This window comes from Hemicordylus capensis, chromosome 5 (assembly GCF_027244095.1).
Source record: "Hemicordylus capensis ecotype Gifberg chromosome 5, rHemCap1.1.pri, whole genome shotgun sequence".
Lineage (NCBI taxonomy): Eukaryota > Metazoa > Chordata > Lepidosauria > Squamata > Cordylidae > Hemicordylus > Hemicordylus capensis.
In genome coordinates, this window is record NC_069661.1 from 229,894,884 (window position 1) to 230,415,208 (window position 520,325).

Here is a 520,325-nt window from a genome sequence, read left to right on the forward strand (position 1 = left end):
AATTTTTGAAATTCAGTTTTGTGATCTTAGTGCAAGATACAGGCCAAACCCTCAACTGTGTACAATTTGTGTGCAATCAGGGGTCCTTCAGAAGCCTGCAAATTGCATACAAATTGTGTGCAATTGGGGGTTTGGCCTGTATCTTGCACTATGGTCAGAAAACTGAATGTCAAAAAGCAACATTTTGGAAATTTCAGTTATGACAAAATGATGATGCATTCCTCTGGCTGCCTTAAAATACAACATAGAATTCTGAAATCCAAAATGCTGCATGCCAAGATGCAATATTTGCCAGCTTTAATGTCAAATGCCACAACTGTTTAAATGTTATTGCTAAACAGAAATGGAGTGGAGTTGCTTCTGGATCCCTACTGAGAACAGGGTCAGCTGAAACAGCAAAACCCACATTCACCTGAATGAATGAATGAATTTGAGGATGCTGAAATAATTCAGATAATCTGGGGTTGAAATAAATGAAAGCACTGTTCATATAAAGATCTACATGTCTTCCAAATAAGAGCACACTTAGAGTATATCTATTCTACACACATATTCATTTCAAAGCATTTTACCCATCATGTCTTCTCCCAAAGAATCCTGGGAATTTCACAGAACTATAGTTTTTAAGATTTCCTAAGGAATTGCCAATGTACACCCACAGTGAATAACTAGTGTATTCCGATGGATAATACACATGGGATAATACTCTTGGGAGAGGGGAGCTGGTCTTGTGACTTGTCCCCTTAGCTAAGCAGGGTCTTCCCTGGTTGCATATGAATGGGAGACTAGAAGTGTGAGCACTATAAGATATCCCCCTTAGGGGATGGAGCTGCTCAGGGAAGAGCATCTAGACTCCAAGTTCCCTCCCTGGCATCTCCAAGATAGGGCTGAGAGAGATTCCTGCCTGCAACCTTGGAGAAGCCTCTGCCAGTCTGTGTAGATAATACTGAGTTAGATGGACCAATGGTCTGACTCATATACTGGCAGCTTCCTATGTTCCTAAAACTAGCATTTTCAAATAACTGAGATAGGAATAATAAGAATTCTGCTATAGACATAATTATCAATCATCCTCACAAGCTACGCCTTTATCTACAGATCTCCATCAATTGGTAGGTGAAAACATTTACTTCCTGTGCAGTAAGAAAAGAGTTGGCACCAGGTGCATGTAGGCCTTGACCATTGTCGCCCCCCTTGAGTAGCACACTGGGGCAGCTACGTTGGCACCCACCTTCATTATCAATAATGCAATGTGCGAGTCCTGGCTGCCGCCGCTAGTGACACAATGGAGAGAAGGAGCACATTGCCTTATAGGTCAACAAAGATGGCAGGCACCATCAGTGCACATGTTAAAAAAAACTCCAACTCTCTGGGCTGCCACTACTGCTAAGGTTGGCCTCCACAAAGGTCTGGGGGAGCTCAGCTTGGCAGTGGTGGCTTGGAGTGCTTCTCAGTGGCCCCCATTCATTTTTCACTAGGGCCTCAGGGCTCCTTCACAAGTCCTTTGATGGACCTGGGCTCTTGGCCAGTGCAAAGAGGAGAGTTGGTCTTCTGGTAGCAAGCATGAGTTGTCCCCTTTGCTAAGCAGGCTCCACCCTGGCTTGCATTTGCGTGAGAGACTACATGTGTGAATGAGAGACTCCTCTAAGGGATGGGGCCACTCTGGGAAGAGCACCTACACACTTGCATACAGAAGGTTCTCAGTTCCCTCCCTGGCATCTCCAAGATAGGGCTGAGAGAGATTCCTGCCTGCCACCTTGGAGAAGCCACTGCCGGTCTGTGAAGACAATACTGAGCAAGATGGACCAATGGTCTGACTCGGTAGAAGGCAGCTTCCTATGTTCCACTGCTCCAGTTGACCCCTAATACCAGCTCTGAGTAAGAGGCTTTATCTGCAGATCAAGTTGCTTTTAAAGACACAGGGGCAGAAACCTGCAGCTTCAATTGAATGGGCAAGGTCATACATCCTTGTATTCAGTTTCCCCTAATATCTAAATAGCAACCCCTGCTAGCTGAATCGAGGCACATTCTAAAGTGGGGACTTTAACAGGCAGAGTGTTCTTGGGGATGGGGCTGCAGCTTGGTGGAAGATCATCTGCTTAGAATGCAAAAGGTCAATCCCTGGCAGCTCTAGGAAAAAAGCAATTCCTGACTGAAGCCCTAGAGAGCCACTGCCAGGCAGAGCAGACAATACTGAGCTAGATGACCAATGGTCTGACTCAGTAGATGTTCCTATTCAATCCAGCACAGCATCCCTCCAGTGGCCTTGGTGTCTGGTGATCCCTTTTAGAGTGTGAGCCCCTTTGGGACAGAGAACCACATTCAGTCCCACCCACCGCCTCATTTTCTTATTTCTTTCATTATACAACTCACTTTGTGAACTTTTTTTGGGTAAAGTAGAATATAATTATTATTAATAATTACAATAACCCAAACATTATATTCCTACTGTGTTTGAACTCAAATGCCCCCTTCCAATTTGCTGCCATTTGCAGGTGGCAAAATGAGGAGGGGGCAGTTCTTTTTCAGCCCTCCCTTGAAATTATCTGAATAATAATGGGATAGGTACTAGTTAACAGTGACACAGGTTTCCCCCCTTAATATCTGAAACCATTTTTGCTGGTACCTATGGCAGTGGTAACCATGGGGGGTGGGAGTGGGTGGGAAAGGCAGCCATCAGGAGGTGGCCACTGAAAGGAACATCACTGTTGCCATTATCAGAGGCAGGTAACCTTCTGCCCTCCAGCTGTTAATGAACCACAATTCTCATCATCCCCAGCTACAACTCATTCTACCCTTGCCATAAATAATATCAGCATAAATAATGCTGACAAATGCCCCCCCCACATAGGAACATAGGGAGCTGCCATAGACTGAGTCAGACCATAGGTCCATCTAGCTCAGTATTGTCTTCACAGACTGGCAGCGACTTCTCCAAGGTTTCAGGCAAGAGTCTCTCTCAACCCTATCTTGGAGAAGCCAGGGAGGGAACTTGGAGCCTTCTGCTCTTCTCAGAGCGGCTCCATCCCGAGGGAAATATCTTCCAGTGCTCACACATCAAGTCTCCCATTCATATGCAACCAGGGCAGACCCTGCTTCGTTAAGGGGATAAGTCATGCTTGCTACCACAAGACCAGCTCTCCTTTCCCTTTAGATAAATTTGCCCTGGAAAATTGCCTCCATTTTAGGGGCCCCAGATGCAGTGTTCCCTCTAACAGGGATTCCCAGATGTTTTTTTGACTACAACTCCCATAACTCCCAATGGCTGGGGATGCTGGGAGTTGTTGTCAACAGTATCTGGGAGTCCTTGTTAGAGGGAATACTGCTCAGATGTCACACACTCTACTCCACTTCAAGCCAAATGTTCTCAACTAGGAACTTTCAGTCCAGCATTAGCACCATCCCTGAGCAACCTGGCTCAATTCCCTGCCATACATGTGAGGCTAGGAGCTGTCCAGCATAGCAAGAACCACAGGAATAGGTCCCAGGCGCATGGTAAGGCATGCGGAATCAGCAGAGGAGCTGTCCAGCGAAGGAAGCCAGAAAGATGATGGGCAAAAGGTTTTTGGTACCTGCAGCAATCCTCAGGCAGCAGCTGAGTAGATTTACTGCTGGCCCAGCTGCTCGACTCCTTCTTGGAACATCAGCAGGCCCACACCAGAGCATGTCTTGCTTCTTGCCTCCACCTCCCGAGTAGGACTGAATGATGGGAGCTTTGTGCTGTCAAAGTTGTGCTGCATCTCTAGCTTTGGGCTTCAGCCTATTGCCATTTATTTATTTATCTTTACATTTGGGCTTCAGCCCATTGCCATCTTATATATTTTTCTTTACATTTCTATCCTTTTCTTCCTTTGAGGAGCCTAGAGTGGCATATGTAGTTATGTTCACCTCCACAACAACCCTATGAGGTAGGTTTGGCTGAAAGAGACACGACTGGCCCAGAGTTGCCCAGTGACTTTCTTGGCTGGGTGGGGATTTGAACTCAGGTCTCTCCAGCAGTGTTCCCTCTAAGAGAGATTCCCAGATGTTGTTGACTACAACTCCCAGCATCCCCAACTGCAATAGCCTTTGCTTGAGGATTATGGGAGTTGTAGTCAACAACATCTGGGAATTCCTCTTAGAGGGAACACTGCTCCCCAGTCCTAGTCCAACACTAGGGGTAGTACACCGTGCTACCTGGGAACTGGGGATGATAGTGAAGGGTCCTGAGCTGAGGTGTAAGCCCATCCAGGGGGCACTGGGACCTCCTGTTGCAGTATCCCTAGACTGGACATCTTCTGGGGTGGCAGCCTTGGGCTTTCTCTCAGGGTATGTCATCTCCCCTTTGCCCAAGTCTATGGCCATTGGTGGGGTCATGCTCCTGCTCCCCAGAGGGGGTCTTATCTGGTTCAGAGTCTGGGAATAGGCTGGCCCTGACAAGTAGGTCTTGCAAGCCTGAAATCTGCCCTCTTGCCTAACTCCCTTTCCTGCAACCTGACCATGCCAGCCAATGGCAGCCAGGAATTTTACTGCCTGTCTATGGATCCATGCCATTAGGGCAGCTTAGCCAATCACTACAGGCATTTCATTTGATCTGAAGCCATTTCAGCTCCAGTTGAGTTCTTTTATGTCTCTTGGCCCGGAATTCCTCCCTCAGGCTCCACCCTTCTGTTGCTGAATGTGGATCCTTAAAGGGGCACCCCCTGGCCCTTGAGCTCAGCACTCCACTGTCTCTCAGCCATCTGTCACTTGGTGCGTTCCTTGTATCAGAAATGGGCTCTTCCCCTGTGGGATCCAAGTCCTGGCTGTCACTTGGAATCAGAGTCCTCACACTGGATGGCTTTAAGAGGGGTTTGGATAAATTCATGGAGGAGAGGTCTATCAACAGCTACTAGTCTGAAGGCTGTAGGCCACCTCCAGTCTCAGAGGCAGGATGCCTCTGAATACCAGTTGCAGGGGAGCAACAGCAGGAGAGAGGGCATGCCTTCACCTCTTGCCTGTGGGCTTTTCAGAAGCATCTGGTGGGCCACTGTGTGAAACAGGATGCTGGACTAGATGGGCCTTGAGCCTGATCCAGCAGGGCTGTTCTTATGCTCTTATGGAACCTTCCTCACACTGCCCCACAGAATGTTTTGAGATAACAGAAATAATCACTGTTGTTCTTTGTTTGGGATCCCAGCTCAAAATCCATGGGACACCCCAGCCCTGTGGCTGTTGTCGTATGGATTTCAGTGTAGACTCTTGTGATGGTCTAGCAAGCTGTGGCAATCTGAGTCAAAGCATTACCAAAGATTGGGGTTCAAATAGTGGCTTGGGAAGGAAGAGGAAATGGCTCAGTTTATTTCGTCCCACAGCAGTGACAGAAACAGCCCCCTCTTCCTTTCTGTCTGTATTCCAAGGTCAGATCTTAATCTAACAACAACAAAACAACAATAACTTTATTTGTTTGCCACTCCATAACAAATTGTTCTCTGGGCAGCTCACAACACAGCATTAAAACATGTACTAAAAACAAATAACACATTAAATCATAACAGACCAAAAGTGGGGGGGGGGGAGAGAAAATACAAAACATAATACAATGTGTTTTTAAAACCCATTTAAAATCAGTTAAAAATCAAATTTGAAAATAAAAAATTAAAATTTAATCCATGGGTTCTGATCTGAGCTCAACCCTTTCTTCATCAGTGTGTTCTCAAGAGTTCCACAGATGCAGAGAGAGACCCAGAGATCAATTTCTGGGGGCACACTGTCCATCAATCCCTATATGTCTCTGTAAGAAATGAAGCCTGAATATATAAAGGAGTTCTGTGAAAAAGTGTGGGCTATCTGGCAATCCTGGCTATCTGGCAATATGTAACTGGGAAATGTTTATGTAGCAGTAACATTAATAAAACACAATATTTTACTGTACACAATAATCTGTAATGCTTACCTTGTTAATCCTCACAACAGCACTGTGAGTGGTAGGTGATAATTAGCACAATCCTATGCCATTTACCTGGGAATAAACTTCATTGTATATACATGAGATTCCTCTGTAATTTCAATTTTTCACCTGGGGAGGCTCAAAGGGGGGGAACATATCCAAGACAACTCAGCTATGGTGATGTTTTGGATCTTTCTGGTGTGTGTGGGTGTGTGTGTAGACACTATGAATGGTAATCTGGCACTTTGTGAAAAATATCTGAGACATGTATGAACCCCCAACAAAACACAGGATATCCCAGGTGTGCATGTGTTCCCTGAGCATGATGACAGTTTTAGGCACTTCCCCCACTTAGGAATAGAAGAGATTGTGGCTGTCTTGAGGGGGTATTCTTCAATCTGAGAAGTTTCCCGTTCTTGTTTGAGCCCTCTCCCCCCACCCACTGCTGTCCTGACCACCAAGCTCCACAAGCAACACCCACCTGGTTGTCTGTTAACTGTTCTCTTAGTCTGCAAACATTCTGCTCCATTGAATTACACTGGGACAATTTTGGGGAGGGGTTTGGGGGGGCGGTTTGGCCCCCTTCAGCATTTTCCCAATTTTTGTGAAACTGACATAGCACCTCCCTTTTGCTCACTGGTGCTCCTCCAGTTATACATCCATAGGGATAATAACATTTCCAGTTCTTTCAGAAACAGATATAAAATAGTGGCTGATATTTACCGACTTCAGAATACATTGACATCTTTAAATGTCAGATTGGGAATCTTTGTGTGTGTGTGTGACAAGAATCTTCTAGATAGATTTTCTATTTATCTATTTATGCTTTGTACTGTTTTGATCTGGGACATGGTGGCCACACATCAAGAAGCCCTCTCAATCCATGTTTTCATTCTGCCCCTTTTCAGAAAAGGACGAATCGAGGCATTTTCTCTCTCTCTGGGCAAAGGAGTGCAGTTTATCTTTAAGGAGGCTAGAGAAATAAGAAATGAGGCTCACGTTGCATGGGTGACATCACTAGCTTTTGGCTAGGTGCTCTGTATGCTCTGGCTGTAGGCTTCAGCCCAGGCTGCGGGGCGGTGGATTGGAAGAAGGCAAAATTCTCAGGTGGATAGAAAGCCTTGGAGTCGCTCTGATCTGGGTTAGGAGGACGGGGAATTAGGATATATACATACATACACACACACACACACTCCCACCGCTGCCACTACCTCGCAGGCAAGACAATGCCATTTCCAAGGTTCCAGGACCCTCCAGATCTCCTTCAGCCGCTTCCGCTCTCGGCGAGATGGGTGAGTTATTCCCGCTAGAGAGGAAAGGGGGATGGAAGGTCCAAGCCCGCAAAATGTCTGAAGACCCGGCGCTACTGCTGATGGCGGGGTTGCGCCTCGGAGGAAGCTGCTAAGGCCGGGAGGAGGAAGATCTCGGCGGCCCTTGGCTGGGGATCGGGCCGTGTGGCAGGGGAATGGTGCAGACCGCGAGCTATTGACCGCCGCCGGAGGCTGCTTCTTCGCGCCCTTCCCCCCTCGGCTTGGGCCGGCTTGATTGATCCCCCCCTCCCCCCCCACCCCGACTTACCAGCGTTTCAATCAGGCTGTAGCCCCGCCTTCGATTTGCAGGGGAACGCGTGCCTGTATTTATCTGGCTATATTGGCCAAGCTTGCTCGCCAGAAAGCGGAAACTCTGGTGCAAAAAAGCGGGGGAGGGGGAGCGGCTTTGCGATCGCAGGAGGAGGAGGAGGAGGGGAAAGAGAAGGGGGAAAACACAAACCACCCCACCACAAAAGATTCCGGACTCTGGGTCTTGCGAAAGGCAGCTCAGATCTCCCACGGTGTCCGGGTCACGGGTGCCCCTCTTTCTCCCCCCCGCCCCGGCTCAGCCGCCTGCTGCTAGTGCCACACGGAGCAAAGCAGGAGAAAGCGGCTGCCGTCGGAGGGCTTGATTTTTCCATCTTGATTTCTGCCTTCGGTGAGAGGAGAGCCCCTCCGCTCACCCCTTCGTAGCCTGGCGTGCTGGATCTCTCTCCCGTCGCTTCCCTCCTGACGTTGCCTTGATCACGGGAGCAGACAACAAAACAAACGCTTGCTGGATCCCTTGGCCAGAGAGGCAGCGACCAAGATGTCAGTCCCTTGCAGCAAAGGAGCGAGCCCGGGTGGACTCCGGCGTTAGAAGAGGGCAGGGCTTTTGTTTCCATCGGCTGCTCCGGATTGCAAGCGACGAAGGGCAGCTGTGCTTCTGCGACGTCGTTCCCCCACCCGATCTGGAAAGCCAGCCAGCAATCAACCGTGTCCAGAATTCTTGCAACATCATCATTATCCTAACAGCCCTCCTTCCAGCTTCTCCCAGGGTTTGGCGGCAATATCATTGTCTGCTGGGAAGCTCGAGATTGCAAGGTTCTTGGATGGGGCCCCTTCCATGGCTGAGCTAGATCTCAAAAGCCACTCCTCTGGCATTTCTGAATAAGTCTCTGCAAGAGCTGGATGGACTGATCCAGATGGCCAGGCACAAGGAAGGGATGCTTCTTTCCCATTGACTTCAAATTCTGGCCAGTTTCGGACACATTTGCCTTGCCTGGCCCCATATTGATTGAAGTGGAAGCCTCAACATCTCTGGCCATTTTGCTGCCCCCTTGGTCCACAGGAAAAGTGAATGAGTGCCCAGGCTTCTTTACTTCTGGGGCAGAAGTTGCTTTTTCCTCCCCTAGAGCTTGATGGATCTCCATCTGCTTGCATGTGATCACTGAAGGAAGGCACTGCCCTGCGAGACCAGTCCAGGAGCTGGGCTCACCGGAGATCAGGCTGAAGGGATTTGCTTCCCCGTGAAGATGCCCATGGTGTGTCTGTGAAGCTAAGGTATGGCTGCCGGAAGGTTACTGCTCTATGCTGGTCTCTCTTTAGCATTGTGTGCTCTCGGCATGCTAGCGGTGGCAATCTGTTCTGACCATTGGTATGAGACTGATGCCAGGAAGCACAGGGAGCGGTGCAAAAGCATCACGACCCGGAGGAATGACCCTGGCTTCATTTATAACTCAAACAATAACCTGCCGCTCAGGGCCAGCAGGTCTAGGCTGGACCGGTGGGAAGGGAAACTGCTCTTGGCGAGAAACAGGAGGCAGCTCTTTGCCATGAGTGCTGTTGATGAGTGCAACAGACAGTACAACTCTACTAACATGGGGCTCTGGAGGAAGTGCCATCGGCTGGGCTTTGACCAAGACCTGGAGGAACTCATTGCAAAAGGTAGGGATTCCTTTTCCGGATGTACCTGGCTGAGCCACCTTGTCCAAAGCAGTAGAGTAAGCAGGCTCGAGCCGGATGCAGACCACGACTTCAGCAAAGGCTTATTTTCTTAGGGATGAAATGTCCACAGTTTCACCCTCCAGATTATCCCATTGGGCACAGGTGAGCTGGTTCTGTTGAAATGGGAAATGGGAAGGATGGTGGGCCACAGTGCGCCGAGGGACTTGATCTGAAGATGCACAAAAGGCGAGGACCTTTTGTGGGTCTGTAGACTTACAGGCCTTGTAGGGAGAGATTTAGACCACCCAGTCTAACTTTGAATATATGCCAGGTTGCTTTTTTAAATAAGACCATGTATCCCAGTGGCATCAAGAACGCCCTCGATGCATAAACAGTGCAGAGAATCTAGAGTCAAGAATTTAGTTGAATCCAGCTAATTTGGGGTTGTCACTAATCTTATACCAGAAGGTTAGATTACTTCTGAATTAAACTAATAAGCTTCATTAAACACTGAATGGAGAACAAACAAAGGGGAATGCCAGAGAGTGAGCAGGAGAGAGTGTGAGAGAGTGTTATAGTACTCATGGTTACAGGTTATTTCAGATCCTTGAATAATTGAATAATGTTAGATGCAGTAAACTCTAACGAGGAATAATTTGATCCTTTCTCTAAGAAGCCACATCTGTTGGCCAACGGCACCTTGTTGGCCATGTTATCACCCTTTCTTTTTCATGAGGAATTTGTCTAGTGATGCTCAATATATCTGAATTTCTCCTGTTGTATCTCAACCCATGGAAAGATATTTTTTCTCAGATAAATAATATATATTTACAAGATGTATGTAGTATCAACAAAGGGTTTCTGCATCATTGGTTCCCACCTAATTGTATCATTGTGCTACAAAACAGAACCCCATCCCGTGATTCTTAGGATCCATTTGAAGGATCACCTTGCAAGATGTTTCTTGCACATGGACAACAGTCTGTTTTTAACCTCTCTTTTACAGGACATGTGTTTTCGAAATGTTCAACAGCTGCAACACTGCTTCTTTTCCTTTCTTTTTTGCTTGCATTTCTCTTCTGCGAAAAGTTCCAAGTGCATTTGTGTAAATATATAATTGGGTTCCATTTGTTCTATACGAGGATGGCAAAGGTCACCACTGTGGCATAAAGCACACTTGAACAATGAGCAAGCTGATCAGAAGCCTGTCGCCTCTTTGTGATGAGTTCAGATGCGGCCTTGGGTTGAATGGACAGAAGGCTGCTTGGTGACTTCATGAAATGCATTCTTGGCTCGGCTCCATTTTGTAATGGGCAACTGTCCATAATCAAAAGCTGTCATCACAGTTGGCACCCCGGTTGGCAGGCTCAGCCGGGAAACCAAGGTTCTTCCAGGTCAGGCTTTGAATTTATTAGTCGCGGATGAAGGGTATGATGGGAGAATGGCTTAGATGGACTTCCTCTCTGTAGAAGTAAGAGACTTGCATTTCTGCTGCTTGTAGTTGCCAGCAGTCCCTAGGTTGGGTTGTGGGTTTTAAATTTTGACAGAGTCATTGTGCTCTACTCTTGGTATGGAAATCTGGGCTACAACTTAGCTTAGGCATTTTGGGTTGGGGTTGTAGCAGCCGCTTTGTATGCAGAAGGTCCCAGCTTCAATCCCTGGCCTGACAGGAACATAAGAAGCTGCCTTATGCTAAATCAGAACACTGGTCCAACTAGCTCAGTATTGCCTACACTGACGGGCAGTGGCTCTCCAAGGTTACAGCCAGGCAGGGGCGGAGCCACCATTGAGCAAACGGGTTCAAAGAGCCCAGGCTGCCGCCCATAAGGGGCCGCACTTGGTGCCCCAGCCACACCCCCTGCGTCATATGTCAGATGCAGGGGGCGTGGCTTCACTTGCAAACGAGGCCGCGCAGCCCCAGTTGTAAGTGAAATAAGGCAATGCTGCATTCGCAGCATGGCAGGAACGACTCTCTCTCCCTTTAAAGGCAGGGAGAGCCACTCCTGGCCATGCTGCAAAAGCAGCGCTGGCCAATTTTGCTCCCAAATGGTGCTGTGCGGCCCCGTTTGAGAGTTAGATTGGCCAGCGCTGCATTTGCAGCGCAGCCGGAGTGGCTCTCCCTGCCTTTAAAGGAAGGGAGAGTTGCTCCTTATCTGACATTAGATGCAGGGGCATGGCTAAATGAGCCCTGCATCTGACATCAGATGCAGGGGGCGGGGCTGGGGGGCTGCAGTGGCAGCAGAAGCCTGGCCGCCACTGGGCTCCCTCCGCGCCTGCAGCCAGGAGTCTCTCCAAGCCCTACCTGGAGATGCCAGAGATTGAACCTAGAACCTTCTGCATGTAAGCATGCAGATGCTCTTCTGCTGAGCTGTGGTTGCATCCACCAAGGGCAACATCCTGCAGTACTTACATGTAGTCACCCATTCAAATGCAAATCCAGATGGAAAATTCATGTTCACGACCACAAGACCAACTCCCCACCATCTGCAAGTGGGGCTGGGAAAGATACCTTTCTGAAACTCTGGAGAGCCTCTGCCCAGTGGTGTAGAACAGGGATTCTCAATGTTGGGTGCCCAGATGTTATTGGACATCAACTCCCAGAATCCCCAACCAAAGGCCACTGGGGCTTGGAATTATGGGAGCTGAAGTCCAGTAACATCTGGGGATCCAACATTGAGAATCCCTGGTGTAGACAACACTGAGAAAGGTGGACCAAGGGTCTGACTCAGGATAGGACAGCTTCCTGTGTAAGCATGGATTTACGAAATAAACACTATACCTCAACCTTAGATACTCATCAGTATCATGGGGATATTGTCTGATATTGCTATGAAGATGAGCTAATGGAAACATTACTACCTTAGGAATAGGCTGAGGTTTTCTTAAAAAATGAATTCTAAAAAAATTTCGTACACACTGAAAAGGAAATGGATGGAATCAGTCCACTCGTACATGGCGTACCAGGGATGGGGAACCTTGGCACTCCTGCAGATGTTGGCCTACAATTCCCATAATCCCTAGCTATTGGCCTCTGTGGCTGGGGATTATGGGAGTTGTAGTCCAAAAACAGCTGGAGTGCCAAGGTTCCCCATCCCTGGCTAGGTGGCCAGATTTGGCTTTAAAAAAGCCAAATTCTGGCTTATGGCCCATTTGACTCACGAGTATACCCCTTAGGTTCTGGCAACCATCCAATTTTAAGTCTTTTCTTCCCTTGTGTCTGCTGCTTAATGATTATCATTTACATACTTTCACTTTGTCAAGTGCTTTCCCATTTTATTGTGCTTGCCCTCACTTCTAGTTAGGCCTGGATAATTCTATTTGAACAGATGGAGTGCTGAAGCTGAGAGATAGCAACTTGCCCAAGGCCACAAAATAAGTCCACTGCGATGCATTGATTAGATTGGTGGTTTTGGATGTGCCAGTGTGGTGTAGTGGTTAGAGCATTGGACTAAAACTGGGGAGACCCAAGTCCAAATCAATCCCCATTTAGTCATGAAACTCACTGGGTGACTCTGGGTGACTCTTCTCTCTTGGCCTAGCCTACCTCACAGGGTTGCTGTGAGGATAAACATAAATATTGACACTGCTCTTGGCTCCTTGGAGGAAGAATGGGATATAAATGTAAAAATAAAACAAATGCGGGGAACTGAGGTTCCCTGGATTGACTGTGGTGCTGGTGTGTGTGACTGGACTCCTTGGAGAAAAAGCAGGATGCAAACGCAGCTACCACAATGAATATTTATATACCACTTTTCAACAAAAGTTCTCAAAGCAGTTTACAAATTAATAAATAGTTGCTATAAAGGCAACACAATATGCATGATGGATCTGCTACAATACTTCTCTCCAAACCTTTTTTATCACGTAAATTAAAATATAAAAAGAGGGAATTGCAACAAAGACCAGACATTTTGATGTTTATACATCAGCTTCAGTGTTCTATATCCCACTGTTTAAAATCCACACTCTTATATCCAAGACTTTCCCCAATCTAAATAAACACCTGATTAATATGTAACTAACTAAACGGGGAGGAGAGAGGAGGAGAAGGTTGACGACTCATAGCTATGCCTGTTTATCGCTGACACTGAGAGAGAAAAAACCTGGAAGAGGGAGGGTATGAGACAAAAATGTTACTCTCAAAGTAAGCGTTTTAGAATCTGAACATTGTACACTTGAAAGAAAGATAAGCATTATATTTGGATAAACTATGGCCCGAGATCAATGGCAAAGAAGGAACAAAGGAAATCTTAAAGTACATAGGCCATTAAAGGGTGCAAGTGACATTTTTGTTGCATACCCTCCCTCTCCCAGGGATATAGAACACTGAAGCTGGCGTATATATTTCAAAACGTCTGTTCTTTGTTGCACTTCCCTCTTTTTATGTTTTAACTTACGCAATAAATAGGACTGGAAGGAAGGAAGGAATATTTAAGTAAGGCTTCCTGTCCCCAAAGGTCTCACCATCTAAAAAGAAACCTAGGTACCAGCAACAACCACTGGAGGGATGCTGAGCTGGGGTTGGATTGGATAGAGACAGTTGCTCTTTCCTTGATACATATATAAGAATCAGCACTTGCAAAGGTGCTTCTTTGCCCAGTTGGCAAATACTGTACATGTCAGAGCATGATGCTTGAAGGTGGGCCACCCATGTCCAAATACAAATTTCTAGTACATTATTTTCATATTGTGTAGAACGGAAATATCATTTTAAAAAACATACTTATTAGTATGTATTACTTTTTCCTGCCTCCAAGGACCTCAGGGTGATGTATATGGGGTCTGCTCCTGCTTTTATCCTAACAACCCTGTGAGGTAGGTTAGTCTGACTGACCCAAGTTCCACATCTGAGTGAGGATTTGAATCCAGTTCCCCCCCAGCTATAGTCAAATAGTCTTAATTACCGTACTGATATCTATCTATCTATCTATCTATCTATCTATCTATCTATCTATCTATCTATCTATCACATTTCTATACTGCCCCATCCAAAGGCCCTGGGCAGTGCGTATATCTATACTTAGCAATATGGGCAACTGCCTTAGAATGACATTAAAAGTCACAGATATAAATAAAACAATAGTCATGATTGCCTGTGGGAGTTACAGGCTTTGTTTTTAGCAAGACATATAACCATATATAAATGATTTGTTAGAGAGAGTAACACTTTTATATGGGCATATTCAGAAAAGGGGTAGGAAGGACAGATATTTTGCTGCATTTTGGCAATATAGGGATTCTTTTCACCCACGATTCTAGTGCTTTTTATAAAGTTTCCAGCATGCTGAAATGCCAGTGTGTCAAACGCCCACAAGCTAGCTGCCATGAGAGTACATAGGAAGCTGCCTTATACAGAGTCAGACCATTGGTCCACTTAGCTCAGTATTGTCTACACTGACTGGCAGCAGCTCTCCAAGGTTACAACCAGGAATTTCTCCCAGCCCTACCTGGAAATGCCAGTGATTGAACCTGAGATCTTCTGCATGCAAGTAGATGCTCTTCTACTGAGTTGCAGTCCCGTCCTCTAAGGGGAACATCTTACAGCAAACTTAGATTATGAGCCCTTTGGGGACAGGGAGCTGTATGTATGTATGTATGTATATGTATTCATTTCAAATCACAATAAAAGGTCTCTCTTGGAAGGTACTTCCTTCTAAGGAAACATGTACAGCTTTGTGACGACCTTCACTGGAGAATCTGGCATCTGGTAGCGTCTTAAATGGTGCTTGCTCAAGAACAGACACTCAGCTATATATAGGACTGCCAGTCCACCAGATTGGGAGGCACCTGGAGCCCCATTTCCAGGAAGAAAAGGGAGGGAAGCTGACCTGTTGTTTGCCATGCCTGTTAATTTGATGGACCTGATAGTTTCCTCTGGCAAGAAGTTGGAAGGCAGCAGATTTGGGACCTGCTAATCTGGCATCAGATTGGTTCTTTAATGTCACCCAAATGCTCAGGCTCAAAGGGATGTGGGCTGTAGTGGTCCTATCCCAGCTGCTGTTGCCTGTAGTTCCCTTCTCTGACCATCAGACCCGGAGGTGCAGATAGCCAATGGCTAATTCCTAGGGCTCCTGGTTTGAACTTTATAGTACTGGACAAGCATCTCCTCCCTGCTGTATTCAGGCCCATTTAAAAATACAAGGTCCATACAATACAGGTCCATACAAAGCTGCTTTGTATGGAGTCAGACTGCTGTCTACCTTGGCCAATATTGCCTGCCCTGGCTGGAATTTACTTTCCAGGGTTTCAGAGAGAGGTTTTTCTTAGCCCTACCTGGAGATGGCAGGGATTGAACTTGAGGTCTTCTGCACACAGAGCAGGCGTTCTGCTACTGAGCTACAGCTCCATTTCGGTATACCGTGTTTACCCAAATACAAGATGATTCTAAATTCAAGATGAGCCCCTTAAAAAACCACAAACAACCAGAGGTTAAATACAGGTTATACCTATATATACCCAAAAGGAATAGGACTCTGAATTTGAGATGACCCTCTGATTTCTAACATTAAAGGACTTGGAAAAAACCTAGTCTTGGATTCAGGTAAATACAGTAGTCGCTTTGACACAATAAAACGAATACCCCCAGTATCATGCATCCTGATGTTTACAGTCACTGGAAAGCAGTGCTAGTTTGACTGCAAGTTCCACTTGAGGTGAGGCCAAGATGCTTCTGGTCACACCCCTGATCCTGATGCTGGCCATGTCCCTGATGCCAACGCACTGGAGTCAGGGGGTGTGGCCAGTGTCAGAGCATGCAACTGCCCACATTTCTTGGCTAGCAAGCACTTGCCTAGCCGACTGGATAGCTTCCTTCCTGTCTTGCTCAGAGAGGAAGGAAGCCATTCAGCTGGCTAGCAGACATGTGCTCTGATGCTGGCCACGCCCCCTGATGCTAGCATCCCAGCTAGCGGGCTGGGCTGGGTCAGAAGGAAAACTTGGGAGTGGCAAGGAGCAGCCGTGGCAAGGCAGGTGAAGTGATCCCTATGGTGGGTGGGGGGCTGCATGCCGTCGCCTCACCTCACCAAGGCCATCACCTCGCCTTGCCACACCTTGCCTCATGAATGAGCTGCAAAATGTGTTTATGCTACTTCCCCACTGGCACACATGTGTGAATAAAATGTAAATGCAAAACCCATGAGAGGTCAGAGGGAATGAAGAGGATTCCATGGAGCCAACACTTCCATGGTACTCATTCCACCTCAAAAGAGATATCCAGGCACAGAGCATCTGCTTTGCATGCAGAGGGTCACAGGTTCAATCCTTGGCAGCCCCAGGAAGGGCTGGAAGAAGAGGAAGACCTCTGCCTGAAACCTCAGACAGCCACTGCCAGTCAATGTAGACAGTACTGAGTGAAATGGACCAATGGCCAGACTTGGCACAAGGCAGATTCCGATGTCCCTGAAATTTGCCATATGTATGGCTCAACATGTAATACTGGTCCATGACATTTTGCTGCCTGAAGGAGAGCACCAATCGTCTCCCCCTCCCTTTGCTCTCCTTTCTCTCTCTTGTCTATTACAACCACACACAGCCCCAATAACTTACTTTATTAAAACAACAACACCTCTTCCCCTTCCCTTCCCCTCCCTTCCTCCTTTCCCTTCCCTTCCCTTCCCTTCCCTTCCCTTCCCTTCCCTTCCCTTCCTTCTTCCCTTCCCTTCCCTTCCCTTCCCTTCCCTTCCCTTCCTATTAGACAGCAAAGAGGGAAAATAGCATGGTGCCATTTCATTCTCCTTGCTCGGCAGCCCATCCATAGCAGGGGGATGCTGGGTGGGCAGCCGTGTCTCTCCCAAGAGCTGGCTCACAATCTGGCCCCTGAGGTGGCCTGCTTCCTCCCCCTTCATGAGAGGGCTAGCCTGTCAACACACCCAGATTCTGGAAATGGGACATGTTTACCCCGTTCACCTCCAACGGCATGCAAGACACACAGTCTGTTTATTTCATAACACAACAATGGCCAACATCCCACACAAAGCCACCAGGGGTTGGAGAAAGGGAAATGTTGAAATGGGAACTTGAGCAAGACAATGTTTCCTCTCGTTGCTGCCAAAGGCTGACATGAGCATTCCTCTCTCAAGAGCTAAGTAAATAAATGTCCAGTTCAAAATGCCATTGGAAGTCACCCAACATCTTCTGTTGCTTATGTTTAAAAGCCAATATGAAAATCAGTTGCCTTTGCCTCCCTAAATCCTGTACATCCACTGAAGCATAATGACACAATGTATTTTGACAACCACCATCTTCATCCACATATGTGTACAAAATGCACACATCCATGTGGTTACAGGACAGCAGAAATCAGGACAGATATATCTGAATATAAACAATGTGAATATAAATAAATAGGGTATGTGTATGTCTGCATTCCTTCCTAGAGGCCTTGCTCTATTCTTGAAAACTATGCTTGTTCAACACTTCATATTCAAGCAGGCATTGACCAATTTGGAATGAACGTAGACATATTTTCTTTCTCGTACTTTGGATGCTGGTCATTTCCCAGTAATGAATGTTATGCTTTTAAAAGTTTGTTTTGTGCACATTTTAACAGATATATGTTGTTAACTTGAGTCTAATGGTCAAGGTAAGCTCAAATGTAAACAAAATAAAAAATAACTCTGCTCTGGGTGCTGACTTTGCGTGGCGTGATGAACTTCTCACTAGGGGTGTGTATAAATTGATTGAGTGTGTCCAGTAGGGACGCACCAAATCCATTTGGTGCAGCTTGCCAAATTGTTTTGGTAGAGTGGGGAGCAGTACCTTTAAGCATGACTAAAGCAGGTCCTTACCTGTTCCTCTGCCACTCTGCTGTTTCCAGGTGTGGTGCTGTGCCGCTCAGAAATCCACATGTGGTTCTGGGACTGTCCCATAGTGCGAGGATTCTGGAGTGTGGTTATTATGCATACTCCTGCTAACTGGGCATTACCCCTGCTAACTGGGCAAAGAGGCACCTTTTAAATGTGGTGATTCTCTTATTAATTTAATGTGGTGATTCTCCATCTTATTTATTCATTATTTCTCTGTGTAAACCACTTTGGAAACTTTTGTTGAAAAGCGGTATATAAATTGTTGTTGCATTAATTTATTGAGGGATTCATCCCTTGCACCGAAGGATCTGAATGCAGTACTGGGGTATATTCCAACTGAGTGGGGACTAAAATCAGGTCCTAAACAATGGCTGTGGAGAACCTTGCTGGTAGCCAAGAGATTAATACTGCGGCAATGGAAATCTCCCACTCCCCTTAGGAGTGAGGAATAGGTACATGATCTGCTCGAGTTAGCGGCACATGAAAAATGGGCCCTCATGAAAGTAAATAAATTGGATAAATGGTCAGAAATCTGGGATTATGTTCTTGAACTATAATAATAATAATAATAATAATAATAATAATAATACACCTGTCTGACTGAGTAAATAAATTAATAATAATAATAATAATAATAAATAAAATAAAAAATGCTATTTACACACAGTCTACCAGACATTATTGACTAGATTTGGTACTTTCATTATCAGGCCCTTTCCATCATCATCATCATCATCATCATCATCATCATCATCATCATCGACATAGCAATACCAGGGGATAGCAGAACAGAAGAAAAAGAAATAGAAAAAATAACCAAATACAAAGATCTACAAATTGAAATTGAAAGGCTGTGGCAGAAAAAGACCCAAATAATCCCAGTGGTAATTGGCACCCTGGGTGCAGTTCCAAAAGACCTTGAAGAGCACCTCAACACCATAGGGGCCACAGAAATCACCACCAGCCAATTACAAAAAGCAGCTTTACTGGGAACAGCCTATATTCTGCGACGATATCTATAACCATTGACAATAAAATTCTGGCATCCCAGGTCCTTGGGAAGGACTCGATGTCTGGATACAACAAGCCAGTCAATAACACCTCTCTGACTGTGTAAACAAGAGATAATAATAATAATAATAATAAATTAATGATGATGATGATGATGATAACCCTTTCTGATCTGACCCACATCTACTGGTGCAACGGTGTGTATCTCCTTCTCTTCTTCCCTCCCTCCCCCTCTGCTCCCCCTCCCCCTCTTTCTCTTTCCTTTTATCTCTCCTTTCTCCCCCCCCCCCGCCAGTGCAGCTCACAAAGGCTGGCTTGGGGAGGGAAGGTCGGGTTCGGGGGTGGGGCGGGGGGAAGGGATGGGGGGGGAATGGGGAAAGATGCATGCAATATACAAAATATCAAAACACATTAATTTTTTTAAAAAAAGAAGACCACATGTGCCCGTGAGGCTTCACCCAGCAACCTGTGCACAGCGGCAGGATGCACATGGCCACCGTGCATACACCCGGCGGCCCCTCCTCTGCTTTCTAGTCCTGCGACGGTGACTCTAAGTAGTATTTGTGTAACCCTCAATAGTGGCAGGAGCAACCAGTGGATGGGAAGCTGTGAGAAGCAGGGATGTACACAAATGTTTGCAGTGCAGGTAAGGACCAGCTTTACTCATGCTTAAAGATACTGCTCCCCGCCCTGGCCAAACACCTGTGTGGACATCCTTGCTTCTCACAGATTCCCGTCCACTGCTTGTTCCTGCCACTATCGAGGATGACACAAATACTACTTAGAGTCACTGTCTGGCTCTTCTGCAGGACAAGAAAGAAGAGAAGGGGAGGGGTATATATTTTGAGAATATAAATTCTCACCAAGCTCGATGAGAAGGATGTACAGGTAGAAGAATGACACCAGGCCTCCCATCTAGAGGGAAATGGGGAAAGAGCAAAGCATCTGTTATGAACAGAAATGTCTCAATTTCAGCTAATATGTGCTCAGCTAATATCTTGTATGGTGTGCCCTCAATGGGCATCTCTGGAGGAAGCTACTCAATAAAGCATTTCTGGACTGGCTGTTGTAATATGCTCAACTAGGCAGTTCTAGAAATGCCTGGTCACAAAGTGCAATCAATGGCCTGAATCCAGACTAGTGTTGCTTTAGTGCAATAATGTTGTGCTAGTGCAATGATGTAGCACAATGACATAGCACAAAGAGAGGAACCCCCTGCTCCAGACTTCTTGTTTTGCTTGTGGAAGAGCTTGAGAAATTGCACAACAGGTTGTGCAACTTTGTATCTCAGAGACGGTCTTTCTGTAGTGGCTGCACAACATAGTGCAACACCAAAACTTTGCATGTCCCCACAAACTTCTTATTTCACCAGCATAAGCGTTCTCAGTATTTTAAAGAAGTTGAACCTTTTAAAGAAACTTTCAGCTCAGGTACCCCATCGAGATTTTGTGTATCAACACACACATACATATGCACATGCACACTTAAATGTTACAGCTTTGAGGCTCCTCCAGTCACTGGCTTCCATCCAAACCAAGTTGCTCACGAATACTTCCCCCTGAAATCGACTTTTTAAAAAGTTACTCCCATTCGAAGTAGGCATGTGCCCGAAACGTTTTGGCGTGGGGTGTTTTTTGGCATTTTGGTGCTGGTGGGGGTAGTACTTTAAAGGCAGGGGAGGGTGTATTCACCCCTCCCCCCGCATTTCCCCCGCCGGCGCTCTGTTATTTTTAAGCCCCTCGAGGCAGCAGCGTTCCTCCCTGCCGCCCCGTTTCCCCCATCGGCCGGAAGTGGCCAGAAGTAGCGAGCGCGTGTGAGCCTGATGCGTGCACATGCACCCCCGTCTGCACGATGGGCGCATGTGGGTGCACAGTGGGTGCATGCGACATGCGGCGGGAGGGTTGAGTACACCTTCCCCCACCCTTAAAGTACTACCCCCGCTGGCACCAAAGATATTCATGCACATCCCTAATTTGAAGTAAACGTGTCCCGTTAATGTCAGTGTCTGCTTATGAGCAGTGCAGTTGCAGCATGGGGAGGAGGAGGGCTCTGGGTAGCCCCTGGAAGCCCTTCAGGTACCCCTTGGGGCACTCGTAGCCCCTGTCGTGAACCCCCGCACAACCACAACCCTAGTCTAGATGTCAGTCATTACTTTTTCATCTGCATCTGCCCGTACATATATTCATCCCTACACTTGTTCTGGCATATCTGAATAAGTCAGCGATTCAGATTCACCTATAATGTAAAATTGTAGGTGAACCTCAGGCCTGAGCCTTCTCTGTGGCTGCCCCAGGGCTTTGGAATGGACTCCTGGTCAAAATAAAAGCTTCTCGATCTCTGATTGCTTTTAAAAAGACCCTTAAGACAACCTGTTTTCTCAGGCTTTTAATTAAAACTAATTTTAAGCTATTTAATTCTTTTACTCTGTGAAATTGTTTTGAATTGTTTTTATTTGGTGAAAGTGTTTTAATTGTTTTTATTTTATTTTGTATTGTAGTTTGGATTATGTGCACTACCTAAAGATATATCTATCTATATCTATATCTATATCTATATCTATATCTATATCTATATCTATATCTATATCTATATCTATTAATATGATAAATAAATGAATAAAATCAAAACATTTCCCCCACCTTTCCAATCCCTCCCCCACTATGCCCAAAGTGATTATATAACTAACCAGAACAGGAAGTTTGCTAGAAGAGTAAACATTGAAAGAACAGATATATTTGGAGGAACTGAAAGGGAGGCTGAAGGTGTGTGGGAGGGAGAGCTCAGGAATATGTGGTTACTTTGCTAGTTAAATGATAACCATTGGATTACCAGCTTGATTCTATGAACTGCTGCAGTCGCAAATATGTTTCACTCCATTTATAGCATCCAGGATTGCAGTGGACAATCGGATGTTATTGGATGAAATCCAGAAATGAAAACCCAGCTTCTCTCGCTGTTTTCACAAGTTGGTTTTTGCATTTCTCATATATATTGCAGTCCAACGAAAAAGTTAAATAGAAAATAGAATGTACTCCCATTTTAAGAATGGCCCTCTTCCATCTTCTATGGCTGGCATCCAGACGAAGGTTGTGAGTACCAATAATGAATGTTCTGTGCACACAATGAGGGAAGGCCGATATTTGCCGATCTCCCCTTCCCTCTGCAGCCACCCTGTGCCTCTCAGAATAGGGCGTTAAAGAATCCATAGGGGCCTATTTTCAGGAGGCCCATTGTCTGTACGGATTGTTTTTGGTGCACCCAACGGTATAAATTGTACATTGCTTTCTGCACATTTACAGTAGTTATTTCAGACATTCTCAGTATATAGAATACACATTGAGAATAGTTTCAGTGAAAACACCCATAGTTACCATTAGACTGTTCCTTTGCAATGATCTTTGAATATCAGCTCAATTTCCAGGTAGTTATTGTTCCAAAGAGCTGTTCTTTTGACCGACTGCTTCCATAATTAACTACTTTAGGGGAACCTTTATAGATCTTTTCCTAGAGAGAAGGAAAATGAAGCCCCTGGTGGAGGGAGAAACAGTACAAATAATGATTCCCATGGTGTTCTGATTTTAGCTAGAGATTGCACTATATACTTCAGAGAGTTTATTTGATCTTGTCAGTTTCAAAGCTGTCTCGTAATGCTTGTATTTGGATTACTATGAGCTACAGCCTTGGTGTTTGCCACCAACTGAATCTAAACCAGTGGATAAATTTTTTTAATGCATGGCATGGAACTGGGATAAGAGAAAATAAGCTGTATATGTTTTTTCCTACAAGAGATCAGAAGGACATGAGTAGCTTGATCACATGAACACCCCACTAAATCCAATGGGGCTTACTCCCAATGAGATGTGTCCAGGATTGCAGCGTAAGTGGGACTTAATGATGGAGAGGGTTGGGTTGTCCATGTACAGTTAGGTTGTCCACTTACACATGGGAATTATTCCATGTTCGTATCTTAGGAATCCTGTGAGTTAGATCAGGGCTTCTCAGACTTGGATCCCCAAATGTTGTTGAACTAGAGCTTCCATCATCCCCAACCATGGTCATTGGCCATTGTGTCTGGGGATGATGGAACCCCAGGGGTTCTTAAACTCAGGTCCTCAAATGTTGTTGGACTACAGTTCCCATCATCTCCAGCCATAATGGCCAATGGCCTTCAGCCATAGTGGCTGGTGATGATGGAAGCTGAAATCCAACTTGAGTTTGAGACCCGAGTTTGAGAACTCCTGGGTTAGCCTGTGAAGAATTGTCTGGCCCATGGTCTGCTGGCCAAGTGAGCTTTATGGCTGGGGGTGGGTTTAAACCCATATCTCCCCAGTCCAAATCCAACGTTCTCATATACTACAGCATGCTAAATGAATGAATTAATGAATGAATGAATAAATAAATCTGGGGCTGCGACTCATTCTAAATTTGTAGATTTAAAAGAAATAGAATTCCAATGGACTGATCAAAGAGCAAGAAAGGCCTACCCTGGCTGTCAGGCATAACATATAGGACTGACAGCTTTGCAGGGTATCAGCTAAACTTACCTTTTCAAATTTATATATTTACTTATTTATTCAGATTACTGATCTCTGTCTTCAAAGTAGCAGCATATTTGAAGTTCTCACGTAGTCACTTTGTAGCGGATTACAGCCTTTGTCTCAGAGCAAGCTCACACGAGGGAAAGAAATGCTGAATCATCCCTGCCGAGCTGCATGGCTAGGCTTCTTCTAAAATTATTCTGTATTATCGCTAGGTTCAAAATGCTACCACCACTACTCCTTTTGTCTACAGAAACTCTCTGGGCTTAGGTGGGATAACCCAGAAGAAAACTCTCTTAATTTGGCTCTTGGACAAGAACAAAAATCTTCCACGTGCATACATCCACGTGGTGAGAAAACTGATAGGTGCTGAACATTTAAGGACGTGTTTGCACTGGAGAAGTCCCCCTTCGCCCCCCCTTTCCTGCGTTAAAAACCAACTCGGAGAGGCTTGTATAAAGAAAAGAACTAAAAAAAGAGCATTTTATTCAGTTACTACAAACTGCTTCCGTCTGAGGCTTTCTCAGCTTTTAGATATAGAATAATACTTAGTAGGATTACAAAAATAGGTTGTCTTAATGCACGCTTAAATGTTTAGGCTTTTGCAATGCCCTACGTGTACTGAGCGTAGGCTAGTGTTTCTTATTTCAGTTACGTTGCAGGTAAACTATAATAGATCAGTATCCAGAATATGCAGAGCACACACACTAAGAAATATAAGTTTCTAATGCAAAGTCTGACTAAACAAACTTTCCCCTAAATTAATCTTCCCGAAGCCAAAGCCCTGGCTCCTTGCCTTGAACTCACCAAACTCCTGATCAGAATTTAAGCTTCCTGCCCTCCTGTCTTCCAAGGATCTGCAGAGTTATTCTTCTGCAGCCAACCTCCATGGCCATATGTCTCCCTGTGCACCTCCAGCCTAGCTTTCTTTCTTGTTCCCAGAATTCCCAGCAACCACTCTCTAGGTCCCCCCACCCACCGGTAGACTGATTGGGCAATATCTGTAGGTCACCAGCCTGTCAGTCAAGATAAGGATTAAGTTCTGGTTAACTCTTTAGAGAGAGGGAAGCCTGGTCACTAAACACTTATACTTCCTGAAGTATTTTGGTCTCCAGATCTCTTTAGCTGCACTGCTAGAAAAGCATCAAGCCCCTTCAGACCATTCTCTGGACATCTTTCTATACGATGGAGGTGCCATTTGCCTAGTATAAATCGAATAAATAATAATAGTATGCATACTGGGCAGCTCACTAGTTTATCTGCCTGTTCACACAATAATCAAAATCAGGGTAGGAGGCATCCCTTCCTGTTTTGCATGATTGTGTGAACTCATGAAATCCATCCAACCCAGGTTGCTCAAAGCAGGTAGCCCAGCTTTTGCAGGGATGGATCAAACCTTTTGCCACCCATAGGTGGCCAAGGATTTGCCACCCCTGCAGTGAAGTGGCGAGGGGAAAGTCCCTCCTTTTTTCTTCTAAAAACACCACTGTGCAGCGGGATGGGGGCAGAGAAGGCTGCGAGGGGAAAGTTCCCCCTTTTACTTTAAAGTACTGCTGTGTGGTGGGATGGGGTGGCAGAGGATGGAGCAGGGAGGTGGGGCGAGGGGAAAGCCCCCCCCCCTTTACCTTTGAGCAATGCCACTGTGTGGTGGGGGTGCAAGGGAGAGCTTCCAGCTCCCTTCTCCCTCACACTGCACACTGTGTGCAAATCCACACTTGTGCACACTGCACAAAGGCCCTGTCTGCAGTTATGGGCCTCTCTCCATAAAGAGAGTGAGGCATTGCTTTAAAGGTAAAAGGGGGAACTTTCCCCTTACCCCACTACTACCCTCCATTCTGCAGCCACTGCCACCCCATCCTGCCGTGCAGCAGTATTTTCAAGTATAAGGGGGGACTTCCCCCTCACCCCCCTTCCCTGCAGCCACTGCTATGTAGCCTTTGTTGCTCCCATCGTTGCTCCTGCTGCGCAGCAGTGGTTTTTAGAAAAAAAAGGGGGGGGTTCTTTACCCTCGCCTCCAAAGGGGTGGAAAAATTTGAGGAGCATGAACATTTGCTGCTCCTCAAATTTTGCTGCCGTAGGCAAGTGTCTACTTTGCCTCTCCTTAAATCCACCACTGAGCTTTTGTGCTCTGCTCCTGAGCAAAGAGGGAGGAGAGGAGAGCTCTCCTCTCTTGCTTTTCTGGTTGTATGGATCCATTTACCTCTTCTGTCCTGCCACTGGGACTCAGCAGGACTGGGAGCATTAGAGAGCTGTGGCTACAGGGGTTGCCATTCATGGATATGCCGCTCTGCAAATCACACTCTACGATCTATAGCTGGAGCTGCTTCAGCAGGGCTGGGTTGACCTCCTGTTCCTTTGTGGCCAGTCAGAGGGCAGCTGCTGATGTAATGAGGCTTTTCAGGCTACTGGCAACACAAAGCATGCTGGGATGCCATGGCAGCCTTGGAGGACTATCAGCTCCTGATTTCAACAGTGGATGCTGGGCCTGGCTTCCCTGGTATGTTTCCTGGGTTTGCTGACCCAAGCAGAGGTTCTGCTTGTGTGCTGCCAATGAGGTAAGAGCTCTCTAATGCTCCAACCCACACACAAATGGTTGTGTGAACAGGTGTTATGTCTAAGTCAAATCAGTGGGGTTTACTACCGCATAAAGGAATATAATTTTGATTGTCATTGTACAGAGAAGTTAGAGTACTGAGAGGATGTCTCGGACCTGGATCTGGTCCTGTGCATGAGGGAAGAGGCAAGACTGAGGGCTGACCTAGCAAACCAGTTTACTGGTTTGTAGGTGCAGAAGGTGAGTAGTGAAGCCAGGTTCACTCCGAGGGAGGAGAACTTGCTGTAAACACTCTTAAGAATTCTGCTTTGTCTTTTCCGTGAGTCATTTTCTGCTTTTCTTTAGAGGACATGTCGGTGATCTCCTCTTAAGGACGTGAATGTATCAGCTTTTATAATTAGATTTTTCTGCTAAACGCTCATGCATTATTTTATGATGCTATTGTTTTTATTGTTTAATAAATTGGTTTGTCGGCATGCTGCTGTGCTTTGCCCTGTGCTTTGCTCTGTCTGGAAAGGCAGCTTATCCATTCTAAAAACGCATTAATCAACTCTCCTCTCTGGTTGCGGTGAAGTGGCCTTGTCTCCAACAATGCTTGAGGGGGCATGCTGGAGGTAGTCTTCAGAGCAGGGGTGGAGCTATAATGGAGCCCATGGGTTGCAAGAACATGTGGGCTCCTGCCTCGGGGGGGGGGCTGCCTCGCTCGCCTCCCCCGCCCCACTGGCTAGCCACTCCTGGGCCTGGGGAGGCTGAGATCGAGAGAGAGGGAGCACCCCTGCACACCCTGGAGGAAACGGCGAAAGCACTGAAGGCTCCAGCAGCAGCGTGTGGAGCACACTGCCACCAAGATGAGGGGAAGTTGTTGCCGCCACTGCCGCAAGGGGGAGTCGCTGATGCCACCAAGGTGAGGGGGAGGAGAGGCTGCAGCCCGTGTTCACACGTGGGCAAAAATGGGTGGATTCCTCTTCCTGGCCATTTTTGGTAGTGGTGACTGTGAAAAGAGAGGGAGTGGGTGCAAAATACCTGTCCTGGTCCCGAAGACTGGGTGGACCCTCTGTGCCCTAGTCACTACGGCCCATGGGTTCTCCATGATGTTCCTAACAGCCATTTTGACTCCTTTATCAGGAATTGTTTCTCACTTCAAATGTGCCCTGTCTGTGAACAGATTGTAAATCCTTTCGCACAGTGGTTCTCAATGTGGGGTCTGCCTGATGTTGCTGAACTACAACTCCCAGCACCCTCAGCCACCATAAATTATAGCTGGGGATTCTGGAAGTTGTAGTTCAGCAACATCTGGTGGGTCCCATGTTAAGAACCTCTGCTCTAGAAGCCACCTGCTAACTAATGAGAAATACAGCAGTAAGCTGCAACTCTCTGCCATGATCACATATTCCATGGCAACTTTAGTCTCCAAGGCCAGCTCCAGGTTTGAGGATCCACTCAGCAATGTACTTCAGTAGGCCTCCACTGAGCAACGTACCTCAGTAGTAGGGGCATAGCGAGGCCCCTGGGGCCCAGGGGACAAAAATCTTCTTTGGGGGCCCCCTTCACATGTACAAAGGATGTGTACCCCCAACACTCTAAGCCATGCCCCCTGCATCTGACATCAGATGCAAGGGGTGGGGCAACCAACATCTCCCCACCACTGCCCCACCACCTCGCCACTGCTATTTCTATTTACCTTCAGAGGGTAGGGGGGTCAGCTGGGTGCTGGCGGGTCCTGTAGCTGGCCAGCTGGCCTCTCCAGCCAGCCTCTGGCCAGCCTCTCCGGCCGAACTGCATGCCTGCATAGTTTGGGTATGGACGTCGCATGCCCATGACGTCACGGGCATGTGATGCCCATATCTGAACTGCACATGTGTGCAGTTTGGCTGGCCAGAGAGGCCCGGAGAGGCCAGCTGGAGAGCTACAGCTCCCGCCACTGCTGCTTGGAGGCCCCCACCCCCTCAGAGGCTAACAGAAATAACCGCGTCGGGGTAGTGGCAGAGCAAGAGAAAGGCCGAGGGGTGGCAACAGGGGTGGTGGTGGCGGGGCAGGGCAGGGGTGGCCTGCTTGGGAGTAGTGTACTTGGGGGCCCCTTGGGGTGCCCTTGACCCTCTGGGCCCAGGGACATTTGTCCCTGTTTGTCCAACGGGTGCCACACCCATCTAGGCCTCCTAAATCCTAAGAGGAGGCTTCCCTCAGTGGTGGCAGCAGCGGCCCAGAATGCTTCTTGGCAGAGTGTGAGTAGCCACCATCTTCTTTTACCAGTGATGCAATGCTTTCACCCTATTGCTGTGTTGCAGTCATCCTGTCCTTGCCACCAAATCCCCAATAAGTCCCCAGTAGGGGATTTACTTGGGGGAGGTTTATCTTTGTAGCAAGGCTGCAATAGCTTGGAGGTCTCCTCAGTGGCCACATTGGGGATAGGTGGATTGTCCGTCCTCCCCAAAGAGGGTTGGGGCTAAGTGTCACTGGTAGGCCCTGCGGGACTCTTGGGTGCCTGCAGCTGCCTAAAGATGCTGTGTGGTGACGCCAGGCCTGTCAGTAACCACCTCAAGGACTGAACAGGAAAGGAAACAAGGAAGCCAACATTCAACCATGGTATAATGAAGATGCAGCAAACCACATAGAGAAAGTTTGCAATAACCCGAGACCACTCTGCAGAGAAGAACACCACCACTAAGAAGATCTTTTATTTCATTTTTGGAAGACTGCCACTGAAAATGTTCTAGTCTGAGTGCTGTTGGCTTTTGTTGGAATCTCATTATGAAAAACAATGGCTATATCTGCAGTTTTTCTTCCAGTAGAGCCATAGCAGCCAGATTATCGTTTGCTCTGTGGGGATTAATATTTAGCTACAGCAGTGAAAAGGAAAAAGTCTAATAGTAATGTTGCCCGGTCTTTCCAAACCATGTCAAATACTAGAAGTCTGGTGCTCTGATGGACTTTGAAGGTTGGGAGCACTCAGAAGCAAAGACAACACAGAAAGATACCTCTTCACCATTTGAAGAGGAAGGAACTAGTGATTTGTTCCCCATGGGTTCTCATTCACAAGGCCTCTTTACCATGTGGATACTGAGGGGAAAATCATTGCATGGTGACTGTTCCACTTTCCCAGGATTCACTCCTCATTTCTGTTCTGTTGATGTGGAATTAAGCACAACAAGGAGTAATTAGCTTTGACCTCATTGACCCTAATCTCCCAGGAGGCCTCACAAAAGGAAGCAAGAAGATACTGATGAGGAGCATAGGGAGTTTGCTGGCAGCCCAGGGCCAAGCTGCACTGTCGGTCCCTCTCCCCAGTGCTGCCTGAACACACACATGCTGGCTAAGCCTGTGCCTCAACATCAGGGGCAGGGGCATCGCTAGGGGAAGAGGGGGCCCGTGTTCCTCCTTCTCCCCAGCGTCCCCTCAGAGTGAGGGAGTTGATGAAGAAAATAGGGAGGGGTGGAGCTGGGGGGCCCTTCAGGAGCTGGGGCCCCCAGATTCTTTGAACCCATCCACTCAGCTACACCCCTGTGCAGGGGGCATAGACAGCATCTGAAAGGGGCTGCACTCCTTCTCAGTTGGTGAATGAAGCACCAGCTGGGTGCTTTCTTCAAGGGGCTGTGGGGGAGAGGGGCAGACACGGGCCCACTCTCCCCCTAGCTACACGCCTGCCCCTGTGTCTGATGTCAAGGCAGGGGGCATGGCCATCATGTGTGTGTTCAGGCAGCATTGGGATACTGTGAGACACATGCTTTTAGTGAGGGAGAGGGGGAAAAAGAAAGCATCTAGCTGGTGCTTTATTTGCCAGCTGGGAAGAAGCAGGGGAGGGGCCATGCCTCACACTCTCAGCTGGTAAGCACTTAGTTCACCTGATCGGTGCAGGAGTAAGAGGACAAGGGGGTGCCCTGGAGGAGGAGCAAGGGGCTGTTGTTGCAGCCTCCCTGACCTTGGCGGCCCAGGAACAGTTGTCCCCTTTGTCCAATGTTGGCTATGCTGCTGACACTGATACTTGTCTAAACAGAGTGCTCCAAACATGGATCAAGAAACATTTAGCATTAAGACAATTCACATGAGCATTTTTGGAGAGCTACACAGAGTTTCAGCAGCATTTCTTGGTCTTGGAATGTGCTTGAAGTCTTGGGACATGCTTAAGGATACTATAAGAACAGAACAGGGATCTTGGAGGTGGGTTTAACATGTGGGGAGTGACACAAAATCCTCAAGATGTGATGAATCTTGCCTACTCTTTAGGCACATTTTAAAATCAATTTGACTGGCAAATAAAATTATAATTATCACATTTAGTATTATTAAAATGAATTTATGAGCCATACATCCAGAATTTCAGTCATAAAGTCAGTTGAATAAAAAAGGAAAGACATCTAAGAGCTAATAACTGATCAAAGTAAAAATTATAGAAACATGTGGAATTCTCTTTGTATAATGAATCTAGCTCACATTATTCACTGAAGAGAAAGAGGAAAAAGATGTAACAAAATAAGGTCTTTTGTAGAAATCTCTTAGAAGACCAAGAGTCCATGTTTCAGGATCCTTACCCAGACTTGGACTGTGATGAAGCTTCATCCAGGGAAGAGGAGCAGCTGACCCCTATGGGGCCTTCTTGCACTGACAAGGAGCCCCTGGTGACCATAGCCCCTAAGGGTCTTGCCCTTCCTCCAGACCCTTCCAAGGAGCCCAGGCTCTCAGATGATCTGGCACCCCCTTCTGGACTCTTGCTCCAGTTCAAGATCTCTCTTCCATCACCCCTCACCCTGAGATCCCAGGAACAGCAGTGATGAAGAATCTGAATTTACCTCCAGAGCTGGCAGTGAAGTGCCTGTCTGACCATCTGGGACCTTCTTTTAGTGGGTCTGTGTGGGGGAAAGCAGAAAGCAAACTCTGACATGTGTCCTGCTTTGCTGGCTCCATTCCTTGTTTCTCTTGGGCCTCTGCTAGCCAAAATGGGACATTCTCAAGTTTTGGAATGTACTCTCACAAGGAATGAAAACATTGTCTTAAATGTCACAACTTTTTGCTCTCTCCAAGTACAAGACATACTTTTTGCTGATCTTGTCTTTGCTCGATGCAAGCATTTTGTGCTCTGAAAGAGAAAGCACAGAAATCTCCCCCAAACCAACAGAACATTGCATTGCACTCAGTCTTACCTTGGGGAGAAGATGAGAGAGTGAATGAACAACATGTGACAGATGTTCGGCCCATCACTTAACGCATGATAGGAAAATACCATGGCAATGACAGTCATGTAACAACTTGTATAGGAGGAAACAGAGAACTCCCACTAGTGCCCGCGTTCTTCGTACAGGATTCATCTTTAAGCAAGTAAACAAATGGTCAGAAGGTAAAACTCTTTGTTGCCAAAAATAGCATCCCCAAAAGGGAACAGAAAGCTTCATTGTCAGCTGGAGAAATGGGTTGTCCATGAAGACGACTGAGTACAATAGTCATCCTGGAGAAGCAGGAAAGCCCGCAGGTCGACATGTAAGCTTGGTCTACAACAGTAGCCAAAATGAATGAGGTGGTAGAAGTCTGAGGGAGTAGAATGGACTGTCCCAGTTCAGAATGCAGGTGGGACATCCCTGTTGTATACCACAGGAACATAGGAAGCCTTGTACCAAGTCAGACCATTCGTCTACCTAACCCAGTATTGGCTACACTGACTGGCTACAGCTCTCCAAGGTTTCAGGCAGGAGTCTTTCCCAGCCCTACCTAGAGATGCTGCCAGGGACTGAACCTGGGGCCTTTTGAATGCAAAGCAACTGCTCTGCCACTGAGCTATGGCTGCAGCCCCACTGGGAGCTTTTGCTGAACCGCTAACAAAGCCAATAAAACAAAAAGTTAAAAAAAAAACATTGCAAGAAGGCGGTTTTTTTTTTTTTAAGGAAGGGAGCATCCAGGAAAATGGTCTCTCCCACCTGCATTCTGAACTGGGACAGTCCATTCTACTCCCTCATTTATTGACTCTTCCGCACTTCCTGTGCTGAGTCACAATCCTTCCTTTCCTCCTAGAGCAGATGGAAACCTCTTTCTCCCTCCTTACCTATTCGTAGAGCTGAGTCTCATGATCAGTGAGACTCGGTTGGTAAGAGTGAGCGGGGAGAGTGGGCTAAGGGTGGGAGCCCTGGGCAGTCAGATTGGCCGCCCACATGACTACTGGCTCTATGATGGAGCCGGCGGGGGCTGGGGAGTTCGGGGGCCGTGTGGCCCCCGGAAGCTCCAGTATGCCCTGCGTGAGCGCGCAGGGCATATTGGGGAGACCCCCAAGCTGGGAGGCTACTTTTGAGCAATTGCAACACAGAGCTGCGCCACGGCTACTCACGATTTAAAAAAAATAGGTTTGCAGAGCGCTCGCTCCACAAACCCGGTTTAAGGGGCAGGCTACTTGAGCGGGTTACCCGCTAAACTAAAGTACCACCGGGCTTGCAGCCGAGCCCGGTGGTTCTCACGATTGTAGAAAATCGGGCTAGCGGAGGCTAGCCCGATTTTCTACAGTTGTGTGAATAGCCTCATTATGTAGTCTTTAGGTTAGGTTTAGGTCTTTGCTATCCAAGTGTACTTAACCCATAAATACTTAGTGTTTAGTTCTACAAGGATCTCCATGTGTTTTTCTCTAAATAGCTGCAACAACTAAACCATCCTCTGCTACCCACTCTGCAACTGGAGTGTGTGCCCATTCCTGAGTGCTCTGCTGTTTTACCCACTGGGGTAAAAATTAACAACTTCTAACAAAAAGCACCTCCTTACACCGCTGCCACTTGTGTCTGCAAGGACAGCATTGGGTCCAGAAACACCCCCAAACTGCAGACTTTTATGAAGGATGGGGCAGCCAGGCTGTAAAGCCTCTGTTGCCTCCTGGAAGCTGCCAGTGCCACAGCCTCTATGGGCCAGCTCAGCTCCTAGTCTGGCTACCTTCTGTACAGAAGGTACTCTGCTCAGCACTGGGTCATCTCACGGCTGACCAATAGGAGTGTGGCTACACTTGACCAAAGTGTGTGTGTGGGGGACAAATATCCCTGGGTTCCTGCGGGAGGAGGGCCAGCCAACTGGATGACACTTGCTCCTTGCTCTCCCTCTCATGCCTCTCTGCAGAAGATGAGGGGGGAGATGGAAGCCCATCTTTTTGTCCCAGAGCCTACTCCAACCTTGCTACGCTTCTGTTGACCAAGTTCTCTGTTTAGATTGGACGATCAGAAGAGGACACACAGTGTAGTTCTTATTTGGTTTTCCAGTCCTCAGCTCCTACCCATAAGGCCTCCATATCTGCTTCTGTAGACTCCAAGGGAAAGAGTTGTGGTATGCAAGGACAAGGCAGTGGAGTAGAATCATCAGGAATATTAATAGTTTAATGAAATAGATATTAAGTACAGAGAGGCAAGTGCAGACTGCTTTTCAGTGCTCTTGCTGCTGGCTGTTTGTTAGCCTGGGCTCTACTCCAGGACTGGAAGACAAGTAACTAAAGCCCCATTCCAAAGCTGGCCTGGATCAAGGACTGGATTGACCAAAAACACCACAGCTTCCTCCCTGACCTTCCTTAGATGGAATGTGAAGCGCTTCTGCCGGCAAACTTGAACCTTCTATTTCTCTCGCAGTAGCTGCAAACTGTGACTGACCCTTCTCTCTCGGCATTTGGAAGCATTCTGGGTCATTTAACAGAGCTGTGGCAATTGCAAAAGTCAATGCTTGTGGAGAAAAAAACATGGCTGTCAGACAGTGTCAATGTACTAATGGCAGGCAATGAATGCCTGCTGCTGCTGCTAGAGTGGTGGAAAACAAGCAGAATTAGGTTCCCCCAGGGTAGATTCATACTAATATTTACTGTGTGATGGTGACTTTCCATTGTGGCTTCCAGCCATGTGGTGAACCAAGGATTACTGAGCCTCCCACTGCTTGTCTTGGTCAGCTCTTCTGCATTTTTAAGTTTTTAAGAAGTCAAAATGTGGTAAATGATTGTGAGAATCCACTTTAAAGTGAATTAGTGAATGATGGACTCTGTACTCCTGTAAATGAGCCAGCTGGGGTCCAGGTCGGTGCCTTCTGCGGGGACAAATGCTTTTTGACTTTTGACGTTTGCACCTTCAAGATGGAAAATAGGTGAAAGTATCGCAGTACTTCAGCTTTCAATGTGATCAAGGGAGGTTTGTCTGAGGGTTCCACCAGCTCGTCTAGTGGTGACTCAAAGGAGGGCCTTCTCTGTAGTTGCCCCAGAGCTGTGGAACTCACGTCCTGCTGAGATTAGAGCTGCTCCATCCCTGTTGGCTTTTAGGAAACTACTAGAAATGCATCTCTTCAGCCAAGCTTTTTAGTTAGTTGGGTTTTTTAATGGATATTTTAATCTGTTTTTTAATATATTTTAACTGTTAAATTCTTGGTTTGTTTGTTTTTCTTGGTTGGTTTTATGCTATAAACTGCCTAAAGACTTCAGTAGTGGTCGGTATACAAATTTATTAAATAAATAAATAATAAATAAATAAAACCATGTTTTTGTTATCTTGGCCATCGGATTTACTGCGTCCAAATTTGCAATGGTGTTTTGAAAGATTTAAAAAGTATCAAAAATATATAAATCAATTTTTATCGATGTTGTCAAGGGAACAGAAAAGAAAATTGGCAGGAATGTCTTCCAAAGATTACTCCATGGATAGAGCACAACAATTTGTTCATTGTTACCCTAACCCTTATCCTACTCCTTTCCTCTGTGCAAAAATGACTACAATTGTACCCTAATCATTTGGGGGGTAGGGATAAGGAAGGGGTGATAACACAGAGAAAGCTGAAAGTTCAACAGTGCTGTCACCTATTTTCCATTCTAGGGGGATAGACATTGTCAAAAATCACTATGCACATTTGTCCCAAGAAGGTACCAGTGGCCAAAATTTGTGAGCCTGGCTCATAGACTATAAACTAGATTTTTGTATCTCATCGAAGTAGTGACTCTGGAATCCAGAAGACTCAGTGGCATAGCTAGGGGAGAGGGGGCCCATGCCCATGTTGACCCTTCTCTCCAGTGGCCTTTCGGAGTGAGGGAGATAATGAAGAAAATAGGTAGGGATGGGACTGGGGGGGGGGCTCAGGAGCTGGGGCCCCCGGGTTCTTTAACCCCATCTGCTCAATTATAGCTACACCTGTGTGAAGGCTGGATCCCTTCAAGCAACTTTTCCATTTGATTCCCTCTATCTGGAAAATGGAACACTTAAAATGCATTGAGTAAAGCCTGGATTCTCAGAATCTCCCCCCACCACCACCTGAGTTTCCACCGTTCATCACAGACTGCAGAATATTTTGTTAGGTACAACAGGGCTCAAACCAGGAGTTGTGTAGGCCAGCCCCTCACTCTTTCCTTTCTGCACCACCAGGGCTACAACTCAAAAGAGGGAATTACAGGCAGTTTGAGCTGGGCTAACACCATAGCCCAGAATCCTCCTTATCCTGGAAATCAGGTGATACCAGACAGCCAATCCTGTCTTATCTGCCATACCCAGATTGCTGAATCTTCTGAGTCTGGACAACTTGTTGCCGAGGAAAACCAGTAGGTATTTCTCAGGTTGCTTGCTTCTAGTACTTGCCAGCCATTATGTGCAGGTATCTGATAGTCCAGTGGTTCCCAACCAGGGAGACTCCAGATGTTGCTGAACTACAACTTCCATCATCCCCAGCTACATCCCATCAGCCCCAGCTACGGGCACATCGGCAACTTCTGGTCATATCCAGAAGAGGAGGGCAATGGGGCAGCAGGGAGGTATGCTGCCACCCCAATGGGCTGCTCAAAAACCCAGTGCCGGCGGGCAGGGGTGGCAGGAGGGATAAGAGTACCCTCCCCCGCTCTTAAAGGGAGACCCCCCACCGCCTTCAAACCGGTGGAATCGCCGATTCTTCAAACTGGTTCGGAGTCCCATAAAGGGCCTCCGAACAGGTTTCGTGCACATTCCTAGTCAGCGTAGGGACAGTGGTGTCACAACACAAGAAGTGTGGAAGCACACTTCCGAGATCCACCATGACCCCATTGCAGGGTATGATCTAGAAAGCACTCAGGAAACCTTTATATCCTTCCTGTCCAGGAAGGAACCAATGAACTGCTTGCATGGGCAGGCTTAGTCCAAGGTCTGAAAACTCTAGCTGCCCCTGCCATTGGAGGAGCAGCAACTCAGTAAAGGGCCTTTTAGGTTGTGGTGCTCTCCTTAATGACGCTCACCTGGCACCAGATCATATAGGAGCATAGGATGCTGCCATATACTAAGTCAGACCATTGGTCTATCTGTCTCAGTATTGTCTTCACAGACTGGCAGCGGTTTCTCCAAGTTACTGGCAGGAGTCTCTCTCAGCCTTATCTTGGAGAATCCAGGGAGGGAATTTGGAACCTAGATGCTCTTCTCAGAGCGGCTCCATCCCCTTAGGGGATTATCTTACAGTACTCACACTTCTAGTCTCCCATTCATATGTAACCAGGGCAGACCCTGCTTAGCTAAGGGGACAAGTCATACTTCCTACCACAAGACCACCTCTTCTCTCCAGTCAGGCAAAGAACTGTGTATACTGGGACTTTCTGTTTTGACCATGCTACTGAGTATTAGCATTTTTAAAAATGATTTCCCTATTATCCATCTCTTTTATACATCTCTTTTTAAAAGTGGGTTTTTTTAAAAGTTGTTTGCATTTCTAAGGGTGGTTTGATTCCCCCCCCTTAAATTGTAAGCTGCCCTTCACTGAAGTTCACAAATTGAAGATGTGGGAATTAGTTTTTTAAAAAATTAAATAGGTAGGAGCAGGGAAAGCATCCAACATGGCAGCTTAATCGTATAATAATTCAGCTCCTCTGATAGTACTCTAGTGTGCCCGGACCCAGTTATGAAAAACCCTACATTAGGTTGCACAAGTGTGGACTCACAACAAAATGTTGCAGTCCATCCCTGGTGTGCATGTGTTACCTGAGCTTCTGCCTGAGCATGGTGAAAGTTCTAGGTACACCTGCTCCTCAGGAGAAGAGGTTATGACTGTCTTGAGGGAGTATTCTTTAAACTGAGAAATTGCCCTCTCTTTTTGTTTAAGCCCTCCTTCTCCCTCTTTTCCTCTGAATTTAATTAGATCCACTCACATGGTTGTCTGTTAACTGCCCTTCAAGTCAATGAACATTCTGCTCCATTGAGACTCAGGGTTCTTCCTGGGAATACTGAGATCTACTTGGAGGATGAACCTATGGGCTCAGAACCTGAGGGGAATGTCACCCCTGAGGCGAACCCTACAATGGAGATCATGGGGTCTGACAAGGAATCCCCCAACAGGGAGCCAGAGGCACCGGCCTGTCAAGAACCCTCCACAATAGGCCCCACAGGAACCCAGGCAGATGAAATCCCAGATGCCACCACTTCCAAGCTCCCACATTTGGACCTCTTTCCCTACTTTGCCTGAGGGGTTGCCAAGGGAGCACTGGCCTCAGAACCTCCTTCTAAGGGAGAGCCAGTCTCGTCCCCAGCAGGAACCAAAGAAAGGTGCTGGCACTGAGCTTGGCTGGAGTTACAACAACGTCATAGAAGTGCACACCTTGCAGCTTGAAAAGGTGCCTCGTTGTGAGGAGGGGTCTACTTTAGAGGAGGAAGCAGTCCTGTGGCCAGGTGCTACAGATCAAGCCATGAGCAGCCAGAGGAAGGGCAATGGCCTGCTAGTTCACATTGAAAGAGAGAGCTAATTCTAAGCCCTCACTTTCTTTAGAGCAAGTGCTGGTTCAACGGCTCTCTAAAGCATATTCTCTCAGCTTGGTCTGTCACCTTGTGCAAAGTAGCCTTGTTTCAGCTGGGTAATTCTCCAGTGCTCTGTTAATGCTTACCTTCATGTCTGACCATTAGAGATGTGCACGGAGCTGCTTTGTAGGCCCTTTATGGGCCTCCGAACCGTTCTGCTGGCTCGAAAGCAGGGGGCATGCCTTTAAGGGTTGGGGAGGGTGCCCTTACCCCTCCCGCCATGTTCCCCCCGCTGGTACTCCATTGAATCAATCCCCGTTGGGGTGGCAGCATACCTCCCTGCCGCCTCGGTGTCCTCCTCACCTGGAAGTTAAAGTAAGTATCCGGCATGCATAAGCATGCTGGGTGCACATGCACATCGCACTCGTGCATGTTGGGTGCACGCGCACATGCGCGCTGGGTATTTCCTTTAACTTCCAGCCGAGGAGGACACCGGAGCAGCAGGGAAGTATGCTGCAGCCCCGACGGGGACTTATTCAATGGAGCGCCAGCGGGGAAAACGTGGTGGGAGGGGTAAGGGCACCCTCCCCTGCCCTCAAAGGTATGCCCCCCCCTTCGAACCACCCCTCGCTGGTTCCGTGCACATCTCTACTGACCGTCTGAGAGCATTCCCAGTGATGAGTTACTGTGCAGCCAAATATTTGGCCTTGGTGGGAAAGCAGCATACTGAGTTAAATTGAGAAGGGGTGGTTTTGAATTTTTTTGCTCCTCCAGTTTTTTTTCTTGAGAACTCTGTGACACTGATGCATCTGTGGGTTACCCTGAGGCTGCTGGTACGTCCTCGTTGCCCACTGGTCCTGCAGTGGGCAACAGGGATGCATCCTTAAGGATAATAACATTTCCAGTTCTTTGGGAAATAGATATAAAGATATTCTATTCTATACAGCCTAGAAGCAGACACTTCCATTCTAACATTGCAGCAGGAATGTGTGAGTTGGTTGTCAAAACTGCCTCCTTCCCAGTTGCAGATCAGCAGTGATCAACAGGCAACTTCCCTCCTGGAAAAAAGTGTTAATTTTCAGGAGCTGATGCCAAATGCCTCTCTCCTGTTTTGAGTGGCTTTTGTGCTGTGAGGTGACTCCTTTGACATTTCAGGGTGGTGATGTAAGGAACATGGATACATTTTCCTGTGGTTTCCATAAGAGCCATATGGGAGCTGGCTTGTACCTGTCACATTTCTGTCAGCCTCGTTTCGAAGGGCCTCGGGAGATAATATCCTCCAGCAAGTGTCTGCTTGATGTTCTTGATTGCTGGTGTTCCGTCTGTGTGACCTTTCCATTTGCTAATGTGTGTGTGTAGCTGTATGCATGAATCTCTCTCACCCAAGACTGCCATTTCCTAACTATCTTGAGGAAAGTGACTTCCAAAGTGCTTCATTTGCCAGTTTGGTTCTGGCCAGAAATTGAAGGCAAACGTTGGAAATAGAACGGCCCCTAGAACACATCCTTTGACTTCCGTTTTTTAAATTATTGGATGCAGATATAGACCTTGGATTTGATTTAATATTTATAGCCTGCTCCCCCACCCCCCAACAACAAAAAATAAAAAATAAAAAAATAGGTTTCCAACTCTCACTGAAGCTATTCTCAATAGTTTCCCCAATATTTTTCACAATATCAAACCATTAAAATTTCAAGCAGGGACATAGCCACCATTGGGTGACAGGGTTCAATGAACCCGGGCCGCTGTCCCTAAGGGGCTGCCTCAGGGCCCATGCCTTGCAGCCCTGACACACACACCCCCAAGTCTGATGGCAGATGCGTGGGGGAATGCTTTAGCTTCTGAACGGGGCCGCGCGACCCTGTTTGGGAGTTAAATCGGCCAGTGCTGCATTTGCAGCATGGCCGGAGAGACTCTCCCTGCCTTAAAGGCCCTGATTTAGCTCCTGAATGCAAACATCAGATGCAGGGGGTGGGGTGAGGGGGGTTGCGGTGGCGGCTGAACCCGAGCCGTGGCTGGCCTCCCTCTGCCACTGATCTTATGGATTGCTTTCAAGAGTCCCCTAGAGATCGGTGTTGACTCTTGGAGACTCTAGACCAGGGCTTTGGCCCTCCAGTTGTTTTTGGACTACAGCTCCCATCATCCCCAACCACCGGTAGCCAGTGGTCTGTTATGATGGGAGTTGTAGTTCAATATCAGCAAGAGGGCTGAAATTGTGCAGCCTTGCTCTTGATGAATCCGTGGCAACCCTAATAGCTACATAAATATGTATCAGAATGCTACAAAGCTATTAACATTCATAAAAGATAAGCTACATACAGTTTAGGTAAAATCAAATTTAAATAAACAAAATGACAGCTGAGTAAACATTACAAACCAGCAGAGGGCTAGTATGTTAGGCTGTATCAGAAAAAAACAATAAGGAGTCTTGTAGCACCTGAAAGACTAACGAATGTATTGTATGTAACACAAATGTTTGTGGGCTACAGCAGAGGTTCCCAACTTTGGGTCCCCAGATGGACTACAACTTTTATCATCCCCAGTCAAAATGGTGATTGCAGCTGGGAATGATGGGAGTTGTATTCCAACAACATCTGTGGACACAAACTTGAGAAGCTGTTAACTACAACCTTCATTAGATGCATGAACTGTAATCCTCAGTAAGCATATGTACTGTATATACATTGATGTGGGGGGAGGGGAATACCATATTTACAGGTATAACCTATATTTTTAAGAGGTTCATCTTAAATTCAGATTCTTCTATTCAAGGAAATATGGTAAAAACAGGAGTGTCAAATAGCAGGAAATGCAATAGGCGTAGTTTGACTAACTAAAAACTCTGCCAGATAAATGTGATAGCAATTACTGACACATGTTGCTGGTCACACACTTGATGTGGTTTTTCACTCTGATCAGGGTGGTGTTCCATGGGTGGGGACTCCTGTGATTTCACCGTTGTCATGGATGGACCATCATCTGGTTAAGGTCAGACTCACAATTGTATCCCCCCTCCACAGGGGTGAGGGGCCTTTTAGGATGATCTGCCCGAGAAGGTTATTGGACCCAATAAGATTCCAAGAAGCCTTGGAAGGATTTAGTGTGGGCTCTGCCAGTGATCCTGTTGATGCCCTGGTGGAGAATTAGAACAGCAAACTTACCAGGACAGTTGACACGATCACTCTTAAGCATCCTCTCCGACCTGCTTCAAAACTTGTTATATGGAAGAACTACAGTAGCTGCAGCAGCAAAGGAGATGACTGGAGCTCAAGTGGAGAAAGACTCGACTCAGATCCGACAGATTACAACATAGAGAGCGTTTGAAAACCTATGCTCGGGCAATATGTGTGTCATCTCTAAAGGATCCCTACTAGGACAAACTTCTAAACAAAGCATAAAAGATACTGGATAGAATACAGTGGTGCATTGGTGTACCAGGGGGAAGGGGCGTGCATTGGTGTACCATTGGTGCAGTGGTGCATTGGTGTACCATTGGTGTACCAAGGGGAAGGGGCGTGGCCAGCGCAGGGGGGCATGCTTGGCGGCAGCCTGGGCAGTGTGCCTGTGGCTGCCAGCAACCTTGTCACTCTCCTGCCATAGTAGCAGCAGAAGTATCCAGAGTTTGAGGAGTGGACACTGGACACAACTGCCGCACCTGAGCTTTCATACATGGCCACTGCCTTAAAAAGGGTTTCTTATTACTTATTTTCCCTGATTGTCAGCAACCTTGAAGGCCTGTTGTCTGGCAGAAAGATGGGACATGACTGTGTTAAATAATAGCAGTATGGATGGAAGAGATCAGTGGCAAGGCAGTCTCCCCTAAGGCAGGCTCCTCTACACATCATCAGCACTGTCGACTGACTCATAGGCCCCCACATGTCCCGGAGAGCAGGCATAAGAACGGAATGCTGGACCGATACGTCTTCAAAGTAGATAAGTATGGCGGGCTGATGTGTTTGCCTTGTGTCCAGTATTCCGTGTAACAGGAATTCTCAGATGTTGTTGACTACAACTCCCATAATCCCCAGCCAAAGGCCAATGCAGCTGGGGATGATGGGGGTTGTAGTCAACAGCATCTGGGGATTCCTGTTACAGGAGACACTGCTGGTGGTGTTTGATTTATTTATTTAACATGCTTATATACCACCCAAAACTTAAGTCTTTGGGCAGTTTACAATAAAACAATACAAATTACAACAAATAGAAAGGTTACAACATCAGAATTTAAAATTTAAAGCAATGTTAAAACTATTAAAACAGTATCTAATTAAAATATACTTTAATCTTTCAGGTTTAAAGTTTATGGAAGGTTATAACCTCCCCCCGCACCACGGTCCTGGTCTAAGCACTATACCATGCTGCCATGATAACTGACCTCAAAATAAGATGGGTAGGATTATGTTAAAGAACTCTCTGGAGTGGGTTTGTTCATTTCTGTTAGTGAGGTGAATAGCCACTTTGCTCTGTGAAAACTAGTTGGGGATGGATTTGTCTTGTAGCTGTTCATTTGGAACCCTCTTCGTGAAGATCTCTGGGGTTCCTGCATAGGAAAATGCTTTCCTGTTTTGCACAAATGTGAGAGAACACCTCTGAAATCTCTGCTTCTTCCCCTTCATAATTTGAAGCTATGCAGGAAGCCCTGCATATAAATATCTTGTTTAGTTAGTCTAATAAAGGTATTACTAACAGCCCTGCTTTGAGGATTTATTGGGGGATTTCAGTAAGACTGTGTTAGCAGTGGAATTACATTCATTCCTGGGTAAGACTCTGTCAGTGCAAGAGAAAATAATGTTGATCCAATCAGAGATATTTTACAGGATCAATACAATATTCTCTTGTATAATCACAACCAAGGAGATTACAGTTCCTGCACTGAGAATGACAGAGGATCACTTTATAGATCACAGCTTTATTTATTCTTTTTGTTTTAAATTTTCAAATAGAAGAGCACTCTTTTTCCCCCCTATTGGAGGAAAAACAGGAGGTATATTCCATATTTTAAATGTTTACCACAATTCCTAGTGACTATTTCTACATTTCACAGTTCTAGTATTCTTAAGCAGCACTTGTAACCAAAGAAACCTTCCACAATCATACACAAATACCTTGGCACTGTGACCTTGAAATTACTTTTTCTGCTCCTGTCCCAAAATCCAGGGAGAATGTGTACATGAAACAGAGAGGTCCATAAGGAGCAGGGAGCAAGAAATCAATAGACAATCCACGTTCCACAATCTGTAGACTCTGCAGAGAGAAGCTGCATAGCTCTGGTTAACCAACGTCTTGAATAATTTGAAGATATCATTAGGGATGGACAGGAAAGCTGGTAGTGCTTTCCTCTTAAGTTTGTAATAATTTAAATTTGGAATCTAGCATTTGCTTTCATAAAATGTAGAATAACTTATTACCAGTTAATTCTCCTCATTAGTTACAGTAGCTCATATTCTGCGCATGTGCAAATATGCTCTGTTAGCCTTGTAATGGGGTGTTTGTACAACTGTGCAAGAGCAGTCTTGCACAAGACTGCACAATTGTGTAAATGCAGTTGCACAATAGCACACCATTGGAAATAATTCAGATGCATGAAGTGTTATGGTTGCTCTCTGGTTAATTCTTCTAGTCTCTATGTATTCAGAAGTCTCTATGTATTCAAAAAATTTCCTAGTAGTGGGACTTGTTGGCCTGTCATTTTCAAGGTAATTCCCAAAACGTGTCTTTTTAAACATTTGTGAAACTAATTAGCGCCCACCCCCTGCCCAGGATGCCACACCTACATTCAGTGAAGAGAACACAATTCCCGGACACAATTGTCAAACAGCAGAGTGAGATGGGGTTAAAAAAAAACCCTACTTATTTTTGCCTGGGATTGGAAAAGGTGCTCATCACTGGAGCTTGGCAGCGGTCTTGCGTATTTCCCCCATAGTGTACTTTGCACAGGAGAGGGTTAGGAGTTTATATGGTTCTGAAAGCAGTAGATAGGGTGGAGCTCATGCAGAACATCATCTTCCATGTTGGAACCATGAAGAACAGTTATTTGCACTTGCATTTCTTCCTGCTACTCCACACAGGAGATCCTTCCCATTGACTAAGGGAGTTCCTCACAAGACTGCAGGTGCAACTGAGTGTTTTAGAGAGAACGGAGACCCCAACAAGGCCACTAGAGAAAAGGGCATTTCCATAGAGCTAGTCTTGTGCTGGCAAGCATGACTTGTCCCCTTTGCTAAGCAGGGTCCACCCTGGTTGCATATGAATGGGAGATTACATGCGTGAACACTGTAAGGTATTCCTCTTAGGGGATGGAGCCGCTCTGGGAAGAGCATCTGCATGCAGAAGGTTCTAGGTTCTTTCCCAGGCATCTCCAAGATAGGGCTGAGAGCAATTCCTGCCACCTTGGAGAAGCTGCTGCCAGTCTGTGTAGACAATACTGAGTTAGATGGGCCAATAGTCTGATTCAGTATATGGCAGCTTCCTATGTACCTAGGCCCATAACCAACCTTGCTAACTCCAGAAAGGAGGGGAAGGGGTTTACAGAGCCATATATAGAGAGAATCATCCTAGCCAGTCTGCAGCACTGGTGTCAGAGAAAGGGTAAAAATATGGAACTTTTAAACATTGAGACCACGTAGCTACAATGCCTAGGACTTTTACGCACAGCAGGCTTTACCGCGGGTTTATGGGGAGGCTTTACTGAAAACTTGAAGTTCTCATAAAAAACTGACGCAAATAGTGGATTTTTTTTTTTAAAAAAACCCAGATATAAATCGGGCTACACTCTAATGCGCAATGAAAAACTGAATTGTGTGTGAACTGCTCCCCAATAACTCACAGGGACTTTGGGGTAAATCTGGCCTATATGTAAACGCACCCCCCTCCATTCCAGAGGAGATGTGAGTTAAAGGGCTTTAAAAGCCCTGTGTGGAAAATGTCATTGAGAGAAGCACCAGAAGAATTGGTTAAAAAATAAAATAAAAATGTTAAAGCAGTCTTCCTGTTCAAATTCCTGGGCACTTTGTGTTCAGGACACTTTTTCTATATCCTGAACAGGACATCTAGGTCCTGGACTGTTGAGGCCAATCCTGGACATGTAGTACCCTGGGCCTTGTTTCTAGACCTGGTTTCCCACATGTGGTGGTCTGAGCTGGTTCTTGGTTTGCCTCCTAGTTGGAATGGTGTGGTGGTATCATCGATGGAAATCAGCGCTTCTGTATGTTTGTGTGATGTGCAGCGGAATGGAAAGTGTGTGTTCTTCATGGTTCTCTTCAAGCTGTCACTGTCCTTCAGCGTAGGGCAATTGCCTACCCATTCTGCATGGAGAGACCCCAATCATACATCCTGCGCATCGAAGCCACAGCCTAACTTGTTGGTGGGCCTGTGTGCTCCCAGAGGCCATTGAGTGGGGGTTGCTAGGTAAATATTTTCTATGCAACAGCTGATTGTAGGGCTGCAACACATCAAAAAGTACAGCAATTTCATTTTAATTACATTCATCATTCCATCATTGACATTTAATCCTTGTAACATTACTTTAATCTCTCAATTTGTTTTCAAGATTAGTTTATGAGAATCTTCAATTTGTGATCATGCTTTAGCTTTCATCATGTTAAAAAAAATAGGGGATATCTTTTGACTATTGAAGGAAGGCGTAACTTCATGTTAAGCTGGGCTGCTTGGGGGTGGGTTGGATATAGGCCTCTTCAGGGAGGTCCCTTCATGAGGTGGGGTGAGGCAGATGCTAGCAGGACAGTAAGACCCCACCCCCAACTGCCAGCGGAGGAGCTTTTCAGGAGCGCCACTCCTCACCTTTCTGGCAGAGTTTGCAAGAAGCATGAGGAGAGAGGAGGTGGTGGCAGCTGGCAATCTTCCTTGTCTTGGCCTGCCTCTGCCACTTTCAAAGCTGGCAGAGCTCAGTTTTGAAAGGGGTCTGGCCGCACCAGTGGCCAAGGCAGCATTTGGTGTCTTGCCTCGGGCCCTGCAATACCTTGGACCATCCCTCGGCCGGTTATAAACATGGAAGCTGGGATGCTTGGTTACAAGCGCGTTGCTGGTTCCTCTGGGTTAACACCGGGAAGTCTTGACTCTCAGAGAACGCATGCAGGGGGGAAGTGGCTGAAGAATGAAGACTCAACAGTTTGGATTACACAGTAATCCGTTTGGCATTTATCTGTTGTGCGCTTTAAAAAAACTATGTCAACTTCAGGGCTGGGGAAGTAATTTGGATAAAACAATACAGATTAGAAACTGGATGGGATGAAGTATGATTACTTCGGGAAGCAACTGGCCATTCGTAGGGTTGGATTGAACTCTTTGGTGCACTTGATATTTCCCCTTTGTATCAGTCTTATGCTTGTCCCCTCCTTTCTGTCCTTCATTAGCTTCCATTCTTCCCCCGCTCCCCAAGTTAGGTTTAAACTCTGTCTGACATCCAGACTAACGTGGTGTGAGCTGAATAATGTTTTGCATGCACAACACGGGAGGGGTGCTTTTCACTGATCTCCCCCTTGCCCTCTGCATCCCTCTGTGCCACCCAAAAACATGTCCCTGAAGGCAGCAGGACCCTTGGACATATTTTCAGGAGACAGAGAGGACTGCAAACGAAAGGGAGGATTAGAGAGAAACACCCCTCCCCCATCACAGATACAAAACATTATTTGGAGCGTGCAACATTAATCTCTTCTGATCTGTAAAAATCCTTTCAAAACTATTAGCTTATTACTGCTACTACTGTTTCACACTTATACCTTGCTTTTGTCAAGCTTTGGCTAAGTGCTGAGATCAGCTGTTGTAGGAAGGGCCAGTTCAGGAGTGTGCAGCTGAGAAACCGAGGTCCCAGAGCATGGTCTTAGGGCAAACAATACAGCCGCTTTGCTGAAACTAACCAGGCCTTGGTGTGATCTATGCTTGGATAGGAGACCCATGTATGCCACCTTTCAGGGTGGGGGCCATAGCTTAGTGGGAGAACATTTGCTTTGCATGCAGAAGATCCCAGATTCAATCCCTGGCATCTCCAGGCAGGGGTGTCATGGAGGGGGGATGTGCCGAGATGGAGCACCAGTACTTCTGGGCTTCTCTGGCTATTGGGATGGTCATGGGGGCTGTCATGGAGAGCGCCTCCACTTCTGAATTTGCAACAACATCACTGTCTTCCGGTAGGGCTGGGAAACACTCTTGCCTGTAACCTTGAAGAGCTGCTGCCAGTTAGTGCAGACAGTGCTGAACCAGATGGACCAATGGTCTGACCTATGTTCCTATGACCATCAGAGGTAGTCAAGGGTTGAGTACCAGATAAAACCATCGATGGGCCAGAGCCAGAAGGTTTAGTCAGAGCTTGACTGAGGACTGAAAGCTGGTCTTGTGGTAACAAGCATGACTTGTCCCCATAGCTAAGCAAGGTCTGCCCTGGTTGCATATGAACGGGAAACTAGAAGTGTGAGCACTGTAAGACATTCCCCTTAGGAGATGGAACTGTTCTGAGAAGAGCTTCTAGGTTCCAAGTTCCTTCCCTGGCTTCTCCAAGATAGGGCTGAGAGCGATTCCTGCCTGCAACCTTGGAGAAGCCGCTGCCAGTCTGTGTAGGCAATACTGAGCTAGATGGACCTATGGTCTAACTCAGTATATGGCAGCTTCCTATAGTCCTATGTTCCTATGACTGGGGGTGTGTGTGTCAGGTATTAGAGAGGGCAGGTAGAGGGATAGTGTTCCCTCTAACATGGATCCCCAGATATTGTTCACTACAACTCCCTTAACCCCCAAGCAAAAGCTACTGTAGCTGGGAATTCTGGGAGTTGTAGTCAACAACATCTGGGAATCCCTGTTAGAGAGAACACTGATGAAGGAGACTGCTTTTTTACCCAGACCAGTTGCTCAAAGTGCTGGTGTTCTAGAGCAGGGGTTCTCAACGTTGGGTCTCCAGATCTTATTGGACTTCAGCTCCCATAATCCCCTTTCCCAGTGGCCTTTGGCTGGGAATTATGGAAGTTCAAGTCCAATAACATCTGGGGACCCAACGTTGAGAATCCCTGTTCTAGAGACAAAGGTTTTATAGAGCCAAAGGGTCAGTTGACCACAGCCAGGTGGGTGTCCACTAATAGTTATCAGCCTGACGCTGTGTGGTAAATCCATTCCTTGATCCAGGCCAGCTTTTGAATGGGGCTTTTGTTACTTGTATTCCAGTCCTGTTGTAGAGGCGGGGCTAACAAACAGCCAGCAGCAAGAGCACTGAAAAGCAGTCTGCACTTGCCTCTCTGTACATAATATCTATTTCATTAAACTATTAATATTCCCAGTTCCACTCCACTACCTTGCCCTTGCATACCACAACTCTTTCCCTTGGATTCTACACACTGCACCCTAGAAGGCACCCTTGGTCCATGGATGTTGCATTCCCTTGGCTTGCTGACCAGCCAGGACATGAGTGGTAGATAGGAGGTAAGATGCTGGAGACTGGCTGCTAGGAGTCCTAATTGGAGTCCCCCCACCTCAACGGCTTGCACCCTCCCACTAAAGAGCCTGTTTTCACCACAACATAGAACATAGGAAGCTGCCATATACTGAGTCAGACCATTGGTCTATCTAGCTCAGTTTTGTCTTCACAAACTGGCAGCAGCTTCTCCAAGGTTGCAGGTGGGAATCTCGCTCAGCCCTATCTTGGAGAAGCCAGGGAGGCAACTTGAAACCTTCTGCTACCCAACAACAAAAATAAAATATTCTATGACTAGTGTAGAGATAGCAGCAACCCCAGATAGTGAGCTCAGAATATGGCTAAGCCTTGAGCCCTGTTGTGACCATGGGGATAACTCCACGTCATATAAAGGTAAAGTGTGCCGTCAAGTTAATTTCAATTCCTGGTGCCCACAGAGCCCTGTGGTTTTCTTTGGTAGAATACAGGAGGGGTTTACCATTGTCTCCTCCCGCACAGTATGAAATGATGCCTTTCATCATCTTCCTATATCGCTGCTGCCCAGTATAGTACCAGTGGGATTTGAACCAGCAACCTTCTGCTTGTTAGTCAAGCATTTCCCCGCTGTGCCACTTAAGGTGATACCCATTTTATATAGTCCTATGCATATCCATGAACACTGTTGGAAACTTCACATCAAGGGCATAGGGACCATAGAGCAAAGGATGGACGATTGTCCCCCAGCCGCCAGGGTCAGGGGAAGCCACCAAGGCTCGCCTTCAGCTAGGGTGCCCCCTTGCTTCCTTCCACACCCAGCCAGCAAACGAAGCACTCGCTGGCTGGAAAAGCGAGGCATACCCCACTCCACACCCCACTGGCTGGGGGAAAAAGCCTAGCCAGCATTTCAATGAAATGCCGACTGGGGAGGGATGGAAGAGGGTCTGAATGGCCCCTTTCCCTGGTATTGGCTCCACCCCTGCATCTGACATCAGATGTAAGGGGGCGGGGCCAATGCCAAGAACAGGGCCCGTCAGCCTGGTGGTTTGTGGAATCACTGACTGGGAGCTCCATTCCCTGCCAAAGGAGCTCCCCATCAGCGATTCCATGAACTACTGACTGGGGAAGGGAAGCTCTGCTGGGGCTGATGGGCCCCGTTCTTGGCATTGGCCCCGCCCCCTTGCATCTGATGTCAGGCACAGGGGGTATGGCTTGGGGAGGCGTGATGGTAAAACCTAGGGGGCAGGGGAGTCACCAGAGAACATTGTCCTCTGGCTGCAGACAAGCTCCCTACGCCCCTGCTTCAGATTACCTCAAGTCAGAACAGTACCTGCTGGGGGAGAACCAGCATGGCTTCTGCAAAGTTAAATCTTGCCTCACCAACCTTTTGGAGTTCTTTGAGAATGTCAACAGGGTGTGTGCATAAAGGTGATCCAGTTGACTTAGTATACTTGGACTTCCAAAAAGCTTTCGACAAAGTTCCTCATCAAAGACTCTCGAGAAAACTTAGCAGTCATGGGATAAGGGGACAAGTACAGGTGTGGACTGGTAACTGGTTGAAGGACAGGAAACAGATGATAGGTATAAATGGAGAGTTTCCACAATGGAGGGAAGTAAAAAGTGGGTCCCAGGGATCTGCAGTGGGACCGGTGCTTTTTAATTTATTCATTATAAAGAGACCCTGGTGGCGCAGTGGTAAAACTGCCGCCCTGTAACCAGAAGGTTACAAGTTCGATCCTGACCAGGGGCTCAAGGTTGACTCAGCCTTCCGTCCTTCCGAGGTCGGTAAAATGAGTACCCAGAATGTTGGGGGCAATATGCTAAATCATTGTAAACCGCTTAGAGAGCTCCGGCTATAGAGCGGTATATAAATGTAAGTGCTATTGCTATTGCTGCTGTTGCTATAAATGATCTAGAAGTTGGGGTAAGCAGCGAGGTGGCCAAATTTGCTGATGACACCAAACTATTTAGTGTAGTGAAATCCAAATCAGATTGTTAGGTGCTCCAAAAGGATCAACTTGTGGAATTCTCTGCCACAAGATGTGGTGACAGCCAACAACCTGGATAGCTAGCAATACTCTGCCTCTGCCTTACAGGAAACTGTGTTGGAGTTCGTTATCTCATAAAGGTAAAGTTGTGCCATCGAGTCGGTGTCGACTTCTGGAGACCACAGAGCCATGTGGCTTTCTAATAGAATACAGGAGTGGTTTACCATTGCCATCTCCCACGCAGTATGAGATAATGCCTTTCAGCATCTTCCTATATTGCTGCTGCACGATATAGGTGTTTCCCATAGTCTGGAAAACATACCAGCAGGGATTCAAACCGGCAATATCTGGCTTGTTAATCAAGTCATTCCCCTGCTGCACCATTAGGCGGCTAGAGTGTTGGACTAGGGCCATGGAAACCTGAGTTCAAATCTCCATTCAGCCATGAAACTCACTGGGTGACTCTGGGTGAGTTTCAGTGAGTCATGAAACTCACTGGATGAATCACTTACCTCTCAGCTCAACCTACCTCACAGGGTTGTTGTGAGGATAAACACAACCATGTATATCGCTCTGTAATCCTTGGAGGAAGAGCTGGATAGTAATGTAAAAATAAATAAATCTTGTAGAGTGAGTTGGGGATCATGGCAGCTTCATGATGAATGTATATTTGATGGCAAGCACAAGTTAGCTGCCACATAATTTGTGAATCAGCCTTTGGGACTCTGTTCCTATAGGTGGTTCCCATAGTCTGGGAAACATACCAGTGGGGATTCGAACCAGCAACCTCTTGCTTCCTAGGCAAGTTACTTCCCCGCTGCACCATTAGGTGGCTAGTTATCTCATAGTCCTTCAGTATTCTGCTATTGTCGGTGTCTGGCTCACATAAACCTCCGATGGTCCTCTGGCCCAGGAGTGTGCCTATCCAGTTCCCTTTCTTGCTGTACAACCTGGCTGTACAACTGGCCCTGGCTGCATGACTGTTCTCTTGAAGATGGGATGGGGAAGGATGTGGGCCAAGTCCTGCCCACAGGTCCTAAGTGAAGTGAGGCCTGTAGCTGAGTGAACCATTCACCCTTGTGTGCCTCCCACTTGCTGGTGGTTAACAGAGTGTCCCTCAGATGCTGGCACAGGAGGTCCCCGCTGCCTCTTCTTCACTTGCAGGTCCTCTGAAGGCCTGTCCAGAACATCCGGGGTTTCTCAGTATGGCCCCATCCAACAGTATAGTTAGCTGTATCAGTTCTGAGGAGTGAAATACAGTTTTAAATAATGTTAATACTGGGTTTAAAATATTTTTAATCTTTTAAATGATTTTAATTGTTAATTGATTTAATGTTTTAAATGATTTTAATTGTAAACCAACCACCCAGAGACACAAGTTTTGGGCGGTATATAAATGTTTTAAATAAATAAAATAAAACTGTTTTCACATGCAGCACTCTTGCAGCAAGGAGAAATGAAGGGAACTATTGTCTGGATATGGTGTGTCATCTTCATCGCACATTTTTGGCTGGAGACTGACAATAGGTTTCTCTCTCTCCAGAGAGCTGAACTCAGTATGAAAGAGCAGTCACTGCTCACTACACGCACCCCATTTTCACCTAAGGTAAACAGGTTTTTGTATTGCCTAACTAGAAGCAACCACGGGACAAAAGAAACATGTTTGCACCCTAGGAAGCAATGCCTTGCTCGGATCAATTTCAGCTTTCTTAAAAACTATTGTCTGTCTCCAGCCTTACAAGACAAAATTGGATAGAATTGCCCAGAAAATAAAGGAAAACTAGAGAAGTCACTTTTTCATTTTAGCCAGATATGATTGGGGATCAGATATATTTAAAAAACTGAAAATGTAGTGCTGAGAATTAATCTCTCCCGAGTAATCATTTAGTGTAACAGGACAGCCCTGGCTACTGCAACAATCCCTGAGGTATTTTTATCCCTGTAATGTTTGACTGCCTGTCAGTTATTCTGCTGGGCGTTTTTCACACAAGTCTTTTCGCTTGCATCTCCTCCAGAATGGAGGGTGTGTGTTCATAGATCGGCCAGATTTATCCCTGAAGTCCCTGCGAGCTATTGGGGAGCCCTATTGTATTTTTCATTCTGGGTTAGTGTAGCCTGATTTACAGTGCCGCCAGTATTTGCTCTGAAACGGAGCATGCAGCCCAGTTTCAGAGTGAAGCCATGCCCCCTGCATCAGGTGGAGGCGGCGCAGGGCATGCTTACCCCCCTCCCCCAGGTAGGCCTACATGGTGGTAATGGGCAGCCGCAGTGGCTGCTGTGTGCGCCACTGCCAGGAGCCGAGCACGCGGGCAGTCTGTGAGGCTGCCTGCTGCTCACTGGCACAGCGGGGCCCCTCCAAACGCGAGGCCCGGGGCTGCCGCCCCTGCCGCCCAGCTCTAAGGTCAGGCCTTCTGACTTATATCCAGGGTTTAAAAAAAAATCTACTTTTTGCATTGTTTTTTTGGGCAACTCCAAACCCGCAGTAAAGCCTGATGTGTGAAAAATGCCCGGGGACTTTTACACACAACAGGCTTTACCGCAGGTTTATGGGGAGGCTTTACTGCGAACTCAACATTTTCTCCAAAGACCATCACAAATAGTGGATTTCTATACCCTGCATATAAATCAGGCTACACTCTAATGCTCAGTGAAAAATTCGAATCATGTGTGAAGTTCTCCCCGATAACTTGCAGGGACTTTGGGGTAAATCTGGCCGATATGTGAATGCACCCCCTCCATTCTGAAGGAGATGCGAGTTAAAAGGCTTTAAAAGCCCCATGTGAAAAACTTCCTGAAGTTTTTACATACATGGCTGTTTTTTCAAATCTCCTCCAGAATGGAGGGTGCGAATCCATATCAGCTGGATTTACCCTGAACTTGCTGTAGGCTATCAGGGACCAGTTCAGACACAACTGTTCCCCCCTGCATTATGGTTGCACATGCTGGCTTAGCCTGAATTACATCTGGTGTAAAAAAATTCCTCTATTTTCAGCAGCTTCTGAAACTGTGCCCCCCCCCCCGGCGACACTTCTGGTAAACCCCGACCCTTATCTGTGATGTGTGGAAGGGCCATTTCCGATAATTCGTCCGTCCCCCCCTCAACTCACACTTTATTTTCTTTCTTTCTTTAAAAAAAAAAATGTTTGCTGGGTGGATTTCCGGAACACCAAGTGTCAGGAAGGAGAGTTTGACAGCTCAGTCTGGTCTGCTGCTTGAGCGATTTGCTGGGGGTAGTGGGCGGAGGGGCTGTGGCAGATTGGTGAAATTCTGTGGAGGGAGTCCAAAAGCGGAGGGGGAGGGAGGAATTCCTGAGTTAAAAGCAAGCACATGCAAAATGTGGGTCTCCCTATGTTTTCAAATTTGTCTTTGTCTTATTGAAGCCTGGCCATCATAGGAACCTAGGTTTTACATATGCAGATGTTGTTGGAAGCTTAACAATGGAGACGATAGGTTCCAATATAAGCTGAGCTGATTGAGGCTCCATTTTTCTTCATGACAGAGAGAAAGCAATGATTTCTACTTTAAACTTCTCAGCCTCTTGTATGGTCTGGCGGCAGGGTGGGGGGAAAGAGCTGATTAAGGCAGTCACAAAGGCAAGTTCATTATAAACATCAGCAAAGATTTGGATCAGATTCAGCAGGTTCAGGTTAAGCGTTCTGCTTTGGCTAGTCAGTTTTGTGGAAATCCGTCTGGCTGTCAAACTAAAAAAAAGTAATAATGAACCGAGGCGTCTGGTGCCTCCTTCTCTGGGATGTGATTGGTGGGAGAAAAACCCCAGAGGAAGCTGTGGGAATGCACACAGAGAAAGATGCAGAGAGGAGCCAAGGAAATGTGAACGGTCCATTTAATGCCACAAATTAAACAGCTCCAAATCTGCTGCGAAGCAGATTCGCCCTTCTGATAATCTGCAGCATGAAGCCATGTTGGAATAACTCCCTGGTGAGCCTGTAAAAAATCTACATTAAAAGAACATGAAGGGTGGAACATAGGAAGCTGCCTTCTACCGAGTCAGACCATTGGTCCACCTAGCTCAGTATTGTCTACAGCCAGGAATCCTCAACGTTGGGCCCCCAGATGTTAGTGGACTTCAACTCCCATAATCCCAAGCCCCAGTGGCCTTTGGTTGGGGATTATGGGAGTTGAAGTCCAATAACATCTGGGGGCCCAACATTGAGGATCCCTGGTCTACATGGACTGGCAGCAGCTTCTCCAAAGTTTCAGGCAGGACTCTCTCAGCCCTATCTTGGAGATCCCAAGGAGGGAACTTTTATTTGTCTGCAGTCTTGAAACAAAATGTGGCTACAGTGGATCAGGACAACCCATTTAGGATACATGTATTTACACTCCGATACAAATCTGACTTTGATGTTGAACTAAGTGAAATATAGCCTTCATTAGTTCTGCTTAACACTACTTGTTTCTTCTTGTGTTTTGAAAACACCCTGGGAGCTTTATGCTGAAGGGTAGCCGTGAAATGCACCAAATAAATAAGCAAATAAAATAAGCAAATGAGTGTGGTCACGTAATGCCAATGTGCTTTTATTTTGGAGAGCTTTTGTGGTTTAATAGGTGTCCTGGCTATTTGGTTATAGTGTTCTGCTGCTAAGAGGCATATCTGTCTGCTTAAAATTGCTTTTGTGTTTGTTTGTGCTTTGGTTTGTTTTTATTGTGGGCTAAGTGGTCTGTTCATTTGGATATAGTTTGCTGTGCACGGATCGTGTTAACCATTTTGTGCAGAAGATAGGGGGCTTGGCCCAAAAGGCAGGATATAACTCTGCTGAATAAATCATAAATGAAATGAAACAAGTCTGCCAAACATCTACACAAAGGTGGAGGAGACAAGCTTTGATAGTTTTCACTTGAGGCTCCGGTTGTGAGTCATGATGGGAAATTATAATGAGATGGATGCCAGTAATTTTAAAACCATTTGCAAGGGCATTCTTGCATCCTGTGAAAGACCAGTTAATGTCTTCTAGATATACAGGAAAGAAAGCTACCCAAAATATGCACACAGGAGGCTGTCTGCCATCCCTCTGCATGATTTGCTGTTCTAGCTTTGCCTCCTTCCATTCAGCCTCCATCACTGGTTGCAGAGAATTCTGCCACACTTTTCCACTAGGTGTCATTGGATCAGTCAGTCATTTCCAAACCATTTCGAATGCAGTGATCAGTCTCCAGCACCTTACCACTCACACTCTGGCCCTTCAGCAAATTAGGCCAAGAAAATCTTTGTGGATCCAGGGTACTCTCTAATTTGCAGTGCTGGGATCAGCACTCATCTGCCCAGCCTGTCCTGCCCCGGTCTTCTATGGGGACCTGCAAGGTGAAGCTAGTCCTCAGGATTTGGGTCAGGTACAATGGCGCAAACTGATCTGATGGAATCTCATCTCCAGCTGAGCTCTTCTGTGTCTCTTCACCCTGACTACCTCCTTCAGGCTCCACACCTCTGTTACAGAGTGTGGCTCCTTTAAGGGCAGCCCCCAAGCCTGGAGCTGTGCACTCCATCATCTCTTGGTCATCTCTCGCCTGATGCATTTCTTGCACTGGCAAGTGGGCACTGAGGTTCTTGATGCATCCAGGTCCAACTCTTGGATGAGTCCTGCTCAGGGGCAACCATCTCTGGGGGTTGGGTTTTGATTCCTAGGAGTCCTCATTTTCTTAGCTCATCCCTGCTGCTGGGGCCTTTTCTTGCACCTCAGCAGTTAAGGAGATGCTGAGGATTTGCCTAGCTCTTCTCCCTTGGGATCTGAGTCCTGGCTGTTGCTTAAGGTCAGGAACCTAATACAGCCTTTCTATGGTCAGCTGCCCGCAGGTGCTACAAAACTATTACTGTGCATATTAAATACTACTTTTCAACAAAATTCTCAAAGCGGTTTACATAGAAAAATAAATACATAAATAAGATGGAACCCTGTCCCCAAAGGGCTCACAATCTAAAAAGAAACATAAGGTAGACACCAGCAGCAACCACTGGAGGGATGCTGTGCTGGAGTTGGGTAGAGCCCATTGCTCTCCCCCTGCTAAACATAAGAGAATAACCACTTTAAAAGGTGCCTCACTGTTCAGTGAGCAGGGGATTGCCCACATGCCTAGAACCTTGCCTTTTTCTTCAAGCACATCTGGCTGTCTGAGTAATTCATTGGTAGTGATGTGCAAACAGGTTCGACATCAAATTTGCATGACCCAGGCCATGCAGAGGCTGATTGTGCAGGTACAGCGGCCTCCAAAATGGCCACTGCGCCAGAGGGGGAAGGTCCAAATGGGCTGAAGAGCCGGCCAAATGGTATAGTTTGGGAGGCAAGGAGGCCAGCAGGAGAAGGGGGAACTCCCACGGGACCTCCACCACCACCACCTAGGGCAAGTCCCCCACAGGGGGTAAGGTCTAAAAAAAGAATTCTAAGTAAGAAATAATAATTTGCGAACGTGCCCCCCCGGGCCAAACCAAACTTGGAGGGCAGGGGAGTTTCGAGGGGGTGCTGGACTGAACTAGACCGGTCTGGTTCGGGCCCAGTTCAGACTCAAACCAAACTGGGCCAGCCAGTTCCATGCACACTCCTACTCATTGGAGTAGCAACAAGGTGGGATCCTAGGAGGTTGGGAAGTTTTGAACCCCTCTTCTTCTAGTGCAAATAGGAAGGCCACTTCCAGTTTCAATTCAGGGGAAAAAAAGTGTTTCCGCTATAAAAAAATGGAAAACATTCAATTATGGTATAAAGGCAGCTCTTCCTTATCAAGTTTGCCAGTTCCTAGAATGGTGGAAGATGCTTTTAAGAAAAAGTACCACTTAAAAAAAACACCATCTGAAATTATCCTTTAACACACAGAGTTGAATATAGGTAAAGCAAAATTTAAAAGCTAGTTACATCAATAGTTCCACAAATCGAGCAAAATGCTGTGTGCTTAGAATTGTGCTGAACTCTCAAGGGAGCCAAAGTGGTAAGGAAAAAGCTGGAACCTGCAAATGGCAAAGGCTGGTGCACACGAGAGTCACCGCAATGGTATAAAATGCCCCTCTGTCTCTCCCCCTCCAGTGACCCAGCCTCCAAAATGAATATTGGCAGGGGAGGAGAAAGGAGTTGGCTGAACTACATGGCGAGCTTGATGTTGGGAGGCAGCAGCTGCCACAGGGAAGAAATGGAAAGTGGTCCTCGTGTTGTGTTGTGACAAGAGCATCATGGGTGTAGAAGGCATGCAAGTATTGCATTATGTCGCTATCTAGCCCAGCGTTCTTCATTGTGGTGGCCCCCCATCAGCCCTAAGTGGGGTTCCCTGACTAATTGTTTGTTGGGCCTGTGTGAAGCTTCTGCTGAAGCTGAATATTCGGCACAGTCCCCCTGGCACCATGACAAAATGGCCATTCCCACTGTGCAGTGCTGCATTTTTGCCCAGTGCCAGTAGGGTTCCTTTAAGGGAAATTGTGCCTTCTTGAATCCCTCACTATGGTGTTTTTGGTTAATCCATTCCTTGATCCAGGCCAGCTTTTGAATGGGGCTTTAGTTACTTGTCTTCCAGTCCTGGAGTAGAGGTGGGGCTAACAAACAGCCAGCAGCAAGAGCACTGAAAAGCACTCTGCACTTGCCTCTCTGTACTTAATAGTTATTTCATTAAACTATTAATTTTCCTGATTGTACTCCACTGCCTTGTCTTTGTATACTACAACTCTTTCCCTTGGATTCTACACTCACCATCTTGCTGGGAAGTGTAGCCCTTCCCAGCGCTCTCCCCACACGGCTCATAAGAGAAGGCTCCTTCTCACTTAAAGGGCTCTCCCAGCACTGAAAAACGTGCAATACTGTACTGTGAAGAGAGTGGAACAGTGGGAAATGACTCTCACATGGAAGGGTTTTGTAGGGGTTTTTTTTTGCCAATGCGGCCCCTGCTTGAAAAATGATGATCACCGTACTTGCCTTTAGAAGCCTATGTTATAGCACTAGCCAAGAGTGCCTGAGTGTGTAAGCAAGAATGTTCTCATTAAATCAGAATGACAATCCATGTGTCAGAAATTGATTGGACGTCCTTGGCTCTTTATCCAGTCCTGTGAAAAGAGCTTAGCTTGCTCTTTGTTTGGGTTTCCCAGACTTCCCAGGATGGATAGTCTATATGCTCCGGAGCAGATTCCCGTAGTTAGATAAAGCTTATCACCTAGCCATCATCTTTCCACATTTGCAACCGTCAAGAATTTATCTCCTGGACTTTGATCTCCATTTTGAACTGCAAACCTCCTGCAAGCAGGAACTTCCAAGTGTAGGTCATCTGCACACCATGGAAGTAAAAACAGGCTTTATAAACTAGTGGAAATCATGGTGGCTTTGAGTGTGGCAGCTGTGGACATAGAGGTGACAGTCCTCCGGGAGAGGCTTTAGGTGAGCCCCCATGGAGGCAGCCAGTGAGGAGGTGGCCACCAGTGTTGTTACACCACTGGGAAAGAGACTACACCTGAACCATTGTTTTTTGGCGGCGAGATATTCTGAGGGGCTCTATCAAGTAGAGGAGACAAAGCGCGTCTTAGTGGTCACAGACACATTGCAAATGAAACTTCAGCCCCAAGTTAGAGTGATCCTTCAGTTCAGGGCCAGATTGAGTAGGCCTGACCTCCAAAGGGCTGAATGGAATTGAGGTTGCTGCCAAAGTATCAAGACAGCCTCCAAACTGAATAGGACTATGTGAAGCAACCCATAATTGGGACTTTTCGAAGGCTAGAACCCAAATCACTTGATTATCACTACCCTTACAGAAAGGAGAGCTGGTCTTATGGTAGCAAGCATGACTTGCCCCCTTAGCTAAGCAGGGTCTGCCCGGGTTGCATTTGAATGGGACACTACATGTGTGAGCACTGTAAGATATTCCCCTTAGGGGATGGGGCTGCTCTAGGAAGAGCATCTAGGTTCCAAGTTTCCTCCCTCGCAGCATCTCCAAGATAGGGCTGAGAGAGACTCCTGCCTGCAACCTCGGAGAAGCCGTTGCCAGTCTGTGTAGAGTAGACAGTACTGAGCTAGATGGACCAATGGTCTGACTCAGGAAATGGCAGCTTTCTATGTTCCTTAGTTAATCTCACTAACATAGTTTCCTAACTGCTATTTCTACATTATCCCCTATGGTATAATAGGATGGTTCACGAATTGGAGATCAAGTGGAACCGTTTGCAAAACCAGGACTTCTTATAGCTCTTGCCTGCAGGCTTTACAGTTTAGACACAGAGAGTTTGGACTGCAAATGCAAGTTGGTGCCTGCCTCCAGATGGAGCCAGATTTCCAAAAGAAGAGGTCAAGTCCCTGTTAGGGGCTTAATACGAGTGTTCAGAACTGCCCTTGGTTCAGCAACCTCTGCTTGTGATATTGTGTAGCAAGGTGGTTTTTTCCATTTGTTTATTTATTTTAAGAACAGCCCCAGCCAAAGGTGTTTATCTTTTTCTAAAAATCTGGCTGCTTCTTTCAACTCTTGGTTATAAACAACACTTTGATAAAGGGTGTGAAGATGTTAAAATTGGCTTTTTGCTAACAGAATACATGTGAATGGAGAAACCTGGTTCTTACTGGGCCTCTGCTTGCATATATTTTGCTGGGTTTGATGTATTGTATGTTTACATATATTTTGTACTGGGGAAATTGTTACTCAAGTACACTATAGGTTGGTTCTCATGATGATAAACTGGGTAGAACATGTGTCCTATCCAGCTTTGTTTTGTAACTGTGTGCTCGTAAAGAGCAAGGTGGGAGGTGGGGGAAGTGATGATCTGCGAGGCTCTCTCACTGGATAGGAGAGCTTTTCTTCCTACTTCATTAATCAGCTGGGTACAATGGAGCCCTCCAACCCAGTGGGAATCTCACAGACCCCAACTCTTACCATTCTTTTTATGAGCATACGATCGCAAAAAGAGAGCACGCACAGTTGCCAAACTTGGAGATCTGGTCTTGTGGTAGCAAGCATGACTTGTCCCCTTAGCTAAGCAGGGTCCGCCCTGCTTGCATATGAATGGGAGACTACATGTGTGAGCACTGTAAGATATTCCCCTCAGGGGATGGAGCTGCTCTGGAAGAGCATCTAGGTTCCAAGTTCCCTCCCTGGCATCTCCAAGATAGGGCTGAGAAAGACTCCTGCCTGCAACCTTGGAGAAGCCGCTGCCAGTCTGTGAAGACAATACTGAGCTAGATGGACCAATGGTCTGACTCAGTATATGGCCACTTCCTATGTTTGAACCTGATCCAGCAAGGCTGTTCTTACACTTGTTCTAGCCTATTGCTCCTTGTGAGAATCGGCCTTATGTAACGTAATAGGAGGTGCAGCCCATTGTTGACCAGGCAAAATCATTTTGCATAGATTACATTCATAGGAAAGTTCAAGAAATGAAATATATGACTTGCGTTTTTTATACGAATGTTTTTGCAAACGGGAAATAAAAACAGTTTGAAATGTGTAGGATTTCAACTTAAAACTCTATTTATTTTATGGAATAATTATCATATATGGTAAATTAAAATTTATAGCGAATCAGATCTGAGAAAGACCTGCTTTTCTTGGGCATGATATTTGTGAATTATTGATCTGATTATTGAGTGTTAAAATCTGTTTAGAACAATAACAGTTAAAACATGATCATCTTCAGCATTTCTGCAAAAAATATGAAAACATTATTTAAAGCTTTCACCAAGCATATTTTCAGTGGGAAAATTGTACTGTAGAACCTTGTTATTCATGGTTCCTCTATTTGTGATTCCATGTATTCGCACATTTCTGACACCTGCTTTCTTTATCCACGTATACTAAAGGGTTAGTATCCGTGGATCCTAGAAAGCCGGAAGTGACCGCGAAGGTCATTACCCGCTACCATTTTGTTAGGAGGAGCCCACGAGGAGCCATTTCGTGGCTCATTTCTTTAAAACAACAGCAAAACATTTCGCTGTGATTTTCCGAGGACATTCTGTGGATGGGGAGGGGGCGGCATTCCTGAGCACATGGGAGCATGATATAATCAACAGTTTCAATTATTTTTGTATTTTTTGCTGCTTTATCATGTGCGATCTACCTTTTTGCTCCATTCTGGAACCTAACCCCCCTTTCCCCGAAGGCATAATGTCTTGTTACTCCCAGATTTGTTGCTCATGGTAGTAGGTGAGGAACCCCCACGAACAATGAGACTTGCCTGTATATGGAAAATTTGGTATCTATAGGGAAACAGTAAGGTATGACTTTTTTTTTTGCACAAACAAATTCTTCGGATTTCATATGACCTGAAATCAGAGTCTCCAAGGCCCAGGGTTATCTTATCTCACTGGGTGCTGTTCTGTTCTCGACTAAGCATTCTTCCGCATCTTAAAATCTAAGCGTTCTCTGGTAGTTCAATAAAGGGACAACCAATTATTCCGTGTATCGTTGTCAGTCTCTGCAATAGCTTGTCCTTCATTGATTTTAAAACAGAGAGGGTGTTTGACAAAAGATGTACTAGAGCAGGGTTTCTTAACCTTGGGTCCCCAGATGTTGTTGGACTACAACCTCCATCACCCCCAGCCATGGCTTTTGTGGCTGGGGATGATGGGAGTTGTAGTACAACATCATCATCTGGGGACCCAAGGTTAGGAAACCCTGTACTAGAGAAATAGAATTGTCCTGTAATCTGTTGTCACATCCAACAGTTCAGAATTAACCTTGCTAGTGTGTGAAATGAAAAGCTGTGTAGTCCATGGTGCCTTAGTGTTCTTGACTCTAGTGCACATGTGCATGCTTTCACAAGCATGTGCACTAGCTGAGATGCGCCTGCACACTAGACCCTGGGGATAAGGCTGAAACTTGAGTAATGGTAATTCTAGCAGGTGTGTGTATTTTTAAAAGATACCTCCAAAATCTACCACCAGGGCAAAACAGAGACAACCATTCACTAGGACAGGTCCCACAATATAGGGACTGACTGATATATGGAGCAGCTCCTGGGGACGTAATTTTGGGTGATCCTTTTCATTCAAGGCAGTAAAGCTAATCCCAAATTCAAGAGTTTTTTCAATATTTTGGGTTTACATTTACACAGGATGCAGTGACTGACATACTGCACAATATTATACACACAGTGGAACATTATGTTTTCACAATTGTGCAAGAGGACTACTGCACAAGGGCAAAAGTCGCACAAATGAAGTGGTGTGACAGTGCGGCCATTGTATATAATGTCCGCACTGTCACACAACTCTGCACAAGTTTTGCACTTGCACAAATGTTACATTCTACCACTTGCATAATGTTGCACAGTATGTCAGCAAGATAAAGTGGGGGCTCAAATGAACATTCTGTCCTCGGGGCTCTTGGAGTCGTAAACATTTCCTGGGTTCAGTCCTATGTGCACTCTTTCCATTGTCCTCAGCCTGCTTTTTCTTCCATAATGGAATTGAATGTGCCTCTATACTGGAATGGAATGCCAGTGGGGGTATTCCATTTTTTTTTGGCATTCCTCCATACTGGGGGAATACTCCATAATGGGGGAGTAATAATACTCCATAATGGGGGCATTGTACTCCATAATACTATGTAATAATATCACAACATTCCATAGTATTCCATAATGGGGACATTCCATTTTTGGCATTTTTCTCTACTGGAATGGAATTCCACCACTCAGAATGCATGTATATTGGAATGGAATGCATCTCATTTTCATACCCAGTCTGCCTGAAGTGCTGATCTTTCTTTATGTGGGTAGCAGATATCTCTAACCCCCACACTTGCTGTTTTCACTGTTGGCTCTTCTAGCAATGGCAGTTAAATCAGATGGTTTGTTTTTTTAAACCTCTTTTTTTAAACATTGCAAGCCCTGTCTTTGCTTTCTGTCTTTTTCTTTCCCTGAGCAATTCTGACATGTTCCTGGAAAGGGCAATTTGTGGCTGTCGCTTTGCTTCCTTTCATCCCCAGGGATTCCTATCCTTTTGCCTTGTTGGCTTCCGCTTGGAGTGGACACCATGTGAAAGAGACCCACAGAGCCTCACCTTGCTCCTTTGTAATGCCATGTCGGTCAGGAATATATCAGAAATTATCCTTGATCCAATTCTGGATGAAGGGGCCGACCTGGTATGTATCACAGACTTGGTTGGGGGAGGCTGGTGGCCCAGTCTGGTTCCAGCTTCTTCCTCCAGGCAGGTACTCTGAGGAGCAGGTGAGGGGACATGGGCGGGGAGGTGGAGTGGCTGTGGTCTATAAGAATAACATCTCCCTTGCCTGGATCCCTGTTGAAGAGTCTGATCAAATCAAATGTGTATACTTAAGTTTGGGGACCAAGGATAGACTGGAGCTTTTGTTGGTGTACCCATCACCCCACTGCCCAACTGAGTCCCTAACTGAGCTGACGGACTAGGTCTCAGGCTTGGCGTTGGAGTCCTCAGGCTTCTGGTGGTGGAGGACTTCAATATTCACTTCGGGACCAATTTGTCGGGGTGGCTCAGGAGTTCATAGCTGCTATGACAGCTATGGGCATATACCAAGCAGTCTTGGGACTGACACACATTGCGGGTCACATGCTTGATCTGGTCTTTCACTCTGATCAGTGTTGGTGTTCTGTGGGTGGGGACTCTTGTGCTTTCCCCATTGTCATGGATGGACCATCATCTGGTTAAGGTTGGACTCAGAATCATATCCCACCAATGCAGGGATGAAGGGCCTTATTAGGAGGGTCTGCCCAAGAAAGTGATTGGATTCAATAGGATTCCAAGAAGCCTTGGGAGGATTTAGTGTGGGCTCTTCTTGTGATCCTGTAATGCCCTGGTGGAGAACTGAAACAACAAACTCACCAGGGCATGAGACATTGTCGCTCCTAAGTGTCCTCTCTGACCTGATTCAAAACTGTCCTCTTGGTATACAGAAGAACTACAGGGGCTGAAGTGGCAGGTAGACTGGAGTGCAAGCGGAGAAAGATTCGACTTGGATCCGACAGATTACAACATAGAGCACATTTGAATATCTATGCTCAGGCAATACATGCAGCAAAGAAGCGATTCATTTCTGCCCATATAGCATCCACAATCTCACACCCAGTGGAGTTGTTCAGCATTGTGAGAGGGCTAGTGCATGTCCCTCCTCCCATGGATCAGAATTTAGAATCATCAGTTACCTGCTGTGATGTTTTTAATGAGGTTTTTTGGGGACAAAATCTCTTGTATTTGGACCGACTTGGACCCCACAATTACTGCAGTGTCTGATGCGGAGATGTCCAGCAACTCCCCTTATGTGGTTAGGCCAGATCAGTTTCAGTTTGTGACTCCTGAGGATATGGACAAGCTGCTTGGAATGGTGTGGCCTACCAGCTGTTTTCTTGATCCTTGTCCATCTTGGCTTATAGTTTCTAGCAGGCCAGTTGTTCTAGAAGACCTGGATGATATTATAAATGCTTCTCTGAGGGAGGGAAGAATGCCTCCTTGTCTTAAGGAGGCAATTATTAGACCTCTTCTGAAGAAGACTGCATTGGATTCCTCAGAGTTAAGCAACTGTAGGCCTGCCTCCAACTTTCTGTGGCTTGGCAAGATAATTGAGAAGCTGGTGGCCTCCAAGCAGTCTTGGAAGAAACTGATCATCTAGACTAATTTCAAACTGATTTTCAGGTGGGTGCAGTGGGGAAATGGCTTGATTAGCAAGCCAGAGGTTGCCAATTTGAATCCCTGCTGGTATGTTTCCCAGACTGTGGAAAACACCTATATTGCGCAGCAGCGATATAGGAAAGATGCTGAAAGTTTCTCAGGAGTGCACAGGAAGTGGCGATGGTAAATCCCTCCTGTAATCTACCAAAGACAACCACAGGGCTCTGTGGTCACCAGGAGTGGACACCAACTCAATGGCAAACTTTTCCTTTACTTTATGGGGTGGAGACTGCCTCAGTCAGCCTGATGGATGATCTCCAATTGGGAATTGACAGAGTGAGTGGTACTCTGTTGGTCCTTTTGGGTGTCTCAGTGGCTTTCAATATTATCAACCATAGTATCCTTCTGGAACATCTGAGAGCGTTGGGGGTGGGAGGCACTGCTTTGAGGTGGTTCTGCTCCTGCCTCTCAGGCAGATTCCAGATGGTGTTCCTTGGAGACTGTTACTCTACAAAATCTGAACTTTTAAATGATGTCCCTCAGGGCTCCATATTGTCTCCAATGTTATTTAAGATCTACATGAAACCGCTGGGAGAGATCAATAGGAGATTTGGTGCAGGATGTGTCAGTATGCTGACACCCAAATCTCTTTCTCTATGTCTAGATCATCAGGAGAAAGTATAACCTCCCTAAATGCCAGCCTGGAGGCAGTGATGGCCTGGATGAGGGATAACAAACTGAGGCTGAACCCAGATAAGATGGAGGTACTTATTGTGTGGGATCAGAACTCGGGAGACAGTTTTGATCTGCCAGTTCTGGATGGGGTCACACTTCCCCAGAAGGAACAAGTATGCAGTCTGGGAGTGCTTCTGGATCCCAAGCTCTCTCTGGTGTCCTAGGTTGAGGTAGTGGCCAGAGGTGCTTTCTATCAGCTTCGGCTGTTAAGCCAGCTGCATCTGTTTCTTGAGACAAATGATCTCAAAACAATGGCACATATGCTGGTAACCTCCAGATGTGACTACTGCAATGCGCTCTATGTGAGTCTGCCTTTGCACATAGTCTGGAAACTACATTTGGTACAGAATGCGGCACACTGGCTGCTGATAAGTTTCCAGGCAAAATACAAGGTGCTGGTTCTAACCTATAAAGCCGTAAACAGCTTAAGCCTTGAGTATTTAAGATAATGGGGCTATTCTCACGATTGGGGAAAATCAGGCTAGGAAAGCCTAGCCCGATTTTTCCCGATTGTGAGAACCACCGGGCTTGGCTGCGAGCCTGGTGGTTCTTGAGTGGGCAACCCGCTCAAGTACCCCTCCTCTTAGCCCGGGTTTGCGGAGCAAGTGCTCCGCAAACCCAAGCTATCTGGTCGTGAGTAGCCATGACGCGGCTCTGCGCCATGGCTACTCGTGAGTAGACCCCCGGAGAGGAGGCAAAAAGCTGCCTCCCAGCTCCGGGGGTCTCCCCAGTATGCCCTGCGTGCTCGCGCAGGGCATATGGAAGCTTCCAGGGCCGTGTGGCCCCCGAGCTCCCCAGCCCCCGCCAGCTCCATCACGGAGCCGGCAATCGTGTGGGCGGCCGATACGACCTCCCAGGGCTTCTGCAGAGATCGTCTGCAGGGAGAGCGGGTGCAGTTTTGGCAAAAGCGGGTTTCACTGATCGTGAGACCCGCCTCAATGTCTCATTCACCATGAGCCCCCACCGCCCATTGAGATCCTCTGCAGAGGATCATCTTCAGTTGCCACCGGCTTCTCTGGTGGCTACTCAGGGACAGGCTCTCTCTGTTGCTGCCCTAACGCTTTGAAATGTGCTCTCTGCTGAAATAAGAGCCTCCCCATCTCTGACAATTTTTTTTAAAAGGCAGTTAAGAAACATTTGTTCACCCAGGCTTTTAATTAGATTTACAGTTCTTACTATTTTTTTCATTGTGTTAACTTTTAAATTATTTTAATGTTTTAATGTTTTAATTTTGTTTTTGTTTTTTTGTAAATCATCCAGATACACAAGTTTGGGGTGGTATATAAATGTTAGATAAATAAATAAAAGATCATTTGACATTTTAGAAGTGTTTAAAAAACTATGTATCCAAAGGAAAGCCTCTTTCATAGAAGTGCTTTCTTGCTCATGCTGCACAGGATTTTATTTAAAAAGCATCTTTCCCGTTAAAATCTGTTGAGGTAATTTCCCTAAGCCCTTATTATATGTTTTTTAGTCTCTGAACAAATTTACTCAAATCCTGCTAGGTATGCCTTTCCCCTCTTATTCGGTGAAACATGATTGAGCATTGGGTTTAAAGCACAGCTGGATTTCACATGGTGATTTCCTGGGAAATATGACAGTGTCTGAGAAATCGGGGCTCAAGCCAGCTTTGAAGCCACATTCAACAGGATGTGAGAGTCTGGTTGTGATTAGGGAAGGCACTCTGCACATGTTCAGGCATGCACTGTCAAAACGGAGACATTGGAAGCCATCAAGTGGGATCAAGCCATGACCAAGGCAAGAACCTGGAGGTCAAGGAGGGATCAAGGCCAGAGGCAACAAAGACCGCTGGCAAGCCTGTTTCTACCTGAATTTATTTGGAGAGGAGAATGAATGGGCAATCGCTCAACACCTGAATGGTGAGTGAATGAATGGTGCTGAGTAAATGAATGGTGAAGTCACTCAGCACCTAGGAACTCTTTGTTGCCTAGGGAAAATTGCCCCCCTGAAGTGAAGATTTGCCCCAAAGCAGATCACTACTTCAAGAAGATAATTTTTGGTGGGGAAATGGGGCATAGGGAAAGAGGCTGTCTTCCTATTCTGGTGCATCCCAGTCCTGACTGAATTCACCTCTCTGTTTGGCTGTTTTTGCCCAATCCAAACCAGGCACTTCCAATTGGAAACCCATCTCTATTACCTACATGTGTAGTTTAGCCCTGGAAGAGGCTGTAGTTCTGTCCCCTGGGACATTTTGGTTCAAATAGGGGCATAGGAAGCCACCTTATAACAAACCAGACCACTGGTCTATCTAGCTGAGTGTTGTCTACATTTACTGGCAGTGACTCTGCAGGGTTTCAGGCAGGAGTCTCTCCCAGCCCTATCTGGAGATACCAAGCACTGAGCCTGGGACCTTTTGCATGCAAAACAGATGCTCTTCCACTGAGCTATGGCCCCATGAAGCAAGGAAGTAGGGACTAAAGAATTAAGAAGAGGAGGAACCTAGATTTTAGCATCTTTCCTGGCTAGGAACTGAGCTGGGTGAGACCATGTGTGTGGGGTGTGCACGTGCAGAGAATGGAGAAGAAAGTGTGCGTTGTGGAAGGGAGATCTCTCTCACACACATATAAAGAGAACACCTTCTTTGTCATGAAACTAGTCGCCTATTAAGGTCATCTGGGGAGGTCCGGTTATGGTTGCCACCAGCTTGTTTGACTTGGGACTGGGTTTTCTCTGTGGCTGCCCTGGGACTTTGGAATATGTTGCCTGTAAATATAAGAGCTTCTCCATCTCTGTTTAATTTTATGAAGACCCTCAAGGCACACCTGTTCTCCCAGGCTTTTAACTGAAATTAATTGCTTTTATCCCATGAAATTGTGTTAACATTTTTTTATTTTGTGAAATTGCTTTAATTGTTTTTACTGTTTTATATTTTAAATTGTGTACACTGCCAAGAGATAAATATATCAGGCAGTATATAAATATGATAAATAAATAATAAACACTACAATTCCCAAACAGGGTGGGAGGTAGGTGGGGAAGAAACAAACATACTGGCTTTCAAATGCACATAGGCACTAGGGAAATTTGCCCAAATTTGTTTTGAATTGGATTTGAATCGATTCAATTTGGAACAATTGAACAGAGTGGAGATTCACTGGAATTGATTTGAATTTTCCCAAAATTGAATTTGAGCAAAATTTGCCCAAATTCATTTTGAATTTGGGTGAATTTGAATAGATTTGAACGAATCTCCTCTCTGTTCAATTGTTCCAAACTGAATCGATTCAAATTTGAATAGAATTTGGGCAAATTTCTTGCACATCCCTAACACACATGCACAGACATAGTTCATACAGGGGGGAAAGAGAGAAACACAGTGCCTTAAGCAAGTGGAACAGATCACACACACACACACACACACAAACACACAAAACATGTTTAATGTTTCCTTTCCTTGACTAGCCCAGCAGCCAGCTTCCTCCTTATGGCTTCCTTGCTCTGCATTTGCATTCAAATGCTGAGCGGGGGAGGAACACAAGGAATGGAACTCCAGGAGAGCAAATAAGAGCTGCTGCTGCTTATGCCAGGAGAAGGCAGGGTGGGCAGCAGGGAGGGAAGCTGATTAACTCCCCTCCCCCTGGTTTCTGCTAAAGGTGACAGTGGTGAGGGGCAGCAAGCGGGGGGGATGGGACGACTCCACTTTGGCAGAGGTGGTGGGCAAAACAAGGCAGCACGGCAGCAGCAACCATCCCTAGTAAATGGAGAGGCATGTCTCCTTTTCGGTAGGTCTACTGCTGGGGCGGCGGCGCGGCGGGGGGGGGAGAAAAACAATAGGCTCCAAAGCCTTATCCCTGTTGAGTGTGAGTTGTGGCTGGTGGCGGCAGCCTGCTGCCACCCCCCCCAATACTTGGGGTCGGGAGTGCTGGGTGGCAGGGGGACCCGAGTGTGCCAGACCCGGCCACCACCCAGACCTGGTCCCTGAAGTCCAGTAACAGCGGCACCTCTGCATGTGGTCATGGACAGGAAGAGAAAACTAGCTTAGAAAGAAGAATGGGAGGTTTGACCTAATCCCAAAAGACAGTATTTTCTAAAAGGAATTTGACCCATTTTCTGAATACATTTGAAAATGCCAAGCAAACCTAATACAGTAAGTAAACAAACAACATTAATTACCTTCCCTTTAAGGTAATTAAAGGTAAGGGAGTAATCCTTGCTGCCTTCATAGAGTTCTTTGCCACCCTTTTGCTCTCTCAAACTAGTTGTTCTAGAGTCACCCCTGGTGTGTGTGTGCGTGAGAGAGAGAGAGAGAGAGAGAGAGAGACAGACAGACAGACAGACACACACACACACACTGAGGCTATTCTCAGGATTGGCTAAAATCAGGCTAAGGGAGCTGAGCCTGATTTTAGTGGACTGTAAAAACCACCAGGCTCGCAGGCGAGCCCAGTTGCCTCACAGCGGGTAACCCGCCTCTGCAGCTAATTGCAGTTTCTGGATCATGTGTTGCTGTGTCGCGGCTCCATGCTGTGGCAACTCACAAGGAGACCCCCGACCAGGAGGCTAAAAAGCAGCCTCCCAGCTTGGGGGTCTCTCCAGCATACTCTGCACTCTTGTGTAGAGCATGCTGGGACTCCCGGGGGCCACGCGGCCCCCGAACTCCCAAGCCCCTGCCGGCTCTGTGACGGATCCGCCCACCCAGGGAGGAGAGTGAGCTTAGCCCACTCTTGCCGCAAACCTCCTGGAGGCAGGTCTAACAGATCATGAGACCCCGCCTCACTGACTCTGACTGCTAAGCAGCTTGGCAAAGTAGGATCAGGGCCACATAGGCTGTTCTCTATCCCATAAGAACATAAGAACAGCCCTGCTGGATCAGGCCCAAGGACCATCTAGTCCAACATCCTGTTTCTCACAGTGGCCCACCAGATGCTGCTGGAAACCACAGACAGGAGTTGAGGGCATGCCCTCTCTCCCCTGCAACTGGTACTCAGAGGCATCCTGGCTTTGAGGCTGGAGATGGCCTATAGCCCTCCGACTACTAGCCGTTGATAGACCTCTCCTCCATGAAGTTCTCTAAACCCTTCTTAAAGCCATCCAGGTTGTTGGCTGTCACCACATCCTGTGGCAGAGAATTCCACAAGTGGATTATGCATTGTGTGAAAAAGTACTTCCGTTTGTTGGTCCTAGATTTCCTGGCAATCAATTTCATGGGATTGACCCCTGCTTCTAGTGTTATGCGAGAGGGAGAAGAATTCCTCTCTATCTACTTTCTCTGCACCATGCATGATTTTATAGACCTCTATTATGTCTCCCAGCAGTTGTCTTTTTTCTCAACTAAAAAGCCCCAGGTGTTGTAGTCTTGCCTCATAAGAAAGGTGCTCTAGGCCCCTGAAGGTTGCCCTCTTCCCCAGTCTTGATAGTTTGCATGAATATGAACTTCACAGTAGCACATTACTGCAGCTCCTCCCTTTGTAAAGGGGGGGAACCTTTATCCTTTGGCTTGGATTAGTTTTTGTTTACTTTTTTAAAAAACACATTCTATGGTTGCTTAGAAATATGATGGACAGTGGCAAGCATTGTAGAGGATCTTCATCAGAGTTCTTCTCTGAGCTGTAGTTCACATGCACCATTGTTATATGCAGTTTTAAATGTTTTGGGGGGCCAAGAGTTGCTCACTGCAAAAGAAATTATGAATCATTTGGAATATTGAATAAATTGGAGACTTCTCACAATCTGTGAGAAGACAATGAACCAACAGGGGAAAAGGCAAAATATGTTGACTAGGGTATGCTTTGAATTATTCATTTGGTTAGCTGACATGAGAAGTTTGAAGTGATGAACCAAATACAATAGACTGTGCTTCATTTTCATATCCTTGGGACATCATTAAACTGATGTCTCTCATTATGATTTACATATGGAACACATCCATATATGTGAACTCATGAATCAACTGAGTGTGAGTTGTGACCTTTGCGAATCAGCTGTTTAGCACTAAACAGCTGATGAGCCCAGCCTTTTACCAGCTGCTCAGTGCTGTCATTGCTTACTTGATGATTTCCACTTGTTGCTGATTATTAGTACAATATGAGAACTGGTATTCCTTTGATCAACCATCATTTGAATTATCATACAGTTTTGGACATTCATAACAGCCTATTAGATACTTAGGGTTTCCCTCCTCCTCTTCTGCAAATCTTTTTTTTTTAGGGTTGTCTGTGGTAGAAGAGATGTCACAGTGGCAAAAGAATGTATGAACTGTCTTGGTGGCTCAAGCCAAAGGCATTTCTAAATTAGCATCCTGTTTGACAGTTTCCAGATTCAGATGATTGTGAAAGTATGCAACAGTGCCATGTATAGGCTGGCTACACTCTGTTCTGTTGGGCTTGCACAATCTTGCTTCTTCAGGTGGGTCAAGACAGGGAAGACTGAGTTTTGGCTTGCTGTAGCTTGTGGGAAGGATGGGGGCTAAGAAAATGTCTGGTCCTTCAGTTCACTTGGGGGTAGAAAAGAGTTGTGTCAGCTTCCTTAGAAAGGATAGTTTAGAGCTGGACTTCACACATTACACTTGTTATAGGAATTAATATCCCGCCCCACCCCGGTCAGTTTTTTAGATCTGGGCTGTAATGTGTACAATTTTGTTGGACTACAACTCCCATAATCCCCAGCCACAATAACCATTGCCCTGATTCTCCCCACACCCTTGTCCTTTTCTGTCCATCTCTGGTGATGGAATTTCTATGATGGGTGTCAGTGAAATCAGTCTGGATTAGTGGCAATTTAATGGCACGACACAGCTGTAAATGCACAGCAGGATCTAGTTCCTAAGCACAGTGCATCCAATGGAAAACATGTGATCCTTTGTGAGATCACACATGCATTGTGATTTTTAATTAGCAGTTGTAAGGAGCTAGCAAGGAGGTGGGTGACAGAGCAGTCATTCCTAAATTGTGTGCCAGGATTCACTAGTATGGATGTGCAGAACGCTTGGACGGCAAAACATCTAGACTTGAAATCGGCTGTTTCGAGCTTGAAACAGAACACCCTTTAAATAAAGGGCCTGTTTTGAGTTTGGAGAGGAAGAGCCCCATTTTGATCAAAATGTTCCGATGTTCCGAGCACCACTTTGGAGGACTGTTTCCCCCTTGCTGATTGCTATTCTAGCACTGGCTTGGAATTGGCTTGCAATCTCCTTGCTTCTTGGTTGGCTTGTTACCATACAAATCACGTGTTGTCATGGGCAACCATGCCCCCATTGGCTAGGGGGAAGGAGGAGGGAGGGGACACACACAAAAAGAGGGGATTTCAAATTCAAAATGTATTCAAAGGAACTGGGAGGCAGAGAAAGAGCCTTTATACTGTGCCTCTTTTGAAGAAGAGGATACATCAGGACAGGAGGAAGGAAGGTTTGATTTTGTGGTCTACTTTTCTCAGCATTGAGTATAATATGCTGCGCTAGTGCTGCTATAACAATCTTGTTTTGCTGGATCTCAGATTGACAAAGGCAGAACTTCGGTGCCTGCCTTGAACTTTCCTTGAGTTGTGGTTTGTTTTGTTTGTGAGATAGTGTTGTGGTGAGAAATGGACAGTGGCAGCTGTGTGTGTGCATGTAATATTTCTTGGTGGTTGGTGTGATGAGCTCCATGTTTGGCCTTGAGACTAACTTTTGCATCTGCTCTGCATTGCAAGGTGTTGTACTCAGTCAAAATGTGGCTGATGTAGCTCTTGTTGAGCTTATGGCTATGTTTGCTGCTATGTAAGAGTACTGCACTGCTGTGGCAGCAGTTGCAATGCTAGGAAGTAAGGAGTCATAATTGTGTGTGAGAGAGCAACTTGTGCCAATGATGTTACTGCAGCGCAGGCACTATGGCTGGCAGTGGATTCTGGATCAGTGATTCTTTTTGGCTAATTTCGGACTGTGTTTGAAATGTGTGTTCTGTGTCAGGAGGGACAGATCCCTTCTACTGTTTGGTTCTGTAGTGTTTTTCAAGGCAGGGTTGCAAAATACATTCCAAATTGTAATGCAAAACGTGTGTGTGCACTCTGTGTCTGTGAGTGTATCTTGTTCTGGCCATAGGGAACAATGGGGAAACTCAAAACACCTCATTGTTCTGCATGGGTAGCTGCTAGGGACACTAAAGTGGGTTGGGTGGTAGGACATGATGGGTGCTACCGACCACCCAACCCACAAAAGAAATGGACAAGCGGGTGATTTTAAACAAAATTTTAACCTTTACCCCAAACCCCCATAGGATCCTACGGGGGTTTTGTGGAAAGGTTAAGAATTTGTTAAAAACCACCCACTTGCACATTTCTTTTGTGAGTTGAGTGGTTGGTAGCACCCATCATGCCTTACCATCCAACCCATCCAATCCCAATACTGCTGTATGAACATGTGAGTATATATTCAACACTGCATATTATACTTCAATGTTTATACTTCACACAATATTACAAGAAGGCACTTGGATATATACATTAGAAAATATGCAATAGACAATGTGTTAATCATAAACAGATTTTGTATACACAAGTATCTCAGAATGTAATAATGAAAACAAGATATATCCAAAGATAATAGTCAGTCTAAATACATGTCTTTGTAAAGAGTAGTACTCAAACTACTGCTGGGGAAGACTTTTTCCTTTAGCTATTCAGAAGAATTCAATCACCATTTTGGTTAGAGAACAAGTAGGCTGGCTGGCTGGCTGCTGGTAGGTCTGATCTTTTGCTGGCTTCTTTGTGTTGGTTTGGAGGGGAGGAATGCAACCTCTGCTTTCTCTCCCTTGTTCTCTGATCTGATCTATATGCAAAGCATGATGGCTCATTCCCAAAATGACATGCTATAAAATATTGGAAGAAACAACAAACTGTAGGTCTGGACAAATTAGGTTAGAAACTGGCATAAGAAGCCAGGAAGTTATTTTAGGGCATAAACACGGATTTTTGAGTTTGAACCGCTTTTCAAATAATTGCAGAAGTGGTTTTCCATGTGGGTGTAGTCAGGGCCAGCTCTGGGGAATCTGGTGCCCCGATGCAACATTCTGTTGAGTGCCTTTAGTTATAATAAAAAATAAAAAATTGAAATAATTACAATTCGTGTGTATTCAAAATTTAATACACAAAGATTTTACTTAATTACTAGCCAACCCCACACAGAACATCTGTGCGCTCCTTGGAGCCGGTTGTTTCCCGCTCCGCTCCCTCTCCCTCCTGCCAGGTCTTTCCTCTCTCCCCCCACTCCCTCCAGCCCCACGCTCTCTTGCCCTCCCCCATTCCATTCCTCCCCCTTCCCCCCACTTGCACAGAGCCACGGTGGGCAGCCAAAAAGGACCCCTCTGCCTCCATTCCTGCTCCCGGTGTAGCGAACAGGAAAGCCCCAACGCCCGTTTCCCTCCCATCCCAGGCTGCAACAGCCGTGGGGGCTTCCCCACTCATCCAGGTTCATCCCCACTCGCCCAGGGCCAGGGCCAGTTCGTCCTGCTGCCTCCCACCTCCCCCCCACCCAGCCCGCTTCCCCCCCCACACACCGTGGTTTCTGGCCTGGAGCCCCAACGCAGCAGCCACTGCCTTTCCCTTACCTGGGAGGGCCTGGCCTGCCATCCCTCCACTGCCTCCCGCCACCAGCGGCCAGGCCAGGCCGCCGCCTGCCCCTTATTCGCGATGGCCAGGCTTGCTGTCCAGCCGCCACCTCCTGCACCCGACGGACAGGCTGGGCTTTGCTGCCACTGCTGCCTCCTGTTACCCGGGACGACCAGGCCTGCCATCCCGCCTCCGCTGGCAGCCAAGGCTGCCTCCTCAGGCCGTTTTGTGGCCCATCGCCACCATTCACCGCCATTTGCCTTTTCCCCCCAAACTCTATCCAATGCCAAGAGCTCTCACGAGAGTTCCGCCACCAAATTCAGGACACGCATGCCGGCTAAGTGTATTAAATATATAGATGTACATAACATTGTATATAATATAATTATGTATATAATATGTATATATTATAACTGAAAAAGGAGAAATAAAAATTTAAAATATGTGAAAATCACATTTAAAACACAAAAATAAACAAAACAACTACCGACTAGGAAAATAATAAAATTGATCAACGTAGAAATACAATTGCTCAATAATGTAGAAAATATGATATATAATTTTAAAGTTAAAATTTTACTTTTCTTGATTTGATTGATGCAAATTCATTTAGAACTCATCTATTTCAAATTTTTTTTGGCAGATATCGCTTTCAATAGCTATAATTGACAATCCAATTAATCTTTCTTGAGAAATACTAGACCGGAGATGCTTTAATTCGTTTTAGTCTTGAAAAAGACATTTCACCACTTGCTACTGATACTGGAAGCGTCAATAGTATCTGTAATGAAATTGTTAAATTCAGAAATACACTTATTAAATAGTTTGAGTATATATATTGCAATAACTGCACTGTGTCGTAATCCTTCAATTCTTTAATGGTATCTTTGAATAGCCTTAGTTCATTGTATCTCTTGACCACTTATATCCATTTCTTCACCATCACTCAAAGCAAATTGTAAATTGTTGCACTTTTCTTTTAAAGATTCATCATCTAGATTGTAAATTTCATTGAAATTTGAGAGGAACTGAAATTTTTGTGCATGACTTGTCAAAAGATCGAATTCTTCAATTAAGAATTGATTATCACATCCACAACTGGAAGGAAAAATGAAGTTTTATGTATATGTTGCGGGTTAACTGGCCTTTCTTCTTGACTTTCATAATCAAACATTCATTTCTTTCATCTGCGTAATGTATTGTCTCTGAACTCTGGACAAATATCTAAATTATTTGCTAATGTTTTTGCTGATTCAAGTACAAGATTAAAGTTTTCATCCGAGCTGAATTCTCGAAAAAATTATTTAAGGCATTTGTTGAACCATTCAAATTGGTGTTTGACTTTTGAAGCATTTTACTCACTACATTGATCCAGCTCAAAATATCGTACCAGATTATAAGTGAACAAATGAATTCATAGTCTTTAATTTTTAATGCTAAAGTTTTTACTTCATTATTTCGTGTTGTCATTTTTATCATTTTCATATATGTTGACCAAGGCGTCCAGAACATCTCTAATATTATTCCTTAATGGTTGAAGGGCATCAATTCTTGATTCCCAATGGGTATCTCACAAATTCTTCAGCGTAATTTTAGTATATGTATTCAACACAACCCACTGCTTAGACGAAGCACTAAAAAAATTGTAAAGTTCTCGTATAACACTAAAAAAGCAAATTGTTTCTGTGTTCACTTTAGCACCGTCACTGACAACTAAATTTAAGGTGTGTGCTGCACATGGGACGTAAAATGCCCGCGCGTTCAGATTCAATAAATGTCTTTGAACTCCACTGTGCTTGCCATGCATATTTGCCCTGTTATCATATCCCTGGCCACACAGATCTTTTATATTTAAATGAAATTCTTCTAATTTATTAACTATACATGTGAACAAACCATCTCCCGTGGAATCAGCTACTTCTACGAAGCCCCAAAAATGATCTTCTACGGAAATTACATTGTTTTCATTTTTATGGACAAACCTAATTATAACTGTCATCTGTTCAGTACAACTTACATCGGGAGTGCAATCCAATAGTAAGGAAAAATATTTGGCATTAGTTACCATCTGAACAATAGAATGGACATTTTGCTCCGAAATTAAAGATATTATTTCATTTTGAATATTTTTCCCAAATAATGAACTGTTTGTTTTCCCCTGTTCTGATTTTCGCGTTGTGATTTGCAGTGACAATATCAAATTTTGAAAAAAGTACTACCAATTTAAAAAAAATTCTATTATCTTTCTCAAAAATTACATCTGACGAGCCACAAAGAGCTAAATTTTGTCCTGCAAGATATTTTATTATCTCAACTACCCTTTCTAAAATGGCACCCCAGTGTCGTTTCTTTACTTCATATGCTTTTTCAAGCTCACTGTCTATGGTGGTACGATTCTTTAACTTTTTCTTTAAATCCATCCACTTTATGAACGAATTCAAATGTGACCTGCTTCCTTCATGAGCACTCAGGGTTTTCAACAAGTTTTGCCAATTTGAATACCCTTCTGTGGACAATTGTCTTTCTTTGCATGCAAATAATTTGCAACAAAAACAAAACACCCCGTTAACAGAACATGAATATACAAGCCATATGCATGGAACAATATCATTGTTTGATATCTTATGATGATAGTAGTTATTGCTAAACTACGACCACAATCATCTCATGGAAATGACTTGATTTGTATTTGCCCTGTCACACCCTGCTCAATAATTATTTTTCTAATTTTGTCATAAATAATTTCGGGCTAAGTAGCTGGATCATTTGATGTAAATGAAATATTGTCGCTTACTTCTTCCGTTGATGTTGAACTCACGGCCACTGAACATGATGATTGAACATGATGATGTGATGAAGGTGGAGTTGAATCAACGTTTGTCCCGGAAGTAATGGATTGATGTGGAACTTTCGTATCTTGTATTGAGTGGGGGTCAGCATCTTCACTGGTGGCATTCACAGGAGTTCCATTGGTTTTTATGAAATATTTGTTAAGTTGTCTTCTCAGGTTTTCTTTTTCGACTTCCTTGGCCGCTTTTCTTTTCCGATTCTCTGCTCCCGATAATCTCTTCCCCCCCATATTTCTAGTAAAAATACAAATAAAAAATTACTTGAGTTTCTCGTTGTGCATTAAATAATTTAAAATAGGTAACTACAGTTTCAAAGTTTACTTACCTCAAGATGTATTAGGACTATCAATGGAAAGTATAAGTATTATTCAAGCAGGTTGGTATTAGGCAGGCATCAGGATTGCCTTGCTGGGTCAAGCTAAAGGTCTGGCCAGTCTAGCTTCTGTTCTGTCGCCCAAAGGTGGCCAGTCTGGCAAGCAGGACCTTAAAGCAGCAGCTACCCTTTGCAGTTGGGTCCCCAGAAATTGGTAGAGGTGCACTGCCTCTAACCATGGAGGTCTCATTTGTCTTATCTTGGCTAGAGTCGATAGAGCGATTGATCTCCCAAGAGGTTCCTTGACCCTTAGAATAAGCACATGCCGAAGGTAGTAACCGTCCCTAAACAAGCAGGAAGCCAGAAGCGAACTACAGAAGTGAATAATGCATACGCACTTGTGTGTGTGTGTGAGTGAGAGAGTGAAGCAGTCCCACCTCCTCACCATCCTGGCTGAAGAATTATCGAATTTACCCCAGATGACTTTGTCCTAATTAAAATAGAATATGCTTTTATTTCTTTGGCTATCCATTGCCACTAGACACATGTCCAACCAAGGTTTCAGCTTCACCCAGATGCAGACTGGATCGTTTTATATTGCTTTATCTGTTTTACTAATTTTGTGAGCTGTCCCAAGCAGTATCGTACTGGAGGGAAGGGGCGGGATATAAATATTTTAAATCAACAAATAAATTAGGAGAGAAGACCTTCAGATGCTTCACTGATATATTTATTTTTCTAGCATAGGAATAATTTGACAGGAAAATCTTTAGTTACTAAATTTTTGCACGTTGAGTGAATTTTCAAAGCCCAGATGCAGGTATGTTAAAAAGCGGGCAACCCACACCACCCAATATTGACTGGCACTTTGCTAGTACTATCATATTTACCCAAGTCAGAAATTTCTCCATGTTTTGTGCTAAAGAAGAGGCCACTTCTCTGCCAGGTTAGCCATATGTTTCCCAAATGTTGCTGTGAGACTATAGAGAAAAGTCCATTAATTGTACCGACGGATGCTGTCTGTGTGTAATTTCCATATGTTATTCTTGAAAGCATTCCCATTAGTTAAGAGAAAGTGTATTTCTCTGCAAACAGGGTAGATGAGTGGGAGGGATACATCTCAGATGAAACGAGCAGAGCGGCGGCAGCACTGATCTATGGCGGCCCTCTTTTTCATAGCTTTTTTCAAACTTTTTATAGCTAAATGGGAGCTATACTTCATTCTTATACCTGCAAAGGTTTGTTTTTAGAATCTGTAAGAAAGTAAGGATCACCAACTCTTGGAGAAGACTGCCCTTTGTTCCTATGAGAGTGGTCATTATAGCTAACCTCTGAGTAGAAGGAAGCAAAGTCAGAGCAAGGAATTTATTAGTGGCTAACATACCACACAAAGGTATGCAGGGATGAATCCAATGTGTAGCAAGGGGCAGTGGGTGCTCCCCCCAAAATGTTTCCTGCTCCCCCTTTCACCAGACTGGAACTTTAGAGCAAAGTGTCAGACAATATGGTATATTACACTAGTGGCAGCTGGCGGTTCCTGGGACTGGGGGCGGGGGGGAAATATTTATGTATTTATTTATTTATCATATTTATTTTTCATATTTAGGCAAGGCAGGTGATGGGTGGAGCCACAGATAATGAGAGGTGGAGCCAATTATAGGCAGCTGTGGAGGTGGAGCTAGGACTAGGTGGGTGCCTTAGCAGTAACTGGCAAAGGGTAGATTTTAGCCAACAAGTGGGATCAAAATAAACACACACACACACACACACACACACGAACACAAATCTCAATTGTTCATCAGCAGAGATAGAGAAATAGGGAAAAGATAAGTTGCTCTATAGTGCTTAACAGGACTACAGTAGTGTGTAGATTTGTATCTAACATGGCAGGATCAAAGCACAAGCGCACACGCACACACACAGGAAAAGAACTGTACAAGCCACAAGTAAAAAAGGCTGCTTCTGTGGAGAGTAAATGCATTCTGAAATCACCAGGGCAGCTCTGTCTGCCTGATTATTTCAAAAATGAACACTAGTACTAATAAATAACAACAAGAAAGAACTCTGAGCTAGAGTGGATCAGTGGTTAATTTGCTGGACTAGACTGGGGAAATACAAGTTTCAAATCCCCATTCAGCCATGAAACTCACTGGGTGACTCTAGGACAGTCACTTATCTCTCAGCATAATCTTCCTTTGGGTTACACATTGGGAGGATGTGTAACCATGTGCACCACTCTGGGCTTCTTGGAGGAAGCACAGGCTATACATGTAAAAGTAAATAAATCTATTATAAGCCACAGGTAAAGCAGAAACCAGCTATAGAAGTGGAAAACAAATGCGTTCTGCAGTTACAAGGGCAGCTCTGCCTGCCTATTTCAAAAATGCGTACATAAATAGAAAAATCACAGATTTATCAATGATACTTGCTGCTGCTATGAACTGGGGAGCAAAGATGCATGGGGACAGTCTCTCACTACTCCATGCCGCTGAACAGCTAGGTGCCATTTTCTGCCTGCCTTGGGTGACCACCACTTAGCCTGGGTGTCCATCTCAACAAATAACATTTTTTAACCACTTCTTTAATCCTTGCACAATGAACTATAACCCCTAGCGGGTATATTAATGTTATAGATACTGCTCACAATTCAGAGAAAAAACTGGTTAGCTCTCTAGATAGAAAATAGATTTTTTAAAAAATCATTTTCCTTCCAACAGAATCCATTCTTTCTCTACATACACTACACCCAGTGCCGGCTCATCATGGTAAACAGATGATGCACGGCATTGAGGCGCTGTCTGCTGGAGGGCGCCGAGCCCCACTGCTTGGCCGTGCCTTGGTGCAGGTGGTGGCGGCAACAGCAGCACCTGCCACTGAAGTTGAGCAGCTACGGCTGGCCTGGTGATGATGAACGCATTGCTCCAGCTCTCTCTCCAGGCTATGGAGGTGGCGGCTGCAGCAAAGGGGCAAGGAAGCAGTGGGAGGGGGGTACAGGAAGGGGGGTACAGGGGGGTACAGGCTCATCAGCGGGAGGGGGATACAGGCTCATCATGGTAAACAGATGATGCATGGCATTGAGGCGCCGCCTGCTGGAGGGCGCCGAGCCCCACTGCTTGGCCGCGCCTTGGTGCAGGTGGTGGCGGCAACAGCAGCACCTGCCACTGAAGTTGAGCAGCCACGGCTGGCCTGGTGATGATGAATGCGTCGCTCCAGCTCTCTCTCCAGGCTATGGAGGTGGCGGCTGCAGCAAAGGGGCAAGGAAGCAGCGGGAGGGGGGTACAGGAATGCGCAAAGGGCCCGGATGTCTGTGTCTCCAGCTTGCTCCCTCCTTCCACCCCCCACAACCAGTCCCCCTCCACCACCACCACCTTGTTCACAGGCACTTGGCATGGCTGGGAATCTCCCCTGCATGATACTCGCAGAAGTAAACTGTTGTGCAGGTAGCAGAGGTAGCGAAGAAGATGGAGGCTTTATTCGTCAATGCTTTATTCGTCCCTCCCCTGTGACTTAAAAACAATTAAAGCACTCCCCCCACCTTCAGGGCAGTACAGAGCTCTCCCCCCACCACCCACCTCCATCTGTATCTGGGTGAAGCATCTGGGTGAACGATCTCTATCCAGGTAAGGTCACAGTCGGCGTATCAGCCAAAGCTGATAAAAGGTGCTCTGAGCCACAGAGGCCACTTGAGCCTCTAGTGACAGTGCTGGATTGATGAGCACCCCCAGACTGCGAACCTCGTCCTTCAGGGGGAGCCCAACCCCATCTAGAACAGTCTGAACACCATTCACCCAGGCAGAGGAACCACCAACCAACAGTACTTCTTTCTTGTCTAGACTGAGTCTCAGCTTATTCAACCTCATCCAGTCCGCATCCAAGCACCGATTCAGGACAGTCACTGCTTCACCTGCGTCTGATGAAAAAGAGAGATACAATAGAATGTCATCTGCATATTGATGACACCTCAAGCCAAATCTCCTGATGACCTCATCCAGCAGCTTTATGTAGATGTTAAACAGCATTGGGGAAAGAATGGAACCTTGAGGAACCCCATAGCATAACTGCCAGGGGGTTGAGCAGTAGTCCCCCAGCACCATCTTTTGGGAACAGGCCTTGAGGTAGGAGTGGAACCACCTCCAAGCAGTGCCTCCCACACCCAACTCAGCCAGCCTACCCAAAAGGATACCATGGTCAGTGGCACTGTTCCCTCTAAGACATGTGCACGTGTATGCACTCACAAGTTTTCTGATGTCCGCTCAGTTAATTTTAGATCCCACTCAGGTTGAATTAGGAAGGCCCCACTCCAAATGCATGTCTGCACACAGTGCCTTGATACTGCTGCCCAGAACAAAACTCATTCCGCACAGAGGTGAAAAAAATGAGAGGGACCACTGGTCAGTGGTATCAAAAGCCGCTGAGATATCCAAGAGAATTAACAGGGTTGCACTCCCCCTGTCTTTCTCTCTGCATAGGTCATCCCACAGGGCAACCAAAGCAGTTTCTGTTCCAAAGTCAGGCCTGAAGCCTGATTGAAATAGGTCTAGATAGTCTGTTTCCTCCAAGAGTGTCTGGAGCTGATCAGCCACGACATACTCAAGCACCTTGCCAAGGAAGGGAATATTGGCCATAAGCCTATAGTTCTTTACATCCTCTGGGTCAAGACTGGGTTTCTTTAGGAATGGTTGAATAATAGCCTGCTTCAATGAAGCTGGGACCACTACCTCTCTCAATGAGGCATTTAGAACCTGCTACCCAGATAAAAATTCCCTCCTTACTAGGTTTAATAAGCCATGAAGGGCAAGGGTCAAGCAGGCATGTGGTCAGCTGAACTTGACTAAACACCTTGTCCACATCCTCAGGGACCAGTAATTGACACCTCCAGCAAAACTAGGCCAGATTTTACTCTGGGCCAGTGTTCTTTCTATTTTTTTCCCCATCTCTGTGTGGAATGAGTTGTGTTCTGGGTGGGAGTATCAAGGCAATGTGTGCACACATGCATTCAGAGTGGGACTTTCCTGATTCAGCCTGAGCGGGATCTAAAATTAACTGAGCAGACATCAAAAAACTTGTGAGTGCAGGCATGTGTGCATGCTTTAGAGGGAACACTGCTCTGGGCACCTCTCCCAATGATCCTGCATCAACCATAGTGTCCAACTCATGGTGAATGCGAGTGACTTTATCCTCAAAGTGCTGTGCAAATGCATCACAGTGTGCTACCGAGGGTTCTAATATACCCTGCCCAGGGCCAGATTTCAAAAGGCCCTGCACCACACGGAACAGCCTCACTGGACGACATTGAGAGGATGCAGTGGTTGGTGAAAAAAAGCGTTTCTTCTGTTCCATCACTGCCACAGAGTAAGCTTGATAATGATCACTAACGTATGTTTGCTCAGACTCACCCTGAGTTTTCCTCCACTTACGTTCCAGCCATCTCCCAGCTTGCTTCATCGTCCTCAGCTCAGGTGTATACCATGGTGCTGCAAGGGCTCTGCTTTGAGGGAGAAGGCACTTGGGAGCAACTGTGTCGACTGCCCGAGCCACCTCTCCATTCCAGAGAGCAACTAGAGCTTCGACAAGAGCACCTGTCATCCCAGCTGGAAAATCCCCCAGAGCCCATCAGTCTCTGGGAGTGGACCATTTTTATAGCCCCCCCCATCCTTGCAGAGAGGTGTCGCCGCTAAGACTCTAAACCTCAAAGGGAAGTGATCTGACCATGACAAGGGCATAGATGACATTTCCCCCACTTTCAAATCACCACCCTCATGTCCAGTTGAAAAACCCCAATCCAGAGTGTGCCCCAGTTCATGTTTTGGGACAACAACATGTTGCGACAGCCCCATGGTTGTCATGTATGTATGTATGTATGTATGTATGTATGTATGTATGTATGTATGTATTTGATTTGATTTGTATACCGCCCTTCCAAAATGGTTCATGGCAGCCATGAAATCCTGAGCCGCCCCAGACAAGGCAGCCTCAGCATGGATGTTGAACTCACCCAGAACACTCATGCTGGGAGTCCTCGACACATGAATGCATCCAATCTCTGAAGTCAGCACCAGCCAGCCACTCCTTGAGCATTTCCTAGCACTGCAAAGCAGATCCGAAACAAACAGGTGCGGCTCAGCGGGCCTTCCCTTTTTACTCATTCCCCCACCCCCCGCTTTCTTTCTGACTAATTTGCCATAGCTCTGATCAAGAAAATCTCTATTTCCCTCTCTGCTGGAGCTCCCTTTTGCCCTTCTTGCTGCGTTGTTGTTGTTTGTCTGGCTTTCGCTTTCGATAGGATTACACATTCATTTGAAAAACTGATGCATTAAATTGATGCCAAGCTACAAACCTGGAGCAACTGCTTTGTACCTTTAATGGAAAGAGATAACAATTCATTAGCAGGCAATGGAATTCCAGCAGCATTCCCCACACTTCTTCAGTAAGCCTGGCACTACTCTTTTTGTGCAGTCTTTTTCTTCAGTCGCCTAGCCCCAGCATAATGAAACCAACTAACTCAGGGGTAGAGAGGCCATAACTCAATGGTAGAAGGACATGCCTTATGTGCAGAAGGCCCAGTGTTCAGTTCCTGCCATCTCCTGTTAAAATGATCCCCTATAGCAGGAAATGACCTCTGCCTGTGAACTTGGAGAATTATCGTCATACAGAATATGTAGATGGGGCTGTAGCTCAGTGGTAGAGCATCTGTTTTGCATGCAGAAGATCCTAGATTCAATCCTCGGCATCTCCAGGTAGGGCTAGGAGAGACTCCTCCCTGGAACTTTGGATAAGCCATTGCCTGTCTGTGTAGACAATACTGAGCTAGATGGACCAGTGGCCTAACGCTACTAAGCTACTAAAGGTAGCGTCTAATGCTCGTATGAGAAGATGGACCAATGGTCTATCTTGGCAGAAGGCAGGCTTATATGACAGGTTCATCATTCACCTATTTAATTCATGCAGGAATAAGAGCCTGTGCAGGTTGCAAAAGAAGTCCTTAAAGCGACTAAGTGAAGTGGCCATTTAAATTATGGATTTGCTGAAACCATAAGAGTGTGTGTGCGTGCGTGCGTGCGTGTGTGTGTGAGAGAGAGAGAGAGAGAGAGAGAGAGAGAGAGAGAGAGAGAGAGAGAGTTTTATTGCTCAATATGACATTTCTTCCACTATTGCTCCGTCACTGTTGTCCCTGCCAGCTGACTGCCTCACTGCCTCCAGCTGCATTTTTGCTACTGTGCACCGGAATCTTTTAGTAGCTCTTAAGAAGAAGAAAGATTAAACAACCAGCTAGGGCACAGGCTAGGATAGGGATTGAAAAGAGAGCAGAGGGTGAGAAAAGACATTAAGAACCTAAAAGTACAGCTCATGGATGTAAGAGAGAGTGTGGCGGGGGCGGGGGGGGAGAGTTGCAGCTACATTAAAATGAGATGATGATGTTGTGCCAGAGGGAAAGCCAGCCAGACACGTTGTGTCCACCCCCCCCCAAAAAAAACCCATCAGTCATGGTTTGCCATGCTGTGGCTTTGTCGTGTAACATTGTCATAGAGGCTGGAGCGTTTATTATTATTTTTTGTTCGGGGCGGGGGAAAGAATACATAATCTCTGGCTGTCTGGGAAATAAAAAGCTGTTCTGCTTGAGAAGGACACTCTTTATAATAGCAGATGGAATTGGAAAATGGAGGAGGGCAGTGAGAAAGAAGGAGAAAGAGAGAGGGAAGGAGAGACTGTGGCTGGGTTGCTGCTGCTCCCCTCCATCTTAAAAACCACACCCTCTGCTCCTGAAACAAAACAGTCCATGTGATTGCTCATGTTGATTCATCTCGCCTGCTCATAAAACAATCCGCTCTGCCTTCTGCTAAGGACATTAGTTCAGCAGTATCAGCAAAGCTTAGAAGGAAGCGTATTTTAATGGTAATTTACAGTTCGTTCTTCCTTTCTATTCCTTTCTTGAAAGAGGCATTATTGATTTGTTTTATTGCTAATTTTCTTTTTATTGTCATAAAGTCAGCACTACATTTATGAAAAAAATGGCTGACCCTGGCTCTTCCACATTATCCCAGTATGTACCTGCTCGCTTGATAAAGGCTTCACCATGTTTATTGAAGTGAGGAGAAAAAGGTTTATTATTATTAGGATAGTAGACATGGGAAAAGCTTCCAGAATACAAGAGTACCACTACTACTACTACTACTATTATTATTTTTACATTTATATCCCGCTCTTCCTCCAAGGAGCCCAGAGCGGTGAACGACATCCTTGAGTTTCTCTTTCACAACAACCCTGTGAAGTAGGTTAGGCTGAGAGAGAAGTGACTGGCCCAGAGTCACCCAGCTAGTATTATGGCTGAATGGGGATTTGAACTCGGGTCTCCGCGGTCCTAGTCCAGCACTCTAACCACTACACCACACTGGCTCTATAGTACTCTGTAGTACTATTACTACTACTACTATGCATATTTATATACCACTTTTCAGCCAAAATGTCCAAAGCAGTTTACACAGAAAAACAAACATAAATAAAATGGTTCCCTGTCCTCAAAGGGCTCAGAGCCTTAAAAATAAAAGCATAAGGTAGACACCAGCAACAGCCACTGTATGACACATACTGGATTTGTTCTTTAGCAACAACCTAGAATTGGGCAATTTATACGTTGTGTTAGAGGATGTCATCTTTGTCATTCAGAGATTACCAGCTAGTCAAAACACTAATTTCAAAGACCTTCAACCTCCGCAGAGGTAGAAGATCAGCTAAAATGATCTGCTCCAGCTCATGTGTCTGATTTCTTTGTTTGAGACCTCTCTTGAAGAATTACATACTGACATCATTAACTTCCTGTCAATGACCTGAGCAGCTTCTAGAATACGGAGAGACCATTAACACAATCATTCCCAGGCACCTTCTCTTGAATTTATGGATCCAAATAGCCCTCTGGTTGATGGGGAAGCTCTAGCTGAGGAAGCCAGAGCACAATTGGTGCTCTAATGGAACAAAGAGGCACCTTTTAAAGTGAATTTCTTGGTAGTGGTCTTAAGCAGGGGGAGAACTGTCCGTATCCAACCCCAGCACAGCATCCCTTCAGTTGTTGTTGTCTGCCTTTGTTTTATTTTAGTTTGTGAGCCCTTTGGGGACAGGGAACCATCACTGAGGCTATTCCCACAATCACTGGAAAGAGGGCTAAGTGAGCTTAGCCCGCTTTCCAGGGATCGTGGGAACCACTGGGCTCGCAGGTGAGCCTGGTGCTCCCAAGGCAGCTACCTCGCCTAATTTCCCCCTCCCTTTAAATGAGGTTAACGGAGCGAGGTTAACGGAGTGACCTCATTTTTTTGCTCGTGTGTCGCTGTGATGCATGGTGACACACAAGTAGACCCTCGACTGGGAGCTTGAGGGTCTCTCCAGGATGCCCCATGCACTTGTGCGGGGCATCCTGGAACTTCTGGGGGCCGTGTGGCCCCCGATCCCCACAGCCCCTGCCAGCTCCGTGATGGAGCCAGCAGCTGTGTGGGCGGCCGATCTGGCCACCCAGCTATGAGCGGCTGCTCGACTGTGGGGAGAGTGGGCTAAACCCTCTCTCCCCGCGGAACCCTGTCAGGCAAAGTGTCATCACATGTTGTCATTGGTCATGTGAAGTGCCTCTTGGTCTGTTTCTTTGTTTAATGTAAACTGCTTTGAAAACTGTTGAAAAGTGGTATATAAATATTTGTAGTAGCAGCACTGGAATGGTGGAAGATTTCAGTGGAATTTAACTGACTGTCTCCCAAGGTTCATTTGACTGTCTATAATGTGGTAGTGGTGGTGGGATTTTTTTTTGGTCCCCCACTTTTGCATCTATGTTGTGCTGTCCTGAGGTCCTGTTTTAAGCAGTGAAGGGGCTTATGCATCCTTGTTACTCATGCTCAGATGTTATGGACCCAGAAATCCAATATGGTTTTGTTGTTGTTGTTGATGATGATAATAAAAAAATATTTAACTGCCCCATAACAAATTGTTCCCTGGGCGGCTTACAACACAACATTTAAAAAAATCCAATAAAAACATAAAAAACAACTAAGAAATCACAACACACACACACAAATACAAAATACAATGCAAAATATTTATTTTTTAAAAATTAAAACCAATTTTTAAAAGCTTAAGTGAATAGAAAGGTCTTCACCTGGTGCCTAAAAGAACAAAGTGATGGTGCCAGGAGAGCCACCCTGGGGCAGCTAGACCATAAACGAGGTGCTATCACCCAAAAAGCCCTCCTCTCCCTAGTAGCCACCCGTCTCACCTCATTTGGCAGGAGCACTTGGATCAGAGCCTCCAAAGAAGTTCTTAATGTTCAATTGCTTTGTTCTTAGCCTCTTAGTGGGGGAAAAAATCACTCATACACACAACAACGTGGATACTACTGAAGCAGAATACAAATCAGAAACATCTATGGCAAGTACCCTCTGTACTTGCTGGGACCTATTTCAGTTGTGGTTGTCGAAGAATGCTGATAACCTCCTTGGAGAAGTGTGGCCAAGTCAATCACTCATCCCCTTGCCTCTCTTGATGCACTGCAGTTAACATGAGAGACTGGACCCACTGACTGTGGATCTTATGAATGCCTCCCTTTATGAAGGCTGCGTACCATTTAAAAACATGATTTCCAAAGGCAACATTGTATTGAAACAATGATATTCTGTACTGGAGGAGCCAGTGTGGTGCAGTGTTCCCTCTAACAGGCATTCCCACTCCAATAATCCCCAAGCAGAAGCCATTGCAGCTGGGGATTCTGGGAGTTGTAGTCACCAACATCTGGGAATCCCTGTCAGAGGGAACACTGATGTTGTGTAGTAGATAGACTTCTTCTGGGAATACATGCATTCAGTGCCCTGCTTAGCCATGGAGCTCACTGGGAGACATTAGGCCAGTCACCACCCCTCAACCTAACCTACTTCACAAGGCTGTTGGGAGGATGAAATGTTTGCTTCCCTGAGCTCCTTGCAGGAAAGGAGGGAAGGAAATGTAGTTAGGAAAATAAGTAATATGTTGCAGTGTATGGCCTTCCTAGGCTATTGTTAAGTGTAAGGTATATTAATAATGATGATGATTATGATGATGATGATGAATAGAAATATAGAATATTTATATGCTGCTCTTCAGTAAAACAAGTTTCCCAGGTCAGTTTATATAGCATAGTTATAAGAAAATAGTTCACTATCCCAAAAGGTTTTGCAGTCTAAAAATCAGCACACGGTACAGACCAGCAACAGCCACTGGAGGGATATGCACTTGCCTTGCTAAATATAAAAGAGCCATCTTTTTAAGAGGTGCCTCTTTGCCTAGTTAGTAGGGACAAGATTTACTCTGGTGTAATACTTTGCTGTATGACAATGACACTACGTCAGTGTCATTGTATAGCACAGGGATTCTCAACGTTGGGTCCCCAGATGTTATTGGACTTCAACTCCCATAATCCCCAGCCCCAGTGGCCTTCGATTGGGGATTATGGGAGTTGAAGTCCAATAACATCTGGGGACCCAAAGTTGAGAATCTCTGGTATAGCACATTCTCTCTCTCTCTTTCTTTCTCTCTCTCTCTCTCTCTTTCTCAGCATGTCTGAAATTTTTCTGTCTGCGAGAATGATAATGAGTAGAGGAGCTGTCCAGTGCTGAAGCACCTGAATGCTGGGGGGTTTTTTTGGTCCATTATCAGTAAACTGCAGTGCATCCCTGTATTGATTGTACTGGAGTTTCTGATGGCACAAGGGTAAGGCTGAAGATGAAGTCAAAACAGTGAATATATAAAAAATGTATCTTACATATTCAGAAGAGCATTTAAAAGGAGCTAACATCCCTGGGAAAAGCAAATCAGGAATTAATCACTTAGGCATAAATATTTTAGGACCAGTGCATTGCATTTCAATAGCAACATGCCTTAGAGAACCTCAAAGTACTGTAACATCTCTGAGATAGCAGAACAGTTTTTAATGACTGTTACAGGCAGTCAGGTTGGTCAAAGGAAGGCTGGGGAATGTATAGCTGTGTTGAAAGTGGCCTTCATGGCTTCTGTTTTCAGTGTATGTGGGTGGATGGGGTGGGGATTTACAGTCCGAAAACACCACCAATTTTTAAAAACCCTTATTTATTCCCCATTCCAGAATGTTGGATGGTTATGCCACAGCACTATTACACAATGGAGTCATTTTTCTATACCACCATTATGGGCACAATGCTGCACTGTTCATGGCTGGCTAATGAGTCTATGTCTGTATTTACACAAAATGGAAAGCAAATCATATCAGTAGCGATGAAGTCTGGGGCCACTGTAAAATTGGCAGTAGTAAGAAGAAAGAGGACATTCCCAGGGAGAGATCACAGGAAGTGGGTGGCAAACCGGCCTTCTTCATAGAAGACAATGAGGTCTCACTTAACCAATCAGATATGGATGATTGACAGTGTCACTGAGGACAGATGAAGCTGGGGGCAATGATGTCACTTTGAATAGCTTTGTTTAGTGTGAAGAGCTTGGGGAGGGGCCATAGCTTTGTAGAGCAGTCAAGTGCTCCAGTTGCTCTACAAGAAGCAGCCTGCAGGAGGTAAAGGAAAGAAGAGGCTCAACCACATGGTTATAATTAGGATAGGACAAGTGTCCTATCCTAGTTTGGGAGCTGTGTGTGCTCCCATTTTGTGATTGTGTGCAAGGGAAACAGGTCAGAGGGAGAGGAAGTTATAATCTGGGAGAGAGGAGCTGGGTTACACAGCAATTTCTCCTACCTTAGTAAAGTGCTGGGTTAGAAAGCACCATCTGAGCCAGCGCATCTCTCCCCCAAAGCAGGAGGGTGCACAGCTCCTGAAGCAGGGTAGGACACTTGCCCTACCCTAATTATAATAATGTGAACTGCCTTAAGGTCTAGCATAGAGAAAGTAATGCCCTCATTCAGATAAATTCAGAGACCCCATTGCAATCAACAGAGTGCAACCAACTTTTCCATAACCTACTATTTTTCTATATGCAGGCAGGACTTTTTTTTAAAAAAAAATGTTTGCTAGGAGATTATTTACAAGCTTGGTTTTTCAAGATCTTCCAAAGCCTTTGCAACTGTTGAAAAAGAAATTATATAGGTGTCTGCATGTACTAGGTACAGCCAAACTTTTTTCATTCATTCATTCATTCATTCATTCATTCATTCATTCATTCATTTATTCATTCATTTATTTATTTATTGAATTTATATACCACCTAATATAGAAATCTCTAGACGGTGTACAGAATTAAAAAATCATATAAAATATCAAACATTTAGAATTCATAAAAAGATAAAAACTATAATAGATGAAAACCCATTAAAATTTAAAATAGATGCCATGTCTCTCCGATTTTTAAAACATTTCCCAAACAAATAAGTCTCTTAGGGTGCATTTATATAATCGGTGGAATCCGATGGTAAAGCTCTTTCTGGACAATACATCATCAAGCAGTATATGTTATGAATAAGGGGAGGAGAGCTGGTCTTGTGGTAGTGAGCATGAATTGTTCCTCTTTGCCAAGCAGAGTCCACCTTGGATTGCTTTTGGATGGGAGACTACATGTGAGTGGTGTAAGATATTCCCCTTAGGGGATGAGGCTGTAGCTCTGTGAAATAGCATCAAGGTCTCAGGTTTACTCCATGACATCTCCAGGTAGATCTGGGGAAGACTCTGCCTGCAGCCTTGGATAGCCATTGCCAGTCAGTGTAGACAATACTGATCTAGATGGACTAAGGTCTGATTTGATGTAAGGCAGCTTCCTATATTCCTATCTGAAACCTCCCCCACCAAAACACCTTCCCACTTATCTGCATGCAGAAGGACAACATGTTGGAGAAAAGGCTCGACTGAACACTTCTCTATGACTAACACATTTTTCTTTCTACAGAGAGGGCTCTTCTTTTATTATTATGTGGTAGGTGCATTCAAAAACTCTCTTGAAGCTGAAGTGGCACCTGTGGAAGAGAAGACATATTCCAAACTAGAGATCATTAGGAGAGGGACTGACGATAAAATTGCCTGTATCATAATACCTTCTTTTAAATCTATGCCGCAGCTATTTTTGGAATACTGTGTACAGTTCTGGTCACCATATCTCAAAAAGAATACAGTACTGTAGAGCTGGAAAGGCATAGAGGAGGACAACCAAAATGGTGCGCGGGATGGAGCACCTTCATTGCGAAGAAAGCCTAAAATGTCAGGAGTTTTTTTTAGCTTGGGGGCAGTGTTCCCTCTAACAGGAATTCCCAGATATTGTTGACTACTACCACTCCCAGAATCCCCAAGCAAAAGCCATTGCAGCTGGGGATTCTGGAAATTTCAGTCAACAACATCTGGGAATCCTCGTTAGAGGGAACACTGCTTGGGGCAAAAAATAAAAAATAAAAACACTAAGGAGTTGGAAGGCTACTCTGGGAAGTTGGAAGGCTACTCTGGGAAGAGCAGACACAGCTGAGAAGGTGAGCAAGCCTTTCTAAACATCTAGCCTTTTCCCCTTCAAACAAACTAACAGGAAGAGGGGAGTTTTGCAGGGGCTGTTTCTCTTTAAGGGGTAGGTCTTAGTCTCTCTATCTCTGTGTGTGTTACTTGTTAGGGTTAAGATATCACAGGGCTAGGAGTTCTTAGGGTTACCTAACTGCAGTGTTTACTTAGTGGCTGCTTGGAGGGGGTGGAGTCAGCTAGGGCTGGGAGAGGCCGCACATTCCTTTCCTTTGACTCACATCCTGTGTAACAGTTGGAAGGCTACTCTACATATGAGGTGAAGGCCCGAGAGCATAGCGAACAGAGCATAGCGAACAGGGATAGCAAACAGGACATAGGAGTTTTGCTGGAGTTTAGTGGGAAGTGTGAGGGTGAGCCTAGAACAAGCCCCTGCGATCACAAGGATCACAAGGAGCCTGGTGGAGAAGAGAACGTAAGTATATATTCCTCCCTTGTATCCCTCATATTCTTGGGAAAGACTGTTTGGACAGTTAAATAGTTGACCATTACAGCTGAGACCTATCCTAATAAACTATCTAATAAATGGACAATAAGCTCCCTAAATACTGTAAACAGCCAACTAAAACAGTATGAAGATAGAAGGTCAGCAGGGGAAGGGGCACTTCCCAGTGTATTGCACAGAGTGCCACATGTATGACTATTTGTCCCATAGGCAGAAGTCATGGGTGTGTGCTCGGTGCAAGGAGCTCCTGGCTCTCAGGGAACAAATCCATTCCCTTGAGACCAAGGTGGCAGATCTGGAGAAGCTCAGAGAGACAGAGAGGCATGTGACCTTCAGGGATGTGATAGAGGCATCCCACTCCAGGGCTGGTAGCTCCTCTGCTGTCAGGGAGAATAAAGGTCTTGGGCAAGGAGGACATCGGTCAGAGGAAGAGGGAAATGCTCCTTTAGAAGGGACCCCTTCTGTGGATGATGAGCCCATATCCTCTCACACAGGGGATACTCCTCTGGGGGGTGGGGGCCTCCTTGTAGTTGGTGATTTGATCATTAGAGGGATAGAGAGATGGGTTTGTGACCCGCGTGTTGACCGCATGGTGACTTGCCTGCCTGGTGTGAAGGTTGCGGACATTACGCAGCGTCTAGACAGGCTCCTAGGCAATGCTGGGGAGGAGACAGCTGTCGTGGTGCACGTCGGCACCAACGATGTGGGGAAATGCAGTCGGGAGGTCACGGAAGCCAAATTTAGGCTGATAGGCAGCATTTTGAAGTCCAGGACCCCCAAGGTAGCATTCTCAGAAATGCTACCTGTTCCACGTGCAAGTACAGTGAGACAGGCAGAGCTGAGGGGTTTCAATGCGTGGATGAGACGTTGGTCCCGGGAGGAGGGGTTTAGATTTGTTAGGCACTGGGACACATTTTGGGGCAAGCAAGGCCTGTACAAAAGGGACGGGCTGCACTTGAACCAAGATGGAACCAGACTGCTGGCACTTAAAATCAAAAAGGTTGCAGAGCAGCTTTTAAAATGACACCTGGGGAACAGCCAATGGGAGCTGGGCAGTATCCCGTTTGGCAAAAGCCATCCTTTAAAGTGTGAGGCTGCAAAGAATTCAGATAAAACAGAAGGGGACAGAGCAGAACCGCATAAAAAGCAGACGGGAGCCTGTGCCAGCAGGTCAAAGAGTCAAAAGAATAGCATACATCAGGGGAGAGATTCAGTGTATAGGTGCTTATATGCCAATGCCAGAAGCCTCCGAGCCAAGATGGGTGAGCTGGAGTGCTTGGTTGCTAATGCAGAAAAAGATATAGTGGGCATAACAGAAACATGGTGGAACAGTGAGAACCAGTGGGACACTGTTATCCCTGGGTATAAACTCTATAGAAAGGACAGGGAGGGGTGCCTTGGAGGAGGGGTAGCACTGTATGTTAAAGAAGGGATAGAATCTAACAAGCTAGAAAACCTAGGTGGACTGGAGTCCTCCACAGAAACCCTGTGGGTGACTATACAAGGCTGGAAAGGGAACATGCTACTGGGGACGTGCTATCGCCCTCCGGATCATAATGCTGACAGTGACTGGGAGTTGCAGGAGGAAATCAGGGAGGTGTCATGGAGAGGCAGGGCTGTAATTATGGGTGATTTCAACTACCCACACATAGACTGGGTAAATTCACATTCAAGTCAGGACAAAGAGGTCAAATTTCTAGATACGCTAAATGACTGTGCCCTAGAACAGTTGGTCATGGAACCGACCACAGAGAAGGCGACCTTGGATCTAATTCTGAGTGACACCCAGGACCTGGTGCGTAACTTCAGTGTCATCGACCCTTTAGGGAACAGTGACCACAGTGCCATCAAATTCAGCATACATGCGGGGAGAGAATCACCAAGGATGTCTAACACAGACATTTTGAATTTCAGAAGAGGAAACTTCTCCAAAATGAGGAGTATGGTGAAAAGAAAGCTGAGGGGGGAAATCAGGAGAGTCACTTCGCTCCAGAGTGCATGGAGTTTACTCAAAACCACAATACTAGAAGCCCAGTTAGTTTGTATACCCAAAAGGATGAAAGGTACCACTAAGTCCAGGAGGATGCCAGCATGGCTCATGGGTACCGTCAAGGAAGCCATAAAAGGGAAGAAGACTACCTTCTGAAATTGGAAGGCCTGTCCAAATGAAGAGAACAGAAAGGAACACAAACTCTGGCAAAAGAAATGCAAGGTGACAATAAGGGAGGCAAAAAGAGAGTTTGAGGAACATTTAGCCAGAAGTATCAAGGGGAATAACAAAAACTTCTTTAAGTACATCAGAAGCAGGAAACCTGCCAGGGAGGCAGTTGGACCATTAGACAATGAGGGAGTGAAAGGGATTATTAAGGAGGATATGGAGGTTGCAGAGAAGCTGAATGAGTTCTTTGCATCTGTCTTCACGGCAGAGGATAATGAGCATATACCTGTTCCTGAACTAGGCTTTTTAGGGATGGAGGCTAGAGAGCTGAGTCAGATAGAAGTGACAAGGGATGATGTTCTAAACTGTCTGAAAAAACTGAAAGCTAACAAATCACCAGGGCCGGATGGCATCCATCCAAGAGTCCTCAAAGAACTCAAATGTGAAATTGCCGACCTCCTTGCTAAAATATTTAACTTATCCCTGAAATCGGGCTCTGTACCAGAGGACTGGAGAGTAGCAAATGTAACACCAATTTTCAAGAAGGGATCCAGGGGCGATCTGGGAAATTACAGGCCAGTTAGCCTAACGTCCGTTCCAGGCAAATTGATGGGAAGCATCCTCAAGGATAAAATTGTAAAGCACCTAGAAGAACAGGCCCTGCTGGGAGTGAGCCAGCATGGCTTCCGCAAAGGTAAATCTTGCCTCACCAACCTTTTGGACTTCTTTGAGAGTCTCAGTGAGTGTGTGGATCAAGGTGATCCAGTTGACATAGTCTACTTGGACTTCCAAAAAGCTTTTGACCAAGTTCCTCATCAAAGACTCCTGAGGAAACTTAGCTGTCATGGGATAAAGGGACAAGTACATGTGTGGATTGCTAACTGGTTGAAAGACAGGAAACAGGGTAGGTATAAATGGAGAGTTTTCACAATGGAGGGAAGTAAGAAGTGGGGTCCCCCAGGGATCTGTACTAGGACCGGTGCTTTTTAATTTATTCATAAATGATCTAGAAGCAGGGGTAAGCAGCGATGTGGCCAGATTTGCAGATGATACCAAACTCTTCTGGGTAGTGAAATCCAAAACGGATTGTGAGCAGCTCCAAAAGGATCTCTCCAAACTGGGGGAGTGGGTGACAAAATGGCAAATGTGGTTCAAAGTTAGCAAGTGTAAAGTGATGCACATTGGGATGAAAAACCCCAAATTCAAGTATATGCTGATGGGATCTGAGCTGTCGGTGACAGACCAGGAGAGGGATCTTGGGGTTGTGGTTGACAGCTCGTTGAAAGTGTCGACTCAATGTGCAGCAGCTGTGAAAAAGGCCAATTCCATGCTAGGGATCATTAGAAAGGGGATTGAAAATAAAACAGCTAACATTATAATGCCCTCATACAAAACTATGGTGCGACCACACTTGGAGTACTGCGTACAATTCTGGTCACCACATCTTAAAAAGGACATTGTTGAACTGGAGAAGGTACAGAAGAGGGCAACCAAGATGATCAGGGGTCTAGAGCACCTTTCTTATGAGGCAAGACTACAACACCTGGGGCTTTTTAGTTTAGAAAAAAGATGACTGCGGGGAGACATGATAGAGGTCTATAAAATCATGCATGGTGCGGAGAAAGTGGATAGAGAGAAATTCTTTTCCCTTTCACACAACACTAGAACCAGGGGTCACTCCATGAAATTGATTGCCAGGAGGTCTAGGACCAACAAACGGAAGTACTTTTTCACACAACGCGTGATGCACTTTTGGAACTCTCTGCCACAGGACGTGGTGACAGCCAACAACCTGGATGGCTTTAAGAGGGGTTTGGATGACTTTATGGAGGAGAGGTCTATCAATGGCTACTAGTCAGAGGGCTGTGGGCCACCTCCAGCCTCAAAGGCAGGATGCCTCTGAGTACCAGTTGCAGGGGAGTAACGGCAGGAGAGAGGGCATGCCCTCAACTCCTGCCTGTGGCTTCCAGCGGCATCTGGTGGGCCACTGTGTGAAACAGGATGCTGGACTAGGTAGGCCTTGGGCCTGATCCAGCAGGGCTGTTCTTATGTCCTTATGTTCTTGTGTTCTTAAGGGGTGAAAGTTTATAAAATTATGCATGGTGCAGTAACAGTGGGTAGAGAGATTCCCCCACCCCCACCCCGTTTCATATTATTATCAATTGGGTTCATCAAATGAGATTAACTGGCAGCAGGGTTCCAGCAGGAAGTCAGCTTCCTATGTAAAAGGGGTTGGACAACTTCCTGGAGGGCGAGCCTTTACATGGCTGTTTGTTATGGCTTCCGGTTTAGCGGTAGCCTGCCTCTGGATATTAATTGCTGGGAGGCCACAGTGGGGAAGGGATATAGCCATCATCTCCTGCTGAAAACATTTGACTGGCCACTGGGGAAGGCTGGACCTGAAGGACCAGTTGAAATTCTCCCCCAGGATGCTTTTGGGTATAAGTACCCCCAACTACATGATCCAGTGTGCTCCCTCGTATGTTTCACTTGGGACTCCATTGGGTACTCCCTTGTGCTCTCTCCCGATCCATATACACCTTGGAATCACCACAGCTTGGGCGATCTGCTGCTCACCCATCTTTACACCAGGCAGTGTCCAGCTTTTTGCACCCCTTTTTGGATTGGTCCTTTTGCCAGTCCATACAGCCATCCTTGCAGCCACAGGAAACCTGACCCATGCAGGAAATCTCCTTGTAGGCATCGTAGAAATCTCCTCTCCATAGGAGAGGAGAGCTGGTCTTGTGGTAGCAAGCATGACCTGTCTCCTTAGCTAAGCAGGGTCCACCCTGGTTGCGTATGAATGGGAGACTAGAAGTGTGATCACTGTAAGATATTCCCCTTAGGGGACAGAGCTGCTCTGGGAAGAGCAGAAGGTTCCAAGTTCCATCCCTGGCTTCTCCAAGATAGAGCTGAGAGAGATTCCTGCCTGCAACCCTGGAGAAGCCACTGCCAGTCTGTGAAGACAATACTGAGCTAGATAGACCAATGGTCTGACTCAGTATATGGCAGCTTCCTATGTTCTTATGTCTTCTCTACTAACCCCTGCAACCTTCCTGCTTCCAACCACGCTGTCTCTGAGGAGCAAGATTCCAGAGCCATCACAGGAGGCCTGAGGTCTCGTTACCCAGAACAGGTGATATCTCGTCTGCCCTGCAACTGGACCCACTCTATCCCTTTTGTAGATCCAAGCTACCCCTATCTCTCTTAAGCCTCTTTTTCTTGCCCACCAGGGAACTTACACAATTAGGACTCTAAGCTAAAACGCCTCATTGCAGTTAAATGTATTTTTGATAGTAACAGTGCTTTAACCACATAATTCTCTTTTCTCTACCCCCCTACAATAAAAAATCTTCTTTTTATTCTGAAACTTAAATCTTGTCTCAGTCCACTTCATTTCCTGCGTCCACAACTTTGCACAAATTAAAACTTCTATGAAACTGTTCCTTTCTGAGCTAAATTCCCCACGTCAGCCCAAAAGGTAGTTTTCGAGGTGTACGCTAATCACCCTGGAGCAGTTTCACTAACATTCTTGATTTTATCATTTGATTCTGATGATGGTTTCAACTGGTCTTTAAACTACTCCCCTAAAGTAGATCCCTGCCCACCTGCCCTTCTCTTTCCTTTTGCCTTTGTCCTGCCTGGAAATGTCTTGGGCTGGTTATTGAGTGTCAGGGGATTTGCTCTTCCCTCACCCATTCCTGCTCTGTTTGCTCATTCGTTCATATTGGACCAACCATTAGAAACTCTTTGGGGTTTTATAATGCTGAGGTTTCTTCTTTTTAATCTAATAAATTATGAAGAGCTAACCTGCAGGCTTACACTTTCCGCAAGCTCCTTCTGGGGAGATAATTTCTTGCACAATTCCCATTCATGTTAATAAGGCTTGTGCTGGAGGAGTTCTGAACAGATTATGCCCTTTGATCAAAAGGGGGGAAAATCAAATACATTGCTAATGCATGTATACACTTGTTTGAGTCCTTTTATTGGTAGACCTGACTTAAGCAGCGCTGAATAACTGTTGACTGCGAGTCCCTATCTGTAGGCCACTCTGCATAATACATAAGATTATCTTTATTAAAAGAGCTGAATTAGCAAACCATAGACGCTGCTCAGAGTGGAGGAAGCCAATATTGGTAATGTTGCACAAAGGATTTCAAAGGTTTGTGCTGATATGCTGGACACTCAATATTTTTAGTATTTCAACAACCTTGGAATGAATTCCCATGTGCATTTCCTTTGCCCTCTTTCCTTATGCATACCTTAATAATTCCTCCTCCTCCTTGTATACTTATTACTATTAAACAGGATAGCTAGGATAACAGAGACTAGAAAATGGTGCAGTGAATCAGGAAGTCTTTAGTTCACGTTTTACTTAGGAACTAGGGCTGTAGCTCAGTGGTAGATCATCTGCTTTGCATGCAGAAGGTCCCAGGTTCAATCCCAGGCATCTCCAGGTAGGGCTGGGAAAGATGCCTGCCTGAAACCTGGAGAATCACTACCAGTCAGTGTAGACCAGGGGTTCCCCACCTGTGGTACTCCAGCTGTTGCATGATGGGAGTTGTAGTTCACCAACAGGTGGGAAAGATGCCTGCCTGAAACCTGGAGAACCACTAAAAAACTGGTTGGGTTCTCAAACCTGGGGATAGGGAAGCATTTTCTTACTCCCTCCCCCACTATGGCCAGGGCAGCACCACTATGGGGAAGGGGCATAGCTCAGTGGTAGAGCATCTGCTTTTCATGCACAAGGTCCTAGGTTCAATCCCTGACATCTCCAGTTAGATCTGGGAAAGACCCTTGTCTCAAATCCTGGAGAACCGCCATGAGTCAGTATAGACAATACTGAACTAGATGTACTGATGGTCTGACTTGGCAGAAGGCAGCTTCCTGTGTGATATAAATTTTCATTTCATTTCTAGACTGCCCTATCCATCCAAACACTCTGGGCCTATAATCTGTTCTGGGAACTGTTTTGCTGAAAAGAGGTCTAAACACATTTTTAATAAGCACATACCTAAATACTCCATCCTGTTAGGGCAGGGCGGCACAACTTGGGCCTTCTAAATGTTTTTGTACTACAGCTCCCATCATCCCCAGCCACAGTAGCCAATAGTCAGGGGTGATGGGAGTTTTAGGTCAGCATCTGCCAAAGTTGTGCAGCCCTGTATTAGGGTGTGTGTGTGTGTGTGTGTGTGTGTGTGTGTCCGTCTTCGTGGCCATCTCCACTGGAGCAGATTGCTAAAGCAACTGTCATGGGGCTACCCTAGAGACAAAAAGCCTGCTGTGGATGCCAGGAAGTGGGTGGGAAGAGGACAGCTTGTCGGCCCTTTTCTAAATCCATCCTGAATGTTGCTGTTTGTGAATTTCAGCAGCCGTGGCAATACTCTCCGGCCTCCTCCACTATTATTTCTGTCACAGCTGTTTTCGCTGAGCTATCCATTGCCAAGCCCCAGGGAATTGGGAAGCAACACTGATGCTTTTCTGTGCATTTACAAAAAAAAATATTCTGGATGCTTTTCAAATCCTGGGTCATTCCACTCGATTGACATGTCCTCATCACAATTTCCATCCAAAGTGTTGAATGATGGCTCATTGAAGACATTTTGGATATTTCCCGGGACTCCTGGCCGTATGGCCAGTTGACACATTTCATTTTTTTATTTGTACACTGAAAACAGCTTAAGTGTGCAACTAAAAATATGTAATCTGACAGGCACATGTATAATATACACGTATCAGGGAGTCGTGATTGGCTGCACTTCTCCTTTCAGTAGGGCTGCTCACACGATTCTAAACTGGGTAGGACAAGCATCCTATCCAGCTTTGAGAGCTGTGCATGATTGTCTGTGAGGGGTCAGCTGGGTACATATGAACAGCTCTGCTGGATCAGGCCCAAGGCCTATCTAGTCCAGCATCCTGTTTACCACAGTGGCCCACCAGATGCCTCTGAGAAGCCCACGGTCAAGAGGTGAGGGCATGCCCTCTCTTTTGCTGTTACTCCCCTGTAACTGGTATTTAGAGGCATTGTGCCTCTGAGGCTGGAAGTGGCCTATAGCCATCAGACTAGTAGCCATTGACAGACCTGTCCTCCATGAATTGGTCTAAACCTCTTTTAAAGCCACCCAGGCTAATGGTCATCATCACATCCCCGTGGCAAAGAACTCCATAGATTAATTATGCACTATGTGAAAAAGTACTCTCTTTTGTTGGTCCTCAACTTCCTCGCCATAAGTTTCATGGGATGACCTCTGGTTCTAGTGTTGTAAGAAAGGAACAAAATGTTTTCTCTGTCCACTCTCTCTACATGCATAATTTTATAAACCTCTGCCATGCCTCCTCATTGTTGCCTCTTTTCCAAATTAAAAAGCCCTAGATACTGTAGCCTTGCATTGTAAGGAAGGTGCTCTAGGCCCCTGATAATCTTGGTTGCCTTCTCCTGCACCTTTTCCAGTTCTGCAATGTCCTCCTTAAGATACGGTGACCAAAACTGTACACACTACTCCAAATGTGGCCAGATCATAGATTTGTATAAGGGCATTATAATATTAGCATTTTTATTTTCAGCCCCCTTCCTAATTAGCCCTAGCATACAATTTGCCTTTTTCACAGTTGCCACACACTGACACTTTCAACAAGCTGTCCATCATGACCACAAGATCTCTCTCCTGGTCCATCACCAACAGCTCAGACCTCATCAGTGTTTATGTGAAGTTGGGGTTTTTTTTGCCCCAATATGCATCACTTTATACTTGCCAACATCGAACAACATCTGCCATTTTGTTGCCCGCCCACCCAGTTTGGAGATATCCTTTTGGAGCCCATCACCATCTGTTTTGGATTTCACTACCCTAAGCATGCCCTACCCAGATTTGATCCCCAGCATTTGAACATGGTAGGAGGAAAAATATCCTACCCAGATGACACTTCACAGATGATCATGCTCCCCACCTCCTACTTAGGTTTTTGCTAACAAAACACAAGCTTTGCACACAGAAGGCCCCTGGTTCAATCTCTATCATTTCCAGGTAAAAGCAACAAGTAGCAGATGATGGGAAAGAAACTATGAATGCGATGAATATTTATATACCGCTTTTCAACAAAAGGTGCCCAAAGCAGTTTACATAGATATAAGTAGATAAAATTGCTCCCTGTCCCCAAAGTGCTCACGATCTAAAAAAGAAAAATAAGATAGACACCAGCACAGCCACTGGAGGGATGCTGTGCTGGGGATGGATAGGGCCAGTTGCTCTCCCCCTGCTAAAGAAAGAGAATCACCACTTTAAAAAGGTGCCTCTTTGCTCAGGTAGCAGGGGATGACTGTTTAGAGAGCTGTTGGTAGCTGGAGAAGATAAAACCAGGCTAGATGGACCAGTTGCCTGACTGTTCATACCTAGCTGAAGTCAGGAGCTCAGAAGGGGGGTTGTTGAACCAGCAAAAAGCTGGTGCCAACTGCAGATGGTATTTTATTTATTTGAAACATTTAATATACCACCCACTTCGGGCCATGCACAAAAACATGCAAAACAAGGCAACATTAAAAATTACATTCTAAATTAAAAACTAAAGTAACTAACAAAAAAAAAAAAACCCAAATAGGTAAACTACAGGGCAAAAGCCTGGTGAAAAAGAAAAATCTTCAATAGAGATTTGAAGATCAGATAAGGAAGGGGCTAGACGAATTTGAAGGGGAAGAGAGTTCCAAAGAAGTGGGGCAGCAACCAAAAAGGCCCTTTCATGGGTCCTAGAGCTCCGAACCTCTTGGAAATCAGGGACTGACAAAAGGGCCATCTGAGATTATCTAACCGGACGGGATGTAACTGGATGAGAGAGGCAGATCTGTAGGTAGACAGGTGCCAAGCCCCGCAAGGCTTTGAAGGTCAGAACCAGGACCTTAAATTCTCTTTTATTCTCTCTCTCTCTCTCGACCGCTTGATATCTCCTGACCAACCACTTGATCCCTCTCTCTCTCATACCACCTGATATAGCTCCACTGCCTCCTGGCTAGCCCTTTAGTGTAGAGCTGGGCTCCCCTTCCTCATGAGCAGACCCACTGGAAGAGAAGCCCTGGACAACCAGAGGAGATTCTGCCTTTGGCAGGCCAGTCTTGTATTGAGTGAAACTAAATTGATATAACTGATCTGTGGAATGCACCATCAGTATACCACATTGGGTTTCTAATGGGTCTGAACTTATTCTCCTTGTCTTGGAATACTTCTAAAGCCTGCCCTGGTTAAAAAAAAATTCAGCTAAATGGAAACGTCCCACTTCTATAGGAAGCAGCATGAAATGGCCTATTAAACTAAGGCCATAAACCAGTCAGATCTGTCCACTGATATACTGTCTAATAGGGCACAGTGGGGATTCTCAGGGTCAAATCTCATCTCATCTATGATCTTGCTAGGTGACCTTGAGCTAGTTACTCTTTCTTGTCCACAGTCTTGCTCCCCTTTTCCAGTCTATTGTCCATCAAAGGAAGATGCCCCCCATGCAGCTCTATTCTGCTCAAAACCACTCTGCCCCAGCTTGCAAGAACACAGAGAAGTCACTCTATGTTCTACCCAGGTTTGGGAGCTGTGTGTGCTCCCAATTTTCGGTTGTGTGGAAGCAAGGTAAGAGGAAAAGCTGGGTAGCTTTCCTTCCAACCTTGCTTCCACACAGTTGCTTCTGCTCAGGTTTCCCTTCTACTTTGCTTCCACATAACCAAAAATTGGGAGCACACACAGCTCCCAAACCCAGGAAGAACACAGTTTTTGATTGTGTGGATGACCTCAGAGTCTCTGTGGCTCCTAAGAATTGCATTGTCACTGGAGCATCACAGCTCCCACTGGGAATCGCAGAAGCTCCATCACTGCAGCAATGATACAGTCCTTAAGAGCCATGTGTCTCTTAAGGAGACACAGAGTGGTCCTGAGTAGAAAGGAGGTGCATGGGGGCATCCGTAGATGGTAGACTGTGTGGTACGTTCATGAGTCAGTAACACTGCACTGACTTACAGGGTTACTGGAAGAATTACTGAGGCTATGAGGCGAGTCTCAAGTTCAGTGAGACTCGCCTAAATGAGGTCTGCGGGGAGAACAGGCTTAGCCCACTCTACCCACAGACGATCAAGGTGGCAGACCTGGGTGGCCAGATAGGCCACCCACATGACTGCCAGCTCCATCATGGAGCCAGTGGGGGCTGTGGGGATTGGGGGCCGTGTGGCCCCCGGAAGCTCCAGGATGCCCCACACGAGTGTGCGGGGCATGCTGGAGAGACCGCCAAGCCCGGGAGGCTGCTTGCCGGGGGTCTGCTCGTGTGTTGCTGCAGCGCAGAGCTGTACCGTGGCAGCACACGATCAAAAAACCCGGGTTAACGGAGCACATGCTCCGCTAACCTGGTCTAAGGGGAGGGGTATTTACGCAGGCCACCCACTTTGGGGAAACCGGGCTTGCCTGTGAGCCTGGTGGTTCCCACGACCCTTAGCCCACTTTCCACTGATCGTGAGAATACCCTCTATGTATGTGAAGCACTTTGAACACTCCAAGGATGATGATGATTTAAACTAGGCATCTTTTTAGCCTATAGCATTGTTGCTCAACAGACTTAAATTTAAATATTGCAGCTGAATTGGTTTATGGATCACTGTGACCGAGATGCTAAAACATTAGGAGTTTTTGATTCACTTCTAATTACCTGGTTGAGTAGTGGGAGTTCTACCAAAAAAAAAAAAAGGCATCGACACTCATTTACCTTGATCCAAGAAGACAAGTATTACCAAACATATGAAGACTTCCCTGAAAGACAGCTTGCCCAACACTACCAATCTTCTCTGGTAATTTACAGCCACAAGGGAGTGTTGGGTGAGATTTAGGTAGTGATGTTGCTAAAACGTGTAATTATCCGATTCAGAAAATTAGTGTGACTGTGACGTGCCCATTTTGCTCACCTATATTCCAGACTGGGTACCAGTTCGTGACAGAACCTCCCTCTCTTTCCCTGGTGTCAGAAATCCTGGAAAGTTAACATCCTGAGTGCCAGGGAACCTGGGAAATGTAATTTTCCCTAGGCACTTGAGCCTAGTTCTGAACCAAGTGGACGGAAGTTTGCCTATCAGTTTGTATTCTTAGATTACACACAGTGAAGTATGAAGCCAGCACCCCCGGTGAACTGAATGCAAGTTCAATAACACCTCCCAGAATCCTTTGCAATGAATCCGTTGCAGAATTTAATTGGTTCCTTAGCAGACAGAGGACTATGAAACAGGTTATCTGAAACCAGAAAGTCTGAAGATGAAAAGATCAGTCCAAGGACCATTCAGTGCTGCTGCTGTTACAGGTGGGAGGGAAAGGGCTATATCCAGTCCTCTACTTTCCCTCTCTTCCCAAGCAGACTATTGGCAATATTGAATACCCAATTGCTTTTGTGCCTGGGGAAATGCAAGCACAGCACCTGTTTGCATATGCATTTCTGCCTATTGGATCAAGGCAATTGGCTTTAAGTAGAAATGCCTTTTATTTATGCTGAGCCACAGTGCAATAAAAAACAGACAGTAACAAACTGATGGGACTAGGCAAAAGGAAATGCCTTCTGGGGACAGGAACAGTTTCTTTTCCTTGTTGCACTTTGACCAGCATTTATGAGATATTATTCCAGTAGCTTCTGTTACAATATAAATAAGAATGGGAATGAGTCACAATGGATGCAATCTACTAAAAGGTTGTCCTGTAGAAGCATCCTGTAAATAAATTGGACTCTGGCAAGAGCATAGCTCCTACCAGTGCTCCCTGTCACAGAGATTCCCAGATGTTGTTGACTACAACTCCCATCATCCCCAGCTGCACTGGCTTTTGGCTGGGGATGATAGGAGTTGTAGTCAACAACATCTGGGAATCCTTGGCTCTTACCCAGGTTAACAGAAGGACATCTGTCTGCCATATTGGGAGCTGTGACCATTGGTAGCACTGTGAACTGGCAATAGGTTCAAGACAGATACAAGTAAAGTTGGCTTTGAACAATGCATAAGTAGCCTATGGAATTACTACCATAAGATGCTCCACTGGTTAGTAGGTTATTGGCACTAAAGGGGATTTGACAAATTTATTAATTCATTAATATAATTAATAAATGCATGGGGAATACATAATCTCAGTGGCTTTTACCTGTAGTAGTCATGTGAAACCTGCATGTTCAGAGGCAGTATATCTCTGAATACTATACTGGGGACAAACAATGGGGCAGGGGGGGACTGTTGCCTTATATCAGGTTTGGCCGATCTGAGGGTCTACACCTGTTGTTGAACTGCAACTCCCACAATCCCTGTGGGAGTTGATGGGAGTTGTAGTCCAACAATAGCTATAGATGATGTGGCCCACAGTATTGTGGTGTTTGAAACAAGGCACCAAATGCTACCTTGTTCCTAGCAGGGGCCAATCCCTTTCAAAACTGACGGTTGCAAGCTTTGAAAATTGTGTGCAGTGTGAGGAGGAGGGAAGGTTGCCAGCAGCCTCCTCTTCTCTCCTTGTGCTTCTTGCAAGCTTTGCAAGGGGTGTGAGGAGAGGCGCTCCTTGCAATGCCTGCAAGGGTCAGATTGGTCCTGAAGAGGTGCTCTGATTGCTATGGGGGGGGCATCTTGCTGGAGCCCCAATAATCAGCTGCCTGAGGCAGCTGTCTTACCTCACCTCATGAAAGGAACAACTCTGGTTATAGAGCCATCCTTGCCTTGTGCTGGTGTGGGCAAATTTGGCCCTCCGGATGTTGTTGAACTACAACTCTCACCATCCCAATCACAATTGATTGTGATGGGGGAAGATGGGAGTTGTAGTTGAACAATATCCCGAGGGCCAAGTTTATCCACCACTGCCTTATGCCCTGCTTCTCAGCTTCCTGGAGGCATCTGGCTGCTGACGGTTGGAAACAGAATACAGAAATAGATTGACCTTTGGTCTGATAAAGATGGGCTCTTCTTATGCTTTTGTCCTTTTAGTAAAATGTTTGAAGAACATTGTTGCTCAAAGTGTTTATTAGAGAATGCATTCTTATGTCTGTGATAGGGGTGTGTGTGTATGACCATATCTGCGTTCTGTTCCGAGCTTAGAATGGAATGCAATATGCCTGGTCGAGCCGGTTGTTCTGACGGAAAGCGCCCGGAACACCTGAAACATTCCAAGCACCATTTTGAAGTCCGAAATGGTGCTCTTCTGGCCTCTTCACACATGCGGCAGGAATTTGCGTGTTATTGCTGACCATGCAAATGGCTGCCGTGCATGTGCAGAGGCCAGAAAAGTGCGATTTTGGAGTCCAAAATGGTGCTTGGAACGTTCTAACTTGGAAGGGGGTTGGTCCATTCTGAGCTCAGAACGGGCTCTTCATTCGAAGGGTGTTTTGTTCTGAGCTTGGAACACTCAAGATAGCCCATTTCAAGTAAGAACATTCCGAGCACAGAACGTTTTGCACAACTGTAGTCTGTGACAGTTTTATTCAATTCAGCAATGGGTCTTTTGGCCAAATAACTGTTAATACAACCTCTCTTCCAAACTCTCAGTTCTATTGGGGCTTAAACAATTAGACAGATCTTTTTAAAGAGGCTTTTAAATATATTTTCTGCTGCTGATTATATCTGGTAGGTTTTTAAAAGGTTTTTAGTTCTTAATTTTTAGCTTTTTATTAATAACTTTTAATTTGAAACTTCTAAAATTTGTAATTTTAAATGTGGTTTTAGCCTGGTCTTTTAACTTGTTTAATTTTATTAATTTTTTACTTTAATATTATATCTATTTTATTAATGTTGTGAGCTGCCCCGAGCAGTAGTGTACTGGAGGGGCATGGTACAAACAAACAAACAAACAAGCAAGCAAAAAAAAAGCGTTAAATATTGGCAGACCATTTGTAGATTCCCTGCTGAAAATCTGCAGATGGGACATGTTCTTTTAAACATATTTGTTATGGTTCTTAATGTCTGAGCCACTTTATTAGTACAGGAGGCCCTCGTTATCCGTGACTTCACGTACTGTATCCATGGACGGGTCCTATAGACCTGCTTTCCTTATCCGCAGTATAAAAAATAGACTAAATTCTCCTCTTCACGGAGAATCTTGAGTGGTGGAAAATGATTTGGAACTGACTTCCAGTGTCATTTCCGGCCGCCACTGTACAGTGTGGAGTCATTTTGTGGCTCTTATATATGGCAAATATTTATCCAAAATTCAAATGATTTGGGGGTTGGTGGGGTATTGCTGGAGACCTGGAGAGCAAGTTACTGTGCTTTTCTCCTCTTATTTCTGCCCCTGCTTGTTTTTTTGGCCCTTTTTTTGGTGTCAGGAACCTAACCCCTGGATTCCATAGTGGTAAGTTTTCTTTATTCACGGTTTCCATATTTGCACCTATGGGTGAGAACGGAACCCTCATGAATAAAGAGGGCCTCCTGTATTGTTATCATGGTTATGAAAAGTTCTCATGCAAAAGGCACATGAGAGACAGAGATCTCTCAACAAACCTCAGATAAAGTCTGAGACTTTGGACAATGGGAGATGAAATTGACAGAAGACACTCCTTTTCCTTTTCTATGAAGGAAAGGACTTCTTTGCAGCCCGCAGCACACCCAAATATATACTGACTTCTTGGCAGGAGCCTCCTGGATTAGAAAAGATTTCCAGCCTTAACGGCAGACTCTAAATCCATTTAAATAAACCAGGGCTGTGGGCTTTAATTGATTTAATCAGTAGATTAAACAACTAAAACTTTAATCACAGATTAAAATTTGACCCTCCAGTTCACTATGGTGAGACTGAAGGCCAATTAGTGTTACTGAGTGTGTGTGTACATATTTTCCATCCATTGTAGCCTTTAAAAAACAGGCTTATAAACAATGGCCTCTTAGAGTTGAAGTGGGGCCTATAGCAGAGTGTGCAATCAAATGCTTCCTGATCGTTGCATTCAGACAGGGCAGAAACATACACAGTTAACACTGATGGAAAATAGGCCCCCACATGTTGCACAGACCCTCCTACCTAGAGTACAGGGCCTTATTCTGGCCTCCAAGTACAGGTGGAAGTGTACTTCTTCTTCAGGCATGCATAAAGTCCATGCATAAGACAAGCCATTCCCAAAAGGAGGCAAGCCTAACAAGAGACTGTGAAAAAGAGTGGAGCTTACTTTTGAAGGTAGTCCAATTTTCTGTTGTATGCCTCACACACTTTTAGTGTAAGAACTCTTCATCAGAGGCAAGTACAAATGTTAATAAATATGTCAAGCAATAAGGAGGTATGCAAATGCAGGGACAGAGTGCCACAGCATCTGAAGCCAATTAACTCTGTTAGCAGTGGTGTCTCCCTCTCCACCTGTAGGCAAGGCAGGTTCTATCTAGTGCCAGGCCTGCTCAACTTAAACCCCCCTCTCAGCTGTTTTTGGACTACAGCTCCCATAATTCTCGGTCACAGTGGCCAATAGTCAGGGATTTGGGGAGTTGTAGGCCAACATCTGCAGAAGGGCCGAAGTTGAGCAGCCCTGTTCTAGTCCAAGAGGTACAGAGAGGACAGAAACTTTGGTGGCACAGAAACATTGGTGGCAATCAAAGGGTTTCTGGTCTGCCAGGAGAAAAGCAACAGATGCTGCCATGAGAAGTGCCTTGGTGTGTACCTTGCCACATGCAAAATGAGACCACTTAGTGACTGCACTTGGACAGGAAGGCACACGAGGGGTACAAGATGAACCAAGGAGGTAAAGGAGAGTGAACTAATTTTTGCTGGGTAAAATATAAGTAAGACCAGAAGAATTACATTGAATAAATCAGACCAGAGTATAAGTAAGACCAGAAGAAAGAAGATGAGTGAGTTCCTAAACTGAATTAATGACTAGATTACAAAAAGGGCTGTACAAGAAAAGCCAATGGCTGACATCCAGACTGATTGGTACTACTCGGGGAGTAGTCCAAATGGCTACTTAATTTCAGTAGGACTATTCAGGAGTAATTTAGTCTGCGTGTTTCATTGTTTCTGAATGGACTAACAATATGCATGAAGAATACACACTAATTAACTGAACAGTAATACAAATGAATTTCAATATTGTCATAGGAAAAGTTTCACGTGAGGAAACTTTTACTAAGCACTTTGGACAGACAACTGAGCCCTATTTGCACATTATGTTCAATGCAAATACAATCTGTGCACAGTGTATGCATGTATAGTTCTGCATGCACACACAGTTATTATGTTTGTTGCATGAACAGTAGTATTCTTCCTATGTGTACCCTGAATTTAAGAGGGGGCCTGTACCCAGGTTCACTTTAAAAAAGAACACATGTACAGTCGTTCACACAAAACCCTGAGCCATTTTTGGAAGGGCGTATAGAAATTGATAATAATAATAATAATAATAATAATAATAATAATAATAATATGAACAGACATGAACATATGTACAGCATAATAAGGTTGTTCACATGACCACAAGGAGGTGGGCTGGGAGGAAGGCAGGAGCCTACCTGCCTTCCCCAGATGACCGGAACCCAATCAGGGCTCCTCCACCCATGTGCCCAAACAAGGGTGTGGTGGATTGGTGGGTTAGGGGGGAGCAAGGCCCCTAGGTATCCTACAATACGCTATGTGAGCAGTGTGATGCATTGGGAAGCTCCATGCTGCCTGGCAGCTCCTTCTCCCCAGCTCTGTGGTAAAAATAGCTGCCGCCAGCATGGAGCTCCACACGACTGGCAGATGAGGTAGGTGATGCGCACTTATCCTCCTACCTCACTTTAAGCCTGGGTTTTACATTGGGGGAGGAGCAGGGGGATTGGAAGCAATCCCAGGGCTTCACATGATCAGCCTTATCTGGGTAGGACAGGGCTACCCAGGGAGGGCTGGTTGGGAGAATGGGCTCAATGTCTTAAAGCAGGCTTTCTGAACGTGTGGGTCCCTAGATGTTATTGGACTTCAACTCCCATAATCCCCAGCCCCAGTGGCCTTTGGTTTGGAATTATGGGAGTTGAAGTCCAATTACATCTGGGGACCCACATGCTGAGAATCCCTGTCTTAAAGGGCTCTAATATGACTGAAACGGACTTTTATACAAAATAGATTTTATATCCCATTTTATTTACTTTTTAAGTGACTGCAAAGTTAAAGTGATTACAAAGTGGTTTCTGTACTAATTATTGACTGAGCAAAGGATAATGTGAATGGTATTTTCATAATAATTACAGAAAGATGGAATTACAGAGAATTAGTTTAAAAGTCCATATTAAATATAAGCGAGGTGATTATTGAAAAGACAGAAGAGATTTAATATTGATGGAAGGACAAAAGACTATAGTGCAGGTAAGGCTGAGACAAGAAGTGCTAAGAAAGGAGGAGATGAAATTAAAGTGATAGAAATGGGTGATTTGAAGACATTTCTGAAAGATGAACTTGCAAGTCTTATAAATGAAATATGTCACATCAGACAAAGGAGAGTAAACATGGGTGATAAAATAGTATAAATGGTAAAATTGAGTCATGGAAGTGAATTAGGGAAATGTAAAGTATTATTACTAGTACAACAGAAAGAACAAAAATGCTGTATGAAAAAGGAAAGGCTCATAAAGTAATGATAAGTGAAATGAAAAGTAATAATGCGCATACCAAGCAGACAATTGAGACTATGTTGGATCTAAATGAGAATTTTTGATAATACCATGTGATGAAGATTTTTCAAGGAATGCCAAGGAAAATTGGAGATAAATTGATGCAATATGATAAAGAAAATAGCTAAGATTTTGGATGTAGAAATCTATTTATTTGAAATCAGTGGAAGACATCCAGAATGGCCTTCTGCTATTGTGGGAGGAAGACACGCCAGTGCGAGGGAGAGCTTCCCCGCTACTGCTCTGTTCCTGTAGCCTTGCAGTGCATAGTAGAAGGGAGTAAAATTTGACAATTCGCTCTGGTTCCAAGAATACCCTATGTCACTCAAAAATGTGTCCCTGAGGGCTGTGTGACCCTCAGGGACATATTTTTGGGTGATACTAGGCACTCCTGGAGCCAGAGTGAATTGTCTAAATTTGCTCCCTACTACTGTGCATTCATGGCTGTGTGGCGCTGGCACAACTAGGAAAGTTCTCCTCCTGCTGCCATTTCTTCCTTTTGTGCTACTGATAGTATGCTCTGGATGTCAGCCATTAAGAAGATTTAACTCAAAGACTGCTATATAGCTTAAAAACCAATATATGTCTTAGCAACACTTTTGAGTTTTAGAAAGCGTAAGCTAGAATTTGACACAATATTTAAGAATTTGAATATATGTGATGCTAAGATACAACTGTTCTCTTTGTGGTCTAAGAATAATAAATAAAAGGAAAACATGGGGTTAATAAGAAAATAATCGCAAGAATAGAATATCAGATATAGATGGTTTTTTCAGCCATGTTACTACTTGCAAAATTGTAAAATATTATTATTGTAAATTAATAATGATACATTTAGGGGAAGGATTGAATTTTCTAGATTATATTAAGCATGAGATTTTAGATAATGAAGAGGACTCCCCCCCCGCCACCCACTGCAGTTCATCCAGAAGAATCTGAGGGAAAGGAGAATGATTTTCCAAAAATTAGTCACAGGGTAACCAATCAAGAACAAGATCTAGAATCCAGAGAATCAGAAGGATACAGAGAAACAGAAACAGAAACTATATTTAGCAAAAAAAGAAAAAAAGAAAAAGGAAGTAATAAATGAGTAGAATTCTATTACATGATGAAACTGATGAAGATTATTTATGTAGCAATAGCAATAGCAATAGCAATAGCACTTACATTTATATACCGCTCTATAGCTGGAGCTCTCTAAGCGGTTTACAATGATTTAGCATATTGCCCCCCAACATTCTGGGTACTCATATGTAAACATATGAAGGCTAAATAAATGGTTTCATGAAATGAAAAAGAGAGAGATTTGGAAAATTGACTAAAGAGGATGGTGATACGTTACCAGAATGCATGTTATAGAAGAACAAAGAAAGTGTATGATCAGTAAAACATTACATGTAGAAATCTTAGCATTTGGAAATAAAGCTAGAGATGTTGCAATTTATATTAAAAATAAATGTACTGGTAAAAGAGAGTTACAGTGAGCATCACAGGCATTATATATTGTTGAAAATTATAAAGAATTATAAAGTAGTCATATGATATATGCACCATAATACAAGTAGAACTATTTTTTAATCAATTCTTTTAAATAAAGTACATTACTTTTCAGAAGGGGGACATTGTAATTGGAGGAATATGTATGGAATTCTAAATGTTGCAATAGACAGATCTAGAATTAACATGGAACATTTTGAGATGGAATAGAGAAGATACATTTAGTGGATATTTGGAGGTATAAGAATCCTAAGATTAAGGAGTACATCCTTTATTCCTACTGCCCTGAACTTTATTCCAGAATAAGCATGTTGCTGGTTTCAGAGAAAATGGCTGACATGATGCAGAAGCCCACCATCGCCATTGAGATTTGTGCTGCTGCGGATCTGGAAGCAGGTGGTTGCACTAGCAGTGTTGCCATATCTTCCCTCCATTTTCACAAATGGGGAAAAATGTAGTAATGCTGTTCATGCAACCACCTGTTCTCAACAGTGCTGCTGCTGCTTCTGGGTCCATGGCAGTGGCACTGAAAGTTCCAGTGGTGATGATGGGCATGTGCATGCCCGTGTCAGCAAGCGACAGAAATACTGAGGATGAGAATAATTCAGTGACATAGGTGGATCATGCAGCAATGACAATTAAATGGGAGCAACAAGACATAACTGACAAACGAACATTCAATGATCTAATATCACAAGATGAGGAAATTATTTTAAAACAAGAGGATTTAAAATTTGTCTATATACAGGTGAAACTCGGAAAATTAGAATATCGTGCAAAAGTCCATTAATTTCAGTAACGCAAATTAAAAGGTGAAACTGATATATGAGACAGACGCATTACATGCAAAGCGAGATAAGTCAAGCCTTAATTTGTTATAATTGTGATGATTATGGCGTACAGCTCATGAAAACCCCAAATCCACAATCCCAGAAAATTAGAATATTACATGGAACGAAGAAGACAAGGATTGAAGAATAGAACAATTATTGGACCTCTGAAAAGTATACAGTGTACTGTGCTTGATTGGCCAGCAAACTCGCCTGACCTGACCCCATAGAGAATCTATGGGGCATTGCCAAGAGAAGGATGAGAGACATGAGACCAAACAATGCAGAAGAGCTGAAGGCCGCTAATGAAGCATCCTGGTCTTCCATAAGACCTCATCAGTGCCACAGGCTGATAGCATCCATGCCATGCCGCATTGAGGCAGTAATTGCTGCAAAAGGGGCCCAAACCAAGTACTGAATACATATGCATGCTTATACTTTTCAGAGGTCCGATATTGTTCTATTCTACAATCCTTGTCTTCTTGGTTCCATGTAATATTCTAATTTTCTGGGATTGTGGATTTGGGGTTTTCATGAGCTGTACGCCATGATCATCACAATTATAACAAATTAAGGCTTGACTTATCTCGCTTTGCATGTAATGCGTCTGTCTCATATATCAGTTTCACCTTTTAATTTGCATTACTGAAATTAATGGACTTTTGCACGATATTCTAATTTTCCGAGTTTCACCTGTATACACAAGATATGACTTAGCTTTAATTTGAGAGGCTAGTAAAGTGTACATGAAGGCTTTATTTATGTATTGGCATATTTAAAGAAGAAAAGAAACCGACAAACAAAAGCTGATAGGAAGAACTAGAGACAGAACATAAGATATTTCCTCAGGATGATTGTTGATATACAATTAAACACTCTTATTAAAAAAAAACACCCTTCAGGTTTTTTTTAAAATCTCATATACAGCTTTTTAGAATATTACCTACAGTAAGCTAAAGTGTCTGGAAAAGGAAACAAGACTGATAAGACATTAGCATATCTGTTTAAAGAGCAGAAAAAGAAACTGGAGACTGGATCTTAAAATGCTGGATTTTTAAAAAGAGCATTGATCCCATGATCAAGGGCATTGATCTCAAATACTTGAAATATTGGATGAGTTTGGAAATTTTGATTCATTCCTATATACTACTAGAAACCCTCAAGTAGTGAGTATTTGAACTTTCTTAAATATATCAAATATGCAAAAAGTATAGGGAATTTATAGATATGTATTAGGTAAACATATATCCAGGGAAGAGGTGGTCAGAGGTGAAAAATTTAAAATTAAGGTAACCTTCAAAGTGTAATAAATGTTCTTTTCTGCAACCTGGAATAGAGTTTACATTAACCACTATAGCTAACACTTTAACCAGTACAGCCACACTGGCACTATTACAGATGGGGACTAAAACCTGGGAGATGGTGGCTTCCCAAAGGTCACCTAGTAAGTCCATGGCTGAAGAGTGATTCTGAACTGGGAACTGGGTGACCTCATCTTCTTGGCACCTGTGCCATGCCTGGGAAAGCATTTTGTGCTCTCCTGTTCCCGATTCTTTGTATAGTTTAAGGTTCCACACGTGGCCTCCATCCAGAAACTTGCTCAGCAAACTGCTGGATCATCCATGAGTCTTAACCACTGTGACTCTCTTAATTGCTGTGACTCTTTATTGATCTTTTAATTTCAGTCTCCAAACAAGCAGGAATAAAGCATTTTTCAGCCTTTTAAACTCCATTGGCCGTGAAAACAGAGAGACAGTGAGAGAGAACAAATGCCAGTGGTTGTAACTCCTCCCTGCCTCTGTCTCCTGGCCTGGATATGTGAATAGCTGGACTAACACTGTGTTTCGTAATTGCCCTTTGTACCTCTGCCTCTTCCCCAGGCTTCTTCCTTTGACATGGGAGAGAAACTATGAGCTCATCATTCTCCAATAGTGAATCAGTGCTTGGGTGCCTTGAGAGTCGGAATATTTACCCTTCCTACCAGCTGCTGCATTTAGCCAGCTGTGTGCATCTGGCTAAATGTAAGCCTACTCATCATCTTACTGTTAAAATGTGACTCTCTGTTGACAGTACAGATATAGTGAGACTGTTATAATTAGAGGTGTACCAGGACTGGATCTGGATTGGGAAGGCAAAACAAAAGTGGAAATGAGATATACCAATGTTCCATTTTCAGCCTTTGCTAGTCTTCAGGGTGTCTTAGACAGCATGTGCAACAATTCAACTTTCTGGATGGTGTAGAAATACCTTTAAAATAACTAAGTGGAGTTTCCAAACACAAAATTGCATACAATTTGTACTATCCTGGAGTTACAAAAAAATTGGTGGTGCTTCATTTATTTGGAAATAACTAATACTCAATGTGCCGAATGGAGTTCTGCTATCCAGAATGGAGGACATTTGTCCTACTTTAAGGGCAGTGGCAGCTGGTGTGGAAAATGCCATGGGTGGGGGGTGGGAGGTGGGAGGCACCTCTAGGTGTAAATTAGTATCTGTTTACCTCCCATACCTCTACACCTGAAAGCTTTTACCAGCAGCATCGCATTGCCCAGCACCTGCTGTAGTGGAGGATCGTATTGGAGGAGGCCATCTGTGTGGCCCACAAATGGCCTCCACGCATTGGTGGAAGCCAGCTTAGTGGCGGAGTTGATCCTCTGCTGCAGCAGGTGCTGGGTGGCATGCCGCTGCTGGGAAGAGCTTTCAGGTGTGGCAGTACAGGAGGTATGTACTAATTTATTTTATTTTATTTTATTTATTATTAAAACATTTTTATACCACCTAAAACTTATGTCTCTGGGCAGTTTACAACAGAATAAAAACATTTAGCAATAGTAATAGCAATAGCACTTACATTTATATACCGCTCTATAGCTGGAAGCTCTCTAAGCGGTTTACAATGATTTAGCATATTGCCCCCAACATTCTGGGTACTCATTTTACCGACCTCGGAAGGATGGAAGGCTGAGTCAACCTTGAGCCCCTGGTCAGGATCGAACTTGTAACCTTCTGGTTACAGGGCGGCAGTTTTTACCACTGCGCCACCAGGGGCTTTACACTTAAAGATGCCTCCCGCCAACACACCTGGCAATGCCTGCACCAGCCGCTGCTGTTTAAGGGATATTTCTGATCTTAAACAAGGCTAGCATCAGGAATCAGAATCGTTGGGCAGCTGCTGAGGGTCCAGGACCTGCTGACAATCTCTGAGATCACCTCTCTGCCCATAGCCTTTATGCAGTGGTGTTGAAGCTGTTCATGACCCGAGCCACTGGCCGAATTTAAACAAAATCTGAAACCAGAGGTCCCTTCACCTCCTGTTTCCAAAGCCACACATCGTGGTGTAGTGGTTAGAGTGCTGGACTAGGACCGGGGAGACCTGAGTTCAAATCCCCATTCAGCCATGATACTAGCTGGGTGACTCTGGGCCAGTCCTTCTCTCTCAGCCTAACCTACTTCACAGGGTTGTTGTGAGGAGAAACTTAAGTATGCAGTACACCGCTCTGGGCTCCTTGGAGGAAGAGTGGGATATAAATGTTAAAATAAAATAAAATAATAAAATAAACTGGAGTTAACATCGAAAACGGACCTGTGGTTTCCCTTGCCAAACTCCATTCTGAACCTTTGGTCAGAGTGGAGTTCCACCACCCTTAACACCGGTTTTGCAGTGCCAGCACTACATCCAAACACTGGTACTGCAGTTTGGGTCCCACGGAACCGGAGTTGAGGGAGGAAGCTCCTACCTCACTCCGGCCCAATTGGCTGTGCGTGCTGTCCTTCTGTTAAGAAGGAAGCCCACACAGTCAGCTCTCCTGCCTCTCTGCTGTCTCACTGACTGCAAAGAGGCAGCTCTCCCTGCCACAAAACTGTGGGTCCATTGGACCTGTGGCTCCGCACTACGTCTGAACTGGGCCACTCTCTCATAGCCTCTGCTGTCACCCATCTCATCCACTAACGTAAGTTCTGTCACAAACCATACGCAGACCACCCAGATAGGAGAGGACCCATCTAGGGCAGTCTGAGGAAGGCCTCTTCAAACCTCCTGGTGTTTGTGTGTGGGGTGTGTGTGTGTGTGTGTGTGTGTGTGTGTGTGAGAGAGAGAGAGAGAGAGAGAGAGAGAGAGAGAGAGAACAAACTAAAAGAACCAAAATCAAACTATGAGAGATAATGACCTGTCAGTTTTACCTTTTCTCATTGGTACAAATGCAGGAGCCACAGGAAGATGAACTAACCCAGCTTTCAAACAAGCAGTAAGATGGAACATGTTCATATTTAAATATTTATCAAATAACTAAAAAAAGAAAATACTGCATTTGTAAAAATCAAAGCCAGAGCAAAGAATAATGTTTGAATTAATTATCTGCTGTGAACAGCTCTATCTAAGCACGTAAAAGGCAATGCTGCTTGAAGGTGATGGCAACAGGAAACTTCATGAGCATACCCCAACAATTCTGTGCATACATTATACAGTATTGAGACTGGCTGACTAGCACTATGTTTCTGTGATGCTTCACCCTGAGGCTGCTGCAGATGCGTATTAATAATGATAATAATACCACATATACTGGAATACAAGGTGATTCTGATTTAAGACGAGCCCCTTAAAAATTAAACGTTAAATACAGGTTGTACCTATACTTACTCAAAAGGAAGAGGACTCTGAATTTAAGATGGCCCCATGGTTTCTAAGATCAAAGAACATGGAAATAACATTCTTGGATTCAGGTAAATACAGTAGTAATGACAAAAAATAACATTTTTTCAATAGAAAATTTAAATAGAAAATGCATTAAAAATTAAATCACTTTTCAAAAGTCTAAGGGAGCAGAAAAGTCTTCACCTGGCATATAAAAGAACAAAGTGATGATGCCATGTAAGCCGCACTGGGCAGGCTATTCCATAGATTCTATAGGAGAGCTGGTCTTGTGGTAGCAAGCATGACTTGTCCCCTTAGCTAAGCAGGGTCCACCCTGGTTGCATTTGAATGGGAGACCACATGTAAGATATTCCCTTCAGGGGATGGAGCTGCTTTGGGAAGAGCAGAAGGTTCCAAGTTCCCTCCCTGGCATCTCCAAGATAGGGCTGAGAGAGATTCCTGCCTGCAACCTTGGAGAAGCCGCTGCCAGTCTGTGAAGACAATAGTGAGCTAGATAGACCAATGGTCTGACTCAGTATATGGCAGCTTCCTATGTTCCTATCTTCCTATAGATGGGGCGCCACCCCCAAAAAGATCCCCAATGCTATTCAGAACTAGCGATTGCAAAAGCAGTACCTTTGGCCATTTTTTTTCCATACAGGGATGCCCTTAGAGGGCCCTGGTGTGGTGAGATGCAGAGCGTGGGGCAAATCAGCCACTGCGAGGCCCCCTTCCAGTTAATTTTAATGGCAGCAACAAGATCAGGACCCAAGAGGTCAGTCGCCTGGCTTGCCCTGGTGAAAGACAGCCCTGTTCTCATGGCAGCAAATGAGAAGGACTGCAGAAGCCCTGTTGGCACAACCACTGATTCTGAACAGTGTCAGGGTTGCTTATGAGTCTACAGCAGCCCTGGCCAGGGTGGGTAGGGCGGGGCGGGGGGAGCCTTACAGAGATGTAGTGCTGTGCATCATATCAAGACTAACCTGGTTCATTCATTTCAGTGGTGCTTAGCAATGACTAATAAGTCTGGATGTTAAGAACATAGGAAGCTGCCTTAGGCTAAGTTGGACCCTTGGTCCATCTAGCTCAGTATTGTCTTCACTGACTGGCAGTGGCTCTCTATGGTTTCAGGCAGCAGCCTCTCCCAGCCCTATCTGGAGATGCCCGGGGTGGAACCTGGGGCCCTCCATTGGGCGATGGCCTCATGTTGCCCACCATGAATGAATGAACTGGACACTTCTCTGCTTGGAAGTGACTAAGTGGGGAATGGAGGTTTGTACCAACACCAGTAAATAGTAGTGGTCCTATAGTATGTGTCACTGATGCCAGGTGTGTATGTGAGGAGCCCAGATCTGCAAGCCTTGATTGTATAGTGCAGATGTTGCAAAAAATGCCTTAATAGTGGCCAACAACTACCAATATGGGTGTAAGGTATGGCATCAATCTCTGTTGGTCACTGTTGGCCATTGCCAACAATGTTGCAGCATGTTTGCAACAATGTTGCAGCAATGTTTGCAATGTTGCAGCATGCTTGCCCCTATCTTCTACTTCCACTCTGTGCACACATTACATAAGTCAGTTGTGCTGGTGGTGGGAATCTCTGGCTCAGTGTTCTCTTAACATCTTCCCAAACTTCCAATAATTCAGCACGCTGTCCAAGGTAGTGACCATAGAAGAACCTCCACTGTTTTCAATAGGGTGCAAAGATCCTAAGTCTTCTGTTACATAGGAATATAAGAAGCTGCTTTATACTGAGTCAGACCATTGCTCCATCTAGCTCAGTACTGTCTACACTGACTGGCAGCAGGTCTCCAAGGCTTTCAGGCAGGAATCTTTCCCAGCCCTTCCTGGAGATGCCAGGGATTTAACCTGGGACCTTCTGCGTGAAAGCAGATGCTCTACAACTGAGCTACAGACCCAACTCCTAAGGGGAATATCTTACAGCAGACAGTGCTGACTATTTAGGGTAGTGAACCAAAATGAGTTTTGAGGAGTTCCAAAAAGATCTCTCCAAACTGGGTGAGTGGGTGGCAAAAGGGCAAATGTGGTTCAGTTTAAGTGTAAGTTATGTGTGGTGCATGCTGGGGCCAAAACCCCCAACTTCACATATACACCAAAGGGGTCTAAGTTTTCAGTGAATGACCAGGAGAGGGACCTTGGGATTGTGGTGGACATCTCATTGAACACGTGGAGTTTCTTTTTCTGGTCTTTGACTGTTAGAAAGGCTCGACTCAGTGTGCGGCAACTGTGAAAAAGGCAAATTCCATGTTCAGGGTCATAAGGAAGGGGATTGAAAATAAAACTGCTGATATTATAATGCCCTTATACAAAACTGTGGTGCAGCCACATTTGGAGTACTGTGTACAGTTCTGCTCACCATATCTCAAAAGGGAAACCGTAGAACCGGAAAAAGTGCAGACAGCAACCAAGATAATCGGGGGCCTAGAGCACCTTCCTCATGAGGCTAGGCTACAACATCTGGGGCTTTTTAGAAAGGCGACATGATAGAGGTCTCTAAAATTATGCATGGTGTAGAGAGAGTGGAGAGAGACATTTTTTTTCTCCCTCTCTCACACTAGGGGACACCCCATGAACCTGATTGCCAGGAAATTTAGGACCGACAAAAGGAAGCACTGCACTTTTTCATAGAGCACATAATTAATCCATGGAGCTCTCTAACCCAGCATGTGGTGATGGCCACCAGCTTGAATGGCTTTAAAAGGGGCTTAGATAAATTCATGGGGGGCAGGTCTATCAGTGGCTACTAGACTTGATGGCTATAGGCTGCCACCAGGCTCAGAGGCAGATGCCTCTGAATACCAGTAGCAGGAGAGAGGGCCTTCCTTCATCTCTTGCTTGTGGGCTTTCCCGAGGAATCTGGAGTGGGGTGGGGGGCAGACACTGTGTGAAACTGGATGTTGGACTAGATAGGCTTGATCCAGCAGGTCTGTTCTTATGCTCTAAGATAGTCACACTTCCAAATGTAAATCAAGGTGAACTCTGCTTAGCAAAGGGAACAATTGAGGCTCGCTGCCACAAGGCCAACTCTCCTCCATCTGCAGAGCAAAGCTCATATGGACGGAAGAAACTGGCTTATGTTGAGTTGGGCTATTTGCCCATCACGCTCACATTGACTGGCAGAGGCACTCCGGGGTTTCAGGCAGGAGTCTTTCCCAGTCTTATCTGGAGATGCCCGGGATTGAACCTGGGAGCTTCTCAGGGGTGTAGCTACTGTATAATTGAGTGGATCGGTTCAAAGAACCTGGGGCCCCCCAGCTCCACCCCTCCCTATTTTCTTCACTGTCTCCCTCATTCTGAGGGACTGACGGGGAGAGGGGCAAACACGGGGCCCCTCCCCACTAGCGACGCTTCTATATGCAAAGTGGGTGCTGTGCCACTGATGGTTTATGCCTCTAAATTAATAAGAGCATTGCCTTAACTTTTCCCCCCCTTTGGAGCTGAAGATCTGTGTTCTTTGCTGCCTCTCTAGAGAGGAGGAGCCTGTTCTGGACAGGGTATCTGATAACATAAAGATTAATTCCAGACAAATAAGCACTCTCCTGCTTCCTGCTCAAGCCTCTGTACTATAAATACAGCGGAGCAAACTGGAGAATGGGGAGGAAAAAAGTTTCAGTTTTTGTTTCATAAAGTGACACAACTGTCGTAAATAGTTCATTGCATGGAGACTGGAGATTTGGGTGTCGTTTTTTAAAAGATCACAATAGGTTGTTTTTTTTAAGTACAGTTCTCAGTTGGAAACTTTCATTCTGGATGTGCATTTGGTGCCCAGATGGTGAAGGCACACACTGGCACCCAGTGAGCTATTAGGGCAGACGGGTACATAAGTAAATATTTTGCTTCCCCCCCATAATATTTGGCTTTGTCTACCCTAATTGCCGTCAAAGGCAGAATGCTGGGAGCACACGAGAAAAGCAAACAATGAACATCTCCGGTAACTTGGGAAGATTTTAAGCTGCCAAGGTTGTAACTGGCAATTTGGTTGCATAATGCTTTACTCGCCCTCTCATTATGTGGCATATCGCTTCCATTCATGCCAAATGAAGCTTCATGACCTAAGGTGGCGTCAAAGCTCATTTGTAAAGGCAAATGGTGGAAGAATCTAACCTCATTGGGAACTGGAGATCATTTGCCAGGGTCATTATTGTGGACACCGATCATAAGTGCTCTCCTGCTTCTGAGTAGCTGATCATCAACAGGGCTGCGAGAGCTGGTTTGGGCCCTGGTGAAAAAAGATCTTTGGGCACCCCAGGATGGGCGGAGCGGCTATAAATCTTTGCGTGGGATTTGTATTGATGTGCAAAACAACAACAAATATGCCCTGCCTGGTATACAAATGAAACATGCAATAGTAAAAGAAAAACATTTATTCTTAAAGAACATTTTAATAATTTTGACATGAGATCTTGCTTATTTGAAAACTAAGAGAAAATACAGTTAGAAATATTTTAAAAAATAAACTGCGTTTTTATGTGTGTGTAAAATATCTATGTAGGCCATTTAACCCTAGAAGATTAATTTTAATTTTTATTAACCTTTTAATTTTATTATTTTATTATTAAATTAAATTAAAGAGTAACTAAATTTTTTAAAATATATTTAAAACAAGGGAGGGGAAACAACTAAGAAACAATTATGAGATAAAAGGTGAGAAGAGGATTAATTCATGGAGGATAGTTCTCGGACACCACAATGCACTGAGCAGAAGAACGGGGAAAGAAGTAACACAAGTTGGAAGAATGGTTGTAGAAGGCAAGGCAGTAATGCTTCCATTTCAGCCATAAAACCGCATGTGTATTTATTCTGGATCATTGAAACTAGAACTCCTTGATTCTGTACTCAAAGGTATTAATGTAGACTATAATCCTCACTCCTCCCTTTTTGCCATTCTTTAACCTTCCCATTCTACATATTACAAGAATGTTGTTCAGTAGTCAGTAACATCTCAGTATGCACCCTCAAAATGAGTTTGGGAGAATGAATCTGTAACAAAGACAAGGATTTTGTCACATACATGAATAGACTATAAAAGAGAAAGAATGATGTCATTAGCTTAAGTCAAACCATTTGCAAGCTTAGGTCATGGAAAGTACAGGCTGAATTCAGGCTGTAATGTTAACTTCCTTCTGTTGACAAATGGAAGCTATTCTGTCTATGCCCGGGGTAGGGCAGGCACCAGAATGGGCAGATTTGCAGGAGGGGTGGAATCGAAGGAGAAATACTGCAGTGATGGGGGAGGCTTCTGCAGGAAAAAGAAGTGAATACAGAGGGGCTCACCACAGCCACTTTTGCAGTGGTGTGGAAAGCCCCTGAGGTGTGAGGGGAGGGAGGAGGTGGAGGAAGACCCCACGGAAGTGGGGAGGGAGGGCCTTTCCTCCTCGCTCGGTCTCTGCCGGTGTGTACGCAGGCCGCCACTCTCTAGCAACTGCAAGCCTGTCCTGCTCATTTTCTGTGGAGAGCCAGGCAGGGAGGAGATTGCTTGTGGCTGTCCTTGAGCAGGCTGTGGGGAAGGGAAGGAGGCGTAACGAGTAAGCAGGGGAGTGGGCGCGTGGCTGTGTGTCCTGGGTTTCTCCCGGGGATGTACAGGTGGCCTGTTCACACATGCATGCACTCACACAACTCATCCATCTCTCACCCCTTTGCAGCTGAACAAAAAGTGAAGACTCTCGTGTGCTTCTCTGCCTCCGCTCCTTCTTCCCGCCTTCTCTGCAGCTCTGCTGCTCCTTCGTGCCATGCCTTATGCCGCAGGCGCAGGCAGGTGGGGGATCGAGTCGGGCTCATCAGCGAGCTCTGTGTGTGTGTGTGTGTGTGTGTGTGTGTGTGTTTGGGGATGGATTCTCTCCTCTCCCTTCGTGTTTCTCCCTGGAAGGCTGCACTCCGCGTTTCTTGCTTGAAACCCCAGAGACAGCAACAAGGGTCCCTGAAGGAGCATTATTACTGCCTATGCATGCACCCCGGTGGGCCCCCATCTCTGAATTGCTGGGCTCTGGTAATTTATACACCCCCCCGGTCAGCCCTGATAATCAAGCCAATCACCCTTTGGCTTAACTCCTTTAGCCTCATTTCCAGGGTGCTTTCCAGATTAGACCCTGCAATGGGGTCATGCTGAATCTCTGAAGTGTGCTTCCACACTTCCTGTGTTGTGACACTGCAGTCTCTATGCTGACAGCAGGGTACCGTTCACATTTCTGATGCCTTGTTTCGAATTTAATCTCTGCGATATAGTGCTATAATGTCGTATATCCGGCGCAAAAAAGTTGCTGTTTGGGGGGTTGGTTGTTAATTTTTGCAAGACTGCTCCCCCTGGTGGATGATTTGCTATTTATGTTTTGAATGCTATTTGCCTGAACAGAAGCATTTCGCCGCTGTTGAGTGGCTAACTGGAAAGTGCCCAGATAGAACTAAGCTCAAGTAAATAAAGCTGCCCTGGTTCGTCTTTATCCGTTTCCCTCTCCCCTCCACTTCCTCCCCTTTTTCTTTTCCCATGGATGGGGTCATGGCTCATTGATAAAGCATCTGCTTTGCTTGTAGAAATTCCCAGGTTCAATCCTGGGCATCTCCAGGTAGGGCTAGGAAGACTCCTGCCTGACATGTTGGAGGGCTGCTGCCAGTCAGTGTAGACAATGCTGAGCTAGACGGACGGAGGCCATTGAGATTGACCCCTCGTTCCAGAGTTGTGGTAGAGGGAGAAACATTTCTTGCTATCTACTTTTTAAACACCATGCATAATTTTAGAGACCTCGTTCATGCCACCTTTTTCATTAACTAAAAAGTCCCAGATGCTGTAGCCTTGCCTCATCAGGAAGGTGCTCTAGGACCCTGATTTGGCTTTTTCACTGTTGCCACACATTGAGTTGTCCCTTTCGAACGGTCGAAGACCAGAAAAATAAACTCAACACTTCAGTGAACTGTCCACTATAATCTCATGACCCTTCTCCTGGTCATTCACGGATAGCGCAGACCCCATCAGTGTATATGTGAAGTTAGGGTTTTTGACCCCAATGAGCATCCCCTTACACTTGCTTACATTAAACCACATTTGCTATTTTGTCACCCACTCACCCAGGTTGGAGAGATCCTTTTGGAGCTCCTCACAATCCATTTTGGATTTCATTACCCTAAATAGTCAGCACTGTCTGCTGTAAGATTTTCCCTTTAGGGGCTGGGGGCCATAGCTCAACGTTAGAGCATTTGCTTGCATGCAGAAGATCCCAGGTTCAATCCTGGGCATCTCCAGACAAGGAGACACTTCTGCCTGAAACCTTGGAGAACCGCTGCCCGTCAGAGCAGGCAATACTGAGCGAGATGGACCAATGGTCTGACTCAGTATAAGGCAGCTTCCTATGCTCCCAACATGGTCTGCAAAATGTGGCATCTCATAGGATTCACAGGGAACTTTTGTGCTGGTGATTAAGTGCAGCTAAGCGATCGTCTTGCAGTAGCACAACTTTCTTTTATTAGTAGTAGTATTAGTCAAGATGTCAACCAATGTGTTCTCTGCCTTGGTAACATTTATTTTGTTTTTATTGTCTTCTTGTTTTACAATTTTATGTAAAGCGTATGTAAGGAACATATATAGATGCATGTATAAAAATGAAATATATGGTGCTTAAGAGACTGTGAGTCAGAAAGTCCTGGGTTCAGAGCTTCTCTCTGCGTTGAACTCTAAGGCAGGGCTGCACAACTTTGGCCCTCCTACAGATGCTGCAACTGCAACTCCCATCATTCCTCACTATTAGCTACTGTAGCTGGGACTGATGGAGGTTGTAGTCCTAAAGCAGATGGAGGGTCAGACATTGTGCAGCCCTGCTCTAAGGTTCTCAAACTTGGGTCCCCAGATGTTGCTGAAGTACAGCTCCCATCATCCCCAGCTGCAATAAGCTATGGCTGGAGGTGATGGGAGTTGTAGTCCAACAATAGCTGGAGTTCCTCAGGTTGACCTACCATGCCATAGCAGATCCCACTTTCCCCTTTCAGTGATCCCAGGGTAGACTATGAAGGAGGAGAGCTGGTCTTGTGGTAGCAAGCGTGAATTAGCCCCTTTGCTAAGCAGGGCCCACCCTGGTTTGCATTTGAATGGGAGACTACATGTGTGAGGACTGTAAGCTTTTCCCCTTAGGGGATGGGGCTGCTCTACTTGCAGAAGGTCTGTAACCTTGGAGAAGCCACTGCCAGCTGGTGTAGTCCAGGGCTGCCAAACTGGAGCTCGGCAATCCGGCCCTCAGCAAGCTGCTGATGCTGTGTTCTGCTGCCCACCATCACAGTTCTCCCTTCTGCGGCAGTGCTCCTAACCCTCGCCATGGCAGCGAGGTTACCCCACACCTTGCCGCATTTCTTCCTCCCACCGTGACACTCCTTACCTGTCACCCCTGCCACAGTGCTTCTTCCCTCGCCCCCACCACACTCAGAGCTACAGCAGTCTGAGGCCTCGGCCACTGCCACTCAGAAGGAGAAAGGGAGGCTTGCTTCGTTCTTCACTAGGGCTGGCTGGGGCAGGCCCCAGGTGGTGGGGAGGGGAGGGAGAGCCGGTGAGCTGGCTGACTCCGGTTTTCTTTCTTTCTTTTAATCAACCTTCCCCTGAGTATATTCTGGTGCAAAAGGTAGTGCATTCAGCTAATGTAAGTGGCAGGATTGATTGTCGTGCAAAATTGGTAGCTGCAGGTCATGGGGCAGCATGTTGTTCAGAATTCCTTCTAAAGAAACCCCCAACCTTTCCTTGGTGTAAAAAGGAGAGAGAGAGAGAGGAAGAAAGGAAAAGAGTGAGAGAAAGAGGGTGGAGAAGGAGGAAGACAGAAGGCACAAGGTAGGTGTAAGAAGGCGGCTGGGGCGGATGCGGCCCTCTGGAGATGCCTTGGGATCAGATCGGGCCCACCATATGATTTGAGTTTGACACTTCTGGTGTAGATGCTAGATGGACCAATGGTTTACGACAAATATTTATATACCACTTTTCAACAAAATCTCTCAAAGCGGTTTACAGAGATATAAATAAATAAATAAAATTAAATGGCTCTCTGTCCCCAAAGGGTTCGCAATCTAAAAAAGGAACCTAAGATAGACACCAGCAACAGCCCCTGGAGCGATGCTGTTGTAGGGATGGATAGGGCCAATTGCTCTCCCGCTGCTCAGTAAAGAGAATTACCGCTTTAGAAAGGTGCCTCTTTGCTTAGTTAGCAGGGGTGGTCTGGCTCTTTATAAGCAATGGTCTGGTGTAGCAGTGGTCTGACTCTGTATAAGGCAGCTTCCTAGGACCCATGTTTTGGGAAACCTTGAATCTTGGCTATTGATAAGCCTCTTCCTGATAAGACTTTTTTTTTTTTTTTGCAGCCTTCCTGCTGGTGCCCTACACCCTCTAGAAAGCATTTCACGCAGGTTTTGAAATACTACATTAATTAAAGAGAAGGGCGTCCTTGCATCAATAACCTTGTTTGTTCCTTCTTGTCTTTTCCAGGAGCAATTGACCAGTGTTCATACATCAAGTACCACTACTCCTCAGCAACAATTCCCAAGAACCTCACCTACAACATCACAAAGACCATCCGCCAGGATGAGTGGCATGCCCTGCGTAAGTGTCTTGTTTCCTTCCTTCTCTCTGTGTTACGAGCACCCCACAGACATTGTTTCAGATCTTCAATGGGCAGGAAAGAAAAAGGAATCGGACTTCTTGCTTGTGTCTATGGCTTTGTTCATTTCACGTCCATTGCAGGCACACTGCACTAGTTAGGAACATGTTGACAACAAAGGACAACTATGAGCTGGCTGTTGTGGAATCAGACTTGGCAGTGATGAACAGAACTGATGCCGTGATTGTTAATTCAGTCAGACCTTTGGCACATTGATAGCTTTGTTTGTGATGCTGATGCTAGTGCCAAATTTCCCGCTGAAGCTGGTATTAGTGCCTACGAAGTAAAAGCAAACTTGTGGGATGCCATGTTAAATTTGCTGAAGTTGGATTGTTCAGTGATTTCTTTTTGGCATATTGAGATGACCTGACATGCACCTATGTAAAATGACCCTTCAAGGCCTAGTCACTTTCTGATAGATACAGGGGGAAGACATTGGTATCCACTGGGGTGTCTGAGTATGGGTGTTCAAATGGACGCTGGTTCATAATCACATTACTGGGCAGTAGCATCAGCTGATTCGTCCCAGCCAGTGCTTATTAAGCTGAAGCCTTTCCTTTTGCATCCTTACTCTTGCCTCTCACCCAACATACTCAAACCAGCTCTTTCCATCCTCTGGCCTAAGGCAGGCTAAAGAAGGCCACCAGAAATCTAGCTGATTGTCGTGATAGCCAGTGGGCATCATGTTGTAACCGTCTCTGAAGCAACTTGTCAGGAAGAGTTGCCTTGAGATACACGGCTGACATTAAGTATTTGTTTCCACCTGCCTCCCCACAGCTCTTGGGGAGATGAGCGGAGGGTATTTCTAGTCACAGGGAAGAAGCCTATTTTCTCATGGTTACCTGGTGACAATGCAGTAAGAAGCCCTTGCGATTTCTGGGGCGAAGTAATTTTTGTTTTTAAAAGATGTTCTAGAGCAGGGATTATTAATGTTGGGTCCCTAGTTGTAGTTGACTTCAACTCCCAGCATGGGAATGATGGAAGTTGTAGTCCAAAATCGGCTAGAGGGCTGAAGTTGTGTAGCCCTGTTCTAGGGAGATGGAAGAGAAGGGTGAAGGTAGTTTCCGTTCAACAGCAAAGCCTGGATTCTTTCAGTGAGAACTAGATGGACCCCCGATGCAATGTCCTAGTAGCTTTGATTAAACACAAGAAAATTGCAGAAGGGCCATCTCTGTAGCATTGGTAATGCAGGGATCCAGTCATCAGGTACAGTTAACTATCTATTTGGGGGAAGTAGCCACCCTCCGTGTTTTGAACCGGCACTCTTCTTCAGGCACAGAATGTAATCTGGGGAAAGCTTTCATCCCAAACTCTGGAGTAAACAGAGGAAACTCTCACAGGAACTCTGTGTGGTTTCCTCCATTCCAGCCAAAAGAGTGGCTTCTTACAAAACTGATCCTCATTGAAGCATGTCTTTTCAAAATAGATTTGCTTCAGGGGTTTCCTCTGTTTATTACAGATTTTGGGAGGAAAGCTTTCCCCAGATTTTATTCTGCTCATGAGGAAGAGGACCATCTGGAAACACCTACTTTCCCAATTAATACTTGACAGTATTTGCTGCTTCCCCCCCCACACACTCTCCATAGTAGCTTTGAATGCCAGAGCCAACCCACTATTACAAAATGGCTGATTTACACTGAGACACAATGGCCTTATTCGCACATCATGTTCAGCACTGGTACGGAGAGCGTGCAGTGTGCACAGGTACAGATCTGTAGACAGGTGCAGTGATTCACCTGTTACGTTGGACGTGGGTACAGCAGTGCATTTCCTCTCTGTATTCTGCATTCAAGGGACAGTACCTAGGTTCACTTCTAAAATGAACACAGAACAGTCATTCACACAAAAACATCTGAGTCAGGGGTGTAGCAAGACTGGGGGCCCTCCTCCCCTGCTGCCTTCTTTGGAGAGGTGGGAGGGAGGGAGGGAGCAAAGAGCAAGCTGTCACTCAGTTGGTGGGCCCCCTTTCCCTCTGGGGTCCAGGGATATTTGTCCCCCTCTCATGTTCAGTTATTGCTGCACCTGTGGTATGCATGTACAAACATTTGTAGGCTGGCTCAACAGAATATGGCAATGAAGAATATTTATATATCGCTTTTCAATAAACTTTCCCAAAGTGGTTTCCATAGATATATAAATAAATAAAATTAAATAAAATGGCTTCCTGTCCCCAAAGGGTTCACAGTCTAAAAAAGAAACATAAGCAGCAGCCACTGGAGGGATGCTGTGCTGGGGTTGGATAGGACCAGTTGCTCTCCCCCTTATAAATAAAGAGAATCGCCAGTTTGAAAAGGTGCTTCGTTGCTCAGTAATGTCTGGATAGGGCTGTTTGCTTCCAAGATCTGATTTAGACTATAAATGCTGTTGATTTCTCTAGGTTTAGCTTTAGGACAGTTTTTGAAGGCCATATTTTATTTTATTTGCTTTAGATCCTTCCTTCCTTCCTTCCTTCCTTCCTGTCTTCCTTCCTTCCTGTCTTCCTTCTATTTTATAGAGCTATGCATAATATTCTTCTTAGATTGTTGGCCAGAGGCATTTCAGCAACAGATTCCTTGCTCCACCAACATGAGCTTCTACAATCTGGGCTTAAGAAAAGTGAGTGAGGGAAAAACAGTTAGCTTCAGTTGTTGAGAAAGAAGGCTCATGTGACTACTAATAATAGGAGAGAGGATTACATGCATTGATTTGGTGGGACAGTTTTGTGAGTTTTGGTTTATGGATAGCTGACTGAAACGGATATATTTGAAGTGAATAAAGCTGCAAAGTTCATAAAATCTGTAAAGTGAATAAAATATTCACTGGGATTTATGCATCTCATGAACTTGGGAATACAATTTTAATTCAAAATTTGCATTGCAAATGCATGTGTCTCCACCCCACCCCCATTCGCAAGTGGATTTGATGCACACCATTGGTTTACTGTCTGCACTTTGCTTGTTCCCAGTTCTGTCAGTCACAGTGAATTTGGATGTAACAAATGGAAATTAAGGCAAGCTGAAATGCAGCTAAAAATTGTATATATGCATATGTTAATATGTTGGTTGCTTTCTCCCATTTTACTTTATGGGAAACCAATGGTAAATTACCCCTGTAGTGCTTCATCAGTGTCACCTATTTATTTGTCATAGTTGTCTAGATGCCCTTTTAGTGTGATAGTAGTAATATGAACTTGGTTTGCTGACACACACACAGCCCTATCCTGTGCGTGTTTCCAAATAATAAGTTCCACTGAATAGCAGAGAGTTCAGTCAGGGTTATTCCAAAGTAAGTGTTCATAGGATTGCAAATCTGTTTATTCAGCAGTAAGTCTCATTGAATTCGGTGATACTTGGTGCCTAGTAAGTCTGCTGTGTACTTAGATTGCAACCCTAAGCAAGCTTACTCAGATGTAAGTGCAGTTTAAATCTTTTCTAACCTGTTTGGATGTACAGTATTTGTTGTGGTGTTTTTGGTTAATCCATTCCTTGATCCAGGCCAGCTTTTGAATGTTGCTTTAGTTACTTTTAGTCCAGTCCTGGAGTGGAGGCAGGGCTAACAAACAGCCAGCAGCAAGAACACTGAAAGCAAATTGCACTTGCCTCTCTGTACATCATGGGGCTATTCCCACGATCAGGCAAAATTGGGCTAGGGGAGCCTAGCCCGATTTTGCCTGACCATGAGAACCACTGGGCTCGTAGGCGAGCCCGGTGGCCTCCAAGCAGTTAACCCACTTAAGTAACACTCCCCTAAGTGAGTGCTCCGCTAACCCGGGCTCTTTGATCGTGAGTTGCCACGGCATGGCTCTGCACCGTGGCAACTCACAAGTAGACCCCCAACCGGGAGGCTTAAAAGCAGCCTCCCGGCTTGGGGGTCTCTCACACAGGGCATGCTGGAGCTTCCGGGGGCTGCATGGCCCCTGATCCCCCTAGCCCCCGCCAGCTCCGTAACAGAGCCGGAAATCATGTGGGCAGCCGGTTCGGCCACCCGGAGCAGACTGTCTGCTCGTCTGTGGGGAGAGCGGGCTTAGCCCCGCAAATCCCATCCAGGCTCTTCTCACTGATCATGAGAAGAGCCTCCATATCTATTTCATTAGACCATCAATATTCCCGATTCTACTCCACTGCCTTGTCCTTGTCTGCCACAACTGTTTCCTCTGGATTCTACACTTGCCTTTGGGGCTAACGAGGAGGGATGACTATTCCGTCTAAACGATATCTTTGCCTAAGTGTATGCTTATGGCTGTGGGCTGTGTATACATTTTCCCAGCTTCAGTAGAATTGCTGTCTTGCCCATTCCAAATTAGCCCATAGATTGTTCCCTTTTCTAGTGCTGTGCTTTGTGAGTGACGCAAAGGTGTCAAAAGCCCTTTGGAATGTTTGTCAGCGTATTCTCCCACCTTGGAAAAACTAGATGTTGTAGCTAGGGGAGAGTCAATCTCTCCATTGTCCCCTCAGAGTGAGGGAGATGAAGAAGGGGTGGAGCTTGGGGGCCCTCTGGAGCTTGGGGCCCCGGATCCTTTGAACCCATCCACTCTAGTGCTGTCCTTTGTGAGTGATGGCAAAGGTGTCAAAAGCCCTTTGGAATGTTTATCAGTGTATTCTGCCACCTTGGAAACACAAGATTATGTATAATTGCACATCTCTACAGTTGATTTCATCTGAGGTCCCTACAGAATGAGGCTGTTAGAAGATTGCAGTGTGTATGTATTATATGCATCCCTTTGTCCCCAATTTTCTTCTGCTTCTTCACGAACTAGCTTAGGGGTTCCCAGCCCTGGACCACCAGACATCTTCAACCATTGTGGCAAGTGGGGATGGGAGCTGTAGTCCAACTGGGGACCCAGGTTTGAGTAGCCCTGCACTATCAGTTTACACAAGCAGATAGTTCATACTTTCTAACAATGGTGACGGCCATCAGTTTAGACAGTTTTAAAAGGGGATGAGATGTCATGAGTATTTGATAGGGCTATCAACAGCCACTAGCCTGGTAGCTATATGCTTTCATCAGGATCAGAGGTGGCATGCCCTTGAACACCAGGTGCTATGGAGCACCAAGGGAGGGAGCAGTTATTGAATAAAATCTGTATAAAATTTGTCCCAGGTAGCCCTGTTTCTGTTCTAGGTATGTTACTTGTAAAGGGGATAAAGAAAAACCCATTTACTCTCCCCCTCCACAAGGTCTGACACAAAGTCCAGTAATTTTGCCAAGTGCCCATTGTCTGGCTCCTGAATTTGGGAGGCTGGCTGCTTGCTCCAAAGAACATTTGTTAAGGTCTAGTGTACAACCACCTGAGTGGGCTCCATAGTGAGCATTTCTCTTCCAAAGAGGGAAGGAGATGGTGGGGGTGGGTGGGATGACTGAATTCAAGAAGGGAATTCAACACAGGGGAGTGAAGTATTCTGTGCCTGATGTACCAGGTGGATCTGAGAGAAAGAGAGGGGCCAGGACACAGAGGGGTGTCTAGATCAGATTTCATCATTAATTATTTTAGCTGCTGCTTCTTGCTTTAAAAAAAACCCAACCAAACCCAAACGTTCTTTCTGACATTTTCAAGATAAAACTTCTGCTGTAGATTGATTGCCTCTGGAAGTGGGAGTTAGGATTTTGCTTTCCCGCAGTCAGGTCCTCTTGACATCCTCTCTTCAAATGAGGATGGAAAAGGAGGGTGGCTGTCGATTTCCCCCCAACCTTTCCCTCTCAGGAATATAAATGGCCATCTAATTAGAGAACATTAAAGCCCACAATAAATGAGGAGTGGAGAAGAGAGGTGAGTGATATTTTGGCTAATCAGTAACATTTAGCAAGTGCAGCTGCCAGGGAATCCAAGCCTACTGAGGCAAGGATGTCCTGCCATGAGGAACCCCCCCCCCCTCTTTTTAAGATAGGGATGGAGGATTCTGGGTCTGCTTCCTATTTTTCATTTGCCCTTCCCAGGGCTGTGGTAGACTTATTTAGGAATCAATGATGCTTCCAAGCAAGAAGCTTCAATGATTTGTAAAGAAGCCTTCTGCAGCCCCAATAAAGCTATTGATTGGGAGCTGTAAGGCACCAGGGGACTCAAACCAGTGATGGCAGACAGAAGGAACTCTTAGCCTAATCTTTGTTGCACTCTGGGAGGTCCTTTCATGAGGCAAGGTAAGGCAGTTGCCTTGGGCAACAGATTATTGGGGATCCAGCAGGGCGGCAAGATGCCCCTTGCTTCCCCCTTTGGAGCAGCTCTTCAGGACCGATCTGACCCTTGCAGCTTTGCGAGGAGCACCTCTCTTCACTCTGTTTGCAAAGCCTGCATGAAGCACAAGGAGGGAAAAGGAGACTGTTGACAAACTTCCCTCCTCCTCACCCCTTTCAAAGCTTCCAAGGGTCAGTTCTGAAAAGGGGGTTGACATCCTCCAGGGGCATGGAGCAAAGCAGCATTTGGCACCTTGTCCCAGGTGCTGAAATATCTTGCACTACACTGCAGGATTTTTTCAGATGCACAGGAACCGCAAATCGGTGAACATAGCCTATTTTTACCCCCATGATAATGGAAACTGGGTCCCTATGACCTGACTGCGAATAGCAGAAACCATGATAGGAGAACCCATGAAAAACGAGTGTCGCCTGTCCAGATGAGCTTAGACCTGATTCTACTCCACTGCCTTGTCCTTGTGTGCCACAATTGTTTCCTCTGGATTCTACACTGGGGCTAACGAGGAGGGATGACTCTTCTGTCTAAACGATATCTTTGCCTAAGTGTATGCTTATGGCTGTGGGCTGTGTATACATTTTCCCAGCTTCAGTAGAATTGCTGTCTTGGCCATTCCAAAGTAGCCCATAGATTGTTCCCTTTTCTAGTGCTGTCCTTTGTGAGTGATGCCAAAGGTGTCAAAAGCCCTTTGGAATGTTTGTCAGCATATTCTGCCACCTTGGAAAAACTAGATGTTGTAGCTAGGGGAGAGTCAATCTCTCCATTGTCCCCTCAGAGTGAGGGAGATGAAGAACATAGGAAGGGGTGGAGCTTGGGGGCCCTCTGGAGCTTGGGGGCCCGGATCCTTTGAACCCATCCACTCAATTATAGCTACATCTCTGGCTTAGACAATATTACTGTTTGCTATAGGCATACATGGATTACACCTCAAAATGGTTAAAGAAACCAGCCACCACCAGGCAGCAGGAGAAGCGTATTCCAATCAGTGTAAGGTTGACTCCCTCTTTCATGCTTTTGATCCCTATGGAAATCTCCTTTGCAATCCATTGTATCCAATTGCCCGAGGTAAGGATGAAATTAGACTCGTGAGCGGGTGGTTTTTCTGCAAGGAGAAAAGAGATATATATTAGTAGGAGACAAAAAAGATCTTAGAAACAAACAAACTCTTGCCATATGTTCCTGGTTAATAAGATTTTCTTTGCTTCATGAAAGCAAGAACAAACCCCTAGTGATAGAATGTACCATAGGCAAGGAGCACATGAAGCCTAGACTGTTTGTTATCCAAAGCACTGAAGTGTTTTGCTTCAGGGCTTTGGCTCTATCATGCAGACCTCCAAAATGAAAACGGAGAGGGAGAAATGCTTCCCTTGCTTTTGCCAGAGATTTTTGTTTTGATACCTTGCAGAAGTAGGATCTAGGAGTCATACTGTGTCCAAAGTTGGACGTAATGCTTTGCAGGCTAAACCTCAGGTCTCTGCGGCAAACTGTTGTGCTAACCAAACCTTCAAACTGGAGCTTGGTGAGGCAAACTGGATGTCCCTTTTGCTGCAAAACCATAGTTTCATGCATTCAGACATACTGGAATTCCAACCTTTGTCCCGTTTAACTCCGATTTGGTGTTACATATTTATTTATTATTATTTATTTATTTATTTGATTTATATACTGCCCTTCCAAAATGGCCCAGGGTGATTATATGAACTGGACCTATAAGTGCTCATGATCTGTGACAAGAAAACCCCAAATTCTTTTATTTGAATTTTATGCAAGTGACTAAATGCTGCATAGACTATGAATTTGTTTGGTCTCTGTGCTCTCTGTCTTGTTCAGAATTCTACTACTATTATTATTATTATCTTGTTTACACAGTCAGACAGGTGTTATTGACTGGTTTGTTTTATCCAGACATGGAGTCCTTCCCAAGGACCTGGGATGCCAGAATTTTATTGTCAATTGTTATAGATATCGTCGCAGAATATAGGCTGTTCCCAGTAAAGCTGCTTTTTGTAATTGGCTGATGGTGATTTCTGTGGCCCCTATGGTGTTGAGGTGCTCTTCAAGGTCTTTTGGAACTGCACCCAGGGCGCCAATTACCACTGAGATTATTTTGGTCTTTTTCTGCCACAGCCTTTCAGTTTCAATTTGTAGATCTTTGTATTTGGTGATTTTTTCTATTTCTTTTTCTTCTATTCTGCTATCCCCTGGTTTTGCTATGTCGATTATTTTGACTTGTTTTTCTTTCTTCTCGAACTACTACTACTACTACTATTATTATATCCCACTCTTCCTCCAAGGATCCCATAGCGTTGTACTACATAGGTTTCTCCTCACAACAACCCTGTGAAGTAGGTTAGGCTGAGAGAGAAGTGACTGGCCCAGAGTCACCCAGCTAGTATCATGGCTGAACGGGGATTTGAACTCAGGTCTCCCCGGTTCTAGTCCAGTTTTCTGCAGCATTTAGAACATGGAACATTCTTGGTAGAAATTAGAGAAGGAAAAGCTGACTTTAAAAATATTTCTGTTAGTCCATAAGCCATGCCAACAAATTTTGGCCATGGGTACTATCTCAGGGGAAGAATGCTCATAATGATTTTTGACAATGTCTACCTCTTTGGAGATGGGAAATACATGATAGTGTTGTTGCACTTCCAGCTTTCTCTGCATTATCACCCTTTCTTTATACCTACACTCAAATGATTAGGGTAACATGGCTGTCATTTTTGCACAGAGGAAAGGGTTAGGGTAACAATGAATGAATTGTTAGACTCTCTCCATGAAGTAATCTTTGGAGGATATTCTGCCAATTGTAATTTCCATTCGTCAGACAACACTGATATAATTTTAAAGACTTTTTGTGTTTTTAAAACCTTTTAAAAGCTTCTAAAACACCATTAGCCAAATTTGGCTGCTGCAGTTCTGATGGTCCTGATGATAAAAGCATGGTAACATACTGAAAGCTGAAAGTATTGGAATGCTAAAACTTATTTTCCCTCTTTAGGGGTATAGTCCTTAATCAAAAATTACAGTGAGCACTTGACCATTCCAGCTGGCTCATGTGGTGGAGAGGGACTATGAAGCTGTCTTCTGTTAAGTCAGTTTAGGAGTCCATCTCATTCAGTCTTGCCTGAACTCCTGGGGTTCAGACAGGATTCTTTTTCAGCTCTACAGGGGGATGTCAGGGATTCAACCTTGGACTTTCTGTATGCAAAGCATGTTTTCTGCCACTGAGCTTCAATGCTCCCTGAATAATCACTAGCAGGGCTGTTCTTTAATGTGCAACCAGACACAAAACGTCCGGTTCCGAAATAGCATTTGTGCCGTTCAAAAATTCAAGACATGCAAAAAGTTGTATTTTGTTTGATGATGTAAAAAGGGACTGATCAAAGCGAGTAGTCCAGGCTCCTCTAGAACTCATTCCCTGATCAAGCATCCCCATTTCTCCTCCTCCTGTTGAAGACACTTTCCACAGACTTCACTGCTACTCCTGACAGAGCCTTCACTAATGAATATTCCACAAGAGTGTTGTCAAATTCCCAGTTCTGTGGATTTTCACCCACTCTCCGTAGGCGTCTAAATGTCCTGGAATGTGACTCTAAGCAACACAGTATGTGTGCACAGGCAAGGAAAATGTACAGGTGTGTTCTGTAGTGATGAATACTACACACACAGATTACACTCACATACCATTGTGCTGTTCTGAATTTTCTTGTTTTTAAAATTTATATTTATTTTAGTCTTCGGCCGGCTTCACAAATTTTCTTCTTTAAAAAACACACACTTAACAATCCTGCTTACTAGCCAAAAGAGTTTGGGGGGGAAATTAAACTTATTATAAGGATTTTAGCATACTGCTAAATCCAGTATTATTTCTGTAGATGTATACTGATGCTAGAATACCTAATGGAGATAAAGAGGCTGTTCTCACGTACAGCTTAACCCAGGCTAGGGAAGCCCAGCCTGGGACACGCTACATGTGAGAACTGCCGGGATCGAGCCCGATCCCAGTGGGGCAGCACTACCTAGGCCAGCTTTTTGGCCTGGCTAGTAACCTGGGTTAACGGCGCCAGTGCACCTTTAACCCAGGTTCTGGGACTGTGTGTCTCCTCGGGCTATGTTTAGCCTGAGGAGACACAGAGAAGGGTGCCTAGACACAGAGAAGGGTGCCTGTCTGATCGGGGACTCCCCCAATGCACTGAGCTCATTGGGGGATACCCGGAGGAAGGAATACATTGACCTGGCTTCTGGAGTAGCAGTGGATCTCCTGGCATGGTTCACGCTCCCAGCAACATCCCATGGCTCGTCTGGGGGGAAGGTAAGATTTGGGAAGCTTTTCCACTGCCTGCCTGCTCCCCCGCCTGTCTGGTCATGTGAATGGCCCCAAAGATTTGATCTCGTGAATGGTTATTGCTGACAAAATGGAATATATTGGAGACAAATTAAAGTCACCAGCTGTTAAAAACTGCTAGACAAAATGTTAGGCTACATGTTGATGGCAAAAATACCTAATTATCAGAGAGAGAGAAAGGCAGAAACTGGATGAGTTTATTAATAAACCAAACAAATTGGATGTCTGTCATTAATTTTTATCATACTCGTCAATTATACACAGATGTACGAGCTTGTTTTAAAATCTTGTGATTTAATATACATTACTCTGCTATAACAATGCATTTTAAAAAGGTTTTAACAAAAGAGGAACACTTGAAGCATCCGAAGGGAAGGGGTAGAGATGTCACTCTGTACAAATATTTCATGTTTGGAGTACCATTGTACTTTAGAAATGATAACAAAAAGGTTTTAAATTAAAAGAAAAAAGAGCACTTAAGAAAATAAATGTAAAACTAATAGCAGACGGACATCTTTAGTAGCTTAAACAGCAGGTTATTATATTGGATTGTGAGCCTGTAGACTAGTCCATTGGCCTCTCTAGAGGAAAAAAATATTATTTGAGGTACCTTATTGATCCATATTTAGATTCCAAATTCTAAAATAACTGCTTACCCTTTTCTCCAAAACCTATTGCCATTTCTTAGATGGGAAGGTGAACCCCATCGGGAAGACACACAACCCTAACCCTAACACCTGTATAAAAGTAGAAAGCTTTCTTTTTTGTTTGAAACCCACATATAAATATTCTGAAAAATAATAAATAAAATAAAGTAAAATAAAATAAAATAGTGATTGCCGCTTCTGGGAGAAAAAAAATAAAACTGTACAAGTAGGAAACCATAGCCCCATTCAGACATTACACTGTAAGTACATTAAGGTGTCTTCCCATTTTTGTGCTCATGACTGTAGATGTGTTTATTTTAAAAGTAAACCTGGGAACTACAGTGTCTGACACCCCCCAGCTTGCCTTAGCACTAGAAGCATAGCCAGCCATAGTATTTTTGCTGCTCAAGGTCAAAACTTGTTGCACCCCTAGAGGGCCTCTGCCCTCCCTCCTGTCCCTGGTTTGCCATCTCTGGCAACTGAGAATTGAAGCACCTCCAGATCATTACTCATGAAGTCTTCCTAGTGCATTGTGATCGCATGTCCATGCTGGAGATGTGTTGCCACAGGCATTGACTCTCAACACCAATCCCTCCTATTGTCCACTAGGGTCATTAGAATTTATGACTCACTATATAGACACCTGGTTTTACTCAAGCAAAACAGGTGGCTATATTGCTTCTCTGCCTGGGCCCTGAAGGCCAAATAATATATAATCATTTGCCCTTTCCTGCCATCTTGGGAGGGGATGCCAGTTCTTATAAAGCTGCTCTTCACAGAAGACTTTAACTGCCCCTTGACTCCAGTAGACCCAGTGGATCTTGGGAAAATAACTGATATATGAAAATAATGGACCCTGGATATAATGGGGCCTTTGATAACCAACCCACAAAACAAAGATTTGTTTATCATGATGGTGGATTACTATTCTAGGTGGCCAGAAGCTTCATTTGCTGACAACATTACTACACTACAAACAATATGGTCCAATTTATGGCTACAGTTTTTGTGAAAGAAGTTATTACTAAAGAACTAATGATTGACAATGAGACACAGCTTACCTCATTTGAAATGGAGCAATACTTGCATAACCATGGGATAAAACCCAAGACTCTTTCCTTGTACCATCCTCGAGAGAATGGCTTAGTGGAAAGAATGAACAGATTAGTGAAAGAAAGTTTACAACTGGCTATTACACAACAACAACCCTGGAAAGAGGCAAACTGTGAAACTTGATTTGCTTGTCAAACTACTCCTCGTTCCACGATAGGAAAATCACCTTTTGAACGGCTGAGAGGATGCAAAGCTACCACCACTCTGAGGATGCAGAGATTTGTGATTGGGTAAGGGAGAAGCAAAAAAATATAAGTTGTATGTGAATCAGAAACTGGGTATAAAATAGAGAACGTTTCAGGTGGTGGACTTTGTTCGAGTACAGCTGCCTTATAAAGTGAGAAAGGGATGTTCCCGATATTCTGGTCCAAAACAAACAATCAAAATCTGAGGAGATTCTGTCCTGTTGGGTGGTGGAAAGAAATGGAACCATTCAAGAGTTTCTAAAATGCATTCTATGAGAAAAGAGGGAAGGAAGTCTGATCTCAGGAGGGGAACTGGAGAGGAATTTGATCTTGCCTCCAATTTTGACCTCACAGAGGAGGCTGAAAAGTGATGGACAATCGGCTCCTGTGCCAGAGAACCCAAGAATTAGGAGAAGTGTGTGTTGCAGGAGACCACCTAAAAGACTTCAAGACTTTGTCACTGAATTTTAAATTAATTCAATTCTGGTTGTTATAAAGGGGAGGGGATGTGTTGTATTCTATCTAGTAATCTGTTATGTTGTTGAGAAGTTTTTCCCAGTGGGGATCCTGTAGTAGGGCAAGGAGGTGGAGTCAGAAAGGAAAAGGGAGGGAAAGGGAAAGGAGAAATAGGAATTGTTTCTGAGTAAACTCTTAGTTAAATCTTTTTAAGATTTATTTGTGTTTATGTGGGAAGCAGTTATAAAACACGGTGGTTCTCCCAGGTTTCAGGCAGGGCTCTTTCCCAGAAATACCTGGAGATGGCCAGGACCGAACCTGGAATGTTATGCATGCAGAGCATGTGCTCTGCATCGGTCCTTCCCCAGTTAATAAGCCCCAAATGCTCACAATGCTTCACTACCTGAAGTAGAACATAGTACATAGGATGCTTGCCTTATGCCGAATCACATTATTGCTGAATCTCATTATGCCGAATCATTATGACGAATCACATTATTGGTCCAACTAGCTCAGTATTGTCTACAATGACTGGTGGTGACCCTCCAAATTTGCGGATGGATTTTTTCCAGCCCAACCTGGAGGTGGCAGGGATTGAACCTGGGACCTTCTGCATGCAAAGCAGATGCTCTGCCACTGTGTTATGGCCCTACCCCCTTCAGGAACTTCATATCCCTTCAGTGACTTATCTAATTAATCTCCCCCTGCTAACTTGGCAAAGAGGCACCCTTTTCATGTGGGGATTCTCTTTATTTAGCAGGGGGAGAGTAACTGGCCCTATCCGCCTCCAGCACAGTACTTCCAGTGACTGTAGCTGGTATTTATCTTATATTACTTTTTAGAATATGAGCCCTTTGGGGCCAGGGTTCCATCTTGTTTGTTTGTTGTTTCTCTGTGTAAACCACCCTGAGCCATTTTTGGAAGGGTGATGTAGAAATTGAATTAATAATAATAATAATAATAATAATAATAATAATAATAATTATTATTATTAATAAGTACCAGTCAGAAATCGAATCACTGCTAAACACTGTCCGTATATTCAGTAGCGATATAGCAATGGAGTTTGGACTAGACAAGTGTGCTGCATTAATAATGAACAGAGGAAAAATAAGTAAAACAGAAGGAATAGAACTGCCCAATGGAAGCAAAATCAAGAAACTGGAAGAGAAAGAACATTACAAATACTTGGATATTCTCCAGGCTGATAACATCGCACACACTGAAGTTAAAAGAAAAATTGGAAGTGAATACATCAGGAGAGTTAGAAAAATCCTCAAGTCCAAACTCAATGGCGGGAACACCATACAAGCCATCAACACCTGGGCTATACCTGTTATCAGATACACTGCAGGAATAATAGACTGGACCCAGGCAGAGCTAGAGACGCTAGATCGTAAGACCAGGAAAATCATGACCATCAATCATGCTCTACACCCCTGCAGTGATGTCGATAGGCTCTACCTCCCTCGCAGCTCAGGTGGAAGAGGAATGCTGCAAGTCCATCAAACAGTAGAGGAGGAGAAAAGAGGCCTTGAAGAATATATAAAGGACAGTGAAGAAGATGCACTTCAAATGGTCAATAATGCGAAACTATTCAACACCAATGAAACAAAGCAGGCCTATAAGAAAGAACAAGTCAAGAACCGAGCAGAAAAATGGAAAAATAAGCCACTGCATGGACAATATTTGCACAATATAAGTGGAAAATCAGACATCACCAAGACCTGGCAATGGCTTAAGAATGGCAACTTGAAGAAAGAAACAGAGGGTTTAATACTGGCTGCGCAAGAACAGGCACTAAGAACAAATGCAATAAGAGCCAAAGTAGAAAAATCCACAACAAACAGCAAGTGCCGCCTTTGTAAAGAAGCAGATGAAACCGTGGACCACCTAATCAGCTGTTGCAAAAAGATCGCACAGACTGACTACAAACAAAGGCATGACAAGGTAGCAGGGATGATACACTGGAACTTCTGCAAAAAATACAAGCTACCTGTATCCAAGAATTGGTGGGACCATAAAATTGAAAAAGTTGAAGAAAATGAAGATGTAAAAATATTATGGGACTTCCGACTACAAACAGACAAACATCTGCCACACAATACACCAGATATCACTGTAGTCGAGAAGAAAGAAAAACAAGTCAAAATAATCGACATAGCAATACCAGGGGATAGCAGAATAGAAGAAAAAGAAATAGAAAAAATCACAAAATACAAAGATCTACAAATGGAAATTGAAAGGCTGTGGCAGAAAAAGACCCAAATAATCCCAGTGGTAATTGGCGCCCTGGGTGCAGTTCCAAAAGACCTTGAAGTGCACCTCAACACCATAGGGGCCACAGAAATCACCATCAGCCAATTACAAAAAGCAGCTTTACTGGGAACAGCGTATATTCTGTGACGGTATCTATAACAATTGTCAATAATATTCAGCCATCCCAGGTCCTTGGGAAGGACTCGATGTCTGGATAAAACAAACCAGTCAATAACACCTGTCTGACTGTGTAAACAAGAAATAATAATAATAATAATAATAATAATAATAATAATAATAATAATAATTATTATTATTATTATTATTATTATTTTATGTGCATTAGCGATGTATATTTCCAGACAGGGACTCCATCTTCTTCCCATCCTCCATCAGTTCTTCTCTTCCTATATGCTATTATTATTAATAAGAATATTTATATTCAGCAAAAAAAATTTTCAAAGCAATTTACCTAGCACATTTATAAGAAAATGGTTTCTTGTCTCTCTCAATGGGCTCACAATAGTAAAAAAGCACACATTCCTATATGATAAACCCTTTTATTTCAGGCCTGCAATGCTTCATAGATCAACATGGCAAAAGGTAGCAAATGATCTGTTCTCCTCGAGGACTTGCCATTGCCATCTCAGCCTTTCCTATCAACAGTGATGGATGAGCAGCTGTTTTATGTTCCATAACTCAAGGCACATGTTACATCTGGGCACGGAGTGACTGTGGAATTGCTATGGAAACTGATCTTCCTCTTCTGGGTAGAAATTGTGTCACCAGTCTGTCTTAGAGAGAGCACAGACTTGTAATCTGGTAGCTGATGCTTCTTGGAATCCATTGAGGAAATATATATGAGAGTCATGTTTCTTTGGGAACATTTCTGGCTCTGCTTCAGCCCTTATTTGCATGCTGCTTTCCCTCCCATGAAAAGCTGTTCCCCTATGGACACAGTGGCAATTTGCAGCCAGAATATTTGGTTAAGGCCCATTCTATTGTCAGGGCTGTTCTATTTTGACATGTTTGTTTGGAATGCTAGCTGCTGCCACTTCATGGTAGGGTTCACCATGGCCGTCTTCTTCACAGCATCATTCAGACCATCTGGATAAAGACTTGCTGTTCTCTCAGAAAGAAAGGGGCATCAAGGTCTCTGTGAGAGAAGGCAGGCAATTACCACAGAAGAGGGATGTAGCATCAAGGTGGAAGCAAGCATTTCATGTGTTTTGTTTATTTTAAGCAGGCGCCTCCCACATGGCTAAAATACAATGTTCCCTGTTCTCCACAGCTGCCAAAATTAACAGAACAGAGGAAGAAAAGCTCTGAAGACAGAATCATTCTGATTACTAAAATTAGGGGCCTTGAAGAAAAGGGACAAGGTGACTTGGTTGGTTCACCTCAAACTTCCCTAGAAACACATCAGCTGACATCCAGATTAACAAAGTATATTACGTAGCGATGCTGTGCATGCACTCCAAAAGAGGGACTATTTTAGTCCATCTCCCCTTTGCTCTGAAAGTGACTCAAGGATGTAGTTTTCAGAAGATTTCATTTAAAAAACAACAACATATTTTCCATGTTTTTCAGGCGCAGCCCTCAGGGACATATTTTCAGGAGTCACAATTGGCTTCAGAACAAAGGGGAGGCAGACGAAAATCGCCTTTCCCCTGGAGCACGTGTGCAAACTGCATGTATGCTTTGTTAGTCTGGATTCCAGCCGTTAAGTTTTTGGCATACCTTACACAGGGACACCTCTTACTTTTCAGGACTTAGAGGTATAGACCTTAATCCATAATTGTAGTTCCTACTGTGGGACATATTTCTGGTGTCTTCCAGACTCAGAGAGCATATTGCTATTGTCAGATTGAAACTGAGTTAATAATTATTTGCTTTTCTTGGGGAACCATGGAAATGGCAGTCTGTGAGGATGTGCTAGGAATAGCTAACTTAATTCTAAGAGCCAAACTACAGTTCCCAGGATACTTGGGGGAAGCCATGACAGTTAAAATGGTACCAAACTACTCAAAGTTTGCAGTGTAAATATACTTCATCCCTGGAGGACTATTCGTTAATATTTTGATCGGTGGAAATGTTTTGTTCCCTAAAATAGTTTTTTTAATCCCCTCATATACTCAACAGAGATAAAAGTTTTTTGCAACCTCATTTGTGAAAACAGACCCAGATTACTTAGGGATTTAAAAGATCCCCTCTCAAGAAAACTCCCCCCAAACCTCTGTTGTTCTACCCCACCTCTGATGTTCAGTAGAGAAATAGCAGACACTTTCCCCATGTTGCAGTGTGGAAATGTTGACAGGTAAAACATACCATCACTAATCACTTCAAATCATTCAGCCCGTCAAAATATAGCTTTATTAATATGCATGTGGCACACTATCTGTCTCTCTTGCTCGCTCTCTGGGGAAATAGACGGGGAGAAAGATGGGCGTTCTTCTGTGTTTCTTCACTAATCAAGAGTGATGCAGTGCACATTCTCTGGGTGAGTGTACTGCAGTGTGTGTGTGTGTGAGTGAGTGATAAAAAACCCAGTATGAATTTAGTGGCTCTTTTCAGTCTCTGGCTGTTATAATTTTTGATTTATATACCAATTTAATGCTTGGTTTATAATGATTTATCTCCCAGCCTATTTATACACCAACCTTTTGCCACACCCCATGCTATTCTGCAAGATAAAATCTAGACAGTTAAATATTTCAAGGTGATTACATATTAGCCCCTGCCCCCGCCCCACATAAAAAGGGCCCATCAGTGGAAGGTAAATATTTTCTTTCTTCTCTACAGGGAGAAAGACTTCCAAGCTATAAAGAGAGCCAGTTTGGTCTATGCCATCTGCTGGCTCTGCCCACCAAATATTGGAGAACATAAGTGTGCATATTTTGCTCCCTGCTCTTGGTCTGCTGTTCCATTTTGCACAACTGCGTGAGGGGGGAGTCTGGGAGACCATCCCCAGCACCCCTCACCATGCCACTTAAAATAGTATTTAAATCCTATGGTAAGGGGTATTTCAGCCCAGCCTCCCTCCTTTGTGATTGTGCAAAGTTGAACAGTGTGCCCAAAAGGGGAGCAGGGTATATACATTCAATCCCCTCATTGCATGGTGAGCTGGGTTGACAGACAAGAGGCAGTCATTTGAATCTAGGTTTACTGTGGATTACCAGCATTGATTTGATTATGTGAACCCATGCCAAGGTGGTTTATGGCTCAAGATTCCCACCTTGGCATCAGTTCACACAAATTGTGGCAGGTTTGGCTTTTTTAAAGCCAAACTTGGTTTACGGCCCATTTGACCCACGAGTATACCCTTTAGGTTTTGGCAACCTAGCACACAATCACACTAAAGCTGGTAACTCACATTAAGCCCAGATTCAAAGGATTGTGTGAACAAGTGTAAGATAATTCAAAATGACTCAGAGGAGAAGTAAGAATCAACAACAAAAGGTGAAAGAAATGTCACTTCATGATGTTTCCTCCTCAAAATAGATTAAAATGCACCTCTTGCCACTACCTATCCTGTTTTCTCTTTTCTTTTGATGGTGTTCAGATCTCAGCTCACCTTGCTTAAATGTGCTGTTTGTGGCTGATGATGAATGGTTGATCCCCCTGCTTAAATTTTCTAATTCTTCAAGGTTGACCATAGACACCCTTCCGTTCCCAGATGACTTGCATAAGAACATCAGAACAGCCCTGCTGGATCAGGCCAAGGCCCATCTAGTCCAACATCATGCTGCTTCACTCAGTGGCCAGCCAGGTGTGCCTAGGAGGCTCGCAATTAGAGAAAAGAGGGCAACTGTCCCTTCTGGTTGATGTTCTTTGGCACCTCTCTGATCCTTATGTAACACTTGCATAAGCCTTTCTTTCGAGACCCATTCATTCTGTTCAGTTTTCTGGCAGGACCTCAGAACCATGTTTACCCAAATCAAAGATGACTCTAAATTTAAGGCGACCTCCTTAAAAAATATTGGTTATACCTCTATTTATCCGAAAGGAAGAGGTCTCTGAATTTAAGACAACCCTCTGATCTCCAGCATCAGAGAACTTGGAAAAAACTAGTCTTAGATTCTGGTAAATATAGTCTGTCTATCTATCTATCTATCTATCTATCTATCTATCTATCTATCTATCTATCTATCTATCTATCTATCTATGTGTCTGTGTAAATCCTGTTTCTTGCAAGTCTTGCTCTATCTCAGCTTGCTGTCCCCACCTTCTCCCAGGCTCCTTTCCTATCCCTAACGTGGGCCATAAAGTGGGTTCCGAGCAAAGCCTTTCAGAGCCCATTTGGTAAGCACAGATGGATGTTTGAGTCAATGGTTATCCGTAATGGAGGTTGAGCACGTGCATCATTGCGAGCATGACAGCTAATCTGGATCTCTTCATCATTTGTTCAGGAGAGGTCATCAATCTCTTTCATGCGTGTGCGCACCAAGGCACACGCTTGGATACTAGACATCTATATCATTCCGTTAGTTATCACTGCTGGCCCAACTCAAATTGCTCTTAGTGTCTCTGTTTACTATTTGAATTTTAAACTTAATTCTCACTTAGGGACTGTGAGAAGGGGAAATCAATGGGAGCCTATCACTTACTGACATAAGAGGGACTCCTCAGCCGTACACAACACAGATTGTGAATTATTCAGGAGGGCCTCAGTCTTTTATTCCCTCTGTAAAGGATGGGCTTATTAAAATTGCATATGAGGGCTCAGAAAGGGTCAAGGTTCTCTTTGGCCAGCTATCTCTGGAAGAAATAATATATTAAGGTGTTTAAAACAACAACATCACTATACCCTTTTCAGCTTTTACTGGCTCACCCGCCCCTGTGATGGACTTTCACACGGACTCAGGGATAATTGCTGTTTGCATGCAGATTTTGTCTTTGTTCTCCTGCAAAGTGAACTTAGGTCTTTGCACCCCCAAATGTCTTTCACAAAGCTAAAATGGCATCCGAGAACAGACTGACTATTTATAGTCAGTAAACCTTTCCCAAGGCAGTTTACAAAAGTTAAAATAAAACACTAAACTCTGTGAAAGTCACATTAAAATAGCACTAAATGTTTAATGTCAAATACATTTGCAGTGACTGACTGTGTATTTGCAGTATCTGTTTTGTCAGGCTGCAGATTCTCTGCAAGCATTTCTGGAGTTTCCCCGTCATCTTACTGAACAACCACCCCAGAATGGTGGCTCCCCCAGAGGAGAGCTGGTCTTGTGGTAGCAAGCATGACTTGTCCCCTTAGCTAAGCAGGGTCTGCCCTGGTTGCATTTGAATGGGAGACTTGATATGCAAGCACTGGAAGATCTTCCCCTCAGGGGATGGAGACCCTCTGGGAAGAGCAAAAGATTCCAAGTTCCCTCCCTGGCATCTCCAAGATAGGGCTCAGAGAGATTCCTGCCTGCAACTTTGGAGAAGCCGCTGCCAGTCTGTGTAGACAATACTGACCAATGGTCTGACTCAGTATATGGCAGCTTCCTATGTTCCCTTCCAAACCTAATAACCCATATTCTCAATCCCCTAAATGTATGAGTCGGTATAAGGCAGCTTCCTCTGTTCCTAAGGTGAGATTTGAACTAGGCAATTCCTAATTTTTAGCTCATTTGCTTCTGTATGCCAGCTTCTTTGTCTACCAGACTATGATGGTCCTGGATTAATGTGTTCTTTCAGTTTTTCTATGGCCCTTGAACAACAAAAGGCCACATCTTTCTGGCAGCTTACACTTTAGACCCACAGCTCCTTCTCTGCTTTAGTTACCATGATCATGTACAACATTCATGCATGGTGACGTTCAGGGCATGAGCCATTTTGTGGAAGCTAAGTAGGTCTAGATCTGGTCAGTGTCTGGATGGGTGACTACCAGGGAGCCCCACGTAAGCCAGTGTAGCCAGTGTCTAAGCCGGGAGAAGATAGTAGAGAGCCAAGGGGAAGTTACCTAGGAAACCAGGAAAAGCCGTTGAACTGTTGCCAGAGCTGTTGGTGAGAGTGAGAAGTTAGAAGCAGGAAGATAGGAAAGAGTGGCTAAGGAAAAGAGGAAGAAGGCTACACTTAATATTAATTTAATATTAATTTAATATTTAATTTAATATTTATTTAATACAATATTTAAGCTGAGGAGAAGGGTTGTAAGAGAGAGAGACTTGCCTGATGACACAATTCCTGCAATGGGATCCGCAGAGATCAAGCCTGACTGGAGCTGTGAGGGAGTTTGGTGGGAAAGGCGCATCCTCAGGTGGGGGAAACCAAGTCATATATGCAAAAGGGTCGGGCGATTGACACAATTGCCCTGGGCAGGTGGGGAGGGGGTGGGGGAAAGTCTGCTTTCACCTTACCCTTCCTCCCAGATGACCAAGCAGGTCCTTCTTTGTTGCTGCCCCCAGACTCTGGAATGCTCTCCTGGTGGCTATTCGTTCCTCAGTCTCCATCACAGTTTTTAGAAAGTGTGTTTAATCTTGGCTTTTTACCCAGGCTTGTATATGATTGTCTCTACTGCTGCTTCTTTGTATATTGTATTTTGTATGGTTATTTTATGCTTGTATTTTAAATCTTTAGTTTTGATATTTTAGTTCAATATTTTAAGTGTATATTTTTATAGTCTTGTTTTAATTTTTCTGTGAAACACCTTGAGATTGTTTTAATGAAAAGCAATTTATAAATTTAACAATAAATAAATAAATAAATAAATAAAGGAGTCACACGATACCCAGTAGCCAAGTTAAGGTGCGAGAGCACCCTTAACCTCAGCTAAAAGTCGGGTTCATTAAGGGGGTTAGGCAGGTGGGAAGCGGAGGGGTCTGTGAGGATCCCACCGCTTCTCACAAGGCAGCCTAGGCAGGTTGGTCGTGAGAACAGCCTCACTATTTGTGTAACAGTCGCTATTTTGTCTACGTTATACTTCTGTGACCACTTATTTCTTTACTTTAAATCTGCTTCTTACTTTCACCCATAAATTCTGTTGAACTTACCCGGCTTGTTAGATCTTCTTAATTGCATATGAGTTCTTGCAGGTCTTGTGGCAGCAAGCATGACTTGTTCCCTTAGCTAAGCAGGGTCTGCCCTGGTTGCATTTGAATGGGAGACTAGAACTGTGTGAGCACTGCAAGATATTCCCCTCAGGGGGTGGAGCCGCTCTGGGAAGAGCAGAAGGTTTCAAGTTCCCTCCCTGGCATCTCCAAGATAGGGCTGAGAGAAACTCCTGCCTGCAACCTTGGAGAAGCCGCTGCCAGTCTGTGAAGACAATACTGAGCTAGATGGACCAATGGTCTGACTCAGTATATGGCAGCTTCCTATGTTCCTATGACCTGTTACACCACCTTGAAGGAAGGTAGGGTAGCTTTGTAAAGAAGACTTTTTTCCCCCAAAGCACACCTATTTGATGAGCAGTAGTGCATACAAACAAGTATGCCTACATTTCCACTTCCAAACATGATTTAAAGTATGAGGACATGTTTTCAATGTTAATGTGTTAAGCAACTGTGAGAGCTAATAGCAAAAGCAAGACTAGAACACAAATCTCCGGGCAGGCATTGTGTCAGTCGTGAGACAATGCTGTCTTCTGTAACGGCCTAGAATTTATGGCATATGTCTTTGGAAAAAGCCATCATTTTTGCTACTGTGTCAAGGTGAGCAAGTTTGTTGGAGAGATTCTGAAGTAGCAACCCACTGCAAATGAAGGATTGCCAGCCCACAGTCCATATATTACAGGTGGTTCCCTCCAAGAACTGTTAAAAGAGAAGGATTTCCTGAAGGGTCTGCTATTCAGACTTCTTCACATTTGGGGCGTGGAGACACTTTTATGGCAGATCGATGTTCAGAGAGAGAAACAGGCTCATCTGGCCAAGCCAGTCTACAAATATTGAGGTTGCTGTAACTTCTGGACATGATTGAACATTTTATTCTGGATTCCTGCCCACCCTCAGAGGAACTCATCTCCCTATGTCTGTATTGCGGTTCTGGGGTCTCCTTCTTCTGAGAGTGGGCACGTTTCCAGTGTTTCTAAATGATCTTGTCACCCTTATGCAAAGAAGTGTCAAAATACTCACCCCCATCCCTCACCTGGCAGAGACTGATTGAAAAGATGCAAGCAAGACCAGAGCAGTAAAATACCAGGGATGTAACCTTGGCAGTCTGGTAAAGTATATAATCTGAATAAAGTAGAATGAATCTGATTCCTTAGATCCTTTTGTCAGGCTTCCGGCCTAGATACAGGACAGAAACTGCCCTGGTCACCCTGGTGGATTTCCTAGGCCAGGAGATAGACAGAGGGAGTGTGACTTTGTTGATTCTCCTGGACTCCTCAGTGGCTTTCGATACTATCGACCATGGTATCCTTCTGGGTCATCTCTCTGGGTTGGGACTTTGGGGCATAGTTATATGGTGGCTCCACTCCTACCTGGAGGGTCATATTCAGAAGGTGGCGCTGGCGGATGCCTGCTCCACCCCTTGGCCTTTGACTTATAGGGTGCAGTAGGGATCTATTCTCTCTTCTGTGCTGTATGATATCTACATGAAACCTCTGGGAGAGGTCATCCATGGGTTGGGGTTGTGGCACTTGCTCCAAAGAGCTTCACCATGCTCCCTCCCTCAGTGTTTTTTTTTTTTAAAAAAAAAAACAATTTAAAGCACATCTATTAAAAGAGGCTTTAAAATATTTTATCTGCTGCTTATGTCTGATAGGTTCTTTAGTTTTTAGAGTTCTCAGTTTTTAGCTTTTTATTAATACCTTTTAAATTGAAATGTTTTAAATTTTCTAATTTTAAATGTGGTTTTAGCTTGTTCTTCTAACTTGTTTAATTTTATTAATCTTTTATTTTACACTGTAGCTATTTGATTAATGTTGTGAACTGCCCTGCACAATAATGTACTGTAGGGCTGGGAGTATAAATGTTTGAAATAAACAAATAATTAAGAAAATACCCAGCCAACACCAAAGCTGGCTGGAAAATGAGCTGCAGAGGTCTGTGTGTGGCGCTTTTCCGAATGCTGACCTTCCAGGTGAGCCCACTCTCCCCAAGCTATGTGCCTGGCATCTGCCAGTTAGTGTAGACAAATACAAGCCAGATAGGCCATTGGCTGACATCCTGAGTAAAGTTGGGTGCATGCAAGCAAAAGAAGCACGTGAGCTCCTGTTTCTGAAGCAAAGGGACTCACACATGTGGGGAGATTTTTGCCGATCTTTCTTTCCCCCCAGAAGTGCTCTGGGCAGCAGAAAAATCTGTCCCCTGAGGGCCATATGCCTACTTCCTAAGGGTAAAGACTCCCCCCTCCGGGGGTGGGATTGGCAGTCAAGGTGAGAGAGGCACAGTTATTTGGGGCACAAAGATTTGGGGAGGGAGACAGGAACTGGGCTACTTGACTGTTCAATTCAAGGGTTCTTTGTCTGTTCAACTTAAACAGTCAAGCAGCCAAATTGATTGCTTGGCAAATGGGTGCTTGCCCATTCCTGGAAATAAGTGTCATGCGGCCTCGTTCAGACAACCTCTCAGCCAATCAGTGTCCGCAGTTACAGCCCTAAAGTGAATTCCTCTGTTGTCTTCCCTTTTGCATTAGGGTGCAGCAGAGGATGAGGTTGGCACAAGCTTGTCGTTGGCTCACACACGTCTTTAATTTACTTTTCAGCCTGTGCATGTCAGTGCCGTGTGCAGCCAAGATAAGCGGCAGGGGAGGTTGAGCAAAACAAAATCAGCTTTCTCTGAGATCAATAGAAATCAATCTCTTCATTTTGTCTGAATGGCAAAACAATAACAGCAGTTAGCAGTAGCAGTCTGTGCCTCTGGCAACTGGACACTGCCAGAGAGGGGCATCAGCAGCTATTCAGCACCCTGGACAACTCCTGCTACAAGCCTATCCCAAACCCTACTCATGTAGAGAAGCCAGGGCTTCTCGAACTGGGGTCCCCAGATGTTGTTGGATTACAACTCCCATAGTCCCCAGCCACAATGACACATGGTGTGCACCACTGATTTTGTCATGAACCCCTCCGCCTACTGCAGTCATCAGGAGAGGTCTGGTTGCAGTTGCCACTGGCTCATTTGGTGGCAACTCCGGACTGGGCCTTCTTTATGGCCACCCTGGGACTTTGGAACGTGCTCCCCATCAGAATAAAAGCTTCCTTATCTCTGGCTGCCTTTAAGAAAGCAAGACAAACCTGTTTCTCCAGACTTTTAATTTCCCCCCTATATATTGTATATAAACGGTTTTAATTGTTTTTTATTTGTTTAAATTGTTGGGCATTTTTTAAAATAGATTTTTTTGAATTTATGTAAACCATAAATTTTTATTAGGTGTTTTATTAGGTGTTTTATTAGGTGTTTTATAAATCTAAGAAAGAAAGATCTGGAGACCAAACGAACTTGAAATAAGGTCTTTCTTCATGTGAAGTCATTGTGGATTTCAGTATGGAAGGACGGAGCCATAGCTCAGTAAATAGGGGTGTGCACAAAACCAGCTGACCCAGTTTGATTTGAGTCTGAACCAGACTTGAACCAGACCAGGCCAGTTCAGTTTCGTCTCCCTCGAAAGCCCCCTTTTTCAGTTCGGCTCAGGGAGGTTCGTGAATATTTTTTAAATATATATTTTTAAAATTGTACTTATTCCCTCTGGGAGGCTTCTCTGAGGCCTCTGGGGGGGGGGTGTGAGTCTCTGGAGGTCCCCCCTCCCGCTGCCGGCCTCCATTATGGCCTCCATCACCTGGTTCGGGTGGTTTCAACCTTTTCTGGGTCTTCCCCCCGCCACAGCAGCCCATGCAGCAGCACAGTTCCAGCCTCCATGCATCTGTGGAGGCCGGAACGACACTGCTGCTGCACAGGTGGCCCTGTTTAAATAGCGTTTCCCTGAGGCAATTGGTGTGTACTGGGGGGCAATGAGTGAGTAAGAACCTTAAAGAACCTTTCTCACCACTCCCCCACCTCTGCCCCCCTGCCCTTTGTTTTTGAACCATTTTGTATCAAACTGGGCTTGGTCCGGTTCGATTGTGGACTGAACTGGAACCTGTTTGGTTCCTGATCGAGTCACAGAACTGGCCTGGTTTTATGTAAAGTGGTTCAACATTAAACAGTTTGTGCACACCCCTACTGTTATCATTGTCACACCAAGGTAATGATAGAATCACATTCACCTGATGACTAAGGGGAAAAGTCATGTACTGGAAAAGGAATAATCCCCATGAACATTGACATCCACAGATTGTTACAGTGTTGTAAGCATTATTGTTGCTTCCTTGACACAAATACAACAGTCCTTTCTCCCCATGTTATGTGAATTTACAGACATATAATTGGGTTTTTCCTTGTTTCAGAATTTCTGAAATTCTTTTAAGCATTTACTAAACTAAAGACAAATCAGTTTGTTTGTTTGTTTGTTTGTTTGTTTGTTTGTTTAACTAACATATTTTTATGCCACCCAAAACTTAAGTCTCTGGGTGGTTTACCACAAAATAAAAACAGAAAAAGTAAAACATTAGTTAAAACAAAAAAACAAAAAGTTTAAAACATTACAACAATGTAACATTTTTAAATTAATATTTTAAAACAGCATTAATATTAATTAAAAGCCTGGGTGAACAGATGCATCTTTAAAGTCTTTTAAAAAGCTGTCAGAGATGGGGAGGCTCTTATTTCAGCAGGGAGCACATTCCAAAACCTCGGGGCAGCAGTAGAGAAGGCCCGTCCCTGAGTAGCCACCAGACAAGCCGGTGGCAACTGCAGATGGACCATTCCTGATGATCTCAGTGGGCGGTGGGGTTCATGATGAAGAAGATGTTCTCTTAAATAACCAGGGCCCAAGCCATTTAGGGCTTTGTAGGTTATAACCAACACCTTGTATTTTGCCCAGAAACATCTCGACAGCCAGTGTAGCTCCTTCAATATGGGAGATGACCCAGAGACCAACCTGGCTGCCCCATTCTGGACCAACTGTAGTTTCCGGACTATATACAAGGGTGGTTTCATGTAGATGTTAAACAACATCAGAGACAATATGGTTGCTTTGCTCAGCTGAGATTTCAGCAAGGATGGGAGGTGCAAATGACTGCTTTCCTTTCCCTCTCAAGTAAATGACTTTGGGCATGCTATAGAGAGTGGCAGAAAAGGAAGGAAAGATGGGAAGATATTCAATATCCAAATTTTTGATATAGAATGGGTGTAACATTGCCTGCTCCAGGGGTGCAATTAATTATTATTATTGTTGTTGTTAATTGAAGTTTGGAAAGTTATTTTTAGGTTTTCCAAATCTGTACTTGGAAATTATCTTCAAATATCCCAGCTTTCAGGCAGCAAGGAGTTAGTTTCTTTTTAAAATTCACAGCTGGGGTAGCATACGCGGCAATAATTTTGTGATTGCTGTTCTTGTCCATGTTTAAATATAATAAAACCTGCCTACTGAGTCCACATTCTCCTTCAAAATTGGCATGCAGAACTAAATACTTCTTTCTGTCAGCCTCCTCCAGTGGAAAGCTGGCTGGGAAAGAGATAAGCCCGTAGCCAGAAACTTTGTCATAAGGGGACTTAAGGACTCACTGAGGAGAAGAAGAGGCAGTGCTAAGTAGAAACACAGGAAGCTGCCTCATATTGACTCAGACCATTGGTCTATCTAGCTCAGTATTGTCTACACCAGGGTTTCTTAACCTTGGGCCCCCTAGATGTTGTTGGACTACAGCTCCCATCATCCCCAGACATGGCCTTTGTGGCTGAGGATGATGGGAGTTGTAGTCCAACAACATCTGGGTGCCCAAGGTTAAGAAACCCTCATCTATACTGACTGGCAACAGCGTCTCCAAGGTTTCAAGCAGGAGTCTTTCCCATCCCTACCTGCAGATGCCTGGGACTGAACCTTGAACCATCTGCATGCAAGCATACAGATGCTTTTCACTGAGCTATGGCTCCATCCCCTAAGGGGAATATCTTATAGTTCTCACATGTAGTCATCCATCCAAATTCAAGCAAGGTGGACCATGCTTAGCAAAGGAGACAAATCATGCTCACTACCACCAGACCAACTCCACTCCACAAGAGCACCTGCTTTGCATGCAGAAGCATCTGGGTTCAATCCCTGGCATCTTCAGATTGGGCTGGGAAAGACCTCCTGTCTGAAATGTTGGGGAGCCATTGCCATTCAGTGTAGAAAATACCAATCTAGATGGGCCAATAGTCTCATTTCTACTAAGGCACCTTCATCTAATAAATTCTGTTCTTCGGGGATGGGGGATCAGCCAGAATTTAGTTACTGCTAGCATAATATATTTAAAGATATTACGTGTTAAATGTTAATACGTGGGTGGGGAGGTGGAGTGGCTGTAGTCTATAAGAATAACATCTCCCTTACCAGGATCCCTGTAGAAGTATCTGACCATATCAAATGTCTATATTTAAGTTTGCAGACAAGGGATAGATTGGGATTTTTGTTGGTGTACCGATCACCTTGTTGTGCAATGGAGTCCCTAACCGAGCTGATGGACTTGGTCTTGGTCTTGGCATTGGAGTCTCCTAGGCTTATGATGGCAGGGGACTTCTGTATTTACTTTGAGACCAATTTGTCTGGGGTGGCTCAGTTGTTCATAACAGCCATGACAACTTTGGGCTTATCCCAAGTAGTCTCAGGGCCAATGCATGTTGCTGGACACATGCTTGATTGGTCTTTTACTCTGAACAGGGTGGTGTGCCATGGAAACCACACTCCTGTGATTTCCCCATTGTCATGGACAGACCACCATCTGGTTAAGGACTCACAATCATGTCCCACCTCCTCAGGGGTGAGGGGACTATTAGGTTGGTCCACTTGAGATTGTAATAGGGTTCCAAAAAGCATTGGGAGGATTTAGTGTTGGCTCTGCCAGTGATTCTGTTGATGCCCTAGTGGAGAACTGTGCTCAGGCAATACATGCGACAAAGAAACAATTCTTTTTTGCCCATATTGCATCCGCAAGCTCACGTCCAGCAGAGTTGTTTAGGATTCTGAAAGGGCTAGTACATGCCCTTCCTTCCTTGAATCGGAATTTGGAACCATCAATTACCCATTCTGATGTTTTTATTGAGTTTTTTGTGGGTAAAATCTCTTGTATTTGGGCCAACTTAGACTCAGACCTCACAAATGTTGCAGAGTCTAATGTGAAGGTGCCCAGCAACTCCTCTTATGTGGTTAGGCTGGATCAGTTTCAGTTTGTGACTCCTGATGATGTGGATAAGCTGCTTGGAATGGTGCAGCCTACCAGCTGTTCTCTTGACTCTTGTCCTACATACTATCTGGCAGGGTTGGGGTTGTAGAAGGCCCAGTAGATATTATAAATGCTTCTCTGAGGGAGGGCAGGATGCCTTCCTGTCTTAAGGAGGCAATCATTAAACCTTTTCTGAAGAAGCCTGCATTGGATCTCTTAGAGTTAAGCAACTATAGAACTGACTCTCCAACCTTCCATGGTTGGGCAAGGTAATTGAGAGGGTAGTGGCCTCTCAGCTACAAGCAGGGAGGAAGCTGATTATCTAGACCCATTTCAAACTGGTTTTCGAATGGGCTATGGGGTGGAGACTGCCTTGGCTGACCTGATGGGTGTGTGACTCAGGTTTCGACACTATCAACCATAGTATCGTTCTGGACTGTCTGGGGGGGTTGGGAGTGGAGCCACTGCTTTGCAATGGTTCCATTCCTACCTCTCAGACAGATTACAGATGGCGTCACTTGGAGACTATTTGTTCTTCAAAACATGAATGTTTATATGGCTCCATACGGTCTCCAGTGCTCTTTAACATCTACATGAAATTGCTGGGAGAGATCGTCAGGAGATTTGGTGCAGGGTATTATCAGTATGCTGACGACACCCAAATCTATTTCTCCATGTCAACATCATCAGCCTGCCTAGAGGCACTGATGAAGTGGATGAGGGATAACAAACTGAGACTGAATTTAAATAAGATGGAGGTTATTGTGCGGGTTCAGAATTCAGGAGACAATTTTGGTCTGCCAGTTCTGGATGGGGTCACACTTCCCCGGAAGGAACAGGTACACAGTCTGGGAGTGCTTATGGATCCAAACCTCTCCCTGGTGTCTCAGGTTGAGGCAGTGGCCAGAGTGCTTTCTATCAACTTTGGCTGATATGCCAGGTGCCAGCTGTGCCTATTTCTTGAAATAAATGACCTCAGAACAGTGGTAGCACGCTCTATGTGGGTCTGTCTTTGTACATAGTCCAGAAACTGCAGTTGGTACAGAATGTGGCAGCCAGGTTGGTCTTTGGGTCATCTCAAAGAGACCATAGTACTCCTATATTAAAACAGCTCTACTGGCTACCAATAAGTTTCCAGGCAAAATACAAAATGTAGGTTATAACCTATAAAGCCCTAAACAGCTTAGGCCCAAGGTATTTAAGAGAACACCATTTAACTATGAGCCTTATCACCCACTGAGATCATTCGGTTTGTCTGCAGTTCCCACTGGATCATATGGTGGCTGCGTAGGGACGGGCCTTCCCTATTGCCACCCTGAGACTCTGGAATGCACTCCCTGCTGAAATAAGGGCCTCTCGATCTCTGACCACTTTTTAAAAGTCTTTAAAGACTTATTTTTTCATCCAAGCTTCTTAACTAGACCTGAGGTTTTAAATTGTTTTTAAGATTTTAATTTCTGTTTTAATTTGTTCTATGGTGCTGTAAACTGCCCATAGATGGAAATTTGGGGCAGTGTACAAATGTAAATAAAATATAATAAAATAATATAACCTTTTAAAAATAAAAGGCTATTACTTGTCAGATATCCCAGTGCCTTTGCACTCATTGGCCAGAACACTGGAAGGCAGGAGAAGATCCACTTCTTTCTGATGGAGCAACAGGATAGAATGTTGGCTCTGTGGTGTTCCTTATATCTCCAGGTTGCTCTCATCTGCCAACCTTGCAGACCTTGCCTTCCCCTGCAGACGATCATTGTTTGGTTGGTGGGAGCACGCTCTGTGCTCCCACATGATCAGCCCTGCCCTGTGCAGTGTGGAACAGGGATGATCAACTCCGGCCCCTGGAAACCCCACAGTGCACCACCACACAAGTGCATGGTGCCTTGTGGGGATCTCCCCAGTGATGGGTGGGCACCCATCAGTGTTTCAGCACCGGCTGAAATGAATGGCGTTGACACGTGGTCAGGTAAATGGGGTTATGGTAATGCTCACTTCCTTAACCTTCTTTAAGATATGGGCTCCCTAGATGGGTTTCTCACGGTGGCACCCTGGTGGTTCCCACAGGCAGCCAAACCCATGCTTAGCTGCCCTAGCCTGGTCTTGGCTGCCCTGTATACAATGTCTTGTGTGAGAACTCACACACATCTATTTTGCTTTATTTGGAAGCTGCTCCATGCTGGGAAAATGAGGTGTGTGAAGCAACAGTGATTGGCATCATGGAACCAGCACTGAAACAGGCCAAGATGTTGATATCAAGAGGAATGGGGCTCTTTCAGAAGAGGGTGTTTTCATAGTTCTATTCTCCAGCTCGCCTTTAAAAAAGGCTTTCAGGAAAGCAGCCAGAAAACAAGACAAATGGCTTGCTTCTTTATAAAGTCAGAAGGGTGAGACACAAACACAAGACACCTGCTATGCAAAGTTTCTCTGCCTTTCCTTTCGGTTCATGGGTCGGAGAGCCCCGTCTGTCTGATTTGACATTGCAGAGATATATGGTATACATGCTCATTTTCAGCCCTTTCCCCCTAAATGCCTTTTAAAACGGCAAGTAGGGGAAGTAATGTCAGAAGCAGCCATTTGTTGAATGTAGTATAAAGGCTGCAGTTCTAAAAATATCCCCCTGGAAGTAAAATTTTGTACACTGTCTAGAGATGTACATATCAGGCAGTATAAAAATATGATAGGTAGGTAGGTAGATATGCAAGCCTGAGTGAAATGAAGTGGAGTTTCTTCCAAATTTGAGGCACAATCCAGCCACTTTAAAGGTGAAGAAAAGGGAGAAGCTATTATCTGTTCCTAAAAGTAACAGATCAAAGCTGCAAATTAAAATGTGAGACACTGAGGTCATTCACACAGTCAAGAACTTCTATCTGGGTTTGGGAGCTGTGCGTGCTCGCTCCCAATTTTTGGTTGTGTGGAAGCAAGGTAGGAGGAAAACCTGGGTAGAAGTCATTGCATGGAAGCAAGACAGGAGGAAAGGTTACCCGGGTTTTCCTTCTACCTTGCTTCCACACAATCACTTCTACCCAGGTTTTCCTCTTACTTTGCTTCCACAAAACTGAAATACAGCTCCCAAACCCAGGTAGAAAAGTTCTTGATTGTGTGAATGATCTCTTTATCAAGCTGGGACACAGTGTGGTCACACACAGCGAGGTCACACACAGCTCCCAAACCCGGGTAGAACACAATTTTTGATTGTGTGAATGACCTCAGTATTTGCACTTATCTGCCCATGTTTAAGACGGCATGGCAAACATCCTACTGATTTTTACACACTTTTCATTTCAGAATGTGAAGTTGTGCACTGGAGCTGCTGTTCAGGGGAACGAGTGTTTTGTCTAGCTTCCATATGCTGAATCTTGGCATTATGGCTGGCTCTTTTGGGATAGATTCCTCCACTAGGATGTTGTCTTAACAGCCTGACCTCTTGAATTGGTTGCTTTCTCTGTCTCTGTCTCTCTCTTTGTAGTTTGGATTTCTGTCAGAAGGTTGTGGTAATCCAAGATGAAAATGTCTCTTCTGTCTCCGGCATGTCAGTGTCATTAGAGTGACAGTTGCTCACTGCATTTCATTGCTGGAAGGAACCATTTCTGACTGGCTCAGGGATGCCCTGTCAAATGGAAACCATTTTAGTTTGAAAAGGTAGTACAGTAACACTCACATCTCTGTTATAATCTCAGTATCCTGGTATTTGCACAGACCTGGTATAGCACAAAAGACCATCTCCTGTGGTAAATTTAGTCAGTATGTTCTTAGACTCAGAGGCAGGCATATAGGCAGAGCCAGAGAGAAGATGTGACTGTCAAATGCCTCCCTCTAACCTCGGACTGCCAACTCTGACTGAAACAATTCCTGGATATTTTCCCCCTTATATTTTGTCCAATATTTATCACAACAGCAAGCCATTACATTCTCCAGGATTGCATTCATAGAATCATAGAATGTTAGAGCTGGAAGAGTATCTGCTTGAACATTTATTTGGTGTGTTGTGGCATAGCGGGGAAATAACTTGCCTAGGGAGCAAGAGGTTGCTGGTTCAAATCCCCACTAGTATGTTTCCCAGACTATGGGAAACACCTGTATCAGGCAGCAGCGATATAGGAAGATGCTGAAAGGCATCATCTCATACTGCACTGGAGGATGTAATGGTTAACCTTTCCTTTATTCTACCAAAGGAAACCAACCGGCTCTGTGGTTGCCAGGAATCAAAACTGACTTGATGGCACAACTTTTACTTTTTAATTTTTTCCCCCACTGTACACATTAATAACTCTGAAAACAGTTGGCTTTGTGACTGACACAATCAGTGCTGTGAACTGCCTGGCTCCAAGAAGTGGGAAACTGTCTTCATGATTGACATAAGGGCCAACCAAGCATTGGGCAAATCCGGTTTCAGCTCCAGCTGGAGGAACAGGTCTCCCATGAGCTCAATGTAGGGAAGAAGAGTATCTGACTGTGCTCTGGCTATATGGACATATATTTGAAGTCAAACATAATTTCAGCAGTGCTAGAGTAGAGGATCCCCAACAGGCCTTTCATGATGATGGTAAGATGGAATATGCTGGAACACTTAATGGCTCTGCATGGCATTTGCCTTGTGAGATTGTAACATTAAGTAGCACAACAAGAACATATGACTGGCCAGTGCTTGAAGACTTACAGCAAGGGAGAGCCCTTCGTCCCCTAGGTAATTCGTTCCATGGTTGAATAGCGATGTGCCCGAATGGACTTGGGCAGCTGCAGGCAGAGCGGGAGCAGTTCCTTTAAGAAGCAGGTATGCAGGTCCTTACCTGCTCCCATATTGCCCCGCTGCTTTTCTGGGCATGGTGCTCACTCTACCAAAGGCTGTGTGCATGGCTGCGGCATTGTTCCCTGTAGCCTGCATACTGCATTGGCACATACATGGCTGCTGCACAGATGCGGTGGCCATTTGCATGGTCAGCATGGGTGCTGCTGACCACGCACGTGCAGCAGCCATATGCGTGCTGGCTTCAGCACAGGCTGCAGGAAACAGTGCAGCAGCCATGCATGGCCTTTGGTAAAGCGAGCACCATGTCTGTAAAAGTGGAAGAGCGGCAACAGAGCAGGTAAGAACCTGCTTACCTGCTCCTTAAAGGAAAAGTTCCCTGCCTTGCCAAACCAGTTTGGCTGCAGGAGCCTGAGCTGAGCCAAGTCGGTGCTTCCCTAAGGAGGTGCCAAACCGGTTCGTGCACATCCCCATTGTCGAACTGCTCTTACAGTTAAGAAGTTTTCCTAACATTTAACTGAAATTTACCTTCCTGGAACGTGAGATCGTTAGCTCTAGTCCTGTGCTCTGGGACACCAGAGAACAAGTCTTTTCATGTTTCCCTTCAGCAGAGGCGTAACTATAGGGGGGGCAGGGGGGGCATGTGCCCCGGGCGCCATATTTTCTGGTCATGTGGGGGGCGCCGGCATGACAATTTTTTTTTTAAAAAATTTGTTAATACAAATGTTTCCTGCTCAGTGCAGCAGTGCTGCAGCAGTCAAGGGAGCGTGTCGGCGCCCCCTCCCCCACGAGCGGTCCCTTCCGCGCCGCCCGCCCCCCCCCATTGCTTTGCTGGCGCCTGGCAGCCAGTCAGTGGCCTGGCTTGGCGGCGGCGGCGGGCGCTTGTGAGGAAAAACCTAAGTATAATGTAGTATGTTGGGGGTCGCGGGGGGCACCATTTCAGTGCTTGCCCTGGGTGCCGTTTTCCCTAGTTACGCCTCTGCCCTTCAGTCTTCTCTTCTCCAGGCTAAAGATACCCAGTTCCTTCAACCATTCCTCATAGGGCTTGTTTTCCAGATCCCTGGCCATCTTTGCTGCCCTACTCTGTTCCAGTTTGTCTACATTCTTCTTAAATTGTGGTGCAGGGGCGGAACCACCAATGAGCAGATGGGTTCAAAGAACCTGGGCCGCCGCCCCTCAGGGGCCACGCCTGGAGCCCTAGACACGCCCCCACTTCTGATGTCAGATGCGGGGGCATGGCTAAGTGCTCCCTAGATCTAGTGTCAGATGTGGGGCTAGGGGGGCTGCAGCAGGACCCGAGCTACTACTGGCCTCCCTCCGCCCTGGTGTGGTGTCCAAAAACTAAACACACTACTCTAGATGAGCTCTTACTAATGTGGAATAAAGTGTAAGTATTTCTATTGGTGACTTGGGAACTATGGTACTATTACTGCATGTACAGTAAAATTTAAAAGTCTGTGGGGGCCTGGAACCTACCTGTGAAAATTGCATGTTTCTATCTGTTGTGTCTGAGAGTTTCACGCCAGTGAGTGAGTGAGAACCAAGCAGCTTTTTATTATCAATATGCAGTAAAACACAAAACACGGTTGCCTCCAAACAACTTGCCAAGCGTCACAAATAGAATCAGTGTTTGTATGTGTGTCTGTTGTATGTCCTTTCAGTTCAAGCCTATTCTTATTTCAGTTCAGGCCTATTCCCAGTCTATGGGATCAATGCTGCTGGCATTCTATAGACACCAGAACCACAGTCTTTGGTTTTCCCCAAGGAACTGATCCTCACACGGCAGAAGAAAAGCCCAGCCAAACAGTTCAGGGCATTCAACAAAATACTGCTTGCTAACCTCTCCCAACTAGGCCCCTACACTTCAACAGCAACTCCAAAACTAAAAGTAATTCAGAAGAACCTCCAACTAAACAAAAGAAACTCTCAGGTCTCTGAACTGCTTCTTTGTAACTTAAAGGGACACACACACACACACACACACACACACACACACTGGGGTCACAGCTGCAACCAGCAAGTAAAAATTAAGCACTGAGAATCTGTTCTTTTAGCTGTGCTCTTGAGGTTTATGCAGGGATAATTAACATTGGATGACTCTGACAGAAGTGCAGAGACTTCACTGGGTACCCGAGAATGTCCTTTCTAGCATGAGTTGGACTGTGAAGAATGCCACCCTCATCCTTGCTGAGAAGAATCTTAGTGGGCCAGATTGTATCTTGTCTGAAAAGTACAGAAGGCGAGAGTCTTCCATGGCTGATTTAATTTCCATGGTAATTAGTTCCCCTCTCTCCCATCTAAACGGACTATTTCCTGCCACCAAAGAGAACAATTTGTACTTTTTCTTGGGTATAAAGAACTTCTGGCTCTCACTCAGTCATATCAAACATTGCAGAGATTCTTTCTAAAAGAAAGAAGACCCCCCACACACACCCCGCCCCGCGAAGCAGTCAGAATTTCTACCTCAGGTCTACATAAGTTGTGACCTCCCATGCCCAACGGAGCCATATATGATGGACCACTGGGGCTCATTAAATCTGTTTTTGCTGCCTGACTGGAATGGCAAAATTTGGGCGGGTTGTCAAATGCCTGGCAGGCCAGAATACATGGCAGGTGGGTTGTGATTGACACCGTGGGTCTGGAATTGTGCCTTATTTCTAGTCCAACTCGCCCATTTTCAGTTTTGTGAGGACAACATTTGTTTAGGCTTTTCAAAGTTTCCTTTCTAAACACCTTCCTTTAGAAGTAAAATATCACTGTTAGACTAGAGAGCGATGGATTCACATACCTCATAAGAGAGGGATTTTGAACCGCTTTGCCTGCTTAAGCTTCTTGCCCAGTTACATAAATGTAGGCAACTTATTGCTCAGTTACATAAATCCCAGGAGCACTATGTAGCAGGGGTTGTATCCTTGTATCCCTGGATATTGCTGGACTGCAACTCCCATAATCCAAAGGCCATTGTGACTGAGGATGATGAGAGTTGTAGTCTCAACAACATCTGGGGACCCAAGGCTGGTACCCCCTACTCTATGGGACCAGGACTGCTTTAGGGATTTCCCGAGCAGAGGTGCTTTTACCCCTGGACTTCGGGACTGAAGCCCAGGGCCTCCACAGCCCCTGTGCCCCCCCAAATCTTCTTTGTCCTAGGTGGTGTGGTTGCCCAGCCAAGCATGATGATGCTTAATTTGCTGGGTGGGGTGGGGAGGGGAGGCTCCAAAGGCCTCTAGGTCCAGGCTCCAAAATTACCTAGGCGCACTTGTGTTCCTGAGTCCCTTGGATCTCTTTCTCTTCTTGCTAATTCAGGTCAGACAGTGTGAACTCGGACTCGGTTTCTGCAGATTCAAAGCTCATGTGTTCTTCAAGGAGAAGATAGCAATGTTCTGTTGAGAAAAAGGTGTGCCCATCACAGGGAACATCCTTCAATGGGTGTTATGAGGCCGGTTCCAATAACATCTGCTATCCCTGCCCACCGTGCGAGGAGGGCCATGAACATACATGTAGGTCCTCTTCCGCTTCCCAGTGGACTGTTCCACTTGCATAATCATAATTGGGGGCAGGGTGGGGGACTAATTCACCAATTCCCTGAACCATCTCCATACACAATGTATTTAAATACCTGATGTAGTGTTTACATTGTGTACGGGAGCAGTTCATCCAAACCACACATCTCCAACACAACTGTGTGGCTCTGGGATAGCATGCTGGAAGGTGGGGCAGGGCATGTGTGCCCACATCCCCCATTGCATGATGAGTAGAGCCAGTAAGGAGTATCATCCAAACCAGCCTACTGGTGCTGCCATATACGAATACAAATACGATGAATATTTATATACCGCTTTTCAACAAAAGCTCCCAAAGCGGTTTACATAGATGTAAATAAATAAAAATGGCTCCCTGTTCCCAAAGGGCTCACAATCTAAAAAAAAGAAACATTAGATAGATTCCAGTAACAGCCACTGGAGGGGTGATGTGCTGGGGATGGATAGGGCCAGTTGCTTCCCCCCGCTAAAATAAAGGGAATCACCACTTTGAAAAGATGCCTCTTTGCTCAGTTAGCAGGGGTAATATTAACATAATGTTTCGCTTTATACCAGTCACATACAGTGGCCCAGTAAATGTTTGATACATTTGATTTTGATTCCTTCCTGTGATTTAAAAAAAATGTATGTGGGTATCCATGTGTCACTGAGGTCATTCACACAATCAAAAACTGAGTTCTACCCAGGTTTGGGGGCTGTGTGTGCTCCCAATTTTTGGTTGTGTGGAAGCAAGATAGGAGGAAAAGCTACCCAGGTTTTCCTCCTACTTTGCTTCCACACAATCACTTCTGCCCAGGTTTTCCTCCTACCTTGCTTCCACACAAGCGAAAATGAAGAGCACACAGAGCTCCTGAACCTGAGTAGAACACAATTTTTGATTGTGTGAATGGCCTCTCTCTCTGTGTATAGCTGTTCCGTCCTGCAGTAAAGAACCTATGAGGCAAGACGAGGCAAGGCACTGGGGAGAGCTCCAAGTAAGCCCCTTGCACCAACGAGGGCTAGAACTAGATTTCGGCCTTACATATCTTCTAGCTTAGACAACTTTCCCTGCCTAGAGATCAGTGCGATTTAAAGGGGTGGCTCTCTGGCCTGGAGGCTTGCACTCCCCTTTCACGCCTTCAGATCACTCCCAGCCTGTTGCTAGCACTGGTGTGCATAGCAGGACTGCGGGGTACTTGCGCAGAAGAGGCTGGTTCATTGTGGGGCTTGGGCTCAGGCGCAGTGAGCTTTGGGGTCTCTAGGGGTCTAGGGTCTCCCAGCTTGCAGGCCGAGCTCCAGCCAGGTGTCTGAACTTTGGCCTGGGGCTGGCTCCTCTGGCCCAAATGCTCTCCTCTCATCTGGGTCAAACTCTCCACTACTACTTAGGGTGGGAAGAATCTTGACAATCACCTGGCAGCTCACAATGTGTGGCTAGTCGTCTGCATTTGGCTTAGTGGGTGGCAGATTGTGCTGACTTGCTTTGCACATTTCAGTCCTCCATGTTTAGAGTTCTGGATTTCCCCTCTACATTTTTACAGCAGCAATTGTGGGACAGGGAGTCAAAAGATCCACCATCCTGTGTGCATATTTGAGATGATAAATTTGTAGCCCTGCAGCAGAGCATCTCAGCGTACTGTGGATAGTATTTTATCTTGGAAGAGAAGTAGGCTTGATATTTACCAGACTATGCACCAGGGAGCTCCTTATTGCTGTTAATTTAATTATGGCGCCTTCCCATTAACCCCTTGGTGCTAGGAGGCAGTTCTTCTCTTTGGGGCTAATGAATTCCAAAGACAGCAATGCCCTTGGAGTGGTTTTGTGTTCACTGCTCATGAAGAGTGAGAGGCAACAGGTTTTGGTCAAGGAAACCCCAGAGGATTCATTTGTATTTTAGGAGTTGCTTTGAGATTTCTGGTTTAAATATTGCATCAGCCTGCACACAATTTCAAGGGCATTGTCTTTGGTGTTATCCCCAGCTAATCAACTGGGGAATAAATTAAGCGGTTGCTTTGTTGAAAGTGAAAAATGGGGAATGCATCTAGAGTGCGTTCCAAAGAATTTCAGATCAGCTTACGCAAAGCCCCTCATTTTTCCATCTGCCTATTTCCTGACATAATCACCCAATCAGCTATTAGCCAGAAGCATTACTTCACCCAAATACATGGCCAATGGCTGACAAGTTTGCTCAAAAATGTGCTATTTCCCCCCTCTATTTCTGCACGATCACTTTTTGCATGTGTCACATTGCAGTGAGGAGATTTTATCCTCTGCCTCTTTCCACACAGCATCCCTTCTCTGCACTCAATGGAATGTTCTTCCATTGCAGTCTGGGAGTACTTCTGGATTCACACCTCTTTCTGCTTTCTCAGGTTGAGGCGGTGGCCAGGACTGGACTGGGGCCACTAAGAGGGCGGTGGAATGTATGTGGGGAGGGCACCAGGTTTTGAGCAGAATAAGTAATTAAGGGTGGGAGTTGGGGCGCAGGGACGCCGCACGGGTAGGGCACACCGGGAATATGCCCCGTTGCCCTGTAAGCCTGTCTGAGCCTGGCGGTGGCCAGGGGTGCTTTCTATCAGCTCCGGCTGATACGCCAGCTGTGCCCGTTTCTCGAGATCAATGACCTCAAAACAGTGGTACATTTGTTGGTAACCTCCAGACTTGACTTTTGTAATGCACTCTACGTGGGACTTGCCTTTGTATGTAGTCTGGAAACTTCAGTTGGTTCAGCATGCAGCGGCCAGGCTAGTCTCTGGGTCATCTCGGAGAGACCACATTACACCTCTGCTGATGGAGTTACACTGGCTGCCTATAGGTTTCCGGGCAAAATACAAAGTGCTAGTTATAACTTATAAAGCCCTAAATGGTTTAGGCCCTGGGTATTTGAGAGAACGTCTTCTTCATTATGAGCCCCACTGTCCATTCCGGTCATCTGTGGAGGTCCGTCTCCAGTTGCTGCCAGTTCGTCTGGTGGCCACACAGAGACGGGCCTTCTCAGTTCCTGCCCTGGGACTATGGAATGCGCTCCCTATTGAGATGCGATCCTCCCCATCTCTGACAATTTTTAAAAAATATTTAAAAACCCATCTTTTCACTCAGGCTTTTTCAGCTCCTTGATAATTTATAGGTTTTAATTCTGTGATTGATTTTTAAACTGTTAGTTTTTATTTGTTTCCATCTGTTTGTATATGTGTTTTTAACAGTTTTATATCATTGTGAACCACCCAGAGACATGAGTTTGGGGCAGTATACAAGTGTGATAAATAAATAAATAATATAATATAATAAATTGTAAGGTGGCCGGGGCAGTGGCAGCCTCCATCAACCCTAGGCTGACTCCCTGGCACCATGCGGAGAGGACCATTCTCACTGTGCAGTGCTGTGTGTTGTCCAGTACCAGGGGGTTCCTTTAAGAGAAATAGATAAAGGTAAAGTGTGTTGTGAAGTTGATTTCAACTCTTGGCGCCCACAGAGCCCTGTAACTCTGGTAGAATGCAAGAGTGGTTTACCATTGCCTTCTCCCATACAGTATGAGATGATGCCTTTCAGCATCTTCCTATATCACTGTTGCCCAATATACTACCAACGGGGATTTGAACTGGCAACCTTCTGCTTTTTCGTCAAGCATTTCCCCACTGCACCACTTAAGGTGAAGAGAAATAGAGCCCTCTTTAACTCTTTACGTCTTGGAAGGCATGCACAGTGTGCTGGGAAGTGTAGTTTTCTCCAGGGCTTTCCTCTTAGAGGGCTTTGTCTCTTTTATAGGACCTCTCAGCCCTGAGAAAAGTGCAGTACTGTCTTGAGGTCAGCACAGTGGGAAATGGCTCTCACATTGGAGTGTTTCTTTTCTCCCCCCCCAAAGTAGCCCCCACTTGAAAAATAGCGAAGATCATTGCTGCAGAGGTTTTTCTGGCTTGCTTCGCTTCCAAAGAAATTATCCTTAGGTTTCCAAATGGGCCCCTCATTATGACATAATGTTCTTAATCATTATTGCATGACATTCTTTGCTCAGGACTGTTCCACATCACTGTTGCCTAAGCCCATTCCTAATTTTTGTCACACAACATTCCTTGCTGAAGACTATTCCACATCTTAGTTGCTCAAGACTGTTCTGCATCTTTCTTGCACAACGTCACATTATTCCTGTTTTGCAACACTGGTTGCCAGGGCCAGCCCAGGGGCTTTGGGGTTTGACTTTGGTGCCCCCCAGCCAAGAGGTCCGGAGCCCTGGCATTAACTTGAGCTGTGCAGGCTACTCATTTGCTGGGTGGAATGACCAGCCTGCACAGATGACAAGAGAACGATGAGCCCTCACTGGTTTGGGGATACAGTGGGAGAGGGAAAAGAGTTGAGGAGCTCAAAGACCACCTGACACCCAGCCTTTCTCTAGTGCCATCCCCTCCCTCCCCTCCACCGTGCAGGACCTGCAGTCCTCAGGGCCAACCACTCTCTCAATCTCCTTGAGAGGCAGCTTTTAATGGCGTCGCAGGGAGCTTCCCTCCATGACCACTTAGGCCCAGCCGCAGTCAAGCCAACCATTGCATACTCCACTTAGTTACTGTTCCGGGTCCAGGCACTTGAGAAACCAGGATGGGGGCTCCTTCTTGAGCAGCCACAGAAGTAACAGAGTGGAGGGAGGCAGGAAGGGAACTGGGATAGAGTGCACTAAGGGGGGAGGAGGAGGAAAGCAAGCCAACTCGGAGGCAGGTCCTGCCCACTCGTCGTCTGCCCAGGGAGCTGCAGTGCCCACTCCCCATGAATTCATGCCTTAAGTCTGCCTAAGGGACGTGTCATCCCTGCTTGTTGCATAACCTTGTGTGTGTTCTGGAGAAGGTCTTCTGTGGGTGGTTGTGCAACATCATGGAGCAACACAACTTTGTGCAGGAACACAACCTTATTGAACATGCCCAACTTGGTTAATTATTAATATACACCATTAGTGGAGAATGCCAGCCTCTTTCCCTTGGCCTAATCCACCTCACAAGGGGGTTGTGAGGATAAAATATGAGAGGAGAGCCATATTTGCTATCCTGCTTGAAGGAAGAGTGGGATGAAAATGAACACACATTAGAACCAACTGCCTCAGCAGCTTTTTATATCTACTGCATTTCAATTTTACCTTTCCACCAAGAAGCTCAGAGCAGCATTGATGCGCCTATCCCATTTTATCCCCATAACAATTGTCTGGGGGCAGGGGGTTAAGCTGAAAAACTGGCCACATTCACACGTAATGTAAAACCGGAGGTTGTGAACCTGTGGTTAAATTTTGTAACCGTGAATCGCAAACATTCATCTAACCTTAGTCCAGGAACCTCCATTTTCAGAGCAGGGGTGCCCCTCCCTCTTCCTGGTCCTCCAAGTCTGCATCCCAGCAAGCTCCATAGTGCTCACATCTCCAGATTGCGGACAAGGCATCAGAATGTCTGCAGGGCAGCAGCCATTGGCCACGATCTTCAAGGGCACGAGCAGGATCATGCCTTTCTGGAATAGTCCATCCACCCTTGCCAGGGAAAGGGCATTTAAATCCCTTTAAATGCCATGCAAGCTCTTCATCTGACAGCGATTGCAATGCCACCCTCATAAAAAACCCACAACAAAACAGTTTCGCACATGCACAATTTCTGGCATCAGGAGGGTGCTGAGGAACACTATTTTTCTGTTACTCTGGGAACATGATTATGTCCTAGGAGGGATATGTATATGAGGGAGGGCAAAGGATCCTGGGGTCTGGCCCACTGTGACTAAAGATGCTCTTGTGATGGCTCACCCCAACAAAGCAATCTATGGAGACCAAAACTCACTCCCTCCCTCATGTCGGCTTGCCGGCCAGGGATTAACCCTCACAGGAGAGGGCCAGTCCACTAGGGAGGACCTTAGGTGCAAAAACCTTTGGTCCTCTGTTGGACTGCACTCATGAGTTGATCCATTCAAAAAAAGGCCCCCCCCCGCTTGTGAGCCCCCACTCTCGTTAATGAACGAAATTTTAGACAGCAACCCCTCCTCTCCAGGGAAGCCTTTGATGCACCAAAGGAGAATTTGATGCTCCATGTGCCTTGGCATTAATGGGTCGGTAGACCGGAGAAACACCAGGACTGGAATCAGATCTTATCTCTGTGTGTGTGTGTGTGTGTGTGTGTGTGTGTGTGTGAGAGAGAGAGAGAGAGAGAGAGAGAGAGAGAGAGAGAGCGCACAAATTTGGTTTGTTTTATAGGGTAAATTTCCATGTCAAACCAAGTATGTTTAGTGCACATGTTAGCAATGAACGGATGGCAATTAACCCCTTTTTTCTGTTCAAAGCAACAGTGTGGCCGTGGGGAATATCCCCCCCACCCTGTGGCGTGTGGCCTGGTGTTCTTGTTCCAGGGAGCCTAATCAACTCACTGATTATACTTCAACATCTCTCTTGAGGCATCCATTATGACAGGGAGCTTGCAAGTTCTTTTGTGTGCAAAGATCACAGGAATAAAAGGGACTTTCTGTCCAGCTCCATGTGGTGTGGCAGGATCCTTTAGCCTGGTGCCAGTCAGTGAGCCAGCCGATGTAGTCACTTCATTAAATCTCAGTCCTCTTGTGGCAATTACCCAGAACTCCCACAGACAGCAGCTCCTGTAGGCAGCAGCACCAGAGACAGGCGCTTGATAAAGGGTGTCTACATGTTGCTGATGAATAGAACGTCCTCTTTCCCGTGGATAAATAGATTTCCCTGTCTCTGTGCCACATGTTACTCACTCTAACTCAGGGCTGTTCAAGTTTGGCCCTCCTGCAGATGTTGGCCTACAACTCCCATAATCCATGGCTATTGGCCACTGTGGCTGGGGATTTTGGGAGTTGTAGTCCCAAAACAGCTGGAGGGCCTAAGTTAAGCACGCCTGCTCTGTCTCCATACTGGTGTCAGGTTCATAGGGGCCTTTAGCCAAGTGCTTTTGTGGTGCCTTTATTTACTTACTTATTTAATCGTATTTATATAAACTTTAGCAGTGGGGTGTGTGTGTGCTACAACGATGCTCAACTGCTGTCTTTTTTTCTTTACCTATACTGTCGGCCCCAGATGGACAGACAGACACAGACAACCAATGCTTGTATTGTTTTAAAAGTCGATCATAACAAAACAATGTACGGAAAAAGAAAATGTTCGTAATACAAGATTCTGCATTTTAAAAAGAAAAGAAAACCTGCCTAAATAATTCGTTACATGCAGTGCCCCCACTGCTGCATCACCGGACAGAGCAATGGGCTTGGGGGTATTGCTTTATGGGTAAGGAATGATGACAGGCACCAGCATAGCTACTGAAGGCTGCTGCGATTGTTTCTGAAGAGGTAAGCCTCTCCAAACCCTTATGGGAAGAGAGCAGTAGTCAGCATGAATTGTCCCCTTTGCTAAGCTGAGTCTGCCCTGGTTTGCATTTGGATGGGTGACTGCATCTGAACGCTGTCTGTTGTAGGATATTTCCCTTTGGGGATGGGGTCACAGCCAGGGGCATTACTATAATAGGGCAAGGGGAGACAGTTGTCTGGGGGCCCACTGCCTTCGGGGGCCCCCCAGAAGCAAGTCACATGACTGACTCCCCCAGCTGTGCACTTGCCCAGGCTTCCTTCAGTTGTATTCATCCTCCAAAAATGATGTGAGTGTCAAGACTTGGAGCTACCAGAACAGCATGTCTTTCTCTGGTACCATTAAATGACTTGCATCCTCCACAGTTTACAAAACCTTTTAAAAATAATTTAGGGATGATGTTCTATTGTGGCACAATATATTTTACTATGCTTTTTGTTACCACTATTCAGCCTCCTTTAAGATTTCTTTACTTCATGAGCTGAGTTTCGGGGGGGGGGATTTTAAAATTTTGTCTCTGGACCCACTCCAACCTTGCTACACCCCTGGCCACAGCTCAGTGGTCGAGTGTCTGCTTCACATGCAGAAGTCCTAGATTCGGTCCCTGGCATCTCCAGGTAGAGCTGGGGAAGAGACCTGCCTGGAAGCTTGGAGAGCCACTGCCAGTCAGTGTAGACAATACTTAGTAAAAGGACCCGTGGTCTGATTCAGTCTAAGGCAGCTCTCTACATCCCAAAGAGGCAAAAACAGACCAAGAGGGACAGTGATTTGCCAGGGACAAATTCCAGAAGACCGTCTCTGGAGCCTGGTAAATAGCAAATGTTTGAAGCCTACGCAGTTTCTTTACACTGACCACTAAGGCATCTCTGACTGGGAGAGAACAGAAGGATGAGTCACCACACACTCTCACATCAGCTCCTCCCGTCAGGTGAAAGATGTGTGATTTCTTTAGGCTTCTTGAAGACTGCCCCCACCCCCCCCACTGCATTCTGCCAGAGCTATCAGTGCGACATCCAGAAACATCCCCTGGCTTCCTGGACTGTTAACCAGTGTGATCTGCCTAACAACAGGGTTGGCCAGCTGGCATTAATAATCATAGCCTCAAATTCTTTCTCACACATACTTCATTATTCATAAGGATTTGATCCATAGGCCTGGCTTCTTTGTTTTCGTTGCAGGCATTCGCTGGTGAAGTGTGGGAGGAAAGAAGCAACGCTATAAAAAGGCCCTATAGAAAGTTCCACATCCCCTTTTCCTAGCTTCCACCCTGAACGTACTAAGTCCAGAAAAGTAATCTTTCTAATTGTCAGCTCTTCAAATGCAAATTTGAGTTCTCTCTGCTCCATACATCATCTCTGGGAAGAAAGAGCCACCAATTATAGCTTTGCTGACAATTTCATTGGTGATGAATGAGGCCAAACACAATTCAGCTGGCTCTTCAATAGCTAGATTTTTACTTGTTAGCGCTACAGAGCAAACCTTCATGTCAATAAAGGGAGTGGAGATGAGAGTGCATGAGCCCTTGACATGGGCAGCACCTGTCACTCATGATGTGGGTGAGGGACATCGTAATAATATGACGACTACCTTGGAAATGATCAATTTCCTTTCAAGTCTTTATGTTGGAATATGCCTTTTAATAGTGTCTGTACTATGAAAATCCCTCCCCCCTTTCTCCTGCAATGGGACCAGAATCAAGAAGAGCCAAATCTTCATGCTGAACCAAGTATGTAGGATAAATCAATGGGCATGAATCTGCTTAGGGTGCATTATTTTATTTATCATTAAATTTTTATACTGCCTTTCATTAAAACAATCTTAAGGCAGTTTACAAAACATTTAAAACAGTAAGAACAGCCCTGCTGGATCAGGCCCAAGGCCTATCTAGTCCAGCATCCTGTTTCACACTGTGGCCCACCAGATGCCTCAGGGGAGCCCACAGGCAAGAAGTATGTGCATGCCCTCTCTCCTGCTATTGCTCCCCTGCAACTGGTATTAAGAGGCATCGTGCCTCTGAGGCTGGAGCCACCAGACTAGTATCCAATAAGAACATAAGAACAATAAAAGACTATAAAACAGTTACATAATGAAAATAATGGATCTTCCTGGTGATATCCAGGGTTTTAAAGAACTTAACCTTTCTTGCAAGAAGTTAATTTCTTAACTTCTAAGTTACAAAGTGAGCCCTTTTGGGACAGGGAACCATCTTATTTATTTTTCGATGTGTAAACCACTTTGAGAACTTCTGCTGGAAGGTGGTATATAAATATTCATAATAGTAGTGTGCCATTGGTTGGCTGCTCTTACTCCAGAACCCCTCATTTCCCCTCATCTTCCACAGAGCATTTAAGGATTAAAAAAATTAAGACCTGATATACATTCCACCCTCACAACAGAAAACTAGATCCTCAGGACTTCATTTCCCTGTAATCACCTTAAATGACGATTGCAGTGCAAATGGAGGAGGGCTCATCTCAAATTCAATAAGACACTGCATAGAGCCCATTTGAAGGCCTACTATGTGGCATTGTGTGCAGCAAAGAAGTTATTTTATTCTGAATGCACTGTGTCCACAAGTTCACGTCCAGCAGAGCTGTTCCAGGTTGAGAGGAGTCTCTCAGACCCCCTATGTTTCAAATCTGTTCCCGGAGATAATGAGGCGGGTCTCACGATCCAAGAGACCCACCTGGGGAGGGTGAGCGGAGAGAGCGGGCTTAGCCCACTCTCCCCGCACACAAGCAGGGTGGCAGCCCTGGGCAGTCGGATCAGCCGCCCACACGACTGATGGCTCTGTGACGGAGTCGGTGGGGGCTGGGAGGATCGGGGGCCATGCAGCCCCCAGAAGCTAGGAAATAGCTAGGAAAGCACTTGGAGATGGAAGAAGTGTAGGGAGAGAGAAGAGGAAGGGAGATGGAAATGTGGGGTGCTGGGATGGAGAGCAAGTCAAATGGAACACAGGTAATGAAGAAGCACTGGAAAAGAGGAGGTGCAAGGAAAGAGCAGAAGAAGGAATTGCAAGGAAATTCTGGAAGAAACAGGGGCTGGAGGAAAGGAGCAAGGAGAGAACCCCAAGAGGGGAAAGGGGGTATGGATGAAAGCTAAAGCAAAGAGAACTTTCCTAGGCACAAAGAAAGAAAGGATGGAGGGAGGGAGGGTATGTGGGTAAGAAGACTAACCTAAGCGGAGAGGGAGAAAGGAAACACATAAAACCCACAACTGTTTCCCATAATTTTGCCTGTCATTTTTGACAGGCCTTTGGCTAGTCTGTCAATATTTGATCAGGCACTATGAAGTTGTAGAAGCAAGTATACAGGCAGGCAATGTTTATTCCAAGGAAAAGGAGCTTTGGCTGCAGCTCAGCGATTTGTATTCAAAGAAGATCCCAAGTTCAGTTCTGGGCTGGGAAAGACCCCTGCCTGAAACCCAGGAAAGCTGCTTCCAGATCATTGTAGTCAAGATGGACCAATGATCTGGCTCAGTGTAAGGCAGCTTCATAAATTCATATATTCAAAATAAGTCCAAGACCCCAGATGCTTGAACTAGATGCCCTAAGGCTTGCTGCTTCTTTTGACTTCCTTTGCCCAATGCCAGAGCCGGTAAAACTGAAGTCCAGCCTCCATTCTGGCACAAGTTGTATGCATCCAGTGCAGGAGATGGGCACATTATAGAGACACTTTATGACTTTCTGCTTCATGCAGCATGAAATCCTGTATATTACTATAATCCTGTACACTCCCCCAGAAGGAGCAGGTGCGCAGCTTGGGAGTACTCCTGGACCCAGGCCTCACCCTGGTATCTCAGGTGGAGGCCATGGCCAGGAGTGCTTTCTATCAGCTTCGGCTGATTCATCAGCTGCGCCCATTCCTTGTAGAGGATGACCTCAAAACAGTGGTGCATCAGCTGGTAACCTCCAGGCTTGACTATTGCAATGTGCTCTACATGGGGCTGCCTTTGTACGTACTTCAGAAACTTCAGTTAGTTCAAAATGCAGCAGCCAGATTGGTTTCTGGGTCAAACCGGAGAGACCATATTATGCCTGTCTTGAAACAGTTACACTGGCTGCCGATATGTTTCCGGGCAAAATACAAAGTGCTGGTTATTACCTTTAAAGCCCTGAAAGGCTTAGGTCGGAGCTATCTTAGAGAAAGGCTTCTTCTGCATGATCCCCACCACACGTTAAGGTCATCTGAGGAGGTCTGTCTCCAGTTACCACCGGTTCGTCTAGTGGCGACTCAGAGATGGGCTTTCTCTGTAGCTGCTCCTGGGCTGTGGAATGCACTCCCGGCAGAAATCTGTAATTTGAGTTCATTATTGTCTTTCAGGAAAGCCCTTAAAACCTATGTGTTTGACTTGGCCTTCCAGGGTTTTAAAATTGTTTTAAATGTTTGCCCTGGTTTTCCAGGGTTTTTTTTTTTTAAACTGGTTGAATGTTTAATTGGTTTTATTCTGTTTTTATAGTTTTGATTTTAATTGTTAACTGGTTTTAATTGTTTTAATTTTGTTGTAAACTGCCCTGAGACATTTTTGGAAGGGCAGTATATAAATTGAATGAATGAATGAATAAAAAAATAAAAAAAATATTCATACATCATTAAAATAGAACTTTCTGGCTTCTTAGCTCTTGGGTCAACAATACAACTCTCTCTCTATTAAACATGTTTCTAATAGTTTCAGTATAACCTGCCACCATCACATATATATGCAGCAAGACCTTGTCTTTTTCCACTGAAAAGAAGAGAGGAGACCTCAAAGGTGCACAATAATCAGTTTATTAGGGCCGGGGACTTGTCTGAACCAGTTTCGGGAAAATAATTGTGCAAAAGGTCTTACTATCCAGTATTGACTCCCAGCAGTTTCCTGCTTGAAGACTACCTGAGCATTCAGGGGCATCAGGGCAGGCAGCCAAGGTTCTGTGGCATCTGCCTGAGAATCCCTGCAGTGACATCACTATGATGCCACAGATCAGCCAATGGCATCAAGACAGACGCCATTGAGAAAAGGCTGAGAAAGAATGGTTAGAGTGGTCAAAATGAAAGTGAGAGGGAACATAAATATAGCCCTCTGATATGCAGAAGCGATCCTGGAAGGACAAGTTTACGGCAGGGAAAGGAGAAGGGGGATACTGGGATGGTGAGAAAATTAGTTGTTTAAATAACAGATTTGTCCGTGTACAATTGTGCTTTATGCTTGTATTTCATGTCAGAGCCTGTTTAATCACTCTCTTATTCCCAGCCAACCAGTGTCCTTGCCTTTCCTTCAGACCCTCTTGGAGGTTACTGGTATATCAGTTGAGCTTTCTGCCTGCTGTCCACCACATACAGGCAATACATTCATTTCATTCTCTCCTTGAAGTTCAGTGTGTTATCCACACTTTCTATTGCACCTGTAAAAATTTGAGAGGATGTATTTACTTGAGGCATTTTATGGTCTGTAACTTTCTGTCTTCATAGAATGTCAGAGCACGGGGTGGGGGGAGGACTTGTTAGAAGAAGGCAAAAGTTGAATGCTGATGTTTTGGAGTCCTTATTCAAACAGAATTTATGACTGGTTTGAAGAAGATCTCCCAGACTTTGCTCTAACATCTCCCCAAAAACCCCACTATAATGCAAGGCACATTCCTACCAGAAAAACAGATGGAAGGCTTGCCTATATATTTCTTCCACAACAGCTATCAATGTCCAGATTACAATGTCCAAACAATTTAATCCCAGAGGTCTTCACAAGGATTGAGGCATCCTTGTGATATATCCAGATGGCAGTTTCTTGTGCTATATAAACAAAATGGGAGTCCTGGGGGGGAAATACCTTTTCCTTTTTAAAAGGGAAAAACTATTCTGTAGACCACATGGACCGCACAATGACTGACACCAGCATTATGGGTGGATAGAGGCAACTTTTTAAAAAGGATGAGACAAATTCTTGGAGGATAGATCTATTAACTGGAATTAACCCTAACAGCTAAAATGGAGCCTCCATGTTTCAAGTCAGTCTATATCTAAGTGCCAGATGTTGGGGACAATTACAGGGGGTGACTGTCTCCACTGATATGTGGACTTTCCTAGACTGGACTAGGAGTAGGCAGACCAGGGCTGCTCAGTTTTTAACCCTCTTGCAGATGCTGGACTACAGCTCCCATCATCCCAGACTGTGGGCCGCTTGTCTGGGGATAATGGGAGTTGTAGTCCAGCAACAGTTGGAGGGCCAAAATTATGCAGCCTTGAGATAGACCTTAGTGATCCAGGAAAGCAGTTTATATATTTATTTATTTATTTATTTATCAAATTTATACCCCACCCAAACCTACGTCTCTGGGCGACCAACAACAATTAAAACACGTATAAAAGTTAAAACAGTTAAAACATAAAACTCATATCATCTTAAAACAATACAACAATTTAAAAACCATAAAATTAAACTAACAGTAATTTTTTATTAAAAACCTGAGAAAGCTTCATGTAGTCTTATGAAGTAGCCAGGAGAGAGCAAGGAATGATGTCATGCATTCATAAAGTCTTCAGTGGCAACTCAAGACCTTTGGGCACCTGAGACAGGATGTCAAATTCTGCCCCCTTGTGTGCACCCCCCTCCTGTTCCCCCTTTTATTAAATGGGGACAAGAGGGCATTTTACCACCTAACTGATACGCCAGTAATCTGCTGCCTGAAGCAACTGTCTCACCTCGTCTCATGGAAGGGCCATCCGTGTCTTCAGGGGTTATATATATCCTGCAGAAATATCCACACCAAACCTGCCAGATAGAGGGGCTCTTAAGTCAATGACCAGATGCTGCCTGTGAATATAAAACTCTACTGGATGGTTTCAGTTCTGCTTTAAAGTCCTCCTGAAAGCAGATGGAGAGGCTTCTTACCACTATGACACCCTGTCTGACTCTAACTTAGGATTTCCCCATATTTATTCTTACTTAGAAAAGGCCTCACAAGATGGCATTCCATGGACACCTGCATACAGTGTCTAAGGAATCACTGAGGCTGTTCTCACGGCCAGTCTAACCCTGTCTAGTCTGCCCCAGGATCCCTCCGCTCCCCCGCCTGCCTAATATCCTTAACTAACATGGCTTTTAGCTGAGGTCAAGGGTGCTCTCACACCCTTAACCCAGCTACTGGGTATTGTGGGACTCCTCGGGCTGCATGAAGCCCAAGGAGTCACAGAGATGGGCGCATTGAGTGCCCATTTGAGAGCGGGGACTCCCCAATGCAAAGCACATGCCACGTATTGCATTGAGGGATGCCCAGAGGCTGGAACAACAAGTTCTCTCAGGGGTCGGACCGAACCGGGGATGGCTCGGTTCAACTCTGAACCGTCGAACCTTTCAGGTTCGATGTCAAACACGTGCGACATCAAACCTATCCCTTTGAATGGCCAAATAAAATTGTGCCTAGTCTTCGTCATCCTTATAGGAAGAGCAGCACTCACAGCTTGGGGTGAAATGCAGTTTGAGGGTGTCCAGAGATGCAGGTTGCATCTTTGCTGAATTTCCAGGACACTGTTGCGCGGGGGGAGTTCATGCTTATAGTGTGATTGATGGTCTCCTCCAAATGTCTCTGCATTTGCCATGTGGCACATCCTTGATCTCCATTAGATGTGTGCCCCTTACCTGTGATGTGTGGGTATGATTCATAGCTGTCCATTGATCAGACAGCTCAACAGTGGAATTGTCTATGAGTCAGATACACAGTTTCTCTGTGTTAGGGCCCATCTGTTTCTCCTACCCAGTATCCTTTGAACTGGAATGCATGCTGAGCTGCTCCTGCAGCTGCCTAGAATGGTCGGTGAGACATGGACAGCACAAGGCTGGTGAATAGCTTTGCCAGGGACCAGTCACTTTTGCCTATCAACAGTATGGCTCACCAAGGGCCAAATGAAAGTGAAACTCAGCAGTCAATATACATCTTTCATATAGGCTGGTACATAGCTCAACACATATAAGAAAGGTGGCAGCACTCATTCCACAGTCTCTCAATGCTGGTAAGGGCAGCAAGCTTTTGAAGGAGCCAGGACACAGCCTGAAGGCATGTGAAGCCAGAGGCCGCCCTCTCCTGAGGCAGGGTGAGGCGGTTACCTCAGACAGGGGTGTGAGGATGAGCTCAAGAGGCAGCACCCCACAGGCACACCTATCCACAGTTGGGGGAGGGCATCATCTTACTACTCAAGCAGTAAAATGCTGTGGACTGCCCCTGTATAGGGTTCCCAGAGGTGGACATTTACCCCAGTTTTGCAACTCTTTTAAACCCCCTGCAACTATCTCTGTGCTGGAGGGGGTTTCAGGAATTCCAGTGATCCTGCTGCAAGCGCCGAGTGGCTAGGAACAAGCAGTGGCTGTTACCCATGCGTAGGCCCATTGGAAACAATGGGCTTACTTGTGTGTAACATATGTTGTGTGGTCGTTTGTCTGCTGCTGCTGTGCTGGCAATTCCCATCCCATTTCCCCAGCCACATGTGTGGTGTGTGTGGTTTTTTTGTGGGGTTTTTTTGCAGCACCCCGTATCCTCGATTCTCAGTGACTCACTGTGACTGGCCCAGTGGCTCCATGGAGGGACTTCTTCTGACTGTGCCATGTGTCTCTGATGCTCTACAGTGCAGCCGGCAAGCTCCCTCCAGTCAGGAACTTATGCTCTCCCTATATGCACCACTGTGGAGGGAGAGGCTAGTGTCGAACTGTGGAGAAAGGGTGCAGCCCCCCCCGCGCCCCGAAATTAAAATTCACCATTTGCCCCATGGGATCCTGTGATCCAGAGGTTACTGGTGTTTGAACTGTGTGGAAAGGGTCCTGTGGTGGTTTCCCTCCCCCTTGAAAATGAAAAGAAAATACACCTTTTGTCCCATAGATTCTGTGATCCAGTCAGAGGAAGGCTGGTGTTTGAACTGTGTGGGAAAAGGGCTGTGTGAGTTGCATTTATTCTCAAATTATCCTGTTTTTAGCAAAGCATGCATATTTTATACCAATCAGCATATTTAAATTCTACCCGGTTTTTAAATGCAAAGTGGAGAAAACTAAACTTTTTAGAGGTTTTGTTGATGAACAGCACCAACTATTGCCACTTTTAGGGTGACAGATTTCGAATGCTTTCACCACCTGAACCTGGCAACCCTAACCCTGCATGATACACATGCCTTGCTAATGCTAGATAGGTCCGGGCCTGGTCAATGCCTGGATATGACCCCCTGGGAGCAATACCTATGCTGCTTTGTGTTCTTGGTGGGGCAGGGGAAGGGAGGCAGAAAATCAAATATCCAAGCTTTTATTGTACAATTGGCCTTATACTATTTTGAATATATCACAGGCACTATAATATATTCAGAATAGTATGAGGCCATTTGTACGATAAAAGCCAACTCAAAAATAAAACTGCCAAGATGTGAATTACCTGTAGTCTGAAGAACTCTTACAGGCAAGGAGCCTGAATAAAGGTTTCCACTACAAGCTCCTTTCACCTCCCCCATCCTGCCAACTTTGCCCATGGACCAGCATTTCTCCTCATCGCTCCGTTTTCTCTCCTCCCAGTTTGGAAATGGAGCCATAGCTTAGCGGTAGAGTATCTTCTGGCAATGCCGAGAAGGCCCCAGGTTCCCTCATCCCTGGCCTCTCTAGGTGGGACTGAGAGGGACTCCTACCTGGAACCCTGGAGAGATGCTGCCAGTGAGGTAGGCAGGACTGAGATGGATGGACCAGTGCTCTGACTTGGAAAAAGGCAGCTTCGCAGGTCCCTGTGCTTTGAGGAATGACACTATCAATCTTCAGAGGAATATATTTACCTGGAATGTGGCTTGAGAACCTCAGTCCAGGAGGGGGCTGAGCTTCCATATGTCAGAAAATACTGGGGAACATTTTGGTTTTGTTGGTCACCCATTGTTTCATCATTTCAGGTTGTGGGAAGGAAAGCTGGGGAGGGGGGAGCAACTTAAAGGCCTCAAAGCTGTCTGGCATGCCATGTTGATAAACTGTTTCTTTAACTGGCACGCAGAATTCCACATAAGCAACTTGGTTCACTGTTCTAGCCCTGCTGTTTTTCCGGTCTGTTTCTCAATGTTTTTTGGCTTTATAAATATTAAGAGGCCACCTTCTGTATTCTGTTGGGAGCTACCTGAGCGACTCCTGCTTTTCCTGCTAACAGTACATCTTCAAAGGCTGCCTGTGGGAGGTATAAGTCATCCGTAGGTGACAGAGAAGCAGTCAGGCCAAGATATCCTTTTGGGGGGCTTGCATCTGAATGGGGTAAATGCCCCCGAGTACGTGTGCCATTTGCACATTGATCCTGTCAGGCATGCTGGGAGCATCCCATCCTGTGGGATGACCTTTCATTCTCTGCCTCCTGCTCCTTTTGAGGAGGAGAAAGGGAGGTGGGAGTGCACAGTAAACCTTCACGCATCCCAAACACAATCCTGACATGGCCCGGCTGGGTTTCCTGTAAACGCCCAAAAGGACAGCAAGTTCTCTGTCATGGCATGCGGCTTGCTTGTATCCTCAAGGGCCTAGTCACGTGAGTGTTGGTTAGATGGCAGCTGCAGGACAAAATATGGAGGAGCTCATGCATGTTGACTGACAGCCTGTGGTGAGCTGGCCATGTGCCACACACACTGCCACACACAGGAACCCATTTTCAGAATACCTTCAAAATGTGAGGGTATGAGAGGAGAGCTGGTCTTGTGGTAGCAAGCATGACCTGACCCTTTAGCTAAGCAGGATCCACCCTGGTTGTGTATGAATGGGAGACTAGAAGTGTGAGCACCGTAAGATATTCCCCTCAGGGGATGGAGCCACTCTGGGAAGAGGAGAAGGTTTCAAGTTCCCTCTCTGGCTTCTCCAAGATAGAGCCGAGAGAGATTCCTGCCTGAAACCTTGGAGAAGCCGCTGCCAGTCTGTGAAGACAACACTGAGCTAGATGGACCAATGGTCTGACTCAGTATATGGCAGCTTCCTCTGTTGCTGTGTTCCTATGTGGCATTTGTGGCCATGTGCCAACAAGCCCAATTCCACAGGTAGTGGATGCAGACAGCCCAACTTGGGCTAGGAACTAAATAACTCCTGTTGTCCTCCTGGTTGTCACATGCCTAGGCAAGGATTGTGTGTAGATCCTGAACTTGCATGAATATTTCCCAGTTTCCCCCCATTAATCCATGAGCCACGCCCACAAATTTTGGCCATTAGTACCATCCCAGGGGATGAAAGCTTATAGTGACTTCTGGCAATATCTACCCCCCTAGAGATGAAAAATAGGTGGCGGTATTGTTGCACTTACAGCTTTCTCTGTCTTATCACCCCTTCTTTATCTCTAACCCTCAAATGCTTAAGGTAAAACCCATGTTTTTGCACAGAAAAAAGGTTTAGGGTCAGGGTTGAACAAATTGTGGTGCTCTCTCCATGGAGTAATCTTTGGAGGGCATTCCTGCTAATTGTCATTCCCATTCCTCTGTCAACAACAATAAAGTGTCATACTGGTTTTTGTGTCTTTAAACCTTTTAAAAGCTTTTAAAACCCCATTGCAGATTTGGTTGCTGCAGGCCTGATGATCAGGGCAATAAAAGTGTGACGACACACAGAAAGCTGAATGTATTGCAATGCTCTCATCTATTTTCCATCTCCAGTTGTGTAGACTTTGTCAAAAATCACAGCGAGCGTTCATCCCCCAGTTGGCCCTAACCACCCCCGCTGGCTCATGGGAGCCAGCTGCCAAACCCCCTCCTCAGGAGTGGAGCCAGGCTGGTGGCGGCCCATGTACGGCCGCTGCCATGGCCCCCTGGCCCCGCCCCCCTCATCTGCCATCAGACGCACCCAGCTAGCCATGCCCCCGCGTCTGACATCAGACATGGGGGCGTGGTCTCCATTCCCTGTTTGGAAAGGAGATCGGCCCACGCTGCTTTGAGCCAATGCAGCATGGGCTGATCTAAACGGGGCTGTACGGCCCCATTTGGGAGGGAGATTACTCTCCCTTTAAGGCAGGGAGAGTTGCTCCGGCTGCACTGCCAACGCAGCACGGGCCGATTTCATCTCCAAACGGGTCTGCCTGTTTGGGACCGAAATAATGCCCCCGTGTCTGATGTCAGATGCGGGGGCATGTCTGGGGCCACACTCGCAGCCCCAATTGGGCGTGGCCCATTCGCCCAATGGTGGCTCCTCCCCTGCCCCTCCTCACTCCATTTTCAGCCCTGGCCAGCAACTGGTTTTGCTGGAGAAATCCTTTGAGGAGAGATCGGAAGAGGAGGAATGTGTGAGCCAAACCATCTTAATTTTCCTGATCAATGAAACTGTGGGCAGACATTTTACTGTACCTCAATGTTTCACTACCATTGTAGGAATCAGTGAGGCTGTTCTCCCAAGCAGCCTAGCCCAAGCTAGAGCAGTCTAGCCTGGGGTGGGTTGCTTGTGTGGAGTGCCAGGATTTGCATGGATCCTGGTGCTCCCACCCAGCCTAACCTCACTTTGTAGCCTGGTGGCTGCAAGACTATGTATCTGCTTGGACTGTTTGCAACCCAAGCAGGCACAGAGATGGGCTCCTAGAGCGCCCGTCTCCCCAGAAATTCCGTAATGCATCAGGCTTGTTGTGTGGTGCATTGAGGGATATCCGGAGGCTGGGAATGGAGACCCAGCCTCAAATGATCCATACTGCATGGAGCAGCACGGATTGTCTGGGTGTGGTGTGGTGTGCCAAAATCTTTGTAGCAGATCATCTTGGGGGAGTTAGGGGAATCCCTGCCTTCCTCCCCTCCTGCCTGTCCGCCCTTCCCGTCAGTCATGAGAATAACCTTGGTAGCTATTCTCATGGCTGGTCATCCAAGAAACTACAAAAGATATTAGTCATTATTCCACCCCACCCCCACTTTGATAGCCCCATGATGAAGAGCTAATTGCTCAGAACTCTTGGGATTTATACAACTTGGATTAATAAATGTCGCTTGTGAACCTGTTCTATTTCTTTTTGTTCACACCTCAGTTGGCCATCCTTGCTTTAGACCAGGCCTGCTCAACTTCAGCCCTCCTGCAGATGTTGGCCTACACCTCCCATAATCCCTGGCTATTGGCCACTGTGTCTGGGAATTATGGGAGTTGTAGTCCAAAAACTGCTGGGAGACCCAAGTTGAAAAGGCCTGCTTTAGATTGATATCTAAAGTAGATATCAATCTAAGATAGCTTTCTCACAATCCCCTGTCATTACCACAAATATGGGAAGATAGTAATAGAAGGAATATTTAGATATGTGAGAACAGGTGTACACACTAGACATTCTCTAATAACGCAATAATTTATTGCTTATATCGCATTAGAAAGGTCCAGGGCAGAACAACAAGTACAGCTTCTCAGAGAATGATGGTCTGTGGTCCTAGTGTGTCTGGCCTTAGGACTAGCCAGGCCTTTGAGGAGATCATACAGCTCAAGACTCACACAGATTTCTGCTGCTGCCAAAATGAAAACCAGTTTCTTCCAGTTCCTCATGTGGCCTATCTCATCCTGAGGTCTCTTAAAGAGGCAATACACAATCGGAAAGACCCTACAGATCCTGCCATGAGGGGATGACAGATCCTTTACAGACTCTATAAAAGGGTTCCCAAGCTTGAGTCCCCAAGATGTTGTTGGACTACAACTCCCATCATCCCCTGCCACAGTTGTTTCTGGGGATGATGGGAGTTATAGTCCAACAACATCTGGGGACCTAAGTTTAGAAACCCCTGATACAAAAATGTTTACTCCTATACACAGTGTTGGTGAATCAGTCACAATTTAGCCTTTAAATAGAGCCCTTTCTACATAAATACCAACCATCAGTGGAAAGACCATTTTCCTGAGGTTAATTATTGCTTTAGGAGATCCTGGAGACCATTCACCCAGCCAGTCATAAAAATACCAGTGCTGGAGGCCACTGCTGCTATTCTAAGCTTAGCAACGCTGCCTCTCAAAGTATCACTTATCCGATAGAGCTCGGTGGTCACTGTTGGATTTGTAAGCAGTAGCAATTGATTGGGAAGCAGTGCTTCACTCGCATCATCCAGTTAGTTTTGCTTCTAGACCCTTCCCACCTATCTGCTCCATTACTCTCTCAGCCTCAGTTCTCCTTTAATAGTGAGCGTATAAATGATCCACCTGGAGGGAGCACATCCCTCAGTTCTGCAATTTGGTGCCAACGCTATTTATCTGACAACGAAACAACAACAACAAAATCAGATAGAGGGCACTAGCTCAGCTCAATTACCCTTTCCGAGTCACCTTCAGGGCTGCCAGGCTATGACTAAATGCATTGCTTGGTGCCCAAGAAGAACAATGTACAAGGTATATGCATTGATTAAGTTGCGTAAGGTTTTTTTGGAAGCCTTTAACTGCACCAAAAGGTACTGTTGACCTGATCCTAGGAGCCACTGCGCCAGCAAATAATTGTGGGATTGGGAGCAAGAATACATTGTGTTGGCACAGCATTGCAAATTTTATGGCACGAATAAGCCAACCCAGGGTGGAAATCATGCCAGCAACAGCTGATGGAACCGCATGTGGCAAAGCAATAATATACAAAGGCAGTGCATGACAGATATATGGACAGAGCAGGGAGTGTAGCTGTGACAAGACAGAGGAGAATGAGAGACCATTTGCTCACCTTCCTTGATGTTTTCCAGCTACGATGGAGCCAGCTCACAATCCTAATCACAATTGTAGGGAGGATATTGTAATGGGAATATAACTAGCAGGTAGCATAGAAACATAGGAAGCTGACTAATACTGAGTCAGACCCTTGGTCCATCTAGTTCAGTATTGTCTACACAGACTGGCAGCAGCTTTTCCAAGGTTGCAAGCAGGAGTCTTTCTGAGCCCTATCTTGGTGATCCCAAGGAGGGAACTTGGTGCCTTCTGCATGCAAGCATGCAGGTGCTCTTCCCAGAGCGGCTCCATCCCCTAAGGGGAATATCTTACAGTGCTCCCATTCAAATGCAAACCAGGGCAGGCCCTGCTTAGCAAAGGGGACAATTCATGTTTGCTACCACAAAAACATGCCACCTAATGGCACAGTGCGGAAATAACTTGCCTAGGGAGCAAGAGGTTGCTGGTTCGAATCCCTGCTGGTATGTTTCCCAGGCTATGGGAAACACCTATATCAGGCAGCAGCGATGTAAGAAGATGCTGAAAGAAGATACTGCACGGGAGCAGGCAATGGTAAACCACTCCTGTATTCTACCAAAGAAAACCACAGGGCTCTGTGGTTGCCAGGAGTCGACACCGACTAGGTGGCACAACTTTACCACAAGACTAGCTCTAAGAACCATATGTGTTCCATATGAGATGACATTGTGCCTATCTAGCTATCTAGCTATCTAAGCTACCCACTGTGTTATCATGGCTATCTCTGGACTTTCCTGGGACTCTGCAGTTTCCCTCAGTCATTCAAGATGAGCGAAACTACAGAACTACAGCTTATGCAAGCGCTACTTCAGAGCAGTCTTGGGACTGCCTTAGAGGTCTTTTCTTCTCCTGGAAGTGCTCTGTGCAATGTGCAAATAAGACCCTGAGGGTCACACAGCCCTCAGGGACATACTTGCATGTTGCACAGAACACTTGCAGGGGAAGGGGAGATTGGTGGGAATCGCTTCCTCACATGTGAGCGCCCGTCCTCCAGAATCCGAAGCACCTCCGCTGCATGTGTGTTTGTTTGTTATTTGTTTGTTATTTCTCCATGTAAACGGCCCTGAGCCATTTTTGAAGGGCGATACAGAAATCGAATGAATGAATGAATGAATGAATGAATGAATGAATGAATGAATTGGTGTACCAGCTGTTAGGGCTCTGAGCACGATGAATAAAATTTGCAGCTCACCCAGATCTGCACTTGCCTGGCATGTATCAGGCGACAGATACTAAGTCCCAAAGAGGACAAGCTCGATTGGACCTGGAACTGCTACTAGGCAAGGTCAGCTGCGTGTTTCAGACTGGGGACTCTGACACTCAGAGTGGGATCAGATGTGAGACCTGGAGGAGTACGCCCTCCCGCATTCCACAATGCACTACACAGGCAGCAGAGAGGCAACCAGCTGCGATGCATCAGGACTCCTCTCCGTGCCCGTACTGCAGCTGAGGCTCTATGACCGCTGCTCCTGGCAGCCACTTTTAGAGCCCTGATAGTGCACATGTGTCCATGAGATAAGAGGCACATGCACATCCTCCTACCTCACTTTTAGCCTGGGTTTCAGACCCAGGCTACCTGGCGGAGGAGCCCTGGGATTGGGAGCGATCCTGGCGGTTCTCACGGCCAGCCCTACCTGGGTAGAGCTGGTCATAAGAACGACCTCACAGTCTTCCACTAGGGCCGAACTGCACCGCTTTCTCCGTCAGCAGCTGACCAGCAACTGAGCAGTTCTGTTATATGGAATAAAAACAGATCACGAGCTTATTGAATTTAGGACTTGTCGCTTTCTTCTTAAACTAATAACCGCTGGAAAGCAACAGCAATATCCCTGTAGCATGAGCTTAGCAATTTTTATGAAGGGGCGAGGGTGGGGGAACCAAGCCATCCCTGTCACTGACAATGCACAGCTTACAAATGTTTCATTAGCCCCTTGCTTTTGCTGCGGTCAGTGTGCGAATTTGCTGATGTGAGGTCTGCCTTGCCAACTATCCCATGTCATTATCCCCCTCCCATTCCCTCCCTCCTGCCAGTTTTCTATCAATTGCTAGGAAGGACGACTGTGGTTGGCTTCGTGAAACGTTTTGCTCTTCCTGTCCTTGGAACCACAGCTAAGCAGTCAGGACTTGACCGCAGCGTTAGGCAGGCAAAGATGCTGTGGACATTGGAGGAAGGCAGACTCAGTGTGTCGGGGGTTGTAATTTTTACCCCCAGATTAATGAGCAGAGCACTAAAGAAGTTACCCACTCCAGTTATGGAGTAGAATGAGGAGTTTAGTCGTTGCAGCTATTTAGAGAAGACACATGGAGATTCTTGTAGAACTAAATACTAAGTAGATTTATTGGTGAAGTACACCTTTGGCTAGGAAAGACCTAATCCTTAATCTAAACAACTACATAATGAATAGGTAGGGAGGGAGAAAGATCTTTCCATCTGCTGTCTAAGAGGAGAGGAAGGGATTTCTGACTCAGCACAGGAAATACCTGAAGTGTCATATCAGGGGTCATAGAGCAGGGACAGGTAGAACAGCTAGGGAGACCCTTACGCACTGTCTCTACTCCCAATGCCCCTAGTGGCCACTCAGATGGTTGGTGCAAAAGGCTGATGCACTGGAACTCCAACACAATGTCCCAGGAATAGTATTCCAGAAGTATTCCAGATCTTGCTTTGGGCCGCCAGGCAAATGCTATACTTGGCTGCACTGTTAATGACTCAGAGCAGGATATGTGCATGTGCTTACCTTCCTCTAGTTCCAGTGTCACATAGGAACACATAGAAAGATGCCTTATACCAAGTCAGACTATTGGTCCATCTAGCTCAATATTATATGCACTGACTGGCAGCAGCTTTCCAAGGCTTCCAGCAGGAGTCTTTCCCAGCCCTACCTGGAGATGCAGGGACTGCACCTGGGACAAGGGATGTGCAATTTGTTTTGTCCACAAATTGATGCAGATCTAATCCCTCCCATTAGCCCCTGCTTCCTGGAGCATGAACCCCTCCCCTATCAGGCCTAATTGCAGATACAGGGACTTACATGATGCACAGCATTACGGAGATGCAGTGCTGCACCGGTACTGTTCTGGAGCAATAGTTTTGGACTCTGCAGTTTCCCTCATTCAAGATAATGAGCGAAACTACAGAACTACAGCTTATGCAAGCGCTACTTCAGAGCAGTCTTGGGACTGCCTTAGAGGTCTTCTCTTCTCCTGGAAGTGCTCTGTGCAATGTGCATATAAGACCCTGAGGGTCACACAGCCCTCAGGGACATACTTGCATGTTGCACAGAACACTTGCAGGGGAAGGGGACATTGGTGGGAATCGCTTCCTCACAGGTGAGTGCCCGTCCTCCAGAATCCGAAGCGCCTCCGCTACATGTGTCCTCCCATGCAGAGTTAGGATTTAGGGGTATGCGAACCAGCTTGATTCCAAGCTAGCTCGACTTTGAGCCATTTGGCTCAAGGGGGTTTGGGTCGAGCCGAACCGGGCCCGGTTTGGCTTGAACTGGCTTGAAAAACACTGGTAAAGGGGAATCTAGAAAGGAGTCTCCTTTACCAGTGAAGAGGGGACCAGGGGGTGGCTGGAGTCATGAGCTGGGGCATGAGGGAAGTCCCAAATTACCTTAAATCTGCTGCTACCTCCGTCATCAGCTGCAGCAGTCTTGGGGGTGGTGGGGACTCCCACCCCCACCTCCACCAAAGCAGCCAAGCCCATTTTGGGCCTCTGTGCTTATGCAGTGGCAAGGTGGGGGGAAGGCCTCTGCTCAGAAGCCATTTTATTGCTGCCATGCAAGTGTAGGGGCTCGAAACAGGCCTGACCGCTCTGGTGCGGTCCCCGCCACCACTCCCGACTACCCCTGAGACCACTGCAGCAGCCCCCACTGGCAGCGGCAGATTTATGGTAATTTGGAACTTCCCTTCTGCCCCAGTTTATTTGTTTTAGGCCCACCGCCACCCACTTCCTCTGTTCTGGTAAAGGGGAATCCTTAGCTGTACAGTACAGCTAATGATTCACCAGTACAGCAGTACAGTCCTGAACCCCCCTGAACCAAGCTCACATTAGAGCCAAACTGGGCCCAGCTCGGGTGTGCATAGAACTGGACCAGACCTGGTTCATTTTGAGTCCGATTCGACTCGAATCAAACTGGGTATTCCAGTTTTGCGCACATCTCGATATTGATTGGGAGAAAATATAACCATTTCCTTTACTTAGGTTAGAAGTTGTCAGAAAGGCATCCCTTCTGTGAGGTTTGTCACTTCACATCGTAAAGGCAGGATACAGGAATGACATGCCAGAAACAAGTTGGCAAAAATGTAAACAGTGAATCATAGACAATACCTATGTCTAGTCCTTCCTAATACTTCCCTAGAAGATCCTCTTTAAATGGGAACTGGGACTCCACCATGTGATAAAATGTCAAAAGAAGTTGTGCTGTCTTCCCCCTAACGGGGTGGGTGATATTATATACATAGAATATATTTATATTGGGGCATTTGCATATCTTCCATAATGACCATCTCCACCAAAGGGTTTTGGTGGAAATTATATTCTGGAACCTTTGTGATTGGGGAATAAGAAAATGGTCCAATTCTGGCTTTAACGTTTGATTATGTTCTTATATTGTGATTTTCTGAACAGCAAATTTATGGGCTGCTAATTAATTATGCATTATGGGTGTAATTCATGCAAATTATATGAGCTTTGTGAATTTCTCCAAGTCAGTCATGTTAATCAAAGTAATTTCAAATGGCTGACATTCCCAGAAGACGATAATATTGTTTTTAATATCTTTAAATATAAATGTCTTCGGTGGTAGAGATTTGAAAACCCCATTCATTTTGGATCACTTTGCAATACAAATGTGAAGTCTATAAATAGCGAGTTATTATTGAGACCAGAGGGAGAGATTGGCATGTTATTTTATATTCATGTTTCAGTATTATTGTGACAACTGCTATAGACATTCTGTGAAAAGGAAAAGGTTGATGGACACCTAGAAAGCTTACTTGCTTTAACTTCGGTGGGACTAAAGTGTCTGAAGGGCAAGATTTCTGGCTTAAATGGTTTGAGGATCGCAGTGCTTCTAACCTGACCTCCCCGCCTTTTCCTCTACCTGTTCCTCCTCATAAAGATGTTAGCAATGGATCAATGAAAAGGAGGGCAGGAGGCAACCAGGATCTCAGGTTCCCACATGGCATTGACTGAGGAGATGAAGTGGCCTCTGGATTCGTAATAAGCTGCTGCTAATCCCTCTTTCCCATTAAGAATCTGCCACCAAAGAGAGAACCTATTTCCTAGTGTTTTGACAGAAGATGAACAATTGCATTTGCAGAAGCAATTTGAAAGATCATATAAGCTGTCAGCACAAAGAGAGCTCTGTGTGTGTTTTGAGAGACAAAGAGAAAGTAAGTGTGTGTGTGTGTGTGTGTGTGTGTGTGTTGCCTGTCTGTTTACACTACGGATGTATAAACTTCTAGGAAGAACTTTCTCCTGATTGCCATTTACCTAGGCCAGAGCAATGGATTTTTGTGGTAAATACATCAGCCCTTATGGATTTTGTGTGACTCCTGTGGTGCTGGGGTATTAGCAATTCCAATGCCCTGGATCCTTTGGAGCATGCATATTTAATTTACACAGCCACTGAACCATGGGGTTTGTAGTCCTAACAAAGCACTGATAAATCTATCTATCTATCTATCTATCTATCTATCTATCTATCTATCTATCTATCTATCTATTTATATTCTGCTCTTCCTCCAAGGAGTCCAAAGCGATGTACACACACAGTTTGTTTATTTTATTAAATTAACATATTTAATTTAAATTGACATATTTAATTTAAATATGTTCATTGCTCTGCTCCTCCCAGGAAAAGTGAAATATCTTACAATAAAGATGTAAGGCACAAAAAAAGCCAATAATAAAAGTAATATCAACATTACTGCCCACCTCCCCTGCAAATCCCCACATGGAGCAGGAGAAACAACAGAATGATCATGGTTAACGAGTTAACCATAATTGGTGAGCCCCATGCACTCCGTCCTACAGAGTGTGCTATGAGAACTGAGAACCTATGGACAATGCTGGTTAAATTGCCATAGTTAACAAGTTTTTAACCGGCATTGCTAACCAGGATCAGATCCCAGTTAGCGATCCCAGTTCAATGCTGGTTAACTCCATAAGTTTAACCAAGATTGCCCAAAAATTGCATGTTCTCATGATATGCTCCGTGGAACAACATGGGCTGGCTGATCATGGTTAACTCTTTAAAGGTGATCATTCTGGTCGTGAGAACCGGGCCTCAACAAAGTCGTTGACAATACCACTAACTGCAGTAATGGAAGAAGTAACAAAAAGTGCACAGGAATGAAAAGATCTTTGCCTGATGTCTGTAGTGAAGGTGCCAGGCAGACCTCACAGGTGAGATAATTCCAGAAATGTAGCTCCACACTGGAGAAGTCCAGCAGTAATAACAATAATCATTATTACAAACACTACAAATATAGAATGAATGACACGACCCCCCTGCCCACAAGCTTACAATCCAAATAGACAGAAACATAAGGAAAAGTAAGGAAGGAAAGTAAAGAAGGGCAATGGAGGAAAGGAGTCAATACGTTAAGATCTCAGCACACTAGGGATGCCTGCTTGGTTAAAAGAGATGGGCCTTGAGGCTCTCCATAAAGAGTGGGAGGGACTGAATCATATACATATATGAATTCCAAAGATAAGCTGCTGACAAAGAAAGCTGACAAAAGCATGAGACAGCAGATGTAGCCCTCAATCTAACTATGAGGTTGGTGTTAGAAGAAGAGCAGAGCTCTGGGACAAGTCAAGAGAAATGAAAAGGAAAAGATACGGAGAAGTCACAGAGCAGAAACCCGCAGTGGAATGTTAAAGCAGACACAATACAGGAAAGGAAGCCAGCACAGAGCAAAGGAAAAAAAGAGTTGAAACCACGGTCATATTTACGGGCAAAAAACAGAATGAAGCATGGATATTAGTGGTTTCAAATGAGATAAAGGAAGACCTACAAAAAGGACACTAGACTAATAAAACCTAGATAAAAGAAGAGAGTGAGCAAGCGCTTTAGGATGACCCCTGTTTACCACCTTCCTTCCTTCAGAAGGTAGGCGTTTTAGAGAAGAGCCTCTCACACATTCTTCCTGTGGATGCAAGGGGAAGCAGCATCAGGGTGGCTGGCTCTTTCCCTGAGCTAGGCACATTCTTTCTAAGGAGTGAAAAGACCCTGTGCATAGAATTGTGTATGCAGCAGGCTTTCTCCGCGCCTTCAGGAACACACTAATAGAAAAGGCTGGGGCTAGCTTGTATGCCAGGAGGGCAGCCTGTCCATCTTCAGCAGATGTGATCAGGTAGCCTTCCCATCCCAAGAACCAGCCCCATGGGATTATGGGTGGAATCCCAATACTGATGGAGGATGGATGAATTCTCTCTAAGGTCATTCACACGACCTTTTTGCACTGGGTGTTGAGGGCTGGGGAGGGAGGCAGGAGTGCTCCTACCTTCCCCCAGACAAGGGGCGTAGTGAGGTTCTCGGTAGCTGGGGGACAAATTGGAGCTATGGGGTCTCCATCAAGCGTGCTCTGCACACATGCGCCCCAGCACTCAAGCCATGCCCCCGGCATCTGATGTCAGACACAAGGGGCGGGCAACCTAACCGCCCCCCAAGCCTTCCCCTCCGCTGGCTCACCTTCTATGCAGAGCGGGTCGGAGGATGGCCAGCAGCAGCACTGGCTCAACGGCATGAACCTAGGCCGGGCATGGGCTGCTGAGGGGGTGGCAGCAGCGGATCAGGGCCAGGCAGCATGGCTGTGGTGGCCAGGAGCATCAGAGGTGGCAAGGGGCGGTCCATTGCCTGCGAGCACGAAGTGCAAGGGGAGGGAGGAGGAAGGAATCCCAGCCCCAGTGTACTTCTTTTCTTCCATTGCACTTGGGAAGAGTGTGCATGCCCCAGCTGCAGGGCACCAGTGCAAGGCGAGGAAAGGGAAGTGTTGGCTGGGTGCACCCTAAGCCTTGTGGTCCCCCTGACCTTCCGAGCCAGGGGACATTTGTCCCCCCATGTCCAACGGACCCTACACCCATGCCCCAGACGATCTTCATTTTTTTGTGGATGGTGAAGCTCGTGCGCCCACACAATCCATGCGCAATCCATGTGGCTCACGGCAGCACAGCGTTCTGGAGACAGGGGAAATTTAGCCTGGCTTGAAAGGAAATCCTTCAATGCATCACACTCCTCGTGCAGTGAATTTAGGGACATTCACTTGCTTTCCTTTCCCAACAAGAAATCAGTTCAAGACAACTGGGAGTCACAAAGTTCTTTATTTGCGACCCAAGGTCAGCATAACATAACATAAACAAAACATCTCATAACATAGAAAGATACAATTGGAAAAAGGAAATATGTAAATATATAGATAAAGAGGAGAACTGGTCTTGTGGTAGCAAGCATGACTTGTCCCCTTAGCTAAGCAGGGTCCGCCCTGCTTGCATATGAAAGGGAGACTAGAAGTGTGAGCACTATAAGATATTCCCCTCAGGGGATGGAGCTGCTCTGGGAAGAGCAGAAAGTTTCAAGTTCCCTCCCTGGCTTCTCCAAGACAGGGCTGAGAGAGATTCCTGCCTGCAACCTTGGAGAAGCCACTGCCAGTCTGTGGAGACAATACTGAGCTAGACAGACCAATGGTCTCACTCAGTGTATGGCAGCTTCCTATGTTCCTATCCATGAATAAATAATCAGTAAAATTTTAAAATTAGTCAAAGACAAGCTCGCTGCAAATCAAATCAAATCAAATCAAATCTTTATTTTTATTTTTATTTTTTTATTTTTGTTACGGCAAGCTCGCTGCCGTAACAATAGTGCAATAGAACAGAATTTGGCCACCTTAAAGGTGACATCTAAAGTTCTATCCACAAGAAGATAAGAAACATAAAAATCTCCTGAGCAACCTGGGAAGGGTGTCAGAAGAGGAGTTAATAAGGAACATCTTAAATCTCGATATAATGGACAGCGCAACAAAATATATGTTAGATGGATTCAACTTCCCCCATACCACATGGGCATAAGCTATCCTCCCTAGGAATCCCCAGAAACCTCCCCGAGAGCACCGCTGAAGGTAACATATCATGTCTTGCTCTGAAAAAGGTCCTCTGGTAGCACGTCACGCTCAAGGCATTCAAATAAGCAGCAGGGCCCCAACTAAAACTGCTCAAACCCAGCCTCCTTTTAGTAGAATCAGGGATTCGGGAGAATTCTTGTTGGATTTCAAAGTCCAAGAGCCTGTTTCAGGATCTGCCTAGCCTGGTCGTGACTTAACAGGACCAGGTAGTCCACAGACAGACCCAAGGACACAATTTTGTCCTGAATAGCCTGGGCCCAAGTGGGCTGGAATTCATCGGCCAAGATAAGAGAAATCCATCCTCGGTGGGGAAATCTGACTTTAAGCCAATAGGTCAAAATAGACAACCAGGCCCAGACCTCGATCTTCAGAACACCCAACTCAAACCTTAATAATACATTGGGGACGCATCTAGGTACTCTAAGTAGAGCCCTAAGGAAGTCATTCTGAACCACATCCATAGACTTGTATGAAGGAAAAGGACCAAGTTGCGCCCCATTATGGCTTCTAACTTTGGCCGCAAATAATTTCAAGGCGGCTGAAATGATCTCACCTCCTTTAGAATAGAAAAATCTCAGGACAGCCAGAGAACTTCTCTGTGCCGTAAGAACAACTTGATCTATACGCGTCTTCCATGAACCCCTTGCTTGCAGGGTCACACCTAGATATCTATATGTATAGATCTGTTCTAACTGTTGATCCTCAATCGACCATCTTAACTGCCTAGGTTTCCTTGCAAAAATCATTACTTTGGATTTCGAGTAATTGATCAAAAGATAATTGGCTCTACAGTAGAGGGCCAATCTTTTCAAAGCTTGCCTCAGGCCCACCAGAGTCCTAGCTAAAATAGCAGCATTGTCTGCATAAAGAAGAAGAGGAATGCACACACCTGCTGCAGATGGCGAATGTAGGCTGGAATCGATTAAACAAGGGACCAAGTCACTGAGATATAAATTAAAAAGCGAGGAGGCAAGGATACATCCCTGTCCCACTCCTTTATAGGTAGGTATAGGTTGTGAAAGCTCCCCTTTAGGATGACATCTAACCTGGATGTTTGAGCCTGCATGAAGCTGTTGCATTAAAAAAAGAAGCTGCTTGTTGATGTTCGTTTGAGCTAGCTTCTCCCAAAGCAGTCCTCTAGATATAGAGGAGTCACAAATGTGATATAATTGCAAAAAGGAAAAAGGAAAAAGAAAAGGGGCAAACATTATCGCATAAGTGAGTAATAATGCAGTAGAAGGGAGCAGTGAGTCCTCATTTGGAATGCCACCATTTCCATACTGCCCGTTCTACAGAGAGGAATAAATAGGGACAAATGCAAAGTTTGATCAAAGAAATGAGGCCAAAGCTTATCAGCAGAGCATCTGCTTTGCATGCAGCAGGTCCCAGGTTCAATTCCTGGCATCTCCAGCTGGGGCTGGCAGAGACCTCTGCCTGAAACCTTGGAGAGCCGAATATAAGAACAGTCCTGCTGGATCAGGCCCAAGGCCTATCTAGTCCAGTATCCTGCTTCACAGTGGCACACCATGTGCCTCTTGGAGGGAAGCCTACAAGCAGGAGATGGAGGCATGCCCTCTCTCCTGCTGTTGCTTCTCTGCGACTAGTATTCAGAGGTTCTCTGCCTCTGAGCCTGAAGGCAGCCTATAAGGCATCAAGACTAGTAGCCATTGGTAGACCTGGCCTCCATGAATTTGTCCAAACCCCTTTTAAAGCCATCCAAGCTGGTGGCCATCACCATATCCCATGCCAGAGAATCCCATAGATGAATTATGCACTGTGTGAAAGTACTTCCTTTAGTCAGTCCTAAATTTCCTGGCAACTAAGTTCATGGGATGACCCCTAGAGTTTTTTTGAGGGGGGGGGGATTCTCTCTCTTAATTCCAAACATAGTTTTATAAACTTCCATTATGTCTCCCCTTAGTCACCGTTTTTTTCTGTACGAAAAAGCCCCAAATGTTGTAACTTCTCCTCATAAGGAAGGTGCTCTAGGCCCCTGATCATCTTGGTTGCCCTTTTCTGCACCTTTTCCAGTTTTATAATGTCCTACCTAAGATATGCTGACCAGAACTGTATGCAGTACTCCAAATGTGGCCGCACCATGGGTTTGTATATAGGCTTTATAATATTAGCAGTTGTATTTTCAGTCCCCTTCCTAATGGTCCCTAGCATGGAATTTGCCATTTTTGCAGCTGCTTAGACTGAGCGAACTCTTTCAGTGAGCTACTGCCAGTTTGTGTGGACTAGGGTAAAGGCAAAGTGTGCCGTCAAGTTGGTGTCGACTCCTAGTGACCACAGAGCCCTGCAGTTTTCTTTTGCTAGAATACAGGAGGGGTTTACCATTGCCTCCTACCATGCAGTATGAGATTGTGCCTTTCAGCATCTTCCTGTATTGCTGCTGCTCGTTATAATACCTGCGGGGATTCAAACGGGCAACCTTCTGCTTGTTAGTCAAGCATTTCCCCGCTGAGCCAGTAGGTGGCTATACTGAGCTAAATGGACCAATGGTCTGACAAGGTATGTACAAGGTATATGGTACAAGGCATAGCTTGCCACTGAATCAGGCTGGTGGGAGAGGAGAGTGAAGAGCGGACTGGCACAGGACTGGTCCTCTAGTGTCACCTGGTTTCTCAGGCCAGGAGGATTCTGGGATGTTGTGCAAGTGTTGTGGCTTAAAGCTGCCTGATCTGCAGGGCTTCCAGTTTGAACCTGAGAGCACCAGGCACATGATGTCTGCAACAGGTTGCCCATACAACCTTGATTTCCCTGTGCTTCATGTTGTTTCTCAGCCCATTTGATGGCGGAAGTTCTGCGGCTCATATCTCAACAAACCTGTCCATTTCAGCTCATTAGAATTTGCAAAGCAAGATTTCCGGAGCTTGGGTTTATAGTTCGTGTGTGAGTAGAAAATAGGATGTATATATTTTCCTGTTCTAGGTGAGCAGTTTCTCCCGAGAACACGAATAAAGATTACAGCTTTTCATATCATCTGAAAAAGGCAATCAGAGACAGCCTGGAAGAAAAGGAGCCGAGGAAATTCATATGCAAACATCCCCAGGGCCTTTTCTCTTTCTGCTTTTGGTTCAGATGTGACCTACTAACAGTACTCCAAATGTGGTCTGGCTGCAGGAGCAGATTAGCCACCTCACTGCAGACCCACCTGCTCAGTCCAGCAGTCCTAGTAACTGCTTCCTCATAGCACTGGATTCTCCAGTCAGCCGCACTTCCCCAAAGAAGGGGAGTAATCGTTCTGTGCCCTCTTCACTGAGGCTAATGCTCCTGCTGTTGCCCTCCCCCCAGTTAACTGGTATCTAGTGTGGTACTGCCTCTGAACATAGCAGTGTTCAATTGTCCTATTGAATAAAATATTTCATGTATTTATTAGGGATGTGCGAACCAGTTCGATGGTTTGGGGGTTTGGGGGTTTGGTTCAATGGTTCAATGGTTGGGGGTCGAACCGAACCCTCCCCCCTTCAGTCCGACCTCGGACCGAACCCCCCCTGATGATTCGGGGGATTCACGAACGTTTAAATGTCTTAATTTTTTTTAACCTTTGCAGCCCACTGGAGGGTTCCTGGAAGCGGCAGCAGGGGTCCCCCCTCCCCGCCGGCCTTCTATATGGCCCCCAAGAGCTGGTTCAGCTGGCAATGTGCCCATTCGGGCGATCTATGCCTTATTTTTTTTTAACCTTTGCAACCCTCTGCGGGGTTCCTGGAGGTGGCGGGGGATGGGTGGGTGTCCGCAAGGGTTCCCTCCCCCTGCCAGCTTTCTATATGGCCCCCAAGAGCCAGTTCAGCCAGTTTTCGCCTTCTTCCAGCAGGGCAGCAGCCATGTTGGGGGCTGAGCGCCTGCGCAATAGGCCTCTGCATGGCCTGGGAAGGTGCCCAGCCCCCAACATGGCTGCCGCCCTGCCAGGAGAAGGCTGAAAACCAGCCGAAATCTGACCGAACACGTGCAGAGCCCGTCAAATGGGCTCTTGGGGGCCATATAGAAGTCTGGCGGCAGGAGGGGGGACCCCTGTGGACCCCACCGCTACCTCCAGGAACCCCACGGAGGGCTGCAAAGGTTAAAAAAAAATAAGACATTTAAACGTTTGCAAATCCCCCGAACTGAACCAAACTTGAGGGGGTTCACCAGGGTGCCCAGCCAAACTGGGCCAGTAGGGTTTGAGTGCAGTTCACACTCGAACCAAACCGGGCCAGCCGGTTCCGTGCACATCCCTAGTATATATACAATACATATATGCAATATATGAATGCAACAAATATCTTTGCAAGTGCATATCTATATCGATATCAATCCAGTCATTATCAAAATTGATCAAAACAACCAATTTCCATACAACTTTTACAAAAGCGTCCCAAAGAGTCACCGCTCCTATGGCTGTAGGTTTCTCTTCCACTATGTTGTGTTGTCCATGTGTAGGGTCTGCTCTGGAGAAAGTCCGAGTGGGGTACATGGTTTCCCACCTCCCCCTTTATAGAATCATAGAGTGTTAGGGCTGGAAGGGACCTTGAGGCATTCTGGTCCATCCTGCTGCTCAGTGAAGGAAACTGCTACCACATGCCTGATGGCTGTCCAGCTTCTGGTTGAACACCTCCAGTGAAGTAGAGCCCACCACTGACTGCATGAGGCAGGCTGTTCCGCTGTCCAACAGCTCTTACAGTTAAGAAGTAAGTTGTCCAACAGCTCTTACAGTTACAGCTCTTACAGAAGTCTCGCCTCAATCTGCTTCTTGTGATTCCAACCCATTGGTTCTAGGCCTGCCCTCAGAAGCTACAGAGAACAAGTCTGCTCCTTTTTCCATGTGACAGCTCTTCTGATATTTGAAGACAGCTGGCATATCACCCTCAGTCTTCTCTTCTCCATGCTCAACATACCCAGCTCCTTATCCTCACAACATACAGTATTTTCACAGCAACCCTGCGAAGTAGGTTAGGCTGAGTGAGAGTGGCTGAAGGTGAGCTGGTGAGCTTCATGGCTGGAATATGAACCCAAGTCTCCCCATTTCCACTCTAATCACTATACTGCACTATGTTGTGGTATAAAGAACCAGCATGGTGTAGTGGTTAGAGTATTGAACTAAGAAAAGTGTGCCGTTGAGTCAGTGTCGACTCCTGGCAACCACAGAGCCTGGTGGTTGTCTTTGGTAGAATACAGGAGGGGTTTACCATTGCCATCTCCCGCGCAGTATGAGATAATGCCTTTCAGCATCTTCCTATATCGCTGCTGCACGATATAGGTGTTTCCCATAGACTGGAAAACATACCAGCAGGGATTCGAACCGGCAATCTCTGGCTTGTTAATCAAGTCATTTCCCTGCTGCACTATTAGGCGGCTAGAGTGTTGGACTAGGGCCATGGAAACCTGAGTTCAAATCTCCATTCAGCCATGAAACTCACTGGGTGACTCTGGGTAAGTTTCAGTGAGCCATGGAACTCACTGGATGAATCACTTACCTCTCAGCTCAACCTACCTCACAGGTTGTTGTGAGGATAAACACAACCATGTATATCGCTCTGTAATCCTTGGAGGAAGAGCTGGATAGTAATGTAAAAATAAATAAATCTTGTAGAGTGAGTTGGGGATCATGGCAGCTTCATGATGAATGTATATTTGATGGCAAGCACAAGTTAGCTGCCACATAATTTGTGAATCAGCCTTTGGGACTCTGTTCCTTTTGATCTGTCGGCTGCTGGGTCTTTAGATTAAAAGATAAGCACCATTGGTCTAGATGTCGATCCTTGTGGGGGTGTCTGGAAGATTTCCACCTCCCTTCCCTTCCACATCCTCCCGGCCTCTTCTAGCTTAAAGAGGCTCAGTATCATAGTGTTGGAGAGCCCTTGGTGTATCTTAATGGGCAGATGACAGGAGAGAGACATTTTCTGAAAGCTCCTAGGGTAAACAATGCCTGATGCCATTTGTATACAAGAACAGTAATAACTGCTGATGCATATTTGTGGCTCCAGGGTAAATATACCATGCAGAAATCCCAAGAACAATTCTCACGGTGAAGGCAGGGAGGAAGGGGGCTTGGTTCAGCGTTATCATACAAGCCCTGCTAAGTTCCCTTTCCACATCTCTGTGGAATAAATGATGGACCTCGAAGCACTTCAGCATGGCATCGTTGGCTGCACAGCCTGCACTCAGCATGGAAATATATACGGGAGTGGAATCACATTGGTATTATATGCTATGAAGGCAGAATGGCAACAAAGCCAAGCTACTGGGGATTGAAACAGATTGGGCCCATTGAAATCAGCAAGACAAAATGGTGCTGCCATTTCACGGTGCTACTTTGAGGATCAGGCTGTACATATGGTAGAAGAACCAGTTATTGTAGGATTAGTTTGAGGCCTATAGCAGAGATGCTACTCCTAGTGACCAGTGATGGTGCCAGGTTGCTGGTAGGGACGTGCGGACCGGTTCAAACTGAACTGGGCAAACCAGGTTTGTGCACACCTCTAGTTGCTGGAGGCCTTGGAAACAAGCTCTGTACTGGGGACTCTGGGGAAAAACTCTCCCCACGGCACATTGGGCCCTGCCTTCCTCCACAAGACTCTCCAGGTGATGAGAGAGAGGACTTTTGCAGGCCTGCTACCAAGGTTGTTGGTAGCTTCCAGTTGTTGTTGTTGTGTATTCAGTTTCTATTCTGCCTTTCCAAAAATGTCTCAGTGTGGTTTACACAGAGAAATAATAAATAAGATAAGATGGCTCCCTGTCCCCAAAGGGCTCACAATCTAGAAAGAAACATCAGATAGACACCAGCAACAGTCACTGGAGGTACTGTGCTGGGGGTGGAGAGGGCCAGTTACTCTCCCCCTGCTAAATAAAGAGAATCACCACACTAAAAGGTGTCTCTTTGCCAAGTTAGCAGGGGTTAAAGCATCTCTCACTGCAAGACATGTTTTCTACCACTGAACTCCTATTCAGGTTCAACATTGCACATGCATACAGGTGTCTGTACATGTGTACATGCTTTTGTGGGATGGCTGTACATGCATCCATTTTACAAGTGAACCTGGGTTTCAAGTTTGAGAATCCCTGGCACACTGGATGGATGCCTCATAGGAACATAGGAAGTGGCCATATACTGAGTCAGACCATAGGTCCATCTAGCTCAGTTTTGTCTACACAGACTGGCAGCAGCTTCTCCAAGGTTGCAGGCAGGAGTCTGTCTCAGCCCTATCTTGGAAATGCCAGGGAGGGAACTTGGAACCAAGATGCTCTTCCCAGAGTAGCTCCATCCCCTAAGGGGAATATCTTACAGTGTTCACACATCAAGTCTCCCATTCATCTGCAACCAGGGCAGACCCTGCTTAGCTAATGGGACAAGTCATGCTTGCTACTACAAGACCAGCTCTCCTCTCCTTAGCCAGGTATAGGCCAGAACTGCAATGTGTGGGCAAGCTGCCCTTGATATTATTATTTTAAATAATTGTTCTGCACATATCCGGTCCTCCCTCCAAGGAGCTCAGGTCTCCCATCATCCTTGTGGAACAGTCTGGCTGGAATAAATGTGATATGCCAACAGTTCTGTGACTGAGCAGAGATCTGAATCTGGGTCTTCTCAGTCCAGGTCTGGTCACCCATTCTTTCTCGATGGAAGTTACTGCCACTCAGAAATATAAAACATTCCCACAGATATTTCCATACAAAAGGGCTGCTTTCGTGAATAAAATAGTGCTTCCTAGTGCTTTCGTCTCACCACATTGCATGAGATGATAAATCTACCTATCCATCCAAAATCCTTATAAACGAATCTCTGTTTGATCAAAAGATAACTAATCCTTCAATCTAATCTTCCTAACCTATTTTCTGCCCTTGCTATATTTTCCTCCTAATTTTGATTTTGTGTTCCCTCTCTACTCTTTTATCTAATCGCTCTGCTTGATTTTTCAAATCTATCAATTTCCCTAATCTCTGTGTAATATTACTAAATTAGTTAATATGAGGGTTTCCAAAGCACATATTAGATTGTTTCTAGAGATTCCAACATCTCCATCTACTCTTTCTCTTCCCATGAAGTTGTAATCCATATTTTACATCCTGCGTAACAGAGCTTAGGAGCTTGCCACCATGTATTCCTTTTAAGTAGAACAGTGGATTGCTCCAAAAATACCATCAAAGCAGAGAGGTTTCTATACAGCCCTGAAATGCCATATTTATTAGAGTGCTACTGTGCTGGTAATAGACTCTAGGACCAGTTATAGTGCACAGGTGCTGCACAGGAGGATGGGTAGCTCTGTTTTCTGCTGAAGAACTGCATCTTCCACAACGTAGCTTCTCTAAACAATACAAAGGATGTCCCTTACTTGATCTTCAGTATCTGGTAAAGTAAAGTGTGCCATTGAGTCAGTGCTGACTCCTGGCGACCACAGAGCCCTTTGGTAGAATACAGGAGAGGGTTACCATTGCCATCTCCTGCACAGTATGAGATGATGCCTTTCAGCGTCTATATCGCTGAGATGATGCCTTTCAGCGTCTATATCGCTGCTGCCGGATGTAGATGTTTCCCATCGTCTGGGAAACATACCAGCTGGGATTCGAACCTGCAACTTCTGGCTTACTAGTCAAGTCATTTCCCTGATGTGCCATAAGGTGGCTGGTAGCCAGGCTAAAAAAAATGGACAGAAATGCCTGTGGGAGACAAAAGGGCACAGTTGGCCATTTCTGACATGCAAACATTGAGGTCCTTCATACAACCAAAAACTATGTTCTATCTGGGTTCGGGAGCTGTGTGTGCTCCCAATTTTTAGTTGTGTGGAAGCAAGGTAGGATAAAAAGCTGGGTAGAAGTGATTGTGTGGAAGTAAGGTAGGAGGAAAATATGGATAGCTTTTCCTCTTTCCGTGGTTCCACACAATCACCTCTACCCAGGTTTTCTTCCTTCCACACAACCAAAAATTGGGAGCACACACAACTCCCAACCCTGGGTAGAACACACTTTTTGGTTGTGTGAATGACCTCATTGTTTGGGAAATGGTGCTTCGCTATAGATGAGCAAGCAATATGGGTTATTCTCCCTCCACCCCCTCATTATGAAATTCTCTAAAGCATCATGTAAATAATACCCGGGTAAACTGGGCAAAGAGGCAATTTTTAAAGTTGTAGCCTTTTAAATATTGAGCAGGAAGAAAGCAACTGTCCCTACTCAACCCAGAATAGCATTTCTCCCAGTAGCGTTTCCTGGTGTCTCCTTTGTGTTTCTTAGTCTGTGAGCCCCTTCGGGACAGAAAACCATCTTCTCATGCCTCTTGAAAACCGTTTTCTGTGTAAACTGCTATGTGAACTTTTGTCTTGAAAAGCAATAACAAACAAACAATGAAGCAAACAAATAAATAAATGACATTCTGACTAAATTCATTGGAAAAAGTTCCAATGAAATTAATGACACGTTAGACATGACTAACTTGTTCTGTTCATTTCATTGAGTTTTCCATCAAATTTAGTAGGAATGTCAGCCAGTAACAACAGCAGTCATCTTTGTCGCCGTTGTCGTCATCATCATCATCATCATCATCATCATCATCATCATCTTCCCCCCAATGGAAAATAGTAAAGTTCACCTGAATGACACTCACCACGTTGGCTGAATTAATTTATATGTGCTCAAACAGTGAGCCCTTTCTCACAATCAGTGAGAAAGGGCTTGAGGGAACGTGGGGAGGAAGGCTGCTAGCACTTACCTCCCTGCAGACGGTCCCTCTTCTCTTCCTGGGCAGGCAAATTGCCCGCCCACACAATTGCCGGTAGCTGCTGGCAGTGTGCAGGGTTGGTGGATGGGAAGCAGCGACCCGCCACCTGAAATTCACCGAATGAACTGTGCGAGTGTGAAGTGCATTGTGGGGATTCCTCTGATGCTGGCCAGGGACCCTGCAGTCTCCCAGACCCAACTGCAAGCAGCCGGGGCTGGTTGATGATCCAGAAAATGAAGTTAAGAGAGTGTGCTTGTGAGAGCAGCCTGAGCGTATTGCTACTTTTGTGACCAATTCCACATTTAATAATTAGAAGAACTAAAAATGTTTCAAACTGCACTTCCCAACTAAAAATATAGTAAACTACACTTCCCAAGGGCCTTGTGTTTTGTGGCACTGCGATCCAGCACACCAGGCACCCGAGAAGGGAAACAGTGAAATGTCTCCCTTCTTTCCATCCTCTACAGTCGCTAGAGAGCTGCCCCGACTGACCCAACCAGTAAGTGGGGCTTTTAAAGGGAAGAGGAAAAGATTTGGGAGGATGGGGGGGGGGGGGTTGGGTGGGAAGTAAACTGGAAAATCTGTTCTAATTTGATTTTAAGGCAAGCTGGACAAAGTTTGGTCTTCTGGCTTCTGGTCGTCTTTGAGGTGGGGATTCCAAGCCCCCGAAGCTTCATATTCAGGCCTGAGCCTACTGAGCTTTACCAGCATCTCTAGATGTGATTAGATCAGGAGCACACCTAGGTAATTTTGAAGCCCAGACCTGAAGGGCTTTGGAGGTCCCCCCACACTATAGGGCTTGCAAGTTAAATCTTTTTTGTACCTTTTAACTGTCTGCTGCTGTGTGGCAGGGATGGAGGCTGCCACTCGAGGGGAGACCAAGGCAGGAGAGGCAGAGGCGGTGGCAAGAGCTCCTTCCCTTAACCCACCCGCCTGCCTCCCAAATGACAGATTGAGCCATTTTTTGCATGCTCAGAGAGCCCCTAAATGGGCCGAAAACGGCCCGATCTGTCATTTGGGAGGCAGGCGGGCTCAGGAAAGAAGCCCTTGCCGCCACCGCCTCTCCTGCCTTGCTCTCCCCTCAAGAGGCTGCCCCGGTGCACCCATCCTCACCGCTCAATTGTGGACAGTTAAAAGTAAAAAGAGAGAGATTTAACTGGCGTGGCAGACATGGGGTAGTGGTGGGGTAAAATTGGGCCAGCAGGCCGGCTCTGCAACATTTGGAGGCCTCCTGGAGACAGGAGGCCACGGACTTAATCCCCAAGGTCCTTGGCTAAATCTGCCTCTGGATTAGACAACCTTGACTATACTTGAACAGATTAAGCTTCTTGATGAGGAGAGCTTCATGGGAGGAGAGCTGGTCTTGTGGTAGCAAGCATGACTTGTCCCCTAAGCTAAGCAGGGTCTGCCCTGGTTGCATATGAATGGGAGACTGGAAGTGTGAGCACTGTAAGATATTCCCCTCAGGGGATGGAGCCGCTCTGGGAAGAGCATCTAGGTTCTAAGTTCCCTCCCTGGCTTCTCCAAGATAGGGCTGAGAGAGATTCCCGCCTGCAACTTTGGAGAAGCCTCTGCCAGTCTGTGTAGACAATACTGAGCTAGATAGACCAATCATCTGACTCAGTATATGGCAGCTTCCTATGTTCTATGTTCCTATGACATACTCATTTGGCTCCACTGTCTGCACTCTGTGTAAAAAATATGCCAGGTTAAAAGGTGACAACACTAGTGTTTTTATCATTGTCTGAAATGATAGCACCCTCTGCCATTATGACCTGGAAGAGCTTCACAACAGATCTGGTAATATATAAAATGGTTGGAAGACAACCCACTGGGTTGTAAAGGGAACAATCTTCCCTTTCTCCCTGCTCATTTGTGTCTGAAAGCAGCCGGAAAGATCTATCCTGGTGGATGTGGTATAGTGCAGGGGTTCTCATTCCCATTCTTGGGTCCCCAAATATTGCTGGACAACAACTCCCATAATCCCTAGCCACAATGGTCAAAGCAGGTAGCTGGGAATTATGAGAGTTGTAGTCTGACAAGATCTGGAGCATTGGGAACCCCTGGCATAGTAGCTATATTGTTGGGCTAGGTGCAGGGAGTCCTAGTTTCAAAGCCCAGCCAGCTGTGAAGCTTACAGAGTGACTAGGGACCAGTCACTATAGATCTCTTGCCCTAACCTACCTCCCAAGGTTGTTATAAGAACAAAACTGACTCATGTATACTATCCTGAGCTCCTCGGGGAAAGGTTGCAATCATACATTTTGCACTGCAATTTGAAGGCACCTGAATTCTATTTCTGTTCCTTCCACAGCGTGGCCTTCATAATTTCTGTGTTTCACAGCCCTTATTTAGCAAGTCTGGCTTTTGCTGAACCAGCGGGAATGCAAACGATCCAATTCTGTATGGAAATCGTCTTGGCTCAGAAACAGTCTTGGGCTGACTTCCAGGGGAAACTGCCTTTCATGCAAGCAGTTTTGAATCCATATACCTGTGCACTGTCAAGATTGTGTTTGGCTTATTAATGGAATATCTGGGAGAGGGTGTGCTGCATTTCTGCACTGTAATCTAAATGCATCCTAAATGCTTCAATCTCCCCCAAACATGTATTCCCAAGCTTGGATACAAAATTCACCCATGCAAATGTAGCTTAGATCAGTTTGGTCAAGGCAGCATTTAACAACACAGGTCCTGGTTGTTGCAAAGGAATGCTATAAGTTTCCAGAATTTTAGATTTCTGAGCATAGGTAATTCGGTGCTGATTAATCACTATTCTTCCTTTTCGATATTACCATAAGAACATAGGATGCTGCTTAAATTTCTATATCACCCTATCCAGAGGCTCTGGGAGGTGCTTATACCAAGGCAGACCATTAATGGGAGGAGAGGTGGTCTTGATGTAACAAGCATGAATCATCCCCTTTGCTAAGCAGGGTCTACCCTGGATAGCATTTGAATGGGAGGCTACATGTGAGCACTATAAGATATTCCGCTCAGGGGATGGGGCCACTCTGGGAAGAGTATCTGCATGCTTACATTCAGAAGGTTGCTCCCTGGCATCTCCAGATAGTGCTGAGAGAGACTCCTGCCGGCAACCTTGGAGAAGCCACTGCCAGTCTGTGTAGACAATACTGAGCTAGATAGCCCAATGGTCTGACTCAGTATATGGCAGCTTCCTATGTTCCTATGGCCATCTAGCTCAGCACTTACACTGACAGGCAGTGATCCTCCAAAGTTCCAGGCCGTAGTTTAATATACACTAATTAGTACACTATATTAATTAATACTATATATTAATACTAGTAATTATTACTAGTTATTACTATCCATATATATTATATAGTATATTTAATATACTATAGGGAACATAGGGAACATAGGAAACTGCCATATACTGAGTCAGACCATTGGTCTATCTAGCTCAGTATTGTCTTCACAGACTGGCAGCAGCTTCTCCAAGGTTTCAAGCAGAAATCTCTCTCAGCCTTATCTTGGAGAAGCCAGGGAGGGAACCTGAAACCTTCTGCGCTTCCCAGAGCGGCTCCATCCCCTGAGGGGAATATCTTACAGTACATATTCCTATTACAAATTATTGCTATATATAATTAATGAGACACATCTTTTCACCCAGGCTTTTAATTCGATACTGCTTTAATAGTTTCAAACATTGTTTTAAAATTTAAATTATTGTAATTTTTTAAACCTTTTTGTTGTGTTTGTATTGTTTTATTATAAACTGCCCAGAGACATACATTTTCGGCGGTATCCAAATATGCCTAAATAAATAAATAAATAAAGTTTGTGTAGCACTAATATAAACTGACAGCATTGTATACATACACACACTCCAGGATAAAGCAAATTTTATTCCTGCATTCATTTATCCTCATTCCAAAGCAGGGTGAATCTATCATTGTGCAGCTGTTTGCGAAGAACAGGTGCTGCTGGCGGCCCTTTCGGGGGGGGGAGCTGCTGGGGGGGGCACCACAGGCCCTGCCATTTGCTGCAGTTATTAGCAGGGCCATTGGGGCCAGTGGCGGCGGGGTGGGGGGAGGCTGCGATGGCTGTGGCGGCAACAGCAGTGGCACTGGTGGCTGGCCAAAAAAACTGGGCATGGGCCACTGCCAACGTTTCTGTGCCACTGGCCAGAAGTAGTGCAGTCTAGGGGGAAGTGTGCATTTCCTGCAAGATTTTGCTTATTGTACTGTATTTACCCAAACAGAAGACAACTCTGAATTTAAGACAATGTCCTTAAAAAAAGTAAAGGTAAAGTGTGCTGTTGAGTCGGTGCCGACTCCGCGTGACCGCAGAGCCCTGTGGTTGTCTTTGGTAGAATACAGGAGGGGTTTACCATTGCCACCTCCCACGCTGTGTGAGATGATGCCTTTCAGCATCTTCCTATATAGCTGCTGCCCAATATAGGTGTTTCCTATAATCTGGGAAACATACCAGCGGGGATTTGAACCAGTAACCTCTGGCTTGCTAATCAAGTCATTTCCCTGCTGCACCATTAGGTGGCTCCACCTCCTTAAAAAGTAGAGGTTAAATACAGGCTATACCTGCATCTACTCTTAGTTTATTTAAGAGGGCCTCCCGATTTCTAATATCAAAAAGGTTGGGGGGAAACCTAGCCTTGGATGCAGGTAAATGCAGTAGATGCTCTCAAGCCTGGGCACCCAGATGCTGTTGGATTGTTTCTGAGAATGATGACAGTTGTGTCCGTTTTGAGAACCTCTGGATGACCAGAGTTTGCAACTCCCCTTCTCAAGTCCTGATTCTTGGTGTGAGAGACAAAAGTGTAATTTAGTGCAATGGAACACGGAGACACAAAGGAGCAGGGAATCTAACACAGGCCACCGGAAAAAGGCCAACAATTCTTTGATTTTGTTCCCCCCTACTGTGTTCAGTCTGACTGAATCTTGAGAAGACAATGCATATAATCAGAAGCAAAAAAACCCACAGCCTCTGACCAACACTCATGAGACCCTGCTAGGCAACTTTGGGAGGTGGTAATGATGAGAGGGATAATGGCTTCTTTGGGGTTAATAGATCCTGGCAGCATAATTTCCCTTGGTGAAAATAAAAGGGAATAAATCTTTAAAATATTGCTAAATCAATAGCCGGTGGCAAAGGGGCTGCTATAAGACCCGTGGAGTCCTATTATTTCTTAAGCGGTGTGCTTAAAACTCTGAATGAGGGCCCTGCTAAATGGGTTTCCGTGATGCTTTATGTACCCTGTTCAAAACCAAATGTTGGATCTACTAGGCAGATATAAGAAGCTGCTGTCTGCGGAGGGCTTAATTGCCACAGTGAAAGGAGCCAGAGCTCGGGTTCACCCAAAGGGTCATGCCCTCTCAACTAGAAGGGTCAGGCAACAATTGCTCTTTATTCTTGATGTGTGGTGTGATTGCCAGGGTCAGGGATGGTTGGAAGGGTCAAGGGCAAGTATGCATAGTCCAGGTCAGGCTGAATTCAAGGTGAAGAAGCAAACAAAGGTGAGAAGTGCCTCCGGTGCATGGTTGGGTGGGAAGCCAAGGTCCAGAGCATCCAAAAGAGACCAGAGGAGCCACAGGTAAGTAAAAGTCACATAGGTGATTGAAAGACAACAGGCAAGACACCAGCATCTGTTTGCCTACTCTTAGCAACAAGATGCTCAGACTGAGGAAGCCAGTTATATAAGGCTAGCTGAGTCCCTATTGGCTCCTCAGATCACCTGGTACATCTCAGCTGATGAACTGCAGTACTCTTCTCTGGCCATTACCTGAGTGGCACTGTAGAGCAGCAAAGATCAAGCCAGTAGCTGCCTTAACTGGCCCAGTGACACAGGGAGTAAGGCACCTGTTACCAGAGTCCCTGGTTTGAGTCTTCATGCACATTAAAGAGATGGTTCACACATGCATGTATATCTCTTGCTCTGTGTGTGTGTTTTGTTTGATGATTGGCAGTTAAATGTTTGAACAGACTCCTCTGAAAAGCATTGTGTTTGAGGTGATATGTGAGTGATGGATAGCTCATTCACACATGCTAGGCAGCAAATGGAGGATGTACTGATGCAGTCCAGCTTATCATAGTGAGGGAAAGGCACTCTGTGTCTGCTCAAAGGCATTGAGTCCTGATAATGGAGCAGAAGCTCCAGGGCTAAGCCATAGCTCATATGAAACCCTGAGTCAGACCTGTTGTGCTCTTTAGCTCTTTTTTAAAATCACTGGGCAAAGAGTGGGGGGTCTCTTATATTTAGCAGGAGGAGAACAACTGTCCATAGCATTCCTGCCAGGTTTTTTTTGGGGGGGGGGCAGGGTGGTCTTTCCTTTAGGTTTCATTTTAGATCATGAACCCCCTTTGTGACAGAGAATCATATTCCTTTTGCTATGAAAACTGCTTTGGGAACTTTCTTTTGTTGAAAAGCACTGCACCACCACCTCTACTATTTTAGCATCCCCTGCTAAGTGAGCAAAAAGGGTAACCAGGAAAAAAAAAACACATGAAAAAAGCCTACAAGAAAATTGCGCACAGAAAACCCCCCACTGTCATAAAAGTGCACAAGAAAAATGCACACAGGGAACATTGCTCACACAGAAAAATGCCCACATGGAAAATTGCTCACATGGGAAAATGCCCACACAGAAAAATATGCACATATATACTATGCTCGAACACAAGAATTTTTCTGTATGGGCATTTTCCCATGTGGGCATTTTCCAGTGTGAGCAATTTTCCGTTTGGGTAATTTTCCATGTGGGCATTTTTCCGTGTGAGCAGTGCTCCGTGTGCACATTTTTCTTGTGCGCTTTTATGACAGTGGGGTTTTTTCTGTGTGCAATTTTCTTGTGGGCTTTTTTCATGTGTTTTTTTTTCATAGAACCAGCAAATAGGCACCTTTTGAAAATGGTGATTCTCTTTCATGAGCAGGGGAGAGCAACTGGCCCTTCCAGCACCAGCACAGCATCCCCCCAGTGGCTGTTGCTGTTGCTGATCTTATGTTTCTTTTTCCTTTTTTTAGATTGTGAGCCCTTTGGGAACAGGGAACAATTTTATTCATTCATTTACTTACTTACTTACTTACTTATTTCTATGTAAACCGCTTTGGGAACTTTTGTTGAAAAGTGGCATATAAATATTGGTCATGGTCGTACTACTAAGTATGGACCCGCAAGAAAATGTTGCAGTATATCCCTGGTATGCATGTGTTACATGAGTCTGTGCTGGTGAATGACACGTTCCCCCTCAGAAGCTGAAGGAGTTGTGACTGTCTTGAGCGGAGACATTTTCTGCTCTCTTTGTTCAAGCCCTCCTCCGCTCTGCTTGTCACTGAGTTCTATTAGCTCTACCCACCCGGTTGTCTGTTAACTACCCTCTGAATCCATGAACATTCTACTCCATTGTGTTACATTGTGGCAGTTGTGGGTGGTGGTGCCCCATTAGTTTTTTTCCTTCAGATGTTTGTGAAACCGATGTATTTGCCGCTTACCCTGAGTCTGCTGGTACCTCCCTCTCATCCGTATCCATAAGGATAATAATATTTTCACTTTCCTTTTGGAAATAGATAAAAGATAATCCTCACAGGCAGCAAGGATGGGGCCAGTAGGGAAATGGTAGCGTACATTTGTAGGTGATGAAGAAAACTGGCAAATCTAATGGGCTTAAGTTGAAGGCCTACGTCAGACTAACTGGTGCAAAGGTTACCCTAATAGGCACAAGCAATTTATCTCTTGAAGGAGCATTTGATAACTCTTGCTGTACGCCTCATTCCGTGTCTTCTCAAGGTTACATATTTACTTATTCAAGGGCAGCACCTTTGCCAAATGGATCCTTACAGAGCCATTTTATTCTGCTGTTATTTGGAGCAGAAAAGTAGCAAATAAAATCCAAAGGTGATAAGCACATCTAGGACACTCCATAGAAAACATGATTGAAGTAGTACTGTACTGCAGTACGAAGGGCTGCATACAACCCTTCTCTGGCACTGACTTTGCTGGTGAGGTGGAAGTGGATCCTACGTAGTGAATTCTTGCTGGCTGTCCCCATGTACGGTACCTGTCTACAGCGTTCACATTAGCTGTGAACTGAGGCTCATTAAGTCCCATCAGCCTGTAAGAGGGAAACAGGCAACTTTGGCTAACGAGGCTCTAGGCTACAGTCTGTGACAAAGATACAGAAATCGTACAGAGCCACGTTGGTTCATTAGGGGGGAAATCCAAAAGCCACAGACTGACTTGGTGTCTTTAGGGGTTTTACTGAAAAAGAAAATGGATGTAATAGTTGACTTCGTGCATGATTTCTGTCTATTTTGTTCATCAAATCTAAAGGTTGCTGGGTGCATTCTAGTACCAGCTGTCTGTCCTATATTTGCCAGCCTGGTTTTATTTGGATCTGAATCTTTTCAGGCAGGACACTGGATGTCAGAAGTACTTACACTGGCTGACATCCTGACTAAATTACTCAACAGAAGTCCTGTTGAAATTAAGTAGTCCTTTAGAGTAAACCCTGAGTGGCACTTTTGAGTAATTTAGGATGTTAGCCACTGACAGTTTTCATTGACTTAACAACAACAACAACAACAACAACAACAACAACAACAACACCTGTCTGACTGTGTAAATTATTGTTATTGTTATTGTTATTATTGAAAGACACAATAAAGTTGCTGCGATGATCCACTGGAACTTTTGCAAGAATTACAAATTGCCAGAAAGCAAGAATTGGTGGAATCATCCGATTGAGGAGGTCACAGAAAATGAGGAGGCAAAAATCCTTTTGGATTTTCGAATACAAACTGATAGGCATTTAGTGTACAATACGCTGGATCTGATAGTCATCGAGAAGAATCGGGTTCTGATAATTGATATTGCAATCCCAGGGGATAGACGAGTCAACAAAAAACAATTGGAGAAAATAACTAAATACAAGGACCTTCAGATTGAAATTGAGAGGCTCTGGAAAAAGAAAACAATAGTGGTGCCAATAGTTGTTGGTGCCCTTGGTGCAGTACCAAAAGAACTTGAACACCATCTTGACACCTTGGGCATCAATAAAATGACAACACATCAGCTACAGAAGGCCACACTACTCGGGACAGCACAAATACTACGACACTATCTTTAATTTTTCTTTAGTTATCCGAGACCCTTGGAAAGGGCCCGATAATTAAAGTACCAAATCCAGTCAATACCATCTGGTAGACTGTGTGTAAATAGCATCATCATCATCATCAAAATACATAAATAACAACTTTAGTTGTTAGCCGCCCCATAACAAATTGTGCTCTGGGTGACTCACAACAAAGAATTAAAACATAAACTAAAAATATATCACACATTAAACAGACCAAAGGGGGGGGGTACAAAATACAATACAAAGCAATTTAAAATTAAAATCAGATTAAAAATCAAATTTAAAAATAAAAATTTAAGTTTAAAAGGCCTGAGTGAACAAAATTACCTGGCGTCGAAAAGAACAAAGTGATGAAGCCAGGCGAACCTCACTGGGGAGGCTTAGGGACTGAAGTCCCTAAGGGATGGACTACAGAGAAGTGAAAACACTTTATTCTATGGGCCATTTGACACTAGTGATGGGCAAACGTACCACTTTATAATTCATTAATGCTCTTTTGTTAGGTAAATTACTAGCTATTAATTTTGTAGGCCAACGGGATGTTTCTTAAGAGGTTTCTTAGTAGTTGAGAGATCACATTGGAGGAAGGTTTAGGGGTGCATAACAATAGGCTCATTCAGATGTTATGTTCAGTGCTGCATAACGAGTGTACAGTGTACACAGATACAGTCATTCACATGATATGCTGAACACAGGTACAGAAGTACACTTCCTAGCTGTACCATGCATTTGAAGGGCCTGTATCCAGGTTCACTTTTAAAATGAACACAGGTACAGTCATTCACACAAACATGTGTAGGAGTGTACAGGCATCTGTACACTTGTACAGCATAGTGTCTGAATTGGGCTAATATGTTTGTGATTTAGGAAGGCGGAGTGACTTTCACCACTCCTCTTGCTGCAAATAAAATGCATCTTCAACATTATCTTGGGCCTCTAAGACACTTGATCTCCTTGATATAAAGAGACATTCTGTATTAGAGATCTCCTTCAGAGGTACTCCTGTTCTCTTGCCCGAAATCATTTGTGCATACCCATTATATTTTCCTTGGTAGTGCTGATAAAACTATCCGGCACTGGTAGTCCTCCGTTTCCTCACCATGCAAATGAAAACAGGCTGCAGGGGAGAGTTGGAGCTTTAAAAACCCAGCAGTTGCTACATAAGAAGCAGAAACATAATACTAATTATTACAATCATCAATATTTAAACAGAGGGTGGAATTTATTTCAAGCAGGCGGGATGCTGTCTTGTCCACTAAAACCCTTAAAAAAAAAAAAGAACAGGGAATTTCTGCCCTGCAAGCAGAATTGCAGCTGCTGATTTAATGAGAGCAACAGAGCAGAGTTAGTGAATTTATACATACAAACCTCACGTAAATTGCAAGTGCAGAGGGTGGTTTATGGCACCATACTGGGGGGAGGGGAATGGAAATTTGGTGCATGAGAGTCCCACCTCTGAACCTTAATAGTGAAGCAATAATTGTGATCCTGCTGTCAAGCCGTATCTACTGTGGGTGATGTCAGGAGACGCAGAGAATACCTGACGATTGATTTGTCTTTTTATAGCACGGTGCATTACTTTCAGTGGGCCTGTACATAACCATGTATAGGCATGGTATTTTTGAAAGCTTAATATTTGAGCTTCTTTAGGCAAGCTTCATTGTCCTTGTGTCTGCTACTGGGGGTGGCCCTTCCATGAGGCAAGATGAGGCAGCCACCTCAGGCATGAGTGTAAGGAGGGCACAGAGGGTGGCAGGTGCTCTGTGTGCTGCCGTTATGGGCACATAAATCCACAGAAGTGGGGAGGCATCATATTGTCCGTTGCCTCAGGCAGCAAAATGCCTTGGACTGTCAGTGATGGGGGGTGGGGGGGAGACAGAGCACATGTCAACACAGCTGACTTCAATTGATTTAAAAGCTATGCCCTTTGCCCTCCCCCCCTTGGGGATTTATTTCTGGGATTTATAGTTCTGTGAACCCTGGGATTTATAGTTCTGTGAGTGGAGATGAGAGATATCTAATAGAATTCGCAGCATCTTTTCGCAACAAATTCCCGGAATGCTTTGTGGAAAACCATGGCAGTTAAACAGATACAACCCCAAATATATTGGGCTGATACGGATGAGGCTGCACACATGATAAAGTCAGGGTTACACTGAGAGTGTGCCCACTCCGACATAACCGGAAGATGTCCGAACTTGCTTTCAGGATGTCCCCCAGTCACTTGAGGGAGGTGTTCATCTGAATCATCCTCTGCATGCACTCCAAATACCTTACTACTGTGAGTTTCTAGAGCTTCATTCTTCAGGATTCAAGCCCCTGAAGAAGTTCTAGGACTGTTTACAGGACCCTAAACAGGGTATGAGGAGGGCCCAGCCCATGTAGGAGAGCCGTGCATACTCCCGATCAGCTGTTGAGTGTTTGTAAAGATCAAGCTAGGAGGAGAGAGAGTGATCGTGTGGGAGTCAGGAGCTGGGCAGGATGGCTTCTCATCCACCCTTGATAAAATGCTGGGGACGGAGTGTGAGTTGGCTGTGCCCATCTTAGCCAGCTTCTGTCTTCCACTCGATCACTCTCCCTTTCTTCAACAAATATTTATGTATCGCAATTCAACAAAAGTTTCCAAAGTGGTTTACGTAGAGAAATAATAAAATAATAAATAAGATGGCTCTCTGTCCCCAAAGGACTCACCATCTACAAAGAAACATAAGACAGACAGCGGCAACAGCCACTGGAGGGATGCTGTGCTGGGGATGGATAGGGTCAGTTGCCCTCCCCCTGCTCAATAAAGAGAATCACTTTTAAAAGGTGCCTCTTTGCACAGTTAAAGGTAAAGTAAAGTTGTGCTGTCGAGTCGATGTCGGGTCCTGGCGACCACAGAGCCATGTGGTTTTTCTTTGGTAGAATACAGGAGGGGTTTACCATTGCCATCTCCCACGCAGTATGAGATGATGCCTTTCAGCATCTACTTATATCGCTGCTGCCTGATATACAGGTGAAACTCGGAAAATTAGAATATCATGCAAAAGTCCATTAATTTCAGTAATGCAAATTAAAAGGTGAAACTGATATATGAGACAGACGCATTACATGCAAAGCGAGATAAGTCAAGCCTTAATTTGTTATAATTGTGATGATCATGGCGTACAGCTCATGAAAACCCCAAATCCACAATCCCAGAAAATTAGAATATTACATGGAACCAAGAAGACAAGGATTGTAGAACAGAACAATATCGGACCTCTGAAAAGTATACAGTGTACTGTGCTTGATTGGCCAGCAAACTCGCCTGACCTGACCCCATAGAGAATCTGTGGGGCATTGCCAAGAGAAGGATGAGAGACATGAGACCAAACAATGCAGAAGAGCTGAAGGCTGCTAATGAAGCATCCTGGTCTTCCATAAGACCTCATCAGTGCCACAGGCTGATAGCATCCATGCCACGCCGTATTGAGGCAGTAATTGCTGCAAAAGGGGCCCAAACCAAGTACTGAATACATATGCATACTTATACTTTTCAGAGGTCCGATATTGTTCTATTCTACAATCCTTGTCTTCTTGGTTCCATGTAATATTCTAATTTTCTGGGATTGTGGATTTGGGGTTTTCATGAGCTGTACGCCATGACCATCACAATTATAACAAATTAAGGCTTGACTTATCTCGCTTTGCATGTAATGCGTCCGTCTCATATATCAGTTTCACCTTTTAATTTGCATTACTAAAATTAATGGGCTTTTGCACGATATTCTAATTTTCCGAGTTTCACCTGTAGGTGTTTCCCATAGTCTGGGCAACATACCAGTGGGGATTTGAACCAGCAGCCTCTGGCTTGCTATTCAAGTCATTTCCCCACTGCACCATTAGATGTGCAGTTAGCAGGGGATTATTTCTGTCCCTTCTACTAGACTTCCATGTGATTTTTATGTGAGGGTATTTTGTAAGCCACTTTGAGAGCTTTGTGGGACTTTCAAGTGGGATATATATTGTCAAAGAACTCAGACAAATGCACAGATAAACCCAGCAAGCAGCCATTGTCTCCCTCTGTGTTGGGGCAGACCTCTCTTGCCATGCTGTTTATTTCTGGCTTTTAAATGGTGCCAAGGCTTTTAAGTTTGCCCCTAGAAATAATCCATCAAAGCACCTTGTACCCCCTTATGGTGGTCTGTCCATGTCATTGGCATACATTTGCACAGCACGCCACCAATGGGAGAACGGGGCATGCCTGCCTGCTCTGTGCTACTGCAAAGCCTGTTGATGCAGCTAGTGAGCATGGAGAGCTTCCGTAGATCCTAAGGATTGCGTCAGAGCGGGAGCACCGATTTTCCTGTCATTCCTAATGGGAGAATCAAAACGTCAGCTCTGACGCAATCCTTAGGAGCCACGGAGGCTCTCTGGACTTGCTAGCAGCACCAACAAGTTTTGCGGTAGAACGGAGTCAGCGCCTGAGCCTCGCTCGTCCATCAGCGGGCACAGTGTGTCAGCTGTTTTGCCCAGCTCATTTTAAAAAGGTGTTTTCCATAATAGACACAGCCTCTTGATTCTGCAGCAGGAGGCAGAGCTAAAGTGCTTGATCTTGAAGCTGTTTCCTGCTTTACAGCACTGCAGTTTCCAAGGTGACCTTCATGTTTTAGGAAAACATTATCAAGGAGCATTAGTGGCTTTTCAAAATTTATTCATGTAGGTAGGACTTGTCAAGCAAGGCGTTGTACGTTATGCTTGCTCAAAGAGACGAGACAAGGGCACTGCCCCCCACCAAGTTTGCAGGATCATTCTGGTGGACACGTTGTGCCACATAAATAACTAGGGATAGAAATGCAGAGGCTGCAGAAACCGAGGACTGCAGAAACCAGGACTGGGAACTCTTGGGTGACCCAACAGCTTGATCTAAAGGCTATTTGCGATGGAATTCCAAGGACTTTGTTCCCCTTCTTAAATGGTTGGAGGTCACATGACAGATGCCCCCAGCACCAAAACAAGGAGCAGCGGCAGCATGCAGGGCCCAAAGTTGGGAGTAGGGGACTCTTCACCTAGGCCCAGAAGCCCAGGGGGCACGGGGTCTGGACTGAGTTGCAAGCCCATTGCCATGAAGGAAACACTGAGGAGGAAGTGTAAGTTGTGCTTGAGGGTGTTTATGCAAACTTATTTCCCTGTGTGTATACAGCGGTGCACCTGGACAAAAGGGGCGCCCGGACCACCCCTGCCCCAGCTGCCACGAGTCCCCCTTCCCGCCGCCATGAGCCCTCCTCCCCAATATTCCAGCTGCCCGGGGTGTGTGGGGTGAGGTTAGCAGGCCTCCCTCCCCTCCCCGCCCGTGGCGGCAGCGGGTGGGGCGGGAATGGCCACTGAGTGTGACTGTCCAGCTCAGTGACCTCTGAGAACTGCAAGGCGCTCTGGTGCGCCTGCACGGTGACAATAAAGTGTTGCAAGGGCTCGAGCGCCTTGCGGCTCTCAAGGGCCGCTCAGCCAAATGGCCAGGGCCAGGGGCTGCTCCCACTCCACCTGCCGCTGCCACAGCGGGGATGCCTGCTCAACTCACACACCCCCATCCCCCAGCTGCGCACATGGCTAGAATTACTGGCAAGATCGAACTGGCACCCCAATGTTTGGGGGTAAAAATGCCTCTGCTTGCATGCAGAAGGTTCCAAGTGCTCTCCCTGGCAGCTCCAGATAGGTCTGAGAGAGACTCTTGCCTGCAACCTTGGAGAAGTCGCTGCCAGTCTGTGTAGACAATACTGATGGACCTGTGGTCTGACTCAGTATATGGCATCTTCCTATGTTCCTATGGGCTTCCCCATCCTTATGTGTTGAGCTATACCGATTATTGGCTTGGTGCGATCTAGCCTCCCTCTGTATCGCTAATAAGATACAAGAGTAGCCAGGATCAGGCCAGCAATTTGGCCCAGGCACAGCCCTTCTTCTTACATTTTCATTCATCTTCAGTTGATATTGTTTCAGCTTTCCTATTTAAACATGTCACAATTATTACACTTGAGGTTTCTCCCTGTCCCTTTCCCTTCTGATTTATTTTATTTTATTTTATTTATTGTTCCATTTTTATACCGCCTTTCATTAAAACAACCTGAAGGCTGTTTACAAATCATTGAAAACAATACAAAGCTATAAAACAGTTACACAACTGAAATATCAAATTGGAATTCAAAAATACAAACCTGATTATCCTTGTCATCATTTCCCACAGAGCAGTGAAAGCCAAGCCAAGCACTGTCCGTATAGACTTGGCTGACATATCTAATCGGGTTTGCTCGGTGTGCTAGAATTAGACCTGAGATCCCACACAAAGACTCCACGGCCATCCCAGATGCTCTGATGAAGATGGTGTTAATAAGCCATTCATGACAAACAGCCGCTAATGCAATGGGACCTGAGGACAGCCCCTCGATGGCTTCCTCTCCGCCTCTTTTGAATTTAGGCATGGCTGCTGCTGCTGGACTGTGTTAGAAAGTGTTGATAAGACATCCCCTGGCATGGTCGTTTTCAGCTCTTTCACAGTTTCTTCCCTCCTAGACATCATTTCTTGACCTGACACTGACAGGCTCTCCCTGGCTTCTCCGTGTGTTTTTCACACACACTCAGAGCTGTTATTTATCTTTCCTGTCAAAATCCTTCTCCCCGCCTCTGTTCGATTTCGATATTTCAGAAGACAGACTCCTTTTATGTTTCCCAGGGTCCCATCACACAGGAGTAGTGTCTGTATTAAGCAGAAAACCCCCTTGTGATACACACAACAGCATACCACAATTTTTTTTTATAACCAGAGATGCAGATTCAAAGTGTGCCCAATTCAGGGGGTGGTCTGAAGGCACATGGTGAAACCACCTCCTGAAGCTAAGCAGGTGAAAGTCAGGTCAAGGTCTGGATGAGTGACTGCCTGGGAATGCCATGTATAGTAGCCCCATTCCCACATTATGTTCATCACTTGTCAATGAGTGTACAGTGTGCACAGGTACAGAAGTACACTTCCTATCTGTACCACACATTTGAAGGGCCTGTATCCAGGTTCACTTTTAAAAGGACCCAGGTACAGTAATTCACACAAACAAATGTACGGTTGTGTAGATAACTGTATACTCATACAACATATGTGAATGGAATTCTATGCAGGGGTACAGACAGAGGTAAAGCTTGAGTAACAACTCACGTTTGGGGTGCAGGGATGGGGGCCATAGCTCAGTGGCAGAGCTTCTGCTTAGCATGCAGGAGGTCCCAGGTTCAATTCCCGACATCTCCAGGTAGGGTTGAGAAAAATTCCTGCCGGAAGCCCTGGAGTCAGGGCAAGCAGGGCTGCCAGTCCGGGCAGAAAATGCTGAGCTAGATTGACCAGTAATCTGACTCAGTAGACAGCGGCTTCCTATATTCGTCTACAAAGCCAGGAAACTGCCTTATACCAATTCATCTCATTGATCCTTCTAGCTCGGTGCTATCTATGCTGACCGGCAGCTGTGCTCCAAGGTTTCAATTCAAATAGGAGTCTTCCCCAGCCTTACCCAGAAATGCCAGTGATTGAACCTGGGACATTCTTCATTCAAAGCCGATGTTCTTTCACAGCCCCACAGCCCCATCCCCACTGAGCTGGCCCCTCGGCACCAGAGATAAGCCGGTTCCATAGACTCATACTGACGTGGAATGTTTCAGGGTCCCAGTAAATGTACACTGTGGTGTTTGGGGTAGCCATCGAGGTTTGTCATGGAAGTTTTTCTACCTCATTTCCTTTGCACTGGGAAAAACACACAGGCTGATGGATGTCCCGTCTAAGTTGCTCAATAGCTCTGCTCAGGACAGTTACTCTGTAAGACTACTTTATTTCAGTAGAACTAGGAAAGGAAGATGCTGAAAGGCATCATCTCATACTGCGTGGGAGATGGCAAAGGTCAACCCCTCCTGTATTCTACCAAAGACAACCACAGGGCTCTGTGGGCACCAGGAGTCAACACCAACTCGACAGCACACTTTACCTTTAAGAAAGGAAAGGTTGCACTGTTGAGTCGGTGTTGACTCCTGGCAACCACAGAGCCATGAGGTTTTCTGGGTAGAATACAGGAGGGGTTTACCATTGCCTTCTCCCGCGCAGTATGAGATGAAGCCTTTCAGTGCAATTTAGTCTGGACATCAACCACAGTGTAGCTTAAACTGCATAGATTGTTCATAGGGCTGCCAACCTTCCAAGGCTGCCCTGGAATCCCTAGGAATCGGCATCAATCACTAGGTAACTACTGAAAGCAATCCTCGGAATAACAATGGCCAGATGTGGTGAGAAATATTGAAAAAAATACTGGCCGAGGGCAGGGGGGTGGTGACTCTCCAGGAATGCTGCAGTCCGAGTGGTCAGCCCTAATTTAGTGGGTGTGGGTGTATGTGGCACATTGGGGTAGGAGCAGATGGCCTTGCCTTCTGAAGCATGGTTTTGCTAGAACAGGGGCTCCCAGCCTCTGGCACTCCAGAGGTTGCTGCAGTACAACTCCCACCATCCCCAGCCATGATAAACTTCAGCTAGGGATTATGGGAGTTGTAGTTCATCTGGAGAACCGCCGGTTGGGAACCCAAGAGCTAGAACAGAGGCTCCCAGCCAGGAGTACATGAACCCCTTGGAGTACTTTAGCTTGTAAGGGTTACACAGAGCCCTCCTGCCTCCCCAACTCACGGTTGAGTGATTAGGATGCAACTCCATTGCCAAGCCCTGATCAGAGGACTTGGCTATTACAGTCCCTGGCTTACATCCAGATTAAGGGACTTACTTACGAGCAGTGCTCCCCATAACAGAGATTCCCAGATGTGGTTGACTGCAACCCCCAGCATCCCCAGCAGCAGTGTCCTTTGACTGGGGGTTATGGGAGTTGTAGTCACACCATCTGGGAATCCCTGTTACAGGGAGCACTGCTCATAAGTAGTGCTATTGAAGTTAGTAGTCTAGATCAGGGATCCCCAGATGTTATTAGACTTCACCTCCCATAATCCCCATCCCCAGTGACCTTTGGTTGGGGATTATGGGAGTTGAAGTCCAATAACATCTGGGGACCCAACACTGAGAATCCCTGGTCTAGATGTAAGCCAATGCCTGTAACCATCTGTCTCATAACTTTGATATTTGTGTTAGGGGAGGAGACAGAGGTGCACCTAGGCAATTTTGGAGCCTGGACCTAAAGGCCTTTGGAAGCCCCGCTTGCAGCAGCTACCCCACTTCAAGTTAAGCACCATCCCCCTATTCTTATCCCACCTATTTCTTTCCCCACTTCCCCCTCTGTCTCTAAAGCACCTGGCACAGTTCATAATCACTCCTGGCTTCCAGGTGCAGTGTGGGCCACTGTCAACCACACTACCCAGGACAGACTTAAGAGGATGGGGGGGCAGGGGTTGTTGAGGCCCTGGATTTCAGCCCCAAAGTCCGGGGTAAGAGCACCACTGGGAGGAGAGCTAGGCTTGTGGTAGTGGGCATAAATTGTCCCAGCAGGATCTGGCCTGGTTTGCATATGCATGGGTGACAGCATGTGAGCACTGTCTGCTGTAAGTCATTCCCCTCAGAGGATGGGGTTGTAGCTCAGTTGTGGAGCATCTGCTTTGCATGCAGAAGGCCCCAGGTTCACTCCCTGGACCCTGGCATCTCCAGGTGGAACTGGGAAAAACGCTTGCCGTAGCCCTGGAGAAGTGCTGCCAGTCAGTATATTGTGCTACATCAGGGCTGCTCAACTTTGGCCCTCCTGCAGATGTTGGCCTACAACTCCCACAGTCTCCAGCTACTGGCCACTGTGGCTAGGGATTATGGGAGTTGTAGTCCAAAAACAACTGGGGTGCCTAAGCTGAGCAAGCCTGTGCTACATCGATGCACAGCTTCCTATGTCTGTGTGTGTTAGCACAAATCACGATTTGTGTACTGATTTGAAGCGGAGTTGGAGCACCTTGAAGAGCGAGGAGAGCAGATATGTACCTGCTCCTCCACTGCTTGCCACAGCTTCCTGCTGCGGTGTTGTGCTCCCTGGCATTCCTCATGTGCTCCCCAGAACCTCCGGTGCAGTGGTGGCACGCACATGGCCTCTGCACAAGTGCAGCACCCATGTGTGTGCCGCCGCAGCACCAGGTGTCCTGGGGAGTGCACAGGGAGTGCTAGGGAGTGCAGTGCTGCAGCAGGAAGCATTGGACCTGAGCTCCTTGCTCGTAAAGGTGCCCCAACTCCACTTCAAATCAGTACTCATATTGTGATTCATTCACATCCTCTGTGCGTGTGTGCGTGTGTGCACATGGGCATGCACACACTCTCTAAAGATCTCTGTGGGGTACCTGAGTTGACGGCTTCAGACAGAAGGGATGTACTTATTTTAAAAAGATGATAAACCCCTGAGCTAGAAGGTGTTTGGGTTTAATCTAGAAATCCATTTCTGATTTTCTAGGAACTCTCCAGGCCCAGATTCAGTCAGATGACTGCCCAGAGCTTTAAAGGCTCTCTTGTGTGTACTGTTATGTTGCAAAGCTTGCCGGGGGTTAATACATTAAATATTCATGTATACCTTAATATACATTACAAGGAACATTCCCATTTCATTTCTGTTCCCTCATTCTGCAGGTGACTCATGTTAGATTGAATTGACATTTAGGGCTTTCAAACAACCTGTCATTTTTCCTTCATCTTTTATAATTTCCATATCACACAGATCGCTGGGAGTGCAATTGCGCTCAGGGAAGGGGGCGACATGACAGCACAGTCCATGGCACAACATGTTATTCTTGAGGCCCTGCATTGCTTTGCGCCTGGGTGGAACACATCCCTCATCGTTCTGCCTGAGCACGGCAGTGCCTCACATGCAAATACATGTTCTGTGTTCATGTTTCCAGTTCCTTTGCTGTCAGTGTTGGACTATTGCAAAGCATGACGGGGACCCCCAGAAGCAAAGGAGAGAAGAGCTGGTCTGGTATTAATGAGCATGAACTCTCCCCCTTTCTAATCAGGGTCTGTCCTCGTTTGCAGTTGGATGGCTAACTACATGTGAATGCCGTCTGCTGAAAGATATTCCCATCAGGCAATGGGGCCATAGCTCAGTGGTGGAGCACATTCCTCTTAGCATCTGCATGCAGGAGATTCCAAGTGGCAGAGACTCCTGCCTGAAACATTGAAGAGTCATGGCCAATCAGGGTAGACCGTACTGAACTAGGGGACCAGTGGTGTGACTCGTTATAAGGCAGTTTTCTATGTTCCTATCCCTTAGGCTCAGAACCTCTTACAGCATTTTGGAGTCTCAGAGCATGGTTGAAGGGCACATGATGCAGCCACAATGCTGAAGCTAAGCAGGACTTCGGTGTGGCCAGTGACTGGATGGGAGATCCAAGAATGCCACCTTGGAGGGTGGGGGCCATAGCTCAGTGGCAAAGCCTCTGCTTGCATGCAGAAGGTCCCAGGTTTGCTCCCGGGCATCGCCCAGGTAGGGCTGGCCTGGGAGAGACTCCTGCTTGAATCGTTGGAGGGCCACTGACTAGCAGTGTAGAGAGTACTGAGCTAGATGGACCAATGGTCTGACCAAAGGACCAAAGGTGGCTTCCTATGTTGGCACCCAAGATCCACGCACTCTGAAGTAGGGATGTGCACGGACCGGTCTGGACATGGGGTGGTTCGGTTCGGGAACATGGGGTGGGGGGTTCCAATAAGGAGGGGGGGGCTTTACTTACCCCTCCCAACAATGGCGCCGTATTTTCATGAGCAATCGGGTGGCAGGATACCTCGCTGCCGCCCACTTCATTCCCCGCTTGGCTCCTTAAGTATTAAGAACCAGGCGGCAGGATACCTCCCTGCCACCCCCTTCAAAACCCCACTCGGCTGGCAGCTGCCCCCTTCAAGACCCCTGCCGCCCCCAAGCCCCCTGCCGCCCCCTTCTCCCCAGTGCTCCATTGCAAACGGGCGGCAGGATAACTCCCTGCCGCCCCTTTGCCAGCTTGGCTGCAAGTGGCTTCTAAGAAGCCTTTTGCGCGCGTGTAACTCCAGTAACCAGCACTGGAATCTAAACATGCAGCACAATCCAAACTCCAGGTTTCACCCACCATCAGAATTAGCCCTCAAAGATTGGGATTACATGTTTCCAACTTGCTATGGTCTAAGGCAGGGCTGCACAACTTTGGCCCGCCAGCTGTTTTTGGACTATAACTCCCATCATCCCCACCCACAATGGCTCACATTATTCTCTATGGACATCTCATTGTGCAACAGGGATGGTTGCACACCACGGGCAGTGTTTTAGACACGGCAGCATGCAGAATGTGAGGCCATATCTAGTTTATGTGGACTGAAAAGCACCTCATTAATCTTTAGGCTCATTCACATGTTATGTTCAACCCTCGTAAAATAAGTGTGCCAGTGTACACAGGTACAGATCTGTACACAGGTACAGTCATTCACATGTTACGCTGAATGCAGTTATACAAGTACACTTCCTATCTGTACCCACACATTTGAAGGGCTTGTATCCAGGTTCACTTTTAAAATGACCCAGGTACAGTAATTCACACAAACACATGTATGAGTGTGTGGACATCTGTACACTCGTACAGCATAATGTCTGGAATATGTAGCAGGTTTTGGGTACAGTTGATGGTTCTGAGATTTTTATTTTTAACCAGTTTGGCCATTGTGTATTTTTGTGCTCCTCTGTATGATTTAAAAAATAACAGCACAACAATGTTTAGCTTTCAAATTAATAGACTTTCTTGTAATTTGTTTGCTTTAATATTCATTGGCATATGCAAATAGGCAGAGGTTGCTTTCTTTGAGGGGGTGGCAGCCTTATTCATGGCAAAGAATTGAGATAAGTGAAATAAAAGTCTTTTTTGTCCTTGATGCCCACAGGCACAGAGAATCAGAGAGGATCTTGGGGAAAAACTTCTCTATGCTAAGGAAAACCTTGTGAATTTTTGAAGAGCAGTGTAAGAGTTTTAAAACCTCAGAAGATACTGAGGGGAAGCAGCTTTATAAATGCCAGCTGTGGGAGGTGATTAAATTTTATTGGTTGGCACCTAAGATCTGTCAATAGAGTTGTAAGTATTATTAAAGGTCTCCATTAAAAGTGAAGTTGTGAACCGGCACATGGATATGGGTGTTCATGCAAGATAAATATACTGATAATGGTAAATAGGAACAGTCATTATGGACCATTTTTGTCCATTTTGATCTTCCACTTTCTTTAGTCTCCTTAAACCAGGGCTGTGCGACTTCAGTCCTCCTTCAGATGCTGGACTACAGCTCCCATAATCCCTGACTATTCGTCATTGTGCTTGAGGATGATGGAAGTTGTAATCCCAAAACAGCTGGCGGGCCCAAGTTGTGCAGCCCTGCCTTAGAGCATAGCAAGTTGGAAACATGTAAGCCTCATCTTTGAGGGCTAATTGAGGGTGGGTGGAACCTGGAGTTTGGATTGTGCTGCATGTTTAGACTCTAGTACTGGTTACTGGGCAGAACACAGTTTTACTGGTCAGGCCAGTAAAAGTTGTGAAGCCTGCATTCATCCTTTGGTGACTAGGAAGGCCTGCCAATAAAAGACACCATAATGCCTTTTACTATGGAAATTTTGGTGCATTTGGTTGGAAATTTCTTGTACTCCACTTTCCCCCTTGATTAATATGCTTTATTAGCATTTTTATCTGATTTTAGAGGAGGTTGTATTTGTTTTTATTGCAAACAGCTGTGGAAATGGATTCATGGGGAAACATTGTATAAATAAAATAAAATAAGTGAAACGGGTTTTAAGGGAAGGAAGAACATCTCCCTGACCTACCCTTAGGCAGCATACAAAAATGAATGCACAACAGATGATTATCTATGGATACCCTGTCAGAATCCAGAAATGGGTTCTGATTTGATTTGGCTCCTCTCTCTTGTACTCGTTCCTTGCAAACAGCAGGTAAGGAAACTTTGGTTGGGGTCTCTATTTTATTTTAAAGGGAATCTTGACACCATTAAAAACACATCGAGGTCATTCACACAATCAAAAACTGTGCTACCCAGGTTTGGGAGCTGTGTGTAGTCCCGTTTTTTGATTGTGTGGAAGCAAGGTTAGAGGAAAACCTGGGTAGAAGTGATTGTGTGGAAGCAAGGTAGGAGAAAAAGCTACCTAGGTTTTCCTCTAAGCTTGCTTCCACACAATCAAAAATTGGGAGTACGCACAGCTCCCAAACCTGGGTAGAACACTGTTTTCGATTGTGTGAATGACCTTGGACCGGTTCTCACGATCAGTGAGACCCGGTTTAGGGCGCTGAGCGGGAAGAGCAGGCTAAGCCCGCTCTCCCTGCTCACGAGCGGGCAGGGAGCGCGAGGTGGCTGATCGGCCACCCACACAATGGCTGGCTCCGAGATGGAGCTGGCGGAGGCTGGGGAGCTCGGGGGCTGCGTGGCCTCCGGAAGCCCCAGTATGCCCTGCACGAGCACGCAGGGCATACTGGGGAGACTCCCCAAGCGGGGAGGCTGCTTTTAAGCCTCCTGGTCGGGGGTCTACTCGTGAGGGGGGTCTACTCCCTGGTTGGGGGTCTACTCCCCAGTTGGGGGTCTACTCTACTCATTTGCGCTCGCTCCGCAAACCCGGGCTAAGGGGCGGGCTAGAGGAGTAGGTTAGCCGCTCCAGAACCACCGGGCTTCTCGTTATTGACCATTGTAAGTGCATCTTTTTCACTGTCCTTGATATATTCTTCAAGGCCTCTTTCTCCTCCTCTACTGTTTGATGGACTTGCAGCATTCATCTTCCACCTGAGCTGCAAGGGAGGTATAGCTTATCTATATTATTATTATTTATTTATTTACACAGTCAGACAGGTGTTATTGACTGGTTTGTTTTATCCAGACATCGAGTCCTTCCCAAAGACCTGGGATGGCTGAATTTTATTATCAATGTTGTTGCTGTTGTTATAGATACCGTCGCAGAATATAGGCTGTTCCAAGTAAAGTTGCTTTTTGTAATTGGCTGATGGTGATTTCTGTGGCCCCTATGGTGTTGAGGTGCTAATAGTAGTTACACCCCTGCCTGGTGCAGTCCAATTTTTAATTTTCTTTGCTCTTTCACTTATTAATTCTCTTGTTATTATTAGATCTTGCATTTGTTGGTTACATTTTTCAACCTCTTTCACCTAGCCTGCTTTTTTATTATAATCTATTGGATTGTCCCATAATTTTCCCCAGAATTGCACTGTTTCTTCTTTATTTGGTGTTTCAAGGTTTCTTGCAGTTTCTCCTTCTATGCTTTGGTAGAAACGTCTCTGATTCGACTGGAATTGGAGATTCTGCCTGTGTTGTGTAATTCTGGCTTCGTATCTGCTAATCTTCTTTGACACTGCTGTTATTTGCTGCTTTATTATTTCCAGGACTTCTCTAATTCTCCTTGAATCTAGGTGGTATTTTTGGATCAAATACTGTTTGGTGTTTTCATTCTTCAGCTTCTTGTCTTTCATATCTTTCAATTTACTAGCATCTGATCTTAGCCTGGCGATTTTATTTTCTAATCTAATCTTCCATTTAGGAGATGTACTACTTTCTTTTTTTACAGGTCCACTGATCTTATATCTGAGCTCTTGTGTTGTTATTGTGGCTGCACTGTACATTAGTTGGTTTGTTTCTTGCAAATTATTGGTTGTTATTTCTGCAAGTGCAGCATTGACATCTTTTAATGCCTGAGCAAGTTGTTTTATGGCAACTGTTTTTAGAGCTGGAAGTCAAACCCTGGTGGTTATTTGGTTCATGTGCTCAGTTATTTTTTGCTTTAATTCTTGTTGCTTTTCTGTTAAACGGCATTCGGGTTTTTGAGGTGAAGGCAAAGGGGAGGTTGCCTGGTTTTGATTTTGAAACAGTTCAGCAACAGTGGTATCCTCTATTTCCAACACCTCCTCCACCTGCGCCTGAGCAACTGCTTCAGTTGGTGGTAATTCTTCTTCCATATCTTGAGCCTGTGTTGCTCTTTGCAGTTCTTCCAGCTCAACTCCTGTGAATACTTTATTTCTTATTATGAATCTTCTCTAGTCTGCTAGCCTTTGTTCTGTTATTTCTGTATGTGGATGCTTCTCTTTCCAAATTTGGTACATTCTTTTAAAATAACCTCTTTTAGTTAGACTAGACTTGTAATAGCAGATCATTACTTCCTTGTTGGCATTTTCCGTATATATTTTTTGGTTAAGCGATGTTTCTTCCAGTAACCCTGCAGTCTCCAGCCCTGGTTGCTCAACTGAAGATCCGGAGTCCTGTAGCCCACTTGCCACCAGATGTCCAGGGATTCCAGCACCTGGCACAGTCATTGACCCGGGCGATGACCGATCCAGTATAGATTTATTAAAGTTACGTCTCACCATATTGTTGATGGGAGAGGCACTCTTCATCTGGTGAGACCTGTCCAGTATGGTTGGACCTCTGGCATAGCTCTCACCTTCCTCAGAGCACGCAAGCCCCACAACCACGCCAAGGTAGTGTCTCACTGGGGGTTGTTGTTGTTGTTGTTGTTTGTTGTTATTATTATTATTATTATTATTATTATTATTATTATTATTATTTTATGTTTATTGGGGGGGAGTCTCTCTATCCACTTGAGCCACACTGTGAATAATTTTATGCACCTCTATCTATCATGTCCCCTCTCACTTGCTGACCCAAAACATTGTAGTCTTTCTTCAGAAAGACTGAAGACTTTTTGGTCACTCCAGTCTCCTGATTGGTCAATCCTACCCCAATTATTTTTGGTTGCTCTTTTCAGCATCTTTTCTATAGAGTGATTGCTGGAATGCGCAGGACCCACACAGCGTGTTAGGGCACAATATTTTGTGGGTGTTTTGGTTGATTTTAGCCTGCTTTAGCCCATTTTTGGTTCATTTCCTTCCCCATTGGAACCTAAACCCCGGATTCCCATTGCCCCAATGCCTCGGCATTTACAGTTCCAGCATCCATGGCAGTAGCTGAGACCAGAGCCCCCGCAAATACTGAGATTTTCCTGTACTTCAAGAAATCTATTGACTTCTGATGAAACATGCAACACTGTGGCCAGGTTCACACATAACACAGAGAAGCTATTCTCACGAGCAGTAAAGCCCAGCCCGGTTTTTGCTACTTGTGAGGAATGCCGGGAGCTCTGCTGCCTAACCCAGGTTTTGGTGTGAGCGTGCCCAGACACTGGGTTATACGATTGTGTGTTGGCTACGGCTGCTTGCAGCTGTGGCCGGCACACTCAGGGGGGAGGAAGGGGGTAAGAGGCTCCCAGAAATGCACTTCGCACTCATGTGGTGCATTACTGGGGCTCCGGGAGTGGGGGACGGGATGCCACGCGGCAGAGCTTCCCAGCATCCAACCCCCGGAGCTGCCAGGCAAGCCATGGCGAGGTGCGGGCAGCCCACAGGAGAGCCACCGCTCATCTGGGCAGGCTATTCGCCTGCCCAGGGACCTCGTGGTAGAGACTACATGTGAGCACTGTAAGATATTCACCAATGGGGATGGAGATGCTCTGGGTAGAGCATTTAGGTTCAAGGTTCTCTCCCTGGCATCTCCAAGATAGGGCTGAGAGAGAATCCTGGCTGCCACCTTGGAGGAGCCACTGCCCGTCTGCGTGGACAATACTGAGCTAGATGGACCTGAGGTCTGGCTCAGTATATGGCAGCTTCCTATGTTCCTATGTTCCTAAAGTAAGGTAAACCCTCCTTCCCTGCAGTTAGCCCCGAAACCCTTTTCACTGATCATGAGAAGAGCATCAGAATCTGAGATTGCCTCAGCCCAAGGTATGGACGGAACCTGAGGCTGACGCTGCAGACAATCACATATCTCAGTTTGTGGAAATAACCCCGGCTCAGCCAGGGTCGCATCTCCTGGCTGTGCCTCCTAGTGAGGCCCTGGATGCTATCCCAGCCTGCCTTGCACCTCCTCATAGCCAATGGCTGAAGGGTGGGCTTGCCTTGAACAAACCAGAGCTTCGTGAAGAGCATGGGTCCAGCCATTACACAAATCTGAGGTGGAGCCATACCTACTTTGCCAAGCCAACTTCAAATCTTGGTTACAGAAGTCTGTTTGTGGTCCCAGATGAACCTGAAGTTCCTGCCTTGGTGTGGGTTCAGACCAGCATTCCCTGTAACAGGAATTCCCAGATACTATTGATTACAGTGCCCATAATCCCCAGCTGCAATGGCCTTTGGCTGGGGATTATGCGAGTTGTAGTCAACAACACCTGGAAATCCCCATTCAGGGGTGTAGCAAGGTTGGAGTGGGCCCAGAGACAAGATTTTAAAATGCTCCCCCCTCACTGAAGCTCAGCTCATGAAGTAAAGAAATCTTAAATGTGGCTTTAATGGTACTAGAGAAAGACATGTTGTTCTGGTAGCTCCAGGTCTTAACACTCACATCAGTTTTGGAGGATGAAGGAAGCTCAGGCAGGTGCACAGATGGGGGAGTCAGTCATGTGACTTGCCTCTGGGGGGGGCCCCAAGGCAGTGGGCCCCCAGACAACTGTCTCCCTTTGCCCTATTATAGTTACGCCTCTGTCCCCATTACAGGGAACACTGGATCAGAGGGTCATGGACAGGTCAGTTATCAACCTTGTATATACGTTCTACATTACAAATGAACCCAGCCAGCCAGCCAGTGCACCTCAGGAAGCACCATGATCTCATGTGGTCGAGCTGAAAAACCTCCATATTAGTTGCAGGCTGGCGAGTGCTCAGAGCAGAGCAAGCACGCGGTGCCCAGTGTTGAGGTTTAGTACACTGTCATTCATGGCTTTCGCTCCTATGAATGAGGGAGGTTTGTACGGAGTGCCCAGCCCAGAAAGCTATGACAGGAGGAAACAGAGGCGATCATTTTTCCTCAAGGCCTTCTGCAGGACAGAAGGAGAAGATTTCGGGGGAGGTCAGGGGAGTGAGTAAGGTTAGTCAAACAGCTAACCTAAATCCCCCCCCCCCCCAAAAGCCAGAATTAGTTCCTCTGGCAGATGAAATGCTGCTCTTCACCTTACCTTCTCTTCCTAGCCAGCATCGTCCTTAACAATTAACACTTCAGACTTGCAACGGACAGAGTATTTGTCCTTCTCAGAAGCTTTCCTTTCAGGGAGTGGGGAATGTAGTACACACTGAAGCTAGTCTCATGACCTCCCCAAACCGGGCGAAGGGAGCCTAGCCCGGTTTGGGGAGCTCGTGTGCAGCACCAGGAGCCACGCGGCTCCCGGCTGCTAGCCCTCCAAAGTACCCCTCCCCTAAAATGAGGTTAGTGGAGTGAGCGCTCCGCTGCCCCTGTTCTTTTGGTTGCGAGTCGCCGTGGCATGGCTCCACGACACGGCAACTCACAGGGAGACCTGTTAGAGGTTGTTGATTTTTACCCACAATAGGTAGAACAGCAGAGCACTAAGGAATGAGCACACACTCCAGTTACAGAGTAGGTAGCAGAGGATGGTTTGGATATTGCAGCTGTTTAGAGAAAACACATGGAGATCCTTGTGTGACTAAACACTAAACATTTATTGGTTAAATACACTTAGACAGGAAAGACCTATCTCTAATCTAAAGGACTACATAGTGGATAGGTAAGGAGAGAGAGAGAGATGTTTCCATCTGCTCTCTAGGAGGAAAGGAAGGATTGTGACTCAGCACAGGAAGTGCTGCAGAGTCAGTTCAGGGGTCATAGAGTAGGGAGAGATAGGGAGACCCTGACTGACTGTCTCTACTCCCAGTGCCCCTAGTGGTCATTAGGACAGTTGGTGCAAAAGGTCGATGCACTGGAAGTTCATCTCCAACAAGACCACCAAATGGGAGGCTACAACAAGCCTCCCAGCCTAAGGGGTCTCCCCAGGATGCCCTGTGCATTCACGTGGGGCGTTCTGGGACTCCCAGGGGCCAGGCGGCTCCCGATCCCCGCCGCCCCAACTGGCTCTGTGACAGAACCGGGAATTGTGTAGGCGGCCAATCCAGCTACTCAGGGCTAGGCGGATGCTCGTGTGCAGGGAGAGCAAGTCAAGCCTGCTCTCCCCACCAAACCCCTTACAGCTCTCCACACCGCTCGTGTGGAGAGCCTCACTTGCTGCAAATTTGTCCCTGCTAACTGAACAAAGAGGCATCTTTTAAAGCAGTGGATCTAACAGGGGGAGAGCAACTGGCCCCATTCAATGCAGCACACTGTCTGTTCTGGTGGCTGTTGCTGGAAGGGACTTTTTGGATTGTAAACCCCTTTGGAACAGAGAACCACTGTCTCACAGCCCCACCGACAAACAAACAATTATGGTTAGTACTACTCTCCCAAAGTTGGTAATGATTTACTGGGGTCATTCACACAGTCAAAAACTGTCTTCTACCTGGGTTTGGGAACTGTGTGTACTCCCAATTTTTGATTGTGTGGAAGCAAGGTTAGAGGAAAACCTGGGTAGAAGTGATTGTGTGGAGGCAAGGCAGGAGAAAAAGCTACCCAGGTTTTCCTCTAACCTTGCTTCCACACAATCACTTCTACCCAGGTTTTCCTCTAACCTTGCTTCCACACAATCAAAAATTGGGAGTACACACAGTTCCCAAACCCAGGTAGAACACAGTTTTTGATTGTGTGAATGACCTCAATGGGGCTATTCTGACGATCACAAAAACCAGGCTAGGAAAGCCTAGCCTGATTTTTGTGGGTCGTCAGAACCAATGGGCTCGCAGCCAAGCCCGGTGGTTCTGGAGCGGCTAACCCACTCCTGTAGCCCACCCCTTTGTTCCACAAACCCCGGCTATCTGCTCATGAGTAGCTCGTGACTAGCCGTGCCGTGGCTCCATGCTGCGGCTACTTGTGAGTAGGCCCCCAGCCGGGAGGCTTAAAAACAGCCTCCCGGCTTGGGGGTCTACCCAGTATGCCCTGCCCACTCGCCGGGTTAACTGCCGGGTTAACTGCCGGGTTACTTACGCTTACTTTAACTGCCGGGTTACTTAAGTGGGTGACCCACTTAAGAATCACTGTGCTCGCAGCCGAGCCCGGTGGTTCTCATGATGGGAGGAAATCGGGCTAGCCTCCACTAACCCGATTTCCTCCCATCGTGTGAATAGCCTCGATACCAGCAGGGATTCGAACCAGCAACCTTCTGCTTGTTAGTTAAGCATTTCCCTACTGTACCACTTAAGGTTGGTACCCTCCCAAATTTGTCCTCTCATCTTGAGCCACTGGACACTCCCAATTCTGCCTACCTAAGAGTCACCCTGGCTCAGATGGAATTTTCCGCATCACCATCGCACTTAAGTGATCTTGGGGAAATAATGGTCCCATTAGATACTATGACTATGAGCATTTCGAGGGATCGCTTAAGGAAGTTATTATTTATTTAAGGAAGGTGTTGGTTATAAATAGGTAAAAAGCTTCTGACTTTAAAAATAGCTGCTCTTATTCAACCGATATGATTCTGATGCTAACAATTCATTGGGCCAATGTATACTGGATATTAAACACAGCATTGGGCCTGGCGTTAATTTTCTTCTTGTGGCAGCTATTGGGGGTGTGAAGGGAGGCTTTAACCTTTTGCCACTGCCATGATCCTCTATGGGCCAATACTCAATGGTAGAGCATCTATTCAGTACGCAGAGAGTCCCAAGTTCAACCCCTGGCATCTCCAGGTAGGACTGAGAGAAATTCCTGCCTGGTGCCTGGAGAGCTGCTGCTAGTCAGTGTAGGCAATACTGAGCTAGATGGACCAATGCTCTGACTCTGTAGATGGCAGCTTCCTATGGCAGCCATTTTTGGAAGGGCGGTATAGAAATCGAATTAATAATAATAATAATAATAATAATAATAATAATATATGTATGTATGTTCCTGGCCTATACTGGATCTCATACCTTCCACATAACTATTATCTAGAGAGGGGAGGGCGGGATACACCAGTACCAAATATGGACTTGATATAATGAACAAGCATTGAGGGCTACAGGGTTTGTGGGGAGGTAAGCTCTTTAAGGCAGGGTTTCTTAACCTTGGGCCCCTAGATGTTGTTGGACTACAACTCCCAGAATCCCCAGCCACAAAGGCCATGTCTGGGGATTCTGGGAGTTGTAGTCCAACAACATCTGGGGGCCCAAGGTTAAGAAACCCTGCCTTAAAGCGCTTACTTCCCCACAGATGATCATTCTGCCTTTCCTGGGTGGGTGGATTGCCCGTTCAGATCATCATCACCTGCTGCCGGCAGCTGTGAGGGTCGGAGGTGCCGGGACGTATCACACTGCCCCCCCTAGAGCTCCAATAATGTACTGTGTGGTGCATTATGGGGATCCTCCTCCCCAAGGCTACTGGTCGCAGCTGCTTGCAGCCACAGCTGACAGACAATCATAAAAACAAGGTTAAGGGAGCGAGTGCTCCCTTAACCTCATTTTTAAGGGAGGCTTCATAGGCTGGCATATCCTTTACAAGCATAATCCCTCAGACTGGGCCGCACTAGGCCGAACCAGTTCGGGCCCGTTTGACAGCATGAACCGAACCGCTGGCCGGTTCAAATGAACTGGTTTATGGACCAGCGGTTTGGTTCAAATTTGAACCGAACTGCTGAGAACAGTTCTGTGCACGCCCCTACTTCATGTCCTGCTTCTGCATCTGTTTGACCACTATGGAAAATAGGATGCTGGACTTCACTAGTGTAGAGATGTTGGCTAGATTTTTTATCAGCTAGACATTTTGGCAGCTCCCCCGCCACTATTAGCCTCCACCCACTCGCCCGTCTTCCTGCCTCCCTGGCCCCCACTTAGTTGCAAACTTATTGCCTCCCTGCCCATTGTGGTCTAATGACATCACCATCTAGTGCAGGGATTCTCAACGTTGGGTCCCTACATGTTATTGGACTTCAACTCCCATAATCCCTAACCAAAGGCCACTGGGGCTGGGGATTATGGGAGCTGAAGTCCAAGAACATCTGGGGACCCAACGTTGAGAATCCCTGGCCTAGTACATGGCACCAGGTGGTGACATCATTAGATTGCGTCACCACTGTAAAGAGAGGCAAGCCAACAGTGATGAGCAGAGCTGCAGGCAGAGGGAAAGAAGGCAACTCCCCAGCCCTGGTCCTACTGGGTGGCCTGTGGGCTGTACACATGGTTGCCCAATGGTAGATCCATCCCTGCTGGACTTGATAGTTCAATTTGGCCTTATGGACAGGGCTTGTTTTCCTAGGACTCAGCCCCCAAAACCATATCCGAGTCTCAATCAGGGTCTTTTCACTCAATGACCTTCCTTCTTAAAATACTATATAATTCTATATAAAGTATCCTTACCCAACTGCTAGCACACTATCTAGCCTCTGCCAGGTACTGTGGAGAGAACATCCTCACACTCACACTTTCTGGCAACTTCCAAACTAAGCTGTATAAACCACCATGAAAGAAACCAAGTATTTTCTTTTATTTCATAGCCAGGAAGTTTTTCACACCCAGCTTTCAGTTCGCATCTCCCCCGGAATGAAGGTGTGCATTCACATAGCGGCCAAATTTACCCTGAAGTCCCTGCGAGCTATCAGGGAGCACTTCACACACATTTTGGGTTTTAAATCACACGTTAGAGTGTAGCCTGATTTTTATCTGGGGTAGAAAAATCCATTTTTGGTGTCCTCCCCCCGCCCCGAAGAGGCACTCAGTGCAGCTAAGTTAGCCTAAAATAATGAATACTAACAAAACAATCTCGTAATCGAAAAGCACAATAAAATTTCTAAAAGTTGCAAAACAGCATCCCACAGTAATATAAGCTAAATGAGGAGAATAACAAAACAGCAAATGGCAGATATTTGCTCTGTTTCCTCTACTCAAAGACTCTGCTAATCTAATCCAATATTTCACACTGTTCAGTTGCATTCCAGAATGTCAAACCAAAGGGCAACCATTGAACTTGAAGCAGTCGGACATTATGAAAGTATGATGGAGGTGGCATTGGGGAGCCATGCAGATTCTTCATTTAATTCCTTCAAATCCCTATTACTCCTTGCCAGATTGGGCAGCTTTATCAAGAGATCAAATATTTGCGTTTGTGTTTTTTGAGGTTGTGAGTTCCAATCCTGTCTGGGAGTTTTAAGTCCTTTTGGTGACAGAATTCTCTCTCTGTGTTCCTCTCGGTGTGGAACAAAAAAGAGAGAGGGGGGAACCCAAATCCTCCATATGTCCTTACTCTTATCAGCCCAAAACATGCTGCCAGGGACTCAAACATTTCAACAGCTCTTTGTGCTCAGGAAGCAAAGCATAATAAGTTGAAGTCTGATTTTGCAGAAAATGTTGCGTCCACAAGGAGGGCTTTGCTTCTTATGAAGTAAAGAGATGTACTTTGAAATCTCTATCCTTTCATTTCTGATTTTCTCCTCCCCACCCATTCTCTTTTGCCTGTAATAATCCTGCAGCCATCTTTTTTGTTTTTATGAAAAAACCTTTCTGCCTCGATCAACAGAACCAGAAGGCTTACATATGTGTGGGTATATTCAGGATTAAAAAGCACCCAGCCCTCGAATAGATTTGGCATCTGCAGAAGTGCTGTGGTTAATTAGCCCCTTTTATGCCAATGTCAATATGTTTCTTATTACAACCATGAGGCCACGTTGGTACCCTCAGGTGGTAATTTTCATGAACATTCCTGAGTGCATTAAGTTTTAAACAACATCCCAGCTAGCTTAGTGAATAAGGATGGCAACTACCTTTTGGATGAAAGGTTGGAAATTCAGCTTCTATTGGAGTTTTCATTAACAACATCAGCAGTAAAAAAAAAAAATCCATATTGTATATGAGTCAGCAGGGTGGTGGGTACCATCTGGGGGAACAAATGCTCATTGTGTGTGTGTGTTTTTGACAAGGTCTACACCCCTAGAGATGGAAAAGAGATGGATAGCATTGCAAGTCTTTCAGCTTTCTGTGCGTTATCCTGCTTTTATTGTCCTGACCATCAGGCCTGCAGCGGCCAAATTTGCAGTGGTGTTTTTAAAAGCTTTGAGAACACAAAAACTACTATAAAGTTGTATTGATGTCACAGGAATGGGAATGGAAATTGGCAGGAGTATCCTCCAAAGATTACTCCTTGGGGAGAGCACAACAATGAGGCTCTACACACGAGTGGTGTGTAGAGCCTGGGAGGGTTCAGCGAGGAGAGCCGGCTTAGCCCGCTCTCCCTGCAGATGATCAGTCGGGACGACTACCGGCTCCATCATGGAGCCGGTGGGGGTTGCAGGGATTGGGGGCCACCTGGCCCCCGGAAGTCCCAGGTTGCCCCCGTGTACCGCATAAGTGCACGGGGCATTCTGGTGGAACCCCCGAGGCTGGGAGGCTTGTTGTTGCCTCCTGGTTGGGGGTCTACTTGTGTGTCGCCGCACACCACAGCAGCACATGATCAAAAAAAGAAGAGCGCTCGCTCCATTAACTTCGTTTAAGTGAGGGGGAATTAGGTGGGCTAGCCACCGTGGAACCACTGGACTCGCCCATCAGCCCCATGGTTCCGACAATCACTAGAAAGCAAGCTAGGCTCCCTTAGCCCACTTTCTAGTGATCATGGGAATAGGCTCAATGTGTGTGTTACCCAACCCTCACCTCCCATCCCTTTTCTCTGTGCAAAAATGACTGCAATATTACTCTAATAATAGGGGTAAGTATAAAGAGGTGATAACACAGAAAGCTCCAATGCTTTCACTGGTTCCAATGCTTTCATGTGTGCTACAATGCTTCCATTTCTCCAGTCCATATCTGGGGGCAAGGGTAGATGTTGCCCCCAAAATCACTATGAGCCTTTGTCCCCTGAGATAGTAATGATGGCCAAAATTTGAGGGCCTGCCTCCTGGACCAATACTTGTCTCTTGTAGGACTGTATTCATAACTGTGAATGAATACATTCTTAACACTGATCACAAGGTTTTTGGTTTTTGTTTTGGTAGACAAGAAGAAAAGGCAAAGTATTTGAGTGGCGAAGTCAACCAGTGTTTTCTCTCATTGTTTTCACCTGTGTCAAGACGGAGGCTATTCTCATGATGGAGAGAAACCGGGTGAAGGGAACCCAACCCAGTTTCTCTCCATTGTAAGAACCATCAGGCTTGCAGGTGGTTCAATGGCAGCTAGCCCGCCTAAGAACCCCTCCCCTAAAATGAGGTTAGCGGAGCGATCACTCCTCTAACCCCGTTTTACTGATCATGTGCCACCACAGCACGGCTCTGTGCCACGGTGCCACATGAGTAGACCCCCGACCAAGAGGCTACAAGCAGCCTCTCTGCCTCAGGGGTCTCCCCAGAATCCCATGCACACTCACGTGGGGCATCCTGGGATGTCTGGGGGCTGGGTGGCCCCTGATCAACCCCACCCCTACCGGCTCCGTGATGGAGCCGGTATTTGTGTGGGTGGCCGATCTAGCCACCCAGGGATGGCTCCCTGCTTTTCTGCGAGGAGAGTGGGCTAAGCCCGCTCTCCCCGCAGAGCCCGATAAGGCTCTACACACTGATTGTGTGTAGAGCCTCAATGAGTTTTGTTCTGGGTGGCAATATCAAGCCCGTGTGTGTGTGCCCGTGCATTCAGAGCAGGGCCTGCCTGATTCAACCTGAGATCGATCTAAAATTGACCGAGCAGACATCAAGAAAACATGTGTGCACACCTTAGAGGAAACACTGAAGTCAATGCGATCTTGCCTGGGCTGGCCAAGAAGTGATTTGTTCTAAACAAGGGACAATGTTGACCCAAAAGATCACACATACAGTATGATCCAGTACCCTGCCAAATCCTCCCTTCCTGTGCAAGCTGCTCCCACATGTGGAATTTCCTCCTCTTGACTCTCTTCCTGCATTAGCCTCTCTCTCACATTCAGGAGAGTTGTAGGACACAGACTGGACTGAGCTCACAGTATTGTATTTTTTGCTTCATTCTATATGGGCTCAAAACTGATACAATGTGTAGAGATTAGGGATGTGTAGAATGTTCCACAATCTTAATCTCGAAATGGTCCATTCAGAGTGCTCTCAACTTGGAACAGAATGCCTTTCAAATGAAGGGCCTGTTCTGAGCTCAGAACGGAATGACCCCGTTCTGAGTTGGAACATTCCAAGTGTTCTGAGCGCCATTTTGGAATCCAAAATTGCACTCTTCTGGCCTCTGCGCACGTGCGGCAGCCATTTCTGTGGTCAGCACCACCATGCAAATGGCTGTCGTGAATGCACAGAGGCCAGAAGAGCACCATTTTGGATTCCAAAATAGTGCTCAGAATGATCCAACTTGGAACCGTCAGAATGACTGGTTCGACCAGTTGTTCCAACAGAACATCCTAGGGATTTTGCGTTCTGTTCCGAGCTCAAAATGGAACATAAAATTCATTTCATGCACATCCCTAGTAGAGATACATATCAAATACACAAGATTACTTTGCAAATTAAAGTGTAGTGTGTTAGCATAGAGCAGTCATAAGCTGTAAAAATGAATATGGATTAGTGAGTTTCCAAACTCAAAGGGTTACTTTAGATGAGAGAGACTTTATTCTCTCTGTCTCTGTTCAGCAGTCTGTACAATGGGAATAATAATGACATCTCTCAGGTAGCTGTCATAGTCAATCATAAGAACAAGAACAGCCCTGCTGGATCAGGCCCAAGGCCCATCTAGTTCAGCATCCTGTTTCAGACAGTAGCCCACCAGATGCCACTGGAAGTCTCCGTGAAGGAGCTTAGGGCTTGCCCTCCCTCCTGCTGTTACTGCCCTGCAACTGGTATTCAGAGGCATCCTGCCTCTGAGGATGGAGGTGGCCTATAGCCCTCAGACTAGTAGTCATTGATAGACCTTGCCACCATGAAGTTATCCAATCCCCTCTTAAAGCCACCCAGGAGCTTTTACAGACAGGGCTGCTACCCCGAATCTCCTCCAGAAGAGAGTGTGCGTATTCACACACCAGCCAAATTTACCCCAAAGTCCATTTGAGATCCTTGGAAGCACTCCACACACAAATAAGGCTTGGTCTTCTGAATTCTAGCTTATCTCAATGTATTTCTGGATTTTTAAAATGCTGGTTTCAAGAGAATTTTTCTGAAAACACCGGAGCAAATAGGGAGAGGCACTGATGTGGAATCATTGTGTTCCTATCCAAGGAGTGCTCTCTTGCTTGCTCTCTCCCCATTCTAGAAGGAAATCACGGAGGCATGCAATGCAAACCTGCATCAAAAGCAAACCTGAGAGCAGAGGGGAGGGGCTGCTGCCCTCAGATGCCTCAAGTGTAATTCGAAGTGACTTCGCTCAACATTTACCCCGTGGCATGCAGCCATGTGTTAATAACTCCTAGATTGTTGGCTGTCACCACATCTTGTGGCAGAGAATTTCACAAGTTGATTAGGTGTGAAAAAGTACTTCGGTTGGTTGGTCCTAAATTTCCTGGCAATCAATTTAATGGGATGACTCCTGGTTCTAGTGTTACATGAGAGGGAGAAAAATTTCTCTCTATCCACTTTCTCCACTCCATGCCTGATTTTATAGAACTCTATCATGTCTCCCTGCAGTAGTCTTTTTTCTAAACTAAAAAGCCCCAGGTGTTGTAGCCCTGCCTCATAAGGAAGGTCCTCAAGGCCTCGATCATCTTGGTTGCCCTCTTCTGCACCTTTTCCAGTTCTACAATGTCCTTCTTTAAATGTGGAGATCAGAATTGTACGCAGTACTCCAAGTGTAGCTGCACCATAGTTTTGTATAAGGGCATTGTAATATTAGCACTTTTATTTTCAGTCCCCCTCCTAATCATCCCTAGCATGGAATTCACCTTTTTCACAGCTGCCACACATTGAGTCGACACTTTCAATGAGCTACCCACCATGACCCCAAGATCTCTCTCCTGGTCAGTCACTGACAGCTCAGATCCCATCAGCATATATTTGAAGTTGGGGTTTTTCATCCCAATGTGCATCACTTTACACTTGCCAGCACTGAACCGCATCTGCCATTTTGTTGCCCACTCACCCAGTTTGGAGAGATTCTTTTGGAGCTCCTCACAATCAGTTTTGGATTTCACTACCCTAAATAGTTTGGTGTCATCTGAAAATTTGGCCACCTCGCTGCTTACCCCTGCTTCTGGATCATTTATGAATAAACTAAAAAGCACCAGTCCGAGTACAGATCCCTGGGGGACCCCACTTCTTACTTCCCTCCATTGTCAAATCTCTCAATTCACTCATGTACATGTCCCCTTTCCCCATGACTGCTAAATTTTTTCAAGAGTCTTTGTTGAGGAACTTTGTCAAAAGCTTTTTGGAAGTCCAGGTATACTAAGTCAACTAGATCACCTTTATCCACACACCTGTTGACATTGTCAAAGAACTCCAAAAGGTTTGTGAGGCAAGATTTACCTTTGCAGAAGCCATGCTGGTTCTCACCCAGCAGGTCCGGTTCTTCTATGTGCTTAACAATTGAATCCTATAGTGTCATTTGAGCTGCTGTGTTGCAGGTTGTGACAAGGACTGATGTGCTATGCAATGTCCCATCTGCCAGACCAGCCAGTCCCTCATGCCCACCGTAAGCTGGCTTGGTATTAATGTATGAGGTGAGGAAAGGTGCCAGAGAAGCCACCTAATGGCCCAGCAGGGAAAGTATTATTTTGAAACTGGTATTTGACAACTTGGCATTGGCTGGTATGCTTGGTGATTACAATATTTCTTAAGCATTTCTTATAGTACACTTGAATGTTACTGGATTATGTTTCACTTGATATTTCAGATGACAGCTTTAGCAGGCGATGTTGTTTACTGCTGTAAGTTTAAATTCTTTCTTTAAGTCACATTCAGAACAGACCAAACTCCCCTTTTTCCTCTCTTCTCCCTGAAGTGCTAAGGCAAATTTACACTCCTCACAACACTCCCTAGCCCTTTTCAGTTGTTACAACTCCAGCAGTGCTCACTGGAGGAACAGGGAGGAAGTCCTACTAGGACAGGTGGGACAGGGAGGAAGTCCCACCCTGCCACTGTCACACATCCTGTTGTGCCTGATGGACATGCTTACGGCACTGTATGTCTGAAGGAAGAAGCACCGTAAGTGTCTTCAATGGCGATTCCGTGAGCCGCAAGCTCGATCGATTGGCGCTGTAAGCATGTTCGTTGGGCATGAGGGGGTGACTTCCTCCCCGCTTTTCCCCACTGTAAGCGTGAGCACTGCTTATGCTGTAATGATGGAAGAGGGCTTCCAGGTATGTGAGCTTAAAGGTCTTCAGTTCTTAACTGACTTGTTGAGTTTCCAATTCAACCCAGATGCTCTTACCCCCAGACCGGCGGCGACCTCAGTCTGTGGCCTCCAAGGTCTGGGGGGGGGGGCTCCAAATGAATGGAGGGGGGGGGCTCCTGCCACCACCTCCACACCCGCCCTGTCATGAGGCCCCACTGCACCGAACTGCCGCTTTCCCGTAACTTTAGCTACCATGTGTGCAGTTGGGGTTTGTGTGAGCTGAGCAGACCTCCCCCCCACATGGTGATGGTGGGAGGAGTGGCCGCTGGGCCTGTCCACCTGGCCCAGCAGCCCTTGAGAATTACGAGGCACTCCAACATGCCTGTGCTGTTGGAATAGATCATCTGTGCAGGGGTGCCTTGCAGTTCTCATGGGCCGCTGGGCCAGACAGACCGACCCAGCTTCCACCTCCATGGGAGGGAGGCCTGCTCGGCTCACTCCCTGGCTGCACATATGGCAGGGGAAAGTGGCGGAAAAGTACAGGGAAGCAGCGGTTTGGCATGGCGGGGCCTTGCGGTGGAGAGTTGAGAACGTGTGGGGGCTGGCGGGGGGGAGGGCGGTCCGGGCGCCATAATTACCTAGGTGTGCCACTGATTCAACCAAGAGTGATCTAGGCACACCATTCCTCCTGAGCTAGGCTAAAACCTGTTAGGGATGTGCACGGAACCGCGGAGCTGCAGTCCAGCACAGGTGTGTGGGGCTCTTTAAGGGTGGGGGAGGGTGTAATTACCCCCCCCGCCGTGTTTTCCCCGCCGACGCATTCGTTTTTATAAGCTTTTGGGGCGGCAGGATACCTCCCTGCCGCCCCTTCCCCCAGTCGTCGGCAAAAGGCTTTAAAAAGCCTTTTGCGTGTGCGCACATCATGTCTCCATGTCACGTGCGCACGTGTGTTGCAGAGATGTGACGTGTGCGCGCAACGTGCGCATGCACAAAAGGCTTTTTGTAGCCTTTTGCTGACGACTGGGGGAAGGGTTGGCAGGGAAGTATCCTGCTGCCCCAAAAGCTTATAAAAACGAACGCGCCGGCGAGGGAAACGCGGCGGAGGGGGGGGAAGTACACCCTCCCCCGCCCTTAAAGAGCCACACACATCTATGCTGGACCGCCGGACCGCCCTCATGTCCGGACCAGTCCAGAGGCCTTCAGAATGGCTTCTGGAATGGTCTGGACTCATCCCTAAAACCTGTTCCTCTCTCTCTCTCTCTCTCTCTCTCTCTCTCTCTCTCTTTCTCATACAGAAGAGCTTATCTTAAAAACAGCTTTCTCTTAAAGAACAGGACCTTGTCTCCTCCTGACTTCTCCTCCTGAGAGTCAACACCAAATCTTAACTCACTCATGACCAAGATGGTTAAGTGTCATCTCCTTCCTAACATTCCAAACAGGATTTCCCCCAGCTTCCTGCAGGGACCCCACCACTACTGGCTCTCTCTGTCACATAAAAGTGCCTTCAACCCTTTACCTCTTGTACGTACTTACATTGTATTATAATAACATTATTCACAGCTCCAGAACAATTAGATTTAAAATACATGTATGCAGCCATGGTAAACAACCAAAACTGGGGGTAAAAATGCAAAACATCACAAGCACCATCAACATATCTGTCGTAGGTATGGAATCATTTTTTTAGAGGCTTGAATTTTCTTGACGTAGGGAATCTTACTCTGACAGACTTCAGCTGTTTTTATAAGAGGACACTTAACATTGTCCTTTCTGTTTCCTTCATCTGTGTGGTGGCATCACACAAATCTGCATGTTCAAATGTTAATGTATTCATGTTCTTAGAAACACCACACCCACCATTTTTTCCTTTTAGAGCAGAATCTGAACAGGATCCAGACTGAGTCCGACTGAAATTAATGGATCTTAGTCATGACTAAATGGTCTTACTCATTTTAGTTTGGAACGTGGATTAGTACCACAGCAGCCACTGGGAGAAAGCCAGTGGGAAAGGGAATGGTTAACTGTACTCCCTCTACCAAAGCTTCTCCATTGAAAATTGCACTCTCACCCATTTTTGTAGGAGAAGCTGTAGTCAGGTTGGGAAAGAATGTGTAGTCTTCAGCAAGCCTTTATTTCTAGGGACTAACCTTGGAATTAAAAATGCTGGTGGCCTGCATTACATAAAATGCTAGAGTCTGGTTATTTGATGTCAGTATATCCAGAATTTTTACTCGAGGCACAAATGACCAGGCTCAAACGATCATGCTTTGGACACATTATATGAAGAAGACCCAGCTCCCTTGACCCAGCTCTCCATAATGCTGGGGGAAGTTGAAGGAAAGAGAAGAAGAGGACGACAGCAGCAAGGTGGATGGACTCAATTACGACGGCAATGAATGCATCACTGAGAGACCTAAAAAGTCAAGTTGAAGATAGATCATCCTGGAGAAAATCTATCTATGTGGTCTCTAAGAGTCTACACCAACTTGACGGCACTTAATCAATCAATCAATCAATATGGGCCAAGGAATGAAAAGGATAAATGAGAACAAAACAGGGTCCATTTTAAGAACCCCATTCATTGCCCACTTGTTTCCATTATTTTAAAAATCTCTCACTTTACCCTATAGACATCACCACCTCCCGTGTCAGTAGTGGTACAAGCTCCAATGTACTATTGCCTCTTGGTGGCCATTTTTTACCCACAGTGCGCTGGGAGGACTCTAAATTCTAGGACAGTTATAGTTAAAGAAAATGCTACCAGGAAATGGCTGTGCATTGGTGCTCCTGCCACTGCTGACCCAGGTGGAAGTAATATCTACAGTCTAAAATAAGAGGGTTTTTTCCCCTTTTAAATGAAAATGTATGGTCAACAAATAGAGGTTCTGAAAACATGTCACACATTCCTACCCATGTCCCACACTTAGGAGCATAGAAAGCTGCCTTATACCAAGTCAGACCATTGGCCCATCTAGCTCAGTATTTTCTATACTAGGGATTCTCAGTGTTGAGTCCCCAGATGTTATTGGCCTTCATCTCCCATAATCCCCAACCAAAGGCCACTGGGGATGGGGATTATGGGAGTTGAAGTATAATAACATCTGGGAACCCAACGTTGAAAATCCCTGATCTACACTGACTGGCAGCGGCTCTCCACGATTTCAGGCAGCAGTCTTTCCCAGCCCTACGTGGAGATGCCAGGGAGTGAAACCGGGACCTATTGCACACATGTATGCAGATGCCCTTCCACTGAGCTTTGGCCCCATCCCCTTAGGGCAGGGCTGCTCAGCTTCAGCCCGCCTGCAGATGTTGGCCTACAATTCCCATAATCCTTGGCTATTGGCCACTGTGACTGGGGATTATGGGAGCTGCAGTTCAAAAACAGCTGGGGGGCCTAAGTTGAGCAGGTCTGCCTTAGGGGAATATCTTACAGCAGACAAAGTAGTCCCTCATCCAAATGCCAACCAAGGCAAACCCTGTTTAACAAAGGGGACAATTCATGCTCACTACCACAAGACCACCAGCTCTCTACCTCTTGTCCCTTGGCCCTTTCATTTCTAAATGAATAGAACTGAAACTGAATGGGCCTCATTTGATTCAGGTTCAGTTCATTTAGCACATCTCTAAGTACAATTTAAAACAGTAGCAGCGACTTTTACTGCACATTGAAAACCTGAGTAAATGAGGTCTTGGCTTGATGGCTAACATTCATCACATTGGGCTCTAAGCAACCAACCCTAGGGAGAACATTCCAAAGTCAGGGCAATAAAACTGAACAGGCCATTTCCTCAGTCTCCACTTGCCTTATCTCTGATAGCAGAAATACCAAAGAAGGGTATCTGAAGATGATCTTGACCCTCCTGCCTGCCTGCCCGTCTCTTTCTATAGTGTAATATGTCCATTTGAATCTTTTCATTAGCACTTTTTGTTAAATATAACATTTATATTATTTTGTACTCTTTGGGGCTATGTTGTATGGTTTTTCATTCTGGTGCAGAGTACTCCCCTCTTGTGCATTCATTCTCTTTCTAAAGCAGAGCAACTCAGCCAGTGGCAGTGGAAGACTCTTCTGCCTGCTTTGCCCTTCTGTGACATTAGGGCAGCTCAGCCAATCACCACCCGAAGCTCAACAGGATCACAAAAATCCCTTGGTACATTACTATACAGTTTGCCCGTATTTCCATATGTTTTGTATATTTTTTTAAAAAGTCTTAGAAGTGAAAAATGCATTGAAAAAGAGGCCTTTGCGATTCGCTCCAGCTCTTCTGCTCTCTGGAATCCCAGACTTTCTTTATAAAGCTCTGCATCCCGCCACAGGGTCAAGAAAGAGAAGAATTAATGATGCTTCACAATTCTTTTCCAGACTGTAGCTATTCTCACACAAACAACTCCCCTCTCACAATGCACACCCCTCTCTGCCCACACAGGTCACCATGGATTTCAAATGACCTTCAAAGAGCATCAGCGGGAGGGAAGAAAACTCAGTCCAGAGTGGTGGGCCACATACTCCGACACCAACAGGCATAAATAAGAACGCCTCTCTGTAAAATAACAGCAAGGAAGGGGAAAGAAAACCTGCTTCCCTTGTTGAGTACCTGTCAAAAGCAAGTGTGTTGACAAACAGTTTCACTGTAAGGAGAGGCTGGAGGATGAAGGAAGGCAGGTAGGATTCCGGGGGGATGTGGGTCATATTTCCTGGCAGCCCAGCTCCATTGGTTGATGAATTGGTGGCAGAAAGGGATCCATCCTGAAAACCAGGGCGAGGAGATTTCTTGATGCCTGTTACTAATAAGGACACCCTAGGTGCTTGTAAATGAATATTTTAAACAATTTGCTTCCAGTTTACTCTTTGCTGTTTATGCAGCTGACTGCTTTGTGTGCCTCCAGGTTCCACCCAGGAAGGGGAAAAACAGATCTAGTCAGTTTCTGAGTCATTTTCCAGTCAATTTCACTCTGAAGTCCTCCCTAATGCAGTGATAGCAGTTGCTGCAGCCGATTGCTAATTTGCTTTCTAAATGTTTCTGATGTTGTATTTCCCCCCAGTTGCTTCTTTGGGGTTTTGTAATTTCCATGAAACATCTCTGTTGGTTTTAGGCTTACAGAAAGTTTTCCCAGACTGAAAGTTTGATTACATGTCAAACTTTGAATTTATGAGGTAAGGCACCCCTTCAGATATTTTGCCAAGGGGGTAGAATCGGCTGGCTAGTTCAGACCAGTGTGTGAAATCCATCCCTCCTCCCCTCACTGCTTTTTGACCCTCTTTGTCCCTTTAGGGATACAAGGACACAATGCCCTAATGGGCAGACTCCTCCTGGCAGACCTCCACATGTCTTTACCTGGCATCTAAAGGAACACAATGATGAAACCAAGCAAACCTCACTGGGGAGGCTATTCCATAAGTGCGGTGCAACCCCACCCCCCCAAAGGCCCTCTCCCTAATAGCCACCTCCCTCACCTCGTTTGACAGGTGCACTTGGAGGAGGGCCAGCCCTCAGATGTTGTTGGACTAAAACTCCCATCATCCAGTGGTCCCTCTAATTTTTCTCATCTCTGTGGTGAATGAATTTTATTCTGGGTGGCAGTATCAAGGCAGTGTGTGCACACGTGCATTCAGAATGGGGCCTTCCTGATTTGACCTGAGTGGGATCTAAAACTAACAGCGGACATCCAAAAACTTGTGTACGTGCGTGCACGTCTTAGAGGGAACAGTGCCTTCATCCCCAGCTGCAATGGTCTGGGGATTATGGGAACTTAGGAAAAGAGAAAGCTGCCTTATACCAGACCCTCGGTCTAGCTCAGTATTGTCTACACAGACTGGCAGCGACTTCTCCAAGGTTACAAGCAGGTGTCTCTCTCAGCTCTGTTTGGAGATGCCAGGGAGGGAACTTGGAACCTTCTGCATGCAAGCAGGCAGCTGTCCTTCCCAGAGCGTCCCCATCCCCTATGGGGAATATCTTACAGGGCTCACTGTAATATCTTACAATCTCCCACCCAAATGCAAACCAGAGTGGACCCTGCTTAGCAAAGAGGAGAATTCATGCTTGCTACAAGAAGATCAGCTCTGATGAAAGCCAGAAGGCAAAACTGAGTTTATAACTGAGCAGGAGGTGAGAGTTGAACTGGGGACATCTTTAATGTGACCCCCTTAGGTTCTAAACTCCTTGAGCAGAGTGTCCTTCTCTCACACCACTGACTCACCTTGGCAAGGCTCTATTCGGGGGGTAGGCACAGGGCTTCCAGGCCAAGATTCAGGCCTGCACTTCTCCCTTTCAAAATTAGGTGTTTGCCTTCCATCTCCCTAGCGCCTGCAAACTTTGATGAGTACAAGCGAGGTGTCTCTATCTGTCATCCGCTGTGCAAACTCTAGCTGTACACTTTGTGCAGCTAAGCTATTGAAGAACCTGCACATTTTCAGTATCAATCCCCCTGAAAACTCTTCTGCATCGCTACGTTCTTGTATCCTACAGAGAGGCTGCTATAAATGAATATAAATGAACCAACAGAACTAGGCTCCAATTCCCACCAGAGTTTCAGCACCGCCACAGTCCTGAGAAGTAGGCAGAGAAAGAAGGGCCCAGGGGACCCGAAGTGGAACTTTCTTCTTTCTTTTGAGAGTCATGGAATAGGAAAAAGGTACCTTTTTATTCACCACTTCTCAAGTGCCTTCATAATATCCAAGATGTTTGACAACCCTGATCTCTTCCCTCTCTGCAATGAACAAGATGGTGAATGGATACCTCACCACCACTTGAATACATACAATGAGTAAAACAAATATTTATATAGTGCTTTTTAAAAAAAGGCCACAAGTCATCTCATGCTCTGGCTTATGCAACCATATTTCTGCCATATGTAGGGCAGATGTTCTTAGGGATCTGCAAGGAACCCTATCTTACAGTCTTGTTAGAAAAATATTCCACTGATCATGCTGGCAAAAGTTTACTTGTTTGTATTGTATTTTTGAGGAACTCTTTTAGTTTAGAACTAAAAGTCTGATGTAAATATTAAGGCGTGCAAGTATGGACCTCCAACAAAAGGTTGCTCTTGGTGTGCAAATAATGGTGAATGTTATGAGTTTATTGTGTGGCACTGTGTGTGCATGCATATGTGTACAATTATCAGCAGATTAACAGATTCAGTACAGAACTTTCCTTTCCTCAGGAGAGTTCACACACATACAATTGTATTTATGTTATGTTATTCAAGAGCTTAAATGTTTCAAACCTCTCCCTACAAACCTAACCCGCTCAGAAACACAAAGCTATGAAATGGCTGGTGAGAAAACAAGAGTTTTACATACCTTTCCCATCAGAAGCAGGAGTTGTGACTGTCTTGAGGGAGCATTCTTCAAGCTGCAAAATTCCCTGCTGCTTTTGTTCAAGCCCTCCTTTCCCCCCACCACCGTTCCTTTAGCAATGCCCACCTGCTTGTCAACTGCACTCTGAACCCTCAAACATCCCATCCCTTTGACTTATATGGTGGCAGTTTTTTGGATTTTTGACCCTTCCCTTGATTTCCCCCTCGGATTTTTGTTGTTGTTGAAAACTCACATATTTAAAGGTCACCTCAGGTCTGCCAGTACCTCCCACTTACCCGCAGGTGCACTGGTTATCATAACATTTCTAGCTCCTTTGGAAATAGAGAGAAGTTTTAAAAAGAAAATCAGAGTTCTTGGGATCCTGTTAGGCCTGCAGATTTATCAGACAGTGTTTCCATTTTCAGCCACCCCGAGTTTTCCTGCTCTGTTAAAAGATGTGGCCTGTTCTCCCTTTCTTTTCTTTCTCCTGTGAATAACAGTAGTTTGAGAGCAACAGCAGAAGAAGGCTGTTGGCTGCTGCCTTCATGTCCTGCTGGCGGAATTCCCAGAGGCACCTAATTAGCCTCTGCAAGAAGTTGGACTACCTCGACCTTTGCTCTCTTCCAGCAGGGCTCTTCCTTTGTTCTTGTTATGCAGAGCTTCTCACGGCCATCCTAATCAGAGCTACTGTCCAGAGACCACCTCCCTCTTAGACATCAGACTCTTCCTTATCCCAAAATGTTGATGTGGCTCTCTTCTCCTCCCCAAATAGGACTAGCTAATCCTTTTATGGGCAGCCTTAGCAGAAGCAAGGATGGATGGAAACCTTGGCTTCTGCTCTGGAAATGGTGTGGCGGAAGCAGAGCACTCAGGCTGTTCTCACACGCAGCCCAGACTGGGCGAAGGCAGCCAAGACTAGCCTTGGCTGTGCATGGGAACCTGTCGGAGCCAACCGGCTGCCGGCAGTGCTGCGGCGGCGGCAAACCCGCCTGTGGAGCCCACCTCTTAAACGGGGTTAAGGGAGCAAGCGCTCCCTTAGCCTTGTTTTTTGATCGTGTGCAGTGCCAGCTGCTTTTAGCCAGTGCTGTAGCAGTGACGGGCACTCGCCTGGCACTGTGGGAATCCCCACAATGCACCCCACATTCTGGGCTGGAAATTGAGTGGGATTTCCAGGGGATTTCTGGGGGTCGGGATAATGTGTCCTGGCCCCCGATCCTCTGCGCTGCCAGGGGCAGCTGGTGTCCATCTGGGCGGCTGATCTGCATGCCCAGCATGGACCCAACGATGTCTATGGGGGAGGTAAGCTTCTCCAGCCTTCCTCCCCACTTGCCCTCCAGCACTTCTCACTGATCATGAGAAAGGGCTAACAGTGTCTGTATTTCTGCCATGCTTCTGGGACTTCTTGACTGAGCCTCGCTTCAGGAAGGCCTCACCTCATATGTCAATACTATCATGAGGTTGTTAAGGTGTGTGAGGCACATGAGGTCTCTGTGCATAAGTACATCATCATCATCATGTGAATGCTCCCCATTTCTGATAACATGATAGCAAACCACTAGGTAACAGGAAGCAGGAGTGATTGTCTGCGAGACAGGATCTGGGTAGGATGGCTTTTCCTCCTACCTCGTTCAAGTGCTGGGCACAAGTGCTGGGTAGGATGAACTCCTGTCTCATAGGCAACCCCTCCCGCTCCTGCTACCTATTTGATTGCTAACAGATGGTTGAGAATCAAGAGTGTGCACAACTCACAAAGCTGGGTAGGACACTTGCATCACTCTCTTAGCGATCGTGTGAACTGCCTTTATGACTTGCCACAATGTTCCAGGGTTTCAGATGGATATTTTCCAGCCTTACCTGGCGAATTCAGGGATGGAACCCGGGAGATGTTCTACCACTGAGCTACAGCCCCATCCCACATAACACCAATAGCTCAGAGCAGGTCTGGAGATACCCCTTAACATCCATAAAGGCTTCTGGTTCAGGCTTGCTTGCTGGTCTAGCAACTAGGAAACTGGCTGTCTTCTGCTTGTTCCGCTAAGGATGGATCCATGGTTCAGTGCTCTTCATGCAGAAGGTCCCAGGTTCAATCCCTGGCATCTCCAGGTAGGGCTGGGAAAGAGTCCTGTCTGAAACCATGGAGAGCTGCTGCCTGTCATTGTAGACTATACTGAGCTAGGTGGACCAATGGTCTGACGCGGTACTGGGTAGCTTCCTATTTTCCCATCTCTTTCTGTTGTACTGTACCTTATACTCCACAGACACCAGACTTCACAGTGGTGGGGTCCTATGGGGAAAGTGTACATTGCTTTCCTCCATTCATATTTTGCAGATGAGTAAGGAACCCTTTCTTCCCTAAAACAAGTTGCTGCCTAAAGCATAAGGAGGTACCTAAAGCATAAAGACACTCCCTGGATTCGTGTTGGGAGGGCTTCCAATTTTCTCCATTCACCGCCTTGCCAAATCATTTCCAAAAGAAGGTGTGTGTTTGTATGTGCACGCGTTTTCCTTCCTCTCTCCAATTGTGGCTATATTTGAGTTTAAATTATGCTTTGGAGTCTGATTGTGTGTGAGTGGCAGCTGAGAACACTAACAAGATGCCTCCTTTCCAATACAATTGATTCATCAGGAGAATGGAGAAAGAAGATAATGAAGGCTGTTAAAAAGGGGCTCACTCTGCCAAACTGGTTTCCCTTCATACATATTCATAAACTCTCCCTCCCTTCTCCTCACCCTTGGGCTGGTTCTATTAACAGGGAACTATTAGCTGCACATTGAGACCAGAATACTTATTAAAAATAAGGGTCCTATTTGGTTCATACCTGGTGCTTTTCTAGGAGCAGCTGGAGGCATGGACACTGCTGACTGAGGCGTCATGCTGGAATGATTCCTAATGCAGACAGAGGTGTTGTAACAGCCATATTGGGAATGAGCAAAACGGGGAACATAGGAAGCTGCCATATACTGAGTCAGACCATTGGCCTATCTAGCTCAGTATTGTCTTCACAGACTGGCAGTGGCTTCTCCAAGGTTGCAGGCAGGACTCTCTCTCAGCCTGATCTTGGAGAAGCCAGAGAGGGAACTTGAAACCTTCTGCTCTTCCCAGAGTGGCTCCATCCCCTGAGGGGAATCTCTTACAGTGCTCACACTTCGAGTCTCCCATTCATATGCAACCAGGGTAGACCCTGCTTAGCTAAGGGGACAAGTCATGCTTGCTACCACAAGATCAGCTCTCCTTTCCCGAAGAAAAATCCACCAATGAAAACAACTCCCTTTTGTCTGGTAAAACAAGGTTGGATCCTTGGGTCTTGCAAAAGGGTGTACTCCTATCAAACAGAAACATAGGAAGCTCCCTTATACAGAATCAACCCATTGGTCCAGGGGCATAGGGAGGGGAGGGTGGACCTGTGTTCACATAGGCCAAGTTCGGACGTACTGAGAAACCAGAGGACCCATCACCTCCGGTTTCCAAAGCCACACATCCAAACTTGGCAAACCGGAGTGAAAGGTGAAAAGGGACCAGTGGTTTCTCTCACCAAACTCCAGTTTGTACCTTCAGTCAAAGTGGAGCTTTGCCACCCTTAACTCTGGTTTAGCACTTCCCACACTATGTTTGAACGCTGGCACTGCAGTTTGGACCCAACAGAACTGGAGTTGAGGGAGGATGCTCCTCTCACTCTGGCCCAATTGGCTGTGTGGGCTGCCCTTCTGTCAAGAAGGAAGCCCACACAGCTGCCTCCCCCATCTCTATGCAGTCTCGTACTCCCTCTTCCCAATGTGCACATGCGGATGGGAAAGGGTGGGGGAAGAACCATGGATCCATTGGCCCTGCAGTTCCATGCTACATCTAAACCTGGCTACATGGTACGTCTGAACCCGGCTACATACTACATCTGAACCCATGCTACGTCTGAACCCATAGTATCCGCATGCCTGCACACCCCTCCCGTTCCACACATGCCCATGTTCACCCCCCACTTCAGTTGGCCACCCACCATCACCACTGCCACTGGCCGCTTCTACTTCCTGCCACCTCTCTCCCAGACCTACTCTCCTTCCATTGACCTATCGGGAGCCCAGCTGATGGGCCTGGGAGGATGGGCCTGGGACAAGTGGTCGAAGAAGGTGGCTGGCAGCGGCAGTGGGTGGGTGGCGGCGGCAGTGGTGGGAGCTCCGGCCATGGGGAGGGGAGAGCTTGATGGCTCTTCCTGGACACACAGTGGCTGCCAGATGCAGGGCATGATGAGTTCCTTGAACCCATCTGCCCTATTATAGCTCTGCCCCTGTATTGGTCCATCTAGCTCAGTTGGTAGGATAGGAAAAGAGCCCAGCCCAAGCAGGACAGCTGGGCATATTTCTGATTACCAGTCATGTGTTTGCAAACATTAAGGTAGGAGGTGGGCAGAATTATTTGTGTGTGGGCCAGCGGCTTGGTAGGATAGCATTTCCTCCAACCTCGGTAAAAAGCTTGGGGTGGAATCTGGGTAGGGTGTGCTTGTCCTATCCAGCTGCTGCCTTGCTCGTGATCATTCCCCCCATCTCCTACCTTCATGTTTGCAAGCACATAACCAAAAATTGGGAGCACACCTGGCTCTCCTACCCAGGCCTGGCACTTCTACCCTGCTGGCAGTCATGTGAACAAGCCTATTTTCTACACCAGGCCTGCTCAACTTAGACCCCCTAGATGTCTTTGAACTACAACTCCTATAATCCCAACACAAAGTGGCCCATAGCCAGGAATAATGGTCTGCCTTGGTTTGCAGTTGAATGAGAGATTACATGTGAACACTATAAGATATTCCTCTTAGCATCTGCATGCAGAAGGTTCCAAGTTCTCCCCCGGCACCTCCAAGATAGGGCTGAGACTCCTGCCTGCAACCTTGGAGAAGCCACTGCCAGTCTGTGTAGACAAGACTGAGCTAGATGGACCAATGGTCTGACTCAGTAGAAGGCAGCTTCCTATGTTCCTAGGATTGCCCAATCCAGACCTTGAGGAGGCTCAGGGTTTTAAGAGGTACATAGAAAGGGAAATCTCACCAGGCATAGCTTCTCCAATCACTTCAGCTCTGTGACTGGAAAAGCTGCAACAGGCAAATTGCTCTTCTTCTGTACAGCTCTTAAACGTACAGGACAGAGCTCTTTCAGAAGGATTTGGACCTGGCAGCCCTAATTACGGCAAGTGTTGCTATAGTCAGTTTGAGATGGGAAAGAAAAAATAATTGCCACCTTTTGTATCCTAAAGCAGGTACTAATTTCAGGCAAGGTACTTGCTTTTTTTGCTAGGAACTAAAGACAGCTATTAAAAGCCTGCTTCTGCCAAATTAAAAGCCGTTACAGAGCTTTTGTTCAGAGCTGGTGGCTTGGATGTCTGGTCATCTTCTCATTTAAATTCTGTGTGAGGCATATAGCATTTTGCTTTGGGGGGTTGCACATTGCGATAGTTCATAGGGTTGGACTTAAGAATATGAGGACTGAAGGAGTAAATGTTAATGACCCACTAATGTCTCATTGGAAAATGTGGGCTAATTAGATTGCACATTATATTTCCAGTGATTTTCATTTCCCACCTCTTTTCTCCAAGGGAAATTTTCATGAAAACAACTCAACTTTTGCCACTGCCTGTTCCTTTCCATTTGAAATCCTAAGTCTCTGTGAATACGCAATTAATTGCTGTGGCGATTATAATGATGTCACAAGGAGAGGATTTTAATAAGTGAACATACTGCAACAGAATATTAATTTTCTTTTCAACCAAGGATTTCAATCTTTCCCTCTGAATATTGGGGTGGGGGTGGCAGGAGGAAGCATTGTTTCTGGAATATATAGTGGAGGCCAGGTTTAGGATTAGAGAAGCAGCCAAAGTGAACCAGTGGCTGGTCCTAGATCTGGGACACTGGTGATCAGATTTTCCTATTTTATTCATTCTTGTTTCTCAGCTTCAATATATCATCTGCATATAAGATTGCCACATGTCCAGAATTGGTCTGGACAGTCTAGGAATGTAGGAATCGTGTTGCCCTGGATACGAAATGTGCAGGAATTTGCGTGGGAAGATTTGCTTTAATGAGTTTTATCAGTTTTTCTGGTGCTTCTCTCCAGTCATTGTAACTAGATATAAGGGTGTGCACAGAACCAGCGGGTCCAGTTTGGTTCGGACCCGGCCCAGTGCCTGGGTCATGCAGAGGCCAATTGCGCAGGCGTGGTGGCCTCCAAAGTGGCCACTGTGCCGGCAGGGGAAGGCCCGAACGGGCCAGTGGGGGAAGGGGGCACTTCCATGGACCTCCCCCACCAGCCACATCCAACAACTCCCCTGAAGGGGATAATTAATTTTTTTTTTTAAAAAAAAAAGTCTGCGAACCCCCCGCACTGTCGGGGGTTGTTTGGTCTGGGTTTGGACCAAACGGGATGGTTCAGTTCGACCAGATTTATCGGCCCACCAGGTTTATCTGGTGGGCCACTGTGCGAAACAGGATGCTGGACTAGATGGGCCTTGGGCCTGATCCAGCAGGGCCGTTCTTATGTTCTTATGTTCTCATGACCTTGAACGGTCAAACTGAACCAGTTCAACATTGAATGCATTCAACGTCCAACCTGTTTGCATATCCCTAGCTAGCATAGTGTCAATGTTTCAAAGCCCCATATTCTTACCCTCTCTCTGGCACCAGTGCTGCTGACTGATAGGTTGTCTCTCTCTCTCTCTCTATGGCTCAGTAAGCCCCTTCTTTTCCTGGTCATCTCTAGCTAGCGAGGGTTTGTTGAAGGTGGCAGGAATACAAGGATACCAAGTATAGAAGAAAAAACTAAATGTTCCAGCTGTATTTAAGCAGTGGTATTTAAGCAGCTGTATTTAAACAACAATGTTCCAAGTCCAACTGTATTTAACCAGTTAACCTAATGGTGCAGCGGGGAAGCAACCTGCCTAGCAAGCAGGAGGCTGTTGGTTGAAATCCCCACTGGCCTGTTTCCCAGAATATGGGAAACTTCTATATCAGGCAGCAGTGATATAGGAAGATGCTGAAAGGCATCATCTCATACTGCACAGGATATAGCAATGGTAAAACTGCTCCTGTATTCTACCAAGAAAACCACATGGTGCTGGGGTTGCCAGGAGTTGACACCAACTCGACGGCACAAACTTTCCTTTTCCTTTTCCATTTTACAAACTGTTATTAAACAAATTAAACACTTAGTACAAGTTTCTTTCATTTCTCACCTGTGTTTATGTTACTGTCATTATATTTATTTGATATATTTTTGATTATTTATTGTGGTGGAATGCAGGGTTTTAAAACACCCCACCCCCACCCCTGGCGAATGGCTGTGTCCAGGAATTCTCTTGGACAAATGTGCCAGCCCTATCTGCAAAGCAAAAATAGTGGCCACCTATCCATGGGTTTATGTGTGTGTCAGGGGAAGGGAGTGCTTGCCCCCTGGAATTCAAAATCTACTGAAGTATCATCATTAGTTGTCATCCTGCCTAACTGTGTGCCTACCTGCAAGGAACCAGCATCTCTGTTGTGAAGAGTTTCCTGAGTGCTGGAGTGCTTATCACAACAAGGGGTGGTTAGGATTTGTACTGATCTCTTCTTCCCCTGAAAGTGTCCTGCGCCACTCAAAAATATGCCCCCGAGAGCTATGTGACCTTCAGGGATAAATTTTTGGGTGGTGCAGGGCATTTCTGGAGAACAGAGAAATTAATGAATATCACACACCCCCACCCACCCACCCCCCCCACACACAATTGGCACTACAGAGCTTAGGAAGTTCTCTGCAACAGACCTGTTCCTTCCCGGCACATGGACAAATGTTTAGGCAGGATGTCAGCTGATGTATGGAGCTCTAGTTTCCCCACTAGTTCGTAAGAAGCCTAGAAAGATCACACCAATGCCATTCCTATTGAAATAATTTTAGCAGGCTCCAGCTGCCTGGCCTGGATTCTCTGTACACGTCTGAAGGAGAGCCTAGGGTTCATGTCTGAAAGAGGGCCCAGGAGGGCTCACTACGCAAACAAATGTTGCCTGTTCTTCTGTAATGATGCTGCTTCTGATTAGCTCCTGCAGATTTTTCAAAAGCTGGACACACCAAGAATGCAAAGTTAATATAAGTGTGGGGATGGGGCTGTAGCTCAGTGACAGAGCATCTGCTTTGCAAGCAGAGTTTCCGGGAGGAAGTGATAATTTAATTCCTATTTAGGTGGACTGGAGAGATGGGTTGGGCAGGGTAGAGGATGAGATGATGTGTTTTGGAAACTCCTCAAAAATGAGAGGAGAAGATGAATAGATAATTATAGTGTGCTGAGGGCCCTCAACCTTATGGGGCCCTGGGGAAGCTTGCCTCTTTTGGCCATCCCATCTGCATTCCAGGCTGGGCAAGACCCCTATCTGAAATCCTGGAGCGTCTCTGCCAGGCAGACAATACTGAGCTCGACAGATCAATGGTCTCAGTATAATGCAGCTTTCTGTGTTTCTTATCTGTATACAAGATCAGGGGGGCGTTCACACAACCAGCTCTACCCGGGTAGGGCTGGTCATGTGGAATGCTGGGATCGGAACCGATCCTGGTGCCCTCCTGCCAGGTCGCCTGGGAGCGGCATGGCAAGCAGTGTGGCAAGCAGCGGTCATGTGGGTTAAGTTAGGACTGGTCCTACTTTCTCCCCAGCCCAAGCCCCATGGGTCATGTGAAAGACCCTTAGGTCTCCTAGTAGTTTAGATCAGTGAGCATATTTGACCTGAAATTTGACCCTTTGTAGGGTCCAAAAGCTATCCTCTGATCTCTGGCCTATTTTATTTTATTATATATCACCTTGTTTCCATCATAGGTGGTCACTCATCTGGGCACAGACCAGATCTAGATCTGCTTAGCTTCCGTAAGATTGGTGTATCATGTGCCCTCAGACTATGTCTGGACTTTTTTTGGTGAAACAAAGCTTCCTTGGCTGGGGTGACTAGTTTTCTTGCAGTTTTGCCTTTGGCCAGAGCTAGATGGAGGTGCATACATTGCTTGAAATCCCTATGGCCACTAGTTCAAGACTTATTGTGGGCCATGTGTAGTGAACAACAGTCTTTATGGAGCAGCATCTACATGGTTTGGATTCACATTTTTGTCTTCCCCACATCCCCCTACCTTTGCTATGAATCAGGCTTTATCCTGTTTCCCAAAAGATGTTTCTGAAATCTTTTCTATTAATGTACAAGATGGAACATCCATGAATGTTCAAATCTCTACTCTTAAGGATGGCATAAAAATCTAAAAGCATACCTTTATCGAATGAGGAAAATCAGTGGGGGTTTTTAGGTTTAAAGATAGAAAAAAGGGGAACAGCTGCATAGCAAAACACACACACACTTTTTGTTTTGTAGTTCTTATATACATTCTTATTTGGGAAAGCAATGATATTTAAAGACTGCTGATTCACTAGCGCTCTTAAGAAATGTTGTTCTTCATTTTTTCAACCCTCATATTTTATAGGGGGAAAATTGCAAATTGCAGGATGTCTAATTAGGAAGCTTTGAGGAAAAGATGACAAAGCACTAGTTGCCATGGCAATGGAAGTTGATAGCTGGTTTACTGCCAACAGCTAAACAAAGCAGGGGACTCTGATGAGTTGTTCTTGGGGGTCAGTCAGAGTTAGCCACTGAGGATGAAAGGGAGGATCAGGGAAACAGGCGTAGGTATTGTACGGAGTGTTATTATTCTATCGATCCATCCATGGCATGGTGCGTTGCAACAGATGAGAGGGCAGGTCCCTGCTCCGAAGAGGTCCACAGCACAGTCACTTGCAATCTAGAAATAGACACAAAGGAGACCATAGGAGAAGGGAGGGTAGTGGAGGCAGAAAAAACGGGGAGAATATGCAGTTATTTCATGTGCATGTACTTAGGCTAGGTTGCAGGAGATTATAGTGTTGTGCCACATTTAGTGCCCTGCTCAGCAGTGTGCTAAGTCAAATCATTGTGTGTCTCCTTAATACTCCCACTAGGCTGAATCAATGGCCCATTTCAGGATCCAGGCAAGCATGCGTTTGCATTCCTTCTTACTCCATAATTCTGGATTTGTTCATATCTGATTCCAGTCCACAGCTACGTTATTGATTCCAGTCCACAACCCGCTAAAATGACAGACATTCTGTCCCTAGCAAATAGGCAAGTAGGATTGTCAGTCTCTCTGCCCAAATGAATGTTGTGGGGTTCTGATGACAAGATCCAAAATGCAGGAGAGGAGAAATCCATTCTCATTAGGTGTGGGGAGTAATATGATTGAGTTAAAATGAAAAATGTTGATTAATGGGATAGTCAGGGATCCCGAAGATGGACCATCTGGATTGTTTGTTTCAGCGGGGAACATTAAAAGTTTTTAAGCCTGTTCACATGATCGTTATTGAGGAAGGACCACCCATTATATAGGCGGCGATACAGCACAGCAGAGGTCAGGCTGCCTGGGAGCTGCCTTGGCGGTGGTGCCAGGATCAAGATACCAGAATCTGTGCTGCTAGAGTCCCTGGTTCAGGATCACCTGGTATCTTACAGAGAGATGAGGAGATAAGCAGAGCTGTGTATGTGCTGCAGTTCTATTGGGGCAGATCTACCATTGGTCAACCGTGTGCGGTGATCATGGGCCACCCAATGGGGCCAGGGCTGGGGGAGCTGCACACCACCTGCCTCCGCAGCTGCCCACCCTCTGCCCTGGTGGGAAAAAGCTGGCAACGAGGGCTAATGACATCATCAGCACATAGCACTGTGATGTAATTAGCCTATATTCAGGCTCTTTGCTGACAACGGCAATGGGGAGGGAGGTGGGAGGCTGCAGAGGGAGGGAGGGGTGCTGGTGGGCAGGCAGGTGTGCAGAGGATAGGGGTGGTGGCAACAATGGTGGGAGTCACCAAAAAATCTGTCCATGGGCCACTGCCCGTCTCTACGCTAACAAATTCTGTGGAAGCTCGTGAAAAACCCCACTAAGATTCTATTCACATGATTATAGAAAATCGTGCTAGCCTCCGCTAGCTGCGAGCCAGGCTGCGAGCCTGGTGGTTCTTGAGCGGGTATCCCACTCAAGTAGCCCACCCCTAAAACTGGGTTTGCAGAACGAGCGCTCCACAAACCCGGTTTTTTTAATTGTGTGTAGCTGCGGCACAGCTCTGCGCTGCTGTTACTCATGAATAGACCCCCAGCGGGAGGCTGAAAAGCAGCCCCCCAGCTTGGGGTCTCCCCAGTATGCCCTGCGCACTTGCACAGGGCATACTGGGGCTTCTGGGGGCCGCACGGCTCCCAAAGTCTCCAGCCCCCACCGGCTCCGTCATGGTGCCGGCAATCGTGTGGGTGGCCAATCCAGCCACCCAGTGCTCCCGCCCTGATTGTCTGCAGGGAGAGCAGGCTTAGCCCGGTCTCCCCACTGAGCTTCCCAAACTGGGTCTCACTGATCATGAGACCCAGCTCTAAATGTAGTACTAAATGCAGATTAAATACTAAGTGTAGGTTAAAGAATTCAGCATCCTGTGAATTCCTGAATTCAGTGTTCTTTTTTTTTTTTTAAAGCAAGTTTCCAGTTCTTATGGCTGCACAGATATTCCTGAATATGTGTAGGCAACTTCAGAAGCAAGAGGGGACACTGGAAAAGATTTCTACTCTTTCATGGTGAGGCTTCCATGCCCTGCAGAAATGGAGTCATTTGTACAAAATACTCCTTACGGTGGAATAAGTTATGCAAAACAAGTAAAATAGTGCAAATTTGCTCAGTTTCCTTAATTTTTATACAGGAAACCTCTGGAATACAGTTTTTGCTCCTATGGTATGTTGGGACCTGGTATTATTTCTTGGGTCACAACAAGGCTAAATACTTTTCATGCCAATAGGTTTCAGACATTGGCTGTCAGAATTCTTTAGCAAATGTTCAGAAGTGTTGTCCTCCCTTATACTTGGGGATTGTTATAAACTGAAAACAGTGGTGGCTGTTGCAGCGGTGGGAGGCACCTTGAAGTGTAAATTAGTAGGCGCTTCCCTCCTGTACTGCTGTATCTGAAAGCTCTTACCAGCAGCTTCATGCCGCCCAACTCACACTGTGGTGGAGGATCGGTTCCACCACTCAGCTGGCCTCTGCACATGCATGGAGTCCATTTGCCTCCGCCAGGGTGCCTCCTGCCATCACCATCACCCCGCGGCACCCGCACCTGCTGCTACAGATTGAAAATCTAGGAAACAACTTTATATAGAGTTAGACCATTGATCCATCTAGTTCAAGATCGTCTACGGTGCCTGGCAGCAGCTCTCCAGGGATTCAGATGGAGATTTCCCAGTTGTACCTGGTGATGGAATAGATTGAACTTGGGATCTTCTGCACCCAAAGTAGATGCTTTTCCATTGAACCACACAGCCCTTTCCTGAATCTACAAGGAAGCTGTACCAATTACGTAAGGTCACTGACTATGGGGAAGTGCATATACCACTCCTCTTTAATGTTCTTCCTTCAACTACTTAAGAAGAGAGATACAATGGTATTCCTTATGCAAATTGATTGTGTCCTTGTAGAAGAGAGAAATTAGGAACTTTATCCTGTGTATGATTGCTGTGTGATTTTTTCTATAGATAAAAGAGATAGCCTTATATTACCTGTGGCTCCTTTCTAGGGAGGTCATTAGCATGTATATGGCCTTCCTGGTTATAGATATGCAAGCTTATGTAACTGAATCAGTTGTAAATGTTGCATTTATTTATTTATTTGCTTGCATTTGCTTACCTTTTTTGCTTTGAACAGTTAGTGGGTATTGGTCATTTTAACTGCATTTAAATTTTGTTAAGTGTGACAATTGTAACTATTTTTTTTAATCATTCAGCTACTGGAGATTTTTTCTGTTTTAACTCTTTCTTTCTTTCTTTCTTTCTTTCTTTCTTTCTTTCTTTCTTTCTTTCTTTCTTTCTTTCTTTCTTTTTGGATTTTACTGGAGTGCACATTTGTCTGTAATTTCTGTAAATGAAGGTGTGTGGGCCATTAGTACAAATTAGAATTTGAATAATATATACAGCTTAGGAGATTCATCATTTCATGGCCCAGAAAAGATCTAGATTACCTGGATGCAGAACCTTTTAGCAAGGAATACATTTTTGTCTGGTAAGACCAGCTTCTCCAGGTTCTGTTACATTTGGAGATTTCCCTGCTCGAATGAATGAAGAGGCCCAGCAAAAGGGGGGGGGATATATTAAAAAGCCAGGAGATTTCCTTTGCCATGCTATGTGAGCAAGGCTGACAGACAAGAGCCTCTGTTTTGATCGTAGTCTGATGATTGAACATGAATGGGTTCATCTTGTTCAGAAAGCATGTTCTCCCTTTTACGTGCTTTGTGGCTGGTTCCAGCAAGCTCTGTTTCCAGAGTTGCAAAAGTAGTTATCATGGACCCAAGCATAAAGTAGACCCCAGAAAAGTAGTTATCATGGACCCAAGCATAAAGGTGGCGTTCTTGGCCGTGAGTGCCATATATTCTATCGAAGGAGAGCACTTGAGCCAGGTAATTAAATGTGTCAGCTCTTTATCCGGGAGAGTATGATATTAAATTATGTACAGTAAATATTTTTGGAAGGTAGAACTCTAAAGAGAACTTATTGATTTATGGCAGGCTGCCAAGCTGCTGCTAGAGGCTGGGCTTCAGTCATGCTCGGAATCTAGTATAACCCCGGGTGAAATACATATTTAAGGGGAAGGCAGGATGTATTAGAGGGAGGGAGTTATGGCGTATCCGTAATTCTGCAGTCACCAGTCTCATTTGTAATTGAGCACAGTGCAGGGGAAAAGTTGAGCACGCATACAACCAAACGTACACCCTGGTTTCTCATACAGCTGTCAAATCGATAGTGGGCATTGCAGAAAAGTTTATTCAGCATTACCTTCTTGGCTGTTCTTGCACTTGGCAATCATAGCAAGGCTGCTGAGGCATAGCAGGCAAAACTGGTAGTGAAGCCAACGTGCACAAGTCTGTCCCTAATATGGATAGCAGGCGGTGCTGCCAAAAACTGAAATTGTTAATGAAAAATGAAAAGCTTCGTTGCAGTTCTGAAAGGAGACAGATGGAGGGGAGTTGAGCATTGTTCTTGTAGTTCCTCATCTTAGGGGAAGGGAGTTCTTTGTAGACGAGGACAAGAAGTGCATTTCCATGTAGGCCATGAGCCGGGCCCATAAATTCTGCCCATCAGTAACATCTCAGGGGGTGAATGCTCATAGTGGTTTGGGTCAATGTCTACCCCTCTAGAGATGGCAAATGGGTGATAGCATTGTAGCACCTGACTAAAGTGATCAGAGGAGAGCTGGTCTTGTGGTAGCAAGCATGAATTGTCCGCTTTGCTATGCAAGGTCCACCCTGGTTTACAGTTGAATGGCACACTACATGTGTGAGCACTGTAAGATATTCCCTTCAGGGGATGGGGCCACTCTGGGAAGAGCATCTGCATGCTTGCATGCAGAAGGTTACAAGTTTCCTCCCTGGCATCTCCAGATAGGGCTGAGAGAGTCTCCTGCCTGTAACCTTGGAGAAGCTGCTGCCAGTCTGTGTAGACAATACTGAGCTGGAAGGGTCAATGGTCTGACTTTGTATAAGGCAGCTTCCTATGTTCCTAAGTTCCTATGATTTTTGGCTGCTTAACTTCAGTCCTCTTGCAGATGTTTACCCCAACTTCTAGATCATTTATTAATAAATTAAAAATGGACCTCTGCTTTCTTCTTCCCTCCATTGTGAAAACTGTCCATTTATTCCTACCTTCTGCTTCCTGTCCTTCAACTAGTTACCAATCCACACCTGAACCTCCCCTCCCCCTTATCCCATGACTGCTTAAGAACCTTTTATGATAAACTTTTTCAAAAGCTTTTTGAAAATCCAAGTATACTATGTCAACAGGATCACTTTTATCGACATGCCTATTGAAGCTCTCAGATAACTCCAAGAGGTTAGTGAGGCAAGAGTTGCATAAACCATGCTGGTTCCCTTTCAGCAAGGCCTGTTCTTCTATATGTTTAACAATTTTATCCTTAAGTATGCTTTCCATCAATTTACCCAGAACAAACATTACACTAACCATCCCTGTAATTTCCTGGATCTCTCTGGATCCCTTTTTGAAAATTGGTTTTACATTTGCTGTTTTCCAGTCCTCTGGTACAGTGCCTGATATTAGGGACAAGTTACATATTTTTGCTAGGAGATTAGCAATTTCACTTTTGAGTTTTTAAAGAACCCTTGGGTGGAAGCTGTCTGGCCCTGAAATTTTTTTAAAAAATTTAATATAGTTTAGAACATCATCTTTTGTTACCTCTGTTTGACTCAATTATTCAGCCTCCATCCATGAGAAACTTGGTTCAGGAGCGGGTATACACTCAGTATCCTCTGCCATGAAAACAGATGCAAAGAGCTCATCCAGCTTCTCTGAATCTCCATAAATCCCTTTCACTTCCTTGTCATCTAACAGATCAACCGTCTTGGAGTCTGATGTATTAAGAAGTTTTAATTATTCTCCTTGATGTTTTCAATGCTATATGCATGAGATACTTGGAGAAATGCATGGCTCCCCATTTCTTCAGGTGCTAGAACGTTCCATGAAAGGCTGCGATGAGTTTTTTTTAAATGAGAAGAACTAAATGTTTCCTAAATCGCCTTGAAATTGTTTTAATGAAAGGCGGTATAAAAATAGAACAATCAATCAATCAATCAATACTGGAGACTCTACGGCATTTTGTAAAATCTGCTTGTTGACAAATATTGTTTGTTTGTTTGTTTGTTTGTTTGTTTTATAAACCGCCCCATCCAGAGGCTCTGGGCGGTGTACAACTAGTTTAAAAAACATAAAAACAAACATCATTTAAAACACACTACTTAAAACAATATAAAAAGAATTTTGACACAATTTAAAACCAATTAAAATACTTAAATACAATTTGAAAACCTTGGATGGCCAGGCCAGACAAGTAATTCTTCAAGTTGATCTTAGGGGAGCAGGCAAGCACCCCGCAGTCAGCATTAATAAAGCAGCATCAGTTCCTCAAAAACATAGATCACCCTTGGAGTACTCTAGTCAGCTGAAAAACTCAGGCTTCATTGGCTGCATTCCAACTGCCTCTGTTTCTCTCCATCTCCACCCAGGCAAGTGGGGTATGTAATAGCTGGTAGCCACTAGGCATTAGCAGTCATTAGAGAAACATTGTTTAGGCATCAGTGCCCACAGAGGGAACATCTTTAGCTGTCAACTAAATAAAAGACTAGAGAAAAGGTCATCTCCTTTTCTCCATTTCAGGGGAGTGGATGCAGTTCTGCATTAGAGCGCGTGCTTTGCATGCAGGAGGTCCTAGTTTTAATCCCTGGGATATCCAGGTAGGACTGGAAAAGACTTCTGCCTCAAAATGCTTGACAGGTGTTGTCTGTCAGAATAGACAGTACTGATCTAGATGGAATGATGGTCTGACTCAGGATTCATGTGTGGCTGGATGGCTGAAGTTTTTATGTGTAATAAGTTATACTGAAGACACATTGGGTGTGTATATAGATGTGGGTTTCGGAGATACCTTATTCCTATGGGCTATTTTTGGAAGCATGCATATGTATTTATGATACATGGTTCTGCGTCCCTAAAGCAATTTTTTTCCCCTGGAGAAGTTAATAGTTTTACTGAGGCCTCTTCAATAGAAGACTAAAGATCAGTCATGGTGCAAAGTGTAGTATTATGTTCACTGCAGGGAGCCATCAGTTTGTTATTTAAAGACAGCTCTTCATTTTGCAGCGTAAGGTCATTTCTTGTCCGAATGATGAAACACCATCTCTTGCCCACAAAAACTTTATTTTAAAGTACCCATTGCCTCTCTTTGACTGGAAAAGAAACCTTCCCAGCTCCCAAGTAGCAATTATCCCAGCCCAAAATGAAACTGAGAGATAGAAGCTGTGTACCAATTATAGTTTCTTCGCATACTTCCAGTTATGGATAGAGTTATTGCCTGGGAGTACAAATGTGTATGTTTTCCTGTCCTGCTATAGTCTCTCTAGTTACTTCCAACCCCCCCCCAATCCCCCCCGTTTTCAACAGATGCTCTGATGGTACCTATGATGCCAAGCAGGGGGCTAAATTAACACCAACCTCTCCTTTTAACTTCAAGAGAAGGACATGGACTCCTTAATTAAGGATACTTCACCATCTCCACATTCCACCCAGACAATGGCATAGCCGGGAAATTTCAGCAGCTTAAGGGCAGGTGCAGAGCAAGCCTATACAAGGCTTGTTTATTGATTTGATATGATTTATATACAGCCCCTCCAAAAATAGCCCAGGGTGGTTTACAACAAATAAAAACAATTAAAATCAATTAAGAGTTAAAGTCAAAACCAAATCAATTAAACAATTAAAATCATTTAAACATTAAAAACATTAACGTTAAAGTCATTTAAAACTAGCACTAAAACTTTAAACCATAAATCTAATTAAAAGGCTGGGTGAATAAATGCATCTTCAGTGCCTTTTTAAAAGTTGCCAGAGATGGGGAGGCTCTTATTTAAAAAGGGAACGCATTTCAAAGTTATGGGGCGGCAACAGAGAAGGCTTGTTCCCGAGTTGCCACCAAATGGACATAGCTGGCATATCATCCGAAACTGATAAAAAGCACCTCTTGCCACTGCCTCACTCAACCTGGGACACCAGGGAGAAATTTGGATCCAGAAGCACCCCCAGACTGCTCCCTCCTTCCGGGGGAGCATGACGCCATCCGGAACCGGCAGATCAATATTGTCTCCTGAGTTCCGACCCCACACAATAATAAGTACCTCCATCTTATCTGGACCTTCATCTAATCTTACCTCCCTTTATCCAGAAATAAGGGGCTTACTCATTGGGGCTTGCTGTCTGGTAAGTGTGCACCACTTTAATGTGGTTTGATTTAGGCATCCTCTGCTTATCACATGAAGGTCCTTAGGAACACAGTAGCTGCCTTATACTGAGTCAGACCGTTGGTCCATCTAGCTCAGTGTTGTCACTTAACAGGGAGCAGCTCTCCAAGGTTTCAGGCAGGTGTCTCTCCCAGTCCCAGCCCTACCTGGAGATGCCAGAGTGTGAAACTGGGACCTTCTGCATGCAAAGCAGATGCTATATTTCTAACCTAGCTGCAACAACGGCAAGATCACAGATTAAACATATATTTGCACTTTCTCTCTCACTTGCATCCCAGACTAGCAGCAGTCAGATCCAGGGGCCAAATTAATCTGTTGACGTCACTGGAGCTGTGCCAGTTTAGGGCAGCTATATATTTATCCCCAGGTCACTAATGAGAGATCAATCACACAAGCTGTAACCTTGCAGAGGGCTCTGCAGGCACAATTCTAGCACAGCAAATGAAAATACATGAGGGGGTTTAGTGTTACAATGCTACTGAACACTATTTAATTTAAACGTGATTACAATCAGTGGAGAAAATCCTGCAAATTAAGCAATTATGTACTCCATTTTCTTTCCAGGCTCCCTCTTTCTTCACTCACTCTCTTGTTTTTGCATTGGAAATCAGAGGGGAAGAACCTATGAATAGCTTAGGCGATTAGAATCAGCACTTAGGTTTTCTTCATTCTGTTCAGCTCTTCACCATCCTATCTAAAAACAGCAACAGCCCCCCTCTCCTATAACATATTGTCATGATCCTGGACCCCAGAACCTCCCCAGGTAAGGGATGTAGCAGAGAGTTCAGAGGAAGGGACAAAATGGGAGACATCAGTAACCCAGGCACACTGAGGGACTCCCCACACCGGGAGAATCAGCGGCTCTGTAACCATCAACCCTCTAAAATCAGAGGGCACTGCCTTGCCCAGGCCCTTCACGTTGGAGGAGTCCTCTGAGGACTTTGGGGTTCATGCCATAGCTTAGTGGTAGAGTATCTGCTTTGCATACAGGAGGACTGAGGTTCAATCCTTGGCATCCTCAAGTAGGGCTGGGAGTGACTCCGGCCTGGAACCACGGAGAACCGTGGAGAACCAGTCAGTGTAGACAATACTCAGCTTGACTTGATATAAGGCAGTTTCCTATGTTCCTGTGACATGGGAGCCTTATGGAGGAGGCTCTCCAGTGATGCCAGAGGAAATGACTGTGAAATTGGGTAAGACCAAGACTTGCTTATGGAAGGGGTTGGGCCAAGTTACTCTACCTTAGCAGCAGACCATAAAACTCATAAGTCTCCAAAGAGACACTGCTAGAGCAGTATTCGCCGGTTGCAGTACACAGCTCCTGCAGTTCCTGGTTAGCTCTGGCTTTGGTTCTGAGCTGACTGAGGTATCCTTGGTCCATGCCATTGAGGAGACAGCCTAGAATAGGAAACATATACCCCAAATAGAGTAGGAGAGGAGAGTTGGTCTTGTGGAAACGGTCATGAATTGTCCCCTTTGCTAAGCAGAGCCTGACTTGGTTTGCATTTGGATGGGTCACTACATAGCACTGTAAGATATTCCCCTCAGGGGGTGGGGCTGTAGCGCAGTGGGAAAACATCTGTATGCTTGCATGCAGAAGGTCCCAAGTTCACTCCTTGGCATCTCCAAGTTTTGCCAGTGGAGACAATACCCAGCTAGATGGCCTAATGGTCTCACTTGCTATAAGGCAGGTTCCTACATTCCTGTGTAAAGTAAGACCTTCAAATGAGGCTGTGTTGAAGTTGCTGTGACTTTGAAGCTACGGCAAGCAGCAAAAATGTTCGGGGCCTTCTCTGTAATAGCCCCTCCATACCTCTGGCTCTCCCTGCCCAGGGAAGCTGATATATAATATGGGCACTGTTGTAATTTAGGCATGACTTTGATCTTTGGATGAGAGAGTCTGGAACAGCATTGTGTTATAATTTGTTTTTCTGTTTAGTTGGGTGGTTTTAATGGTGGGCCTTTTAAAAAGATGTATCATGTGTGTTGTGTGTGTGTTAACTGTTTGTAAGTAAGGTTGAGAGGGTTTTTCTTCTACTGAGACATGATATAGATAATTTAAAAATGAAACATACATATTTTTATCTGTACATGGTTACATTTCATTTCTGCCCCACCCTTCCTCCAAGGGCAGCATATGTGGTTCTCTATAGCCTTACAACCCTAGGATGTAGACTAGGATGGGAGAAAGTGATTGACCACTAATTTACATAGTGTGCTTCATGCTGCGTGGAGCTTTGAACCCAGGTCTTAGTCTGACACTAGTGTCCACAGCCTGACGCAAACCACTGCACCACACTGGCTTGCTCTGTAACTGAAGTTACAATACTGGTGCTGTGCACCTGGCGTTATTCTTATGTGCTCCATTTACATGGACCTCCATTCATTGAAGTAATTACTTCAGATTATTCATCCAAATTAATTCCGTCAGATACAGAATCTCCCTGATGAATTTGCCTTTTATCATAACTCTTTTGGCTTCCCTTGACATTCCTCAGATGTTTTGCCTGAGGAGGGACCCCCAGATTTGCTTCACATTGTGCTTTTAGTAAAATTTCAGTGGCGACTGGATTTTTTTTTATTTTTAAGAAAGCTTACACCCTGCTTTTCTTCATAAGAAACCAAAAGTGGCTCAGAAATGCAAAAATAATAATGGTTGGATGAGGGGGGAGATGTAAATCTCCCTCAGTTGTGCCCACCAGGTTTCCGGGTGCAGCATCAGCCAAGGCAGGGTGGGCGGGGAGGTGGGGTTGCCCTGGTTAATCAGGAGCCTATTCCCCTCACCCATGCACTGTCCGCCATTCTGACCAGTTCGAATGCCTGCATGCAGTGTTGGGATCATGAGACAAAGTTGAGATTCTGTTGGTATACCGCCCACCCCGCTGTCTAACAGTCTCCCTGCCTGAGCTGCTTGAGGTGATCTCAGATGTGACATTAAGAACCCCGTGGCTGTTAGTCCTGGGGGGACTTTAATGTCCATACTGAGGCCGCCTTGTCTGGTGCAGCTCAGGACTTCATGTCCTCCATGATGACCATGGGCTTGTCTCATCTAATTTTTGGTCCCACACATGTGGCAGGCCATACATTTGGCTTGGTCTTTGGGTCAATGGTGGACTGTGGTGCTCCATGGATAGTCCAGGAGGCTTTTATGCCGATATCAAGGACAGATCACTATCTGGTGAAGACTGAATTAAGTGTAGACCCAAAACACCTCTGCAGGGGTGGGGGACCAGTTAGGATGTTCTGCCCTCATAAAGGACCATCCTTTATGGATCCCAGTGGATTCCTGATGGCTCTGGGGGAGTTTCCTGCTGAGAGAGTGGTTGATCCTGTTGACGGCCTGGTCTCCCTCTAGTATGAAGAGATGGGTGGGCGATTGACATGGTTGCAACTAGGCATCCTCTCCCAACCTGCTGAGCCAAAGTGACTCCCTGGTATACAGGAAAGTTGCAAACAATGAAGCAGACTAGTAGATGGCTTGAGGGTCGTTGGTGGAAAACTCAGAATGAATGTGAAACACAGGCTAGAGCCCATATTAGGGCCTACTCTGTGTTGGTGATGGCGGCAAAAAATTCCTACTTTTCCGCCACCATTGCATCTGCTCAATGTCATCCAGCAGAGCTTTTTTGAGTAGTTTGGGGCCTCGTAGGTGATGACCCCAAAGACCATCAGACAGAACCCTCAGCAGCCCACTGTGACCAATTTGCATTACATTTTGCAGATAAAATTGCTCACATCCATTCTGTCTTGGACGATAAGATTTTTGCAGTGCTAGAACTGGATGTTGCTGATGTACCATCTGGTCTTGTTATAGTGGATGCTTTTCAGACTGTGTTGCCTGAGGAGGTGGACAGGCTGCTTGGAATACTGAGGCCTACCACAGGCATGCTCTACCCATGCCCTTCATGATTGGTGAAGGCTTCTAGGGAGGGACTAGGTCCATGGGTGGCAGAGGTGGTGAATGCCTCTCTAAAGCAGGGGGTAGTGCCCCCTCAGTTGAAGGAGGCAATCATCATGTCCCTCCTAAAAAGCCCTTATTGGACCCAGATGACCTGGATAACTTTCAACCAGTTTCTAACCTCCCCTTCTTGGGCGAGGTGTTGGAAAGCATGGTGGTATCTCAGCCCCAGGCTGCCCTGGATGAATCTGGTTACTTGGGTCCTTTCCAGTCTGGCTTCCAACCTGGATATGGTACGGAAATTGTCTTGGTTGCCCTGGTGGATGACCTATGCCAGGAGAGAGACAGAGGGAGTGTGACCCTGTTGATTCCCCTGGAACCCTCAGCTACTTTTGATACTATCGACCATGGTATCCTTTTGGGACGTCTCTCTGGGTTGAGACTTGAGGGCATGGTTATATGGTGGCTCCACTCCTACCTGGAGGGTCCTATTCAGAAGATGTTGCTGGGGGATGCCTACTCCACCCCTTGGCCTTTGGCTTATAGGGTGCAATAGGGATCTATTCTCTCTTCTATGCTTTATGATATCTACATGAAACTTCTGGGAGAGGTCATCCATGGGTGGGGTTGCGGCACCATCAGTATGCTGGTGGCACCCAGCTCTACCTATCTTTTAATAGCAATAGCAATTTATATATACCGCTTTTTAGCCGGAGCTCTCTAAGCGGTTTACAATGATTTAGCATATTGCCCCCAACATTCTGGGTACTCATTTTACCGACCTCGGAAGGATGGAAGGTTGAGTCAACCTTGAGCCCCTGGTCAGGATTGAACTTGTAACCTTCTGGTTACAGGGCGGCAGTTTTACCACTGCGCCACCTGGGGCTCTTTTAAGTCAGCAGACACTAGGGAGGCCATGGATGCTCTGAACTGGGGTTTGGAGGCTGTGCTGTACTGGACTGGATGGGGGCAAACACACTGAAACTTAATCCAGATAAGACAGAAATGCTCTGGGTTGGGAGAGCTGATTATCTGAGTAGTGAGGTAAATCTGATCTTGGAGGGGGTCACACTCCCTCTGAAAGATAAAGTCTGCAGCTTGGGGGTGCTTCTGGACCCAATGCTGTCTTTGGTAGCACAGGTGGCAGCGGTAGGCAGAAGTGCCTTTTACCAGCTATGGCTGGTGCATTAGCTGCAACCCTACTTGGAGAAGCCGGACCTGACCTCAGTCACTCATGCTTTGGTAACATCCAGATTGAACTGCTGCAGTGTGCTCTACGTGTGGCTCCCCTTAAAAATGGTTCGGAAGCTTCAGCTGGTTCAGAATTCTGCTGCTAGGATGCTTGTGGGTGCAAGTCACTTCACAAGTATCACACCCATCCTACGGGAGCTTCATTGGTTACCAGTCCACTTCCGTGCTTCATTGGTTTCCAGTCCGCTTCCGGTGCCGGTCTTGACCTTTAAAGCCCTACACTGCTTGGGGCCGGGGTACCTGTCGGACTACATTCGCCCATATGAACCTGCCAGGGCCCTCTGCTCATCATCTCAGGTTCTGCTCATGGCCTCGCCACTAACAGAGATCTGGTTGGCAGGGACAGGGTCTTTTCGGTTGTGGCCCCTTGGCTTTGAAACACCCTCCTTGAAGAGCTTTACCATGCTCCCTCCCTCAGTGTTTTTAAAAAGCAACTAAAAACACATCTTTATGAAGAGGCTTTTTAATGTTTCACCTGTTGCTTATATTTAGTAGGTTCTTTTGTCCTTCTTTTTTATAATTCTTAGTTTTTTAGCTTTTAAACAATTTAATTTGAAATTTTAACAGCTAATTCTGATTGTGGCTTTAGCTTGGATTTTTAACTTGTTTAATTTGGTTAATTTTGTTAGTCTGATTTTATTTTGTAACTATTTTATAAATGTTGTGAGCCGCCCCAAGTTGTAATGTTTTGAAGGGGTGGGTATAAATATTTTAAATAAATAAAATAAATAAATATTTCAGTTTGAGGGGGGGAAGACTTGGAATGTGTTTTAATTTGCTGCATTGATTATATTCCAGGAAATGCTTTTGGTTAGGCTGTGAGTCTACTGTATCTCAAGGGCTCACAATAAGTTCCTGATCCTCCAGGTGACCATCAAAGGCCAGTGAGCAAGCACTGGTAGCTATTAAACTATGCAAAAGCTTAGAGACTGGGTCATCAAAGAACACACTTGGCACAGTCATAACTCATATATAATCTCTGTGCCCTACTCTAAGCCCTTGAAATAAGCAGACAATAGCTATAAATCATTAAACTATCTCTCTCTCTTATCCTGATCTTAAAAAAACATGGTTAAATAGGTACATTTTGCTATCCTCCCCGCCACCAAGATGACCTGTAAATGGAATGGGACTAGAATCTAAGACCTTCCTCCTGAATCTCTCCTGGAGCTTTCCGAGACGGCGACTTTACTTTGGGAGGATGGGTGTGCATTCACACATCGACCAAATTTATCCCTAAGTCAGTGCAATATATCAGAGAGCGCTCTATAAAAGATTTGGGGTTTTCCCTGTGTATTGGAGCTGAGCCCAATTTATGTCCAGGGTAAAAAAAAAATCCACTTTTTGCATCAGGTTTTGGGGGCAAATTCAAATTTGCAGTAAAGCCGTGGTAAAGCCTGCTGTCTGGGAAATCTCCTGGAAGCTATCAGAATAACCAGTTCTGTTTTGACTTGTGTTTATTGGAGGGAAAAGGGCAGCACCAAGCTTTTTCCCCTCGGCTGGACTAGTGAACAGCCAGTAGGCAGAGCCTCTCTGGAGGAAAGAACACAATGAAGAGCAGTAATCAGCTGTATGTGGCAGGTCTCTCTTTATGCAAATGAGGATTTAAATATAGTAACCCTAGGCTATATTCATTAGGGAATGAAGCTATCAAATATCACACTGCTTGGCTACAGTATATTGCAGGGCTGTGTGGCATTATAGTGTTCAAAATGTCCCTGGTTCACAGTTTTTTGCTTAGAAGAATGCTTTGTTTGGTTTCTCTGAGATTTTTTTTTTTTTTTTTTTTTGCAGGGGGTTTATTTTTGTGCTGCTTTGAGGAGTAATTAATATTAACGACATAGGTATTTTCCATGGGGAAAAAGGGGGTAAGAATATCCAAATACAAACAAGTTCCAGATCTGCAAAACTGCCTTGGCTTCTTATCAAGGAAACTTGGGAGTTGTAATCCTGTAAGGAGCTAGAATTTGCTACCACAGAATCCTCAGAATTCTTATTTGAATTGTTAACCGCGCAGAGACTAAAGTTTGGGGCAGTGTGCAAATTTGATAGATAGATAGACAGATAGATAGATAGATAGATAGATAGATAGATAGATAGATAAGAAAGCACTTCATTGGGTGGGTTCACATGATCCACCAGCAAGTAAGTAGGAGGGAGCCGGTGGTTCCCGGGGAGTGTAAGCTCCCAGCAGGCATGCCATCTAAACCCACCCACCACTGGTTATCCAGTCTCCTGCTTGACATTTGCCCAACATTTGTCTGACTTCTGTAACTAAGATTTGAAGTCTGGTGGAGAATGTCAGGTGAAAGTAGGATGGAAGGCTTAGGAACCAACACTGGGCAGGTTTGGATGACACACCCACTAGGAGCATGCACTTTCTGGGAACAGCTGGTTCCCTCCTACATACTTGCTGGTGGATTTTGGGAACCTGCCCCTAGTGTCTTCTGAGGGAATCTCTGAGAATTAACCCAGTTTACATATAGGTGGGAATGCCTTTTAAAGATGGCCCTTTCTATCTATCATTGTTATAGGTACTTGTATTAAAAATAAATTGGTGATGGATTACTTGGAAGCACTGCTGCTGCTGCTGCTGCTGCTGCTGCTGCTACTACAACTTCTGTTTATATCGTCAGAACTACTATATTTTCAGAACTACTATTTATAATGGAGAACTTCAGCAAAAGTTCTCAAAGCAGTTCACATAGAAAAATAAATCAATAAGATGGTTCCCTCTCCCCAAAGTGCTCACAATCTAAAAAGAAACATAAGGTAGACATCAGCAACAGCCACTGGAAGGATGCTGTGTGCTGGGGTTGGATAGGGAACTAAAAAGCACCTTTTTGATTGATTGTTTTTAACTGATTGATCTAACTAACTAATCATCTAATCATCTAGTCCTAGGGTGGTTTTTGTTTTTTGTTTTTTAAATAATGGGCTCAATATCTGTTCCTATACCAATTTTCATGAAAATGATAGATGGAAATAAAACCTTTTTGTAGTCTGGCAAAAATGATACTCCCCCACCTTTGCCAAAACACTTGTTTTTATGAGAAATTCAGTTCCCAAAAATGGAGCTCCTAGAGGATCTAATTTACAAGGCAGCTAAAAATATTTAGAAATGAATACTTAGAAGCCTGTTGCTCATCCCCAGACCCTAAACACTTGACTGAATTAGGAGGTCCCACAAGGTGTATGCCTTCAGCATACTTGTGCTTTAGGACAAAGAAAGAGAGACCTTCTTGAATCTTCTTTGCATTTGACTTAAGGAGAACACTAGCAAAGGCTGTTATTGATTTTGGGGATACAGAGAGCAACCCAAGCTCTTTGTTCCATTATTTAAAACTAATACCTTAAGTTCTGCCAAGCTCACTGCAGGAAGCCAGTACAGATTTTAGTATCATGGGGGCTTTATAGGTTAAGCTGCACCCTAAATTATTTTCAGAATACATTAGAACATCTGTCTAGATCACTGATATAATGCAATCTTGGTGACCCACTCTTGACAATGGCGCTCTTACCCCTAGACTTCAGGGCCAAGGTCCAGGGCCTTAGGGCCAAGGTCCAGGGCCTCCACACCCCCTGGAGTCCCCCAAATTCTCTTTAGTCTGTCCTGACTCCTGGGTGGTGTGGTCACTGCTGGCCTGCATTGTGCTAGGCGGCCGAGTGTGATTTAGAGACAGGGGAGTGGAGAAAGAAATATGTGGGGTGGGGATATACTAAAGGCCTTGGGGGTGGGTGGATGGGAAGGCTCTCTTGATTATTTTGCTTAACTTGCATGGGGGCTCCAAAAGCCTTTAGGTCTAGGTTCCAGAATTACCTAGGTGCACCTCTGCTTGGTGATCCAGATCTTCCAAACAGACTTTGGATACGGGAAGCCCCAGTACAGTAATAAAAGCTTGAGGGTTTTTATTTTTCATTTTCAAACAGGATTAAGAAATCAAGTGCTATGGTACAAATAAGCATGAGGTTCGGTCTAGTATGAAAATATAATATAAATTGGCTTCTCCACATCAATATCAAGGGTAATAAAGGCATAAAAGGCAATCTTTTGCAAGAAAGACCACTCCTTAGAACAAGACACCTCAAGTAATACTATTCTGAGGGGTATGCATTGGGGCCTATTTATTTTGGTGCTGCAGGCATCAGATTCCAGAGGGGGTGCCATATAGAAAAATAAATAACAAGTTGTTCTAGTAAGAATTAACCTGACTACTTTCCTTTCACTATCCCTTGCAACTGGATTAAATTTGATTCAAATCGATTAGATGTCCATGCCATGGAGGTGTTCCTGTGTGTCACTCACTACAACTGTACCTAATTTGGTTTAAATCAGTTAGACAGTTCACAAGTTAGCTCACTTGCGCCTCAAACATTTCTGCCTCCACCATCTTGGATTGGGGTGGATGCCATCATCACAAACTACACCATTGGGGTATCCCAATGTGTCCCTATAGCTGTAGCAAATTTGTTTCAAATCTGTTAGGCGGTTCACAAGTTAGTCCACTTGTGCCTCAAAGGTTTAGCGTCCGCCATCTTGAATTGGGGTGGGTGACATAATCACAAACTACTCTGTTGAGGTGTCCCTATGTGTCCCTACAACTGTACCCAATTTGGTTCATATTGGTCCAGGCATTGTAAAGTTGATGGGGGGCCCACACACGTGGACAGACACATGGACACACACACACAGAATGCCGGGTGATTTCAAAAGCCTACTGGAAAGTAGGTTAAAAAGAGCTTCAGTCCAGATTAGCAGGTTTCATTTCACTTCAGGGGCAAACACTGGGGTCATTCACACAATCAAAAACTGTGTTCTATCTGGGTTTGGGAGTTGTGTGTGCTCCCAATTTTGAGGTGAGTCTCACGATCAGTGAGACCCAGTTTTGTCCGGTGAGCGGGAAGAGTGGGCTAAGCCCACTCTCCCCACTCACGAGCGGGCAGGGAGCCCTGGGCAGCCGGATTGGCCGCCCACACGATGGCCGGCTCCAAGACGGAGCCGGCGGGGGGTGGGAGGAGTGGGGGCTGGTGGCCCCCGCAAGCCCCAGTATGCCCTGCGCAAGTGCGCAGGGCATACTGGGGAGAAACCTCCCGGCCAGGGGTCTACTCATGAGTAGGCGTGGCACGAAGGCGCGCCGTGGCTACTCACGATCGCAAAAAGCAGGTTTGCAGGAGCGCTCCTTTTTGCCAGGGGTTCTCGAGCGGGTTAGCCGCTCCAGAACCACCGGGCTCAGCTGCTAGCCCGGTGGTTCTGACGACCAACAAAAATCAGGCTAGCCTCTGCCAACCCAATTTTTGTTGGTCGTGAGAATAGCCCCATTGTGTTGTGTGGAAGCAAGGTAGGAGGAAAACCTGTGTAGGGATGATTGTGTAGAAGCAAAGTATCTTGTTTCCACACACTCACTTCTACCCAGGTATTCCTCCTACCTTGCTTCCACACAACCAAAAATTAGGCGCACACACATCTCCCGAACTCAGATAGAACATAGTTTTTGATTGTGTGAATGACCTCTTTGTGTAAACCCAACAGATGCTCTATTTGCAAGATGATTTACCGGTTTAGTTATTCCCCCCTCCCTGCTCTGTTTTGTCAAGTCTGTAACAAGGAAGACTTCTACCAAAATCGCTTCTTCAGTTTAGACAGGCCCTTCTAGGCATTTTATTACCATCACGGAGTCTTGAATGTAAACACTGCAATCTGAGGCAACAGTATGGCCGCTCAGGTGTCCAGAAACAGATACCTGGGGAAACAAACTCACACCAACATGTGCAGTGAAACAGTGGGAGATCGTAGGGGAAGAAATTGTATTTTTCTTGTAATATGCCCCTCCTCAAAACCCCGGCAGTCACTTTGCCTCTTTGTTGAATCATCTACATTCGAACCAGAGAGAGAGAGATTGGGAGAAAGAAGCAGACTGCTTGCTAGCTGCTGTTGCTATGGAAACCAGAGGAGAGACAGGGGGAGGCAAAAGACTGAGGAAAGAAGACAACGCAAATAAAAAGCCGGGGGGTGGTTGAGGGTGGGCTCACATTTTCCTTTGGCAGTGTAGATATATATATATACTTACTGAAATATATATATTTCAGGGGACTAAAGATACAATTTGTGGTTATTTGGTCTTTCTCTTTCTTCTTTTTGGAATGTAACAACAAACCTTTATTTTGTGTTCAGTGAATTCTCTCTCCCCTACCCTCTTTTTTTCTTTTTTCAAAATCCCTTACTGTATCCTCTTAGGTTCCACCTCCTTGGCCACCAAAGTACAGATATTTGTCCCACATTTGGTCCAGGAAATAATTGACTGCATCGTAAATTTCTCTCAGCACTCTACAACCTCTCTTCCCTCTGGGGACTGAGGGGAAGTCTAATCATTTTTAATTTGAACTCTCGCCTTCAGCCCTCAAGGGTGGTTGAGCAAGAATGGAGGGTGGGATGGAAAATGAATTTTTGCACTTTTTATCTGGCTTCTATCTGGGCAAAAAACCCCAAAACAAAACACCACATCATCTTGCAGATTTAAAACTGACTAAAATATCTTTTATCAATAGCTTCCTCTTTTCCTCCCCACCTTCCACTGCAGACTTAGAGGTCATTCACACAATCAAACAAGTTGTTCTAGTAAGAACTAATCAGCCTACTTCCCTTTCACTGTCTCTACAACTGGACTTAATTTGTTTCAAATCAAGGTCCACAAGTTAGATCTCTTGCACCTCAAATGTTCATGTGCCCACCATCTTGAAGTGGGGTGGATTACATCATTACAAACTACACCATTGCGGTGTCCCTGTTTGTCACTCACTACAACTGTACCAAATTTCATGCAAATAGGTTAGACAGTCCTCAAATTAGTGCACTTGGACCTCAATAGTTCACACATCTACCATCTTGGATCGGGGAGGATGACATCATCACAAACTACACCATTGAGGCACCCCTATGTGTCCATACAGCTGTAGCCAATTTGGTTCAAAACAGTTAAGCAGTTCACAAGTTAGCCCTATTGCGCCTCAAAATTTATGCATCTATCATCTTGAATTGGGGTGGATGACATCATCACAAACTACGCCATTGAGGTATCCCTGTGTGTCCCTACAACTAAACCCGATTTGGTTCATATTGGTCCAGGCATTGCGAAGTTGATGGGAGGGACACATGGACATACACACAGAATGCCGGGTGATCTCATAAGCCTACTGGAAAAGAGGCTAAAAACTGTGTTCTGCCCAGTTTGGGGAGCTGTGTGTGCTCCCAATTTTCGATTGTGTGGAAGCAAGGTAAGAGGAAAACCTGGATAGCTTTTCCTCCTATCGTGCTTTCACACAACTGAAAACTGGGAGCACACGCAGAACATAAGAACAGCCCTGCTGGATCAGGCCCAAGGCCTATCTAGTCCAGCATCCTGTCTCACACAGTGGCTCACCAGATGCCTCTGGGGAGCCCACAGGCAAGAGGTTTGTGCATGCCCTCTCTTCTGCTGTTGCTCCCCTGCAACTGGTTTTGAGAGGCATTGTACCTCTAAGGCTGGAGTTGGCCCACAGCCACCAGACCGCAACTTCTAAATCATTTATGAAGAGGATAAAGAGCACTGGTCCCAGTACCGAACCCTGGGGGACCCCACTTCTTATTTCCCTCCATTGTGAAAACTCTCCATTTATATCTACCCTCTGTTTCCTGTCCTTCAACCAGTTACCGATCCATACATGAACCTGTCCCCTTATCCCATGACTGCTAAGTTTACTCAAGAGTCTTTGGTGGGGAACTTTGTCAAAAGCTTTTTGGAAGTTCAAGTATACTATGTCAACCGGATCCCCTTTCTCCACATGCTTGCTGATACTCTCAAATAACTCCAAAAAGTTAGTGAAGCAAGACATGCCCTTGCAGAAGCCATGCTGGTTCTCCTTCAGCAAGGCCTTTTCTTCTATATGTTTAACAGTTTTGTCCTTAAGTATGCTTTCCATCAATTTACCTGGCACCAAAATTAAGCTGACCAGCCTGTAATTTCCTGGATCCCCCCAGGATCCCTCTTGAAAATTGGAGTCACATTGGCTACTTTCCAGTCCTCTAGTACAGAGCCTGATTGTAGGGACAAGTTACATATTTTTGCTGGGAGATCAGCATTTTCACATTTGAGTCCCTTTAGAGCTCTTGGGTGGATGCCATCTGGCCCTGGCGATTTGTCAGTTTTTAGTTGACAATATAGCACACCTTCCCTTGTCACTTCAAACTGGCACAGCTCCCAAACCTGTGTAGGACACAGTTTTTTGATTGTGTGAATGACCTCCTGATGTTCTTAAGCAAAATACCCAAGCCTGTTTTTGCCAGGGTGGGTATCAGCTGGGTGTTGGAAAGAAGGAACCTCATTTATTTTAAAATGCAGCTGGATCTCTTTTAAAGGGTATTTATGAGGATTTCAAATATGTGCCTCAGGTCTAGGTTAGAGGGTCAGGAAACAAATCCCATACCCTCCAACATTCCACAGATGCGAAGAGGGATGTACTAAAACTAATGAGAGAGAATGGCCGCTGGTTCTTTCTGAATAGCCGTAGGGCTATATGGATTTTCCAAATGGCCAATTGGTTTAATTGCAGGGATTAAATGTGGTTCCCCAGATATTGTTGAACTACATCTCCCATTATCACCAACCACAATGACAGAATGGGAGTTGATGGGAGTTATAGTACAACAACATGTGGGGACTTACATTTGAGAATCCCTGAGATTAAACCAATTGGCTGCTTATACCAACCAGGGACTGTACCCCTTTGTTAATACCTTCCCCCTCATACCAAAGTTCTCTGCCTGAGTGTTCCTCTCTCCATTACATATTGTTGGCTTTTTGTTGTCTGCTGTATGCTGGGGTGAGCAAGCTGGCAATCACCCAGGGTGCCTACCTGAAGGAGGTGCTGAGCTGAGCTTAGTGGCTCATTGTGTGTGGAGTGTACTTTTTGCAGTGAACTGGGGAGGAAAACACATGGCCAATGAGGGGCAATTTATTCCATGTGTTAGATTTCTGAAAGAGAAAGAATAGTATATTTCACATTGATGCTCCCATCCTTGTCATTTTTTCTGTGATGCAAGTTCTATTGGTTTTGATGGAGTTAAGCATGCTTTCAGGTAAGCATGCTTAGTATTTCAGCCCTATTTTAACTTCTGTTATGCTTCAGCTATGGGGGAGGTGACCAAAGGTCTGTGGTGATGTTCGCCTTTGCCTCTAGTGCCACCTATGTTCTCTACCTATCCTATCTCCATTTTTTCAGGTTCCTCTTTCTCAGTCCATTTTCTTCAGCTTTCTTGCCTTATCCCTCAACTTTCCTCTATCTCAGACTTCTCACTTCTCAACCTGCCCCTTATAAGGTCTTAATACCAGTCAAACTGACAATTTCCCCTTTCCTCAGAGAAACTGAACCTCAAGCTACTTTGATGCACTGGCTTCTGGAGCAAATGTGCCACCCAAAAATATGTCCCTGAGGGTTGTGTAGCCCTCAGGGATGTATTTTCTGGTAGTACAGAGCACTTCCTGAGGAAAGGGAGGGCATCAAAAATTGCTGCTTCTCTACTACACTGTTGCATTTAGTTGGGAAGTTCTGTCAGGCTGCTCTCTAGTTGCACTGGGTTATCTTTGCTCTCTGTATCAGCCACAGGCACCGTTCACATGACTTGGTGGGTGGGCTGGCAGGCGGGTGGGGGGAAGGCTCCACAAGCCTTGCTTTCGCACCAGATGATTCTTGTTTTGTTGGTGAGGCGCATGAAGCGCAGAGCAGGGCTGATCGATCTGAGGCCAGGACATTGTCCCTGCCCCTGGAACTCCCTCAGTTTACCCCACGAGTATGGAATGCATTGTGAGGATCCCTCCACTGATAGACATATACCCATCAGTGCTGCAGTGCCGGCTAAAAGCTGCCAGCACTGCCACACAGTCAGGTAAATGGGGCCAAGGGAGTGCTTGTTCCCCTAACCTCGTTTAACAGGCGGGTTTGAAAACGAGGTTAGACAGCGCTGGCCCACCAAGGGATAAAATTCTAGTTATACAATCAGGCTATTCTCACAACTACTGGAAAGTGGACAAAGAGACCCCAGCCCACTTTCCAGTAGTCATAGGAACCACCGGGCTTGTGGGCAACCACCGGTGGCTAGCCCGCTTAATTTCCTCTCCCCTAAAATGAGGTTAGCAGACCGAGTGCTCCGCTAACCCTGTTTTCATGATCTTGCAAGTAGACGCCCAACCGGGAGGCTGCAGCAAGCCTCCCAGCCTTGGGGGTCTTCCCAGAATGCCCTGCACACTCACACGGGGCATCCTGGGATTTCTGGGGGCTGCATGGCCCCCAATCCCCACCGCCCCTACCAGCTCCGTGATGGAGCCAGTAATTGTGTGGGCGGCCTCCATGCTCATCTGTGGGGAGAGCGGGTCAGCCTGTTCTCCCTGCAGAAGCCTGCAGGCTCTCCACACTATTCATGTGGAGAGCCTCAAAGTGTTAAATCAAGCATTGTTTTTCATTCATTCTCTAAAACACAATAGCATTTTCATTGTGTTAATTTACCTCCTTTTGTGAAAGATTCTCCCAATTGGTCTTTAATCCTTAAATTCCAGGTTGGAGGTGGAAGGGGAAGACTGACTCAGTGTGGTGGGCTGTGATTAGACGCATCCCAAAAACTAAAGTTAGTAATTATCTAATTAATATGCAGCCTCATCTTCAGAAGAATTTGTAATCAGGGCTTCCAACCTTCCAGGTGCTGTTCCTTCTGCAGAGAGCTGAATTGTTGCTACTGAGAGCTGCGTTGGCACTGTCAAGCTCTGGGCAAACCTGTTTCCGATGTCTCCCAAATACACTGTTGCAAAACACACAATTCCCTCTCAATTTATGCTCTTGAATCAGCAAGACTTCTCAAGGAAAGTGTTGCCAACTGACCAAAAAGGGGGGGAAACAGGCCTGATTTGCTCTTGTGTCTTCAACAACAGTTTAAACCAGAAAAAAATTAGCAAGTTTTCACTTTTCATAGCACAGAGAGAGATAAGCACGGTCACCTGCTCAAGCCTGCAGTAGAGGTGTGCACAAAACCAGTTTGCCCATTTTGGCGCCACCACACATGCGCCCTGGCCATTTGCATGGCTGGGTCACAACCCAGCCACACAAATGGCCAGGGCACATGTGCGATGGCCTCCAAAATATTTGCCGCCGCCTCAGAAAGGGCCCAAACAGCCTGAAAACTGCCCTTCAGAAACTGGGGAGGCAAGTGAGGGAGGGGGGACCACTGGAGACCCACCCCCAGGCAGTGCGTGGTAATTTTTTTTAGTCTAGAACCCCCAAACTGGACCCAGTCCGGCTCAAGAGTAAGCCCTTGAGCCAGACCAGTTCAATGTCAAGCCGACTCAAGGCCGAGCCAGCTCGCACATCCCTAGCCTGCAGGGGAAACTAAACTATTGTTAAAGGCACAGCCACAAATTAAAGGACAATTTAAAAGCTGACAACTAAAGGACTGGTTTTAGAAGCCCAGAAGCCCTGCTAGTCTCAGAAATGATGAAGACACGGGAATCAGCTAGAACCCCCTATGCAGAAGATCTGTCTATTGTTCTGCCTCCAAACAGTGCCAGCAGCAAGGTCATTGGTGCCCTTAGCCAAGTGTCTTTGCAGGCCCCCTTAGCAGTGGCAGGAGGGCCAGCAATGCTGGTGACCATCATCTTGTTCAACTATAACACAGGTCTGCATAACCTTGGCCCTCCAACAGTTGTTGGGCTACAACTCCCTTCATCCCCAGCCACAGTGGCCAGTAGTCAGGAATGATGGACATTGTAGTCCAACAACTACTTGAAGACCATAGTTGTGCGGCCATGTTATAATGCAGTGCTATAATGCAATACCCTCCCCTCATGGTATCATTGGTGACAACAATGGGGGCACTATAGTATAGGTAAACATATGGTGGCTGCTAGCACAGCTGCCAATGAACACTCTGGAGCTCAGCTGCCAAAAAGCAAGGGGTTTGGGGAGGCTTACCATGGCAGTAATGTCAGCAACTTGAAATACTTCTCATTGGCCTTCCTGGTGGCCACCATCTTTTTTCACCAGGGCCTCAAGGGTCTGCCATGGACCCTTTGATGACTTCAGGTCTGCAGGCAGTGCCCAAATTTGTTTGTTTGTTTGTTTGTTTGTTTGTTTGTTTGTTTGTTTGTTTGATTTATATACTGCCCTTCCAAAATGGCTCAGGGTGGTTTATTTGATTTTATTTCTATACTGCCTTTCCAAAAATGGCTCAGGGCAGTTTACACAGAGAAATAATAAATAAATAAGATGGATTCCTGTCCCCAAAGGGCTCACAGTCTAAAAATAAACATAAGAAAGACACCAGCAACAGTCACTGGAGGGATGCAGTGCTGGGCATGGATAGGGCCAGTTACTCTCCCCCTGCTAAAAAAAGAGAACCACCACGTTAAAAAGGTGCCTCTTTGCCAAGTTAGCAGGGGTTTTCAAATTAATTGATCACTTACACCAGCCTGAAATAAACCCGTAAAGATGGTGACACTTCTTGCCTTCACTTAAGCTTGACATCTGCCTTTTATTTAACTTTATACATGGTGATTGAGCACAATCATTGATGCAGCAGAAAGAGGAAAGGTGACGGTGGTAGCACAGAACTAGGGAAAGGGTAAGCAAAAGTATACATTGCTGCTATTGGGGCGGGGCATATCTCAATATTAAAGCAGTAGCTTTGCATACAACAGGTCCTAGGTTCAATCGCTAACATCTCCAGATAGTACTGGGAGCAACACTTGTCTAAAATCTCGGAGGGCTGCTGCCGGCCAGCAGACTGAGCTAGATCAGTCAATCAATCAATTTGTTGTGTTTCATGGACCAGAAGGCAAAAAGAACAGTCATGGTTAGACTGAGCTAGATGGACCAATACAGCAGCTTCTTGTTTTGTATGTAGATAGATTTATCTACCCATGCATTTCAGTTTCTGGGCTGATCAATTTATAGGTCTCCCCTGAGCAATGGCAAGGGATTAGTCACAACTACGGCTGCAGTAATCAGTTGGGATTCACAATCTGCAATCAGCTATCTAGGAGATCCAAAAATTGATGTAAGAAGCTACCAGCTGGTTTTAGCCTCACAACAGCCTGGTCAGCAAGGGACACATGGGAAACCTACCTGATTATCTCTCCATTGGAAATGAATAGCTAAAGTATATTGGAGATGGGGCTGTAGCTCAGTAGTAGAGCAACTGCTTTTCATGCAGGCAGTCTCGGGTTCAGTCGCTGGCAACATCTCCAGGGAGGGCTGGGGAAGACTCCTGCCCGAAATCTTGGAGAGCTGCTGCCAATCAATATAGACAATACTGAACTAGATGGACCAATGGTGTGACTCGATATAAGACTTTCACATAACCAGGGCATTTGAACCAATTCTGATGCTGCCTTGGAAGACATTTTATGCTGTTATGTGTACAGTTGCTGCTTGATGGCAGGCATGTAGTAAGATGGCAGGTATGTAGCAGATAGATGGTGAAGTAACAGCAGGAGAGAGGGCGTGCCCTCAACTCCTGCCTGTGGCTTCCAGTGGCATCTGGTGGGCCACTGTGCGAAACAGGATGCTGGACTAGATGGGCCTTGGGCCTGATCCAGCAGGGCTGTTCTTATGTTCTAAGTCAGGCATCCCCAAACTGTGGCCCTCCAGATGTTGCTGAACTACAACTTCCAGCATACCCAGCCACAAAAAATTGTGTCTAGGGATGCTGGGAGTTGTAGTTCAGCAACATCTGGAGGGCCGCAGTTTGGGGATGCCTGTTCTAAGTCATCCCAACTAAAATATCATAAATACGTCCACCATCTGTTTGCTAGAGTGCCACATACTGGCCACTGCCTATGTAAGACAAATTGATATTGAAGTAATCCTCTGTTACCATTAGCCTTATTAAGCTGAGCTATTTGAATGTCTTCTGATTCATTGTTGGGGGGAAGGGGGCATAACACAATGCTAGAATGCCAACTTTGCCTACAGCAGGTCCTCAGTTGAATCCCTGACATCGCATTGGGCTGAGAAAGAACCCGGATACAAATCCTGGAGAGCTGCTGCCGATCTCTGTAAGACCAGTGGTTCCCAACCTGTGGGCCTCTAGATGTTGCTGAACTACAACTCCCATCAGCCCCAGCCACAATAAATTGTAGTTGGTGCTGATGGGAGTTGTAGTTCAGCAACATCTGGAGGCCTCCAGGTTGGGAACCACTGGTGTAGACCATACTGAGCTAAATGGACCAGTGGTCTGTCTCTGTATAAGGCAGTTTCATAATTTGACAGTGTTCACATAAAGCTGGGTCGAGAAAGCCCTCCCATCTTATCCCTGCCTTTGGTCCTTGCTTCTCTCTGGATTCTACTTAGACTAATTGCAACTTTGCATTGACCCCTGCTAACTGGGCAAAGAAGCACCTTTTTAACGTGGTTATTCTCTTTATTTAGCAGGGGGAGAGTAACTGGCCCTATCCACCCTCAGCACAATACTTCCAGTTACTGTTGCTGGTGTTTATCTATGTTTCCTTTTAGGCTGTGAGCCCTTTGGGGACAGGTATCCACCTTATTTATTAATTATTTCTCTATGTAAACCACTTTGGAAACTTTTATTGAAAAGCAGTATATAAATATTTGCTGTTGTATTTCAAAAAGGTGGGGGTGGTATTCTGATCCTTCTGAGCTTCTGCCTTTGACTGTGTGTTTCCAGTTGAAATGCATTGCGTCTCCTTGTGGACTAGCAGCATAGCATGGGCATTTTTCATGTAAAGTGGCTGACCTATAGTGTTAAAATGTGCCTGTAGCTACAGGGATCATTGGTGACAATCAGACCACAGATCAAACACTTCAGTTGGGTCTGAGTCACAGCTCAAGTTCACTCATAAGTATTTTGATGGAGAACTGTCAGAATCAGTTCTGACAAACTATCATAATGTAGTGTGGGGGTGCATGGGACCCCCGCCCCAGCTCCTTATTAGAGGGGCATTTGCATATATGTATGAAACGACCTTTCCCTCATGTTTGCCTTCCAGCGGTGGCTTAGTCATCATCACCTGTAGTCACGAACCCTCATGACATCTCCAGAGCAAGGAGACTTATGTTAGGTTGTAAACAAATGATGGGTGGGTCCCACCAAGCAAAGTGCTGCATGCCTCCCATGAAGGGTATAGTCGTCCTATGGACTTAAATGGCAATCGGCAACATTCAGCACCTGATGCAATCAAACTGAAGTGAGGATAAGGCAGACGTGTGTGCTGCACTTAAGAGATAAACAGCTTTTCCCGTCCACATATCATGCCACAACTTTTAAAAAGGAAGAAAAGGCTTTAGAAAGATAGAAGTAGGTTTGCCTCTGAACTGGATCTCTTGAAAAGTTTTCCAAGAGGCACTGCTGGGTCTTTAAAAACAAGACAAAAAACAAAGTAAAAACATTTACACACCAGTAAAAAATCAAAAGAGCAATTAACCCTGGTGGCCCCTCTTCTCCTGCCACCCCCTTTGTGTTCAGGTTGATCAATAAGCCTCTCCAATGAAATAAGCAGTTTTCTTCTTCTATGAATCACAGCTATAATTTCCCCATCTTGGCTCATCCATTTCTTTGAAGTAAAAGTCTTTTAATAGCTTCAAGGAGGGTCTTTTGATAACTGTTTCTTCATCTGTAATAAAACAAACAATGGCCAAGGAGAGAGATGGATGACTGATGTGATAATTCAATCGCTGGCTTTTGATGATCTATTAAATTACTCCTTGATGCTTCCAGATGCACCTCTAACTGGAAAGGGACTTTGCAGCTCTGTGCAATCACTCTTTCCATTAGCCGATAAATAACCCATACATTTGGAGGTCAGCTTGTAGGGTTGCCAACTGGCCAGGGGGAAAAACCAGCCTGGCCTGCTCCTGTGCCTTTAACAGCAGTTTGTTATGTAGGAACCAGCAGTTGAAGCTTTTCACAGCATGGAGATAAGCGTTATCATCTGCTAATGTCTGCACATCAAGCTGCTGTTAAAAGCACAGGACAGAAGCTGGTGGGGGGAAAAGCTGGCAACCTATCGGCTTGGCAGGTGGATGACTCTGGCTCTGCTGGCAATCAAGAAGTAATATCTGTTTCTATCTTTGACTTTGGAAACTAGAGAACAGAAAGTATTTCGATGAGTAAAAATCCATCAAATATACTCCTTTTCAAGTGGAGGGAGACAAGGGGTTATTCTTCTCACATTTAAGTCATCCCAAGATATCGGTGCCTTAAGTCTTAGGCCTTACAAGAGCACATGGGTTAGAGGGCAAAAGCTATGTTGTTGACCTACTAGAGCACTGGTTTTCAAACTTTATACTCTCAGGTTATATTTTCCACATGAAAGGATCTTGCATGGGACTTCTAGGATGTGGTTATAGCTTCATGAGTTACGTGAAGAATGTCCTGGCTCAAAATTCTGGCATCTCCAGGCTGGTGGAAGACCCTTGTTTGAAAATGCCTGTCCTAGAGAGTCATCAGTAGTGGTGATCTGGTCAACAGAATGTGGGATAGGCAGAGAAACAGACAAGCCAAGAAGAATTGAGCCTAGTAAATGGAGGAGCCTGTAGGGAAATAGGAGCCAAGGGTAATAGCTCTAAGGCTAGCTGGAAAGGCAAGAGAATGCTTAGCAGTGGGTTATGGAGTTCATTCTGGAAGCAACTAGTGGCGTCTTAAGATCAGGCCCAAGGCCTATGTAGTCCAGTATCCTGTTTCACACAGTGGCCCACCAGATGCCGCTGGAAGCCTACAGGCAGGAGTTAAGGGCATGCCCTCTCTCCTGCTGTTACTCCCCTGCAACCGGTTTTCAGAGGCATCCTTCATAGTCTGTGAGGACTATGAAAGTCTTCAGAGGTAACTCATAGTGAAGAGCTGAGGAATTTCAAAAACGTTTACAGGGAGGAAATAGGTTGTGTTATTGGAGCATCATCAATGTAGCTATAATTGAGTGGGTGGGTTCAAAGAACCCGGGGCCTCCACCTCCTGAAGGCCTCCCAGATCCACCCCTCCCTATTTTCTTCATGATCTTCCACACTCAGAGGGGCCACCAGGGAGAGAGGTGAACATGGCCCCCTCTCCTCTAACTTCATCCCTGTGGAGCATATAGGTGATCTGGATTTGGATTACCCAAAGTTTCCAGCAACATGACAATACAAAACTCCTTGGATCTTCTCAGCCCCAAGCCTCTGACTAGACTGAAATACCTACAGTTCCCGAAATCCAGCAAAGATTAATACCCTTTGGCCTGTTCCCTGAGCCACATTGTCACAGTGGCCCAGGGGATGGGGAACCTGTCCTTGCAACCCAGGTTTTGAGACCCATTTCAGGAATGTCAATCTCAGGAGACATGAAGGGAAATAACCCTTTCTTTAGCTGGCTCTTGCTTCCCTTTTGTCCCATCTGAGAAATGCAGGGATATTCTGGGCTTAAGAGCAAGTACATTGCGACCCAGCATAAATAGCAAGCATGTGCTCTAGAACACCTGTTCCCTGCCCACATAAACATGGGTGTGGGAGACTTTCTTCAGAAATCAACACTGGAAAGAACTTTAGGTGTTCTTCATCATGTCTTACAATACCTTGTTAGCGAATTCTGTGATTCTGCCCCAGCTTCTGCTATCATTCTCTTGTGTGGATAAGGAAGTGCAATGTGCAATGGGTTTATCAGCAATGCAGAGCCTAGTGTCTCTTGCTCTCCTCTGTGAGATGAATGACCTTGGGGAGTATCCCGGGAGCAAGTATCTGTATCGCCACTGATCGGATTGACAGCAAGGAACAAGCAGTGCTGGTTTCTTCAAAGAGATAAATTCCACCTTTGCCTGACTCCCTTCCATTTCCAAAAGAAGGTCAGGCACAAAAAACAAGATGCAAGGTAAAGTTAGGTAACTCTCATGTCATGGAGCAAGAGAGAGAAATATACGCATGCTTATATTTCCATGAGATTCATCGGTGCTTTTAGACTGAGTGGAATGTCTAAATGGAATCAGCTACATGGAATCAGCTATGGACCATGACACGTTAGTGGTAATTAAATAACAGTCTTTCTTCAGTAGTAAAAGTTTGTACTTGCAGTCTCATGTCCTGACAGAAAGAGATACATCCATGGACTTTATGTCATGTCCTTAAATTCATGGTTTACAATGTAGGGATGCATATATACAATACATAACAATTGAAGAAAGTTGGTGCTATCCAGCACCAACACAGCATCCTTCCAGTGGTTATTGCTGGTGCCTAAAATAAACTGTAGATTGTGAGCCCTTTTGAGACAGTGAGAAACGGCTACCCATTTTGTGGGGAGGAAGCCCGAAAGTGCTTACCTCTCTGCAGATGATCCTCATGACATCCCTAGACAGGTGGATTGCTTGCCCAGATGAGCACCGGCTCCTGCTGGTAGCTGCGAGGGTCAGAGATGCCAGGATGCACCACCCCACATCACCCTCCCGAGCTCCATTAATGCACCGCATGGTGCATTATGGGGATTCCGCCGTCCCCTGCAAACAGCCATGGCTGACACACAATCGCTCAAACAGGGTTAGGAGAGCGCTTGCTCTCCTAACCCCATTTTGAGGAGAGGATCCATAGGCGGGGTTGCCACTGTGGTGCTGCCGGGATTGTGCCCAATCCCGGTGGTTTACACACACATGCAAAACCAGGCTGGGCTCTTAGCCCAGTTTTGCACCCGCGTGTGAATAGCCTCAGTGTAATCTTGAGAACATTTTTTGAAAAAGCAGTATATAAATATGCGGCGTAGTAGTAGTAGTATCAAAGCTTTTCTAACATCATGGTGGACCATGTGTATGTGTAAATTCTTTCAGGAAATCCTTAGGTTGAAAGCATGAGGCATCCTTCCTATTAAAGCTCTAGCACTTGCTATGGAAAAGCACATATTCCTTTGCCCCTGATATGTCCCAAGTCGGTCTTAATTGAACATATTGCCAGAATATGTTCCTGAGTTTCCTATAAGAAAAGTCAGAGCCACTCAGTTCTCCTTTGGAATTGATTTGTCAAATTCAGAAACATTTGCCTGAGATCTGCCAAAAACTCTGGAATAGATCCCAGAGTCCAGAGGTGATTCTGGAACCTTGCATAAGTTAGAAAGTGGAGATTATATAATACCCACTGGATCATCATCAGTGTTCCTTCTAACAGGGATTCCCAGATGTTGTTGACTACAACTTCCATAATTCCCAGGCATAAGCCATTGCAGGTGGGGATTCTGGGAGTTGTAGTCAACAACATCTGGGAATCCCTGTTAGAGGGAACACTGTTCATCAGGGTTCAACCCTGACATGTCCTCATCATAGCCCAAGCCATCTTGTACATGCACAATGAGACCTTGTAAAGCTTAGACGCCTCCAAACTGGGACATGAAATATCAAGCATCTAAGTACAGAATATGCGACTGGTAGGAACATAGGAAGCTAGTCAGACCATTGGTCCATCTAGCTAGGTAATGTCTACATCAGGGCTGCACAACTTCAGCCCTCCTGCAGATGCTGAACTACAACATCCCTGGCTATAGGCCACTGTGCCTGAGGATGATGGAAGTTGTAGCCAAAAACAGCTGGAGGTTTTTCACACATGGCGTTTAGCCCGCATCCCCTCCTGAATGGAGGCTGTGAGTCCACATATCAGCTGAATTAACCCCCAAATCCCTGCAACTTCGCAGGGACAAGTACACAATTGACTCTGCTTTTCCCCGAATTACTGTTAAAAATTACTGCGCATTCTAGCTTGGCCCAAATTATGTCCAAGGCAAAAAAAAAATAAAAAAATCCTCTATTTGCGGCAGCTTTTCTTTGAAAACCCGAGCTTTCTTGAATGCCACAGGACTTCTACTTTGATGTGTAGATTGGCCATTGGCAGTAATTCGTGTTATGGTCTGCTCTGAGTGATTTGCAATTGCAAGCACTGGAGGGGATGGGTTGTGGCAGATTGGTGAAATTCTGTTCTGTAACCAGCTGTCAAGCTCTCTCACCTCCTCCTCTTTCTCTGATGTGATTGGTGTATCTGCTGATGCTCCTCACAGCCTCCCCCTGCCTTGGAGTGGAGGGTCAGCAAGTTACCTGCCTGCATCTCTGGTCTGCTGTGGGGAGCAGAGCCAGCCCCGCTGCCGCTGTGTGACCCCTTTCCTTGTTCACCCTTGTGCGGGGGAGATGCCTTTGGAGCAAAGCACCTCTGGGCTGTGAAGACCTCCCTGCATCCCGCCCACCCGCCTACCTGCCTTCCCTTCCTCTCTCTCACCCGTAGTGTGTGCCTGTTTTGTTTTGCTGGCCGCCTGCTGTGTCGGATCATGGGCAGGGGAGCGGCGGTGGCAGCAGCAATGAAATCACACTGGGGCACACCAGCCAGGATGATGCTGGGGATCGACTCCCCATGCTGAGCAAGAAGCTCAGGGATGCAGCCACAGTTGCAGCAGATGGGGTGCCAAGTTGAAGCAGAGAAGCTTCTGCAGCCATCCTCCCTCACTGCTGGGGGTCCTGGGCATGCCCTCCCTGCCAGGCAACCCCCCCCGACAACGCCATCACTTCCCACCAACACCCCACTGGCTTCTCCAAACATCACCCACCCCCAGCCCAGTCATGCGAGAAATGGAGAAAAAACTCAGATCAATCAGTGAGAACGCAGAAAGGAGAAAAACCGTGGCGAGCGAAGGAGGGAGCCGATGGCTATGTGAACTGTCCATCTAATCCCCCAAATTAAACTGCCTCGAAGCAGCTGCGAAGTAGATTCGCTCCTCAGATACCCCGAGGAATAAAAAGCCATGCATGAAAAACCTCCTGGTAGCCCAAAACTGCAGTCCTCTTACCTTCCTTCCACACAACTGAAAATTGGGAGCGCACTCAGCTCCCAAACCTGGGAGGACACACAGTTTTTGATTGTATGAATGACCTGAGTGCCTATCAGCTCTCTAGCCTATGTACATTTCGCAAAACACAGTGTTGAAAATGTGTTTTGGGGCACTCACTAACATTTGGGTATACAACTTAAAAACACCACAGCCTCCACTCATGATGCCATTTCTGGCTCCTAAGTGCAATAGTGGAAAAAATCTCCTGCAGAAAAATGCATGGCCTCTTAAGAAATTCCCCATTCAGTCTGTCTTTTCATAGAAAAGCACTTTTTAGCATGTACTGAAACATTTAACTTGTCAAGTAAATAAGTGCATAGAATGGAAAATTGCTTCATGTTGTTATTTGGTTATTAATTTATTTGCTAGATGTGATTTCTCTGAAAGGAGGGGGCGATATCCTCCAGCTCCATCCTGTTGAATGGGAAATAGTTTCATTGAAAAGGAAAAAATGGCATTTATGGACAATTTTTTCTTGTGTTTTACTTTGGAAACTTGTGCTCAGATAAATTAGAATTTTTTTTACACCCCTGGTGAAATTTTGGTGGCCACTGAAAGAAAAAGAGATACTTCAGATTTAAATTAAGGCAAAATGTGAGATATCATTGTCTCTCAGTTTCTATATATTCTTCAGTCTCAACTATTAACCTTTAAAGGCTTTGGAATATGCTCCCTGATTAAATAAGAGCATCTCCTTCTCTGTTTGTTTTTAGGAATATCCTCAAGACTCTCCTGTTCTCACAGGCTTTTCATAAAAATTAATTTCAATAATTTTAATAATTTATTTTAATAACTGTTTTATGCTGTTTTTATTGTGTCATGTATTTTAATCTGTGTTTACCTTTAAATATTTTAAATTTTTACACCGCCTAGAGTTGTGCATATCAGGCGGTATAAAAATATGGAGAAGGAAAAAAGTTGATGCTGATTTCATCAGTGTATTACTCCAGTTTTATGCTAGTGTTGTTTGGCTAATATTAAGAAAGCTATAGTGCTGGAAAACCTTGCTAACTGGCCAAAGAGGCAGCTTTTAAAGTGATGACTGTCGTATATTAATTAGGGAAATAACAGTGTCTCTATTCAACTCAGGATAACCTCTCTCACAGTGACTGTTGCTGGTATCTCCCTTTTTAGACTGTGAGCCTCTTGCTGACAAGAAACCACATTCTTATTGTTTTTGCTATGTGAAAGGTTTGTGACATTTTTCTTTTGATAACTGGTATATAAATATTCCTAATCAATCAAACAATCTGGAATATCACAGCTAAAAATAAATTGAATATTTGTCCATTTGGCCTCTTTATGTTCCTTTCCCTCATGACCACATAAGAACAGCCTTGCTAGATTAGGCCCAAGGCTCATCTAGTCCATCATCCTCTTTCACACAGTGGCCCACCAGATGCCTCTGGGAAGCCCACAGGCAAGAGCTCAGGGCATGCCCTCTCTCCTGCTTACTCCCCTGCAAATGGTATTTGGAGGTATCTTGCCTCTGAGGCTGGAGGTGGCCTATAGCCCCCAGATTAGTAGCCACTGATGGACCTGTCCTCCATGAATCTATCTAAACCCCTCTTAAAGCCATCCAGGCTGTTGGCTGTCACCACATTTGTGGCAGAGAATTCCATAGGTTGATTATATATTGTATTTAAAAAGTACTTCCTGTTGTCGGTCCTACATTTCTTGGCAATCAGTTTCATAGGAACATAGGAAGCTGCCATATACTGAGTCAGACCTTAGGTCCATCTCACCCAGTATTGTCTACACAGACTGGCAGCAGCTTCTCCAGTGTTGCAGGCAGGAATCTCTCTCAGCCCTATCTTGGAGGTGCCAGGGAGGGAACTTGGAACCTAGATGCTCTTCCCAGAGCGGCTCCATCCCCTAAGGGGAATCTCTTACAGTGCTCACATTTATAGTCTCCCTTTCATATGCAGCCAGGGCAGACCCTGCTTAGCTAAGGAGAGAAATCATGCTTGCTACCACATGACCAGCTCTCTGTCCTCGCATAACACTAGAACCATGGGATGACCCCTGGTTCTAGTGTTATGTGTGAAAGAGAAACATTTCTTTCTATCAACTTTCTCCACACCATGCGTGGTTTTACAGACCTCTGTCATGTCTTTCCTCAGTCTTTTCCTATACATGTGGTATTGGAAGATGGTACCCTCTCTTCCTTCTCTTGTTATATTTGTGTCAATATCTAGACTGTAAGTCCCTCAGAGCAGGGACCTGGCTTCTCATTTTTTATAAGTGCTATATAAATAATAATGGTGATCTGGTTTAAACATTCAGCTGCAGGTTCCCCCTTACAGAAGTAATTTTTTGTGTCATATAAAAGCAGTATCCAAGTTCTGCCAATACTGTGCAGTGCTAAGAATGAGGATGTCAAGGTAGCTTAGTTTTGGAAATGTAGTGAGTATCTGTTGTTCTTCATTTCCCAGAGCATAAAAGCAGTTGCAGGAAAGTGTCTGACACAATGCAATAAGTTTACTTCTGAACAGTTCATACACATACACAAGCAAACAAAAAACAAGCAACAACTTATGCAATTATGCAAACTCCATAGAGTGGGGCAAAGGCACTGGAAGAGGAGGTTTTGTGCATCCGATTTGTTAGTAGTAAGTCCTGCAACCGTGAATAAAGTAGGTCTAATGACACTCAAGGTTTTCTGCACACCTTGACTTCGTGATTCTGGAGTGTGGACTTTAGTTTCTGCAAAAGTTGTAGCATCAACTAAATAGTACCGTTATTGACAGAGCAGTGTGGGGGACTTGTCAAATTGGGGACAATGCAGGCCATTGCTCTAGGAGACAGAGCCATCAATGCCCCCTTCAAGTATGGATTTCTTTCCATTTCAGCCATGAACCCTGCCAACCGCAAATCAATCAGACCCAATCTTCATAAAACATATCCTGAGCCCCAGGGTGCCATTTTAGATTTGAGCTGGGAGGGGAGAGACTTCAGTAATGGGGATGTCGAGATTCTCAGCCACATATAAAGGATTCACTACAAAAGACTGTCGCAGACATCCAGAACAATGGAACACTTGCAGGAGAACACTGAGGTGGTGTAAAAATGTTGCACTAAATGCTTGCACTAAGGCTGGAGCTTGTGCTTCAGATCAGCACTGCACTACTGCAAGCATGCTTGTGGTTGCACAACAGTTGTGCAATGGTGGCACACCTCATTTGTTTTCACTGGAACTTTTGCACAAGAGTGCTACAACTCTAGTTTTAATTTTTGTTGTTATTTATTTGTTTTAACTAATGTTTCAACTTTTCTGGGTTTGTTTTTGTTGTAAATCGCCCAGAGATGTAACTTTTGGGCGGTATTAAAATATATTAAACAAACAAATAACGCAGTTCCACACATCCCTGGTTTTTAAGGCAACTAAGCTAAGTGATTGTACTAGCACAAATTTGTACATTCTGCAAGTGCGGCATTGATCCAGATGTCAGCCAATTTATTTATTTTTGAACGTCTGTTGAGGTTACTTTTTAATGCTTAGTAAAATAATACAACTTTGGGGATGCACCACACCAACAGGAACAAGAGAGGAAAGCAGGAATGGTGCACTGATGGTTTATTAGAAAAATAGGTCTCGATCTGCTTTGAAATGTGCCAGACCCTATTTTTCTAATAAATTATCAAATAACAACAACAACATCAACATTACTGAGGAGAACTGGTCTTGTGGTAGTTAGCAAGCATGCATTGTCCCCTTTGCTAATTAGGGTCTGCTCTGGTTTGCATTTGAATGGGAGACTACATGTGAGCACTGTAAGATATACCCCTCAGGGGATGGGGCTACTCTGGGAAGAGCACCTGCATGCTTGTATGCAGAACATTTGAAGTTCCTTCCCTGGCATTCCCAAGATAGGGCTGAGAGAGACTCCTGCCTGCAACCTTGGAGAAACCTCTGCCAGTCTGTGTAGGCAATACTGAGCTAGATGGACCAATGGTCTGACTCGGTATAAGGCAGCTTCCTATGTTCCCTAGTAATAAGTAAGTACAGCAATGCTGATTACCAAGGCAGGTCACTGACAGGTCCACTTATTTGTTTATAATAATAGTGTAAAACCAAAAATATAGGCACTCCTGAGGAATGATTAGAAGTAGTATGAAGTACATGGTAGGCACCCCGATCCCCCACCTCCACCCCCACCCCACAGTACTCCTGCAAGGCACTCCTCTGTTCGATTCTGCTTTGCTGTCTGGGATGATCCAGAGTGATTTGTCCTTGTTTTATGCACACCTTTTCATCAGTAATCTGGCTGTCCTTAATTCTGTTGTCAAAGATAGTGAGAAATGCATTAGAAGCAAGGCAGAATTCTTGCTAAGTTAAGAAGAAAGCCTGGTGGTTGACAATAATGGCCCTCATGAGGAAGGCCCAGAAGGCTGGGGTCAGAATTCAGCAAAGCTCCAATTACTGCTGAACAGTTGGCAGCTGCTTAATAGTTAAGGTGAACTGAGGTGATGTGTTCCACTGCCAAATTTCAGGCTGCTTCTATATGTTTCAGCACAGCTCTGAATGTTAAATTTTGCCAACTAGATAAAGGCTGCTTCTGATGTTCTGATGCTCCTTAAAAAAAAAAAAAAGACACAAGTGTGCACACTGGTGCCTTAAGGTACATATAAATGTGGTTAAGTTTTGAAACGAGGAACTGAGGCTCATATTTTCTTGGAAGTCACAATTATTTTCCTAGGACTTCATCCCTGGGTCCATTTTTGGTTATTTGGTGGGAAACACAATTACTGCAAAGTTCTGGAAGTACCAGAAATGTGGCATTGTTCCAGATAGAGTCTGCCCGCCCTCACAGATTTCTGAGAGAGCTCATGGGGCAAATTGGTTTCAGTTCTGGAAAGGACCTGAAGTCAACACTTCCCTCCTACTACTATTACTGCTGTTGATGATGATGATGATGATGATAATGATTGTGATTGACTTGACATCCTGACTGAATTACTTGATGGAAGTTGTACTGAAATTAAGTAGTCCTTTGAAATAACTCCTGAGTAGTACTATTGACTAACAGTCTGGATGTCAGCCAATAATAATTTATATATGTTTTATAGCAGATGAGAAGACAAATCCCTGCACAATCTGAGAAAAGATACAGAGGAGATGGAAAAAGACACAGGGGAGAAATGACAGAGAAATGGCAAGGGAGTGGCCGCAGGGTAAACAGAGGAAGAGTGCGTGAATATTTCATGTACATGTTCTTGGGCTTAGTTGCAGTAGGGCTTGGGGGACTAGGGGGTTGTGTCAAAGGCTTCTTGGAAAAGGTGGGTTTTAAGGAGGCTTTGAAGGAAGTAGAGGAGCAGGCATCACACAGGTGGTCTGGAAGGGTGTTTGAGGAACAAGAGAAAGCAAGGGAGAAAGAGCAAAGTCATTAGAGGGAGCAGAACTTTGGACAGCTGAGGGTGTGGAAGGAAGGAGTGAAGGTTACGGGCAACATTGTAACAGGAGATGAGAGAGGAGGGATTGGGAGGAGCAAGGTCATGAAGGGCTTTGAAAGAAAAGAAAAGCGTTTTGTGCTAATTCCAAGAGCAGACAGGAAGCCTCTGTAGGGGCAGAATCCTTTTTCTGTGTACACCACTTGGAGAACTTTTTCATTGAAAAGTAATATTTTAGTGCAAGGCTCAGGAAGATAAGGCAACTTGCAGAGCAGCAGCAGCAAACATGAAAGCAGCAGCACAGCTGTAGAGAATGTGCGATGGTGCTACCAGAGTGACTGTATTCCTTCCCATTGTTGCAAATGGGGGAAAGTGCAGTAAATGATGGTAAAACTACTGTCCATTCTCTGCAGCAACACCACTGCTTCCAGGTTTGCAGCTGCGGCTCTGCAAATCACTCTGTCTCCCTTACCCTTATGCAACCATGTCAGCCACTACTACTACTACTACTACTACTACTACTATTTATTTATTTATTTATTTATTTACACAGTTAGACAGGTGTTACTGACTGGTTTGTTTTATCCAGACATCGATTCCTTCCCAAGGACCTGGGATGGCTGAATATTATTATTATTATTATTATTATTATTATTATTATTATTAGGAGGAGGAGGAAGGGTATGATGTTATCAGAGCAATGAGGGAGGTGGATGATTTTGGCAGTACAATACTGGATGGCAGTGAGGGGGCTGTGATGAGACCATGGAAGTCCAGAGAAAAGGTTACAACCAGGCCAGGCCTTGGTGTATGTGGGTGGTGCTGCCATAGGAACATAGGAAGCTGCCTTATAATGAGTCAGCCCATTGGTCAATCTAGCTCAGTATTGTCTATACAGATTAGCAGTGGCCTCTTTGAAGTTTCAGGCAGGAGTCTCTCTCTCATCCCTACCTTGAAGATGCCAGGGAGGGAACCAGTAGCCTTCTGCATGCAAGCATGCAGATGCTCTTCCCAGAGCGACAACATCCCCTAAGGGGAATATCTTACAGTGCTCATGTGTAGTCTGTCATTCAAATGTCAACCAAAGTGGGCCCTGCTTAGCAAAAGGGACAATTCATGCTTGCTACCAAAGACCAGCTATCCTCCTAAGTTTGTACAACAAACCTGAGGCCCCCATGCTGTTAGTGCTAAATTCTTTTTGGTCCGGAGCCAAAGTTCTTTGCCATCTCCGACAATCAAAGACATACCTTATGTGCTCAAAACCTGCCGCTGTGTGGCATGTTCCCAGGTTTTAAGGTTCTGCTTCCTGGAGAGAGCTGCATTGTCTGGTCTGGATTGTGAAGTCTAGTTGAGAATATGAGGAAATGTGGGCAAATAATACTTTAGTCCTGACGCAGCCACTGAGCTAGGCCAGGAGAAGATACTGCTGTTTGCCTTGTTGTGTTAGAGGGAAATGCTTGATCAGAGCAGAAACAAAGACAAGCCAGGAATGTTATGGTAGTGCTATACCAGACTGTCATATTCTCCTGTTTTCAGTGCAAAACCAGCCATTTCAAAGGGTGTTGAAAAGATCAATGAACTGCCCCCTATTTTTCTTTTTGTTCAGTACCACATGATAGCTTGTCCTGACAGAGAGGTGATAATGTGGACAGACGAGGAATAATGTAGGACATCATCAACTGGCAGGTGCCACCAGGGCTAAAGCTGCAAACCCAGGGTTTTGTACATAACTGCTTCATGCTGTAAACCTCAACCCTGGCTACCGGTTGAAGCATCTCTCTGAGTAATGAAGAATGGCCCCATCTGTCCAGGTTGGCCATTGGTTCTCCTAAGAGGAATGGCTATAACCAGTGTTCTCTGTAAGTGGGATTCCCAGATGTTGTTGACTACAACTCCCAGCATTCCCAGCTGCAAAGGCCTTTGGCTGGGAATTATGGGAGTTTTAGTCAACAGCATCTGGGAATCCTTGTTACAGGGAACACTGGCTATAATGGCTTGGTCCCTGGATTGACCCACTCAACCTGGTCTTGTGGTAGAAAGCTGGAATTTTCTTTGCTAAGCAAGGTCTGCCTTAGTTTGCATTTGGATGTGGGTAACTACATGTGAGCTCTGTAAGATATTCCCCTTAGGGGATGGCTCCATAACTCGATGGAAGAGCATCTGCATACATGTGTGCAGTAGGTCCCAGGTTCATTCCCTGACATCTCCAGGTAGGGCTGGAAAAGGCTCCTGCCTGAAACCTTGGAGAGCCATTGCCAGTCAGTGTAGACAATACTGAGCTAGGTGGACCAATGGTCTGACTTGGCATGGGCTTCCTATGTTCCTGTCATGAACGCCTCTGGTCTCTAGCTCACTCTGTTTTACTCTGTCCTGACTCTTTCCCTCTGAAGGAAGTAGGCTGCATAGATGCCTTGTGGGGGGCACAGACTGCAGCTGACGGGGGGGAGGGCAGCTCTCAAGTCAGCAATCACGCATCTATCTATCTATCTATCTATCTATCTATCTATCTATCTATCTATCTAAAGATTCAATATTCTGCCCAATCCACAGACTCAGGGTGGTATACAAAACAAAAACAGCGTCCAAGAATTTTTTTTTAAAAAAAAGATTTAAAGGGTAAACACCTGGCGGAAAAGAAATGTCTTCAATCAAGTTTTAAAGGCTGAAAGGGAGGAGACAGACCGAATCTGGGGGTGGAGAGAATTCCAAAGTGAAGGGGCAGCAACAGAGAATGCCCTTCCACGGGCCCTAGTACTATGGACCTCTCTGGGACCAGGGCAACCTGAGAAGATCTTACAGGATGGGACAGGACAGGCTGGGAGAGATGGTCCTGAAGGTAAACAGGCGCTAAGCCCTGAAGGGTTTTAAAGCTGAGAACCAGCACTTTATTTATTTATTTATTTATTTATTTATTTATTTATTTATTTATTTATTTATTACATTTGTACACTGCCCCAAACTTTCGTCTCTGGGCGGTTAACAATAGTATAAAACAAGTTAAAATATATACAAAAACTTAAAACAATTTAACAATTTAAAATCAACCACGAATTAAAACCTTAAAATTTTAAAGAACAGAAAAAGCTTGGGTGAAGAGGTGGGTTTTCAAATGCTTTCTAAAAATTGTCAGAGATGGGAAGGATCGTTTCTCAGTAGGGAGCGCATTCCACAGTCTTGGGGCAGCAACCGAGAAAGCTTGTTCCCGTGTGGCCACCAGCCGAGCCACCCAAAGGGGTGGCCACAGGGCAGAGCACTTGCCACTAATGCACACTGACTGAAAGTGCCCACTAAGGAAGGAACGGAACCACTGCAAAACAGTGCCCCCAATACCCAACCCATGCAGGCGCTCCAGAAGGATACCATGGTCGATGGTATCAAAAGCCACTGAGAGATCTAAAAAGAGAGAGAGAGGCTCTACCCTCATCAAGGTCACGATACAAGTCATCAGCCAGAGCGACCAATGCTGTTTCCATGCTATGCCGTGGCCTGAAACTCAACTGACAAGGATCTAGAAAATCAGCTTCATCCAGAGCTCTCTCAAGCTGGGCACATACAAACTTCTCCAAAACTTTTGCAAGGAAAGGAAGGTTGGAGATTGGTCTATAATTATCAAGGACCTCAGGATCAATAGAAGTCTTTTTCAAAAGAGGGTGCACCACAGCCTATTTTAAGGCTGCTGGCACAGACCCCACACAAAGAGAAGATCTCACTAACTCCCGAAGCCAGGATCTCATATTCCACTGGCTACTCTATTAAGCCAGGAGGGGCAAGGGTCCAGGCTACAGGTCACAGCAGCCATACCGGAGAGAATCCTGTCCACGTCCTCAACCTCATCAGGCTCAAAAGTATCCCAGATGACATCACAAGATGAGGTCTCCATCATCTCATCGGATCCTGTGCAATTGGAGTCCAACTCCCGCCGAATGCGAGCAATATGTCACAACGGCCAGATGGAACTTCCATTGGATCTGCATCCCCAAGCAGGGAATGGGTGGTCCGGAATAAGGCTGCTGGACAAGAGTCAGCTGATGCAATAAGAGCGGAGAAATGAGCAGACTTAACTGCCCTTATCCCCACAGAATACTCCCGAAGATGAGAGAGTAACCATGCTTGGTCGGCCTCGGCATTAGTTTTCCTCCAGCGACACTCTAGGCATTTCTTAAGGCACTTCATCTCCTTAAGCTCCTGAGCAAACCAAGGAAGCTGAGATACACGAACCTTGAGAGGCCACTTAGGGGCAATCTCATCCAGAGCCCTTGTGGCCTCACTGTTCCAGGCCTCAACGAGCTGCGATGGAGGTGCCCACCAGATTCCTGGGAATATCCCCAAGAGCCCTCTGGAAACCATCAGGCTCCATAAGGGCACCTGTGGCTTTGGCAAGTTGCTGACTGCAGCACCCCCTCTTTCTGCACCACCTCCCAGCTTTTTCTAGGTACGAGTGAGAATTCCCTATGCAACAGCCACCAGCAGCACTGTCTCAACAGACACCACTGAGTGGCACCTCTTGGAATGTTATTGTCCCTAACAGCTATTACGGAACAACTTTCCATTTTTTGTGATGGAGCCAGGTACTGTGTAAGTAACTGCAAGAGGGGTTCTATAGATTTGCCCTGCAGAATCTCTATGCAACTAGAGAGTTTTGGATCTCTTGCTGTACAGTTAAAAGGCTTTTTCTCTTTCTGGACAGTAGAAAAATCCCAGCAGTCTAGAAACATTTGGGATGGTCCTCTGAGTTTCAGACTTCCTGTAAATGGCAGCAATAATAGCATGGGACTGGAGCTGTTCTGTTTGGCGAGTCGCACAACAGTTCCTTCAGTTCAGCCATTGGCACTCCTGTGATTTTTGGAGCAGAGAAATTAGCTTCTATCTCCAGTGACTTCAGGCACTTTTGAATGGCCTTGGTGTGTGGTAAGAGGATAGCGATAACAGTGCAGCCCTGAGGCTCTTTCCAACAAGTGACACTTAAGTCAGTGTTTGCATTTCTGATTCCTGTGTCTGCAATTCAAGTTCAGCTATAAAAATGGTACATGGCTGGATTCTATGTTTGATTTTAAACAGTCTCTCTTCCATTTTCTAGGCGACAGTAACAATGTTCCCAAGTAATGTGCTCCACAGTGAATGGTGCTCTCAGCATCACTCATGAAAATGGCCCACATGGTGACCATGACCATGTTTACAAGGACATTATCCTTCACAGAGACATGCTCAGTCCCTTTCTCCACGTTGGCTTGTCCCTAAAGTTGGCTATATGTTAAGTTATAATAGTATTCTGAATATTCTAGGTTTTCTCAGCTGTGAGCTGGGACAGTGTTTGTGTCTGTGTTGTTACATAAAAAATTGGTATTATACATGGTGGGACTAGAAATGATCCTAGGGTTGGAACTGACATGTATCTAAAGCAAAATTCAAAATGAAATTGCGGGGTCCTCCAAGGAAAAACAATAGAAGGTTTTATCAGATGGTTGATTCACATTCATTACAGCTGGAGATTTTCTCTCATAGTGTGGCTCCAGATAGTAGCGTGGCAAGCAGCAGGCACAAAGAAGAAATGTCTCAGTATCCCCAAGTCACTAAGGACTTTCACACAAGCATCTGGGGGTGGTTTTTCCCCCCAGGGAAAGAGTTCCTACCCTGGTCCTGAGAGACAAGCAGAGATAACCCTTTTGGCTCTGAAAGTCCAATGCACACATGGGTAATGCAGCTACGATCTCTATTTTACAATCCAGGAGCTGGGTCCTCCGATTGAAAGGGCTATCCCAGAATGCATTGCATTGACTGGAGATCCCCATTACAGTATCAGCTGCCCCTTTGATTAGCCTTGAAGGGACAGGAGGCTGGACCAGCCCTACTTTCTTTAATGGACGTGTAAGACCATAGAGTGTGTTTTGCAGAGCTGCACATACACAGATGGAAGACCCTCTAGCCACGGTGCTCATTCACAAAGATGGCTGCTTGCTGCTGGGAACTGCTAGAAGCAGTAAATGCATCCAAATGATTAACATTTGTGGTAGGACAGCTCTGTTTGTCCTACCTCAGTAAAAACAAAGGTACAAAAGTTGAGCTACCCGGTGCCCACATTTGAGCAAGTTGTGCTGGAGGCATTCCCGTGAGTCCACATGAGCATAGATAGTTGGGTTTACTGCCTTCTACCTTTTTATTGATCACCTTAAGTGGCTCAGTGGGGAAATGCTTGACTAACAAGCAGAAGGTTGCTGGTTCGAATCCCCACTGGTACTATATCGGGTTAGGGTTAGGATTTTATTGTCTAGAGACTGGCCACTCTTGCCAGGCAAGTGTTTAGGTTTTGAGAAAACTCATTCAGCAGCTGAATGAATAGGCACTCTCTCTCTCTTTCTTTTTTTTTGCGGGGGGGGGGTCTTCCTCCACTTTTCTTGCACTGCCAAAATTAAGCCTGGGCTGTCAAACTGCCAGCCCGCAGGCCGGATGAGGCCACTGAGCTCACCTGACCGGCCTGCATGAAGGCATCAGCCTTGGGACAAGCCGCTGCTGCTTTTCACTTGCGTGACTTATTTGTTTGTTTGTTTGTTCGATTTATATACCGCCCTTCCAAAATGGCTCAGGGTGGTTTACAGCAAGATAAAAACAATTAAAACAAGTAACAGTTAAAATCAGAACTATAAAAACAAAATAAAACCAATGAAACAATTCGACAGCTAAAAAGCCCTGGAGATACAGGGCAACCATTTTAAACAATTTTAAAACAGTTTTTCAATCATTTAGAACCCCCAAAAGCCAGGCCAAACAGATAGGTCTTAAAGGCTCTCCTGAAGGACAGTAATGATCACGAATTATGGATTTCAGCCGGGAGCGCATTCCACAGTCCAGGAGCAGCTACAGAGAAGACCCGCCTCTGAGTCGCTACCAGGTGAACCGGTGGTAACTGGAGGCGGACCTCCTCAGATGACCTTAACATGCGGTGGGGATCATGATGAAGGTGGCATAGAGGCAGCATGCCTCATGCCTTAGAGGCAGCACATCCTGTTGTTTGCTGGCCAGCCGGCTTCCTACTCCCCCCTGCTGCCACTGCCAACATCTCTCTTCCTGGCTCTTGCTCTCGCTGGAGGGGAAGCATGAATTGCTTCCTTCCTTACTCCGCCACCACTTCCCTTCCCTCCTCCTCCCGCATAGTGGGATTTTTCAGTGCACAAAGCACTGAAGAAGGGAGCTAAAGAGGGAGGAGGAGGGGAAAAGAGAAGGTTACTTTGTGTGAGGCAATTTTTCTTTGGGCAAGAAAGGGAGGAAGAGGGAGTGAAAGAAAGAGGGAGGGGAGGAGGAGGAAGAAGAAATAAGTGGAGAGTAAGGAAGGATGAAGAGGGGTTCTGCTTTTCTTGGGGGATGATGTTTTAAACCTATTGATCTGAATATAGAATGTTAAAAATCTATTGAGAACAATAACAATTAAAATATGATCAGAATTTCTTCTAAGAATAGAAAACTTTTCCCTGAGCATATTCTGGTATAAAAGCAGTGCATTCAGCTAATTTCAGTAGCAGGATGGTGTAGGCAAAATTTGATATCTATAGGTCATTAGGAAGTATGATATTCAGAATTTCAACACATTACCAAAAAGTTATTTAAATTTTCTCTGAGCATATTCTGGAGTAAAAGCAGTGCATCCAGCTAATTTAAGTGGCAGGGCAAGGGAGGGAGGAAGAGAGTGAGGGAAGGGAGGAGGAGAAGGAAGACAGAAGGTAGGCATGAGGCATCAGAAAGCAGCACAAGGCTATGTGTCCCCCCCACCGCCCCAGAGGTGCATTGGGATCAAATCTGGCCAACCACCCAATTGAGTTTGACACCCCTGCTCTAAGCAGTTTCCTCAATCTATTTTGTCTCCAGGCAATTTGCATTTCAAATCTCTGTTTATGCTTTGCCTTGAGTACCTTTTGCCCAGAGTTCTTGTGGCTGCTGTTGGTTTTTCTTAAAGTCTATGCTAATGGGAAGTATTAATAAAGTAATATTGTTAAGTACTAATACATGCTAAGTATTAATAAAATGAACATTTCTGCAGCAAGCGCTGAGAAATCACTGAAAACATTTATGCAAAACTGAGTAATTTCTGCAAAGGTAGCCCTATTGCCTTTTAAAACTCAGCTGAGCAGGGGCCCTCATAAGAACGAACTTTAAGCAGCAAAAATAGAAAACTTTTAAAAGCAGATACAATCTCCCTGCCTCATGCAGTAAGGTTTGTGCTCCTTGGGAGCAATTCCCACCCCTACCACCCATCAAATGTGGCTTCAAAGTATTTGCATATGTTTACAAATTCTATTCATTAGGATCATGAGGTTCATTTCTTAATGCTTGAAAAGTCTCAAGAGATGGCTGACATCCTGACTAAATTACCTGATGGAAGCCCCATTGAAATTAATAGGACAAGTTCATCATGACTGACTTGCTCTATTAATGTCAATGGAATTTCTGTTGAGTGATTTAGTCAGGCTGTCAGCCCCTCAGGGGGAAGGAGGCACAGAATGTGGAAGGCAGGCAGGCAGAAAGGCCTGGTTCACACAGTCATTCGAATCTAGTTTTAAAGTTGGTAACTGAAATAGCATGATCATGTGAACCCACACCAAGATTACCAATGTCGTTTCATGTCCTGAGATGAATCTGAGGTTCCAACCTTGGCATTAGTTTGCACAATCACTCTAATGCCAGTTACCAGCTTTAAACCTAGATTCAAATGATCGTGTGGATGAAAAGGGAAGGAAGGAAGGAAGAAGGAAGGAATTGCAGGCTGTGAATTTAGCAAACAAGGTTCTTCATTTGGTTGAAGAGCAAACATGGAAAGCAATGAAGTGCTTCCAACCTACCGTCACTAATGACTTGAGCAGGTGCACAGTTCTTGGATTGTCTTTGTTGATCGGCATGCTCAATTCTGGAAACTGCTGCCTTGTTTTTAATTAAACAACTCCCCTGTTGTGTGCATGCATGTGTGTTTTGTGGATTTGTGTGTGAATAAGTTTTCTTATTGAGGGAAATTTGAAAAAATAGATAGTGGGGGCAGGGGGAGGGATTTGTAGTCACACCTGAAGTCCTTATAATGGTATTTCAGATTGTAGAGCCAACCAGCATAACTTGGGTCCTACTAAGGCTGAGCAGCCTGCCAAGGGACATGCCACAGATTCTGTGCTTTTAACGGCCAGATTCTCACAGCACAGATCACTGCTTGAGTCTCCCATTGCAAGCTGCTCAGGCTTGTATGCTGTATTCATTCTTTTGAAAACAGCCTGCCCTGCATTGCTTTTGAAGCCAAGACAGCTGGCTTGTTCGGACGGAACCTTACTGGCCCACACAATTAGAAGCGGGGGTGCTAAGAGTGTGCCCCTCAACATATCTTGCGTTCTGATGCCCTCCTGGTACATCCCTTTATCCCTCATCCAGATTTTGAGCTGGATTGCCACCCCTAGCTGTGTAAAGGTGCCTAAACAAGCAAATCACTGCATTCTCTGCTTGTTGTCCAACCCTTATCTGCACTCTGGTACATGATATATACACAGATATGGCCCCTCACCAGTTATGATATTTATGTTATTAATAAAAATATGACTCAGGTTAGAAAACTACCCCCAAATGAATGGGCTTCCTATGGTAGGGTCGTTCCTATCCCATTCCAAGTCAGTTGGGAGAAAAACCACAGCAGAAATAAATGGGCTGTCTATGGCAGGGTGGTTTCTATCCCATTCTCCCATTTGTCTATTGGGAGAAAAACCACCCCAGAAACGAATGGAATCCCTATGGTGGGGTGATTTCTATCCCATTCCCATGGAAAGTCAGTTGGGAGAAAAACCACCCCAGAAATGAATGGAATCCCTATGGTGGAGTGATTTCTATCCCATTCCCATGGAAAGTCAGTTGGGAGAAAAACCACCCCAGAAATGAATGAAATCCCTATGGTGGAGTGATTTCTATCCCATTCCCATGGAAAGTCAGTTGGGAGAAAAACCACCCCAGAAATGAATGAAATCCCTATGGTGGAGTGATTTCTGTCCCATTCCCATGGAAAGTCAGTTGGGAGAAAAACCACTCCAGAAATGAAAGGGCTTCTTGTGTTGGGGTGGTATCTATCCCATGCCCATGTTAAGCCATTTGGGATGGAGGAGGACACCCTGTTTCTCTTTAGAAACCTCAGCTTTGTTTCACTTGGTGATGATAGTATCTCAAAACCAGTCTGAGGCACTGTATAGTTCTGTGCTCTTGAGTTAGGGCAGGTGAAACCATTCCCTCCCACGATGTCAGTGTCTGGAACAAGTAGAGCATTTGGAAGCATCTGACCTCACAGAAGCAGGGATTTTTTAACTAGCAGAACAAAACCAACAGGATCACAACAGCAGCAACCACCACAACAGGTCATCTTCAGTAAGCCTGGCAGCAGTGGATCAACCATCGATCAACCACTGTACATCTCTTCTGTTTTCCCATTTCTCCTAGTGGGATACAGCTAAGAAGACGGGGTGGGGAGTTGGGGGTTGGAGTTTGGTTCTAGGTGGAGAGAACAAGAAGATGTAGAAGTGGGGTGTATGGCACTGAAAGGTCTGCTGAACCTCACTCACCTGCCAGTGAAGATACTGAGAGAATGGATTACATGAGAAGCAGAAATGACAAAAGGTGGTGTACAAGCAGTCTATCACGTGACCACTGCACAATGGTGAGGTAGGGTCAGGGTCCTATGGTGAGAGGCCAGACCAAGAGAAGTTTAGTCCAGCAGGGGGAGGCACTGAGTGAGGCAACTCCCTCCCCTGCCATGGGCGGGGGTGGGGGAGAGATTTTGAACCATCATGTACCCTGAGGGAGGACTTCAAATACTGCCTGAAAGTCCTGGAGAGCCACTACCAGTCAGGGTTTACAATCTTGCTCTAGATAGACCAACAGTCTGACTCAGTAGGCAGCAGCTTCTTGTGTTCCAATGAAAGCACCTTGACCTAATAGAACTGATAGTGTATCTTAGCCTGCTAGTCCTGGCTGATGTGTTTCATGCCAGTCATGAAGCGCTGCTGGGACTGTGGGCAGTACATTTGGGGCCCTCCTGTTTCTGTGCCATGATACAGCTGAGATGGGACATCACAAGTAATTTAAGGTTCAATGACAAAGCCACACGACAGGAGAGAAGACTGACTGCCAAGCTGGCAATCCCTAGAAGACTCTGTACTTTGTGTGGGAGCTGCAGCACAGCTACATTCCTGGGTCTGACCAGCAGTTGATGAGCAGCTATTAGGTTTCCGAGATGCAGTCCCTTCTGGCAACACATGCCATGCAAGCCAAAGAAGTATAGTTTGAAAATATGGTGGTGCTGTGATACAAAAACATCCTATCCACTGATAGGAGATGTTGACCTTGGGAAGCAAGCCGGAGGACTACAGCAAGACAAGTAGGCCTGTAACAATGTGTACAGCCATGGAAAAAACTCTTGGGACCAGATAATTGTGGTGAGAATGTTTTCCCCAGTGTATAGCTGGCAGAGGCTCTCCTGAGCAAGGGGTTGACCTGTGTAGGCACTATGAGGCACAACAAGCCAGACAATATACTCCCAGATATGCAACCACATTCATAAAGGGAACCACTTTCATCTGTGTTTGGTTTGGATGGACAGAAGACATTGGTGTTGTGTGTATCAAGGATGTTTGTGCCCAGGATAGCTGACAAAAAAAACAAGCAAGAGATGTGTTCATTGTGAGTAACCGGCCTGTAGAATGCACTTGACCAGCAGCCAGATTGCCTTTAGGTCAGTCACAATGTGTCCTTTCAGCTGAAATGCTGAGAACTGAGATGCTGAAGTATGGATCCTCATTCATCCGTTTTTCTTTGCCAATGACTCAGATTCTCTGTGAGTCGTGCATGTCTTGGAATGTGGGAGGTCACTGCTTTATTCCCATGGAGTGAAATATTGAATTATTGTGGGTTCTGTGGCCTGCAAAAGTTGCTGGGGGGGGGGCCTTCCAATGTAACCAATGGGCCTACGTGGGAGTAGGAAGTCCTACAAATCATGACTCTGGATTAGGGTTAATTCATGTGGGAGGCTGTTCTTCCAAATGCCCTTGCTGTATCATGTCCCAACTGTTTCTATCATCAACTGGTCCTATCATGTCCCAACTGGTCCTATCATCTAGAGCAGCCCACAGATTGTCCTTTTAGTTAAGGATATCCTTTGGGGCATAGCAAGCCTCGTGGTGGCCTCTGTTTCCCCCATCGCACCCCACTGCTTCTATGTGGGGTGCACTGCCGCCACCTTGCTTTGCCTTGCCTTGCCATCTCCTCCTCTTCCTCTCACTGCTGCCTCCTTCCTCCTCTCACCCCACCATTAAGCTGCCTGTGAGGCTTCCTCTCTTGAACCAGGGAGAAAATCTCCACCTCCTTTCATTGGCTGCTCTAAGAGCCTGCCAGAACTCCCAGCAGGTTCTCAGAACAACTAGTGAGGGGGCAGGAGGTTTCTTCGCATGCCAGTGAGGAAACCTCAGGTCTTCTCCCCTTGCCTGCTGCCGCCAGTGAGACAGCCAGTGAGGGGACAGGAGGTTTCCTCACTAGCACAGAAGGCAACCTCCCGTTTTCTCCCCTCACTCACCCCCTAAAAGCCTGCCGAGAGTTCCCAGCAGGCCAGTGAGTTCCCAGTGGCGATTGAGGGGACAGGAGTTTTCCTGACTCAACCCGAGAGAGGAAACTTTATGTGCCCGTCAACAGCGGGCAGCTTAATAGCCACGGGGACAATGAGAGGAGGAGGGAGGCAGTGGTGGCAGCAAGGAGGAGGCCTGGAGGCAATGGTGGCTCCTGGGGGTCATGGACCCTGGGGGCTGCCTGTACCCTGGATACCCTAGAAAAGATAAGGCCAGACAAGATGATTACGTGATCGGGGCCTTCATAGTTGATTTTTCAAAAATAAATAGTATGTGCAGAACCACCCCACCCCCCCGGTCTGGGTTCGAATTGTGACAAGGGACTTCCCCGCCCCCTCCATAGTCTTGATCCACATTGGGCTCCCTTGAGGCTGCTGTTTGCCCCAGGAGAAGAGTTGCCATTTCCATTAGAAAAACAGGATCATTCCACAGGCATATCATCTAGTCTGGCCGGTGATTTGTTCTATAATAAGTTACTAGCCATTCAAAATGCAAATCAGCACAGCAGGGTGTGCAAATGCAAACCATATAAAAGATGGTGAATAGAAAAGAATAGACTGTTGCTGATTTATATATTGCTTTTCAGCACAAATGTTTCCAAAGCAGTTTGCAAAGCAGAAAGAATAATAGGAAGAGGATGGTTCCCTCTCCCCAAAGATCTCACCTTCTAAAAAGAAATACAAGGGCAACACCAGCAACAGCCTTTGGAGGGATGTTGCGTTGGGGCTGAATGGGGGCAGTCACTCTCCTCTTCTGTATATAACAGAACCACCACTTTAAAAGGCACCTCTTTGCCCAGTTAGTGGCGGGGGTGGGGGTGACTTAGTATATAGGATGCTGCCTTATACTGAGGCAGACCATCGGTCCGTTTAGCTCAAAATTGTCTGCACTGATTCTCCACTGATTCTCCAGGGTTTCAGACAGAAGTTCCACCCAGGGGCGTAGCTAGGGGAGAGGGGGCTCGTGTTCATCCCTCTCTCTGGCACCCCCCCCCGAGTGAGGGAGATAATGAAGAAAATAGGGAGGGATGGAGCTGGATGGCCCTCGGGAGCTGGGGGCCTAAGTTCTTTGAACCCTTTCGCTCCATTATAGCTACGCCCCTGATTCCACCAGCCCCACCTGGAGATCTAGAGATTGAACTTGGGACCTTCTGCACAGAAAATAGATGCACAGAAAATAGATGTTCACCACAGCCCCATCCCCAAGCATTTGTGTGCATGTATTTATATGCCTGTGCACTACAGACATGATGCATTCTCCCCCTCTGCCTTAGAGATTTAATTTCTATGCATTTCCCCCCTTAGAGAGTTCACTCCTAGACACTGGGCAAGGGAGTGGAAGCCGGCATGGTGTAGTGGTTAGAGTGTTGAATGAAGACCGGGGAGACCCCAGTGCAAATCCTCATTCAGCCATGAAACTAACTCTGAGCCAGTCACTTATCTCTCAGCCTAACCTACTTCGCAGGGTTGTTGTGAGGATAAACATAATCATGTACACCTCTCCGGCTACTTGGAGGAAGAAAGGAATATAAATGTAAAAATAAAATATAAACGCTGCCGCATAGCAACTCCAGCAACTTTTGCTAACGCTTTTTTAAAAGTTTGTTGAACTTTATTAAATGAATGTTCTCTTTCCAAAAACAAGATAAAAGGTTATAGTAAAACAGAAGACATACATTTAATAACACCCATATAATCAAACACAGAAAAGTAACGTATACAAAAATAATGACTCCATAATGAGAAAGAAACATTTTTGCATTAAAATAGTATCAAACAAATGATAGCTGCAAATTTGGGGAACAAAGAAAAGGGTAGAAGAATTACAGTAACTGTAGCAAATTAAAAATATGCGCATTTGTATCTCGGAGGTACATGCTCACTTAGGGAAATAGCTTTGATGTATCATATAAAAGGGAACCAGATTGTCATTTTTTTAAAGGCATAAGGCAAACAGAAACAAAATGGAGACAGCAATTTTCTGGGATGGGTACCAGAAACCTGATAAATAAAGACAATTGGCACATCTGTACTAGCCCTGTATGGCAATCCACAAGGGGCTGCACAATCCTTCAGGTTTTGCTTCCTGCCTAGGATTCCACAAACAGGGAGGTTGTCGCTTCCTGTCTCTCTTCCTCAAGCCTCGCTCCCTTTACATCCTCTTTTCCCCCTTTTCCTAATAAGAACATAGGAAACTGCCTTATAGATTTAGACCGTTGGTCCATCTAGCTCAGTATTATCTACACTGACTGGCACCAGATCTCCAGGTTTTCAGGCAGAAATCTCCCCCAGCCCTACCTGGATATGCCAGGGAATGAACCTGGGACCTTCTGCATGCAGGCATGCAGATGCTCTTCCACTGAGCTAAACTGTAAACTTACAGGCAGGGTCTTGTTTATTTCATGTTTGTACAACATCTTGTTTTTTAGGTGCTTAAGAAATAAATATTGTCAAGCATCTGGCAGGACACAATACTAGTAGGTGGTAGAATGCATTCATATTCCCTCTCCAGTTCAATACTGCTTTCACATTTTATATGTGTGTGTGTGTGTGTGTGTGTGTATACACACACACATGAATGATATCCAGAGCGAATACAGGTCAACGGGACAGTGCAACAGTTAATTTGTATAATTTACACAACATGCAAATTATCTGCAAGCTAATTTGCATAACATGCAAATTAGGGTGCATAGATTTGGAGAAATTTGCTGGAAGGCATCATCTCATACTGTGCAGGAGGAGGCAATACAGGAGTTAAACCCCTCCTGTATTCTACCAAAGAAAGCCACAGGGCTCTGTGGGCACCAGGAGTCAAAATCGACTTGATGGCACACACTTTACAGATAGAACGCTCATCTGAGGGGGAGAATCCCCAATGTAACACATGTGCCACACATTGCATTGAGGGACACCTGTGTTGGGAATTCTCTCTGGTAAGAGATACCTTTCTATTACAGCAGAGTGCACTGAGGCACAACACAGCGGAGTCTGCCTAGGCATGCGTGTATGCTGAGAGTAAAAGAAACTTGGAGCCAGTTCATAGTTTCAAATCAATATAAGGAGTCTTTATTGGTGAACTCCATTCTAGATAGTAAAGTGGAGAGATAGGATCTCTAATTTAGGTAGCTAGCTGGATGCAGAGGGATGGATTCTGCATCTCTGCACACATGGTGCAGGGAGAGCAGAGCGTGGGTGTTGCAAGGGAGAAGAAACGGAAAGAGGAAGTGGCAGGAAGGAAGGAAGTCCCTCAGAGTAGCAATCTACATATCAAAGGGATAGTGTCAGAGCAGTAGAGAAGGGATGACCAATGTCTTGACCCCTCTAGCCCTCCGACTCACTAAGCTGTCTCCCTCTGTCATGGAGACATGAGACAGCGCAGAGTCCTTCACTTCCAACAACCTGGAGACCAGAACAAGTTCCGGACCCAGATCCCTCCACCCTGCAGGGTTGCCTATGTGGGAATGCAGGAGGCTCTCCGAAGAGTACCTGCTTGATCACCTGGGGGGAAGGTGAAGTGAAAGCAGGCTTCCCTCCACACCCACCCAGGGCAATCATGTGAATCGTCCCACTATATACGAAGTACTTTGCAGAGTACAGAAATTACACAACCTATACAAAGAAGGCCCAGGAAAGCACACATCATTCTTTCCTACACAAATATCAGTTTGAGAGTAGGAAAACTATGTTTATACCCTAACCCCTTTTTGCAGAACTACAGTTCTCAGGGTTTTGCAAGAGTCAGCCGTGTGATGCAGCTGCAAAAAAGGCTAGTGCGGTTTTAAGTTGTGTTAGTAGAACCATAGTTTCCAAGCCAAGAGAGAGAATAGTTCCTTTTTGTTCTGTTCTGCTCAGACCTCATCTAAAGTATGAAGTCTAGCTATGGGTGCTGCAGTTTAAGAAGGATGTGGACAAATTGGAATGGGCTCTGAGAAGGCCAACAAAGATGGTCAAAGGTCTGGAAAACAAGCATTATTAGGAAAGATTAAAGAAACTGGCCAGGTTTTGACTGGGTGTGGGGAGACTGAGGGGGCACATGATAGCACTCTTCAAATTCTTGAATGGCTGTGGCATGAAAGAGGGCAAATACTTTTGATCTGCTGCTGCCCCAGAGGACAGATCTAATGGGCTTTGGAGGGTAGATATCAGTGGGATATTAGGAAACACTTAATGGTTTGTTTAAATAATGGAACCAGTTGTCTAGGGAACAACTTCTGGCTCTCGGTCACCAGAAGTCTTCAAGCAAAGTATGGACAGCCATCTGTTGGGGATGCTTAGCTCTTCCATTCCTGCAAGAAACGGGGTTGAGTGATCAGTGGTCACTTAATCACTGTGATCTTCACTATTTTTCATTAGTGACCTTCACTATTTTTCAAGCAGGGGCCACTTTGGCAACAACAACAACAACAACAAACTTCAATGTTAGAGTCATTTCCCACTGTGCTGACCTCCACACTGTACCGGGCTTTTCTCAGTGCTGGGAAGACCATTAAGAGAGATGGGAGCCTAGGAGGAAAAGAGCTCTAGGGAGGAAAATGCTGGGAAAGGCTACACCTCCTACCACTCCAGGCACACCTTCCAGGATGCTGCAGGGGCTCAAGAGGGCTCCGTTTCCCTTAAAGGAGCAAAGCACGGTGGAATGGTTGCCTCCACATGGTGCCAGGCGGGGCTGTGCTGAGTATTTAGTTTTGGCTGAAGCTTCACAGAGGCCCAATAAGCAATTGATCAGGGAGCCACACTCAGGGTTGATGGAGGCCACCAGTGGTCCCTGGGCCTTATGGCCTCTTCCTACTAAGAAGGATTGATTGATTGTTACACCAGCTTAAATCTGTAGTGTGGGCCCAGCCAAGCTCCAGTCACAAAAACCCAAGTCTCTTGTACCAAGTTACATAAACTTATGTGCTTCCCCAGAGGACAGTGAGTGGGTGTATCTTGGCCAACTAGTTCTTATTTGTAAGGCTAAAAAACTGAGGAGAGCTGGTTTTGTGGTAGGAAGCATAAAGTGTTCCCTTTTCTAAGCAGTGTCCGCCCTGGTTTGCATTTGAATGGGAGGCACATCTGAGCACCGTAAGATATTCCCCTCAGGGGATGAGGCTGCTCTGGGAAGAACATCTTATGCTTGCATGCAGAAGATTCCCAATTCCCTCCCTGACACCTCCAAGACTGGGCTGAGAAAGACTCCTGCTTGCAACCTTGGAGAAGCTGCTGCCAGTCTGTGTAGACAATACTGAATTAGATAGACCAATGTTCTGACTCAGTATAAGGCAGCTTCCTATGTTCCTATGAGCAAATGTGGTTGTTTTCAAGCAGGCTGATAGCATAGCTGGGATGGAGGAAGAAGCAGAGTCACTCCCCCATGTCAAATGCAGAGCATCATGAATTCGTTCCCTCCTCATCCTCATCTACCCCTCACAGCTTTCCCTGCCTGTATTCCTTTTCACGTCAAATCACATCTTGCCAAAAATCCCATCTGCTCATCATCAGTGGCATTCTGCTTCAGGGGGTCCTCTTGGGACCTGATGCTGATTAATAGCCTCAGCATCCCTCCCTGAGCTTTATGAAGGAAGAGGAGGAGAGAGGAACCTGTGCCAGTCTACGGTTTAAGAGTGTGAGGTCAGGAAATCTCTTCTCAGGGGGCCACTCCTGCTTCCAAAAGATCAGATGGGCCACAGCAATCATCCCATACGTTATCAGCAGTTTTCAGACTGCAGCTTTTCCTCTACAAACACTCAGACAGTTTTTCCTTTAAAGGTTCAGTCTGATTCTTGTGCTGAAGTGACAAGGAATAACCGCATCACTCTAGTTGTATTCATCAAGAAAACAAGATCTCTGCCCTCAAAGAGCTTACAAAGCAGAGACAAATGTTAAACAATGTTAACAATGTCTCATGTTAAACTTACATGAGACTTATAGAGGTCATTCACACAATCAAAAATTGTTTTCTACCTGGGTTTGGGAGCTGTGTGTGCTCCCAATTTCAGGTTGTGTGGAAGCAAAGTTGGAGGAAAACCTGGGTAGAAGTGATTATGTGCAAGCAAGGTTGGAGATAAAGTTACCCAGGTTTTCATCCTACCTTGCTTCCAGTGATAGTGTGTAAGAGAGGAGCTGGATAGGATGGCTTTTCCTCCTATCTTGGTGAAATGCTGGGTATGAGAGCTGGGTAGGATGTTTGTCCTACCCTATTTACAGTTGTGCGAACAGCCCTAATCTCTAGGACTGCCGTCTTTAACCCTTGGATTCTCAAACTTGGGTCCCCAGGTCTTGTTGGCCTCATCACCAATAGTCACAATGGCCAAAGGCTAGGGACATTGGGAGTTGCAGCCCAATAGCACCTAGAGACTCAGGTTTGAGAAATCATGCTTAATCTATTAAAATCCTTTTCAATTGATGAAAATAATAGTCTCTAGTTAATCAGGCAACCTTTAAAAAATTAATTAATTGATTTTCAGTACAAGTACATCTACTGCAGGTGGCAGGAACCATTTTAGGAGAGGTATTCCCCTTTCACAGACATGCAAGAGAGAAAACCTCTTCTAAGGCAGCAGCAAAACTCATTTGAAGATGCTAGAAGAGCTCTTCCCATGGACTTCAGCATTCTCACTCGCAGCAGCAGCAGCCCTTGTCAATTGCAGAAAGTCTTTTGCTCTTTGTCACTACCAAACATCCTTGAATGTATGTCACAAGAAAAGAATCTTGACCAGTTGACCCTTGCTGTGATTGAAGCTGAACAGTCCTTGTTGTTTCGCTGAGCTGACCTCTTTGCAAGGTTTGAGTTTTTTAACTCACACCAGAGCTGAAGTCTTGCAAAGAGCTCACCCTTGTTTTTGTAGCACTGAGTTCTACTGATGATGTCTTCTATACAGTCACTCCCAGAGTACTCCCCCTACTGAGAATGTTTTTTGTGCAGGTCTTACAGGCCTATACCAGTGATGGACCTATTAGGATGGTCCGCCCAAAAAGGCTGCTGGACCCAGTAGGTTTCCAAAAGGCCTTGGAGGGTTTTGATGTTGGTGTGGCCGGTGATTCTGTCGATGCCCCGGTGGGAACATGGAATAGCGAACTCACCTTTACCGGGGAATCGACAGAGGGAGTGTGACTCTATTGGTCCTCTTGGATCTCTCGGCGGCATTCGATACCATCGACCATGGTATCCTTCTGGGTCGCCTGGTGGAGTTGGGAATAGGGGGCACTGCTTTGCAGTGGTTCTGTTCCTATCTCTCGGGTAGATCCCAGATGGTGGAGCTTGGTGACAATCGCTCCTCGAAGCAGGAGCTGTTATATGGAGTCCCTCAGGGCTCCATTCTGTCACCAATGCTTTTTAATATCTACATGAAACCGCTGGGTGAGGTCATCAGGAGATTTGGTGCTAGGTGTTATCAGTATGCTGATGACACCCAAATCTACTTCTCCTTTTCATCTTCAGGAAATGGCACTCACTCTTTAAATGCCTGCCTACAGGCAGTAATGGGCTGGATGAGGGAGAACAAATTGAAGCTGAATCCAAGCAAGACGGAGGTGCTCATTGTGGGGGCTCAGAATCTGAGGAGTGAGTTAGATCTCCCTGTTCTGGATGGGGTTACACTCCTCCAGAAGGAGCAGGTGCGCAGCTTGGGAGTACTCCTGGACCCAGGCCTCACCCTGGTTTCTCAGGTAGAGGCCATGGCCAGGAGTGCTTTCTATCAGCTTCGGCTGATTCGACAGCTGCGTCCATTCCTTGAGGAGGATGACCTCAAAACAGTGGTGCACCAGCTGGTAACCTCTCGGCTTGACTATTGCAATGTGCTCTACGTGGGGCTGCCTTTGTACGTAGTTTGGAAACTTCAATTAGTTCAGAATGCGGCAGCCAGATTGGTCGCTGGGGTAACCCGGAGAGACCATATTACGCCTATTTTGAAACAACTGCACTGGCTGCCGATATGTTTCCGGGCAAAATACAAAGTGCTGATGATTACCTTTAAAGCCCTGAACGGCTTAGGCCCGAGTTACCTTAGAGAGCGCCTTCTTCTGCGTGATCCCCACCGCACATTAAGGTCATCTGAGGAGGTTCGTCTCCAGTTGTCATCTGCTCGTCTGGTGGCGACTCGGAGGCGGGCCTTCTCTATGGCTGCTCCAGGGCTGTGGAATGCGCTCCCTGCGGAAATCCGTAATGTGAATTCTTTATTAGCCTTCAGGAGAGCCCTTAAAACGTATTTGTTTGGCCTGGCTTTCCAGGGTTTTAAAATTCTAACCAGATTTGGGGGCTTTTAATTGCTGTAACTGTTTAATTGCTGTTTGTTTTAAAATTGTTAATTGTTGTTATATTGTTTTTAATTTGTTTTAGCTTTTCATTGTTTTAGTGGCTTGTTTTAATTGTAAACCACCCTGAGCCATTTTTGGAAGGGCGGTATATAAATCAAATAAATAAATAAAAATAAATAAATGGCAAGCTGAGATGCTCCAGCTGTTGTTGGCATGCAGTTTTAGCAGCTGGGGATAATGGGAGTTGTAGTCCTGCAACAGCAAGTGAACCTCAGGTTATTGGTTATTTTATTTTTGGCATTTATATGCTGCTTTTCAGGCAAGCCTCCCAAAGTGGTTTACAAAAAAGCTTAAATAAGGAACAATACATCAAGCTGCATGCTTAGATCTCTACATGGTGATCTTCTTAGCTTCACTTCTTTCTTGTCTTCACCCCTCGGAGCCAGATGGTCCCTTGTCGTTCTATGATGGCACTTGTTGCAGGGATGTTAGCCACTCCTGGCCTATACCTTCCACCATTTCACAGCTGAAAATAGCCCATGCTCTCCAATAGCCCATGCCTTCCAGCTGAAAATAGATTGTGGCTGGAGATGATGGGATTTGTAGTCCAAAAACATCTGGAGAGCCTCAGGCTGGCCACCCTTGGCCTAGATCTTCCAACATGCCGCAGCCTAAAATAGCGACGTCCTTTCAACATCCTTATTCTTACACTGAGAATCACCACGACCCTTACACATTGAGGCTATTCTCACGAGCCGCCAAGAGCAGGTTAAGGCAGCCAAGCTTACACTTGGCTATTCGTGAGAAGCAGCGGAAGGCAAACAGCTGTGGGAGCCCACAGCTTAAATGTGGTTAAGGGAGCAGATGCTTCCTTAGGCCTGTTTTTCAGATTATCTGCCAGCCCTGGCCGGTGCTAGGGGATAGCTACAATGCATTGTGCACTTGTGCAATGCATTATGGGAGTTCCGGCGGGGGCAGGGACACAACATGTCCCAGCCCCCAACCTTCTGCACTACTGGAGGTAGTGGAGGATCATCTGCGTGCACAATCTGTGCACCAAGCGCAGGGAGGGTAAGGTAACAAAACTTTCCTCCCCGCCTGTCCACCAAACTCTCTCACAGAGCGTGAGAAAGGGCTCATTGTTGAAGATTCTGCTGTGCCTGCTGTATTTGCATACATCTCCACACAACAGTCTGTCCTCCATTGCTTTGAAAAGCAAGATGTTGGTTATTTTGTTGAAGACATGCTAGAAAAGCAGAATTGTCCTACAATATATTGAAGCTATTCACACAATGGGACGAAATCGGGCTACCCTCCGCTAGCCCGATTTCATCCCATCGTGTGAACTACCAGGCTCGGCTGTGAGCCCAGTGGTTCCTGAGCGGGTAACCCACTCAAGTAACCCACCCCTTAAACCGGGTTTGCGGAGCGAGTGCTCCACACACCTGCCCTAGCGCTGGGCATACTGGAGCTTCAGTGGGCCGTGGGGCCCCCGATCCTCCCAGGCCTCGCTGGCTCCGTCACAGAGCCAGCAGTCGTGTGGGCGGCTGATCTGGCCGTCCATGGCTGCCGCCCTGCTCATCTTCAGGGAGAGCGGGCTTAGCCCGTTCTCCTTGCAAACCCGGACAAAGCGGGTCTCACTGATTGTGAGACCCGCCTCATTAAGTGTCCAAATAAACCTCACCTGCCTGTGAAATGGCAGACTGTGCATTACAAAACTCTTAATGTGCATGCATCCATATGTACATTCATTAGACAAAAGATGCACCTATCTACCACTCAGATTTCTCTCCTAGAGATCTGGGGTAGTGGCTAGAGTACTGGGCTGGGACTAGGGAGACCTGAGTTCAAATCGCCATTAAACCCACTGGATAACCTTGAGCCTGCCACTGTTTCTCAGCCTGAACAACCTCACAGGGCATACATGAAGACAAAGTGGGGAGGCAACTATGACTGGCACTACAAGGATAAAACCTATAGGTCTTGATTCTCATGACTGGCAGCTGGGTAGGAGGAGTGTCCAGCCAGGCTCCAAGCCCCATGTTCATTCATTCAATTTCTATACTGCCCTACCAAAAATGGCTCCAAGTGGTTTACATAGAGAAATAATACATATATAAGATGGATCCCTGTCCCCAAAGGGCTCACAATCTAAAATGTTGATGGGAAATAGCTGTGTGTTGGCAAAAATCATGGTACGAGGAGAGGGGCAGTGTTCCCTCTAACAATGGATTCCCAGATGTTGTAGACTACAACTCTCATAATCCCCAAACAAAAGCCATTGCTGCTGGGGATGCTGGGAGTTGTAGTCAGCAACATCTGGGAATCCCTGTTGAAGGGAACACTGGAGAAGGGGGAAGTGATTGTGTGCAAGCTGTGATTTGGGTAGGATGGCATAGGAGATGCTTTTCCTCTACTCTTGATACAGTTCCTGGTCCATCATGTGGGTTGGCTGCTACCTTCCTACCCAGATCGTAGCTAGCGCACAAACATTTTCCTCTCTGCTCCCACCTTGATCTTTGCCGATACAAGACTGTATCTTGGCAGCATGCATGGGGCTTGGAGCCCAGCTGGAAGTTCCTCCACTCCAACCCAACTGTCGGTTGTAAGAACAAGCCCTGTTTGTGCCCAAAGAGAAAGAACCATAGCTAATGGTGAAGCTGGTGAGGCTTAGCAGGCTTTGCATTCCTCTGGGCTGATAGCAGGCCTGGGAGCTGTTGCCATGACTACTAGAAGAGCATCAGCGGCCTTCCTTTTTTTCTTGAGGCAGCAGGGAACACAGCAGTAGGCAAATATAGCTCATGAACAAGAGTGGTTTGGAATAAATGTGGCTTGCCCAGGCATATGTGCCCATTTAGCTACTGTCTCTTGAAAAGCATCACCAAGATAAGAATCTCTCTCCCTCTCTGCCCCTCCCTCTGTCTCCCCCTCCCTCCCCCATTGTATTTGTAAAAGGTATTCCTTCTGATTCTGCAGAGGAGATGTTCCTAAAATCACATTGCAAGTGATTTATTCTGGTTGTTTCTATCAGGCCTTCAAGGTGCAGAAAACATTTTTGAATTATTCCTCATTTGCAATCATGCAATTACCCATCCTGTATCTCAGCTAGGTAAATTATCAAGGAACACCCAAATGACTCCAAGATGTCTTTTCTGAATGATAGTGGGGAATTCAGTGCTTAGTGCTGTATTAAGGGAAGCTGCTGTTATTTTCTCCTAATGTGCGCGCACACACACACACACACACACACACACACACACACACACACACACACAGAGTCATTATTGAACTCCACCTGCCATTTTGTTTCTTTCCCTTCTGGTGCTGTGAGGTTTTAGTGTAACAGAACTGGAAAGAGGCTGTCAGCAGATTGTCAGGGCCAGCTTCTCTGCCCAGTAGCAAAATCCCTTACCACAAATGAGCTCACATTATCCTACTGGATGCAGTGCGTCACAAGCAGACAGCAGAAATGCAGAGCACAAGGCTCTACATGATTCAAAGAAGTAAGCCAAGCCACAAAACATATAAGAAAGCTTTGTGTTGTGTTTATGGGCGTTTTTGCTATTTTAAGTTGACTTTAGCCTCTTTGGGTGGAAAGGTGGAGTAAAATTGGGGGAAGGTCAGACACCACCACCCTCCCTCCCATTCACGAAAAGGACAAATCTCTTCCAATCCTATGACTATCCATTAAGTCCAAAATTGACACCCAAAGGTCCCCCAGAAGAAATCCTGTTGGAGCACAAACTTATCCACTTTGATCAGCATCCTATATCTCAGTCTGTCTAGTCCTCCACTGTCTCAAAGAGGGAAACTTCAAGTGTTTAGGTGTAGTAAAAATGATTCCTTACTGCAGATGCCTACAACTGAAGCACCAGATTATAAACCAAAAGTTAAGCTTCACAAACCTGCCTGATCCTGTGCTAAAGGCAGAGGATAGGGATTTAGTGAAAACTGATGGTCTTCAGGAGCAAAAAGTTCATATTTACTGTCCCGAATAAAGGGGCAGTGATATTGCAGTTATCATGGGAAAAGGGGGAAAAATACATATAACAAATAAAAATGTTACTTCTTGAGCCCCATGTTTCAGCCAACAGCATACAGTGGAAAAGAGTGCCCTAGAGCAGGGATTCTCAACATTGGGTCCACAGATGTTATTGGACTTCAGCTCCCATAATCCCCAGCCCCAGTGGCCTTTGGCTGGGGATTATGGGAGCTGAAGTCCAATAACATCTGGGGACCCAACTCCCGGCAGTAACAATAGCAGTGGGGCTCCAGACACAGTAACAATGATGACAAATATTTATATACTACTTTTCAACAAAAGTTTCCGAAGAGGTTTACATAGATATACATAAGTAAATAAAATGGCCCCCTGTCCCCCTGTCCCAAAAGGGCTCACAATCTAAAAAAAGAAACATAAGATAGACACCAGCAACAGACACTGGAAGGATGCTGTGCTGGGGTTGTCTTGGGCCAGTTGCTCTCCCTCTGCCAAATAAAGAGAACTGCCACTTTAAAAAGGTGCCTCTTTGCTCAGTTGGCAGTGAGAAAGGAGGAGGAAGGTTCATCCCTCCTCTGTATGGTGAGCACCTGCTGCTGGTGCACTGGGTATACCCCAATGGCCTTTGGGAAATATAACTTTCCCAAAGGCTTCAGTCAAAACTTTGAACATTTTTAATGCCAACCAGTTATCTCAGCGAAGATGTCAATAGTTCACAAGTTCTTCCATAGATATAATGGACCTCGATTTTTATTTTATTTATTTGGGAAAGACTGATACCACTTTTCAACAAACTCTCAAGGCTGTTTACAGTAAAGCAACTCCAACTATTATTTTAGTTTTATTAGTAGTAGTAGTGGTAGTATTTAGTTTTTAAGGAGGTTGATTTGGCCACCATATAAGTTGAAACTCATAGCAGACCTGCATTCGCTGATCATAAAACTTGGGAGATTCACATGGGAAAAGGAGAATCGCTTCTTGGCCTTTTGACTAAGATCAAGTGTATGGGCACTCCCTCTGAGATTACTCAGGCATATCTTCTCTTCTTAAATTACTTTCTAATGAATGCTAATTTCTTATTGAGTGCTACATAGTCTTTAAAACTCATTGAGGTCATTTACACAGTCAAAAACTGTATTCTACCTGGGTTTCGGAGCCGTGTGTGCTCCCAATTTTCAATTGTGTGGAAGGAAGGTAGGAGGAAAAGCTGGGTAGAAGTGATTTTGTGGAAGCAAGGTAGGAGGAAAAGCTACTCAGATTTTCCTCCTACCTTGCTTCCACACAACTGAAAATTGGGGGCATACACAGCTCCCAAACCTGGGTAGAACGCAGTTTTTGATTGTGTGAATGACCTCATTGTGTTCCCGCATAAAGTGCCCCATGCATTTGTATTCCTCCCAGGGCATCATTCCAAATGTTCTCCCATAGAAGAAAATATTTTGCCTTGAGTTAAATGGGGATTCAAGGAGATAGAAGGGAAATATAGTGTTGGATCAGCCAGCTACCCTCACCTCTCTAATAAAGAGCAAATAGGCCCATCTCAGGATGTTTGAAACTGCCATTGATCAATGTATAATGAGCCAGATTTAAGTCTCTGTCAGTGTCCTTGCCTGATGTGTCCCATGCCTTGCAACCAATTTGACAGGGGTCCAGTATTATAGAATTCCAAAGCTCAGGTCTCGCTACAAGAGTTACAAGATTCAGGTCACAAATAATATTTCCTGGACTGACAGAACAAGCACAGTAAAAAGGTGAGATCCAACATTAGGTGACAGTTCAGTACACACAAGCAACCAGATCCGGCAGTTTTCTTGCTCTGCATGTGGATAACTGAACAGCTGTTAGTACTTCCAGTTCTGTCAGTTTTAACAATGATTGAGGAGTGTGGGTTGGAGCCTGAAACCCATCTCAAATCTGGGTCTGGCTTTGTTTCTTCTGACTGTGGAGTTTAACTTCCCCAATCCCTTTTTAATTAGCATTGTCATCATCCTGCACCCAGGGGGCAAAAAGAAATGGAACTCCTAAACAACAAACTTCCAGTGATGATAGATAAGGAACCCAACCCTTTAGCCCTATTCAGACATATTAGGCTGGTTTTCACCACCAACAGTAGGGTAAAACATGCATCCTACCCAAATTCAGGAACTATGCATGCTCCCATTTGGTGATCATGTGTTCATGAAAAGCAAGATAGGAGGGTGGGGGAAGTGATCATCTGTAAGATTCCCAATGGTCTGTGCCCATAATAAAGATTGAATTGAATTGAATTGAATTGAATTGAATTGAATTGAATTGACTAGGTTCCCAGTGGGTAGGAGGGCTCTTACCCAGTAGCTGTACCCAGATGTTTAATTAGGAAGAAAAGCCCTCCTACTCAGTGGGAGCCTCATAGACAATCACTTCTCTTGCCTCCTTCCTTGCTTTTTGCTCGTACCCGATCACAAAGCGGGACTGCACACAGCTCCCAAACTTGGGAAGGATGCTTGTCCTACCCAAATAATGATTGTGTGAACTAGCCTAGATTTGTATGAGTGTGCAGATGTCTGTGCACTCCTACATGTTTTTGTGTGAATGTCTGCTTGTGTTCATTTTAAAAGTAAACCTGGGCATAGGCCTTCCAGTGCATGGTGCAGATAGGAAGTGTACGGCTGCACATGTGTTCAACATAATGTGTGAATAACCATAATTGTATACACATCTGTACCTGTGTGCACTGTACACGCATTGTACACATGTTGGACATAATGTGTGAATAGGGCTTTTTTGTGGTCGGGAAACTGTAGAGCCAAAGGGAGGAGACTGGAAGGCTGAGATAGCTTCAAGAATGCCACTATTCTGAAATTCTCCCTACCCATCACCAGAGACTGTCATTCATGAATGCCCTGACCCTCAGAATCAAACATTCTTCCCTCTAATTAGAGAATAAACTTCCCTTACCTTTTCTGGAGCCCTGGAGAATCCAGGGACCAGCTACGTTCCCCTCCCCGCTCCACAAGCTAGAGCAAGGCAAGCTCCGTCTTTCTTGGCTTGGCCCACCTGGACAGACGTGACACAAGGGAAGCCTAATTTCAAGCACCTGCTTCCCCCTTCCCCTCATCAGAGCTGACAGCACCGGCCATCTGTTCAGCACAGGAGATCTTCACAGGTAGCAAAATGTGTGCAGCCCACTCACTGTGTGCAAGGATTTCTGGTTGACAGACATGGAGAGAGAAGACGACTCAGATCTCTTACATAACATAGGTGCAACTGGAGGGCATGGATTAACCCTTTTCACAGACAGAGCATCCCATACAGATGACATTAAACATTTTTCAGGGCCTCAGACTGGCCCACCTTCCCCCAGATATACTAGCTCCCTTCCATGCATTCAAATGCTCAACCCATCTTTAGCCCTAGCCTGGAAGATGGAGCCCACTTAAATTCTGTATATATTGTTCATGAGTCTGGCTCTTCCTAGTTCCCCTTCTCTCTCCTTTTGCTAAAAGGTAAGATAAAAAATAGCTGTGGAGCCCCTGGTGAATCCCACTTAGCTCAAAGTGTGATCCAGTTGTGGGACCCAACTCATTGCTTTAAGACCAGTGGGTAAGCATGGTGGTTTCAAGCTTCCTGTCCTCAGGGAACCATTTCAGCATTCATTTGTCTACCCAATAACCCCTCAGGATTCCAGAAGATTCTGCCTGACATTTGTTTTGGAGATTTATAAACTGTACTTTCAAGGTGGTGGGTAGGGGAACTCATGGCTGCTGTCAGATTTCTTCTCAGCTGCCACCAGTGGGGACTGCCATTCCCCCCCGCCGCCACATACACACACACACACACACACACCATTTTCATGGATATTTTAACCTGGTTTTATGTTTTAATTGTTAAATTCTTAGTTTGTTTTATCCTTGGTTTGTTTTATGTTGTAAACTGCCTAGAGATTTCGGTACTGGGCGGTATACACATTTATCAAATAAATAAATTTCTAAATAAATAAATTTCTAAATAAATAAATTTCTAAATAAATAAATAAATCACCACAGAGTGATGCTACTTGACAATGTAGCATCACTCTGAAGGAAACTTCTAGGAAACAATGACAGGCCCCTCACTGGAAGTAACAATTCCCCCGCTCCAAAAAAACCCCCAACAAACCCTGTCAGAGCAACACTTCATCAACACGTAGTGACACTTCCAGAAATTTTGGAGGTAAAATGGAGGTTGCCATCTGGTAGCAGCAAGTTACATTCTTTCCTCCACATTTCAGCACTCCCATCCCTCCCCCCAAAACATCCATCCCACAAAACCCCTCCCCCAAACTTCAATACTCCAATATTTTCTGGTGGTTTTACCCCCCATCTTTTGACCCACTGAGGTTTTCAAACTGAAAGTTCTCTCCTGAGAACTTTTGGCCCAGCCCTACAATAGCCACAGAAACAGAACACATTCAGCCAGGGTGAAGCTCCCCTGCCTGCCCCACCCCTACCCCCGGCAAGCATTTGAGGAGTTCACCTCTCATTCTACTGAACTCCCCCCACCAAACCTAACAATTCATATTTCTTCAGTCTACAACATATATTTTAATCCCTTAAAAAGTGCGTTTCTTTCCCCCCTCCAAAATAAAATAAAATAAAATAAGTGAGAACTTGTTCAAGTTTTTCCTCTACACCCCTGAAATCAGTGAAAGGTCCCCTAAAATCACCCTCTGGATTAACATTTTTCATTGCCATTGCCTTGGATGGTGGCAGCCACCATTTCATTAACCCACAGTTTCCCTCCCCATGTTGCTACATCAGCTTTCAGGCTCATGATGCATGGACTTGGGAATTAAAAACAAGAAAGTGATGGCTATCAGCTGGCTTGGCTGCCATTGTCTTTTACCCACAACCCCCCTCACCATGGTGCTACGCAACGACACCATGATATGGTGAGCAGATTTGTGGGTTAAAAAAAAAGTGAACAGGGCATTGGGGAATTGCGCGATTTTCAGCTCAGCACTAGTTTTTGTTCCCGACTGCAGCCAGTCCATTAAGCCAAACTTGAATCAGTCTTGATGAGGCTTGAGATAGTAAACATATCCATCAAATTTTGCCAGGTCTGTTGAAATTTCAAGTTTCCTAATGGCAGAGGGAGGCAGGGGCTTCAGCAGAGTGGAATTTGCTGGAGCTGAGAGCGGTGGTACAATAATAATACAGTAATGAATACGTGGCTGCACCAGCAGTAAAAGCCAAGCTTCCGGGCCTGTAAACAGTCTGGCGATAGGAGGAGGCAGCAGCGGGAGATCTGAAGAATGATGGGGTAAGGAGGAGGAAGGAGCGGCAGGAGACCTGGGTAGCACTTAGAAGCTGGCAGCAGGGGGCTTGGTCCAGGAGATTGGGAAGTGAGGCAGAAGGAGCAAGAGCAGGCCTGGGAAGAACATGGATTCAGGACTCAGATGAGGCATGGCATGCATTTCAAAAGAAAGAATCACACTGGCTTCTGGATAACAGAGCTGTAATTTCATCCTGTGATTTTTTTAAAATATAACTAGATGAAGCACTCACATTCTCAGTGGGTTTCATGGGATTATGGTCCTTAAAATTCACTGTGGCCCATATGGCACTCAGAAGGCAGCATTTATAGCTAATGGGCATGGTTGAGGAAGGAGGGTCTGCAAAATCCACCGGCTGCATTGACTTGTGTGGCTGTTGTGTCTGGTTTAAGCTATGTTTGAGACCTTAATCTGCCAGTGGTTTAATGGGAGGGAGTGAAAGCTGTACTCTTGGCCCTCCATCCCTGACCCCACCCACAATAGTAGGAGAGTTAGTCTTGAGCCCTAAGCACTTGTCCCCTAAGCTAAGCCCGGTCCACCCTGGTTGCATATGAATGGGAGACTTGTGTGAGCACTGTGAGATATTCCCCTCAGGGGATGGAGCTGCTCTGGGAAGAACATCTAGGTTCCAAGTTCCCTCCCTGGCTTCTCCAAGATAGGGCTGAGAGAGATTCCTGCCTGCAACCTTGGAGAAGCCACTGCCAATCTGTGTAGACAATACTGAGCTAGATGGACCAAGGGTGTGACTTGGTAGAAGACCGCTTCCTATGTTCCTATGTTCTAAGAGTGACACTCGAAGAGTTCTAGTAACTGGCCAGTGAATTGCATTGTAATGAGAACTTGGAATGGTGATTTATTTGAAAGAGCAAAATTATACCTGGCATTATACATGACTCTGTTGTTAGTTATAACCAATGGAGCACTTTCAATTTGCAAAATGTTTTTCAATTTTTGTTTTCTTCTTTGCCAGTAATGATAGGTCACTATCATTCTTCCTTTAGGAAGGATCATAGAATAGCAGTCTTGTTCCTCTTCAGTCTCTACTTTGTTTCCCACCTCTCTTATACCCTGATAAACCTGTCCTGTTGTTTTTGGGGTTCAGTAGAAGAGCATCTGCTTTTCATGCAGAAGGCCCTGGGTTCAGTCCTTGGCATCTCCAGGTAAGACTGGAAGAGAATCATGCCTGAAACTTTGGAGAGCCACTGCCAGTCAATGTAGACAATTCTGAGCTAGATGGACCAAGAGTCTGACTTGATATAAGGCAGCTTCCTATGTTCCTATGTATTTGGTGTTTCTGAGATGGATGAGGCCATTTCTCAGTGGTAGAACATCTGCTTTGCATGCAGAAGGTCTCAAGTTGGCATCTCCAAGTAGGGCTGGGAATGACTCCTGCCTGAAACCTTGGAAAGCCACTGTCAGTCAGTGAAGATAATACTGAGCCAGATGGACCAATGGTCTGACTCATTATAAGGCAGCTACCTATGTTCCTATGTTCCTAGAGGAGGAAAAATTGAAATACAGTAATCCCTCGCCAACAGCAGTTTTCCCAATCGGGGTTTTGAATAGTCATGACTGGGAAATTGTGACCTGTCTCAGCAACTGTGACCCGAGTATCTGCAGTTTGGTGATGTTTTTTAGTGATTTTCAGGGGTGGGGGAGGAGTTCTGCAATTTTGTGGGGTTCAGAGGTTCAATCCACTCATTTCTCTTCCTGATGCTGCCAACTCCTTGCAATTTAAAGATATTTTGAATGGGTTTTGGGGGGTTGAAAAGTGCCTTTGAGTAACTTTGGGAAGTTCAAAATGTTCCAGAGTAGGGATGTGCATAAAACCGGTTCTCCCGGTTCGGTTCGGGTCCGAACCGGGTCCGGACCGGACCGGGGTGGTTCGGTTTTGGTTTTGCCAGACCACCCCCCCGGTCCGGTTCGGTTTCGAACCGGTTCGGATCCGAACCGAACCGGTTCGGATCACAAAAAGTGGCTGGTTTTGAAGGGGACATTGTGTTCTACCTGCCACCCAAATTTCAAGTCGATTGGACCTTCCTCTGATTTTTTACAAATTTTTTTCAAAAAATAAATTTTTGCCCATAACTCACAATGTGGAGCCCTTAGGGGCAAAAAAGCTGGGGTGGGTGGTAGCCACCCATGGGTGTCCTCCACCCCAAAAATCCCAAGGCAATTGGTGGCTCCTAGTATTATTGGTGAATTTCTGAAGAAAATTTTTTTTCCCATTGGCTAGAATGGGGGTTCGGGGCTGCCCCAGACCCACCTCTGTGGGGTGGCAGCACCCCCAAAGTGGGTCCGGGGCCATGGCAAAAATGCCCTCAGTCCCTCCCAGCAATCCCCGTAGAGATAGGAGTGATGGTTCTGTTGTTTTTCTGAGGTATTCTGAGTGTAGATTCTATGATAGCTTATGAGATTTCCAATGAGACACCATGAATCCACTCTCATTTGCTATCACAGAATCCACACTCACTCAGAACACCTCAGAAAAACAACAGAACCATCACTCCTATCTCTACGGGGATTGCTGGGAGGGACTGAGGGCATTTTTGCCATGGCCCCGGACCCACTTTGGCGGTGCTGCCACCCCACAGAGGCGGGTCTGGGGCAGCCCCGAACCCCCATTCTAGCCAATGGGGAAAAAAATTTTCTTCAGAAATTCACCAATAATACTAGGAGCAACCCAACAATTGCCACCCCATCTTTTTGGCCCCTCTCTCTGGGCGCCCTAACACGTAACACCTAGTCAGTCCATCTTAATGCCTACCTACTACCACCACTCCTATCCAAGCAAGTAAGAGGAGGACACTCAGAGAGACAACACCCACTCTCTGATCTAACAAAAAGGCCACTGCTGTGCTGCCTGCCAGCACAGCAGCAGCAGCGGAGCAGCACACTAAGCACAAGAGCAGCACACACAGAGAAGAAGCAGGAGGCGGAGCAGCAGAGCAGCAGACCTGCCGCTCTGCATGATGGGTGATGTGATGCCCAAAGGAACCACCGCCTCACTCAGTGCCTGCCACTGACTAGGCCCGACAGACAGAAGCCAGCCAACCTGCTCTGCTCTGCTCTGATGCTCCCCATGGATGATGCACACACACCCTACATCTGCATCCCAATGACCAGACCAGACCAGACCAAGTGCGCAGAGTCAGCACAGGCCAGCAGCCACCAGCCCAGCAACAACAACAGCTACTACTGCTACCACCACAACCAGTGTTGCCGCTACAATAACATTCCCAGTCCAGTCACGCGCGCCACAGCCTGAGCCTAGCACACAGCCAACAGCTGCTGCCAGCCAGTGCCTGGCAAGCCCAGCCAACATGAGGAGGAGAGAGCTAACAAGTAGACGGCGCACGCACATCACCAACCCATCACGACGGCGCAACTGCAAGGGGAGAGGGCACAATTACAGGCAGGAGGAGGAGGAGGAGGAGGAGGAGGCGGGCGAGGCAATCCTAGCACAGATTTGAAAGTTTAAAATCCACCAGGACATCTTCTAGAATCTAGACTTCTGTTTTTTCTACCACCAGCTGTAGTGTCTAGTTAGTCAGTGTGCTGTGCAGCTGAGCTGAGCTGAGCTGAGCTGCATGTGAGGAAGGGTGATTGTAGCTAGTTCTTTAGTTTCAGCAGACTGAGCATTGAGCATGGGCAGTGGCCTTGGGAAGCAACACAATTACACGACACTCACCTGCTGCTGCTGGTTCTAGAAGTTGCCTCTTCTCGTCTTCACCTCTTCGTGTGTGTGTGTGTGTGTGTGTGTGCAGTGAGTGCATGCCTTTTGCCTTGCTGGAAAGAAATGCTTCTCTGGTCCACCACCACATATCTGCTCAAGGACACAGAGGCCCAAGGCAGAGGTGGTGGCACCAGTGTGAGTGCATGTGTGCTGGTGGTGTTTGCCACCACAGGTGTTTTGTGTGTGTATGTGTGCGCTGCTAGCTAGGAGGGGGGAGGGAGGCAGGGAGGGAGGCTGGGAGGCAGGGGGGAGGAAAGGGGAGGGGGAGAGGGATGTAGAGGGGATTGAAGGGGGGAGGGTCCGGCTCAGAGTTGGTCAGCCACATATTTGTGCACACACGTGCTCACGTGTGTGCTTCGGTGGGAGAGACCAGACTCTCATCATCTGCCAGACCGGGGTTGGGGGCAGGTGAGGCGGTGGTGGGCTGGAAGGGAGGGAGGATGGAAGGTGGTGAAGAGGAAGGGGAGAGGATGAGAGGGGAAGGATGGAGGGAGGCATGGGGGGGAGGAAAAAAAACATGTAGACAGACACACACCACACTACACACAGAAAGCATCCACACACAGAGACAGTGCTAGGCATCCATTCACACAGACAGACAGACAGACAGACAGACACACAACAGGAAGAGACAGACTGAGCCTGCACCACACACACACACACAGACCCAATTCCCCCCCTGCACAGTTATCAATCAATATGTTGTGTTGGCAGCCAGTTCATTGCTATTCTGATGGTTTTGGGTTTTTTGCCATCAGCCAACATCAACAGTGACCACAATCAAGATGAACATAAGATGATAATAATTCATTCGTTTCATTTCAAAAAATCACCCAATCATCTTCTCCATGTAAACCAAGCCCCCCACACATGATTTCTGGTGACATTTTCAATAAAATCAATTCATTTGGCATTCATCATTTTGTTCTCCCTTTGTCACCTTTTTTTCTTTCTTTTGCATAATTTTGAGGCTTGATTTTGACATGGGGTTTTTAAAGAAAAAATTATTTACATGTTTATTTACATACAGTATTTACATATCTACACTGCATTTTTGAACGTATACCCGCCGCTGCCGCTAAGTCTAGTACTCCGTGGGCTGTGCTACTTTGGGGGGGTGTGCCGTGCCCACGCCAGGTCCCCAAATGCTGACAGGTGGATAGATAAAGGGCCTGTGCTGGTCAGCATTGGGTTTCTTTTTAGGTGGGCGTGTGGGCACACTACACGCTGCGACTGGCTGGCACGGCTCAGCATCTGTCACGTCAGCTCAGCTAGAGGTGGAAGAGGGGAGGGTAGGGATAAGCACAGAGGTCGAGCCAGGCAGGTGACCAACCATGGGGCAACCCACGGTAATCACTCGCCCGTCTCAAACTGCAGCTTGGGGTAGCCCAACAGGGGGAGGTTCACCTTAAGGAAGACCAGCTGCTCCACCAGACCAGGGTCCAAGCGGGAGCGAGAGGGTGTCACCACGTCCCCGGCACGTGAAAACACCCGCTCGCTCTGGACACTGGTTGGGGGGCAGGAGAGGAGGCGCACAGCCACCACCGCCAGGTCCGGCCAGACTTGGCGGCGGCTCGCCCAGAACTGTGCGCAGTCCACGCCGTCTCCCTCCACAGGCTCCTCCAAGTACTGCGCAACGCATTGCTCAGCACTGGAGGGGGGCCTGGCAGGTCGAGCCTCCCGCATACCAGGCATGGCGCCATAGCAGAACCGCTGAAACCACTGGGCGGATCTCGAGTCGGTAGCAAATGGCTGCTGCGATGGCGCCGCCTGGGATGCCGCGCTGCTGGACTGGGAAGAGGGAGGGGAAGGGGAAGCTGACGCCGGCTGGCCGCCCATGCTGCTGCTGGGTGCGGGTTGGGCCGCGAGGGCTGCCCCCGCACCACTACCAACACCCTGGTCTCTGCGGGCCCTAGCGGCCTCCTCCTCCCTAACCTTCTCGACCAGGATGCCCTTCCACCTGGGCAAGTCGTCGGCACTCACGGCATTGCCCTTGAGGGCTGGGTGACAGAGACAAGCGAGGACATACTCCTCCCTGTCTCCCAGCACATCAACGAGCCGCTTGTCAACCCCAGACCTCAGCCTCCCAGCCAGAGCACGACCCTCTGGCGTGGTCAGAGAGATATGGAGTCCACCCATCAGCTTCTCGAGACCAACAGCTGTGGGCAGCGCCTGGCTCAAGGGAGTGGTGTCGCCACACAAGCCCTTCGTGGCAAGCTGGAAGGGCTCGAGTGCCGACACCGCCTCGGACATCTGCTTCCACTCTGCGTTCGAGAAGTCGCAGACATCCAAGGACTCGTCCCTCGCCAGGGCGACAAGGGCTCTCTCCTGCTCCAACAGGCGCTGGAACAGGAGGAAGGTGGAGTTCCACCGCGTCTCCACATCCGTAGGGATGAGATGGCGAGGAAGGCCAAGGTCATCCTGCTTCTGGCGAAGCAGTCTCCTGGACTTCTCGCTGCGGTGGAAGTGGGCGGCCAGCTTGCGGGACTTATCCACAAGCGTAGCCGTGGCAGCAACAGCACCTGCGATGGGGCGGGCCCCCTTCTCCTGGGACGCCCTCAGCTCCTTAAGGCCAAGGGCGTCCCTGACGGTCAGATGGAGCGTGTGTGCCATACACCGTATGTTCACACAGTCCATGACTGTCTCGACAGCGGCGGTAACGTTGGCTCCATTGTCGGTGACAATGAAGCCGCGGGAGAGGTGTGGACACCCGCCAATCCACTCCTCTATCTGGCGGTCGAGTACGGCCGCCACCTCCTCCGCGGTGTGCCTCGTGTCCATCGTCTCCACGTGCAGGACGGCCCACCTGTGCCGTAGTGCATCGGGAGCCGCGCCGGACCCGGAAGCATCGCCCGCGGAGGTCCCCTCACTCTCCGGTCCCCACCAGTGGGCAGTGAGGGCCAGGAAAGAAGCGTGCATCCCACTGACACTGGTCCAGAGGTCAGTCGTGAAATGCACGCTTGTCCCGGCCGGAGCTGCACGCAGCTCGGCCGACACGAGCTCCCTGCACCGGCGGTACAGGGAGGGGACCACGTTCCGGCTGAACGTCGTCCTTGAGGGGATGACGTATTCGGGAGCCAGGTATTGGAGAATACGGCGGAAGCAGTTGTTCTCGACCACCTGAAACGGCTGGTCATCGGTGGAAATCATCTCCCCTATGAGGCGGGTGAGGTGATGATGGTCCACGCGAACAATACGCTGGCTGCCCGAGGACTGCGTCCACCGCTGGACGGGCAGTGTAGCCTGCCTGCTGGCTGGCACACTGCTGCTGCCCGCCCTAGTGGCAGATGCACAAGGCGCACTAGCGCTGCCAGCCTGTCCCCTGAGACCTGGGTGGTGACGCTCTAGGTGTCTCCACATAGGCGTCGTACCCAGGTGCGCAGGGTCCCTTCCACGGCTGACAAGCATCCTGCAGTGGACACAGCGGGCGTGGAATGGGGCATCTTGAGGGACCTCAAAATGCACCCATGCACCACTGCCCTTGGCCTCCTGCGCCCTGGGCGCCGTCCTAGGCCGTTTCTCGCAGGGTGGCTGCAGTCCTAGGGGGGGGGCGGCCGCCGCTGCCTGCCCACTGCTGCCACCCAACCCGCCCCTTCCGCCCTCCACAGCGGAGGAAGGGCCCGGCTCAACTGGCATCGGAGAGGCAGGCCTCTCCTCCACCACCTCGCCAGACCGCTCCCCACCAGAGTGTCGGGCTTCACGAGGGGGGGCCCCACTGAGCGGCGAAAGGATAGGGGGAAGGGGCCCCAGAGGGAGGGAGAACCTGGCTGCATCGCTGCCAGCCGCACGGTCCTCACCGCCCTCTACCTGCTCTTCCAACTCCACAGTCTCCTCCACCTCAACAACTGGCGGTAGCTCAGCAGCACCTGGTGCCGCCGGCGAGGAGGGACCCGCCACAGCCCTAACAGTGCCTCTGCCTCTGCCGCGATTGGCGGCAGCAGGCGTGGGGAACTGAATCCTGCGCACCAAAGATGGGGCCGGAGCAAAGAATTCTCCAATGGGGAGAACTGGGGTGTCCTCAGGCTCCCCGCGTCCTCTCCCTCCCCGTGCCGCAGGCGCACCCCGCACCTGGCCTCTCCCACCTCTGCCTGCCAGCCTTGAGCGAGCCCTGCCCGCCACACGGCGCTCAGACATGCTGCTAGGTCAGAAGGAGGGAGACTTTAGGAGGAAGGCCAGACAGGGTCAAAAAAATAATTTGGAGGGGCTTAGGGGCCAAAAAAAAGGCAGCTGATTTGGAGGCGGCGGGGGGGAAGTTTGTTTTCAAAAAAGGAAGCCAATTGGGGGGAAAGGAAGACTTTTTGATATGGGGGGGGAAGCCAATCGAAGTGAGGGGGAGGGTGTCCTTTTTGAATTTGGGAGTCAACCACCAAGCCAATTGGGGAGATGGGTCTGGGAGGGTTTTTTTTTTTTGAAAAATAGGGGGTTAAAGGGTGGAACCCCGGTGTGGGAGGGTGGCACGGGCAGTTGGGTGGAGTAGTTGTGGTGTGGGTGGCAAGTTTTTAGCTTTTTTGGGGGGGGAGAGTGGATGGGGGGAGGGCACAGCACCTACCGGGGGTGGGGGAGGGATGCAGTCAACGCTTGGGAACCTGCAGATCAAAGGAGGAAACCCTTATTTAGTGAACTGGAACACAAAGTGTGGGTTCTGGGGGGTGGTTCTCAAGTAATGCTCCTGTGGGGGGAGCATCAAACTCAATGCAGCCTATTTAGTGACTCTAAATTGCACACAACCAAAACCAGAACCCAGTCACACCAACACAGAGGTTGAACCCACCCACTCTGTGACTCTGCCTGCCCAATGCCATGGCAAGCAAGCAGCAGCAAACACTTGATGGCAGCCTCATGGATTGAACATCATGATCATCATCATACGTGTGTATTGGCCCAGCATGTAGTGGCAGCATCAGAGCCCAGCCAGGACCCCACTCAGACTGCCCCAGAGGCAAGGAAGCACTCTGGCATGGCATGGGCCCAGCATGTAGTGGCAGCATCAGAGCCCAGCCAGGACCCCACTCAGACTGCCCCAGAGGCAAGGAAGCACTCTGGCATGGCATGGGCCCAGCATGTAGTGGCAGCATCGCATCAGAACCCTGGACCCCACTCAGACTGCCCCAGAGGCAAGGAAGCACTCTGGAAGGCACCTGTTCAAAAACCACCTGCAAGACGCATGCAATGCAACGCAACACACAGCAGCAATTTCTTTACTGGGCATGGGCATGAAGACACAAGTTTTACAACAGTACATCTCCTCTCCAAGGTTCCCTCCCTCCTCCCCACACCCAAATGCATTTCAGAATAGGGGTGTCCCTATTTAAAACCGCCAGCTAGGGAGAGAAAGGGGCAACAAAAGGTGCACAATCGCACACGCACTAACCCCTCTTCTTCCGGTCCTTCTCCTGCCACTCACTGCTGGTCACGGATTCGCCGCCGCCAGCCAGCCACCCTGGGCTGAGACACAGCAGGGCGGCCGCACGAGGCACACAGGCAACCGGGGTAGTTCAACAACGATGGAGGGGCAGAAGTGAGGAGACAACACTATTTGTGTCGCTCAACTCACCCCCAAGCAGAGACAAAATCAACCAAAAACTATAAAAAGAAAAAAAAAACCGATGGCAGCCGCCAGGTGGGTAGGCTACTGTGTGCGGCTGCAGCTGTGGGAGAGGAGGTGGAAAGTGAAGGGGAGCAGAGAGAGAAAAGACTAAGAGAGAGAGAAAAGAGAGGGGGGGCAGGGACAAAGAGAAAGAGAGGAGAGAGAGAGAAAAGAAAGAGAGAGAGAGGAGAAAGAGAGATGATAGAGAGAAAGAGGAGAGAGGAGAAGCGCAGCGCAGCAGGGAGGGGGGATTCAGGTGTGGGGGGAGGACACAGCAGTAGCAGCGGTCCAAAGAGGTGGGGGGAGCAGAGAGGGTGTGTGTGGTTGGGGGCTAGTGTGTGGCAGGGGGCCTGGGGTAAGTGGAGAGAGTCGGGGGCAAGGAGGAAAAGAGGTGGGGTGGGGGGAGCAGAGAGGGTGTGTGTGGTTGGGGGCTAGTGTGTGGCAGGGGGCCTGGGGTAAGTGGAGAGAGTCGGGGGCAAGGAGAAAAAGAGGTGGGGTGGGGGGAGCAGAGAGGGTGTGTGTGGTTGGGGGCTAGTGTGTGGCAGGGGGCCTGGGGTAAGTGGAGAGAGTCGGGGGCAAGGAGAAAAAGAGGTGGGGTGGGGGGAGCAGAGAGGGTGTGTGTGGTTGGGGCTAGTGTGTGGCAGGGGGCCTGGGGTAAGTGGAGAGAGTCGGGGGCAAGGAGGAAAAGAGGTGGGGTGGGGGGAGCAGAGAGGCTGTGTGTGGTTGGGGGCTAGTGTGTGGCAGGGGGCCTGGGGTAAGTGGAGAGAGTCGGGGGCAAGGAGAAAAAGAGGTGGGGTGGGGGGAGCAGAGAGGGTGTGTGTGGTTGGGGGCTAGTGTGTGGCAGGGGGCCTGGGGTAAGTGGAGAGAGTCGGGGGCAAGGAGAAAAAGAGGTGGGGTGGGGGGAGCAGAGAGGGTGTGTGTGGTTGGGGCTAGTGTGTGGCAGGGGGCCTGGGGTAAGTGGAGAGAGTCGGGGGCAAGGAGGAAAAGAGGTGGGGTGGGGGGAGCAGAGAGGCTGTGTGTGGTTGGGGGCTAGTGTGTGGCAGGGGGCCTGGGGTAAGTGGAGAGAGTCGGGGGCAAGGAGAAAAAGAGGTGGGGTGGGGGGAGCAGAGAGGGTGTGTGTGGTTGGGGCTAGTGTGTGGCAGGGGGCCTGGGGTAAGTGGAGAGAGTCAGGGGCAAGGAGGAAAAGAGGTGGGGTGGGGGGAGCAGAGAGGGTGTGTGTGGTTGGGGGCTAGTGTGTGGCAGGGGGCCTGGGGTGAGTGGAGAGAGTCAGGGGCAAGGAGAAAAAGAGGTGGGGTGGGGGGAGCAGAGAGGGTGTGTGTGGTTGGGGGCTAGTGTGTGGCAGAGGGGTGTTGGGGGGAAGGGGAGGGGGCAACAACAAACAGCAAAGGAGAAACTGGAACAACTCGGGCAGCAGCAGCGATTAGGCTGGATGGGGTGGTTGGGGGAGGAGCTGGGCCTGGGCTAGGGTAGGGTCTGGGAGGAGGGAGGGTGGGGGGGGCAGGCAGGGGGGGGAGGAGGAGGAGGAGGGTAGCAAAATATATAAAGCAATATATATCAAGAGAACACAAGCCAGAAGTTTAAAAAAAAAATTAAAAGAAAGACTATAACCAGCAGAAAAAACTTGGGGGTGGGGGTGTGGGGAGGGGGAACCAAACACAGACTCTGAGGGGGGCCACTAAGTGAACAGAGACAATGAAACCACAATTGCTGCAAATTAATAATAGCAAATGAATAAGTGGAACCAAGCAAAGAAAACTGGACTCGGTTTGGCAGCAGCAAACTTGGGAGAAGGCTGGATGGGGTGGGGTTGGGGTGGGGTGTGGTTGGACTTGGAGGGGCAAGTTTGGAGCAGGGAACCAAAACTGATTATATGGGACAACAAGAAACAACAACAGAATCCTCTGGGGGTGGGGGGGAGGGATTCAGGGAACCAACTCGCAGGGCAGCAGCAGTCAGCAGAAACAAACAAAATGGTACAATTTAAGCAAAACCAGCAAGCAATATATAACTGAAACCAATGGAATGCAATGTGAAAATCAAAAAGTTGGACAACAACAAGGCAGGACAAAGAGCAATAATTAATGGAAGAAGATTTAAAGCAATGAGGATGCAGTGGGTGGGAGTGGGGGAGGGGGAGGGTAGGCCCAAAGGATGAGAAGGGAAAGGGGGGGAGGGGGGGGAGAAAAGCAGACAGACAAGGAACAGGGAAAATTGGGGGAAATTAAGAAGAAAGTAAAGTGAAGTAACACACAGTATACAGACAAGAGACAGACAGAGAGAGGAGACACACAGAGAGTCACAAAGGGCAGGTGGACAAAGGATTAGACAGAGCACACACAGAGAGACACAGGACACAGTCAGGACTCACAGAGACACCAGAGCAGCCAGCAAAGGGCAAGCAGGTCTCAGAGATGATCCCACAACTGCAGCCAAGAGAAGTTTCCAGAGAAGAGGCTTGGGTTTATATAGGTTTGAAATTCCCTCCTTTGGGAGCCCCCACCTTTGCACTCCCCCCACGGCCAACAGGGTGCCAGCTCTCAACAGTGCAACAGCCAAGCAGCCTACCAGACCAAAGGACTCATTCTGGCCAATCAAGGATCAATAGCGCAGCCAATACAATGCCTGGAAATAGCATCACAAAATGGATGCAAGGAGGAGCAAAAGTTTCGGGAAGGAGACACAAAATGGAGGACACACTTTAAAGAGACACTGAGTGAGACTCAATTTTATTCCCGAACCGGTTCGGGAAACCCGAGCCGGTTCGGTACCGAACCGGCTCGAATTCGGTCCGGCTCGGTCCCCGGGAGGGCCCGATTCGGTCCGGGATCGAGCCGCCGGATCCGGACCGGTTCGGACGAACCGGTCCGGATCCGAACCGAACCGCACATCCCTATTCCAGAGGTTCAATTTGCTCACTCCTCTTGCTTATTCTTGCTGGTTTTAAGGGATTCCGGGTGATTTGGGGCAATTTTTTTGTATTTTCTCTTTGATTTTTCAGTCTTTTTGTGACTGCAGCTCCCCTATCCCCCTGATTCCCATTGGCTGCAATTGCTCACCAACTGCGAATTTGCCAAAGGTGAGGTTTTGCCAGAACAGAACCCGCACAATTGGTGAGGGATAACTGGAATATTGTGGGCAAGGAAATCTCTTTTCTTTGGTGGAGACTTTTCCACTAATCTGTGCAAAGCCTGCTTGACAATGTGAGAAAGGGGGTGAGGGTGGGGGGAGAAGTTGACACAGTGACAGTTAGTTCCATCAGCATTTTATACAGGGAAGTTTGTTTAAAGCAGAATAGGAAAGAGCAAAAACAAACAAATTAAAAAAAACAAAAAACCACACACACACAATTTCCCCACAAACAAACACACAAGAGCCCCATGGCATTCATTTAACCTTCAGCATGACTGAAAATTCCACTAGCAGGTGAACAGAATTATTGATGTTTGAAGTAATTACTTCGGCAGGCATTGCTATCAAAATTCATAGTGATTGATTTCCCACTAGTCAGCTTATCTCTTCCAGAACAAGTGCGCTGGAAAGCAGCTTGTAACCCCTTCCTAATAAGCCGTGGCACATTATTGAACAAAATGGCTTTGGGCTCACTCTCTTTATTTGGTTTTATTTTGCATTTGGTGCCATTGTCAGAAGCTAGATCATTTAGAATGCTGAAACAAGTCTCCTTTTCTCTCTACCCTCTTTTGCAACCATTCCAGGATAGTTACCCAGCATATTTATTTATTTATTTTATTTTATTTTATTTTATTTTATTTTTTACATTTTATATTCCGCTCTTCCTCCAAGGAGCCCAGAGCAGTGTACTACATACTTAAGTTTCTCCTCACAACAACCCTGTGAAGTAGGTTAGGCTGAGAGACAAGTGACTGGCCCAGAGTCACCCAGCAAGTATCATGGCTGAATGGGGATTTGAACTTGGGTCTCCCCGGTCCTAGTCCAGCGCTCTAAACCACTACACCACGCTGAAGCTCAGAAGAAGCTCAGAGCTTCTGAGGGTCCTCTTGTGTCCAGTCTGGAAGAAGAGGCCACAGGGTGCTGGGAAAGTCTGGAATGACCCCACTTGGAGCAGAGGGCAACTGGCAACAGCATGCAGTAGCAAGGATGCAGGCAGAAGTTCTATGGTAGCAAGGAGCCAGTTAACAGGCATCTGTTGGGAATCAGGACCTTGGAGAGTTCCCAAGGAAAGCAGAAGTTCATCGAACAAAGGCCACCACTAACTGGAGTCCTCCTAGCCCCAAGCAAGATATTATGATAGCCAATTCCCTGCCCTTCAAGTGAAGGTACAAGGAATTTAAAGGGGTTCAAGAATGGAATCGCATTCAAAATGTTGCCATATATCCCTGGTATGTATGTTACCTGAGCCTGTGGCTGAGCATAGGGGGCAGGGCGGGGGGGAGTTAGCAGCAAAGACAGGAGTGCTTGCTGTAACTTGGGTCTTATTTCATGTGCAAATGTTATTTTATTTTTCGCTTTCTTTGTTTTTTTGTGGGTTGTGGCACTGGTGCGCTGGCTATGATGCTTTTGGTGGGGAGGTATATGTGCTTGCCGAGAATGTATACTTCATTTCAACCAAGGTTTTTCCTCCCATAGCAAAATGAATTCCTATGGTATTAGGTTAGGCCAATCCAAGGTTTGTTCAGATAAGTAAAAAAGAGGAAGTAGGATCCGTTACTCCTCTAATATCTTTTTATTGAAGGTTATCAAAAACCATATCAAATATCAGAGCTCAAACATTGACAAAAAGTCAAGGCACATCACTTCATTAGAGATTTTCAGGTGCAAAGACAGTAGCAAGAACAAAAAGACAAAACCAAAAGAAAATACAAAAACAAGCTCCAAAATACAAAGCATTTTCTCTCTCTCTCTCCCAGAGGGTCTTACTAAAGGGACAGCTTGCAGAGTTGATATTCACAGCCAAGATATCTCCAAGCCATGTTAGTATCCACTCTAGAGCTTTCCTTTCTGTCCCAACACACAATTGGTGTGAAGTGCCAGATGGGGTTTGTGTGGATAGAGTGGGCTTAGCCCGCTCTCCCCACACATGAGCAATCATTCGTTGCTGGCCGGCCAGATCAGCCGCCCAGACGAGCGGCTGCTCCAGTCGGGTGTTCTCGTGCCTGGCCACAACTCCGTTGAGAGGTCCAGGATTGGGGGAAGGGGAATGCCACCATGCGGCACCCTGGTCCCCTGAACCCCAGGAAGGCACCGCATCAGTGTGCGGTACCTTCCTTGCATCCCCCCCCCACTCCCCACCTCCACCCCCGTGTATCAGCCATGGCTGCAAGCAGCCGCAGCTGACATGTGATCAAATAAACAAGGTTAACGGAGCGCTCGCTTAGGGTGAGGGATAGTTAGGCGGGCTAGCCACCTTGGAGCCACCAGGCTTGCCCGCGCGTCTGGTGGTTCCGATGAGCACCAGAAAGGAGGCTTGGCTCCCTTAGCCCATTTCCTGATGATCGTCAGAATAGCCTCACTGTCTCAGGCCGTAGTTAAAGGGTTTCGCTCCCACTTTTCCTCCTCCCAATTCAAAACAGAAATTCAAGTGCCCTTGATCTCATTGCTTTGACTGGGTGGGAAGAAGTGAAGGCCAAGCACAAAGTGCACAACAACAGGTTCTGTTCTCAGCAAAAACAGAAGGTCACACCCAAGCAGCACCAAATGGCTTTTCTCTTTTAATAATTTGGGAGCAAGCACCCACCCATTCCACCTCATAAAGGGACATAGTCCACAACAGCTCAGTCCCAGCTCCTTTTCATCCTGTTGTGACAGTTTTGAGGGGATATTCTTCAAATAAGAAACTTCCCATTCTTTTTGTTCAAGCCCTTCTCCCACCCCCCCCCCGCAACTTTACCACTGAGTTTCATTAGCTCCACTCACCTGTCTGTCTCTTAAGTCCCCTCTGAGTCAGTGAACATTAAGAAGATAAGACGACTACCAATGGCTTCTTGTCTGAGGGCTATAGGCCACCTCCAGCCTCTTAGGCAAGATGCCTCTCAATATCAGTTGCAGGGGAACAGCAGTAGAAGAGAAGGCATGCCCTCCTCTTTTCCCTGTGGGCTTCCCAGAGGCATCTGGTGGGCCACTGTGTGAAGCAGGACGCTGGAATAGATAGGCCTTGGGCCTGATCCAGCAGGGCTGTTCTTGTGTTCTTATCATAAGAACAGCCCTGTTGGAATAGGCCCAAGGCCTATCTATTCCAGTGTCCTGCTTCACATACTGTAGTTGCCCACCAGATGCTTCTGGGAAACCCACAGGCAAGAGGTGAGACTTTTCCCTCTTGCATTCCTTCCATTGAGTTACATTGGAACAATTTGGTGAATTTTTATTGTCTTCTTAGTTCTTTCTCTCCAGGTTTTTTAAAACTATTGTATCTGCAGATTTCCCTGAGTCTGCAGATACCTCCCTTTCGCCCAAAGGTACTCCAGTTATTTATCCATAAGGATCATAATATTTTCAACTCTTTCAGAAATAGATATAAGCTTGTTCTGCATGGAGCAATGCACTGTTGTACATTTTAATGTCCTCAGATCATGTTGTTTGCCTTCTCCAGCAGGGATCTCCAGGAGGATGATGAGCTCTGAGGGAGTCTCTTCAGATTCTTCACCCTGCAGTGCTAATCCCAGATTTAGAGTCTCGTAATTCCTCCTCTCCATGGAGGCCAATGGCAATTCCCCCACACCTCTCAGCTGCATTTTTGATAGGTTCAAGGTCCATGTGACCTCCTGGGCAAACACACTGAGGAGGGTTAAATCCAAGTCCACCTTGGCACTTCTATGGGCCTATAGTGCTGATCACATAAAGGACAAGAAAGATTTATTCTTGTAACCCACTTTGAGGTCATTCACACAATCAAAAACTGTGTTCTACTCGGGTTTGGGAGCTGTGTGTGTTCCCAGTTTTTGGTTGTGTGGAAGCAAGGTAAGAGGAAAACTGGGTTGATGTGATTGTGTTGAATCAAGGTAGGAGGAAAAGCTACCCAGGTTTTCCTCCTAGCTTGCTTCCACACAACTGAAAATTGGGAGCACACACAGCTCCCAAACCTGGGTAGAACATAGTTTTTGATTGTGTGAATGACCTCTCTATGTCCTTGGGGAAAGCCTAAATAAATAAATCTGGTATGAGTTGCTCTGGAGGGTGTTATGTTTGGTGTAGATCTGGATCATCATGTGGTTAGAATTAAAAACATGGTTTGGATAGGATGACATTCATTGGCCTTGCAATCCTCTCATTCCATAAAACACCATATTTGACTCTCCCCAGCTAGGCATTTTACATTTTTATAGCTGGGTGTCCAGTATTTACTGGGAGAACCAAGCTTGTGGATTGCTTTTTAAATCAAGGCACTGAAGATTCAATGTATTGATCATATCCTCACTGCCAAATATGCACAGTTATAACCAAGTTCCCAGTCTTGTGAACGGCCTATAGTGGGTGAATGGAGTAGTCTTTATTGGTCATTCCAAAGCCTAAGCAAGATCACCCAGGCCATTAGAGTTAACTGGAGCACTGAAGGATGGCAGTGCTGTGATGGGAATACAATTTAGCACTTTTCATGCTCCAGGTAGCCCAAAGTACCTGACAAAGCAATAGACTGGTGTCACATCGCACTGCAGCAGATCTGCAGCCAAACACACATTTACTGCTCGCCTTCTGGGTGGGAAATCTTTTGGTGTCAGCCCCTGATATATTGGCACCGGCCATACCAATCCAGGACTTCAGGGTTATTACAGTCTCATATAATCTTCCAAGGTACCTCTTGTTATTATCAGGTGGTGATGCTGAGACTGAATCCCTGCCCAATGACCCTCCGGCCACTAGTCCAAGACCTGCTGCTAGTTCTTAACAATTTTCAGAAGAGATTATTCATTTCTTATCCACAGGTCCCAAAGCATCACTGAACTGACCAAGGCAAAGCATCTGTACATCTCTGAAAAGATAATATCCTTGGTATAAGACAGGGAAGAGCTTCCCACAATGCACCTCTCTTTTAAAACTCTTAACAGGCTTCAACCATTATTAGAAGTCTGAAGAACATGACGTATATCAGGGAGACAGAAGGACTTGAACTTATGTAGCTTGGGGTGGGAATAGACAGAGTCTATTCTTGGTGACAGTCTCCAAATAACATCAAAAGCTGCTCTAGTAAGGACTGGGAATCCACCTCTCTTCATGACTGCTGCAGTCAACTCAAGAAAAAATGCCCAGACAGCAGCAGACAGCTACTATATGTTGAATATAAGGAAGAAACTGGAGCCTGTTAAGAGTGATGGAACTCTGGAACACTCCTAGGGTGTGGGGGTATCTTCATCATCACAGGACTCATTAAGAAAATAAGAACTGATACACTGCACTGTCCATTGTCTGTTGAAACAAGATCCCCCCCACCCACCCGCACAGCAGTGAGTTCCAGGGTGTGAGGGAGCCTGGTACCATTGTGAGCCCTTTGGTGACATTTATTTTTCAGTGTAAAATCACTTTGGGCATTTCACCCCACCAAAGTGGCAAATAAATATTCATAGTTGTAGTTGATTTCTCAGCTCTTGGACTGGACCCGTACATGAAGTACAATGAGGTGATGGATAAACAGCCTGCCCCACAATAAAGTGGACACCCGTGATAGCCACTGGAGAGATGATGTGCTAGAGTGGATAGGGCCAGTTGCTCTCCTCCTGCTGAATATAAGAGAATCACCACTTTAAAATGTGCCTCTTTGCTCACCTAGCAAAGAGTATCAGGTATTGTGCACATGCAGTCTATGAACCAGCCCTGAGATTCTGAGAAAGGAGATGAAGGCAGCAGATTATGCGTAAACAGAGTGCTCCCTGCCTTGATTCATAGAGCAACCAGGCCAAGTGCATGCCTCAGCTTGGAAGGAAACTGGTATGTATCCTACATCAGTGAAGCCTTGGAGTGAGCTGAGAAGAGGAAGATGTCCTGGTAGCTTGCCAGCCCTGATTGAAGCTATTGTTGGAGATTTCCCCTGATATTTTTTCCATTTCCTCATTTCCCCTCATAATATCAAGCATTAAAATATCCAAAGACTGATTTAGCAGATTGCATAGGAAGCTGCCTTATACCGAGTCAGACCATTGGGCCATTGAACTCAGTATTGTCTTCTCTGATTGGCAGCAGCTCTTCAGGCTTTAACATACAAGCATATGAAAAACCCTGCTGGAGCAGGCCAAAGACCCATTCAGTCCAGCATCCTGCCTCATGAAGAGGCCAGGCAAGTGCATATAGAAAGCCTGCAAGTGGGGGAAAGAGGGGAGCTGCCCCTTTCCAGTATGCCCTTCCCCCGATACAATGCCACTGATAGCACTATCCTGGATGAATTTGTCCAATCCCATTTTAAAACCATCTAGATTGGTGATCACCAAATCTGGAGGCAGTGAATTCCATAGTTTAACTACCAGTTTTGTTAAAAAGTACTTTTGTCTGTCCTGCATCTCCCAGCCAGGGACGTAGCAAGGTTAGTGGGGGCCTGTGTTCAATAAGTGAAAATTGTAGTGTCCCTATTATTTCTTGTTTACACAGTCAGACAGGTGTTATTGACTGGTTTGTTTTATCCAGACATCGAGTCCTTCCCAAGAACCTGGGATGGCTGAATTTTATTATCAGTGTTGTTGCTGTTATTATTATAGATATCATCGCAGAATATAGGCTGGTCCCAGTAAAGTTGCTTTTTGTAATTGGCTGATGGTGATTTCTGTGGCCCCTATGGTGTTGACGTGCTCTTCAAGGTCTTTTGGAACTGCACCCAGGGAGCCAATTACCACTGGGATTATTTTGGTCTTTTTCTGCCACAGCCTTTCGATTTCAATTTGTAGATCTTTGTATTTTGTGATTTTTTCTATTTCTTTTTCTTCTATCTGCTATCCCCTGGTATTGCTATGTCAATTATTTTGACTTGTTTTTCTTTCTTCTCGACTACAGTTATATCTGGTGTATTGTGTGGCAGATGTTTGTCTGTTTGTAATCGGACGTCCCATAATATTTTTGCATCTTCATTTTATTATTATTATTGTTATTGTTATTATTACAGAACCTCTGGCCTCTTGTGCCCCCCCCCCACACTTTATTCTTTTTACCCATTGCCACTGTGGAGGACCCAGCTATCCCACCAGACTATCAAGTGTGAGGAACCGCCTTCTAGTCCTCCTGTCTCCTTCACTGTTGCCACCAAGTGGGCTTTTGGTAAGGCTGAGTCCACTGCAACAGCCCTTCCAGGAATTCAAAAAACCCAAACCAAACCTTAGTAGAGTGGAAAGGCCTATAGGCTGGGGGTGGAGACAATCAACAAGCTCTACTATATTAACAGGGAAGTTTTTACTAAAAACAAAAGTTCCATTTAAACTTTACTTTACAGAGAATCACAAAATAATATTCACAGAGCAAGTCAGGGTAACTAACCAGCTGTAGGCTTTTAAACACTGCTCCGTTCTATACAGGCTCTCCTTAAGAGTCTTTACTTTCTCTGGCTGGCTGGGCAGACTTCTTTGTTCAAGGGATAGCTCAGGTCTGGTTCAATTCAGCCTGGCTGCTCCCCCACTTTCAGTGATTTCCGCTCAAAGTCCTGGCTTTCTGGCTGGGCAACTCCAGCAGTCTCCAGCAACCACCAGTTCTCTGCTTCCTTAGTTCTCCCCCAGGTTTCATTTTTGCCAACTTTTCTTTCCAGGTTTCTCTCTCCAGTAGCCTTTCCCCAGGTCTTCTTCTGCAGACTCGCTTAGTCTGACTCAACTGGACTCTAGCTCTTTTTAGCAGACAGCTCCAGACTGAACTTCTCAAATCCCACTGCACTCAAGCCCTCTCAGACTTCCCCAATATATACACTTTCCCCATCACATCCGTTACTTAGTTCAGCCAATCAGAACTCAACAAAACATTCCCTCCAGACTTTAAAATCATTTTCCCCTCCCAAGCCCAACTGATAGATTTGCCAAAACCAAATGTGAAACAAGAAAAAACACAACTGAACTTGTACCCTATACAGAGACCAACTATAATGCAAAGCACTTTTACAAGGGAGAAGGGGTTTGTAAGCACAAAAATCAATGCAGGTTTACAATTCATTTAAGTGGGCTTGTTTTTAAAAAAACAACAGGAGGTCTAGGCCTTGTTCCTTCACAGCCGCTATCACCGCTTCTCCTCCTTCTCCTACTGCTGCCCCGCCTCTCCTCACCCCGACCGCTCAGTCGCCACTTCCGTGCAGCAGCGCTGTTGGTGTTCCATGACTTCTTCCCTTGCTTGCACGAGGAGAGAAGGTACAGAACCCCTTACCACTGTGTGGCCAGGTACAAAATGAATGATTTGCATGCACCTGGATTAGGCATCAGGATGCATATCCTTTTCATTTCTTAGCTGGCTTGCACAGCGCTGAGGGGTTCTATGGCTGCTCTCCTCTTCCAGAAGAGAAGCCATGGAATAACTCCCCACCACCACACACACACACACACACACACTGCTGCACAAAGCAGCTACCAAGTGGTGGGGACAAAGAGCAGTAGTGGTGGGGAGCAGCAGCAGGGCACAAGGCAAACGGTGGGAGCAAGAGACGGCAGGGCAGGAAGCAAGCCATGACAGAGTGGGGAAAGGAAGGGAGCAAGGGACAGGTGGCAGGGCCCCCGGGGGCATGATAGCCTATGTCAATTGTGTTGAAGTTAGCCCCTGCTAACTTGGCAAAGAGGCACCTTTTAACGTGGTGATTTTCTTTATTGAGCAGGGGGAGAGTAACTGGCCCTATCCACCCCCAGCACAGTACTTCCAGTGACTGTTGTTGGTGTCTATCTTGTTTTTTGTTTTTAGAATGTGAGCCCTTTGGGGACAGGGAGCCATCTTATTTGTTTATTATTTCTCTGTGTAAACCACCCTGAGCCATTTTTGGAAGGGCGGTATAGAAATCGAATGAATAAAATAAACCGGACACCTTTGAATACTGCTAGTTACGGCCCTGGTCCCAGCATTTAGCTTCAGTGGATGACCCCCAGTTCTAATATTATGAGCGGGGGTGAGAAATGTCTCTCTGTCCACTTGATCTACACCATGCATAATCTCATACACCTCTGTCATCTCCCCCCCCCCCATAGCCACCTTCATTCTAAATGAAAAAGATGCACAAGCTGTAGTCTTTCCTTGGAGGGAAATCATTCCAGCCCCCAAGCATTTTGGTTGCCCTTTTCTGCACCTACAGTGCTCTTCTTAAGGTGTGCCGATCAGAAGGGTACAAATTATCGCAACTGCAGTGACACCATCGATTTGTAGAAGGGCATTACTATATTGACTGTGTTCTTTTCAGTTCAGATAGAGCTGCTTTCAGACAGGGGACTTTCCCAGCCCTACTTGAAGATGCCAGGGATGGACCTGGGACTTTCTGCATGCAAAGCAAAGCTTTTCTACTGAGCTCAGGTCTTTCCCCAACAGGTAGTGTCCTTCATACCTGAGAGGGCTTGTCCCAGAATTGGACCAGGATGACCCCCTCATCCCCTAAGCGGGACTTATACCCCTGGACCAAGAAGCCTCAACAGTCATCTGGAGTATTTCCTGATGGGGCTTTTAGCTTGCTTCTCCTCTGGAATAGAGGGTGTGCATTCACATATTGGCCAGATTTATGCCGAAGTCCCTGCAAGCTATCAGGGAGCACTCCAGACACGATTCGGGTTTTTCATTGCATGTTAGAGTGTAGCCCAATTTATGTCCAGAGTTTAAAAATCCACTTTTGGTATTGGGTTTTTGGGGGCAAATTCAAACTCGCAGTAAAGACTACCAGTAGACTCATGGTAAAGCCTGCTGTCTGGAAATGCTCCCGGAGATGGATGCTGATTTCTGGAGGATTGGCACCCCCCTAGCTCCTAAGGCGCTTCAGATCCCTGGGCCTGTATAGCAGTCATTTGTCTCTGCTGCAGAGGAGCCTCATTTGAAAGTAGATTCCCCCCTTTCCATTCCTTCCTCTCCTGTGGAGAGCCAGAATGCTCTCTTGTTCAGGAACTGTGTTTTCACCCTGCCATCTGCGATGAGTGCAGGAAGCAAATTATACTGTTTAGTAGGAAGCAAAAAGATAATTTGCTTGAAATGGCTTGGTGAAAAGAGGGCATGAAATCTGCTGAACGAGAGCGTTTAATGTGGCAAAAGAGAGATCTTACATTTGCAAGCACAGCGATGAGGTCTTTGCTCTAATGCTTGCTCATTGACCAGACAGGATGATGGAGGTCTCTCTTTTTACGTGGTGCAAATAGCAACCTGTTAAGAAAGGCCACAGTGCGGGGAAGGAAGAGAGCCCAGTTTGAGATCCCAGCACAACTCTTACTAATCTTTCTCCATATATTATGTGCCTCAACAGAAGGGACAAATTCTGAGGTTTAAATACTGGGAATAGTAGCGTAGCTATGTGGAATGTCAAACTGGTCAGTTTTTTTAGTGGCTTCTCCTGTCACCAATAGCCTCACAGCTTCCCTCTTTCCCTCCCTCCCTTCCTTATCTGTGCCGATGAAGACCTGGCACAAACTTTACCTCAAATAACCCCTTCTTTAAACCAAAAAAGTGCCCCGCCATTCCGAAAACCTTGGGTTTTAAAAATTATTCTCTGTAAGGACATGCATCCCCCATTCCCAGCACTAGAATGCTCATGTTCTGCCCTTGCAAGCAAGCAAGCAAGCAAGCAAGCAAGCAAGCAAGCAAGCAAGCAAGCTTTTGAAAAGACTTTTCTCTAGCTGGAAAAACTATTGTTTGGCGGCCTTGATTAGCATGATTAGGTCCATGGTTTGGCCTGACAAATTTGATGGGTAATCAGGAATGAAACAAAAGGGCTTTAATGGTTCTTAATGGCATGGAATCTCTCAACAGCCTTTGGAAAGTGGCACCCATTGGAGTTTGGCGGAGAGACAGAGAGACCCTTAGAAGCAGTTCTAGTTTGAATTTGGACACAAGCATAGGCAGAGAGAGCTAGGGTTTTTAGCTGGACTGGAAGCAGCCTAGTCCAGGGCAGGAGCTGAAGAGTAGAGGAGCTACAGAGGTTCACATTATTGCTTTGGGACATGGATGCAAAGTTAGTGCCTGTGTGGTCTGCTTGTCAGAGTGTATTTGTCTCATTGAGCTCTGCTTGTATATTTGTAAACAAAAGAAATCTTAGGAAGACTCAAGAGCTCTCTTTCCACCAAAATACACTCTTGTAGTATTGCCCCAGATTTCTCCCAGCTCGGGGAAGTGAGGGGTGCTTCATACTGCCAACACTGCTGCAATTGTCTCTCTTCTCATGGTATTTGTGCAGTGATTTTGTGCATAGTATCTGTGTAGTGGCATAAGTTTGGGGAGAGAACCTCCAGGTAGGGATGTGGAAGACTCATGCCTTTAACCCTACAGACCTGTTGCCAATCAAAGAAGGCAATAATGGGCCTAAATAGATCTGATAAGTGATCTGACTCAGTTGGCTTGTTCGGAGAAGTGCCCAGCCTAGGTAGGAGAGCCAGGCACACTCCCAGGTTTTGGCTGTGTACTTGCAAACATCAATATAGAAAGCGGGGAGAACACGATTACAACAAATATTTATATACCGCTTTTCAAAAGAAGTTCCCAAAGTGGTTTACATAGATATAAATACATAAAATGGCTCCCTGTCCCCAAGGGTTCACCATCTAAAAAAGAAACATAAGATCGACACCAGCAAGAGCCACTGGAGGGATGCTGTGCTGGGGTGGATAGGGCCAGTTGCTCTCCCACTGCTCAATAAAGAGAATCAACACTTTGAAAAGGTGCCTCTTTTCTCAGTTAGCAGAGGATGATCACATGCAAGGCAGCCGCTGGGTAGGATGAGTGTGCCCTACCCAGATTCCATCCCTAGCTTTTTACCAAGGTAGGAGGAAGAGCCATCCTACCCAGCTGCCGCCTCACACACAATCATTCTCCTCACCTCCTACCTTAACGTTTGCAAGCAAATGACGAAAATCAGGAGTGTGCCCGGCTCTGCTACCCTGCGGGTGTTTGGGTGAACAAGCTTAGTATAAGGCAGCTTCTTATTAATTTGCAAAATGTCTCACCTTTGCAGAATTTACCCATAATTTACCCAAATGAACATAGGTGTGCACAATGGTTAAGGTCAAGTTGTGCCATTGAGTCAGTGTCAACTCCTGGCGACCACAGAGCCATGTGGTTGTCTTTGGTAGAATACAGGAGGGGTTTACCATTGCCTCCTCCCACGCAGTATGAGATGATGCCTTTCACCATCTTCCTATATCGCTGCTGCCCGATATAGGTGTTTTCCATAGTCTGGGAAACATACATTCAAACCAGCAACCTCTTGCTCCCTAAGCAAGTTACTTCCCCCCTGCACAATTAGGTGGCTGTGTGCGCAATGGTAGCAAACCTTTAAATACTAGAGCTCACTGAACGTTTCACATAAGGAAAGGGTGCAATTCAGGTTAGACAGAATGGCTTAGGAGACATGGGAAGAGCAACCTATACATATTGTTTTGTGAATGGAACCTTTGTTTAAGAAATGGCTGTCTTCCCAAAATAATGCCTAAACATTATCACAACAGCAGGCAGAACCCACATTAAACAACAGGTGCTCAATGAAGATGGATAGAAACAATCCTGAGATGGGTCCTTCAGTGGTATTCTTCACCCAAAGAGCTGTGTCTACGTGTTTGTGGCTCCACACACATCTGATTCGATACATATCTGATTCGATACACGATACATTCGTATCCCCCACTGGATCCTTGCATGCTTGGAAGCATAATTGTGGAGTGCAGTCTGGACAGTTCCCCTTTGGGCTCCTCAGCCCCCTCCTCTCCCCCTCTCCCTCTGTAATTGCTTCTGACATTTCACCTGTCACATCGTGAGCTTTTTCCAGGGGGGCAGTGAAATGTTTAGATCCCTGAATGTGAGGTGGGCACGCCGTGTTCCCTGTCAACACGAGATTAAATATGTCAGGACTCTGGAGGAGAAGACAAAAAAGGAAGAGACTAGGTGGGGGGGGGTGGATAAAAGGAGAGAAATGAAGGCGAAGTGCAAGTAGCCTGAAGATAGGAGGACAGACGACTAGTCAACCAGATGAATTGACAAGCCGTGTTGGGAAGGGTTCATAATGATGATTCTTGCGGTAAGGCCGAGGCACTCGAGTTATTACCAGCAGATAATGACTCTGTGGTTTAGCGATGATTAATGCTGCTTGAGATTGGAGAATAAACTGCACAGGAGACTGATCTGGGGAGATGTTGATGCACATGCAGCAACTTCCATTCCATTTCCTTCCTGGGTCCTCCACTCATATATATCAGCTGTTAAAAGGGTTGCAGGGGCTAAGTTGTCGTGGGGAACTGCGGAGCTAGATTCTAAGAATCAGACAATGGCTGCCTGCTGATGAGATGCAGGGTGGCCTGAAGGCAAGTAGGGACGAACCACGCAGGTCATCAAGTTGGGGAGCATGTCGATAGTTAAGGAAGCAGCCAAATGGGAGTGAACAGCAGACTGAAAGCTGCTTGGTCTGGGTTGAATGACCAAGGAGGGCCTAGTCTAGGGCTGCACAAATTTGGATCACAGCACCCATCATCCCTGGCCATGGTGGCCAATAGTCAGGATTTATGGGAGTTGTAGTCCAACATCTGCAGGAGGGCTGAAGTTGTGCAGCCCTGGCCTAGGCCCATGTCAGAAGAATTATAGGCAGGAGCTTAGCTATAATTGAACAAGGGAGGGCTATTTGCATATTATATTATTTGATATTATTTGCATGGGAGCGAGTGAGACAGCATACCAAGAATATTTTATTTTTCTCCATGTCCATATAGTTCTTCTGCAGCAAGAAGGCAGAGAACCCAGGGGCCCCTCTTCACTTCTTGTCCCAAGGCCCACTTCAGCCTTGTTACATCCCTGATTACAGGAATAATGGCAGTCCTTGTGCCACCTGCAAAAAGACCCTCTGGCTATCTGCTGTGTTGGTGCTGAAGGGCAGGAGTGGCTTCCCTGTGAGGCAACAGCCTGAGATGGCACCTCTCCCATGGGGCAGCAATTGTGGCAAACTGCCTCCCCGTCAGATGTCACCTGACCTGTCTGCCACCACCCCTCGCCACCCTCCTGGGGCGTTTCCCCCTTGTCTGCTAGCCCTATTCCCTGGTGTCAGCACTGACTTACATAGGAACATAGGAAGCTACCATATACTGAGTCAGACCACTGGTCTATCGAGCTCAGTATTGTCTACACCAGGCCTGCACAACATAAGGCCCGAGGGCCAGATCTGGCCCGCAGGGACTTTTTTGCTGTCCCCAAGGTAGGAGTGTCCCGCAGTAGGAACCATGAGCAACAGGATCCATCAAGAGCTCTAGGAATGCATGCCTAGTATTGGAGCTTAAAAAAACTGTGACTGAGGAAGGAGGAGGAGATGACTTGGTATTTATTTGGGGCTGGCATACACTCCAGGTGCCCCACTGACTGAGCGGGGATAGGGCCTATGTTATGGGCACTCTCCTTGGTTAAAATTGTGGGTCCCTTGACAGGGGGAACGATCCATAAGTAACTAATAGTTGCTTCCATTAATGCTTTTAATAATTTTAATGTCATAATGCACTAAAAATTGACCTCTGCGCCTGCATACCAAGTCATGGTTGGTTCTGGCCCCCTGGGGCATTTGAGTTGTGCGCCCCTGGTCTACATAGACTGGCAGCGGCTTCTACAAGGTTGCAGGCAGGAATCTCTCTCAGCCCTATCTTGGAGATGCCAGAGAGGGAACTTGGAACCTTCTGCTTTTCCCAGAGAGGCTCCATCCCCTAAGGGGAATATCTTACAGTGCTCACACATCTAGTCTCCCATTCATATACAATCTGCTTAGCTAAGGGGACAAGTCATGCTTGCTACCACAAGACCAGCTCTCCTCTCCTCACCTTCTTCTCCCTTGCTGGGCTGCCTCTCCTAGCGGCCATGACATAATTTGAAAATGCAGGGTAGTGTGGCAGCAGCAGCAGCAGCGATGGAGTTTCTTGAATTTCAACAGCTGTACTGACTAGAGTGTTGGACTAGGGTCGGGGAGACCCAAGTTCAAATTCCTGTTCAGCCATGAAACTCACTAGGTTTCTCTGCACCATTCACTTCTCTCTCATCCTAATCTACTGTGGTTATTGTGAGGATAAATATAGCCATGTATTCTGAGCTGCCTTGTTGGAAGAGCAGCAGGATATAAATGTAGTAAGTAAAGTAAGCAGAAAAAGAGAACCATTAATGTGATTGACATCCCTGGGACTTTTACACACAGCAGGCTTTACCACAAGTTTATGGGGAGGTTTTTCTGCGAACTTGAAGCTGTCCCCCCAAAACCGATACAAATAGTGGATTTTTTTAACCCTGGTTAATAAATCGGGCTACACTCTAAGGCACAGTTAAAAACCACATTGTGTGTGAGCTGCTCCCTGATAACTTGCAGGGACTTCGGGGTAAATCTGGCCAATATGTGAATGTGCGCCCTCCATTCCGGAGGAGATGCAAGGGCTTTAAAAGCCCCGTGTGAAAAACTTCCTGGTACAAATCAATGCTTCTTCAGGCTTGCAGCTGCTCAAAACATGCTGCAATTGGTCCATCACCCTATCAATCACAGTGATTACAGGGAGGGGCATAGAAGTGGCTATGCCCTTGGGGAAACTGCTGTTCCTCAAACTGCTCTGCCCTTGGAAGAACTGCTGCTTCCCGCCCCCCTTGGGGCTTAAGTGCTTTTGTGCACAGTTGCTGCTGCTCCAAAACTACACACCTGCAATGTCCTGCCTGCCTGCCTTCTTCTCAGGCACTTTGGCACATATCAGCCTACACTCTAAGGAACAAAGTATTTGCCTCCAAGCACCCAAGTGAAACAAAGATCTAAGCAAAGGAGAAGTGTGAAAAGGTTGCATGTGGAGTTTGCCTGCTTCTCAGAAACCTTGGAACTTCTGCAAGAAAGGAGGGTGGTCTCAAGCCCCAAGAAGAGTCCACCATAAACTCTAAGAAAAGTCTACCACACCTGAAAGTTTCATCCCATTCTGACTTATAGCAATATTTTATAGATATTTAGATGATTCCCCATTATTTCCTATGGGCTGATGCATCAACCTGATATTGATACACTTACTGATGCAATCTGGGTTGGTGCAATTATTGGTTGCACGATTCGATAATCATCTGCATGAATTTTGTCCAAACACAGCCCTAGCACATACATTAGAATAATAATACCGCCCACTCTCAGATGTATGTATGTATACAGAAAGATGTATGTCATGGCAGACAAGCCAAGGAAGTGGGAAGATGTCTGAGGCCTCCAAAAGAAAGAGCAGGAAGGAGCAGGGGCGGAGCCACCCTTGGGCGAAAGGGTTCAAAGAACCCAGGCCGCCAATGGGGATAGGCCGCCGAGAGAGCCCCACCCCATGGCTTGGGCTCCATAGGAGCCCAGAGCAAACTCCCCCCTCCCATGCTTGGGCCGCCGAGAGCCCTGGCGAACACTTTGCCAATTATTTCAGGCAGCTCCGACTGCCCCATAGAACGTTTTTCCCTTCCTCTCCCTCTCCGGAGGGAGAGAAAGGGGAAAACGTCCTATTAGGCAGACGACCCTGCCTGAAAAGACGAGCCAAGAGTTTGTTTGGGCTCTCGGCAGCCCAGGCCATGCCCCTTTGCACATGGCAAAGGCACATGACAAGGCGTGGGAGGGGGAGTTCGCTCTGGGCTCCTATGGAAGCCGAGCCACGCCCCATGCGCGTGACGTCATGTGCATGGGCATATTGGAAGGGGCCGCCGAGTGGGGCTGAAAGCAGGCCACTGCTTGGCTGGCTCCGCGCCTGGGAAGGAGACAGTAGGGGAGGTCATCAAGTCTTCGTGGCGGCAGCTGGAGTGACAAGATAGATATCAGTCACTAACCGTTGCTGTGCTTCGAAGTCTATATTCAAGCCATCAATTAATCACATTAATAGCCTTTCAGTCATAATTAATAGCACACATTCTTTACCGAATGATGCCTGTCCCCCGCAGGCAGGCACGGAAAATAGCCCCATACAAAAGGGAAGCCTCTTGACATGGAGAAGCAAAATATTCGGGAGAAGCATGGTGCAATCACAGGACATTTTGAGAGCATTTTAAATGGCACCGCAGGACACGGAGAAGAGCGTCTCAGATTAAAATACTTTTAAGAAAGAGTGGGTGGGGTGGGGTGGAGTGGAGTGGGATGAGGAATCTCTTTGGGAAATGACTTTATGGGAGCGCCCTCAGGCGAACCTCCACCTAAGCAGTGTCTCCTGTTTACTTCGCCTCAAGGGGAGGTGGCTGGTTCCCTGGTACTGCTCTAAGCTGCAGCCAGAGGACGGCAGCTTCTGTCGGCTATATTTAGAGCGGTGGCTGAAGTTTTTCACCACCCGCAGTTTGCCAAGATTCCAGTGACTGCGGGGAGCAGTGGTGGCTGGTGCAGGTGCTGCCACAGCTGTGGCGGGAGGCATCTTGAAGGGTGAATTAGTAGGTGCTGGCCTCCCATACGGCCGCACCTGAAAACTCTTCCCAGCAGCGGCACGCGGCCGCAGATTGGCTCGGCCACTCCGCTGGCAGAGGCCGTTTGCTTGGCCAGCAAATGTCCTCTACGCATGTGTGGAGGCCAGCTGAGTGGCAGAGCCGATCCTCCACTGCTGCGGGTGCTGGGTGGTGCACTGCTGCTGGGGAAAACTTTCAAGTGCGGGACGGGAGGTAAAGTGAAGGTAAAGTGTGACATTGAGTCGGTGTCGACTTCTGGCAACCACAGAGTCCTGTGGTTGTCTTTGGCAGAATACAGGAGGGGTTCACCATTGCCTCCTCCAACACAGTGTGAGATGATGCCTCTCAGCATCTTCCTATAGCGCTGCTGCCTGATTTCGGTGTGTCCCATAGTCTGGGAAATATACCAGCGGGGATTCAAACCGGCCACCTCTGGCTTGCTAGTTAAGTCATTTCCCCGCTGTGTCATTAGGTGCTCCGCTGCCCCCCTCCCCTGCAGTGCCTGCCCCAGCCGCTTTGGGGCGGGGGTTGGGAAGGGTTCGAGACACCTCTTACTTTCATGGGGGGACACAAAAACATGTTCTTATAGTTCAAGAGGAGGTGAGGAGCTTATCTATATCAATGGAGGGGCCCAGGGTCTAAGGGGGGGGCGGTTGCCCCTGGCCCCACACATAGAGGGCCTCCCACCAAAGTATAGTTCAATATCTGAAATGATCATATTGATCCTTTTCATTCAAGGCAGTTGAAATGTAACTCCAGGACCAAGAGTTATTTCAGTATTGGGGGCCATTACAGTGACACAAGATGCAGTGACCGGCACACTGTGCAACATCATGCATGCTGTGGGAAGGTGACATTTGCACAGTCGTGCAAGTGTGCTGTTGCGCAGGCACACAAAAATTGCACCCGTGGAGTTGCACGGCTCTGCCACCCAGCTCTTGCGCAAGTGCACCAAGGTCACGCTCCACCGCTTGCAGAATGCTGTGCTGTGTGTCAGCGAGAGAGAAGAAAGTGGGAGGGGCCTCAAGTGCACTTTCTGTCCCTGGGCCTCTCGGTGTCTTGAAAAGTCCCTGGAAGGGTTGCAGCAGTGATTGAACGAGTGCCCGCCATTAGTTAAAAAGCCCTCCTTGCCTCCTGGTCGGCACATTCCAGGAAGTGCATAGTACCGACTGGGAGGTGAATTGTTCTTTAAACACCGTTAAGTCTGCCATGGCCCACAGAGGTGGCAGATGCCCGTTTAAGCAAGAAAAGAACCTTGCCATGACTAGTCTTCCCTGGAACATGGATTCCCAGAGGCTGTTGGCTGCAACTCCCATAATCCCCATCTGCAGTGGCCTTTGACTGGGGATTTTGGGAGTTGTAGTCAACATCTGGAAATCCCTGTTATAGGCAACACAGACCACGGACCCACTGCTGGCTTAGGTAAGCCCCACCACTCCCTCTTCAAATTTGACTCTTACACAGGGTGTGGGGATGACAGTTTTGAAGCCCCTCCCCCCCTATTTTCGCCTCCAAAGGAAATATCAGTGAAAATAGGGGGAAGGGGATTCGATCCAGCCCTATGGTCTTGAGATGTTTCTGGAGAATAAAAACAAAAGAAGAGCATCAATGAGTGTAAAAAGACAGAGAAGAGGGCAGAGGAAGGAGCATTGCAAAGATTGGTATTCCCGGTGTGTACTGAGTGATTTTCATCAAGAGAAATTATCCATACAAGTCCTTAATCAAACTGCTGAACAAAACCGCACACTGCAGTAAGTTCTGCTTGAGATTTCTGTAGCATGCAGCTCCATGGAGTAGGTTTATTTATTTTATTTATCGTGTTTATGCAGGAGTTGCATGGATGATTTCCCTTCATAAAGATACCCTCAAAAAATGGGTTTTTGAAATGCATGAATGGAATCCGATTTCATTCTGAGTCCCAGATCCAATAGTTAACCGCTGCCTTGCCTCGTTTTATACCCAGATCGGCAGGAATTCCTGCAGATCAGGACAGTGAAGACTTTAGCCTAGGGGTGGGCAAAATAGACCCTCCAGGTGTTGCTGAACTACAATTCCTATCACCTCCAGCCATTATTTATTGTGGCTGTGGATGATGGGAGGTGTAGTTCAACAACATCTGGAAGGCCAAGTTTGCCCACCCCTGTTTTAGCCCATGGAAGTCTATACCCTACGTGTCTTCTTACTGAATTCAGAAAACGTTCTACCCTAAGAGGGTTTTTTTTTTTAGTTTTTTTTTTTACATTTATATCCCGCTGTTCCTCCAATGAGCCCAGAGCGGTGTACTACATACTTGAGTTTCTCCTCACAACAACCCTGTGAAGTAGGTTAGGCTGAGAGAGAAGTGACTGGCCCAGAGTCACCCAGCTAGTTTCATGGCTGAATGGGGATTTGAACTCGGGTCTCCCCGGTCCTAGTCCAGCACTCTAACCACTACACCACGCTGGCTCCCAGGGTCAAACCAAAACATGGTCAAACAGAAATAAACCTTATTCAATAAATTCTTGTTTTGAGGTATATATTTTAAAAAATAGCATTTTAACTAATTCTCTGACATAGCATAGATCTTAAGTACTGTAGGGCAGAGCACAATAATAAAGGGTAAAACAGAATTTACCTTGTTTGTTCTTAGACAGCAAAAGCATGTCTGCATCTCAGCATGGCAAGAACTGTTAACAGTGTGAGCAATGCTGGTTTACCCTGAATCTCAAAAGAGCCTTCCCTCATCAAGGAAAGAATTTCCTTTGAACATGGGTGGATAATACAATCCTCCCCCCACCAAAGTCCTTAATTAACAATAGGTAATTACAAAAGACTTCAACATTGAGCCTTGGCCCAGAGAAAGGCAATTGCATTTTAGAGACTTATTAATGTTCCGTGGAATCCTGTGCATGTTTGCTTGGAAACAAGTCCCACTGCATTCAATGGGGCTTGCTCCCAAAGAAATGGCTGAGAACAGACTAAAGAGCATCTGGTGCCATGAACAAGCAGTGAACGCTTCAGAGGAGGGATAAGTTACATCAATCTCTACTTCCCTCGAACCCACATTGTGTCTCCCGAAAATATGTCCCCGAGGGCTGTGTGACCCCCTCAGGGACATATCATAAAAGGGTACAGTGGGCTTTGGTGGGGGAAAGAGGGATTGATGAAAATGCCCCACACACAAACACAAAGTATGTGCTGAGTAATCTGCTGTGCCAGCGTTTCCTTACTATGGCTGTCAGCCAATGTGTTTAGCTGTAGGTAGATGGTGCCAATATGGTGGAAAAGGAAAGGGGGTCTGGAACAAGGTTCTAGAGCTGGTCTTGCAGAAGCAAGCATGAATTGTCCCCTTTGTGAAGCAAGGCCCGCCCTGGTTTGCATTTGGATGGGTGGTCATATGTGAGTGCTATCTGCTGTAAGATACTCCCCTTAGGGAATGGGGCTGTAGCTCAGTGATAGAGCCTTTGCTTGCATGCAGATGGTCCCAAGTTCACTACCTGGCATCTCCAGGTAGGGCTGGGAGAGACTCCTGCCTGAAACCTTGGAGAGCTGCTGCCAGACAGTGTAGACAATACTGAGCTAGATGGACCAATGGTCTGACTCAGTAAAAGGCAGCTTCCTATGTCCCCATGTTGCAAGACTAATACTGAGCAGAAGCATGTTCTTGTTGCTGTGTCATCACAGTGTAGTGATCTTGGGCTATCTCAAAAGGGTTAGTAGCACGTCTGCCCTTCCTTCCTTCACTACGTTGCTGCTCCTTCTTGTAGGGATATCACCAAATGTAAGCCGTAACCCTTACGTCACTACTGCTGCCTGAGCAGAGATGCTCCATCTGCAGCCGTCCTTTCATTCTGAATTTTTCATCTGGCATCTCTGCACGGAGGCAACTGCCTGACCTTCTTAAGAGCTGTCCCTATTGTGTAGAGCCCCGGCAGAATTAGAAAGACGGAGGCGTCTCGGGAATCAAGCCGCTCCTCATTGTTGAGCCAAACTGTGAGTTAAAACCCGACTGTGGCTCTTCTAAGAAACATCTGGCATGTTAAGCTGGAAACGTAAAGCTCTGTGGGAGGAGGAGAAGGGATTTGGAGGAAGCGCCTGCTGGGCTGGAATCAGCCTGAATAAAGGCCTGGCATGCCACAGAGTGAGGTGGTAAAGTCCTGAGGTGGTAGAGTGGACTGTACCATTTCTGGTTGCACGCAAGGGGGCCATTTTTCACCGCTCCTCCATCTAACAAGTTCTTTCCCAGAAGAAAACTAGAATAGCAGGGAGAAAGAGAAGCCAGTTACAGATGTAACCGCATAATTAACCTATGGAATTCGCTGCCACAGAATGTGGTGATGGCCACTAGCTTGGATGGCTTTAAAAGGGGCTTGGACGAAGTCATGGAGGACAGGTCTATCAATGGCTACTAGTCTGAAGGCTATGGGCCGTCTCCAGCCTCAGAGGCATGATGTCTCTCAATACCAGTTGCAGGGGAACAACAGCAGGAGAGAGGGCATGCATATACCTCTTGCCTGTGGGCTCCCCAGGAGAGGAGAGCTGGTCTTGTGGTAGCAAGCATGACTTGTCCCCATAGCTAAGCAGAGCCTGCCCTGGTTGCATCTGAATGGGAGACTTGATGTGTGAGCACTGCAAGATATTCCCCTCAGGGGATGAAGCTGCTCTGGAAAGAGCAGAAGGTATCAAGTTCCCTCTCTGGCTTCTCCAAGATAGGGCTGAGAGAGATTTCTGCCTGCAACCTTGGAGAAGCTGCTGCCAGTCTGTGAAGACAATACTGAGCTAGATAGACCAATGGTATGACTCAGTATATGGCAGTTTCCTATGTTCCTATCTGGTGGGCCACTGTGTGAAACAGGATGCTGGACTAGATAGGCCTTGGGCCTGATCCAGCAGGGCAGTTCTTACGCCGAGTTAGAGCTGTAAGCAGGGCAGAATATGCTGACCTTGGCAGCTTTGGATGACATACCCACTATCGGCATAGCCTTCCTGATACTGAAAGCCGGGCTCCAAGGCCAGCAAGGTCTCTAGGCAGTTGCCTGGGGCACTTAGTGGGGAGGGGCTCCAATGTGCTCCACCCTCTGAGCCAAAACGCCCCCACCCTCTTCACACACACATTTCTCATAATCGGAGTAGGCGGGCAGGGAAGCAGCCCATCCCTGGCACCTGCCCAGCCACCCACTTGCGCTCCTTGCCACCTCTGCCAGCCGCTCTTGCTGCCAGCAGATTCTGGGCGGCCAACCTGCTGAAGCACATTGTGATCATCATGGTGCTGTATCACGTGGCAATATCATCATGTGCCGTGGCAGGTTGACTGCCTAGAAGCAGCTGGCAGTGGCAGGAGCAGTGGGAGAAGGCAGCAGAGCCCCGAGGATGATGATGATGATGATGATGATTTATTTTTACATTTATATCCCGCTCTTCCTTCAAGGAGCCCAGAGCGGTGTACTACATACTTGAGTTTCTCTTTCACAACAACCCTGTGAAGTAGGTTAGGCTGAGAGAGAAGTGACTGGCCCAGAGTCACCCAGCTAGTATTATGGCTGAATGGGGATTTGAACTCGGGTCTCCCCGGTCCTAGTCCAGCACTCTAACCACTACACCATGCTGGCTCTCTACACCACGATAGCAAGTGGGGAGGTGGGAGGGTGACAGGGACCCCTCTCTTGCTCACTGGCTTGGACAACAGGGACTGCCCGCCCCACTACCCACCTGCTGGGGTGATGGGAGCCCCACAGCTGCACAGGTGAAGGGGGAGGGGAGTACCAAAGCCAGGCCTTACCTGGGGCACCATCAACCCTTAGGCTAGCCCTGTTGGACTCATGTGCATGTTCGGGAAACCAGCCGTTCACGACAACCATACTTGCCGTATGATGTGTGAAGCTGCCCATTGTAAATATGGCACCGTTCTGCACCAGGCACAGACCAGACTTGCAGAGTCACTTTCTTTATTGCACATGCCATCTCATAGTCTCTGAGGCCTGGCACCGTGCATGCTGTTAGGAATGGTTGCAAGCCGTATCCATCTTGTTACCTTTTGCGGATCATGTTTCTCTCTCTCTCTCCCTCCATTCCATTTGATGCATTGCTTTCCTTGAATGGAGCTTGGAATTCAAATGGTTGTGTTCGTTTGTTTTCTGTTTCATGCACCGGCTTCCAGGATGGATGATGTCAATAAAACAGAGTCTGATTTGCTGGGTACACACTGCTGCTAAGCTACTGGAAGAAGACCATCGCATTTGGGGTGGGGGGGGGGTGGGAGATCCTAAGTAGTATTTTACAGACACAGGCAAGCAGCTTTGGAATTCCTATGGTGGTGGGATGATGCAAGGATGGGGTAGAGGATGCAAGGTGCAGTAAAGAGACAGCATGAGCAGGTGCCAATGCTTAGCGGCAGAACATTGCATGTGGCAGGTCTCAGGTCCCATCCCTGGCATCTCCAGGAAGGGCTGGGAAAGACCCCTGCCCAGAACACTGCTGCCAGCCAGTGCAAACAATACTGAGCTCGTAAAGGTAAAGTGTGCCGTCAAGTCGATTTTGACTCCTGGCACCCTCAGAGCCCTGCGGTCATCTTTTGGTAGAATACAGGAGGGGTTTACCATTGCCATCTCCCGCACAGTATGAGATCATGCCTTTCAACATCTTCCTATATCGCTGCTGCCCAATATAAGTGTTTCCCATAGTCTGGGAAACAGACCAGTGAGGATTTGAACTGGCAACCTCTGGCTTTCTAGGCAAGTCATTTTCCCACTGATCTGACTCTGAAGGCAACATTGTATGTTCCATTGGTATAAATGGGAGAATTAAGGGAAAGATTGTGGCCAGTTGCGGGGGACAGGGGCTAGGCAACAAGAAATATCCATGTCATCTGATGGGGTGTTTCTGGCTACCTTGGCTAGAAGATTGGGGGTGTGCCATCTCATTCTTCTTTAGGGTTGCCTAAGGAAATCCTTTCCATTCTTGTGACTGCAAATGAATCTGCGGATCTCTGTATGAGCCCAAGACATTTGCCCTCTTATATGCAGTTGTATGGCAATTCAGATTGGTTTGGTGTGGCACTAATTTTGCTACTGACTTTTGAGGGCAGGCAGCACGATAGCAGCTCCTTGTGTGACCCTCAAGTCACCAAGAGTTATGAGTGGCGGAGTGCGCTGCGTGGCTGGAAAGGGGGCAGATTTCCCTCTCTCTGGTGCAGTTGTTACGCTGTCTGCAGGGGGTGGGATGAATAGCTGCCTGTCCCCTCTCCTTAGAGCAGCGCCTTTTTGGTAAATGATCTGATAGCATAAGAGGCTAGAGCCCTGCTGGAGCAAAAGAAATCCCGCCCCCCAGCCCAGCTTCTTGCTTCCCTTGTGGCTAGACACCAGACACCTCTGGGAAGCCCACAAGCAGGGCATGAAGAAATACCCCCCTCTCCTGGGGTTGTTCCCCAGTAACCCCTGCTAACTGGGCAAAGAGACACCTTTTTAACGTGGTGATTCTCTTTATTGAGCAGGGGGAGAGCACCTGGCCCTATCCAGCCCAGCACAGCATCCCTCCAGTGGCTGTTGTTGGTGTCTATCTTATTTATTTTTAGATGGTGAGCCCTTTGGGGACAGGGAACCAACCTTCCTTCCTTCCTTCCTTCCTTCCTAGGAACATAGGAAACTGCCATATCCTGAGTCATATACTGAGTCATATCCTGATAGACCATATCTTTGGTCTATCTAGCTCAGTATTGTCTTCACAGACTGGCAGCGGCTTCTCCAAGGTTGCAGGCAGGAATCTCTCTCAGCCAAAATCTTGTCCTATATAAAAAAAATCTTGTCCTATCTTGGAGAAGCCAGGGAGGGAACTTGAAACCTTCTGCTCTTCCCAGAGCGGCTTCATCCCCTGAGGGGAATATCTTGCAGTGCTCACACATCAAGTCTCGCATTCATATGCAACCAGGGCAGACCCTGCTTAGCAATGGGGACAAGTCATGCTTGCTACCACAAGACCAGCTCTCCTTCCTTCCTTCTTCCTTCCTTCCTTTTTTCCTTTCTTTCTTTTTGTAAACTGCTTTGGAAACTTTTTTTGAAAAGCAGTATATAAATATTTGTTGTTGTTGGAAGTGGTGGTGGTCCTCAGAACCTAGGGGTCATCTGTAGCCCAGTAGCCACTGATAGCCTTGTTCTCTGTCAATTCAACCACCTCGGCTAGTGGCCATCAGGACCTCTCGCAGCAGCAAATTCCACAAAATGTGTGCCTCCTCCTCCTCCTGGCCCGATATCCAGGCAAGTGTGGCTGCTAGGATGGCAGCTTTAGTCATTTCCTCTCCTGTTATTCTCAAGGACGGTCTTAAGGATGCTACATATTCATGAGGGGAGATGTTGATTATGTCGATCTGGGCTGCACTGATTCCAAGGAGCCCTCCTCCCTCCCAGCCTTCTCCCGCTGCTGCAGCTGTATTCTGAGGAGGCTGCTCCAAAGGCGTCATCCTTCTCCTCTCGCTTATTGTGCTGTGCATTGCCTTTTTAAAAAAAAAGCAATTTCATGGCTCATGCACTCAAGATCCCATCAGAAAGTTGAGCCTTTGATCAGGCAGAGAGATGCCCTGCTGTGCTTTCATTGGCAAATCACAAGTCCCTTAATTAACACTCTGCGATGTCGCTAAGCTGGGCCCTGGCTCATTTTACATCCACAGATCTAGTCAGTTGGTGGCTGTGCAGCCTCAAGCCCCTAGAGGACCCTCGGGTTCCAGGGTGCCTTTCCCACCCGCTCCAAAAGCCTGGCAGCAATTGTCACTTTGGGGGAGCAAAGTGGCGTTACATTGGGGTTGCTTTCCCACTGGGTTTTTTCCCCATGAGCAGTGCAGCAAATGGAGCTTGGTTTCTCCCCAGTTTGTGGGGAGCAGGGCTATTTCACACACTGTACCAGGGCTATGCAACTTCAGTCTTCTAGTTGTTGCTGGACTACAACCCCCATCATCCCCAGCCACAGTGGCCAACAATAGGGATGGTGGGAGTTGTAGTCCAACAACAGCTGGAGGGCCAAAGTCAGGGGCATTGCTAGGTACCGAAAAGGGCACTGCAGTCACACCATTGGCACAAGTTGCTCTCTCATACTCTGTCTCCTCTCCTTACAGGTACATTCCTAGCATTGCAACGGCTGCCACAGCAGCAAGCAGAGCCATAAGCTCAACGGAGACCCCCGTCGGGAGGCTGAAAGGAGCCTCCGGACCCTGGGGCATCCTGGAACTTCTGGGGGCCGTGTGGCCCCCCATTCACCGCAGGCCCTGCCGGCTCTGTCACGGAGCCAGAAGTCGTGTGGGCGGCCAATCCGGTCACCCTGGGCTGTCTGGGGATTGTCTGCGAGGAGAGCTGGTTAAGCCCGCTCTCCCCACAAACCCTCTGAAGGCGGGTCTCACCAATCGTGAGACTCGCCTCGTTCTGTGCTAGTCTCTTGCCTAGCGATATGAAAGGGAAGCAGGTTAAGAATACTCCTCTACTGGCAGTTATACACTTGTTCCAGTCGCAGAAAGATTGCATTTATCCATCACTGTTCTTTTCCGGAGTGGCGTGAACAGTTCTGCACACACAAAATGCTCCAGGGTTTTTCTTTCAAGGGATATTAATTCAAGGGTTGTTGGCCTTGGGTCCCCAGAGGTTGTTGGGCTGCAACCCTCATCATCCTCAGCTGGCCATTGTGGTCCAACCACATCTGGAGACCTAACGTCGCAAACCCTTGGATGATATGGATCCAAACTTGGGTGCACTCAAGATACGAAACACCCTTACCCAGCCTGACCTGGAGATGCCAGGGCTTGAACCTGAGAGCTTCTGCATGCAAAGCAGATGCTCTACCATTGAGCTATAGATGGTGCCAGTCAGTAGGCTGTTCTCACAACCTCCAGCAGGGAAGCAGAAACACCCAGCTTGGGTAGGAGGCCTGGGCATGCTCCCAATTTCCAGTCTTGTGCTTGCAAGCATTAAAATCAGGCGCAGAGCCAGGAGAACAGCGGCCTATGTCCAGCCCCGCTTGGCAAGCCCTATAGTGACGCCCTTTGCGTGTGATGTTACGTGCATGGGGGCGTGGCATGGGCTCCAGAGAGCCCAAGCAAGCTCTCCCACTGTCCATTTCAGGTAGTGTTTGCTGCCTGACAGCCTTTATTTCTCTTTCCCTCCCTCCAACAAGAGGGAGAAAAATTTCTCCGTCCACCCTCTCTATTCTATGCTTAATTGTATACACCTGTATCATGTCTCCCCATAGCAGCCACATTTCTAAACTAAAAAGCCCCAGATGCTGTAGCCTAGCCTTATAAGGAAGGTGCTCTAGGCCCTTGATCATCTTGGTTCCCTTCCTCTGCACCTTTTCCAGTTCTACCATGTCCTTCTTAAGATACAGTGGCTAAAACTGCACACAGTACTCCAAATGTGGCCACATCATAGATTTGTAAAAGGGCATTATAATATTAGAATTTTAATTTTCAATCTCCTTCCTAATGATCCCTAGCATGGAATTTGCCTTTTTCACAGCTGTCGCACACTGTGTTGACACTTCAGTGAGCTGTCCACCACAACCCCAAGAGCTCTCTCCTAGTCAGTCACTGACAGCTCAGATCCCATCAGTGTATATATGAAATTGGGGTGTTTTGAACCAATATGAATCACTTTACATTTGCTTACAATGAATTGCATTTGCCAGGTTGTTGCCCACTCACCCAATTTGGAGAGATCCTTTTGGAGCTCTTCACAATATGTTTTAGATTTCACTACCCTAATTAGTTTAGTGTCATCTGCAAATTTGGCCACGTTGCTGGTAACCCCAACTTCTAGATCAGTTAAGAACAAGTTAAAGAGCACTGGTCCCAGTACCGATCACTGAGGAACCCCATTTCTTACTTCCCTCCATAGTGAAAATGGTCAATTTATTCCTATCCTCTGTTCCCTATCCTTCAACCAGTTACCAATCCACATATGAACCTGTCCCTTTATCCCATGATTAGCTAGTTTAACTTTAGAGCCTTTGGTGGGGAACTTTGTCAAAAGCTTTTGGAAGTCTAAGTACACTATGTCAACTGAATCACCTTTATCCACATCCCTGTTGAAACTCTCAAAGGATTCCAAAAGTTTAGTGAGGCAAGACTTATCCTTGAATAAGCCATGCTGGTTCTCCTTCAGCAAGGCCTGTTCCTCTATATGTTTTACAATGTCCTTAAGTATGCTTTCCATCAATTTACCCAGCACAGAAGTTAAGTAACCGACCTGTAGTTTCCTGGATCCTTTTTGAAAATCAGAGTTACATTGGCTACTTTCCAGTTCTCTGGTACAGAGCCTGATTGTAGGGACAAGTTACATATTTTTGCTAGGAGATCAGCAATTTCACATTTGAGTTCCTTCAGAATTCTTGGGTAGATGCCATCTGGCCCTGGCAATTTGTTAATTTTTAGTTTTTCAAGACAGTTTAGAATATCCTCTCTCATCATCTCAAATTGGCCCAGTTCTTCAGTCTTTAAGCCTGACAGGATCAGTTCCGGAGCGGGTATATGGTCAGTATCCTCTGCCGTGAAGACAGATGCAAAGAACTCATCCAGCTTCTCTGCAATCTCCCTATCCTCCTTAATAATCAATTTAATGCCCTCAGCACTTAAGGGTCCAGCCACCTCCCTGGTAGGGTTTCTGCTTCTGATATATTTAAATACATTTTTGTTATTCCCCTTAACACTTCTAGCTATATGCTGCTCAAACACTCTTTCTTACATCCCTTATTGTCTCTTTGCATTTCTTTTGCCAGAGTTTGTGTTCCTTTCTGTTCTCTTCATTTGGGCAGGACTTCCATTTTCTGAAGGAATTATTCCCTTTTATTGCTTCCCCGATTCTGCTTATTAGCCATGCTGGCATCCGCCTGAACTCGGTGGTATCTTTCCTCCTTCTTGTTATACTTTACAACTAAGCTTCTATAATATGTTCCATGCTTTCTGAGTTTCCTGACTTTCCCTTTCAACTCCCTTTTTACCAGTCCCCTCATTCTTGAGAAGTTTCCTCTTCTGAAGTCCAACACATCTGTGTTGGACTTCCTTGGCAATACTCCCCTCATATATAAGCTGAATTGGATCACACTATGGTCACTGTTCCCCAATGGTTCTACAACTCTGACATCTCACACCAAGTCCTGGGCACCACTCAGGATTAAGTGAAAGGCCACATTCTCTCTGGTTGGTTCCACAGACAACTGTTCTAAGGCACAGTCATTCAGCATATCTAGAAATCTGGCCTCAATACCCACACATGAATTTGCCCAGTCTATTGTGTGGGTGGTTGAAGTCACTCATTATTACAGCTCTGTCTCTCTTTGATGCCTCTCTGATTTGCTTCTCCAACTCCAGGTCACTCTCGGAGCTTTGATCCGGAGGGCGATAGCACATCCTTAGTTACATATTTCCTTTTAATCCTTGTATTGCCACCCATAATGATTCTGTGGAAGACTCTGGTCCTTCTAGGTTTTCTAGCTTGTTTGATTCTATCCCTTCTTTAATATACAGTGCTACTCCTCCCCTCTCTGTCCTTTCTGCAGAGTTTGTATCCAGGAATAACAGTGTCCCACTGGTTCTCATGGTGCCACCAGGTTTCCGTTATGAGCAGGGGTAGACAATTTTGGCTCTCCCAATAAAATGGCTGGGGATGATGGGAGTTGTAGTTCAACAACAGCTGGAAATCCAAGGTTACACCTGCTAACCCCTGCTAACTTGGCAAAGAGGCACCTTTTAATGTGGTGATTCTCTTTATTTAGCAGGGGGAGAGTAACTGGCCCTATCCACCCCCAGCACAGTACCTCCAGTGACTGTTGCTGGTGTCTGTCTTGTGTTTCTTTTTTAGATTGCGAGCCCTTTGGGGACAGGGATCCATCTTATTTAGTTATTATTTCTCTGTGTACACCACCCTGAGCCATTTTTGGAAGGGCGGTATAGAAATCAAATAGATAGATAGATAGATAGATAGATAGATAGATAGATAGATAGATAGATAGATAGATAGAAAAATAAAGGTTGCCAACTCCTGTCTCAGAGCATAATGCTAAAGAATTCAAGAACAGTCCTGCCCGCTGAGGGCCATCAAGTCCAACATTCTGTTTCCACCAGTGGCTAGCAGGAAGTCTCCAGTTATTCACAAGTTGCAGGGGATGAAGGTGACAATCTTCTGCTGTCCCCAGAATCTCGGAGTCCAAGGGATGCTTACTCTGAACATGAAGGTTCCATTTAGCTATCCTATCTAATAGCCATTGATAGTCCTTTCCTGCCCTCCATGGATTTATCTAAAACTTTAATTGACCTGGCCCTGTGCCTGGGAAAAGATTGAACTCTGCTTACAGAGACTGAGATTTTTGTGTGCGTCTTACTTACCCTTGGAGAAACTCAAGCTGTTTGTTTCTTGACTTTGGGAGGCCTGCCATGGTAGAATTTGAGCATCCCTCATAGAGGGACTGGATCTCTACAGAGAATCCATGTGCAATGCAAAATGGAAAGAGGCAAGAGAACACCAGCTGTGCAGCGCTGTGGGGTTCAACGGAAGAGGGAGTGCTGAGGGATGGAGAGACAAAGGGCCAGTTCACACATTACACATAAGTGAGGAGAGATCAAGTGTATGAATGGATCACATTCTTTATCTCCGTGATTCTGAGAAATGGAGCTCCACCTAGGAATATAGGAAGCTGCCATCTGCTGAGTCAGACCCTTAAGAACATAAGAACATAAGAACAGCCCTGCTGGATCAGGCCCAAGGCCCATCTAGTCCAGCATCCCGTTTTGCACAGTGGCCCACCAGATGCCGCTGGAAGCCACAGGCAGGAGTTAAGGGCATGCCTTCTCTCCTGCTGTTACTCCCCTGCAACTGGTACTCAGAGGCATCCTCCCTTTGAGACTGGAGGTGGCCTGTAGCCCTCCGACTACTAGCCGTTGATAGACCTCTCCTCCATGAAGTTATCCAAACCCTTCTTAAAGCCATCCAGGTTGTTGGCTGTCACCACAACTTGTGGCAGAGAATTCCACAAGTGGATTGTGCGTTGTGTGAAAAAGTACTTCCGTTTGTTGGTTCTAGATTTCCCAGCAATCAATTTCGTGGGATGACCCCTGGTTCTAGTGTTATGGGAGAGGGAAAAGAATTTCTCTCTATCTGCTTTCTCCACACCATGCATGATTAACCCTTGATGGACCCTTGTTCCATCAAGCTCAGTATTAACTATGCTGACTGGCAGTGGCTCTCCAAGGTTTCAGGCAGGAGTCTTTCCCAGTCCTACCTGGAGATAGCAGGAACCTTCTGCATGGAAAGCAAATTCTCTTCCACTGAGCTATAACCCCTTCCTTGAGCTGACAGGGCTAACTGCATTTAGCCAGGATATATAGAAAACCCATCAACTTTATATAGCTAGATGATTCTCCAAGAGAAAAACTAGGGCTCAGATTATGAGAGAAAAAGTAGGGGCACAAAAGATTAATGGCCCCAATGCTTCCCCACACTGAAAAAAAGAAAAAAGAGAGCACTGTAAAAAGGAGGTGTGCATTTCTGTGATCCTTTATTAAGATTTGTGAAAGCCTTTGCCTTCCTTAAAGTAAGTACCTTGGATAGCCACATTTTGCCTCTGGAAACCCCCTATTTAATTCTGTTCAGTGTATCTCCTTTGAGGACCAGCAAACCACTGAAGTCAATGGTAGGAACACAGGAAGCTGCCTTATACTGAGTCAGACCATTGGTCCATCTAGCTCAGTCCTGTCTACATAGACTGGCAGCGGCTTCTCCAAGGCTGCAAGCAAGAGTCTCTCTCAGCCCTTTTTGGAGATGGCAGGGAAAGAACTTGGAGCTTCTTGCTCTTCCCAGAGGGACCCCATCCCCTAAGGGGAATGTCTTACAGTGTTCACATGTAGTCTCCCATTCAAATGCAAACCAGGGTGGGCCCTGCTTAGCAAAGGGGACCATTCATGCTTGCTTCCCTGCAGATGATCAGAAGGCAACCCTGGGCAGCCGGATCAGCCACCCACATGACTGCTGGAGCCGGTGGAGCCATCGTGGAGCCAGTGCGGGGAGCAGGGATTATGAGAGAAAATACTGAGTGCCCATCCCAGTCGGCAGTCTACTCATGTGTTGCTGCACACCGCGGCAACACAAAAGCAAAAGAGCTAGCTGCTGGGAGCCATGCGGCTGCTGTTGCAGCACACTACTGCCCAAAAGCGGGCTAGACTCCCTTAGCCCGCTTTTGGGCGATCGTGAGAATCACCTCCAGTTCTCCTTTGAGTACCAGGAAACCACTGGAGGCAATGAGTCAGATTACTTTCTGTCTACACATCCTCTCTATCTACACATTCATTATGAGAGACGATATATGGTGCATACTTCCAGAAACAGAACCTTGAATCTGTGCAAGTTGTGTCCAAAGTAGATGTATAACCAAGCAGCTGTACATTCCCTGCATCTTCAGACATGGGTTGGATGCCCCAAAAGTGTCCCCTTGTCTTTTAAAAGCCAATGTGGGAATCAGCTTTATGTCTCATCATTATCCTGTAATTCATAAAGCTAAATCCAGAAGGCAATGTAGTGCATCCTTAAAGAATGAGATTCGGATCCAGAATGCATTTGGGACGGCCAGGAGATGCTGCTACCTGCTCAGTGCCACCTTGCTTCACTTATGAGATCAGCTAAAACCAAATGCCAAGTTGGATCCCATCAGTTTGCTGTTGGAGGAACCATCAGTTTGCTGTTGGAGGCATCAGCAAATGCCAGCTAGATGCAGATGGAATTAAATGCAAACCCTATGCAGACATTAGGGCCTCCCCCAAGTGTCATTCATGGTTGGAAGTCCTGTCCCAGCATGTCACTCACCCTTTCGACCGAGCCACTCACATTTAGACTGCACAGGGAAATGCCATAACCGTGATAGCTGTTGATTCTATGACTGGCAGTGTGGATCATCCCAGGCTGCCGATCATGGAAGCACTGGCCATCACAGTTATGGCATATCCCTGTGCAGACAAATGCTGCTGTAACCATGAACAGCTAGGTCGAATACTGTAGGTAGCTGTCTCATACCAAGTCAGACCCTTGGTCCATTTAACTCAGTATTGTCTACACTGACTGGCAGCAGTACTCCATGGTTGCAGGCAGGAGTCTCTCCCAGCCCTACCTGGAGATGCCAGGGAGTGAACCTAGGGCCTTTTCAATGCAAGCAGATGCTCTAGCATTGGGCCTAAGGAGAGCTGTCTCTTACAACAGCCAGTGCTCAAATGTAGTCACTATCCAAACCCAAACCGTGGTGAAGCTTGCTTAGAAAAGGGGGCAATTTATGCTGGCTTCTGCAAGACCAGCTCTCCTTCCCATTTAACAACAACAACAACAACAAAATAGGATTTGCAACATTCAGTGTCCAACATTTCCAACCCACTTTGGCCTTTTAACCATGAACGGCGCTTTTGGAGACTAATGTCCGAATAGGGCTGCAGTCATAACATGGACTATCATCCTCTTATCTGAGTGGGGATAGCTGCAAATCACATACTGGATAAGAAGGAAATCCAGTCTGTGCTGGAGAGACGACATTGGCTGACACGAGGCAATCCATATAGTGCTGTGCTTCAAAGACAGCATCGGGGTAGCACAAGATGGACAGGAATGGAAGCAGCACTTCTTCTGCAGGTTTCCAATCCAGGAAGCTCAGTTTGTGCAATGGCCTTTTCTGTGCAGACCAGATGCTGTCTTTGAAAGTCGCAGCAGCCCCGCAGCACAGCACTACAGGCACAGAACACTGCACATCATGTCAGCCATCATGGAGATTCATATGGGGAGGAGAGTGATAGCAAGCATAAATTATCCCCTTTGCTAAGCAGGGTCTCCCCATGTTTGCATTTAAATAGGAGACTACATGTGTGAGCACTATAAGATATTCCCCTTAGGGGATGGGGCCGCTCTAGGAAGAGCAGAAGGTTCCAAGTTCCCTCCCTGGCATCTCCAGGTAGGACTGGGAGCAACTCCTGCCCGCAACTTTGGAGAAGTCGCTGCCAATCAATGTAGACAATACTGAGCTAGATGGACCAAGGGTCTGACTCGGTATAAGGCAGCTTCCTATGTTCCTAAAGTACTGCTGCTATTGTTGTTAAAGGGTTACTAGAGTTTGCCTGTCAATATCCAAACTGATTGTTGTGTCCTTCAAACACTAGTGTGTCTGTCAGCACTGGGAACAATCAAGTCCAGGTCACCAAGCCAAGGGTCAGTAGTCTGTGGTCAGTCCATAGGGGCAAACGAGGTTGAGGTCACATGATCAAGGGACCACCATCAGAAAGCAAGCCATAGGAGTAGGGGAGAGGCATGGTCAACATGCAGTGGGTCAGAGGCCAAGGACTATTCATGGGAACAGACAACACTAAAGTAAAGTCAGGCAATGCAAGGATCCATAACCAGGAGTTCAAGAACGTGGCACAGGTATCAAGCAGAACATTTCCACAACAACGTTATTTATTTTATCTTATTTATTATTTCTCTGTGTAAACCACCCTAAGCCATTTTTGGAAGGGCGGTATAGAAATCGAATAAATAATAAATAAATAAGGTGTTGGCACATTTTTGGAAGGGTGGTATGGAAATCAAATAAATAATAAATAAATAAAATGTTGCTTCCGCAACTGCTCAGCCTAAAGTGAGATCTTACACCCAGGGGCGTAGCTAGCCCACCGGCAGCCCGTGTGCGGCCGTGGCGGGCGCCCCGATAGCCACGCCCCCGCGTCTGACATCAGACGCGGGAGCGTGGTCTGGCTCCCGAACGGAGCTTTGAGGCTCCGTTCGGGATCACTGCAGCCATTTAATTGCTGAAGGGGCTGTGCGGCCCGTTCAGCAGTTAGACGAAACCTGGTGCTGCGTTCGCAGCGCAGCCCAGGAGCAGCTCTTCCCTGCCCAGGGAAGAGCCGCTTCTGGGCTGCGTTGCAAACGCAGCACCAGTCTTAGCTCCTGAAGGGGCCGTGCGGCCCCTTCAGGAGCTAGTTAGGCTGACACTGCCTTTGCAGTGCCAGCCTTTGTTTAGCTCCTGAAGGGGTTGTGCGGCCCCTTCAGGAGCTAAGACTGGTGCTGCGTTTGCAACGCAGCCCAGAAGCGGCTCTTCCCTGGGCAGGGAGCTAAACTACCACCCCCGCGTCTGACATCAGACGCGGGGGGGGCGTGTCAGGGCCGCTCTTGCGGTTCCTGATTGGCCACTGGCCCGAGTTCTTTGAACCCGTTGGCCCAATGGTGGTTCCGCCCCTGCTTACACCATCCTGTCCCAGGTTCCTAGTCAGAGTCTCCTCCCCTTGCTTCCTAAGAGTGTAGCCATTTAAAGGGGCCATGACTTATTTCTCAGGTGTAAACTCCTACAGCAAGGGGGTGATTCCCTTCTTGCAGGCTGGGGGGCCGGAGAGTCTTCTACTACGAATAGTTATATACCACTTTTCAGCAAAAGTTCCCAAAGTGGTTTACATAGGTATAAATAAATAAATAAAATGGCTCCCTTTCCCCAAAGGGCTCACAGTCTAAAAAAGGAAATGTAAGATAGACACCAGCAACAGCCACTGGAAAGATGCTGTGCTGGGGATGGATAGGGCCAGTTGCTCTCCCCCAGCTCAACAAAGAGAATCATTACTTTTGAAAGGTCCCTCTTTGCTCAGTTAGGAGCTAACTTCTGAGTCGGAGGATGAGGGCAAAGGCATGTCCTCGGGGCGTGGTGGTTTCTCCTGGGAGTCCCCTTCATCCTGGCTTGGCACATCTGGTTCTGAGGTGAGTCCATGATTGGCCCCTCGGGACAAAGGTGTGATGGTCCTTTGAGAGGGTCTGGATTCCATCCAGGTACCTTGTCCTCAGAGCTCTCATTGTCTGATCCGAATAAGTGAGGCAGCAGGGTCGGGATTGTTCACATTTAGTTTGTGAACAACAATTGCTGAGATCCTTGAGGGGAAAGAGAGGAGGGACGCAATTGGCCAGTAGCTGCAGAGGTGAAAAAAGCTAATAGGCATTGATCTTGGGTTGTGGGTTTCTAGTTTATTTTGAATGGCCTGTTCTCAGCTGGGGTTTCTTAAAATTAAAAGGGTGTAACCCTGAGTCACAGGACAAAGACTCAAAGTCTTCTTGTGAACCTAGAATTGCATGGTCCCTGGAATTTGGATGGCGACCTGCAGCTAGATTTTTTGGCAACTCCACTAGCCTCTACCCACCGACCCACTTGCCTGCCCACCTGCCTATCCACAACTTCCCTCCCTCTCTCCCTCTACAGCTGCCCACCCATCTCCCTATGTGTTGCTGGCAACAGCAAAGAGCTGGCATACTGGCTAATGATGTCACCACCCAGTGTGTGCCACTGAGTGGTGACATCATCAGGGTACACACCAGCTCTTTACTGGCAGCAGTGATCAGGAAGGAGGCGGGTGGCTGATGAGGGAGGGAGGGTTGTAGCTGGGTAGGCCGTGGGTGGGTGTGCAGCTGCAGAACCAGGCAGCAGGCAGTTTCCCTGGCCCCGGCCCCATTGGATGGCCCTGGTCACATTGGGCAGCCTGTGTTCAATGGACATTGCTGTGCAATGGTAGATCCACCCATGCTCCCTGGGCAGTAACAACAACATAATAGGTTTTGCCCCCAAACAGCTGAATGATTTTGAAATGTCAGCAAAACCCTTGGGAAAATTCCCTTCCCATTTCATGACTTCCTGCTAACTGCATCCATTTGTGAGTATTGTGCAGGCAAGTGGTAGGTTAGAAGTCCACAAAGGTCCTCCTAGAGGTAGTGTTGGGCTGTGCAGAAGCTAATTAGTACTACGGCAGAACTAAAAATGCCCAGGTCCTTTTGCCCTATGTTAACAACACACCAGAGCTACCCATTCCTCTTCTAAAGTAAAGAAAAGTGTGCCGTCGAGTCGGTGTCGACCCATGGCAACCACAAAGCCCTGTGGTTGTCTTTGGTAGAATCCAAGAGAGGTTTACCATTGCCTCTTCCAGCACAGTATGAGATGATGCCTTTCAGCACCTTCCTATATCGCTGCTTCCCACTATAGGTGTTTCCCATAGTCTGGGAAACATACCAGCGAGGATTTGAACCGGCAACCTTTGGCTTGCTAGTCAAGTCATTTCTCCGCTGCACCATTAGGTGGCTCATTCCTCTTCTAAAGAGTTGCTAACCCCCTATAACTCTAGACACAGGGAGGGCATCTCAGGCTAGGCTTGTTGGCAGCCTGGGCCTTGCATACCAAGCTGGCATTTGCCGAGGCTCACCCAGCTGTACAAAATGAGAATTTCTTTTCATTTTCACTGTATGCAACATCTGTGCTGGGATTTTTTTTTCTTTTCTGATTATTATTATTGGGTTTAGATGGTTGGGTCTCCCCTCCCCGCTCCCCACTTCCCTTCCCTGGCCGCTGCCTTGGCTGTCATCCTAGCGTTTACCAAGTGACAATTTTCTCTTCCTTCTGCTTGCAGCAGGCCCATACTTTGGACTATCAAAATGCCACTGGCGTCGATTGCAAAAGGTTAGCACTGTGCTGTAGTCAGGATTTATTAACAGGGAAATGATTGGGTTTTGAGATGGGGAGTGGTGGAGGGCAAAGGCGAATCCATTTCCCAGGTGCTGCCTTTCCCCACCGCACGTCTGTTCTTGACACCTATAAATTCAGAGACGGCTGCCATTTGCATAGCAACAATCTGGGCTGGAATGAAAGATGGGACAGCAGGGACGCAGGCCATTTTCCTCCCGCAATCTTGCATCCATGCATTCAGAAAGGGGAATGAAATGCAAACAGGCACTTCGGTGAGAGGCATTCACGTACTGAAAGCCGAAAACCAGGATCAAACTGGTAAATCCCCATCTTGATCAGGATACAGGGGCATTCTGCTGGTCTGCCCACCTTAAAGGGAAAGGAAGGTAGTTGGTGAACCATACAGCTGTGTGAAGGGGGGGGCACAGTGATGACAACTCTCTCTTTTGCAGCCTTGGGCAGTTAAGCAACACCTGACAAAACAATCAAAGTTGAAAACATTTCACACATCAAAGCTAAGGACAAGAGGAAGGTCCTCTCAGCTGCGAAACAGGTAGCAATCAGCAAGGCAAAGAGTTGCATATACAAGGAGGAAGAGAGATGGTCTCATAGTAGCAAGCATGAATTGTCCCCTTTGCTAAGCAGGGTCCACCCTGGCTTACATTTGAATGGGAGACTATGAAGCTATACTGATGATCAGTAGAACGCGGGCTAAGGGAGCCTAGACTGCTTTCTACTGATCGTGGGAACCATGGTTCCCAGGTGGCTAGCCCGCCTAAGTCACTCTCTCCTTAAATGAGGTTAACGGAACAAGCACATAGACCATGGAGTCTGTGCATGATTCACAAGGTCAAATGAGCAGCCTGCATGGATGCCCAGTGAATGACTGGCCAGTCTGGTTTGAGGACACAGTGGGAGGAAGTTCCCAGACTATTGTGGGGACAAAACTCAAACATTTCAGTGATGAAAAGATACTGCTCTTAATTTGGAAATCCAGCCTGAGACCTTTTTTTTTTTTAGGATAATGAATGCTGAGGCAAGGAATTCTTATTGAACACAGACTGTAGCATAAGCCAGCTGTTGGGGGCGGGGGGGTGGGGCTAGGGTGCAGTGAGCAAAGAATTCTGTGTATTTTGGGGTACAGAATAGGTAGGCCATTTGGGGAGCAGGCTGTGGCATGACCTGTCCCATTCTTACACCACTGTGCTGTGCCTCAGAGGTTTTATACAAGCCGGAGGGAAAGAATCATTGGCAGTGCTATATTCTGGGGCACTGTTGAGGCAGCCCCCAGGAAATGGTGCCCTAGGTAACCACCTGCCTAGTGGACAGGCAACCCTTCGTGGGACAGGAGCATCTGAATCCCCGCCCCCACACACACACCTTGATGTCATGGCCCTGGATCTTGGACCAATCTCCTTGCAAGTGGAGGATGAGGAGGACAGTTCAGAATATGTGACAGAACGGGAAGACCCTATGATCCAAATGCTGAGTGACACCATGCTGCCAGGATCCCTTCACACTAGGGGAACCAGGAGAACCCGAGCCAACACTTCCACCATCACTTGGGGACATAGCACTGCCTTCTCCCTCGACTCAGAGGCCAGCCCTAGCAGAGCTCCCCCTGCACCACTGGAGCCAGCACTCAGAAAACTGGGCAAGGGCCCTTTAATGAGCAGCGCTTTCCTTAGGGGAGGGTGGAGCCAATTCACTCTGCCCGGGGAGCAGACCTAAAAACCAGCAGGCTTGGATCAACTCTCCAGGGTTCCTGCTGAGAGATATCTGAAGTACTCCTTTCCCCTTGGATCTGTCCAAGATCCCTCTGATATCACTGCCTTGGTGGAGACCCCATCTTGGGCTAGAACAGGATGCTTGGTTGTAGAAAGGGTAATACCAGTGAGACTTCTGGTTTTCTTAGCAAATGTGAAATCCAAAATGAGAGACTGCCACTCTAGTGCAGGGGTTCCCAACCTGTGGTATTTCAGATTTTGCTGAACTACAACTACTCAGCTATGATTTTGTGTGGCTGGGGATGTTGGGAGTTGTAGTTCAGCAACATCTGGAGTGCCACAGGTTGGGAACGCCTGCTCTAGTGAAGAACATAAGAACAGCCCTGCTGGACCAGGCCCAAGGACTAGCTAATCCTGCATCCTCTTTCACACAGTGGCCCACCAGATGCCTCTGAGAAGCCCACAGGCAAGAGGTGAAGCCATGCCCTCTCCTGCTGTTGTTCCCCTGTAACTGGTATTTAGAGGCATCTTGCCACTGAGGCTGGAGGTGGCCTGTTGATATTGATAGACTAGTAGCCACTGATAGACCTGTCCTCCATAAATTTGTCTAAGACCCTTTTAAAGCCATCCAAACTATTGGCCATCACCACATCCCATGGCAGAGAATTCCATAGGTTAATTGTGTGGGGAAAGTACGTCTTTTTGTTGGTCCTGCGGTGGCGCAGCAGGGAAGCAGCTTACCTAGAATACAAGAGGCTGTTAGTTCAAATCCCCACTGGTATGCTTCCCAGACTGTGCCTAGTAAATATATCTGTAGACCCCTATATTGGGCAGCAGCGATACAGGGAGTTGCTGAAGGCATCATCTCATACTGCACAGGAGAAGGCACTGGTAAACCACTCCTGTATTCTACCAAGAAAGTCACATGGAATGTGATCGCTAGGAGTCAACACTGACTCAACAGCACAATCTTCCCTTTCCTTTGTTGGTCCTAAATTTCTTGGCACAGTTTTATGGGATGACTCCTGGTTCTAGTGTTGTGTGTGTGAGAGAGAAATCTCTCTCCCCTCACACCATTCATAATTGTATAGCCCTCTATCACGTCTCCCCTTAGCCATCTTTTTTCTGGATACTTTTTTCTATGTTGCAATAAAAATGCAATACCCCTTTACAGGGAGGGAAATCGTTTTACCTCTAGTTTGCTAAGCCAGAGAGCAGGCAGCAATGCAGTCATGGAGAGGCAGGCTGGAGATTAGGTCTGACTCTGTGAATAGGCAACACCATAATGATGATGATGATGATGATGATGATGATGATGATGAATCCTCCTGCTCCTGTCCAGATGTATCACAAACTCCTGCTGAATGTTCCCCTTGTGTAAATCTGAAGCATGGTGGCCACCCATAGATACCTTCCCCACTATAGTGGCCCAAAGCAACTGCACAGCTGTGTTACTTTGTTATACTGGGGTGAAGATTGGCCCATCACTTACTGCCCATTCTGGGAAGTGTTCATAGTCTTTCGCATGGATCAGCTGCTACTAATGGCCAGTGAAACAACCAAGCCTGGCTAACGAACAAGATATGGTTTGGGTTAAATATGTTGTAAATTAGGTGGGCAAATTTGACCTTCCAACTGTTGTTGAACTACAACTCCCATCATCCCCCAGACATAATTTGTGGCATAACAACAGCTGGAGGGCCAGGTTTGCCCACGCCCATTGTGAATGCTGTCATGCCATATAGAAACATTTCCTAAATATGATCAAAATGGAGCTCATTTCCAGGCAGCCCTCACTGCTGGATAATGTTCATTTCAAGGAAGCAAAATTAACATTATCTAGCAGGGAGGGCTGCCTGGAAATGAACTCCAAAGAGCTCCTACTGGCCCCCCAATTTTTTTTTGGGGGGGTGATTTTTATTAGTGATTCCTCATGGACCGGTACCCAACAGCTTGCGGACCAGCACTGGTCCACGGACTGGTGGTTGAGAAACAATGGTTTAGAATACCCAATCTGGCCCTGAGCCAGCTTGGGGGTGGGGCGGGATTTCAGCTGGTGGGCAAGCCCTCGAACCAGACCAGTTTGATGGCGAACCGGCTAGACCTCGAGCTGGTTCACATATCCCTAATACAGTCCTTGTTGAAGCAGGCATAGCATCATCTGGTACTGCAGATTCATTTTCGATAGCCTCGAATGTAGCAGAAACATGAAAAGTGCATCAGAACACAGCAAGCCGTTTGTAAAAAACTTTTGAACATTGCATACAGCCAGTATTGTACTGAAGGAACAGACCTTTCCAAAGGTTGTGTTATGGCCTTTGAAACATGGTGTGAGAAATGTAAACGTGAAAGTCCACAATTTCAGTTCTGGTATCTGATACTTTGTGTGGAACTGACCATCCTCATCCTTATTTGGTTATTTAGAGAAGCAAACTTTGTTCTGTACCATGAAGCATTATCCCATATTTTTTTTGCTAACAATACCAGCTATTCCTGTTGGCTCCCCATCCACTTCAGAGACATGTTGCAAATGGAAAACCTACACCCACAAGCAGCCAAGCAATTTCACAAAGGCAACCTTGTGGTTCACAAATCGGAGAGAGAATACTCAGCTCTGCTGCTCAATCAAGCACACGAGTAGGCAAATGAAGTTGTTAAGGGTGATGGAGGAGCAACTGGGACTACTGAGCATCCATCAACAATTAGGTGGTGGATGATTGCTGGACATGAGGTGAGCCGTCTAGTGAATGAATATGAGACCATTTCAGGTATCAAAGGAAAAGCAGCAGTCACCATGAACAGTGTGGACAAGCTCAACCAGTATTCTTTAATTGAGTGTGCAAGCTCACCAATGTGTTACTGGAAATGAGGCAGCCTTTTAGAATCATTGACAGAGCTACGTGCTCTCCACACCAGAGATATTACAGATAGCAGTTGTGCTGACATGATTTTTACACACCATGATGGAGGTAGAAAACAGCTCAAGTTATTCATGGTAGGACTAGACAATGAAGACGGAAATTTCTTCTATCAACCTATTAAGAAAAACAAGTTGTGTTCCTTCAAAGAGCAGGTTGTTGCTCTACAGGGTGCAGAAGAAAGGCCACAACCTCACTAGGACTTGAAAAAATTAGTGGACTCCCTTCTTCCACACATTCACTGGGTGTGGTACAATATCATCATTTCGTGACAAAGGCAAGAAGGCTGTGTGACATGCATGGAATATATTTGATGATGATGATGATGATGATGATGATGGTGATGATGATGATGAAGAATTCGATTTCTATACCACCCTTCCAAAAGTGGCTCAGGGCGGTTTACACAGAGAAATAACAAACAAATAAGATGTAACCCTGTCCCCAAAGGGCTCACAGTCTAAAAGAAACATAAGATAGACACCAGCAACAGTCACTGGAAGTACTGTACTGGGGGTGGATAGGGCCAGTTACTCTCCCCCTGCTAAATAAAGAGAATCACCACGGTAAAAAGGTGCCTCTTTGCCCAGTTAGCAGGGGAGTTAGCAGTTGAGAATTCATTTCTGGCTCGGATTTTAATCTGAACTGATGATGTGTCCAGTGTGTTTACAAAATTGAATCAGTGCCTGCCTGACAGTGATTGAAGACCAAGGTCTCCACATCTTGGAGAGGTTTGTGGTAATCATCATGTAGGACAGAGGTAGTACAGTTATGCATATGAATGATGCAAGACTTTAACTTTTTGCATGGAAACAAAAATCCTATTTTGATATTCTGCCAACCGAGGATGCCCTCTTACTGAACTCAAAGCACACTGCGTATCGGGCAGGAACAGTACCAGGCCAAAAAACTGCATGCAAACCAAACATAGCAGGTTCTGCTGAATGGGGATGGATGAAACAGCAAGATACATGGGAAATCCTTTGGACAGCACTTCCACATGTCATGAAATGCTGTAAGGAACTTACTAAATGTGCCTGCAAAGCTGGCTGCAAAGGAAGGTGTAAATGTTTCAAAATTGGTCTCAATTGCACTGGACTGTGTAGCTGTACATGCTTGGATTAGAAAGCTATCCAATATCTTTCCTTTATTTCATGAAGCCATTAAGGGTTTTTCCCCACTATTTCTGAACTTTGTCATATATTATGCTCACAAGAACCAGTTAAGTTGAACTGTATAGTAATATAATCACTATAATAAGTAATATAACAATAGTAATTATGATTCAGATATATTAGTTTCATTTCACAAAGAATGTATTCTGTTGCAAATAATGATGCTTAATTCCATACAATAAAATACATTCCATACAGTTGGAATGCATTTTTTGTCTCTGATAAAGATTACAATTAAAATGCAATTTTATATAGGTAATCACTTATAAATAGGTGCCATTTTTTATTTTTACATGCCCCTCCTTTTAATTAAAATTTGTGATTTAGTCAACATTCATGCCAATTTTCATTCTTCAAGGAAAAAGTAAACCATCTGTCAGTGTCCACTATCTACTCCACTAGTAGGCATTGATAGACCTGTCATCCATGAATTTGTCTAAGCCCCTTTTAAAGCCATCCAGACTGGTGGCCATCACTACATCCCCTTGACAGAGAGGTCCATCAATTAATTATGTGTGGTATGAAGAAGCATTTCCTTTTGTCGGTCCTAAATTTCCTGGCAATCAGCTTCATAGGATGACCCCGGGTTCTGGTGTTGTCAGAGAGGGAGAAAAATGTATCGGTATCTACTCTCTCCACACCATGAGTAATTGTATAGATGTCTATCATGTATCTCCTCTGTTGCCTTCCCCCCACCCCCAAACTAAGATGTCCCAGATGTTGTGGCCATGCTTCTTGATCCAAAGACCTTTCTGTGTATCTATATGGCACTATAGCATTTGTAACATTCTTTACCTGGACCATCTCTTGTCCATTTGTTTTTTGGATCAGAGATTGATTCTCCTTGGAGTGTATCGATCACCCCATTCCTAGCTGCCATGTGTTCTTACCTATATATGACATCGTAAGGAAGCCTGGTATGGATTTGGACACTGATGGGCTCCAGGAGCAACACTGGAATTGTGTGCAGTGGGAAGGAGAGGAAAAATATAAGCTTGCTGGGACCTGCCAGAGAGACTCGGTTGATCTTATGTGGCCCCCTAGGCTGGCTGATGAGGGCCAAATATCTAGTCAGCCAATCCAGGAAGGAAGGAAGAGTGGGGCGGGAGGCATGCAGTGTGATGATATCATCACACTAGGTCCAGCTTGGCTTAAATCTGGGGTGCCCAGTTTTGGCCCTCTAGCTCTTGCTGGGCTATAACTCTCATCATTCCCAGCTGCATTGCCCAATAATCAGGGATGATGGGAGTTGTAGTCCAACAGCTGTGGGGCCGAAGTTGGGCACCTCAAATTTAAGTCAATCTGGACCAAGTGCATAAATAAAGATGAAAAGGTGGGGAAAGAAAAAGAATTCAGGCAAGAAACCAGTCAGGGATTAAATGTCTAGAATTCGCCGTGCTTTATTTTCTCTCGGATGGTCTAATAAATCCACAATAATGAAGCTTCCCTTGACGTTCTGGCTGTTCTGAGAATGTATAAAAATAAACGGGCTCTGGCTGTGTATGTTTGTATCTCATCATCATCAACCTCATCCTGGTTCTCTAAGGACCCCCATTTCAGGGGAAAGCCCCTGATGCTGATGGAACATCTCCCTTTGTTTATAGCCACTCACCCAGGTTAGGAGTGAGGAGCAGTTTCTGTGTATTCCATCAGCAGGCTGGCTAAGCAGTAGACTAGACAGAGCTTGTTGCAAAGGCAAGAGGAGGGATTCAGATCCAGAGATGCTGAGTATCTTCAGAAATAGAAGGAAATGCGTGTTGAGAGGTGTGAGGAGAAACATTAAGGTCCTCACACAGCAGGGTATGCTCTGGTGGTAAAGTAGTTTAGCCCAAGAGATTATCTGAAGACAGTAAGTTGAGTTCAAATAAAAGATGTTTTCAGAAACTAAACATCACTTACTGAGAGAGAGCCATTGAACAACACACACAGACAGGCACTAGTCTTCAACAACAACTGAACAATTCTGACTCTCAACTGACCAAGAGAGACCTATTAACATGACTCCTCATGCCTCTAGTGGCCAGAACAGGTTACTGCAGTGCTAAGAGCAATGCTTAAGAATTTTCACTTCTAACCAGGCTGAGGTGTATCCTCAGGCTGCGGAGGGAGTGTTGAGTCTGGTCACTGGGATCTTGTGCAGGGGTTCAGCAGGGATGACTCCAAGATCTAGCAGGAGGTAGTGGATGCTTCCCAAAAAAATATTTCCTGTTCTCCCATCTACTAGACTGGAAGGTTTCAAGACTTGAAACAAACCTTACACCTTGTAGTTCTGGAGTTTCATGTAAAGATACTGCACTTCTGGCTACCAGCTGCCTCTTTCAGGTGGAAGCTGTATGTATAAGTTTGCAAATCAGCTGGGAGTTACATTACAGAACCCAGATGGAGCAGGTAAGACTCACTGACTGCTCATTAATAAATTTGCATAATTCCATCATTGTGGGGAAAGTCCCATCAGTCTTTGGATATTTGTCAAGTGTATGTTTCCAAATCATCTTTGCTGCACAGTCTTAACAGATCCCATCAGTTGGGATCATTCTTTTCACAGGAATTGCATAAAACAGAAGCTCTCCAGCTCTTGTTGGACTGCAAATCCCATCTTCCCCAGCTGCAATAAATTGTGGTTGGGAATGATGGGAGTTGTAGTCCCACAAGAGCTGGGGAACCTCAGGTTGGCCATTCCTGGCATACAGCATTGTAGACTTCCCCTTCAAATATAGCACAGCCTCTTCACCAACTTTATCTCCACAAATGCCCAACATCAATATGGTAAATTGTTCTGTTTATGGGCCTCCATGTACATGTGTGTGTACAGATACACACATACAGTTTGTATGCACATAGGCTCTTTTAGGCTGTGGCCAGGGGTGGCCCCAAGGGGTAGCAAGGGGTAGAGGGTTCTCCAACAGAAATATGTCCTTCTCCCTCTTTTGCATCCCCATCTATCAGACTGGAACTTTACAGCATAGTGTCAGTCAATATAGTCATAGTTTATTTTGGCCCTCAAGCTCGAATTCATTGTTTTAAAAGGCCTCTACTATTTAAAGAAGCCTCATTCACTCACTCCTCTATCCCAGAACAAGCAACTGGTAGGTAGTACTCCTCCATCCTCCCAGGAGCCAGGCCAAACCCTTAGCTTCCTTTCTGACCAGGAACCGTACTGGGTGGGACAAGGGCCTCATTCACATGTAATGTGGAATCGTTATTGCAGGACCTAAATGTTTCTTTACCATTCCATCTGCACACGTCCAGTCCTGTCCATAGTGCAACCCAAGCTTGCACTCAGGAGACTCCAATTTGAACCCTCAGTTTGTAGTGAGTTTCGCTTCTTCCACAGAGCCTCCCTGACATCCAAATGCAGCACTGGAGTCTGCATTCAACTGGACTGGATTTGAGGGAGGGAGCTCCTCCCCCCCCTCCCTCCCTGATTGATTGTGCAGGATGTCATTCAAGCAAGAAGGAAGTCCACACAGCCAGCTCCCCTGCTTCTCTGCCATCTCACTCTCCAATACATCAGAATACTCTCCAGTATGTCAAAATGCAGGAGCAGGGAGGGGGTGTGGAACCATGGGTCCATTGAACCTGTGGTTCCACGTTACTTGTGAATGCGGCCATTGTGTGCAGTGGGGTGCAAGGTCATCTCCCCTGCAGATTTCAGCTGACCTGGTGCTGAACTCACTCCCCACCCCAGTCTTTCCTGTCACATACTCTTGGACAGGAAGAGAAAACTCACCTGGAAAACAGACTGGGTTGTTTGGCCAAATCCAAAAAGAGTATTTTCTAACAGAACTAAGACCTCTTTCAATAAGTTTGAAAATGTCAAACAAGTAAGGTAAATAAACTAACATATCCTGACCTATACGTATAATGTATAGCAAAACCCTGGCTAATGTATATTTAATGTGCATTAATAAATTTAAATTTAAAGTATTTAATGAGCCCTTTCGTATGGAGGTGGTTTGTAGGGGGTAAAGAGATCCTACATTGGTAGCCACAGACAAGCAGAAGCTCTGTTTGGGTCTGCAAATGCAACACACAAATTATCCAGGCAGCAGCAGTCTCCACTGCTGAAATCAGAAGCTGGGTTCTCCAAGGATTGAAAGAGCTATCCCAGCATGCATAGAGCTGCCAGGAGACTGGTAACCACCCTTACATCATCAGCTCTCATCTAATTGGCCATGAAGGGGCAAGAAACGGGCCCGGCCACATTGAAAGAATTGCAAGCAAAGAATCATGTGCTTTGCGGAGTGTGCTTTGCGGAGTGTGCTTTGCGGAGTGGCACATTCACAGATGCCAGCCCCTGTAGCCTCAATGCTTTATTATCATAATGGCTGCCAGTTCCTGGAACCTGCTACAAAAGGGGAGAGGACCCACAATCCCACACTATCAAAACATCAAAATAGGGGTGCTTTCTTACCCACCTACCTTGGTAAAAAACAAGGTACAGAAGATGGAATACCTGCATTTGTGCAGTTGGAGGGATTTGCGTGGGTTCTCACGAACCTGCAAACCTGGATATACTGCCTTCTACCCTCTTTTCCAAGCGCATGTGACTGGGCTCATTGTATAGCAAAACAACATTTTTGCCACCCCTTTGCTCCCCCAAACTAGTTGTTCTAGACTCACCTCTGGCATTCAGAGAGTGGGGGCAAGCAGAGTCTAGGCCAAGGGAATCCCGCAATCAGCTCTCCCCCCTATCTCATCTCTAGATGGGAGGGTTGATCCCAGGAACATGACAGCCACCTCTACTGTCCCCCATCATCTGCAGCCGATGATGATGATGATTTATTCAATTACTATACCACCCTTCCAAAAATGTCTCAGGGTGGTTTACACAGAGAAATAATAAAGAAATAAGATGGATCCCTGTCCCCAAAGGACTCACAAGCTAAAAGAAACATAAGATAGACACCAGCAACAGTCACTGGAGGTACTGTTATGTGGGACAGTGGTAAGGAAATGCAACGACATCACCTCATGACAACTCCATGGTCTTCTTAATGTCCTGCAAGGCGCCCAGGAGGTACCCTGGTGGGATTTCTTCCTCTGGAGATTTCCCAAGGATGGTGTAGACTCTTGTTAAATCAAAAGCTTTGCAGTGAACCCGGAGGTAAAGGCCACAGAGTGCACTGCTGTCAGCTTGCAGCATTCAATCTGACCTACATTCTGCTCGCTTACCTAGAGGTGGAAGACACTCGAGTCCATTACTGGCTGCCCTGGGGCTTCCCATCCCCCTTTATCTGTTTCCTGACATGGCAGCCAAGGCCCTCTGGGTTGCTGGTAATTCCTTGCTCAGGGACAAAATGTATGTATCCCTTTTCTGTTCTATAGGAACGGTATGGAAAATAAGGTGGGGGTAAAGAAAGGAAATGAGTATTAATAATTGGATTCCCCCGGGGATTTTCCAGCCGAGATGGAGTCCATTGTGCGGCGGAATTAGAGCGAATGCCACACACAAGTGGTCTTTTGTTAACCCCGTCTGGTTTTCACAGGGGAGATTTAATTTCACTGTTCAGAACAAGAGGCAACAGGGAATTCTATGGAAGCGTGCTGAGAAAATAAGTGAGAAGCAGCCCGTTTCAAAAGAGGCAGACACTCCCCCCCCATTTTGCCCTTCTTTTTTTAGCTGTACATGAGGGGGGGATTTGAGATCAAGGAAGCCTGCAGTTCTATGTCATGGACAAGGAAATGGCAGGCAGATCGGGTGTTCAGTCAAGCAGACACTTGCCTGAGACAGGGAGGAGTCAGATGGGAGTGGAGGACAACAAGCTGGAGGACAACTTAGTTCAGAAATAAGCCGTGCCCATTATAGACCCCTATTTCTCAGGAGTGTCCTGATAGTATCGTATTGTGTCTAAAACCTCAGCTCGCAGAATCTTCTGAATGTGTGATGCTGCCGTCTACTGAGTCAGACCATTGGTCCATCTGTCTCAACATTGTCTACTCTGACTGGGAGCAGCTCTCCAAGGTTTCAGACAGGAGTCTTCCTCAGGCTTACCTGGAGATGCCGGGGTTGGACCTGAGACCTCAGATTATCTACCACTGAACTATGGCCCCTCCCCTATGTCTTCAGAAGAGATGGAGATACCAGCTCCCACAAGCATGGCCGAAGAGCTGGAAATATGGACCAAGAAATCAAATCAAAAGTATCTCAGATGTATGACATTCCACCACCCTAGCTACCAGAAAGAGATAAAGCAGGGCATTATATAGAAAGTCAACAAAGTTGTTAAATTCTGCATGCATGTGCTAGCAATGGCATTTCAGATGGACGGAGAGGGATAAGACAGACTGGAAAACATAGAGAGTTACGTCTATTTTTGGATGTGTGTTTTTTTCAAAAGAGGCTGATATGATGTGCAAGGGTAATGGGACCGGAAGACATCAGTGCTGCTGCTGCTGCTGGGTACATGGAAGCAGCACCACTGCTATCCCAACTGGTGGTTGCACATTGTTGCAAATGGGATAAACACAGGGACACAGTTTGTACAACCACTGGTCAGGACTTGCTTCCGTGCACAGCAGTGGTGGCACCAATGTCTTAGGTCTTCGGTCGCCATTAGACTTGTGCATGATGGCAGCTAATGCAGAGCATTCATTTTGGCACATTTTTTAAAAAAAATACTTTAACAATGCTATTAACATTGGAAAGTCACTCTTCTCCTCCACTACTCATTTTAAGCAAAGAGATTTGTGGTTTTGGGTGCACACCCAGGACATAGGCTGGCTCAGTCGAATCTAACTGTCTTCATTCAGGGGCCAGAACCAGTGATCTGGCCAGAAGCACAAGTGGGATTAAATAATAATCATAATATGGCCTGAAACATGGCAGTTGATGGGAAGTGGGGCACTATCTCACCTTCTGTCCTTAAATGGCAGGCTTGCACACACAGCTGATACACTTTTTAAACAATCTGTGTTTCTGACATGAAAGTGGGAAGAAGATTCAGTCGATGAGACAGAAGCATATGATTCTTGTTTGGGCATTCACACTACCTCATATGCTTCAGCCGTCCCTGTTTACCAATAGGGCAGACACTATTTTTTAATTCCTCTCCCTGGTAAATTATCTGATTTTAGTGGGAGGGAGGGAGGGATCAGAAGATTCAATATCATATCTAGTTTGGCTTTTACTCTATAGCAGGGGTAAGGAATGTATGGCTCTCCAGATGTTGCTGAACTACAGCTCCTACCATTCCCAGTTGTAATACATTCTAGCTGGGGATGCTGGGAGTTGTAGTTCAGCAACATCTGGAGGAACCTTGGTTGGGAACCACTGGCCTAGGGCAAGACGATCCTTGACAATCTTACTTTCCAAACTGTCCATCGGGAACAATAAGGGCCTACAGGCTTATTATTAAGATAAAGCACTCTGCATGTGTTAGAACCTGTTACAGAGGGTGGATACAACCATGCATTTACCAAGGGGCAACTTGCCATGGCAAACATAAAAACATTGGCCAGCAAACTAACAAATTAACTATGTGGGGTGTGTCCACGCAGCAGAAGGTTTCTACTAACTTAGCTATGGTGATCACAAGGCACTTCTGGGGGAAGGAAAGAAAGGCAAAATTTACCCACCCACACACACCCCCGCATGTGTGATCACTGGTGCTGTGGTAGTCACGAAGCCTTCCACAGCACAAATACTTCCTCCTGTATCACACATGCAGCCTTAGGATGTTGGCCTATGTGAAGATCCCCTTATCTATAGCATCTGCCCATTTTTAACACCTATCCAGAATCTTAGCAGAAATCTGAGCGGTATTGGTGAATGGTAAAGTTCTTTTCTATACACTAAGTTACCCTTTGATAAAGGTTTGACTGCTTTAATCCACAGATGATAACAAATCATCCATAGAACCGTTAGCATCAGAGAAAATGCTTCATGCTGGTTGGATGAGAGCCAAAAATGAAGTCAAAGGCCACCTTACTTGATTTCGGTCCTCTACTGTAGTTTATTGAACAGTGCCGTGTTCTTTGCAGAAATAGAAAAGGACATATCTCCAGAATAATTTCCCCCACCACCACTACCAAAGATCAGCACATATACGTCTCTAGCAATGGAGATTTTAGATTTTAATATACTTCTAATTTCATCTCTCCCTCTACCTCTTTGAAAGAAGAAAAATGTCAATCATTTATAAGACAAGTCCTTTTTAAAGCAAATGGAAACAGATTCCATATTGCTATACATTTCCTCTCACTTTTGAACAGTATCGATTTAAATGCAGATTTCTCACATGGAGCTTGGAAGCAAGGGCTTTCCATTTAAATGTTAATGGCAGAGTAAACTTCAAAATAAAATAAAAAGCCTATGAGAGAGATCTCTTTCTTGCTGTAATTAATATCTTTCTGTGCTGCTTGCACCTTCTTCAACTCCCGCTGGCAACCTGTGCAATATTAAATGGCCTTAAAAAATTAAAATCAGAATACACCTTTGGAAATCCCTAAATTAACGTGTTTAATGCCATGGCCTGCAGGAGGGTTGAGCAGACTTGAGGTGCTGATAATGCACAGATCTCATCCTTCCATCGCTAGCTTTTTTCCTTAGCAGTCCATTCATCAAACCTGCTGCTCTGGATGCTTATATGATTATTTTGAGGCTGGTGCAACATAATAGTCTGATGGGAAGAAGGACGAATGGAGAAGATTTATTCCAATGATCCTCTGGAATACTCCCTTGAATGAAGGAGAGCAGCGAGATTTGAATAGACATAGATGTAAAATTGCCAGCTGACATATTGCAATGTAATGTCCACACACTTATGCAAGTGAGTTCTTGCAGAAGTACAAAAATTGCATAGAGTTGCACAGCAGTACAGCTATTGGAAATAGTGAACATATTGTTGTGCAACTGACTTTGCACCATTTTTGTGCTTGTGCAAGAGCACACTTGTGAAACTGCAGGAACATTATGTTGCAACATGCATATAATGTTGGGCTGTATGTCAGCCACCATCTCTGGTCTCAAAGAGGATGCCTCTCACATCTGATGTGGCAGATGCTGGCCTGGATGTGCATAGCATAGTCCAGAGCAAGAATCAGTCAAGATCCAAAAGCAGCAACCAAAGATCAGAAGGGACAGAGGAAATTGGTGCAATCCAAGACAGGCAGACAGGCAGGCCAGTTCAAAAGACAAGATCCTCCCACAGCAAAGTAAATTGCTCGGACTAAAGCACCCAGTTTCAGATCTTGTCATTATAGGACCTGGTGGAGCTGGATTAGTCTTTGGTGTCAGCTGACTGAGTGTTCAGTCAGGTGACAGGGCTTGTATAGCAGTTTAGAAAGAGGGAGTTGGCTTGTTCTCTGTGTGCTTGGAATTACAAGGAAACAGATTTAGGTGAGACGTTAAGAAGAACTGCCTAACAGTGAGAGCTGTTTGACTGTGGAACAGTCTGGTTCATGCAACAATGGGCTCTCCTCCTCTAGAGATCTTCAAATAAATTGATAAATTGGCGATGCTATGAGCATATTAAGTTCCAAAAAGTCCTCTCCACCAAGACCACTTTTTTGCACAAAAATAACATTATCATCCAGCAGAAGGTGTGACAGTTGGAAGGCTACTCTACATATGAGGTGAAGGCCCGAGAGCATAGCGAACAGGGATAGCAAACAGGACATAGGAGTTTTGCAGGAGTTTAGCAGGAAGTGTGCGGGGGAGCCTGGAACAAGCCCCTGCGATCACAAGGCGCCTGGTGGAGAAGAGAATGTAAGTACATATCCCTACCTCGTTTCCCTCATATTCTTGGGAAAGACTGTTTGGACAGTTAAATAGTTGACCATTACAGCTGAGACCTATCCTAATAAACTATCTAATAAACGGACAATAAGCTCCCTAAATACTGTAAACAGCCAACTAAAACAGTATGAAGATAGAAGGTCAGCAGGGGAAGGGGCACTTCCCAGTGTATTGCACAGAGTGCCACATGTATGACTATTTGTCCCATGGGCAGAAGTCATGGGTGTGTGCTCGGTGCAAGGAGCTCCTGGCTCTCGGGGAACAAATTCATTCCCTTGAGACCAAGGTGGCGGATCTGGAGAAGCTCAGAGAGACAGAGAGGCATGTGGACGAGACCTTCAGGGATGTGATAGAGGCATCCCACTCCAGGGCTGGTAGCTCCTCTGCTGTCAGGGAGAATAAAGGTCTTGGGCAAGGAGGACATCGGTCTGAGGAAGAGGGAAATGCTCCTTTAGAAGGGACCCCTTCCATGGATGATGAGCCCATATCCTCTCGCACAGGGGATACTCCTCTGGGGGGTGGGGGCCTCCTTGTAGTTGGTGATTCGATCATTAGAGGGATAGAGAGATGTGTTTGTGACCCGCGTGTTGACCGCATGGTGACTTGCCTGCCTGGTGTGAAGGTTGCGGACATTACGCAGCATCTAGACAGGCTCCTAGGCAGTGCTGGAGAGGAGACAGCTGTCGTGGTGCACGTCGGCACCAACGATGTGGGGAAATGCAGTGGGGAGGTCCTGGAAGCCAAATTTAGGCTGATAGGTAGCATTTTGAAGTCCAGGACCCCCAAGGTAGCATTCTCAGAAATGCTACCTGTTCCACACGCAAGTACAGTGAGACAGGCAGAGCTGAGGGGTTTCAATGCGTGGATGAGACGTTGGTCCCGGGAGGAGGGGTTTAGATTTGTTAGGCACTGGAACACATTTTGGGGCAAGCAAGGCCTGTACAAAAGGGACGGGCTGCACTTGAACCAATATGGAACCAGACTGCTGGCGCTTAAAATCAAAAAGGTTGCAGAGCAGCTTTTAAAATGACACCTGGGGAACAGCCGATGGGAGCTGGGCAGTATCCCATTTGGCAAAAGCCATCCTTTAAAGTGTGAGGCTGCAAAGAATTCAGATAAAACAGAAGGGGACAGAGCAGAACCACATAAAGAGCAGACGGGAGCCTGTGCCAGCAGGTCAAAGAGTAAAAAGAACAGCATACATCAGGGGAGAGATTCAGCATATAGGTGCTTATATGCCAATGCCAGAAGCCTCCGAGCCAAGATGGGTGAGCTGGAGTGCTTGGTTGCTAACGCAGAAATAGATATAGTGGGCATAACAGAAACATGGTGGAACAGTGAGAACCAGTGGGACACTGTTATCCCTGGGTATAAACTCTATAGAAAGGACAGGGAGGGGCACCTTGGAGGAGGGATAGCACTGTATGTTAAAGAAGGGATAGAATCTAACAAGCTAGAAAACCTAGGTGGACTGGAGTCCTCCACAGAAACCCTGTGGGTGACTATACAAGGCCGGAAAGGGAACGTGCTACTGGGGACGTGCTATCGCCCTCCAGATCATAATGCCGACAGTGCCTGGGAGTTGCAGGAGGAAATCAGGGAGGCGTCAAGGAGAGGCAGGGCTGTAATTATGGGTGATTTCAATTACCCACACATAGACTGGGTAAATTCACATTCAAGTCAGGACAAAGAGGTCAAATTTCTAGATACGCTAAATGACTGTGCCCTAGAACAGTTGGTCATGGAACCAACCAGAGAGAAGGCAACCTTGGATCTAATTCTGAGTGACACCCAGGACCTGGTGTGTAACTTCAGTGTCATCGACCCTTTAGGGAACAGTGACCACAGTGCCATCAAATTCAGCATACATGCGGGGAGAGAATCACCAAGGATGTCTAACACAGACATTTTGAATTTCAGAAGAGGAAACTTCTCCAAAATGAGGAGTATGGTGAAAAGAAAGCTGAGGGGGGAAATCAGGAGAGTCACTTCGCTCCAGAGTGCATGGAGTTTACTCAAAACCACAATTCTAGAAGCATATAGAAGAGGTTGTATACCCAAAAGGAGGAAAGGTACCACTAAGTCCAGGAGGATGCCAGCATGGCTAACGGGTACCGTCAAGGAAGCCGTAAAAGGGAAGAAGACTTCCTTCCGAAATTGGAAGGCCTGTCCAAACGAAGAGAACAGAAAGGAACACAAACTCTGGCAAAAGAAATGCAAGGTGACAATAAGGGAGGCAAAAAGAGAGTTTGAGGAACATTTAGCCAGAAGTATCAAGGGGAATAACAAAAACTTCTTTAAGTACATCAGAAGCAGGAACCTGTCAGGGAGGCAGTTGGACCATTAGACAATGAGGGAGTGAAAGGGATTATTAAGGAGGATATGGAGGTTGCAGAGAAGCTGAATGAGTTCTTTGCATCTGTCTTCATGGCAGAGGATACTGAGCATATACCTGTTCCTGAACCAGGCTTTTTAGGGATGGAGGCTAGAGAACTGAGTCAGATAGAAGTGACAAGGGATGATGTTCTAAACTGTCTGGAAAAACTGAAAGCTAAAAAATCACCAGGGCCGGATGGCATCCATCCAAGAGTCCTCAAAGAACTCAAATGTGAAATTGCTGACCTCCTTGCTAAAATATTTAACTTATCCCTGAAATCGGGCTCTGTACCAGAGGACTGGAGAGTAGCAAATGTAACACCGATTTTCAAAAAGGGATCCGGAGCAATCTGGGAAATTACAGGCCAGTTAGCCTAACGTCCGTTCCAGGCAAATTGATGGAAAGCATCCTCAAGTATAAAATTGTAAAGCACCTAGAAGAACAGGCCCTGCTGGCAGTAAGCCAGCATGGCTTCCGCAAAGGTAAATCTTGCCTCACCAATCTTTTGAGAGTGTCAACGAGTGTGTGGATCAAGGTGATCCAGTTGACATAGTCTACCTGGCCTTCCAAAAGCTTTTGACAAAGTTCCTCATCAAAGACTCCTGAGGAAACTTAGCGGTCATGGGATAAGGGGACAGGTACATGTGTGGATTGCTAACTGGTTGAAAGACAGGAAACAGAGGGTAGGTTTAAATGGAGAGTTTTCACAATGGAGGGAAGTAAGAAGTGGGGTTGCCCAGGGATCTATACTGGGACCAGTGCTTTATAATTTATTCATAAATGATCTAGAAGCAGGGGTAAGAAGCTATGTGGCCAGATTTGCAGATGATACCAAACTCTTCCGGGTAGTGAAATCCAAAACGGATTGTGAGCAGCTCCAAAAGGATCTCTCCAAACTGGGGGAGTGGGCGACAAAATGGCAAATGCGGTTCAATGTTAGCAAGTGTAAAGTGATGCACATTGGGATGAAAAACCCCAACTTCAAGTATATGCTGATGGGATCCGAGCTGTTGGTGACGGACCAGGAGAGGGATCTTGGGGTTGTGGTGGACAGCTCGTTGAAAGTGTCAACTCAATGTGCGGCAGCTGTGAAAAAGGCCAATTCCATGCTAGGGATCATTAGAAAGGGGATTGGAAATAAAACGGCTAACATTATAATGCCCTTATACAAAACTATGGTGCAACCACACTTGGAGTACTGCGTACAGTTCTGGTCACCACATCTTAAAAAGGACATTGTTGAACTGGAGAAGGTACAGAAGAGGGCAACCAAGATGATCAGGGGCCTAGAGCACCTTTCTTATGAGGCAAGACTACAACACCTGGGGCTTTTTAGTTTAGAAAAAAGACGACTGCGGGGAGACATGATAGAGGTCTATAAGGTCATGCATGGTGTGGAGAAAGTGGAGAGAGAGAAATTCTTTTCCCTCTGACACAACACTAGAACCAGGGGTCACTCCATGAAATTGATTGCCAGGAGGTCTAGGACCAACAAACGGAAGTACTTTTTCACACAACGCGTGATCCACTTGTGGAACTCTCTGCCACAGGATGTGGTGACAGCCAACAACCTGGATGGCTTTAAGAGGGGTTTGGATGACTTCATGGAGGAGAGGTCTATCAATGGCTACTAGTCGGAGGGCTGTGGGCCACCTCCAGCCTCAAGGGCAGGATGCCTCTGAGTACCAGTTGCAGGGGAGTAATGGCAGGAGAGAGGGCACGCCCTCAACCCCTGTTTGTGGCTTCCAGCGGCATCTGGTGGGCCACTGTGTGAAACAGGATGCTGGACTAGATGGGCCTTGGGCCTGATCCAGCATGGCTGTTCTTATGTTCTTATGTTCTTATGTTACCGGTTAAAGCAAAACCAGTTTCAGTGCAAATACACCATCTCCAGTTGTTAATACATTACAGACTGAATGTCTCAGCAGTTCTTAAATTCCTTCCTGTGAGATAAGCATGAATAATTATGAATAATTAACATAGCTTCCAGCATTCAAAGACTAATGAATGATAATAACTGGTGGATCATGATTTTATCTTTGCGCAATAAAGAGGTATTGGTGGAAAGAACTGTTCAGACAAGGACTGGATGGCCAGGTGTTAAGGATGCTGTAGTAGTGGTTTTCTGCACTGAGCCGAAGGTTGGACTGGGAGGCTTCCAAGCCCCCTTCCAGTGTATAGGAACATAGGAAGCTGCCTTATACTGAGTCAGACCATTGGTCCATTCAGATCAGTATTGCCCACACAGACTGGTAGCTGCTTCTCCAAGATTGCAGGCAGGAGCCTCTCTCAGCCCTATCTTGGTGATACCAGGGAGGGAACTTGGAACTTTCTGCATGCAAGCATGCAGGTGCTCCTCCCAGAGCGGCCCCATCCCCTAAGGCAGGGATCCTCAACGTTCGGCCCTCAGATGTTCTTGGACTTCAGCTCCTATAATCCCCAGGCCCAGTGGCCTTTGGCTGGGGATTATGGGAGTTGAAGTCCAAGAACATCTGGGGGCCCAACGTTGAGGATCCCTGCCCTAAGGGGAATGTCTTACAGTGCTCACATGTAGCCTCCCATTCAAATGTGAACCAGAGTGGACCCTGCTTAGCCAAGGGGATAATACATGCTTGCTGCCACAAGACCAGTTCTCCTCCCATCTCATCCTGCAAGGGTTGTGGCAGAACTATGGGCATGGTGATGCAAAAGGCAATGTCCTTGAGCCTGCCACCTGGGAGCCCTGATCCAAGACACTCACGCCTTACAAGATTACAGTCATTGCACAAATGTAGGCATTCATATTGACTAGCGGTTATCAGATTGTATCCTGAGAAATCCTGGAATTTCTTAGAAGTTCCACAGGGATTCCTTAATAAGAAGATCAGTAATGGCAGGCAAGTTTATCTAAATGATAGTCTACTCACTATTCACAGGAAACAATTTACAGCTGCAGGTGAATGTTGGCTACAGGGGCATTGCTACATATGTTCTGGGCCCAGGCGTACAGCCCTGCTTTTGATAATTAAACTCAGTCATACCTCCCAAGAATAATCACATATGTTTTGTTTTAAGTTTATAATGCAGCATATATGAAGATGTAAGCAGCAGAGAGCTAGAGCTTGGTGAAGCTAGGAGCTCTCTCCCAGGCTCTGTGCATGGGCCTCCAATGCTGCACATCCTTTCTGGAAGAGATCATGAAGGTGAGAGGTGGCTGATGAGATTCGGGGGTGAGCTGTGCCCCGAATGATGCCCCTGGTCCAACGTATTGTTGAGTGTACTCAGTTCATGCAGGGTAAACATGAGGCTCTGTAGACCTGGGCCGTGCTCCATATGAATGGATTTCACTCAAGAACATGACCCAGAATCTTCTATGATGCACAAGGTTTAACAGCAGCGAAAAGGCGCCCATAAAATAGGGAGTTTGGAAACTACTGATATAAACGGTTGTTACTGAATCTTCTTCCTTGGAGTTTTCTTTTAAACAAGCAGGAAAGGCATCTTTTTGTATATAATATCCATCATTTTCTAAAAAAAATTATGTTGTTAAGTTTTGAATTTGATTTTGTGTATATTTTGATTTTATAATATGCACTGCCCTGTGACTGTCTTTTCAAAGGTAGTAAAAGGGCAAAAATACTGCCTTGAGATATGCACTGCCTGCCTGGAGATATACATATCAGGCAGTATATAAATATGATTGATTGATAAATGGATGGATGGATGGATGGATGGATGGAGTTAAACATTGGCGGGTATGAGGCATAGCTCAGTGGTAGTGCCTCTGCTCTGCATGCAAAAGGTCCCAGGTTCAATCCCTGGCATCAATCCCTGGCATGGTAGGGCTGGGAAAGACTCCTGCCCGAAACACTGAAACTGCGGCCAGTCAGTGTAGACCAGGGATTCTCAGCCCTGGGTCCCCAGATGTTATTGGACTTCAACTCCCATAATCCCCAGTCCTGGTCTAGACAATACTGAGCCAGACAAACCATGGTTTGACTCAACTTGGCATAAGGCAGTTTCTATGTTACTAAAAGATTTACAAATAACCTAACCTACTTCACAGGGTTGTTGTGAAGAGAAATTTAAGTATGTAGTACACTGCTGCAGGCTCCTTCGAAGAAGAGCAGAATATAAATGTAAAATAAATTTAAAAAAATAAAAGAAACATTCTGCCCCATGGAAGTGTCCATGTTTAGGGAGGAGGAATTCTCTAGAAAACTTTCCACCCTCTCACTCTCTAATTATAGGCACGGGCATTTGCCTCAGAGTTGGAGGAGAAGGGACAGATATTCAGTCCACTCCTTCCTCTACCAGCGGGAGCCAAAAGCCTGAGCTCTTCTCTGGGAGTCCATCAGACCAACAAACCTCATCCCTGCTGATCCACTCATCTTCAGCAGCCCTTGCCTTAAATAAAGCCCTACATATAGGACACTCCTCCCCACTCCCTGCTGGCTCCTTCTTCCCTGGCCAGGCAAGTGGATTGGCCACCTAATCCCTGGTTTCCAAAGGGGACTTGTTCTCCAACTCCACCCCCTTCACAAGCCTTTCTGCACCCGTTTGCAGCTGTGCAGCTGATAGCCTTGCTATTCCCTCTCCCCCATTCTGCTGCCTCTTGGGCTGCACCCGCCCATCCCCCAGCAGCTGTTGCACACCCCTCTGGGCCCTTACTGACTCCTGAAAGGTAATTACTGGGGTTATCCTGATGTCTAGAACCCCCTGTTTCTCCCAGCATCCTGCTGTTTGACTGGGTAAACAGCCCTGTCTCACGGAGGAGGGTAGGAAATCCTGACAGGCAGAATGTTAGACAAACAAGAACCAAAGGCCCATTCACATGTTATGTTGAACACTCATACAGTGAGTGTACGGTGTAAACAGGTACAGTCATTCATATGTCATGCTGAATGCAGGTACAGAAGTTCATTTCTTATCTGTACCGTGCATTTGAAGGGCCTGTATCCCGGTTCTCTTTTAAAATGAATATAGGTACAGTCATTCACACAAACACACATAGAGTGTACAGACATCTGTACACTCACACAGCATAATCAGAAAAGCTCTTACCCCTGGACTTCGGGGCCAAAGTCCAGGGCCTCCACAAACCCTGAGGGCCCTCAAATCCTCTTTAGTCTGACCCAGGTGGTGTGGTTGCCGCACCTCACTGCCAGCCCGCACTGTGCCGGGCAGTTGAGTGTGACCTCTGCTTTAGAGAAAGAGCAGAGAGTGGAAAAAGAAATATGTGGGATGGGAATGTGTTGAGTTGTGTGCTGAAATGTTTCTGCTAATGCATATTTGCATAAATATACCTATTTTATATTCCTACATTCTTGTGAGTTCAGTTGTTTATGCACTCAAAAACCCACATGTTAAAAATACTGTGAGGCGGGTTTCACGATCAGTGAGACCCACTTTGTCCGGGTTAGTGGGAAGAGCGGGTTAAGCCGGGAAGGAGCTGGAGCCGGGAGGGGCTGGGGAGTTTGGGGGCCACACGGCCCCCGGAAGCTCCAGCATGCCCTGCGCGAGCGTGCAGGGCATGCTGGAGAGACTCCCAAGCCGGGAGGCTGCTTTTGAGCCTCCCGGCAAGGGGTCTACTCGTGAGTAGCTGTGGCGCAGAGCCATGCTGCGGCAACTCATGAGCAAAAAAAATGGGTTTGCGGAGCGCTCACTCCACAAACCCGGTTTAAGGGGAGGGTTATTTGAGCAAGTTACCCGCTCAGGAACCACCGGGCTCGCAGCCGAGGCCGGTGGTTCACACGGTATGCAAAAATTGGGCTAGGCTCCCTTAGCCCGATTTTTGCAGACCGTGTGAATAGCCTCTGTGTGTGTCACGGTGAGTGTGTGTGTGTGTGTGTAGGGGTGTGATGCTTAAGTTGGGGGGGGGGCGGGCTTCAAAGGCCTTTAGGTCCAAGCTCCAAAATTACCTAGGTGTACTTCTGAGCATAATGTCTGAATCAGGCTCAAGAGTACCACACACCCTTTACTTCATGTTCCCATTTGAAATCCACCAGTTGGATGGCAGGGCCATGACACAGAACAGGGGAGTTGTTCTATCTTCAGGTTGCTATGGGGTAGAGTCCTCAAATAGCTGTGCCCAGCTAGGAACAGGAAGTGCTGATTTGGCCGTGTTGAGACTCTTTGGACTAGATGACCCACAGGATTTCTTCCCACTCTGTGATGCAGTGTCATTGGAGGCGAGCTTCTTTCCTCTGACCTCCTTCTTACTAAATAGCTATTGGTGCTGATTCAGCGCTGCGCTGCTATACACATATTAATTTCCCATTGGAGGAATTACTCTGAATAGACTTGTTCTTAGCACTGGCATATCTGTGCAAACTGTTGTGACAGGGGAGGAGAGCCAGCCAGATAGCCTCAGACCAGTGAGAGCAGTTCAGACAACCAGCTTACAATATCTTTCTCACACTGCTGCCGCCCTGGGGCAGCAGTTATGTCAGGCCCGAAGAGGGCTGCAAAAGAAAAGTTTCGCTTGGGCATCTTCATGACGTTTCCGATAACTGTTTTCAAAAACTGAGTCATTTAGGCTGGCTGACAACCAGTCTAAGTCACTCAGTAGTACTACTCTGGAGTTACCCTAAAGCAGGGACTTCCAACCTGTGGTACTCTAGATCAGGGATTCTCAACGTTGGGTCCCCAGATGTTATTGGACTTCAACTCCCATAATCCCCAGCTCCAGTGGCCTTTGTTTGGGGATTATGGGAGTTGACGTCCATTAACATCTGAAGACCCAACGTTGAGAATCCCTGCTCTAGATGTTGCTAAACTACAACTCCCATCATCCCCAGCCAATGTAAATGGTAGTTGGGGATGATGGGAGTTGTAGTCCAGCAACATCTGGAGTACCACAGGTTGGGAACCCCTGCTCTAAAGGACTACTGAATTTCAGTAGGACCAAATAAGTAATTTAGTTGGGATATCAGTCACTGCTTACAAGACAGCATTTTGGATAAGAAGGTATAGGGCTACCACAGTTCTTGTGCAATGGCACTTGTGTGTGTAGTTCCCACGTATGGTCTCCCTGCAAGGAGGTGGGAACTGCTGTAACATGGCTCAAATATATCAAATGGGCCCAGCCAGTGATATGGCTACCAAGGTGTTTTTTTCCAGGTCCAGTAACAGTGCACTGCCCCTCTAAGGACCATTCAGTCTCCAGGCTCCGCTCGCTCTCTCTTCCTTCAACCTACAAAAACCTCTGATTTAGGCTAGGAACTCTTCCAGACAACTGTATATCAGCCTGTAAATACATCCATTTCTTTACCAACACCTCTGTTGGTTTGTTTATTACATTTATATACGACCTGACTCCAAAGGCTCTAGCAGTCAAGGTTCACCAGACAACACAGTTAGCTTGCACCCTAGTATCACCTCATCCCAGGGGGAAGGGGAGTAGCTACAATTGTTCCGGGCCGGGTGTGTGGGGGAGTCCCCGATCCCCAGAGGGAGGAGGGCCTGCCGGCTGGATGGCAACTTGCTCTTTACTCTCCCCCTCACACCTCTCTGAAGTGGAGGTGGACAGGGGCCCATCCCCACTTTTTGTCCCAGGGCCCGCTCCAGCCTTGCTAGGCCCCTGCTAAGGGGCAAGACCCTTGCGTTGCTGTGTCACCGATCCTGAACATGTGACTGCTGTCCTTCATGGGTAACTGGCAGGGTCGCAGAGGCAGGAATAACAAAGAAGCTCCCATGCTTATTCAGTGAGAGCCAGCATGGCGTGATGTTGGGAGTGCTGGACTAGGAATGGGGAGACCCGAGTTCAACTCCTTGCACAGCCATGAAACTCACTGGATCACTCTAAGCCAGTCACTTCTCCCTCAGTCTAACCTAACCCATGGGGGTGGGGAGGCAGTTTCACTTGAACACGTGAAGAGGGGCAAGGACGCACCGAGAGCACACCCATCCTGAAGGACATCCCGATGCGTTGTTGAGACATCCTTCAATTATGAGTGGGGCCTGTTCATCTGAATGGCCCCTAAACATGAGCTCCTAAACCCAACGGTAATGTAGGCAACATTGCGATAGTACTCTTGACTCAGTATAAGGCAGGTTCATTTGTTCATTTCATTTGATACAAGAAGACTCCGTATGTTGTGAGGTGTAGGGAATTTTGAAGTGAAAAGAATGGGAGAAATAAATGCTTCACAGCGGAGAGTTCCCAGATAGCTTCTGCTAACTAAGACCCTCAGCCACAGCATAGTTAAGTGACTGGACAGTCCACTCTGCACTCATAGGAGGAGGAGGAATAGTGGTAGCATAGCTTGTTCTTTTTTTTGCAAAGGGGGTGCCTGGAGAATAAAAGTTGATAAATACAAAGGAAAATGTGTCAAACAGAGATAACAGATTCTGAGACTGTGAGGTCATTCACACAATCAAAAACTGTGTTCTACCTGGGTTTGGGAGCTCTGTGTGCTCCCAATTTTCAGTTGTGTGGAAGGAAGGTAGGAGGAAAACCTGGGTAGAAGTGATTGAAGCGGGTCTCATGATCCGTGAGACCCGCTTTTGTAACAACTGCGGGGAGAGAGCCCTAGGCCGCCCACACAGATTGGCCGCCCACACAGTTGCTGGCTCCATGACGGAGCTGGCCGGGGTGGGGGGAGCGGGGGCCATGCGGCCCCCACAAGCCCCAGTATGCCCTGTGCAAGCACGCAAGGCATACTGGGGAGACTCCCAGAGCCGAGAGGCGGCTTTTCGCCTCCCGGCCAGGGGTCTACTCATGAGTAGGCACAGCACGAAGGTGTGCCACGGCTACTCACGATCCTAAAAAGCAGGTTTTCTGGAGCGCTCGCTCCGCAAACCTGCTTTTTAGCAGGGGTTCTCGAGTGGGTTACCCGCTCAAGAACCACTGGGCTCAGCTGCGAGCCCGGTGGTTCTTACAGTCAATAAAAATTGGGCTAGCCTCTGCTAGCCCGATTTTTGTTGATCATGAGAATCGCCCCATTGTGTGGAAGCAAGGTAGGAGGAAAACCTTTTCCTCCTACCTTGCTTCCACACAATCAGTTCTACCCAGGTTCTCCTCCTACCTTGCTTCCACACATCAAAAAAAAGGGGGGGGGAACATGCACAGTTCCCAAACCCAGGCGCTTTCCAGATTAGCCACTTAAAAGCAGCTAAATACTTTGTTCAGGCAAATCACAGTCAAAACGTAAAAACTTCAGTGGGAGCTGTCTCACGAAACTTAACAACCCAGAAAAATGACACCTTTTTTTACGCCGGATAAACAACATCATAGCACTAAATCACAGTGATTAAATTCGAAACAAGGCATTCGACATATGAACGGCACCCTGTGGTCAGCGTCAGGACTGCGGTGTCACAACGCAATAAGTGTGGAAGCACACTTCAGAGATACATCCTGACCCCGTTTTAGTTTTTGATTGTGTGAATGGCCTCTGTATCTGACTCTTTAGTTCCCTGCCAAGCAAGATAGAGTGTGAAGGAATGAGGCCTAAACCTCTTCTTTTTTGTACACAAGGTTCCATTTTGTAATCACGTTGCTCCCTGTATGAAGAAGACTGTGCAAGGGGTCACAAGTTCACAGCTCCTGCAAACCTCTTCTGTTGTACATAAGTTGTAGGTTGCCGTTACCTTTCAGTACAGGGGGTCAAAAATTCACAGTTTCCTCCGCAACAGTTTCATTTTGGAGGGTGATGCAGTGTACTGGATTGATTTTGGAGGGAAGGGGAGGTCTGATTTCATTGATTATGTTTTGAAAAATGGAGGGAATTTAAGTTATGCTGATTGGTTTGTTTAAAAACTTGTTGAGGGAAGAAGAGTATATAAGGACTCTGGCTTCAGCAGAGTTTTAGTTTTGAAAAGAAGTCCAGAATAGAGTTGTTTCTGGTCGGTCTGGAAAATGCAGAGGCAGAGACATGCTGTGAAGTCCAGTACCAGAAGGAGTGCGGAGCTGAAGAATCTAAGTGAAGGGAGTGCTAGTAAAGACTGAGAGAATCAGTAAGTGAGGCGGGTCTCACGATTCGTGAGAACCACTTTTTTAGAAACTGCGGGGAGAGCAGGCTAAACCTGCTCTCCCCGCAGACGAGCAGGCAGGGAGCCCTGGGTGGCCGGATCGGCCACCCACATGGTTGCCGGCTCCGTGACGGAGCTGGTGGGGAGTGGAGGAGCGGGGGCCGCATGGCCCCTACCAGCCCCAGTATGCCCTGCGCGAGCATGCAGGGCATACTGGGGAGACCCCCGGAGCCAGGAGGCAGCTTTTCGCCTCCCAGCTGAGGGTCTACTCATGAGTAGGCGCAGTGCAAAGGCGCGCCGCAGCTACTCATGATTGTAAAAAGCAGGTTTGTGGAGTGCTCGCTCTGCAAACCTGCTTTTTACCAGGGGTTCGAGAGCGGGTTAGCCACTCCAGAACCACCGGGCTTGGCTGCAAGCCCAGTGGTTCTGATGATTAGCAAAAATCAGGCTAGCGGAGGCTAGCCCGATTTTTGCTGATCGTCAGAATAGCCGCAGTAAGTAAGTTGTGCCATCGAGTCAGTGTCATGTGGTTTCCTTTTTTAGAATACAGGAGGGGTTTACCATTGCCAGAGTACTGGGGCTAAAAAGAGCTAAGAAATCACTGGCAGAGAGCGAAACCTCTATGGAGGGCTGAAATACTCACTAGCAAAAAGAACCAGTCTGGGTTGAACCCCCAGGACTGTGAAGGAGAACAGGACCTGAGGCTGCACAAGGGATAAGCCAGGTTGCTGCAAAAGCTGGGGTTACTACAGAGGACTCTGGGTTAGCGACCAGTATTAGATAGATCAATTGGATGTGTTTTTCTAACAATTTTATTTCTGCCTTTATGCTCTTATGGTAGCTGGTTTGTTGTTGTTTTTTCTTTACCAAAAAAACCAAAGCTACTGTTTTAAATTGACCAATTTTTCCCAAAGTAAAAAAAAAAAAAAGTATTTCTTCTGTCTAAAGCTTTTCTCCACCCCACGCCTAAAGGCTTTCCATTCCACTGGGTGGGTTTTTTTTTTTTTTACGACAAAGGTTGAAGGCTGTTACAGTAGACAGAGGCCAAGAAAAGAAAAGTCTACTTGGTGGCAGCGGTTAAGCATAGAAATCACAGGGCTGGTTTAGTCTGGTTCATACCAAGTGTGAGCAACACGGTGGGAAAAGCAGATTCCTCTGTAATAGTCATAAAAGATTTGCAGTTGGGCAATTAACTCTCTGTGATGGCTGATATTTGCAGAAGTAATCAACTTTGCTTTTTGCGTTGCTCACCATGTTCTTTTCTACCCTGCCGCTGATGAAGAGCTAACTTGAAACTTAAAATATTTTGTATTTCTTCTTCTCTAGAACCAATATAGCAACCAGTCTTTAAGCAAGTGCTGGAATAGCATTTGTGAGAATTTCACTGTTGTAGGTGGCCAGGTGCTCAGAGTGAGACCAGAACACTTATACCAGGAGAGTGATAAGAGAACTCTTTATTTCCCATTGCAGACTTGCGCAGAATGACAGCCGGTTTCATGGGCATGGCTGTAGCCATCATCCTCTTCGGATGGATTATCGGGGTGCTGGGCTGCTGCTGGGATCGAGGCCTTATGCAGTATGTGGCAGGACTTCTTTTCCTCATGGGAGGTAAGGGAGAAAAGAATTCCAAGAAATGTCATTTTGCTTCTTTACAGCATCGTCTGGTATCAAGTGGTTGGTTTCAAAGTACCAAGGAATCTAATCCAATTCTGCTATTAGGTGATATTAGGAGGTAAGGGAGAAAAGAATTCCAAGAAATGTCATTTTGCTTCTTTACAGCATCGTCTGGTATTAACTGGTTGGTTTCAAAGTACCAAGGAATCTAGTCCAATTCTGCTATTAGGTAATTCATACTATCTAAAGTGGAATACTAAAGGAGTATGCAATGGAGCAAATGATACCACATGAATAACAATACTGGATCCATTCAGTGTGAAATATAAAATTGTAATTTGAAATATATAGTGTACGAATAACCAAATAAACAGAGAAATACTGTACACTTAAGCAGAGAAAACATGTAGCACTAAATGTAAGGTTTTGTAATCTTCATCAGTTCCAATTTGATATGATCCAAATCTTCATGAGCCCATGACAGAAATAATATGGACAGGTAATCTTAATGGAAAACATTGTCAAAACTCATTTCTCAAAAGGATAGGGGTGGCGGGGATTGGGGGGCACCTCGTGGGGAATCCTGGGGAGACACCCGAGGCCAGGAGGCTGGTTGTAGCCTCCCGGTCGGGGGTCTATTCATGTGTTGCTGTGGAGCGGAGCCATGCCATGGCAGCACACAATCAGTAAAACAAGGTTAGTGGAGCACTTACTCCGCTAACCTTGTTTTAGGGGAGGGGTCATTAGGCAAGCTATATAGCACTTTCCCTAAGTACTCAAATAACTTTGCTTACATTGGGCAGTAGTGTTCCCTCTAACAGGGATTCCCAGATGTTGTTGACCACAACTCCCAGAATCCCCAGCCAAAGGCCATTGCAGCTGGGGATGCTGGACGTTGTAGTGAACAACGTCTGGGAATCCCTGTTAGAGGGAACACTGTTGGGCAGGTGCAGATATCACGCAGAACCATTGTCTGTTACATCTAACTGTGGCTAGTTTGTATGTCAGAACCTGCACCATTCAACAAATACTGGCTCACATATTGCTCAAATTTCTGTTCGTGTTGTAATGCAACATGCATGCAGTTGTGCAAGAGAGCTGTTGCACAATGAAAAAATTGCACAAACTGAGTTGTGCATCAGGGATGCCATTGTGTACAATGACCTCACCGTTGTGCACCTCTGTGCAAATTTTGCACTTGCGCCACAGCACTCCCACACAAGTGTGTGCACAGTGCATTACAACTTGCAATGAACTTTGAGCAGCATGTGAGCCAGTGATTTATTTCAGGCAGTCAGCCCATGAACTGAACCCAAGGTTTGAAGTTGGCTCGTTTGTCTTAACTATGATCTCATGTGATTCCAAACCCATAATTGTGGTTTAATCTTGATTTGTTTCAGTATCTTGGCCCTGCCAGGGCTCTTATATAGAAAGATGCAAGTCTAGATCATGGGAGGTAAGGAGAAGGGGCAGGACCTGAACAAACTTCAGCTTGTCAAAACAAACCAAGATTTGGTTATAGGTTCTGGCACCACTCCGGGTTTGTTAAATAAACCTGAGTTAAAATAAACCATGGTGTCTGAATTTGCCCATTGTCTCTTTCTTCCGCATCTGGAAACAGGCCTCATCCAAAGGCTCCTGTCATCATGCAAGGGCTTCTGAAGAAAGCCTATTCATAAATTTGGAGGATACCTGAAAGCTCCCCCAATTGAGCTTACCTGGGCAACAGCAACAACCTGAAGCACCTCATGGTAGCTAGGGTGTGCACGGAACCGTCTGGCCCGGTTCGGTCCAGCCCCCCCATTGAAACCCCTCTCCTGGTTCAGCCACGGCCTCGCAAAGGGCATTTGCGCATGCGCAGCGGCCACCAAAATGGCAGCCACTCACTCTTACGGAGGCCCGAAAGGGCCTAAAATGCTTCAGTTACCCGGCCACGGCAGCCATGGCAGTAATGAGGAAGGCCGGCGGGGGAGAGGGAACCCGCGTGGACGCACACACACACCCCACGGCTTCAGCAAGCCCCCTGAAAGGGCTACAGGTACTTCTCCTTGACTTTAAATTTTAAAAAAAATCACGGACCTGCCGGACTGGACCTGGTGGTCCAGTTCCAATCCAATGGAACAGGGGAGGGGTTTCGGTTTGACCACAAACCCACAAACCTCCGGACCAAACCGCCAGACCACCGGACCGGTCCGCACATCCCTAATGGTGGCCACCATCTTTTTTTTACAACAATGGAATGTGGCCATTGCTGCATTTGTGTTATGCGGGGTAGCAATGGGCACATGGTACCCTTGTGGCGGGGAGGGGTGAACCCACTATTATATCAATAATCTTTATGATGTTATCTCTTAATTATTATTCTCGTATTATTCTCATATTGACACAGAAAGATGGTGGCTTGCCCAAGGCTGCTTAGGACGTGGTTGGCTGAGCTGAGATTGGAAGAAGGGATTTCACAATAAATTTAAAACTAGTTCAAAGATTCTGTGAAGGACTTTGTCATTACAGCAATACTGCAATGGGAACTTTTCTCCCGTGGTAAATAACAGCCATGGGAGTGCAGGTGGGGTCTGGATCAGGACTGTGGTGAAAAGCAGGGTCAAATCCTTCCCATATGATCATGGTCCTCATCTGTAGAGAGCTACAATCCAGCTGCTGTTTAGTTTAAAAGAAACAAGCACGTCAGTTCTAAGCACATGCTTAATGTAATGTGTAGCTTGAATCCTAACCAGAGTTCCCTAGAACAGGAACTCCCAGATGTTGTTGACTAGAACTCCCATCATCCCCAACTCAGGTGTAGAGCCCCCCTGCCCCATGAAGGGTCCTCAGCACAATGCTCTTTGAGTTCACACAGGTTTCTGATCAGGTGGAAGAAGTAAAGGGGTGGGGTCCTGGGAGGCTTGAAAAGAGCGGCAGGGGACAGCGGTGAGAGAGGTAGTTAAGTGACTTACCCAGCAAGCACCACCATCGTCCCGCCCCCCCCCCCCCCGGTGCAGTGCCTCCTTACAAGCTGCCCATGTGGCTGAGGCTGCGGCTCCAGCCTCTGCGAATGTACGGAGGCCATTTGCAGGGATGGGGAAATATTCATCTGTTGAATTCCTGCCAAGCAGTTGTTTATTATTATTATTTATTTATTCAATTTCTATACCGCCCTTCCAAAAATGGCTCAGGGCGGTTTACACAGAGAAACAACAAACAAATAAGATGGCTCCCTGTCCCCAAAGGGCTCACAGTCTAAAAAGAAACATAAGACAGACACCAGCAACAGTCACTGGAGGTACTGTGCTGGGGGTGGATAGGGCCAGTTACTCTCCCCCTGCTCAATAAAGAGAATCACCACGGTAAAAGGTGCCTCTTTGCCCAGTTAGCAGGGGATCAATTGAGAAGACAGATTGTTGAGAGGACAGATTGTTCATAATATCAGTAGTGACTTTGCACTGCACTATCGCCTTTGGACAAGGTGCTGAAATAGTTGGGCAAGGAATACACAAACTTTGCTTGGTGCACAGGGCCAGTCTGCCCATTAGGCTGCCTGAAGTAGGGAGACGAACAGGTTCGGAAACAAACCTGTTCAACATCAAACCTGTTCAGTTCAATGACTCAATATCAGACCGAACCTTCCCCCACCCAGTTCGGTTCGATATCAAGCCGAACCCCCACCCACCCACCCGCTGCCTGTTTGGGTGATTCATTGGTTTTTAAAAAAATAATTAATTTTTAAAAACAGAAATAGAACTCACCGCCGCTGCTCCAGGGGCTTCTCCGAGGTTGCCAGAAGTCCCCTCTCCCCCTGCCAGCCTCCATTAGCTTCCAGATTGCCCATTGGGCATTCGCAACGGCTTCCAAAATGGTCTCTGCCATGGGGGTGAGGCCTGGAAAGGGCCAAAGACTACCCAAACTGGGTGATTTGGAAGCTAATGGAGGCTGGTGGAGAGAGGGGGAACTACTGAACACCTCCCCGCCCCCACCGCTGCAACCTTGGAGAAGCCCCCAGAGTGGTGGTGGCGAGTTCTATTTCTGTTTTATTTTTTTTAAAAAACAACAACTCGTGAACCCCTCTTCAAAACCAAACTGGGGAGGAGGGGTTTGAGGTGCACAAAACTGAACATGCCAGGTCCAGTTCAAGCCTGGTCCAGACTCAAACCGAACCGGGCAACCCAGTTTTGTGGTTACCTCAGGCAGTGGATTGGTGAAGGGGAAGATTGGCTGCTCCAGCCCACCTCCACTCAGCACCCCACTTCACCCAGCTGTGCACCAACCATTACCACTCTCCCTTTTCTCACTTCCTGGAATTTAAAAAGGAAGAGAGCCATGGAACAGAAGAGGACGTGTCGAGGAGAGAAATTATAACCTAGAGCGTCCCCTGGGAGTAGCAGAGGTGCTGCTGATGTGCCACCAGGCAAGGTGGAAAAGGAAGAGGCACACACCCAGGGAAGGAGAGGGCATGTGCTACCGGGTAGCATTAGGTGCAGCAAGGCACCTCACAAGGGGAAACAGCATCTCACCATGCTGCCTCTGGTACCAAGGGGGCTTCGGTCAGCCCTGTTGGTGTGAGCACGAATTCTTTTTGGAGCAGAAAGAAGTTGTTCCACAATTCAATGGATCTTCCACAAGTTTAAAGGATACCTTGAATACTGGGTACCCTTTAAAAACATAAAAAAAATCTGTGATTAAAGCTCTGATTAGTTGTGCTAACAATTCACCCTTTGCCCTATTTTATCCACAACTGCCTTCTTCTTCTTAATATATTAAAATATTTATATCCCACTTTTCAACAACAAAAAGTTATCTAAGTGGTTTACATAAAATGTGGGAGAAAATGGTCCCCAAAGGGCTCATAATCTAAACATACTACAACAATAAGTAGAACTACTACAAATATTTATATACTGCTTTTCAACAAAAGTTCTCCAAGCAGTTCACACAGACAAATGAATAAAGGAATAAGATGGTTCCTTGTCCTTGAAAAGCTCATAATCTAAAAAACAAAACAACAACACCACACCTTTCACACACAAGGCAGACACAAACAACAGCCACTGGGCTGAACAGGGCCCCCAGCATTATGAGAGAATTACCACTTTAAAAGGTGCCTCTTCTCTCAGTCAGCCTACAAAGGAGACTCCAGCAATAGACACTGGGGAGATGCTATGCCGGGCTGAACAGGGAGAGTTGCTCTTCCCTTGCTAAATTAAGAGAACCACCATTAATCATGACTAAGCGCAGCTGAAATTAATGAGTCAAATTAGTCATGTCTTATTTAAGTCCTGTTGATTTCAGTGGGACTTAGTCATGACTAATGTTCTTTGGATAAAGTCTCATATATATTATTTTTAAAAATTAAAATTAAATATATATGGAAAATCAGTATTGTCCAGATCTCACAAAGCAGTATCACCTCTAACAAGACCTATATAGACTGGAAGACACCTAAAACCTTTAGAGAACCATGAATGTGGACAAATGGTTATTTTAGGATAACACTGATGAGAGTGTTTAAAAAAAAAACAAAAACCAAAAAACTTGTGAAACCCCCCCTCAAAACCAAACCAAGACCATGGGATGCCACTAATGCTAATGTCTGATTAGAACTACCCAAAGTAGTTCCACTGAAATTAAAAGAGCAAGTTAGGCATTGCCTGGCTCATGGGTTCCCAACCTGTGGTACTCTAGATGTTGCTGAACTTGAACTACAACTCCCATCATCCCCAGCCAACAGCCCCAGGGCAGCCTTTCATCTGCACCACAGCCCTAGTGGGTTGAACAATGCTGTTCCCTTGTGCAGTATGTTGGCCACTGTGTTTTCAAATGAGAGCAACCATATTGACATAATATGCTTAACACTTCTGCAAGGGATTTGATTTAGCACTTGTGGGGCGGCGGGGGGGGGGGGGAATCCTGGCACTGCACAAAAATCAATAAGGACACAAGTCAAATGAATCAGAAATTGGGTAACTGGTAGGTTCCCAAATGTAATTGTTAACAGGAGAAATTATCATTAAATAGAAGTGTTGCACAGGCATCAATTCCTGACCCAATGCTATTCAATATCTTTGCCAACCATCTGGAAGAAAATAGAAAATCATTGCAGATAATAAACACAAGGACTGATAGGATGGCAAGGAATGACAACAATGTCAATTTTACAAAGTGAACCAAGTTGTTTAGTAAGCTCCTCAAATTCAGGTGGCGGGCATTTAATGCAGCCCAAAGGTTGGGCTAAGGACAGGGGGAAAATGTGACAGCAAGAAAATAATGACCATCCACTTATTTTGACATATCTCACCTAAGCCACTGACCCATAGCAGAAGTTTGTGTGCCCTATGTGGTCATTTAGGATGTTCTAGAGATGCCATTATTTGGTGACACTATTCAGTTAACCCCTGCTAACTGAGCAAAGAGGCACCTTTTAAAGTGGTGGTTCTCTTATATTTAGCTGGGGGAGAGCAATTTGCCCTATCCAACCCCAACACAGCATCCTTCCAGGGGCTGTTTCTGGTGTCAGCCTTATGTTACTTTTTAGATTGTGAGCCCTTTGGGGACAGGGGGCCATCTTCTTGATGTATCGTTCATTTCTCTATGTAAGCCACTTTGAAAACTTTGGTTGAAGAGCGGTATATATACAAATTCTTTGTAGTTGTAGTAGTAGAATAGGCATAGAAAAAGAGTCAATACACATTGTAGTGTGGTGGTATTGTCACTGGCTCATGTCTTGATTTTTTGGGTGGGCCACTGCTCACCCACTGCTGCCCCCGTCCCCCTGCTGATGGTCCACAGCCCTTGCACACAGCCACTGGTGTTACTGCCAGCTCCCCTGCTGCTGGCCTCTGCAGTCTCCACAGCCCCTGCTCAAAGTTTCCGCCATCATCACCAGTTTGCAGTTGCCCCCCACCCATCCACCACTGGCCTTCACAGCCCCCACTAATCCCACTACTGGTTGCCTTCCATTATATACCACAATTACACAATATAATAATATCACTGCCCACTGGGGGAGAGGGGGTGACCTCATTATGCCATGTCACCATGGTTGTAGGCAGGAGTCTCTCTCAGTCCTATCTTGGAGATGCCAGGGAGGGAGCTTGGAAACTTCTGCTCTTCCCAGAGCAGCCCCATCCCCTGAGGGGAATATCTTACAGTGCTCACATATGTAGTCTCCCATTCAAATGCAACCAAAGCAGGCCCTGCTTAGCAAAGGGGACAATTAATGCTTGCCACCACAACAAGACCTTAAGGCAGTTCCCACAATCAGTGGGAGCCGTCTGAAGTGGCTTAGCCCGCTCTCCCCACAGACGACCCAGCAGTCTGCTCCGGGCAGCTGAACCGGCCGCCCTCAAGACTGCCGGCTCCATTACAGAGCATGCAGGGCATGCTGGAGAGACTCCTGAGCTGGGAGGCAGCTTTTCGCCTCCCCACCGGGGGTCTCCTCATGAGTTGCTGTGGTGTAGAGCCACGCCATGGCAACTCACGATCGTAGAGCCCAGGTTTGCGGAGCACTCGCTCCGCAAACCCGGTTTTAGCACCGGGCTACGTAAGCAGGTGACCCGCTTAGGAACCACCGAGCTCACAGCTGAGCCCGGTGGTTCTCACGATGGGAGAAAATCGGGCTAGCCTCCGCTAGCCCGATTTTCTCTCATTGTGTGAGTAGCCTCCCTGAGTCAATGGGAAATGGGGGATGAGGTTCCTAAAGGTTTTTTTTAAAAAAGGACTAAAAACTGGGAAAGAGGAAGAAACAAGTGAAATGAAGTACTGTATCATGCTGTCCAGGTCTCTCTCCAGCTGTTCACCAACGTCCCCCCAAACCCCCAATTCCTCCTGTTTTCCACAAAAAATCACGGGAATTGTTTTAAAGAGCCACAAAATGGCTCCATCCTGCTTAATGGTGGCTGGAAATGACATCGGAAGTAATTTCCAGCCACCCAGGAACCATGGAGAGGCAAATTTAACCTATTTTTATAGCCACCGAGGTCAAATCTACACTGCCCAACCATGGATTCACAAAACTGTGGGTGCCTGGACCACAGATAATGAAGGCCACCTGTACTGCGCAAAAGAACATGGGTTGTTTGAGCACCACCCAAGCCCTTGCACCTTTGTAAACAACTGTGAGGAGACTCTGCGGCAGGGCAGCAGTGCTCAGTGGTAAGGCCTCCATGGGCGGAGCTGTGCAATGTGCTGCCCATTATTTCCAATGAGCATTGCACAACTCCGTGCATGGAACCGTTACCACTGAGCACTGCTGTTCTGCTGCACAGCCTCCTTACATCTCTTTACATGGGCAGAGCACAAGCTGTCTGTGGTCCCTTGCACAGTACATTGACAATTAAGGAGACTATTTGGAAGGTTGGCAGGGCACTCTATAGTCAGCAAGAACCCTCTGTGTTTGCCAGTACCCCACTACTCTTAACCCCCAAATTGCCCTGTAGCTAGCACATGAACATTTGTCTTTTGCCACAGGACAACCAAAGCTAATACACATGAGCTGACTATAGGTCTGGAAAGAGAAGGTGTATGGGAACCAAGAAGGGGCAGAGAAATGACAGCCTGTTGCCTGCTTGTCCCAGCCCAAACAAACCCCTGCCTCTGTTTGCAGACTAGACTTGGCCACATTAAGTGCAGCTGATGACAGCCCACACAGAGGTAACCAGGACTGCCACTGGGCAACCTTTGCTGAGCACTGATGCCACCTTTCTCACTTCCTACTTATTTGGAACATTCAAACCATCTTGTAGGGATGGGGAACTATTTACCTGTTGAATTTCTGCCATGCAGTTTTTAAGAGGACAGATGCTTTGCTGGAAAAAAGGAGATTCCAATGAAATAGGAGTAATTGCAAATTTGAGCAGATTATTCCTTTAACACTCGACCCAAAGTCTGCAAAATGAAGGTTAAAAAGTGTGACATCTGACAGCAGCTACCATCTCTATGTTTGGTGGCTTCCAGATCACACGGGTGCTGCTTTGTTTTCAATTGTTGCAATACCATACACAAACAAAGAAAATTGATTTAGTCTCATTGGCTGGCATGTCCCACAGCATAACAGGGCTGTAACATGACCCCCTACCATTGTGCAATCACATTTTGTGACACAATTTGCATTGGGAATAATACAATTTGCATTGCAATGTGTGCATGCACCAGGAAGTAGTAGAGAACAGCAAGGGTGACTCCAGAGAGGAGACATGGATGGCAAGTGCCCACCAGACAAGCGGTTTGCCCCTCCACTCCCCATTTCTATTTCACGATTCTAATATGTGGGACACAGCTCACTTGGTCCCTTCTGTGTCCCTCCTCATTTTTTTCTGGTGCTGCCACTGCAGCACAGCCCTGTTGTGCAGCAATATGGATGTGTGTTTTAGACATTCTCAGTGGTGCAGGAAGTTCAGAACTGCCAGCATTCTGATGCGGGACATATCAACCAGTGTCTTCAAAGCTTAAAGCAGCCAACTTTAAACAATTGATGGATTGTGTTCAGTTGACTTCCTGCTTCTTTCTGCAGAAACCAGAGAAGTCAATGGCTACATTTGGATGTAACATGAAACCAGAGTTAAAGGGGCCTCCAGTTGAAACCCGTGTACATCTGAATGCATGCAACTGCAGTTTGGATGGAAAATAGAACCGCAGTTTCCCTCCCCTTACTCTGATTTGTACCTTCAGTTTGTAATTAGTTTTGCTGCCTTTAACACCTGTGGTGCCAGTATTACATCCGAATGCAACACCACAGTCTCACTGTTCAGCAACCGGAGTTGAGAGAGGAAGCACCTCCCTCACTCTGGCTGCGATTGGCTGCCAAGGCTGTCCTTCAATCAAGAAGGAAGCCCATGCAGCCACTTCCCCCTTCTCTCTGCAGTCTCCATGACTGCAATTTGCCTCCTGCCCGTTATGTGTGAATGTAGGCAGGAGAGCAGGGGGAGCAGGACCACAGGTCCATTTGACCCACAGTTCTGCATTACATGCGGATGTGGCCACTGATTTGATTAAAGCTTGTAATGTGGACTCTGTTGGGAGGATTTATGCAAGGACAGGGTTCCCATCTTCTTGGTATTCTTTGATAGAGTAGACCACTGCCAACACTATATCAAATAAATGAGCAGAGAAAAGAGCCAAAGTTTTCCTTATATTCAGTTTATTTGTCTTTTGCTACAATCCTCTAGGAGTGTCCCTCAGGGTAGGTTTGACATACGGCATTGTTAGAGATGACTGGATACATTAGCAGACTTGCTGCCATATCTTTTTTGGAATATAGTATTCCCCTCCCTTTTAACTGCAGACAACTGTTGAGCTTTCTTATGCAGGATTGTGTACCTCAGAGCCTTCTTATATATAACTCTTCCCCACTCACAGGTTATGAGACCTTGCCTTAATACTTGTTATGGGACAGTCAGCATTATAATCATTGCAATAACAGATTCAAAGAGTATGAAGCTATAGCATGGTTTCTAGATCAGAGGCAAAGGAGAACAGAAGCCCTGTATCTTTCAGAACTGTATAGAAAAAGGAGTTTCAGGAGGTGCAACTTTTCTCCTTCTCTGAATGACAAGCTAGACCTGCCAGAATTCCCTCTTCTACCCCATTGTTGTTTTTATTACAAATATTTACACATCACTTTTCAACAAAAATGTACACAAGGTGGTTTGTACAGGGGGGAGGGAAATAAGACGCTTAAAGTACAGAAACCTTGAGGCAGTTCCCACAATCAGTGGGAGCTGCCTGGGGATGGTGAGCGGGGAGAGCCACACATGAGCAGACCATCTGCTCCAGCTGGCCGAACCGGCCGCCCACACGACTGCCAGCTCCATTACGGAGCTGGCGTGGGCTGGGAGGATCGGGGCTGCGCGGCCCCCAGAAGCTCCAGCATGCCCTGCGCAAGTGCGCAGGGCATGCTAGAGAGACCCCCGAGCCTTCAGCCCCCTGAGACTTTTCAGCCTTCAGTTTACAGTCTAGTGAACATGTGCTCTTTTTTTCTTAAAACTCTTCCTCAATGAGGGGTTTTCCCCCTGGGAAGCTCTTGCTGAGCCCTCCCCCTTCATTCCCCATTGCAGTGATGCTTAGTTCACACACCTCTTTAATTACCCTTGCCTCACCTTGCCATATATTAATATCCCCCATTCCCATCATCTAGGTCTTCAAGGTGACTTAAAAACATATCTGAACAAAGTTGTTTACAGACCCAGCAGGGGTGGGCTTCCGTGTTTAGGGCTTCCACTTTAGAACAAAACAAAGAAAAGCAGACCCCTTCACCATCTCTTTGTGCTCAGCAAAGAGAAAGCTCTTCCCAGAAACAGAGCAAAGAGCAAAGAATGGTCCAGGAGGGCAAGGCTGCTTCTGCCTCATGGTTCTTCCAACATGGTTCTTCCAACAGATGCCTGGCTTACAGGTGGCAAACATCCTCACAGGAGAATGCTTGATGGAGTTGCCGGCGTCTTCTTTTGCCAATGTCAGTGGTAGTCCTGGCTGACTCTGACTCAGACCAAATAACAGTATCTGGGTCAGGAGAAGGGGACTGCTCCTTCCGGAAGGTACTTCCCACATACAATTGTCTGGCACTTAGAATCTCCCCACTGTCAAGTTTTAGATTATAAACTCCTCCGAGAAGGGCCCTATGTTCTTTTGCTCATGACATCAAGTGCCAGATAGAGATACAGTGATGGTACAGAGTAAATAATGGTGGCAGCAATTGTGTGTGCTGTTAAAACTGTACTTCAGTTTGTATCTATGCCTTATACTTCAATTCCCTTTCTTTCGCCTTTCATGGATGGCAAAGATGTCTCTATTTTTCTGGCACAATTGGCACTCCTTCACATTGTCTGGTTCATCCCTTCAGTTTTCTTTCCAGCTCTCACTTGCCCCTCTATTCTGTCTTCTGCTTTACTCTGTTGCCATGGAAACTCCAGGCCTGACAGCCATTTTGTTGGCTAGAGGGAGGAGGAGAAAATGAAGCATCTTGTGGTTACCAAGCAATGAAAGGATGCTTAATTACCATCTCCCCCCTCCCCATTGGCCATCTGTCATTTTGGCAACAATAACAGGTGCCAGGAATTGAGAATGCAATATGTGAAGTTCAACCCTAATAACAGACCTCCCTACTTCCCATACAGGCCACAAATCCTGGTCAAATGTCCATCAGCACCATGAACAGGTTGGTCATGGTGGCTTGTGCCTCTGCCATCAGCTCTTCTTTCTTATAACAGGGGTTTTGTTAAACTGTCCTTTGGCCATTGTGGCTGGGGATAGTGGGAGCTGTAGACCAATAACATAGGCGGACCCAAGTTTGAAAACCCCTATCTTATTTATTTTATTGTTTTTTTAAAATTTATTGTTAAATTTCTATACCGCCTTTCATTAACACAACCTCAAGGCGGTTCACACAGAAGTTAAAACAAAATTACAAAAATTACACAACTAAGATACCAGCTAGAATATAGAAATACAGATCTGATTAAAAGATGAAAAACAAGCACAATATAACCATAAAAGATACAAAGCAGTAGCAGAAGGACAATCATATAAAAGCCTGGGTAAAAAGCCAAGATTTCACATGCTTTCTAAAAACTGTAATGGAGACTGTGATGGTTATAATATACTTATACTGTTATAATATACTTGATTCTGATCCACCATTCCATGTATTGACTAATAGTTCTATTCTAGCTCTTGGTTCCCAGATTCTGATTCTCTGTCTAAATCCATTTGTCAAAATCATGGATTCATTATCCATTTATTGTCTTAGCCTTTGGGTCTTTCACCCCAGAAGAGTTCCAAATAGCTGCCTACATTAACTGAAAACTTTTCCTTGATGGAATTCTGGGGATCCTGTTATGATGAAGCGTTCTCCTGAGTCCTGCCCTTACAACAATTTGTTTCAGTCGTATGTGTCTAAATTTTGATTGCTTATCATGATGTTTCATGTACATTTAAAGAAACTATTCACTTTGTGAAACCCATTTGAAAAACTGATTTTGTTCACCTTATCCTGTGGGTGTGCCCAAGTCTCAGCTAGGACTAACTCTTGTGAAGTTCATCTTACTTGAATCTAGTAATAATAACAGTAGTCTGATTCAGACATCATGCTGTACAAGTATACAGATGTCTGTACACTCGTATACATGTTTGTGTGAATGGCTGTACCTGTGTTCATTTTAAAAGTGAACCTGGATATAGGCCCTTCAAATGCATGGTATAGATAGGAAGTGTACTGCTGTACCTGCGTTCAGCATAACATGTGAATGACTGTGCTTGTGCACAGATCTGTACCTGTGTACACTGTAAAATGCATTGTACAAGTGTTGAACATAACATTTGAATGGGCCTCTAGACTAAGCAACTTCAGAGAGGGAGGTAGTAGGGCACCATTATGAAGCAGTTCTGGTGAAACTGAACAAAGAATAAATATGATCAAATTGATCGAATTGCAAAAAAAGTAGGGTGGGGCAATCAATCAACCTTAACATTGGTAGCTAGGATTGCCAACTTTCAACCCAGCTTTGTAACTGTGCTTGATCTACAGGTTCCAATACTTAATTCTGTGTTATGAAAAGTTTCAGCTGCTGATTTCTGCAGCTTGAGCTTCTGTTTAAGGCAGAAGAGCAGACCAGAATGGATTTTTTTTCCTGGTCAGTTGGCAGCCTGATTAGTAGCCTACCTCTCAAAGCTGCAGAGCTGAAAGGTCTGCCTCAGGGATGAATGCCTGTGCTGTAAGAAAAATGTAGCTCTTTATCAGTACTGTTTCTCTGCCAGCTCCTATTACTCAGCATAACAAGGATTTGAACCGAATGATAAATCTGATTACATCAAGGGATTTGTCAGAATGAATCATTTGTGAGCTATTATCTCATACTCTCACTTCTAGAATCCCATGGTGGGGAAACAGCGTTTTTGGATGCATTATATATTGTTCTTCAAAAATGTATTTGCAATGAGGTTTAAAATAATTAAATCGAAGTAATCTTCCCTTTTTAGTTCAAATTACATCTTTCGGCACCAAGTGGACAGGTCTCAAATATTTCCCACTGATGTTTTGTATTCTTCTTTTACTTTGGTGGTGGGGGGTTGGTGCAAGCTTCACATTTATTTAACACCTGCACAATGCACCAGGAAGGAACATCTCTTTTGCAAACTCAGAGAAATGAATGAGAACTGTGCTCACTTGCAGTTCCCATTATTTTCAATGTAACTCATACAGGAGGTGCTTTACTGGGCTATTTTCTCCTGCATTCTGAAGCTTGGCCTGAATAATGTTTCTTGAGTACAGGAGTAGTCCGAGGTATTGTGGGGTCTGTGGTAAGGTGCCAATGCTGCCTTGCTCCATGCCCTTGGTGGGGGCCAACCTTCTTCCAAAACTGACCCTGCAAGCTTTGAAAGTGGCCAGGGGCCACGCGGGGGGGCGGGCGGGCGGGGTTGCTAGCACCCTTCTCTTATCTCCTCATGCATCTTGCAAACCTTTAAAGATGTATGGGGAGAAGTACTCCTTGCAAAACCTGCAAGGGACTTTTTGTTCTCAAAGTGCTGCTCCAAGGATGGCAGCAGTGGGCATCTTGCTGCCCTGCTGGTGCCCCAATAATCTGCCACCTGAGGTGACTGCTTCACCTTGCCTCGTAAAAGGGCCGTCCCTGCTTGAGTGTATTTATTATTCTCTGGGAATAATGAAAAACATCTGAAGCTGCAACATTGGCTGGGTGTACAGATGCAACAGGGTGAGGTGGTAGTGAGGTAGCACCATCCTGGGGTGGTGGAATAAACTATATCATTTGAGACTGCAGGTGGGAGATCACTTTTTTTAAAAGTTCTCCTATGGAAACATTTCCTTGAATGTAGGAAACTAATACAGCAGGAAGCAGTCCAACATGGAACCTTTCTTCCTGATCTGCTCATTTTTTAATTTGGAGGATGTATTTGCATGAGCGAATATTTAAAAACATGGGGGAGCTTTGAGACTCCACTTGGTCTCAAAGAGACTCCACTCCATTCTGCCACCTTATTCTGTTGTATGTGCAGACCAGACCTATGTTGAAACTAAGCAGGTGTAAGCCCAGTAATTGACTGGGTGGGAGACCACTGGAAGCTCCCTGTCAGCCAGTTTTCCAAAGGAAGGGCTGGATTATAAATGCTTATTATTTACTTATAAATAATAAACAAGTTATAAATAAACAAGTTCCTATTTAAATGTAAACCCCCACCCTATTCCTGTCCATTAAACAAACAAAAAAAATTGAAAGCACCACATGTACATTTATTCTATTAAACATACAATCACCCACTTATATTTTAAAGCACAATAAATGCTAACAAGGTTTAAAAAATATTCTGGGAAACATCGGTGTCTGGAATAGGGGCAAAAGGGGGCAGCCCCCCCCCCCGATCCAGTTCCCACTGAATTCAATGCGGCATATTCCCAGGGAGGGGAGTACTGGATTGCTGGCTCTGCCCTCCTCTGGAAAAAGTCCTGCAGACACCCATGCTAGGAAAGGAGGCTTATGACATCACTGGTTCCAGCCAATCAGTACTGTGTACAGAATGGCTTCTCCTTCACTGGTTTCCCTTGAACTGGATCCTGGAAAGAAGATTGCACATGTGCACAAAACATAATGAATACACTTGTACTGTGGCCCAACCACTCAAATTAGGCATGTTTGTTGTATGCATCATCACTATATAAGAGAAGGAGGAGATAAATGACCTGCTGTAAATTGGAGCTTAATCAAATTGATATAATGCAACTGTATGGGCACCTGGAGAGTGAAAGGAGCCTACATACCTATCTCTGTCTACATGCCTATCTCTGCCTTCACTCTTGGTTTCCAACTCAAAAATAGTCAACTGCTTCCAGGTCTCACTGTATCGTCTTCTTATCCGTTCAGTCGTGTCCGACTCTCAGTCACTCTATGGATCAATGCACTCCATACCATCCTATCTCGTACAGCTTCCTTTAATTCCACCATGGTGATTCTAGAGCCAGCGTGGTGTAGTGGTTAGAGTGCTGGACTAGGACCGGGGAGACCCGAGTTCAAATCCCCATTCAGCCATAATACTAGCTGGGTGACTCTGGGCCAGTCATTTCTCTCTCAGCCTCACCTACTTCACAGGGTTGTTGTGAAAGAGAAACTCAAGGATGTAGTACACCGCTCTGGGCTCCTTGGAGGAAGAGCGGGATATAAATGTAATAATAATAATAATAATAATAATAATAAATAGTGTCATTTTTAATAATATCCAGCCACCGAGTACAAGGCTGTCCCTGTCTCCTTCTTCCGCTGATCCCTCACTGTGTATGTGTGTGCATTTCTACCCAAATACTATTTTCTGTCTCTCCCGTGTGTTCTCCCACTCAACCCATCCACCAGGCTTTTACCAGCCTTCTCAGAGCTTGTAAAGGAACTCACTTTCCCCCAAAGGGGACAGCATGTTCCTAGCACTCATCATATTGTGCGATAGACCCCATCATCACAGACTGGAGATGGGATTGGCATTGATGCCATGGGATAAGGCTACTAAGGAAGGGAAGCCCTATCTGAGCCAGTGGGTGCTTTTCTTTTGGGAGAAGATTTGACTTCAGAGCTTGGTAAGGTGAATACAGTCTCTACGGAAAAATAGAGTAAAGCAGTGCATGGAGTGAGGCATGTTCCAATTGTCAAACAAGAGCACATGCAGACTTGGGAAGAGTTTAGTGGCACACCTGGCAATGAGTACACAGGCACCAGCCAAGACATGCCTGTGGCTGCGACATTAGCACAACCATTTTCCCTAACAGAATATGAGGTGAGAACCAACATTTCCCAGAAACTGCAGTTAGTAGTGTGATTGCAGGGAAGCAGAGTTGGATCTTATGGAACAGGGGGCCTTGTGGGGATAATGTCAATTAGGCAGATTCATAATATCTGTGCAGACTTCTTAGGAGAAGACCAGAGGCTAAAAATAACCCCAGAATGGTCCACTTAACACTTGTCATTCCTTTCTTCCGTACCCTGCCCCCTTGACAACGAAGAACTTAAAACTCCTTCCACAACCCTTCTCATCTAATCCCAACATAGAGACAGCTCTCCCCCCATCCCACAACCAGTCTGTACCATTATCCTCTTCAATTCACAGGGGACAGCATGCATTATTATCCTGCAACGTTTCTCTGCTATGTGGTTTCTTGACACTCTTTCATTTGTACAAAAACTTGTCTTTTGCCGACCTTTTGTCTCTAGCAATCTCACAAAAGCTTTTATGCTCCTACCTATTGTAGCATCTTTTGCCATTAGCCATGTGCTTCCCGAGTCACATGCCCCAAGGTCAGGACGCAGCTGCATCCAGCCTCACTTCGTGAATCTCCTTGGCTTTCTCTATTTATAGGAACATTTTTTTGCCACACATGTATGTCTTGTATGAAATTCCTTTCCTGAAACGTGTTATACCAGCAAGTTCTTTCTAGAATGTTTTTTTTTTAAATCAAATTTGAAGGCAAAACACTACCAATAAGAAAACATGTGGAAACTGCAGCTTAGGGACTCCCTAGCGGGACCAAGAGCATCTAGTTTAGTTTGGAATAACAATATTGGAGAGAAGGGTTCGACACCCCCTCCCAGCCACCACTACTCCAGGCCAACACCCCTGGATCCACCAATGCTTGTTTAAATGAAAGCAAATACTTGGGAGATCTAATTGTAGATTAGATAACATGCCATTTGGTCCTTCCTAGGGTTGCCAACCTTCTAGGACTGGCCTAGAGTCTCCAGGAATTAGCAGCATCAATTTCTGGTGACTATTGAAACCAATCCCAGATACTCTAGTGGGTTGATATTATGAAAAATATGAGGGGAGGGTCTCCTTCTCCCACACACCCCCACTAGCAAATGAACTTCTCTCAGGGGTTACTCTGGAGGAAGCCCTTTTGTCAATGGGAAGGGCATAAGAAGGTAACAGTGGCGGGGACGTCTCAGCCAAGAGCCTTGCATCTTCACAGCCGTCACCTGAAGGTGAATCCTAGGGCTTCAGGGATCAGCTGGGTAGGACCTCTGGTGGATATGGCCCCTTGGGCCAGTGCTTGACCTGTCCAATCCCTAATGTTGGTCCTGTGTTCCACTAACTGATGGGGTTGTCAATCCCCAGGACTGGCCCGAAGCTCTACAGGAATCTCATCTGTCTGGAGATGTTAAGGGTTTGATGTTGTGAAAAAGAATTGAATTTTTTTTTTAAAAGTACTGGATAAACATCTCCAGGAATAGCTTTAGTCACAGTTGGCAGCTCTACTAATTCACCCAGCATTTGAGCACAATTTTCATCTGGTGGAAGGGAAAATGTGGTGGCAGAAAGAGATGGTGGGCTGGCTAAACTGGAGGCAGAAAGAAGCGGCACATGCCAGTCCAGGACAAGGACAGAGAGCGCTTGCTGTACAATTTATCAGCTCCAGGCTCACCCTGAAGGCAACTTGCCTGAAGCAGCAAAAATCGGTGAGCTGCTTCTGTGACTTTAAGTGGAACAACTCACGCAGGTGAATAATTTCTAATCCTGTTCGGTTTCTTCTCGGCTCTTGCATCCCCTGACCCACCATGCCCCATTGTACCACCACCCTTTTGATCTAACACTGCAAAACTGCTTTTGAAAATTGTGGTTTTATTTTAGTTTAGTTTATTAGATGTATAACTCATATTTTCCCAGAGGTTCAAGGCAGCTTACATGACATGATTAATAAAAACAACCAGCAATAAAACAACCTATAAAAACAATTAAATGACTTGTATGCTGGCTGCATAAAACCAGCATCCATATGAGAATTATGTGAATGGGACAACCATGACAGTATGGCAGAACCAGTTGTGAGGTTGCCCTGGTTGGCCAGTTGTTGCAGCCCATTGCAAACACTCACTTGGTGGTGCGGAAGCTCATTGGACTTGGTTGTTAGTGACTTTCAGACATGACATACATTCTTTCCAGTAACACACTAATGTCAGCTAAGGTTAACATTGCCTTCATGTTTCCTTTGGTTTCTGCTCTTTTCTTTGTGGGTATTCTGTCCTCACTCTCTTTATACTCTCTAGTTGGCCATGCATATTCCTGCTTCCAACACAGCTAGAGTTAAATACAACCCATTGCACATTCATTAAGGATTGGTTCAGACATCATGTGGAATGTCTGTTAGAGCTGAGTTCCACGTGACGTCCCTCAGCCTCAGAAATGCATGCTCCTCCCTCCTATCCCTGAGTGAGCATCTACTTCCTTTCTAGGTTAGAATAAGCTGAGATTGGTCATGATGTCCAAACCCACCGATCTCTGTTTATCCAAACCTACTTGTTTCAGAGAACCCAAGAGAGTTGAAGGGAATTTCGGATCTCGAGTTGTCTGAAGCAAGTAGGTTAGAATAAGCCAAGACTGGACATCATGACCATCAATGTTGGCTTATCCTAACCTAGGTAGGAAATAGATCAGGGGTGGGCAAACTTGGCCCTCCAGCTGTTGTTGAACTACAACTCCCATCATACCCAGCCACAATAAATTGTGGGGGAGTGATGTCTGAACCAGTCCTAAGTAGTGATGATAGACAACACTCTTCCATTTAGGAATCTTTGCATTATTATATTAATTTAAAGAGAGAAACACAGTTGTTATTTGCTTTGCAAAACCTCTACTTTTTGCAGGCGTGTCATACAGTATTTCTCATAACTTCTGTGCTTTATCCCTCTTATCCTAGTATGCTTTATCCTGGTTATCGGAAGTCTTTCAGACTCCATGCATTCACACTCACCTATTGGTTTGGCTTGCTGTCAAAAATTTATTTTATTCTTCAAACATGTGGTATAGCAGGTATCATCTGGAAGCTCGTCTCTTAGAAACCGTGATCCTGTGTGGCTTATAAGCTTACTGGGCTTTTGGAATGACTCTGTCCCACAAGTTCTTGATCCTCCAGTATGTACTATTTTGTTTCTAGTAATTCTTACCTTGTTGACATCTAACGCATGATAGATCTCACCTCTCAGCAAACTGTAGAAAATTGGAGAGGAATGCTCACAGTTTCTCTCACCATTTTCTCACTTCCTTATCGACCAAGCAGGTTTCCTGTGGGCCTTATCCTGCAGAAACTCAGGTGCCATCGCTTGCTCAGTATCCGCCATAAGATGTAGGGCCTGTGTTGAAAAGATTGTTATTATCCAGCATGGTGTAGTGGCTAGAGTGCTGGACTAGGACTGGGGAGACCCGAGTTCAAATCCCCATTCAGCCATGAGACTTGCTGGGTGACTCTGGGCCAGTCACTTCTCTTTCAGCCTAACCTACTTCACAGGGTTGTTGTGAAAGAGAAACTTAAGTATGTAGTACACTGCTCTGGACTCCTTGGAGAAAGAGCGGGATATAAATGTAATAATAATAATAATAATTATTATTATTATTATTATTATAACGTGTAAGAGTATGTAATAAGCATAGCTGCATCATCCTGCCATTCCACAGGAAAAGTATAGACTATGGTAGTGGGAAAAGAATTCAGAGAATCTCAGCATTTGTTTTTAACAAATAATGTTTCTAGTCTCTAGGACTGTATATATATACACCAGAAAGTGTGGCATGCAGGTGAAAATTGTGGCCAAATACTGAATGTGTTAGTAGGGTTGCCAACTGTAGCTGAAGCTATTACTGGAGATGTTTTTCCCAGTATATCCCCCCCATATTTTTCCAATCATTTTTCACAGTAATCCACTGCTAATTGAGCAAAGAGGTATGTTTTCAAGTGGGTGTTCACTTATATAAAGCTGGGGGAAAGCAACTGTCCTATTCAGCCCCAGCACAGCATCTCTCCAATGGCCATTGTTGGTGTCCCCTTGTGGGTTTTTTAGACTCTGATCCCTTTGGGGACAGGGAACCATCTTAATAAATATGTGTAGTCATACAATATCAAGCCATTAACATCTCCAGGGGATGCTTTCAGTAGTCACCGGGAGACTGGCGATGATTCCTGAAGACTTCAAGCCAATCCTGGGGGTTGGCCACCCCATCCGTGAGTGGTCCAGCCAGGTCAAACACTTGACCAAGGAGCCATACCCATAGAGGCCCTACCTGGCGGGTCCCTCAAGGCCTAGTATTCACCATTAGGTGACGGCAGTGATGGTGCAAGTTCACCACTGCCACCTTCTTATACCTTCCCCCCGGCAAATGGTCTTCCTCCTAGAGGGCCCTCTAATGAGGGAGGATCCCCTGAAAGGAAGCCCCTTTGTTGATAGGGAGGGTGGGAGAAGGAGGAGCTGTCACTGAAGGTCTCCATAACAGCATCAGGCGCTTCTCCTTTTTCTACCTCTTTGGTGAATGCGCTGGGAACATTCAGCTTGCGGAAGCTGCTTTTCCAAGTCAAACCTTTGTTCCATCTAGCTCAGTACTGTCTACACCAGGACTGCACAACTTTGACCCTCCTGCAGATGTTGGCCTACAACTCCCATCACCCCTTACTATTGGCCACTGTAGCTGGGGGTGATGGGAATTGGAGTCCAAAAGCAGCTGAAGTTGTGCCGCTCTGGTCTTCACTGACTGGCAGGGGCTCTCCAAGGTTTCAGGCAGGCATCTCTCCCAGCCCTACCTGGAGATGCCAGGGATTGAACTTGGGACCGGCATGCAAGCAGATGCTCTACCACTGAGCTAGGGCTCCGTCCCCATCTCGCCTTCCCGTGTTAGGAGGGGAGAGGGGCTGCTGCCACTTAAGAAGGTGGGGGAGAGGGCCCTGAGCCGCTGCATCCACCCCCAAAGCTGCCACCAAAGAAGATTCACCAATTGGTGAATGGTGGTGAGATGCATGCATGGCAAAACTCCTCCAAGGAGGGCATATTTTCTGGTGGTGACTTTGGCCATGGCTGTGGCAGGTCCTCCTTTTCCTTGTCCCCAGCAGTGGCAGCTCCTCCCCCAGGTAGAAAAAAAGATACACCTCCCCGCATTTCCATATTCCTTTCAATGTACCATTTGAGCCTTCCATGTTTTTTTGGGGGGTGGGGATGTTCTTTGTTTTTAAAAAATGAAAATAGCATGGGCACGGGTCCCAAGCTGGATCGGGCCTGGACCTGGATTGGGACAGATCTAGAAAACAGCAGCAACATATTCCTCTAGACTTGTTTCTCATTCCTGTCTCTGCTAGGGGAAAGAAAAAAGTACTCCCCCACTCCGGACTTTGCATGCTCACCAATATGCCATAGGTGGTGGAGAATCCTCTCAACAGCTTGTTTACAGGGGGCTCAAGATGAATATAAATGGATTATGTAACTGAGCACTTAATCAAACCTGGGTTGCTTTGCATTGCCAAAAACACAAGGCAGGGGTGGATAATTCGCTTCTCCTTATCAAGATGTTGTTTGCAGAATTCTAAGGGCTGGGTTGGTTGTGACATCCACTACATCCAGGTGTGTTTTAGCTTTTCCATCCTTGTTGGAGGATGGGAATGCCTGCCTACCACAGGCAAAGGTGGCCAATTTTTCCGTCTGCCTTGGCCCTCCTCCTGTTAGTTTAACAACAGGCTGGTGGACAGACAGTAATCCTCATGCCAGGGGCAAAAAGGTCACCTGCTTGATATTTGCTTGCACTGTGCCCTTCAGTTCTCCAGTGCCGTAGAAGACAAGGTCAGAGCAGCTTCTCCATCTCTTCTCACCTTCTCAGTCCTATAGTCCACAAGCTGACCTGTAACAAGGAAGACTTCTTAACTGTGGCAAAAGGTTGACAAGAGGAGGTCGTGCGTGAAAGGATTGTGGGAAGAACAGGTGGGAGAAGTCTCCGCTGCCTTGTCTCCCACTCCACTGTGGAATATAAAGGGAAAGGGTAGACATTCAGGCAGAGACAGACCAGGTTTTAATGTGTCCTATGGGTTCCAGCCTCTTTATGGTCAGTAGGGCTGTGCATCAAGTCGTTCTGATCATAAGATCCAATTAGATGCCAGGCTTATTGGCAAATTTTGCATCAGATCAGATCTGAGGATAGTGAGGAGAGGACCAATTAAATTTGATCCAGTCTGAACTGATGGAAGGTTGTCCAATAGATCCTGCATCCGATTGGACTGAAGGCCTTATCTGGTAAAGTTTGTTTTTTTCTTTTTCTCAAGAAAATTTGCAGCCTCTGTGGATGTTTAAAAGTGTTACATTTCTCCTCGGCAGCTGCCCCATAATCAGTGTTCCCTGTAACAGAGCTTCCCAGATATTGGCTACAACTTCCATGATCTGCAGCCAAAGGGATGATGATAGTTGTAGTTATCAACATCTGGGAATCCCTGTTACAAGGAACACTGACTACAATGCCCTGAAAAAGAAAGCAACAGGGCAAGGCCATTTCTTCCCAAGTAATGCACCAGGGAAAGGATAGGATGTCATGACATTGCTTCCTTCCTCAGGGCATTAATGTGTGGCTGCCAGGGAGAAATGCAACACTTTTAAACATCCACAGAGGCTGAAAACTTTAATCCAGATCAGAATGCCTGCTTCTTGTAGAGGTTCTGCTTGGGGGTGCAGACAGACAGAAAGCTTGAGGGCCAACTCCTCAGTTAATTTTTTTTGCAGGGGAGAGGGGGAGGAAAATATGTTTTGGGGACTGAAAATATGAGTAATTAGGTTTGGCGATGGGGGTTCAGTAAAATGAGGGGGAACTCCTTAGATGCATACAGGGAATTTGCATGCCTGGTTCTGTTTTCTGTCAGAGCATTCTTATGTGTTTGAGGGGTGCTTCATATATTATGGATTTGCAGGAAACCCACATGTGGACTTTCGCATGCGATACATTTGGATTTCTCACTGCATCAACAAAAAGTGACAAATCCATGTGTAGGACTGACACACTGTACAACCTACATGTGAGTTTCCTGTGATTTCATTCAAACTTGGGATATGCAGGACTTTTTGAGCTTGAAATGCTCCAACTAAAAATGGGCCGTTTCCAGTGTTTCGTGCTCAAAACAGAACAGCCTTCAATTGAAGGGCCTGCTTCGATCTTGGAATGGAATGACCTCGTTCTGCATCGGAATGTATCGAGTGTTCCGAGCCCTATTTTGGAGATGTGTTTTTCCCTTGCTGACTGGTTTTGGCACTGGCTTCTGATTGGCTTGCCATCTCCTTGCTTCTTGGTTGGCTCATTATCATACAAATCAGCTTGATTTGTATGATAACAAGCCAGCCAAGAAGCAAGGAGATGGCAAGCCAATCAGAAGTCAGTGCCAAAAGCAAGGGGGAAATCACGCTTCCACAATGGTGCTTGGAACACTTGGAACTTCCAGGCTCATTCCATCGGAATGTTCCAGACATTAGCATTCTGTTCCAAGTTCAAAACTGAACACCAATCCTGTTCCATGCATATCCCTAATTCATACATGGGAGCATTCTTTTTGTTGGAAATGTATGATATTTGCATCAGCCCCCCCCCTTTTTTTTTTTTTGCAAAGTCTTACCATAGGGAGATGTGTCTTTAAGGAGGCAAGACTGAGCAATTTATGTTCCCTATGCCTGAGCTGAGGACGCATACAATTAAGTGGCAAATGAAGTGTCCGTATCGAGGAAGCCAAGGATAACTACCTCGTGCTGAATCATCTGAGTATCAAAGTTAACATACCTTGAACATTCCATATGCTAGGGGAACAACTAGGCTTTGCTATGGAGAAGGCTCAGCAAAAAGTATCCTTTAAAATGCTGAGTGACTCAACAAAGATATTTAAACTGTAATCCTGCATGTAGGGAGGCATCCATAAGTACCCGAGGGTTTTCTCCACAAAATGGTGTGCAGGACTGTAGCCTTTAGGTACATTTAGATATTCCAAACGGGGGGCAGAGCCACCATTGTACAGAAGGATTCAAAGAACCTGGGCCGCCAATTAAAAGGGCCGCCGGTGCCCTCCTTGCATGTGACGTTATGCGTAAAGGGGGGGCCAATCTCGGAGGGCCCACCCCAGCCCTCCCGATTTCATTTCCAACCAGCATTTGGATTTATTTGTATTTATATTGAATTTATTTTCCTTTCTCTCCCTCCACTGTGGGAACTAGCAAACACTGATTGAGAATGAAATCGGGAGGGCTGAGGCAGGATATCCGAAGCCCGGGCCATGCCCCCATTCGTGTGACATCACATGCACGGGGCATTGCTGGTGGGGTGGGACATGGGTCGCCATTCGGCAGGCTCCGCCACTGTCCAAGTCCCACTAATCCAGATAGGTGGCATGCTTCAGCATATGCTGATCAGTGTGCAGGGATAGTTCTGGGGTCAAGTTATTCCCCACATTCCGAAGCATCTCCCACACTCCTGGTTGTAGATTAAAGCACCCAAATGGGAATAGAGGGAACAGAGCAAGCACTCAAATGGGAGTAAACAGAGGATTCCTATACATGTTTACTCAGAATTAAGCTCCACTGTCTTACATACATTGTAGCGCCCTGCCGACAGACGAGCCGGGCATGCACAATGGCTCTGTGGAAGCATGTGTATGCGGCTAGCAAATGTGCAGAGCCTCCTTGGTTCCTAAGGATTTTGTTGCTGCAGTTGCAACATTGCTCTCATTGGGAATAATGGGAGCTTTATTGCTACAGCAGCGACACAGTCCTTAGGAGTCATGGAAGCTCTGCACATTTGCTAACAGCATACACATTGGGAATAATGGGAGCAATGTCGCTACAGCGATGATGCAATCCTTAGGAGCTTTCCTAGATGGGCTTTCCACATTCATAAAGCCAGTGTTCACACCCCATTCTTCCCTTGGCAAGGCACTACACAGTATGTAAGCGACTGACAAGAGAACTTCCTGTCTGGAGTGACCTTCATAATAGTACAAGCTATGAATTACCCACATAGTCCTATCAAAGATAATAGGGCTATTCCAGTAGAAAGGAATCACTTCTTTATGTCCTTCAATAGATTTGAACAATCATGTAAATCAGGCCAAATTGTTCTGTTCACCGGCCTCCAGTCACCTGTACAGCTGCACTCAAACAGTTTGTATTCACAGACACTCTTGTAGATATTATCCTGAATGCACACAAAGAGTGCTACCATTGGGTGCGAACCTCTATGTGCATTCAGAGTAACACCTGAACAGTGCTTATTCAGATCAAAGCACTCTACGGTGACTTAATTATTATCATTGCTGAGTTGAATGAAAGTACATTGATAGTAGTTCCCAAGAAAGGATGGAGGGCGCATCCATCTATACTCTTTCTCCGGATTAATTATATCCCGTTATAGTCTAGGGTGGCCAACTTGCTGTGATAAAAATATTTATTTTGCCATCTTCTGCAATTACTCTGGATTTTGTGACTTTCCATCGGTATAAGCACGTCTCACACACACATACCTGCCCACTCCCTGGCTTACTCATGGAAGGCAAGCAAGACTGTCTTACAGGAAATGAAAGATGCACTTGACTAGGCTAATCGGATTGATCTGATTTTGGTTCCGGGTCAGCAGACCTGGAGTACAGGAAGCTTCTTTGTATTGCCGGCAATCGATAAGTCAAGTTGTGTAAAACAAGTATGGATTGCTAAGCCGTAGAGTTGCCACCTTTTTCCTCTCCCCCTGCCAAAGAGGCTTTGTGACTGTAATAGTTGTGTGACAGGCAACAATGCCACAGGTGAAGTTTTTTCTAGCACAAAGATGCAGCGATACAGAGGCTACAATTTCTGCCTTGCACACTGCTGTTAGAGGCATGGGGAAAATGGCAAACTCAGACAGAATTCATTGGCAATTCTGTAGCCTTTTATTGCCATGGAAACATTTGCAGCCAGCTTCAGAAGGAAACCCTTCAAACATTCTTTTTTTCATGCGGTTCTGCTTTGCTGCTTCTAGATAGACACACACAGTAGGGGCAGGGGGAGCTCATCACACAGCTCTAGACCCTTTGCACAGTCAGTTGATCACAGGCAAATGCTAGCTTTCAGGCACAGAAGGGAGCAGCATTTTTACTTTGGTACCAAGATCTGAAGGTCTGGCGCATACCACATTATTGACCAAAGCTTGCTTGAGTTTCACTTACGTTACACCAAATAAGTCTGTTAATCTTAATTTTTAGCTATTAAACATTTCGTTCACACCCCATTCATTGCTTATTTTCCACACCAATGTATATTACAAGTAAGGACTAGAGAGTGATGATGAGATTACATGTTATGAATTTGTAGGAAATGCACATGTGATAATCCCCCCAGTTAGCTTTCTCATACCTGCATGTGGGTTTTTCTTATTGATTACATGGAAGCATCTTTCTGAAGCTGCTTTCTACCAAGTCAGAGCATAGGTTTATCAAATTTTCTCTGAACCAGTGTCCCCTCTAAGGCATGCATATGTGTGTATTGATACAATAGGAACATAGGAAGCGGCCATATACTGAGTCAGACCATAGGTCCATCAAACTAAGTATTGTCTACAAAGACTGGCAGCGGCTTCTCCAAGGTTGCAGGCAGGAATCCCTCTCAGCCCTATCTTGGCAAAGCCAGGGAGAGAACTTGAAACCTTCTGCTCTTCCTAGAGTGACTCTATCCCCTGAGGGGAATCTCTTACAGTGCTCACACGTTTAGTCTCCCATTCATATGCAACCAGGGTGGACCCTGCTTAGCTAATGGAACAAGTCATGCTTGCTACCACAAGACCAGCTCTTCTCCATCAATGTTTTTGATGTCCACTCAGTTAATTTTAGATCTCACTCATGTTGAATCAGGAAGGCCCCACTCTGAATGCACATCACACACACACACACACACACACACACACACACACACACACACATGCCTTGATACTGCCATCCAGAACAAAATTCATTCCGTACACAGATGAAAAAAATTAGAGGGAACTGTCTGGCCGGCTTGGACACAACACTCACCTGCTCCAATGAAGGCATTGCGATGAGCATTGACATTGTATCACAGCTCTGGAGGAGCAGCCAGCTTCTCCACCACCACAGCTGTGCCAGACGCAGGAGGCGCCCACAGCTTGAGCGGGCAGGATGCTGCAGCAGGCGCCCAGCAATGACGTCAGATGGCAAGCGCCATCTGACTATGAGGGCAGGGAGAGTGGGGGGGGGATTGGAGGGAGGAGGGAGGGAAGAGGGAGACACCTGGGTGGGACAGGAGGGGTTAATAAATGCTAGGCGGAGGGGCCAGGGTGGGTGGAGCCCAGGTGTCCAGCCAGTATGGCAGCCTTTAAAAGCGGGCGGGCCGATGATGAAAAGGCAGAAGAGTGGACACAAGGGTCGTGGTTCTTTGGAAAGAGACCAGCCCTACGACCACTTGCAGCAGGAAGACGAAGCGGGTGCAGCAAACTCTCTCCCCTGCTTCTGAGGCCTGACCCTAGGAAGCAATCAGGCTCTAGTTGGCTGGCCGGAGGACTCCTGAGCTCACAGGAGGAACTCTGCTCTGAACCCGGTTCCAGTTTATTAAGAAAGAGGTTGATGAACTGGAACAGGTTCAGAAGAGGACTACAAAGATGGTGAGGAGTCTAGAACCCCAGTTCTGTGAGTAATGGCTGAAGGAGTTGGGTGTGTTTAGCCTGAAGACTAGGGGGAAATATTATTACTGGCTGACATACAGAGCAAAGATAAATTGGTGCAATGAGAGAGCAGCCTAACAGAACTTCCCAACTAACTGCACCAGTGCATCAAGGTAGCGGCAATGTTTGACACCCCTTCCCTTCCCCAGGAAGCCCTCTGTACTGTTCATGGGGTGTGAGGAGAAACATTAAAACCCTCACACAGCAGAGTATGCTCTGGTGGTAAAGACGTTCAGCCCAAGAGATTATCTGGAGAAATTAGGTAGAGTTAAATTAAAAAAAGATTTATTAAGACACTAAAACATCACATACTGAGTGAGAGCCATTGAACAACGTGCCTACACAGGCACTAGCCTTCATCAACAACTGAACAGTTCTAACTGACCTATTAACGTCTCATCATGCCTCTATTGTCGAGAAGAGATTACTGTGGTGCTATGAGAAATGCTTTAGAACTAGAAACCATGGGTCCAATGGACCTGTGGTTTGCCCCATTACCCCCGCCGTGCTCTCAGATGATCCAATCTGGAGTCTGGGAGACTGAGAGCGGGGGATGGGGAGGGGACTGGTTGCATGGGTTCCCTCTTCTTATGACAGACAGCCATGGCAGCCAACCAGGGACATCAAGAGAGAGGAACTTCCTACTTTCAACTTGGGGTAGAAACAACGGCGGCCTTTGGACAACACAATGCTGCTTTCTGACTGGAGTTATTGCCCATGAAACCGAGAAGGAACATTGGGGGCTGTGGCCAGGAACTTTGAGTTGCTTTGGTCTCATAACCGAGGGTTCCCACGAATCCCACCTTTGGATGACAACAACACAAACCTCTGGCATGGTTGCCTCTGGTTTGGTTTGATGACTGAAGGTAGGGAGAGGGACAATTTACAAGTGATCAGAATTCATCACTGGCCACAACTGGTGCACATCACTGTATGGGTGTAAGGGGTGTGCACAAACCAAAAATAGCAGTTGGGTTTGAATTTGGATCAAAGTTGAATCGAACTGCATGTTGCCAAACCAATTCAGTCGAACTGACCGGCTAGTCTGGTCCATCTGACCAAACCAATTTGGCGGTTTAATTGGCTATATATACTTGTAAAGAGGAATCCAGTGAGGATTCCCCTTTACAAGTAAAGAGGTGGGGGAATCCTCTAAGGGGTGGCTGGGGGGCAGTGGTGAGAAAAAGTAGTTTAAAGGTCTTACCTGCCCAGTACAGCTGCCAGCACCACCCCGCACCCCTCCTGGCACAGCCAAAGCACGTGTGATCCCTCTTTAGCAAGCCGCCCACACAGTGTTGCAGTTCCGGCCTCCATGGATGTGTGGAGGCCATTTACGTGGTTTCTGCACATCTGCAGAGCCCAGAACTGTGCCGCCACCATGCAGGTGGCTTGCTAAAGAGAGATTGTGCATCCTTGGGCTGCACCGGTGGGGGCGTGTGGGGGCACCAGTAGACATGTCATGTGGTTAAGGCCCTTAAATATCCTTAAACTACTTCTCTCACCACTGCCTCCAGCTGTTGGATGCCAAACGGTCTGCCCAAACTGGGCTTGGTTCAGTTCAATCATGGACTGGACCACCCCTGGTTCAGTTCTCAATCAAGCTATCAAACCAGCCCGGTTTGAGGCAAACCCTTTCAGCATAGAATGGCTTGTGCACACCCCTCCATCACTGCTGGCCACATGGAGGAAGCATTGATCTGCTGATTAATTTGTTGCATGGGCCAAATGGATGCTTTGCTGTCTGATGAGGAGTCTCGCTCTTTCCATACTTCTTTGGAGATTGAAAACAGTAACCAGCTAAGCTGTCTGTCTGACTATCTTCTGCCCCTCTAGTACAATACTGCTGGGGGCAGTTCACAATGGTAAATGTATAGGTACTACATAGCCACACAGGAAGCTGCCTTATGCCAAGTCAAAGGATTGGTCCCTTTAGCTCAGTATGGTCTACACACTGATTGGTAGTGGCTCTCCAGGGTTTCAGGCAGGAGTCTTTCCAAGCCATACCTGGAGATGCCAGGGACTGAGGGTGAACCTGGGACTTTCTTCATGCAACACAGATGCTCTACCACTGAGCTACGGCCCCACCCTCTACACACCAATCAGAAGACTGCCTAATTGTGGGGCCAGCTGCAATGGGCTTTCATCTCATCACATCGCCAGGGCCAGTTTTGAGTCCCATGAATCAGCCCAGGGTTTCTTAACCTTGGGCCCCCAGATGTTGTTGGACTACAACTCCCATCATCCCCAGTCATGGCCTTTGTGGCTCAGGATGATGGGAGTTGTCGTCCAACAACATCTGGGGGCCCAAGGTTAAGCAACCCTGAATCAGCCCTTTGCGCGAGGCCAAGCCAAGATGCCTCCCTCGGCTCTCCAGAGAGATGAGCCCCTGGTGGCGCAGTGGTAAAACTGCCGCCCTATAACCAGAAGGTTGCAAGTTCAATTCTGACCAGGGGCTTAAGGTTGACTCAGCCTTCCATCCTTCCGAGGTCGGTAAAATGAGTACCCAGAATGTTGGGGGCAATATGCTAAATCATTGTAAACCGAGAGCTTCCAGCCATAGAGCGGTATATAAATGTAAGTGCTATTGCTATGAAAAATCAATAATGCTTTGTGTTCCTTGCTACTCTTCCATCAGAGTGTTGATTGGCTCAAGGAGGAGAAACCCTGGTAGCATTTTGGCTGCCGGGAGGTGACTCTGACGCAGGGCTTCCTTACTGGTAAGTGGCAATTCAAGGCCAAAACAAGCCGTGAGTACTCTCCTGGGAACACTAAAGGAGTCTCTCCAACAGAATCATGGAAGGCAGTCAATGCACTTTGGAAAATGCCCTCTCCTTCCTAATGCTGCCTGGCTTTGCATCAGCCACTATAATAATAAACCAGGGATGTGATAGATCAGGGGTGGGCTATCAAACCAGGCCCTTCAGCTGTTGTTAAACTACAACTCCCATCACCCCCAGTTACAGTGTATTGTGGCTGTGGATGATGGGAGTTGTAGTTCGACAACAGCTGGAGGGCCAAGATTGCCCGCCTCATCTTAGATGGTTGATAGGCATTAGAAGAACATGTTATTTTTATGTCCGAGGCCTGTAGTTTCTTCCCTCTCAGTCCAGTTCCTTGCACCTTCTGCCTTAATAAACAACTGCTTATAAAGGAAATACAGTGTTGAGTGTGAGTGTTTGGATGTATTGGCAGCTTCAGTCTCTCTCACATGCCAGCCTGCTGGTCAAACTACCTGTCCTTCCACAGAGGAAAGTAGTCAGCGGCCAGGGCGGATTAAGCCTTTTACCACCCATAGGCGGCCAAGGATTTTCCACCCCCACCACCACGAGGGTAGGGGTGGTGAGGGGAAGTCCCCGCTTTTACATTAAAATGCCTCTGCCTGCCCAGCAGAATGGGACGGCAGCAGCTGCCGTGCGAAGGGTTGTGGTGGTGGTGGGGATGTTCCCCCATTCACTTTAAAGCAGCGTACGCTGCACAGAGCAGTAGCGAGGGAGAGCTCCTTCCCGCTCCCCTCCACCCTCCCAAATGAGTGCATGCCCCCAACGCAGCCCATTTTGGGCCTTTCTCCATGTACAGAGATCTTCCCCCTCACCACCTCTGCTGCTGTCCAGGCAGGCAGTGCCCTGTGCCCAACATGATTTGGGAGGCGGGCAGGCCCACTAGGAGCTCTTGCTGCCGCCAAGCAATGGCAATTTTAAAAGTTTTTTTAAAAAAAATATTCAACTTTCCCCCACCCCAAGATTTGGTGCTCCCTCAAGATTTGCCACTCTAGGCAACTGCCTCTATTGCCTATGCAGTAATCCGCCTATGGTCATCGGGGAGCAGAGGGCAGGCACCTCTCTTGCCTTCCCCGGGCCCATTAATGCACAGGTTCACCTACAGAAACCCTCTTACAAATTTTACTTCTTCTAAAGCAGTGGTTCCCAACCTGTCCCCCCCCCGAAATTGCTGAACTACAACTCCCATCATCCCTGGAGAGCTCCTGCCAGTCAGTGTAAACAATACTGAGCTAGCTGAACAATGGTCTGACTCAGTATAAGGCAGCTTCCTATAAAATATTACAGTATTAATCATCTTATCACATATGAATTCTTTAAAGTGCTAGAAGCATGCGTAATAATAATGTATGTAATGCAGTTATAATATGAATTAGAATTTTTCCAGGTTCACCAGATTGGAACCAATTGATTCATTTCTATAGACAAGCAGTACAAAATCAATAAATAAGTTCTACCAAACCTTTCTTGTTCTGAAGCTTCAGCTGCTAGACCTGGACCAGAACTTATCCCCAAAAGTTCATGGTTTGACTCCTTGAGTACATTTTTCTTAAATAACATTTTGGGGGATGAATGAGCATGCTTTCAAGTTTCACAGGATTCTTTGGAAGAGAAGGGGAAAGAAGGAAGTCTACAAAGCTCCGGAACCTGCCCATCAATAGATGTGGGCCACCTTATCTCTGGGTTCTGTAGATAAATAGAGTTCTTCAGTCTCCAAGGTTGTCAAACTGACAGATTTCAGCAACTTTTCCGTTTCCCTTTAAAAGGAAACGCCAAAGTCAGATTCAGAGATACTGATCTCTGTTTTAGATTAGAAATAGGTCTATTATAATGCAACTTGGAGAAAGGGTGAATTGGCTGCATTGCTAGGAGGTCAAACAGTCCTCAAAGTGTGTCTGCTTCTGCTGTGGTGGTGGCAGCTGCAGCTAAGTCCTTCTCTCTAATAATGAAGGTCAGTTCAAATTCAGAGATCATGGGCCAGGGAGAGAAGGATTTTTTCCGAGGCCAATAATTGGTAGCACTCTAATGAAATTTTTGCCTGAAACTTTGGAGATCTGCTGCCAGTCAGTGTAGATAATACTGAGCTAGATGGACCAATGCTCTTAGTATAAAGCAGCTTCCTACGGCCCCATTCACATGTAAAAGGAAACTGGAGCTGAAGGGGCCTGTGGATAGGAACATAGGAAGCTGCCATATACTGAATCAGACCATTGGTCCATCTAGCTCAGTATTGTCTTCACAAACTGGCAGTGGCTTCTCCAAGGTTGCAGGCAGGAATCTCTCTCAGCCCTATCTTGGAGATGCCAGGGAGGGAACTTGGAACCTTCTGCTCTTCCCAGAGCGGCGGCTCCATCCCCTAAGGGGAATATCTTACAGTGTTCACACATGTAGTCTCCCATTCATATGCAACCAGGGCAGACCCTGCTTAGCTAAGGGGACAAGTCATGCTTGCTACCACAAGACCAGCTCTGCTCTCCTAATTGAATTGTTCAGTATGTCCGAATGCATGCAGCTGTGGTTTGGACACAAGCAACCTGAGGTTTCCCTCCTGAAACTCCAGTTTGAACCTTCAGTTTGTAGTGGGTTTCACCGCTCTTCCCTGAGGTTGCAAATTACAAGTGTTACTTCCGAATAGTTCCCCTGAGCTGAAACCAGAGTTGTGGGAGGAAGCTTCTCCCTTGTGCTGGCTGTGATTGGCTGCTGAGACCGCTCTTCCCCAAAGGAAGCCTAGGCAGCCTGTTCCCCACCCCTCTGCAGTCTCCCTGATTGCAGGAGGAGTCCTGCCAGTACATCCAAATGCAGGCAGGTAACTGCCCCAGGTGGGGGGAGCGTTATGTGCGAATATGTGCGGATGCGGCCTATGTCTCTGTGACTGTCTTGCTCCTACAAGCATTCCCGGGGCCATTGAAGCCGTTCAGAGAGCGATCCAGTGGCCATTTGGGCCATGGCAGATACTCTTTTTCCAGCTGCCAGAAGCACAGGAACAGATGCAGCTGTGTTTTCATGCAGCCCGACTCACACTGGATTTCCCAGTGCACCACTGTGGGCATCCGCTCAGTCGAGAAGAATCCACAACGGCTCTCTTCTAAGGCACCTTTGTGAACCGGCCCTAATTCATCATATTAAAAGTTTCCGGGTTCCCCACCCCCACCCCACACTTAAAAACGCACACCAGAATATTAAGTTCTAATCCAGAAGGACGTATGCTCTCCCCCTAGCACAGCCTCTGGATGAGCCAATCAGACTGCCTGTTCTTTCCAAGGCATTTTAATAAATAAATAAGGGCCGATTTAAACTAAACCCTATCTGTCACGCACCCGTCTGTTCGCTGATGATGAGGCTACAGTGTGTAATTAAACAATCATTTATATTCTATGCAAGTGTGTGCGGAACAATAAAGCGCCCTCCAGAGCCTCGTGCCGCTGCTGAGGCGTTTAATCCAGGCACAGAAGGAGGCTGCTGCAAAGCTGCTCCTGCAGAATGGGCCTTGTCATTGTGGCGCAGGGAGGGAGCGGGATTGTTATTCTTCAATAATTTGATAAGGCTGGGAAATCATTTAAGACGCTAATGAGGCTGTTGCATCTCTTGGACCAAGTCCACATTTCTCAGATGGTTGCTTCATGCAGTTTTGGGGAGTGGGTAGAAATAAGTTGGGTAGGGAACACTGGCTGGCAGCCAGACCAAATGACTTATAAGTCATCCCATTGAAATTAGCAGGACAAGTGGCATCGGAAGCGGCTGGACATTGGTCCACCTAGCTCGGTGTCTACCACATGGCCTGGCAGTGGCTCCAAGCAGGAGTCTTCCCCAGCCCTACCTGGAGATGCCAAGGACTGAACCTGGGACCTTCTGTGTGCAAAGCCGATGCTCCGCCCACTTAACTGCAGCCCTTTCCCCTTTCAAAAGCCTTGATCCAGCACCAAAACTATTTTGGAGAGTCTCCCCCACTCCAATCCAAACTACCTTTTTTCTTCCGGACCATCCCTATCTTCCTTTGAGAGCGCCTTCTTTGGTATGATCCCCATCGTTCATTGCAGTGGCCTATGTGCCACAATAGAACATCATCCTAAATTATTTTTTTAAAGGTTTTGTAAATTGTGGACGATGCAAGTCGTTGAATGGTACTAGAGAAAGACATGCTGTTCTGGTAGCTCCAGGTCTTAACGCTCACATCAATTTCGGAGGAAGAATACAACTGAAGGAAGCCCGGGTGGGTGCGTGGCTGGGGGAGTCAGTCATGTGACTTGCCTCTAGGGTCCCGTCCCCCCATGGCAGTGGGCCCCCAGACAACTGTCTCCCCTTGCCCTATTACAGTTATGCCTCTGGCTCGTTGAGGTCATCTGGAGAGGTCCGTCTCCAGTTACCACCGGTACTTCTGGTGGCGACTTGGAACTGGGCCTTTTCTGTAGCTGCTCCTGGTCTATGGAATGCACTCCCGGCAGATATCTGCGGTTTAGGCTCGCTGTCGGCCTTTAAGAGAGCCCTAAAAACTTATTTGTTTGGCTTGACCTTCCAAGGTTTGTAAAGTGTTGTTGTTTTTTAAAAGTTTAATTGGTTTTACATAGTGTTGAATTGTTTTTGAATTGTTTTTATATTGTTTTTAGTACTGTGCTTTTAATTGTGTGTGTTTATGTCTTTTTAAAAGTTGTACACCACCCAGAGCCTCTGGATGGGGCAGTTTATAAGTGAAATAAATAAATAAATAAATGGGGCATAGGAAGCTGCCTTATATTGAGTCAGATCCTTGGTCTACTTTTCTCAGTGTTGTCTACACCAGGGATTCTCAACGTTGGGTCTCCAGATGTTATTCAACTTCAACTCCCATAATCCCCACCCCGGTGGCCTTCGGTTGGGGATTATGGCAGTTGAAGTCCAATAACATCTGGGGACCCAACGTTGAGAATCCCTAGTCTACACTGACTGGCAGCAGCTTCTCCAAGATTTCAGGCAGGAGTTTTTCCCAGCCCTACCTGGAGATGTCAGAGATCGAACCTGGGACCTTCTGCATCCAAAGAAGATGCTCTACTACTGAGCTACAGCCTCGTGCTGGTTTCATTATATGAAATTAACCTATCAGCGCACCAGCCATGCCTGGAAAGCTCACAAGCAACATAGGAACACAGGAAGCTTCCCTATGCCGAATTAGACCAGTGGTCCATCTAGCTCAGTATGTTCAACACTGACTGGCAGGAGCTCTCCAGGGTTTCAGGCAGAGTCCCTACCAGCCCATCTGGAGATGCCAGGGATTGTACCTGGGACCTTTTGCATTTAAAGCAGATACTCTGTCACTGAGCTGCAACCCCATCACCAAAGGTAGTCATAGATACATTTGTCCCATTCATTCTGATGGGACTGCTCATGAGCAGCATAGTCTAGAGATGTCAGCCACTGTATGGATACATTATTATTGGTGTTTTTTTGGGGGGCGGGGTTTAAACATTTATATCCCACTGTTCCTCCAAAGAGCTCAGAGTGATGTAGAGGTACATGCTTATTTATGTCCTCGCAACAACTCTGTGAAGTAGGTTAGGCTGAGAGATACATGACTGGCCCAGAGTCAACCAAGTGAGTTTCATGGTTGAATGGGGATTCGAACTTGGGTCTTCCCGGTCCTTGTCCAACACTCTAAACGCTATGCTATGCTGGCTATGCTATTGGTTGGGCAATATTTCTTTTTTTTAATGCAGCAATCAGAGGCTTCATTCTGGAGCACAGGCCCCCAAGGAATGGAGTCCCCAATCGCCTCAGCCGCCTCCCTCCTTTCTGACCTCATCCAGAAAGGACGTGCAGCAGTGGAGGAACCTGTGCAGAGCAGGGCAGAGAGCTCCTAGCCTCACTTAGCTCTCTGCTGCTTCTGCCTTCATATTGCACATGCTGTTATAATATTAGAAAATTTAAAAAACCACATTCATAATGATTGCCGGGGGCTATGACTGACTTTAATTATCAAAAAGGAGGCTGTGGGCCTGAGGCCTGGATCTTTTAAGTACCTAGCAACGCCCCAATAGCGATTTCCGTTACTCTCCAAGGCGATCCTATTGAAGGGATTGTGAGGCGAACCGGATCCAGTCATTTGCAAGTGCTAGGCAAGTGGAAAGACCTAGATAAAAATCTGGCTTGTAGATCCTTTTCCACTGGTGATGAAGCGGGCACACGCCCACACACCTCCATACACACACCACAGCACATCAGCTCAGCCGTTACATTAGGACAAGTATTGCTGGAAGGGCCATGTGTCTACACTCCTTACGAAAGAGACAGCTGTGTGTGCAAGAACAGGAATAGACTGTGATGGTTTACAGTTGATGTCGCTATGTCATTGGTTTAATGGATCAGCTGACCAACCACTGAGCAACCAGGACTCCAGATATCTGGCTGTACCTGCAGTCTGTCCTTTGGCTACCTGTTCTGGTGGTACACAAGAGTCATAGAAATCTGGTTGGATGTACCTGTGGCTCCCTCTTCTGGCCAGCTGCTTCAGTGGCACAGGGAGGGAAGAGACCTGGAGTTTGGTTTAACATAGGAAGCTATGTTGGGGAGCCAGTGTGGTGCAGTGATTCGAGTATTAGACTGGGACTTGGGTAACCTAGGTTCAAATAGCCGCTTTGCCATGAAATTTGGGTCAGTCACTGGCTTTCAGCCTAAACTACCTTACAGGGTTGTTGTGAGGATTAAAAGGAGGGAGAACCATGTATGGTGCCCTGAGCTCCTTGCCGATTAGAAACACAGGAAGCTGCTGAATACTGAGTCAGACCATTGGTCCATCTAGCACAGTATTGTCTACACTGACTGGCTGCGGTTCTCCAGGGTTTCAGGCAGGAGTCTCAATCCTAGTTGCAGATGGGATGTGGAGCCAGCATGGTGTAGTGGTTAGAGTGCTGGACTAGGACTGGGGAGACCCGAGTTCAAATCCCCATTCAGCCATGGGACTAGCTGGGTGACTCTGGGCCAGGCACTTCTCTCTCAGCCTAACCTACTTCACAGGGTTGTTGTGAGGAGAAACTCAAGTATGTAGTACACCGCTCTGGGCTCCTTGGAGGAAGAGCGAGATATACATGTAAAAATAAATAAATAAATAAATAAAATGCCTATCACAGTTATACATACAGTTCAATAAAAAAGGAAATAAATCTAAGAATAAGACACTGATCAAAGTAAAAATGATAGAACACTTTTGGAACAAGCTTTGTATTATAAAGCTAAGCCATATGTTTTTGCTTCAGAGAAGTATGGGAAGGATGCAACAAAATAAAGACTCCCTTAGAAAGCTGGGAAACTTTTAATTTATTATTGGAACGTCAAGTAGCATTTTACCCACTCTGAGGTTTATATTTCATTTGCTTTGCTTCTCTCGTGTGTGTGTGTGTTTGTGCGGGAGGGTGGGGCAGTCGGACGGCGGCTAATTTGCTTCCCTATGATCTTCAGACAGCACAATTTATCCAGCACAGGCTGAGGCCAGCAGAGAGACTTATTTCATTAGCTGGTAGCCTGTCCACACTTACCCAAAGGTAAGCCTAATTGAACTCAGTGGGACTTATTATTGAGTAAACATGTATTGGACAGGGCAGTTAGATTATATACCTGTCCTATTTCAAAAGGTGAAGGAAGGTTGTAAATGGATCCAAAGTTAAAGTAAATATTAAATTAAAAAGGAATCTCAGTTGTACTGAAGAGCCACAGAGACATAGTCATGAACATTATATTGTAAGGGTAGGCTAGAAACTCACTGTTCTCCAGTCTAAACCTCAGCTAGCCCTCTCTCAATGGGCCAGTTCAGACAATACATTGGACCCAGAGGTGTAACTATAGGGGGGGCAGGGGGGCACGTGCCCTGGGCGCCATCTTTTCTGGTCACATGGGGGGCGCCGCCATGACCAATTTTTTTAAAAAATTGCTGCAATGGCTTTTGCTTGGGGATTCTGGGAGTTTACCAGTTTAGATTGCTGCTGTGCAGATAGAGCGGATTCACTCGACCCCTTCCCCAGGGACAGCTCTGTAATTTAATGAGGCCTTGCCCAATTTTGTTACGATTGGCTTCAGGGTCACTGAGAGAATCTCTACTTGGACTGTCAGGTTGCTAAAGGACTTCTCCAAGTTAGAGAAGGACGGCCGAGCTGAGTCCTTGGCTCATGACTGAGGTGCTGGCCCTGGTTAACCTGGTTTCCCTGATATGGGGGGTGGGGGTGGGGTTGTCCTGGCAGCATGAGGTCACTAGAGTTTTCCCATCCTGTCTCATTTTCTGAACTGTGTCTTTCCTCTCCCAATTGGGAGAGTCACAGGCATGCTGCCACACAATCAGTCTATGCACATGTTCTAATTCAGTATACTGAATGCATATTGGGGGGATCTGGATCCAGTATCAGTCAGTATGGGACACAGGAGGTGCTAAATGAGCCAGATCTGTTGTCCATTCCCACCCTTCTCTTCCTGCCCTGTCCACCAAGGGTTAATCCTGTAACAGGTGAAACAAGGCAGAGTGTGGCAGACAGGGAGAAGAGAGTGGGCATGAACCACCTGCAACTTGTTTAACCCGTCCTACCTGTACCAGCTGCTACTAGCTGGCTCATATCTGCTGACCATGTCCCCACCTACACCTATTCAACATAATTCTAAAAAGTCCCTACATTTGTAGGCTCTGTATGTGTGGTTGAGGACCCTGTTGTAACATCTGCCCAGTCCTAGTATGTTTGGGACTGGGAGCATGTAAGGACAAAGCCCAACAAGACATACAGACTCTCTTTGTTGATTTCTGTATATGCTTAGGCTAGAGTGATGCTAGCTTCTTAGCTTCTGTTACCAGTCTGCTTCCACCCTAGACATACTGAAATCCTTGGGGAAATTTGAACTGAAAGGAATCCCAGCCTCAGCTCCTTTGGAGTGGTGGTGGGGGGAGGGCTCATTTTATCATTTAGGAGTGGACTCAAAGACAAATGGATTTATTACAGCAAAACCGACATAACACAGACCGCTGGGGGACAGACCAAGGATTTGAACCGCAATCACTAGAGCCTGGAGCCAGACCTTTAACTACTAATCTAAACATCTTCTTTCCTAATGAAGCCTGAAATATGAATCATATCTGTGTTGACCTGCTATTTCACTGGCAATGGTGGATCAGAAGTAAAAATTAAAATATTCCAGAAAACGGTGATATTTTTGGAAGGCAGGAGAGTAAACAGCTAGCCTGTTAAAGTCCAGGGAAGAAAGAGATCTTCACTCATTGTCAATGAAGGACCAATACCTGATAAAAGGAACAGGAAGTGATATATATTCTGTACTTTCCCTATCAAAAGCTCTGACATCTGTCCATTTCCAGTTATGCCCACTCTTAATATTAGCTCTACTTTCTGTTGACATGTCAAGCTTGTGGTGTGGAGGAGACAATACCCAAGTAGGCAGGGCACAAGTATGTTCAGGGGTGGAGACTGGGATGAGGGATCCATCCATGAACATAAGAAACTGCCTTCTAGTGAAGACCCTTGGTCCATCTAGTATTGTCTCTGTTGACTGGCAATGGCTCTCCAGGGTTTCAGGAGGAATGGATTCCAGCCGTTCCCAGAAATACTCTTAGAGGGTGAACCTGCAACCAGGGTTCACTCTAACAGAGATTCCCAGATGTTGTTGACTACAGCTCCCAGAATCCCCAGCTACAATAGCTTTTGCTTGTGGGTTCTGGGAGCTGTAGTCAACAACATCTGGGGATCCCTGTTAGAGGGAACACTGCCTGCATCCTTCTGCATGCTAAACAGATACTTTACCCCTGAGCTATGGCTCCCTGCACGCACCCAATGAATTGCCCAACCCAGCTAGTCACCAGCCAAGGCTTTCTAAGCCAGGTCCTTCAGAAAGAAGAGCTGGTCTTGTAGAAGCAAGCATGAATTCTCCCCTTTGTTAAGCAGGGGAGAAGCCTGGTTTGCATTTGAATAGGAGATATTCCCCTTAGGGGATGGGACTGCTCTGGGAAGAGCACCTACATGCTTGCATGCAGAAGGTTCCAAGTTCCCTCCCTGGCATCTCCAAGATAGGGCTGAGAGAAACTCCTGCTGCAACCTTGGAGAGCTGCTGCCAGTCTGTGTAGGCAACACTGAGCTAGATGGACCAAGGGTCTGACTTGGTATGTTCGTTCCTATGAAACTCCACAACAATGAAAGATACGAGGGCTGTTATCACTTTAATTAATAGGATAGGAGAAGCTTCCTGTCCTAATTTGGGAGCTGTGTGTGCTCCTGATATCTGATTGTGTGTTAGATAAAAGCAAGGTCGGTGTTGAGGAGCTTGCTCATCTGTCAAGCACCAGCTGGGTAGGAGAGTTTTTCCTCCTATTTCCTATCTCATTCTGGGGATAGAATCTGGGTAGGGCATGCGCATTTTGAGCATCCAAGGTTGGATCTGGGTCTTGACAGATGAGCAGGTCCCCCACCTCCAACCTTGCATTTATCGAACACATGATCAAATATCAGGAGTATGTACAGCTCCCAAAACAGGGTAGGAGGCTTCTCCTATCTTGGAGAGGAGAGCTGTTCTTGTGGTAGCGAGCATGAATTTGGTAGCAAGCATGACCCATTGCTAAGCATGGTCCACCCTGGTTTGCATTTGAATGGGAAACTACATGTGTGAGCATTGTAAGATATTCCCCTTAGGGGATGGGATCGCTCTGGGAAGAGCACCTACATGCTTGCATGTGGAAGGTTCCAAGTTCGCTCCCTGGCACTTCCAAGAGAGGGCTGAGAGAGCTTCCTGCCTTCAACCTTGGAGAAGCCACTGCCAGTCTGTGTAGACAAGACTGAGCTAGATGGACCAATGGTCTGACTTAGTAGAAGGCAGCTTCCTATATTCCTATGCTCCTACCCTAATTATGATGGCGTGAACTGCCCGACTGCATCCTTCTTCCTTGACCTTCTGTAGAACCAGTTTTCCCCTCCACTTCTGGGGGGTGGGGGACGAGAGTCGTGCTTGTTCCCACAGGGGATTGGAACTGGATAGAAGAAGCCACAGCTGCCTTGTCTCCCTCCATTGCAGAGGTTCCCAGCCTGGGTTCCTCCAGATGTTGCTGAACTGCAACTCCCATCATACCCAGCTGTAGCTTGGGATGGTGGAAGTTGTAGTTCAGCAAAATCTGGAAGAACCCAGGTTGGGGACCAATGCTGTACTGTGTCACTCTCTGAGAGCCAGACATGCTCTCTATGCTGCAACTTGGCAGTGATTGTCCAAATCCCTCTAGGAGTGAAGGGACATCACTGCCTCCCTCTCTTCTGCTCTCTAGGATAAAAATGGCATGTCCAATGTAGCACTTGTATGTTACAGTAGACGAGTATAATGGCAGCGGAAGAGGTTAGCTTTGGCTTGGACTGCTCTCATTTGGCCTCTGCACCCCCACCTGGAACATGGTGATAATCATATTCACCATCCAGGATGGCTGCAGCCACACATTAAGTCCTTTGAACACCCAAATGTGCTGTGCAAATGCTAAGGACTATTATTAACATCTAAGGATTCATGTCATTATACTGAAAATCGAACTAACTGAAAGAGCAGCCATGTTCCTCACTGCCCCTCACCACAAAACAAATATGTGCGGGCAGAAATATTGCAAACTAGATGTCATTTTTGTTGCTGGGCAGGACGGATTTTGCAAAATCTATCCATTTCTACTTCCCTCCTACTCCATTTCTTTACCCATTCATCTGATTAAAAGGTGAGACATATGCCACAATAGCCCAACATTCAACTTTCAATTTTCTTTCTTTTAAATAAGTTGTTTGCTCACTTATAGATTGTGTGATTGCTCAAGCCTGCAGATAACAGATAAGTAGAGTTAGTACCTGACCTATGGAGCAAGGGTGCACAGGTGCAGCAAGAGAACATAACAGAACTCCCCAACTAATTGCACTGGTGCAGTGGGGAGTGGCAATTGTTGATGGTGCCCCTTTCCCCAAGGAAAGCCCTCTGTGCCACCAAAATTATGTCCCTGAGTGTTTCGCAGCCTTCGAGGACATATTTCTGGGTTCCACAGAGGAAGAGGAAGGCATCGAAACTGGCCATTTCTCCACTGCACAGTTCACTTGGGAAGTTCTCTCTCACTGCTCTGGTGCACTCTTTATATGTCAGTCATAAACACCAGCTGATTGCCTTGTTGATATCATTGATCTTTGGGGGATGATTCAGCATCAACCAGAAGCAGACTGCATTCCTACTGAGCCCAGGCTACCCTATTGGGCTCCACCTTCTTTCCTGGGGAACAGAAGCAGCCTTCTGAAGTTGGACACTCCTTCTCCACTCTATCTGCTCCTGCCAAGCTTGTTGCTGGCATGCAGATAACAGGTGTGTGTGTGTGTGTGTGTGTGTGTGTGTGTGTGTGTGTGTGTGTGTGTTAGAGAGAGAGAGAGAGAGAGAGAGAGAGAGAGAGAGAGAGAGAGAGAGATTGCCTGCCTCTATAGTGGGCTTGGTTAAAGGTGCAGGGCTGGGACAGGTGCTGGTTCTGCCTCCTCAGCATCTGACTCAGAGTTGCTAGAGGGAGTAGGGACTGTGACAGTCTGGGTCATGAGCCATGCCTACATGTTTTGGCCATCAGTACTAGGGAAATGCTTGACTAATAAGCAGAAGCTTGCTGGTTCAAATCCCCGCTTGTACTATATCGGGCAGCAGCGATACAGGAAGATGCTGAGAGGCATCATGCCATACTGCACAGGAGGAGGCAATGGTAAACCTCTCCTGTATTCTACCAAAGAAAACCACAGGGCTCTGTGGGCGCCAGGAGTAGAAATCGACTTGACAGCACACTTTACCTTACCATATCAGGGGACAAATGTTCATGGTGATTTTTGGCAGCACCTACCCCTTTAGAGATGGGAAATAGGCAGGGTTGATTTGATTTAAATTCAATTGATTAAAATCATGATTTAAATTGCTTCACTGAAGGACTCAATTTTAATGATTTGAATCATAATTTAAATTACTAGTCAGGAAGATTCTATTTAATCATCATTTTCTAGTAAAAGTACATTCTTGTTGTCTAATATAACCTTAATGCCTATTCAGAGATAAATGTGGGTTTCATTTTTAGAAGATAGGTACACACTACATTATAAAGCAATTATTCTGATTTTTTTTCCACATTAATTTTCATCAAAAATGGGATGGTTATTTCTCTATTATCTTCATAGAAGCACTTTTCATAACGCTGTTTCATTTGGGCAACCAGGCCTTGCCTTTCTTTACTGCACTGTTTGCATTTTCACACACACAGGTGCAGGAACCTCATGAAAATATTCTCAAATGGGTTTTCTTTTATGGCCTGCTGCCATGAGAGGTGTTTCACTCCTACAATGGAGGATACACTTGGAAAAGGTTTCCTCAGGACTGCATGACTATATTCTGTTCACTTTGGGGTTCACTTTCTATTTCCCTCCCCTATCCCTTGCATTTATATCCAGATTCCTCCTCACTCAGATCTGCTCCATCCAAAATCCTCTGTTCATTCACTGACCTTCTGTAGCCTCCTTCAGACAGTTGTACCCATGAGCGACGGAGTGAAGCGGGAGGAAGTCCCACCCCCACCACATCACTCATCCCCGCACCCTGATGCTGCTCACAGGTCCAACGGGGATTGTCTGAAGCAGGAAAAGCCATCTCTGTGATGGCAAGCGGACCTATGATTGCAAGGGTGGATCAATCCATCATGGAGAGGGCTTTCCCACTCTTCAGACCTGAGGGACCCATGAGCATCGGGGTGCAGGGATGAGTGACATGGCAAGGGGTGGGACTTCCTCCCCCTTGCCCCACCAAACACGGCTATGTGTGGTGGGGTGAAGGAGCCTTTTGTCTTTTCACTTTGAGAGAGGGGGGCAAGAGCTTGACTGTATGTGTGCTACATGTACACCATCTGCAGAATAAGATTTATCAGGTCTGTTATCTCTCAACTCCATATACTACTGTTAATATGTCCATAAGATAGATCTATCTATCTATCTATCTATCTATCTATCTATCTATCTATCTATCTATCTATCTATCTAACATATTTTTATACTGCCCCAAACACAAGTTCTCTGGGCGGTTTACAAGACAATAAAAACAACCAATAAAAGATTAAAATTTCTAATTTCATAATTAGAAATTATGAGTAATATTCATGATGATATCTATGACCTAGGCCCTTTTAAAAAAATAATTCTGTTTTAAAAATAATTTGAATCTAATTAAAATTTTAAAAATCCTATTTAAAATTTTAAAATCCTATTTCTTAAAAAACAAATACGATTTTTATCAACTTTGAAAATAGGTGATAGCATTGTTGCATTTACAGCTTTCTGTGTGTTGTCACCCCCTCTTTATACCTACCCCCAAAAGATTAAAGTAAAATTGCAGTCATTTTTGCATAGAGAAAGGGGTTAGGGTAGGGTTGAGGTAACAATGAACAAATTGTTGTACTCTTCATGTAGTAATTTTTGGAGGACATTCCTACCAATCTTCATTTCTATTCCTCTGGCAACATCGATAAACTTTTATGGCAGTCTCTGTTTTGAAAAACTTTTTAAAGCTTTTAAAACACCACTGCAGATTTGACTACCACAGGCCAGATGGTCAGGACAATAAATGTATGATAAAATACTGAAAGCTGAAAGTAATGCAATATTATCACCCATTTTCCATCTCTAGGAGTATAGAACTTGTCAAAAATCACAGCAAGCATTTGTCCACCGAGAGAGTATTGACCACGCCAGCTGGCTCATGTAACAGCAGGTTTAAGAAAATAGTTCCCTGTTCCCAAAGGGCTCACAATCTTTAAAAAGTGGGGGGTTGTGTTCACACACACGTGTGCTGTTGAGTTGCTGGCTCTAAATTGCACCCAGTCATTCCATTTCATGCATTGGGAAAGCAATTTATAAATCTAACCCTTCTTCATTCTCCCCTTTCCCCTTTTTGTTTCTCTCCTTCTCCTTCTCCAGGAACCTTCTGCATCATTTCACTGTGCACATGTGTGGCTGGAATCAACTTCGAGCTCTCCCGATACCCCCGCTATCTGTACGGACTTCCCGACGACATCAGCCACGGCTACGGCTGGTCGATGTTTTGTGCGTGGGGGGGCTTGGGTCTCACTCTGATCTCCGGCTTCTTCTGCACCTTGGCCCCTTCCGTCCAACCTGTCCCCAGGACCAACTGCCCCAAATCAAGACCTGAGAATGGGACAGTGTGCTAAAAATAAATACAAACAAATCTATAAATATACATATTATATATATACATAAACATATATTCTATATAGATCTCAAACGGATGCCAGTGCCAAGGTAGAGTGGAGTCCAGTATGGCGCCTACATCTCCACAGACTTTGTGTTGCTCTTGTTCTTTCTCCTGGAGGTGGGAATACCTTTTCTGCAGCATTGTTCTTCCATCCTAGTTCTTAAAAAATCTTCAGCATCCCAAGTGAACATATTGTCGCATCTGTCTACTGCCAGTTGGGTGGGGATGTGGTGGGGAGGGGAAAAGGGATGTATTGGTGTATGTGATACTGAGTCCACAGGAAGCTAAACAATACAAACTCATCTGTTGCAAATTGGGGAAACACAAACAACAAACAAAGGGGGGGGGAATCAAACATGTGAGTTACCTCTCTAAAATGTAACCTCCTCGAGGCCATCTTCAGAATCCCCTTTCTGCACACTCTTCTCTTTTTAAAAAACAAGTCCTGCCTGTTATCTTTCTCTGAAAAATAAGGGAATGAAAGAGAACTTTTTAGAAGGTTTCCTTTCCTTGCTAAACTTTAATCAGCAACAACATTAATCAAGGATCTGACTCAACAGAGCTGCAAACAAGGACGCTTCGGCGGATGCTCCAGTGATGCCATTTTAAACTTCCAGCTGCCTTACACCCAGGCTTAATGAAGAGGCTGAACTGCTGGCCCAGACACAGAAAGGAGCCTCACCACAATGCTGTGATATGTGTGTGTATAACTCCCCCCTCCCCTTTTTAAAAAAATGAAAACCAATCCAAACATTGCGGTGTGAGTTCGCTACCAAACCATCCTCGCTGTGTATGTGACTTTGAGGCAACAAAACTGGATATATAAGGAAAGGCATCTGTTCTGAGATGGTCAGTCTCATTGGCTGGATTGTCCTAAGTGTATTTTCCCCCGCCGTAGAAGAGCAGGAAGTGGTGCCTGTTGGACAGAAGGCATTGTGGGTAGTGGGGTGTGGGGAGAATGCCTTGGTGATTGGTTGATCCTTGCGGGTGGATTGTGCAGGAGTTTGGGTGGGGATTCTGTGGTTGTTGCTGTTGCCATTTTGTCCGTTCTAGACAACGGGGTAAAAGCCATTGCGAAGGAGAAGCAAGACATTCGGAAGGAGTATAAGTAATAAGGGATAAGTGATGCCTCTTGTTATGTCCATGTACATCAAAATAAGATGTCTCAGACTATGTCATCAGAAATGACTCTGTTTCATTAAATATCTCCTTGCACGGGGGGGATCTCTCCATGCATATGGAGCAGAGGGTTTCGAGGCAGAGAATGAAAATCCATTCCCCATAAGTTCAAAGCTTCTATGATGTGGTTGTGACTCTGCAGCTGGGACTCTCTCTCTCTCTTCCTCTCTTGCTCTCTCGCTCTCCCCCCCACCGCAATCTGCCTATTTTTCTTCCCATCTTCTGGTTTCCTTCCCCCCTCCCCACTTCCCTGCCTCTATTCAGTGCCTAATCCCTCCAGTCATTCATGCCAAATTTCCAAGGATAGACAGTCTCCTGGATGATGGTCAAATACATAATGAAATGAGCAACATGTCAACCAGAACAAAATTCCTTTTATAAATCTATAAAGAAAAATGTGTGGCATATAAAACAGCCCCCCCCCCCCGTATTTTGAACAAGTTAACTAGTATGATCTTACTGAGGCACCAAATGATTCTAGTGCAGGAATAGGCAACCTTGAGCAGCTGGGTGTTATGGGAGTTGTAGATCGGCCATAACTGGAGAGCCAAGGTTGCCTAGCCCTGCTCTGGTACTTCATTTTGGGATTTCTGTAAAGGTGAGTCTGTGTGCCCAGACCTTTCTCACTTTGAGAGTGACTGCACTGTTCCCCCATCCCTCCCTGCACATCACATCAGCCCAGCAATCCTATCCAGTATGTAATACACAATTCATTCTCAGACAAAGAATGTAAAATCATCTGGCCAAAGGTCAAAAAAGGCTTTTCCTCTTTGACTTTTGATTAACTGGAGTTGGATTACCCATTAGGCTGGGTACACTACAGAGAGGATGCCAACTAAAACAGAGTCATTTGCTTTTTTGTTTGTTTTATAGTTTCAATTTACACCACCGCCTTTGGGTCCAAAAGAACCTCAAGGCAGGTTCAGCATGAAACAAAATACAGTAAAATCCATTTCAAACATTACACCCAATTAAAAACAGAATAAATACATAATCACAGCAGAGCAAAGCAACATGAAGTCATTCATTAATATCCAATGTGGATTGTGTGTTTATTCACTTCAAGAAAATGGCGGAGGGTGGAGATGAGAAATGACCATGTTTCCCCACTCAGCTAGAAAGAAAGGTAGAATACATGTATCTTGGCCAGCATGAGGAATATGTAGGATGCATTTGGTATGACAAAACGTTTTGAGAGCAAAGCAGGATGGAGGAATAGACAGAGACAACAAAGACTGCATGCTCAGTTCCTAAAAGGAATACATGTGCATGTGCTTACCTCTTTATTTGTATGTTGTGAGAGAAGTGATTCAAACATTACATATACGATGTCCCAGAGTCACTCTGTGGTAGGGAATCCTTTAACAATGTAAACAAATAGTGACCACATTCACATGTAACACAAAACCAGAGTTAAAAGGGCCAGAGGTTAGCAGACCGTTATGTCTGAATGCAGGCCTGGCCCCTGGAACTCTGGTTCCGTTTGGAGAGCAACCTGAGGTTCGAACTGCAATTTGTACCATCAAGTTGTAGTGAGTTTCACCACTCCAACTCAAGGTTTTACACAGCCTGCGTTATGTGCCAGTGCAGAAGCTCAAGCTACGCTAACGCCAACCAGAATAGAGGGAGGAGAGCAGGTGTGGGGTCGGGGGGAGCGGAACCACGGCTCCTTTGGACCTGCGTTCTACTTTACCTGCAAATGTGGCTAGTGTCTATACACTGATTGCGATCCTAAGGGTTGATTGATCCATGCCTGTATATTACTTGATTTCTCATCCCATGGTTGCCCAGTGTTTGATCATGCACAGCTGCATGTATGAACTGACTCCATTGAACAGCATTATGCCTGAGGTGACATCACGTGATATGATTCTTTCTGCCGGGTTAGATCAGGGCTGCATAGCTTAAGATCTCTGTTGGACTCCCATCATTCCTGATTATTGGCCACTGTGGCTGGGCATGATGAGAGTTGTAATCCAACAACAGCTCAAGAGCAAAGGTTGTGCAGCCCTGGGTTAGATCCATGATGGTTCAGGTTTAAATGCAAGTATTGAAGTGAAGAGTGCTGAGGTGTGGACCGGCATTAATAGAACATTCTGTGGAAATCAGAAGGACTCGCTCCTGTGTAAAACTCTATAGAACCAAGGAGGTGTGCAATGCAATGGTATGCACATTTACTTGGAAGTAAATTCCATTTTATGTCATAGGACTTGCCTCCAGTAAGAGTGCCTAGAGTTGCAATCTCCATTACGCTTGTGCATCTCTGCTGTTCCTGAGTGTGAATCCTTTCCATTCCTTCGCACATGCAGCATTTATGTATGCATATCAAGGGATTTGAGTAGGGTTTTGGATTGAGGTGCTACATTACACTGGAATCAGGTTTTGTGAGTTGGTGGAAGGCTTTTTAGCAAAAAAAATAGTGTAAGCTTGATGACAGCAAATTCCCTTTAACATAATTTTGCTACTTTTTCCTCTTGCCAGAAGGTCTCAACTAGCAATAAAGACTATACTGTGGAGTAATAAGAAGCTGGTTTTATCTGGCTTATGATATAAAGCTGCACTTTCATCAAATCGATGTTGTGTGGCAATAGAGGGTGTGCGGGAGGAAAAGCTGGAATCCTCTACAACAAGCCTTTAGAGTGTCTGTAGTTTGGATGAGCTGAATTATTTATAGCTCTTGGGAGCCTCTAGGAATCGCAGACACCTAATTTGAACCATTACTATCTTTTTTCCAGTGCAATTTCCATCACTTTAGTGTCTTTCTTCGTGGATTTGTCATTTGATCTTTTACAAATTTGCGTCTCTCTGTTCTGATATGAAGTAGTAAAAACCAAGGGACTTTTAAAGATTGCTCCTGCTGAAGTGATGTAAATTACTCTCAAATATTATAAGGTGTGTGTGTGTGTGTGTGTGTGTGTGTGTGTGTGTGTGTGTGTGTGTGTGTGCAGATGCACACATGCACTGAGAATAGCATTTAATTTAGCAGTACACATTATACAATAACATCTGGTGCCTGTATGATTCTTCTAAACGGAGTCTGTCATTCTGCACATCCACCAAACCTCTTATTTGATTTCCTCAATACGCTGGTGGAATCAATACATTTTTTTGCCAAAGCCAATTCACAGAAGTGCAATCTGCTTGTGCGAATCAGTGTCATAGGAAGGGCATAGGTGGTCTATGTTTGGGTGGCCTGGTGCACCCCTGGTGCGCCCCCCTGTGCCACACACCCCCACGCCCCTTCTATCTCCGCCCCACACACAACAGCCTCCTTGGTAGAGCAGCCCACTTGCCGGGGTAAGCTGCCTTGCCCCCATCACTCAGCAGTCCACTGCACATGCATGGCGGGCATTTGAGTGGTCAGCAAGGCAGCCGAGTGCCCTGCCAACCACGCATGCGCAGCGGCCCACTCAGTGGTGGGAGAAGGGCAGCCTCCCCCAGGCTGAGCTGTCAGTGGAACCACCGCTGCCAAATGGGGGAAGGGGCACCACCAGATGTCTGCACCAGCAGCCGTGGAGGAGGGGCGCCACACAGCGGCCCTGCCAGCAGTTACACACAGGTTCTTGGAACCCATGTGCACAATTACAGCTCCACCCCTGGTGTGAATGTGTGATAGTTGTTATTTGTGGGCTGGGACTTGGCATATCTCTGATCTGGGGTGTTCAGTCCCATTTAACATTCATGAAAACTATGGACTTCAAGGAGCCACAGTGACCAGGGCCTGCATTAGTCAATTTGGCACCATCGATGCATAGCTAAAAGGTTTCTCTGTACCTCCACACCTGTGCTAGACTGCACACCTGCTCAATTTAGGCTCCCCCCAGCTGTTTTTGAACTACAACTCCCATGATCCCCAGCCACAGTGGCCAATAGCTAGGGATCAGTGTTCCCTCTCACAGGGATTCCCAGATGTTGTTGACTACCACTCCCAGAACACCCAGCTGCAATGGCTTTTGCTTGGGGGTTGTGGGAGTTGTAGTCGACAACATCTGGGAATCCCTGTTAGAGAGTTATGGGAATTGTAGGCCAACATCTGCAGGAGGGCCGAAGCTGAGCAGCCCTGTGCTAGAGTATCTAGGCTTTTTGGTTTCTATCATCATCATCATCATCATCATCATCTTGCCCTTCAACATCAAAGCAGGGTACCCAAGCAGCTAACAGTCCTAACAATATTAAAGCATAAATCAATTACATCCAATCCAATGTCAAACAAAATTAGAATATATATAGTATCAAGATGAGAAACAAAACGATAAGCTTTGGCAACTCTGGCTTGTTGAGCCCCAGTGGGGCGTGTTCCATTCTTACCAGGCGCTTCGCCTGATTGAGCTCTCAGAGAACATTGGCTCTCCCAGCTCAGGTGGCTGCTGCTACCCAGCCAGGCATCCTCACACTGGTCCTGGGGCCCACTGCTGTTGGGACCCCCTGCTTTGCCTCTGTATAGCTTCTGTCTTTCCTTCACTCCCTGCAATGGATGAGCAGCAGAAGTGTGGATTCCAGAGCAATGTGCTGGGGAAGCACATTCTTTTCATTCAGCGGCTGCCCCATAAAAAGTCTTGCACTAGGTCTCCACCTACTGTTGGGCACTGGTAAGGGCAGCCAAAACAGGCATATATTATAACTGAAATATCACAATAGTAAACCAAGCTCATCGGTGTATTTGTGTATGTGTATATATGTACATAGATGTATATATGTAGATTTCTGAAGAATGCGGTTTGTGGTTGTCTAGAGTAGTTTGAAATCCATACACAGATCGGCAGGCAAAAGCCTGAAGGAGCATTGTAAGTTTCAAAATGTGTTTTGTGATGAACGTCTGATTCCCAACCCCACCACCACCATGACCATTTGGACAGTATTCCACTATCAAATCAAAATTATCAAAATTGCCTTATCGGTCTATTTCAGGTCGTTAGAGAGGAATGATCAGGACTGAACCCATTTACTCTAGTTCAGTGCTGGGATATTCGTAATGACTCTAGAGCAGGCATCCCCAAACTGCAGCCCTCCAGATGTTGCTGAACTACAACTCCCAGCATCCCTAGACACAATTTTTTGTGGCTAGGTATGCTGGAAGTTGTAGTTCAGCAACATCTGGAGGGCCGCAGTTTGGGGATGCCTGCTCTAGAGAGTCATTTGAAGATTTCCTCACTGAAGCTCACTCTGTGGTACAGACTTAATGCCAGTTTTTCTGTCATCATGGCTTCTTCTAGGAATCGTAGTTTGTCGAGAGTGCTGCCAACTCTGTTTAGCTCTCCTCACATAACTACTGTATTCACTGTTTCCTTGGGAGAAAGAATGACTTTGTAACTAATATACAGTAGGTCTTTTAAGTCCCTGGTATAGATATGCCCTAATTCTGTATAGTTGAGGGACCCCAATTTGACATTCAGGAGCAGCCCCTCCTCTTTAAAAAAAAAGAATATACAGATGGTAATGAAGCTATGGACTTCACTTTCAAAACTATAGATCTTAAAGAATTTCAAAATGTGCGGGCCATTTAGATCTGGAGTTTTGAGTCAGACAATGGTTGAACACAAGCGATAGATGCTACTTCTATGCTGATTAAGTTATTTTGTTTTAGCTGAGGATTCCCAAATTGGTTTTTAAAAAAATGATTTTCTTGATTTAATGGAGGTTTTTGTTGTTGTTGTTGTTTGGTACACTGAGGTAGGAATCTATATTGAAGAATGATAAATTATATCAACATTATAATGAAAATTATATTGAAAAATGTTTAAAATAAAGTTATGATTTACAAAGTAGCAATTTCTCAGAGCGTGTATGTAAACCACTTGGTACTCTGGTTTTTTGTATCACCCTGTCAAATGGTCGGGAGAATTTGTACCACATTTATGTACTTGAATCTGGGGTGGGTGGGTGGGTGGGCAGGCAATAAATATTTCCTCGCCACTTGGCAAGACAGTACAGACAGACAGTTTACCAAGTGCTTACACAAACATGATAGTCAGTAAATGGCTGTCTTTTGTCTTGAATGAACACCAATGAATGATTATCGTAGAAGATCAACTGATTGGCATTTAACTGATTTTGGATCAAGATTGTAGAACTTCTGAACAGGTGCTGTCTCTGTGTCAGCATACTGAACAAAGAGATAACCATTGATCTGGGCTAAGCAATACAGGTCAGTTATAATATTTATCATTGGGAAACTGTCTGCATTCTTTTATGTGCATCGATGGTTTTCATCAACAACACCCTATTCCAACAGTACGTTGTGCATACGTACAGTTGTCTGCACACATGGACATGTTTTTGTGTGAATGACTATACGTGTGTTCATTTAAAAAACCTACCTGCGCACAGATCCCCTCTAATGCAGAGTAAAGATAGGAAGTGTACTACTGTTTGTGTGTTAAACGCAATGTGTGAATAACTGTATGTGCATATGGATCTGTAGGTGTGTATGGGCCTGTATGTACATACACTGTACACAGATTGTACAGTATGTGTGCATTGAACATAATGTTTGGTTAGGATGCTCCTGCCCTGAATGCCTTTTCATAGGGCTTGGCTCTGATTTTAAAGAAATCAGCAGTGACTTCTAAGCTGTACAGCAGGGAGAGGAACATAGGAAGCTGCCTTATATATAGTCAGACCATGGGTCCATCTAGCCCAAGGTTGTCTTGTCTACATTGACTGGCAGCTGCACTCCAAGGTCGTAGGCAGGAGTCATTCCTAGCCCTACCTGGAGATGCTGCCAGGGAATGAACTTGGGACCTTCTGCATGCAAAGCAGAGAGCAAATGATGAATGACAAGATGAGGAAGGATTGTGGGGGAGATGGCTCTGATTCCTCATCTCCCACTGCATTGGGCAATATAAAGGTATAGTACTGCTCTCTCTAGCTTGCAGCCCGCAGTCCTATGCACCAGGGTAACTCTCTTCACACAAATGAGGAAGAATACCCTCAGCATTTATTCAAGTGATGTGTCTTTGGGCCACTGTCCAGCCACCTTAAGGCTGTACGACCTTCTCCAGGCTTCTTGGCATCAACTGACCACAGGGACAATGCAATGAAGCAGTTAGGCGTTTGCTTGTTCCAATAATCCCGGGGCTTCCAGACACATGAAGCCAATAGACCAGAGTAGCAGCGCTAGAGAGATAAACTCAGGGTTGGAGGGAGCTAAGCGGCGGCCGTGGGACAAGCTCAACTGGCCACTCTCATGCTGATGTGCGTGTGCACTAGCAGACACCAGCCACATCCCCTTCATATGACATCATACACAAGGGGATGTGACCACCAGTGGCAAGACAGGTGCACTGCCTGACTGCCTATTCCATTGCCTGTTGCACCTGCGCCACTGGGGCTGGGGCAAAGGTGTCCTTTCTTGGGCTTGCTCTGAGCAGAGAAAGAATGTGTTCGCCCTGAGCCCAGTGACACGGGTGCAACAAGCAAAAGGGCAGTGAAGAGCATGAGGCAGATGTGTGACTCCCGATGCATGAAGAGCAGAGGCAGATGTGTGACTCTGGTGCCCCCCCCCAAGGTGTGGGGGAAAGCGGGGTTGAGCCTCTGGTGGCCCCCGGAAGTGCTTGGGGCTGCAGCGGCCAGAGGATGCCCATCCCAGCCATGCTCAATGGGAGCTACACACCTGGATAAACTCCTGCATACAGTTAACTTCAGCAGAAGCAAAACAAAATGCTAGATGATGGGCTAAGAGTCCTCCATCAGCAAAGGAATTTTCAGTCCCTTAACTGGAACGGCAACAGCGGCATTTAAAAGAGTATTATCAGATCCTGCTCCTGCCAGCTCAGCAAAGCTAATGGTCTGGTGAATGGATGGCAAAGGGATACAGTGAGTCACAGTGGGCAGGGCAAAATGCAGGCAAAGCACAGTGCGGGGCGTGGTGGCGGGGGATATACTGGAATAGATCTACAGTAGGGAGAGTAGCAAACGGAGTCACTTTTTGTTGCTCAGACTCAGGAAGCAGACCTGAGCTGGAAGATCTCTCTGAGGTGCCACCTAACCACATGACCTGTCCTGGCCTATTATTTTTTTGAGTGGCTCTTCAAGATCTGGCTGATTTCTTTCAATTCGCTTCTCCAGTGGTGCCAAGACTAAGCCCCATGTTCAGGACTAGCTGCAGTATTGAGTCTGTCGCAACACACAACTACTGCAGCATATCCGTAGATGAATACACACTACTAAAATGCACCGGGCAGCATCGACAAAGGCACTTTACAAACACACACAGAGAGAAAGACACACTCAACTTAGGTGCATTTGCACTGTACATGGTATGTTGGGAGGGTCCCTTTCAATAAAATTATTTCACCTGTGTAGAATGCATCTGCAAGCCTCGTTCTGTGAGTCCACCCCCACAGATGAGTGATGTATCTGTTGTGAACATGAGGGACATCTGACTTCCAGCAATTCGATGCACCAGAAGATGGTATAGAAAATTGTCCCATGCAGACATATCTTAAAATACAGAGATATGTGGTCAGCTATTTCTTCAGTCGAATTCCCCTCAATCTGTCCCACCTCTCTCTCTCTCTCTCTCTCTCTCTCTCTCTCTCTCTCTCTCTCTCTCTCTCTCTCTCTTTCTCCCACCCCCACCAATATGACAACATTTTATATAAATAGAAAAGCTTCTGTTTCATAATCTGCATTTTCATACTGGCACCTTCCATGTGTGACTGTTTTCCAATCCAGATGCCTGTAAAAAAAAATGTACAAACTTAAAAATTGTGAACTGGAGGGGTGGGGAGGGAAGGGATTCAATATTAAAGTGAATTCAAAGATGCAGCATCCATTTTTGAAGGGATTTTTCGAGACCGCCACTGAAACTGCCTCACTGGCTCTCCCTCTTTGTAGGAAGGGAGGGAGATCAAGAGCATTGAAGCCTCTGTCGTCATTCCTATTACTGTACAAGTCACTGGTTTTAAGCAAACTGTTTGCATGTATTGCTGTCAAAGGGGGGAAAAAATCCTGTCGCTGAAAGGCTTGTAAGGTCTCTGTGTCATAATAAAGTCAATGTCATAAAAGTTTATTGGGGAGAAATTGAGGAGAAGCGAAGTGGTTCTTTCCAACAACATGTTTTACTGTCTTGTTCCTAGTTGCAGTATCTAAGCATCCATTGGGTTATCCTTTATCAGCTGCATTGACCACTTTGGCCAAGATGCTTCTATGCCAAAAAGTTTGATCACTACCTCTCTCCCCAGCAAGTGAGCTTATGACCATACTGCCTGACCAACCAGCAAATGCACTATAATGTTTTAACCTGATTTGATTCTCCACTTCTTTATCAGAAGACCATAGCCCTATTCAGACATTATCTTGTATGTGTATTCAGGTATCTGTACACATATGCATGCTTTTGTGTGAATAGGATGGTTTAGAGGAACACAGCCCAGGACACGTGATGACCAAGGATGTCACTACAGTTGGGTACAAACGTCCCTGGGTTTCTGGGGGGCAGGGCACTAGCTGAGTAACAGCTTGCTCTTTGCTATATCAATCATGCCTCTCAGATGCGTTGAAAGAAAGCAGGGGATCAGGGGCCTAGCCTCATTTTTTATACCAGGGCCCACTCCAACCTTGCTATTTCCATGGTGGTAATATTGGGAAGTGCACACACCCAGTTTAAAAAGGCATTTGGAATTGGAGCACATATAGAGGGATGATTCAGTTCAAATCCCCACCACACAATTAAAGGGTGAGCTGAGAGTGCATCAAGATGACTCTCAGGTACAGGGCAGGTACGCCCTCAGCACATCCCCAGCATTATCGCCTGTGACCGGCTGAGTTCATCTGAACTGACTGTACCTGCATTCATTTTATAAGTAAACCTGGTGGGTACAGGTCCTTCAAAGGCTTGGTGCAGATACGAAGTGTACTGCTGTACGGACATTCTGCGTAATGTGTAAATACTTCTACATGGGTACAGATCTGTACATATATATGCAGACTGTACATGTGCTGAATATAACATGTGAATAGGGTTCATATTTGCTCCTTTCGGGAGTGCAGGGCACAATCCAGCAACCATTTAGAGTCACATTTTTACATTACAGGAAAGATATGGTTGCTGGTTCCTTTCCCCATGACTTTGTCTCATTGTATTTCAGGAATACAGGAATGCAAAAATCATGTGGAGGGAGTTGCATAGGAAAAGCCCGACTAATTCTATCACCCAGTGGCCAGTATCTTCTCATCCTATGCATTCCTGCATTCACACATTAGTAAAGTGGCATAAGACAGAGCTGCGGGGAAGCAGCAACCACAGTGTCCCTATGACATAAGAATCACTTATATGTCCATATAATACCAGTTATAATACTATAATACCAGTTGCAGGGGAGCAACAGCAGAAGGGAGGGCATGCACATACCTCTTGCCTGTGGGCTCCCCAGAGGCATCTGGTGGGCCACTGTGTGAAATACGATGCTGGACTAGATGGGCCTTGGGCCTGATCCAGCAGGGCTGTTCTTATGTCCCATTGAAATCAATAAGACACACAAAGCCTAGTTTATATTTTCAGCAGACTCAAGTGGTAAATCTACTCTTGGACTGCCTCACACAGTTGGCAGAAAAGTTACATGGTCTCCGTTGGTTGCGGAGGGGAAATCTTCACTACATATAGAAAAAAGAGAATAATAAGGCTATGCCCACATGCTAGTTTTCTGCTTGCAGAGAGTTTGTTTTCATGGATGACTTTTCATATCTGTAATGTCCTCACTCACTCACTCACTCACTCAGCCTACACCTGCAGCTTTACGTGGTACAGTCCAGAAAAAGCACTACCACCTGATCCTGTTGAAACTTGGCCTACATTAACTATGACTACTCAGTAGAACTTAGTTGAGACTAACGTTTGCTCGATGAGGCCAACAGTTGTAACTCTGCTCCCATGCACAGCCAGTATTCCATAAAACTGCAGTTTTGCATCATATGCAAGGCACTATAGATAATCTTTTTCTTTTCTTTTTTCTTTTTTTGGAAAAATTTCTCAGATAGAGCAGAATTTGACCATTTTTACCAAAACCAGCAGAATCCAGCCACATTTGCACACTAGGCTTGAGGAGCTTCCACAGTGCAAAATGGTGCACCAAGCCTTCCCAGGATGTGACCTTCAAGATATTTTCTGGCCAAAGGGTCCATTGTCCCACCAGCAGTTCCTTAATGCTACATAATTATCCATCTGTGATAAGGTGAACCTATCTGTGCCACTGTCTGGTTCTGAATACAGTGGTCCCTCGACTTACGTAATTAATCCGTTCCGAACGCACGTTCGGAGATCGAAATTTTCGTAAGTCGAAGAGCGCACCACGGAGGTCTGGAAACATTCGTAAGTCGAGGAAACCGCATCTAAAAATTCGTAGGTCGAGTAAGCTGAATCTAAACCGGCAACTACTTCCGGTCTTTTTTGTCGATCGTAACTCGAAAACATCGGATGTCGAGTAGTTCGTAGGTCGAGGGACCACTGTAATATATTCTGGAGGCAAAATATGAGAATTTGAGATATCATGTTTCAGAATTGGAATTTTTTTTAATGGAAGGGTGTAATGATATTAGCAACTGTCACAGCTCCGCTAGACTGTGTTCTCTTACAGTGTCCAAAACTCGGGCCCCCACTGGCCCTTAGTTACTGTAAATAGTTACATGGGGGGCAATGTGGAAATATTAAGGCCAGCATGTGTTAGGGTTGCCAACTTTTGGACTAGACCCCATACTTATGTCTTTAAACAGAAACCTGATTTGCAGGTGGTAACATTTATCACCAAGCTTTATCACCAAGCCTTGAAAGGTTTCATGGGCTAATTTGTGCACATCAAGCTACCATTACAGGCAGAAGAACAGGTTAGTCCATTTTTTTTGGTCAGTTTGCAACCTCAGTATATGTAGAGGGGCCATTCAGATGCACCAGTCCCTGCACAATGAAGAAAAGGCACATGTGGGCACACATATGCACACTCACATCTTAATCATGTGCAACACAGGAAGCTGCTTGATACTGAACCAGACTACTAGGGGCTTTCCAGTCTAGCTGCTGGAATAGCAGCAAAATACCTCCATTCAGGTAAGTTGCATTCGGGCTGTAAACAGCAGGGGGAGCAGTCTCACAGCAACTAACAACCCCCAAAAAACCGGCAACTTTTTCATGCCGGATGTACGATGTCCTTCCTCTACATCGCAGCTATTAAATTCGCAACAAGGCATTGGAAATGTGAACGGCACCCTGCTGTCCCCGTAGGGACTGCAGTGTCACGATTCAGGAAGTGAGGAAGCACACTTCCAAAATATGTCCTGACCCCATTGTAGGGTCTAGTCTGGAAAGCGCCCTGGTGCATCGGGTTGCTTTGCTTACACTGACTGGCAGCAGCTTCTCCAAGGTCTCTGGCAGGAGTCTTTCCCAGCCCTACCTGGAGATGCTGCCAGGGATTGAAGCTGGGATCTTCGGCATGCAAAGCAGACGCTCTGCCATTAAACGATCGCCCCTTCCCAGTGGCAGTGGGGCCGGTAGGAAAGGATTTTCTGAACTGGCCCTAATACAACCATATAATCCCCTTTGATGTAGCTTTGTACAAGAAATATATGAAATACCAAACATAATTAGAAAATACTATAGAACTTCTACAAATTATGAACAGTCAAGTAGTCACTTTGGTGGTACCCAGTGAGTGCGAGCACTTGATTATATAGTTGCAAATGTTTCTGAATAATTTTCTGAGGAAATATTTCAATCTGGCAGAGAAAACAGTACACAACAATAAAATATGGGATGGGAGTTTTGAGCATCTAAGGACATTTGAGGATCTTATAATGGTGATTAAGGCTTGCACCCATGATAAAATATTATGGCTCTGAAAAGCCGATTAAAATAACATCAGGAGCATGTGGACAAGATTTGAGAGCTTCAATGTACAAAAATATGGGAGACTAGCTGTGGTTACATCAAAGGCTATGACTAGACCAGAGTGTCAGGTTGCTCAAATTAAAAAGAAGGTATTTGCAATGGTCTCTGCTTGCTACCACCATCCTGCCTCAAATTATATTTACGTGGAAAGCATTGTGTGGCTGAAACTGATCACAGACTTTGGTCAGCATTGCCAAGATGAAGGTCTCTGATATGTCTTTATGACTACAAAGCAGTTTTGCCCTCCTATGACAAATATTTGATTATACATTATATTATCAGCCATAAAGGTCTCTGGTATTAGCTGGTACTTTACCTGGGGAATGTGATAGCAAGGAACACAATTCAGAGAAGTTTGATCAGATTCATGTTAATGAACTGAGAGAAATGATTTCCTGTTCCAGAGCAATTGTGGATGCAAATACCTCTGGCAAAAAAGAGAAGAGAGAATGCTACTAGGAGTTATGAAGGCTTTGCTAAAGAGTGTACCAAGTCCATACAACAGATTTGTACAAGATTTATCTGTTAGTATTTTAATAGTGTCATGATCCCCCAGTTAGCAAGACAAGAAATGTTAGCAAGCATTCATGAGAATCACTTATGGGTTGAAAAATGTAAATCAGAGTTAGGATTTTTATCTCTTGGCCTGATATTAATAAAACATATCCTTTTTTGTATTTCCAACAGAGCCTTTTACAGAATGATAGAAAACTTCAGATGGAATGGTCCACCATTGAAACAGAATGTATGATCAAGGATTGTCTACATGTATGCAAACACTCAGGATAATGTTGTTGTTGTTATTGGCAGGACTATGGATTGTATCCTAGCCTGCTATTTTGCAAATGGAAGATATTTTCCTTCACACGAGGAGGCCCATTCCCCCTCTCAGCAGCCCTCCATGTCACAACCTTCTCCAGAGGGTCCCCTGACCCTCATTTTCAGGGGTCACAGCATGGAAAGGAAGGGACCCAGGAAATTCCTATGTGGGAACATCCTTCAGCACACACTTGAGTTAGATATAACTCATAGTACTGTACATACATAAGCAGAGATGATAGAAATGTACCTCAATCTAGTTGTTTTATTTTATTATATGAATTTAAGGATATTACAATGTCCCAGGCAGTGTTCCCTGCAAAAGGAATTCCCAAATGTTGTTGACAACAATCCCACCACCCCCAGCTTCAATGGCTTTTGGCTAGGAATTATGGGAGTTGTCAATATCATCTGGGAATCCAGTATAGGGAACACTGGTTCCAGGTATCCCCAAGCAAACGTATTCATGGAAAATAGTGTGAAGGTTATTACATGAATGATGTAAAAAGAGGAAGAAACAAAGACAGACATCTCTCTAGAATTCTTAGGGCAGTCCCTTTACATAGGATCATTCTCCTTTTCAAGAGAAGGATACGTACATTTAATTCTTTGTGTGAGCACAGTAAAATAAATCCGGGCTGGGGGGGGGAGGGGTACAGCGGTTTATGGGGGGAAAGTACTCTGACAGAATTGTTAGGGCAAAAAGAGTGATACCACCTGGGCTACAGTTTTGTAGTTCTTTAGCGTTTATGTTTTCTGTTGTAGACCACTTGTGAATAGTGACACAAATAGAGAAAAGATGTGATTGTTACACAGAACAGAATCTTAGTGAGCTGTGACAGTTGCTGTGAGTGATAGGTGCCAGTCAGATGGGAATGTAAAACTTAATAGTTATGTTGCACTTTAGCTCTCAAGTATTAGCTACTTCATCGTATCACTCTGAGAACCCTTTTTTGTTGAAAAGCAGTATTTAAATGTTACAACTGCCACTACTATCACTAATAATAATAATATCAACAACAACAACATCTTTTAGTAGTCTAACTATCACCCAGAATGCACCAAAATGACACTATATCATGACGAAGTATAATTCCCTGGTGTTCTCTGGGGGATAAAATGGCAGCCAGCAGAAGTCAACTGCTATGAAGAGCAGCAGTATTTGAAGTACTGGTGCTGCTGCCACCACCATCCACTGAGATGTGACATTTTAGTTACAGCAAGCTGCACCCTTCCAAAATCTGACCACATTCCAAAAAGTACCAAAAATCCTCCCCCACTTTCACTGCTCGCAAAAGGGGTGGCAAATATGGGGAGTGCCATTCTGGTTGTTATAACCTGTCCTCCTTATGTTGCTGAACTACAACTCCCATCATCCCCAGCCACAATAAATTATGGTTGCGGATGATGGGAGTTGTCGTTCAGCAACATCTGGAGGACCATAGTTTGGGAACCTTTGATTTAGTATATACTTCTTCTTTAAATAAAAAGTTCTCAAAACATTTTACTTAGCAAAATGAATACGATGGTTCCCTGTCCCAAAAGTCTTGAAACAAACAAGGGAGTCAGCAGCAACATCCACTGGAGGATGTGATTCTGGATTGAATAGACAGTTGCTTCCCTCCTGTTAAATATAAGACAGGCACCACTTTTGAAAGTGCTTCTTTGCCTACTTAGCAGCGTTAGCTAATATCCACAACAATTAACACCGACAGAAGCCCATAACAGCAGCAACAACAAAATTCATCACAAATGCTAAAAGGCACTAAAAACCCAATAGCAGCTAATTGAAGGTTTGTTGACAAAGCCAGGTCTTCAACCAATGCCAAAAGGCAAGCAGATTGGGTACCAAATAAATTCTCCAAGGACTGGAAGTTCCACATCTTGGGGACACCATGGAGAATGCCCTCTCACATTTCACCACCAACTGAACCTGCAGCCTGAGTTCCAGTAATTCAGACGGGAATAACCAGAAATCCACCAAGCCATACACAGCCCACCAGCCAATAACTTGGGACTTCAACACAAGTGTATCATCAGTTACCTGGTAGACTGTGTTTGGCTTGGTGGGCCACAACTTGTACAGGTCTACAGTAAAAATACTTATCTGGGGTACCTTCACGGAATGCTTTGCTGCATGGAAGGTTAGGTTACAAAAATGCTAAGCTGTAGGACAGGGATTCTCAATGTTGGGTCCCCAGATGTCATTGGACTTCAACTCCCATGATCCCCAGACACAGTGGCCTTGGGTTGGGGATTATGGGGACTGAAGTCCAATACCATCTGGGGACCCAACGTTGAGAATCCCTGCTGAAGGAGATTAACAATCATGAAAATATTCACCACGTCTCGTTCTTATTTTCTAGTAAAGCTGAACCAAAAGCATTGCTAGGTGGTTTAAAAATTTGGGGCCTGGGCCCACAGGCCCCCCCTTGACAATTAAACTCAATCAAATACCCCAAGAATAATTACATTTTTAAAAAAAGTTACTAATATTATAATATAGCACCTATGGAGGCAGAAGCATCATAGAGCTAGGTGCGGCGAGGAGCTCTCTCCCAGGCTCTGTGCAGGTGCCTCCACTGCTGCACTTATTTCCTGGATGAGGTCGTGGAGGAGAGAAGGGTGGCTGATGAGATTTGGGGCTCTGAGCAATTCATTGTGGGCCCATGCCCTATGAGATACCCCCTCATGATGCCCTTAGCGGAACTATTTGAGACGTTTTATTTCCACGCTTTTTATCATGCCCTTAACCATTCAGTTCTTATTTTCCTAATTCAACCTCATTGGTTAGGTGGGTAAACAAAGCTGGCATCCATGTAGCGCATCATTCCTGGCTTTGGGCCTATCATGACATGCAAATAGCCCAAGTGGCTTTTGGTGCTAAAGCATTCAACAAGATGAACAAGTATGTGTTTATTCTTTTCTGAGAAGATGTCAATAAATGAGTTGCTTGATCTTTTTACAGACAAGGCTCCATCTGACTGCACATGCACCTTCTCACAACCAGTCATAGCAAAGGTGAACAAAGGTAGAAAGCAAGAGGCACATTTGAGAATAAAAATACAGCTTACCACTGTGAAGCTGATGACCAGGTCTGCTCCATCGAAGTTGCTGTCTAAGTGCAGAGTTCTCATGGCCCCTGCCGCTTAACCATAAATCCATCTCCTGGTTAGGTTACCATACACATAGTCCTCTGTCCTCCTCCTGCATGGGTCACCCAGCCTGCTCTCCCAAGCCAGGCCAGCAACTTCACCTCTCGGCTCAAGGCAGGGCAGCCAGCTAGCTACCGAGCCAGCCTCTTTGTATGCTGGCACAGCAGCGCATATATGGTCTCCCACAGAGATTTTGTTCTCTAGGACTACAAACATTTATATATGGCTTTTCAAGAGAAGGGTTCACAGTGGTTTTCCAAGAAAAACAAAGAAGATGCTCCCCTGTCCCCAAAGGGTTCACAGTCTATAAAGAAATCCAAGGGAACACCAGCATCAGCCACTGAAGGAATACTGTGCTGGGTCAGTGAGGGATGTGTGAACCGGCTCGAGGTCAAGCTGGTTCGTCATCACCCTTGAGCAAAACAAGACCTGGTTCGGTTTGGCTCGCGGGTTCAAGAAGTTTTTTTTAAAAAATTAACTCACTGCCTCCAGAGGTGCTGCCATAGCTCTGTCTGTGTGTGCGTAGGTCCCACCTCCCACTGCCAGCCTCCCCCTGGTCTCTTAAGGCCCATTTTAGGGCATTTCTGGCCCTCTCCTAGCGAATGGTGATGATTTTGAAGGCTGCTGTGCATGCATACTGGCCATTTGCGTTACTGGGTTGTGACCCAGGCATGCAAATGACCAGTGCACGTGCATGGCGGCCTTTAAAATGACCACCACGAGCCATGAGAGGGCCGGAAAGGTGCGGAAATGGGTCTTAATGGCCCGGAAAAGACCAGAGGGAGGCTGGCGGGTGAAGGAGAACCTTCTGAGAGTCCTCTGCAGCTGTGGCAGCACCCCCAGAGGCTGCCAGATGACCCAGACCTGGTGATGAGTTAAAACATTTTTTCAAATTTCTTGAACCCTCAATCAGGCTAACACTTCAGCCAAGCCGGGGGGGGGTGGTGTTCGGGGGGATGTAAAAAGATGCAAAACCGAACATGCCTGGTCCAGTTCAAATTCAGTCTGGACCTGAACTGAAGCAGGCCAACCAGTTTTGTGCACACCCCTAGGGCCAGTTGCTCTCCCCATGATGAATAGAAGAGATTCACCACTTTAACAGGTGCCTTTTTACTCATTTAGCAGGGGTAACTGCTACCTGAGTAAAGTTAGTTAACTAACTGCTAACTTCTCACTGCCACCGCCACCGCCACCACATGAAGGAAGCAAGCTGCACCTGCTCCACCCATCTATCCATGCTCCTGTATCACATGGTTCTACAACCTGCCATTGAAGTAGAAACTCCACTCTGGCTACCCCATTGGATGGGTGGTCAGTAGAACACTGGCAGGGGGAGAAAACAAGTGAAGAGAAGCTGCTCATGAGAGCAAAGTGTTCTGAGCAGACAAAATGTTCCAGCTGTTCCCCAGAACTTTGGACACCACCAAAATGCAAAAAAAAAAAAAAAAAAAATTCATGTGGTCCCCCAAATAGTTGCATGTCCTCTTTAAATGTCCTTAGCTGGCAACCCTATTTTCAAGCATTGTCAAGAGTCAACATCCTAAGTGTGCGCCTGCGCACTGAGAAGAAATGCCCCTGCTGTGGAGAGCTTCCTGATCTCCGCAGTATCTATTGCGGGGGGGAGGGGGGGGAGTGCCAGCTTCCCCTAGACCACCCAAAATATGTGTCTCTGAAGACTGCGTGACCCTCGGGGACATGTTTTTGGGTGGTGCAGAGCACTTCCAAGGGAAGGAGAAATTGGCGAAAATCACCCACATACACACGCGATAGGCACCGTGGAGCTTAGAAAGCTCTCCACAGCAGGAATGCTTCTTCCCAGGGCACGGGCACACACTTAGTCAGGAATCCACCCACAACCCACCATGCATATACGGTGGCTCCAAAGGAGTGCATGTATCTCCCTTATACATTAACATCTTCCACTATCCCTCCTCCGCTTTCTTTCTGTTCCATCCTTTCAAGGAACTGAACTACATATCCAAATCATTAAGGCCCGCTACACTAAGCTGCAGCCTTGTGAGCCTCTTCCACCTGAACATACATCAAACATTTGTCAGCAGTCAAGCATTTAATGACAGAAGCACCAGGGGTAAATGACAGAGATCAAAACCCTGACATTCTTGTTAGAATGGAGTGCTTCCTGTGGCAGAAATATCAGCGTTTGTACTGAAATAAAAAGAAAGATGTACAAATCAACATCAGAGAGCCATCAACTGTTGAATGCATAATTTACATTAGACTTGCCTCCCAAGGACCCTTCTGTCTTACCAGCAGATGGGAAAGTGTGAACTCTATCCAGTAGTCTCTCTCTCCAGTAGAGAAATGTTAAAACAAACAAAAAATATATTTTCAGCAGTAGAAGAAACAATTACCTTTTTAAAACTTTGGGAGCCACCCAGAGAACAATCATTATGAGGCAGTCAATAATAAAGTTCTTGTTTTTTTACAGGGCCAGATTATGACGTCCTGAGGCCCTAAACTATGTCAAGCTTAAAAGGCTCCATAGAATTACAAGTGTCTGTGTGAATTCTATCAAAAAGGACAATGAAAATAGAAATAACAAAGCTTTATTTTTACATAAATACTTGGCAATGAAAAACTAGGAATCTAACAAAAGCAGTTATCTTGCAATAAGCCTATTTGCTTTAGAAATACCTTTAAATGAAAATACATTATGTAAAACTTGAAAACTTTAGTCATTAAAAAAAAAATTCAGAGCCCCCCTCATAATGTGAGGCCCTAAGATGTTGTTTACTTAGCTTGTGCCTAAATCCAACATTGGTGGTGGTGATGGTGGTTGTTAACCAAGTGCCAGGAAGACACATTTATTATTTACTTTGTTCCTTAGATAAGATAAGTTTATTACAGTCTCAAACCAGATTAACAGTTAATAACAAAATTCAAGGAATTCCGAGATTTACAAAATTACAAAATGTTCAAATTACTAATACAGTCTTTATGGAGCTTTGACGCCACGAAACAGAACTTTGCCACAGTATCTGAAATTACAGGTTTAACATTTGACAACATAATTTCCAAATAAAATTGGTCTGTGTGGCCAGGATAAACAGTTAAAATAGGTGCAATGAATTTGGTAGGAGCGTCCCTATAGAATTGGCAACAAAGAATAACATGTGTCAAAGACTCTATGTCCCTTGAGCCACAGGGGCAACTGCGCAGATCATACAGAAGTCGTTTGAATTTACCATCAAGTACTGCCGAAGGCGTTCAAACGTGCAAGGGTCAAAAATCTCCTAAATTTTGGTACCAAAATCTGGTCTAAATATTCAGCCGGTTTATGGTGAAAAATTTGAGAACCTAGGTATATTCCCTTGGGCTAAGCACAGTACCTTGCCAAATCCTCCAGTTTGGGGCCTTTTTTGTTGCGGGGAGGGAGAGAAAAGAGTCACAAAATGGCTCTGTGCTAAAAATAAATGGTGGCCAGAAATGACATCAGACGTAATTTCCGGCCACTGAGAAACCGCAGCTAGGTGAAAATAGCCCTAATTTTGACCTGCAGATAAAGAAACTGGGTCCCTATGATCCAACCACGGACACACAAAACCGCAGATAGAGAACCCACAAATAACGAGGGTCTCCTGTATTACTATCATCTATTGGCTGCATTGCAGGTGCAGGAAAAGGGCTCCAGGACCATATTTTGGCCCCATGCCCTGAGTAACCTTTCTGCGGCCCTGAACAGAAGAACAGAAATTCCTCTTCCTTTTATGTTCATCAGTGCTAGACTGGGCCTGCACAACTTGTAGCCCACCAGTCCACAAGTGGGCTATGGTGGCTTACTCAGGCCTTGATAAACCTCCTGCATTTACTCCCTGTCTGAGATTGGGGGAAACAACCAACAACAAGGATTGCTAATTGCCTGGCAGGCTAAAATACATAGCTGGAGGGTTTTGTTCAACAGTTTCTGCCGTATTAACTCACATTATTACATCCTCAGGGTCACCTTCATATTCATTACAGCATGTAAGCCACATGCAAAAGATACTCATGTGTTGCAAGACTCCACTTGGCTGCCATAATACATGTAAGAGGCTCAGAGATATGTGATTTTCCTATCACATAGAACATCTCCTTTCTCCTGGAGGTGTTAAGGTGTTTTCTCCTGGACCTGCCAGCTCCCCAATGTTGGAAGTGAAGGACTCTGCGCTGTCTCATGTCTCAATGACAGAGGGGGACAAACTAGTGAGTCAGAGAGCTAGAGGGGTCAAGACATTGGTCATCCCTTCTCTACTGCTCTGACACTATCCCTTTGATATGTAGATTGCTATTCTTAAGGACTTACTTACTTCCTGCCACTTCCTCTTCCCTTTTCTTCTCCCTTGCAACACCCACACTCCTCTCTCCCTGCACCATGTGTTCAGAGATGCACAAACCATCCCTCTGCATCCAGCTAGCTAGCTAGATTAGAGATCCGATCTCTCCACTTTCCTGTCTAGAATGGAGTTCACCAATAAAGACTCCTTATATTGATTTGAAACTATGAACTGGCTCCAAGTTTCTTTTACTCTCAGCATACACACATGCCTAGGCAGACTCCACTGTGTTGTGCCTCAGTGCACTCTGCTATAATAGAAGGGTATCTCTTACCAGAGAGAATTCCCAACACCAGAGACAGAACTGGATAAGACCTGCTTTATCAGAAGTAACCCCTCTGATAGATCAGGACCAGAAGATCAAGACAACAGGGAGACAGGGCATTCTGAGGACCATACCCATACGGGGAACTGCAGGAAAGTGGAGTGTCCAACATGCCACAACTTGACTTACCCCCCTGACTCCAAACTGCCCCCCCCATACAACACCATCAGGAACCCAAGAATGGGGGGCAGTCATGAGTCCAACTGAAAGCTCAGACCTCATGACTTGGCTGCACAAGGCATCAGAGCTGAACTTGAGAGGAGGAATCCTGACCTTAACTATGGTCAGGATCAAGACTTGTCTAGTATACAAGGAAAGGTGCAGGAGCCAGGCAGGCTACATAAAGCCTCAGTCACTTCCTGGATGCTGCTGGTAGGTACAACAACCTCCACAGACCAGTTCCTAGTCTGGTTACCTTCTGAACAGTGCCTCTCATGCTCAGCACTAAGCCCTCTCAGTGGAGAGGAGAGCTGGTCTTGTGGTAGCAAGCATGTCCCCATAGCTAAGCAGGGTCTGCCCTGGTTGCATATGAATGGGAGACTTGATGTGTGAGCACTGTAAGAGATTCCCCTCAGGGGATGAAGCCGCTCTGGGAAGAGCAGAAGGTTTCAAGTTCCCTCCCTGGCTTCTCCACGATAGGGCTGAGAGAGATTCCTGCCTGTAACCTTGGAGAAGCCGCTGCCAGTCTGTGAAGACAATACTGAGCTAGATAGACCAATGGTCTGACTCAGTATATGGCAGCTTCCTATGTTCCTATGTTTCCTATGTTCCCTCTGACTTGTGACTTGCTGAACAGCTTCCCTGCATTGCTCAGAAGACAGGTGGCCCCTGTCCTGCATGATTTCCCACACAATAGTGTTGATCCATGTAAGAACGTTTTAACATGAGTTGTAGTACATATGAGAGGCTCAGATGTAGAAGGTGTGAGAATAGAGATTTCCCATGTGATTGTCTGGCCACTTGTGCTGGCATGGAGATTTCCTAGTGATAGTGCCAGTCATTCAATTTACATCTCTAGGTCGCTTTCCCACCATTGAGCCTTCAAAGCAGCTTGCAATTACAATGACTGTACAATTACAATACAATACAATACAATACAATACAATACAATACAATACAATAGCAAGATTAAATGTTGGGTGTGTGAAGCCCTTCTCATTTCTGGCAGCTAAAAAGCCCCTTATCGGTTTATGTCTTTTGTTTGGTGATTTGTTTGTTTAAGAGTTGTACCCTAAGGGTGTTCTCATGAGCACCCTAACCCAGGCTAGGGAAGCCTAGCCAGGGCTAGGCTGCATGTAAGAACTGCTGAGACTGGGCCCAATTGCAGTGGGGCAGCACCACCTAGCCTAGCTTTGAAACACGGCTCTTAGCTTGAGCGAGCCCTTAACCCAGGCTCTGGAATCGTAAGTTCTCTGGGGGGCTACATTCAGCCCCAGCAGACACAGAGACAGGCGCCTAGAGTGCCCGTCTCCTGGGAGAATCCACCAATCACAGCACATGTTGTGAGGTACATTGTGGGCTATCTGGAGGACAGGACGCGGAATCCGCCATGCAGCACGGATCGTCTGGGAGCACGGTCCACACTCCAGCAACAGTCAGGTGCTCATCTGGGGAGAAGGTTAATTTAACCAGCTGTCCCCACTGCCTGCCCCCTGTCCCGGTTGTGTGAATGGCCCCACTGTCTTTCAATCTAAATTATATCTAAGGCAGTTTACGAGAGATTAGACAAAGCTATGGTGGTGGGACAGATAAGAGAAATGCTAGGGGGACATTATGTCAAAGTCCCCTTCTCTGTGGCATTCCTGCTGCTACTACTGAGCCCAAAGCAGTGACCCCCATTCCAGGAAATGCACATTAAAAAGCATTCAGGGATGGAGCTTCTCTTGATGAAAGCCAAATGGAATGAGGCTTCTGGCTCACCTCTTATTGGGGAGACGGCTAACAGAGAGGCTGGGAGAACGTGATGTTAAACTCTATGCCCAGCTCTCTGCTGTTCCTGCTGCTGCCCTGGGGAAACCCTGGGGAAATGGCAACCCTCCAGGAGGTGTGAATGTAAGGATAATTTTAAACGTTGCTTAGAATCCCTCCTCAAAACCAAATCTGTGGTGGTGCTTTTAGTTCTAAGAGAGCCCCAAGAAGAACCCCCTTGAAGAAATATTTTCAAGGCTGTCACACTGGATCTGTCATTATGAGACGGAATCAGAAAGTGGCACTGATCACGGAGTCATTGATCTGGAATCACCTAAAAGCGGCATGCTGGGCATTAGCAATTTATGGCTGCACACCATGAGCCTCACAGAGGCTCGAGAAAGAAAGATCAGAATCTACATATGTATAAATATACAGCATGCTTGTGGGTGCCTGCGCACACACCTCTAGCTAGCTAAACATGGTGAGCTGCGAGAGGAAACAAGCGCTTCTTTTCTGGTAGCCAAGCAACCTCTTTCGCCTGTTCTGTCACTGACAACACTCTGCTGTCGAGCCGGGAAGGAGAAAGAGCCTTAAATTGTGTCTGGTATTTGGCTTGTCCAGTGGGAGAGCGAGTGCTCCTTAGGTAGCCAATGAAATGGCTGTGAACAGGTAGTAACAGCCAAATTCATCTCAGGCAGCCCAGCCAATCCCATTTGTCGACGGCTTCTCTGTTAAAGGCGAACTGCTCTCTCTCGCTCGCTCTCATCTGCAGACACACAAAGCTTGTGCTTTCCGAGGTCCTCTTCGTACAGCCACATGGCGAGTGGTAGTTGTGGGAACATCTTCCAGATGTCGGCTTCCATCCTGCCTGTGGCAATCTGGTTCTGCACATCCACCACTACACTCGGGATTTTGCTTTTGATCAGCAAACACTCAGGAGCAGCACACCAAGAGCGGAACCGCGGGCACGTCGGAAGCAGATGTATGCCAGGGGCTGGCTCTGGGAGATGCATGCACAGGATTTCCCAGCACCTGTCATGCACTTGCTGATCTCAAAACAGCTGGGCAGTGCAAGCACCTATGGGAGATACACATTGTTGCTCATTGGGGCAGAACTACCATAAGGCAGGCAGGTCCAAAGAACCTGCTTGAACCTGCCTCCAGAAGCTGCCTCACCCTGTCAGGGGCTGTGTCCTGTTCAATCTCGTACTGCAGGGTCTTCTGGGTCTGATGGTTGAGTAAGGCAACAAGGCAAGGAGAGGTTCCGGTGACGAGGCAAGGTTTAAGCAGGTTTAAGCAGCAAGGGTAGCTTCAGGCAGGATGGGCAGCACCATAGACAGAGCTGTGGAACAAGTGGACCCAACAGCAGGCAGAGGCAAACCGAGCACAACAATACACATGAGCCCAGTCTACCCCCGCTTGGCTCTGCCTCCTATAGACCAAGGGAAAGAGTCGCGGTATGCAAGGACAAGGAAGTGGAGTTGAACCAGGAATATGAAATAGATATTATGTACAGTTGAATGAAATGGATACTATGTACAGAGAGGCAAGTGCAGACTGCTTTTCAGTGCTCTTGCTGCTGGCTGTTGGTTAGCCCCGCCTCTGCTCCAGGACTGGAATACAAGTAACTAAAACCCCATTCAAAAGCTGGCCTGGATCAAGGAATGGGTTAACCAAAAACACCACACCTCCCTGCTGAAAGAGCAGCTAGTTTAAAGGGGCAGCCTCATGACTTGAAGCCTGGCACCACTCCTCCTCCTCCTCCTCCTCCTCCTCTCCCGTTGTGCTTTGTCTGCTACCAGTGTTGATACATGAATATTGATGGGCCACAGGAGGAGGAGGAGAAGCTGGTTCCTCTGGGGACTCAGGCTCTGAGGATGTCATCAAAGAAGGTCCAGGCTCCTCAGGCACAAGGGGTTCTCTCTCTGGAGCTCCCACCAGTTCAAGTTTGGTGCTGGGATCCAAGAACAGACTGGGTTCTGGTCCTGCCTCCTCAGAGTTAACCTCTGGGGTTCCTACAGATTCTGGACTATCACTGGAGCTGGGGACTGTATCTGGCATGGGTCCTGCTTCTTCAGGGCAGGGAGCCAAGTCCAGTGTTGACTCAGCCTCGTCCTGGTCAGACTCCTACTCGCTGGTGAGAGCAGGGCTCATGACAGGCTGCTTTGCTTGCCTCCCCCTGCCTCCCCTTTCCCACTGGCCAGTGTGTGGTGGCATGCAGTGGCAGTGCTGCCCATCCGCAGTGCGCCAAGCAACACTCCTGCTGCTTCCCAACCACTGACCCGGCTGGAGACAGCTGGAATGCAGGCATGCCTCTGCCATTGCTGAGGGTGGGGAGGTCGCCCCTGCTGAGCCTATGCCATAATCACTGCTGGGATCCAGAGCGCCCCACCACCACAGGAGGGCTGCCCATGATAACACCCATAGCCTCCCTACTCCACTGAAATCTCGTATCTTTCCTGAATATTTGTAATACTATATATAATTATTGTAACTTGGGAACTCAAGAGATGTAACCATGCTTTTGTTGTGCTTATCTTAAAATTAAAAAAAAATAAATTACCATGAAATCTCATATCTGAAATCCAGACATATTAGGGCAATTTACTTTTTGCCCACCTCCCCACCCTTCTGGAATGTTCTGCCTCAGATTCTTACACCAAATGCTTATATATATGGAACACACATTATTTCCCCCTTATTTAAACATTAGCTGAAGCAACTCCTGCAGGGTTGGATGATAGGTTTACAGGATGAGCAAGAAGAGGACGGAGAGGAGAGCTGGTCTTGTGGTAGCAAGCATGACTTGTCCCCTTAGCTAAGCAGGCTCCACCCTAGTTGCATATGAATGGGAGACTTGACTTGATGTGTGAGTACTGTAAGATACTCCCCTTAGGGGATGGAGCCACTCTGGGAAGAGCAGAAGGTTCCTAATTCCCTCCCTGGCTTCTCCAAGATAGGGCTGAGAGAGATTCCTGCCTGCAACCTTGGAGAAGCCACTGTCTGTGAAGACAATACTGAGCTAGATAGACCAATGGTCTGACTCAGTATATGGCAGCTTCCTATGTTCCTATGTAAGAGACAGCCTGTTGCCTTCTGCAACCCATCCCAGTTCTGGTACAACACTGTGATTGCTGCTCCAATGTCTTAACGTCTGTGCTGGGCAAATTGACTGAAAGTATTCTCAAAGATAAAATTGTTCAGCATATAGAAGAACAGGCCTTGCTGAAGGAGAACCAGCATGGCTTCTGCAAAGGTAAATCTTGCCTCATCAACATTTGGAGTTCTTTGAGAGTGTCAAAAGGTGTGTGGATAAAGGTGATCTGGCTGACAAAGTATACCTCGACTCCCAAAAAGCTTTCGACAAAGTTGCTCGTAAAAGACTCTTGAGAAAATGTAGCAGACATTGGATAAGGGGACAAGTTCATGTGTGGATTGCTAACTGGTTGAAGGACAGGAAAAAGATGGTAGGAATAAATAAACAGGTTTCACAATGGAGAGAAGAAAGAAGTGGGGACCTCCCAGGGATCTGTACTGGGAGCAGTGCTCTTTAACTGGTTCATAAATGATTTGGAATTTGGGGCAAGCAGCGAAGTGACCAGATTTGCAGATAACACTAAACTATTTAGGATAGTGAAATCCAAAACAGATTGTGAGGAGCTCCAAAAGGATCCAGTTTGGAAACTGGGTGAGTGGCAACAAAATGGCAAATGTGGTTCAATGTTAGCAAGTGTCAAATGATGCATATTGGGGCAAAAAACCCAACTTCACATAAACACTGATGGGATCTGTGCTATTGGTTAGGGATGTGCGAACTGGTTCGGATCTGAACTGGGGTGGTTAGGTTCAAACCAGTTTGGACTAGTTAGGATTTCTTTGGACACCTGAAAATTGGTAGGATGGTAGCTGGCACCCAGGGGTACCTGTCACTCAAACTCCAAAGCAATCGGACACTCGTACGATTTTTTATGAATTTTTGAATATTATTTTTATTTTTTATCATAGGATATAATGGGACTAGAACCAGGCCATTATTCCTTATTGTGGAGCACCCATGGGTGCCAACAACCATGCAAACCCTGAAGGAATCAGACACCCCTATGATTTTTTATGAATATTTGAAATATTTTTAATTATTTTTCTCATAGAGTATAATGGGACCCGAACCAGTCCATATCCCCTATTGTGGAGCACCTAGGGGCACAAAAGTGGGGTGGGTGGTAGACAGACAGGGGTGCCTACCAAACAAAAGATCCCAAGGCAATTGGACGCTCCTCTAATTATTGGTGAATTGTTAAATTATTTTTGAATTCCTCATAGAGAATAATTAGGATTGCAGCAAATGTATAGCTTCACGTTGGGGGGAAAGGGGTGTCATAGAGTGGAGTGTGTTGGGTGGTAGTTCCTAGGGTGGGCAAGGAAGCTACCTGAATTATTTGAAAGGAATTGGGCAAAGGGGTGATTTTTGGTTAATTGTTGAAGTTTACGCGTCTTTAAGGTTTTCCCCCATTAGGTATAATGAAGGGTGTATCGCTTCACGTCGGTGGGGAAAGGGGTGGCCTAGAGCAGTGTGGGGTTGGTGGTAGTGCCGGTTAGGGGCAGGGAAGCTACCTGAATTTTTTCAAAGGATTTGGGCAGAGGGCTGATTTTTGGTTAATTGTTGAAGTTTACGGGGCTTCAAATTACTAGTAAGTTATAATGGAGCTTTCAGCAGCCACATAAGTGCACTTGGGGGGTGCTGGGGTGGCCCAGAGGGAGTGGTGGTGTAGTGCACATAGGGTGCCAACCACCCCCATGGGTTTCTAACCCATGGGGTACAGGGTTCTCTTGTTTCTGAGGTATTGAGTGTGGATTCTATGATAGCATATTAGAGTGGATTCATGGTGTCTCATTGAAAATCTCATTTTCTGCTCTGAATGCTCTGAAACTGAAAAGTGGGGTGCACATTTTAGGCAACATCTCACCTGAAACAAACAAAAAGAAATCCTAAAGACAGCTCTGGACTGGAGCTTGATTTCCCCTCCCCTTTTCAAAATGCCACATAGAAGATGAAGACTAGTGACAGAGCACTGGTGCTCTCTCTGGAATCTGTTGCTTGAAGCAGGCCACTTCTCGTCAGTTCAAAGTGACATGTTAACGTGTCAAGGCTGTCAAGGTGAGAGCATCCACAGGATGTCCCTGTGGAGCTGCACTCAGAGCCAGGGCAAGAAAAGGCAGGATGGCAACTGAAGAAAAGGGGAGCTTGCATACCAACTCTATTTCACAGAGGAAAATAGTTGCATGCTTGTTACATTCATACCAAGGGACACCAGTGGACCCCTCTTAGCTCTCTGCATCCATGATTACATATCGTTGGGCTATACTCCACCTTCTGTTATGCTCTATTCATTCATTTCCTCTGCAATCACTTGCACATTTAAAATCAGGAAATGTTGGTCATTTTTGTTAAAGATGGACTAGAAAAACAGAACTGTCCTGCAATAGGTTTCTGACTCTTCAGGCATACCTCAGTTGCTATAGTACATGAAGTGGCAGGCTGTGCACTTTGTGGCACATTAGGGTGCATGCGCATGCATTGACATTAGAAAAGATGCATCCACTCCTCACTCTGAGATTTAACTTCTAGAGCTTTTGGGGAGGGTGTTGAACCCTGAAGTATGACAGCTGCAGCAATTCACACTAAACACAGCCCCCAAAGGCAAAAGCAAAAGGGAAAAACTCCTCCTAATTGAGCAAAGAGGCACCTTTTAAAGTGATGATTCTCTTAGATTTAGCAGGGGGAGAGCACCTGACCCTATCCAGCCCCAGCACAGCATCCCTCCAGTGGCTATTGCTGGTGTTTGCTTTATGTTTCTTTTTAGATTGTGAGCCCTTTGGGGACAGGGAGCCATCTTATTTATGTGTTTATTTTTCTATGTAAACCGCTTTGAGAATTTTGTTGAAGAGCAGTATATAAATATTTGTAGTAGTCGAAGCAGTAGAAAATAGGGGCAAGAACCACAAAGCAAGGACTGTCCCCGGTAAAAAGCGGACCACCAGTGCACTTCAGTTTAGTGGCTTAGAAATGTGGCTGTTCCATCACATGATACCAGACAGTCCAACATGAGAGGAAGATTCAGAACTTGAGAGCTTGCCCAGCCGGAGAAGTTGAAAGGTCATTTCCAATCAGTACCAGGGCTGAGTGTGTGACTGAAAGAAAGGGGGATGATTCCCTCCCTTCATGTGGGCACGGCAGCTTTCCTGCTTATGGGCGTGTGGGCAGAGAAGTTACAGAGGAGCTAAGCTCCACAGGATTACAACACGTGCTCTTGATTCCAGTCTTGCTTCAGAACATCTTATTGACAATAAATTACAATTAGCTTCTGCAGCAAAAGGCATGATGATGCATCCACCATAGAGCAAAGCCATGATTTATCAGTGCTGACAGTTCAGACGATTTGTAACAAGGGAGCTCAGCTCACTCCAATGGCATACAATCTGCGGGGAAAGAAGGGGCTGATATACTTGATATATTTTAAAATATACAATACCAAATACTACAACAAAAATACTTTTTCATGTTCAATGATTCTTGGCTCAAATAGGCCAGACTGGCAACATTAAAAATGGGAAACCTTTAAAATTCCAGCACCATTATGAGTACGGGCACTGACAGCATTGGATTACCAGGGCAAGTGCCCCTGATCCATTAGTTTGTGCCTTGGTTGCCCACCGTACCTGACATTGGTTAATGCACTGGTGATTAATAGGTTCAGAAACGGGAAGAGAGCGCTGGGATTCCTGTCAAGAGCATGAAAAGGCATAAGGATCAGGCCTGAGCCTAGCACTTAGCAGCCTTAAGAACAGCTGCAATCTTACCTGGATAGAGATCGCTTGGTCAGAGTTACACATGCTCTGGCAAATCTGGTTTAAAATACTGGAATACCATTGTACGTAGATCTGCCTTTGAAAACGGTTTGGAAATTGCAGTGGGTCCAAAATAGGGCTGCAAAATTATTAACTGGGTGTTTGGATCATATCATGCCAGTGCTTTGCCAGTCTGTTTTCGGGCTCAGTTCAAAGTGCTGGTTTTAAGCCATAAACAGCTTGGGGCCAGGTTACCTGAGAGAGAGTTGCCTTCTCCATATGTCCGTATCTGGGCTTTGAGATCTTCAGAAATCCGGCTTGAAGTGTCCTGCCAAATGAGGCTTGCAGGGGGCTACTAGGGAGAGGGCCTTTTTGGTGGCGGCACTCGGTTTACGGAATAGCCTCCCCAGCGAGCTTCTCCTGGTGTCATCACTTTGTTTTTAAGACGCCAGGTACATAGGAACATAGGAAACTGCCATATACTGAGTCAGACCATTGGTCTATCTAGCTCAGTATTGTCTTCACAGACTGGCAGCGGCTTCTCCAAGACTGCAGGCAGGAATGTCTCTCAGCCCTATGCTTTGGCAACGTACTGTATGCTTTGGTAGTTTGTTGGTTCAATAAAAAAAATCTTGTCCTATTTTAAAAATAAATAAATCTTGTCCTTGGAGAAGCCAGGGAGGGAACTTGAAACCTTCTGCTCTTCCCAGAGCGGCTTCATCCCCTGAGAGAAATATCTTGCAGTGCTCACACATCAAGTCTCCCATTCAGATGCAACCAGGGCAGACCCTGCTTAGCTACAGAGACAAGTCATGCTTGCTACCACAAGACCAGCTCTCCTCTCCAAGAGTGAAGGTGAAGGTGAAGTCCTTTCTGCTCACCCAAGCCTTTAACAAAACCTTTTAGAAAATGCCCCCCCGCCATGATTTGGTAATAGACCAAGCTATTATTCTCCTTCCTATTATGTGAGGGTGGGAATTTTTACTCTCACCCTCTGCTTATGAGATATGGGGGGGGGCAGGGGTTGTAACAGGATTGTCTAATTACTGTTAGTTTCACTGAGTCATGACACTGAGGTATTGTACTTAAGAGCACATTTCAGCCACCACTGTATATAGCACTGAAGCTGATGCATAACATTGAAACATTTGCTATTTTTAACATCTGTTTTATGTTTTATTTTATTTGTGTGTTATAGAGGTCTTGAAAAGTTTGTGTTCCTTTTGGAGAATGCATATTTCATCGCCATTATACCGTCTTATTCATGATTTTGTATTTTGTTGTATTTCATTTTGTTTCAATGGGCTTCTAATTGTACATTTTATATAATCGTTGCTTTGTTGTTTTATTGAACCACCCAGAAAACAATTGTTATGGGCAGTCAACAAATAAACCTATTATTCTTTATATTAACATCCCTGATTACTGGGGACAAGTTACAAGGGACAGCTCTCTCCACCATCGCCGGATTGTGAGTCCCCCAGAGACATACATATGGCCACTACTGGAAAAAGAATGCTGGACTGGTTAGATGGATTTTTCATCAGATTCAGCACAGCCGTTCTTATATTCTTACCACCAAACTCTACTGGGTTGGTGCCCCAAGTGCCTGAATTACTCTTCCCCTGTTTGAGCAGAAGACTAACCTACTACCCTCGCTATAAATTCCTGACTCCTCCTACCATTGTTATTCGCTGCATCCAATGAAGAGGGTTCATTTACAACTTTGGTGTTCTGTACTTAGCAAGCTTTTTTTTCTGTAAGTGTTTCAAGGTGCTCAGATTTCTTTCTGGTTGGCATTTAGGTGGCAAACAAAGGCTTGGATGCCCTGGGTTTGAGGGTATGATCTACTGGCTCCTATGTCTGCTTTACTGGGGTGAAATATATGCAGTCTATCTATTGCCTTCTGGCAATGGCTCGCCAGGGTTTCTGATAAGGATCTTTCCCTGCCCTACCTGGAGATGCCAGGGATTGAACCTGAGACCTTCTGCATGCAAAGCAGGTGCATAACCACTGAGTTACAGAATGCTGTAACTCAGCATTTGACTGACGTATCTGGACATTATGAACCCCTTTCCGCTTATTTCAACCAGGCTGTTTCATTTTATTAATTGTTCTAATGTTTTAATATTCATTTTTTGAACTGTATTTGGCGTTTCCATTTGCAGGCCATGATCTTTTAGTAGTTCAAACAGTGGGATATAATTTTTTTTTAATGAAAGGTTTTTAAAGGCAAGTTTCTAGCCCTCACAGTGAATCTCAGAAGCCCCAAAGAGATGACTAAGAAAGATATCCAGGAATCAGAAGTTGGGACTTCATTACCCCATCTAACTCCTTGCTCATCTCTTTGACTAAAGAATTAAGCAAAATAATATGCATGACTAATGTGTATAATTTACACCAGGTGCAGAATTCAGTTTTTCTTGGCAGAGAATGTGGTTTTCCATGGTGCAAAATGTTATGCGGGTGGTTAGTTTCAAGAGAGCACACAGCCCACATCATGTCCCTCAAAGTGGCTGGATATTGGGCTAGTGTGCTGCACTGGAGAGTAAAATGACACATACAAGTCAAATAATAATCCTGCCAAGCATAGAAGAAAGTAGAAGAAAGGCAGTCCTGGTCTTAACTGCATTGCATTCAGAATTCAAAGCAAAACTCATTTCTTTGCTATCTTAGCTTGCCCTCCAGAATGATTATTTGTGCATGCACAGAGCACACCCACTTGCTCATCTGGGCTGCCTACTTCAAAAACATTCAAGTTAAAAGAACAGACTTTACTTCAGGCCAGACTAAATCACAGAGAAGAGTTTATAAATTAATCTAGGGAAAAGTGGGGGAAAATCTTTCCGGGGAACAGTAACAACAAAGAATGCAATACAAATTCAACTGGATTAAAAAGATCGATTAGAAAATGTTTTTCCACACACAAAACCGATAAGAGCAATAAATGTTACATGGCACATTGCAAAAGATGGGTTTGAAAAAACAAACAAAAAAAACCCAGTCTTTTCCAATACAGTATATGGAATGAATGTGCTTTCAGGCAGTTTTCATTTGGAAAAAATATTGCTGTCTGCCAACATTTCGTTTACCACCAAGATAAGGAACATTGTCACCTTAGAATATTCAGCACAAGTTAATATTAATGCTACTTGGTTTTGATACAACTACATGACATCTGAACATTAAATAAAGTTCAAGCCAATTTTTCCCTTTTAGAACACCCTCCTTTGCATGCACATCGGCCCACTCAATTTATAAGAGCATGAAGATACTTGTAGATGCAAAACTCATACAGTTTGAGTTGATGAGCTGCAACATCTCCTGGACATTTGGTTCACATGCGTGAATAACTATTTTAAAGTTAGTTTTCTTGAATTTAGATCAAGTTGTGATTTACTGAAATACACAAGGACCTCAATATTCACAGGGGTTCTGTTCCACGGTACAACCACGGATACAGAAACCGTGAATATCAAGGCATTGTGGCAATGGGAAATTGGGGGTTAGGTTCCCGGTCAGAGGAAAACATCACCAAAACATTGATTTTTGCAGGGGGGATGGTGCCTACTATAGTTAGCTGCTCCTCCTAAGTCACACTGTGCCCCAGAATGCCCCTAAATCAGCTGAAAATCAGCCAAAAATTGCCATTTTTTCTTTTCTTTTAAAAGAAATTGAACCATTTTGAGGTTCCAAAACACAAAGTGGTGGCCAAAAGTTACCTCTGCAGTCATTTCTGGCCACCCTCGACGCATGGATATATGAGATCGATGTCCCCGCCCCTTTTTTCCATGAATGCCGAGGTCGGGTGTCTATTACCTGACCACAGATACTCGAATCCGCGGATAATGAATCAGTGGATATCGAGGTCCTCCTGTACTGAGATCTTGCTTCATTTAAGGCAGGGCAGCTCCACTTTGGCCCTGATTGAAACTAATTAAAAGATTGTCCATAAGTTCCAGACGGGTCAGATCAAGGTTTATCCTGGGAATTTTTCCATCAGGACAAGTAAGACTGGTTGGTCTCCTCAAATCAGATTTGCACACCTTTGACCCTCCAGATGTTGTTGTACTGCGATTCCCTTCATTCCAGACAATTGGCTATTGTGGCTGGGGATAAAGGGATGATGGGTAGTCCAAAAACAGCTAGAGGGCCGAAGTTGTACAGCCCTGTTGTAAGGAGACCAACCAATCTTATTTGTCTTGGTGTGAAAAATATTAGGATAAGACTTGATCTGACCCTTCTGGAACTTATGAACAATCTTTCCATTTGTTTCAATCAGATTTATCACCCATACCTTGTGAATAATGGCTGCATCTGAGCGAAAGGCAAGACAGAGAAGCTCCCTCTATTGGCCTGGTTGGGACCACCGGCCATAGAACAGTCTTCATCAGCAATCATTCCACCTGCGTGAAGTTGATAAAGAGGTAAGACAATGAGGCCATTGGCTTGGAAGGGATTAATTGCTATTTGGCTTCTTTAATCCCAGAGTTCTCTATTTTTCCTGTTTCAGGGTGAGGCCTCTGAGGATACTGGTGATGGAGTCTAACACAGGTATTACCAGGAGTCCAAGCAGGGAAACAGGCAGAAGAACAAGACAGTTCACTGGATCAGAACAGGACAATGGGCAGATCACTGGGCTGGAGCAGGCTGGATACATGGTGGCCCCAAGCAACAAGCTAGGATGTTGTTCCAGCAATTATTCTGGGGAGATTCTGTATTTCAGGAAGTTCCAAAAAGGAATCCTTGGAATCGGGTCCAGAGTGTGGCCTAAGGACACACACTACAGTTACCTTGCTGATGTTAAGGAGGTCTTGGTGTGGTCAGCATCTGGATGGGAGACCTGTATGTGCCACCTTTGTGGTGGTGCTGTAGCTCAGTGATAGAGCATCTCCTTTACATGCAGAAAGTCCTGGGTTCAATCCCTGACATCTCCAGGTAGGACTGGAAAAGGCTTCTGCCTGAAACCTTGGAGAAGCCCAATCCGTGTCGACAGTACTGAGCTAGATGGACCAATGGTCTGACTTAGTATTAGGAAGCTTCCTATGTTCCTAAGAAGAAAGGGTTTCAACCTTTCCCTGAGCATATTCTGGTGTGAAAAGGAGTTAGAAAAAAAATCTTTCTAACAGATTTACTAGAATTGCCAAAGCAAATTAGGATGGTCACCTTTTTTGCCAGACACAGCTCCAGTGCCTTGAACAGCGGCTCAGTCAGCAGGCATTAACAGGAAAGCATGCTAATTTCCATGACAGTGATTTCTACAGAGTATGCTGTTGCTCAGGGCACATGAGCAGGCAGGCCATGTTTCCTGGTAAATTGATAATCCTAATACTAATAGTTGGCAAGGTGAGAGAGCTGCAGGAATCTCAAGCATGTTGTAAAGAAGTGAACATAAGAACAGCCTTTCTGGATCAGGCACAAGGCCATCTAGTCCAGCATCCTGTTTCACACAGTGGCCCACCAGATGCCTCTGGGGAGCCCACAGGCAAGAGGTGGGATGACTTCTCGCACAACAACTCCCTGTCCCCCTCCCACCCCCACAACTTCTCTTTTCTACTCCTCACCATCAGGTTGTATCAGGATGAGTAGTAGAGCTCAGGGGAAGAGAGCTGGCCTCGCAGTAGCAAGCATGAATTGTCTCCTTTGCTAAGCAGGGCCCATCCTGGTGTGCATTTGGATGGGTGACCATGCGAGCACTGTCTGCTGTAAGATACTCCCCTTAGGGATGGGGCTGTAGCTCAGTGGTAAAGCATCTGCAACCTTGCATGAAGAAAATCCCAGATTCAATCCCTGGTGTCTCCAGGTAGGGCTGGGAAAGGCTCCTGCCAGAGACCTTGGAGTGCTGCTGCCAGTCAGTGTAGACCAGGGCTGCACAACTTTGGCCCTCCTGCTGATGCTGGACCATAACTCCCATTCCTGATTTTTGGCCACTGTGGCCACGTGTACTATGGATGTCCACCCAGTTGTATACTGCTGTGTTTTTATCACCATCTCTTTCTCTCAGAATACTAATGATTGGTGGTGCTAATATAGTCCCGTATACTTTGGACAGGGTTATAAAGGGTTTTTTAAAGGGTTTTTAAAAACCATTTTTAAAGAGTTTTTTCCCCCACAGCTTGCATGTTTGCACAGAAAACAAAGAAGCTGCATTTTAAAATACAAATCATATAAAGCGGCAATTTGCTTGGTGTCTTTTGCATTGGGAGTGTGGCTACAGGAGTGGGCGTGGCTATGGGGTGCGGCTGATGGGGTGGGCGTGGCTATGGGGACTGGGCATGGTGAGTGCCTCACTTCTGAATTTATAACTCCACCACTGGGGCAGCAACAGAGATGGCTAAGGCCAAGAGAACCTTGGTCTTTAAAGATATAAATGTCCATAAAGAGAAAACCCTGCTCTAGGATTAGCCATCAGCCATTATGAATTTCTGCTTGTTATTGTGCTTTGCTCTCCTCATCCATGGTACAGTTATGGTTCATAAGATTACAGGCAGCAAGAAGCAGAGCTGCAGATGGGTCATTAATTAGGTGCCATCTTGAGGGAGCTTTCCATTTAAGAGACAATAACTATGCCCTGTTCTTGGATAGCTAAATGCAGAGGGAGAAGGCATTGGGGGTGGATGTCAAAAGGTGGGCTACGTCTGTGATCAAGATGAAAGGAAGCACCTCTCTTAGCAGGCTGATGTTGACACAGTTGGCAATTAAGGGTCTGATTCACAGCTATTAACTCACTTCTGAACCAGCAGGACAAATCACGGCTGGCGTTTGGAGACCTGAAACGAAAGACACAGGGAGATTTTATGCGATTGGAGAATGCTGTGAAGCATAAAGCAGCAGACAAGCTTCTTCTTTTTCTTTTTCTAAACAATAGTAGCACAGTTGTGCAATATCTACAAGTGTGGGCTGTTACTTCTTATGTTCCATCTTTTCACGTAGGCCATAGGGTTTTTGAAAAGCACTATAAATGTACTCAAAAACACACAGGTGTGGAAGTAGTGGTGCAATTCCACTTGTGACTCAAAGTGGATGACTCTACAAGGAACACATCTGGAAGTGCCCCCTGAATTGACATTCTCCCTTCTTTCCTTCCTTTCTAGTTCAAGTATTCATATGCCATCTGTTGGGAATTCTCTCCGGTAAGAGATACCCTTCTATTACAGCAGAGTGCACTGAGGCACAACACAGCGGAGTCTGCCTAGGCATGTATGTATGCTGAGAGTAAAAGAAACTTGGAGCCAGTTCATAGTTTCAAATCAATATAAGGAGTCTTTATTGGTGAACTCCATTCTAGACAGGAAAGTGGAGAGATAGGATCTCTAATTTAGGTAGCTAGCTGGATGCAGAGGGATGGTTTCTGCATCTCTGCACAGATGGTGCAGGGAGAGAGGAGCGTGGGTGCTGCAAGGGAGAAGAAACGGAAAGAGGAAGTGGCAGGCAGGAAGGAAGTCCCTGAGAGTAGCAATCTACATATCAAAGGGATAGTGTCAGAGCAGTCGAGAAGGAATGGCCAATTTCTTGACCCCTCTGACTCACTAATCTGTCCCCCTCTGTCACTGAGCCATGAGCCAGCACAGAGTCCTTCACTTCCAACACCATCAATCCAGTCTTGGGTGACACGTTGGTTTTGGAATACAGTTTCCCATAATCCCCAGCCTTTAGCCATTGTGGCCAGGGATAATGGGAGTTGTAGCCCAAGAACAAGACTTTACCCCAGACTGCACCAATATTAGGGATATAGGAAGCTGCCTTATACTGAGTTAGCCCATTGGTCCACCTAGCTCAGTATAGTCTACTCCAAGGTTTCAGGCAGGAATCTTTCCTAGTCATACCTGGATATGCCAAGGACTGAACCTGGGACCTTCTGCATGCGAAGCAGATGCTCTATCACTGAACTACAGCCCAATCCTCAGTCATACAAGCTGACTTTGCTTTTAATTCCTCACTTAGGCTATGAATTACACCCTGCCCACTACTTCTGTTTCAGGTCACCTGCAAAAGGGGTTCCCAACCCAGGGTACTTCAGGTGTTGCTGAAGTGAAGTACAACTCCCATCATCCCATCACAATAAATTGTACTTCCGAACAATGGGAGTTGTAGTTCAGCAACAGCTGGTGTACTACAGTTCGGGACCCCTGACCTAGAGTCTTTCCAGCCACTGGAATCAGACCTGCAAAGTTTTGGGTTCTGAGCATGTGGCAATATATACCACAGTCAGAGAACAAGAAGGAATACTACCCATGGTGTTCATAGGGGAGTGAGTAAATTTTGCAATGACGACCTGAATGATTCAATCAATTGCTATGTCTTTATCTTGATGGGCTATGAACCAGTTGCTAATGAAATGCTGGTACTTTGCAGGAGCTGTGATTAATGCATTTAGATAGGGGGATGAAGTCACAACTACATTAATGGCAAACATGAATTATATATTGTGGCTGAATTGCCAAATGGGTACGGTAATGTTACACAGTTATAAAGGCTGACTGAGATACTGGTAATCAAAGATCATGCTTTAGAGTTCAATCTAATATAAGCCCAAGGGACAGGAAGGCCTTCTTCATATACAGCTCTGTGCAGAGTTAGACAGCTAAAATATGATCCAAGAAGAAGGATTCCTTTTTGTATTTCATATTCCTTTTTACAAACAGCCTTTGCCCCCAATTCCCTAGTCCTCACACTCTTTTGTAACTGAGTCTAAGTACGTGTAGATTGAAATAACAGCATAGTTCCTCCCCAGTTTATTGTTGCCCCAACTTCCTTGTGTCAGTTTTAGACTGTAAGCCCCTTGGGGCAGGGACTTGACTTTCCATTCTTTGAAAAGTGCCATGTGCATAGATGTAAGTAAGTAAGTAAAGGCTGACATCTCCAAGGATAGGCAACCTTGACTCTTTCGCTGTCCCTCCTTCTCCTGCTCCACCTCTGACACCATCTCATGCCCTCCAAGTGCTGGAGAAGGCCACCATGCCAGGCTTGTGGCCAGCCACCATTACTGGAGCAAACACCCAATGCAATGAGGCCCCGCAGGAGTCTCCAGAAATATTGTGAGACTCCAGGCCAGAGGAAACAGCAAGTGAGGCAAGGGAGAGAGAGGGCAGGGCTTGATGAGGCTTTTGAAGCCTGACCAGGCTGCCCAGAGTTTTTAATAGGGAGGCAACCGGTGGCAGAGGTGCGCCTAGGTAATTTTGGAGCCTGGACCTAAAGGCCTTTGGAGACACCCACCCCCGCCCTGCAAGTTACTCTTCATTTTCTAACACATAGGTTCTTGAGGGCACAAACCACACCACCCAGGACAGACTAAAGGAGATTTGGGAGCCCCCAGGGGGTGTGGAGGCCCTGGACCTCACCCTCAAAGTCCAGGTGTAAAGGTGAGGGCTGCCCACTTGGGAGCTGGTTGTTCTCCAGTGAGAGAGCCAGTGTGAGGCAGCAAGGCAGGAGATAGACAAGGGTGAAAAGCTAACCCCTCCCCTGCTTTTCTCTGAGGCGACTGGGGGCCCCCGACTGGAACCTGAGAAAGCTAGTATGCAGCAACTTGATCTCCTTTGTATCATACCCTGCAAGGTATATGAACTGAGGAAGAGGTTGCACAGCAGGAGGTTTGTTGTGCATCTGCACCCTGTCATGCCCACACTACACAAGCCTGGGATGCAAGCTTCCAACTTAGTTGAACTAGCCAGCACAATATCCTTGCACAGCAGAACTGACATTGGAAATAATATAGGTAGCACTGGCGCAAGCATGGGCATGCTGTTTGAAAGAGTTGTGCAACTGCACCCTTGTGCAGCACTGCTGGGGCTGGCTTCCACATGCCCAGCTAGCTGACTGGATGCCAGCAATGCCTTGTACATCATGTGGGAGATAGATATTTAGAGAGAGGGGGGTGAGTGGGGATTTTTTTAATCGCACAGAGCTCCATACGAGTATTACCTATCAGTATCAGTTTTTATTACAGCCATTGGCCAATCACGAGATAAAAATCAGAATAACAAATAAAACTGATATACACAAATAGTGACTAATAATTACACACAATAAAAGCGTATAGAAGCATCCAGAATAGATTACTTAAAAACAGTAAAACAACTCCTAAAATTGAGACCTTGATCTCATAGCAATATAAAAAAATTTGGCCACCACTTTTGTGACCTCACAGCTTGTATCCGCAAGGCAATATTGCGTATAAAAAAGCTCACACCTTCCAGGAAATCTAACTAACAGGGGGGAGATAAGGTCTTCTCTAACACCTTGCTACAAAGAGCAATATGACAAAACATGGGTAACAGTTTCCAGGAGGCCAGAGCCACAAGGGCAGAAAACCATAGCTGAAGAATCCTTAGTGCACCTCCTTTCCAAAAGAGAGGAGGGCAGCACATTTAAGTGAGCCTGAGCAAACGCAACCCGAAACTTGGAGAAGTGAAGCATTGTTAGATAATTTGCACCTCTATCTCCCATGGGGGGGGATCCCAAAATGTAGGGGAGAGCAGGTCCTCTTAGCCAAAGACATAAGTTCCTGACGTTCAATGTCATGCAACCATAGAAATAGTGTTTCCTTCACCTTATTATTCTCCAGAGTAAGTAGTTCAGAAGGAGAGAATCCCAGTTGCATACAAGTATTACCTGAATCCCAGAAGGATGCAGTTATTCAAAAAGAATAGTATAAATGTATTGTTGATTAACAAAACAGAAGTATAATGGGCAAGGTGTTTCAGCTTCCGCCTTCTTCAGCTTCTCTGATGTTATAGGAAAGGTTTAATAATTGTGCCTACTGTAGCACCTTAAGTGGTGCAGCGGGGAAATGCTTGACTAACAAGCAGCCGGCTGCTGGTTCGAATCCCCACTGGTATGTTCCCCAGGCTATGGGAAACACCTATACTGGGCAGCAGCAATATAGGAAGATGCTGAAAAGCATCATCTCATACAGTGTGGGAGGAGGCAATGGCAAACCACTCCTGTATACTACCAAGGACAACCGTAGGGCTCTGTGGGCACCAGGAGTCGAAATCGACTTGATGGCACACTTTACCTTTACTTTACTGTACCTTGCCTATAATATTAGAGCAGCTGATGAAGACGAGAGTCAAAATATATTCCCATTAAAATTCTGTGTTGTTACTCAATAATAAATTGTATCTGTGTGTCTGTCTTTCTAGCAATCTATCAGTGTGTGTGTGTGACTGGATACATACAATGAGGCCAGATTATATCATTAATTCATCAGCCTTATGAAGACAGGTCTTAGAGTCTACATTATTCTAAATATAAAATGTGGTCACATCATGCCCTGAACTTTATTATTATTCCACATCACAAGCATACTTCATTTTTCAATTAAACAATTATCAGCTTGACTTCCTTCCTTTACTCTAATAATAATTAATGTACATGTATAAGCCACGTCCCATTCCCTAATCAGCCAGTCCGCAAGAGACTTTTCCCCCCCTTTTTGAGCGTGCAGCTATGTTTAAACTGTTTTAGAGAAATAACATGGCCTGGGAGGTGGGCAGCTGCATTTTGCATCCACTAATTAAAGCTTCAAAACCATATCATTTTTACGTCTCGCATCTTGAAAGATAATATCTGCATTCTACTACTGATAAAGAATTGTTGTCACTTATAGATACTATTTATGGCAACACCAGGCTTAAAGTAAGATGTAACTGTGCCAGCCAGCTTTCTAACCCAATTGCAACTTTTAAGGGGGCCAAACAAGGTTGTATACTGGCTTCCTTTTTGTTTAATATCTATACTAATTTTCTAATTAAACGATTGCAGGGTTTAGATTTACACACCCCAAAGCTGGTGGACAAGCATTTGCCCATCTTGCTTTACGCAGATGACGCTGTTATTCTGCCACAGACCCAGATTGGCCTTAGGAGAGTTCTTAAGGCTCTTGCTCAAAATTGTAAGGAGGAGCAGTTGATCATTAAAATGAAAGTCAAGGCTTTCCCCAACAGTTCTAAGATTCACAAATGGTGTATAGATAACCACAGCATAGAGCAAGTTTACTGTTTTAAATACTTAGGAGTTGTCTTCCAGGCTTCTAGAAGGAAGACCGCTCAAGTTAGCTATGGATCCTCCTTGGTCCAGAGAAGTGTTGCGACAATTCTAAGATTCCATCGAACTCAGGGAGGAAATTTCCTCCCAGCTGCTATCAAATTATTGACTGCAAAGTCAATAGTACAATGTTTATATGGAGCGCTATTAGGCCCTTATTCCAACTTTAAAGGAAAAAGGAAAAGTTGTGTCATCCAGTCGGTGTAGACTCCTAGCAACCACAGAGCCATGTGGTTTTCTTGGTAGAATACAGGAGGGGTTTACCATTGCTATCTCCCACATAGTATGAGATGATGCCTTTCAGCATCTTCCTATATCACTGCTACCCGATATAAGAGTTTCCATATTCTGGGAAACACACCAGCAGGGATTCGAACCAACAGCCTCCTGTTCTCTAGGCAGATTACTTCCCCATCGTGCCATTAGGTGGCTATTTTAGCCCCTTGGAAAAATACAGTCTGGTTTTTTAAGATATCTTTTTCTGAATCCTAGGTGCATTCCTAACATGGCCTTGAGATTAGAGGCTGTGCTGTTAAGAATTGAGGCCAGAATTTGGATACCTCCTCTAATTGCATGACTAAGGGTAAATATAATTCCGATTGGTCTGATTTCCCTAATACTGTCACATTTGCATGTAATTCAGAACTGAAGGTCCAATGGACCCATGGTCCCCCACCACCACCCCTCCCTCCTGTTCCACATCTGCACATAATGGACAGGAGGTTCTCTGCAGTCAGGGAGATTGCAGAGAGGAGGAAGAAATAGCTCCAGTTCTTGACTGAAGGACAGCCCTGGCAGCCAATCGCAGCTGGAACGTGGGAGGAGCTTCCTCTCTCAACTCCAGTTGCAGCAGGATGGGACTGCGGTGCAGCATCCAGATATAATGCTGCTACTGCCAAACCATAGGTAAGGGTGGCATAAACCCACTACACACCGAAGGTTCAAATTGGGGTCTTGGGAGAAAAACCTCAGGTTGCTTTTAGGTCCAAACTGCAGTTGCATGCATTTGAACATGCAAAAATACCAACTGGAGATAACTTCAACTCCAGTTTTTGTGTTACGTGTGAATGGGTTCACTGTCTGATAACTATTGTTCAAACTGGTGGAAAAGCATTACTGCAAATCGTTTTTGTATGGTCTTTCACCTGAGTCTTTACTACCTTCAAGATTTGAAAAAGCCAAGGATATTATTAAACAACTAGTATTTTTAAGCCCGTTATGATAACGGGCGCTAGCTTTCTCTCCCGCCTTTTTGTGTTCTTAACCTTTTTTTCCTCCTTTTTTTTTTTAACCTTTCTGTTTGTGTGCTGAGGGGCGGAGGGGAGGGATGCGCTGCGGTGGGTCCCGGGCTCTCTGCTGCCCTTGGGAGCTTCGAGAGGCTATTGGGGAGGGCGGACATGTGTTTTTGGACATTTGTTCTCTGTCCTCTTTACTCTCAGCTCTCTTTCTCCTTTCAGCGGCTCCTGGCCCGCTGTTTCAGCTTTTCCTGCGGCCGGACAGAGAGTGATACCCCCGCCGGCCATTGTTTCACCCACCCCGCCGTTTCTCCCTTCCTTGCCCGCCTCTCAGCTCTTCACGGCCGGCCTGGTGCCGCCACCGCTTCTCCCTCCCTGCGGCCCCCTCTGCCCTTTCCTGTGGCCGCCTTTGCATTTCCACGGCCGGGCAAGGGCCCCAAATTCTCCCTCCTGCCCGGCTCTTGCGGCAGCGCCGGGCCTCGGCCGGTTTCCCCCGCCGCCACATACCCGGCTTCTTCGGGACGGCCGCTTCTGGCCGCCCAAGATGGCCGCCAGGTGCTGGTGGTCGTGTCTCCCTTGCTCTGTTCTGGGCATGTGCTTCGCGCATGCCCAGAACAGCCCAGGGAGGCACGAACACACACCTTGGTGTCCATCCACGGATGGACACCAAGGCTTTTATTAGAGAGGATGGGTTTGAGATTTAGAGTTCCAGAATGATTTAAGTTGGACTTCAAGTATATACTGATCTCTTAGATAGTCCTTGACATCTTCTCCAGCAGCTTATCTATCTACACTTACCTACTTTAAGTACCAATGGGTCTTTTTAGAGCCCGTCTTATGCTCTCCCCATAGCATTTCTAGAGGTTAGGTATAGTATATTCCAGTTTCCCAGCAGCGATGTCCTTGCGGTTCTGGTGATATTGAGTCAACTGCTCATGTCTTTTTGTGATGTGCATTTTATTTTGATCTTCAGTCTAGGTTGTTCCAGCCTTTACTAAAAAAATTCCAGGTCACCGGGATGAATGTTATGTTATGTATCTTTTAGTAAATAAAGATTCTAACGTTATACAACAAGTAGCAAAATGTTGTTTTTTAGCCACAAGGGCTTGCTGTATCTTGGTAGCTCCTCCATGATTATATTCATATTGGTCTAGAATTCTTTAAGTAGCATGTATTGTTTTTTAGTAATTATAGCTCTACATATTCTGTTCTATGGCCATAATAAAGTAAAGTAAGCTTCGGAGTAATATTCAGTGAGGCTATTCTCACGATGGGGGAAAACCAGGCTAAAGAAGCCCAGCCCGGTTTTTCCCCATCATGAGAACCAGCGGGCGAGTACAGTGGTTCTCTGGTGGCTAGCCTGCAAAAGTAGAACTTCCTTTAGCCCAGGTTAGTGGAGCAAGCGCTCCGCTAACTTGGGTTTTCTGATCGTGTGCCACCATGGGGCGGCTGCATGCCATGGCGACACACGGGGAGACCCCCACCAGGTGTCTGCAAGCAGCTTCCCAGGTTCGGAGGTCTCTCCAGGATGCCCTGTGCACTTGCACAGAGCATCCTAAATCTTCTGGGGGGCATGCGGCCCCCGATCCCCACCGCCCCTGTCAGCTCCACAACGGAGCTGAAAGTTGCGTGGGTGGCCGATCTGGCCGCCCAGCTACGAGTGGCTGCTCACTTGCGGAGAGCTCTCCCCGCAGAACCCCCTCCGGCACTTCACCAGAAAGACAAGGCTGTATCCTTTTGTGCTGCTGTCCATGATTGCAACTACAACATCTAGGCACTTCAACATCTAGATGATGGATCTAGGCGGGACATCTTAAGGCTGTGATAGAGGAGGCTGAACCCCATCAGCCCATCCTCCTCAAGTCAGGCGCCATTACAACCATGTGCACTGTTTGCACGTGCATAAATACTATTTTGCTAGATCACAAAAGATTTTGAACTAATTCCTGTGAAAGACACCAGCCCTGCTGTTATGTAATCATCCTGGGGCTCTGATAGAATTAAGATGATAATGGGGCTCTGCAGGCCATCTTCTCTGTCTTCCATGTCTACAGATTCTTCACACAGCCTCCTCCTGGGGATTACTTTGCAACCATGCTTTGGAAAGGGAAGAAGAGGGCATCGTCGGCAATCTTGTGCTGACAGAACAATTTGTAGATGGCCCAGCACTGCAGTTAACTTGGTCCTCATAGATCTATGGAACATGTTTCGTGAAGCAATAGGCAGACTGCAATTTAATGGCAACATATTAATACAGACCTGTTTTACTGCTTCCTAGAAGGCTTACCTGAAGAGTCATATCAAGGGTCATAGAGACAGTTATTCACTATCTCTGCTCTCAATGCCCCTAGTAGTCATTTGGATAGTTGGTGCAAATGTAGATACACTGGAACTCCAACACGTTCACACGACCATCAGCAAGGTAGAAATACGCAGCCTGGGTAGGAGAGCTGGGTGTGCTCCCAATTTTTGATTGTGTGCTTGTAAACATTAAGGTAGGAGGCAGGGAGAATGATCAGGTGGGAGGTAGCAGCTGGGTAGGATGGTTTTTCCTCCTCATGTGGTAAAAAGCTGGGGATGGGATCTGTGTAAGGTGTACTCATCCTACCCAGTTGTTGCCATACACATGATCATTCTCCTCACCTCCTACATTAATGTTTGCAAGCACATGGCCAGAAACTGGGAGCATACCCGTCTGTTCCACCCTGGCTGGGCACTTCTCCTCCCCTGCCTATGGCCATGTAAGCAAGCCTAGGATGTACTGGGTGGTATTTTGACACGGATCTCGTTTGTTGCATTCTGAGCTGTTTTTGCCATTAGGCAGAGCCAGCAGTGCCCCAAGGCCTTGAGGGGCCTGAGGCTGCCTTGCTCCATGACCCTGGTGTTGGAGTTCCAGTGCATCGACCTTTTGCATCTTGCTGTCCTGCTGCTGCCTCAAGAATCCACCACCTGAGATGACTACCTCACTTTGCCTCATGAAGGGACCACCCCTGGGCAGAACAAGGCAACTTGCGTCAGGCAAATTGCCCTATCACTAAGCAAAGTGAGGTGGTCCATCTCAGGCCGCATGCCTAGCACTACGCAGGTTGATAGCAGGTTGGCCTTCTATCCTGTTCCAGGCCAAGCTGGGGCTTCTGCTGAGGCAATGTTCCAGGAAGCCATACTTTGGGGTTGCACAGAGAAGAACCCCTCTACCCAAATAGCACTGGATCATGGGCTCGTGATCCTAGAACCCACTTTACTTGGCCTAGTCAAAGGAAATTGATTCTTGGCTCAAAGCAGGTTTATGGCACAGGTTATGCTGGCAGTGTGCCTCCGGGGCTAAGCTATCGAGGCAGACCAAAACCAGGATGCAGCCATGCCTTGCTAATGAGGGATGCCAGGCTATTCAGACCCTACTTCAAAGGCAACTCATTGATAGGAGGGAACTCCTAAAGGAGATAACAGTAAAGCACTCTTGGGAGTAACGCAGATAAAGCAGCACATTCCCCAAACTTGTCATGAACTAACAAACTGGCTGGCAATGACTCAGTGGAGTCATCGCCTCCACTGCAAAAATAATTATAAAAAATTATAGGTGTAGGCTTTCCACACCTGGAGGCTATTCACATGATGGGGCAAAATCAGGCTAGCAGAGGCTAGCCCGATTTTTCCCCATCGTGTGAACCACCGGGCTCGCCTGCAAGCCCGGTGGTTCCTAGGTGGGTAACCCACCCAAGTATCCCTGCCCTTAAACCAGGTTTGCGGAGCGAGCGCTCAGCAAACCTGGTTTTAGTAATCATGAGTAGCCATGGTGCAGCTTCACACCACAGTTACTCATGAGGAGACCCCCAGAGGGGAGGCGAAAAGCTGCCTTCCAGCTCCAGGGGTCTTGCCAGCATGCCCTGCACACTCGTGCAGGGCATGCTGGACCTTCCGGGTGCCAATTGGCCCCCGCTCCCCCCAGCCCTCGCCAGCTCCATCATGGAGCTGGAAATTGTGTGGGCGGCTGATCCGGCCCCCCAGAGCTCCCTCCCTGCTTGTGAGCGGGGAGAGCAGGATTAGCCTGCTCTCCCCGCTAAACCGGATCTCACTGATCGTGAGACCTGGCTCCTGGTCTTAAGATAGTTGACCAAGCACAGCTCTATTCCCCACATACATCACATTTGCATAGCTTACTCCTGCCTTCAGAGTGATCGAGGGGTAATAGGTCTTTCATGAAATCCGCCACCTTCTGGAAACTGCCTCAGTGTGGCTTGGAAACTGCCTCAGGACATGTTTCAAGGTATATCTACTTCTAGTCTAGCCAAAGCACATGGTCTCGAAATCTGCTTAGATCACTATCCTGTGGACTCTCATACACATGAGTTGTAGTCCCTTGCTCCTTGTTCCTCCTCTTTGCTTTCCTGCCTCGTCCCCAAGAAGACCAGGCCAATGTGCAATGAACAGGCACCAACTTACCTGGGAAGGATAGGTAAGCAGACCTCTTGCCTTTCTAAGTCTCATCGCCACTTCTCTTCCTCCCTCCCAACCTCCTCTGTAACTTTTCACAGCAAGCCTTAAGCCCGGCTCTGGTCTAAGAGCCTTACCCAACCTGATTTATTCTTAATTAGGACTTTAGCTAAATTGTTTCCAGTAAGACTCATAGCTATAATATCAGCCAAGATTCATAGCATTGCCTAGCCAAACGTTTGTCTTCGGTACCCCCATTTTACCCTTAATAAAGCCTTTGAGCTATATTCCTGTCTCCTCATTTTTCCAATATGCCAGAACTTGCTCAGATTGATACTGGAACCAAACTCCACCCCAAATCAAGCTAATTTCCCCAATTCAAGCCAAAAGCATAGTTAAGGTGTCTAGCCCGCATTTCAGGGCTGTTCTGGTAACAGCAAGGATCCAGGAGGGACACAGACCTCAAACAGCTCTGAGGGGAAGGGAGTCAGAACTCGTCTCTTAACTGGGAGAGCCATGTCACTCTTGCCTTTCCTTGGTAGCTCTCCCCCACCCCCACCGCAAATGGTAGCTCTCCCCCACCCCCACCGCGTCCATTGCTATGTAAACTGCTTTGGGGACATATTTGCTTACATGTAGTACTTCTAAATGGGTGGAGTCTACTTTGTGCTTCTTTCAATATCCAAGGAACATTAACAGTTTAAAAATCAAATCTGCTTGATAGTATTTAGTGATCATTTTTGAAAATCTGACTTATTCATCCACTGTTTTTAAAATACCATTTTAAAGAGAAAATTTGAAAAAAATTTAAAACACAATTTTATCTGCCAAGGTCATCAGGAGCTCCATAGGGAAACCCTGAACCAGGGTTTCCACACTCCTAGACAGACATTCTAACCACCATACCACATTGCCTCTCACAGTTTTCTATACTATTTGCCCTCAGCACTTGTCTGCCTAATCCCCAAACTGTGCAGGCTGGCTACAGTGAGTCAGCACTGACAGAAATTTACTTTGCACATGCTCAGAAGCCCACTTCCCTTTTAAGTCATCAAATGCCCAAGAATTCAATCCTAGTACTGAAAAGTGGTGCTACCACAAATTAAGGCCTCGTGATTTACTGTTTCTGTTTGCTCCAAACGTGTGAACATACAGGAATGTCTCTTGAATGCCTCAAGCTTAGGAAACCACAGTGAACTTCTTTGCCTCTCTTCTGTGGAATTCTCTGCTACAAGATGCTGTGTTGGCTACTAGTTTGGACAGCTTTAAGAGGGGTTTGGATAACTTCACGGAGGAGAGGTCTATCAACGGCTACTAGTTAAAGGGCTATAGGCCACCTCCAGCCTCAAAGGCAAGATACTTCTTGAGTACCAGTTGCAAGGGAGTAACAGCAGGAGGAAAGGCATGCCCTCAACTCCTGCCTGTGGGCTTCCAGCAGCATCTGGTGGGCCACTGTGTGAGACAGGAGGATGCTGGACCTGATAGGCCTTGGGCCTGATCCAGCAGGGCTGTTCTTATGTTCTTGCGTTCTTTTGTTAAGCACAGGATGGAGAGATGAATGCAACTCTTGGCAGATTTTTCTCTAAGCTATCCAGCCCAAACGGTGGTGCGCACCAGACAAGTCCCTTCAGGCGGTGTCAAAAACGAAGCCAACTAGCCAAGTGAGTCCATCAGCAACTTCTCCTGTAGCTACCCAAACCTCTCCACTTTGTTTCACTGACTAATGACATCTTCTCCTTTCCTCGATCTTAGGCTGTGATTTCCACAGGCAGAGGGATTCAGGAATGAACAGTGGAGAAGATGAAGGCAATCGTAACAAAGCAAACAGGGTCACACATACAAATTAAGAGTATGCGGAGGGTGGGGGAGAACCACCACACACAACTGCCAAGAGAGATTTAAGCAGCCGCATTCAGCAATCTATGCTGTTCAAGGGACAAGGTAGACCTGTCTGCTTACTTAATGAGTATAAAGACCATGAGCAGCCATACCTCCCATATCAGTCTGATCTAGAGAGCCACCTAGTGGTTAGTCCCCCCCCCCCCACATTTCCATCTAGGAGGGCCTCAACAAGTCAAACCTGGGAGGGTTTTCTGCTAGGAACACACAATAACAGCAGAAACACCTCTCACATCGTTACCTGACACCAGGGCTGCACGTTTTCATTCACTTAATTGGCAGGTCAGTCAGCTGTAGCTTTAGCTGATTAATTGGGAGCAAATTTTAATTGATGGATTAATGGAGGCAAATGAAATTGATGGGGCTGAGAAGAAGAAAAAACATTTTAAAATACTTTTAAAAATGCCTCTTTTTAACGTTCTGGTGTGTAACCAACATTTTTAGTGCAAGACTCAAAATACGCTTGTAAAAACTGTGCGAGCTTATCTCATGATTCTGCAGTACAGTATTGTCAAAAAGACCTATATTGGTGTGTTGGTTGTATGCGTGTTTATTTGAAGTGTACACATTAATTAATTGATTACAGTTACAAAGTAGGTGCTTTAAGCAGCTAAAATCTGTAATCTGATCACAACACAAGTCACAAGACGGAACAGTGCCCTTATATATATAAAATAGGGGAGTATGGTCCCCTGGTCCCACCTCATACCCCTGCCCCGTGAAGACGTTTGCCCCCGCAAACAATATGAAGAACCAAATTAAAAAGGAGTAAAGTAATTAAATTAAATCATGTCAATCAGTTTACTATTTTCAGTTTTGCAACTTTAAATTTTGTTGTATAGTTCATGTACGGACACATAACTCAGGATCGGCCTGTAGTTGGCCAATTGAATTGGCACCAATCTCCGGTGACTATTGAAAGCAGTTATGGGGCATTTTAGCAGCTTGCTATTTTGAAAAAGGGAGCCATTGTGGTGCTGTGGTTAGAGTATTGAACTAGGATCAGTGAGACCCGAGTTCTAATCCCCGTTCATCCATGAAACTAACTGGGTGACTCTAGGCCAGTCATGTATCTCTCAGCCTAACCTATCACACAGGGTTGTTGTGAGGATAAACATAACAATGCACACTGCTCTGGGCTCCTTGGAGGAAGAGTGGGATATATATATATGTGTGTGTGTGTGTGTGTGGGTGGGTGGGTGGGGGGCACTAAACATATCCAGGAATAGAGTTGGCAAACCCCAAGTTTCTTCCTTTATGGAAGCACTACAAGATGCATGACCTTGCTTTCATGCCTACTAAAGGTTACCAACAGTCCCTTATTAGCAGGGATATATCCCTTATTTCAGCCCCAAATTGACTGTCCCTTATGGGATGCCATTTGTCCCTTATTTTCAGCTAATGGTAACAAAGTATTTATTGAGCTCTGACTCCTTTTCCTTCTCCCTCCCTACCAGAGTACTCTGTGGTTCTGGTTGGCTGCAGGGTTAGGGTTGCTAATAGTTCCATACTGGGGACATTAGAGCTATCGATGATTAGCTAACCTAGCATTATCCAGGTAACAGGATCATACAAATCATGCGAGCAGTGACTACTAGATAGTGCTCATGTGTGAAACCTATTTTTATTGGCTAACAACATTTCTCTTTCTAGAAAACAAAACTACATCACACCCAGTTTGGCTGACCACAGTTGTATCAATAAGCAGAGAAGAAGCAATCTGAGTTGTAACTTACACTGTAGTCTAAGATGCAAGTGGTAAAAACACTCAGGCTCCCAATTACTCCCCAAAACTCCCAGCACTCAGGCTCCCAATTACTCCCCAAAACTCCCCTCCTTGTGTCCCTTATTCGGGGAGTGGAATGTTGGCAACCTTATGCCTATTGCACATGTTCCATTTAGTGCCTACACGGCAGACAACTGAGCTCTGGCAATCTCCAGATATATCTGGGAGCTGAATACTCAGTGCCCATACCCATCACTAGGGTTGTGCACAAAACCGGTTTGCCCAGTTCAGTTCAAATCGAGCCCTCGAATTCTGAAACCGGTTCGAGCTTGAACCGGCTCAAGATCGAGTAGGTCTGCACACCCTTACCCACTACTGTCTGTTGCCACTGCAGGCCACTTCTGCACAGGAGGCTTTACAAATGCAAGGCTTCTGGGCTGCACAGCCTTCAATTCTGAGGAAGCTTGCAAATGCACACAGCAATGGCAAGGGGTTTCCAGCAGCCACCACATGCTTGATGGTTGTGTGAATTGGTTCTAGATAGATACCTGAGCAAGTGCTGCTACAGACATAATGCTTTGTAGGGCAGCTTCATACGACTGCCAGCAAGTCAGTAAGCCAGGAAATGTCAGAAACCGAGAAAGCGTGCTGCTCCCAATGGATGTGATGCTGGAACATGCCTAAGTCCATTTCCCACAGTTCCTCAAGTTCCTCTGACATTTTCCTGAGTTTCTCCGTCCAGCTTGAATTGTAGATTACAAGTGAGTAGAGAACCTCAGGAGAATGTCAGGTGAATCTGAGGAACCTGGTGTGGGAACTGGATTTGGGCAGGTTCAAATATCAAGCCTGCTGGGAGTGCAAATGTTTTCAGTTCCTGATGTTTCCCTGACATGTTCCCAGCTCACTGACTTGCCAGTGGTTGTGTGAAGCTGCACATGGAACTGGATTATCTACTCAAATGGAGAATGGAAGTGTTCATGAGGAACCATCACCCCCACTTCTCTCTCTAGGCTTCTTTTGCTGGATGCTAAGCATAGAGCTTTTAGTCAGGTGGGACAGAAAACAGAAACCCTTTCTTACCAAATAGGGCAATAGCAGACATAGGCATATGCCATACCCCAAGTCAGACCATTGGTTCATTTAGCTTAGGGTTGTCTATACCAGGGATGGGCATTAGGTAGATTGAGAGGGCTACTAATAGCTCCTGGGCTTATCTGAAGTAGCTCTCCAGGGGCATTTTCAGTGAGCAGGCTTTACCACAAGTTTACTGTGAGGCTTTACTGCAAGTTCGAAGGTGCCCAAAAAGAAACCAATGCAAAAAATGAAATTTTTACTCTGGATATAAATCGGGCTACACTCTAACATGCAATGAAAAGCCTGATTCGTGTGTGAAGTGCTCCCGAATAGCTCACAGGGACTTCGGGGTAAATCTGGCCGATATACGCACACCTCAATTTGGGAGGAGATGCAAAACCTCCAAGAGTTTGGGCTTGCTTCTCCCTTCCTTCTCTTTCAGGGAATACTCCCGTAGGAGTATGGCCACACCATTTTTAAATCTCTCTCTCTCTCTTTGAGTACTCAGGGTTGCTTTTACTTTCACTCCTGTTCATTTCTCCCCCACCCCACACAAAGCAGTACTTCTTGCTCCTCTCCTGTCCTGCAGTGAAATTCTCCTGGAATTCAGTGGTTTGTGTATTTAAAATCCCTTATTCTGTCAGTTTGAATTTTTGCACAAGCTGCCATTTTGTGACTGGCTCCACCTCCCCAAGCCACCTTTTTGTGACTGGTTCCACCTCCCCAAGTTACTTTTCATTCTAGTACGTTCCATCTCCACAAGCTGCTTTTTGTGCTAGTAGTTTTCTCTGGGGGAAACAAAGTATCTCCCAGAGGACTGATGTTTGCCCATCTCTGGTCTACACTGACTATGACTGGCAGCAGGTCTCTAGGGTTTAATAGGAGTAAAATCCCTCCACCCCCCATCAGGTAGTTATATGGAATGCTCCTTTTGCAATCATGACACATTCTCAGCCTTTTGAGGATCCAAATAGTCTTTTTAAAATTGACTCTCTCACTCACTTAAGTCCTCTCCAACAAAGGAAAATAAAACCATTATTTTCAGCCTCCCTCCACAACCAGATTCTGAAAAGAACAGCACATGCAGGGTCATTTCCCTTGGCCTGCAGAATGGAATCCAGAGGGGGTCTTTTATGAATTCTCCAATTTGGTCTCATGCTGCTTTGCTAATAACTTCCACCGAATGTCTGAAACAAAACTGCAGAAGAGGCAGGAATGAGGTATCTTGTACATGGAAAAGTACAGCAGATAGATTTTGCCTTTAGGGTGACCAGGTGTCCAGAGCAAAAACTAAACTAAAATAGGACAAGTACTTTTGCCAGGAGGGTTTCCAGTAGAGACGTTGTATCAGGTCATAAGCCTGGATGGGTAATAAGGCAAGAATAAAGTTGGTTGCAGCTGTTCGTTACTTCTAATGGATGCAACACCCTTGCAGACACCACCTGGTAGGTTTGTGCTAGTATCGTATCGGGCTTAAAAAGGTAATACATCATTGAAGTCACCTGAGCTACACCAGCTGAGGATCTACTCTCCACAATGATTTTGTTCTGAAAAATGTTAGTCGACATTCCGCTCAAGGGCCAGCTGGCATTAGGGACCCACCAAGGCTGCTGTGAATGTGGCAGGTATGGCACAACAGGGCAGTGGTGGAACAATGTAAAGCAGTGTCCCCACAGCTGTGCAGAGCTGTTTCCATTGTTCCCCATGGAAACTCATGAGAGAGGTATGTGCACCCTATATTATTTTATTGAATCTGTAATGGAGATCCAGTTGCCAACTGGGTGCTTCCAAGCTCACAAGCAGGGCATGGTGATAATATAGGCCTTCCTTCCTAGCTGACCCCCAGCAACTGGTATTATTCAGTGGCATACTGTCTCTGAACACAGAAGTTTCATAATGAGTGGATTCACACTTAATGTGGAACCCAAGGTTTGTGCTCCCCGCTTCCCTGCGCGCATGCCTGCTTCCTTTGTAGGTTAGGATATGCCGAGATTGATGGTTTGGGACATCGCGACCAATCTCAGCATTTCCTAAGCTACAATGGAAATAGGCATGTGTGCAGAAAAGTGTGGGGGCGAGGTCATGCTCCTGGGAGCTTGTGTGAATCTTGGGTGTGAACCCATCTATAGCCATCATGATTAACCACCGCTGATAGCCATACCATCCATGCCTTTGTCAATCCCCCCCCCACTCTGTGTGTGTGTGTGTGTGTGTGTGTGTGTGTATACACATATAGGCTGACATACAACGCAGGGATGCATCAGCCCAGTAATGTTGCATGTATGCAAGTTATGCAAATTGTACAGAGTTTGCACAAATGAGCAAACCCATTATTTCCACTGGGCTTCCTCTTCTGCAACATCATTTTTGCAATGTTTGCATTTGCACAACTTGCGTAGCTTGTACAACTTGCATACATGCAGTGTTACTGAGCTGAGGTACCCTAGCATGGCATGTCAGCCAAAATAAATTTAATATATAGTGAAAAATTAAAACTGCCAATAATAGAAGAACAAGCAACAGCTTAAAATAGCACTGATTTTTGCAAACACACAACCGTGGATTGGGAGCGTGCATGGCTCACCCACCCTGGCTGGGCACTCCTGTTACATATACATGAATACAGTTAATGTATACATACATACATTAATACAGTTCTTGATATACATTAATACAGTTCTGATATAACAAATTATCAAATTTCAAAAATAAATTTCTTAATAACATTAGATTTCAATTACAATAACATTAGGTATCAATTACCATTGGGTATCCATTACATAAATTACATATAATAACCAAGGAATTTTTTAAAAGAGTTGCACTCAGTCTTTTTAGTCTTGCATAAGAAGATTTTGTTGTATTAATGACATTAAGAAAAGGCAACCAATGGTTCCAAAAGAAATTTCTGAAATCTGGATACATTAAAACCTTAATTAATTATGTTATTTTGTCTTGGATCTGTATTTCTCACACTCTATCAATCCATTCTTTGATTGTAGGTTGTTTTTGCACTTCTAATTTTTAGCAATTGTAAACCTAGCCACAGGTAATAATGACAAAATATGTTTCTTAGTAGGAACTGATTGTGAGATTGTTCCCATATTATTTAGTAAAATGATTTTTTGATAAAGCCATCTAAGCCAGTGGCGGTGAATTCCATACATTAGTGGAACTCAAGCTAATATTCAGGTAGGCGGTCCACTCCTAACAAATAGCATTTCTTTTGAAAACTAGCATTATATATTGCTAAATTAGGATTGGAAAAAGACAGATAGTATTCCAGGCAGGATATTCTGACATGCAAATTCGTTGGATAAACCACCATATGCTCTGTTACAATATATCTTTCTATTCCCGAAGTGAAGAATGATGTAGGACGGGACTCTTCAAAACCGAGCAATGAATTTGACTATGCTTATACTAGAAATGTATCATTTTCCATGTAGGAAATACTCACATGTAGATTTTTTCTGACAATATGAATAAAATGTAAATATATTTTATTAAACAACTGGCCAATACAGAGGGAAAAACACAAATCATGTGTGAAGTGCTTTCTGGAATATCACACAGACTTCAGGGTAAATTTGGTCGATATGTGAACGCTCACCCACCCTCCCAAAGTAAAGTCGCGGTAAAGTCGCTGTCTGAAAAAGCTCCTGGAAACAGTTCCCAATATGCCACTCCAGACGGCTGGTCCAGGGGTATAGCTACAATTGAGCGGGTAGGTTCAAAGAACCTGGGCCCCTGAGCTGTTGAGGGCCCCCTAGCTCCACCCCTCTCTATTTTCTTCATTACCTCCCTCATTCCAAGGGGTCTCTGGAGAGAGGGGTGAACAGGACCCCTTCTCCCCTAGCTACGCCCCTGGGCTGGTCCAAAAGATTGCATTGGTGCAACATCTTCTCAAGCCTGTTTTTATGGGAACTTGGTGCTGGTTATTGTTGGAGACGGAACCCCAGAAGCATAGATGCTTGGCACCTTTTATCCTAATGACCAGAAGGGGGTATTAGGAGTAGTGACAGTGAGGAAGGTTCTTCCTTGTTATTTTCCCCTTTTGTTGTTTCTCTGTCTGACCTGGTTTTCTCTGATGGTACACTGATATTCTCAGGGCCCATCTGCTCTGCCCTTTTTGCTCCCAGACTGCTCTTCAACCGATTCCTACAGTCATGAAGTTTCTTTCTCTCTCCCTCTCCACTATACTATGGAGGCAGAAAGCTCAGGGATACAGGCATTCTACCCAAGAATGTATTTCCCCAATAAAGCTTGCTTGCTTTTGGATCTTAAACAATGGTCTCAAGCTACTCTTTAAAGGGTTCAATTGGCTCTATTATAATTGGGGTTCATCAAGCCCCTCCTCTCTAACAATTACTACATATGTAAAACCTCGAATGGCCTGGGTTTGTTGCACATACTGGGCCCTCATCTTTTGAGGTTTGATTATAAAGACTTGCTGTGGGTTTCATCATATCTTGGTGGAAAATCTCAAAGGACCCCTTGTTGGGCCTGTATTCAGTCAGTTCACTTATACTGTGGGACTCTCTACCTGAATATGCCCATCTGAATCCAACTCTAATGTCTTTCAGAAGCAGGTGAAAATTGTTCTGTTTTAGGCCTAGGCTAAATTTAGGTGGGCCAAACTGGATTGGTTTTTATTATACTGGATGAGGTTGTGCATACGACCTCTGGCTGCTGTTTGGGAGGGCTGACGGAAAGGTAGGAGCTCTCCTGCCTTCCTTTGCAGATGATTGGCAGCCATCTTTGCCTCTGCTGTGCTGTGCACCCACATCAACACTGGCACAGTGAAGGTAAATGCTGGAAACGGGAGAACTTCCTGAATCCCACGTGATATAGAAATGTTTAATCCAGGTTCACAATTAAAGTGTATGAAAGTTTGGTTCAGGCTCCTGAACAGAATGTAGGGCCAGTAGGCCTGAACAAGATTGTTTAAGAATGTGAGGCCCCTCGGCCAAAAGGCAGCAAATACCAGAGCCTGACAAGAGATACTGTATGCAGCCAAGGTCATGAGACAAATTCCCCACTTGGCAGGAAAAGAAACATAGCTAGCACCAGAAAATACCAATAAGGAGTAGGGGTGGCAGATAGGCCAAACAGTAGCTCATGTCCAAGGCTAACTGGCACCACATGAAAACATCTGTTTAATTACAAAGACATGTATTGAAGGATTTACTGATTTGATTGCTTTTAAAAAATCTATATATACTAGGTGCTGCATACCTTCAGGGCACAGTGCTTGTCAGACTTTTTGACTTGTACTCTGCCTTCATGATCATGAATAAAAGGTAATTTAAGCACACATCCCTCTTTGAATTTGACTCAGTTCTGTCAGGCAACGAGTTCTATTGCGGGAACCTGGTCTAATCCTCTTTAGTTCAGTAAGACGCCCCATTCTCTGCCAAATCTGATGGAAGGATGAACGCAAGGGGCTGAATTAAATGGGAGGGCAAGGTTCCAGAGGATTTTCCCGCAACATCCACACCACAAGTGTGGTGGCTGCTCGCATTAGGGCAGCCACCACGCTCAGCAGGGCTGCTCCTCCCACCTGGCTCACTGCCAGGATTGGGGGCTAGCTGGGCCGGGCGGAAGCCTTTTGACCCGGCGGTGATCATTCACACCAACGCCTGCCAAGGTTAACTGCCAGGTCAAAAAGTCGGGCTAGCATCAGGATTGGGAGTGATCCCTGCACTCCACATGAGCAGCCCAACTCAGACTGGGCTGCCCTAGCCTAGATTGGGCTACTTGTGTGAATAGCTTCCACATTTAACTGGCAGACTAAACAAGAATACCCCTTTAAAAGCTGTGGCTCTCTTATATTTGGGAAGGGGAGAGCAACTGTCCCAATTCTGCCCGACACAGCATCCACCTCTCCCAGGCTGTTCCTGGTGTCTCTCATTTTTACTCTCTTTTTAGACTGTGAACACTTTTTGGACAGGGAAATGTTTTCTCAGTCCTCTTGCAACGTAAACTGCCTTTGTTGTTGTTTAAAAGCAGTATATAAACATTTTAAATAACTGTTGCATTTTGGTGTGAGTTTATCTTTGTGCTTTTTGATTTGTACTGTGCTTTGAGCTTCCAGGAAAGTGGCATAAGGTAGCCCTGTTCAGTAGTTACTGTATCCGGGTATGGGGGAATGGGAAAGGTCGGTTGAACACCAGCTAGCATTGTCCCAGGGCTAGTGTTTTGTTTAGCATATTCTCCCCACACCCCCATTGGCTCTCTTCAAGTACAGTATTTGTCTACAGGTCCAGGTCACTGGGAGGGAAGACAATGGAGTGTGCTGATCTGGAGGGTGTGGCTAGGTAGCATACTTCCATACCCCAGGTGCAAAACAGAGTTTAGTCCTATTCGGATATGGGGGGAGGGGGAAGCTGTACACGCTTCTCAGTCACTCCAGGCTGCTGATCTTGGAAGCGCCTGCCATCACGGTTATAGCATTTCCCTCTTCAGATGAACGCCACCATAACTGTACGCGGCACGGTGTGCTTTCAGCTTGGCAAGTGCGTACAGTGCCTTTTTGTTCTTAATGTCCCTATAAGGCTCGTGTTCGTGTGTGTAATATGAACCATGTTGATAGGTTATGTGTTATATAAACAAATTAAAAATACATACCAGAAGGCAATGCTGTGCAGCTCATGGTGCAGATATGTGGTCTGGCATGCAGAAGCGGCCAAAAAGGGAGCAAATTGTTGTAAGAACATAAGAACAGCCCTGCTGGATCAGGCCCAAAGCCTATCTAATCCAGCATCCTGTTTCACACAGTGGCCCACCAGATGCCTCAGGGTAGCCCAAAGGCAAGAGGTGAGGGCATGGCCTTTCTCTGTATTCAGAGGCATCTTCCCTCTGGAGGTGGCCTGTAGCCACCAAACTAGTAGCCATTGATAGACCTGTCCTCCATAAATTTGTCCAAGCCCCTTTTAAAGCCATCCAAGCTAGTGGCCATCACCACATCCCATGGCAGATAATTCCATAGATTAATTATGTGCTATGTGAAAAAGTACTTCCTTTTGTCGGTCTTATATTTCCTGGCCATCAGTTTCTGGTCCCGGTCCCCTGGTGTTGTGAGAGTTGTGTTGTGAGAGGCAGAAATTTTTTTTCTCTGCTCACTCTCTCTACTCCATGCATAATTTAATACACCTCTATCATGTCTCACTGCAGTCGCCTCTTTTGCAAATGAAAAAGCACGAAAAAGTTTTCTTTTGCAAACGAAAAAGCTACTGTAGCCTTGCCTCATAAGAAAGGTGCTCCAGGACCCTGATCTTCTTGGTTGCCTTCTGCACCTTTTCCAGTTCTGCAATGTCCTTCTTAAGATAAGGTGACCAGAACTGCACACAGTACTCCAAATGTGGCCACACCACAGATTTGTATAAGGGTATTATCATATTAGCATTTTTATTTTCCTAATGTAACTTGCCTAGGGAGCAAGAGGTTGCCGGTTTGAATCCCTGCTGGTATGTTTCCCAGACTATGGGAAACACCTATATCGGGCAGCAGTGATCTAGGAAGATGCTGAAAGGCATCATCTCAAACTGTGAGGAAGATGGCAATGGTAAACCCTTC

At 46.0% G+C, this 520,325-nt stretch overlaps 1 protein-coding gene and 2 long non-coding RNA genes across 4 annotated transcripts; 2 read left to right on the plus strand and 1 right to left on the minus strand.

The window, feature by feature from the left end:
* Positions 1-6,885: 6,885 nt before the first annotated feature.
* TMEM178B (transmembrane protein 178B) lies at positions 6,886-465,092 on the plus strand. 2 transcript variants are annotated; one of them, XM_053254774.1, is made up of 4 exons: positions 6,891-9,144; positions 128,179-128,292; positions 412,267-412,404; positions 458,591-465,092. In XM_053254774.1, exons 1-4 carry the CDS (start codon positions 8,763-8,765, stop codon positions 458,839-458,841), a joined length of 885 nt encoding a protein of 294 aa, XP_053110749.1. In that variant the 5' UTR covers positions 6,891-8,762; the 3' UTR covers positions 458,842-465,092. The 2 variants fall into 2 exon arrangements, with proteins under 2 accessions (XP_053110750.1, XP_053110749.1); XM_053254775.1 differs by lacking the exon at positions 412,267-412,404 and having other exon boundaries at positions 6,886-9,144.
* LOC128326907 (uncharacterized) lies at positions 245,739-298,263 on the plus strand. Its single transcript, XR_008308323.1, has 3 exons — positions 245,739-245,927; positions 250,330-250,565; positions 298,239-298,263. It is a non-coding gene; the product is annotated as an uncharacterized LOC128326907 (long non-coding RNA).
* Positions 262,542-303,825, minus strand: LOC128326908 (uncharacterized). The gene is made up of 2 exons (XR_008308324.1): positions 303,743-303,825; positions 262,542-262,979 (listed from the first exon to the last, which is right to left on the minus strand). It is a non-coding gene; the product is annotated as an uncharacterized LOC128326908 (long non-coding RNA).
* Positions 465,093-520,325: the final 55,233 nt, after the last annotated feature.

Bases quoted from the DNA above. Each gene is read 5' to 3' on its own strand.
- TMEM178B (XM_053254774.1), top strand. From the start codon at position 8,763: ATGGCTGCCGGAAGGTTACTGCTCTATGCTGGTCTCTCTTTAGCATTG. The intron at 9,145-128,178 runs GTAGGGATTCCT...TGTCTTTTCCAG, and splicing joins GGAGGAACTCATTGCAAAAG to GAGCAATTGACCAGTGTTCA. The intron at 128,293-412,266 runs GTAAGTGTCTTG...TTCCCATTGCAG, and splicing joins GGATGAGTGGCATGCCCTGC to ACTTGCGCAGAATGACAGCC.